General features: G+C 36.0%; 2 long non-coding RNA genes and 9 other non-coding genes across 14 annotated transcripts; all 11 read left to right on the top strand.

The window, feature by feature from the left end:
- The first annotated feature begins 99,554 nt into the window (after positions 1–99,554).
- Positions 99,555–356,551, top strand: LOC130456132 (uncharacterized). 3 transcript variants are annotated; one of them, XR_008914640.1, is made up of 4 exons: positions 99,555–110,428; positions 123,857–123,940; positions 126,272–126,471; positions 199,705–211,137. It is a non-coding gene; the product is annotated as an uncharacterized LOC130456132 (long non-coding RNA). The 3 variants fall into 3 exon arrangements; XR_008914641.1 differs by lacking the exon at positions 99,555–110,428 and adding an exon at positions 354,151–356,551 and having other exon boundaries at positions 119,475–123,940; positions 199,705–199,753; XR_008914639.1 differs by lacking the exon at positions 99,555–110,428 and having other exon boundaries at positions 119,477–123,940.
- MIR7392-1 (microRNA mir-7392-1) lies at positions 354,348–354,404 on the top strand. The gene has a single exon (NR_127692.1). It is a non-coding gene; the product is annotated as a microRNA mir-7392-1 (primary transcript).
- Positions 356,552–360,479: 3,928 nt separating the features above from the next.
- Positions 360,480–360,531, top strand: MIR7393 (microRNA mir-7393). The gene has a single exon (NR_127694.1). It is a non-coding gene; the product is annotated as a microRNA mir-7393 (primary transcript).
- A 2,773-nt stretch (positions 360,532–363,304) lies between these two features.
- MIR7392-2 (microRNA mir-7392-2) lies at positions 363,305–363,361 on the top strand. Its single transcript, NR_127693.1, has one exon. It is a non-coding gene; the product is annotated as a microRNA mir-7392-2 (primary transcript).
- A 4,326-nt stretch (positions 363,362–367,687) lies between these two features.
- On the top strand, positions 367,688–367,741 carry MIR7394A (microRNA mir-7394a). The gene has a single exon (NR_127695.1). It is a non-coding gene; the product is annotated as a microRNA mir-7394a (primary transcript).
- A 494-nt stretch (positions 367,742–368,235) lies between these two features.
- MIR7395 (microRNA mir-7395) lies at positions 368,236–368,291 on the top strand. The gene has a single exon (NR_127696.1). It is a non-coding gene; the product is annotated as a microRNA mir-7395 (primary transcript).
- A 5,650-nt stretch (positions 368,292–373,941) lies between these two features.
- MIR7394C (microRNA mir-7394c) lies at positions 373,942–373,994 on the top strand. The gene has a single exon (NR_163019.1). It is a non-coding gene; the product is annotated as a microRNA mir-7394c (primary transcript).
- Positions 373,995–374,109: 115 nt separating this feature from the next.
- On the top strand, positions 374,110–374,165 carry MIR7396 (microRNA mir-7396). The gene has a single exon (NR_127697.1). It is a non-coding gene; the product is annotated as a microRNA mir-7396 (primary transcript).
- A 4,706-nt stretch (positions 374,166–378,871) lies between these two features.
- MIR7397 (microRNA mir-7397) lies at positions 378,872–378,927 on the top strand. The gene has a single exon (NR_127698.1). It is a non-coding gene; the product is annotated as a microRNA mir-7397 (primary transcript).
- A 2,010-nt stretch (positions 378,928–380,937) lies between these two features.
- LOC103095441 (uncharacterized) lies at positions 380,938–564,345 on the top strand. 2 transcript variants are annotated; one of them, XR_008914645.1, is made up of 24 exons: positions 380,938–383,460; positions 383,998–384,239; positions 398,514–398,630; positions 443,639–447,173; positions 447,940–448,041; positions 455,533–455,605; positions 467,984–468,052; positions 468,815–468,912; positions 470,503–479,578; positions 480,340–480,445; positions 481,192–490,085; positions 490,824–490,925; positions 491,667–491,739; positions 492,514–492,615; positions 493,354–493,455; positions 494,197–494,269; positions 495,038–495,110; positions 522,636–522,737; positions 523,466–524,413; positions 525,967–526,072; positions 526,552–526,609; positions 550,922–550,996; positions 552,149–552,278; positions 556,313–564,345. It is a non-coding gene; the product is annotated as an uncharacterized LOC103095441 (long non-coding RNA). The 2 variants fall into 2 exon arrangements; XR_008914644.1 differs by lacking the exon at positions 495,038–495,110 and having other exon boundaries at positions 443,639–448,041.
- MIR7394B (microRNA mir-7394b) lies at positions 382,356–382,409 on the top strand. Its single transcript, NR_127699.1, has one exon. It is a non-coding gene; the product is annotated as a microRNA mir-7394b (primary transcript).
- Positions 564,346–576,716: the final 12,371 nt, after the last annotated feature.

Genomic DNA, 576,716 nt, shown 5'->3' with positions numbered 1-576,716 from the left:
ACATACCATAAAATTCATAAATTTATTTAGGTAGTATTATTATTACTGTGGCATGATCCACCTATGAGTCATAAATTTACTTTCAAACCATTTATGTACTTTATTTCTATAAAGAATTTTCTGTAATTGGATTTATATGTCTTTTTTAAAAAGCTCTTACCTTCTCTCTTGGAATGAATACTATATATAGGGTCCACAGCAGAAGAGTGGTAAGGAATAGGTAATAGAGGTTAAGTGAGTTGCCCAGTGTCACACAACTAGGAAGTATCTGAGGCCAGATTTGAACCTAGGACCTCCCATCTCTAGGCCTGGCTCTCAATCCACTGAGCCACCCAGATGTCTCTGGATTTATATGTCTTAAGAGACCGGCTATACCATATTTCAGGTCCTTTTAGCTTTTTCATAAATGATTATAAAACCTCCAGAATTAATTCCCTTCTTTAAGTGTCTGACCCCTCACTCCTTCCTCCAAACAAGTTCCAAAGTGATTTTTATAAATTTCCTAAAGTGACCATGCCCACTCCCCAATTCAGCCTAGTCTAGGGGTTTTCTGTTACTGTAAGGGTCAAGTACAAAGTTGTTTGACATTTAAGCTCTTAAAAATTTAACAGCTGCCTAGTTTTGCAGTCTTATTACACATTATATATATATATATATATATATATATATATATATATATATATATATATATATATAGAGAGAGAGAGAGAGAGAGAGAGAGAGAGAGAGAGAGAGAGAGAGAGAGAGAGTGTAGTCCAGCCAAAAATGGCCTTCTTATCTCTCCTCTGACGACAATTCATCTCTTGTCATTCTACCTTCAAATTGACTGTCACACCTGTAATTCATTCATTAATCCTCAACTCTAGGAATACCTTAGTTTCTTTCAAAGTTCAGCTCAAATACTCTCTTTCATGTGATGGCATTTGCTTTGGGTTTGGCTTAATTCAGAATAGTACAGTGATTCAGAATCAGGATGAACTGTGTTACCTCCAGACTATGACATAGGATGAAAATGCTACAATTTGTTTTTTTAATTTGGACAATTTTATTTAATTTAGAATATTTTTCCATGTTTCCATGATTCATGTTTTTTCCCTCCCCCCCCCCCTTAGCTGACATGTAATTGCACTGGGTTTTATATGTGTCATTGATCAAGACCTATTTCCATATTATTGATAATTGCACTTGGGTGATTGCTTAGATTCTATATCCCAGTCATATCCCTATCGACCCATGTGATTGAGCAGTTGGTTTTCTGTGTTTCTACTCCCACAATTCTTTCTCTGGATGTGGATAGCATTCTTTCTCATAAGTCCCTCAGAATTGTCCTGGTTGATTGCACTGTTGCTAGTAGAGAAGTCCATTACATTCGATTGTACCACAGTGTATCACTCTCTGTGTATAATGTTTTCCTGGTTCTGCTCCTCTCACTCTGCATCACTTCCTGGAGTTTGTTCCAGTCTCCATGGAATTCCTCCACTTTATTAGTCCTTTTAGCACAATAGTATTCCATCACCAACAGATACCACAATGTGCCCAGCCATTCCGCAATTGAAGGGCATCTCCTCATTTTCCAATTTTTTGCCAACCCAAAGAGAAAAATGATACAATTCTTAAGATTAAATAGATACAAATTCATATAAAATGGCTACTTCTCTCCATCTCTGCATTCACCGTACTGACTTGCCATATTAGATGAGAAAGATATTAATATAGGGCATTCAGGAATTCCCCTCCAACTTTACCTATTGCTCATAGACTGTGTTCTTTATACTTCAAGCAACAGTAGAGATGATCCAAGAACACCTTCTTGACTGCTTAAAAGGAAACTATTCCAGGCTACATAAAACTGATGTTATTTCTACCAGTCTCATCCTTTGGTAATAGTGTCCTTTACTTTTTCTATAATTTCTTTCCCCCACTAGAGTAATCTAAAAACAGTTCTGGAATTTGCATTTCAGCAGAAACAATTGAATACAGATTTTAAAATATAAAGGCATATAAATGATCATTTGAAATAATAATTCATATAGTAAGGCTAAGTCAGGAAGATTGAAGGAAAAACATGTTTATTAAACACTTGTTATATGCAGGACACTGTGCTAAATACTTTACAAATATCTCATCTGATCCTCACAAAGACCCTGGAAGTTAGTTACTGCTAACTAACTAAATGTTATGCCCACTTAACAGTTTTTGACAGTTTAATGTGCAAGTAACATCACACAACTAGTAAGTATCTGAGATTAGATTTAAACTGTGGTCTTCCTGACTCCAGGCCCAGTGCTCTATATTCTGTTCTGCCTAAATTCTGGGGTAATTCAGAGTGGGCCCTCTGATTTAAAGCAACCATAATGATCAGGATAGCACCAGATACATCAGGTCCACAGAACAGAAGGTCTTTACACTGCTGTTTCTAGTCTGAGAAATTTTATGACAAAAACTTTTTGTCCAACTGTTTCTTTCTTAATTCTTTTAGCATATGTTTCATTCTCTGACTTATTGAATTTTACAGATTCGAAATTGACTGTATGATCTTTTTTGAACATCTCTATTGCTCTCTATATCTCTATTCCCCTTATGCATTTCTGTGAAAGATATCTCCTTCCCATCTCATTTAATTTACTTAATAAACTTTTATATATAAACCTTAGATCCACTTAGAGCTTATTGTGGTATATGGTGTTATATATTGATTGTATTCTAATTTCTGCCAGGCTCTTTTCCAGTTTTCCCAGCATTTTTTTTTGGAGTAGTGAGTGAGTTAAGTGCTAAAACCCAGAAGTTACAGTCCTTGACTTTATAAAACACTGTGATACTCTGTTCACTTACTTCTGGGTCTTTCTTACATAAACTGTTTTTCTGACCATTTAAAAAATATTTTTAATTAGTCCCAAATATTTTTGATGATTACCATTTTGTAATATGGTTTGAGATATCACATGTCTATGTTCCTTTTCTTAACACCAGTTTTTCATTATTTTCTTTGATATTTTTCATCTTGTATTTTTCCAGAAGAATTTTGTTACTGTTTTGTCTAGTTCTATAAAGTCTTGTTATCCAGATGCTTCCAGGAAATTGAATTTTGTCACAAGTGTATAGAGGCCAAGGATTAACTGGAGATAGATCTAAAATAAAGTTTGATAGAAAACCCAACTTTTCCTTAGATATTTGGGTTTTTTTAATATCAGGCTTAGAGCAGTTGTGATAGAATGAAGGACTTTTCTCTAACATAAGCTTTCTCAAGCTGAAGAGAAAGGGACAAAGTGAATTTCGGGGGTTGTTATATTGCCCTCATAGGCTAAAAATGAGCTAATTGTTGGCTCTAAGAATATTCTGTGTGAAAGGTGAGGAAGGCCTGAAGTAGGGTGATTGCTGTATGAATGGGGATAAGGAGACTTTTACAAGAGATATATTGCAGCTAGAAACCATAAGATTTGACAATGCACTGGATATGTTGATTGAATGGGAATGACAAATTGAAGGGCACCTCATATTTGTGGACTTGGGCTACTGGAAAGTGTATGGTGCTCTTGACAGCAATAGGGAAATTCAAAAGAAGTGAGGATTTGGGGAACATGATGATAAGTTCGTTTTTGAACATGTAGAGTTTAAGATCCTAGGTAAATCAAATTCAACATCCCCACCTATGGAAAGGGACTAAGAATGGATATATAGATCTCTCAGTTCTTTGTTGAGGTGATGATGGAATTTATGGAAACTGATGAAATGACTCAATGAGACAGTACAAAGAAAAGAGAATGAGGCCCTTACTTAATTGACATAGTTACATGAGAGGAACCAAAATAAAAGTGTCATAAATAAAAATGAATTCTTCTACAAAAAGTCCTGAAAAGAATATATTTATGTATATGAGAATGTTATTTTTATCAACTTCCTTTAAGTTTATGCTTAGTCAAGGAATCTCTGAATCATATGGGTCATCTTCTTTGCATGATTCCAAATTAATTTCAAGCTTAATCGGGTTGGTCTGCTCAATTATATGGCAAATATGGCATACTAGGTGATATGGGTGAATATTTACAAAAATATAAGCTGCCTAGTTTAACAGAAGAAGTAGAATACCTAAATAACCCCATATCAGAAAAAGAAATTGAACAAGCCATCAAAGAACTCCCTAAGAAAAAATCCCCAGGGCCAGATGGATTTACAATTGAATTCTATCAAACATCCAAAGAACAACTAATCCCAATATTATACAAGCTATTTGACAGAATAAGCAAAGAAGGAGTTCTCCTTTTATGACATTCATTACAAATATGGTACTGATTCCAAAGCCAGGCAGGTTAAAAACAAAGAAAGAAAAGTATAGACCAATCTCCTTAGTTCATTTGGAAGAATAGAAGATCGAGGATATCTAGGGAAATGATGAAAAATAATGTGAAGGAAGGAGGCCTTGCAGTCCCAGATTTCAAACTATACTATAAAGCAGTGGTCATCAAAACAATTTGATACTGGCTAAGAGACAGAAAGGAGGGTAAGTGGAATAGACTTGGGGTAAGTGACCTCAGCAAGACAGTCTCTGATATGCCCAAAGATCCCAGCTGGTGGGACCAAAACCCACTATTTGATAAACAACAACTGCTGGTAAAATTGGAAGACAGTATGGGAGAGATTAGGTTTGGATCAACATCTCACACCCTACACCAAGATAAATGACATGAATATAAAGAAGGAAACTATAAGCAAGTTAGGTGAACACCGAATAGTATACATGTCAGATCTTTGGGAAAGGAAAGACTTTAAAACCAAGCAAGAGCAAGAAAAAAATCACAAAATATAAAATCAATAATTTTGATTACATCAAATTAAAAAGTTTTTGTACAAACAAAACCAATGCAACCAAAATTAGAAGGGAAGCAACAAACTGGGATACATCTTCATAACAAAACCTCTGACAAAGGTCTAATTACACAGAATTATAAAGAGTTAAACCAATTGTACAAAAATTCAAGCCATTCTCCAATTGATAAATGGGCAAGGGACATGAATAGGCAGTTTTCAGTTAAAGAAAACAAAATTATTAATAAGCACATGAAAAAGTGTTCTTCTAAATCTCTTATAACCAGAGAGATGCAAATCAGAACAAGTCTTGAGGTGTCACCTCACACCTAGTCATACATATATTCTTTTTTAAAAATTTTATTTATTTAGTAAATTTAGAACATTATTCCTTGGTTACAGGAATCACATTATTTCCCTCCCTCCCCTTCCTGCAGACGACACACAATTTCATTGGGTATTACATGTGTCCTTGATCAAAACCTATTTCCATGTTGGTGTTTGCATTAGGATGTTCATTTAGAGTGTACATTCCCAACCATATCCCCTCAATCGATGTAATGAAGCAATTGTTTTTCTTCTGTGTTTCTACTTCCACACTTTTTCCTCTGAATGTGGATAGTGTTCTCTCTGGTAGATTCCTCCAAGTTGTTCAGGATCACTGCATTGTCACTAATGGAGAAGTCCATTACATTTGATAGTTCTACAGTGTATTGGTCTCTGTGTACATTTTTCTCCTGCTTCTGCTCCTTTAGCTCTGCATAACTTCTTGGAGGTTGTTCTAATTCCCATGGAATTCCTCCACTTTATTATTCCTTTTAGCACAATAGTATTCCATCACCAACATATACCACAATTTGTTCAGCCATTCCCCAATCGAAGGACATTCCCTTATTTTCCTATTTTTTGCCACCACAAAGAGCACAGCTGTGATACATAAATTCTTAACAGCTTTTTTTGTTAATTATACTGTATCCCTGGCTAGGAGTCTTTCAATCTTTTTTTTTAATTTTGTACCATGTAAATTTGCTAAAGTTGTTAATTATTTCCACTAATCTTTTAGATGATTTTCTGTGATTCTCTACGTATACCATTTTTGATGCCCACTTTAATCCTTTCAATTTCTTTTTCTTCTTTGATTTCTATCATTAGCATTTCTAGAATTATATTAAGTAATAGAGGTGATAATAGGCATCCTTTCTTCACTCCTGATCTTATTGGAAAGATTTCTAACCTGCCCCTTGGTTGATCTTGGTAGTGACTTTGATTTCATGGAAAGTTTTTTTTTTAATTTCAAAAAATACTTATTTTTTTCCTATTGCATGTAAAAGCAATTTCAACTTAAGTTTTTGTTTGTTTCTTTTGCATAAAATCCTTACCTTCTGTCTTGCAATCAATACTGTGTGTTGGCTCCAAGGCAGAAGAGTGGTAAGGGCTAGGCAATGGGGATTAAGTGACTTGCCCAGGGTCAACCATCTAGGAAGAATCTGAGGCCACATTTGAATCTAGCACATCCCATCTCTAGGTTTGGCTCTAAATCCACTGAGCCACTCAGATGCCCCCTTAACTTAAGTTTTAAAGAATGTTTGAGTTGCAAATTTTATCTCTCTCTCCTCCCAACCTTGTTGAGAAGGCAACCAATTTGATATAGTTTATACAGGTGCAGTCATGCAAAATATATTTCCATATAAATCATATTGTAAAAGAACACACAGACCAAAAAAAAAACATGAAAAATAAAATTAAAAAATAGTAAACTTCAATCTGCATCCAAATGCCTTCAGTTCTTTTTTCTGGCAATGTATAGAATTTTTCATCATAAATCTCTTGAAATTTTCTTTTATTCCTGAGAAGTTGATCATCAGGTAATCATTGTACAATATTGACTTTCTATGTACAATGTTCCATTGGTTCTTTTCATTTTACATCAGTTCATGGGAGTTCTGGTTTCTTTGAAAGCATGTTGTTCATCATTTTCATAGCACAGCAGTATTCCATCACATTTATATGCCACTACTTGTTCAGCCATTCCCCAATTGATGGGCATTCGCTCATTTTTCAATTCTTTGCCACCACAATAAGCACTGCTATATTCCTGTACAGATAGTTCTTTTTCCTTTTTAAAAATCTCTTTGGGATATAGACCTAATAGTGGTATTGCTGGATAAAAGGCTATGCACAGATTTATAGTATTTTGGGCATAGTTCCAAATTGTTCTCCAGAATGGTTGGATGAGTTCACAACTCCACCAATAGTGCCTTAGTGTCCTCATTTTTCCACATCAGCTACAACATTCATCATTTTTATTTTCTGTCATATTACCCAATATCTTTTGACCATTTACCAATTGGGGAATGACTCATATTCTTATAAATTTGATTTAATTCTCTATATATTTGAGAAATGAGGCCTTCATCAGAGAAATTTGCTATAATAATTTTTTCAGGTTTTCTGCTTTCTTTAGTTGAATTGAATTCATTACTACAAAAACTTTTTAAATTTAATATCCTCAGTGACCAGATCAAGGCCTCTCTTTTCTTCCCTGTTATTTCTTCCTCAGGAGTTTAGTAGAAAGTCATTCTTGCTCTAGAATCTTTTATAATTCTTTTCACCTGACTGGTCTTTGATAAATTATTTTGAGGGGTATAGCTAAGCTTCTTTGGGCTATCCAAACTTTTTTCCCTCCATCACTCTGTTGCCAGATCTATGACTGCCTAATTAGTTGGTAACATTCTTAACTATTTAAAGATTCAAGACTAAAATGAGTTGGAGTGATTTTGACCCTTCCCTTTTATAATGATTAATTTTAAACTTCTTTGTGCATTTGTGAAAACTGAATTTAAACAGATTTTTCTGTGTAGATACAGTTTAAAAATCATAGAATCACAGTAGTTTCAAAGTTGAAAGAATCATCTTGTCTTGTCTCTGGCTGAAAGAGTCCCTGTTATAATGTATAGCCTTTGCATGAAGATTCCCATAAAGAGGAAGTTCCCTGCTTTTTGAGGAAGGAATTTCAAGTTTAGTATAAGTCTAATTTAATTGGAAAGTTTTCTAGAAAACCAAGTTCTGCATCTATTAAAGTGCCATCTTTATACTTGAAAGTAGATGTCATGTTCTACCATTCTCCTGCCTCATCTCTTTTTATTCACTCATCTTTGCTTAATTTGTTTCTCCTAAAGTACAGACTTGAATGTTCACCATACTGGCCATTATTCCATAGACGATCTTTAATTTATCATTATATTTTATGGTCTGTTGCCCAGAACCAAAATAACACTTTATATACTATCTTACCAAGGAAAAATGAAGTCGAGTTATTTTATTCATCTGTTGCTACTCTTAATCAGTCTATCATTTGCTTTTGGTTTTGTTCCTGCCATACCATGCTGTTAACACACATGGAAGTTGGAATCAATTTTTCTAATACAGTGGTAGCCCAAGAAAATTTATCAGATGCGTTACAGAAATTTGCATAAACAAATCTGCAACAGCCTCCTGAATCAGTGGTCTAGACATCCTGTCAAAAAACTGGCATCAAATCTGTCTACCATGGTCTCTTTTTCATGAAGCCAGGTTGGCTCTTTGTAATAGCTTTGCTGCGAGGAGCTCTGACACAGTCTTGAGCTGTTATTTTTTGTCTTTGTTTTGTATCCCCATCTCTTTTCATTTGTCTATATTTCATTTTGTCTATATTTCTATTCTCTTCTTGCTCTAAATTTCCTCATTTCTATTCTTAAACTTCGAGATCCTAGTGGTCTACTTCATGCTTGAGAATCTTGAGTGTCTTTTTATTTTAATCCTTGAAATCTCTTTGTGTCAAGGGATAGCTGGCCTTTTTTATGATAGTATTAAAATTTGGCACAATTGCTTTCAGTGGCTCTTAAATGGTAAATTACAGGCGCAGGTTTAAATACACAATTTTGGCTGGTGCCAAAATCCTTTAAAATTATCACTTTTTAATGTTCTTGAAAGTGAAATTTTAACTCTGAGATCCATCTTAAATGAAAATGCACTGAATTTTGTATTTTGGATATTGTAGACTTCTATGAACTCTACCTCCTATTTAGAAATCATGAGATAATTTTAGTACATTTAAATTAAATGATTCTGTTTCTTACTTCCCTTACATCAGCATATGTCAGAATGGTCAGAAATGACCCAAGGCTTGTACAGTTGATGAAAGGCAGCAGGGTTCTGTGGAGTGGTGAATCCTGGATTCAAATTCTGGCTCTGCCACTTATTATGTGTTTAAACTCAAAAAAAAATCCTTGATCTATTTGCCTCTTTATTTCTTCTCCTGTACGAGGAGATTGTTGTATCCAATGACCTCCAAGTTCTCTTTTCTAAATCTTTGATCCTAAAATGGGTCAGTTTCAGGAATTTGCTTTCATAGGAATTTCTGGAAACTTTGAAACATGGCCTATGGAATCAGCCTGGAATTGTGTAATAGATGAGTGGTCCTATAAGTAATCTCCTTCTGAAGCAGCGAAAGCAATCATTTAGATACTTATTGACTTGTCCACTCAGGATCTGTAGGTAGAAGTGCCATCCTTCCCCCTCCCTAATGTTCGATTGCAATATTTGTTCGTTTCTTAGAGAGTATTTTTGGACAACTGTTTTTTTTTTACTATTCTTGTACTGTAGTGTATATGATATGCAGACTAACTTTCTATGCTAGAAAATTCATAAATCAAATTATGTGGATATTAGGCATGTCTTAGTGGAACAAGTCTTGGTATAATTCATCATTTCTGAGTTCTACATGTGCCAATTCATCAAAACAGCAATCTTGTCAGTGTGTACCTTAGTAAATAATGATTTACCCATGCAGGCTTTCCAAAAGGCTTGGCAGGGTATCTTGCCAGCCAGTCAACATTAATGAAAAAGCCAACTGCTCGTGATATGTGGCTACAGTTTGCCCACAGCTGAAGGAGTATCCCACTTATGTACATAATAAGCATAAAAGAGTCAGTACTTTCTTCTTGTAGTCACTTTCAACATGCTTTGTTAAAAAACATTTTCTATTGTCGAGAATGATTAGCAAATTGTCTACATAATAATTGAAGAAATACTAGGTGACTGATTCATCTCAGCCACAATCTTTCCAACACATTATGGAGCATTAGCTGCTCTATCACCTTTGTCTACAGATTTAATATTTATATAAAAACTGGATTTAGGTGTTTTGACTAGATGCAGAAAGTGAAACTCTTCTATTTTCACAATTATGGAAATTCCCTTTGATCTACAGACCCAAATGAGGTGTAAAATGTTTAAATCTGAATACATCTTTCTCCTCAAGTAACTCTTCTTTCTGTTTGCCCTTTTTTTGGTTAACCATACCCCGCCCCCCCCCCCCCCGCATTGCACTTTTTTAGTTGCATGGGTAGTTTTAAATAATAAAATGTAGAAAGTAACTCCATGAAGCCAAGCTCACATGAAAGAGTTCATATAATAAGGAGGTGGACTTCTTCCATATCCTTTACTATTCTCTGTTCAATTAAGTACCAAGTCCTATGGATTCCTCCTTGTCAGTGTCTTGTACTTCTCCACATTTAATTTCCTTTGTTACTGCTCTCAGCACCTTTAGTTTGATATTTTATTGACTCACCCTTAGAAGACCAAAATAGTATTAATAACAAAAATAATAAAGATGATAATAAATGCACTAAAACACAATGTTGAGCAGAAATTCAACCAGTCTTGCCAAGTGAAAACTTTTAAATTCATTAATGTGCATAGTGCATAGAGTATCATAAATTGCAAATCAGTTCCTTTAAGATCTCTTTCAGAATTCTTTGATAATTTTCATTAATGTTTTTTCTTGCATGATCACTCTTGGCACTTATATTGCTCTGATTTTGCTTTTCTTTTAAAGTGTGCATTATATCATGATTTTCTTCATTTTTCTATATCCTTAGTTGCTGTTCAGCTTACTTATAGATTATTACCCTATTGCATTATTACTTTCTTCAGCTGTTCTCCTCTTATTGGACTTAAAGGTTATTTACATCTAATTATAATTACATATAATGCTATAATCAAAGTATTTGAAAACTTAGCTCCTTTTTCCTCCTCCTTAGTAATATGTTGAAGGCATATTCCCCAAAATGGAATCAAAAGATGCAGACAATATGATAATTATTCATGAGTTTCACTCTGTACTTCCCTATTGCTCTACAAAAGATTCTACAAATTTGAAACTTTTCAGCAAGTAGAGCACTTGTTTTCTTTTAATTCTGCCATCACTCAGTTGCATTTCTTTTAATTATTTCATAAATATGAGTTAGTACCTCAGTTATTTTATTAGCATCTCTTTGATTATCAGTAAAAATCAACAGTTTTCCAAGTGATTGTTAACAATTTCTTTATTTGAAAATTATTTATTCATATGCTTTGTAATAATCTCTTTCTAATGTGAGTTTTAAAATTAATATGCAATAACTAAGTATTATATTTTAAAAGTTTTATTAATAATAACTAGGGGAAAAGAACTGCCTGAATTCAGCCCAGTCACAGGTCCAAAAAGAGGAAGAGGAAGGAGTTACAGCCACTTAAATACAATCATCACTCAAAAATGTGGGAATACAAGAAAAGGGAATTTTGGGAAATACTAAGGGACTTTTGGGGGATGAAGTCCAAAGGCTCAAAATCGCCATTTATACATACCTCCTCTGTGATCCTGTTAGGAAACCAGTTTCCCCAAAAGGATCCTGGAAACATAATCAACTTAAAGATTGCAATATTTTGTGGATAAAAGGAAAAGAGCATAAAACCAATGATTACTAGGTTGACAAAAAGCCAATTTGGGGCAGTCCCCTCTGGCATAGGAGTAAACATTCAAAATATAGTAATTTAGGGATCAGCTGGGTAGCTCAGTGAATTGAGAACCAGGCCTAGAGATGGGAGGTCCTAGGTTCAAATCCGGCCTCAGACACTTCCTAGCAGTGGGACCCTGGGCAAGTCACTTGACCCCCATTGCCTAGCCCTTACCACTCTTCTGCCTTGGAGCCAATACACAGTATTGACTCCAAGACGGAAGGTAAGGGTTTAAAAAAAAATATATATATATAGTCATTTCAACCCCCCATAATTCAGTTCACATCCCAAAGTTCACTCTGGATCTTTTGGTGCACCATGTGTTCTCTGCAGTAATCTATCTTCATGGCACATTCTGGATCCTGGGATGTAGCACGTTTCTTATCCTAAAATTGCTCACATTTAAATCCAAGTTCACAACAATAATTTGGACCCACTGAGGTGAATAATAACAAACACAGGAATCACTCAGGGATGCATGACTAAGTTATGAGGTCAATGAATCAATTTGCAAAAGAAAATCAAAAACATGAAAAAATCCAAATAAAAGAGAAAAATAAGTTGTGGATGAAATCCATAATGTAAAAGTCTTAAGTCTAAAAAAATCTAAAGGAAAAACAAATCTATAATAGGTTCTTGAATCAGGGCCCAATTAAAATGATTTCAGCAATTATGTGTTTACCGAATCATAACCCAAGGCTACAGAAAGTTTGCCATGCCATGATAGACAGAAAAGGAACTAGATTATAAAAGCTAGGTAGGAGCCAAATTTGAGATACTTGGTAGAATGTGGGACAAGGAAGAACTGCCTTTAACACATGTTCAACAGCTGTAACCTCATACCTCAAAGAAGTTTAAGGCCTCTTGTCTTGGCTCAAAATTACATCAATCCCACTGGGATCTGGTCTCTTTGACCTTGTGCTCCCTAGGCAATGTGCAGGTGCTCCGTGTTTCTTTAGCACTGTACAGTGGTTCTTTTGTATATTCCCTTCTTCTGGAATCAGACAGAATCATGAAACAAAGTCCCATAATTCTTTTAAAATAATTAAAGTCTAATGCTTTTTGAGTTTGCATTAATATTAGAACAAATATATTTAAAACTTATATTACTGCAAAATAAAAAAATTAAAACTTTTCAGTACTGTTGACATGTGCTTCAAATACAAAAAAGAAAGAAAATAAAACTCAGATACTATATTGCACATGCAATAAAAAATTAATGTTTTAAAAATAAAAAATATATGGCTTAAAATCAGTGACACACTCTGTCAGCCTTGTGGGAGTACAAAATGATTTTCTGAATAAAACAGTAACACAGTAGATAATGCATATTCAAAGAAGCTCCAAAGTCCCCAAAATTCACAATAGCCCAGTTAATTACAATAGCAAACAAACCCACTATTATTTCACATAAGTTGCTGTATGATTTAAAAAACCTATGAACTGATGGATATTTGTCACAATTTTTACAAATGTTGCAACTCTTTCAACCTTGACAAACATAATTTTAAACAAAGCAAAACTTATCTAGAACGTCACCAAGAAATCTTTATTGTTCTGCTGGAAGTAAATTAAAATGAACAGTTGTGCAGGAGCTTTTTTTTCAGCTTTCACAGAAACACCTTGGTAGGAACATTTCTTTATTTCTCTACCTTTATGACAATATTCTTTATATATATATATATATATATATATATATATAATCATTCAGAAAGTACTACTTACAAAAATTATTTCTGAAGACCCTTTAGATTTACCACTTAAATTCATAGCTCATTATGTTCTCCAAAGGTTGCATGTAATTTAACCATTTTTGTTGAAATCCATCCATCATCATCTATGTGACAATTAAAGGGAACAAAGGCAATATGTGATCTTCAATGGATCTAGTGACGAGTTTTAGGCAAGATGTTCATGGACTTATACAGTGATATTTTTTTTCTTCACCAGAGGTAAAGATACAAATCAAAGATCAATATAGGCAAAACATAGTAGCTTAAAATGATTCAGTATTACAGAGAAGTATTGATTAGATTAATACTGATAAACTTAAAGCAATCAGTAAATACAATAATATAAACAAATGAGAAGGTGAATGCAGGCAGTACAGTCAAAACTCTTTTTTATCAATCCCAATAGATTTGTTCACTATTATAGATGCAGAATGAACTCAAAATAGTTTGAAATAAGCTTCCAGATCTCTTTTAAAGTTTCCTTCCCCTTCCCCAGTGTTTATTATCCATTTAGATTTCCTTTGTCAGAGGTCTGATTTTCCTTATAGAAGAACAGGGCAGAATCTCCACTCTGCATGTTGAGAGCATTTAAGACTTTTAGAACTTTGTGGAAATATTTTCGGTTGGTTTGTAGCATAAGTAGCCTACCTTGTGGCATATTCTTGAGGAGAGGGAAATAAAGTGGGGTATCTCTAATGAAAATAAAAACTCCCAGGAAAAGAATTGAGCAGATCCAAACTGCACTTTTTAGTTCTCCCAACTCAAACTGTGGTTTCAGAGTTTCAAGCATGCTTTTCAATAGCATTTTTCCTTAAAGAAGCTGAATGGGGTTTGTTTTCAGAATAAACAGAAAGAAGCAAAACTTGAGAGGGAAAACAATAGTATATTTGCAGTGAATGAAGGAAAAAAAATCTTATTATGGGCTTATTCCCCAAAACTGACTTTAAATCCATTGATTTGGAACTAACTGCCCTCCTTGTGAAAAACCTTTAGTAATAGCCTTCTAAAGTAGGAGTCCAGGATCAGTTTTTAAAAGATATGCTTAAAAATTAGAAGGTGTGGAGTTCTTTTGTCCACACTGAAAAATGGCTATGGCATGCTAGAAACACACATGTGGAGTATAGAAAGGGATTGGGGGCAGAAAGATTTTTATATGTTAGCCTTTGTGGAAAAAAATGACTGGGATTGGCAGGCTCTTGTGGCGGGTCTGGTCTTGGCAAGAGGAGGCTCCAAGCTGGTTGGAGAGTGGTGAGGAATGCTGTCCAAGCAGATGGACCAGAGAAACAGCAGGCAGTGGCAGGTGGCAGGGTGGGGCAGGAGTGCAGGCACACCCTACCACTGGACCCTCAAAATTTTTTGAGAATTCGTAATCCCTTCATGGTAAGCCAAAATGTGAGTTTTAAAATTAATATTCAATAACTATTATATTTTAAATTTTAATAATGATAACTAAGGCAAAAGAGCTGCCTGAACTCAGCCAGGTCAAAGGTCCAAAAAGAGGAAGAGGGAGGAGTTACAGCCCTATAAATACAATGACACAAAAAACGTGGGAACTCGGGAAAAGGGAATTTTGGGAAATAATAAGGGACATCTGGGGGATAAAGTCCAAAGGCTCAAAATCTCCATTTATACACCAACTGTTTCTATTTCTTCTGTCCATATTATCAAGTTGTTCTTGAACCTTTACTCTCCTCAGGTAACTCTCCTCTCTAAAACCTGGAATTACTATTCGTTGTCTACCAAGTAAAGTCCAGACATCTTTAGCCTGTCATTCACGTCCATCTTTATCTGGACTCATATCATTTGTAATAATCCTCTTCACGTACTCTGCCTCTAAACATTTCTTGTACTTAATATTTTTTTTCTATCTTTTTGAAGAATCCCATCTGGACACCTGATAAAATCCTTCTTGTCTTTCAAGACATGTCATATGTATTAACAATATATTCATTTATCATTTCTAACAAAGTTTGCCGTGACTACTCCATACTGAAATCTAAAAGGATATTTGTATTTTGTACAATTAATTTTTGCAATTAAACTTATATTTTAAAAAACGCTTACTTTCTTACAATCAATATGAAATATTAATTCCAAGGTAAAAGAGTGATAAGGGCCAGATAGTGGAGGTCAAGTGAGAAGCCTTAGGTTCCACAGCAAGGAAGTGTTTGAGGCCAAATTTGAACTCAAGTCTGGGTCTCTATTCACTGAGGAATCTGTAATGCCCCATTACATATTTTTAAAGTGATTTCATTGAATTTTTATTTAACTTGTCATGTTCATATATTTTACCTCCCTGTCTTGATATGAGTTCCTTGATGCCAGGAGTATTATCATAGATGAGTGTGTGGGTAATGAGTACTGGATTTAGAGTCAGATAGGCCTGAGCTTGAATCCTGTCTCTGTTCTTTCTCTATGGTCTTAAGCAAAACTTTGTAATTCTTTGGTCTTGTCTGTTGTCATCTCTGGGATGAAGATATTGAGCTAAATAAAGTCCCTTCCAGCTCTAGTTCCACACTCTTTATTCTCCTCCTTAATTCATTCCTAATATTAATAATTATATTATTATTTTTAATGCTCTTCTTAATAGTCATCGATCTTTATCTGTCAAATGATTACAGATTGGTTCTCTAAGGTGAGTGTTGGCATGTGATTGAATTAAATTCCTTACTTTTTTATGACATACCTTCCAACATTCGTGGTAGGAACTACAGCTTTCCTGTGGGATTGAGGAGATAGTAGAAAAATGCCATTTGCTTTGTTATTAATCAATAGCTACAGAGTTCCTGTTTTTGTGCCTTCTTGTCCTTGTAGATAGTAATAATATTGTTCTTCAAAGACAGCAGGTATTTTACATTCATTGGGAAATGAGTTCAACCTGTCCCATGGAAGTTATGAATCAGAACCATTGTTCACTATTTGCTGAGTACAACAACATTAATTCTATCACCAAATAAACTCTTCATTAATTTAGAATTTCAGGTAACTTTTGTGGACAACGTCTTGTCACTCTGTAGGAGTTTCAGAAGCCCAGGATAAATTCTTTATGGGATAAGTTTATGGGCATTTTACTTACCTTGTTAGCCTAATTTCAAATTGCTTTCCGGAATTCTAGTTCTGTCAATAGTGTATTAGTGTGAGTGGCTGATATTTATATAACCCATAAAAGATTTCAAAACACTATATATTATCTCAGTTGTGCCTTGCAACACACTTGTCATTTCTGTAGTCTAGGTATTATTATTTCCATTTTACTGATTAGTAAATTGAGGTTGAGAGTGTCGAATTCTTCATATTTATTAATAGGAACACTAAAACCCAGAGAAGTAAAAAGATATGCTGAATATAAAAGAAGTGTTATGTTTCAAAGGTTGGGTTTGAATCCAAGTATTTTGATGACATTTCTAGCACTCTGCCAGAATACTACCTGAATGATAGATCATAGTGAAGAAGAGGGAGGTGAGGTATCATATGTCTCAATAACTTACTAGAGAGTAGAAAATTTGCTATATTATTTGATTGAAGTAAATGATGACAGAAGATTGATTTGGATTTATTTTCAGTGAATGGAATACTTAAAAAATCTAAACTGCCAATTGTGTAAAATGTTTTTGGTCTTACTTCAAGCTCTTAGTTTATTTTTGCACCCTAACCTGAATCTGAGAGATATTAGGTAGACCTCAGTTCATATCCTGCTTTTGACATATACTGCCTGGGTTGTCATAGATATCACTTCTCGGTGGCAGTTTTCTAAAGCATAGGGTATAAGACTATAAGTTGTTGAAAAGTTTCCAATCTTGTTCACTGGATTTTGAGTTCCTCAACTATGCAAAAATTGGGGTGTGGTTATTGAAGCTTTCTGGTCCAGAGACCAGAAGTTAAATAATGTTTTGCCACTTTAGCTTGTCAGAGATGTTAATGAAGATGATGATAATGGTGATAGTGATGATGATGATGATTAAAAGCTCTTCCCTGCAAGCTTGACCCATCATCTATGAGGGTGAAGGGAGAGGTAAATGAAAAAGTAAGTAAATATCAACTGTGATGTATGGTGGGTTTTTCATGGATCCTGAAATGGTTGCATTAGCTGTGAAGTCCTGGCTGGTATACTGAAACATTTGCAAGTTGTGGTATGGAAAGATGTAGTTACCATCTCAGTGTTCTTATTTTAAAACAAATCCTTTATAATTTGATTGGTATAGCACTGAGCCTATGAATTAGTTCATGTAGTATTGTCATTTTCATTGTATTAACCTGGTCTGACCATGCGCAATGATAATCTATCCAGTTGTTATCTTCCTTTCATTTTATAAAATGTTTTATACTTATTTATATAATTTCTTTTTCTAGGTCTAGGTTCATTTCGAGTTATTTTTAGTGCAGATTCTTCTCTTTCTGCTGGGAATTTTTGTAGCACACAGGAAAGCTGATGATTTCGTGAGTTTATTTGTTGTATTTCAATTTTATAAAGCTGAAATTACTGTTCCCATTAATTTTAGTTGTATCTTTAGTTTTATGTAAGTGATCTATCATGCCACCTATAAGCAGCAGTGATTTTGTTTCTTCTTTGACTATACTTATTCTCTCAATTTATTTTTCTTCTTATTATTTTTTAAAACCATACCTTCCGTCTTCTAGGCAATACTGTGTTTTGGCTCCAAGGCAGAAGAGTGGTAAGGGCTAGGAAATGAGGGTCAAGTGACTTGCCCAGTGTCACACAGCTGTGAAGTGTCTAAGGCCAGATTTGAAACTAGGACCTCCCATCTCTAGGCCTATCTCTCCATTCACTGAACTATCCAGCTGTCCCAATTTTCTTATATTATTATAAAAGATAGCATTTATTGTATTTTATCAAATAATATTGATGACAGTGGGCATCTTGAAGACCAGCAATAATGATAAGTTTTGGCTTTAGGTAGAAACTGTTGATAGTATTGGTATGTGTTACTTTTTCATTTAATACAAAATGTTGTATTTTGTAAAAAAACATTTTGCTTCTATTGATATATTTATTTGATTTATATAAATATTATCTATTAAAGCTTCTCGGTCCAGAGAGGAGCCTCAAGGTAGGAAGATAGAAAAGGGATAGATGTTCTGGATGCCGTGAAGGGCGTGAGGGAGCCAAATTCGAGATGTCAATAATGAGTCAGAGGCCAGTTATCATTAATATTTTGGAGCCTCAGCCAAGCCCCGATCAATGGATGTCACTGGGAGGCTATATTCCGTCCAGAGATCCCAATTTAACACTTTACTGGTAAGAGGATGATATAGCTCAGCTAGGAGAATGAATAGAGACTAGTAGAGAGAATTGCAGAATATTAGGTATTAGCATTGGAAAAGAAAGAGACACCTGGCCGAAGGCCAGGCCTCAGGTAGAGATAGAGGGGAGAGAGAAAGGTGGAAAGACAGTGTTGAGCAAACCTGTGAGATCATCCAAAAAGAAGGGAACTGGCCATGGCTTCCCTATTTAATCTCTTTGATATGCAAATGAACTCAATACATATTGATAAATTACATAGTGCCTCAATACATATTGATGAGTTACATAGTATATTGCCATTGGATAATTGCAAATTACGACAAGGTGAAGGTGGAGTTTTTATCCTCAGGTGAGTGAGACAAAGGGAAGCAACTCCTAACTCCAGCCACACTGGGAACAGAGTTCATTGCCATGCTCAGAATGGCCATGTGCCCACTCACAATCCTTGCCTCTTAATTATACATATGGGCTGGACTGCTACATCTATGATATATATATTTTTTCCAAATATTGAACCCACTTTATCATGTTCTTATAAATATATACTGGCCATATTCTATAGTCTTTCAAATGTTTTTCTTTATTTACTTAATATTTTTGCTCCATTTTGCTCAAGATTTACTCAATATCTTGTATTTTAGTGATAGTTATCTATTGTTTTCTTCCTATAATTTATCTTCTTGATTTAGTATCAGAATCATATTTGTACTATAAAAGAAACTGGGTAGGATGCCATTATTTCCATGTTTTTGCAAACAACTTGTATTAAATTGGAGTTATTTTTTTGAGTGGTTGACTGAACTTGCTTATATATCCATCTGGTCCTAGTATGTGTTTTAGATAGTAATTGCTCTATAGTTTATTCTTTTACCATTATTTGTATATGTTAAAGCTTCTATATTTTATTCTATTAATTTAGGTTCTTAATATTTTCTTGAATATTAATTTATTTCATGTAAGGTTATTTGTTTAGGAGAGCAAAGTAATTTAGAAATGTGCAGCTGTTTTGAATCCTTTTAATTTTTTATTTTGGCAGTTTGGTTTTTTTTTATGTAGTCATTTTTCAGTTTGATGTTTTTGTTTTAAAATATCTTTTCTTTGATTTCCAGAATTTCTCTTTTTAAAATTGAAAAAATCCATTAGAGGATTTTTTGCTGTTTTTTTGGATGTATCACCAAAATTTTGGTATATTGTTTTATTTGTTTACATTTTTCTTTGATATGTATTATTATTCTTTGGTATGCTGACCATTTAAGTTTATGCTTTGTAATCTCCTTTTAAATTTTAATATATTAATAACCTTTTTATTATAATTTATTATATTGTTGTCCATTTTTGATGTTTCTGCTTTTCTGCATTTACTTGTCAGTTTTTTATGTCTTAATGGTCAGTTTTTGAAAAGCCATGCTACCCAACTGAGTACAATTCCCATGGATATAATTACCATGGCTATACTGAGTGGAAAATATGGAAAAGAAATAAAAGGTATAAAAAAGGAATAGAAAAGAAATTATGTTTCTTGGCAGAGAAACTGAAGAGATTTGTAAGTGTATGTGTACACTTAGCCACGGAATATAGGAGTGACATGAATGGATATCACAGAGCCTACACAAGAGTCATGAAACAAGGAGAGAAAGCAGTATATTTTACATGGGTTGCAAAGGTGAATTTTGTAGCCTTAGCAATAGATTGCATATGAGGCATGATATAGAGCAAGAAATCCAGGATGTTTCATAGGTTAAGAGCTTGAGGAAATGGGAAGAAGGTGTTGATTTTTATAATTATAGTGTGGGAAAGACATAGGAGGTAGAAGAGGCAGAATGAAATGGTATTGCTTGAATAAATAGAGGAGTTGACTTTGGTCTGGTGTAAGGCCACTCCATGAGAGACAGGGATAAAAAAGAAATGATATCAGAAGGGGTAACAGATAAGGAAGGGGAGAGAAGATTTGAGTCATGGCAAATGTAATTTTTTCTGTGAAATATGATAGGTTATCAGCTAATAGAATGGTGGGAGGGGGATGTATGGGTGGTTTGAGCAGGGATAATTAGGTTTTTAAGAGTGCTATGGATGACAGGATTGTGAATTAATAAGAGAAGTATTGTAATATTGCCTGATAGCAGTGAGGGCCCAGTTGAGGTTGCATAATTATAATTTTTAGCATACCCAGTCAGAATGGTTGCATGATTTTTTTCCATATTTTTTTAGCAATATGTATGTAGAAGGAAAAGTGGCAAATGAGGGGAGTGATCCACGAATTAAATATGATAGGATGCAATTATCAAAATGATAAAGGGGCTAGGGATTCAAGATAGGAAGAAAAAGTTGAATGAACTCACCAAGACAAGGAGATGGGGATAAGAGTAGTGGCTAGTGCAGGGAAGATGATCTTGGAGAGAATTGTTAATTCAAGGGATTCAGGGTCAATGTGCAGATGAATAATAGGATTTTTTAAAAAGGATGATGGAAGAAAAGACTTCCTTGGAGTCTCATCAAGTTTTGATTTCCATTAGAAGCCTTTACCAGTTTATCCTTTATATATCTTGTTTATATATGATTATTTGAATGTTATCTTTCCATTTAGCCTGTGATCTCCTTGAGCAGGGTCTGTTTATGGCCTTTTTTTTATCTCTAGCTGTTAGGCTAGTGCCTGGCCCATAGTAGATGCTTAACAGATGCTAGTAAACTAACTAGGGTAGTTGCAGAGCTTCTTTTTTACTGTCACCTGAGGAACCTGGAAGCTCTTGATCTATCAGACTCAATAAAGTTCTGGGAAATACTTACAGTAATGCAAATACTGACAGCAACAAGGAGTATATGGTTGGCCAATTGGTAGGGAAAAGGAAGAAAACTTAAAAAAGCAGATTTAAGACTACAGAACTATTAACAATAAAAAGCTGAGGGGTTATTTGAACATGTTTTGGAAACTTTGACCTGAGATGTAAATGCAAATTATACTGAGGAAATTGGAAAAATAAGGTCAAAATCATCACATTGTATTTCTCCTTGACCCCAAGAATGTTAGAGTGAGAAAGAATCTTAGTAATGATCTTGTCAGAAATGCTTATTTTGCAGAGGGTAAAATTGAGGTCTAGAAATGAAAAGTCATTCAAGGTCACAACCCAAAGTAAATGACCAAAGTGAATTTCAAATCTAGTTTCTCCAGTTGTAAATGCTGTTTTTTTTTTGCTACTATATCCTGCTCTTTGTTAGCCAAAAGTTCAAAACTATGATTTATTTTCTGATTCACCTGTCTTGATTTTCTTTCTTTTATTAATTTGAAATTGTGATTTTTTTCTTTGAATATTTTTAGTAAGTTACCCTGGAGAATGCAGTAGATTCCCAAGTTTTATATTCCTTGGCACAAATAGCTTTTCAATAATTTAGATTGTAATTTTTGTAATGAGTGTGTAGGTGTTAAAAATTAATGATGAATAAATAATATAATGATGAGACTTGTTAGGTAGAATTATCCACCAAGGGATAGGACTGCAGGCATTCTTACTAAATGCTGTGATTAGAGCAACTGTTTTCAATATTTTTGCCTTGCCATCTGTCTTTTGAGCGCATATATAAGTTGAAGTGAGAGGGCTTCATGTTGTTAAAAACATTTAGAACATGATTTTTGTAATCCTGGAAAAATCCTCGAAATTAATCAATTAATTAAAATTAAAAAATAAAAAAAAACATTCAGATCATGTATTTCTTCATTTGGCAATATACCACTACAATATTTTTATTCAAGTTGCATTTACCAAAAACCTACTATGTGTTATGCACTGGTCTAGGAATTGGAGATGAGAAAAAATAAATCTCTTACCTCAATGACTACCCTCTGTTAAGCAAAAATAGTATGTCCTTAAATGATGCAAAATATATTCATAATAATTGGCAAAGCCATTAATAATGAATGGGATCAGGAATACACTGATATTGGAAGTAGAACTTCAGCTGAACCTTAAAGGAAGATAGGGATTTGAGAAGTTGGAGATGAGAGGGGAAAGCATTCCAGTCATGGAGGATCACCAATGGAAAGATTCAGTGATGAGAGATCGAATGTAATGTTTTGGGAAGATGGAAGTGATTGAGTTTGGATGAAATATAGAATGTATAAAGGAAAATCTAAACAAGGAAATGTAGGCTGATGCCAAAATGTTAAGAGCCTTAAATGCTAAATCAAAAGGATATGTATTTTGTCCTGCAGGCAAGAAGGATCTGTTGGATCCTCTTGATCAAGGGGAGGAGATATGTGGTAGGACCTGTGCTTCTGGAATATCATTTTCACAGCTGTATGAAAGACATATCTTGAAACTTATCAGATAGTTGTCTCAGTCAAGAGTCATCATAGAAATTCAAGTTGCAAAGATCATAAAATCAGATTTTATAGATGAGGAAAATGAAGCTCAGAGATGATAAGTGACTTGGTCAAGGTCATAGAGGGATACTGGGATTCATATCCAGGCCTTTGATTCTAGATCAGGATTCCTTCTTAAGCAGCTCATAGCCTCCTCTTGGGACCTCCAAATACTTTTTTAATGGTGAGATTGTGTTTCTTTATACAGAGTGTCCCAGAAATCTTATTGCATTTAAAAGCTATATAAGTTGTTAAAGCTTAATAATTCACTAAGTCTTTCATAAATCCTATATTTGCAATTAACAGGCCTTTTTACTACAATTATTTTGGTGCAATGTTGTGTAGAGGGGCCTGAGCTAGATGTGGCTGGGAAATTAATATGGGTAATAAATGGCAGAGTTAGGGTCCTAGTACAGTGCAATGGACATATCGAAAGTAAATGCCATTCAAATTCCAGTGTAACTTATGCTGCCGTGATAACCACCAGTGACTTTTGAAAGCCCCAGTTGGTAGTTCATGTATATTCTAAGCCTCTTGATAGTATGAAAGTTCAGCTGAGCTTCTTCCTCTGGATTGAGTTCAGAGTTCATCGTAATACAATTAAGGAAATTTAATTTCCACACTTGTGAATATAAATATGATCAACAAAATCAGTCAGTGTCAAAGGTTATTATTGTTCATCAATTTCTAGAGCTCGGTCAATTAGAATTGAGATCATGCTTGTTGAATTTGAATTTAGAGTGCATAAGGTACACGGCTTTAATTGGAGCTTTTGAATATAGTTGGACAAATGTTCTCTGTATCTGTTTAGATCCAAATATGAAGTAATGCACTTCAATTCCAAAGAAATGATTAAAGTTAGACATATGAAAAAGCATATTGAGTATCATGTGGCCAGCAGGATGATGAAGTAATGTTTTTCTGCAAATCTCCAGCTCCCCAGTCCCCAGAGAAAGGAATTATGCACTAGATATAGAATAATTACAGCTAAGTTCACATGTTAAGAAGCCATAACCCTCGCATAAAAGTTTTCTTTTTTGAAAAAGCCTTAAAAATTACCACTGGAGGACTAAACTATTTTTCAATTTCTCTTTAGCATCTCTACTACAAATTGACCTCACCTTTCTCCTTCAGTGAGTACACAATTAGTTTAAAGAATTGTGAATACGGGTTCACTTATCAGGATTACCCGTGGCTGTAACTATGCCCAAATACTGCCTGACCATAGAAGAGCTGGCAGATGTTGATGCCGCTGATTTGTCGGAAGGAAGGGGTAGGTGGCTGCTGAAGAGAAGGAAAGACTGCGTATGATAGGGCACCATAAAAGTATGGTGCTTCCAGTGGCAAAGTTGAGGGAGACTAGTGGCAATCCTGATATGAGGGAAATGGAAACCTTACTGACTATGATTCTTTTTTCCTGGAGGTTACTTAGGACAGTGATCTAGGACTGACCAATCCACATATCCCCAAAGGTGTCAAGGCTAAGGCTGCCTCACAATCCTGCCTTTGGTACAGCAGTGAAAAGTTGTGGAAGAGGGAAAGAGTCAGGCAACATCCTAAACATAAACGTTAGAAGACTAAAAGATGCTGAGGAAAAGTTTAAATAAAAATATAACACGACAGAGAGGATCATAAAAACAGAAAGGAGAATAATTAGAACATCAGATGGGGCTAAGGACTTCTGTCATTATCCCATGACAGACAGAATCCCAGGGACTAAGTATTATTGAACAATGGAAAGAACTCTAGAAATATTCAAATGAGAAAAAAAATTTTAAAAGAAAAGGTTAGGAATGAATTTAGGTGAAGTATATACCTGTTTTTCAGCCTCATATGGAACCTATCCAAAGTATGTTATGTACAATGGTCCGGAAAAAATGTAAAAAAGGAAAAATCTTTACTCATTCTTTATAGATCATAAGGAAATAAATGTGTCATCAATACAGGGAATACATACAAAAATACAGACCTAAATGGAGGCTTATTGACAATATCCTGCATAGTAAGTGGGTTAAACAAAAAACCATAGAAACCATAAATAAATGAAAGAATAATGATAATGATTTGGCATAGCAGATTTTGGGGAGGGGGGAAGTAAAAGCCATCCTCAACACATGAATTATTTCTTTGAAAACATATACTAATAAAATAGGAAAGAGAATTAACTAAGTAATTAATAAAGTCAAGAATTCAGTCAAAAATTAGCAAAGAAGAGATGTTGAATATTAACATAGAAGTAGATAAATTTGAAAAGAAAATCGCAATATAATCAATGAACAGAAATGAAAGTTGCCTTTTTGAAAAAATGAACAAATTGATAAATCATTTTGTCTACCAGGAGTGAGTCAGAGGAACAGAATTTATAGTACCAAGGCTAAATGTCAAAAAATAGAAGAACGTACAAAGAATTATCAAAACGTACAAGTGATATGCCAATAAAATTTAAAATTAAACTTAGGATATTATTGAAAATGCAAATGAAGAAAACTTGAAATAAAGATCTTAGTTCACTTTCTGGAAGTGAAATTGAACTTGTTTTACCTGACTTGTGGGTAGGCAACATGGGGACCCTGGTTCTTATGGTTTTCAGGAGAAAGATACAAATAATTACAATTAGGAAATGACTACAGAACTCCTTTTTTGAATTGAATAAACAGTGCTCCTCAGTGCAGTTTTAAGCTAATATACTTTAAAACTGAGATTTTTTAGAATACCTTGTATGGTCTTAACTCCTAAATCAGAGAAGAACAAATAAGGGAAGAGAACTATAAACCAGTATCTTTAGAAAATATTCATCCTAAAACATTAAAATGTTAGTCAAAAAAGCCCCTCTGTCTCTGTACACTCCCACACACACATATTTAAAAGATTCATTGTGATTACATAGATTTTTAGCAGATGCAAAAATGGCTCAGTATTAGAAAAACAGTTAAATTACTCATTTAAAAAATGGAACACATCAAATCACATTATTTTATCACCTGATGTGGGGTGGGGATAAAGCTTTTGATGAAATATAGCATTTATTTATACCCAGAAGTCTAAATAGAAGTATAACATACTAATAAGGAATACTCGGGAATAGCTGAACTCAGTACCCAAGCATTTGAAAGATCTGAGGAACTAAGTTCCTTGAAGGAAAACTACATTTGTAACAAGAATTGTTGAAAAACAATTCATCGCAAAATTAGATTTAGACCAATATTTTAGATTAAAGGGCACAATAATCTCTAAGTGAGTACATAGTCTGAATATTAAAGGTCACAATATGAAAGGTAACAGAAAACAGAAATACCTCTCATAGCTATGGATTATGTCAGAGTTTTTATCAAATGAGTGATGGAGATAAACACAAAAGATAAATTATTTCTGTTCTATGAAATTAGAAAATTTTTCATAAATATAAAACTAACATGATTAGGATATGAAGAGAAGTTTTGGATCAGAAGAAGTAAAAACACCTTTTCCATCATAATTTTGCATGGAAGGGGTCTATTTTTCAAGCTAGAAAGAGAACAAATGTATTAGACTGACAGTCTCCTTCCTAATGGATTAATAAAATGTCAGTGGATATGAGGGAAAAAATAATGTAAAGGGACCGTGGTGCGTCATTAGATCTTTCTCACTTTCCCTCAACATTCAAATCTAGAGCTAAAGTGACCAACAAGGAAATGTAGATGGTATTCATCAAGAAGTTTCCTTGGATGTTCTGAATGTCCTGTTGAAATGCCATTCCTTGTGGTTACTCATCTTCTCATTCTGAAACCAATGGCTTTGAATCTCTTCTCACTGTCTTAATGAAGCCATAGATGAACCTTGAGACAAAAATAATGATACATTTTAATAAATTTTTCTAGATTGATAAACATTGGAAACATGAAAGAAGTTTAAGAATGAAAAAGATGGTGGCCTTGTCTCATAGTAGCATCAAGGGATAACCAAGATATCCTTACAATTTCAAAAGGTACTAAAGGAAATACTGACCATCATGGGTCGAACTTCTGTGACAGACTTATTGGAGGATTTGGACAAAAGTCTAAAAAGATGGGCAGAGAGGAGTTAGAACATTATTGAAGGGAGCCACCCAAGTGAATTAGATTATGTACATATTGGATTACTAAAGCATTTATTCAAAATAATCTTAAAGTCTTTATATACTTGCTAGTTTTAGGTTGAGTGGAATTAAGATTCCTAAATTACTCTTTATACTTGATCAAGTCTTTAAGGGGGTTTGATATTTTGTAATATTATGCAGATTCATACTAACTTACAAAATACTGATCTTTTGAACTCATTCAGTGTTCCATCTGGTATTTACACTACAGTTGCAGTGTTTGTGCTGCAACTTGTGATCTTAGATTACATCGATCTTTAAGGTCATTAAGGTATATACTAAGGAAATGTTCCTGGGATTTATTTTCTTGTGACTTTTCCATTAATGTAAAGGTATAAATGGGGAAATGATGCAGATGAGGGAAAAGGATAAGCTAGTGGATGTGAAGGACACCAGACTTTTTCCAGCTGATTTTCTTTCAGTATTTTCATGAAATAATGACTTAATCAACAAATGGAAGTTAAATACTTCCCACTCCCCAAATTTGAAATAAAATTACCTGATGACCTATCCACAGCAACATTAAATTAGGTTAATTTGGTTGCATTATACAAATAGTAATGGAAAAAAAAAACTATTTCACTTAAAGTTTTGAACCAATTCCTCAGTGCTTCATGCTATTTCTTTCTGCCTTTGTCATTTCTCACTAATGAATTTATTTAACTCATTATTGAGGTTTCAGTGGAAACTTTGCTGCATTGTTGAACCATATACTTTATTTATCAGTGAGGGAAAGCCAAAAGTGCCCTCTCTTTCGATCCTAAATCATATTGTCTGAAGTATTTTCCAATATAAATATGGCAGTCAGATAGCAAATTTAATTCTTGTGATGTGTAATATTCATTGCAAAATCTCTAGATTTGAAAATTCCTAAGCACCTAGCAGTAGGCACACTGGCGTTTCAGAGAGGCTAAATGGGAAAAATACTGCTTAGGATTTCAAAAGTCTATGCCAGTGTTCTCACAAGTAGATTAGCCAGAGATTCTAACTATATGGTCAACTGCTTTAAAAGTTGTGAGTGCCCTATCAGTGGAGGAGATTAAGCTAAGGCTGAGTACAACCTTATCAGGAATATTGTTGAAAGGTTTTTTTTTGTAGTTGGGACTCAGATTTATTGACATTGAGGCCAATTATGTTCATGATATTCTTTAGTTTTTATTTTTATGATTATGTAGTTTAAAAATGAATATATAAATTACTCCAAATATTATATTTAATAAGATTCATTAATAACTTGAAGCAACGCGGAAAAATAAAATGCTAGAGAAACAGCAAGAGCTCACCTAGCCAAGCACGAGGGAAAAAGAGACAGGGCGGGGAAAAATATCCAACTATATATACACAGGTAACAAACTAAACGTGAAGACGAAAGGGAAAGGGATGCTGGGAGATGAAGTCCACAGGTGCAAGATTTTCTAATTATACATGATGCTGGGTTTTTTTGGTAGAATTGAAAATATGATTAGTTGAAAAACTGATTTTTACCTAATTTTAATCATAAAACAGATTTTTAGAGCAACACTTTTGATAGAGGGGGGAATGAGGGAACATAAAAGAAGGGGTAGGGTTATAGGAGAATCTTTTATGAAATAGAATGTTTTTATATGATATGCATGCTTTATAGTTTCAAATTTTTGTGTTTTTCAATGTTTCCAGTAATTTATAGGAGGTGACTTTATGACATCCTTCTACAAACTGACCAAAAAATCTTTACCCATTGGCAAGAAGTTGAAAGTTGGAAAAGGACAAGATATAAAATATTCTGTCTGTTGGTTTTATTTATATTAACTTTCAGTAGTTTCATGCAATTCAACTGATTTACCAAATTGATTTCATAATACTTTTTTCCAATAAATCCAGAAGGGTTTTTTGAGTACCTAGTATGTTGAGGGCCCTATAATAACCCATCTGATATCAAAAGTATAAGCCTGTTGGTAGACTTCAAAAAGATAGTACTTGTAAACCAAAGCATAGGGCTCACAAGTCTCTTTAGTTATTAATTAAGCCCTTGTACTTGAGGAAAGATTTTAATATCACCCCAGTAATGATATCCTCCTTATAGACATTCTATTAATTCCAGAAATCAGGTGTTTTAGAAATCTTATCATTGTGTATTCCTGATGAATGTATGTACCTTGGATATTGTATATGAATGATTTAGTTTTGTATTTGAGTGACTATGAAAGCATCAAGAATGATTAATGAAAAAGTTAATGGAGAGAGTGTTTGTTTTGAATTTAATGATTAGTAGTTTGTTAGTGATTAAGGAAATATATCTTCAAGTGTAGATTCTTGGACGATTTGAAAGTCAGGCAGGCAGCAAGTATTATGAAGGGCTTAGTATATGTCCGGCTCTTTGCTTAATGCTGGGAATTCAAAGAAAGTAAAAAAACAATCCATATTCCTAAGGATCTCATATTCTAATGGATGAGGCGATATTTAATTATATATATTCTGTAATAAATAGGGACAAAAAGGAATATACCATCATTTCAGCAGCACATGGTACATTCACAAAGATTGACCATGTACTAGGGCATAAAAACATTGCTAACAAGTGAAAAAGAGCAGAAATAATAAATGCAACCTTCTCAGACCACAATATAATGAGAATAATTAGAAGGGTACATGGAGAAGCAAATCAAAAATGAATTGGAAATTAAACAATATGATTCTCTAAAACTGGTTAGAGAACAAATCATAGAAACAATCATTTCATGGATGAAAATGACAATGATGAGACATTCTTTCAAAATCTATAGGATGGAGCCAAAGCAGTACTCAGGGGGAAATTTATAGCCTTGAGTTCATATATTAACAAATTAGGGAGGGCAGAGGTGAATGAATTAGGCATGCAAATTAAAAAATTAGTCTGAGTCTTAAAACAAAAGAACTTAGAATAGAGGTGCAAGTACAGAACAGCCAAAACAAATATGCAGAAATGGGAGATAAAGGAATGTGTTCAAGAAATCATAGCTAGTCCAGTTTAATTGGATCAGAATGTACGGTAGAAGAATTAGAATAAGAAGGCAGATACTGGGAGTATTTGAGAGTTTGGGCATGGCAAGATATGATCATGGATAGTACTTTGGGGCAAGGGATTCCTGAACTAAAGATAAAAGTTTAAAGATGAATTCATTTTACAAGGCATCACGATTGGGAGGGAAGGAGAGTATGACTACCATAGGATCAATAGCCTGGGAAAGAACTGAGAAATCAAGTTAATGAACGTCACAGTGAGGATAAAGAATTGGGGTAGGGGTCATAGGGAATAAGTGAAGTCATAATAATAAAGGAATTTTAGAGTTCATGTAACATTGAAATGGAATGCTTTTAGCTGATGTCATGGTAAGTAGAGTGACCCTGTTTGTTTTAGTGAATGAAGGAGCAGATCACTATAATTGTGGGTAGATAAATGAACTGGGATGTTAAGAGTTTTTGTGGGCTTTTACTAAGAAAAACAGGAAAAGCAAAGTAAACATGGGTAAATTATATCATAATATAGACATGCAGGACATGCCGGGAGAGAATACTATTACAATGGTGGAGAGGATGAGCATGATGATTGGTAATATTTCAGCCTCACTCTCATTGGAATTGGATCAGAGAGAGAAGGACAGTCAGATTTACTGGGGTATCAAATTGTATCATATCCTATAGAGAAGTAGAAGGGGGGGAATAAGAAAGGTAGTTGTGTAGAGTGGAGTAATATAAGGGAGGGAGTAGTTGTGGGAGTGATTAAAAGACCCTATAGAGAAGTAGGAGGGGAATAAGAAGGGCGATGGTAGAAAGGGTGTAGTATAAGGGAGAGGGAAGATGAGCAATGATTAAAAGCAAAACACTTGTATGGAGTGAAAGAGTGAAAGGAAAAAGGGAAAGACTAAAAGAGAAAATTAAGAAGCAGGGGAATAAACAGATGGTAATCACAACTGTGAATGTAAATGGGATGAACTCAACCATAAAATGGAAGCAGATAGCAGAATGAATTAAAAACTAGAATCATATGGTCTTTATAACAACCATATGTTCTTTATAAGAAACACATTAAAGGCAGGTAGATACATACAGAGTATGTAATGGTAAGAGGCTAGAATAGAATCTATTATGTTTAAACTGAGGTAAGAAAAGCTGGAGTAGCAATCATGACCTCAGAGAAACCTATTTGCAAAAAGAGATCTGATTAAAAAATATAAGAAAGGTAAATACATCTTGATAAAAGGTAATAATGACATTGATGAAATACCGGTATTATATATGAACCAAATGGTAGAGAATCCAGATTTTTATAGGAGAAACTAAAGGGACTTGAGGAAATAGATAATAAAATTTTGTGTGGAACCTCAACCTTCCCCTATCAGAACCAAATAAATCTCACAAAAAAAACCCAATAAAGAAGTAAGGGAAGAATTTTTAGAAAAGTTAGATTTAATAGATATTTGGAGAAGATGGAATAGGGATAAAAAGGAATATACCTTCTTTTCAGTAGCATATGGTACATACACAAATTTTGACTATGTACTAGGGTATAAAAACTTCATAACCAAATGCAAAAAAAGCAGAAATAATAAATGTAGCTTTTTCAGATCACAACACAAGAAAAATTCTAATTAATATAGGTTCATGGAGAAACAAGTTAAAAATTAATTGGAAACTAATCTAATTCTTCAAAATGTGTGGGTCAAAACAAATCATAGAAATAATCACTGATTTCATAAACAGAATGACAGAGAGGAGAAAACATATCAAAATTTATGTGATAGAGCCAAAGAAGTACTCAGGGGATAATGCCTATATAAATTAAAGAGAGAAAAAGGAGATTAATGAATTGGGTATGCAACTAAAGGAATTAGAAAAAAGAACAAATTAAATGTCCTCATTTAAAGACAAAATTGGAAATCCTAAAAATCAGAGGAGAAATTAATAAAGAAATAGAAGGTGGATTAGTGTAAGAGACTAGGGGTAATTAACCTCAGCAATCTAGTGTTTGATAAACCTAAAGATACCAGCATTTGGGATATGAACTCACTCTCTGACAAAACTGCCAAGAAAACTATATGACAATAATTCAGTATAGATTAATATTTCATAACCTATACCAAGATAAGGCCAAAGTAGGTATACAATATAAGCATATAGTGATTTTATAAGTTAATTAGAGGAACATAGAATAGTTTACTTGTCTAATCTACAGAGAAGGGAAGAATTTGTGACTAAACAAGAGAAAGAGAACATTAAAAGATGTAAAATGAATTATTTTGATAATATGAAATTTAAGAGTTTTTGTATAAGCAAAACCAATGCAACCAAAATTAGAAGGGAAGCAATAAACTGGGAAAAATTTTTATAATAAATTTCTCTGATAAAGATCCCATTTATCAAATATATGAAGGATTAAGTCAAATTTATAAGAATCCAAGTCATTCCCCAATTGATAAATGGTCCAAGGCTGTGAATAGGCAGTTTTTAGATGCAGAAATCTAAGCTATCAGTAATCATATGGAAAAATGCTCTAAATCCCTCTTGATTAGAAAAATGGAAATTAAAACAGCTCTATGGTACCACCTCATACCTGTCAGATTAGCCCAATATGACAATAAAAGAAAATAATAAATGTTGGAGGGAATATGGTAAAATTTGGATACTAATGCATTACTGGTGGAGTTGTAAATTGATCCAACCATTCTGGAGGCAATTTGGAATTATGCCCAAAGAGGTATAGAAGAAGGCAAAGCTTTTGATTTAGCAATACTATACTTGGTCTGTATCCCAAAGAGATAAAAAATTGAGAAAGGGCCTCTTCTTACCAAAATATTTACAGTTGTTCTTTTTGTGATAGCAAAGAACTAGAAACTAAAGGGATGTTGAACAGGATGATTTTAGAAAGAACTGGAAAGATCTATATGAATTGATGCAGAGTGAAAGAAGCTGAACCTGGAGAACATTAACGCACAGAAACTAAAATATTGTGTGACAATTGTGGTTGAAAAAATAACAGACATCAATAAACTTTCTCAAAATAACTTTAAAAATAAAGTTTTTAAATTAGAAAAAACAAAGAAAGGCTACTCTAGTGGATGGGCTAGTGATTCAATTAGGGAGAAGTGTAAAAGGTTTGATTTGTCACAGTGAGGATCCAGGTGAGAATTTGTAGCATAAATATTTAGTAGACCCAGTCAGTATGGCTTTGTTATTTTCTTCATCTTTTTTTTTCCTGCAACTTATGAGTAGGAGTGAAGACCATGTATAGCACACACATCGAAGGATAAGGTTTGGCAGGCCATTATTAGTGATCTGATCAGTGAAATAAATTACTGATGATTTAAATGAAAAAGTGAAGGTAAAGAGAAGCCGAAAAAAGAAAATTAAATATAATGAGCAAAGTTGTCATATATTGTCACAATAATAATAATGTCAATAGTAGTTAACTAATATTTATTTAGCACCTATTATATACCAGGCAAGGTCAACTAAGTGGTCTAGTGGATAGATTGCTAAACTGGAGTCATGTTAGGGAAATTGGGAACCAGACTGAGGACTTAAGAACTGGAAGAGGTTTGGGAAACATTCACTAATCCTGGACTACACATGATAGGAACTTTATACATGTTTGCTCAATTGAATAAAATTGTCATTTTAGTAAGATGAATGTGGTGATGGAATTATAAAACTAATATGAGGGGTAAAAAGACTCACGCTAGTATAACTAATTGAGAAGCTATTATTGCAACTCAAAGTAGTTTGGGTATAATAAATTAGTCATGAGTTATGCTTGTTAGCAGCACTGTTGTTTTTTTTTTTCTTCAAGGTTTTATAGGAAAGGAAAACCCTGAAGCTTGATTAAAATGAGATTTGTGGATTATCCATGAATGTGAATTCTTTGTGTCCTATTACTGTGGAAAACTGCAAGATTACAATAGTAAATCACAGTGTGTCTGAGCATGGAGAGGAATCTTGAGAATATTGTAGATGATGAGCTATCATTCTGATTCATATTGTTATGAAGATGTATGATCTTGGCTTACTTGTCTCTTGGGTCATGTGGTGGAGGCCTTAAATCTTCCACATTAAGAACTAGTGCTGGGCCTATAAGTACGAGAAAACTATACCTACTCCCTCTTCATTTATACAGCTCCTTTGCTCTGGAACCATATATATGTTCCGAATCTGCTTCAGACCTGCAGGTGTCTGGTCTCTAATGAAAGAAGGGTTGTTTTCTTTCTCATCAATTTATTAAACCCTCATTCTGGCATTCTGGGAGCAAATTATTTAATGCTTAGATTATGGTTCATGTCAAAGAATTTTCCCCAAAGGGGAAAATACCAAGGTATTCACTGCATAATATAAATTAGATATGGGTCTGATATTTATTTACTATACTACTCATAAAAGAAATAACTAAAACTCCAAAGACTCATAACCTTTTTCAGACATACATACTCCATACAGGATTTTCACAGTCATTTCTGTTGTGAAAATCCTTTGGAATCTGATATTTAAACATGAGTGCAACAAAAAGACGTTTGTATCATCACTTAGTAGACATTTTACATTTCACCATGTCTGTATTACCCAAGAAAGTGTTGTTCATTCTCCTGCCAGTATATATCATCTTTGATAGGCCCATTTGCCTGGTTGCTAGTCATCTGCATTTGTTGAGTTTAGAACCTCTGTGTTGAATTGAGGAGGTCCCCTCCCAGTCTATAAACATCATCTCTGAGAATAAGTTTCATCCCTTGCTATAAAAGGAATGTACATAGTCAGGATGTCTGCCAGGCACCAAAGTGAGGTAAAGACAGGATTTCTTTTTTTAAGAATTCCAAACGGAAAAATGTTTATTGTCAAACTTTGGTTTCATAATTTATTTTCCCAAAGTTCCTTCACGCTTGGTGTGCCTTCATAATATGCTTTTTTTTTTAAATTAAGAGGCCATAAATACTATTGTTCAGTGAGTTACTGATGTTTAGAGAAAACTTAGTTTCAGAGAGGAAAAGTGATTTTCGTAAGGTCACATGGATGAGACAGAGCTAGACATGACTTGGCCTACGGCTGGATTCAAGTAAGTGGTGTCTTTCTTCTGTGATTTCATTATTGGCAGTAACTACTTTCTTAAGAAAAGTAAACATAGTGTGCAGCTGGGTATCTCAGTGGTTTGAGAGCCAGGCCTCGAGATGGGAGGTCCTAGGTTCAAATCTGCCCTCAGATACTTCTGGCTGTGTGACCCTGGGCAAGTCCCTTAACCTCCATCGCCTAGTCATTACCACTCTTCTGCTTTGGAACCAATACACGGAATTGATTCTAAGATGAGAGGTGAGGGTTTTAAAAAAAGAATTCTTCATAAAGAAAGAAAGAGGGATAAGTGTATTCAGTATAATTTTATTAATTCAGAAAAAGGGATAATAGGTTGATTTTTATCTAATACAAATTGAATTTGCCTATCCTACATTAATATATTTCATCACTTTCAATTAAACTTAGCCTTAGTGCTCCTCCTGTTATTATTGCTAACATGAACCTCTTTCCAAATGAAGTGGTACACTGCATAACCCAGTTTTGGATTATGGTATGATTAAATGCAATATACATTTAGCCCAAAATATTTAGTTATATATTTGCATAATGTTGGTTGATGATCACATGAGAACTATTTCAAATTAATGAGTTAATAATATACCAATTAAAAATGAATTTACTTGCTTAAGGGCATCTTGGGGATACTGTGAATAGAGGTCTAAAGTTAGAAAGACCTGAATTAAAATTAGTCTCAAACACTTACTTAGCTGTATGACCTTAGGCAAGTCACTAAACCCTGTTTACTTCAATTTCCTCATTTGTCAAATGATCTGGAGAAAGGAATGACAAACTATTGCAGTATCTCTGCTTATAAAACCCCTAATGGGGTCCTGAAAAGATGGACACAACTGACGTGGCTGAGGAACAAATTCACATTATCCAAATACTTTTCTGTGTTTAATTACATCTCATGCCTATTTACAATTATGTAATGCAGTGTGAAAGGGCAATCTCTAATGCTTTAGACTGATGTTTTATTTGCATAATGAACTAAATGAATCTCATAAAATAGAAATTAATATTCATTGGCATGTTGTATTGGAGTACCATCCATCACTGACAAAACTGCTCATGGCTTTAGAAGTCTAGTGGTAGTGTCTCGGTGACCAAGAATGACTATTGTGTTTGTGCAGTTTCATCTACGGTGTACCCTCATGTGGCTTTGGAGTCCAAAGGCTGAGGCACAGAGTTTGTGGCACATGGGGCATGGGACGCCAGTTGTTACGGGAGGTGCGGTTGTGGCCTGGTGTCAGTGCAGTGGCAAGACGTCGACGTCGCTCATCTTCAAAGGTGGTGGCAGCATGGTGGCTTTAGAAGTAGAGTCATTTAAACCCACCAGTTCTTCTGTGTCCCATAAAAATAAGGAAACGAGATGAGAAGGGCCTTACTCAGTGTCACACAAGGCACAAGTGGGAGAGCAGGAACCCAAATGAAGACATTCAAACCCAAATTCAGAGCTTGATTCTGGTGAAGTATGAAATGACGGGCAGATTCCTTAAAGCACATTATGGCCATGTGCTAATTCTTTTTTTCTTCTCTCATGTTCATAAAACTGTTTATAAAACCTTCCTCTGAGTTCTGTGCCAGAGAAGTAGATCTAGGTATTGGTGTTATCATCTCATTGGGAAAAGGTCCTTCTGACCTTTTTCACTTTCAGGTGATTCTGACTAGTCAAGAAGAGTTGCTGGAGTTTTGACAAGTTGAACATCTTAGAGTAGATCACAGAATATTTAGGCAGTTGAATGCCATGTGTGAAAGAATGTAGGGGCATTTGGCAGGACCAGGAAAGAGTGGGGACATTGCCGAGAAGCTGATACTGGAGTATGATTTACATTTACCGCTTGGCATATGTCTCTTCTGGTGGTTCATGAAGTATATGAATAAAAGTAGGGAGAAGGCTTATTGCTGTGAAAGTGATGGGAATGGATATTAACATTTCAGCTTCCTTAATTTTCAGCTGTCGACGGAATCTTATGCGCATATATATACGTGTATACACACACACACACACACACACACACACACACACACATATATATATATATATATATAGTTGTGTTGACATCAGTGACCATGTGAGTATATTGGTGACCTTACAAATGTAGATACAGAATGAAGAAAGATGAATGTAGACCCAAGGGGCACTTCCACAATCAGAGTTATTAATATTTGTATTTTGAAGATAAGAACTAGGGTTTTTTTGTTGAACAAAATTTAATATTAATTGATATGAGTACATGAGATACATTGAATATCAAATATCTCTTTTGCATTAAAGAATGGCTCAATGATACAAGAACAAATTTCTAAATTAGGAGATAAATTTTCTTTTTTACTGAATTTGTATTGAAAACTTCAAATGGTACAGTGGCTAGCTTCAAATTGAAGATATTCCTCCTCTTCTGGGTGAATTTTGGTTATTTAATTGAGTGTAGGGGGTATATAAGTACCATAGCTGCTTTTAAAAAGCACATCATTTTGTTGAGCTAATCGTGGGAACCAAAAAATGCCACTTTAGAAAGTGTTGCATAGCACTAAGCAGCTCAGGTTGGCTTTTGACTAGAATTTGACAAGAAGATGGGGAGAGAGACTCTTGTCAAACTCCCATAATGATTGGGATGAAAGTTTCTTTTAAGAATTCTTTGAAGAACACCTTAAAAAGAAATTTTATTTTTATTATCAAAAGCAAAATACATTTTTTCTCATAACAAAATGATAAATAACCATTTTATTATTCCCAACACTATAAGAAGAATTTTCTTTTCATGGTTTTTGCATTGAAAATTTGGCCCTAACTAAGATTTTGTGGTAAGTCATGAATTACATATAGGGAAGCCCCCCACCTATCACCCACCACACATAAATGATTTCTGATTAGCTGGGTAAGGCATGCATTTTGAGTGGTCCACTCATGATGATTGGATAGAAGGACATAAATATGTCTTCCCCATTAGAATGTTAGCTGCTTCTTTTTGTGTATTGTTTCCATAATGCCTAGCACCATTCCTAAAACAGGTGGATGATGAATTGGAAAAAAAAATAAAAATTATACATGATAGGCACACATGAATTGTTTGCATTGGAGGAATCAGTCATATTGGTAAGATAACAGATTCATTTGAATATTTGACTGTCTGCCACAATGTTCTACCTTGAGTATAGTCAATTATAGGGAGTGTGATACTTGAACTGTGTACCAAATGATGATGTGTAGGAGGTAGCTTAAAGCCTACATTTAACATTTTCATTAATACTGGCTTGTTAGCTAAGCAGATGGCAGCTAACTAACGTGGAAAGGACCGGTACCTTAAAAGATAGGATCTAATCTGCCAGTAATATTTGAGAAAGTTGCAGGAGAGCCCCTCTATTTTAGAAAACTTGGTGTTTTCTGATCAAAATATAGAAATGGTTATAGAATGGTAGGGAGTCAAAAGGGACCGTTCAAACTTTGTTCAATTCTGTCATTTTACAGATGAGACATCTGTGGCTCACAGATACTTAATTACTTATTCAAGGTCATATAGCAAATAAGTAAAACGATTGGAATTTGAACCCATATTTTTTGACTACAAACCCAGTGCTCTTTTCACTGTATAACATTGCCTCTTAAAAATTAGTGGAAACATTCAACTTGAAGTCGAGAAAAGTTGGAAGACAGTATAATAAGATATTGCATACATAAATACTTAAGCAGACTCTGGTCTGTCTGAATATAGCTGACTACAAAGCAAGGGATGATAAGCTTAAAGGATGTAGTTCAGACATAAGGAAGACTTTCCAGACAGTGAGTTCATCTCCCTGGTAACCCATTCAATTGTTTATTCCAATGCATGAGGCAGTGGAACAGATTCTGTAGAAAAGACACTACATTTGAAATCAGAACAGGGTTCCAGAGGCTTTGCCTCTATCTGATTTCAGTGGAAGTCTCACATTTGTCTCATAAAATGAGCTTGGAAGAGTGCCTTCTGTCTCTATTTTTTGCAAATAATTTTTACAGCATAGATATTAATTGCTCCTTAAATGTTTGTTATTGGTAAATCTGTCTGGCTCAGAAGATTTTTCTCCCCCTTTGGCAATTATTTATTGGCTCTCTTATTTCTTTTTCTGAGTTTTGGTTGTTTGAGATCTCTACTTCTTGGTTTGTTAATTTGAACTGTTTATATTTATGTACAAAATCTATTGATTTCATTTTAATTTCTAGCTTTGCTGATATAACTGTATTCACTGGTTTCTGATCATTTAAAAATTTTTAATACTTATTTTGAGTTTGCATTAATTTTTTTGATGTCTATCTTAATGACATAAGCCAATGGTTTATTAATTTTGTTAAATAACTCTTAGATCTGATCATTTCTTTAGTCTTTATTTCAAGTTTCTCTATTTTTTCTCTAATTTAAGAGATTTCTCTTATATTTGTTTCAGGGTTTCTAATTTATTTTCTAGATTTTAATGAAATGTTCAGTTCATTAATTCCTTTTTATGTTTTGCCAGTTTTCAGAGATGCACATATACCTTTGAGAATTGCTTTAGATGTGTCCTAGTAGTTTGATAAGTTTCAGTGATTTGATCTTTAACAAATATTGTTTCTGTAATTTGTTCCTTTAATGTTGTCATTCAGAATTCCATTATTTAATCTTTCTATAAGTATCCATCTTTTGCTCATGTTTTCTACCCACAAATAGATTTCTCTTTATCACTTTTGTTTTTAATCTTTTTGTTTCAATTCAGTGTGGTATTATGAATATTTTGGAATATATGGAACTGTTCTTCTTTGTAAATGCCCTTATTTGGATATATGTCTAATGATATACTTTCTGGGTCATAGGTTATAGATATTTTAAGTACTTTATTTGGATAATCTCAAAGTTTTCCAGAATGGTTGTACAGTACTGATTCATAGATATTACAGCAATCCATTAGTGGACCTGATTTTCCAGTCTCTCTAACATTGACTATTCTAATTTTTTCTCCTAGTTGTCAATGTTATTTTATTGGCTATGAGGTAAAATCTCAAAGCTGTCCTCAATTTCTCTTCAAATTAATGATTTAAGGTATCCTTTCACATGTTTGTTTACAGTTGTCTGTTCTTTAGGGAATGTTATCATATTCTTTGATTATATTGGCATTGACTTTCAATCATATTTCATGTTAATAGTTCTTAAATCTTGGATGTCACCATTTTATCAGAGATATTTGATGCAAAAATTTTGTTGAAGATAATTTCTTGTCTTATATGTTAATTTAGTTTGTATAATAATTTTCCAACTTCATGTAATCAAAAATATCTTCTTCATTTTTCATAATTGTTTCTTTCTCTTGTTTGGTCAAGAATTCATTCCCTATCCACAACTTTTAAAAAGTATGTGATAATGGGGCAACTAGGTGGCTCAATCAATATAGGCCAAGCCTATAGATGGAAGTGCTGGTCTCAAATGCCTCCTAGCTGTGTTACCCTGGGCAAGTCACGTAACAGCCATTGACAAGCCCTTACTACTCTTCTGCTTTAAAATCAATCCATAGTGTCCCTAAGATGGAAGGTAAGGATTTTTTAAAAAGAAGAAAGCAAAAGTATGTGATAGGCTTCCAGTGTTTGTAGTAATAAATCATCTACCTCTCAGAATTTTTGTGAAGATCAAATGAAATTATATTTTGAAGCATTTAGCATAGTGCCTAGCACATAGGCATTTAAATCCTTCTTCCCTTCCCTCTCTCTCCCTTTTTGCTTTCCTTCATCTATTTCTCTTTCGTTTTTCTATCCCTTTCTTTACCACTCTCATCATTCTCTCTTTGTCATTTTCCTTTCAAACTCAGTGGAGATGTGAGCTATTGAACCATCTGTACGAATCCCTGCCAGATGCATATTAACTTAGAACACCACTTCTTTATATCATCTGTGTTCTACTACCTTTTATTTATTTTGTTAAATATTTCTTTTTTACATTTTAATTTGGTTCTTTCTTCATTCTAAAGCATTGCTGACCAATGTGGCCATTGAGACACATATTTTTGTGTCTGTTCTGTTATTCTCTTGGTTGGAACTTTTGTCTCCACTTCCAGTATATATGGGAGTTTTTAAGACATTTCTTGCATTAGAATTTAATTTCCTTGAAGGCAGTGATTTTCTCACTTTTAATTTTTGTTCCTAGTACCTCACATTGGGTTCGATATACAGTATATTCTCACTGATTGTGGATAACTTGGTTCATAAAGACAGTCTGCCCTCATGCTTGGTGCAATCTTACTTCTCTCTTAACTTTGCTTTAGGAAAAATTCACCTCAAGTGCCACCTCCTTTAAGTGTTTTTTTCCTGACTTCTCCTTCTCAAATAACTTAGTATTTCCTTATCTTTGTATATATTTCCATAGTGTATTTCCCTTGATGAAAGGCACTTTAAGAATCTTTGTGTACCCAGAAATAGAAACAAAAATAACAACAACAAACATTTATGTATTCCTTGAAGGTTTTCAGAGGGCTTTACTTGTATTATCTTGTTTGATCTTTACAACAACACTATGAAGGAATTGCTAATATCTTCTCTGATTTACAGATGAGGAAACTGAAAGCATAATGTTTAAATAATTGCCCAGAGTTACGCAGATGGTAAATGAGGTATGAATTGAACTCAGGTCTTCCTGACTTTAGTCCTTTTGTACTTCATTCATTGGGTCGACTTACATAATACACGTAGACTCATGGAAATAATAATTCGTCTCTCCTAAAGTTTTATTTCTTTGACAAATAAGAATTTTCTTTAATTACATTTTACTACAGTATGGTTATTTTAGAAGAACACATTCTAGTGCTAATATTACCTGCATTACCTCTCGTCTCTTTTCAGGACAGTAGCCTTAATTAACATGGAATGAGGAAAGGGAATAAGTATTTATTAAGAACTTACTATGTGTTAGGCACTGTGTTATGTGCTATGCAAACATTATCTCATTTTGTCTTCACAACATCCCTGGGAGGTAGATGCTATTAGTATCTCCATTTTATGGATGAGTCTGAAGCAGAGTGAGGTTTAATGACTTTCCTGCAGTCACACAACTAATTAATGACTGAAACCAGAATTGACCTTGGGCCTTCCTGGCTCCAAGTCTTACACTCTTGGCCACTGAGCCAACTGGCTCCAACTGAGATTTGACAGTAGGGCCCTGAATTTTCTGTCTGAGCAGGACACCTTCCTCCAAACAAAAGACGCTGAATAAGAAGACTTTAATTTATGTAGAACACCATTTACCTAATGTCAGTGTTCTAGACCAGAACAAAACATAGGAGTCATAATATTTTGGGACCATTGGAAATAATTCTGTGAGTACTTCAGATAAATGCCTTTTAAAAAATAATGTAGAAAATCATCAGTTACTTAATTTAGATAGAAAACTTTTTAACTGAAGGCAGATATTTTTACCTTATAATAAATAAAGTTTAATTGAATGCTTTGCTAAAAACTATACTAAATGATGAATATACAAATTCAAGTGAGTAAGATAAGATGATCCTTGTCTTTAAAGGACTAACATTGTAACAGAAAAAGGCTTTGGAAAGTGGGTAAGAGTGGACTGAAGTGGATGAGGAAAGATAATCTCTCCAAGGGATATGGATCTGACAGGAATAAAAAAGTAGAGTTCTGAGAGAGTCTGCCTAGAAGTGAATTTAAGAATGGCTGGAGTTCTTCCAAAAATTATTGTTCTGAGAAGAAATATTGGTCTTGAAGTTCCTTCAAGTGGGAGAAGAGGAACTCTGGTTGGAGGTTTCCATTGTGGTTGAGGAGGGGATAGAGTCGGAGACAATATGTATTGGAAAAGACAAAAAATGTACCTATGATGGAATCTTTTCTTACCTTATGTATTTTGTGACCTAGTAGGGGGATAGGATTCCAAGACAGATAAGAAAGTACTTGTATTTTACATTTTAATTTAATTAATTTAGAATATTTTTCCATGGTTACAGGATTTGTGTTCTTTCCCTCCCCTCTCCTAATCCCCCCCCCCATAGCCAACATGAAATTCCTCCAGGTTTTACATGTGTCATTGATCAAGAGCCATTTCTATATCAATAATATTTGCACTAGGGTCATCATTTAGAGTCTATATCCCCAATCATATCCCCATCGAACCATGTGATCAAAGAGTTGTTTTTCTTCTGTGTTTCTACTCCCATAGTTCTTACTCTGCATGTGGATCATGTTCTTTCTCATGAGTACCTCAGAATTGTTCTGGATTATTGCATTGCTGCTAGTAGAGAAGTCCATTACATTCGATTGTACCACAGTGTATCGGTCTCTGTGTACATTGTTCTCCTGGTTCTGCTCCTCTCATTCTGCGTCAATTCCTGGAGGTCCTTCCAGTTCACATAGAATTCATCCAGTTCATTATTTCTTTAAGCACAATAGTATTCCATCACCAATAGATACTGTAATTTGTTCAGCCTTTCCCTATTTAAAGTTTATCCCCTCATTTTCCAATTTTTTGCCACCACAAAGGGGATTTTTAATTTGCCCACTTTCTAGTTTTTTTTTAAATTTGCATTGCCTAATTCATAGACCTCTACCTTCCCTAATTTGTTGATATATGCACTCAAGGATATAAATTTTCCCCTGCGTACTTCTTTGACTGCATCCCATAGATTTTGAGATGATGTCTCATCATTGTAATTTTCTTCAATGAAATTACTAATTGTTTCTCTGATTTGTTCTTTAACTCATTAGTTTTGGAGAATCATATTATTTCATTTCCAATTAGTTTTTGATTTGCCTCTCCATGTATCCTTACTAATTATTATTTTTATTGCATTATGATCTGAAAAGGTTGCATTTTTTATTTCTGTTCTTTTGCACCTGTTTGCCATGGTTTTATGCCCTATTATATGGTCAATCTTTGTAAATGTACATGCATGTGCTGCTGAGATGTATTCCTTTTTGTCCCTGTTTATTTTTATCCACACATCTATTAACTTTAGTTTTCCTAAGATTTCATTCACATCTCTTACCTCTTTCTTGTTTATTTTTTGCTTTGATTTATCTAGATCTGATAGAGGAAGGTTTAGGTCTTCCACTAATATAGTTTTACTATCTATTTCTCCTTCATCTCCGCTAATTTCTCCTTTAGAAATTAGGATCCTATACTGTTTGATGCATACATGTTGAGTACTGATTTCCACATTGTCTGTACTGCCTTTTATCAGAATGTAATTGCTTTCCATATCTCCTTTAAGTAGACCTATTTTTACTTTGACTTTTTCATATAGGGTTTGCAACTCCTGCCTTCTTTTTTCTCAATTGATACCAAATAGATTTTGCTCCATCCTTTACCCCTTACCATGTGTGTGTCTGTCTACCTGCCTCATGTGTGTTTCTTGTAGAATACATATGGTAGGATTTTGGTATCTAATCCACTCTGCTATTTGCTTCTGTTTTATGGGTTATTTCATCCTATTCACATTCAGAGTTTTAATTACCACCTGTTAATTGCCCAGCATTTTTATTTCCTCTCCTAGTCCTGCCCTTTCTTCTTTCATTATTTTCTTCTACACCAGTGTTTTACTTTTCTCAGTCCCCCCCCTAATTACCACCCTTATTTTATTTTCCTTCCCCTCTTCTTACTCTCCTCTTATTTTCTTTAGGATCTTTTTAAACTACGTCCCACACTCTCCATCACTTGTATTGCTTACCTCCCCACCTCTCCCTTTGTTGCCCTTCTACTTCTTGATTGGGCAAGAATCAATTCTCTGCCCCAGTGGATCTGATTGTTCTTCCCTCTTAGAGTCAATTTCAATGCATGTAAGAATTAAGTATTTCCTGTCTCCAACCTCTTTACCCTTCCAGAATATTGGTTTTTTCCCCCCTCTCCTTCCATGTGCTTCTTTACTTATCCAGTTTTGTCTCTTTTCCCATTCCTCTTCATAGTAACCTATTTTTTTACCTCTAGTTTACATATGTATATATACATACACACACATACATCTTGACATTTCCTTCTATATAGTTTGTCACTGTTCCCTTAAGTATCATTCTTGTAGCTACCCAGGTGATAATAATTTGTAAGAGTTAACAGTATCATCTTTTCTTACAGAATACAAATTATTTTAACTTATTTGGTCCCTTAAAAAACATGATCACATTCCTAATCTTGATCCCACCCATTTTCCCCCTTGATCTTAATGGAAGCCAGGTATGAGAGTAGGATGAGTTAGGGAAAAAAACACATTGAGAAAACAACTCCAAAGGCAAACTCCCTTCTGACAGTCTAGAAGTAAAATCATGTTGGATTATTCAGGAAGCACAAGACCTTATATATCTGAAAGGTAGTGTGGTGAGGTATAAAGAGCATGGATAGCATTAGGGCTCATGGTATCTGGTTTCTCTTGCCTGTTTTGCCCCAAATCAAAAGTTTCAGTAAGTTTTAACTTCTCTACAGGCCTCGGGTTCTTAAATTTCAAAGGTAGGCCTAGGCAGACTAAGATGCTGGGACAGGAGAGAGTCTTGCAGTGAAGACAAGGTCTGGATTCAAAAGTTTGCCTCTGACACAAGCTGACTTTGAGACTTTGGACACTGGACTTAACTATTTCTTCTAAGAATTTCTGTCAGAACAGAAAAATCACATATGATCATCAGCATAGACTGAGGGATGACATGTCAGGTCTGGTCACTAATGTTTCCAAAATGTGAGGGCTGACCAAGGTGAGACTACTAAATTTTATTTAAGTTAAAATCCTGTCAACATAATGATGCCTCATTTTCATTATTTAGATGAAGAATCTGAGAGCTAGAAGGGCTAAGATCTCCATCTCTTCTGGTTCACACAGCCATGGAGTGGCAGAACCATCATTTGAACACAGGTTCTATGACTCCTGAAGTCAGCACAGTGTGGCCTAGGATGACATCACTGTTACCATGGTTTCTGGAATGTTGCCACTAATTGTGATGACAGAGAGAAGAGGAAAGGAGGAGAGGAAAGGAGAGGAAGAGAGGAAAGGAGAGGAGAAGGGGAAAGGAGGAGAGTAGGAGAGGGGGAAGAAAGTAGAAGAGGGGTCAAGGAGAAATAAGAAAAAATATGAAGAGGAAAGGGGAGGAGTAGATTCTCAGATGATCCACTTTGAGGTGGAAGGGTCCTCAGTGTCCAGCTCATCCAACTGTCTCCTTTGACAGATTAAAATGGAGCTGATTCCCAGAAAAGTTTCGTGACTTGCTCAAGATCACACAGGTAATATTGATCAGAACTGAGATTTGGACTCTGTCTCCCAAGGTACTGTCTATCATTAGGCAATCTAACATTCCCTACAGGACAGAAAGGGAGAGGAGTGAGGGTTGTATAGAAAAGAAAGCAGTTGGTAAAAGGAGTTGAGAGGAAAATGTGCTGAAGAGGATGCAAGGGAAAGAGGAGGAAGATCAAGGAAGATGGTTTGGAAAGACCTTGGGGACTGAGCATGGAGAAGTGAGGAAAGGAACGGGAAGAGAAAATTGAAGAAGGAAGGATATGTTTAGGGAGAAAAATAAAGGAATGAGAGAAGAAGGATTGAGGAGGATGTCAAGAGAAAAAGGGAATGTCTGAAACGAAGTTGGAGAGACAACCGAGACTGAGGTTCAGGGAGAGGAAGGAGAAAGGAGGAAGCAAAGGACAGGGCATAAGATGCAAAAGAGGGAGACACCAGCAAGAAGGTAAGAATGAGAAAAGGGTGGGGCAAGGGCACAGCAAAGACCGGACAGCTCCAGAACCCCAGGACTTTCAGGACACTGTCACAGGTAGACATTATTAGAACTTATTTTTCTTTTCTAAATTTCAGGGTAGACAGAATGAAGAAATGTCCATTGATTAGAGGTGGCCAAAAATAGATGTAGTGAATTGGATAATCTATTCAGCGAAGGAAAGGGAAGGCTCTCCGAGCAGAGCCCAGGGTGAACAAATGACACTCATTTCTTATTCGTTTATTCACTTATTATTTATTTCCTTAGTTGTTTGTTTATGTATGTATGTATATATGATTGTATTTAAAAGCAGGCAACTCCAAACCCAGGTCCTCATACAAGGGGCTGCCCCTGTCCTTCACTTGCTCTGACTCTAGGTATACTTGTCCTCCCAATCATCTGTGCTCCAGAGCTAGTAGCCCATAGTAAACATAAGTTTGACTGATTTATTGTTCCTTCACTAATATTCTATGATGTTTGTGTTGGAGTGGTCTGGTGATGTGCCATGATGGAGGAATTTGACCTGTTCATTATACCTCTATCTTCAATTTCTAAATTGGATTTTGTACTTGATTCAGATTCTCTTCTTTCCACACTCTTAAATATATATAAAAGGGATTAGGCCTTCTTGGGTCCTATTTTCCCATAATAGAGATTCCACTGCCTATGTAATTCTGGATGGTACAGCTAAGACTATATTACAATTTCTGTAGAGATCTAGCAATTTTTTCAGTCCTCTATTTGCTCCACTCAGGTTTTAGTCTTGACCCTTCTTCTATGTGCTCTTTGCGCAGTCTGAAAATGGTAGTTGGCTTTACTTTTTGCCGTTGCCTTAAGAGGCCCTGACTGAATGTTGCTGATCATGCTGGTAGCAGGCCTCCTTAGAAGACCCTTGTTGCTTTGTTTCTCAACTCCTGTACTTGGAGTGGCTCTGGTTTTATTCCCTGGGGCTCTTTCTTGCCTGTGGGCACTGCTAATCCTGTGTCCTGTTGTGGCTGCAACAGGGACTGTATGGATAGTGTGCCATTTTCCTCTGCCTGCTTTTTATTCCTCAGAACTTCTTAAAGTCTTCCTAGGAAATCTTGCATTGGATAAAAGAGGTAATAACCACTTCTTTTTATTTTCCTTTCTCATTGTGCCTCCAGGTATATTTTTAGCCTCAGTTAGTGCATTGGATAAAGCACTGGATTTGAAGTCAGAAAGACTCCAAGTTCAAATCCAGCATCAGATAATTACTGGTCCTGTGACCTTAGATGAATCACTTGACCTCTATTTGCCTCAATTCATAGGAATAATAATAGCACCTACATCTCAGAGTTATTGCAAAGATAAAATGCTGCTGCTTTTATAAAGAGCTTTGCAGACCTTAAATTGTTATATGAATGCTAGTTCTTATTTTGATTATGACTGGAGGGTTTGTGGTTGATGTTGGCTTTGCCATATCACCATTTTAACTACAAATACTTTACTGGCTTTTAAAAAATCAGCAGTATAATTTTGAACCTAATACCTGAATTCTAGTTTGCAAAAGAGAATTTTAAATTAATCATTCACCTGGGTAATATTGCCGAAAATAGAGTTAGAAAGGCATTTGGGACCTGCTGAGATGGCCCTCTTTGTAGTTGGACTTTTTTTTGTCATGTTTTGTTTTCACAAGTAGCATTTGTTTGGAACTGTTCTAGTTGTTCAGTGGCAGTTTGCTCGAATAATTTGACAAACTCAGGTTCTCTCCTAATAGGAAGGAGTCTGTTTAAGGTCTTTTCTGCTTTATAAGTGTATGTGTGTCAGAGGGGAATTGGGAGGAATTACCATTGTTTAATGAATAATATACTAAAAACAAAGAAACAAAAAGATTAAACATTCCTCCAAATAACTGCCTCCCTTGGGTCTCTTAGCTCTACACAGTCTGTAAGATAATTATATAGTACAATTAAATTATTTTTAATTAACTTCTAACTCCATTTCATAAATAGGAGATATTCCTTCCCTTCTTCCTGCTTCCATCAGAGAATAACACTTTTTTTTTTCAGTGCAAACCCTTCTTTGGAATGAGAGGGGATTTGTCATTTAAATATAAGGTGGGCATTGGGGGCAGGGTTTAATGGATTTTCAAAATAGTGACATTTCTTGTATTCTCTGTTTTGATCTAACTTGAGTAGAGGATTGAAGATTTGTTCATTCAAAGCAACTTTTTTTGCAGAATTAAGTCATTTAGAATTCAGCTTAGTACAAGTCCTTTGAAGAATTATTGACAAAAGAAGACCAATAAGAAATAGTTTCCCAAGTATTTATACAGAAAGCGAATCAGGGGAAAAATACAGAACTTTTCTAGCCTCACAAAATCATACATATAGTAGAAAGATTCTTAAACTGAGAGTCAAGAGACCTGGGTTCTGTTTCCCACCCTGTCATTCTGATGATGTTTTATCGGGTAATTTACTTCACATATCTATGGTTCCCTTTCCATATTTAAAATGAGAACACAATCTTCTCCAAGGATGCATTTAGCTCTAAAGTTTGTAGGATTCTTTTTTCTCTAGCTCTCTGGTTACACAGGTGGAAACTAAACACAAAGAAGCAAGAGTTAGCAAAATTCAAAGCAAATTTGGGGCAAGCCATTTTTGGTTTGTACACTTGTGGAAAGAATAAACTCTGGACCTACAGAATAAATAACTCACCCTTCTATTCATACCTATAAGAGATTTGAAGGTAGCTGGAACCAAAAACAGGCATTCTGGGGAGCTTTGAAGAAGCTCTAAAGGTAGAACAGGAAGGAAAAGATTGTTCTCCATCTTACCTAATGCTGAACAAGGTCAAGCATGGCAATAACCTAGATATATGGTCCTCTTTTCATGATGGCCTGGTGTGTTATCCATCTGCTTATTTTTGGAGATCTTCAAGTATTAGGATAGAAAGATAGTTTGAAGATTGGAGCTCAGGGCTATTGGAGAAGCTCAGAAAAATACTCTTCCAAAGGTTCCCATAGTGGAGGTGCCAGGTGCATTATTTGTGTTTTATGGCTGGGGATTATCATAGGTTGTAGCTAAGTGGGAAAATACAGTATTTTTGAAGTCTTCCTGGTTTTGAGGATTTTGAGAGGTGGGCCATTTCCAGGATATTCCTGGGTGAGTATAGTGCAGAATCACCATTTGAATGTAGAATCAGATTGTGAAACCTGAGAGAATTCCAGGAGGAATTTATATCCAGTGGGTCATAGCAAAATATGAGACTGACTTAGAAATAAGCAAGGGTTGTGATTCATAATGTAGGCATTTTGTATCAGGCCAATAATAAGATGTTTTCCTAGACAAAATGTTAGCTTCGTTTTCTATACTTCTGTCACTTGCTTCCCTTAATTTCCTTTCAACAAGAGGGCTCCTGCTGCCACCGTTGTCATTGTTTTCCCTGGCAATGGCCTACTCTACACTACATTAGTCAACACTGACTGCAATACTCGTTACTATTTTCAGGTTTTTTATTGTGATGGTTTTTTCTGTCACATTTTGAAATAGTGCAACTTCCATCCTGGATGATTAAAACCGAGAAAGAGCAGTTAGGTCTTATAAGGTTCAAGAGATGCAGTCAACATTTTAATACACAAAATTTACAAAAAATAAAAATATACTAGTAAGTGATAGCAATCTATTCTGCATCAGTTTCCATTATCATATGTCCATTAATAAACATGAGTGCAATGCATCAACTGAGAAAACAACATGCAATAGTTTGCCTCTTTGTATCTAGGGCTTACATCCTCACTTTTCCAATTGAATGTCAACCATTTTCCCAGTATGGATTTGGGAAAATATGTGTTGTAAAAATTAATCTGTTTTTCTTGGACAAGTGAAAAATGTTACTTGAACAAAAAAATGTGGGGGTGCTTAGTCCAGAAATTGGATGCCAAAATAAATTTTAGCATGAATTTAGGTTTCACAAATGTCGACTGCATTTGAGATGGACCATGAGAGGGAGCTAACTTGCCAGCTTAATTAAATTTCTGGAATGCTTCTGGGCAAAATTAATATATGTGGACAAAAGCCAAAATCATTTTGACTGAACAGATTTTAGCTTGCACAGAACAATTCCAAGAAACCTTAAAGTAGTTAATCTACTAATATTTGTGACAGACAGTGGTTAGAAGATTGCATCTTCTTCCCCCTGCCATTTGGCATTTATGATGAAATGACTATTTCCAATGCAATGTGTTTATTGGAAACTTTTAGGGTGAAATTAAAAACGAGAGACAGTGCTCATGTAGGTAGATGTGAGCATTTATGGATTAATTAAACAACTTTATTAATTATTAGTGCTAACTCTGCCAGGCACTGTGCTAAGTACCAGGGATACATTTGTAAGCAAGCCAGACTCTTCTGGGTTCTTCCCAACGAACTTATATTGTAGAGAGGAAATCACATATAACGAGAACAGAGTACATGTGCCATCTCCATGGTGTAGAACTGGCCAAGAAGTGGAATGGTGGCCTGTAATTGGACAGAATATGCAAAAGCTATCTGTCATAGCTAGGGGGCACCAGAGAGTTATGGTTTTTGATCCAGAGGACTGATGATGAAGCTAAAGATATTGCTTTGGCATGTCTTATGGACGTTCATTTTTTAAATCCTTCCTTCCCACCCTCGGCCCTTACAATTCCCCCAAATATCAATGATCTGGTGGAATGCCCCCAGACTGTCAGGCTAGGACTTTGTTTCATGGGCACATATGCTGACTAGGACTCTCCTGTGAGAAAAGTTTGGGATACCTCTCCTTCCTCTAGAATTGTTTTGAGCTTTTCAGAGAGTGTGGTTATTTGTAGTCTTATTACTTTCCTACTTGAATTGCCATTTAATTCTCACTCAGAAAAGCTTCTGGATCTTTTGTCCTGAAATAATCGATGTTTTAAAAACTCATACTTGAGTATTTGGATACATTTCTAATACAGCCTACTTCCTGCGAGCACCATCCTTTTGAACATTGTCTGAAATGTATGTCAGTAAGTAATACGTGACAAGAATACGTGACAAGAGCTTTTCTTGTTATTCGTAGTCAATAAACATTTATTAAAAGCTTCCTATGTGCCAACCATTATGCTAAGTGCCAATGATACAAATAAGAACAAGCTGTATAGCCCTTTCCTTCAAGGCACTTACCATCTAATGTGAATACGGAGAGACAATACACCAAAGGAAGGCACAAATGGGTAGAGGTAACTGGGGTAGTGGTTGTGGATATACGGCAATGATGTTCTTGGAGTCACAATTAGCAGCAAAGGAGCTGATTTGGGAAGTGAAGTTAGCTGAAAAATTCTGAGCTGTCTATAAAGGAAAGTTTGGGGAGAAGTTTATTGCTCCTCTCTTGCTTTCTGCGGATACAAAAAGTATCATCAAGCCTCACAGGGTAGTAAAAGAAGCACTGGACTTGGAGTCTGTATACTAGGTTTGATTTGTGGCTTTAATACTAATCTGTGACCTTGGAGTATTACCTTCACCACTCTGGCCTGCAGTTCGCTTCTCTTTCTCACATGCACAATGAGTGTGATTGTATTAGATCATCTCCTACTTCAGTGATCCATACATCTTATCTATGTATCTCCCTATATGTAAAAACTGGCAAAAAAAATCAATTACAGAACCTCACAAAAGGATAGATCCTAAAAATACCATTTAGGGTGGATCTTTGAATAGTCTTCTTAGATAAGCCATAATAGGGAGGAAGAAGTTTGGGAGGCAGGTAGAGGAGTCAAATAAGAGGACTCTGTGATATCAATAGTGCATTTCTTCTCTTTCATTTATTTTCTTGTGTACTCTTGTATTTCCTTGCTGCCACATTTCAAGCTCTCTGAATTTGCTTTCAATTAAATGGTTTAGCTTAGATGTAATTAAGTGTTTTAGTGTATAGTGTGTTGGACATGGAGTCAAGAAGACTTGAATTCAAACATGGTCTCTTAGTATTAGCTTTGTGACCCTGGACAAGTTGACCTCTGTTTGCTTTCGTTTCTTTAGTTGTAATATTGGGATAATAATATTACCCACCTCCCAGGGGTGTTTATACAATCTTTGTTAATTTATGTATTTTTCCCCTTTTATAAAGGATAAAGAATTTTTTAAATTTTTGCTTCATTGAATATTTCCGAGTTAAATTTAACATTTTTAACATTAATTTTCAAAAAATGTTGAGTTATAATTTCTCTCCCTTCCTCCTGCCCTTCCTCCCTCCTTGAGAAGACAATAAAATTTGATGGTAATTACACATGTATCAGTCACTTTCCAACTCCTTCCCTTCTTATGGTGGTTTTTCTGAAAGGTAAAGCTCAAAGCTCTCTCGATTACTTCTCCCAGTGGGGAATTTGCTTACTTTCTTCTGCAAGTGGCTGCTGGAGGGAGAGCACTAGCCTCAGCTGGAGTCAAGTCCCCTTTCCTTCACACAGACCTGGTAGATCTTCCCTCCCTCAAACACATTCTAGCATCCTGCCCCATTTCCCCCTCTTGTTAATTCTTTGCCTGATCACTGCAACCTTAGGCAGATCAAATTTCAGGTTTGCTATATTCCTTGTGAAGCATAGGGGGCATATGGAGTTGCATTCTATTAATAGCTTCCACAGAATAGTGGATTGAGAGTGGAGACTGTGTGCTGACAGAGACTGCAGCATCATCATCAAGGAAATTGATGACTGGATTCCAGAGCACAAGCCAGTTAGTTATGGGTCCTGTTGTGTAGTCCTGTCAGAGCATAGGGACTGGTTGGAGAGGGGATGATGAATGAGAAAGCTCAAATTAGTTTAACTCTTACACATAATTACACAATAATTACACAATATTTAAATTAAGGATTTCCCAGAGTCAAAATATTTCAGATCAAATGTCTAGTCTTTTCATAGGCTTGTGATCTGTAAAGTCTCTGTAAATCTTAGCCAACTCTGTCCCCCCACAAAATTCTTCAAACAACCTAGATATTCAATTTCAAGAAATATGAAAATTGTACAGAATTATCAGAGCCAGAAGTCAAAATTAAAATAGAAAAATTCTACTGATCACATCCTGCAAGAAAATCCAAATTGAGCACCGACAGAAATGTCATAAGCCAAATTCAGAGTTTTCACATCCAAGTGAAAACATTGCAAGCATCCAAGAATAAAGAGATCAAATACGAAGGAAACACAGTATGTTAACTAAGAATTAATAGCAACTGTTGTAAAAGATATGACATTGTAGAATATTATATGCCAAAAGGAGAAGGGAAAAGAAACTTGCAACTAAGAATAGCATCCTACAAAATTGATTATAATTCTACAGAGGAAAAATAGATCTTTGAAGCTATAGAGAATGGTGATACATTTTTATTGAGAGTACAAGCTCAGTAGAATTTTTGAAATTCAAACTCAAAAGAGTAGAGAACCCTAGAAAGGCAACTATTTATCTAGGTACTAAATTTATCTAGGTACTAAAAAGATACTAAAGCAGGATTATAGCCTAATTGAGAAAGGGTGACCATTGTTCTTACAAAATGTCACTCTTTGTATTGGTTCTAATGCAGAAGAGCAGTACGGGCTCTTGGGGGTTAAGTGACTTACCCAGGGTCATACAGTTAGGAATTGTGTGAGGCCAGATTTGAAGCTAGGACCTCCCATATATAGGCCTGGCTCTCAATCAACTGAGCCACCCAGCTTCCCCTGGAATTTAATTATATTTTTCATCGTCTTACCTGTAAGTGTATGAGCCTGAATGTGGAGTCAGATTTTCCTGACTCCAGTCTCACTGTATGTATTTTATCATCTAGCTTCCTATTACATTACTTACCATGGTGATCGTAATAAAGGCAGTAAGCAGGTCATGAATCTTACTCTTATAGTGGAGAAATACAGTGTTTAAAATCAGTGGGAAAAAAAAGGTGAGTATGGGGAGAAGAATAAAGAGATATTTAAAGTAGATGATGTAGTTGTGAGGGGGATATTTGTTGGTCATATAATTAACACAGGAGAAGGTAACCAGAACTTTGGCTCAGTTTATGAAATTCAGAAGATACTGAAAATGTTGGCATAATTTTTGTGGCTAGAAACTGGAGTATAGCACATATTTAGCAACACGTTATTAAAATATATCTTGCGAATATGATAGGAATTTTTGTTTCACCACTGTGCTCTTTTTTACACAATAGAAATCATAATTCATGCCCTTTGCATTGTGCATAGTTATGATAGCTTCCTTAAATATATGTATTCCTGGTTAGAGTTCATATTATGGGGCATGAGGAGATAAATAAGACATAATTCTCTCCCCCATCTCCCTCTATCCTATAGAAGTTGACTATTTCTACAGATCAATCAATAACACAATGCTATTGGAAGAGAAATTGAGATAAACTTGGGAGATTATAACCCCACATGTATTAACTTTGAAATGTAAATTTAAAAAGTCATGTATCAGTAATACTCTAAAACAATAGCATCTCTGTCCTTTGAAAAGAGCCACTGGTGAACTTCTAGTGATTGCATGAAAACCTAAGTCATTCATTTTAACTCTTCTAATCATGTTTCCTATTTACATTGCTCAATTTTTTTCCACCATTTGATAGCATTTAGAATAAACTGAACATTGATTTGTTTGTACTGTATGGATTTTTCTGGGCATTTGTATTGCTTTTTGTTAGGTCCATAAATAATGCTGATATCTTCTCAATGGATGTTGTCATTGTTCATCGTGAACTTGGCTTTTAAATGTTGCTGTTGGCAGCATTATGATGATGATGATATTGATAAAACATGGGGGAGAAGAGCCATAGTGAAAGTTTTCTTGGTGTCTTCAGTGCATGATGTAATGACTTTGAGGAAGGTTAAAATTTCAATTAAAGCCAGATCTCCATAGCACCAAATAAATATCTTCTCAGGAAAGAAAACAGTGACTGTCTTCATGAATTATATGTTCTGCTTTGTATCATCATGTATGTTTGTTTCTACAGATTAAAATCTTTTATTTGGATTACCAGCTGGCAAATTGAATATAATAGGCACCTTTCTAGCCTCTTCAGATGTAAATGAAATTGTAGGTAATATCTAGTCTAGTCATACCACCTAAAGGAAACAATTATTTCACACCCAAATATTAATTATTTGGGATCTATCTTTCAGCTTGATGTCTTGTCTAAGTCATTTTGATGTTCCAATCAGAATGCATTAGAATTATCAAGGGTTTGGCACTTGATTTAGATACAGCCCAGTGAACCAGTGAGCATTGCTCTTGCTTTTAGATACCATTTTTCTTCCACTTATTCTTATGCTTTCTAGCATTTTAACACCAGAAACTAAAAGTCTTTAAAAAATATTGCAACTTTTGTTTTTGTTGATAATTTGCTTATGGTTTTCCTAATATTGAAGTAGCCTCACATTCCTAGTATAAATCCACCTAAGTCGTAATGTGTTGTGGCATGTGATAAATGAAATGACTGAGGAAACCAAGGTTCTAGCTTTTGAGCATAACTATTTATCAAGCTTTGCATGGCAATTACCCAACAAATTGAGACCAGTACCTTTCCTTAGTTTTGGCACTGACCCCCAAATACAGACAGAGACAGATTTTTATACATTAAAAAACAATCAGATATGGCCAGTTAATTAAAACAAAACTATTAATCAGTATACAACATTAAGGAGTCTGATTTCTAATTGGAGGAAAGATGAAGTATTTTCTAAGTTGAGAGGGACAATGAACAAGTGCCATTCCCTGAAGTCAGAATTAGGTGTTCCATTCCTTGCAGTGGTCTGTGAACAAAGGAACATGGAAACATGATTGACCACAGTAGACTCAGTTTTCAGATGAGATATATGGGTTGCTAGGAAATGTATTGACTGGATTTCTTATCAGCATAATCTAGTTCCTTAGTTAAGCTTCTCTAAGCAGTAAGTAGAAATGGTCCAGCTCCCCAGGCATACAGTGCTTAGTTCAAATAATACAATAAGGTTTTTTCTCACTTCTCATAGTTGAACAAAGTTTTCTCACAAGAGAACATGGACTAAACTGGTAATAGAATAGAAAAGGAACTGAGTTAGCTCAAGAATTAAGTCACAAGGTGGAGTTTGTGCGGTTTGCTTCATTCCCACGATTAACTTATTGTCCTAATTGTCCTAATCCCTTCAATTCTTATATTTTGCTGCAATCTGCTTGCTAGTATTTTATTTCAGAATTTTTTATTAATGTTCATCAGGGACTCCTGTCTATAGTTTTCAACACTCCCCAGCTTAGGTATCAAGATCACATTTTTGTTACAGAAGGGATTTGGTAGGACCTCTTGTTTACCTATTTTTTCAATCAGTTTCTCTAGTACAAGAACTGTTCTTTAAGTATGTGATAAAATTTGCTTATAAGTCTATCTGGTCCCCATGGTTTTTTTAATAGTTCCTTTATGGCTTATTCAATTTCTTTTTCTGTTAGGATTATTTAAGTATTCTATTTACTGTTCTATTAATCTAGGTGATTGATATTTTTGTACACATTTATCCTTTCGTATAATTTTATCATCTATGAATGGGAAGTGACCTTTATTTTTATCACTTTAATGGAACTGTGACCTTTATTAGAGAAACTGGTAATAAAAATGCCCCCCTTCCTTCTAATTTTAGCTGCTTTGGTTTTGCTTATGCCAAAAATCATTAAATTTTTGTGACCCGAGTTATCTTAACACATGTAATGGATGTGATGTGGTACCTCAGAATTTTTAAAATTTGCTTTTTTCTAATTACTTAGAGCATTCTTTCATATTACTATGAACCTCTAATTTGCTTCTGATATAACAATTTATATTCCACCCATTTAGAAATTATTTTTGGTATATACTATTATGATAATAGCATTATAGTATACTTTGAGATCTGATAATGCCAGACCCCCTTACTTTATCTAGTTCAGTACCAGCATTTTATTTTATTTTATTTTTGCAGTTTGTGGTTAATTTATTTTCAAATGCATAAATGCGTGCATCTGAATGGATGTTTAATTGCTAATATCTATTTTTTTATTTTTAAATTTTTATTTGGTCATTTCCAAACACTATTCATTGGAAACAAAGATCATTTTCTTTTCTTCCCTCCCCCCCTCCCACCACCTCTCCCATAGCCCACCAGTGATTCCACTGGCTATCACATGTGTTCTTGATTCAAACCCATTTCCATGTTGTTGGTATTTGCATTAGAGTGTTGATTTAGAGTCTCTCCTCAGTCATATTACTTTCCTTTTTTTATTGAATCCATTGATGTTTTTTACTTTTTGTTCTCCACATGAATTTTGTTGTTTTTTCTAGTTCTTTCTAATAATTCTTTGATATTTTTTTTTAACACTGAACACAAACTAACTTAGGTCATATTGACATTTTCATTATATTGGCTTGGCCTACCCACAAGTAACTAATATTTCTCCACTTATTTCAATTTATATTTGTTTGTATTGAGTGTTTTATAATTGTGTTCATATGTTTTCTGTGTGCAACTTAAGTATTATATGTTTTCTGTAGTTATTTTAAATGGAACATCTCTTCATATTTCTTCTTGCTAGGCTTTGGTGGTCATATATAGAAATACTCTTGATGCATTAGGGCTATTTTTATATCTTTCAGCATTGTTGAAGTTGTTAGTTATCTAGAACAGTTTCCTAGTTGAATCTAAGTAAGCCATTCTTCCATCTGCAAAAAGTGATAGTTTAGGCATAGATTGGTAAGTTAGTCTTTTTTTTAAACCCTTCCCTTCCATCTTAGAGTCAATCAGTGCTGTACATTCCAAGGCAGAAGAGCGATAAGGGCTAAGCAATGGGGGTTAAGTGACTTGCCTAGAGTCACACAGCTATGTAAGTGTCTAAGGACAGATTTGAACCCAGGACTTCCTGTCTCTAGGTCTGGCTCTCAATCCACTGAACCGCCCAGCTGTCCCTTAGTCTTAGGGTTGACTGAAACCTTGAGAGTTTTAATGACTTGTCTGTACCTATAGCTAGCATATGTCAGAGAAAGGACCTGCTTGATAGGCTATTTTCCTGAACTGCTCATTCCTTTTCAGTTTAAGTTCTCCATGTGAGAAATGATTAATTTGGAAATGAAAGCAATGTAAAAAGAAAAGACAACTTACATTTTCAATGATTTTTTAAAATATCCTCAAGATTTGTTTGCCAAGTTCAAGGTCTAGTGATGAAGTAACTACCAACCAAATCCATCTACCTTTGAAACTCTTCTACGCATGTTTTTCTTATAGGCTTAACTATTTTGGATACAATGCAACATGCTTTCAAATCAATACTGCAATTGAGTTTTTCTCACACAGAACAGAAACAGAAGAACTTAGAAATAAGTAGCACCAGGTGGGCTGGCCACTTTCCAGATGCCTGTGTCCTAAGAGAATGGCAAAGAGAGATTACTGTAGTATTGTATTCTATTCTATTTCCTCTTCTTTTTTACTCTTTTTCGAAATTACGTCCATTGGCCCAACAACTCTCTAAGACTGTAAGTTGGAGACCAGTGACTGATCTGTATCAGTAGATATCCTAATAAAGATATCTATTAGGATTAGCATATCCTAATACTTATGAAATCATAAATCTGGACCAAAAAATACCCAATCAAATATATAATGAATGGAAAATTTATCTATTAAAAAATGAGAGGCTATTGAAAATGTTTAGGGATGTTTTTAATTTGGGATTTTCTCTTTTAAAAAAGTTAATTTGGGAAGCAGCTAGGTAGCTTAATGGATTGAGAGCTAGGCCTAGTGATGGTGGAAAGTCCTTAGTTCAGTCTGGCCTCAGACACTTCCTAGCTGATTTACCCTGAGCAGGTCACTTAACTTCCATTGCCTATCCCTTCCCACTCTTCTGCCTTTAAACCAATATGTAGTATTGACTCTCAAATGGAAGGTAACGTTTTTTTAGTTAATTCATTTAATTTGTCAAGGATTGGTATTTGATACCATATCACCAAGAAATAATGCTATTGCTACTGTTTTAGTGAATGTTTAGAAAAAAATGTTAGAATAAGCTGTTATTACTTTATCGAGTGATTGGCCTTGAGAGAGTGTTCTCTTATAGAAATGTGGGTCTTTTCAATATTTAGCAAGTAGAACATCTACTGGTTTCATTGCCTGGTGTTGGAGGCTCCTGATTGCTTTCCTGCATAACTCCAAATGAATTACACTTTTCCAACAATGGTTATCTCTAGTTTCCTGTATACAATCAGTCTTTCACCATAGGTGTTAGTTTCAAAAGCACAGACGGCAAAAGTAGCCAGAACAGCCTTCACAAAGATAATAATAATCTGTAAAAAATACAGACCATCTCTTGGGACTTAGAGATCAATGAATCACAGACATTTCACTGACTGTGGAGCAGAAAAGTTGCACAGTGCAAAAATTGTGACCTACCTCATTCTATCTTGTGGCTGCTCACCAAGCAGTGATTTAGAGATAGACAGCCCTGAAAATGATGAGAAAAGAATCCAGCAGTCCTTGTAAATGAGAGTCTGTCACTTTGACATGAAGAAAAATCAAACTCGTCCCCAAGCTATCTCGTAAGAGCAAATGGTTGTCATGTCTAATACCTCAAAGAATGGACATAAACAACTTAAGTCAATTTAACAATTAATTTCAATATATATTTATTATGAAGTGCCGACTATGTAAAAAGCACCGTTCAAAGTTAACCTCTTTTTTTCAAAAGGAAGGAGGTTAGAAGCTTCACCTCAATTAGAAGTATAGGTGATACCCAGTGGAATTGTGGGTCAGCTACAGGAGGGGAGGGAAGGAACATGATTCTTGAAACCAGGGGAAAATGTTCCACGTGGACTAGTTAAACAAAATTTAAAAAAATGAAATATAGGTGATACTGCTTCAGGAGTGTCTCCCCCAATTTATACTTGCATTTGTGGGTTAGATCCCCCAGAGTGTGACTAACTTCTTTCAGGGTTAAGCAAAGGTATTCATTAAGATGATATAGCAAGAACAATTTAAACTAAGTCTTCCCTCCAAAGTCTGCAGTGTTTTCTCTCACAGATACTCATATGTCTTCTGAAAGAAGATTGTTAGATTTAGAATGGTAGTGAGTTAAACATGTAGAGAATATGTGTGACGGAGGGGATAAAATACCAACTCTTGAGTCTGGAAATTCTTCCCGCTTTGAATTGTCTTGATTTGAGTCCTCTTAGTTGTAGTCCTCTGATTTGCTTTACTCACTGCTGCATGCCACCCTGTTCTGCTAACCCTTTGATTTCATATCTTGAATTTCTCTCTTTGATGAGTAACTCACACTCACTAATGCTGCTCTCTCCTTTAGATAACTTCTCTAGTGGATTTCTAAGCACCCAAAGGTGATACTCCCCACTGTTATTTCAGAGTTGCTACATCTGCTCTTTTCCAGGATTTCTCAGGACCTTCAGACCTTGCTGAACTCAAAAGGTTGCCATCAGTATGGGGCACATCTAGCCTGAGATACTTGATCAGGAAAGTACAAATACTAAGTCAGAAATGAATATGTGGTCACTGCCTTGAGTCTTAACTGAGCGAAAAGACAGATACTTCTTTACCCATTCAATTCCTTACCAGCTTGAAATAGTCTGTAAGTATTACAGTTGCTAAAAAGAGAACTCAAAATGACCAGTTGCCAGATTTTTTACTATGTAACTAACTCTTCTGTCTTAATAGATAGTTAACCAACTTCATCATCACACAGTACAAGTTTGATGTGGCTGAAAATAAGCTGTCCTCACCCCCATGTCTCCCTGTGATAGATTGAAATTAGGCAAGAAATATCATCGTATGATCCAAGGAGTATGTCGTAACGTCAAGTTCATCCACCTTATATATTGCAGTATTTTCTGTTACTTATCCTATGTCAGATTTTCTTCCACATCAATATTTTGGATTTCCAAATTTGTTTTTCTCCTTTGGTCTGTGGATTCACCTTTTGCCAATATGTTAATTCATTTTTTAAAAATTTCTGCTTTTGTAAGGTTACAAATCCTGAAAATTGTTAAATTCTAATTTTTTTCTTTTATAGCTTTAAATTCTCTTTTGAAATCTTGTCTTTTTGTTCCTTATATGACATTCTAGCTTTCTCAGTATCCTTTGACTAGCTATGCTTACATATGTGGAATTCACTCCCTCATTTTTACTATATAGAGTTCCCATCTTCCTTTGGGAAGAAGCTTAAGAAGCTATCTTTTCCATGAAGTTTTTATGATCGCCATTATTTTTAGTGCCCTCCCTCTCAAGCCAATTCATATTGTTAAAATTATTTTTTCAAAAATATGCTTTTCTTACTCCTATATCCACCACACTGAACTCCTTTCCTCACATTGAGAAAGTAAGAAAAACCGAATGGATTCTTACAATCATATAGAGTCAAGGAAAACAAATTTATGCCTTACCCATGTCTAAAAAAATCTCAATATACTCTCTATATAATAATATTCATATTTCATATGAATTATAATAATTAATCATTATTCCTCCTGAATCATGGTTGTTCAAAGTCTTAATTACACTTCATGATATTTTCAAAGTTGTCTTCACATTACTGTTGTAATTATATAAATTGTTTCCCTGGTTCTTGTCATTTAACTCTGCATTAATTCACATAAATCTTCCTATGTTTCTCCAAAATCATTCCTATTCATTTCTTACAACAGTCTTATTCCATCAGCCATTTTCCAGTTAAGGGACAGTTTCTAATTCTTTACCACAACAAACAAAGCCTTAAAAATTTTTTTTTGTGTGTGTAGGTCTTTTACCTCTTTTTTGTGACTTAGAACAAGCACACGGCTTGCTTCACAGGATATTATAGGCTTGTTTAAAGGATATTATAATTTAATAGCTTTTGAGAAATGATTCCAACTTGCTTTCTAAAATGTTTGGATCAGTTTACAGTCCTATAAGCAGGTCATCTTTCCTTTCCTTTTCCTTTTCCTTTTGTTTTTTTAAAAAAAAAACCTTATTTTTTTATCTTAGAGTCAATAATAATTATAAGTTTCAAGGCAGAAGAGCAGTAAGGGCTAGGCAATTGGGGTTAAGAGACTTGCCCAGGGTCATAGAGCTAGGAAGTGTCTGAGGCCAAGTTTGAACCCATGACCTTCCATCTCCAGGCCTGGCTTTCTATCCACTCTCCACCTAGCTGCTCCTATTATGTCATCTTTCCCATAGCTGCTCAAGGATTTGTAATTTTCCTTTTTATAACAACTTTACTATATCTAATGGATGTGAGATAGACTTTCTGAGCCATTTGAATTTGTATTTATCTAAAAATATTAGTGATTCAAATAATTTTTTATCACTCTTAGTAAATTGAATTTCTTAATCTGGAAGCTGTCTGTTTATATCCTTTGAACTTTTAATACTTGAAGAATACTTCTTATTCTTATATATTTGAATCACTTCCTTAGAATATGAATATATGAATCACATATCTTAGAAATTTATATCTTCACCACAGAAACTTACAGCAAAACTTTTTGCCATTTCCTCCTTTTCTGGTTTTAGCTGAAGTCATATTGTTTGTACAAAAACATTTTAATCTTATATAATCAAAATGATCAATTTCACCTTTTCTGATTCTCTTATTGTTCATTAATTCTTCCCTTTTGGAAAATCTGACAGATTTTTATCCTCATTCCTCTCATCTTTTTTTAAATTTCATACTTCATGTTTTAGTCATATAGCCATTTTGAGTTATCCTGGCATGTGGTGTGGGAAGTTGGTTTATACTTTAGTTTTACCGGATTACTTTATATTTTTTTTTTATGAAATGGTGAGTTACTGCTCTAATAACTGGAGTCTTTGGGTTTATCTGAATAGTTCCTTTGTTCATTCACTCATGATTTTATTATTATTTTTAATCATTGTTATTATTCTTATTCATTCATCTATTAACTAATCTGTTCTACTGATCACCCTCTCTATTTCTGAACCAGTAGCAAATTGTTGTGATGATTTTTTTGTGAAAATAAATTGGATGATAGAATTTATATTATATTTTGGGTTCTGATTTTGTTAGGCTCCCTTCCTTCTCCTTTTTTTTATTAAATCACTTTAGAGCCTCCATCTTTTGTTCCCCAGAAGAATTTTTTTTCTAGATATATAAAATGAGCTTTTGATGATATGATTGGTGTGGCACTATGTAAACAAACTGAGTAGCTAGTATTATCATTTTTATCATATTGGCTCAGCCTACCCATGAGTAATTAATTTTTCTCCAGTTTTTTAGATTTGTTTTCATAAATTTTTCTAAATTCATAATTTTATTCATATTGTTCCTATGAATATCTTGATTATCAGGCTTTCAGAAATTTTATATTTTTTATAAATATTTCAAATAAAATCACTACCTGGTAGTTTTTTATTTGGTAACAGACAAAGATGCTGATAATTTATTTTGATTTATATTATAACATTAAAATGTTTAGAAAGTGTCAATGGTTTGAATTACTTTTTAATTGATTTCCTAAGATCTAAGTAAAATATTTTTATATGCAAAATATTATAATTTTTTCCTCTTTGATTAATCCTTAAATTCCTTTTTTCTTGGCCTATTGCTATAAGTAGCCTTTCTAGCGCTATCTTGACTAGTGATGATGAAAATGGACATCTTGGCTTTACCACTGATCTTTTTGTAAAGACCTCTCGTTTATTCTCCTTACACATAATATTGTATATTGGTGTTAGACTGACATTTATCATGAAAAAGAAAAATGTATTAACATAATTTCTCACATTTGTAACACCAACATGTATTATATCTTGTCAAAAATCATTTTCATCTATGAATGAATGGAGAACTTATTAATTGCTTATTGTGTGCAAAATTCTATAACAAATGCAGTGGATATGAATAGAAATGTAGTCCCCCCCCTCAAGAAATTAAGATTCTAATGGTAGAAAAAACAAATAATGAAAAATGTACCTCCAAGTCTCATGGAAAAAATCCCATCGTTCTTTGAATACAACATCAGAGTAGATGGTAATAATTTCTTAAATATAATGTTCACCAGTAAAATGATATCAGATTTTGAACAATTTGCTAGTACCAAGGAATTTGTAGGTAAGAACTTTTGTTTCCTAGGTCTTCAGTTGCTGTGACTATAGGCCTATATAGTACCTACAATAGTAATTGCCAAGCTTTTTTCCATAGGGATTTATTTCTTTCTAGGTTGATGGACAAGGTCCCTGGGCTGATATTGCTATTCTAAAAGCTCTTCAGTTAAGGATCTTAGTATGTCCATCTTAAGATTCAGGGAGACAAAATTGCTTCTGCTTCTTTCCTGTAGGGTGCCTTGTTGTTTATAAGTAGGTTAAGTTGCTTGCCCTGTAGATAGCAGTTGGGACAGGCTACCTTTTCCTCTAAAAAAGTCCCTACATGTTGGCTGTGAAGATTGAGTAGGAAGTAAGACTGGTGATCTTTTTGATCACCTATTTGTGTCAGTTATTGTTGATGGTGATAAGGAATATTTATCCCCTTTCCACAGTGATTTCTTTCCTCAGTGATGGCTGAACTTGAAGTACTTCTGGTGCTTTCAATTTTACCGCTGTTCTCCAGGCTTTTGACTCGGGGAACTGGACTTTTTCCTCCAAAGTCTTAGGGGAAGTATGGTAAAGGAGGTGATGGTCTGATTTACCTGACATATCTTGCTTCCTCTCTCTCCTTCAGGGTGCCATATGGTTTCAAATTGACTGGATTTCCTACTTCAGTCTTTTTTGTGCTGCTCTTTTGAGAACTAACTCTGGGGATTTGTAGTTCTTCCAAGGTGGTAAGATCTAAGCAGCGGTATGGTCACTGCTCTTCTGGCCTGTGCTCTTGTTTGTGCATGACTATGAACACTCTTATCCACCCTGGAACTGTGACCAGGGTCCCTACTTGTGGTAGGGTTCCCCTCACTCTGGGCCTATGACCTGGAACAATGCAACAAAGACCTGTAACCAAAGGATCCCTTGTAATCTCCTTTTGACTAGTTTTTGACTACTTTACTCTCTCTGGACTGAGTTCCAGAATCCACAACAGCCAATTCAGTCAACAAGGCCTGCTGGTAACTTGCTGGGCTTGGCCTGTGTTGGACTGACTTCTACTTTCTCAACCCAATAACACAGACTTTCCTTTCAACCTTTGGAGTTGTCTTGGGATGGAAAATTGATTCACTTCAATGATTCACTTCATCCATTTTATTGGCTCTACCACTCCAGAATTCATTTTGTGGTATTCTTTTAAAGTCGTTTGGAAGGAAATTTGCGAGAACTCGGCTGAATCTCTGCCTTTACTCTGTCATCTTGATTTTTCCCCATTTACACATAGTTTTAAGAGAAATTGGTACTCTTTTTAAGCTTTTAGGACTTATTCTTTTTTCTAATTTTTAAAATTTATCTATCATTGCTCTTAATTTTTAGTTTGATATTATTATTCTTGAAACCTTTGCTGTTGCAGCCTTATCTCTTTGTATTGCCATATTTCCCCTCATAATGCTATACCATCAACTTTCTCGCTTATACTCATTTTATGATGAGTTCCATTCCTCCCTCTACCCAATTCCAACCATTGGGACAGACTTTTTATCTAACTCAGCCTCCTTCCACATTGGAGCATTTTCATTTGTTTTGGTCCTTAACTAAAGTAGCCCCTGAGAGAGAGGAAGGGAACAAGACTAGCCTCAAATGAGTTTCATTCTGTTCTTCTTCAGGCTTGGTGAAGTTCATGACCCACTTCTTCCCTACCCCTTTGCATAGCCTTCTTTGGCAAACTGATGTTAAGGTAACAGGTAAGGCATTATGGACAGTGTTTGTGCAGCCTTGGAGAGTTCCTACCCTAGCCATTCTAAGCATAGAACAACGTGTTTCTTTTTCTCTGCTCCCTGCTATGTGGCTTGTAGGTCAGTCTGCCTTATAGCATGGAGAATAGGTAGGAAATAGACTCTGCTGGCAATGTTTACTGTGATTCCCTGGCATAAGGTTGATTTATTTATTGTTTTCCCCCAGAATGCAGAATAGGACTAAGGTTTAGCAATCTCCACAAGTCAAGTTTAGACTTGATGCCAAGAAAAGCTTTTTTTTAAGAGTAGAGTGTTTCAAAAATAGAATGGACTACTATGGTGCCGTGTCATTTTATTTCTCTTGTCACCCAGTGGGAGATGACCCTGTCTCCTAGTAAATGTATCATAGGAGAACTGGCATCACACCACCTGGAGGGCCCCTAGCGTTGTATATACTGTCTGGTCTATTCTCCCGGAGCTGGCGTGGTCAGGTGCTTTAGTTCTCACGTGCCGTAACTTGGATCCCATTGGTTTCAAGCCTCATTTCATGGAGGCTGGTCTGTTTTCACGCCCTTTTATGTGTTCCTATTCAGAACTTCCATAGGTTTTTGACTATTTTCTTGGGTGGTCCTCAGTTAGATAGAAGAGTTTACTGGTATGTCCATTTGGTATTATTGATCACTGTTTTACCTCACGCTCTTTTCAGTATTTACTTGGCTGTTTGTCAGGATAGCTAGATTTGACTGGAGCTTTTCATATTATCTTAGTAATCAGAAATCTTGTAGAAACGGTTTGCAAAAAAATGGCCTATAAATTGGAACCATCTTTTATATCCATGTACATTCCTGCACTTGTTTGTGAGGCATCATAACATTTAAGAAAATATACTGAATTTCAGGTCATGTAGATATAGATTCGAATCTCCCTTCTGATACTCATCACTGTATAACTGATTAAGTTTCCCATTTTCCTTAGATACAATTTCCTCATTTGAAAAATGGGAAAATAATAGCTAGAGTTACTATTCTCACATTACTGTGACTCTCAGATGAGAATATATATAGAAAGCATTTTGTAACTCCCGAGGTACTAGGTATTGGTAATGTCATGTAATCTGTTTCCTCAGCTTGTAAAATGGGAATAATAACAATATCTACCTCTCACGGTTGGAGGGATCACATGAGCTAATATTTTTCAAGCATTTAGCACAGTGTCTGGCACTTAGGTGCTATATAAATGCTATTTATTATATTTACTGTTGTCACTACTGCTATAAATTATCTGAAATTCCGTTATCATACCATGAAAGAAAGGCAGATAATCACTTAGGAGACTAATTGTTAGATGGGGAACAAACCATTTAGGATGTAGACTTTATGAATAGAATTGATTTATTGCTTTAAGAGTTAACCCTATTTTAACCAGACTTCTAGTTTAAAATAATGATTGCGAAAGGCCCTATTCTATAACAGCTCCTTTAAAAGATAATCCAGTGTCCAATTTGGATACAGTATGATGCTATTAAGTCTTCAGGTCTATTTTCTTGGTTTAAGATAATACATTTCAATCAGCAAGCATTATATTAAGTATCTACTGAATGCAAGGCATTCAGAATACAGAGACAAAATGAGAAACAGACCCTTTACTAAAAGAGTTCAAAGTCCTCTAATGGAGGGAAGCTTTGAGTTAAGTAATACATATGATAATATGAAGAGTGAGAGTTCCCAATAACTAGAGGAATTAGGAAAGTTCATAACAAATGGCACATTAGCTTTGACAGAAGTTAGGGTTTGAAAGAGCTGAAGGTAAATAGAGGATGAATTCCAGGAACAGAGTATAATTTGCACAAAGGTCTAGATTTAAGAGATGAGATATTCCATTTGGTTAATAGTTTGGTTGAACTGGAGTATTTATGCCCACCTGAAACAAATTTTCCACCTGGAAAAGTAGAAGCAGGAGCTAGATTGGGAAGGATTTTTAATACCTCAATAAGGAATTTGTATTTTGTTTTTGAAATAGTAGGGAACCGCTGAAAAGTGTTCTTATGAAGTATGGAGTAACAGCCACAGGCTATATGGACAGTGGGTTATAGGGAAAAGCTATAAACCAAGATTCCAATTAGATAGTTATTAAAGTAGTACAAATGATAAGTGATGACTTGTACTAGTGTGGTGGCAGTTTTGTGAGTGGAGAGTTTTGAATTAATTCAAGAAGTAGAATATGGAGGCAGAATGAGCAAGTCTTGCCTCCTCATTTGGCATAAAGGGGTGGAAGAAATGAAAGAGTTAAGGATGACTCAAATTCTGAATCTAGGTGGTGCCTTGATCAGAAAAAGGAAAATTTGGGGGGATATGTTTAGAGAGGAAGATAAATTCCATTTTGTAAATATTAAGTTTGAGATGCCTATGAGACATCCAATTTGAAATGTCTAATAAGCAGTTAGTGATGCAGGACTGAAGCCCAAGAGAGAAATCAGTTATATATAAAGATTTGAGATTTATCTTCATAGTTGAACTTATTAGAAGTCACAAGATTCCCAAGAGAGAAGGCAGAAGAGTCTTAAGATATACCTTTAAGGAGGATTTAGTAAAAGGGCGGGGCATGGATGATGCAAAAGAGATTATGGATATTATTCACAAAAGGATTTAGGGATTAAGGAGATTTAGTCCCTTTCTCTGAAAATACATTTTTGATTAAAATATTTTTATGAATTTTCATTAATTTTAGATAATATAAAAAGAAGAATTAAAGAAAAAATTATGAAAACAATTTGAGGTGTCTCTAAATACCCAATTTATCTCTCCGTGACTATATCCAGTTTTTCAAATTTACTTAAATGCTTCTCTTGGAATTGGGTGGTTTCTGTTCTTCGCCTTACAATTTCCTGGCCACATGCCTTTGCTTTGTTTTTTGTTTTTTGTTTTTTGTTTTTGAGCTTTGTCTATTAATATGATGTGAAATAGCTAACAGGGTAAACTTTTCATTAACTGATTTGCCCTAAATGATTAGTTCTTAATACTCAGAACTAGGTGTGAAGGATTAGGTCTTAACATATTCTAATTTTAATTATCCTAAAGGCTACTATGGGATTGTTTTCTTACTAATTATGGTTATTTCTACCATAATTTAAGGAGAAAATAAGTTTCTCTCAGCTCCTGGTTTTTAAAGATCCCTCAAATTAAAGAGAAAACCCTCAAAGAGGTTTATTAATCTGCATTTCTGTAACCTTAAATCTTCCAGTAAGGAACCTATATACTTATCAACTCCCTTGTACCCATGAATATGCCCATTTCAAATAGATTGATTAGATCCTTCCACTGAAGTAGTCCTCAGATATTTCAATATGGCACATGTAGCAGACATACCTCAAACTGTGTGTATGTGTGTGTTGTTGAACCAGCTAAAAATATAATTGGGAAATGTTTACAAAATAAAAATACGTTATAGTTTAGATACTGTTAATTTGTAGTTTTCTAAGTCAGTATATTCCCTGCAAGGTCTATTCCTATTTGAATTTATACCACTGATTTGGAGAAAGAGCTGATCTGGATTCTCTAACACTGTGCTAGTGAATAATAACATATAGCAAGGCTTGCCATGCAGAAAGACTGAATATGGCGCGATAGAAGATAAGATGTCTGTCATACAAACATCTGCACAGCTAAGTATAGAGAGGCTCATAGCTAGAAGATTGGCCCTTGGTGAATGAATATTTGTAGTTACAGCAATTCTTGAACACTATCTGCTAAGGTATAGAGGATGTGGTTTGTATTGATAAATTCATAGTTTCTTGAGGTACAGAAGGTAAGCATTGAATCTAGCCAACCAAATTATAGCAGATATTTCTTCTAAACGTCATAATGCAATTAATTTCCCTATACCTTCTTCCAGGGACAAAATAAAAATAATGTGATGTCTAGTTACAAAAGTAGAGAAATTTTACTGCTTCCTGGCATTGTTTGGGTTGTAGAATAATTGTAATTTTCACTTAGTTTTTGTCCTGAATAATTCAGTAAATAAATTGCATAGAATTTCCATAGAAATAAGATCTTAAGGTTTATCTATTATAACTACAAACTGAATCGAAATCTCTTCTACAAATTCCCAGGCCAATAATCAACTAACATTTGCTTAAAGATCTCCTCCAGTGGGAGGATCTATAAATATAACCCTCAGTTTTAAGGTACTTTCTTCCATATTATATCTGTGCTATTTCTGTGTATTTGGTGTTTTTTTTATATCAAACAAAAAATTTCCCTAGTCACAACTTCTAACAATTATCCTTAATTCTGTTCTTTGGAACCAAATAGAACTCACCATCTTCTGTGTGATAACCTTTCAATAGTTCCCATATTCCACCCCCCTCCCAAATGTTTTCTTCTCCTGGTTAAATAGTTCTAGTACCTTCATATGACATGAATACTTCCATGTCACATGATCAAATGGCAAGTCATGATCCTGGTTGCAATTCTGTAGATATTCTGCAGATAATCAACCTTTTTTCTAAAATTTGATGCTCTTAATATAACACAGTATTCTAGATATCTATTTATATTGAGGGCAGAATATGGTGGTATTTCAATTTCCTTAGTGCTAGAAACCATCAAATCACAACTTTTTGTCATTCTTACCATCATGTCATGCTTTTGATTTAAATTTAGTATATAGTCTATTGAAACCCCAAATTTTTCTCCACCTTGTTTTGTTGATGCTTTTGGCTTTAGACATTTCTTTACTGATGTACTTACCACAACTGAACCAAGTCTTTTAGCAAAAAAAGAAAACAAAAAAAAAACAATTGAAACCAATGGACATTGAAGTAATTTATTTCCTTTATTTATTTTTAATTCTGTTATGCTTCATATGTCACCTTCGCTGTAAAACAAATATGAGCTCCCAGCTCATTTATTGTAACAAAAATTTTAAAATAAAGCAGAAAATTCATTTCAACAATACTCATCTAAAAATGAATTAAGTTTGACTTTATATGCAATTATTCTTTTATCTTAGACCTCCAAAATCTGCAAAGAATGGAAGGAGATATATTTTCTCAGCTCTTCTTGAAAACCAAACTTATAGTCATTATAATTATATAGTGTTCATTTTGATGGGTAGTTGGTTGTTTTTGCTGATATTCTTTCTATTTGTTATAGTCATTGTTTATATTGTTGTTATTCTTAATTCACTTTGTATCTGTTCATGTCTTCCCTTGATTCTTTGTATTTGTCATATTCATTCCTATTGTACAGTTACAGTATCCTCTTGCTTTTTTTGTACTACAGTTTATTTAGCTATTCCCCATTTTATAGGCATTTACTTTATTTTTTACAATTTTTTGACCATAATCTTTATCATCCTTAGCATATATATTAGACATTGAATTGTCTAGGTCAAAGAAAATGAAAATTTATTCAAATTTTTTTACTCAACATTAAATTGCTTTGAAGAATGTTTAGGCCCAGTAATTGTGTCTTTCTACAACTCTTCTGACATAAACTATTCCCATATTTTGTCATCTTTGACAATTTTCTGTATAAAAGAGAAATCTAAAAGGTTTTTTATTTTGAATTTCTTTTATTACTAATTATTAGACCAGTGTTTAGTATGGTTATGAATAATTCTTCTTTTGAGAATTGTTTCTTCGTATGCTTAGGCCATTTATCCCTTGGAGAATTTCTTGCTTTGAAATATATGTTCCTTTCTCATATGATTTACATATTACATCCTCATAAAAATGTATATTAAAGAGATTTTCTCCCCAATCAGCTCACCTTCTTATCTTACATTGATTTTATTTTTGCAAAAGTTCCATTTCTTGAATCAAAATTGTAAATTTTTTTCACTCATGCCTTTTGGTCCTTTTTCTGGATTTATTGTCCATTAAGCTTTTTATACTCTCTCTGTATACCCTAACTCATCTATTTGATGAAACAGAGGTACAAGATACCACTTTGTCCTAAATACTTTTCTGATATCCATAACTAGAATGATATATAAAAAATTAGGATATAATTTCTGCTCTTAAGAAACCATCTAATGTGGTACATATTCATGAATGACTCTTATAGGAAATAGATTGTGGTAATTGACTGAGAAGCAGCATAGCCCAGTGGAAAGAACACTGACTGTAGAGTCAGAGGACCTATGCTCATATTCAGTGTCTTGCATTTAATCTCTTTATGATTGTGTGCAAGCCACATAACCACCTTAGTCTTGTAGATGAGGAAACAGAGGTCTATCTCATATCCTTTCCAGTTCTAGATGTATTGTCCAATGAAATATATAAAATGCCTCTCTCCTGTCCCACCCTTGGGTGATTGGGGAAGAGTCTAAGAAAGAAAATTTTAGTCATGATAATTTAACTGAAACCTACCAATAAGCAACCTATCGTCCAGAAATTCATAAGATAGTGCCTAATATTCTTGCCCGAAACTTCCTCACATTATTCTAAGATTTTTAAGTGATTTTTTAATGAACCCTCACCTTCTATCTTGGAATCAATACTATGTATTCATTCCAAGGCAGAAAAATGGTAATGGCTAGGTAATGGGGGTTAAGTGACTTGCCCAGGGTCACAGAGGTAGGAAGTGTCTGAGGTCAGATTTGAACCCAAGACTTCACATCTCTGGCCCTGATTCTCAATCCACTGAGCCACTTAGCTTCCCCCTTAGTGATTTCTTGAAAGTGACCAAGAGATTTCACTGTACTGTTTAAATAATTTGATCTTATTGTGTTAGAATTATAAGGTGAGAACATTTTAGTTAGCACTTGGATCGTTACAGAATAGTTAACCATTCAGTTGAGTATACTTGTGGTAACTTATGTTATTGAACTTTGACTGTCATCTTTTAGAAAAATGACAGTTTCTTAAACACTCTTTTAAAATGACTCCTTTATTCCACAGAAATATGGAATTTCAACCCAATTTTGAGGGAAGATGAGAATAGGATACTATAACAGGCTTATAATTTTCCTGTTATGTGAGTGTAAAAATTAGACTTGGAGAGAAATTATGTACTTCACATTTTTTTCCAGTGGTGGGAGCTAAAATTGGCTGTGATTGGAGATGATATGAAAAATGAAATGAGATTTTATTTTAGCTAATTGTGAAAGCTTATCCAATTCATAAGCCTGAGGAGAGAAATGAATTTTAAAAGATGGAGATTTCAGATACTATATTGCCATGAAATAATAATTATACAGAAGTTAAAAGTATTTTATGCAACATTCATTTAGAGATAGAACACAACTGATTGGAATGGTGCATTCAGTATTGTGGTACATAGGGTAGTGACACCAGAGATTTGGAATTGTTTCTCTGAGCCCCAGTAAGAATTAACCTGAATGATTCTAGGAAATAATAAAGGATTGACACAAAGCTTAGGCGAGTTAAAGAAATGCCTCTCTTTGCCCAGTGGGCTACAGATTATTTCTACGTAGTTGAAGTAGATTTCAGATTCCAAAGAAAAGTAAAAGTAATAACCCCAAATTAGCAGGCAGATGGCATCAAGTAATGGTAATTCCTTGTATTCTTCCCCTTTCTGAAACATCAGGATTTACTGTCAAAACGTTTGATTGTAAATCCTTGTTCTGCCAGTTATTACCACTTTGTAAGATACTTTAAGCTTTCTGGGCCTCAGTTTCCTTATCTTTCAAATAAATAGATTTGACCAGATGACCTCTAAGGTTCCGTCCACCTCTAATTCTGTGATCCTTCCTTTAATTTCTGACCTGTTCAAAATGTGTTTAACATAGATCCATCAGGTCTTTTAGCAGATTTTCTTGTGTCCTGGGATGCATATTTATATAATTTCCTGTACCTTAGTTTACTGAGGTTAGAGTTAGGGTAAAAAAAGTAGTCAATGTATACTGCCTACAGAGTCAGAACAATTTTAATTCCTCTAACCATTAGCAGTGGTAGTAACAGCTGCAGCTAGCAACAGCAGCATGGTCCCAATAAAAAGTTTCCTTTTACTTGTTAAGATGCTAAATGTTTCACTGTTCCAATTCCCTTGTCTGTTTCTGACAGCATTCACAGCTGCATAGACGATGTGTTTGGAATACATATTCAGGAAGGGAGAGCTTTAAGAGGCTGACACCATCTCTAATCATCCCAAATTTATTTTTTTCTTTGACAGAGATAAACACAGGCCAGGACACAGTAAGAAATTCTGTCTCTACAAACATGTTGGGTTGGATTGCAGAACATTTTCTACATAGGAGAATGAATTGCTCTTTGACAAAACTAAGAATGTAATCTATACCTACGTGTCGTACAAAGTGCAATTTAATCGGTAAACATTTAACTGGGCTTATGGACAAAGTAGCAAAACCCAAAACCCAGAAGCCTTTATTTTTATTTTTCTCCAATGATGACTAATGCCATATTATTGCTCTTTGAGATTTTTCTGTAGTAAAGGTTTGGAGAAATAGAGAGGATGTGTTACAAGTAAACTTTCTGGGAAATATAAGTAAGCGTTGTCAAAGTGAGAAAAAAGATACAGAAAGAGTTCAAAATAGCTAATTGGACTAGAATAGGCTCGAGTTTGAGATGTGACAGACAACTGACTGTTGATACACTGGAATCCTGACCAACCTTCAGTTCCACTAATTATTCTTTCTGTTTCTATTAAGCAAATTGTTATCTTCTAAAGCTCACTAGAATATACTTGACTCTTTTAAATCAGTCACTCTGATTTGCATTTGTTTTTTTCATTACAAATTCTTGACCTGACAATAGAAGGCAACTATAAGCCTAGTCTGAGTTAGGCTATTTCTGAATGGTATTGTGACACTTGGGAGTTTTCCCTGGGATATACACCAGCATTGGTTTTCATTTCAAAGTCATATGTCAAAAGATACAATACAGGTAAAGAACTACTTGAAGGGACTTATGAGAAACAACGCTATCTAAATCCAGAGGAAGAACTGTGGGAAAAGAAATTCAGAAGAAAAACAACTGCTTGATCACAGAGGTTGGTGGGGTTATGACTGGGAAAAAGAACTCCAACGAGATCATGCTAGTGCAAATACTAATATGAAAATGGGTCTTGATTGATGGGACATGTTAAACCCAGTGGAATTGTGCATCATATATGGGAGGGAGGTGGGTGGAGGGAGAGAGGGAAGGACCATGAGTCTTGGAACCATGGAAAATTATTCTAAATCATCTAATTAAAAAAATTTTTTTAAATAAATTTTTAAAAAGGTAAAGTAAAAGATTGAAAATAGTGTCATTTATGCCAATGTACTTTCTCAGAAGTATTACTTTTTAAAAACTGATCTAGAAGTGCAATTTTATCCATTTTGGGCACTCCAGATGTTGATAATTTCAATTCAGTTCTTATCAACAACTATTCATGGATTTAAATAGTCTTAGCATTGACCAAGAGGTTAAATGGCTTTTCCATTACCATGCAGTGAGTATCATATGCTTTTGAAATAATACTACTTCCCATATCTTTGTGATTCAGCGCCAACCCTCCATCCACTATCCAACTCTTTTTATATTGAAGATTTAACAGGGAATAAAAGGTGTATTTTAGTTTGTTAAATAGGGTTTTCTCTCATATTTATTTTTTTCTTGTCTTTAGGTGAATCATTGATGTTATGTGACAGCATATCTCCATCTCTTAAAATATTCTTTTATTTTACAACTTAGTTTCACTGTAACTTGTGTGATATGGTATACAAAATGCTGAATTTGGGGTCAAAGGACTTGAATTCAAATCCCTACTCATTCAAATCATTTAATGCCTCCGGGTCTCATTTTCTTCAGCAGTAAAATGAAAGGGCTGGACTAAATGACAATAAAATACATTTGATCTTTAAATCTATGTTCCCATGATCTATATGTGTATATATATATATGTATATTATATATAAATTTGTATATATGTATGTAAGTATATTCAAAGACTGGCAAGTAGCTATTTATGCATCAATAGGAGGAGTTTATATCCTAGGAGTTACTGAGATTGAAAAAAATATAATTGATTTTTCAAAAAGTGTAGCCTAATTATTTTTTTAAACATTATTTTATTTGGTCGTTTTCATACATTATTCATTGCAAACAAAGATCATTTTATTTTCCTCCCCCCCCCCCCCCCCCCGTTCCCTCTCCCATAGCATGATTCCACTGGTTATCACATGTGTTCTTGATTCAAACCCATTTCCCTGTTGTTGGAATTTGCATTATGGTGTTCATTTAGAGTCTCTCCTCAGTCTTATCTCCTCCAACCCTGTAGTCAAGCAGTTGTTTTTCATTGGTGTTTTTACTCCCACAGTTTATCCTCTGCTTGTGGGTAGTATTATATTTTTTTTTAGATCCCTGCAGATTGTTCAGGGAAATTGCATTGATACTAATGGAGAAGTCCATCACCTTCGATTGTACCACAATGTATCAGTCTCTGTGTATAATGTTTTCCTGGTTCTGCTCCTTTCGCTCTGCATCACTTCCTGGAGGTTGTTCCAGTCTCCATGGAATTCCTCCACTTTATTATTCCTTTGAGCACAATAGTATTCTATCACCAACATATACCACAATTTGTTCAGCCATTCCCCAATTGATGGGCATCCCCTCATTTTCCAATTTTTGGCCACCACAAAGAGCGCAGCTATGAATATTCTTGTACAAATCTTTTTGTCCATTATCTCTTTGGGGTACAAGCCCAGCAGTGCTATGGCTGGATCAAAGGGCAAACAATCTTTTATCGCCCTTTGGACATAGTTCCAAATTGCCCTCCAGAATGGTTGGATCAATTCACAACTCCACCAGCAATGAATTAATGTCCCCACTTTGCCACATCCCCTCCAGCATTCATTACTTTGCATAGCTGTCATGTTAGCCAATCTGCTAGGTGTGAGGTGATACCTCAGAGTTGTTTTGATTTGCATCTCTCTGATTATAAGAGATGTAGAGCACTTTTTCATGTGCTTATTAATAGTTTTGATTTCTTTGGCTGAGAACTGCCTGTTCATGTCCTTTGCCCATTTGTCAATTGGAGAATGGCTTGATTTTTTGTACAATTGATTTAGTTCTTTATAAATTTGAGTAATTAAACCTTTGTCAGAGATGCATTAAAATATTTTTGTAAATATAGGTCCTCCCTGTTTTTCTTTGATGTTGTAAAATATAGGCCTAATAGTGACATTTCTAGGTCAGAGAGTGTACACAGCTTGATAGCCCTGTGGGCCTAGTTCCAAACAGTTCACCAGATTGGTTGGACAATTTTACTACTCCACCAGCAATTCATTAGTATACCAATTTTTCCTTATTCCGCTCAGCATTTGTCATTTCTAATACATGTGAGGTGGCACCTCAGAGTTATTTCGATTTGCCTTTCTCTAATCAAGAGTGATTTAGAGCATTTTTGTATGACTATAAATCATTTTGATTTCTTCTTCTGGATACTTCCTGTTTATATTCTTGGCTATTTATCAGTTAAAGAATGGCTCTTATTTTTATAAATTTAATTCATTTTCCTGTATATTTGAGGAGTGAAATCTTTATCAGAAATACTTTCTGTAAACACTTTTGGTATTACTTCATTTCTATGGTACATGAATATATATCTTCATAAGTTTATATATACATATGATATCAAAATGTAGTTTCTCTGCATTTAGTTCTATTTTAGCTTTTGCACCTTTTTACCTTGAACTGAAGCATATTCAATTCTGTTCCAGTGTTTTATTTTAATTCTATTTGTGGCTTTCTATTTGAAATATATGGCTTATAAACAATATATTTTTAAGTTCTGGTTTCTAATCCAGTCTGCTCTCTGCTTCCATTTTATGAGTAATCTCATTCCATGAACATCTGGTGTTATTATGATTACTATGTATTTCCCACCATCCCATTTTCTTCTGCTTCTTCCTCTTCCTCTCTCTTTTTATCCTATCCTTCCTTCTGAACATCATCTTCCTAATTCTGTCCTCCTTTTTATCAACATTATCACTCCCCTTCAGTTATCACTTTCCTATTAGTCTATTCGGTAATTTACATTTTTATATCACAAAGTGTGTATGTGTGTGTTCTTCGCATTCCAATGAGAATGCTGTCCAAGGATTGCCTACCCCACTTTTTTCCCCTAACACTGTAAATGCCTTCCTTGTGTGCTTCTTTCATATAAGAAAAACTTTCCCCACTCTACTTCTCCCTTCTCTTTTCTCCAGGCTCAACTCTTTCTTATCCCTTAATTTTTTTTTTACCATCATCCCAACATAATTGAATTACATTCATGGCATTTCTCTATGCAAGCTCTTCTTTAAAAGCCCTAATAATGTTAAAGTTCTCAGGAATTATATGTATCTTATTCATATGTAAAAATGTAAACAGTTTAACATTATTGAGACTCTTGTTTAACGTTTGTGTTTCTCTTGAGTCTTGTGTTTGAATGTCAATTTTTTTATTCAACTCTGGTGTTTTCTTCAGGAATGTTTCAGTTTTTTCCTCGGAAGGATTTTAATCAGTTTTACTGGGTTGGTTATTCTTGGTTGTGATTCTAGCTCTTTTTACTTCTAGAAGAGCATATTCTAAGCCCTCAGATCTTTTATTGTGGAAGTTGGTGAATCTTGTGTGATCCTAACTGTGGCACCATGATATTTTAATTATTTCTATCTGGTTATGTGAAATATTTTCTCTTTGACCTAAGAGCTCTGGAATTTTAATGTGATATTCCTCGGGGTTTTAATTTTGGCATCTTGTTAAGGAGATAATTTGTTTCAATTCCTTTTTTAATTTCTGTTTTCTCTTATGGATCCATGGAGGCAATTTTCCTTGATAATTTCTTGATGCATGTTGTCTAGATTCTTTCTTTCATTATGGCTTTCAGGGAGTTCATTTTTCCTATGAGATATTTACCATATCCTTCTATGGTGCTTCCCAGGTGATGTGATCCTGGGAAAAGTGTGGACACTGGTCTCCTAGCCAGTGTACTGGTCACAAACTTCTTCTTCAGATGTCCTTTGTTTTCTTAGGATATAAAAATGTACAGTCTGCCCTTTTGTTTTGTCTGCCACTCCGAAATTTGATTTGCTGCGTTATTTTGAAGTTTTTTAAGGGGACTATTAAGAGAGTTCAGCTGGGGGACTGCCTCTGATTTGCCATCTTGGATCCTAGGTATACAACTTTGAACAAGCTACTTAATATCTCAGTGATTTCAGGAAAAAAATTAAGATAATAAATTGCCAAGTAGTTGTCATCCTACTTTGGTAGAAGGAGTTTCTTGAGATCGAAATTCATTATACAGATAAAGTGACAGATCTATTTCCTAATCCATAATATTTAACTAGATAGTACCAATAAAAGTCAGCTTATATGGATCCACTTCTGAATTTCTTCCTTTTCTTTTCTCTCCATTTAATTACTTTTTCATTTATACTCTTTACTTTGTTTTCTCCCACCCCAAAATGAAAGCTCTTCCTTATAAAAATAATTATACTAGAAAAAATAATTTTATACATTGTCTCTCTGAAAAATATATATCTCCAAATACCTACAAAGAAGGTGTGAACATACTTTATTATTATTTTTTTAGTGTCATTATTTGTAATTGCAAAGATTGTAGTTCTTAATTCTCTCCAAGTTTTTAATATTGTTTAAATTGTTTTCTGCATTTTCCTCATTTAACTCCTTATATGTATTCAAATAACTTTGACCAGTTTTTCCTAAATCTATCTCTTTCCTCTTTTTATAAGGTATGATGACTTTCCAGTATATCCAGATAGGATAATGTATTCACTGATTAATCCTTTGATGGATACATTTGTTTCTGTTTTTCTCCTATAAAAGTTATTACTATACATAATTTTATTCATTTGGGTTTCTTTCCTCTCTCATTTACCTCTGAGGTATATATCTAATAGTGGTTTTTCTGGGTCACAATGTTTGCAAAGATTAGGAACTATTTAAAGTTTAATTTTTCAATTGCTTTCTCATATGGTTGGTACAATTCACAACTCTACCATCAGTACATTAGTCAGCTTATCTTTCTATAGCTATTTCAGCAATTGTGGTTCTCCTTTTTGTCACTTTTGTTAGCGCAGAGATGTGAGATAAAAGCTCAGAGTTGTTTTAATTTGCATATATTTTATTGTGGTACACTTTTATGTGATAGTTAATACCTTATATTTCTTACTTTGGCAATTGCCTATTAATATCCTTTGACCATTAGTTTTTTGAGGAATAATTGTGTTCTTATATACATGTAACAATTTTCTATATAACTTGTATATCAGACCTTTATCCGAGAAATTTGCTTTCAACATTATTTTTCTAGTTTAGTTTCTTTTCAATTCATTTGATTCTCTTTATGCAAAAACTATCCAATTTTATATAATCAAAATTGTCCATTTTATCTTTTTGTCATTTCTATTTTTAAAGAACTCTTTTCTAACCTTTGTTGTGAAAGATATCTTTTTGTTCTCCTCTAATTTGTTTATGAAAAACATTTTGTATCTAGATTACATATCAATTTGGAGTTTATTGTGGTATAGTGTATCAGAAGTTCGCTTAAATTTTAATTTCTCCTGGAATGCTTTCCAATTCTTCAAATAGTGTTTGTCATTTAGGGATTTCTTATTCTAGTATTTGCTATCCTTAGATCTGTTAGAAACTTTTCAGCTACTTTTGTGTCTTTTGGGCATTATCAACAAGGTTGGATACCTAGACATTTTCCCCCATCCTTATGACTTCTCAGACTTCTCTGAAATAAGAATTATGTGCAAAAATCAATCCATCAAACATTTATCATTATGTTTTATCTCTGGGCTAAGTCACTAGCCTCAAGGAGTTCATAATTTAATAAAGAAGACAACTAACAAACATAGAAAGTATGCTGTGTACAAGAAGGATAACAAATGAACTATACTAGAATTAAGATATATCTTTAAATATTTCTAGAAAATAGAAGTTTAATTGAGGCTTAAAGGAAGCCATGTAAGCCAGTAGGCAGAGATTCGAAAGGAATCATACAAAGCCAAGGAAAAATATCTAGAGGCAAGAGATAGACTAGACAAGAAACAGAAAGAAGGCCAATATTACTCAATGGAATAGAACATGTTGGGGATAAAGGTATAAGATGACTAGAAAGATAGGACTGGGCTAGTTTTTAAAAAGCTTTAAACATCACCCAGGATTTTGTATTTGATCCTTGTAAAGATTAAAATTTAGGGGAGATGGGGAGACTGAGGCAGGTAGAAATTAGTTTCACTCTGCAAGGAGTATTATATTTTTTAGAGGTTTATTAAAGGTTAAAGATTAAAGAATATACAAGTAAGAAATATGTGCCTAGGCCAGAGGCCTAGACAAAATAACCTCACATCATGCAAGAGACCGCCTGCTCCAAAACAGAAGTCCAAAAAGAGCCAAGAGAGACAGCGCAGGGCCTCAAAAGCCTTTGAATCAGCTTAAATACCTTCTCGATCTCGGCCCAGGTGAGATTACAAGGCATTCTGGGGAAGCGGAGCAAAGGCTCGTGGGGATTGTAGTCCTGTATTCGAGTCTATTTTTTACATTCCCCCAATTTTTTTGGAAAAATTAATTTTTCCCCAAAAGGATCATAAAAACATAATAAACTTAAAAGATTACAATAGTGTGAGGATAAGAGAAAAAAGAATAAAACCAATAATTGCTGAACACATTGACAAAAAGCAGTTAGGGGGCAGTCCCCTTTGGCATAAAAGTATACATACAAATAAATGTTCAATCAACCACACCCAAAGTTCAATTTTGTGCAACTTGTGGTCTGGAGGCTTCTTCATGGTGGCTTCTCCAACAGTTCAGTTCTGGATTCAGAGAGGTAGCATCTTCTTTACCTAAAATTCTTCTCAAAAGGAATTTAAACTTTGCAATTTAAATAATGATTTTTTTTTTACATTCCCCCGTGTTGTGGGTGATTGAAAGATTCAGAATCAGTTAGGAATGCATGGCTGAGGTATGAGGTATATGAATCAATTGGCAAGAGATATTAAAAAGACATCAGAAAATCCAAAAGAAAAGAAAAATTTCTGGATGAAAATATAGACTATCAAAGTCTTATGTGTAAAAATTCCAAGTAGAAGAAAAATAAATCTGTAACAGGTCCTTCAATCAGGGCCCAATCAAAATGATCTAAGTAATGATGCATTTACCCAGTCAGTGCCAGGACTACAGAAAGGTACCACACTATAAGAGGCAGAAAAGGGGACCAGATTATAGGAGCCAAGGTTTTGGGGATACTCATCTGTGAGTATCTTCAGAGTGAGCGTGGATACAAGGAAAGCCTATGTCTTAACACATGTTAAACATAGTAACCTCGAGTCTTCACACTAGGTTCAAGACCTTTGTATTGGCCTAGAAGTGCATCAATCCATCCTAGATTGGCCTTTCTTTGGCCCTATGAAATGGCTCTTGTGTATATCTCTTGTCCTGGAATCAGACAGAATCATTAAGCAAAGTCCCATAATTTATTTAAATAGTGGCATCATTTTTATAGTCACAAGCCTTTTAGGGCATGTATTAGCAAATGTATCTTAAACTTAAAAATCAAAAGGTTAAAGAAAATCTTAATGCTGGTGACATGTGCTTCAAATATAAAAAGGAGAGAAAAAATAATAAAAAAAACTGAAAAAGTATATTGCACATGCAAGAAAAATATAAAAAGAAAAGAGCTTTAAAAATTTCAAAAATATAGCTTATAACCATTGACACTCTGTCAGTTAAGAAAATATAAAATACAAGGCTTTCTCACCAAAAAATGAGATCCATTTCCTCTTTGTATCTGGCCATGATCACTGTGAGTAGAAGGCAAATGAATTGAACAAGGTTAACAATTTTTTCATCTTTAAAAATACAGTAGTACAAATATGTAGAAATCAAAATCCCCAAAATTCTCAATAGCCCAATTAATTACAATAGCAAACAAACACACTTTCATATTTCACATAAGTTGCTGTATGACATTTTTAAAACCTATGAATTGATGGACATTTGTCACAATTTTTACAAACATAGCAATCCTTCAACCTTGGTATTTAAACATATTTTTAAAACAAAGTAAAACTCATCTTGGGTTTAGAACATAATCAAGAAATCTATATATCATTCTGGTAGAAGTAAAATAGTGAGCTAAAGAGCATAAATAAAGGAGTGCTCCTTTTTCTTGGAGGCTTATAGGGATACAAATGCCCTGAGATTAACTGCCCAACTTCCATTCACATGTGGGAAGGTTGGGGGTTTATAAAATGTATTTCACTTCAGCTAATGGGCCTTACCTCATGGTAGAGGCAGGCAAAAATAACCAGATTGTTAAAAAAAATTCCAAAAATCATATGTAAAAAACCCTTAAAATCAAATCATTTGAGGTATTTAGCACATTAAAATTCCAAAGGTTGTTAATACAATTATAACCAGTTCTGAAGTCCATCTATCCTCAGCAAAATAGAAAAAAGCTGTTTTTTCATATCTGGGCTTATTCACAATAATATCTGTTCAACACAGTTATAGGGGAAAAACAACAAAATTTTAAAACTCAGTACATTCAAAATAAATTCAATCAACCTTCAGTTCACAGAATAATATTCAATCCAGTAATATATGAACTTAAAATCACAAAGTTATATGTTAAACAAAACAATGCAATAGAATAGAGATTTTTTTATAAACCATTGGAGTCTGAAATGTCTTAGTATATAGCCTTTAGTCTCTTCAAAGTTCCTTGGTTTTTTTTTTTTGTTTGTTTTTAATTATCCATTTAAATGTCTATTGTCCAAAGGTAGAGTAGTAAAGGCTAGGCTATGGGGTTCAAGGGATCCGTCCAGGGCCCCATAGCTGGGAAGCATCGGAGGCCAGATTTTAGCTAGAGACCTCCTGTCTCTGGGCCTGGCTTCCAGTTCGCTGGGTCACCCATTTTCCTCCCCAAAGTTAAAGTTGAATCTTTGGGCTGAGTCTGCTTCCAGACAGGCAGGTAAAATCAATGAAATTGCCAGAACAGTCAAAAATCCTTTTAAACCCATTGCTTTTTAGGTTTCTGTTTGAAAAGTCTGTTTCTTCTCTCTAGTCTTTTCTCTCTTTCCCCTCTCTGATCCCCCTGTGGCCAATACCCCCAGCCACGTGGAGGCTTAGCCTAAGGGAAAATTGCCCGTTCTCCTTTCCCTCTCCTCTCTCCCCTCCGCCCACGTGGCCAATACTGTTACCAGCTGGTCGCAATGAGTCCTGAGCGATCTGCTCCAAGGATCTGGGTGATGAGCCAACTGGGGTTGTGCTCGAGGGTCTGGGGCGCAGAAATAGGCAGGCAGCCGGCTGGTGAGAGGCCAGGAGCAGGAGCGGCTTCGGGGATGGGCAAGGCCGGGACCAGGTACCAGGTGAGGATGATCAGGGCCACAGGCTGCAGGCAGGAAGCGGTGGGGCCGAGCTAGGTGGGGTGGGCAGCAGGTCCGGAGCCTGTAGCAGCTTTGCTAGGGTAGAAAACCTTGGCCAGAGAGATATGGCTCAAAAAAAATTTTTTTTTCTAGGTACTAGCTATTAAAAGTTGAACTAAAGATCAGAAAAGAATTCAGGAGATTGAGTTGTTTTTTTTTTCCCATTAGGTCACCAAACTGTAAAGATTAAAATTTAGGGGAGATGGGGAGACTGAGGCAGGTAGAAATTAGTTTCTCTCTGCAAGGAGTATTATCTTTTTTAGAGGTTTATTAAAGGTTAAAGATTAAAGAATATACAAGTAAGAAACATGTGCCTAGGCCAGAGACCTAGACAAAATAACCTCACATCATGCAAGAGACCGCCTGCTCCAAAACAGAAGTCCAAAAAGAGCCAAGAGAGACAGCGCAGGGCCTCAAAAGCCTTTGAATCAGCTTAAATACCTTCTCGATCTCGGCCCAGGTGAGATTACAAGGCATTCTGGGGAAGCGGAGCAAAGGCTCGTGGGGATTGTAGTCCTGTATTCGAGTCTATTTTTTACATCCTTCAGGCAATAGGGAGCCCCTAAAATTTTTTTGGTGTGGAGAGATGAATATGGTTTGGCCTGTGCTTTAGGAAAATCACTTTAGTGATTGAAATGAAGTTGGATTGGAGTAGGAGAGACTGGAGTCAGCCAAGACCTTCTAAAAGGTCTATAGCCCACGTGTGAACTAATGAGGGCCTCTACCAGAGTGGTGGCAATGTAAGAGGAGAAAGAAGGGGTTGTATTTGAGGACTGATAAAAAGATGAAATTTATAGTCTTTAGTAACAGATTGTATATGGGGCAATGTAGGGGGAGAGACCATGAGAACTACAGGGTAAATACTGGTTTGTGAACCTGAGGTCTGTGAGGATGCAAATTGAACCCGTGTGGCAGGAGAAAGAAATTCCTTTTTCTCATCCTTCAAGGGACAGGCACAACAGGAACCAGAAGGCTTATATTCAAAGGGAAGTTTGCCTCTTTTACAAGGAAGGTGTTCTGTATTTATCTTGGGAAGTTCAACGTTCAGCAAGAGGTTAAGGTTACTTTTTATTTACAGTGCTGAAAGTCTTTGTACCCAGACTAAGATACCACAGAATCTCTAGAAATGTAATAATTCAATGAACTAACTGAAGAAAAGATGAAATCCTAAAAACACCCTGTATTTACTATTTACCCTTGCAACATGGCTGTTCAAGCCTACTAATAGCTTGCATCAAAACTCAACTCTACTTCCTCCCATTTCCATGGAAAACCAAAACACAGAAGGTTGTACTAACCCGGATAGCTACAAAGACATGCTCTGTGCTGTAATATTAGTCAACCAAAAGACTTAGGATGAGAGAAAATTGGGCCAGAACACACACACATATAGCAATTTGTTTCCTCTACTAAGCCTGTGGCAAATAGCCTAGCATCAAGCTGAAACCATTTCTGTCACCCCATAAGTAAGTTAGGATAGAGACTGAAACCATCAAACTATTTGTTTTTTAGTATGTTGGGAGGGTGATATGGTTTTAATATCGAGCCCCACTGGAACCAACCATTAAATGGGAAGGAGTCAGAAAATGAGCATTAGGAAATATAAGGATGTGGGTGGTGGGACCTAAATTACTAAATATTTCAAGAGGAAGAAAACTAAATGACTTGAAGCATAAGCAAATAAATCAAAAGGGAAAATATTAATTATAGCAGTGACTAGATTTGTCTAGGCATCTGTATAATTAGTAAAAATCTTGTACCTTTGAACTCCATCTCCGAGAATTCTTTTTCATCCCCCAGTATCCCTTTCCCTTCTCTACCACACATTGCATGTTCACATTTGTATATAAGTTTTGGTGACTCCTCCCCCTCGTTCTCTTTTTTCCCTGTGAGGCTGGGTGAGCTCTCTCTGTTTCTGTAGCCTTTTATTTTCCTCTTTTTTGCTTCAACACATTATAAAAATTTTTTTGAAGTATAATACTTGGAGTATTGGATATTAATGTTAAAATCTATACATCTATCTTCAAATATTACAAGGCAAAGAAAAATCAATATCCTATGAGGCAGGAGAACTCTGTGGATTTTTAGGAGCACAGGACCATAGCCAAATGTTATTACATATTTTAAAAAGAGAAATAAGAATTGTGAAAGCAGAATTTGTGGTCAATACAGCATATATACTTTGCAAAATATTAAAAAAAAACTTTGATTCCACACTGGCACATTTCACTTTTATATCTCTTGTGTCTAAGCAGTTGTATTGATGAACTTTTCTATTTTTAAATCAGTACCAAATAGTTTTGATCATTTTTGCTCTGTAGTATTATTTAAGATGTGGTATACCAGGACTTCTTTCCATTAAAAAAATCTCTTGAGATTATTTACTTTTTGTTTATCCAGATGGAATCTGTTATTATATAGTTTCTTATAGAAAGTAACCTTTTGGTAGTTTCGATGGTATGACACTGAATCTGTTTATTAGTTTGGGTATATTGGCATTTTAATATTTTTTTACTATTAGTAATTAATGATTCCCTAATCATTTAATTTTTCTCTTATTTCTTTAAAGTATGTTTTTTTATTTTAGCCATGTACTTCCTTTGTGTGGTTTATTTAGTTGATTGCCACATGTTTTACATACTCCGCAGTAATTTTCAATGGACTTTCTTTTTCGATCTCTTTCTCTACTGGATATTTTATATATGTACAGAAAGATGTGATTAAATTCAATTATTTCAATTAGTTTCAGTCGAATCTGTAAGCTTCAAGAGCTGTAGCTATTCCTAACATGTATTTTGAAGACTGAACTTGATGTGAAGCAAGTGAAGCAGTGCTTACAATCCTCAGCTGCCACCTGTGACTTCCATTTCATGCATCACTGTTTGACTTTTCTTTTCCTGACTGAAATAGGCTTGAATGTTCTCTCTAACATTCGGTTACAAGGTTTTGCAGGGAACGAATTAAAAATGGTCAGTTGAAATTTCATTGTATATCGTATGAGTAACTACATTCATTTTACCTTCTTCTAATAAATAATATAGTACTCTGATAGCTGCATAACACTTCAGAGGCTACAAAATGCTTTTAAATATTCTTTCTCATAATAACTGAACATCAAGTAACCATGGGAGGTATATCCTGGATTGATTTCCTCCTTTTGTAGGTGATGAAACAGGAGGTCAGTGAAGTTAAGTGGCTTATCAAAGGATTAATTAGTCATGAAGGTGGGACCAGAAAGCTAGTCTTTTGACTTTAAATAGTACTATGTAATCTCCTGAAAACATGGAAGTAGAAGCACATCATATGTGGGCATATGGGTTACATAGAGTATTTGGCCTGGAGTCAGGAAGATCTGGCTTCAACCTCTTGCTAGCTGTGTGACCCTGGGCAAGTCACTCAATCTTTTTGCCTCACTTTCCTCATCTGTAAAATGAGCTCAAGAAGGAAATGACAAGCCATTCTGGCATCTTTGCCAAGAAAATACCAAATAGGGTCAAGATGAGTCAGACACCATTGAAATGACTGAACAACAACAGTAGACATGTCTTGCTAATCAAGTGCTCAACTACCGAACCATACTAAAATATTTGTTAGCAAGTCATTTTAAAAATACATTTTTATTAATTTCTTTTGTTTTTATATTACCTAAATTTCCTCCTGTATTTCTTCTCTTCCTCCCTTCTAGAATGCCTTACCTTAAAACATAGAATTAAAAGAGAAAAAAGAAGAGCAAAAAATGAGTAAAACTAAATTTTTGCCTTGAAAAATTCTGACATTATAGGCAGAATTTCACACCTTTGGATTCTCTACATCTGCAAAACAGTGAGGGGAGCTGACTTCTCATATTTCTTCTTTGAGAACAACCTTTTTCTTTGTAATTTAGCAACATTCATTTTCTTTTTTCTGAAGTGAGAAATTTTCATTTTATTTTTTTCTCAATTACATATAAAAAATCAACATTCATTTTTAAAAAAATGAAATTTGATATTCACTACCACTCTTCCTCACCTCCCCCAGCTGTTAGAAGGGGAGCAATTTGATATAAATCATACAAGTGTAGTCATGCAAAATATTTCTGTATTTGCCACGTGACAAATGAAAACCAGATCAAAGAAAGGATATTTCAGTGGATATTCATATACCATCAGTTTTTTTCACTGGAGGTAGATAGTATTTTTCATCCTCTGTTTTTTGGAATCGTCTTGGGTTGTCTGAGACTAGCTAAGTTATTTACAGTTGATCATCCCACAGTCGTGCTATTCCTGTGTGCAATGTTCTGGCAATATTCATTGTCATTTATTATTTTCTTGTTTTATTTTCTATTTATAGTGTTGTAGTTATTGTGTAGATCAGTTTTCTTGAGTCTGAAAATCATTTCCTGTGTAAGATTTTAATTGACTGATATTCACTTAATCATATCACCCTGTCTTAAATTAGGTGATAATTTCAAAACTTTTAGTTAATAGGCATTATACTTTGTATAAAAAGTTCTTCAAATTGTAGGAATATTGCCTAAGAAACTTGTACTATAATCTACTGTACCTCGGACATCATTTATAAATTATCAAACTAAATAACCATAGTCATTCCAATAATTGGAATAATTGTAACATTCTAGTTGATAGTCTGATAAGGAACTGCCTGGGTTGGGGTGAAGGGAGAAGACTCAAATTGAGCTTTGACAAATTCTCTTCACCCCTTATATAAATGCTAGCTCTGATGATCACAATTGCATATTTTACCTCAGTTTATAGAATTTCTCTTTCTCTAAGACGTACGTCTGAAGATCATCTAGTACAGGGCTTCTCTTAGTTTTTCCTAGTGGTAGAACCACTATTTTGAATTTGAAACCAAACTTTTGTAGAAGATATTTCGTAAAATTCTCTAAAGTGATTATTGTTTATATCTGCTAACAAACAACATACAGTAGATTAAATCTGCCAACACCATAAAGGGACTTTGGGCTGGTTTCTGTGTACCTTGAAGTACAGTTTGAGAAATCCTGTCCTAGCAAAGGAATTCTATTTCCTATATAGATGAATATTGATGAAGAAAGAGGGTCTGAAGATGCTTAATGAGATGTAGAGCTAAAACAGACCTTTTTAGATTATCTAGTTAAATTTCCTTTATTTTACAGATGATGAAACTAAGGTCCACAGAGTTTAACTGGTTTACTTAAGTTTGCAAAGAAATTAATTTTGTTCCTCAGCCTGAATTTGAAATAAAGCTTTGAACTCTAAATCTGATTCCATTTTCAAATCTAATACTTTTCCCACTATACCATACTGTCTCCAATAGGCCCCTCCTATCAACATTTATTTATTCATTTCTTTCTCAGTCATTAATTCTCTGTACTAGATTTAGAGTGGGAATATCTAGATTTAAACTCCACATGTTTACTCATGGACAAGTCACTTGATTTTTCTAAGCCTCAGTTTCTTCCTGTTTAATCATGTAAAATCATGGTGGGGAAGAATTTAGCTAGATTATATTTAAGACCTACTGAAAGCTCTAAAAGTATGATTTTTTCTTCACCTCCCATCACATTCCTCAAGATTTCCCCTAGTCAAAGGAACTGAAGCTCAGTTGTCATTATTTAGTGCAGACAAAGAATGCAGATGACTAAAATGAGGATTGAGAATCATCTTGAATCTCAGTTGTCCGCATTATATCCGTGGTTCATTACCAGGGCATTGGCTGTACTCATTAAGAATTTGAATTAACATCTCCTAAAGACAAGCTGAGGTTGTCAAATTTATTCAGGTAGTATATTTTTAGGATATGAAATCAATGATATATATATATATATATATATATTTCCAATTATGTATCTCAAGATTTAATAGAACAGAACCTATACATGTATAATAAAACAATACAGACAGTAAACAAGCTAACTTTTAACATATATCCAAAAGATTTTTGTCTTTATCTCTGCAGGGAAATATAGGTATGAAAATTCCTTCTGTGTATACAATGGAAAACTCTTCTGTCACTGAGCATGGGATAGTGGATAAATTCTAGCCTTTGGAAGATCTGTTTTCTAATTTGCTACTCACCAGCCAACTGATTCTGAAAAAAAAAGTCATTTAGACTCTGAATAGCACTTCCTTCATGTTTTTTTTTTCTTTTGCCTTCTGTCTTAGAATCAATACTAATTATTGGTTCTAAGGCAGGTAAGTGGTGTGGATTAGGCAATGGGGGTTAAGTGGCTTACCCAGGGGTACACAGCTAAGAAGAGTCTGAAGGCATATTTGAACTCAGGACCTTCAATCTCCAAGCCTGGCTCTCTATCCACTGAGCCACTTAGCTGCCTCTTCCTGCCTTTAATGGAGATGGTGATATTTATTTCACAAGGTTGTCAATCTGATTAATGGAAAATGCTTTGCAAACTTTAAAGTGCTCTGTATCTTAGTTGTTAATGACATTTAATAACAACATTGAAAATATGAAAAATTCAAGTAGACTCTTCATGTCATGTAAATGGTTTCTGCTAAGTTTGTTGTTGTGCCTAAGAACAAATTGCCACTGATGATGACAAAGTTAAATTTTTGCTTCCCCATCATGTTTATCAGGAAACATACCCTTGCAATGAAACACATCAGATTTAATTGGGTTTCCCCATTATTTCTTTACGGCAAGGTATACAGGGCATTTCAAAAAGTGTTTGTGCAGTTTTCAAGCATAAATCTGACTTCTGGTAAACGTTGTAAAGTTAGCACTAGGTTCTTAGGTTCTTTCATTGATTATATAGTGTGGTAGCCCCTATTGAACATGTAGGAAGTTAGTTAATTCCTCTAGGAAATTTCCTCTATGAAAATGAAAAGAGTCTTGTTGAAATTCACTGGCGACATACTTTATTGACATCAGTTTGAAAGGAAAGTTGCAAACAGTAGGACACCCTAAAGATAAATTTGGAATAAGTCATCACACTACTTGGCAATACGATATGCTGTGGCAAAGGAATTATGTTGGGAATCATCTGGTTTTTCGTGCATGTCACAAATTATATGGTACTTTGAAAATAAATAAGTGATCATGTTGCATAAAAGGATTAAATTAGTAACACTTTGATGGTAATTTGTTTCCTCATTCTCTTAAATGTTGACTATTTTTCTACTAAGAAATGTTTTCTTCAATCCAGTGTAGCAGTGATATGCCTTGGACGAGGTTGTACCTTTAATTGGGGCCTGAAGCATCTGTGCTAGGTACATGGAAAATAGCTTTAAAATATATGATTTCAGAACAATTAAACAAAATGAATACTAAAAGAAAACAAACATTTTCCAATTTTGATGGTGAAGGACCGGCCGGATCCATATCTCAGTAGGTCATGCCGAGTTGCCAGGGAGTCCGGATGTTACTGGTTCTCTCCCAGCAGGTAGAAATAACTGAACTTATATAACATTTAGTTCAGAGAGACATTTAACTAAAATTAGAGACTACTAACTGACAGAACTCCAGCTAAACTCCAGGCACCTTATTGCTCCATCTTCTGGCTGGAGAACACTAGCTTTTTACTGTCTTAGAGTCTCTACCCCCTGGAGGGACTGGTATGCTGAGGTTTCTGCCTCCTTATATCAGCTTGTGATCTCTACCCATCCTGAAATGCATCGGTCCTAAGCAATTGCTTTTAAGGTGCTTCATGTGCCATTTATCCCAATTGCATTTTGTGATGCTTGTCTTGGTGTTAGAATTCCTAGTTATAACTCTGGAAATTCAGACACAGGGATAGGTTATCTTCCCATAGTGCTTCATTGTTGACCAAGCACTTTCCTTACATCCACTCTGGGGGGGGAAGTAATTCATATGGGAGGATAAACAGTCACTAAGAACACCTAAAACTATGAGCATTTATTTAGTTTTCCACATACACATGGATTTTTCCTTGCATTTAGATTTAAATGCGAATTTAGAGCTTACTTCATTCAGTGGTTCTTCATGTGAGACGTGTGAGGTTTTTATGTTTTGATAATTGTTTTCCAGTATAATTAGTTTTTTGTTTGTAATTGCATATACTACATTTCTTGCATTTAAAAACATGATTTGAAGAGACCACAGGCCTCCTTCACTAGAAGGAGAAGGACTCCAGGACACAAAACAGTTTCACTCTGATGTGAGCTACCTCATATTTGTACAGAATCCAAACTAGCCTTTCAACTGTTTTGCATGGTGTGCTTTCCATGTTCTGTCTCTGAGTCTTTGCATTGGTTCTGACTGATCTGAATGAATTTCCTTCAAAACTCAGCTCAAGGGCTACTTTATACATTATTTCCCCCCAGCTGCTAGTACCTTATCATCAAGAATTGACTTGGTTTTATTTTGTATATATTTTGGGGATATTTTTAAAAGCATAACTTATTTTTTTCTTTTTTTTCCATTCCATGTAATAACAAAGTTTTACTGCTTAAGTTTTTCTAAGTTATACGATCAAACTTATCTATTTCTCTCCCTTCCTTTCCCCATCCTGGAGCTGGCCAGCAATTTGATCTGGATTATGCATGTATTATCATGCAAAACATTTCCATATTGTTTGTTTTTATGTGTGATTAGTTTTATTAAACCAAAACCCCAAAACATGTACTCAAATAAACAAGTAATATATGTTTTCATCTGCATTCCTACTCCAACTGTTCTTTCTCTGGAGGTGGACAGCATTCTTTGTCTTTAAGTCCCTCAGAATTGTCCTGGATCATTATATTGCTGATTGTGGCAAAGTCTATAACATTTGATCATTCCTCAGTATTGCTTTTATTGTATACAATGTTTTCCTGGTTCTGCTTATTTCACTCTGCATCATTTATGAAGGTCTTTCTAGCTCTTTCTGAAATCATCATGTTCATCATTCCTTGAAGCACAATAGTATTCAATCACCATCATTTACCACGGTTTGTTCAGTCATTCCCCAAATGAGGGACAGCCCTTCCATTTCTAATGCTTTGTTATGACAAAAAGAACAGCTATGAATATTTTTGTACAAGCAGGCCCTTTATCATTTTTTTTATCTTGTTGGGATACAGACCTAGTAGTGGTATTACTGGATCAAAGGGTTTGCATGTTTTTATACCCTTTGGACATGATTCCAAATTGCCCTCTAGAATGGCTGGATCAGTTCTCAACTCCACTAGCAATGCATTAGTGTCCCAACTTTGTGACATCCCTTCCAACATTTTCCTTTTCTGTCAATTTGGCCAATCTGGTGTGAGGTTGTAAGAGTTGTTTGAATTTGTATTTCTCTAATCAAGGGGAATTTCGAACATTTTTATATAATTATTGATAGCTTTGATTTCTTCATCTGAAAACTGCTTATTTATATCCTTTCACCAGTTGTCAATAGGGGAATGACTTTTATTCTTATGAATTTGATTTATTTCTTTATTTGAGAAGTAAGACATTTATCAAAAAATTTTATTAAAAATATTTTCCCCAGTTTATTGTTGGCCCTTCTAATCTTGATTGCATTGGTTTTGTTTGTATAAAACCGTTAAATTTAAAATAATCAAAATTATTCATTTTTCTTTTAGTAATATTCTCTCTATCTTCTTTCGTCATCAATATTTCCCCTCTCTGTAGATCTACCAGGTAAACTATTTATCTGGTTTAATTATAATATCACTCTTTAAGTCTAAACCATATACCCCTTTTGACCTTATTTTAGTATAGGGTGTAAGATATAGTTCTATACATAATTTTTGCCACACTACTTTCTAATTTCCCAGCAGTTTTTGTCAAATGGTGAGTTCTTATCCCCAAAGCTGGGATTTGGGGGTTTATCAAATGGCTGAAGTCATTTACCCCTAATCAATTCCATTGATTCACCATTATTTTTCTTGGCCAGTACCAGATTGTTTTGATGATTACTGCTTAAAAGTATTATTTATTTATAGGATTTATCCTCAACTCTCAGCATAACACACATACCCCATCACAGAAGGCATTATCCAGAAGACAGACATGTTCATACAAATTATGTCTTTCACATTTCTACTATTCAGTTCACCCTTTTTAGGTAACATTCACAATTTATTCTTCAAGCATTAAAACTAGGTGTATATGATAATCTATTGATTCTATTTGGATTCACTTTTTACTATAGTTTTTTCCAGGTTTTATTAAAATTAGACTGTGCATTATTATTGGAAAGCAGTATTCTATTATCATCATATACCACAATTTTTAGATGTCCCTTAATTGATGGGCATCCTATCAATTTCCAATTCTTTGACACCAAAAAGAGAGCTGCTGTAAGTATTTTGGAACATATAGATTGTTTTTCTTTTTTATCCCTAGGCACCAGCCCATTACCTAGTATGTAGTAGGTGCTTAATAAGTGCTTCTTGATTGACTGATAGAGGGATAGAGTTTGATGTAGAGGGAGGATCCTAGATATTGAAAAGTAGTGAGAAATACTTCTAGCATTGATGGTATACTTCAATGTCCAAAATGGTTGCTATTTACTACCATTTTAAATCCTTCATTGCTAGAAACTTTCACTCTCTGTTGTCATAAGTTCACTTTCTTTTGTTGGGGTTGATAATTTGTGTCTGGAATTGAAATATTCTGGGATGATGCGAGTCTGTGCTATGGAATAATTTTGGGAATGGTTGCTTTTTGCAGGGCTATGCACATAGAATGTTAAACAAATCCTTGCTATTCTGTCTTGCTGCCTAGCAGTAGCATTGCAGTCTTTATTTTGAGCAGTGACATCAGAACATTTATCCATACCCTTGTTTAAATAGAAATGGCAAAAAGAGGTGCATTGCAGTTTCTGCTGAGCAGTGGAAGTTGAATTTTAGGAGTTCAACATTTTTCTCAGAGGCCTTCTCTTCCTTGCTTGAAGTAGAGAATACTATTACCTGGATGGTTTGACACCCCCTAGTCCCATCCCTCTGATGGTAAGGCTTCATTTACTCAGATCAGATTAATTGAATAAGTGCCATGTTTCCATTTGACTTGGCAGCATCCTTGCTCCCTCTACAAGAGAGCTATATATAACTCATTGTTCTTGAGATCATCCAGCTTTTTTCTTTTGGATCTGAGTGAGGATACCCTTCTGGTGGGGAAGAAAGATGCTGACCTGCTTTGGCAGAGCAAATATCTCACTAGGAGCTCCATATGACAATGAAACCATAGATCTAGTGCCTATGGCATTCATCCCTGTTTATCGTTTGATTCTATAGTTTTCTTTTGGCTCATAAAGCAAGGGTTATTTCAGCCACACAAGGAAATGTCAGGTTTCAACTGCAAACTACCTTCATGTTGTAAATGAATTGCTGAAATGCATCAGGACACAAGAGTGTCCTGCATATCATGGAACTGGTACTTCCTTCACAATAAAGCCAAAGAAGATCGAAGGTGGTAGGAAAAATCAGTAGAAACAGTTATCATTTATTTCACAATTCCTCCTATGGGATGTTAAATTTCTAATTTCTGAGCCTTTGCACAAGTGGTCTTCTACACCTGTGATTCATTCCATCTTATTTTTCCTATTGTATCCCTAGGTTCCATCAAAACACAGCTCAAGCAATCCATTCTTTTTAAGGCTTTTCTTAATTGCCATTCTTTCCGTCTTGAATTTATTCTTCACATACTTAGGTGAATACATAGAGAAACAAAATGGTGGCATGGGAATGACTTTGGATTTGGAGTCTGAGAACCCCCATTTGAACCTCTAATTTAGGCCTTAGTTTCCTCTTCTATAAAAAGAAGAGATTAGATTAGTTGGCCCCTAAAGTGTCTTCCAGTTTAAATTCTATGATTTTGTCTTATATATCTGCAGTAGAATGTAAATTACTCAAAAGCAGGGACTATTATGTTCTCATTTTTGTATCCCAGTGCCTAACACAATGCATTGTATCTAAAAGGGACTCTATTCAGGTTTGTTAGCTTAATCTTGAAGATTGTTATCAGTTCTTAAACAATTGAATCCCTATCTAACTTGTGACTTTGTGGTGGGAGTATTTTAGAGACAATCTTTTTTAAAAATTTCTTTATAGTCTCAGGTACCGAATGTTTTGCCATGCTGGAAAGGAGAGTACAGTTACAGCTTTTCTTGTTACTATATATCTTGGCATTGATAAGAAGATGATAGCATCTCTTTGCTATTATTGGACAAGGCACTACAGAAGATAAGTTTTACCTAGTTAACCAAGGTGTCGATTAGCCAGTATATGACCTGTCTTTAGCCTTTTCTTTCTACTTTTTGCCCTCTCCTGACTTCCCTTGGTCATTTGAGTGCTCATTAGCACCTCAGCTATGCAGCATTCAGGAACAGAAAGAAAAGGTGAAAATCACATTAGTAAGTCTGGTTTCTTATTAGTTGCCCTAAAAAAACAGTTCTTATAAGGGAATTTCAAATTAATGGTCCAAGTCCCAGAAAAGTGGTCTATGATTCTTTCTCGTGGAGGGTTTCTCTATAATGAAATCATAAATCTTACAAATATACCAGTCCCCTAGGGTCCTAATATACTTTTGTTCAGTACTTTTGAACGAACCCGAATGTCTGCTCTGGAAATGCTCTACAGACTTATACAGTCTATATAGCTCACTTGGGCAACTCTTTTGAGGTACATTTTATTGATATTTATCTTGGGTGGGTCTAAGGGGGAAAAGAGGTTAATTGTATTTAAGGTTGGACTGTATTATTTAAAATAGGGTTGCCAGGAAATTAATTTATTTAAAAGAGATTTATTTATAATTTATTTACAAAATATAGAAAGAGTGAAGTGTAGGAAATCAGAGAGAGGAGAGGGTAAGATATCTAACCTAAGAACTAATTTACTCCCAGCCCCTGGCTCAACCCCTGCAGGCAGAGTTAGTCCTTAGCCAGAGAGGCCTTGACAGCCTAGGGAAGTCTCTCTTAAGACGTAGGTCTCTCCTGAGGCTAGTCTCTCAACAGAAAATCCAGGAAAGGATTCTGCCTTTTCACTTACCACATGTTAGTCCAAAGGAACAGCCTCAACAGGAACAGGGTCTCAGGTCTAGTTAGAAGATTCTTTCCAAGTCCCCACTCCAAAGAAAGAAGAATTAATTCTCACAGGAAATTGTAAGTCCTTTTAAAGACACTTTCTTTTGCATCACTTTCTGTGCCTTCTTCCACTTATTGCCTCTACAAGTTATAGTCTAAAGCCTTGCTTAGGACTGCCCAGTAGCCAATCAGTCAATTCTGATTTGTCACTCACTGTTGCACCCAGAAATTCCCACTAAATGATTAAGTGGGATTTTTATACTTTTGGTGATTAGATCTAAAAATGGGCAGATCTCCCCACTCAACTTTAAGTAGGGCGTTTTCACTTTTGGTGAATAAATCTAAAAATGGGTAGAGGAGATAATTTAATTTTCACCATCAGGGGAGAGTTAATTAATTTCATTTTCACAATTAGTGAAGAGTTAATTCTAATCTTCACATGGGGGTAGTAAATAGGTTTTTTAAAATTGTTATAAATGTATTTCTTTTTACAAATTACATGTAATAACAGTTCTCTACAGTAAGTTTTCTGAAGTTTTATGATTGAACTTATTTTTCTCTCTCCTTCCCTTTCTCCTCCCAGAGCTGGCAAGCAATTCAATCTGGATTTGACATGTATTATCAGGCAAAACATGTTTTATATTGCTCATTTTTGTAAGAGAATATAATCATATGAAACTAAAATACCAAAATAAAAACCCAAATAAATTAAAGTGAAAAACCATATGCTTTCATTTCCATTCCTACTCCAATAATTCTTTTTTGGGGAGACAGTATTATTTATTGTACATCCTTCAGAATTATTTTGGATCATTGTATTGCTGAGAGTAGCTAAGTCTTATCACAGTTTATCATTCCACAATATTGTTGTTATTGGGTTCTTCTTGTTCTGCTTATTTCATTAGGCTTCAGTTCATATTGGTCTTTTCAACTTATTCTGATTTTCATTGGAGGTCATCTTTCATTTTCTTTACCTCATCTTTCATGTCCTTTGCCTCAACTTTCATCTCCTTTGCCTTATCTTTTGTCTTGCCTCCTCTTTCATCTCCTTTGCCTCATTTTCAAGCTGGTTGATTTTGGATTTCAAGATACTATTTTCTGTTTCCAGATGACTTATCTTAGCTTTTAAGTTATTTTCCCAATTGTCTTCAGCCTCTCATAATTGTGTTTTGAATTTTAAGTTCTTCCAAAGCCTATATACAATTTGCTAGGTTTTCTGTTTTATTGCTTGGTGTTCCTTCCTTCTCTGTTCCGTTTGCTCTTTGTTTATTGCCTGTATAGAATCTGTTGACTGTAATTTCTTTTTTCTTTTTCTGTTGTTTGCTAATATTTACCCCTTTTTTTACTTCCTACAGTTGTCTTTGCTCTTGCTCCTCTCATTTTTTTTTGGTTTTGTGGTTTTTTGTCAGTCTCCCCTCTTGGAGCTTTATCAGGAGATCTCTCAGTGCAGTCTGTGGGGAAGAGGTGTTGGAGTTTGAGCTTCACTGTCCTCTGGAGACTTTTTAAAAAAATAATATTTTATTTGATTATTTCCAAGCATTATTCATTAAAGACAAAGATCATTTTCTTTTCTCCCCCCCCCCACCCACCCCCCATAGCCGACGCATGATTCCACTGGGTGTCACATGTGTTCTTGATTCGAACCCATTTCTATGTTGTCAATATTTGCATTAGAGTTTCGTTTAGAGTCTCTCTTCTGTCATGTCCCCTCAACCGCTGTAGTCAGGCAGTTGCTTTTCCTCGGTGTTTCCACTCCCATAGTTTATCCTTTGCTTATGAATAGTGTTTTTTCTCCTAGATCCCTGCAGATTGTTCAGGGACATTACACCACCACCAGTGGAGAAGTCCATTACATTCTATTATACCATAGTGTATTAGTCTCTGTGTACAATGTTCTCCTGGTTCTGCTCCTCTCGCTCTGCATCACTTCCTGGAGGTTGTTCCCCTCTGGAGACTTTTGATGGGATTAAGTCCAACTTGATTGTGTTGGATATACCCCGAGGCCAAAACCTCCTGGAAGGCTGGAGCAATATGGAGGAGCTCCCTGCTGTGACCAGGGTGCCCACTCCATGCTCCCTCTCCAGCTCCTTCCCCACCACCTGTGTTTGACTCTCTTAATATGGCACAGCCCTGTCAGCAAGGTACACCCTCCAGACAAGAGCCTTTGCCTGTTCTGCTGGAGGCTTAGCGCTCTAGGTGTGTGTGTGTGTGGGGGGGGCGTCCTGGGACCTTCCTTCTGCCTTCCCCTTAAACCCGAGTGTTCTCGAATTCCAGCTTTTAGGGGGCATACCTTTTGAAATGAGTCCAGCATGAGGGTTCCTTGGTTCTTTTTTGTTGTTAGGTTTGATTTTTAGTACACTAGTAGCATTTAGTTTGTAATTGGTAAGGAAGGGTTTTCAGGGGTCTGAACTTTTGCTACCTCTACTCCACCATCTTGACTCTGCTTCTCTCTTTCCAACTCATTCTGATTTTCTTTGGAGGTCTTCTGAAATCATTCTGTTCATCATTTCTTATAGTATAATAGTATTCCATCAACATCATATAGCACAATTTGCTCTGCCATTGCCTAGTTGATGGATATCTTCTTCAACTTCCAATTATTTGCCAAGACATAAAGAGCAGCTATTAATTTTTTTTTACAAGTAAATCTGTTCCCAATTGTTTTTATCTCTTTGGAATGTAGACTTACTAGTGGTATTACTGGACCAAAGAGTATACATTGTTTTATAGCCCAATAGGCATAGTTCCAAATAGACATTCAGAATGATGGGATGAGTTCACAATTCCACCAGCAGTGCATTAAGTAGTGTCCCCATTTTGCCAAATCCCCTCCAACATTTATCACTTTGCTATGTAAAGATTGAAATTTAGGGGATTCTGAGGCAGGTAGAAATTAGTTTCTCTCTGCAAGGAGTATTATATTTTCATGAGGTTTATTAAAGATTCCGGATTAAAGAAAATACAGGCTAAGAAAGCACGTGACTAGGACAGAGAGAGGCCTAGACACAACCTCACCTACATTATGGAAAGAGCCACATCTGCTTGCAAGCGGAAACAGGGAAGAAAAGAGGCCCCAAAGCCTTTGCAATCAGGTTAAATACCCCATCTTGTTCTTGGCCCAGGTGAGGTTACAAAGCATTATGGGGAAGTGGAGCAAGGGCTTGTGGGGACTGAAGTCCAGAATTCAAATCCATTTTTTACAGCTATTATATTGTCCAGTCTGATAGATGTGAGATGATACCTCAGAGTTGTTTTAATTTGTATTTCTCTAATCAAGGGGGATTAAAAACATTTTTCCATATGATTATCAATAGCTTTGATTTCTGCATATGAAATTTACTTACTCGTAACCTTTCATTTCCATTGATTTTCAAAGGTTGATTTTGACAGCACATCACTATCACAGTCTTAATTGTCTTGGGGTCCTCTGGATATTGAAAAAATCTGAATCAGAAAGACTTAATAAGTATGCTAAAACTAAAAAAAATTGCATCTCTGTCCAAGGAATTATATTGTTGAAGTTATCTACCTGGGCAGGAAGTGAATTCATTGAAGCATATATTTAAAGCAAGATAGAACCATAGAACATTGTATCCAATCACTTCCTTTTAATAGGTGAAGAAGTGTGAAGTCACTTAAGATCATTTGGCAATAAGTAGTAGAGAGAATTTGAACTCAGATTTTGTGATTCTTAATCTAGTGTTCCCTTTATTACATATTATAGTCCTCTAAGCTCATAGAAACCATAAAAATAAAGTATAATTTTGATTTCTCCTTGAGGGCCTTTATCATCCTCAGGACTGAAGGACGGCATATGCCATTCTCAAGTATACGGAGTTTGTTCACACTTAATCTAGCACAGAAAGAGGGAATTTAAGTTCATTTGATTCTTCAATTTCAGAATGGCCAAAGTCACTGGAGAAAAAAGTATTGATTAAATGTTCATTTCTGAATTTATAAAATGATTTAGCTATTTTCTCACCTCAGGGTTACATTGTTAAGGGACAAGATAGTAGGGAATATAATTAGTTATACATGAGTACAGCAAATACATATCCATGTCCATTAAAGGGATGCTATCAAGAAAAGAGGATGAAGGAAGGTGGCTTTGCAGTCCCAAATCTCAAACTATACTATAAAGCAGTGGTTATCAAAACAATATGGTACTGGCTAAGAGACAGAAAGGAGGATCAGTGGTGTAGACTTGGGGTAAGTGACCTCAGCAATATAGTCAATGAGTTTGGTTTTTAAAGAAAGGGGAAAGAGTATTTCCAGGCAGGCCATCTCTATTCACCTTGAGTATCTCCATGAGAGCTATTGAGGGAAACACAATGGACCAAGGCCTTGAATTCTTAACATGAGTTTCACTTGTTGGGAATTTTATAGTGGATTCTTTATTTTTATTTTTTATGGGTTAGACTAGGTAGCCTCTTAAGTACCTTATAATTCTGGGATACTATAAAACTTCAACTATTTAATGGACCAAAATTTTAGTGACGAAGCTGTAGGTATACAAAGATTTAAACAATAACCATTCCCCTCTTAATATTATATTCTGTTAGAAAGAGGATCATTTATACATTTTGCTTCCCTACATAATGGCTGACCAATCTTAGTCTCAGTGAGAGCTCTGTAAGCCCCTTCTACAGATTTAGTTGCCCTTAAGGCTTGCAGCTAGTGTATGGAAGGGGGAGGCCTGTTTCTGACTTGCTTGGTTATATAGCTTGTGTTGGATTGCCCTCCGATTTTACCCCATGTGATAGAACTTTGCTGTCAATCTTCTAGGTTGTCTTACAGAAGAAAATTATTTCACCTCATCCTTTTCTTGGGTTCTGCTACTCCAGAATTCATTTTGACATATTCTTTTTAAAGTTGTTTAGAGGGGGATTTGGTAGAGCTCAGGTGAGAATTTTCACTACCATTTTGGTTTCACAGGATGGATATTTTTAGGATTGAGACACATGAGAAAAAAGGAGGCTGATAACCATGCTTATAAGAGGAAACTCAACATATCTGATTGAAAAGCTTTAATTCTGTGAAAATTATAGAAACTAAAATACTAAATACATTTAAGATTCATGAATCAAAAATGAAAGTCGAGAATAGGCAGAAAGTGAAGATAAATAATGAACAGAGTGTGGGAAAGAAATCCTTTCTAGAAAAAAAGTACAGAATGTTATATTTTAAAAACTAATGAACAAAAATTGAAGGGGAATAGAGGATTAGGGTTTTTAATTTGACTTTGTGGAGTGAAGAGGGAGACTTAAATAACTAGATTAAAGGAAGAAAGAAAAAATGGAACTCAAGTAAAATGATTAAATTAGGGAAAATGGTAACAAATTGGAGATAGAGTTGGTGAGGAGGAGAGAAAGAACACTAGTGGAAATAAAGTTGCCTCAAGGAGATTAAGATAAAATAACTGAAGAAACAAAGTATTGTATTCACAGAAGAAGAAAATCCTGTTTTGATTAAATATCTTTGTGGCCATATCTATTTGAAAGTCAGACGTTATACCCTGACTTATGAATATAACACCTTGATTGTAGCTTTTATTTCTTTAATGAGACAGTGTGATTTAACTTTTATTATTTTGGTTTAAAATGCCTTTCCTAAAACCAAAACCTACCAGAATAGTCAGAACTGCCTCAATAGAAAGTGAGAGGCTAAAATGATGGAAGCGTGATGCATATAAAGTATACTATACTTTTAAAAAATACTTTAATTACAATTTAGATTTTTTCATGCAGTTTTACAGAAAGGATACCAAACAGTGAATTCACCAAAATTAGTCACTTCATGACAATACAAATACTGTAAAGGTTTGAATACATATTGTTTAATCTATTTTTTCATAAAACTGTTGGGGCTGACATTTCATACAGTGCTACTATAAATGTTTATGATGCCATATTATCCCAAATATTTCCAAAAGACATTTTATGAATACTAGCTTTTTAAAAACTCTAACCTTTCATCTTAGAATTGATACTAAGGCAGAAGAGTAGTTAAGGGTAAGGCAAGAAGAGTTAAGTGAGTTATCCTGAGCCATACACCTAGGAAGAAGGCGTTGGCAGGAACTGTGCAAAGCTGTTGCTTGAAGAGATTTATAGAGGAGGTTGCGTGGATTCCACCAACTAAAGCTTAGTTCTGCTCCACATGACCCTTAGACAGCAGGATGTTTCCAAAGTCCTGCTAGGACCGCTGTCTCCCTACACAATAGAATTTTTGTGTCATTTGAAGAGTTTCTTCCAAGTATTGCTCAAAATTGAATTTATGGAATGACCTACGGTCACATTTGAACCCAGGACCTCACATCTCTAGGCCTGGCTCTCAATACACTGAGCCACACAGCTGTCCCCACTCCCCTTTTTTTGAAACCTAGCTTTTTTTAAACCAAAATGTATGAAACTCTAAGAAGGATTTCTTATTTGTTGTTCATATCACGCAACTTATAAATGAAAAGCTAAGTTATCATGGAGACATACATACATTTATACATACAGAAGCATATGTCTCACCCTGACCTTTTGTTGGCCCTCCCACTCCACAATTTGATTTGATGCTTTATTTTATAGTTGTTTGAAGGGTGATGTTGATAGTCCTGACGGATTGCCTCTAACCTGCCATCTTGGCTTTGTCCCCTTTAGGCTAGTTCTCTTTTCATAAGTTTTTTTCCCCATGACATGCCTTTCTTTTCTTATTTTTTCTCTCAAAACTATCATCTCTTTCTTTAATTCTTCCATAAATTCTTGTTGTCCTTGGGTCCAAGTAGAATTTTTCTTTGAAGTTTGTTTGTGACTATTTTCACATTGTCTTCTTCTGAGTTTATGTCTTAGTTTTCTCTGCTTTTGAATGTGTGTGTGTGTGTGTGTGTATTCGTGTTCATTTTCTTATCTCTTGACTTTGAACTTTATGTTAAAATTTGGCTTTGTTCACATGTCCCAAGATTTAGGCTCTTTTATGGTGGTATTTTCAAAGCTAGTTCTGGGAATCTGCGAGTTTTTGTTGATTCCAAGGTACTGTGGAGAGGTTTGTTCAAAATGCTTCTGGTCTGCACTCTACTTTTTGCCCAGGAAGAGCTCCTGTTCCTCTACAGTCACAAATACTAGTGCTCTCTTTGCCTTGGAAATAAGACCAGGCCCCATGGTCCCTTGTGACTGACCATCAGCATTTCTCTCTGCCCTGGAACTGTGATCCAGGCCTGGGTATAGGAAATAGAGTTGCCAATCAGCACCAGCTGTACCCTGTTCCCCTAATAAGGAGCAGAAAATCCTATTGACCTTAAAATCTAATTTGGACTGTAGAATGCAATGAGTATGATTTTGCTTACAACCTTCAGGGCAAGCCAAGAAGTAAGTTATACAGACTTTTAAAATCTTCCAAGTCTCTTCTATTCACAATCTCTCTCATGAAGGCAGAAAAATTTACTGGAAAGAACTCTTTCCCTAGGCACCAGAGTAGTGACTTTAATCCAATTTCCTACTTTCTCTCATAGGACATGTAATCGTGAGCCTTAGAAGAGATATGTTTTGAAATCTAGTTAAATCCTCTTTACATGTATGCTGGTATGCCGTTATTTGGGGAAGATTGTTAAGAATCATAGTCTCAATTTTTATGACATTTTTATTGACCTTTATGTTTTTAATGAAATAAATTTTTTTTCTTGTAACTTCATATGCTTTCGGGGTTCCAGCAATGTGGTTTTATTAACAAGTTTCCAGCCAATCTAGTGTTAGCCTTGTTTGGTTTTGAGAGACAAAAAAAAACCTAGTTAAGAATGAATGTCTCCTCCTCCTCCTCTTCCTTCTCCTCTTTCTTCGTCTTTTTCTTTCACTTCATTGAACGTCTTTTTCTTTCACCTCATTGAACACAGAAATTTTTGCAATAGATCTTTCCTTTTTGAAGTAACCAGTTTAGATACCATGAATATGTTAAAAGAAAGCTTTAGTTGTGAGTATTTGGAATGCAGGAATTTTTTGTGTCTGGATCCCCTGGTGTCATCTTTTAATTCCAAGCCTTGAAGAAAAATGGTTCCACTGGGCCCCCAAAGAAGTACGAAGAAATTGAGTTTAAGGCTATGCCTTAAAAGAAAGCTAAGGATTCTAAGAAGTAGACCATAAAGAGGGAGCACATTCTAGGAGTGGAGGAACAAACCTTGCATAGAGGTAGGAGATGGAATACCATGTGTAAGGTAAAGCAAATTTTTAAGTTTGCCTCAAATAATAATGATAATGAAAATAATAATGGCTGATTTTTTATAGAGTTTTAAGACTTAAAGAGTGCTCTACTATTTCATTTTATCTTCACAACCTGATGTTATTCCCAATTTATAGATAAACTCAAATTCGGAGTTTCCTTCCCTTGAATGGAATATGAAGTGTATTAAGAAAACTAACGTGTGGTGGTTGTATTGTGGTCGTGGTCATTGCCCATTTTACTGGAAGAGGATCGAAATTATATCACTGGTAATATTGTTTTGGCTTGTCCATAAATTGTATTTAAGTGAGGCAGAGTTGTACCAAGGCATCAGAAACCTGAAATGGTAGACCCATGCCAGAGGAACTAGAAATTGAAGCATATTGAATCAGGAGACAGTGAGATAGGCAGACCTATGTGGTGGAGGATGAATTTGACAAGGAAGAGACCTGAGGGAATGCCACGTTTAAGAGGTTATTTTAGTAGTTTTACAAGAGGCCATCAGAGCCCAAACTGAGTTGGTAGTCATGTTGATGCAAAGAGGAGGACACATTGTGGAGGTAAAAATGATAAAATTTGGCAATTGACTAGATATGATATTAATAAATTCATTCAGGGGAAGAGAGAGGGAGAAGTCAGGAAATGAGGTCCTATTTTTTAGAAGAGGAAAGATTTTTGTTTTGAGGCATGAATGCTGGGAGTTTCATTTTCTAGGAACTTTTTATTTAATAGATGTCACATTAACACCCTACACAGTATACTGTTAACACTGTGAATGCATCATTTTTATAAAATTTATAAATTTAGTTTGGCAAGTTGGTTTCAAGAAATTAATTATACATATATATCAGACAGAATTATTGTGCAAAAACCAATAAAAATTTCAATTAAACATCTAAATAATAAGTTTAATCGTAGTCTTAAGCTGCATTACCTGATTTGCATATATTTTCATTTGAAAAATATGTTCTATAAGGTGAACATTGCTCTTTTGGAACATCCAAGCTCTGTTAGTTATTTCTGCTGCATAAATGGGACATACATCATTTTATCAAACCCATTTTTGTTGAGTCTGCAGTTATTGAGGAAAAAATCTCCTTTTTCTCTTAAATTGCTTAAATTTAGATAGTGCTTTAAATATGGATGTTTTGTGCGAATTATAGATAAAGGAGGAGATAGTAGCATAAGACATCTGAGCAATAGGAGATAAGGAATAGAGAAGAGAAAATAATGGCTAATGGCCTCAATTTTTCTGTAAATTATAAGGTCAGGTTTTCAGCTGAGATACTTAAGGGTAAAGGGGACAATGAGGGATTTGAGGAGGGATAAAAAGATTTTGTAGAGGTACTCTAGAGATTGAGTTGATGAGGGAGATGTTGTAGCATTGGGTAGCAGCAGTAAGGGACCAGTCGAGTTTGCATAACATAAATTTACTGGCTGGAGTCATCATATGTGACTTTCTCCACTTTCATTGAGCAACATTCATATAGGAGAGAAGACAATGAATTGTGGTAGTGTTAAAAAATACCAAGGTTTATTATAGGGCAATGAGTGATATGATGAATTAGCTATGTGCCCAACAGAAGAAGACAGTATAACTATTTCACCAAGGGGGTCAGGATTGGAAAGAAATAAGGGAAGATCGTTTGGGAGAGAACTGAAGGGTTAAGGAATTTGAAGTCATTATATGTACAGAGGAGTGACTTAGTGATCTTTGACAACAGTTATCAGGATTTTAATTGATTGATATATATTAATTTTAAGAAACTCAGAAGAGGACAGAGTACTGAGTGCGGAGTACCTGAGAATGGCCGAGGGAATGTCAAGAAGTGTTCCATTTTCCCTATCTTAACCACTGAGCCAAGGAGAATGAGTGAAGGGGAAGCCAATAATGGAAAGGGTGCTCAGGGATGCCATGTCATCACTGTGGAACCAGCTTCCATTAATAGCCACGTGTTCTCTAGTGTATCAATTTGTGTAGCTTTCCTCAGCATTAAACAGCAAGTATTTCTGTACCCTTATCCTTTATCATAAACTGAATTATTAAATTTAAGTAGAGGATTTCACATTTTTAATCCCTAGAGGCCTTAAAAACCCTCAAGACATAGTTTGGGGGTTATCAAGTGTTTAGATCTGAGGCCTCTTTGAACTCTTCATAATTATTAAGGATCCCTCAAAGTACTTTTATTTAAATCTTTATATTTACATATATATATCATACTTTATTTGCCATATTAGAAGTTGAAAGCTATTAGTGTGATGAAAATACTTTTGACCATATTGACCCCCCCCCAAATGCTATTCATCTGAGCCTTCAGCTAGTTGTAATCTTTTTTTGGCAGAAGGTCTTATCTTGATTTGACGTGCTACTGACTGCTCAACGTGGTAGTTCCAGGTTGGGGTGGCTGTGGCAATTTCTTAAAATATGACAGTGATGACGTTTGCTGCATTGACTCTTCCTTTAACTTGAACACTTAAGAGTCCACTCTAGGGTTACTAATTGGTCTAATTTCAATATTGTTGTTTCTCGGGGAATAGAGAGGCCCATGAAGATGGAACAATTTGTCTGTGGAGCAATTAGAATACGCAACATTCATCATTTAACTTCACTGTCTTATGTGGGGAGGGGTCATGATACTTCAAAACAATTATAATAGTAACATTAAAGATCATTGTTCTCAGATCACCATAACAGATATAATAGTAATGAAAACATTTGAAAGATTGTGAGAATTACCATAATGTCATAGAGACATGATATGAACCTGTGCTGTTGGAAAAATGGCACTGATAGACTTGCTTCATGCAGAGTTGCCACACACTTTCAATGTATTAAAAAATGCATTACCTCTGAAGCTCAATAAAGCTAAACACAGTAAAACAAGGTATGCCTGTATGTTTCTCTAAAGTTTAAAGTATGTTTTAAAGCTCAGGCCTTTGATATCATTAGTATTGGGAAATTCCTATCACCAATGCAAATCAACAAGTTGTCCATAATTTACATTATTGGAGAATTGTCTTAGATACCAAGAGATTAGGTGACTTGCTAATGGTCATATAGCCTGTGTCAGATGCAGAACTTGAACCTTACTAGGACCATATTTCCAAATATACAAATTCCTTATGTTAGGGGTAACTTTATGGTTGGACTGAATATATATTTTTAGTTGGTCGCCAGGGATTTGATTTCTAAATCCCAATGAAATACTCAAGTCAGAATGAAATTTTATTGTTGTTTATATACAATAGAAGGAAGAAATTAAGAATGAGGGAGAGAGGGGGGAAAGGGAAGATAGCTACCTTGGCCTGGTCTGAATCTGGCAGGGGTTCAGAAGCCTCAGCTAAGGGGTCTCTCCAGAGGCTAGTGACTCCAGAAAGCACAAGGGAAAGGGAGTCTCAAGAGATGGACCTTTCCAGAGGCTGGTGCCTCCAGAAAAACCAAGGAAAGGGGAGTCAGCCTTATCACTCACCACATACATGATCATCTAAGAGAAGCAGTGTGAGGTCTCATGCTGGAGCTCCTCCACAGTCAAGTTCCACTGCTAAGTCCCTCTCACAGGAAGTGACGTGAAATATAAAGGCAGTTCTTTAAGTCATTTCCTGTGTCTCACATGTACCAATGATAACTTAAATTTGGCTTTTGGACACCCCAGGGGGTCAGTCAGTTATTTCTGATTTGTCACTTGCTAGCACAGACCATCCTCCCCCACACTTAATCCTTAAGTGGGGGTGTATACATTCCTGTTTGCTAACATTCTAAAGACTAAGCAGGGTGGAATAAATCTAAAATCCACACTCATGAATCATAAAGGAGTTTACTTTTAGCCTGACTTTTACCACCTTCTCAGATGTCCTTGTCTTAACAAGTTGCTGCCTGTACCTAAATAATAGACCAGATGCTCTGCACTGGGACACTTGGGGAAAATGCATATTATGAGGAAATGGGACCCTAAAAAGTTAGGTCTGGGTCAGTATGGAGAGAAGGTAGTAATACCTGTCAAGAGTAAATGACTAAGTATCAGGAGCCTTTCTTCATTATTCTTCCTTGTCACGAGATAATATTTTCAACATTGTAAAAATGCTCATTGTTTTGGACACTTGGTTCTTTTCCATTACCTCTAGAAAGCAGATTCCTAGTCAACCAGTAGCTGGCTGTGTTTTTGTTTGGGGGCATTACATGATCACTAATTACTTGTGTTTTTTATTCCCATTCATAGTTACATTTGTAAACATAAGGAAGATCCTTCCAGACTATTAATGAGAGAGCCATACAAGGTAATATACCTGTAATAATTATGTAATTTATGGTGTAGACCTTTTTACAATATGTTAAAGTAGTTCTTTGCCTTTCACTATTGTGATTTGGCTTTGATCATTTTTAAATCTGATATTGATTTAGTATTCAGAATTACCTGCAAAGTACATTTTAACTGTAAAACATGACCTTTTTAGTATCTTATAACTTCCTAAAATCGAGCCCCAAAGTTATTTAATTTCAGAGCGATTTAGCCTCATAAATTACAGTCTTCATCCTTAAATCAAAATGTATTAAATGCTGCTGTGTTGTTCGGTAGCTACATAATGGCAAGCTCAACTCAACTTTACTTAGAAGTATTCTTTGAGGATAATGACCTAGATTAATAATTAATCTCCATCATTACTTACTGAATCTGGTGCACACAGTGTCTCTTCGCCTAGTCTTGCTGGAAGCATAGTTTGCAGCAGCAGTGGCTCCTTATTACATCCTTCTTAGTCTTATCATATCTTTATATAAGTTATTCACAGGGGTTCGACAGCATGCTGGGACCTCCCTCAAGTTTTTAACAGGAGAAAGAAATCATATGGTCGTTATGCTTAGGGATTCTGACATATTTTTTTTATCATTAATTCTCCCCAGCAACCTAAGGTCATTCCTAACATTCCTAGCACCTAATAATTTGTTCTTTATTAGATTAGATCAGAGATTCTTACCATCTTTTTCTTTGCCTTGGACCCATCGTTGTGCTAGAGGCAACTCCTATTGGCTCATGAGAACTGATTGTTAAATTTTCTATGTGAATATTTATGCTTCAGAAGTCAGCAGATAAAGGGGCATCTAGATTGCTCAATGGATAGAGCACCAGGCCTGGAGATGGGAGGTCCTGGGTTCAAATATGGCCTTGGACACCTCCTAGCCTTATAACTCTGGACAGGTCACTTAAACCCAATCCCTACCATTTACTGCTCTTTAGCCTCTGAACAGATACTTTATACTGAGTCTAAGTTAAGGTTTTTTAAAAAAAATAAAGAATTCACATGCTACAAACCTAGGCTTAATTTATTGCTTTGTCAATTGCCCAGTAGAATTTAAAAAATGAAATGGAAAATATTATATCAGATTAAATGTATGTATGTGCTTGTATACCTGCACATCTGTATGTTGTTTCAGAAGACCCATTGTTAAAAACAGACACTTCTGCATGGATGCTTTTGGCTAGGTCTGGTGAAGTTTATGAAACCCTTCTCAAAGTTATGTAAACATGCAAACTACTGTGTACAAACAAGTTATATACAGGCCAAATTGGAAAAATCAATAGAGAGAAGGCACCAGAACTAAGCGGGAATGACAATGGCATCTTTTAAAAGGTAGAAGTTTAGCTGGGACTTGAAGAGGACTTGAAGAAAGCTAGAGCAGCCAAGAGGCAAAGTTGAGGAGAGAGAGCCTACTTTCCTAGAAAGGCAAGTCCAAACATTCTGGACTTCTGAAGCCATTCTATTTAGCAAAGATTTGCAGCCCAATTGAAACTGCACGATATTTCAAGAAGGTCTATGTTGGAGATCTGAGCAGGTATATGATACAGTGGCCAAATATGGGGCTATTTCTGTCAGTTTATTTGTACTTTTAGCCTGGAGCAGTAGTTTGGCTAGATAAAAAGCTGGGAAACAATTTTAACCATTTTGTCACCTCTCATTATTATGACTTGTGTTCCTCCCCTGCAACTTCTATCTTTAGCAATTAAAGGAAGATAAGTTTTTAAAGGTTGGCTTTTAAGAAGAGGCACACATAGAACTGTTGGCATTTGGGCCTGTCGGTGACATTCAGATGTATTTATCTAAACTCAGATGTTCTCTCTCTCTTTCTCACACACACACACACATTCCTGACTTAGTAAGAATATTTCAAATCAATATTAGAAGAAAATTAGTCCTAATTCTAAATGATTCTTGAAAAGAAATGCTACTGGCTTTCTTGGGAATGTTGTCTGTAATTTTTTATGTTTTAATGGCTCCCAAAATTAGCATATCTTATGGAGAGCATGAAATTTGGGGATTCAAAATCATTTGGTTCTTAAACTCATATGAAAAGGTATCATTGACTGAGAAAGAAAATAATTTTATCTTTTATTAATATTTATCTTATTTTATTTATTATACATATTTATAATATTTATTAATGTTTCCATAGCATATATATATATATATATAGTGTACCTGATTTTATTTCCCTGAAGCAATTGGAAAACTACCTTGTATTTACTTTAAACCTACTAGTTTGTGCTTTAGTCTTCTGTTCACTGATGCTGTTTTCTAGGTTCCCAAGGTTAACTGATTATGGGATCTCATATAAGGAGAAAGCTGAACTTGAGGCTGGAATTTTGTTAGCTTCCTATTTGTGTCCAGAATCCCAGAGCTAGGGCTTTTAAACCTGGTGGATTCTTTCTGACTGGCCTGAGAGTGTATCCTTTGGACTTGCCAGGCAAACAACCCTGAGACAACCCTGATTGGTGGCCATTTTAAAGAGGAGGTGGGTTAGTAATTCTCAGCTCCTCCATGTTATTTTATTATTAGGAGACAGGACTATTAATGCCAGCTGCCCCAAAGACCCAGCTACTTCTATCATTCTGAGCTAGAAAAACTTAAGGTAACTCAGTCAGATTTTCACTGGCTTTATCTGGGCACCAGATCCCCCTAAACTTTGGTTAGGTATCCCCTGAGGAGGGCCCTTGTTCAAGCTGGCTTCTGAAAACAGAAGCAAGGAGACCCTCTCACGCTAATTAATGAGCAGATGCGTTGGGGGTTAGGAGTAATTACCCTATACTATTATACCCTTCTCGAATTGCCTGTTCTTGGGAAGTCAGCTCTGAGGAAATGAATGGATTCCCAGAGAGATGTTGGTAATAAACAAGACAATCCAGTATTAGTTCTCCTCAAACTAGAGTAATTTTTTAATAACAGAAAGCATGGTAGAAATCTTTCAAAGTGTCTTCTTTGTGACCCCCTCCGTGGTTATGGGATATTATCCCATCCCAGATGGCTCTGGGGCTACTTTTGATTTAATTCTACCAACATCTCTGGAACAACCTCTATACATCCCCCAGAGCCATTAGAAGGGCAGAGTAACCAGAGAAGTCCTTCCAGGATGTTGAACCTTTTCTCAGGACTCTGAGGGGAAGTAGTTCTCGTCCAAGAGTTCATCTGGCAAGAAGAATAACTCAGTTTGAAGTTTCTTAAGGTTATCTTTGTCTCTTCTGAAACAACTTGCATGGTTTCTTGTAAGAAGGGCAATTTGTATTGACTGAGAAATTGTCGAGAAGTGAGAATACAAGTACAAAGCAGCATATATTATTTGCCAAATGAGTGGTGCGTACAATATATCCTTAAGTGGGGTATAAGGAGAAGAGAATGCTTAGCTTATGGGATGAAGGAAGGAGGAAGCAACATCAGAGCTGGCTTTTGAAAGATGGTGAAGATATTTATAGGTGTAAAAGATTGGCGGGAAGCCAGAGGACTGACCACCTACTCCCAGGAATCCTGAACATCATGTCAGTGTGTCAAAGGCTTTTTTAAATTTCATCCTCCTAAGAATGAGTACTCACCAGCCAGTGTTACAAGTGTTACAGCCAGCAAGCAAGTACAAAGTATGGGAGCAGGTAGACTCTCTCTTTTCCCAGTCCCTGTTTACTCGAGAGTTACAATCTTATTCTGGAAGCCAGCTAATTGGAAGGTGCAATTTACAAAACTAATTATCCTAATTATTCAAGCGGGTTTTAACCAATCAAAACAAGGACTATTTCAATCCCATCTATGTATATATCCTATAACCTTTTAACCAATCAAAACAAGGACTATTTCAATACTATCTGTCTGAATTGGGGCTTAGGTTGGGAGTACAAAACTTAACTTGTTTTTATTGAAAGGCTATCTGACTACACCTTAGTGATTCACTGAGAGGAGTCCACCATCTTACTGAACTTCATCTTTCTGAGGGAGGGAATATATCGCCAGGAGGACAGGGATTCCAGGTGGATGGAACAACATGAATAAAAGCCTGAAGGGAGATAAGTAGAAAGTGTATTTGTGAGTGATGAATAGAGTTTTTAGGCTGGACTGTAGTCCCTTAGTGCTAAATGTGACTGGAATGATAGATTGATCTAGATGGCGAAAGGCTTTGAATGGCAGGCTAAGTTATTCTACTTTTTAACATAGTAAATGAAGAGCAGACATTTCTTCAGTGCCTGCTATATGATGGGCATTATGCTGGTGATAAAATAGACAGAATATGTTCTCTAACTGGGAGCTTACATAGAAGTTATGTAGAATGTATTGTATTTAACATGGTTAAATATAAGTAGTTAGGAAGTAAGGATAGTAACAGTTGGTACAGGAGTGAGTTGGGGCCTCCCTGTGGTGGTTGGTATTCTTTGAGAAAGTGAGGAAGTGCAGAAGATGGACAGTGTAAAGTCATGGAGACTTTAGGTGGAATGCTTTGTGTGAGAAACAGAAGGCTAATTTAGCCAAGATGGTGGAAAGTGGAAAGGGACATAATTTGTGCCATGTGGCTGGGAAGATGATCTGGGCGGTACAAAGGGCCTAAACTTCATTCACATTTAGTTACTCTTTGATTGGTTTGGTTACAGATTCTACCCCTCCAAGCCTCCTCATTCTCTGTGGCTGCTGCTCTCATTTTCTCCCAATCCCTCTCTAGTAAGTCTTGCCAACATGTTACGAGGCCTAACTATGGCAGAAATGCTAGTGTTGCATACATGAGCTAATCAGTAATGGTTATTCATCTTCACAGAATCTCTGCAGATTTGGGGGCTCAAATTCTGGTTTAGTTCTTTGCCTGCATAGTTGATCTCCTAAATTTTGTGAGAAAATTCAGAGCTTTATAAAGTAGCAGACTACATTGCTGGGACTCTATGGGACTTCACTGGAGAATTAGTTGAGCTTAAAGTACTAAAAGCAACAGCCTCTTTTGGGGGATGAAAAGCCCAAAAGGGAAAGTTACTTGGCTTCACTTGTAGTCATTCAAAGGAGTTAGAGAAGGATATTAGGATAGTAGAGTATAATGCCTTTACCAGGGAGGCCAGGATTAACAGCCCCAGGCTAGGGCAGACTCCAAACCCCTCTCTCTGGAACAGGAACTATCCTCCAAAGCAAGATTGAAAAGTTTCAGCAAAGGAATACAACCACTGATTTTTCCAAGGAGCTCTAAGTAGGATGGCAGGAAGAGGGAGGCCACGTTCAGGCTTCATGCTGTTGTGAAGTTGGGGCATCTGGCACAGTAGAAATTATTGGCTCTGTCCCAGGACATGAGAACAATGCAGATGTTTTATTGGAAGGGAAGAGGATTCATTTTCAAAGATGTTGGAGTATTTTCTTGTTCATGACTATCAATTGTTGGGAGACACCAATTAGCTATTGAAGCTCCTAGCCTAACATAGAAAATCTGGATGTTAGGAAGGGGGTCTGAGGAGGTGCCATGGTTAACAAATAGATGAGGTTTATAGGCACATTGAAAGCCTTATGCTGGGGGGAGACTTTGCAAATTAACATGAAAGGGAAAAGACCTACCCAGACACCCGTGATGGAGGAGTTAGAGAAGGGATTGGGGAGTTTTCCTTTTCCTTTCAAGGTTTCAGTTGGTTTTTAGTAAAAGACAACTCTCCTTCTAAGTGTGACAAGAATAGAAAGTAAGTTCAGACTGGGAGCATTTTGGAAGCAACTCCAAAAGGGATGAAGAAAACAGTTTTTGGATTTCTTTTGCCATCTCTGCATTTCCTCTCTTTGTCTTCCCTAACTCTTCAGATAGATGATGAAGGGAATTAGAGGAAGGCTCAGCTTTTTCTCATTGGCAGTGACGTTTGCCAAGGCAGGAATAGCCACAGCTGGGTTGAGATTTGGTATGTGGTGTAGGAAGAGATTTTATGACTGTTAAAAATTCCCTGGAAACAAGTTAAAAATGCAAATGCTGGAAAACCTTAATGATAACCATATGAATGTTTGTCTCTTATTGACGGAATTCTCTTATTAATTTTGTCGAGAATCCATGGCCGTTTGCCTGGTAATTCTAAGTCCTACTGTAAATATTGAACTCAGTAAAAGTAGTCGATGGATAAGAACATGATTAAACCTGAATAGACAGCATTATAAACTCAGACTTCTTAATTTTTCATTTTGAAATTTTTTCATTCCTCAATAATTGAACATCTCCTAAAGTTGTCTCATCATTCTGATTCCTTTCACAGGCTTTTTTTGTCCCTCGATTCTTTCCTCTTTGTCTGTTACTTACGGGCTTCTTTGGATGGGGGTAATGACCTGTTTTGTTTGTTTTTTTTATTGAGTATAGAGCAAGAGGGCTTTAGATTTTAATTTCAGCAAACTGGTTTTCAGTTAAACATAAGTAATACCTTGAGGATGTAAGAAATGATTGCTTTCTGATAAGATAGTTCCCTATTTTACTCATGATATTTAGGGATTCTTTCTTTTCCCCCCAAAAAACATGAGGAAGGAAATGTGCCCTCCAAAGAACCCCTTAAATCCTTTGTGTCTGATTCTCTTACTAAAAATATACTTCAATCAGATTGGACCATTCAATTTGTATTTCCATTGCTAATTGACAATGGCTCCTTTATGTTGTTGGAGCCAAAAGGTTTCATTTGTTTCTGTTTGTTTATTTTTTTAAGGTCTTCAATCCATTCATTCCATTAGACTGTTCCTTAGTATTTTCAGTATTGGTGTGGCATAGAGTATAGAGTGTTGGATTTGAGTCTAGAAGATATAACCCTTGCCAACTTATACTCAATGTGTTTCCATTGGCAAGTCAGTTAAACTCTCTGACCTTTAGTTTTCTCATTTTATAATAGGGATAACAATAATCCTGGCACCTGCCTCACTGGGTTGTTTCCATTTTTCTTTTTTTTGTTTACATTTTCTGAAGATTATTTTTTTACCAAGTGTGTATAATATCAAATTTCCATATAAGTTTCCCAAAGTTGAGTTGTTTTATGAATCAAATGAGATAAAGGCTGTACAAGGATAAAACTTTTCCCATTTAAAACATGCTATAACTAGCAGTTATAATTATTATCGTCATCCTTTTTTAAATCAGCATAGAGGAGTGGAACCAGGAAAGAAATGTGTAAATGACATGATTGTGCATTTACTCCACTAGGGACTAATTTCTAGGAGTTGTAGCAGGCAGAAAAATTGCCCAAGTCAAGGAAATGGAGTGGTCACAAATCTGTTTTAATATGCACTTATTAATTAGGAGGAAATAATATGCTTTGTAAGCAGTAATAGAGTTATTTCAGGCTTCTAATTTCAGATAGGATTAATTTGGCAGACACTCTTATTTCGAACAACAAAATCCAATAAAATAGCTTCATTGGTTGGTAGTTTCTCCTGCATGATTAGCTGATAGTTACTCTTGCCAAATCTTCTTAAATTCTAAGGGGACGATTATTCTTTATGTCTCCCTGGTTCAGGTCATTATGATACTAGAGGAAACTTTTTTCATTGTATTGACTTACTTTCCATTTCTTAAAGGCAAGAAGGAATCAAGCATTTATTATGGGTTTCTGATAGGCCAGGCTCTGTGCAAACTGCTATAGATCTGCTTCATTTGATCTTTTCAACAAGCCTGCAATGTAGTTTGTATTATTATCCCCATATTACAGATGAGGAAACGGAGACAGGCAGAAGTTGTGTGACTTATCCAAGGTCACACAGTTATTAAGTATATGAAACTGGGTTTGAACTCAAGACTTCCTGATTCTGGATCCAGTGTGTCATCACTGTACCACTTAGGTATTTTGAGGATTCTCCCCCCAACATCCCTGGGCTTGGTGTTGGTGATTTTCATAGTTTCACAAGAACCTCAAGTAGAAACTGAAAAACAAAAACAAAACATCAGCTGAACAGCCATTGTGTAAGTGTTAATGAGCATAAAGACAAGAAATCACAAGTTAAATTTAAGAGGACAGGAAAAAATGCAGCTTTACCTTGGACCCTGTCTCATTTTGTTTTCATGGAGTGAAGGGTCACCCACAAAATGAAAGAAGAATGTCTGGAGGGTTCAGGAAACTAATTGCTAATACTCCTGCTGCTAGTACTACAGTGACAAATAAAACTATATGGAAATGGTAATAGGAACATATATTCCTCATCATCCCATCTGCCTTTTGGAGTGATACTGGGAACAATTATGAAGAGTCTGCAGAATTAATGATTACCTTCTCATTTAGCAAAAAATAGTCACTTTATTGGCTTATCTAATAATTCTCAGTATAAACGGATAATAATAGAGAGTGATCTGATGTTGACCTCTGTCTGAAATCCATCCCAAACATTGAGAATTATATCCTCATCATGAGCCAACTGAGAATGAGATGATAACACACATCTTTCCCAAGATCCCTATCGATTTTTTGCTTCCATTCACATCTAGTTCTTTATCAATATACTTGTTACCTTAAATTTTGTATGCAAATGTCAAACTTTGGAATGTTGTCCTGTAACTATAAGGGACTTCACAGAAGAATTAGATGAACCTATAAATGACAAAAACAGTAGATCCTTTTAGAGATATATTTAATGAAAGATCTAAAAATCAAGGTCAGGTAGAACTAAATTAACTTTCTTGTGGTATGGTATGTTATAGCTTGTTATACTTTATCTCATTTGAGTCTCATAGCAATCCTGTGAGGGACTGCTAGCTCTACTTTGTTAAAAAAAAAGTTCAGATATATGAAATAACTGGCTCATGGTTGTAAAACTCTTCTTGGTAGGATTTGAACTCAAGCCCCCTCTTCTAGGAATCAGTCTCAGGAATGGATGGAATTCATTTATTTATTTTTTAATTCAATTTTATTTTATTTACAAGTCTTCATTCTTTACAATTCTCTCTCCATTGAAAAAGTAAGTAAAGCCAAAATTTGCTACAACCATGCATAGCCATTGGCTGTATTAAAATATGTATGTACTTAAATACAATGTACATATATAATATAGAATTTTTAATAGCAAAATGTATAGCATAAACATATGAATATATTTCTTTTTGTACCATTAATAATCTTCTTCCCTTTAATTAATAGAATGGTTTTCATGTCAAAAAAGTAAGCTTTCCCTCCTAGTGCTTTCCTTTTTTTCCATTTGAATTAATTTATTTAGTCAATTTAGAACATTATTCCTTGGTTACAATAATCACATTATTTCCCTCCCTCCCCTCCACCTACCTTTCCCGCAGCCCATGCACAATTTCATTGGGTATTGCTTGTGTCCTTGATCAGAACCTGTTTCCACTCCTAGTGCTTTCCTAAGCAGTGGCTTTGATGACTTTCTGGATTACTTTTCCAATGTACTCTTTTATTAAAGGCAAATTTGACCTTTCATATGATATGCTACTTCCAAAAGAAAAAGAGAAGCACTGTCTATTTGAAGATGTGTCATAATTTTGATTAATGTCACACAATCCAGAACTTGCTTCTCTCTGAATGGTAGTCCGATAAGGACCTTCTAGGGCTTTGTGTGTGTTTGTGTATTTGTTTTGTTCATTCATTTTAGTCAATCACCTTTCTGTCTGGAGGTAGGTAGCATGCCCTATCACGAGTCCTCTGGAATTTCATTTGGTCATTGTATTGACTAGAGTTTTTAAGTCTTTCCAAATTGTGTGATCGTACAGTATCCTTATCCTCTGTCTTAGAAGTGATACTAAGTATCAGTTCCAAGGCAGAACAAGTGGCAAGGACTGGATAAATGGTTAAGTGACTTACTCAGGGTCACACAGATAGGAAATATCTGAGGCCATATTTGAACCAGATTTGAACTCTTGTCTTCAGGTCTAGCTCTATCCACCGAGTCATCAATATGTCTCCTCAACAGAATTATTTCGATTGTGTAAATTGTTCTCCTGGTTCTGTCAACTTTACATTCCATCAGTACATACAAGTCTTCCAATTTTTTTCTTAAAACTATCTCTTTCCTCATTTCTCCCAGGACAAAGTATTCTGTTACATTAATATGCCATAATTTGTTCAGACTTTCCCCAACTGAGGAGCCCCCCCCCCCTTTACCCCCAAGGGCTGCCATCACAAAAAGAGCTATTTTAAATGCTTTTGTTCCTATCTGGACTTTTCCTCTTTATTTGAGTCCTTTGAGGAGTAGATATAGAAGCTGTAGGATCAACTGAAGCCAAAACAGCAACCCAACAAAAGGAAAATAAAAACCGCTTTCCACTGTGCGCTCATGTAATGTACATTGTCCTTGATCACCAGTTGAAAAGCATTTCATCCAACAGATGCAGGTTGCCCATTAAGGGGGAATCAATTAGTAAAGGCTTGAAACATTTGGAAATAATGAGACTTAAAATCATTTGCCCAAGTGACCTTTATCTGGACATGTTCTAAGGAGAAAAAAGTTCTGGATTTTGTTCCATTGTTCCAAATTGGGACAGATTTTCAAAGTGATCCTGCTTCGGTTTTCTTTTGGAAGTGGACATCACAGCAAAGGTAAAACTTGCCTTTAGTATAGGAGTTTGTTGAGTTGCCTTTAGAATAGGAGGTTGTTTCAGTGTATAATTATCAGTGCTTAGGAAAGCACCAGGAGGGAAGGCTTTGTTTTTTGACAGCAAAACCATTCTTTTAATTAGAGGAAGATTATTAAGGATATAAATGGGAATTTTCTTTCCCTTAATAGCCATGTGGCGGTGGGGACTTGAATCGGAGAGAGCGTATGAGTGTCTAATGGCATTACTGTCTGCTTATCAGATATTATTAATGTTATTTCTTGTAAAAATTCCTTTAATATATCCTAGCAGCAAACAGCATAGATAAGACTTTAGACTTTTCAAGTACAAATCTTCACAGTGAGATTTGGTGCTATCTTGCAAAAGCCTTAGTCCAGAAACTCTTCAGAACAATTTAATCCCAAAGAGGAGGTGATGAGCTGCATTTGGGGAGCACTTAAGTCATCCTCACCCAGGTGCTTAAAATTCTCCCTTCAAGGATATTTCTGTTCTCATGTCAGCAAAATGCTAAAGCTCTGGCATAGGGTACAAGAAATCTGACTTTTGATTTTAAAAGAACTCAAGTCAAATTCTGCCTCGGATACAAACTGGCTTTTTGATTCCTGGGAAGTCATTTAACCTCATAGGTGAGATTTAAGACTGGTTGGTGCCTCAGAGACCAACTAGTCTATCCTCCTCCATTTTATAGGGGAGGAACTGAGGCCCAGAGAGGTTAAATGTTTTGACCAGCTTCATATAGGTTCTGAGTGGTGAAACTGGGCTTTGAGCCCAGGTCCTCTGATTACAAATTCAGCACACTTTCCACTGTACCACTAACACATACTTGGCAGGTGACTAAGTGCATTGGGAAGGAACGTTCCTCACTCGTAATTTCCTGTACCAATGAAATCACAGGTCTGGTTCCCTCTGCACTCTCTTCCCTTAAAAAATAGTTATCGTACAGCATCAAATTGGAAGTGTGCTATAATGTAATTTACATTTTCAGTATGCGTGTCTCTCCTTTTTTCTAGGAAAGATAATGGTTTTTTCAGTTGAGGGGTACATTTTCTTAGAGCTATTTTAGCAACGCTTAGAGCTTATATGATGACATTGATTAAATAGTAAGGTTTCTGTATGTTTTGATTGGCACATACAATTGTGGCTCATGGCATCTTCCAAAGGAAAATTATATATAGAGAGGGGAAAAAAAGATCTTACTAATATAACAGGTGTGTGCATTTTTCCCCCATAGTACGCCTCTTCTAGGGCCAAGCCCAATAGCTGTGCATTGCCAAGTATACACTTCTAAGTGTTTTGTCTCATCCTACGTCAGCAGTGTTCACTGGTTCATAAGGGAACACAATTCTTAATGATGACAGCTTCAAAGTGTGTAATTTATTCTCCGAGAAAACCATGCAGAAAATGGAGGACTTGCAGAAAATGGAGGACAATGTCTTAGTTGCTGAAATCAGGACAGTAAGTCAGTGAGGTAATGGAAGTTGGTAGGCCAGTTGAGTATTAGATCACACTTTCTGGCACATTCTAGAAAGCCAGGAACTTTCAGACAGGAAGTTCCCACCCACCCTTCCAGAAGAGTTCAGAAGGCAGGAGACACTCAAGGAGGGATGATGTGCAGGTAAGGTAGGAAGTCATTTTTTGGGGAGAATATCAACGTAGTGTTTCAGCAATCTATTTTCAAATAGCCATAAATGAATATACATACAATACACATATGTAAATACATACCTACACATTACCTCACATATACAAATCTTTGATTTGAAAACCAGACATGGAGGAAACAGAATTATGGATCATTAGTTTTGAAGTAACTGATGTTAAGTGACGAACCAGGAAAATACAATATCCTAGATTAATATCTTGAAGCCTTTGTTAATCGTATATTTTCAATGTTGCTATGGAAGAGTCCTAATCCCCACTACGTTACTCTTTAGTTTTTAGTAGAAACTACATAAACTATTTAAATAATATTCCAAAAAAATACCTGTAACGATAAGATATATTTTGAGAATGCTTTAAGATATTAGGTTGCTTCTTTTAAAAAATTTGCATTTTTGTAAAGCAAGAAACTGGAAGGGGGGGGTAGCATAATGATTTGCCCTTGGTAATTGTGTTAGTACATACTGGAACCTTCCGGAAAGTCTCAGGCTCTGAGGAGGGAGCACAAATTGAATGGAGTCCCCTACTGGCTGTCCTTTATATACTTTCATTGCTTTTAAAATTAAAGCCTGCTCAAGTCAGGGAAGGGGTTAATAAGTGAATGTTGTATTTTTTGGTAACAGAGTAAGTAGATCTCTTTCAAACTTTTTTTTTGTTGAGGAAAACTTCTTTATTTTTGAAGGATTTAAGTTCCCTGTTTTTTTCCATAATTAAAAAAAATGGTCTGGTTTCCTAGTGCTTGGCTTTTAGTAGCAGAAGCCTGCTATAGTGATCACCATTCATAGTACCTTGGCCGGCTGCCTCTAAAAAAAACCCAGAAATAACAGCAATATGTAAGCATACTTTCTTCCCCAAGGGAAAATCAACTGGCAGGATTTAGTCATATCTCTCAGTTGACTCTAGCTATGAACCATCAAGTCATACATGGAGTAAAACTCCAAATGAAACAAAATTCAAACTACTTAAATTTGAATTAAAAATATAATTCTAAAACAAAAAAATGCTAACAGCAATAATAATAAATTTGCTTTGCATGTGAATATCTTTAAGATCTCTTACCCTGCTTAATTTTTAATATGGTTGTAGTCACTGTGTATGCTATTGCTATTATACTGACTCTGCCTGGCATTATTTTTATAGCTTTTGCCATGTTTCTCTAGATTGTTCATATTTCTCTTTTTAAACAGTTCCATAATATTCCGTTACTTGAACATACCACAACTGATTCAGACACTCTCTCCTTGTTGGATGTATAGATCACTTCCAGCATGGCCATGGACGTCTGTTCATATTAGAGGGCAGAGGCACACAGCAGGACGTGATAGGAGATTTAATCAAAGGTGGGTCTTTTTTGCTCTTTTGTTCTATTTGCATTACACTTATCTATACAGGAGAGCTGGAAAAGGAGCAAAATTTTATGTTTTAGAGCTTAGTTTCTACTGGTAATGCAACAGAGACATTTTTCTTTGTAAATTCTGGATAGCAGAACTTGATTGCTTACATTCACTGTAAATATTTTTCTCTATCTCTTTTGGTCTTAGAAAATTCAGATGTATGTGATTGAGACAAGAGGGGCTACCATTTATTCTTTTCTTTGTTGATCTCAAGATGATCTAGCTTTTAACTTAACTGCTACCATGGAAAAAGCAATCACAGTACTCATCTGAACCCAGCTTTCTTGTCTTTTCTAACAGTTATAAGAATGACTGTTTTCCTTCCAATAATGACATGAGACAATCTGTACATTTTAAAGTATAATCAAATCTATGGATTTTTCTCTCTAATAATTCTTTCAGTTTTCAGAAGATACTTTCTGAGATTGACTATTCCTTTTTCTATTTTAAAATGGTTTATAAAATATTCACATCACTGATACAATTAGAGTTTATTATGGTACATAGTATGAGGTGTAGCTTCTCTATTCTTCTTTTTTGTACTTTCATCTCATTCTCCCCCACCCTTTACTTATTTTAATCTTCTGATATAATCCTCTTTTTTCTCTTCCTTCCTTCCCCTTTTAGTCCCATCTTTCCTCTTTTTCTCTTCTTTCTTCCATCCTTTGTCCTTTTTCCTTTTAAAAAATGTTCTCTCTCTGTCTAAACCTTCCTTTTTTTCTAGAGAATTCCTGTTGTGGAGCCTCTTTAAACTCTTACAGCTTAGGAAAAGTTGTGTTATTTTTCATCTTAGAGAGTTGACTGGTTCACCAAGAAATTAGTTCAGTATAGACTTGAACCTCAGTTTTGTTAAGGTCAGTCTAGCCACCTTCTCTGCAAAGCTCTATAATCCAGGGTCAGAGAACCCAGGTTCAAATTCAGGTTTTGGGTTGAACATTTAGTATTTTTGTTACCTTAGTCGTGTCATTTCACTTCCCTTGGCCACATTTTGATTAAATGTGGGCATTGAACTATGTGGCTTATGACACTCCTTCCAGCTTTCAAACTATGATCATTGAGAGCCTCTGAAATAAATACAATCATGTTAGAGGAGTATTCCTTTCCTCTTCAATCACTTTATTCTTATAAATGATAAAATTGCAAGAAATTTTCCTAGGAATTCCCACTGAGGCTTACTTCTGATTGAAGCAACAGGAAGACAGTTCCTGTTGTGATGATAGATTTTAGGGGGTACTTTCTGACCTTCTTTTCAGTATAGGGCAGCTTTCTCAAATAAGAGGTTTCAGAGAGTTCTAGAGGATTTATTTATGAAATCACATTAAATGCCTGCTTGAGAAATGATTTGTAAAAGGGTGCCCAGGAAGATACAAAGCCAAGTGCCATAGTCCTATTCTTTAGACATATAAGAGAGCTGCCCACAAATCAGTAGCATCACCCCCCCCCCATTTTCTAATTTGATTTTTCTGATTTCAGAGAATCATTAAATATCAAAGTTGAAAATTATATTCACATACAAATATCTTGTCCGAAGCCCCCCACTCCATTTTGGGATATTCTCATTTGTTTGCAATCTTCCTGTTTATTTGAGCCTAAATTGGCCTGAGAACTTTTTCCTAGTGGCTCTAGGTCTGCTCTCTGGAGCCAAAGGGAAAAAGTATAATCTCCTTTCCATGTATTATAAGCCTTCAGACATTAGAAGGCTGTTCTTTCCTTCCCCTAACAACAACACGTTGCTCTTTTCTGGCCTAAACTTTCTCGCTTTTCTTAGGTAGTCACCAGAGAGTATATATATTCCCTGGGTTCTTACTAGTCCTAGGGACCCTACGCAGAATGTGCTCCCAATATCCTTTTTTCAAATGGGATCCTTTTCATTTGCTACGATAATTGCCATTGTCGGTTATCAGATCAGGGACATCAGGATTCGGGTGTCTCTTATACTTGCTGCTAAGAATCAATTAATATAGCTTATGTCATCTAAGGATTTGCTGTTGTTTAAGTGTCACTTTGCTTTGCTGACTTTTATTGGGATTGCAGACCTCTAGGAGCTGTAGGTAGACAGCTTCTCACATGGACTTATGTCTACACATCTCTCCTACATTATACTTGTAAAGTGTTTTTTCAACCCAAGTAAAATGGCTTTTTTTTCTGTAATTCATTAAATATCATCTCCAGCTGGTGGAAGTATTCCTGGAAACTGATTATGTCATTTAGTATGTCAGGGTCATAGATTTAGATATAGCGGATCAGTCCAACCCTCTCATTTTACATATTTTACAGATGTAAAAGCTCAAGCCCAGAGAGGTGAAGTCATTTTTTTCCACCCCGAGTGTACATAGATGACCTCCCTCCTTTTGTGCCTCAGATTCTGTTGATCACCAGTGATGAATCCCCTTTCCTCCTCCTTCTTGAAGTCGATCCCCCACGTGGCTTGACCATCTGTAAAGTGCCTGTGTTAGCATCACTGGAGCGGCTCATAGGTAAGTTTTTCAGACAGATGCTCAAACTGAGTGTCTGCTGAGTGTAAAACTTACTATATAAAAACTATAAGTGTAAGATGTATCGGTTCATAGGTATAGGTACTATTTCTTTCATTTTATTAGTGTACAGAATTTCCAGTGAGGAAACTTTCTCTATCACTGCAGAATGGCTTCCTTTCTGCTATTCATGGGGTTGTAGTTGCTTGTGTCATTGAGAGGTCTAGGGTCACATAGCCTGTATGTGTCTGAGGCAGGTCTTGAAAACAAGGCTTCTTGACTCCAGAATTCATCAGATATGTTCCAGGCATCTCATTTTATTAAACTGGTGTTCTGCAAAGTGACAGCATTGGCTTGATCTCAAGAGGTATGGGAGCAGCCAGAATATGGGAAAATTGGTTACATTCTCCTTTCCTTGTAGTCAGAAGTTGTGGGATTGGTTTCCAGCATAATCACAGCTACCCTGATCCTCCTATTCTCCTTAACTTCTCTACCCTTTCCTTAAGAGAGATAAGTGAACTCAACTGAGCCCGGTCATCCTCAGAAGAATTCTTATTTTTTCCTCCCAGAGAGCAGGCACCTGGTTCACACGTATTCCAAATGATTGTGAGTTTTTTTGGTTAAAGCACCTTGTCTCTGTAATCAGGAGGCCAGTATAATTTGGGTAATATCTACTGTGTGCAAAAGATGTATAAAAATATCAAACTTGAAGGAACTTGGAATAGATACTAGAACACAATAAAAGTTTAAATACTTCTATCCCAAGTTTTATACTGGTAGGAACATCCCATCCCTCAGTGTTTACTTCTTCCTAGGTGTTGTAGGGGAAAATGTTCCAGTAAAAAAGTTCCCGCAAAGGCATTAATTATTACTATATTTATCCTTCCCTTAGATGTTTGCTCTCCCCCCCCCCCCATTTACTGGGTAGCTAGGTGATGCAGTGGATAGAGTGTCTGGCTTGAAGTCATGAAGATTCGTCTTCATGATTTCAAATCTTGCCTCATATGCTTACTAGCTGTGTGATCCTGAGCAAGTTACTTTAGCCTTATTTGCCTCAATTTCTTATCTGTACAATTAGACTAAAGAAGTAAATGGGAAACTACTACAAATTTTTTTTACAAAATTATAAGGGGCACGTAGGTTGTTCTGTGGAATAGAATGCCAGTCCTCATATTGGGAGGTCTGGGTTCAAATTTGTGGCAATCCCAATTGTCTAGCTCTTACCTTCTGCTTTGGAACCAATAATTAGCATGGATTCTAATACTTAGTATTAGTTTTTTAAAAGATGCTTAGCTTTTGAACCTAAATATTAAGTCTTCAGTTGTATAATTTCAGGCATATTAATAAACTTAGAGGAATGAGATTTTAAGGGAGTGGGGCAGACTTGACATTGTGCTCCAATTTGTACCACATACTGCCTGCCACACACGCACAAACTCAAAGAGCTTGGCATTGTGTCATCTAGACTCATGTTGCAGAACCTATGACACATGTGTCGGAGGTGGCTAGTCCCTTTCTCCTCTCCACATGTGCCCGAGTACATTTCTCTCATCACCCGCCCCTCTGCCCATCAACCCAGTTGGAGCGCTTCCTCACTCCCCTGTCTTGGGTAATTTGAGGTGCTCATATGCGGCATGAGGGTTGCACTTTGGGTACTTGGTCTCTAAAAGGTTCACCAGCACTGATCTATATCATATATAGAGGAGACAGGTGCCCAGAGAAGCTAATTATCTTTCCCAAGGACACATAAGTAGTACTAGAGCTGAGAAGCAAAGCCTGGTGTTTTGATGAAAGAAATACTCTTTCTACTCTTCCACACTATACTACATTCTTCCACTATAATATAATATTATAATTTAAACTGGATATTTGTAAAGCCCTTGAGATGTAGTTGGTGTTTAATAAATGCTTGTTTCCACCTTCTCCTCCTCCCTTCCTTCATCCTTTCTTTTTACTTTAGAGCCAACACAAATCCAATCATAACTTTCCTATGAAAACCCTTGTGAACAGGTTTGTCCTCCCTGACTCTTCTCTTTTCCCTTACTAGCTCCTCATAGCTCAGGAGTTTTAGTCTTCTTCTATCATTACATACACTGTTTATCTTCTTTTGAATGAGCTCCACTTTATCATTGCCATTCTTAAACTTCACTACTATTTAACTCTTAAATGCCTCAATTTTCCTCATTCATAAAATGGTCATGTTAATAATACCTAGTCACTTCTCTATAGGCTTAATGTAGTGATAAAATCAGGTAATGGTGAAAGTCCTTTGGAAAAGATCAGATTTCTGGAAAGATACAGGATGTTGCTATAATTTTTACCATCATCATCATCATCTTCATTAATCAAAGAAAATAAAGAGGTTAGGAAGATCCTTTAGACTGACTGGACTTGTTCAGCCTAGAGAAGACTTATGTGGGGAGTAGGAGGTTGCATGTGATAATTTTCTTCAAGTATTTGAAGCTTTGTCAAATGAAAAGGGAAGGAAATAATGAAAGAAGCAAGCACTTTTTAAGTCCATACTTTGTGTAAAGATTAGACACATTCTGTTTGCCTCCAGAGAGCAGAGCTAGGAGCTGCAAAGATATAGTTTCCTAATAATGGCTTTTAAGGAAAAGAACAGGCTACCTTGGGAGGTGGTGGATTAAGTCTCCGTGGTGGTCATTAAGTGGAGGCTGGATAATCAGTCATTGGGTAAATTATAGTGTGGATTCATTTTATATTGTTAAAGTCCTTGCCAATTCGCAAATGCTATGACTCTCTGCCTTCACAATATCCATATTATATAGTCTCTAGAGAGACTTATTCAACTGTCAATAGATATGCTTTTTGGCCAATGGCTAGATAAACCCAACTAAATGATGAGAAATCTTAAAAACAATTTAAAAATCAATTGAAGTAGCAACATTTTTGCGAAAGTAAAATTACATCTGATTATTCTTCTATTGAATGAACATTATATCTTTGTAAAGTGTACTGACTTTTGTGCCTTAAGATAATTAAAAACAACAATGACAAAAATATAGCCCCAATACTATTAAGTGTTATGTCTTAATGACAAGATAGATGAATTCTGAGTCCTGTTGTGGGTTCAAGCCCACCCTCTAGCATATTGGCTGTGTGACCATGTAGAACTGCAAGTGCCTTTGACCACTGTCAAATACACACTTGCAGAGTACTTGGAATTCTTCATGGGTAGACAAGAATGTCCTTGTGGATAGTACCCTAATAGCAATAAATAACAGATCCATACCAAAACCCCCCAAATGGCTAAGCCATTGGTGCTTTCTGAACTCAACAATATGCCCGAATTTAGAACTACCTATTCTTAAATCTATTATCTTTGGAGTATTGTAATATTTTTCTATTTTGATTATTATTTTCACTTCTGATCTCTACTTTTTTCTTATGTACATAATATAAATAATTATGTTTAATAACAGTAAAACATAGATTACAGTATATACCACACCAGGGGGTATTTTCTACATAAGAACCTCACTAAAATATTGGTCAACACAAGGCCAAGTTAAAATTAATCAACTGACATTGGTAGCTTCACTGCCAGAAATACTTTGTTGTGTGAGAGTACTTTCCTTATAAGAAATTCAAGGATACTGGCCTAGAGAAGCTCCAGTGTATTTAAAGATTACTTCTTTCATTTATGAAGTGAGGCAGTGTGTCTAAAAGAATTTCCTTTGTAACTATGTGAATTTGTGAAGTCAAGAGATTCCAAATTCTCTTCTTGGCTCTTCCTTTTACTCTGATCCTAATCTTTACCTCTTTTTCCTTTTTTTCCTCTCTTGTAAAATGAAAGGTTATAGATTACATGCTATCTAATGTCCTTTTTAGTTCTAAAGTCTTTGATTTTGTTATATCTCATCCTGCTCTCTGTTGTAGATTCTTCTTTTTTACGTCTCCTCAATAGGAACAACTCTAAGGATCTATACTTGATTGATTTTGCATATGCCTATATGAGAAAATGAGGAAACTGAAACCTAGGCAGGGGAAAGGGCTTGTCCACAGTCACACAGTGTGTTACTGGCAGGGTCAGGGCTAATACTAAGGTCCTCTGAATTCCTGGCCAGAGCTTTTTCCAGTGTATAAGTTCCTTATTGTTTATTTTAGCTTTCTTCCAGAGGAGAAAATCTGAGCAAGGCATGCATGTGGTTTGTTGTATGTACCAGCTAGTGGTTTAAATGCAAACAGGCCATGGCGTTGATTTGTATTCATAATGGCTCTAAACAGATATTATCAGAGGGGTTCATATGTAAGACCATTTTGAACAGGAACTTGAGCTATTGAAAGACACGATTTTTAGATTGTCAAAGATGCTTTTTGTGAGATGTAATTGTTTATAAACTTTTTTCTTTTTACTTATTTGTACTTATTTCATTAAATATTTCCCAATTGCATGTAATAAAATTTTGACACTCATTTTTTGAGTTCAAAAATTTCTCTCTCTATCTTGCCCGAACCCCTCTTTAAGAAGGCAAACAATTTGATATCTATCATGTATGTAACATCATGCAAAACATCTCTACTGGTTGTATTGCCAAAGAAAACACAAACAAATTAAAATATTAAAGGTAAAGAAAGTGAAAAAAGTATGCTTCTCTTCATTCAGAGTTCACTAGTTCTCTCTGGAATTGAATTTTATTTTATTTTATCATGATTCCTTTAGAGTTGTTTTGGATCGTCATGTTAATAAAAGTACCCAAGTCTTTCTCACTTCATTATCTTTATGATATTGTTACTATGTACAATGTTCTCCTATTTCTGGTCTCTTCACTTTGCTTGTGTTCATGTAAATCTTCCTATATTTTTCTGAAACTATCCTGTTTTTCATTTCTTTTTAATATTTTTTTAGTTATGTGTAGAAAAAATATTAGTCAATTGTTTTCTGACATTTTAGGATTTACATTTTCTCCCTCCCTCCTTGTCCCCCACTCAAGTGGTAAATTGTGTAATATAAATAATACCAGTACTTTCATGTACTACATATTTCCATATTGCTCATGTTGTAATAGAAAACATATATTACATATAGAGTAAAAATCCCATGAAGGAATTAAATTGCAAGATGACATACTTTGATCTGGACTCAGATTCCAACATTTGGATAGCATTTTCACCATGAATTCCTTATGGTTATCTTGGAAACTTGCTTTGCTACTAATAGTTTAGTCATTCACATTTGATTATTGTATAATATTTATGTTACTGCATACATTATTTTCCTGGTTCTGTTCACTTCACTTTGCATCGGTTCATTTACGTTCTTTGTAGGCTTTTCTGAATTCATCCTGTTGATTTCTTATGACACAAAAGTATTCCCTTACAGCCATATGTCACAACTTGTTCATCCATTCCCCAAGTGATGGACAGCCCCTCTGATTCCAATTCTTTGTCACTACCAAAAAGCTGATAAAAATACTTTGGTGCAGGTAAGTCCTTTTCCTTTATCTCTGATCTCTTTTGGGATACAGATCCAGTGGGAGTGTTGCTGGGTTAAAGGGTATACATAATTTTATAGCCCTTTCAGTCTGGTTCCTTATTGTTCTCCAGAATGGCTGTATCAGCTGACAGTTCCACCAACAGTGAACTAGTGTTCCAGTTTTCCCACAGTCCCTCCAACATTTATTATTTTTTTCTTTTTTGTCATGTTAGTTTTATAGATGTGAAGGGGTATCTCCAAGATGGTATAATTTGCATGTCTCTAATCAGTAATGATTTACAGTATTTTTTCATGTGATTGAATACTTTTGATTCCTTCTTATGAAAAATGCCTGTTCACAACCCTTGACTATTTATCAACTGGTAAATGACTCTTATTTTTATAAATTTAGATATGTTCCCTATATATTTGAGAAATGAGGCTTTTATCAGACAAATTTGCTGTAAATTTTCCCCAGTTTCCTATTTTCCTTCTAATTTTGGAGGCTTTAAATTTTGTTTGTGCAAAACCTCTTAATTTTATGAAATTGAAATGATCTTTTTTATTTCTCATAATTTTCCCTATCTTTTATTTGCTCGTAAACCTTCCCGTTATTCATAGATCCGACAAGTACATTTTTCCATGAGCTTCTGGTTGTACCACCTTTTACATCTAGATAATGTATTGATTTTTACTGTATCCTGGCATACAGTGTGATATTTTTCATCTGTGCCTAGTTTCTGCCAAACCTGTTTTCCAGTTTTTCAAGCAACTTTTTTCAAATAGTGAGTTCTTACTCTAAAACCTTGGATCTTTTGGTTTATCAAACACTAGACTATGCTGAATGTCTCCTACTATATATTTATGTAGCTTTGAGAAGAGTAAGTATAGATTTCCTAGTTATATATTTTGACTTTCTATTTCCTCCTATAATTCATGTAACTTTTCCTTTAAGAATTTGGATGCCATTTCATAATTTATGTTTAGTTGTTATTACTTCATTGTCAATGGTTCCTTTTAGCAAGATGTAGTGTCCCTGCTCATCCCTTTTAATTAAGTCTCTATTTACTTTTGCTTTGTCAGAGATCATAATTGCTATCCCTGCCTTTTCTTTTCTTTTTTTTTAAACCCTTACCCTCTCTCTTTGTATCAATTCTAATACGGAAGAGTAGAAAACACTTGATTTTGAGGTTCAGTGACTTGCCCAAGGTCACACAGCTAGGAAGTATCTGAGATCAAATTTGAACCTGGGTCCTCCTGACTCTTCATCCTTGACCCATTATGCATTGTACTACCTAACTGCACATTATCCCTGCCTTTTCAAATTTAATTGAAGCAGAATAGATTGTGCTTCATCACCCTGTTTTCAACTGTGTTTCTTATAAGCAACTTATTGTTGGATTCTGATTTCTAATCCATTCTACTCTTCACTTCTGTTTTCTGTGTGAGTTCATCCAACCCAATTATATCCCAAATTTGATTTGAGATGTTATTTTAAAGTTGTATGGCAGGAAATATTGTGAGGGATCATATCAGCACATTCTCTACTCCACCATTTTGGCGCTGCCTAAACTTCTTATTGTTAGGTGATAATCAGTAGTCTGAAGCACAAATGCAAGCTGCCTGCCTTTTAACTTAATTCTTGCTATGACTGACAAAACTTATATATAAATATTTCCAGTCTTTAAGTCTCTGATGTTTTGCTTGGCAATTTAAAAATTAGTGTTATTTTTAGGTGTCTTAAATTATATAATTGTGAAAGCTATCCAAAAATGATTTCCACAAACATTCCAAAGTACCTGGATTCTGGAAATTCAATATTTCGGTTATTTATATTATGGTCTGGTTGCCTAGTCTTCACATTTGTAAAATAGTTTCATAAAAAATTGGATTAGATGTGGTAATCAGAAAAAAATAACCATCTTGCCACAAGGCCAACTTGAACTATATGTATACATATATATGTATATATATATGTATATATATTTTTTTATGTAGTGAAGCAGCACAATCTCATACCAATGTATGCTATTTGGTGAGATCTACACTGCTCTAAACAGAAATAAGGCAGAAGAGAGCTTTTGGTTTTCCCTTCTAGTTTTGCTAACCTATTTTATTTTTAGCTTTTAAAAAAGTCATAAGTAATATTGCCAAGATGATTTCTGTACAAATGACTTTTCTCATTGTCAATGATTTCTATGGAGTATAGTCCACTTAGAGCAATCTCTGATAACTACAATAAATAACTTGTTTTTTTTTCATAATTCCAAGTTCTTTTCCAGAGGAGGTAAAATAATTAATAGTTCTACTAATAGTGAAATGCTAAATCTGCCTTGATAGGGACAAGATGACAGGTCAAGATTGATTTTAATCACATTTCTCTGATTATTAGCAATTTTTAACATTTCATCTAAGATCATGTCACATTATTGATAGTTTTTGTAATTTTTTCTTTTGAAAAATTTTTATTCATCTATTTTAAATGCTTGCCTACCACCTTCTTCCTCCATACTTGCTTGGTTGAGTACAATTGTTATTGTGTTAGGTTCTTTAAAAGTATATTTAGTATTTCTACCTTTCTCTATTTTTAAATGCATAAAGGAATCGATAAATGCTTCTATTAAGTATTTTCTATGTACCAGGCACTGTGCCGATCCTTGGCTACTGCTATAAAAATGTAGTGGCTCCTGCCCTAATGAAATTTTTATTCTTTTTCTTTTAATTTTTTTGTTATATTTTTTTCCAATTACATGAAAGCAATTTTAAACTAATTTTGAGATTTACATTTTCTCCCTCCTTCCTATTATCAGCTGAAAAAATGGCTCTAATCTTAATACATTTGGGTCAGTTCCCTACATATTTGAGAAATGAGGCTTTTGTCAGAGAAACTTCCTGTGAATTTCTATACCTCTGCCCACCAGTTTCCTGCTTTCCTTCTAATTTTGACTGCATGGGTTTTGTTTGTATGCGTGCTTTTTATTTTCATGTATTCAAATGAAATCATTGTACTTTCCGTGTTCTTCTCTTATCTCTCTTTTGGTCATAAAGTCTTTTCTTATCCTTAGAATGACTTGCTTTCCTAATTGACTTAAGCTACTATCCTTTTGTCTATATCATATCTTGACATTTCGACCTCATCTTAGACTAGGGTGTGAGATGTTGGTCAGTGCCTGGAGTTTTGTTGTTCAGTCATGTCAGACTCTTCATGATCATTTGGACCATACATAGTATCAATGGAGTTTTGTTGGCATAGATACTAGAGTGCTTTGCCACTTCATTCTCTAATGGACTATGGTAACCAGACATTAAGTGACTTTGTCAGGTTCAAACGGATACGAAGTGTCTAAGGTTGGATTTAAAATTCGGGTCTTCCTGACTCCGGATCCAATGCTCTGTCCACTGAACGATATAACTGCTTATAGCAGATCTATGACTAGTTTCTGTCAAACTGCTTTCCAGTTTTCCCAGTAATTTTTTCAAATGGTGAGATCATGATCTTTATGTTTATCAGACACCAGGTCATTGTAACACTGTATATTGTACACTATATATTGTACCCCCAATACATTCCATTGATCTATCTCTCTATTTCTTAGCTAATACCAGGTAGTCTTGATTTTCTTTTTGTACTATAGTTTGAAATCTGGGTCTGGTAGGCCTCTTCACATTTTCATTGATTCCCTTCATATTCTTGACCTTTTGCTCTTGCAGTTGAATATTATTACAATGTTTTCTAGCTCTATAAAATAATTCTTTGGTAGTTTGATTCCTATGGCACTAAATAAATGAACATAGATAGAATTGTCATTTTTATTATATTGCCTTGGCCTACTCATTAACAATTAATATTTCTCTGTTTTGCTGAGATTTGTCTTAATTTGTTTGAAAAGTGTTTTATAATTGTGTTCATATAGCTCTTTGGTTTTTCTTAGCATGCAGACTTCCCGAAATTTTATATTGTCCACAGTTATTTCAGTCGAATTTCTCTTTCTATCTCTTGGTGCTGGACTTTGTTGGTAACGTATAGAAATGCTAATGGTGCATGCTGGTTCATTTTATATCTTGCAACTTTGCTGAAACTGTTGTTTCAACTAGTTTTTTAGTTGATTCTTTAAGTATACCTTCTTATCATCCACAGAGTGATAGTTCTGTTGCCTCATTGCCTATTTTAATACTTTAATTTCATATTCTTTTCTCATTGTTATGGGTAGCAGTTTTAGTAAAATATTAAATAATAGGGGTATTAATGAACATACTTGTTTCACTGCTGATCTTATTGGAAAGGCTTCCAATACATCCCCATTATAAATAATGTTTGCTCTTAATTTTATATAGATACTATTTAGCATTTTAAGAAGATTCCATTCATTCCTAAGCTTTCTACTGTTTTAAATAGGAATGAGTGTTGTATTTCATCAAAAGGTTTTCTGTATACGTTGATGTAATTACATAATTTTTTGTTATAGTTAGTGATATGCAAATTATTCTGCTACTTTTCCTAACATTGAACCAGCCATAAAGTCCTGGTATACAACATAGTGTATTATCTTTGTTATATATTGCTATAATCTTTTTGATAGCACTTTATTTAAAATTTTTGTACCAATATTCATTAAAGAAATTGATCTATAAGTTTTTTTCCTGCATTTTTGCTCTGCCTAGTTTAGTTATCAAAACCATATTTCTATCATAAAAGGAACTTGGTAGGACTCCTTCTTTACAAAATTTTCAAATAATTCATGTGGTATTTGCATTAATTGTTCCTATAATGTTTGGTAAAAATGATTTTCAAATTCATCTTGTACTGGGGATTTTTTTTCCTTAGGATACTCATAGGTGGCTTGCTCAATTTCTTTTTCTAAAACAGAATTACTTAAGTATTCTGTTTCCTCTTGTTTTAATCTTACCAATTTATATTTTTGTAAATGTTCATCTATTTCATTTTTATTAGCAGTTTTACTGAAATAATTGGGCTAAAGAATTCCTAATGATGGCTTTAAATTCATCTTCATTTGAGTTAATTTCAGACTTTTTATGATTGATACTAGTAGTTCTGTTTTCTTTTTTTTTTTCAATCAAACTAACTTGGTTTCTTAAATTTATTTATTTATTTATTTTATGTAAAACCAGGTCCTACATTTCTTTATTAGTTCAATTCTTTAAAATTTTTTTCTACTTTTGATTTTAATGATTTCCATTTTGTTTTTTATTTGAAGATTTTTAATTTGTTCACATTCTAGTTTTTTGGGGGTTTTAATTAGAAATCCATTTTATTTATCTGTTCTTTCTTTTATTGTTGTATGCATTTAAAATTTTAATTTTCCCCTAATGGCTATTTTGGCTTCATCCCAAAAAGTTTGCTATGTTGTCTTATTGTTGTTATTCTTTTTTAGTGAAATTAATGACTATTTCTACACTTTGTTTTTTGGTTGCCTTATTCTTTATGATTAGATTATTTTGTTTTCCAATTAATTTTTCATTATGTTTTCATTGCTCTTCATTGAACATACTTTTTGCTGCATTGTGAATTGATAGGGGGTATATTTAATATTTCCCCTTATCTGCTTTTGTTGGTTAGGTTTTTATGCCCAACAATATGCTCAGTTTTTGTGAAGGTACCATGTACAGCTGACAGAAAGTTATTCTCCTTTCTTTTCCTATTTAATTTTTTTCCAGAGATCTATCTCATCTAACTTTTTCCTAGATTTTATTCATCTCTAATTTATTTCATTTTTGGGGGGTTTTAAGTATCAACCTTCAGAGGAAAAATTGAGGTCTTCCACTAGTATAATTTTACTGTGTATTTTCTTCTGAAACATCTTCTCCTTTAAGAATCTAGATGGTCTTCCATTTGGTGCATATATGTTTAGTGTTCATATTATTTCATTGTCTCTGGTTTCTTTTAGCAAGATAGAGCTTCCCTTCCCTTCAAGCTTCTTTTAATTTTAGGCCTATTTTTGCTTTTGCTTTGTCAGATCATGAATCCTACTCTTGCATTTTTTTCCTTTAGCTGAAGCATAAGAAACAGAGGCTTGAAAATATAGAGGCAAAATAAGTTATTTTTTAGAAAAATCATTATTCTTTGCTCTTATTGTTCTCTTTTTAGATAAATGGACAGCACATTTAAAATAATACAGAGTAGTTATATTACTTCCATTCCGTGGATTTTAAAAATTAATTTATTTAATCAATTTAGAACATTATTCCTTAGTTACAAGAATCATATTATTTTCTTCCCTTTCATCCCCCCATCCCTTCCTGCAATTCCACTGGGTTTTACATGTATCCTTGATCAGAACCTATTTTCATCATGTTGATGTTTGCATTGGGATGATCATTTGGATTCTACATCTGCAATCATATCCCCCTGGACCTATGTAATCAAAGAGTTATTTTTCTTCTGTGTTTCTCCTCCCACAGTTTTTACTCTGAATGTGAATAGTGTTTTTTCTTGTAAATCTCTCCCAGTTCTTCAGGATCACTGCATTGCCACTAATGGAGAAGTCCATGACATTCGATTGTAACACAGTGTATCAATCTGTGTGTAGAATGTTCTCCTGGTTCTGCTTCTCTCACTCTGCATTAATTCCTGGAGGTCATTCCAGGGCACATGGAATTTCTCCACTTTATTATTCCTTTGAGCACAATAGTATTCCATCAGCAACATATACCACTCTGGCCTTTGGGTATAGTTCCAAATTGCTTTCCAGAATGGTTGTATCATTTCACAACTCCACCAGCAAAGCATCAATGTCCCAGTTTTACCACATCCCCTCCAGCATTCATTACTTTCCTTTGCTATGTTAGCCAATCTGTTAGGTGTGGGGTGGTATCTCAGAGCTTTTTTGATTTGCATTTCTCTGATTATAAGAGATTTAAAACACTTTTTCATGTGTTTATTAATAGTTTTGATTTTATAAAAATTAAATTATCTAGTGATAAAATTATTATATTTTATGAGGTTTTTAAGGATTATTAGAAATCAAGGAATAAAGAAAATACACAATAATAACCATGTTCCTGTGGTTGATTACCCAATTCAGAATCCTCAAGCTTAGTTTACTTACTACATCATTGCAATGGAATAGAAGAAAGAGAGGGAGGCGTTACTGCCAGTTAAATACCAATTATGATCGTGCCAAACTGGGGACTCAGGTGAGATTATAGGGGATTCTGGGAAACACCAAGGACTTCTGGGGATTCAAGTCTTGGGTTCAAAATCTCCATTTTTACAATTTCTTTATTTGAAAATGTCCTATTCATGTCACTTTCCCATTTATTAATTGGGGAATGACTTGGTTTTTGTACAATTGATTTAGCTGTTTGTATGTTTGAATAATTAGACCTTTGTCAGAGGTTTTTGTTATGAAGATTTTTTTCCCAATTTGTTGCTTCCCTCCTAATTTTGTTTGCATTGGTTTTGTTTGTACAAAACCTTTTTAATTTAATGTAATCAAAATTATTGATTTTACATTTTGTGATTTTTCCTAACTCTTGCTTCATCTTAAAATATTTCCTTTCCCAAAGATCTGACATGTATACTATTCTGTGTTCAGCTTATTTACTTATAGTTTCCATCATTATATTCAAGTCATTCACCCATTCTGAGTTTAACTTCATGTAAGGTGTGAGATGTTAATCCAGACCTAATCTTTCCCATAATACTGTCTTTCAATTTTTCCAAGCAGTTTTTATCAAATAGTGAATTTTTGTCCCCAAAGCTGGGATCTTTGGGCTTATCATAGACTGTCTTGCTGAGGTCACTTACGCCAAGTCTATTCCACTGATTCTCCTTTCTTTCTGTTAGTCAGTACCATATTGTTTTGATGACCACTGCTTTATAATTTGAGATTTGACACTGCAGGGCCACCGACCTTTGCATTTTTTTCATTATTTTCCTGCATATCCTTGATCTTTTGTTCTTCCAAATGAACTTTGTTATGTTTTTTTTTTCTAATTCAGTAAAAAAGTGCAAAAGAGCAGAAATAATAAATGCAACCTTTTCAGATCACAATGCAATGAAAATAATAATTAGTAAGTGTACATGGAGAGGCAAATCAGAAATTAATTGGAAATTAAATAATATGATTAAAATTCTTCAAAATCGGTTAAAGAACAAATCATAAGAACAATTGTTCATTTTATTGAAGAAAATGACAATGATTAGATATCCTTTCAAAATATATGGGATGCAGCCACAGCAGTACTTAGGGGGAAATTTATATCCTTGAGTTCATATATTAATAAATTAGGGAGGACAGTGGTCAATGAATTGGGGATCCAAATTAAAAAAACTACAAAGAGAACAAATTAAAAATCCTTAGATGAAAACTAAATTAGAGATCCTTAAAATTAAAGGACTAATTAGTAAAATTGAAAGTCAAAGAACTATTGATTTAATGAATAAGATTAGAAGCTGGTACTTTGAAAAAAAATAGACATAGTACTGGTCAATCTAATTTAAAAAAGGAAAGAAGAAAACCAAATTAACAGTATCCAAGATGAAATGCGAGACCTCTCCTCTAATGAAGAGGCTTTTAAGGCAATATTTAAAAACTATTATGCCCAATTATATGGCAATAAATATGGCAATCTAGGGGATATGGATGAATATTTACAAAAATATAAATTGCCTAAATTAACAGAAGTAATAGAATTCCTAAATAACCCCATATCAGAAAAAGAATTTGAACAAGCCATCAAAGAACTACCTAAGAAAACATCCCCAGGACCAGATGGATTCACAGGTGAATTCTATCAAATATTCATAGAACATCTAATGCCAATACTATCCAAACTATTTGACAGAATAAGCAAAGAAGTTCTAGGACACAAATATGGCACTGATTCCAAAGCCAGGCAGGTGAAAAACAGAGAAAAAACTATTATCTCATTTCTGAAAGCTATACCTTTCACAACATAGATGAAAATCACAGTAGGGTTTTTGGCTGCTTCCTCACACTTCTGACTCATATTGACCATTCAGTCTACTAAAGTACTCCATTTGTTTACAGGCAAACTGTTGGGTCATTACCTTTCTTCCAACCCCCTCCCCATTTACCCTATCTCTGACCTTTCAGCTCCTCTTATGGTTCCTTTCTTGGTTTCTGAAAATTACACCCAGTCTCACTAATCCTTGAAAAATTCTTTGCCCCTACTCTCCCTTTATTTCTCCTTCCTTTCATAGCCAAACTCCTAGGTTAAATTGTCTCTTATTATTGTCATTACTCGTTATCTTCTTACTTTTTAGTGCTTTGAAGTTTCACTAATGACCTCACACCTCCTTAACTTACTTTCTCCAAAGTAAGAAATGATGTCCTCACATCAACATTTGCTAGGTTTTTATTAATTCTCATCTTTGTTCACCCCTCTCTCTATACATGTGACACTGTCTCCCTGGATGCCTTCTCTTCTTAGGTTCTTTGTGATAGAGATGTCATAATCTTCCTATCTTCTTGGCTACTTACTCTTTTTACCAGCAACCACTTCTCTAAATCCTCTTCTTTCTCTATACATACCATTATGGTAACAATATCACCTTCTGTGGATTGAAATAGTTTCTCAGTTGTTCATTGCCTCTAGATGTTTATATACACACTCAATCTACTTTTAAGTCAAGCTAGACACCTCCATGCTAACCTTTCCAAAATAGAAGTAATTGTCTTCTCCTTTCATCCCCACTTTGTTCTGCCACTCAGGTTCACCCTGGATTCTTCACTTTCCCTTATTTCACATATACAAGGAGTGGGCATCCCTATGTCCACACCTTCTCTTGTATCTGATCTCCTTCTTTCTATGTCCATAGCCACCCCCCCCCCCATAATTCAGAACCTCATCACTTCTTTTCTGGACTGTCCTAATCACATTCCAGTTCATCTTTCAGCATCTCTGGTCTCTCTTTTCCAGTATGCCCTCTACATAACTATCAAAGTGATTTACTAAGGCCCAGTTAAGGGCCCAGAGCATGCCCCTCAAACCTACTTGATCAACTCCTATGCTTTTCCCAATTGCTGCTAAAGTGCAATATGTCCTGTTTTTGACATTTCTAGCCTTTCACAGTGTTGCTTAATCTACCTTGACCTTCCTTCCAATAATATAGTCATCACTCCTCTGAGTCAGGCCAAACAGATACATTTGTTGATTCACGTTTGGTATTGGTTGGAAAGACATGAGATATCTTTTAAGATCATACCAAAGGTACCAAAAGCATATGGAAATGACATTGATTTAGCCAGAATGCAACGTCTATTGGAGGTGACTTTTCTGCATTTTAGGGGAAAGGTCACCCCAGGCTTGTGGCAGGCACCCCCAGGAGATGCTTCTTTGACCATGCATGATTGTTCAATAAGCATTTAAGTACTGTACTCTATGCTGAGCACTACGAATGCAAAAAAAAAAATTCAGAAACAGTCCCTGCCATGACTATGCTGGCCTTTTAATCTCTTCCCTGTAGTTTGTGGTCTAGTCAAAATACTCTTTCCACATACCCCAATCTCCCATCTCCATGCCTTTGCAAAGTCTATTCTCTATGCCTGATATACTCCTTTACCTTTATCCTTTAGGATTCCCCATTTCCTTTTTATCTTAGTTAAAGTTTCATCTTTAATATGAAGCCTGCCTTCCTTTCCTCTGCCTCCTAATACCCCCTGTCCCCATTAGGTAGTATTTATATTGTTGTGTGTGTGTATTTATATATACATACACACACGCAAAAAATATATATATATATACACACACACACACATACACAGACACACTCCTTTGTACTTGTGATTGTATTTACTCCTTTCCCCCTCCTCCTACTCCCCCTCCCACTCTAATAGAATATAAACTCATTGAACACTAGGGACTCTCATTTTTATATTTATAAAGCATTAGACCTTGGGTACAGTGTTTAGTGCAGCTAAGTAGGGCAGTACAGAGAACACTAGGCCTGAAGTCAGGAAGGCTCATTTTTCTGAGTTCATTTATGGCATCAGTCACTTAATAGATGTGTGACCCTGAGCAAGTCACTTCACCCTGTTCACTTCACCCAGAGGCAACTCTATTTCCTCATCTATAAAACCAGCTCATGAAGGAATTGGTAAACTACTCCAGCATCTTTGTCAAGAAGATCCCAAATGGGATCATGGGACATGAATGAAAAACAACTAAATGAATAAGATCACCAGTGTCTAGCATGATATTTATTATATAGTAATTTTTAAATAAGTCCTTATTGATTGAATTAACTGTTTTCTATGCAACCACTGATCTGTCCATGTGAACTTGTTTTTTTTTTTAATTCCTCCTAATACAAAACAACTTTCTAAGACTGTCAGTTACATGAAATTTGCTGCCCTGTATTGGTAGAAGGAATATCTTCATCTAAGTGTTCCTTAAATCAATGAAATTATAGGTCTAGTCTACTTCCAAAGTTTCTCTTTTATAATTGACAATCAGGAAGACTGTCATTGTTTCTTTGTGATCCCATGTTACCTGACATATTGCTTCAAAAATATCAGATATTGATTATTGATTGACTGCGGCATTCCATGTTTTATTTATTATTATTCCTTTGTCATTCATCTGTTTTTCTATCTTTAGTATAAATCGTTTCCCCAGGAAATATAAATACTGTTGTACATCTGTGTCTTATATATGTGTGCATGTGTGTGTCTTTTCCAGGCATGGATAGCTATATCCTAAGCGAATAAAAGAAGTATGTCTTGGGCTATTTTTGGCAGGGGCATGTAGGAGGTTTTGTGGTCTATAGGATGCTGGAGATATAAATAAAGCATTTGGTGAAGCTTTGCAGTAGAAAGTTTCAGTGGCATTGAAGGAAATTTCCAACTAAGAAGAATTTAACATCTGATCAAAAAAAAGTTAAGTAAGGATTATGCCAGAGTCAGCACACTGGAATAAAAAGAGCTAACCATGCAGAAAAGATTATAACACTTGTCCTTATTCCCTTTCACTTGAGTCTAGTAATCAAAAGATGGCTTTAGTTCTCAAACTTAATTTGGAGCTCTAATTTTATTATTTTCAAACCCTTCTAGATCTCTTGGATAAGCTGCAGCTATGTATCAAGTTGTAGAATAGGGAAATACCTTTCTCTTCAGTTATTCATGACCGTAGCAAGTTGGAGGGTTGATGATTTTATCTCTTCCCTTCCTTCACAAATAAGAAGTCTGTAATCATTACTTTCCTTTAAGTCAGGTTGTATACATGACTCTAGAAATTGAAATAAACATCTGATTTCTCCTTCAGTTATAAAAAATATAGGATTTCAAGATTAGAGGAATTTCAATAAATAAAGATTTGTCTTCATCAGCTGAAGAAGAAAAATAATGTAATTATTTGCTTAATGCATGACAGATACTGATGTCAAAAATAAAATACTGCAATTGATAATGATTCACTTGCTTGGGTAAACCTCATTTGGTATAAGGCTTTTCACCGTTTTCCTAAACAAAGATGTAGCCATAATAGGCTTGATCTTAAATTAGTGTTCTGTGCTCTTTTAATGTACTTTTTTATTATGTGGGGGAAACAGAAATCTTTTGTCATTTTTTGAAAGGTAGTAACAAATTAATTGTTTCTTATTTTTAAGCTATGATCCTATATTTTCTTCTAGAGTAGCAAGTAATTAGAATTGAAATATATAGTCCAGTCTTCTAGCAAATATGAATTTTATCTCATGAATTCTCACAACAGAAATTGAAAGCAAAAAAAAAAAGTTCTGCCTTTGGAAACCGAGGAAGAATTTTTTATTTTATTTTTATTTGAATTAATTTATTTAGTCAATTTAGAACATTATTCCTTGGTTACAATAATCACATTATTTCTCTCCCTCCCCTCTACCCACCCTGCACGATTTCATTGGGTATTACTTGTGTCCTTGATCAGAATTTATTTCCGTGTTGTTTGTGATTTCATTAGGATGATCATTTAGAGTCTACATCCTTCTCTATATTCAGGTCATTCACCCATTCTGAGTTTATCTTGATGTAGGGTGTGAGATATTGATCCAAACATAATCTCCCCCATACTGTCTTCCAATTTTCCCAGCAGTTTTTTATCAAATAGTGGATTTTGGTCCCCAAAGCTGGAATCTTTGACCATATCATAGACTGTCTTGGTGAGGTCATTTGCCCTAAGTCTATTCCACTGATCCTTCTTTCTGTCTCTAAGCCTGTACCAAATTGTTTTGATGACCACTGCTTTATAGTATAGTTTGAGATGTGGGACTGCAACTCCTCCGTACTTTGTATCTTTTTTCATGATTTTCCTGGATATCCTTGATCTTTTGTTCTTCCAAATGAACTTTGTCATGGTTTTTTTCTAATTCAGTAAAAAAGTTTTTTGGTAGTTTGATGGGTATGGCACTAAATAAGTAAATTAATTTGGGCAGGATGGTCATTTTTAGTATGTTAGTTCGTCCTTCCCATGATCATTCAGTGTTTTTCCAATTGTTTAGTTCTAGTTTTAATCGTGTGGAGAGTGTTTTGTAGTTGTGTTCATATAGTTCCTGTGTTTGTCTCGACAGATAGATTCCTAAGTATTTTATACTGTCTAGGGTGATTTTAAATGGAAGTTCTCTTTCTAATTCCTGCTGCTGAGATATGTTGGAGATATATAGAAATGCTGATGACTTATGCGGGTTTATTCTGTATCCTGCAACTTTGCTAAAGTTGTTGATTATTTTGACCAGCTTTTTAGTTGATTCTCTAGGATTCTTTAAGTAGACTATCATATCATCCACAGAGAGTGATAGCTTGGTCTCCTCATTGACCACTTTAATACCTTCAATTTCTTTTTATTCTCTTAATTGCTACTGCTAGTGTTTCTAGTACTTTGTTAAATAATCGAGGTGACAATGGGCATCCTTGTTTCACTCCTGATCTTATTGGGAAGGCTTCTACTTTATCCCCATTGCAGATGATGTTGGCTGATGGTTTAAGATATATACTGTTTATTATTTTAGGAAAGACCCTTCTGTTCCTATACTTTCTAGTGTTTTTAATAGGAATGAGTGTTGTATTTTGAACTTAAAGAGAGGAGAGTTCCGGAATCCCTGACCTAGGGATGTGTGACAGCTTTGAAAACAGAAAGTGTTGGCACATATCATTTTCAGGTCTTTGTCCTTCTTAGACTTCTTTATACATTTGAGGGGGGGAGGACCAGGACTTCCCATCTCTAGGCTTGCCTCTGATTCCATTGAGTCACCTAGTTGCCCCTTTTATTTTTTAAATTTTATTTATTTATTTTTATTATTTAGTCAGTTTAGAACATTATTACTTGGTTACAAGAATCATATTCTTTCCCTCCATCCCCCCCACCCACAGTTCCTGCAGCCCACGTGCAATTTTATTTATTACCTGTGTCCTTGCTCAGAACCTATTTCCCTGTTGTTGATGTTTGCATTAAGATGTTAATTTAGAGTCTACATCCCCAGCCATTTCCCTTCAACCCATGTGATCAAGCAGTTGTTTTTCTTCTGTGTTTCTACTCCCACAGTTTTCCCTCTGAATGTGGATAGTGTTCTTTCTTGTAGATCTCTCCAAGTTGTTCAGGATCACTGCATTGCCACTAATGGAGAAGCCCATTACATTGGATTGTGCCAGCGTGTGTTAGTCTCTGTGTCTAATGTTCTCCTAGTTCTGCTCCTTTCGCTCTGTATGACTTCCTGGATTTACCACCATGAAAAAGCACACCTATGAATATTCTTGTTCAAGTTTTTTTTTTCCTTATTAACTCTGTGATAATTAAAATGTTTGGGAGCAAGGGAATATATATATCAATTATGACCACTGAAATATGTTTTCTACTGTGTCTTGGTTTTATATAAATATAAGATGGTCACCAGGGAATTTATTCCCAATTTATGAATATGCCCAAGCCAAACTGGGTTTTATAGAGAAATTTAATTTATAATACACTGATTAATCAATAGAAAAAGAGAGAAAGTAAGAAAGGAATAAGAATGAATAAATCAGTCAGTTGGTTTTATCACTCACCCAAGATCTCTCTAGGTAAGGCTTCTCATGCCAACCTCAGGCTCCACCTTCAAGAGAGCCTCCTTTCAAGAAATGTTTCCAGAGAATTCTCCTCCTTCAGAGCCAGCCTTCTCTCCTGGTCCTCCCACAGAGCAACCTCCTCAGTCCTCCTTCAGAGCCACCTCGCTCAGAGCAAAACCTCCTCCCCCTCTCCTCAGACCCCACTATCTCTAAGGAAACCATCTAAGTTCCCTCCCCTCAGTTCTCACATCTACTAATCACTGTTGATGTCTCCCCTGTGCCAATGGTGGTTCTAGTTTAACCCAGGACCGCCCAGAGGTCTGTGGCTTTGCACATGTCTGTTGAAGGTCATATTCTCAAATAATTAAATCTTGATCCTTTGCTGCAGCCCTTTCTAAATCCTGTTACTCTGAGTAGGGTGGAGATTGGAAGTTCCAAGACCTGGTTCTGTCATTCCAAGTATCTCTATTGTATCAATTCTAAAATCAATCATGACTCAAAGAACTTCCTGTTCTATGCTTAAGTATAGGTCAAAGCCCTTTCCATTGTTTAGCAAAAGGTTTCTGTCCTAAAGTAGTCTTAAGTAGGGAGGAGAAGGATCCTCCCATGCCAAGGGGTTTCACATTCCAATAGAGTTCTTACTATCAGTAGGAAATTTTTTCCAAGTATGAAATTTCCCAATGGTGAAATTTCCAACATTCATAAGTCTAAGAAATTTTAAGGTTTACACTCTTTGGGGTACAAACCCAACAGGCTGGATCAATGTGCCCAGGAAAACATTGGTTTTGCTGTCTCTCTCTTCTATTTACCTCATCTCTAACTATTGTAGCGCTGGTTGCCCCTTTTATACATTTTTTGTTTAAAGCACACAAATATATACATATACACACACACAAAGCTGATTCCTGTCTTGTGTTTTTTATTGAAGTCAATTTCCTTGTCAGTCCCAACCAATACTTTCCTCCTTTGCTAAACAAAATATTTAAAACAATATTCAAACCTTTGTTGACAAAAGGTGTAACATTCTGTATCTGTGGTCCAATTTTCTCCCTAGAGATTGAGCAAATGTGTCAGTGTATTAGCCATTGCATTAATATTAGTATTAGTCATCATTCTTTACATATATCTTCTTTCCTTTTAGAATTATCTTTATTTGTTTTATTGTAGCCATTGTTTATATTATTTTTCTACTTTTGGTTTCTTCCCAGTATATCAGTTCATACAAGTTTTCCCTTGTTTATAGTTCTAATTTATTACAATATAATAATTTTCTGTTACATTCATCCTAATCTTCATTAATTCCCCATTTAATCGATTCATATTTTAATTATATGCTTTTATTACTATATATCTGCTAGAAACATTTGGTTTTATTAAGGAACTTTCCTGTCTCTCATTATCCTCTTGAGGGCATATGGCCATTAGTGAAATCACCAAGTCAAAGGGTTTGAAGACTAGTAGTTTCTCTTGGCTAATTCAAAATTGATTGCCAAAGTGATTGGGTAGTTCCACCAACTGTATATTGGTGTAACTATCTTTCAATTAGTATATCTCTGCCTAATAGTGTTTTCATTGTCCATAGTGCCTTTAAGAGCTTGCCTTTTTTTGTATCTTGAGGATTTCAGCTTTTTACTATTGCATTATTTGAAAAGATGATTGTATACCTCGATGTTTTTGGATTGCTTGAACCACAATAAATTTTGTTTCAGTCTCTCATTTTATTCTATAAATTATTTTGGGTCTATAAATAGGTTTCTTTTTTCTGGAAATTTGTTCTTTTTAGAATAATCTTGTTCTTTTTAATTTTCGGTGGGATTTCTTCTATCCCCTTTCAAAGTTGTAATGTCTAAATTTGTATTTTCCTCCATCTATTTTAGAAAGATTTTTATTGACTTCTCTCTTTTTTATATTGTCTACATTGTATTGCATAGCCTTCCCTGCTAGTGATGAGTTTACTATAAAAAAACAACAAAAAAGAAAAATTGTTTGACAAAAATAATCAAATATATCAAGTTCAACGTTATGTGAGTGAGAAGTACTAAATGCTTACTATATCCTAGATGTCTTGCTCAGTTACAGTATTCCAAACTAAGTTATAGATTGAAATACAAGAGTTCATCAGTGTCTGACCTTAAAGAGATGGCATTCTAACAGGGGAAATAACATATTATGAAGTGACAGGTAGGGAAAGAAGGAGAAGAGAATTGTTTTGAGAAGTCACAAAGATGTTAAGTGAACACTAGGACAGCCTGGTTATCCATCTGGTGATATGGCCTTTCCTGATGCATTTGGCCGTGTTCATTTGATTATTCTTTTCAGCAAGGATTAGAAAGTGGGAAGTTGGAAGGGTGCCCATGTAGTGCAGTGGCAAGGTGAAATATATCCAGAATAAAGATGTCACATTTAGGTAGAGCAATTGTTAGAGCTCTGACCCTGGAATCGGTAAAACTCAATGTCTAATTGAGCCTACTGCGTGACCCTCTGCCTTAGTTTCTTCATCTGTAAAGTGGGAATGATAATAAGACATACCTCTCAGGGCTGTCATGAGGTTCAAATGAAATATTTGTAAAATTCTTTGAAAAGCTTAGTGAATCGTATAATGCTAGTTACTTTTCTTCCTCTTATCATCACCATTATCATCATTAAAGAAGTATAGAGTCAAGTAGCTAAGTTTATCTTGAAGGCATGAAGATTTGAACTCAGATTTTTCTAAAACCAAAGTCAGCCTTCTGTCCACTATTACTATGTATCTTTAACCTTGGGTCTTGTGAAATAAAAAAAAAAACTAATTTTTCACCAGTCATCAGTGGTATGCACAGGTATACATATACATAACACTGATCAGAAGACTGGGATTCTACTCCGCATTTTAACGGATTTAAATCTAAGGATTCAAAGGCATAAATATTTCCCAGCCCTGCCCCTGACTTTCCTCAGTCCCTTTTCCAAAGAGCTATAGATGATTATGCATTAATATCCAGAGACACTCCTTTCCCTAGTCCTCCCTACTGATCTCATTTCCTTTCCACTAAAATGTCTTTTTATCTTCCTGGATCCCATTCACTCTCATCACTGATTCTATTTTCTTAACATTTCGGTATGTCACAGGGCTTCTGCATCCCCACCTTGGCTCTTTTTTTGGACCTGCTCTGGTAATATGGTTTTTCTCATGAAGAAGGCAGGCTTGAATTTCCTCCTTAGGCCAGAGTGGCATTATAGTTCTTTCAAGAGCCGAGTGCCTGCTTTGAATAGGGATCAGCCTCTCAAACTGCACAAACAGACCATTCCCACGTGGGCCACAGGTCGTGCTTTCTGCCGAAAACGCCTGTGAGATTCCAAATCAATGCAGCATATAAAACTGTCTTCAAACCTCAAGTTTCAAAGAATCGACCAAAAAGGAAGTGAAGGCTATAACATTTCATGAATATAAAACTACTGCACTTAATCATGTTGTGACTGAGCAATGCTCAGAAGGATGTGTTCTTTCCTTCCAAAAAGGTGTTCTGTACCACCAAGGAGCTGCAGTATTAGACCCTGACAATAACTTGGATAGTGAGGCTCCATTTGTGCAATAGTTATTAAACATCTTCAGTTTACAAAGTACTCTGTTAAGGGAGATTAAATATCAGATGCTCACTGGATGCTAGGTTTCATTGGCTTTGGTCAGGAAATTGGATATAAGTTCAGCTGGTACCATTCAGGCAGGCATCTTTGGCTTAGATTTGACCAGTGATCTCAGCATCTTTTTTGTTGTTCAATTGGATTCAATTATTTTAAAGTTTCACTTCTGTCTTAGAATCTATCAATTCCAATGCAGATGAGTGGATAAAGACTAGACAATGGGAGTTCACTGACCTTTCAAAGGTCACCCAGCTAGGAAGTGTCAGAGGCTGGATTTGAAACCAGGACCTGCCACCCCCAGGCTTGGATTTCAATAGACTGAGCCACTTAGTTACACCTCAATTAGATTTAATTTTCATAAATTACCATTAGTTGCTCACAATGCATCCAACTAGTTGCATAATGTCTATCACATTTTAATATGTCACCTCATTGCTGTCATTATCTATGATGAAATTAGCTATTTTTTCTGTGATTTTCTCATTGATCCATGAAATCTATAATTAGATTATTTTTTTCCATGTAACTTTTCTTCAGACACACTTTACTGAGGTCTCTACCCTGGGGCACTCTTGAGTCTTTTAGGTACTGTCCTTATTGTAGTCTGGATGCTACTACCAATTCCACTGCCATTTTTAATGAGTTACTTGTATTCGCCTACACCAACCCACCATCTGCCTGTGTCCCTGGCTTGAGTCTCTTGGTACTTAACTGTGGTTTCTTGCCTTGACCAGTCTCTTTCCTTTCCTCACAGAGCCACCATTTGGAAATTAGTTCCATTTTTGCCCTGGCAGGCCCTCATCAGATATCTCATTCCTCATACGTGGTCCCAGTTGTCCTTGCCCTTGTGTTGAGGTACTTTTTGTCTCTTGCTCTGGCTAGTAGGACTCTATGGAATTCAGAGTTAGTCCCTTCCTCTTTTTACTTTGCTTCATTTTGGAGCTTGCTCAGTTTCCTCAATTCTTTTCTGATATACTAAAGGTGTTTTTGGAGGTCCCTTCTTTTTCAGTGTACTCTTTGGATTCAGGAGCAATTGTGAGAACAGTTTCATTCTTTCCTGGCAAGTCCTTCTCTCTTTTTCATCTGGTTCCTGCTCATTTTCTGATTTTTCTGCTTATTTTCCTAGATTATCCTTTCTTCTGATCTTTGCTGGCTTCTGGCCATCCTTTAGTGAAGTTCTGGTCTATTTGGAGGAGCTTACTTAGGTTTCTTTTTTATGTCTTATTGTCATTCTATTTCTATTTCTTTTAAAGAGATTTGTTGGATTTTGTATTGTAGAGTTGGACTCACCTTTGATTTTTCACATTCCCACTTTCTGCATTTGTTCTTTCGGTGAGTTAATTATCACCAAATGAGTAGTATTGGGTTTTCGTTGAAATAGTCGCATTTTTGAGGGGGAAAGTCAGTCTCAACTATATTTATACTTTAATAAACTTGAATGAAATATCGAATAATTTTCCTTACATATTTTGCCCCATACTTTAGTCTTTCTTTGAATTATTTTTTCTGTATAATTTTATTTTAATTAATTTGAAAACATTATCCTAATATGGGAAAGATTTTTAACTAGGTTTAAAATATTCGAATATACATTCATATTAACTTGGGGCCTCACGTTTATGTTTTTTATGTATTTTTAATCAAGGTGTAAAATCTGTTTTCAATCCTTATTAACTAGTGGATGTTTAAGTATAATATGTAAGAGGCCCAATAAGATGCTTACTTGACAAGCCATCAGAGGGTAGAAGTGTTGCCGAAGTAATTATGTGGCTTCTCTGAAGAAAAGAAGTTGATCTATTTGCTGTTGGACTTCCCTTAGTTTCCTGTACATTGCTGCAGTTAGGATTGAGCTATTAAAAGAAGGTTGATTTGCAGTATGCATTGTAAATGAGATAGAATTGCCAGGCATGATGTGAATCATTAAAAAGGAAGCTGTTCCTATCTTATTGGTTTTGAATCTAACTTGTTTGTACTGCACACCTCTCCCCTCATTTCCAGATTTAGCTTGATGGGCCTTAGATAAATGACCTCTAGGCAGTAACTGTGCAAAGGAAGTGCTTCTGTGAAAAAGATGATTCTTGCCCGGGACAGCTGGCCTGTATGGGTGCTTTCATTCCAAGGAATGGGGCAGAGAGTGTGATGGGGAATAAGGTGTGAAGGAATTATGAGTCTTTGTATTGTGGTAGCTAGATGGCTCGCCAGATGGTGCACCTGGCATAGAGTTGGGAGGGCCTGGGTTCAGATTTGGCCTCAGCTACTTCCTAAGTGTGTGACCCTGGGCAAGTCACTTAACACCCATTGCCTAGCCTCTTCTATTTTAGTATTGATACTCAGACAGAAGTAAGGGTTTTAAAAAAGAGTCTATAAATAAAAGAAATAAGGAGTCAAATTTGTTCAGCTTTATAAATTTGTCCAGCCTGGTGGTGTGAATTACTGAGAAGGCAACAACAAAACAACAGCCTCCATCAGAGTCACACAGTAGTAAGTATCTGAGATCATATTTGAACTCGGGTCCACTAGATTCTAATAAAGTCCACCTGAATTATAACATAGCAGTAACTTCAACATAAAAATATATGTGGATTTTTTTACATGGTAGCAAGAGGACATTTGGAGGACTATATTTACTTACATAGCCAGGCCGGTCCTACATAGGGCTTTCCTCACATATAAGCAACAACCAAGATGAAATCATTACCGACATGCCTGGAAACATTGTCTTAAGCCAAATTCCTTCCCTTATTTCCTTCTTATTTGCTGAAAAACGCTATCCACTGAAAATAGTACACTTCTTTTTTAATTAAAATTTTCTAGTTTCATGTAAGAACAAATGTTAACATTAATTAAATAAATTGAGTTGCAATTTCTCATTTGATATACACGTGCAGTTATGCAAAACATATTTCCTTATTCATTGAATAAGCAAAAGAAAATGTGGACAAAAAAAGACAGGAAAAACAAAGAATGTTTTTTTAGATGTATGCTGTCATCTACCTTCAGACTCCCATCACTTCTTTCTCTGGAAGTAGATAGCATTTTTCATCATAAGTTTGAAATTTTCTTGGATCGTCATGTTGCTGAAAATAGGTAAATTATTCACAGTTGATCATTGTTCAATATTGCTATATAGTGTTCTCTTGGTTCTGTTCACTTAACTTTGCAACAGTTCATATAAGCGTTCTCAGTTTTTCCACAAGCATCCGGCTCCTCTTGTATTATAGTACAGTAGTATTTCATCATATTAATATAATACCCTGGTTGGCCATTCCCCAATTGACAGGATTCTCTTCAATTTATAATTCTTTGGTGCCACAGAAAGATCTACGATGAACATTTTTTATATATTAGTCATTTTATTTAAAAAAATTGCTCTGGGATATAGACCTAGTAGTGGGATTACTAGATCAAAGGATATGCTCAGTTTTAGAGCCTTTTTGGCATAGCTCCAAATTCTTCTCCAGAATACTTGTATAAGTTTTTCACCTTGAAGAATAAGGGGGAAGGAATGGGTAAATTTCCTCTTAAAATTAGTATTTTGTAATATACAGTTTTGATGTCAGTGAATTTGTGCCAAATTTGATTGGGGCATTTCTCTTCCTATCCTTAAAAAATAAACCCTTACCTTCCATCTTAGAATTACTGCTGTATATTGATTCCAAGGCACAAGAGTGGTAAGGGTTAAGCAATGTAAGTTAAGTGACTTGCCCAGGGTCACACAGCTAGGAAGTATCTGAGGCCACATTTGAACCTAAGACCTTTAAGTCTGTTCTCCTGTCTCTAAGCCTTTCTTTTAATCCACTGATTCACCAAGTTGCTCTCTCTTTTTCCCCCCTTTTAAAGTGAAGCATCATCCTAAATTATTATTGAAATTCAATATTCAGGTATGGAAGGAATGTGATTAACAAAACATTTTACTCTTTTTATGCAAGCTTTGAAACTTAAGCTACATTGACCAGCATCTTAATTTCTAGTGGTGCTGTGTGGTGAATTTTATAGGGTACATTTGGGGAACTGCAGAACATGTACTTAAGGAACTTTATGGTCTGCTGTAAGTTGAGATATTTCATTTTTAACTGTGCCTTTAAGCCCTGAAACAAATATATCTCGAATGTGAACAAGATAGTTTGATAAGAATGCAAAAAAAAATTTGTAGTCTTATCTCTGTGGGCAAATCTTCGAGGTTAATCTTCCTATACCTGGTGATTTCTTTCAAGAAATGTCAGTGGTAATAATTCTCTTAACCACAGAAGTTCTGTAAGAAGTCGGGGGCAGTTGTGTGGAGGGGCAGGCAAGGTGAGCAGGAGGATTGAGAGGGCATTTCCATGTTGTTTAACTACATGTCCCACGTATGATCTTTTTTGAGGAACCTCATATATCACAGACATTAACTAAACTAAAATTTTGTCTACAAGTTATTGAAACCTCTTTGCTGTCAATCCATTTTCAGAAGGGAGATAGACAGTGACTTTTTTGAAAGAGGCTTGAAGTTATTTGACTCACTGATACACTATTGAAATTTTATTTCTGTATTAGAAGGCAATAATATATTCTTTGCAAAGAAAGATATTTATAGGAGAAACTGAATGATGTCAGAGATGCTAGAAATCAGTTTTCTTTTTTTAGCATGATTAGCATATCTCAGAGCAGGCAGATTGAAACTGGTGAACCAGTGATGGCCAACCTTTTGAGTTTGGTGTGTCAAAATTCGCCAAAAAAACGAGCATAACTTGGGTGGTGTGTCACTTCGAGAAAAAACCCAATTTCACAATATTTATAGTTTAAATAACTAAAATGAATAGTTGTAATATATAACTGTATTTAATAAACCAAAAACTAATTTTTAACTTATCTGCTTAGTGACTTCTTTGTTCCTTTGTCAGTCATTTTCTTTTTTTGGTCTTGATATTATTTAACTTGTGTGGTGTCAATGTGGAATTTAGAGGTCCCAGGACTCTTGCTTGGAGGGATAATAATAGACTTTAAGATTTGGTGCCATAGACTAGCAAGGCAGTCTCAAAGTTCAAAGGAGGGTGTGATATACTGGGATAAGCTTCTGGAGACAAGGAGAGTCATTTGACCATCTTAAAGTCTATTGTTAGTGTGAGATCAATGAAGTAGGACTTTCCCTCAGGAGGAACTCTGATGTGACAAGGTCAAAACCTAGGGTTTCTACCTCCAAACTAAATAAAGTGAGGATCACCAAATCCCTCCAAGCTACAAGTCCGGAGACCTCTAGATTCCATGTTGACAGTGGGGTGCCATGAACTAAAATAAGTGAGGGAGAGGGGGAATTCTTTAAGTAACCTGCTTATTGGTGACTTTTTTGTTGCTGAATTTCATTGGCTAAATCTTTCATTGAAGGTTGGTATTTTGTACACTTCAAGCCCAAGCAAGCCCTACTAACTTCATCTATCAATCTGTTTCTTTTCTTGGTTTTGATATTACTTAACGCTGAGAAAAAGGTCTCACAAAAGTTCATAGAGGGAAAAATTGTGAGTAAAGCCATTTCTATATTTTTTCAGAGTGCTAAAAGTGTCTGGTAATCAATTGCAGGTGGGCTGGAGCCCTGTCCAGTCTTGCACAGGCCTGGCCCTGGCCACTAGCCCAGGGATTCCAGGAGAGCAGTAGCTCCCGTCCACCAGCCTGCTTGTCCATGTTCCCTCCTCTTTACCTCCCCTGTGGGAGCCTCATGCACCCCAGCCACCTGATGGAGCAAGGCTCCCCCCCTCAGGCCATAGCTGGGGGGCATTGCTCCCCAGGTGGCTCCTGGCCCCAAGATGCCCTGAGCCCATATGTGGTCATGTGTCATCAAAAATGGCTATGAGTGTCAGTGCTGACACACATGTCATAGTTTCACCATCATGGCCTTCGCCTCAAGAACTTCTTACCATTCAAGTCTTATATTCTTTAAAAGTAATGAACCTAGCTGACTTCAGTGACCTGAGTGCCTTGCCCTCTCTTGCATCTTTCTGTGAATTAGTATATGTAGTTCACACCCTCTCCCTATCCCCTTTGTTCTTTTTTTATCCTTGACTTTCATCTCCTTACCTCATAGCTTGTCCCTAGACTTCCTTTATTTCCTTATCTTCGCTTCCCTGACTTATCAGAAGTCCAAATATCTCTTCTTGCTCAAATCAGTTGTAGTTAGCTCCTCTTTGTATCTGAAAAGCATTAACATGTTATTAATTTTTTCCTCCAGCATTTAAGGTTACAGAGTTATGGTGAACAATTGCCATATTCTCTCATCAATGAAATCATCTATCTTTTTAGTGTCTCTCCCCCGCCCCCCACCCAAGCCAGAGCAATGAATGACCTGGTGTTATTATATGTCTGCCTTTTCCCATCCCAAACTATCTCATGTTTCCATGACTGCTTATTTTGCATAAAAAGGAAAGATTACTCTCCTGGAATAGTTGAATATTTGATAACTGTGTCACTGTCCATGTTTTAATGATACCTTCCCTCTTTGTATGTGAACATGTTTGTAGAATTAACATTTATCATAATATCGATCACATGATTCGAAGGGGATAGGATTGGGGATGTTGACTTTAAAAGATCACTCTATTGAAAACATGAATAACATGGAAATGGGTTTTGAACAGTGATACATGTATAACCCAGTGGAACTGCTGGTCAGCTCCATGAGGAGGGAGGGAAGAGGGATGGGAAAAATTCTGAATCATGTAACCATGGAAAAATATTCTAAATAAAGTTTTAAAAGAGAATTAACATTTTATGTACATGACAGTATTTTAGAGGAATATTGAATGAAGCTATCATTTCACTTGATTTCTTGGTTAATTTCTGCTATAATTGTTGACTGTACACCAGATCCTAATGGACCTCTGTAATAGGGAAATCCTTTTTTCTTGTTCCAAAATCCAGGATTAGTAGTGACAGATCAGATAACTGCTAGTACTCTATTGGATCTTGCTTTCAAATTATTTGGAAGACTTTGGGACATCTCAAAAGTGGTTTCACTATGGCATCAAATAAAATAAGTCATGTCTAATTATCTACTGACCTTCTAAATTATGGTAATGATTGTCCTGATTTGATCATCACCTAGGGAACCTGGAATGTTATCAATTGCTCTTGTCCTGTAACTGAAAAGCCTGGGTTTTTGCTGTGCATAGAAGCTGCAAGAGAGAACTGTCTAGGTATACACCCAAAGAAACATTAAAATTTTGTCTGACTATGTTGTATTTCTATTTCTAAGTCCTGTGTTGTAGAAACGAGTCCATATTGCCTCCCCATTTCCTGCCTGTAATTTACACCATCTCTGCAGATTTGGTTGGTATGATAAACACCTTAAACACTTCTGATGAGTAGGAAACAATTACAGGCCATAAAAATAGAGACATCTGCATCAGTATCAGGCTTAGATTATTGAACAGGAGGGAAGTAGCTATAGAGTTTCTAATGTTACATTTTGAACTCTACTTGCATTGGAGTCACTTTAGGATGGCTTTGTATGAATTCATGATAGTTTGACTAATTTCCATAAATTTGCATTGCTGATGCTATTTTAATTTGTGTCAACAGTGTCATTCTGGGTATTTCATATAGACATACAGGTATGGAGCATAATACATCACCCTAGGGAATTATGTCTTTCTCAGTGAATAGATAATTATAAATAAGCACATAAGTCAAGTTCTTCTCCAGGGTTGCAGTACCTTTTTGGATTCTAATATGTCATTACGGAATCATTGAGAGAGAGTTCTTTCTTGACTCTCAGTTGTACGTGAATGTGCTATCCTGGTGGTTTTAAAGGGAACTGTCTTATTGAAAGAACACAGGTAGCATTTAGAATTCAAAAGTTGTTTTTTTTTTTGGTTGTTAAAGAGTTCATTAAAATGTTACCCCCAAGAGCTAGTAAAGAATGTTGTCACTTAAAAAATATCTATCTTAATGTGTGTGGTATAGAGTAGAGGTGTCAAATTGGCTTGCCAGGGGAACCAGATTAATATGTCACCTGCAAGTGCTTAACATAAATAAAATGTAATACAATATAAATAATGTTAATTTGTGCTTTTCTAAATTAATATGTATCCACAGGAATCAATTTCTATTTGAGTTGGCACCTCTAGTGTAGAGATATCAGCAGAAAATTTCAATTGAGATTTTGATGTGGTGATTATCCTTACTCCCAAAAGACCAAAATGATAGCTTTGATGGTATCCTTTGACTCCCAGATAAATTGCATTTTAGTGAGCCAGAGTTGTACAGTCTTTAAAATTCAGTGGCAAGATCACTAGTGATGCCCCAGAATGTGATCAACACTTGAGTTGTTGGACCCCTAATTAAAGGAATCATAATACATTGAATAGGCCTGGGGAGGATCCAGGGATGAACAGAGGACAACTTTGTGTATCATATTCCTGGAGACTCTAAGGGAGATTCTAACAGAAGAGATGTCATCTTGAGTTTGTCTTCGTGTCTTATGGATACCCTTGGTTGTCTCCTGCCACACAAATATTGCCTGTTACCATGTAGATGGGTATGTTTCTGTTAGCGACTCAGTTTCCTATAAGTACTGTCCCCTCCCTCAATAAAGCCTTCATTGGCTACTTGATTTCCACCAGCCCTCCAGAGTCTGCCTGAATTCTTATCTCTGGAGACTCCCAACCAGGTAGTCTGCAGTGGGCCTGACAAATATGCAGTGGATGACTTGGGTATCTTTAGTGTCTAAGCAAGCTCTAAGCGCTCCACAATGACAGTTTCAGCTGCCTCCATGACCACTTCAACAAATGATTCTCATCGGCTCCTTGCATGGGGAAGGCTTTATATACCTTGGGGAGGAACTGCCCAAACCCCAAAATTAATCAATGGGTTTGAGGCCTGATAGTTATTCTTAACCTAGTTTAGTCCACCTGCCAAGATGTTTTATCATATTATTAGTGCTATTCATACTACAGCTTTTTGTTGCCACAGGTGAGAGCTGAGTGACTGTTGGACACCAAAGGAGGATAGTAACCCTGGATAGGGCTCAGCAAGGCCCCACACTAGAGGAACTAGTCTTTCCTAAATATCCTGTACACCTAATATACCAGTGTAACAAGGCTTGGGAGATGAGACAGAAGTCTTTTACTCTTCTGACCTGTAACAAATGTTGAGAACATCCTGTCTCTAGGCTTGCTTCTCAAACCACTGAGTCACTTAGCTGCCCCCATTTGTCTTTCTTTATATCCTCAGCACTCATCATAGTGCCTGGCATGTAGTAGGAACTTAATAAATGCTTTTTAACTTGGCTTTGTTATGGGCATGGAAGCCTTTTGGGTTCAGGAAGGATGCCTTTTGCAAGCATGCAATGACTCCAAAACTTAGCTTAAAACAAAAAGAGATTTATTAATTTAGAAAGTAATGTTGAGAGTGGCCAGGAGGATAGCAAGGTAGAACAGCAAGATGTCCCTGGGAAGACAGCATGAAAGGAAAGGCTGTTCCTCCATGGGGACAGCATGGATGGAGAGGCTGTCCCCCAGACATCAGTTCTGGGGATTTTATACATTCTTCACAACAGTTAGTCACTCAGGCATGAGGTGTGGGGTGATCATACTGAGGTCTGCCTGGGGACATAAAGATTCCTTAGTTTTAGGGGACAAACAGATGTCTGATAGGATCAAGGTGTGGGCTTGAAGGTACATCTTTCTGTCCATCTAGAGGAAGATCAAAGGAAGATAGTCATCTCAGGACCCTAGAGGGATCATTGGGTGTTTTTTAGGCTCACTCAGGAGGAGGCAAAACAAGGGAGGAGTTTCCCTGATAATAGTTTGCCTGGGTTTCTGGGGTACAGTGCCCATGTCAGCTTGACTTTTTTTGTAGAACCTTCCCCTAAGCCAATCAGTGAAAGGGTTCTGTAGAGTAACAGCCTCATGTTATGGATAAGAAAACTGAGACTAGAGAGGTTTAAAGTCCCAGAAAGTGAGGAATTATTTTTTGGATGGGCTGGAAAAGAAAAACGTTTTTGTAAATCACCAATTCTCTGTAGTTTAGATTCCATGTGACAGTACCATCCATTCCCATTACTTCTTTGCATAGTTGTTAGTAAATTTCTTTCTTTTTTATTGGTATCTTTTTTAACATAAGTATAGTTTCCTCCAGAATATTCCCTCTCCCTCTTGGAGAACCATCCTATATTACACATAATACTGAAAGTAAGAAAAAAGAGAAGGAAAAAAAATCAGTACTTCTTAATATTCTGAAAATATATGTAAAATTCCACATTTGTGACCTTCTCCCTCTTTAAGGGGAAGACGGTGGTGCCTTCTCATATCTATTCTTCTTAGCCTTTCGTTTTTTAAAAACCATTTCCTTCTGTCTTATTATCCATACTGAGTATTGGTTCCAAGGCAGAGGAGCTGTAAGGGCTAGGCTATGGGGGTTAAATGACTTGGTCAGGGTCACACAGCTGGGAAGTATTTGAGGTTAGATTTGAATCACATCTTCAGGCTTATTTCTCTATCCACTGAGTTGCTTCACAACCATGTATTTTTTTTTGGAAACATTTGCTTTTGATTTTTTTTGGTGCTTCTTGTTGTTTTCCTACTTATTGTATATATTGTTCTATTGACTCTGCTTATTCTTTAAAATATTTATTTCACTCTTTCTTTAGTTCATATAGATCTTTCCATGTTTCTGAACTGTATTTCTCTTATTTATGCTTGTGTTAGTAATATTAAATTACTTTCCATTTATCATCTTTTGGCTAGTCATTCTCCCATCAATGGGTAACTACTTTGTTTCAAGTTCTTAAGTACCACTAAAAGTCTGTCTGTCTGTCTCTTCCTCCCTCCATCTCTCTCTCTCTCTCTCTCTCTCTCTCTCTCTCTCTCTCTCTCTCTCTTTTATTCACTTTATTGGAATAATTACAAATTATTTTCACAAGCAGTGTTTGAATTTTCGGTTTCCTGTCAACAAAGTTATATATTTTATCTTCTGTAATATGCATCTTTATTTTTATGGTATTATCTTTAAAATTCAGGACCTAGTATTTTAGAATATATTATGGAATGTACTCTTAAGTTGTTGGTCTAAGAGTAACTTTTCCCAGACTGAATTTACAGTTTTTACAGTATTTTTAATCAATTAGGATATAATATATATATATATTAAATTAAATGCTGGATTATGGAATTTCATTGTTTTTGATGTCTCCCTTGTTCCATTAATATACTTGTCCTTTTTTAAACCAATAATAGATGGTTTTGATGACTATTTTATAATATAGTTTGAGATCCCAGAAGGACTTTTCTTCCTTCATCCTTGTTTCTTTTCATTAGATCCTTTTATATCATGCTCTTTTATTTTCCCAATGAATTCTGTTATCATTTAAATCAGTAAAGTATACCTTTCATTATTTGAACAGTAAAGCTTTAAAATTGTAAATTGACTTTGGAGCTTTGACATTTTTATTTTAATGAAACAGCCCATCCATGAGCACTGAATATTCCTGCAAGTATTTGTTCTTTGCATCTTAAAGGAGCTGTTTTCTGTGCTTTGTAGATTATCTTATTATTGCTTAATTATATTTAAAAATATATAGTTATCTCTTACTTTTTGTCTCCTCCCTTTTTGATCATGCTTTCCCTGAGGGGTGAACCCCGAAGCTATCTCAGCTTCTTCCCACTTTTGGAGAATTCCCCATTCATAGATCTCAATCTCTGCCTCTAGTGACTTGGAGCATTGAGAGTAGAACTTGTTCCAAATGAATGGATGGCTCTTTTCCTTAGGTTTCATAGTTCTGGCTATCTTTTAGTTATCAGAATAACCTCTTTCAGCACCCAGCCCTGCTTCAATATTGTCTAGTGAATCTTGAAGCTTCTGATTACCAGGAAGAGGACAAAGAATGGAATTTCTTTGAAGCTATTGAGTCAACTGGTACAATCTTGCTGCTGCTTCATGTGGAGGAGGGGCTCTGGGTGAATATCTTAGGAGTTAGGTATCCTAGGCAGTGGAGAATACTAAAATTGCTTTATCTTTTAGAAATAATTCTGTTTTTGTAGAGGTTTTGAGACATTCTGAGGGTTAATTAAAATATCTAGTCTTCTCTCATGTAGGTTGTGTGACCTGGAATAATCATGTGCCTGTGATTGCATTCCTATGATCAGTTGAGTTGTTTTGCAAGAGAAAATTCAGTTCCTTATGGTTTCTGAAATGTGTGCAGGTCTACACCAGTCCAGGTATTGTGGGGGTCGATGTGTACCCCTGGGGTTCAGGAAGGATACCTTTTGCAAGAATTCAAGACTCCAAAACTTAGCTTATAAACAAAAAGAGAAATTTTATTAATTTAGAAAGTAATGTTGAGAATGGCCAGGAGGATAGCAAGGTGGGACAGCAAGATGGGGACAGTTCCTTGGGAGGACAGCATGAAAGGAAAGGCTGTTTCCCCCCAGAACAACATCAGTTCTGAGGTTTTTATACCTTTTTACAACTGAACCTATGCCTTGGTGTGGACTTGACTTAGAGTAGTAAGCCCTCAGGCATTTGGTGGGGTGAGGTGGTCATCTGACTGGGATCTGCCTGGAGACATAAAGATTCATCTCTTTGTCCATTTTAAGTCTAGAGGACTTTCAAAGGTAGATAGTAATCTCAGGACCCTGGTGGGGGGGGTCATTGAGTGTTGCCAGGTTCAGAGTCAGGAGGATGGAAGGGAGTGAGGGAGTTTCCCTGATAATAGTCTCCCTGCATTTCTGGGGTACAGTGCCCATGTCACAGGGATGTCATTGTTAAATTTTTAGTTTGAGCATTTGTACCTCAGAAATTGCCAAATGCTACAAATTAGAGCTTGATTTATTGTTTTTTGTTGATTGTCTATACTAAGAAGGCAATGAAGAAAATAGTAATAATGTAGATTAAACTTAAGAGTGTCTTGAGTGCATTTTTAAGAGCTAGTTGTTAAACATTTAGCAGTGTAACTCTGAAAACTGTTCTAGAAATGGCAGAGTAATAGAGGGTGCTTCCTGGCTATGCTCACTGAGAATATGGCCCCTCTGCACTTAATAAATCACTGGAAGAGAGAGAAAAATTCTTCCAAGGACCCTCATTGCTTTACTCTTTTGTCAAACATCTCTTTATTACACATTTGCATATACTTAGTCCAATTGTGCCCTTCCAAATGTAACTCCATAAAATAGAAGCCATTTATGTCCCAGCTTTTGGTACAGGTATTAAACCTGTTTTAACAGAAGAGCTATAATATATATATATATATATATATATATATATATATATATATATATACACACACAGAGTATATTTTGGTATAGAAGGTATGTAAAAATGATTTGGAAATTTTACTGGATACTTAAGTTATTTTTTAAAAAATTCCTAATCAAAACGTTAAGATAACAGGAAAAATGAAATTATTGTATTCATTTTGGCAGCTGATGTATTCATAGGTAATGGATCCTTCTGTGCCTCTTCCAAGTCTTAAAAATGAGAAGGTACTTTAAATTATCTTCACATTTAATTTTTTACAAAATTTTCCTAAATGAACACATAATTTATCTAATGCACACTTTTTGATAGGCCAAATTTAACCATAGGCCAAACAGAGGAAGAAATCAGGCATTATTGTGTATTTGAGATACTATTTAAGACCTAGAATGAACCATTTTTCAGGTGTGCTGTGTAGGGATGAATAATGGGGACAACATGTTCTGTCCTGTTCTGGTTCAGATTCCAAGGAGGACACACACACACACAGGCTATAGCTTTAATACTTTATTCAAGCTATAGCCTGGTTCTGCACAAGAAGTGAAAGACCTGGAGCATTGTGTGAGCCTGGTTTATATAGAGTGGATAGAGGAAGGGGGATTGTCCTAACACCCAAGCACCAAAAGATAAGACACATCAGTCTTAGTCTTTGCTACCCAGATGTTTAACATATGGTCATGGTGACCTAGGTCAGGTCATTGAACCAGGAGATAACATATCCTTGTGAAACCTGAAGTGCTGAGATAACATATCCTTGTGAACCTACATAAATAAGGAGATGTCAAACTTAGTTTTTGGGACAAGGGGCCCATTAGTGGTTCATGTGGAGGGCAAGTTCCCATGATATCAGTCTGTTTCTTCAAACAATGATGGTGATTTTTTTCAAAACACTCATCTTCTATGTTGGAATTAATATTATGTATTGGTTCTAAGGCAGAAGAGTGGTAAGGGCTAGGCAATGGGGGTGAAATGAGTTGCCCAGGTCATACAACTCGGCAGTGTCTGGGGCCATATTGGAACCTAGGATCTCCTATCTGTAGGTCTGGATCTCAATCTACTGAGACACCCAGCTACCCCCAATGATGACGATTTTAAAAATTAAAATTATTCATATTTTTATTTTTATGGATAGAGTAGGACACATTATAATTATGCATTTTCTTTTATACAATAATTTCAAAAAATCAGAACCCCTAACCCTTACAATAATTTTGTTTTCTTTACAATTTTTACTTGTAAAAATCACTCTTTGGATTATCAGAATTAAAGCTCTCTCTAGTCAGATAGCAGCACATAAGGGGATGCCCTCTTTTTCTCTGCTCATACTGGTTTTCTTCTTTTATTGACAGCATGTCAGTGATAGTGACAGAGTTTTTGGATCACATGGAAAAGTCATCTGGTTGATTATTCCTAATCCAAATCATACTAAAATCCTACAAAATGACTAAATTCAATACTATATTTTTTCTATCTTCTATAACTTTAGCATAGTAGCTATTTCTGACTCAGATCATATAGCTGCATATAGCAAGGGGAGAAAGAGGAGTCCATTTTGAAAAGTTTAGAGATTTTAACAATTAAAGATCTTTTGAAGTAAAAAAATGTGGTAAATATACCACCAATTTGCTATGAATTACAGTATTGGTAAGAACTATTGATGTCTAATTCTGCCACTACAGAATTTGCTTACTACTTTTTTTTCATTTTCCCCCTTATGTTTACTTCTTTATAATGAACTGGAGACATCAGCATAAATTTACTTTGCCATGTCAAAAAAAAGAAAGATTTATATATGAAACTATGAATCTTATGTCTTAAAAAATATATGAAATTTGACATGATAGTAAGTATCTTTGTTTGTCTATATCCCCCTCTGAATTACCCTCTATTTATTTCTCTGCATTTTAAAATGTTCTCACTGATGCCTTTCATCTGTTTTGGAGGAGGCAGGGTAACTTTCTCCTCAACCCCTGTTGCTACTTACAACTCTAGCCCCACTCTCCAAAATGTTCTCCTATAATAAATAAGTATAGGCAAGCAAACCTGAAAATCTTTATCTCCTTCCATAGTTGTGTGAAGATTAAATTTAACTCTACTCTGATTGTGAAGGTTAAATTGTTACCTTCATTTTTAGATTTTAATTATCCAAAGTGTAAACACCTGACTTAAAAGTTAAGTATAGAGATCTGCCCATTTTTAGATCTAATCACCAAAAGTGCAAACATCCCACTTAATCATGAAGTGGGAGGTCTGTTTCCCATGTGAGTGATGAATCAGAATTGACTGACTGCCTTCTGGGCAGTCTTAGAGCAGAGTGTCAGCTGTGATTGGTAGATGTAAAATTAGGGGAAGACACAGGAAGTGACGCAAAGGAATCATCTTTAAAAGGAGCTGTTACTTCCTGTGAGAGAAAAATTCTTCATTCCTTGAAGTGCTGACTGGACCTGAGACCCTGTTTCCTGGTTAGACTGATAAAGAATCTCCTGACTGTATTGACATGTGGTGAGTGAAAGGCTGACTCTTACCTGCTGGTTTTTCTCTGAACCAACTGACCTCAGGAAAGACCTACTCTTGAGAGAGGCTTCCCCAGGTCCTTTGTTGAAACTAACTCTCTTGGGGTGGGGGCAGAGATAAATTACTTAGTGCTAAGGCTAGATATCTTACCTTATTCTCTCTTTGGTTTCTTGCTTCACTCTTTCTACATTTTAAAAATAAATTGTAAATAAAATCTCTTTGGAATTAAATTCCTGGTGACCACACTCTTAAAATATAAAATCCAACCCTTTAAAAATTAACCCCTGTTCCCCCTTATACTTGTAATTAACCTCTTCTCTGCCAAGATATTTCAAAAAGTCAGTTTTCTGGATTCATGATTAAAATTGAATTGATCATAATTCATAAGTCTTTCAAAATTGTTTTCCTTTTTGTAGTTTAATCTCTGGGGCTCTTCTCCTCCCCACTTGTGGCAGGTTGGGCTCCCAATGTGAAGTTGGTCATTTGACTCATCAGGTAGAATCTTGATGGTTTGGGAGTAGTTTTTAGTACTTGAACTTGAAAGTAACATTAACTTAGAACTAGGACTTGAAGATCCCATCCCTATGTTTCCCTCAGAGGTGAGTTGATAGCAATTAGCAACCTGGACTTAATTAGCTTTTGGAAACAGATATTTACTAAGTTTGGATAACATGAGTAGTTGGCATAAACATCTTCCCCCAAACCAGAGGCATCCTCTCCCATAAATATCTGTCCATTGTAGTAGAAAGTGGCTTCAGGCTTAGAAAATACAAGTGGCATAGGCATATCTTATAACTCCTGCTTCTTGGAAACAATACATTTCACTTCAGGGAATCCTAATGATGTGCTTTTTAGGTGGAGTGTTATTAGGCTCTTTGTAGTAGTCTGAAAATGCTTTTGCTAAGTTTGTCTAGTTTGTTCCCACCCTCAATAAAGATGGTGCTTTTAGCTACTGCTGTGTGAGGGACAGAGTCTTTCTTCTCCTCTCCTGCCCTCTCCCATGTTCCATTTGATGCCTTTTAAAAAAAATATTTGGTTGTTTCCACATACTTAGGATTAGAGTAATATCCATTTGCTACTTCTCTGTTGTATTAAATCCTATACATCCATCTATAAATCTGTTTCACAGGCCCACTTATATGACCAAAATAATGATTTTTATCTAAAATAGTGAGTTATACAGCTGGAGAAATTTTCCTCCAGATGCTGGTGCATCACATTGAGTTGTTATAATAAAACATTTCTTTCTTTTTGTTCTTATATGCATATGTACCGTTGTGGATCCGAACTACATATCTTAGAAAAATACAAAGACTCCTTTAGGAATATAGCACAATTCTTGTATTATATTGAACATTAACAATAAAAAATATAATGAAAGGTTTTCTGATTCATCATTTGGAAGCCATTTTAAAATAATCTGGATAGTCATTGATTACTTATATCTTGAACCTGTTTCATGTTACCTTCTTAAACAAATCACTCAAACTAGAAAAAGAATTATTTTTTTTTAATTTTTTTTAAACCCTTACCTTCCGTCTTGGAGTCAATACTGAATATTGGCTCCAAGGCAGGAGAGTGGTAAGGGCTAGGCAATGGGGGTCAAGTGACTTGCCCAAGGTCACACAGCTAGGAAGTGTCTGAGGCCAGATTTGAACCTAGGACCTCCTGTCTCTAGGCCTGGTTCTCAATCCAATGAGCTACCCAGCTGCCCCCGAAAAAGAATTATTTTTAAAAAGGAAACAATTCTCTTTTATACTTTTATTTGAATATTAGGTTTGAAATGGTAATATTAATTACTTTTTTGTTTTTAAATTTGCTTAATATGCTTCAACATTCTACAAACCAGTGTTTTAAGAATAATATAAAATATATACAATGAATGTATTCAGTCTGTGATATCAACATGGAACAGGTATCAGTACCATTACTAACTTGGAATCATCATGATGCTTGACTCTTTCGTCTTTCCACAGCCCCTGCACTGGTTCATCTCCAATCTTTTGTAGTCTTGTTTTTTATTGATTCCTAAAATTTCTCTCATCTGTCCTTCTCTTCTTTTTCTCTATCCCTTCAGCATTTGGCAGGCTCCTGCTGGATCATCTTTCCTGTTTTGGTTTCTGTGTGATTCTCCTCTCACTTTCTCACCTTTCTGCCAACTTCTTAGTCTCCCTTGCTGCATCTTTTTTCAAGTTATGCATATTAATGTAAAGATTAAAATTTAGGGGAGATGGGGAGACTGAGGCAGGTAGAAATTAGTTTCTCTCTGCAAGGAGTATTATATTTTTTAGAGGTTTATTAAAGGTTAAAGATTAAGAATATACAAGTAAGAAACATGTGCCTAGGCCAGAGGCCTAGACAAAATAACCTCACATCATGGAAGAGACGCCTCTGCTCCAAAACGGAAGTCCCAACCCCCCAGCCAAGAAAAGCCTTTGCTTAAATATCTTCTCGATCTCGGCCCAGGTGAGATTACAAGGCATTCTGGGGAAGTGGAGCAAAGGCTCGTGGGGATTGTAGTCCTGTATTCGAGTCTATTTTTTACATTAACCATGGATCATGCCTAAGGTTCTCTTCCGAGTCTTTTTTCTTTTCTCTATCTACCTGGTGATTTCATCATCTCTTATGCATTCAATTATCATCCTTATGCAGATGTTTTGCTGTTCTATTTATCCATCCCAGACCTCTCTCCTGTATTTCAGTCCATACCCACAACTGCCTTGTTTGTGGACATCTTATACTATATGTCCTATTTAAACATCTGCAGGTTTAAAACAAGTCAATATCTTTTCCCTCAAACATTCTTGTCTTCCAAAACTTCTATTTTTCAATCAAAGGCACCATCATCTTCTTTGTCATCCAGATTCACAGCATTAGTGTCATCCTTGACTCCTCACTTGTTGTCACATCACATAATCAGACTGTTATTATCAAACATGTCATTTTTACCTTCACAGCCTATCTTTTATTCATTTCCTTCTGTTTAGTCACACAGCTATAGCTCTTTTACAGACCCTAATCCTCTCTTTCCTAGACTATTGCAGTAGTGTTCTAGATGGTCTTTTGCCCTCAACTCTTTCTTAATTGTAATATGTTGTCCACTCAGTTGCCAGAATGATCTGAAAGATCATGTATGACCATGCTACCTTTTTAGTAAAAATCCACTATCTGTTAACCTCTAGGATTACATATAAAACACTCAATTCTTTTTTTTTAAATCCATCACAATTTAGTCCTTTCCTATCTTTCTAGTCCTTTCCCATTTTATTCTTCTTCACACATTCTATAATCCAGCTCTGCTAGCCTACTAGATATTCCTTAGACATTACTCCATGCCTTTGCACCGGTTAACCTGGATGTCTGGAATGCTCTTCCTCTTCATCTCTAACAAATAGTTTCTTTTGCTTTCTTCAAGACTTAACTCCGAGCTCATTTTTTCCACGAAGCCTTTAATGAACTACCCTGCTGTTTTTTCCTTCCCTCTGATATTACCTTTCATTTGCCCTTATATATTTTTAGGGCACCTAATTATATGCATGTGGTCTCTCCAGTGAAGCATAAGGTCTTTGATGGCAAAGTCTATTCTTTGGTCTTTCTATAATAAATGTTTATTTGTTGATCAACATGCATAGTTTACCTCTACATTGTGAATGCCCTCTCCACAAATTAGCTCATGTTCATCTGCATTTGTGTGGATTCTTGAAATTCAAAAGAACATGATTATTATAACCAAGGAATACTGTTCCAAATTGACTCAATAAATTAATTTAAAAAAAAAGAATATGAACTCTTTGAAGACAGGGACCATTTAGTCTTCATGTTTCTTCACCTTTCATTCCTCCAGGACTTAGCCCTTTCACATAGTATGGCACTTAATGTGTGTTGAATGAATGAATAAGTGAATGAATGAAGGTGATGTTTTCTTAGAGTATTATTAGAGCACAGATGATACAAGAGCACCACCATGGGCAAGTCACATGACTTTTCGAGCCTCTCATTCTCCATCTATAAATTGGGAGTGATCATATTTGAATTCTCTCTCTTTTGCTGTTGTGAGTATTAACAGAGATTATGTATAGAAAGTGTTGTAGATTCTCTACTTATTATATAAATGTCACTTATTATACAAGGTGTCCTTAAAGTTTTAAGAGCCATATACTTTAATAACTTCAAAAGCATAAATGAAATAAACTTACAAGAACATAATTTCAAACTTTAATTATTTAAACTTCTTTTATGTGTATTTGGTTTTCTCAATTTTGATGACTACATTTTAACAAAATTGTGTTCCCTTTCAATATTCATTGCTGAGAGTTTCTAGATGATACTTTCTCAAATAGCGAATCATTAGAGACTCATGCTGGGACAGCTCCATCTCTTGATCTATCTCCATTAAATTTTTTCTTCTGAGGTCACATCAGAACTGTTGTGCATGCATTGAAATTGTTCTCTTTAGATGACCTTGAGGCAGGGATTACAGATTCAGTTTTCTCATGTACTAAGCAGCTATTCATAAAAGTTTGACTTGTTGATGTTGAATTGAAAAGTTGATGAAAATTTGAATATAACTTTGATGATATATGACATAAGATAATTCAGTGAGATAAATATCAACATTTTGAAATTTTCAACAATTAATCTTTCAAATAATATTTAAAAATTATAGCATTTATGCTTCTGAAGTGATTACAGCTTAGAATTACACTAAGACTTTTTGGACACATTTCTGTCTTTGTGGATTTTCTCCCTCCACCCCCACCATCCAATTAGGTTAAGTGGGATTGGAGGAATAATTAATTAGTCCTTCTTTACAGATGAAGAAATTAGGTACTTAGTTGGTATTTTTGAAACTTTTTCTTAAGTTTACACAGCTACCATGATAGAGTTCAGATCTCCTTTTAGTTGTTATATCCTTTTCTAAGAACACTGGAAAGGTAATGAGAAGTCAGACAATGGGGAGCTTGAGAAGCCAAAAAGATTTTATAGTTTATCTTGAAAGCAATAGGAAACAACTGGGGTTCCTTGAATGATGGGAGGGAATACATGGTCAGACATGCACTCTAGGAAAGTCATTTAGACAGATTTGTGGAAGGATGTATTGCATTTGAGAAACCTGAGGCAGGCAGATTAAGTTGCTATAGTAGTGCAAGTGTGATGAAATGAGGACCTTTTCGTAGAAGGAGCTGTTTTTTTTTTGAAATATTTGTTTAATTAATTTAGAATATTTTTCCATATTTACATGATTCATGTTTTTCCCTCCCCTCCCCTAAACCCCCTCCTGTAGCCAATGCGCAATTCCACTGGGTTTTACATGTTTCAATGATCCAAACCTATTTCCATGTTGTTGATATTTGCAGTAGGGTGATCTTTAGAGTTTACTTCCCCAATCGTATCCCTATCAAACCATTCGATTAAGCAGTTAGTTGTTTTTCTTCTGTGTTTCTGCTCCCACAGTTCTTCCTCTGGATGTGGATAGTATTCTTTCTCATAAGCAGAGGGGGCTGTTTTTGAGGAGAGAGAGTGCATGTATGAAAAATGTTATTAAGGTAGAAACAAAAACACTTGGCAGTGGATTCAGTATGGGAAGTGATTGAGTACAGCCACATAAGTTCAGCCTGTGTGATTGGGAAGGTAGTGGTACTCTCAATAATAACAGAAGAGGGGAAGGATGTGTTCAGTTTTGTGTCACTTGTGTTTATGATGTATATAGGGCATGCAGTTTAAAATGCCCCCTAGGTATTTGGAGGTGCTAGACTGGAGGTCGGGAGAGAGAGTAAGACTGGAAAAATCAATTTTTAAATCGTCTTCATAGAGATGATAGTTGAATCCATGGGAGCCAATAATCAAGAAAAGTAGGACAGAAACAAGAATAGGATTCAGAAAAGATTACCTTGAAGGTTAAGGTGTTTGACGGAGTGTCTATATGTACCTTGTAATTTACTAGTATGACTGTAGAAGCTGGGTAAATAAAAAGACTACAAATACAGGCACTGAACTCATTAAGGAAAAAGGAGAATGTTCAAAAGTTTAGTAGAGAAAAGCTACCAGAATCTTAAATGATAAGTAAAATTTGAATGAACTTCAAAGGAAAAGAGAGTATTTAGTGATAGTAGTAGAAGGAGAACCTGAAAGTGTCAATAGGGAAGGAACAAAGAGTAATTCGCCTCTGTCACCATGAGCAGTCATTTGGGAGTATGAGTAAAAATGCAACCAGTTTTGGGTAGGGTAGTCAATGAAGCTATGTTAGGATGGAACTGGGTCTCAATGAGTGCAAATGTGTGGAAGGGAGCAAGAAAGGAAAAGTTTTAAGACGATTGTTGGGTTTTTTGTTTATTTTACCAATAGAAGAGAAATTCCAGGTAGCACAGTAGAAACTAGGTGGGTAGCATTAGAGTGTTATGTTTTCAAAGTTGATTTGAGGGCAGTGGCAATTAGGGAGCATCCATTGGAGGACCAAGAACAGTGTTTGAATGGTAATAAGTAGGGTTGCTGAATCTCTGGGTTGGGGAGGGAATGGAAGAATGAGAATATATTTATCACTGACGAATGAGTTAAGTTAGGCTATATTTGTACATGAAAGTTCAGACATTGGTGGAGTTGGTCCCCTCCCAGCCCCCTAACCCCATCCCCACCCCACCCCAGTGCATCAAGGCAGTGTTGTTCACTTTGAATGGTGAGGCGCCATACAACTGCTATGTGGAGTGGCTAAACAGAATGTCTGGAGTATAATCAAATGACTATCTTGGGATCCCAGGCAAGTGCAAGGAAGCCAATTTTGGGGGAGAAAGAGGAAAAATGCATTTTAGAGTATCTTTAATGAAAATAAATCACATAATAAGTATTTATTAAATAGTAGCTTCTTTGTCCCAGGCAGTGTGCCAAGTAAAAGGGAAAGAATCCCTGCTTTCAGAAAATTCACATTCTATGCAAATTGGCTTTTTCCAAGGAAATAAAAATCATAGCTTCTATTCTGCAGTCCTCTTTCTCAAAATAGTCTTTTTTTCTGTTAAGATAGTTTGATTTTCTATTTTTATTTTCTGTGGGCTTCACAGGTCAATTCATCCCTCTTCAAAAAATGGTAACCATTTGGCTTCTCTGATTCTGTCTCTGGCTAACCTTAGAGCCCTTTGTGAGTTTAGAATTATATAGTTGCAAAGGGAAGAGTTTACATTTATTTTTTACTTATTTATATTATTTTATTCTAATCTAACACTTGGATAGCACTGTCCTATCCATTGGTATTTTAGTAGAAGCAAAGCATTCTAAAGTACCCGAATTATATCCATATTGATGAGGTCAATGCTGGGGATGACTCAGGATACTTAGTGTTACAGAAAGTGCCAAATGATCCATTGATTAGGTGCCTGGATGCAGAAATAGGAGGGGAAACCAGACGTTTACTATGCACAGAGCACTTGTTTAACTGAACAAAAGCATCAGTGCCCCTAAAAGATCATTTTCAGCCTACAGTATATAAGTGTTGGTTACATAAGCACGATGGGTGAAATAGAATTCAAAGATCAAATAAGGGAAGATAATGATTTACAAATCAAAGCACAAATGCCAGAAAGGGAACAACATATCTATCAGGTAAAACAGGAAACTAACTGGTTAACATGGAACTTACAGTTTGTAAGACTAATTTTACAGATTCTAGCTAACATATTCATTTTAAGTAAATCACAGTATGAAAGTTAAGCTAGAAATTCTCTTATCTCACTAGTTATTGATTTTTAGATTATCTCAAAGAATATGAAATAACAAAAGAAAGGAAATGAAATACAGACCATAGTTTTTGTCAACCAGTATACTTCCTTTCTCATCTTTATGGCAATAATTGTATTTTGTGATATCCTTAATGAAAATATGAGAAAAGAATGGAAAGTTTTCACATTTTCTGCAGTCTACCAAAACTTTCCTGTCACACTACTGACATCTTTAGAAGATTGGTGATTCTTCTGTGTCTTCCTTTAATTGATTTTTCAGAAGCAATTGACTCAGTAGAACTAAATTCAGTCTTGAAGATTTTCTTCAAACTAGGTATCATCTGTCTTAACACAGACTTAGAAAGTTCTATCAGGGAAATGTGGCGATCTCCTTTGTCACTTACATTATCTGGGAATAAAAACTAACTTGAGGATCTTGGGTCCCCAATTTGGCTCATGATTTCTGACTTATTTCAGTCAAAGACTTTGAAATTAGATACAGCTACCTAATAGCTTGTCTCCAGCTTTGGACCATAACTCATGCTTCCAAGAAGTGGATTGCGATGACTAGAAGGCACAGCACTCTAGACAGACAGAAAGCAAATAGAAAAATACAGAAGCATGTTTTGTTGAGGAGGATGAATGGATACACATCAGTCTTCTGAGGCTGTGGTTGGACTTAGCTATTCAAAATCAGGAAAGGCCAATGGGTTCTCATAGAATTCTTGCCTGGGTTCAGTAGGACCAGGTTTTGTGGACTTGGGCTCCAGGAAAGATTGGATATGGATCACGGTTAAGACCAGTGCTGATTCCTGCTTAGGGAAATACAGGGGTGAATTGGTAGTTAGCTGATGTGCAGACTCCCTGCTGATGGAAAAAGGTCTTTGGGTCACTGTTCTTGTTGTTCATTTGTTTTTCAATTCTGTCCCACTCTTTGTGATCCCATTTGGGGTTTTCCTGGAAAAGATACTAGAGTGGTTTGCCTTCTCCTCATTGAGCTTGTTTTATAGATATGGAAACAGAGGCAAAACAGATTAACTTGCCCTATTGTGGGGGTGTGGAGGTACACCCCTGCAGTTCGGGAAGGATACCTTTTGCAAGAATGCAAGACTCCAAAACTTAGCTTAAAAACTAAAAGAGAAATTTTTTAATTTACAGAGTAATATTGAGAATGGCCAGGAGGATGGTGCAGGTGGAACAGCAAGATGGAAGGCTGCTCCCAGAACTCATCAATTCTGGGGATTTTATACTCTTGCAACAAATGTGGACATGACTCTAGAGTGGTAGTCACTCAGGCATTTGGTGGGGTGGGGTGGTCATCTGACTGGGGTCTGCCTGGAGACATAGGGAATGACCCTCATAAAGATTCCTTAGTTTTGGAGAACAGACAGATGTCTGAGATGTAGCCTGATCAGATCAAGGTGTAGCCTGGAGGTACATCTCTCTGTAGGTCTTAAATCTAAATGAGAATTAAAGGAGGACAGTCATCTCAGGGTCCTATGGAGGTCATCAGATGTTTTAGGCTAAGAGTCTCAAGGATGTAAGGGAGCAAAGGAATTTCACTGTTACCCAAATTTCTGGGGGTACAATGCCCATGTCAGCCCATGGTCACACAGCTAGTGTCTGATGCCAGACTTGAACTCAGGAAGTTGAGTATTCCTGGCTCCAGGCCCATCAGTTGGGTTGTTACTGCTGTCCTTATTCTCACAAGGTGTAAACCTTTTTTTTTCAATTATTGGAGGGCTTCTTAATTCTTAATATAGGCTACTGTGTTTATTACACATACTAAAATTATTGTATTTTCTATATATATTTTTTCTTTAGTCTCCACTTTGATCATTCTATATAATTTCATATAATTCTTCTGATGTTTCCTTGAATTCTTCATATTAGTTTTCCTTGCTGCACAATGATAATCCATGAAATTGGTGTCGTTTTAGTACTGGCATTCATTTATCATTAGATACGTAGCTTCTTTCCGGCTTGGCATTGGAACTTTTCCACTCTTATTTCCTCTCATAGAAGATTGTTATTTTCTTAGAGGGAGTTAAATGTTTTAGCACATGGAACAATAGTAAAATTATTCTCGTTTTGCTTCTCCTGATTCTGTAAGTTCTCCTTAAGTTTTTCATCCTTTAGGCCTTTTTTGCCTACCCTTTGATGATCTCTCACAGGTTGTGCTAAATTATTTTAATTCCACATATTTTTTCAAGTAATTTTGTACCCTTGAATTCTGAAACATTGATATTAAAGAAAATGATAATGTAAAAAACCTTCCTATGAATTATTGGTAGAAAAAGACAGTGTTTCTAGAGGTTAGAGATTTGTCCCTCTAGTTGACAGGGTTCAAGTTGTACCTTTTACACACTGTAGCTCTCTTATCCTGGGCAAGCCATTCAAATACTCCATTCCCTATGAAACTCCATAAGGCTGAAAGTTAGAAGCAAATTACTAATCTGTATTGATGAATGGAGTCTCTATTCATGGATTTCCCCATGCCCATGAAACCATATGTACAACTTACCGCTCCTCCTAAAGTATAGAACGATAGAATGTCAATGTTTGTCATATGTACTCATGGCCTACAGCGCAATGCCATTCAAGTGACAATAGCCAGAACAACAATTAGAGATTGATTTAAAAGTTGAAGGCTCACTACTTAAAAGACTCAGGTGAGCATAAGAAATCTTTAGTGGTTATTTAAACAAATCCCTCCTTACGACTTCTCATCTGTCAGCACCTATGAAGATTTCCTTCGTTCTTTGATCAGATGGTTTGTCCTTGAAATGTAGTTAGCATTCTCATGCTAAATATCAAGAATTCTATTTTGACAGAATTAGTTCATCTAGTAAATGTTCAAAGCTGCATAGCCCTTCCAGTAGTTCAGGAGCCATTGTGTACAGAGCTCTGAGGCCCAAGGTCTGAAACTAATAGCTTAAAGCTTGGTTTCATTCTTTTCATTGAAAGCACTGCAAATTTGAATCTATTTCAATAGTAATTGTAACGTAATTTTTCTCAAGTGACCCCACATTCCTTACCTCACTATTAGTGTTATAAAATAGTGTTACCTATTTGCTTTTCTCCTTTTAAATTGTTTTGCTTCTCCTTGTTATATGAAATAGCTAGCTAACACAACTCTTAAGCTTTATGATGTGTCACTTGCTCTGGTTTCACAAGGATGACTAGATTTCATTTCTTTTAGAGCCACTACTGTGGTTGTTAGCTCCTGGAAACAGCTACATCATTTCCAACAGGAAAGTAAATGGATAAAACCTCTCTTTTTAATGTTGGAAGACAGCTGAAAACATCAAAGTTTTATATTCTCTTCTGGCCTTGACTGCTTATTATCATGATATAAATGATGCCAAATTAATATTTTTCCTTGATCCTTTTGTTAATATAATCGATTCCAACTTGGTGCCTTGTATTTGTTAAAGTATCAATGAATGAATGAATATTTATACCTAGCTGGTATTGGAAGCAGGAAGACCTGGTTTCAAGTCCTGTCTGTGTCACATATTAACTCTATAATCATAGAGTAGTAATTTACCTTTTTAGTACACTGGGCTACTTTGTAAGAGTTGGAATTATATTTGAATGTTGCTGGTATCCATTCATGAAATGAATGTCTGTTCTAGAAATTCTTCCCATTTCTGAAATCACAGGTGCAGAATAGATGTACCTTCTTTCCCCCTTGCCACTCCAAATATATGTTTCAGTCTTGTTGGGCATTTTCAAACTATCTCTAGATTTTAATTCAGTGTATTGCTTAATTCATTTTGTCTCTTTATACCTTATTGTTTTTGTTGGCAAGATTGGGGTCACCATGTGAGTAGTGTTGATGTCATCAGTTCTATCATTAGGAAAACACTTAGTAACTTTTCAGAGCAATATAAAATGTGAGATGTTAAATATTTAATTGCTGTGAATGTTTTCTATTGAGAAACTTGATGTTAAATCATTACAGCTTTCCATCTTGTTTTCTTAATAGTAATTTTTACTTTAAATGACCAAAATTCTACACCTACAGAAGTATGGGTTATTTATGCTGACTAATATATGTTCCAGATGGTATCAAATGAAGCACCCTCAAAATAAATTGTGTTTATTTTGAGCACACAAGCCAAAATTTCAGAATGATCCCCTTTATTATTGTAGAACATCTAACTCTTCAAGGGTAGAGAGACGCCTTCCTTTCAGAAGTTCCCCTTCATTGCAGAAATGAGTTTGAATAATGTTTAACCCTTTGTTTCTAAAATTAACTGGATGGGAATAGCAATGAAGAAGCATTGCAGGGAGACCTGTGAATTTTATCTTAGACTCAGTCTTTAAAAACATCCATGGAAGTAGAAAATTTTTGCTGTGTCCCACTCTTTTGGACCCTGGCTAGGCCTAAATGACTCCAAGCATTTGGATGAAAATTCATGAATAAAGATGTTTCCAAATATGTACATAAGACATCTGGGAGATGACGATTTTCAGTCTTCCTCCAGATGTATTGGCATCTTGCAGATATGGCCAAAGAAGTCGTAAAATTTGCATAGGTGTCCCTATGCTTGGGTTATTTTCTTATATGCAGGCTTTACTGACAAAGTAGAGCAGTGAAACATGTGACAAACAACTCCCATCTGTGGCACTATTACTCAGAGATACTTTAACCTATCACCAAAAACACTGGACAAATAATATGCTTTGCTTTATAATAGCAAATTCGATCCCCTTAAGGAATGATTAATCTACCATGATTCATCTGGCTTTATCAGATAGAGTTATACATAAGAAGTAGTTTTCAGAGAACTGAAGGGTTACTCCTAGATGTACTTCTGGGGACAATAATTTTGGGAAGGGAGATAGACACATATATATTCATTTCAGGTAGAAATCTCAAAAAGTTATAGCACACTTTTCCTTTGATTTCTTAAACTATTAAATGCTTGAGATCCTGCAAATTGCAATGGAAAGAACACTGGATTCAAGAGTAAGGAGCCCTGGGCCCAGATCTGCCATTTACTACCTATGTGACTTTGAACAAGTCTTTTGATGTCTCTGATCAGTGAATCAGTGGAAATCAGAATTATCTTTATAATAATGACCCTGCATCAGAAGGCAAAGGCAAGGGTTTTTCATAGGATCACAGTTCTAATTGGAAAGCAAGCTGTCATGCCCTGCTCTCTAATTTTACCAATGAGGACATTGAGGCCCAGAGAATTCAATGTTGTTTCATAGTCACATATGTATTTAGAAGCAGAACTGGGATTTGAAACTGGGTCATTCCCCTTTAAATCCAACATTCTTTTTACTACTTCTTGTAGCCTCACTAAAATTTATAGTTTAATAAGTTAGGGAAGTGAGGTATACATTTCAGAATTCTCCATTCAAAATGGTCATAATTAATTCTCCTAGTAGTGTTTAAATGAAGGTTAACTTCAATTCTCTGCAAATCTCTTATTATGTGTCTCAGTCACAGGGATGGTGACTTGCGGAATCAGAAGATAATTGATTAATATGTCCTTTTTCATAAATATTTAGTGTTTAGTTGGTTATTGTGTCCAGAGACACCAAAGGAAAAAAGATGTTGTGATTGGATTGCTGACATGCTTAATCACAGCATGAGTGAGGAAAATGGGAGGCAGAGGAGGCCAGCTAAGTAAGGCAAATTCTCACAAATCAGTGGTGCAAGAACGAAGAGTGAGTCCTGAAGTCCTGGGTCGTGAAAACAGAAGAACTGGGGACAGAGTTTTGACCTTTGCCACTGAATATCTCTGTATTGATGAACTTTTACTGTTCTTCTCCCTGCTTTTTAGTTTTGCTGTAGCACCCCATGTTATGAACTTTCATTTCTTATTAGTGCTAGTTTACCTTCTCCCTTTGCCCTAGTTTTGCTGTGCTCTACTCTCCTATGGGATGATAAGCCAGATGACGGAGCTTGTCACAACTAAGCTTAAAGTAAAACTAATTTTTAAAGCAAATTAGGGTCTTCATACACAATATTGATGCTGCTTAGAACAAAACAAAACAAAACAAAAACAAATATCATAAGCATGAACACAGTCAAGAATTGTTTTGCTTTCACAGTGTACCATCAGTGAACTGGTTTTGTCACTCAATGTAATTAAAAGCAAGGGATTTCCTATAGTGCCACACTCTTTTAACAAGTGGTTGCTACATGATTGTTGGACATTATTGCCAAGAATGAGAGCCAATAGCAGTTGCATCAGTCAGGCTGTTGATCCCACCTATAATTCCATGATGTCCTGACGAGTTAAATACTGTTATGAATTTTCCATTTCTTCTACTCATGCTGATGAAATGAGGAGCAGTTCAATTATATCACAGAATTCTACACTCTTGAGCTCCATTGATGGCAAGTATGTTTAATAGCCATCCTCTTCTCCAGGAAACATCTAGACAGTATAGGGGTTGCTTCAATATGTACTATTGCCCTCTTAGGGATACTGTAGCATTACAAATATAGCTTTAGGGTTATAGCTTGTTCTCATGATTTTGAGCTCATGTCCTGAAAGTTTATAGTTGAGGTAACTGAGAACTAGAAAGGGGAAGCAACTTGTCCAGAGACTTAAGTACTAGTGGCAGGATTGAAACTGATTTTGATGATGGTGATGATGGTGGTGGTGGTGGTAAAATCTGATACTTAGATAGCATTTTATGGTTTGATTGGAGCTCCACACAGTCCTATGAGGCTGGTGCTATAGGCATTGTCCTCAATTTTACGGATGAAGAAACTGAGACTCAAAAAAGTAAAATAACTTGTCCTGGGTCAAGGAGATGGTAAGAGTCAGAGGAAAATCTAGTACTCCATCCACTTAACTTCAATTCCAGTCTTGTATCCACTGCTACACACTGCCTATTTAATCTCTTCATGAGTGCCCTAATTGATCTCCTTTCAATACTTGCCCCCTGTTTTACCCACTAGTACATTTTGATGGACAAGCTATGAATTAGAATCTTGATGTGAGATGAAAATATGAATATAATCTGGAATCCTTTAGGAAAAAGTTGCAAAAGCACCCTTTTCCATATTGAAGGAAGCATTGATCCTTAATTAAGAATTTCATTGCTTCTAGTGTGACAAAAAGTTCAATTATTATCTCTTAATTCCATATGGAGTCTGATGATTGAATGACATGTTCTTGTAAATAAATATGTAGGTATTTGCGTCTCTGTACCATATACAATACCTATATAATGCCTACATTATATCTTCTTTATTTGGAATACACACATATATTAGTGTGTATATTAAGGTTAGTGAAGCTTAAGGAAACTGTGTTTGCTTCTGCATTTATTGTTTGTTTTAAGATGGTTTCAGAGAGACTTAGAGAGCTGATATCAGTAAGCAGATTTCGTGGTAGAATTTCTGTGGATAATTACTGTCTGCATATCTCTCTTGCAAAAAGAAATTTATTGTTTACTTCTTTGAATTGTTTGTCATTTAGAACTTCTGGAAGAGACTATCCGAAGTTTCATTATATTTACACACACATACACACATCTTATTTAACATATTTAATTGTGCAAATTGATATAGCTAATTATTTTGGTTAGTGCTCAAAACTCATATTTTATCTTTGAAGCTAATTTTCCTTTATTAGTTTTTGTGTCATCCCAATTTCCTGGTGCAACCCTTCACCCATTCCTCCCCTTTGAATTATCCCTTGAAACAAAGGTTTTTGAAAGGAGAAAATAAAATCAGCAAAATGTTGAGCAAAGTCAAATAGCACATCAGTCTTGTCTGGCAGCATATGAAGCATGCCATGTGGTAGGTGGGATACATTATTCGTTAATCTTTTCTAATTTCAATGTTCATAATGATGCAGCAATGAGATTTTTTTCATTGTAAGTTATTTAGTCAATTTAGAACATTATTCCTTGGTTACAAGAATCTTATTCTTTCCCTCCCTTCCCTCCCTTCCCTCCCTCTACTCTTTCTGTAGCTGATGTTCAATTTCACTGGGTATTACATGTGTCCTTGATCAGAACCTATTTCCATGTTGTTGGTGTTTGCACTAGGATGTTCATTTAGAGTCTACATCCCCAGTCATATCCCCTTGACCCATGTATTCAAGCAGTTGTTTTTCTTCGGTGTTTCTACTCCCACAATTTTTTCTCTGAATGTGGATAGTGTTCTTTCTCCTAGATCCCTCCAAGTTGTTCAGGATCACTGCATTGTCACTAATTGGAGAAGTCATTACATTTGATTGTACCGTAGTGTATCAGTCTTTGTGTACAATGTTCTCCTGGTTCTGCTCCTTTTGCTCTGCATCAATTCCTGGAGGTCGTTCCAATTCCCATGGAATCCCTCCAGTTCATTATTCCTTTGAGCACAATAGTATTCCATCACCAACAGATACCACAATGTGTTCAGCCATTCCCCAATTGGAGAGCATCCACACATTTTCCAAATTTTTGCCATCACAAAGAGCACAGCTATGAATATTCTTGTACAAGTCTTTTTCCTTATTATCTCTTTGGAGTACAAACCCAGCAGTGGTATGGCTTGGATCAAAGGGCAGACAGTCTTTTAGCATCCTTTGGGCATAATGATATGGATGAGCATTTTTTTTGTTTTGTTGTTGTTGTTTGTTTTATTTTCTGTGTTCTGCTTACTTCACTCTGTATCAGTTCAGGTGCTTTCTCGCGTTTTTCTGAATTCTTTAGAGTCATCATTATAGCACAGCATAAAAGTGATATTGTATTAAATTCATGTATCAGTTTTCTTTGCCATTCATTAATTCATGAACTTCCACTTTATTTCTATTTTTTTGATGTCACAATGCTGTCATAAATATTTTTGTGTATAAGGGACTTTACTTCATGTCAGTGAACTTCTTGCGGTATATAACCAACAGTGGGATCTCTGGATTAAAGGATATGAACATTTTGGGCATTTTTAAAAGCTTAATTCCAAATTGAATTCTAATGAATTTAGATCAACACACAACCTCTACCACACTATATTATTTAATAGCTAATAATAATATTTAACATTCATATCTCATTTCCATATTTGCATTCTCATAGAATGATAGTAAAGAAAGCAATTTGACTTCTATGCTTGCCAAAATTTTTTAATAAAAGCTTTCAGAACCATTTTGTATAGTATTTGAATTTGGTAAGTGAGGTATACAGTTTCATTTCTTGGATAATACTTGGGGTATATGTTATTAGCTTTCTCTTTTCCAGCTATATCTCAGAAACAAGCCATATTCCTGGCATTATCCTCCTACTATAACCACATCTTCTCTGTTTGCCTCCCACCCCCAATTCTTTGTCTCCTCAGGTAATGAATGTTTTTAAAACAACTCAAAGTACATATGTGTGCATATTTATGTGTGTGAGTCTATACATCTTTTTTTGTCTTTTTTTTCCAAAAAGGGAATTGTGTTCCAAAAAGAAAATAAAATCACCTTTAGAAAAAAATAGAATTGTTTTCCTGTAGCCATGAATACAATCAACAGGAAAGGATCTTGTAATTTTCATCAGCGTTTTTTTAAATAAGTCCAGTCTGTATTATTTTTTCTTTGTGTGTTTGAGAAGAGATGATGCTGTGTGTGGATAGAGAACTGACTTTAGAGACAGGAACATTTCTGTTCACAATCTGCCTCTCACACACACTCTGGCCATGTGGTCTTCTGCAATTCATCCCAGTGCTCTAAGTGACTAAGTCTCTATATCATAGAAAAGGTGTCTGTCTATATTCCTAAAGTAATTTTCCTTCATTTGAGAATTCCTCATACAGTGAAATAGAAAATCCAGTCTTTGATCTTATCCTTAATTGTTTGAGTGCCTCGTATACCTGCTTTAAATAAAAAGGCTATAAATGACTCTTAAACAAGTATTTGAGGTTCTTATCCCATTTGATCACATTTTGTTAGGACATGTCATTCCTATCCACCCCAGAATGAAACATTTGGACTGACTTTTCCTTATACAATGAAGCTTATTCTCATAGATAACTTTGAAGTTCATGTTCTTATTCGTGTTATCATGGTGATGATATTTTAAATCAGGACTTCACAGGAGAGATGTGAAGGAAATATTTCCCAGACTTCGTGTCATGAACATAATACTTACCTTGTACCAAACACTACTAAATACTGGGGGCATAAGGAAAAAGCAAAAATCACAGCCCTTACCTGCGTGGAGCTTGAATTACAATAAGGTAGACAACAGGCTAGTTACATATGAGTTGTATACAGAGTACTTGGAAAGTAATACCAAAAGGGAAGCAATAGAAGTACTGGGTCTAGAATGACCTTCTGAAGAAGGTGAGCCTGTAGCTGACTTTTCAAAAAGTAGGAAGACTTAAGATGCAGAGGTGAGAGAGAAGAGCATGGAAGTACGGATCAGTTTCATGGTTGGGGAACTAACTGCCTATAGGCTAATTTAGCTGGGCCATAGCATTTATGGAGGGAAGGACAATTTAGGAAGACTTGAAGTATAAGAAAGGCTTGGGTCTGAATTCCTTTTAATCACTTTGCATTTTATCTAAGAAGTAATCAGAAAGTACTAGAGCTTATTGAACAGGGACAGTGACAGGGTTAAACCTATGCTTTAGAAAAGTGACCTCGGAAGATGTTTAGAGGATAAACTGATACAGGCAGAGATTTGAAACAGACTGGTTAGGAGGCCATTGAAATAGTATATGAGAGAGCTAATGAGACCCTAAACACTTTTATTGTTTTGAGTAGAGACAAGTAGCTGTATATGAGAGATGTTGTGAAGGATGTAAAGTTGTAATAGTAGTGCAGCAACACTTTTATCAATATGGGAAAAACCCATTATGTGACCTCTCCCATAATTTAGCCTTTTGACAGTTTCCTTAGAGATCAAGTGTCTAAAGGTCTCAAAGGTAATATGCCTTAGAGACAGGATCTGAAACTAAGTCCCCTAGAGTACAAGTCCAGCCCTCAATTTGCTGTCATACTGTCTCTCAAGTTATTGTTAAACCAGAAATGTATTGAAAAAATAAAGTAACTGAAAGCAAATATTTCTCTTCTCTCAAATGCTGCTCTGATTCACTGCTCTCTTCTGGAAGTTTCATTTCGGTCATCATTTCAGTTAGGTCAGGGAACTGTAGTTGAAAAGAGCTTTGTTTCAAAAGACATAAACCTGAACTGTTCATTTATATCCTTTGATCACTTAACCATTAGAGAATGGCCTGATCTCATTTATTTGTGTAAGTTACCTTTTTTTTACATAGGATGTATGATGTTGGCTGATTATTTTTTAAGGAATAACATTTGTATCTTTGCCTGACTCCTCTACTCAGCTTTTTGATTAGTTCACAAGAGTGATGAGGATCTTCAATTTTTCTCTGGGTCTCAGTTTACCTATTATAAAATAAAGAAGCTATAGTAAATATAGTGTGTGTCTTCTATATTTTTATACCACTTCATGGCTGAAAAGTGCTTCTACAAAGAGTTATTTATTTATTTTTAATATTAAAACATTTTGAGTTTCAGATTCTCTCCCTCCCTTCCACTTTTATCCCAGTCTACTGAGAAGGCAAGCAATAGATATCAATTATACATGTAAAATCATGCAAAGCCCATTCCTATTTTGGCTATATTGCTTGAAAAAAAGCAAGAAACATAAAGAAAATGAAACAACTGTACTTCAGTTCTCATTCTGAAGGAGGATCATATTTGTTTATCATGAATCCTTTCAAATTGTCTTGATTAGAAGTACACAAGTTTCATATTGATCATCATCCCACATTGCTGTTTCTGTGCTTCATTTCATAAGGGTCTTGCCAGCTTTTTATAAAACTACTCCTTTTATCCTTCCTACTATGATAGTACTGCTTCACAATTACATGCTACCACTTGTTCAGCCATTCTTTATTCCTCATGTACTGGTTTGACAATTTTGTGCTGACTTAGAATTGAAAATTTATCTGCCTGAAATAATTTATTAGGTTTGAAACCCTGGGCAAGATGTCATGAGCACCCACATAGTGCTGCTGTTCAAGTCACTCCGGAAGGACATGGATCCAGAATTGTTAGTCTGTAGGAATAAGGACAGTAATAGGTCTGCCTACGTGCCTTCGGGTACTCTTGTCAAATTGATTAAGAGTCTTGGAGAACTGTGCCAACTTGTTTTGAATAAAAAAATATGCAGAATTCAAAGTAATCTTACTTGTTAAGCTTGAAGAAAAAGGTTACAAGTTTACATTTGAGTTAATATGAAGCTATATAGTTGGAAAAAACTCTAGATTATTATCAGATCTCAAATGAGTTCATTATAATTATATTTAATTCAGCAAGTGCCAAGAAATTTAATAAAGTCTAGGCCCTGTCACCTCTCTTGAATGTAAAAAGATTTTGATCAGTCTAGGTTATACGTTTTTTCTTTGCTCATTCCAACTTTCAAATAAAATAACTCGAAATTAATAGATCTGACCTGAGATACACTGCTGCAGGTCCTGGAAGTTTCTGTATCTTGCTTAAGTTATCCAAAGTTCACTTGAATCAGTATAGCTGGGGGTGATGTTTAAATTTCTCATTCCTTTGTGTTAATGTTGCTTGTTCTCTGAGAGAAAATGAAACAAAAGACCTTTTTATGATATGACAGGGTTTGATTATCTCCATTGAAAACCAACCTAAAATAGTTATTTGTAAATTATTTCCAGAAAACAATATCGAGACCTTTTCATTTTCTGTCTTTGTGCTTTTACTTTTAGTATCCCACCCCACTCGAAATGCTCTCCTTTACCAAATCTTACCCATCTTTTCAAGACTTTCATTCTTCTCTGAAATCTTTCCAAATTATAGTGATTGCTGCCTACTCTTAACTCATAGCAATTATTATCGAGGGACCTAAATCTTTTCAAGGCAGAATGTTTTTTATTATTTAACATAGTGCAAACTTGAAAGAGTCTTATTTTTAGATTTAGAAAAATATAATTGTGGCTGATGTTATTTATGTTCAGATTAAAAACTGGTCTTCAAGAACCCATCTAATTCTTCATTCTTTGATTCTGTGGTAAACTAGAGAGAAACAAAGAAGCATGGAAATTTAATTTTATTTGAGCTTTTTTGTAAATGAAATGCATTTGTCTTTTCCCCCAAGTTGATAGGCGTTATTTATTTTCCTTAAGTCTTTTTCACTTTCTTTTTATTTTTTTAACCCTTACCTTCTGCCTTATAATCAATACTGTGTGTATTGGTTCCAAGACAGAAAGCAGTAAGGACTAGGCAATGGGGGTCCAGTGACTTGCCCAAGGTCACAGAGCAAAGAAGTGTCTGAGGCCACATTTGAACCTAGGACCTCCAATCTCTAGGCCTGGCTCTCAATCCACTGAGCCACCCAGCTGCCCCCTTCACTTTCTGTTTAAATAGATTCCATTTATCCAAATATTTACCAAAATATCCCCTTAACAATAGAACACTGACTTTTTGAATGGTTCATTTCATCCAGTTTTTTTTTTAGACTTAGGGATTATGTGAGTTTAAAGCTTTCAGTACCATAGGATCCCATTGGATATTTTCCATTATTTAGTTCTCATGCTTTACTCCTTTTTCTTTTCCTTTTTCTCTAAAGAAAAATCAGTTTATATATGTTAGCAAAAATAACTTCTCCTTGATTGGTCATTATATGAGTTAGTTCTCAAGTTACAAGAGTCATGTTCTTTCCCTCTACTCCCCCTATCCCCTCCAGTAGCACAATTCCACTGGGTATTACATGTGTCCTTGATCAAAACCTATTTCCATGCTGTTGTTTGCACTAGGATGTTCATTTAGAGTCTATATCCCCAACCATTTCCCCTCATCTCATGTGATCAAGCAGTTGTTTTTCTTTGGTGTTTTTACTCCCACTTTTTCCCCTCTGAATGTGGATAGTTGTTTTTCTCATAGATTCCTCCAAGTTTTCCAGATCACTGCATTGCCACTAATGGAGAAGTCCATTATGTTTGATTGTGCCACACTGTATCAGTCTCTGTGTACAGTGTTTTCCTGGTTCTGCTCCTCTCGCTCTGCATCACTTCCTTGCAGTCCTTCCAGTTCACATGGAGTTCCAACAGTTCATCATTCTTTTGAGCACAATAATATTCCTTCACCAACTGATACCACAATTTGTTCATTCCCCAACTGAAGGGCAGCCCCTCCTTCTACAATTTTTTTGCCACCACAAAGAGTGTAGCTATGAATATTCTTGTACAAGTCCCTGAAGGATTTCTTAACCCATTGTATCTTTCTTAAAGAAGAGCCCCTGAGTGATGCTCCTGGATATGGGTGTGTTGGTAAATGATTTTCAAATTGTTCTCTATGGGAAAAATCCTTATGTAGTCTATGATTCTAAGTTTAATACATATTATTAACATATATCTATAATTTCCTCATGTCTAATCAGTCAAAACAATAAATCAATCCCTCATTTATAGAATTTGTCTGTCTCTAAAGTATAAATGCTCAGTCAGCTTAGTGAGAGGAGCAGCTCAGCCTGTTTCAGCTGCTTATATAGCACATACCTACTTCTGGGTAAGAGGTTAAGAACAAAGGTATTATATAATAAAATGCTACTCAGCGGAAGGGCTGAGTTAAATAACTTTGTCAAATCAGAAAATTGTGTGGGATGGATGACAAACACTGCTACTTAAACAATAGGGTTCAAGGGTTGGCCTCTAAAGCCTCTTTATAGAATAGGATAGTATGGTGTGGTTTAATACAATCTGCTTTTCACTGAGCATTGACCTAATAAAGGCTTCATATAGCTTAATTTTGACTAGTCTAGCCATCTTTGGTAGAACGTTCTTATATTACAACCATTGGCAGGCCAGTTTTTATAACAACTGACATGATCAAGGATTCTGAGAAAAAACTTCATATTTCCTCCCTATAATTAAACATTGTTTTCCTTCTCACAATACAGTGGTAGAGAAAGCTCCTTCCAATTATGTTAAGTGATTATTAGGATTCTTTTATGTTTCCCATTCTGGAGGTGTTAGCAGTCCTAGGGTACCACAGAATGCTTTTTTCTGAGATATTTGAGTATTACTACAAGTAATCAGTGTAACAAGTCATTTTGCAGTAATAATTCCTTTAAAATACTTATGAATTAATATCTCCCTGACTCTATTTCTGATGAATGGTTTAAATTTTATTACTTTGAATAACCTTTTTAAGGGTTCGAGATAAGATCTTTTCAATCTTTTTATTCTTTTCCTAGTTTGAATAAAATTAATGTACTTGAGGAAATTAAAATGTGATTAATATTTTGAGAATTCTGATTATTTGTTCAATTGAATCATAAGGACATTTACTATGCCTCTACATACATACATATATGTTTATAAATGTGTATTATATATATAAATAAATGTATTTATATATGTGCATGTATATATACAGGTCAGTTAGAAGTATTTTTTTGTGATTTTACTGAATTTGTGATCAAAATAGCTTAAGATTTGCTCCAAAAGGAATAGTACATATATTAGAATTAATTAAGCCATAGGGCTAATGAGGACCATTTGTAGTCAATGGGATCTTGGCAGCTAAGGACAGGGTAAAGAATAGTGGGTCTGGTTTCTTTAAGGCCAGACAGAATCTTGGTGAGGGGGCCTATTGGAATTCTGGGTAGCCAGAGTCAATTGGTTTCCCCAACTGCAGACATGCATGGCAGGGGGTTTCCGGGAGGTGTCTCCCCCTCCCCCCCCCCCCCCCCCGGAGAAGTCTGGTGTTTCTGTTCCCTGTGGCAGATGAAGTAGGAGAACAGGTTAGAGTTTCTGGAATAAGTTTGTGGGGGAAATCAACAGAAAAAAGGAGTGAGACTGTTTTTCCTCTGTGTGGCTGGGAGGGCCAAGCCATTTTGAGGTCATCTTAGGCTGAGAAGCCCAGCTGGGCCCCGAAAGACTGGAAGTTGCCAGAGAGAGAGAGAGTTAATAACTGAATTGCTTTAAAGCTGAAATAGATCTAAGGAGATAGTAAACTTACTTATATAAGAATAAGAGAGTCCGTTTTTCCCCCTCTGTGAGACTGCAGAATGAGCAGGGCCCAATTGAATGTCCTGACTGAAAGAGTAGTTGTTAATGGTTCCTTGTTAGCCTGGAAGATTTCCATTGGAGTGTTCCTGGGACATGTACTTGATTGCTTGCTGTTTAATGTTTTTATAAAAGACATAGATAAGGAATAGATGGCAGGTTCATCATTTTGTAAGACTGATAACATACAACTAGGAGGGATAGCTAACATCCTCTATGTTTCTGATTTTGAAATATCTTGATAAGACTGCAAAATTAGGGTGAGTTTACTTCCAGAGGAGAAATATGAAGTCTTACATTTTTTGCTTAAAAATCAAATTTATACATACAAGATAGAGGAAGATATGATGAAACAGCAATTTGTCTGGAAAGATCCTTGGCTTTTATTGTACTACATGGTTAGTAGGGAGTCAGCAGTGTGAAGTGACAGCCAAAAAAGGTAATACAACATTGGACTTCATTAAGAAGGGTGTCACTTTCAGGAATTGAGGAAGTGACAATAATTCCATACTTCTCTGAGGTCAAAGACATCTAGGACATCATATTCAGTTCTGCACACTACCTACCATTAAAAAATGGCATTGATTAGTTACAAAGTTCTTAGAGAAGAGGTATAAAGATGTTGAAGGACCTTGAGTTTGTGACTTATGAAGCTTGGTCCAAAGAACTGAAGGTTGAAGGAACCTGGAAAAGGTAAGACTCACATGAGAAATGAGATTTATTTTCAAGCTTTTGAAGTAATGTAATATGGAAGCAAAATTGTACTTATTTTTGGCCTCAGAAGGAATGGCAAAGACCTATGGATGGAAGTTGTAAAGAGTTATACTTAGGCTTAAAGTCAAGCAAGAATTATGCCCAATTAGGGCTGTATGAAACTAAGTGGGCTGCCTTGAAAATGATAAGCTTTCTGTTTTTGGTAGTATTATGGTGGTAATTGTTTCCTAGTATTGAGTGAAGGAGATGGCCACTTGGATCCCTTTTTACTTTAAGAATTCTGTGACTTTTTGAAAATCATCAACATTTTTTTCTTAATAGACTAGTTATTTCAAAAGCATGCTATTATTTTTGTTATTTTCATTCATCTAACAAGCTCATTTAAAAAGGAATATAGATCAAAGGAAAAAAAGTAGTATTACCATCTAAAAGGTTTAGTTTGACTTGTCAAGAAATGTCTTTATAATTTTTAAGTTGATTTTTTTAAAAAAAGGAGCCTATTGGAAAGGAAGAAGGAAATGTTTTTGAATCATTTCCTCAGTGTATTGTATATATTATTCCTCTTACTTTTAGCTGGTGATCTAATCACTACATAATTCATACATTTAGGTATTATCTTTTTAGGTTACTTCTACTTGCTGTAATTTTGTATTTTTGCAAATAACTCATCCTTTCAAACTCCATTAAGGAAAAGTAAGTGGAACACAATTACCTAGACTAGAATTTGGTCAGACCACTAAGGTTAATGCACTCTTCCTTTGGGAAGAAATCTGTAATCTATTTAATGACTACAAGCGATCAGAACATTTCATCTTGGATATTTGTCTAAAAGAGTGACCACATTCATAGTAGAGTACTTGAGCACCATTCTGGATGCCCTGACCCATTATCAACTGTTACAAGGGAATCACTTTAAAAGACTGATATATATTAATTTAAGGTCGCCAAGGAATCAGCTATGTAATTCCTAAATGAAAAACTCAAGTCAGCCGTCAGCCTTTTTTGGAGTTTAATTACAATAGGAGCAAGAAAGGAATTAGAGATATATATAGAGAGAGAAAGGGGAGAGAAGGGAATAGGGCTTAAATACCCCTTCTGTTTAGGCTGGGCCAAAAGGCCCAAGCCCTTAGATAGCTGGGCAAAGAAAAGAGATCAGTCCCTTTCACTCACGTGTCCAAAATGGAGAAACAGTCTCAGAGGCCCCCACCTTCAGCTTCCTTCAGAGCAAGCTTCCTCAGAGCCCAGGAACCACCGACCAAAAAACTCAATCCTCTCCCCGAGTCTCCAGACCCTCCTATCTTTAAGGACACCATCCAAGTTGCCTCCCCTCAGTCCTCACATCTACCAATCACTCTTCATCAATTTCCCTGTCAATGGAGGCTCTCGCTTAACCCAGGACCGCCCAGACGTTTCTGGCTTTTGCACATGTCTGTTGAAGGTCATATTTTTCAAATGATTAAATCTTTACTCCTTTGTTCCAGCCCTTTCTAAATCCTGTTAACTTGAGTATGGTAGAGATTGGAATAATTAAATTTTGATCTAGGCTGCAGCCCTTACTCAATCTTATTAGGACTGAATAGGGTGGAGTATCTCCATTGTATCAATTCTAAAATCAATCAAGACTCAAAGAAATTCCTGTTCTATGCTCAAGCATAGGTCAAAGTCCTTTCCATTGTTCAGCAAAGGGTTTCTGTCCTAAAGTAATCTTAAGAAGGGAAGAGAAGGAACCTCCCATGCCAATGGAGTTCCCATTCCAATAGACTATCAGTAAGAAATTTTCCAAGTATGAAATATCCCAATGGTGAAATTTTCAACAATTATAAGTCTAAGGAAATTTGAGGTTTACACAACCCAGAGGGAAAAGCATGTCTCCATGGTCTTTGATACCAATTCTAATTTTCTTTTGTTCTGAGTCTCTTTAAGCTATTGTTTATTTTAAAAACTGTATTTATTTAATTTAATCAATGGATTAAAATAGGTGTCTATCTTACTTGGTAAAATATAGGCTAAGTTAACCAGTTAACATACTTCAATATACATTTACCCCAGATCAGTCAATTAATTTATTATCAGGATGTATCCAGGATTCCTTTACTTTAATGATCCAATACTGAAGTTTTTATTGTATTTGACCATAGTTTTGTTTGTTCTCTTCATTGATTTTATTTACATTGTTGCATACATAGTGTATTTGATATTTTTAGCTATTCCTTCTTCATTTTGCATCACTTCATACTGAGTTTTCTCCATGTTAAAAAAGAGAAACTTTTAATTTTGATAGTACTGCCTTAACTTGACTTCAGTTTTGTTTTTTTCTTCTCATCAACTTTACGGAAATTGATGTCATCAGTGTTCTCTTGACTCTTCTTCCTATTTTCTACATCACTTTAAGTGAATTTTCCCATAATCCTCTAAATTATTTACTTTTCCATTCATTATGATATATATATTAACTATTTTTTTGTTCAAACTTTCAACAATCATAGAAAATTTTAATGGATTGGTTCAATTGGGAGTGGATCCATAAATGAACATCTCTGCAAGGCAAGAGTTCTTAACAGTCTTCATGTAGTGGACACATTGGGCAGTATAGAGTCATGTACCCCTCCTTAGAATCATATATTTTTAAATGCATGAAATATTGCACATAATTTTACATTAGAAAGCAAAGATTAGTTTATAACTAATAATACTGACTCAGAGATGTTAAAATGAGTGATGCATTGTGGTAGAAAATGTTGAACTAAAAGTCTAAAGAATTGGTTTCTAGTCACAGTTTTGGCTCTAATTCAGTACGAATTTTAACTCGCTTAATTCACAAATATGACATATCATACAGCCATTTTATAAAGAGCAAAAGTCCTAAAAATAATGCAGTGATAGGACTTGTAGCTTAAAACTTCAGGAAATCCGGCTCTATAGAATTCTTCATTCATGTTATTGTAAGCCTTCTTTCATACGCATCTGGCCCTCTTATGATTGTCTGAGTGTTATCACACTATACATTTCCTTGGATAATGGTTAGATTGCTTTCATTGTGTTGTATTTTTCCTGTAATTCAAACAGTCCTGGGTTAGAAGCCCCAAGACTTTGACTCTGGCATTAAAGAACTGGGTGAACTTAGGAATCACTTTTTCTTTCTGGGCTCCTCAATTGTAAGTCGAGGGGAGTTGGTTTTGGTGATTTCTAAGGTCCCTCCTTTTAGTTCCATTGTTTTAAAGTTCCACACCACACAAATATCTCCACCTTTCTTAAAATCTCAAATGTCTTCTAAAGAAGCATTGCTAATTTTGAGCAACCTATGCAAGCATATATCCCTGTCTAGGAGGGCTTATAATAGGTAGCTCCCTGTTTGATCCACTGTGTTTACTCTTCTCACCGCAGAATGGCATTGAGAAAATGCATACTCAGAAATAGTATTATTTGGATAGAAGCACCCTGAAATCAGGCAGTTAGATTATTGCATCCGATCCTTCTACAAACAGAGCACTGTTCGGTACAGTGAACAAATGTCAAGTAACAAGAGGAAATTCGCCTTTTGTTTTTGTTTTTTGAACTCACAATTCATTTGAGGAAGAAGGACAGAAGGGAGACCAATTCCTGTGGAAATGTGTGAATTACTACTGTGTTATTAAACATCAGTATGCACAAAGTAAAGTTAATGCCTGAAAGGATTATTTGTTCAAAGTTGAAAAACATTTTGCTATTTAACAGTATGAATTTTTGAGTAAAATAATTTGTCCTTATTTGTTAGAAAGCAGGAGGAAGGATAGGAAAACATATTTTCTCTTTTCTCTTAAAATGGTTTCGATCTATAGAGTAAGTGACCCCCACTTTCTCCTGCAATATTTCATCGTCATTTTTAATGATTTGGTAGAACAAGATCCCCATGATTTTCGTAGATCTATGCAGTCGCTTAAAACAAACTTTGGAAATATAAACAGTAGTAAGGAATGCCCCAGGCATTCCACCATTCAAGAGTGTATTTCTCTTAAATAAATATTCCTAAGTAAACTGGAAGGTTTCTTCAGGCTTAGGTAAAATGAAAATGCAAATTCTTGCAAGAAAGAACTTTTAACACCGAGAAGAAGAAAATGTAGTGTGAATTCTTTATCCCTTACAGTACCCAAAGAGATTTCCTTATTCCTGAATACACAGTGGCCTACTGGAAGCTATTCACAAAGGAATAAGGAAATGAAATTAATATTGACTTTATTGAAATATACAACTCTGAAGATGAAACTTCCTGTTTTCAACATAAGATAGTCATTTCTTAGGTAAGATAGCACTATATTAAGATAGGAATATGTACTAAAATGATTCCACTTGTGAATGACAGTCATTACTTTTAGATGATTTTAGTATTGTTGTACATTTTTTATCTCATTGAATCTCTAACCTAGATTAGATAGATGCAAGATTTGCTCTTTCATCACTCCCCTTAGAGAACCCAGTTGGCTTTATAAACTCACTGGGGATTTCAACCAATGGATTCAACTCTTTAGGTTGTTTCTCAAATTTCAACTAGCAGTTCACAACGTTTATTCTTCTGGTAAGCCAAAATAATTTTTTTAGAGATCATAAATAACTTGATTTATAATTTAATATAAAAGGAAACAAAGGGATCATTACTTGTCTGGAAATTTAAGTTCAAATATGTGTTCTGTCAAATCATAACTGTTTTTCCCTCCAAGATTAAAAATTAATTTTTAGAGCCAGTTTTTGCCCTTAGACTTAATTTGTAGGGGAAATATGCACCAGGTAACATCATAGAAGGAGTACTCTAAATTCTGATTTGGCATCAACTGATATTTTTTATAGCAAATGAAAAGGCAGGACAAAAAGAAAAGAGAATCCTTGAACCTGGGCAGTCTATGAGTATGGAAGCTATGCTTGCTAGCAGCCAGTTTATAAGTTATTTTAAACCCGTACCTTTTTTCTTAGAAACATAACTGTGTATTGGTTCCAAGGAAGAAGACCAGTAATGGCTCAGCAATGGGGGTGAAGTGACTTACCCAAGGTCACACAACTGTGAAATGTCTGAGTCCAGATTTGAACCTAGGACCTCCTATCTCTAGGCCTGACTCTTAATCCACTGAGCTACCCAGCTGCCCCTTAGTTTTTTTTTTTTATTAAAGAGAGGATGTAAAGCTTCAGTATTATCCATTTAAATTGTTTGCCAAAATGTAGTTATAGTTGATCTGAAAGTATTTTATAACTTTTGATTATAAGCTATCAAGGCAACTCTAGCTTAGTAGAAAAGGTACAATACTCACATTCAACAGATATGCTATTTTCTGTATGATCTAGAGATCATACAGAACAACCTCTGTAGGCTTCAGTTTCATTATTGAAAACATGGTAAAGTAATAAAGATGCTACTCATCTCCAAGGATGTGATAATTAGATAAAATCTCATTTATAAGATGCTTTAGAAATATAAAAATATGTTATATGTAAATATATATTATATATGAATAAATAGAAATATTTTAAAAATATAAAACATCTAAATATAAGTCCATATAGTACATATATTGATATAGTCATTCATCATTATAAATCTTTAATTCAGGAAGGGCTTAATACTTCACATTATGCTAATAATATCACTTGATATTATACTGAGCAGAACCTGAGTCTCTACATTGTCTTCATAGACCTGACAAAAGCGTTTGACACAGTGAACAGGGACGCATTGTGAGTGATCCTCAGCAAGCTCGGTTGCCCAGCAAAATTTGTCAAACTGATCCAACTCTTTCATGTCGACATGACAGGGGAAATCCTATCTGGTGGAGAGACTTCCAGTTGCTTCAACATCTCCAATGGCATGAAACAAGGCTGTGTCCTCGCTCCAGTATTATTCAACCTATTTTTTGCCCAAGTATTACGACATGCTGTGATGGATCTAGACCTGGGCGTCTACATCAAATACCGACTGGATGACTCACTATTTGACCTTCGCCGCCTGACTGCAAAAACAAAGACAACAGAGAGACTCATCCTGGAAGCTCTCTTTGCAAATGACTGTGTTCTCATGGCCCATCAAGAAAATCATCTCCAAACCATTGTGGACAGGTTCTCCACCGCAACAAAACTGTTTGGCCTGACTATCAGCCTCAGCAAAACGGAGGTGCTGTTCCAACCTGCACCAGGGAGGCCAACGAACCAGCCGTGCATTACAATCTACGGCTCGCAGCTTTCTAACGTCAACACTTTCCAGTACCTGGGCAGCACCAGGACCCAACGACGGGTCCCTCGACCACGAGATCAATGCCAGGATCCAAAAGGCCAGCCAGGCACTCGGGCAGCTGCGCTCCAAAGTCCCCCAACACTGCGGTGTAAACACTGCGACGAAGCTCAAAGTGTACAACGCAGTGGTCCTCAGCTCGCTCCTGTATGGTGTGAGACATGGACACTGTACCGGAAGCACATGAAACAGCTGGAGCAATTCCACCAACGCTCTCTCCGGTCAATCATGAGGATCCGATGGCAGGACCGAATCACCAACCAGGAAGTCCTCGACAGAGCCAACTCCACCAGCATCGAAGTCATGGTCCTCAAAACCCAGCTACAATGGTCTGGACACGTCATCCGCATGGACCCACAGCGAATACCAAGACAGGTATTCTACGGTGAGCTGTCAGCTGGACTCAGGAAACAAGGCCGACCAAAGAAAAGATTCAAGGATCAGCTAAAGTCCAACTTGAAGTGGGCTGGCATTACACCAAAGCAACTAGAACTTGCTGCCTCTGACAGAAGCAGCTGGCGAACCCACATTAACCATGCTGCCACCACCTTTGAAGATGAGCGACGTCGACGTCTTGCCGCTGCGTGTGAATGCCGACACCAGGCCACAACCGCACCTCCCGTAACAACTGGCGTCCCATGCCCCATGTGCCACAAACTCTGTGCCTTAGCCTTTGGACTCCAAAGCCACATGAGGGTACACCGTAGATGAAACTGCACAAAATGCACAAAGACAATCGTCATTCTCGATCACCGAGAGACTACTATATTATACTATTAATAATATGATACAGTGCTAAGAACTCCTCAAATACAAATCCAAAACTAACCAGAAATAGGGTCAAGCAATAGTAATACAAGAATCTAAAAACTGCATGAAAAGTTCAACCACAAAAAGTCTAGGTTTCAGACTTTTAGAACCAGAGGGATGAGTGAAGATAGAAAAAAAAATCAGCCATAACCTTTGGAAATAAACTTTAAAAATGAAAACTCCCACTAATATTATAACCATAATTACAAAACTTTTCAAGTGAATGAAAAAATATTCCATGTTGTCAGAAAGAAAGGCTCGAAGTATTAAGGAGCCACAGCCAGATTTACAAAAGACCTGCCACTATGTGAAGGAGGGAAGAGCTTGTATTATGCTATTCAGAAAGTCAAAAGATAAAGTTTAGTTTTCTATTCACTATGTCATTACTGCCTCATGAAAAGAAGGAATGAAATGGAAGACTGTCTGAAAGAACAGAAGATAAAATGCACTGGCTGAAAAGTTGAATGGATGGCTTTTCTAAAGTCTTACTTTATATAATTTTGTGATACTCCCAGTGCATGATGCAAAGGCTCTGTTACCATATTTGGGGAAGCCAGTGGTTTAACCTTTTAAAATGTAGGTAATTTACTGTTTTAGAAATTTACCATAAGCATGTTTTATTTTTGAGGTCCTTATGATGTCATTAACAGAAAATATTCCTTGAGTTGGTGGGTGGTATTCATCACATGCTCCAGAGATGCTTACAACTCTTTTACTATTCAGTGATTCCATTTTAAATTTTGTTGGGAGATGATGTATTGAAAAAGATGAAAGTGTACTTTTTCTTTCTTTCTTTTGTTCTCTACTTGTTCTAAATGGTAATTTGTGAAGAAAGGAGCTGAGCTAGAGAGTTGTTTTTTCCAAAGCAGGTCAAGGATAGCTCGTAACATAGAAATGCATATCTTTCTAGCTGAGGTGCCCTATTAATCCTTTTTAGAGTACACGTGACAATAATATATATATATATATATATATATTCTCTTTTTATTCTATTTCATGTGTTTCTTTGATGGTAGCACCATATGGTTTTTGTTCAAAAGACCTGATTAAATAATACATTATTCAGAAAGGTGGTATATAGAATAGATGAACAAAGCTAGTATTTCTTTATCTAAAACTCAAAAAAACTATATATATATATGCATGTATCAATGAAATGCCTCACTCTTTATCTTTAAATTATATGCATTTCTTAATATTTCTTTTTATATTTCTATCTCTTAATATTTTTATAAAAGTCACACTTATAAGCTTCCATGCAGTGTAACAAAATAGAAAAGCAAAAGTGCTATATGCATTCTTACAATTATGTTGAGTAAATTGAGATTTAAAATGCTCAATAACATGAATAGGTCACTTACATTGATGTGATTGGGAATTAATTATAGTATTTACTGGTTTCTGAGATACTAGATGCATTTGTTTAGATATAAACTGAACTGAGTTGAAAGTGTGTTTTGAATACACAGTTCTTACTAATATTTATTTATGAGGCAACTTGAGGAAATGCATTAGACATGTGAATATGTTTCAATGAAAACATACTACAATAGGCCCCATTTCCAGCTGTTTTTTTCTACCTGCTTGTCTCTTCTCTTCCCAAAAAGTTTTGTTCTGATATAAGTGGGACTTCATAGAAGCAAGAAATGAAAATGGATGGACATGACAGTCTTCTTGAACGAAACAATTTTCATAATTTAAAAATTTTTAATGATTAATGCTAATATCCTAATTTTCCCCATTTTTAGTTTAAGTGTTGTTGTTGTTCTTCCATTCAATTTTCAAATATCAGTATTTAGCCCATTCCATTTCTTCTTAGAATGGAAGGAGAGAAGAAGAAAGGCTGCATAGGCCTGATGATTCATGAACCTTGAAGAAAAGATAGGTGGAGAGTGGTATTCTAATGGAGTAGGTAAACTTAAGTTATAATCATTTCTTTTCTTCTTTTTCCCTTTCAGGTGTCCCCAGCAAAACTACCTTTATAAGTTCAAGAGGTACCTGAAACAGGTAAGCCACTATTTTTGCATCTTTCAAGGATCTTGATTGAAAGGATCAGAAAAAGGGATTTTATGAATGTATGTACTTCCATTATAGTGTTCCTTCTTAGGGACATTGCTACTTGTAAAGCAAGTGATTTTAAAACGGCAACTTAGCTTTAGTCTTTAGAGATAGCTATCAGTCTGTACAAATGCAAAAGTTAATTGACTGGAGGAGTTCAATTATCTCAACTTGACTGAATCAACTATTCTAACCAAAATTTAGATTCAGGTGTGCCTGCAAACATATTTCTAATCATTATGAGTGTTTTCATATATGGGTTTTTTTGAGTCTACATATCTATTATCTTTCTATCCATTTTATTTTCTAAGGTCTCTTCTATCATTTATTTGGGCACTTAAACCAAAGTGACTCAGAAAAATAGGTATTTTGTGTAACATTATGTTAATTGAGCAGAAATTGGTCTAAGAATTTTTTTCCATTTTTTTCTTAGTTGAATAGAATGTTATTCCTATTTAAAAGGGATAATCTTTTCTATCAGAGAATTTTGTGTTGTCTGAACTCAAGTGAAATGTACTACTCTATCCTAAAACTTCAGTGCCTTTGAAAAATCAGATTGCTTGTCAGTGATGTGAGATCCTTAGGAAAAACAAGATAACTTCAAGAAGAGTTGAGTAAGCTTCAGGAATTCACTAAGTAAATTGGCTTATGAATAGTGGCTAGGCAAAAAAAATTGGAGGATATCGTGGGTGCATAAAGCAATAAGGGTAAGAGTGATTTGTTAAGTGGAATTTCTGAGAACCACTTTTTTGAGGGAAACATTTTGTTAAACTATAAAAGGTTGCTACTTTAGCAAAGTGGCAATTTTCTGTTTATCTGAAAAGATGATTCATGTGGTTTGAAAAGTGGAGAATAGTGCAAGAGATCTGTGTAGAAGGGAAGTCAAGGAAGAGTTAATGTGTTCCTTAGTTAATTCTATCCAAAATTTCTTCCAAGGTCATTCAAGAGGTAAGAAAATGGTAATCTTTCTAAGAATCAACTGAAAAATCTATAATAAAAACAGAGCAACAGACTCAGATATATGGGCAGACACAGAAAATGTTATTATAGACAATGAGTGAATAGGTAGAGATATTGATAGTTCCCTTATGATGAAAGTTGCTTGTGTAGCAAATTAGATTTTGTACTTGGAGTAGTATAGTACAAGTGAAGGGAGTTAGATATATTCCATGGCCTAAGGACCCTCCTTGGTGGTTCTCTATCTTAGAAGCAGACTAGGAAGATACCTTAGGACTAGAAAACTCTTTTGGTATTTCAGAATCATAATAATCCACTTCCTTATGATTCCATCTCTCCTCCATGACCCTACCTTCTAACAAAGGAGTTCACATAAACAAAACTAACTGAAATATTATCTACGCCGTCTAATATAGGTCTTACTCTGGTATCTGTATTCTTCTAGCTCTTTGCAGAGAGGAGAGAGGTATGATTCACTATTGTTGTTCCTCTAAACTATAGAGGGATTACTGAAATAATAAGAGTTCAATAGGTTTTCAAATTATTTTGCTTTCTATTTTTTGTGGTCATGTAGAAATATAGAAATTGTTCTACTGGTCCTACTTATTCCTGTCTGCATTGTTTCCTACAATTCTCAAGTCACAAATTTCCCAGAATTTTTCAAATACATGATTTCTTATATCACAATAATATCACCTATATTAATATAATATTTTTAGGTTTTTGCTACCATAACAAATATATATTTTAAACCCTTATCTTCTGTTGTAGAATCAATACTCTGTATTGGTTCCAAGACAGAAGAGTAGTAAGTGCTGGCCAATAGGGTTGAAGTGATTTGCCCAGGTTCACATAGCTAATAAGTGTCTGAGGGCAGATTTGAATCCAAGACCTCCCATCTCTAGGCCTGGCTCTCAATCCACTGAGCCACCCAGTTGCCCCCCCCCATACTGTAACAAATATTGCTACAAATATTCTTGTATATTTGTGTATGTAGTCATATTATCAAGTATATCACAAAGGATATAATTGCAAAAAGCAGGTTATGATAGTTTGATTTATATGATAAGAAGTATATAAATTATTTTGAGTAATATTGTAATTTTTACTCAATTAGCATGACCCAGCCATAGATAAGGAACATTTAAAAATAATTTTTCATCTATTTACAGAGTGTTTTATAGTAATATCTAAATAAGACTGGTATAAGATTAGCACGGATAAATCTCAGATATTTTATATATTCTATAGTTTTTCAGGGTGAAATTTTTCTATTTTGATCTATTTATATGAAAGTATAAGTTGTATAAGCTAGTGTTTGTTGCTATTCCATAAAACACTATAATTTGGTTTTCTTTATAAGCAACAGTGAGAATTATATCTTTCAGGAAAATATATATAGCATTAATTAAATTGAGACACTGTGGTATAGTGCCGAGGTGTCAGACACTATCTGCCAGCAGCATGCAGCCCACAATACTTCCCTTTGAGCCAAACCAAATGCTAATGTATTTGGGAAATTTTTAACAAAATAAAGAAAAATAAAACAGAAACAAGATCATGTTAGTTTGTGGCTATCTGAGTCAATATGTGTCCTGAAGGGATCTTTAGGTATAGCTTAGTGGCCCCTAATTTCTTGTTGAGTTTAATACTCTAGTATAGTAGATAGAATTGCATCCTTTATGCAAAGATGATCCGAGTTCAAATTCCACCTGAAACACTGTGACGGTAGCATTCTTCAAGTATATTCCTAGAATTTAGCTGCAAAACTGGTTGAGATCTGATCTGTGTTGGTGGAGGGAGTTCTCAAACTAGAACATTTTCATGCTGATGAAATCCTAAAAATTCTTGTGTTGGGATTCAGTGGAAGTAATACTGAATTACAAATACTATCACCAGTTTCCTTGTATGACCTCAGGCATATTAGCAAGTTTAACATGTAAACGTGTAGGCAACATATGTTCCTGAAAATTATGACTCATCAGTTTTCATTCTTTTTTCAATTCATTACAGATAAACCTGAAGTCATGCATTACTTATCCTATAATTATAGTGTTTCAAGAGTTTAGAGTAATCACATCTTCAGTACTATTTATTGCACGATTGAATATTGTCAGAGGAAATTGATAGGAATAGAATTGAAACCATAACAAGCCTGCTATTTACTCTCTGATGCTTAGTATCTGTATCACCTTGGGCAAGTCATTTAACCCTCTTGGGTCTCCTCTCTAAAATGTAGGAGTTGAAGTATATGGCTTCTGAAATCCATTCCAATCCAACTATTATGTGTTCAGTGATTAATATTACACCTGCTTGAATGGAAACGCTACCTTGTTTGTAACAAACCAGGTTCTTTTTCGAAGCTGCTGCTTGTCTGGTAGGTACCAAAATGAAGCTGTTTTGAAAGTAAATATTCTATTTAGTAGAACACGTTTAATTTAGATAATGCCTTTCTCTGGAGAATTACTAAACACGTGAACTTAGCATCCCAGACAAGTGTCTGACCTTTATTTGATTAAAGCTCTGAGGTCCCTTTTCAGTAAATCAAGTGTCACTTGAATTACCAACAGATGGACAATCTTACAAGCTGATCACGTTAGTTTGTTCTAGGAAAAAGACAGTCATTTTTGTTGTTTCAGCCCCTGGACTCTTAGTAATAGTCTGTGACCAACCCTGCCTGAACCCCCAGTGAGTTCTCTGCTAACTAACCACTAATACAGAGCTTCAGAGCAGCTGATGATCTAGGAGGGAACACGGGAGAAACACAAATGAATCTTTAAAAAGTCAAGAGATTAGAACTTTATTGAAAAACGAAACATGAAGTGCTAGCTAATAAAGTATATTAAAATCTATAGAGACTGTCTGCTAGGGTAATTGGAATGACTGTCAGAGATCCTCTCAAAGGAGTAGAATGCTCAATTTTCTTTTGAAGTGAGTTGATTTTTTTGTGTCAAAAGGAATAGGACATGAGGAATGGTGACTTAACAGTTCTCTGGCTATGGACAGCGTGAGGTTTTGTCGTGTACAGAGAATGGTGCAAAGGAAAATAGGAGGTAGATGACCATGAAGAAATTGGACATCATAGGACCCCGAGGCCTCTAAACTGGAACATTGTGGCTGTGCTAATAGGGAGTCACTGTAGTGTTTGGAAAGTGGCGTGCCAGGTTGGATCGAAGGTTAAGAGTAGATGAATAGAGGCAGAGATGCTTCAACTGAAATTCACATGAATGGTAGGAATTTCAGCATTTGGAGTTTGCTGAATAGATTAATCACGTTGGGAAAAATAATAACAATAATAGTAACAGAATAGAATAATTGTCTCAAATAGTAAAAAAAAAAAGAATAGAGTCAGAGGTCCTCATTGGAGTGCACATACTACTTAAGGTCTGTGCTCTTCCACTGTGTTTGACTTTCTCATATAAAGAAAGATGTTTCATGAGCACATTCTTTCATGGCTTAGAGCTCTGTAAAAGTCATATATTTGAAAGAGTACTGAGCTTAAAATCATAAGACTTGGGTGTTGGTCCTGACTTGACTACTGAATGACTGTGTGACTTTGGACAAGTCTCCTCATGTCTCTTGGTTTCCTTGACTATAAAAAGGGACTAATGATCTTTACTATGCCTATGTCACAAGATTGCTGTTAATATTAAATAAGGTGTCTCACATGAAAATGCTTTGTTAAATCATAAGGTGCTATTGATAAGACCTAGTTCTTAATAAATTATTTTGCCCCAGACTTAATCAATGAGGAGCATCTCATTAATATTTTAGCCTTTTAGCCTAATAATATTAGCCTTTTTATCACAGTTTTGACTTTGCTTTTATATTTTATAGTGAATAAAAATTAAATTCTTTCCTTGGATTATAGGCACTATTGCTAATATTGTTTGAACTTTGTGACTAGGGCTTGCCTAGGTAAGCTTATTGGAAATTATGGGGTATGTTTATATTTGTATATTATTTCTCAGATATCTACAGATTATCTGAATGATACGTAGCACATTTTATGAACTGAATATTACATGTGAGAAATGTTGTTGCTACACCTATAAGATTTCCTTTATTCAAGGTCATTTCCAATTGCTTTTGATTCTCATCATCTAAAGGAGTTATTTCCAAATAACTCACTTTGTTTCCAAAAAAGGCTACCAAATGTTTTCATAATAATCTCATGCTGAGGGGATGTAATTGCCTAGTCCCTGTCCCCTAACAATATCTGTTTCACTATGTCATGATACTCAGTCTCTGCAAGCTGAAGAAAATAGAATGCCATCTGAAGAAATATATCAAGTCTTCCTTCTGTCTACATTCATTAAATACCCTCCCTTGTTAAGCCAGTGCAACATAGACCTGCATTTTTTCTAGTTTGACTTTTATTTCTTAGCTTAAGAGCTGTATGCACTGACCCCAGACTGGATTTGAGTTTAGCAGAAGTTTTGAGATGGACCTTAGGCATGAGGAATCTGCATGGACCACTGAGAAGCCATGCTCGGCTTCTCTAATGTCTGGCTTTGGCGATTGGGTTAGAAATATGGCATCGTTCAAAGGGCTCAACAGAACTGGGCTTTGATAGGCAGGTGTTGCATAGTGGAAACGTAGAATTTGTCAAAATATACCAATGCAGGTACATGGATGTTAAAGGGATTTTCTTCATCTCTCCCTCTGTCTCCTTTAGCGGCTGGAGAGCAGGGTTTCTATGTAGATGTAAACTGACAGGTTCAGTGAGTCAGGGAACCAGAGCTGAGGATTCCTTTGCCAAAGAGACCAGTACCTGAGGAGACGAAGTAGCCTGCCCTCTGACAGGAAGTTAGCAGGGACAGTTGGTAAGTGAGGAGATAAGGAAGCAGCCACTAAGAGTTGAGGGTCTTTACCTCTGGTATCTCTAGAGAGCAGGAGGTCTGTCTCTCAGGCAAGGATCTGCTGGCAGTTGGCTATTGCCAGTTGGGCTGCTATAGAAAACTGATAGAAGGAGTGAGTAAGTGGTGGCTATCTATTATTTTAGGGAGTTAGGTAGTTCACGAATAATTTATAGATATAGTAGAGTAGATTAGGCCTCGTGTGACAGACAGAAGAATCTGTACTGAGAAGACAGTTAGAGATAGTTTTAGGAAATTTTAGGTAGTATTAGGAATTTTAGGAATATTTATAAGATTATATATAAGGTATATGAGGTATAAGATTAATAATCTCTCTTTCCTCTTTTCTATCTTTCCATCTGTACTTCTTTCTTAAATTAAACTGCTCTCCTCTCTTTGTTGAACTCCTTAATTTAACCCTTATCCAGGGAACTCCTCAACCAACTGAGATTTTTTAAAAACATTGATTATAGAGGCAAGGAACAGTGTCATAGCGTCCTTATAAGTTAGCACAGTTCTAACAAAAGTGAGCAGTGTATTACAACATAATACTTGAGGGAAGCAAAGGGCAACATAATGTGGTTGGCATTTTCCTTAACTCTATTTGGAGAAAAGAGAGGATCAAAAAAGAGTGTGAATCATACAGTGATGACAGATAACACAAAGAACACAGAGCATCCCAGTTCTTATTTTGTTTTCATTTTCTCTAAAAAGAGGAATGACTATTACTCTAGAAATGACAGAACAAAAATGCTCAGTTAAACTATATCTTTGCATCATGAAAGAAATGAAAGGTGTGACTGTCAAACTACCATCAGCTATATTTGTAAGATCATGGAAAAGAAAGAGTTATAAAATGGAGGCAGAACAAATTTTGTCTCAGTTTTTTTTTTCCTAAAGGGAGGGTAGTTAGAAGAGAATAGAGCTTTTAAATTATATGCCAGGGACCTTAACTTCCATTTCTGGGTAAATTCTTGAAAGAATAATTTAAAGAGATGGTGGATTACTATCCAGGAGGGAAAGCAGTAATTAGAAACTGCTATCGTGATTTTCTGAAAATAAACAAACAAGACTAACCTTATTTCTTTATTTGAATATTTCTAATTAGTAAATTATGATGTGGTTAAAGTTTGCCTAGATCTAGCAAAGCTTTTCAAATGCAGAATTTAAGAAGATGTGGATCATTTGGAAAGATTAAGAATTTGTTGGATGGCTGAAATCAAAGACTAGTTAGTTGTTATTGATGGTTCAGTGTCATTCAGACAGTAAGATCTCCCAAGGCTTAGCCCAGAAATTTGTACTTGCCTCTCTGGTGGTTAACTGTAAGTTGATCAGATTTTCAGATGATACATCTAAAGGTGGTAGTTAAATATTCTTGAAGACAGTCAGGATTTGAAAGTATCTGAAGAGGCAGAATCAACACTGGGCAGTCTAGTATGCTGAGATTCACTAGGGAAAAATATAAGGCCTTATATTTTTATTATAAGAATTAACTCTGTTCCTTGTGGTGGCAAAAAATTGGAAAATGAGGGGATGCCCTCCAATTGGGGAATGGCTGAACAAATTGTGGGGTACATTGGTGATGAAATATTATTGTGTGGAAAGGAATAATAAAGTGGAGGAATTCCATGTAAACTGGAATAATCTCCAAGAATTGATGCAGATTGAGAGGATCAGAACCAGGAGAACATTATACACAGAGACTGATACATGGTGGCACAATCGAATGTAATGGACTTCTCTACTAGCAGCAATGCAATGACCCAGGATATTTCTGAAGGACTTATGAAAAAGAATGCTCTCCACACCCAGAGAAAGAACTGTGGGAGTAGAAACAGAAGAAAAACAACTGCTTGATCACATGGGTCGGTGGGGCTATGAGCACCCTGGTGCAATTATTATCAATAATATAGAAAGAGGTCTTTACCAATGACACATGTAAAACCCAGTGGAATTGTGCATTTGCTATGGGAGGGGGTTGGTGCAAGGAGAGGGAAAGAGCATAATTTTTATAATCCTGGAAAATACTCTAATCAAATAAAATTAAAACAAAGAAAAACAAAAATAAAATGGAGGTGGCATGGATAAACAGATTTTGCTTTGAAAGGGATTTGGGGGATTTTATTGTACTCCAATATCATCATTAGTCAACAGTAGGATTGGAATAATAAAAAATAATATTCAGTGCTCTGTGCCATGATTAATGAAGGGTATTGACAAGCTGGAGAATATCCAGAGGAGGGCAACCAGAACAATTTGACAGACCTTTTAAAACATATAAGAACTGGTTGAAAGAATTGGATGAATTTAAATGGAATAAAAGAATTCTTAGAATTGACAGGGCAACTGTGTTGACGTATTTGAAAGACCATCATGTGGAAGAACGATTAAACTTGTTCGATTTGGCCCCAGATAGACAAACTCAGAAAGTGCAGTGGCCAAGAGTTGCAGAGGCAAATTTAGGACACAAGAAATACAGCTGGCCAAAAATGGAAGGGTTTCCCTTAAGAAGGGGCATATTCCCTCCTGGTATGCCCCTGGTTTTCATGCAGAAGTTGGGCAACCACTTGTCTAGTGTAATTTACCCATGGCCATATAGGTAGTCAGTGCCCAAACTGGCAACTCAGACAAGTAGTTCACCTTAATCAGATGAGGAGACTGAGGTTCAGAGTGAAAGGATTTTAGGTTTTACAGTAACCAGAAGTAAAGGTAGTTTATAACTTCTTCAGAGGCAAAGACTATGTCATTCTTGAACTTTTCTGAGTGATTTTTGAAATAAAGAAAGCTTTAAGGAGGTAATTTGCTTAAGATCACACAGGTCCTTTTGGGCCCATCCATTCTATAGTCTGCTTTTGTACTGGTAGCAGCCTGTGGAGATGGTGCCATAGGACTTGGTCTTGAAACCCATGTCATATTTGACTTCAATTAAATCAGTTACTCCCTGAACATCACTTCCCTTCTCCATTAGGTGTAGAAGTAGATAAACAAAGTCTTTTGGAAAGACCTCACAAAGCCTTAGTAATCTAAATACCTGGTTCGAAATTCTGCTTCTTAAGATTATTCCTTGCATGATCTTAGGCAAGCCACTTTGTTAAAAGGAAAATTCTGTTTTCAAGTCTTCACCCTGATAAAAGAGGCAAAATTGAAGAAGAGAAAATGTAAAATAGTTGGATGGCCACAAGGGAACCAACAGTGGGAATTCTAACAAGGTCCACTTTTAAAGACAGCTCATCATGATAAGAATAAGAGAATTCTAATATGTACACATCTGCAAAAGTGAGTGGGTCATTGCATCATAGCTCCTCACCATTGCTGCTACAGTCATAGAGAAATGAAATTAGAGAAAAGAGGAATGGGATGAAAGCCCGTGTAGCTATGTGGGGTCGCCTAGGGCACAAATGTCAATAACTCAGCATCTTTAGGTCTCAAGTATTACGTGAGGCAGGTGGACCAGCTGGATCCTTCTACCTCTATATCTCTAGCTTATGAGCAATTCATAGTTTACTTTGGCCAGAAGGCCATTTCTGTATTTAAAGTTATGTCTTCAGAAGGTCCTGGGTTCAAATTTGGCCTCAGAATTTCCTGGCTATGTGACTGGGTGAGTGACTTAACTTTCATTGCCTAGCTGATACCACTCTGCTCCCTTGGAGCAAATACAGTTTTGATTCCAAGACAGAAGATAAGAGGTTTTTGAGAGATAGTTAGGTCGTCAAGTCTTAATTTTTAGGAAAAATGAAAATATATGTTTTGGTCATGCAATCTACTGGGGCATGTAATACCTTTATGTATTTGAATAACATAAAATTTTTAATTTGCAATGTCTAAATGTTATCAAAAACCTAATCTTTAATATTTTTTAATTCCTTTTTTTTTCTTCCCTTTGGTCTCCTGAACCTCCCCTTATTTAGGAGAAAGCTATGTTCCTTCTCTATAATTGTAGTCCCTTAAATCATGTTGTGTTTTTTTCAATCGCAATGGCAAGCTACTTTAAGAATAGCCTATCCTGAAGCAGTGTTTCTATTTATATTAATGTGATCCAGGCATCTCACAGCAACAGAGGCTTTTCTTCTTTTGTTTGTTTGATTTTTTCACTGCAAAAACCCAATATTTTTCAATGAAGAGCAAAAACCTTTTTTTAAAGGGCATCAGAGTCAGAAAGAAATTTGCACTTTATTATTTAGCTAAAACATGTTTTGATTTAGCTTGAAAAGCTAAATCCTAAAATTGATTGAGACTTTCTTTTAGTAATCATTATCAGTTGAATAATAGCTAGTTTTAGGCCCTGAAACTTTAATAATCTAATATCATTCAAATTAAGTTCTTCCTAAAAAGAAATTTCCATTGAAGGAACACTTTAGTTTTTTTTTTCTTAGCCACCTTGCTAATTAAGTATTAGAAACATTAGCAATCAAATACTTCTTAGCATTTTAAAGAAGTGAACATTTCCCATTACAAAAAAATACAATTCATGTATACCCCAGAAAAAAATTAAAAAACAAATAAATTTGATTTCCATAGAGTACTTATTGTTTTATTGGACAACCTTTCTTTTCTTCTAAATGGGAACAGCAGAGGAGACTATAATTGCAATTTAATCCCTATAAGTAACTCCCAGTGTGTAAATTATAAATCATAACCTTCAAAGTAGATTGAATACTTCTTTCAATATTAAAGTAACCCTTCTTTCCATACTACCTTTCCATTTCTCTTACACTTTTCTCCCTCTCCTGACCTTTCTTGCTTCTGCCATTTTTGTTGTTTTTGAATTTTGCTTCTTTAACTTTTATTTTCAATTCCAAATACTTTTTTCCTATGTAGTCCCTCCCTCACCCTTGGAGAAGGCAAGCCATATAATACTTATATGTGCAAAATATATTTCCATATTATCCATGTTGCCAAAAAAAAAGGCAAGGAAAATAAAGTGAAAAAAATGCTCCATTTGCACTCAGAGCTCATCAATTCTTTCTCTGTAAGTGGAGGACTTTTTTCATCATGAATCATGAGTTTGGAACTGTCAGAGATCAGTGTTAATCACAGTAGTTAAGTTTTTCACTGTCGATCACTGTTATATTGCTGTTAGCGTATACAATGTTCTCCCTGCTTGGCTCACTTCACTTTTCATCAGTTCATAAAAGTCTTGCCAGGTTTTTCTGAGACCATCTACCTTGTCATTTCTCATGGCTCCCCATGTCCATGGGAGATACAGTTGAAGACCTGCTGCAGGTTTTTGAAACTAGGGCTCAGTGAATATCTGCTGACCTCATATGTGTGTGTGTGTGTGTGTGTGTTCCCTCTCTCTCCTTCTGTTGCTTGGCTTTGTGATTTGCACTAATCCTTTCATTCCTGCCCCCCCCAAAAACCCTTAAAAATGTAAAATTGAAAGTGGAAAAAACTGAAACCCCAAATTGGAGAGATTTCCACATGGCCAAAATGATGCCCTGGTAGTCCTCTTACCATCCTTTGCAGGCAACACTGACCGCAGATAATAAACTAGAGGCATTGAATTTGTGGATAAGGGAGCCCTACTATATTCCATTATAGTTATATATATATATATATATATATGTATATATATATATACATATATATATATATATATATATATATATATAATTTCTCCATTTTTGGATATCCCTTCAGTTTCCAGTTCTGCCAATACCAAAAAAAAAAAGAGATGATGCTATTGCTGGGTCAGAGAGGATCCACAGTTTTATAGTCCTTTGGGCCTACTTCCAAATTTTTCTCCAGAATGGTTGGATCCCCTCCAGTATTTGCCATTTTTCTTTTCTATCATCTTAGCCAATACTATAGTTGTGAAGGTATACCTCAGGGTTGTTTTCGTCTATACTTCTCTAATTATTAGTGCTATAGAATATTTTTTCATCTGACTAATGATAACTGACTTTTTCTACTAAAATTGTTTTTTCATATTCATCAACCATTTATCAACTGTGGAATGGTTCTTTTTTAAAATTAATTTCTTAGTTCCCTATATATTTGAGAAATAAAACCTTTAGTAGAAAAATGTGCCACCAAAAAATTTTCCCCAGTGTTCTACTTTCTTTTTAATCTCGTCTTCCTTGGTTCTGTTCATGTAAAAAATTTAAATTTCATGTAATCAAAATTATTCATTAAATTTCATTGATTTTCTTCCCCTCTTTTTTGGTCATAAACTCTTTCTTTATCTGTTGATCTGTCAGATAATTTTTTTCCCATGCTGCCCTAATTGATCTTTATGCCATTTCAATGGCTGTGCTCTGTACCTGGAATTCTCTTCCTCCTTACTTCTTTCTGTCTCCTTGTTTCTTTTTAAATTTATCTCAGATCCCACATTCTATAAAATGCCTTGCACAGTCTTATCCTCCCATCCTTTCCCCTGGTTTGCATTCTTTTTATACTATACTATACTATACTATACTATACTATACTATACTATACTATACGATACTTATTTTTGGGCAGCTAACTGGTGCAGTGGACAGAGTGTCAGGTTTTGAATTGCTAAGATATCTTTCTGAGTTCAAATATAGCATTGAACATTTACTAGCTGTGTGACCCTGGATACATCACTTTACCCTCTCTTCCTCAGTTTCCTCATTTATAAAATGAGCTGGAGAATGAAATGACAAACCACTCCAATATCTTTGCCAAGAAAACCCCCAAATGGAATCACAAAGTATTGGTCATCACAGAAATAAGTGAACAACAACATTTGCATTTCCCTAATTACATATGATATGGATATCTGATATTTGATATATTTTTTCATCTGACTATTGAAAGCTTGAACTTTTTCATTTGAAAATAGCTAGTTCATATTCTTTGAACATTTATCAATCTGAAAATGGCATCAGAGCTAAGTCTCTAAGGAATACAAGGAAACTAAAAGGTAAAAAAGGGAGAGCATTTTGCCATGGAAAATAGCCAGCATGAAGTCATGGGATCAGGAGATGGAGTAGCTTACTTAAGGAATAGCAAGTAGATTGTTGTAACTAAATTGTACAAGAGATATTGGGGAAATGAAGTGAAAAAAGACTGTAAAGTCAGGAAGGGGCCATATTGGAGGAAAAATGGAAGATTTTATATTTGATGGTAGAGGAAATAGGGAACCATTGGAGTTTATTGAATAGGAACATGATATGATCAAACCTGTTCTTTAAGAAAATACCTGGCAGCTGAATGGAAAAATGGACTAGGGTGTGTCAGAATTGAGACAGAGAGATCAATTAGTAGGCTCTTTACAATAGTTAGTGTAAAATGCATGATAGCTGTATAAGTGGAAAGAATAGACATAAGTGAGAAATGCTGTAAAGGAAAAATTATAAGATGTGACAACAAATTAGATATATGGAGTGAATGTGTGTTTGTTAGGATTTATGGTTGACACTGAGGTTGAGAACTTGGGTGCCTTGGAGGATGTTGGTATCCTTAATGCCACTAGTAAATTTGAGAAAAGTGAAGGTTTTTTGGGAGGAGGATTGAGAGTCATCTATATTGAGACAGTAGCTGAACTCAAGGAGCAAATGAGGCTCCCAAGGGAGAAAATGTAGAAAGATGAAAGAAGAGAGCCCACGATAGAGAGTTGTAGGGCACCTTTGGTTAGTGGGTGTTACATGGATTAAGATCAGGCAAAGGCCAAATGGTATCTCTCCCTTATAGTAAGCAAGTGCATTCAAGCAAAATAAATCAGTATGTTGGTTATGTCAAAAAACATCTATCTCATCTAAAACCTCTAGACAGATACTGTTTACCATATTAAAAAAACAAGTCTTTTCTATGCTTCTTAATTTTTTGTCAGAAGCTTTTTTTGAATCTGTTGATATGATCACTTGATTTTATTATATTTGCCATTTGTATATTATATTTATAGTTTTCCTTATATTGAACTAGTCAAGCATTCCTTGTATAAATCCAATCTGGTCAGAGTATATAACCTTTCAAATGTATTGCAATAGTCTCTTTGCTAATATTTTTCCAATATGTTTACTGTATTATTTGTTAGAAATGATAGTCTTTCCTTTTTGTCTTTTTTTCTTTGCTTCATCTTACCCTGGCTTGAGTATTAGGATGATATTTGTCTTCTGGAAGGATGCTAGAATGATTTCGTCGTTAGGTATTTTTGCAAATATTTAATCTAATATTATACTTAATTGTTATTTAAATGTTTAATGGAATATAGTTAAAGTTCCATCTGTGCTTGAGGTATTTTTCTTTGAAATTTCCTTTTTTGAGATGATTCTTTTGTTATTTGTTTTCTTTTTCTCTTCAATTTCATTTTTGTTTTTGTAGATATTGATTTCATTTAAGATATACATATTGTTAACATATTTTCTGTTTTTTAGTCATTTCTATTGTTTCTAATTTTCTGTGACTCCATTTTGGGGTTTTCTTGACAATACTGGACTGGTTTGCCATTTCCTTTTCAAGCTCACTTTAATGATGAGGAAACTGAGGCAAACACTGTTAAGTGAGTTTCACAGCGTCACATAGCCTGAAATTGAATTTGAAATCAGGAAAATAAATCCTAAGCAATGACAAACAGAGATCTGGCCCTGCAGTCAAGAAGACCTAGGTTAAAAGATGGCCTCATACATTCACTAGGTGTATGACCCCAAGCAATTCACTTAACTTTGCAATGTGCCTCAGCTTTGTCATCTGTAAAATGGTAATAGTGATAATAGCAGCTACTTCCCAAGGTTATTGTGAAGATCAAATGTGATGATATTTTAAAGCACTTTGTAAAACTTAAAGTACTATATATATATTGGGTATTGTTATTATTATTTTCATTTTAAAATCAAATTTTCTCTATATTTTATTTTTTCCCTCTTGTCCCACACCCTCAAAAGTACTGGTATCATTCATCAATTGTTTGGGATTTTATCTTCAATTACCGTGGCCTTGGTATCCATACCTATGAGCTCCCCCTGCTCACTGTCTAGTTTAGAAATAACTCCTTTATGATGGCCAAGTCTAGTGACTAGTGGTCCCCTGTAGAACTCATGTTCCGTTGCATTTTTATCTCCAATTGAATTAAGCATTAGTGAGTGGTGAATTGGATAGAGTAATAGTCTTGGAGTCAGAAAAACTCATCTTCCTGAGTTTAAATCTGCCCTCAGACAGTTACTAGCTATGTGACCCTGGACAAATCACTTGATTCTGTTTACCTCTGTTTCATCATTTGGAAAATGAGCTGGAGAAGGAAATAGCAAACCACTCCAGAATCTCTGCCAAGAAAACCCCAAATGCAATCACAAAAATTTGGTCACAACTGCAAAACTGCTCAACATGCAATTTTGAGAATGGTATATGAAAAATTGTGAGCCATTTCACAGTAAGGATTCTTTTCTGGATATGGGTTGAACTAGATAACTCCCGAAATCCCACCCAAATATGATATTCTTTGCTTCTGTGTACATAGAACTTCCCTGTGTTGCTAGTTTGTTTTGTAAATAGAACTCTCTACATTCACTCACAAGAGAATGGAATCCAGTGAAGTTACTCATAGGTGAACTTATTTATCTCAGAATTCTGACAAGTCACCATTTTGTCCTGTCTATGGCATTATGTGGCCTCAAACTAGCTAAATCATTAAGACCTTGCCTAAAAGTATTATAAACATGAAGCCATGCTGTGCCTCCTATGGAGATTTTGATGAAGTGGTTAAGCCAAACTAATTTTCAGCATGCCTTTCCACTGTTAGAATGCATTGGCATTTCATTTAAGTTTTAATGGCTATCCTCAATGGCTGTGGCTTAGAAAATAATTCAAACCTTTTCAAGTTCCAAATGAGATGGCATATTCGTTTTATATTGCCTACATACAGAAGCTTTCCTAATGATGTGTCTATTTTTCTTTGGAATTCAATTATACCTTAGCTCTTACAACAATGGAAAATTAATACATTTAACTCTCAGACCATCTGCTCTTCAGGCCCTGATTTCCAATCTGGCACTTGTCATTTCGCTTTACAGTAGAATTGAGACCTCATTATGTTAGATTCACATTTTGGGGATAAGGGATAAGTCATATTTTATTTTATTTATTTTTTATTATTAAAAAAAAACAACCTTACCTTCCGTCTTGGAGTCAATATTGACTCCAAGGCAGAAGAGTGATAAGGGTGAGGCAATGGGGGTCAAGTGACTTGCCCAGGGTCACACAGCTGGGAAGTGTCTAAGGTCAGATTTGAACCCAGAACCTCCCATCTCTAGGCCTGGCTCTCCATCCATTGAGCCACCCAGCTGCCCCCTAAATCATATTTTAGAGGGTTTCTCTAACTATACATGTATATGTTATTTTGAAGACAATTAGAATTCTTAATGTATATGTGCACATGGTATTTTTAATATAAATTCCTGTATACAGGAAGACAATTTTGTAACGAGACAGGAATTATAGTCTTGTTTGAAAACAGAGGGATTCTTCAGGAAATAATTAGGGTTTTTTTTAGGATTTTGTCCCCCACTCTAATTTTTTATTAATCTGTTTGTCTATTTATTTATTGGATAGGTTTGGGGCCTTTGATTTGCTTGATATAATGAAAGAGGACTCCTTGTGAGTAAATGCCCTTTTCTAATACTGATTGGCTGTATTTTGCTACTTAACATCTTGGAGTACTGACTCAGGACTCTGAGAAGCCACATGCCTTGCTCTTACATACATATCCTGTATGTGTTGAAATCTATACTTGAAGCCAATGTAGATAAATTATGAAACTGGAAGGATATTCTTTGACATATTCCATTAGAATGTAAACACACTGAAGTGATTATGTATTCTCTTGCGTGGACCTTGAAAATAAATATCCAGAAACTACCAGTAGAATTTAAGGTTGATAACTGACTATTTGTGCTTGTTTTGCCTGACACTTGGGGTGAAAATAAGCAATGGATCATTTCTCGTTTATGTTTTTTCATTGGAGATTATAGCTGAATACAACAGGCTATATATGATTGAGGTAAATTAGATGCTAAAAGGATAGTTTTCTAATGTTCAACTTTTTGGGATACTTTGTTTTTTATTGTTATTTTGATAACCAAAATAGCATCATTTTTGTGGCTAGAGTTCCACAGGTTAGCAAACTTGTCCGTTAATTATTTTGAATTTTTTACTCTTGAGAATGCATATTTAACTCTAGAGTTTCTGTTTTGATCACAAATGAAACCAGTTGAAAATGAGAGAATCATCATATTACAGAGCCAAAACTTAAGCAAGGATTTGCCCTTCAGCCTTTGCTCAAATACCTCCAGGGAGGGAGCATCACTGCTCTTCTTCACTTGAGGTTAGCTGTCATTATGAGACAGTTTTTATTTATATCAAACCTACATTTGACCCCTTACAAATTTCACCCAAATTCTTCCCTTCAGGCTGAACACCTTTAATTTTTCATCTATATGACAGCTTCTCAAGTACTAGACTATAGCTGTCACTTCCCCAATAATTCTTCTCTTTTCTAGGCTAAACACCCCTGTATCCTTTAACAGAGCCCCATATTGTGACATTTTAAGGCTTTCAAATTGGCCCTTTTCTGTCCAGGGTATTATTTCTGCCATTCCCAAATTGTGCTACAGAGAACTAAATCAAACAAGTATTTATTAAGAGCCTGCTATGGACCAACCATTGTGCTGGGCTCTGGGGGGATAAAAGTACAAAGAAAAAAGCCATCCTTACTGAAAAGGAGCTCATAGTATGAGGGGAAAAACAATAAGCACCTAGGGAGATGTATATAGCACAGATGTAAAATTAATAAAGAATAGTGCATCCAAAATGTTTTCTTTTTGGAGTCAGCATTTGGAGGAATCGGTCTATGTTTCCTGCAGTATTAAGCACTTACGGTATATATTAAAGGAAGAGATTGATTTGAGATAGAAGCCCAGAGAGTCCATTCCAGTTATATGGACTGATTGATCAGTGTGATGGAATACTTAAAACATGTAGTATCATGTATGGACAACAGACCAACCAAAGGCCAGTTTAGCTGGATAGCAGAGAGGATAAAAGGGAGAGTAATGTTCAATGAGACTGGATGAATGGGTTGGAGCCAGACTTAAAAACGAAATATCCAAAGGAAAATTCAGCATGTGCTGCAGATATGGTCTTATGAGGGTAGCCAACAGTGGCAATGTGGACTCTTTAGTTCTTGAACTGTATGGTTCTTAGTGTAACTTAATGTCACACTTACTTTTTTGGCTACTATAATATATCCTTGACTCAAATTGATCCTTTATTATAATAGAAACTTCCCCCATTTTGTGTTTCTACCAATCCATACCTCCCCCTACCATATTTGTGAAGCTGACTTTTTTGACACAAGTATAGAACTACACATTTTCCCCTACTAAATTGATTTGATTTGATTCATTCTCATATTTGCCTGTAAAGATCCTTTTGCATTGCTGATTATCATCTCACGGGCTGATTTTCTGTTTAAGGTCTCTGTCATTTGCACAATTTATAAATGTGCTTGATATACCATAGCAAAACTCTGGGATATTTCATTAGAGTATTCCTTTGTGTTTGAATCATAGCATTAATGAACACATTTGGGGGCCAGCCATTTGACCCGGACCTATGTTGATCTGATTGTAAAGTCTAACATATTTCTCTTCCTTTTCTGGAAGAATTCCATGATATACTTTGCCTAATGTATTGCAAAGATCAAGGTAGACTATATTTGTGGTATTTTCCAGATGCATCTCTTCTGATTTTACTCCTAACTATCTGACTGCTCTTTTTCAGTCTCCATTTTTGGATTTTCAAGTCCCACACACTAATTATGGGTGTTCATAGAGCTCTCTATTGAGCCCACTTCTCTCCTTTTATACTTTTTCAATTAGTGACCTTATCAGCTTCTATCAATTGTTATAATTTATATGTTTACAGTTCTCAAAACTAATTTATGTTTAAAGTGTCCTCTAGTCCCACATTTCTAAATGTCTGTTGGATATCTCAAAATGAACATCTGGTAGATATTTTAATATGCTCAAAATGTGTTAACGTGTCTAAATCATATTTCCCAACAACACTTCTTCCTTCCAAACTTCCCCCTTATTACTGTTGAAGACATCACCATCTTCCCTGCCTTCTAGGCTTCCAATCTAGGTGTTCTACTCATCTCTTCTCTATTAATCACCCCCCCACCCCAATAATCAATCTGTTTCCAAGACTTGTCAATTTCACATTAGCAGTATCTTGAATATGCTTCTGTCTCCCTGATCTGCTGCCACCCTGGAGTGGGCCTTAACCTTCTCACATTTGGATTATTGTAGCAGCCTGTTGTTTGTTCTGACTACTACAGGCTTCTTCAAACTCCAATCCATCTTCCACTTAATCATCAGATTATTTATTGATTGATATATTTGTTTGTTTATATTTAAAAGAAAATATTTTTCCATGTTTATATAGTTCATTTCCTTTTCCTCCCCTTGCCCTGATCCAATAAGTACTTCTACTAGGAAGTGGAAACAAACAAATGTTTTCACTTAAACCTATTTCCATATTATTCATTTTTGTGATAGAGCAATCTTTTAAAACCAAAACCCCCAATCATCTATCCATATAAACAAATGATAAGTCATTTCTTTTTCTTCTGTGACTCTACTCCCACAGTTCTTTCTCTGGATGTGGATAGCATTCTTTCTCATATGTCCCTTGGGGTTGTCTTTTAGTAACAGAATATATTACATTGGATTGTTCCACAGTGTTTAACTTTCTTTGAATAATGTTCTCTTGGTTTTGCTCATTTCACTCTGAATCAGTTCCTGGAGGCTCTTCCAGTTTATAAGGAAATCCTTCTTAAATCATTCCTTATAGCATGATAGTATTCCATCCCCATCATATACCACAATTTGTTCAGCCATTCCCCAATCGAAGGATATCCCCTCATTTTCCAATTTTTTGCCTCCACAAAGAGTGCAGCTATGAATATTTTTGTACAAACATTTTTCATTATTATCTCTTTAGGGTACAAACATAGTAGTGATATTGCTGGATCAAAGAATATGAATTTTTTTTAAGTATTTAATTTAATTTATTTTTATTCATTATTATTATTAATTTATTTAGTCTATTTAGAACATTATTCCTTCGTTACAAGAATCATATTATTTTCCTCCCTCTCTTCCCCCCACCCTTCCCATAGCTGATACACAATTTCACTTGGTATTACATGTGTCCTTGATCAAAACCTATTTCCATGTTGTTGATATTTGCACCAGGATGATCATTTAGAATCTATATCCCCAACCATATCCCCATTGACCCATGTGAAGAAGCAGTTGTTTTTCTTCTGTATTTCTACTCCTACAGTTTTTCCTCTGAATGTGGATAGTGTTTTTTTCTCATAAATTCCTACAAGTTGTTCAGGATCACTGCATTGCCACTAATGGAGAAGTTAATTACATTCAGTTGTACCACATTGTATTGGTCTTTGTGTACAATGTTCTCCTGGTCCTGCTCCTTTCACTCTGCATCAATTCCTGAAGATCATTCCAGTTCCCATGGAATTTCTACACTTTATTATTCCTTTGAGCACAATAGTATTCCAGTATGCATTCTTTTAAAGCCATTTGGGCACACTTCCACATTACCTTCCAGAATGCTTGGATCAATTCAGAGCTTTACCTGCAGTTTATGTGTCCCAATTTTGCCTCATTCCATCCAACATCTACTATTTTACTTTACTTTCATACTGGTCAGTGTGTTAGGTGTGAGGTGGTTCCTTAGCATTGTTTTTGATTTGCATTTCTCCAATCAGGAGAGATTTAGACCACTTTTTCATGTGATTATTGATAGTTTTGATTTCATCCTGTAAAAACTGCCTATTCATGTCCTTGACCATTTGTCAATTGGGGAAATCATCAAAATCATCAGATTTTTTTGAAAGGATAGGTCCCTTTCCACCTTTCCAGTTCTCTTATCCCTTAGCCCTTTCTACATATTCTTCTATCCAGTGATACTAGCCTCTTTACTATTCCTTTAACAAGAAACTTCATCTCTCAACTGGCTGCCCATCATGCCTGTAATGCTCTTCCTTCTAAGTCTGACTCCTGGCTTCCCTAGCTTCTTTCATGGACCTTATGGTTTTTTAGACATCATTGCCATTCTTCTTTGATATTTTACCTGCTTTTTTCCTTTTATTTTGAGAAAAATTATTAATTTTTCAGTTATACAAAGAGACAAATATTAAAAATTTTAATTATTTAGTTAATTTGGAATAGTTTTCCATGGTTACATGATTCATATACTTTCTTTCCCCTCCTTCCTCCCCTCTCCCATAGCCAATGAGCAATTCAGCTGGGTTTTACATGTATCATTGATGTAGACCTCTTTCTATATTATTAATATTTCCAATAGAGTGATCATTTAGAGTCTACATCCCCAACAAACCAGGTGATCAAGCAATTGCTTTTCTTCTGTGTTTCTACTCTGATAGTTCTTTCTCTGGATTTGGATAGTGTTCTTTCTCTTAAGTCCCTCAGAGTTTTCCTGGATCATTCCATTGCTGCTAGTAAAGAAGTCCATTACATTCAATTGTGCCCCAGTGTATCAGTTTCTGTGTACAATGTTCTCCTGTTTCTGCTCCTTTCACTCTGCATCAATTCCTGCTGGTCGTTCCAGTTGACATGGAATTCCTCCAGTTCATTATTCCTTTGAGCACAATAGTATTCCATCACCAACAAATAACACAATTTGTTCAGTCGTTCCCCAATCGAAGGGCATTCCCTCATTTTCCAATTTTTTTTTGCCACCACAAAGAGCACAGCTATAAATATTTTTGTACATATATTTTTCCTTTTTATTGAATAGACAATTTTTGACAATTGTTTATTTACATTTTAGGATTTAGATTTTCTCTCTCCCTCCCTTCCCCATTGTGGTAAATAGGTTATTCCAGTACTTTGATGCAATAGATATTTCTGTGTTGCTCATGCTGTGACAGAAGACACAATTCACATACAATAAAAAAGCTTGTGTAAGAAATAAAATGGAAGATAGCATGCTTTGATCTGCAGTGAGACACCAACAGTTCCTTCTTTGGCGGTGGATAGCATTTTTATCAAGAGTCCCTTGGAGATTGTAGAATGGTTATATCAGTTTACAGTTCCAGGAACTTTTTTCTTCATGTTAGCCAGCCTGATAGGTGTGAAGTGGCACCTTAGAGTTGTTTTCTTTTGCATTTCTTTAATTAGTAGTGAAATGGAGCGTTTTATTTTTCATATGACTATGGAGAGTTTTAAATTCTTCCTTTGAGAACTGCCTGTTAAGTTGCCTTTGAATTTGAGTAACTGGTTATTCAGTGAATTAATAGGCTTCTTATTTTATATGATAGCATCAAATTTTTTTGTCATCAAATTTGCCAAGATAGACTAATGTGTTAAAAATATAGATATTTTTGACTTAAGATCTTCTTCAATATTATTATTTTTCACTCGATGATACTATGAAAGGGAAATGCGAAGAACAGAAATGTCCCTTGGTTAGGTAACAGCTCCTTTTGTTTCTCGTCCTTCTATTAGTTATATGCTGTATAGTCTTTTATTTTTAGGGAGGTCAGTCCTTTGTGAAGGAAGAGTGGTGCTCATCCAAGTCACTTTTATAGCAGATACGCTTTGCTTCTATTCAATCTCTGAAATTGGATTGAATCTGATCATTCAAATAAATATACAACTGAAGTTGAAGAACTTAAAAATATTCTCAATCCAGAGCTCTTTAAGATGTTTGCTGTTATTGCACCATTTATGTAATAATCATCAACACACCTTCCACCTAGCATCACCACACACTGATATCTTGGTGCATTGAAAGGAAGAGAGTTGGAGAGATGGGAGCTTGTGGCTCTCTGTTTTCTGTGGAAAAGCCTTTCAGATTAATTTTCAAGCATATTAAGTAACTTGATATTTTAGAAATGTCAAGGATTTCACCAAGTGGGAGCACTGCAGTGATTCACTGAAGTTGTTTTTTTCCCTTTTTTCTTGAGGTATGATTATAAAATCTGTCTTTTTTTGACAAGACAGAACAGAGATCCACATGAACCCTTTCAAAGTAGTCACTTTGGGTGATGATATGGTGAGATATTTGTTATAACAAAATTGTCTCTGCTCAAAATGCAAATGAGCCTCATTTGGAATTAATTGCATTCTGAGCTTGGAAACTGATCCTGCATCTTTTGAAGCTCTTCTCTGATGGCAATTCTTCTCTCAAGGGTCAGTTTCACTTTGGAAATATTCAAAAGTCATTTAGAACCAGGTTTGGTAAATGTGAAGAATCAGTTGAGAAAACCAAGGCAAACAGAGGTTAAGTGACTTGCCCAAGATCACACAGCTAGTAAAGGGCTGAATTGAATTTAGGTCCTCCTAACTCTCAGCCCCAGGCACTGAACCACATAGCTACTGAAAAATGTATTTCATTCTTACTTGTTTAATTACTTACATATTAGTTTCAATCCAATTTTATTGAAAGAGGCAGATTTCAAACCTTAGAGCCCCACAGAGCTATAAGCAGCTATTATTATTAAGAGTTTTATTATTAGTACAGTTATAGATCTAGCCATTTTATATTAACAGGTTCTGTGGAGTGAAACATGTCCACATATCTGATTTCTCACTAACTCCATTTATTATGGCATTTCTTGGTAGCAATTTTGCAACACACCTCTGCATATTTTGTAAGTTAATATACCAGTTCTCTTTTAGCTATTTATATTCTGGTGTTTATGCGTAAGAAAAAAAGTTCAAATGTTCAGATATCTATGTATGGAGTTTTGCTTATTTTCCAACATCTTCCTTCCCTTTACACAGGAGATATGTAGCTCAATTTTCATGCATATTTCTTCATTCACTAGGACAATTACTGCACTCATTTCACACATGAAAATTGATGCGCCTTAAAATTAGCAAAGCTATTTGAAAATGTGCTCCTTTCTGTTTATCCTCCTGGCAGTCAGACATAAAATACTGGGTAATATCTTGATGAGACTGGAAGAGCGTTTAGATGACATTTTGGTTCCCCTTCAATTGGATCCCTAATTACAGGGATTCATCTTGAAAAACAGCAGGGTTGATGTAACTTGTGTGTCTTGTTTTTTCAACGGGAGATGAACAAATCAATATCTCAATACAGCAAATAAAATCTGTGGGGACGATTGCCTTTTTCAAATAAATGATGATGTCATTTTTTCAGATTTAGTCATTCAGTTTTATTTATATAATTGTAGGAACAGAAAAATTTCATCTCCAGATTTATTGTATTTGAATTTGTATGGTAATTATATTTTAAAGTAAAAACTTTGTCAGATAATTAAGTAGAATGAGTTCCTCACCCACCTCGCTGCTTTTGCTGAGGCTGTCTGGCCCCCATGTCCTTGAAGTTCTCACTCATCACTCTTTGCCTTTTCCAGTCTTTGTCTTCATTCAAGGTTCCACTTAATTGTCACCTTTGTTAGAGGGTTTTGACAATGTCCTCTTATTACCATCTATCCTCATTATCTTGTTTTTTAAATTTATTTTTATGTTTTCTCCTCAAGGAGAGTTTAAGCTTCTGAAGGCAAGGGCCATTTTTGGCACAATGCTTTTTATATGTAGTAGAATTAATTAATGAGTAACTCCTGAATTAAATTAGAAAAGCCTTCTATTTTATAATAAAGCCTTTTTCTATCCTGTATCATATGCTTCTGAACCTTCATCTATTTACTGTTTAGATTGGTGTGTTGGAGGATGTGGTGAGCGATTTTTTCTTTCTTTTATATGTTAGGAGAGATCATTGTTTGAAAAACACTGTTACATGAGACCTAGAGATACAAACACCAGTGACACTCATGCAGCCTTCACCAACCCAGTAGAGGGTCAGGTAGAACAATGAATCTCAAAAGTTGTAAGAATATCTTAAGTCATTTATTGCATCATGTATTTCAATAGGAACCCATCCACTTCAAGTTTTGTTTAGTGAGGGGTCTCCTACAAACTCCCAGAGCAGACTATCCATCTTGGGGTAATTCTAACAAAATTCAAAATTTATTTCTAACTTCTCATTGCTCTGTATTCTGCACACTTCACACTAATTCGTTTTTTGGTACAACCATTGAAATACCATAAGACAACTACCATGATCAGATTTTGTCTTTGGTTTTCTAGCCCACTAGTATCCTCAGTTCATTTTACTTGATTTTGGGTGCTTAAATTCTAGACTTTTTTGCAGTATCAATGCTCAAGTTTTTGGAACTTAGGGACAAGTTTTTAGATTATTCACTAAATCTTTCCTTTTTCAATTTTGCGCTGTACATTTTTTCTTCATTCCTGACTGTGACCCTATTTCTTAGCTTTGGAGGATGTCAGGAAAGGTCTCCCTCACTCCCTCCTCTGATCCAATCCTTACCTTTTGGGTACTACCTTTTAAAAGTATGATAATTTCTGAGAGAGTTCATAGCTAAAACTTTTAGCAATACCATAATCGCACAAATATAGGCAAACATTTTAGCTTACATTAGCTGACAGCCAAGTAATAGATTTTCCCCCTTTTAATTGAATTGGGGAAAGGAGAGATACACGAGGACTGAAAAAGTCCTATAGTGCTAATGTATGCTTGAGGTTCCAAAGCAGAGTTTTATTCCTTTTACCATTTTGTTGATGAGTTATTCTGATTGTGCTACTCAGAATTATTGTATATCATTGGTGGCTGAGCCCACTGCCAAAGTAGCTGCTTTTTTTAGATCATTCAGACAAATAACTGGTCTATTCTTTTAAAATAAATCAATATAGAAGAAAGTACCTTGATATATCAGAAAGAGCAATAGATTTAGAGTCACATGACATGTTTAGGATTGGCTACATAACTTCCCCTTTTCTGGGCTATGATTTTCTCATCTGTAAAATGATAGGACTAATTTAAATGGTCTCTAAATAATATCCCTTCTCCCTCTAATCCTAATATATAATCATTGAAAAAAATCCCTAGATCTAGCCTAAAAAAACCTGAGGTCAATTTCTAATGTTTCTTACTCAGGAATTATGGGACTCTGAATAAGTCACTTTTAACTCCCTTTAGGCTTCAAGCTTTTCATCAATAAAATGAACATGTTGAATTTGTTCAGCTTCCTACTAACCTTCTGGCTTTAGAATTCAATAATCCTCTAAAACTTGATCCCTTCCAGATATTTACTGTTTTGAGGACACAACTGCCTTGATAGTTCAGTCATTTCTGACAGTAGATGTAGGGTGAGAAATATGTCTAAAATCACTTGAAGTGAGGATGAAAATGGCATTCTTCTTTCTTGATACCAATATGTGGAAACCATTCCATGGATAAAAGCTTAAAATCTGAGGAGATGAAAAGATTTATTTTGTGGACATTGTGGATAATTCAGTATCATTTGTCCAGCATTTTCTTTTCAATCCCACTAGTGGAAGAAATATCATATTTTTGGTGTTGCACCTTTTGAATTGTCAAGGCTGGGTTCAAGTTCTTTAGTTCAGCCTCATCATTGTTTTGATGAGGAAATGGTTGTCCATTAAAAAGAACTGTGTTATTCAAGGTCAAATAAGTAGTTAGTGACTGATAAAAGACTTAGAACCATGTCCCTTTTATCTTTCTCCATTGCTTGATCTACTTAATCATAGTACCTCCTCAAGAAAAGATATGATTGGGACCACTAGCTAGCACAATAGATAGAGCATTAGACTTGGAATCAGGAGGACCTGGGTTTAAAATTTGGCCTCAGACACTTTCTAGCTATGTGGCACTGGGAAAATCATTTAATTCCAGTTACCTAGTCCTTTACACTCTTCTGTCTTGGAATTGATACTGACAGAATTAAATGATGAAAGAAAGAAAAGAAAGAAAAAGAAATGGCACAATTGCTCATTTCCATTTATGTTTGTAATCAGTTAATTGGATTGTATTGAATAAACCAATGAAATCAACATTTTTATATGTTTAACTACTTCAAATATCATTGACTTTTGGAATCACTTTAAAAAATTCTTTGGCTTCCATACTATTGTGAAATTTTCCTATTTTAACTCATCTAAGGTTATTTAAACTCTGAGAATGCTTCAGTATAACAAATGTTTAATATTCAACTCAATAAGATGGAAAAAAGTGTTTCAAGAGTAAACTATTTCCCACTAACTAAGCAAAATGATTTATGAGAATAACTTCATTTTTTTAATCCCTTACCTTCCATCTTGGAATCAATACTGCATATTGGTTCCAAGGCAGAAGACTGGTAAGGGTTAGGCAATGGTGGTCGTGTGACTTGCCCAGGGACATACAGCTAGGAAGTGTCTGAGGAGATATTTGAAGCTAGGACCTCCCATCTCTAGGCCTCGCTCTAAATCCACTGAGCTACCCAGCTGCCCCCAAATTAATTTTCTTTTGACAACAACTCCAAGATGTAAATGCTTAGTGGTCTAATTCCCATTAGAATTTAAGTTTCTTGAGGGCAGACACTGTTTTTTTTTTTTTAGTTTGCATTCATTTTCCCACAAATTAGCCCTTAGGAAGAGACTGATAAATGTGTTAACTCCACATTTTACAGATGATTTAAGATGTTAAATGACTGGTTGATGGTTACAAAACTAGCAATCAAATGAAAATCACTGCTGATTTCAAGACCCATCTATCTTTTCATTACCATGCTGTGTTTCTAGGCAAGGTTGCCAGCAGGATTTCAATTAAAAGCAAATGTAACATGTTTGAAGGAACTATTTCATGGGATTTATTTTTTATTTTTGTTTTTTATTTTTTGGCACAACATAGCTTAATATCATTCATTTACATGAAATGTTTACTATGTTGTTTTGGTTAAGCCCACTCTTACTTGGAAGCCCTACTTCATTCTACATAAGATAATGCACTTACAACAAGACAAAACATTCATGACCCATAAACTTTTCCCCTAAAGAATACCACTTTTAAAAATTATTTTTGACATTTTAGGTTGGTAATATGTTTTAAATAAAACACTTTTCCATATATGATTCAAATACTGTAACATGCTTGTTTTACTTGGTGCTATATATTTGTTGTATTATTTAAAAGGTCAGGAGGGTGGTTTTGAGTCGATGGTTTTTCATTAAGTAATAAAAGTAGTATAGTTGTTACATTCTCTTTGGGTGGCTTGTTGAATAATTAGTAAATCAATAACAGGATGCTTTTTTATACCTCTGGCACTTTTTAGCAAACTTTTCTCTTCAGTTAATACATTGTTGTCTTGTAAGAGTTTATAGACTATTATAGTGTTATCAGCCCTTTATGCATTGAATAAAGTATATAATCATATAACTGTATGATATTTGGGAATATTACTGTGGATCTCATCATTTGCTGGTGGATATTGATATCTTCTTTAGAAAAAATAGAATAAAGTTTATGACCAGGGGTAATTGATGAAGTGCATTTCTAGCAATTCTTCAGATTCTTTAAAAAAATTTATTTAATTGATTTAGAGCATATTTCCAGGATTACAAAAATCAGGTTCTTTCCCTGTTCTTCCTCAACCCCCTCCCATATCCAACACACAATTCCATTGGGTTTTACATATATCTTTGGTCAAGATCTATTTCCATATTATTGATATTTTGCACTTTGGTGATCATTGAAGGTTTATAATCCCAGTCATATGCTCATTGATACATATGATCAAACAGTTATTTTTCTTCTGTGTTTCGACTCCCACAGATTTTCCTCTGAATGTGAATAGTGTTCTTTCTCATAGGTTCTTCAGAAATGTCCTGGATCATTGCATTGTAACTAGTAAAGAAGTCCATTATGGTAGATTGTACCATAGTGTATTAGTCTCTGTGTACAATGTTCTCCTGGTTCTGCTCCTTTCACTCTGCATCAATTCCTGGAGGTCATTCCAGTTCACATGGAGTTCCTCCAGTTCATTATTCCTTTGAGCACAATAGTCTTCTGTCACCAACAGGTACCACAATTTTTCAGCCTTTCCCCAACCAGAGGGCATTCTCTCAGTTTCCAATTTTTTTGCCACCACAAAGAACACAGCTATGAATATTCTTGTACCAGTCTTATTCCTTATTATATCCTTGGGGTACAAACCCAGCAGTGCTATGGCTGGAACAAAGGGTCCTTTAGTGCCCTTTGGGCATAGTTCCAAATTGTCTTCCAGAATGGTTGAATAAATTCACAACTCCACCAGCAATGCATTAATGTTCCAATTTTGCCACATACCCTCCAATACTTAATACTTTAATTAACTGTAATGTTAGCCAATTTGCTAGGTGTGAGGTGGTACCTCAGAGTTGTTTTGATTTTCATTTCTCTGATTAGAAGAGATTTAGAATACTTTTCATGTGTTTTTGATAATTTTTATTTCTTTATCTGAAAATTGACTATTCATGTCCCTTGCCCATTTATTAATTGGGGAGTGGCTTGATTATTTTGTACAATTGATTTAGTTCTTTATAAATTTGAGTAAATAGACCTTTGTCAGAGGTTTTTGTCATGGATATTTTCTCCAATTTGTTGCTTTCCTTCTAATTTTAGTTGCATTTGTTTTGTTTGTACAAAACCTTTTTAATTTAATGTAATCAAAATTATTTATTTTACATTTTGTAATTTTTTCTGACTCTTGCTTACTCTTAAAATATTTCCTTTCCCAAAAATCTGACAAGTATACTATTTTGTGTTCACTTAATTTACTTATAGTTCCATTCTTTATAGTCAAGTCATTCATCCATTCTGAGTTTATCTTGGTGTAGTGTAAAAAATAGACTCGAATACAGGACCACAATCCCCATGAGCCTTTGCTCCACTTCCCCAGAATGCCTTGTAATCTCACCTAGGCCGAGATCGAGAAGATATTTAAGCAAAGGCTTTTGAAGGGCTCGGCCCCTTTTGGACTTCCGTTTTTGGAGCAGAGGCGCCTCTTCCATGATGTGAGGTTATTTTGTCTAGGCCTCTGGCCTAGGCACATGTTTCTTACTTGTATATTCTTAATCTTTAACCTTTAATAAACCTCTAAAAAATATATATTCCTTGCAGAGAGAAACTAATTTCTACCTGCCTCAGTCTCCCCATCTCCCCTAAATTTTAATCTTTACAGTTGGCGACCACTAGATTGGATGAGAACTTCTCAAAAAATTTTTAGCCTAGAGAATTTTTTTTTAAAGCCAAGGTTCTCCAAGATGCTCTTTAGAAAACCATCTTGATCAGCTCCTGCCTGCGGCCCTCTCCAGCTCCTGCTTCTGCTCCTGGCCTCTCACCTGGTGCCTGAGCTGTGCTCCAGCTCCCAGCCCGACCCACCCCAGCAGTCTGTCTCTCACCCATCTGGCTTCCGACCCCAGCCGGCTCATCACCCAGATCCTTGGAGCAGATCGCTCAGGACTCATTGCGACCAGCTGGTAACAGTATTGGCCACGTGGGCGGAGGGGAGAGACCAGAGGGAAAGGAGAATGGGCAATTTTCCCTTAGGCTAAGCCTCCACGTGGCTGGGGGTATTGGCCACTGGGGTATCAGAGAGGGGAAAGACAGAAAAGACTAAAGAGAAGAAACAGATCTTTTCAAACAGAAACTTAATAGCAGTGGGCTGTTTAAAAGGATTTTTGACTCTTCTGGCAGTTTCATTGATTTTACCTGCCTGTCTGGGAGCAGACTCAGCCCAAAGATTCAACTTTAACTTTGGGGAGGAAAATGGGTGGCCCAGCGAACTGGAAGCCAGGCCCAGAGACGGGAGGTCTCTAGTTAAAATCTGGCCTCCGATGCTTCCCAGCTATGGGGCCCTGGACGGATCCCTTGAACCCTGTAGCCTAGCCTTTACTACTCTACCTTCGGACAATAGACATTTAAATGGATAATTAAAAACAAACAAACAAGAAAAAACAACCCAAGGAACTTTGAAGAGACTAAAGGCTCTAAGGCATTTCAGACTCCAATGGTTTATTAAAAAATCTCTGTATTCTATTGCATTTTTTGTTTAAGGTTTAACTTTGTGATTTTAAGTTCATATATTACTGGATTGAATATTATTCTGTGAACTGAAGGTTGATTGAATTTATTTTGAATGTACCGAGTTTTGAAATTCTGTTGTTTTCCCCCTATAACTGTGTTGAAAAAATATTATTGTGAATAAGCCCATATATGAAAAAACAGCTTTTTTCTATTTTGCTGAGGATAGATGGACTTCAGAACTGGTTATAATTGTATTAACAACCTTTGGAATTTTAATGTGCTAAATACCTCAAATGATTTGATTTTAAGGGTTTTTTAAATATGATTTTGGAATTTTTTTTAACAGTCTGGTTATTTTTGCCTGCCCTTACCACGAGGTAAGGCCCATTCTAGTAGCTGAAGTGAAATGTATTTTATAACCCCCAACCTTCCCACATGCGAATGGAAGTTGGGCAGTTAATTTCAGGGCATTTGTACCCTTGGGAAAAGCCTCCAAAAGGAGCACCCCTTTATTTATGCTCTTCAGCAGACTATTTTACCTCTACCAGAATGATATATAGATTTCTTGATTATGTTCTAAACCCAAGATGAGTTTTACTTTGTTTTAAAAAATATGTTTAAATACCAAGGTTGAAGGATTGCTATGTTTGTAAAAATTGTGACAAATGTCCATCAATTCATAGGCTTTAAAAATGACATACAGCAACTTATGTGAAATATGAAAGTGTGTTTGTTTGCTATTGTAATTAATTGGGCTTTTGAGAATTTGGGGGATTTTGATATCTACATATTTGTACTACTGTATTTTTAAAGATGAAAAAATTGTTAACCTTGTTCAATTCATTTGCCTTCTACTCACAGTGATCATGGCCAGATACAAAGAGGAAATGGATCTCATTTTTTGGTGAGAAAGCCTTGTATTTTATATTTTCTTAACTGACACAGAGTGTCAATGGTTATAAGCTATATTTTTGAATTTTTAAAGCTCTTTTATTGTTATATTTTTCTTGCATGTGCAATATACTTTTTCAGTTTTTTAATTATTTTTTCTTTCCCTTTTATATTTGAAGCACATGTCACCAGTATTAAGATTTTCTTTAAACCTTTTGATTTTTAAGTTTAAGATACATTTTCTAATGCATGCCCTAAAAAGCTTGTGACTATGAAAATGATTCCACTAATTATTTAAATAAATTATGGGACTTTGCTTAATGATTCTGTCTGATTCCAGGACAAGAGATACACACAAGAGCCATTTCATAGGGCCAAAGAAAGGCCAATCTAGGATGGATTTATGCACTTCTAGACCAATACAAAGGTCTTGAACCTAGTGTGAAGACTCAAGGTTACTATGTTTAACATGTGTTAAGACATAGGCTTTCCTTGTATCTACACTCACTCTGAAAATACTCACAAATGAGTATCCCCGAAACCTTGGCTCCTACTTGGCTTCTATAATCTGGTCCCTTTCTTTTCTGCCTCTCATAGTGTGGTACCTTTCTGTAGTCCTGGCACTGACTGGGTAAATGCATCATTACTTAGATCATTTTGATTGGGCCCTGATTGAAGGACCTGTTATAGATTTATTTTTCTTCTACTTGGAATTTTTACACATAAGACTTTGATAGTCTATATTTTCATCCAGAAATTTTTCTTTTCTTTTGGATTTTCTGGTGTCTTTTTAATATCTCTTGCCAATTGATTCATATACCTCATACCTCAGCCATGCATCCCTAACTGATTCTGAATCTTTCAATCACCCACAACACGGGGGAATGTAAAAAATATCATTATTTAAATTGTAAAGTTTAAATTCCTTTTGAGAAGAATTTTAGGTGAAGAAGATGCTACCTCTCTGAATCCAGAACTGAACTGTTGGAGAAGCCACCATGAAGAAGCCTCCAGACCACAAGTTGCACAAAATTGAACTTTGGGTGTGGTTGATTGAACATTTATTTGTATGTATACTTTTATGCCAAAGGGGACTGCCCCCTAACGGCTTTTTGTCAATGTGTTCAGAAATTATTGGTTTTATTCTTTTTTCTCTTATCCTCACACTATTGTAATCTTTTAAGTTTATTATGTTTTTATGATCCTTTTGGGGAAAAATTAATTTTTCCACAAATGATCACACGGGGGGATGTAAAAAATAGACTCGAATACAGGACTACAATCCCCATGAGCCTTTGCTCCACTTCCCCAGAATGCCTTGTAATCTCACCTGGGCCGAGATCGAGAAGATATTTAAGCAAAGGCTTTTGAAGGGCTCGGCCCCTTTTGGACTTCCGTTTTTGGAGCAGAGGCGTCTCTTCCATGATGTGAGGTTATTTTGTCTAGGCCTCTGGCCTAGGCACATGTTTCTTACTTGTATATTCTTAATCTTTAACCTTTAATAAACCTCTAAAAATATATATATTCCTTGCAGAGAGAAACTAATTTCTACCTGCCTCAGTCTCCCCATCTCCCCTAAATTTTAATCTTTACAGTAGGGTGTGAGATGTTGATCTAAACTTAGTCCCTCCCATACTGTTTTCCAATTTTTCCAGCAGTTTTTGTCAAATAATGTATTTTTGTCCTAAAAGCTGGGATCTTTGGGTTTGTGATAGACTCTTGCTGAAGTCACTTACCCCAAGTCTATTCCATTGATCCTCCCTTATATCTCTTAGGCAGTACCATATTGTGTTGATGACCACTGCTTTATAGTATAGTTAGAGGTCTGGTACTTCTAGGCCACCTTCTTCACATTTTTTTCAGTATTTTCCTCGATATTTTTTTTTTGTTATTCCAAATGAACTTTGTTATAGATTTTTCTAGTTAGGTAAAAAATTTCTTGGTTGTTTAATATGTATGACCCAAAATAAGTAAATTAGTTTGGGTAGGACTGTCATTTTTATTATGTTAGCTCATCCTACCCATGAGCAATTAATGTTTTTCCAATTATTTAGATTTAGTTTTAATTGTGTGGATTGTGTTTTGTAGTTGTGTTCAAATAGTTCCTGTGTTTGTCTTGGCAGATAGATTCCTACATATTTCATATTGTTTAGGGTGATTTTAAATGGAATTTCTCTTTCTAACTCTTTCTGCTGAGATGTGTTGGAAATATATAGAAATGCTGATGACTTATGTGAGTTTATTTTGTAACCTGCAACTTTGCTAAAGTTGTTGATTATTTCCACTAGCTTGTTGGTGGATTCGCTAGGATTCTTTAAGTAGAACATCTGATCATCATCTGCAAAACGTGATAGCTTGATCTCCTCATTACCTATTTTAATATCTTCAATTTCTTTTTCTTCTCTAATAACTACTGCTAGTGTTTCTAGTACAATTTTAAATAATAGAGGTGATAATGGGCATCCTTATTTTACTCCTTATCTTATTTGGAATCCTTCTAATTTATCCCAGTTGCAGATGATACTTGCTGATGGTTTTAGATATGTACTTTTTATTATTCTTGGGAAAGACCCTTCTATTCCTATACTTTTTATTGTTTTCAACAGGAATGGATGTTGTATTTTTTTCAAAGGCTTTTTCTGCATCTATTGAGATAATCATGTGGTTTTTGTTGGTTTTCTTGTTGATATGGTCAATTATGTGGATGTTTTTTGTAATATTACACCATCCTTGCATTCCTGGTATAAATCCCACCTGATCATAATGAATAACCCTCATGATCACTTGCTGAAGTCTTTTTGCTAGTATTCAAGATTTTTGCATCTATGTGAATTAAGGAGATTGGTCTATAGTTTTCTTTCTCTGTTTTTGACCTGCCTGGCTTTGGAATCAGTACCATTTTTGTGTCATAAAAGTAATTTGGTAGAACTCCTACTTTGCTTATTATGTCAAATAGTTTGTATTTTATTGGGATTAGCTGTTCTTTGAATGTTTTATAGAATTCATTTGTGAATCCATCTGGCCCTGGGGATTTTTTTCTTAGGGAGTTCTTTGATGGCATGTTCAATTTCTTTTGTTATTTCTTCTGTTAATCTAGGCAATTTATATTTTTGTAAATATTCATCCATATCACCTAGATTGCCCTATTTATTGCCATATAATTGGGCAAAATCATTTTAAATGATTGTCTTAATTTCCTCTTCATTAGAGATGAGGTCTCCTTTTTCATCTTGGATACTGTTAAAACTAAGGAGGGGAGTGGGGAGACTAGTGAAGTTGAAGGAGGAAATAGATATTAATACTATGCTAGTGGGAGACCTGAACATTCCTCTATCAGATTTAGATGAATCAAACCAAAAAATAAATAAGAACAAGGTAAGAGATGTGATTGAAATCTTAGATAAATTAGAGTTAATAGATATATGGAGAAAAACAAATAGGGAAGAAAAGGAATATACCTTCTTTTCTGCAGCACATGATATATTCACAAAGATTGAACATGTACTAGGATATAAAAATATGTCAAATGTGCAAGAAAAGCAGAAATAATAAGTGCAACCTTTTCAGATCACAATGCAATAAAAATAATAATTAGTAAGGGTACATGGAGAGGCAAATCAAAAATTAATTGGAAACTAAATAGTATGACTCTCCAAAACTGGTTAATGAACAAATTTTTGAAACAATAATTTCATTGAATAAAATGACAATGATGAGCTATCCTTTCAAAATCTATGCGACACAGTCAAAGCAGTACTTGGGGGGGGGGATTTATGTCCTTGAGTTTATTTATTATCAAATTAGGGAGGGCAGAGGTCAATGATTTCGGCATACAAATCAAAAAATTTGAAAGGGAACAAATTAAAAATCCCCACATGAAAACTAAATTAAATATCCTAAAAATTAAGGGTGAAATTAATAAAATTGAAAGTGAAAGAATTATTGAATTAATAAATAAGACTAGAAGCTGGTACTTTGAAAAAACAAATAAAATAGACAAAGTACTGGTCAATCTGATAAAAAAAAGGAAAGAAGAAAACCAAATTCTTGAATTTCTGTGAAGTTTTTGAGTCAGTAATTATGGCTCTGATCTGGCCTGACAATTTACAGTTTAACAGAAATCGTTTCAGATATTTTACCTCCCATCCATCTACATTAGTTTATATAACTATTCTCTTGTTTATTACATAATAATAATAATAGAATAGTGTGGAAATGTTCAAGCCCCACGTACCTTTGCCTCTGTGGGGTACTGGGGAGTCCTTCTGTTCCTCCAAAGGTGATTTTATGCTCCTTTGATGTAGTCTATTTCATTCGGTGCTGGGGAGAGGAAGCGTGCAGCGTCTAGATTGCAGCCATGATTACCCGGAAGTCCATGTGTCTATTGATAGTTTTGATTTCATCCTGTAAAAACTGTCTATTCATGTTCTTTGACCATTTGTTGATTGGCAAATGGCTTGATTTTTTGTAAATTTGACTTAGTCCCTTACATATTTGGGAAATCAAACCTTGGTAAGAGAGTTTTATTATAAAATTTTTTGTTTGTTTGTTGCTTTCCTTCTGATTTTGGTTGTATTTATTTTGTTTGTATAAACCTTTTTAATTTGAAATAATCAAAGTCATTTTACATTTTACATTCATTTTACATTTTGTAATCTATCTCTTACTTGATCTTAAATTCCTTCCTTTCCTACAGATCTGACAGGATACTAGCCTTTGTTCACCTAATTTATTTATGATTTCACTTTTTATATTTATGTCATTTACCTTTTTTGAATGTATCTTTGCATAGGCTGTAAGATTGATGATCTAATCATAATTTTCTTAATACTGTTTTTCTGATTTTCCTAGAAGTTTTTGTGAAATAGTGAGTTCTTGTCCCAAAAGCTGTGGTCTTTAGGTTTTTTGAACATTAGTTTACTGTACGGTCATTTACCCTTATTCTATTCCACTCATCATCCCTTCTGTCTCTTAGCAGTACCATATTGTTTTGATGACCACTGCTTTATAGTACTGTTTGAGATCAGGTATAGTTAGACCCTTGTCGTTCACATTTTTTTTACTATTTCCTTTGATAATCTTGATCTCTTCTTATTCCAGATGAACTTTGTTATAATTTTTCAAGTTCATTAAAAATGTTTTTTGGTAGTTTGATAGTTATGTACTGAATAAGTAGATTAATTTGGGTGCGATTGTCATTTCTATTATATTAGCTCATCTTACCCATAAGCAATTGATGTTTTTCCAATTGTTTAGAAAAAGTTTTCATTGTGTGCAAAGTATTTTGTAGTTGTGTTCATATAATTCCTATTTTTATTTTGGCAGATAGATTACCAAATATCTTATATTATCTAGAGTGATTTTAAATGGAGTTTCTCTTTCTAAATCTTGCTGCTGAATTTTGTTGGAAATATATAGAAATGCTGATTATTTGCGTGGATTTATTTTGTACCCTGCAACTTTCCTGAAGTTGTTAATTATTTCCACCAACCTTTTAGTTGATTTTCTGGGGTTCTTTAAATATATCATCATATCATCTGCAAAGAGTGATAGTTTAGTCTCCTCATTGCCTACTTTTATCCCTTCAATTTCTTTTTCTTCTCTAATTGCTACTGCTAGTGTTTCTAGTACAATATTAAATAAATGAGGTGATAGTGGGCATCCTTGCTTCACTCCTGATCTTATTCAGAAGGTTTCTAAATTGTCCCTGTTGCAGTTGATACTTGCTGATGGTTTTAAATATAGACTGTTTATTATTTTTAGGAAAGGCCATTGTATTCCTATACTTTTTAGTGTTTTCAATAGGAACGGGTGCTGTTTTTTTCAAAGACTTGTTCTGCATCTTTTGAGATAATCATGTGATTTATGTTGGTTTTATTATTCATATACTCAATTATGTGGATGGTTTTCCTAATATTAAGTAAATCATCCTTGCATTCCTGGTATTAATCCCAACTGATCATAGTGAATAATCCTCGTGATCACTTGCTGGAATCTTTTTGATAGTATTCTATTTAGGATTTTTGCATCTATATTCATTAAGAAGATTGCTCTAGTTTTCTTTCTTGGTTTTTGATGTGCCTTTCTTTAGAATCAGGACCATATTTGTCTCATAAAAGGAATTTAGTAGAACTCCTTCATTGCTTATTTTGTCAAACAATTTGTCTAGTATTGGGATTCATTCTTTTTTAAATGTTTGATAGAATTCACTTGTGAATCCATCTGGTCCTGTAGATTTTTTCTTAGGAAGTTCCTTGATGGCTTGTTCAATTTCTTTTTCGGAGAAGGTATCGTTTAAGAATTCTATTTCTTCTTTTGTTAATCTGAGCAATTTATATTTTGTAAATATTCTCCCTTCACCTAGATTGTCATACTTATCGTCATATAACTGAGTAAGGTAGTTCTTTTTTTAATATTTTATTTGATAATTTCCAAGCATTATTCATTAAAGATATAGATCATTTTCTTTTCCTCCCCCCACCCCCCATAGCCGACGCATAAGGTAGTTCTTAATAATTACCTTCACTTCCTCTTTGTTAGAGGTGGGATTGAGCATTTCTTCTTTGATATTTTTAATTTGATTTTTTTTCTTTCATTACATTGTATACTACTTTATTTTATTTGTTTTTTTTTCAATGTACCAGCTCCTAGTCTTATTTATTACTCCAGTAGTTCTTTTGCTTTCAATTTTATTACTTTCTCCTTTGATTTTTAGGATTTCCAATTTAGTTTTTACCTGGGAATTTTTAATTTTTCTTTTTCTAATTTTTTAAGTTGTAAGCCCAATTCATTGATCTCCACCCTCTCTATTTTGTTGGTATAGGCACTGAAAATTTCCTGAGTACTGCTTTAACTGTATCCCATAGATTTTGATTTGATGTCTCCTCACTGTCATTCTTTTTAATGAATTTTGTAATTGTTTCTATCATTTCTCCTTTGACCCACCTGTTTTGAAGAATTAGATCATTTAATTTCCAATTAATTTTAAATTTGCCTTTACATGGCCTCTTGTTAATTATAATTTTTACCTCATTGTGATCTGAAACAGTGACATTTATTATTTCTGCTTTTTTTTTGCAATATTTCTATGCCCTAGTATATGTTCGATCTTTGTATATGTACCATGTACTGCTGAGTAGAAGGTATATTCTTTTTATTTGTGTGCAATTTTCTCCAGCTATCTATTAACTCTTAATTTTTCTAGCATTTCATTTACTTCCCTAACTAATTTCTTATTTATTTTTTGGTTCAATTTATCTTGTTCTGAGAGGTGAAGTTTAAGATCCCCCACTTGTGTGATCTTACTATCCATTTCTCCTTTCAAATCCTTTAATTTTTCCTTTAGAAATTTATATGCTATACCACTTCATGTGTAGATGTTTAATAGTGATATTACTTTATTGTTTATAGTACTTTTTAACAAAATATAATTTCCTTCCTTATCTCTTTTAATCAGATCAGTTTTTACTTTGGCTTTGTCTGGCATCATGATTGCTATTCTTGCTTTTTTTTTTACTTTAGATGATGCACTATATATTCTGTTCTAGCCTTTTACCTTGAATCTGTTTGTGTCACCCTGCCTCAAATGTATTTCTTATAAACAACATATAATACATTTATGGTTTTTAATCCATGATACTATCTGCTTCCTTTTAATGGGTGAGTTTTTCCCATTCCCATTAAGAGTTATGATTACTTACTGTGTATTGCCCTCCCTCTTAATATCCCCTTTAGATCCTGCTCTATTCCATTTCACCCTATTCTTTCTCACCACTATTTTGCTTTTTGTCATCTCTCCAGTGCCCCCTCCCTTCTATTACCCCCTGCTTCCCTTTTCTTGTTCTCCTTTTACTTTTCTGTAAGGTAAGATATAAATCTATTCCCCACAGAGTTTACTCATTTTCCCCTTTCTGAGCTAGTTACAAAGCGAGTAAAGTTTAAGCATTGCCTGTCGTCACCCTTATGGTCCACTCTCTGTATTGATTTTTCTTGCCTCTTTATGTTATATAATTTACTCCATTTTATCTCTCTCTTCCCTTTTCTCTCAGTGCAACCTCTCAGCCCTTGACTGATTTTTTACATGTCATTCATATGCCTAGATATCATATCATACATACATATCATTCCATATCATCATATTTACATATATGTCATCATATATCACCACATACATCATATTTCATAAATAGCTTACTTTTCTGTCCTCTTTCTGAGTAAATTTCTTCTATCTTCTCCACTACTGAGAGTAATTTTTGAGAATTATAGAAATCTTCTTTACATGTTGATATATAATCATTTTTACTTTAATGAGTCCCTTAAATTTTCTTTCTTATTTACCTTTCTGGGCTTCTATTGTGTCTCATAATTGGCATTCAGATTTTTTGTTTACATCTATCTTATTCCTCAGGAATGCTTGGAAATGTTCTATCTCATTGGATGGTCATTTTTCCCCCCTGAAAGAGTATATTCAGTTTTGCTGGATAGATTACTCTTGTTTGGAAACACAAATCTTTTGCCTTTCTGAATATCATATTCCATGCCTTTCAGTCTTTTTAAGTAGAAGTCGCTAGGTCCAGAGTGATTCTGATTGTAGGTCCGTGGTATTTGAATGGTCTCTTTATGGCTGTTTGAAGTATTTTTACTTTGGCTTTATGGCTCTTGAATTTGGCTATCATATTCCTGAAAGTTGTCAATTTAGGATTTCTTTCTGGAGGAAATCTGTGAATTCTTTGACTTTCAATTTTATTTTCTTGTTTATGGATCTCTGGGCAAATATACTTAATTTCTGCAACATATTACAGCATGCTCTTTGTCTTAGATGTACTTCTTTTTGACATACTCATCTGATCTTTCTACATCCTTCAAAAACTTTTAATTTCATTTATAATCTTACTTCCATTATTATTATTTGTTATTGTGTGTTATTTGTTATTATTATTATTTATTCACTTTAATCTTCTCAAACTTTAATTTTATCAATCCTTCCTCAAGAGGATGAGATTTTGCTAAGGCTCTCATCCTATATAAAATCCATAGACAAAATACTCCTTACAAATATGTTTGTTTTATGCCTCAGCTTGATGGCTAATTATGTGAATTTACTCAAAAGATGTTTCACTTTTTTATTTTAATACTAGACTTGGAATAGGAGTCTTAAAAGGCATGCAAATTATTCTACATTGTATCAAATAAGGTATCTGTAGTCAAATATTATTAGTTTCTAACCATGCTCAAATAAATTAGATATTACACTCACATAGAATAATGTTTTTAGATCTCCACCATGTCCTTGTGGAATCTGCTTACATTACTGAGTATATCCCATAAACAATTATCAGTTTTACAACAAATAACAAATCATTAAGTAGACTTAGATGTCATTTTGAGATAGCAAAAGGGAGATCATACAACATTTTTCTCTAAGGTGTGTAATTGCACAAAATTCATCCATCCCAAAACAGAATATTTTTTTTCTGATGCAATATTAAGAAATGATGGAATTATATCCCGGTTTAGACGTTCTTAGATCAGTCTGATTGTTTATTCTTACGTTAATCTTAGATATTTGAAGGACTTTAATGATAGTCAATAAGACCAAATGTTTTGCTATTTAATTATGCCTAGTGGTGTTAAAAGAATTATAATTTCAGATAGAATAACTTTGATTTTACAAACTAATAACTTAAATGTATTTTAGCTTAAAATTAATAGATAAGGATTTAATATAGTGTTCATATATTTCATTGATCATTTGATTTAAAGAGGGTTTTGCTTTGAGAGGAAGAAGCAGGGGGATATAATGAAAATACCATCAAAAGAAGTCCTTTGGGACTCAGCCTAAGGGCACAGAATGATTCTGAGAACTTAGCTTTCTTTAACTTCAGCTAAGAGTCATAATTAAGCTCTATACTTCCATTTCTAGGGTCCCAATGCCAGATTCTGAGTTTTACCAGATGGGAAACATTTGTGTTCAAAAGGAAGTATCACAATAGAGAAAACAAGGCAGGCAAATCCAACTTACTCATTTTAATGGTTATTTTTTGTCAACATTCCTAAGGATAGTCCTTAAACTGCAGGAGCCCATGGAGTTTATTTTAAGAAAGGAATGATGGCCTTAATGAAGTATTAGACTCTAAAATTACACAGTGAATAGTCGACTAAAACATGCAGCCTCACTAAATTCCAGTTATTAACAAATGCAATTACAGGATTTTCCAAATGATCTCAGATAACATTCACTTATTTACGTTTTAACTTGTAAAGTTCATTACTTTAACAGGGAAATAAAACCTACTTCTTAAAATTTAATCTCACATCTTAAGGTCCCCCCCCCCCATTCCTGGGAGGTAGTTGCAAATCTTACAACTCACTGTAAATGAGATCACATTACATTTCAACCAAGTCAGTTCTTGAATAATAATTACTAACAGCAACAGTTAAATATCATCTTTAAAAAAGGACATTTTAAAAAATCAATTCTTATGATTAACAATAAGACTGAAGTCCTTCTAGTACAATATAACCTTACTGAATATTCAGTAGTTTATTTTAAACTAACCTGATATCTGTTAGCCAATACTTTAGCCAAATTAATCCATTTCAAAAAACTTCATCCAAGCACAATGACAAAATCAGACCACAGGTTTTATTTAATAATTTCACTATAATTGATTGCATTTTGGAATTCTAAATAGAAAGTGAAAAAGTGACAACCTTTTCAAAAACTCTAGAAAAAAAACATTGGCCTATTGTTTTAAACCTCAGACAGTATATAAAACCTTTAACTTCAGATCATAATTGCACTGCAGATATAACATCATAATTCACAATTAAGCATTTATATAAGATAGGATTTGAGGAGATCATTTAGAATCTATCTCACACTCTTGCCAGTTGTGTGACTCTGGACAAGTCATTTAACCTTTTTTACCTTCATTTTCCTCATCTACAAAATGAAGATATTAATATCATCATCATAGTGATTTTGTGGGGAATCAACTGAGATAACATGTATAGCACTTTACAAATCTTAAAACTTAATATTACTACTACCTATTAGTAGTAGTATTAGTGTTATGTGTTATTTAACCTCAAGCCTTTGTTGTGGTAGGCATCCTTTTGCCTTTTATTCAATTGCTCTTGATACCATTATTTCTTGAACTACTTTTTGTGCCTAGTGTTCAACAACAAGAATCTTTTCTCAAAATCCCTTTAGGGAAGCAAAAATTCAAATTTATTAGCATCAGTCACTGATCTTAGGCATTCCTTTCTGAGTGATATTTATATTCTATTTCAATATTTAAACATAATCAATAGTTATTATCTGCTGAGAGTTTTCTTTCTTCAATAGAGTAGTAATTTTTATTATAGTCATATAAAATATCTTTCATACTTAGTACCCATTGTCATCTAAAACATTTATTATTCAAAAAGTTATTTCTCCCTTTTAGTTTTCATAGTTTTCTTTTATTCCTTTTTTATTCACAAAATTTTAAATAGAAAGCATTTTCACATTTATATGATTTTACTCATCTCTTCATATGATTTCTGGTATTTTTGTATGTTCAGATTGTAATATTGTGTTTTGTGTTTCAACAAAAAAATCAATTTTGACTGATACAACATCAGTGCATACTTTGGTATAATTTTATTGTTTTACAAAATTGGTTCAGTTGATCCAAAGACACAATCCAAAAAGAGAATATTTTGTGTATTCTTGTCTACTCTTGTGTACATAGGTAGCCTCTCTATCAGAGATCTTGAGTAGAGAAGGAGACGAGAAACAAAACTGAAGTTTATAATAGTACATTAAGTAAGAGACTCCCTCTTCTTGACTTAGTGAATCTACAAAGTTGTAATTTCTTGGAAAGCTTGGGAATTTTCTCAGCATTTCACTTATCCATAGTATCCTTGATCCTCATTACTTTATAACCCCTAGCTAATTATAATCCTAGAAAGAGCTTATTTCTTGACCTTTCTATTTCTTGTTTCACTGTTCTTGATTTTCCTCATCTGAAAAGGAGGGTGTTGGACTCTGTATCTTCTAAGGTCCCTTCCAGCATTAATCTAAGATCTAATCTAAGATTCTAAGATTCAAAATAATTCTAACCAAGATTAGAAGAGAAACAAGAAACTGGGAAAAAAAACTTCAAAACAAATATCTCTAATAAAGGTCTAATTTACCAAATTTATAAAGAACTAAGTCAATTTATAAGAATACATACCATTCCAAAATTGATACATGATCAAAAGATGTGAAGAAGGGGTCAGCTGGGTAGCTCAGTGGGTTGAGAGCCAGGCTTAGAGATGGGAGGTCCTAGGTTCAAATATGGCCTCAGATACTTCCCAGCTATGTGACCCTGGGCAAGTCACTTGACCCCTATTGCCTAGCCCTTACCACTCTTCTGCCTTGGAGCCAATGCCTGGTATTGACTCCAAGATGGGATGTAAGGGTTTAAAAAAAAGATATGAACAAGCAATTTTCAGATGAAGAAATAAAAGTCATCAATAATCATATGAAAATAAATGTTCTAAATCACTCTTGATTAGAGAAATGCAAATTAAAACAATGTTGAGGTACCACCTCACACCTATCAGGTGTGAGTAAGTGGTACTTTACAGTACTGGCAATAAGAAACATGGTAAATATTGGAGGGGCTGTGGCAAAATTGTGATACTAAGGCATTGTTGGTGGAGTTGTGAACTGATCCAATCATTCTGGAGGGTGATTTGAACTATACCCAAAGGGTTATAAAACTGTGCATATACCCTTCAATCTTAAAATGCCTCTAGTGTGAGTATCTCAAAGAGATAATAAAAAAAGAGAAAAGGACCTCCTTGTACAAAAATATTTATAACTGCTCTTTTTGTGGTGGGAAAGAATTGGAAATTGAGGAAATGTCTGCAAATGGGAAATGCCTGAACAAGTTATGGTACATGTTAGTGATCAAATATTGTTGTCCTCTAAGAGATGATAGCAAGATGATTTCAGAAAAAGCTGGAAAGATCTTTGGGAACTGATTCAGAGCAAAATAAGCAGAACTGGGAAAACATCTTACACAATGATAGCAATAGTGGTTGATGATTATCTGTAAAAACTTGGCTACTCTCAGAAATGCAATGATCTAGGACAATTCAGAAAGATTTATTATGGGGAATGCTAGCCACCTATAGTGAAAGAACTATTGGAGTCATCTTTCACATTGTGTGTCTTTTGGTTTTATTTTTGGTGTTGAGTTATGTATGAGTGTGTTTTTACAACAGTGAACCATATGTAAGTGCGTTTTGCATGAAAAAATGAAATAAAATGTTGGCCGAAGTTGGTCTTTTGCTCAGGAGAGGAGAATAAGACTCTTCTAATTTCTCCTCTTTCTTACTCCTGCCCCAAAACTCTACTCCCAAGCTAATGTAATTAAAACAAGCATACATCACAGAGAGTGATGTATTATCAGTTGCAATCATTCTCAGTATTTTTACATATTATTTTCAAAACATCTGCTTTTTTGGTGACATGTCGGTTTGGATATTTATACAGTTTAAAAAAATTTAAACCCTTAAAAAACAAAGCATATATCACTTTATACCTTAATAAGGTCCATTAAAACATGGCCTTAGATGAAGCAGCCTTATAGGGAACTAGTTAATTCCAAATAGAAACAGGATTAGAAATAGATGATTGCAGAAAGGAAGTGTTATTTGAGTTTTCTAACTTTAATATATTGATTGATTATGTATTAGTGATCTTATTGTTGAAAAATTATTGGTCAATCAACCTTATTTGTGTTATGCCATTTATATAATGTTTTGTGAATTGGCTTAGGATCTTAGTCACTCATGGCATTTTTCTTTTGGGGAAATCAATTTTGGGTTCAAATAAATTTCTAAAAAAATCACTTTTGAAACAGAATCAGCTTATAAATAGGGAAGATCCTATACAGAATTTTTTGGAGGACAAAACCATGTCACAAAAACATGACAGATATTGCAACTTTAAATTTGGAGTTTATTGATCTAAAATAATCGATTATTTTGGTTTTGTTTTTATAGATTAGATCTATTTCTTCCTTCTCCTCCATGACCCCTGTGTAAATGAATCTTGACTACTAATAGGATCAAGAAGAACAAAAATTAGTTTTAACAACTGAAATATTTTTATATTTGTGTGGATATATGTAAAAATAATTTTTGGCATTTCTCCTTTCTTCTCTGTTAGATAACAAAACATTTATTCTTGGTTTTACATGTGATGCCATAAAAACACATTTCCATATTTCTCAAGTTGTAGAAGAAGACATGAACAAATGAATAAAATAAAATGAGGAATTGTCACCCTTTATCTGCATTCAGACTCTGTCCATTTTCTCTCTAGAGTCAGATGGAATTTTTCATCAAAGGTCCTTTTGGATTGCCGTGGATAAATGTATTGCACTGTAATTAAGACTTTCACAGTTGTTGATTGTATATTATTGCTGATGTTGTGGTCTTCTGATTCTGCTCACTTTACTTTGCATCATATAAGTTTTTCAGGGTTTCTCTGAAATCCTCCTGTTCATCATTTCTTACAGCATAATAGTATTCCATTATAATTACATGCCATGATTTTTTCATCCATTTTCCAGTTTATAGGCATCTCTTCCATTTTCAATTCTTTGCTCCCACAAAGATAAATGTTATGCATGTTTTTCCACAAATTAGACCTTTTTTATTTTTAAAATTTTCTATTGGATTCCACGTTAGTAGTGGTATTGTTGGATCAAAGGGTATGCATTAGTATGGAAGAATTCTTGTTTTATACTAACCTGAATTCTATGTACGGTTGGGTGCTTCAAGCACTCTTAACTAAAGATTATAGTTTTATAACTCCTTGTTTAAATTAGAGATATATTTTTCTTGTTTTGATCATATGTTAAGGTTTTGATGTTTCCATATGAACAACCTTTACCTGAAGGTTAATGTAGATATCTACACTGAATAACTCCTATCGGTTTTATTATTCTTAACAAGTTGTTACTTCCTGTGTTGATTTCTTTACTTCATATTTTCTTTCCTTTTACTTCAGATATATTGAATGATTTACCTTAGCATTGATAAACATTTTTGAAGATGCATCTTCTCTTAATAGAATGAGTGATTGAGGTAAAAACAAAGTAGGATCTGAAAAACTAGGAGTGATACAAGAGGTCAGAGAATTCATCTTGGATTGAGAAGACAAATTGCTCTATTTCATCCTTCTTATGTATGAACATCACATTTAAACTCCCAAGTTGTTTTTCTTCACCTGTAATAGGAAATAATCATTCCTGATTCTCCTGCCTTGTAGGGTTATTGTGAAAATCAATTAAAAGTACTTTGTAAACAAAAACTGAATCACATAAATGTAAGTGAGTTCTTTTCCCTTTTAAAAGATCTCCTAACAACTATTTGTAAAACTATTTCTAATATTTTCTTCTGACATAATAGATACTTTTGAAATTTTAACAAAATTAAGCTATTGGGGTGATATTTTCATTTGAAATTAAGTATGCTACTGCTAATCAACATTTTCTTTGTTTTGTATTGCATTTTTCATATTAACATACTATAAACTTTTATAGTACAAGAGTTTTTATTGGGGTTTTTCTTCTGCCACTCCCTTTATAGCAGCTGATTTTCCACCAGTCCAATGAATGAAATTAAAGGATTTAATAGGCTGATGTTCAAGGCAATAAGGTCTTTAATGAAGTAAAAAGAAGTGTTTATGTTTTGTTTTCTTTTTATGAGGTCTGAAGAAATTCTTGAGTCAAGTTGAAGGTATTAGAGGGAATCTAGGTTGGTCATGGAAGGCATTAGCTTGCCAAAGAATTAGCCACACCCCTGGTGGTTTTATAAAGGTAAGGCATCCTTTTGAGAGCTTTCATTAATATGACCTCTAGCAGCAGAGAAAAAATTCAGCTCAGGAAGAAACCAAAGCTTGATAGTGAATTATTCCTCTCCTGGGGAAGTAAAAGATATAGATTTCTCTCTCCCTTACTGTATATGTTATCTATGATGTCTTAGCACAGAACTTTTCACTTAGTTAGAGCTACCATACCTAGCAAAGAGCCAAGGGACATTATAATTTTAGAGAGAAATAACATTAGCCATCTGGAAATCAACTGAGTGTGACAGGCACTTTGCTAACAGGTAAGGAACCAAATAAAAAGAGTCCCAGTTCTCATGGAGCTTACGATCTTATGGGTAAGAAATTGGATAGCATATGTGGAGTGGGGGCATGGATAGAAGGTACCCAAGATGGGGACATGATGATGAAAAATGCAAAATTAATGTATCTTGTAGCCAATGGGGAGAAGGCTATACTGAGCCCCTTCCTTGAATATCGGCCCAGGGCCTGATTTACTAGTCATAGGGTCCAATCAGAAGAATAGAGAGTTCTGATGAAATATGAGTATGGAAGCAGATTGATTCTTGCAAGATAATTACATTTTTGTAATGAGTTTCCTACAGAACTAATGCATGAAAAAATGTCCAAAAAAGTCCAGAAGCAGTGTAACTATAAGTATATGTGGACAAGAAGAGGACTCGTTTCTTGCATATGAAATAGTATTTAGGCCAGAGTTGATGGATTGTAGTGTGTGAAGGAAAGGAATATGTAAGAAAGTTGAGAGAGCTGAGAGGAGTCAGGTTGTGCTCAGATTTAAACATAGAGGTTCATATTTGATTCTGGTAGTAATTTACAAATACTCTCTGAAGAATACAGAACAACTTAGAAAGCTAGAAGAGTATTCAGTTCTACTCATGCCTGGGCTGTGCTATTATTATTAAAATGATATTATTACTAAAGTTAATTTACACATCTTGGTACTATACCAGTCCTGCTTCACTTCACATCCCTTGATGGTAGAATTGGGATTCTGATCTAGGTATTTCTCACTCCCAGTCTTTCCATTCTGTCATTGTTTGGACTTGAATTTATTCTAAGTTATTCCTATATTAGGTGCCTTCATGATTCTGATTTCCCCAAAATAGGCTAACACTATTATTTCCAAAGTTATTAAAAACTGGATTAGGTAGTCAGATTTCTTGCCAGTATTTGATTTGTCAAAATAGTATATGCATATCAAAAGTGTAAGGGTTAAATTGGGATTTTTGACTAAATAAGAGAGTTCTAAATTCTATATTGTGGTCACTGAATTCCAAATATCCCTATGTCAGAAAAACTGTTCACAGCTTTTATTTATAATGAGGAAGAGAAAGAGTTGAAATATGAAATGTAGGAGGAAAAGAGGTAAGGAGTTGCCTAGCCTTCCCTATTTGTTGATCTGATGAAATTCATCTTGCTTCCCAACAAAGTCCCAATCTCCATGTGGAAGTCCAAGTCACTCACTAGCAAGGTGATGCAGGATCCAAGGAAAAGAGTCTCTTCACAGAACTCAAGCTAAAGGTGGTGTCCCACTGAAGCACCAATGAGCTGAGAAGGTATCCTCACAGAGCCACCAAGGTAGGAATCTCACCAAGCCAGAAGTCCCAGGGAGCAGTCCCCCAAAGAAGTCCAAAGGATTAGTCCCAAGGACAGGAAGTTCCAGACTTTTTATAGTCCTTTTTCCACATCACTTCCTGTAACTACCCCTTCTCACAGGGGCCAATCACAGCTTCCAAATTGCCTAATACTGCCCATGGTGGCAGTGTCTGTGAGATCCACGTCTCATCCTCTAAGGGTGTAAACTCAAAGGATTCACAAGTTTCTGACTGAGTTAAAAGGGCAAAGCTCTCTACGTAAGTGACTTATGAATTATCTTACTTGATGACTAACAAAATGTTAAGTATGGATTTCTTGATTGATTAACTCAAAATAGACAAAGAAAATAAAGAATTCCCTTTCACAAAAGTAACAAAGCATTGATGTAGGGAATGGCAATATGGTAGAAAGATTGGAATAATGCATTATTTTCATCCATCTAACCTCTTTCTTCCATAACTTGTTGCCTCTTCCTTCTATTCTGTTTGTCAGTTATATGAGTCATATGTTTCACAGACTAGAATCCTTGGAGTCATTCACTAGTTTATACCCTTAATCCCCTAATATACATTTAGTTGACATGTCCTGTCAATTCTTTCTTTGATTCATTCAGGTTTAATATTTACTCTTTATTTATATTGCTACCACCATGTTGCAGGCCATCATTACCTTGCATAAGGAATACTCTAACATCCTCCTGTCTTTCTACCCCCACATTTCTGCCTCTATTCCATGCTCTACTTTCCTACCAGATTATTCAAGTACTGCCTTCAGGATTACTATCTTCTCTTAATGAATATATAGTGACTTCATGTTTTCAACAGCACCAATTTCAGGTTTTCTGCTTGACTTTCAAGGTCTTCCATTACATGGCCCAACCCTTCTAGCAAACTTAGAATCTTAATGAAATAGAGGGATCCTAAAATGCAGTGGTGAGGTAAAACTAGTTGGATAGATCCCCTTAGGTTTGAATTTTGTCTCCTGTCTTATAATTAGTCTGCCACTATAGTTAGCCAATAAAGTTAGTAGTCAAGAGAGCTACCAAAAACAAGGTAAACTTTTATGGAAGTTGCTTCAGTCAAGTAGGGAAGTCAAGAATTTCCTGTAACTTGTGGAGAGTGTCCTTTGTCCTTCTGTCAGTACTAATATCTAACACCTATGCCATATAGGGTTACCAGTTTAGCCTCTGTCTTATAGGAAAAATTGGAAGGCAACAATGTTGTTTGAAGTAATGGAATTCTTAAATAAAAAAGCAAAGAAGAAAAAGAATTCTTAGGATTCAGAAAGAAACTGTAACAGGGCTGTATTATAGAGGAATGGGATGTAGAAAAAGGCAGGAAGTAGAAGGATCCAGAAAAATGAATACTTGAAGTTATAAAATAGATATATTCAAGTCACAGCGGACCATCTCTGAAGGAAGCAATATCTAAGGCTCTAAGGGCTGATGACATAGATCTCCATGTATCCTCAGCAGACTTTGGGGTTATATGATAATGATCATAGTAAGAAGAGGAGAATAACCTATTTGCTTTCCCACCTTAAATCCTGAGGCAGGTATCTAGGGCAACTAGGTGCTTTGGATAGAATGCCTAGAGTCAGAAAGACTAACCTTTCTGAATTCAAATGTGGCCTCAGATACTAGCTGGGTGACTTTACCCTATTTGCCTTAGTTTCTTCTTCTGTAAAATGAATTGGAGAAGAAAATGGCAAGCCACTCTAGGATCTTTGGCAAGAAAGTCCTAAAATGGACTCATGAAAAGTGAAATACCCTGCTGAAAAATGATTGAGCAACATGTATCTAGAACCTGAAAGAAGCAGTATTCTCAAAAATTGACAAACTCCAGTTGTGTGACCATGGGCAAGTCACAGTTGTGTGACCCTGGGCAAGTCACTTGACCCCAATTGCCTAGTCCTTACCACTCTTCTGCCTTGGAGTCAATACTGTGTATTGACTCCAAGACAGAAGGTAAGGGTTTAAAAAAAATCGACAAACTTGATGTCCTCATTTGGGCCACAAATGATACCACCATCAAGAATTCTGAGTATTGCTAAGGATTTTGAAGTCCTAAGCAAAAAATAAAAATAGATGAAGACTAAAACTGAATGAAATTGTATACTGTTTTTTTTACTTCTTTCTTACAACCTTTATTTTTCTTATAACCTGAAAGCAATGATATATTTTTTACCAATACTATTATGAAAAAAATCAAAGGTCAAAATCCAATTTAGTAGCTATTGAAAATTTCTACTAGGTGCAAGGTTTTGCATTCAATAAAAGACTTTTAATGGAGTTTAAATTTTTGCTGCAGTTCAAAGAACACATTATTTTTAAATATGCAAAGAATTGAGTAGCCTTTCAATTTTACTTTGGTAATATAATAGTTGGTCATCTGTCATATTTTCTTGAATATTTTAGAGGTGATAATAGTGAAGAACCACTAAGTGAGGCAGGTAATATATATTTTGTGAATTTTGATGCTGTTCATTAAAAATTCATGGAACCCAAGTAAACATGCCAGGAAAGAACAATTTGAAGTAGAAGTACAAGGTACCTTTACTCTTGTTTCTCAGTCCCATTTTTAAATTGTATGGTGGTTTTGCAACAGAGGACTCGGAAGATCCCCATTTTGGATAGACCATCAGATAACTAGGGAATCATGAAAGGGATCTTACTGATTGCTTTCAAAAAGAACATATAAGAGTTGGCTTTTTGAAAAGAGATTTTCTGAGTAATGCATATCTATACCCCTCTGTGGTAGAAACCATAAGGACTAGTCTTGTGATTTCTTTGCTGTTCAAGAGATCCCAAGCTGAGGAAATTCTTAATACTAACGCAGATGGGGATCTTCTCTGTAATTTAATCTTAGAGACTTTTATGGAGCTTGAGAGGTGAAGTGATTTGCCCAGGGTCACCCAGACAGCAAGTGTCAGACATAAGATTTGTGTTTGGGTCTTTCTTGGGCTTTATCCACTCAACCAGATTGCCTCTTACCTAGAGGACATACATACTATGCGTGTTATACTTTATCCGCTATAGCTAGAACAAATTAATAGCTTTCATAATTTTTTCTAAAGGTAGAAAACATTAATCTTTTGTTAATCGTGTCCCTGGAATGGTATTATCCAGTAGAGGGAAACACAATGTTGCCTAGTTCTTTGAACATACCAGTGATGGGAGAAACTGGTTCATTTTTTTCCCTCTGGGATTGTAAATTACTTTATAGGCATAGATGAGATGTCATTTCCTGTCACTTTGAAGACTGACAGATTTGTCTCAAGGTCATTTTTGTCTTTACTGAGATCTAGATGTGATATGCCTGCACTGTCTTATTTTATTAAAGTGTTTCTCCCCCCAGGCACACTGCTTAAATCAATTCGCATCCTTCAAGATGCACAGCTGCTTGAAAACAAGCTGTATGGTCTTTAGGTTTACCCTACCCTCCCAGCCTCCATTTGCCAGTGTAATGCAAAATTTGGAGTCTCAGTAGACTTGGCAGGGAAACTTAGAGTTTGCCAATTGTACAGTTAGCAACAGACTTCATCTTTAGTTGCTGCCTTGAAAGTCAAAGGTAAGAGGCAAGATGGCTGTTGCCAGCCATGGTTCAGAGGGCCAACTGTAAGTTTGGAACTTTATATCTATGGACTTGGAAGTCCTAATTTTGAGCCTTGGAAATAATTTAATTGAACTTGGAAATAGATTTATAGGAACGTAACTATTATCATATCACCTTTATCAAGTTGGTTACTTTCTGTAGAGTGCAGGTTTTCTGCTCTACCCACACTTGTAACAGATTGGTGCTCCATAATTTTTAAATGAGACTCAGATGAGGATGGTGATTGTAGGAATGGAAAAAAAGGATGAGGAAAGGAGATAAATCGGTTAAATAAAGCCCTGTAAAGAAGGGTGTGATAGTAGGAAGATTGGATCAGTGGGGCAATGACATGATTAGACTACTTGGAAGCAGCATGGTATAGAATATTGTGTACTGTAACTTGGAGGAAAAACGACCTAGGTTTGAGGCCTGGTCTATTGTATTGCAGCTCTTTGCCACCTCATTCTCTTCCGGGAAACCTTTGAACCTTTAGTTTTCTCTATATGTCATGCCTGCAAAATTAGCCGCTTTGGACTTCGTAGAATCCACATTGTTTCTTCTGCTTAATTTTCCTTTACTATTTTTATGTTCCACATCTGTCATTTTCACAAAGCTCCTTATGCTTTGGAGGGAGCCTCCATAACATATTCAGTTTTACCTGCTTCACTATTAGTGTCATTTTAATTCTATGATGAGATCTCTAATTTCTGACCTAAATTCATTCTGAATTTCTTTGTTTCTGAATTTTTTTTCTCTTTTCACCCATTTCGGAATTTCGTGATAGTATTCCATGATCTCTGGGATAGTGTACAAAATTCTGTATTTTATCTGGGTCTTTTGGTTTGCTTTTATGTTAGAACATTTGCTTAAACAACCTAGATTTCTTCTCAAATTGGAGTCATTCTTCTTTCTGTTTTTAGAATTTTCTCTATTAGACTACCTGCTTATGCTCAGCATCTGTATTCACTGTCCACCTGACAATAGCTGCTGACGGGGTTATAAAAATATTGAGCATATATTAAAATGTATGTGCCTGTATTCCCAACTTCTCATTTTCAGTTCATTATAGTTTGGCCCAAGTGCTTTGACCAAACTTATATGTAGGGTGAAATGGGGAGTTTGTTTAGCCTTTAGACTTGTATTTATCATCTTATATATCTTATATTTATTGCTCAATTATTTCTTTAGTGGCATGATTTCCAAATTTTGCAAAAAGTTAAAATTATAGGAGTCTCACCAGATTTGTAGTGACATCTCAGTGTATCATGTCTTTTTTTGTTGTTGTTCTGATGAGCCAGCAATCATGTTAAAGTGCTTTGCTGGAAAGCTAATTCCTTCTCTAACTGACCATTTAAGTAAGCATTTTTGACAGTCTCTCTTAAATCCTTTGCATTTAGAACCAGAATTTCAAACTCTCTTTTCAAGGTGTCAGAGGGTGAAGAGAAAGATACAGAAATGAGTGTAATCTGGGACTGGTAGAAGGTTATCACACACCTACATTTCATTCACTAGCTAATTTTTTTAGTACACTTTAGTGATCACTGTGGGAGGTATAAGACTGAGCAAAAATTCAGTCCTTAAACTGAGGCAACAAGCATTTACTTACTGCTTGTCACCTGGATTTAAAGACTTTTGTCTTCCCTATCTCATAGACATGCTTGAGAGACACTGCTTGAAACCATTTGAAGTGGGGAAAAATAAATGTATTATAGCTGGCTTTTTAATAGTGAATCTTGATTCAAAGGCAGTAAGCATTTCAGGCCCATAAAATTTATGATTTGTCACAGATGATAGTCCTGATAACTTATTCTTGCCTCAGTTTCTTCCTTTCATAAATGAGATATTGGACTAGGTATATGGTCTTTAGCTAGAATCTATTTCAATTCTAAATTGAAATCATTTAATCTTTAGGTCATCAGGTGCTGCTCAGGAGAATCTGTCAGGCTTTTCCAGAAGTAAAGGGAGGAATTCAATCCGAGGTTTTCCCTAGTAAATTTCCTTTAGAGTCACGTGAGTGATTGTGAATTAACAGTGGATAATTATTCAGCAAGTAAAGGATTTCTTAAGGGCCTCAGGCAATTTCAAATTCATTATCTGACTTCGTTTTAAAAGCAGTGGTCCCAAATAAGTCTGCCACTTGGGTACATCAGATATAATATATGTAGGAGACTAGATAAAATTTACTTTGGTTTTCATAATAAAAGTATTTATATCCTTAAATTAATTTGGGGAAGAGAAAGGGCAGAAATCAAAGAGGAAAGTAGAATGATGTGTTATTTTAGAAATTAATGTTCACAATATGATTATAATGGTAGTGCTTTATGGTTTTTACAGAACATCATGAACTTGTAAGCTACTTTTTTCAAGCACTGTTAGCACTTTATAGATGGGTTAAACTGAGGCTTATGAAAGTTAAGAGACTTGAAAATAGTGATAGAGCTAGGAAAAATTAAACCTAAGTATCTTTCCATGATCTGATGCTCCTAGTGTGATAAAAATAGCTGCATTATTCAGAGAATAAAGAGAAGTGCATGTTTGTTTTTCAATTGGCATGACATCTCATTCATCTAAAACCAAAACTCTCTTAAATTTTTATTATATATCTTCTATTTGCTATTAAGCATCTCCTTTGTAGTTTTGAAATATGACATACAGAACCTGACGTAAAAATGTTCATAACTTAACGTTGTCATGTGATTGCCCTCAGTTGTTTAGAGCTCGATTTTTGGATTTGTTCTTCATTCCTCTTCACTTACCAGTACCTCATGGACTCCTGAGATTCCTTCAAAACGCACTATGGTGAGCATGTTGCTTATACCTTTTTTTCTCCCTTCCCTCTGGAATTTTCTTTATATGTTTTTTATATTTCATTTTAAAAGTCTTTGTTCCCTTGCCCCAGTAGAATGTAAGCTCTCCAAGGGCAGACAGTATCCTCAGCTCATATCAGGTGCTTGATAAATGGTGTGTTGACTTAAATGTTAAATGAAGATTTTTCATAGTATATAAGAAAAGCTTTTTAGATATGATATATGAATTGAATTATTACATATTATGAGGTAGATTAATCTTTCTTTTTCCTAAGAGGAATAAAGGGATAGATATTAGTGGAAGCCAACTCCACCTATTACTTATTCTGTGACAATTGCTTTATCTTGTAGGAGGAACCTCCTTGTTATTTGTCTTATAGTGGAAGAATATTCTTGTACTACTCTGTCACCAGTTAGTGTATCAGGATGACATTATGTTGTTTATAGTACAGAAAATAAATTTTGAAGTTAGATCTACCCATGAGCAGTTTTTTAGTGGATTTGAAAATAATTGGCAATGAGAAAAATCTGGTTTCTCTCTTTCTCTGTGACAAAAAAGGTTGAAAAGTTGCCAAAAATAATATATTTTCATGTGCACTAAGGCAAAAGAAGAAAGGTAAACTACTAACAACCACATAAGACAAAACGCTAAATCTCTAATAAGATAAATGAAAATCAAATGAACCCTGAGGTTTAAACTCATATCATGAAAAATAGAAAAGATAACTGAAGAGTTTGGGGGAAAACAGGTACAGTAATACATTGTTTGTGGAGCTATGAAATGGTACACTGTTTTAGAAAGTAATTTGTAATTATGAAAATTAAGCAAATAAAATATCTTTGCCAGAGATTCTTCTACTAGTCTCATAACCCAAAGAGGCTATTGATAAGAAGAAAGTTACTGTATACAAAAAATATTTATAGCCACAGTTTTTTTATGGTAGCAAAAAATTAGAAACATAGTAATTGCCTCTAGTTTGGGGAATGGCCATATAAATTTTTGTATGTGATTATACTGTGACAGTCTGGTGGTAGAAGAAATGTTGAGTTTGATAAATATAAAGAATCATGGGAAGATCTATGTGAATTTTGAAGTAACCAGAACCCAGAAAACAATATAAACAGTGAGTATAGCAATGTAAATGGAAAGGACAATCACAAAAAAAAGAAGAAAAGTGAATATTGTAGAATTACAAAAACCAAACATACCTTGAAATAACAGATTTAAGAAGTACCTCTACCCCGCCTCTTTTTAGTGGTGTAAAGTCTAATTTTTTTCTAAATTCTATCTAATATTTTCCCCAATTACATGTAGAGACAATTTTTGGCAATAGTTTTCTGACATTTAATTATTCAGATTCTCTCTCTCCTGCCCTCTCTTCCCCACAACATATAAATAAATAATCTGATATTGGATATAACAGTGCTTTTTCATGCAATACATATTTCCATATTGCTCATGCCATCATGACAGAAGACACATAGCACACATACATTATAAAAACTCAATAAGGAAATAAAGTGCAAAATGGTGTGCTTTAATCTGTCATCAGACTCAATAATTTTTTCTTTGGCTAAGGTTATCCATTCATTATGAGTCCCTTGTGAATATCTTGGAAACTTGCTTTGTTGATAATAGTACTTCACAATTGATATTCATATAATGTTTATGATACCTTATAAATTTTTCTGGTTCAGTTCACTTCACTTTACATCAGTTCATTTGTCATTTGATGTTTTTCTGAACTCATTCTGTTTATCATTTCTTATTGCACAATAGTATTCCATTACAACCACATACCACAACTTGTTCAGCCATTCCCTAATTGATGGACTCCGTCTTAGTTTCCAACTTTTTTGCCACTACAGAAAAATCTGCTAAAATATCTTGGTACAGATGATTTCTTTTCCCTTATCCCTGATCTCTTTGATATATAGACTCAGGATTGGCATTGCTAGGTTAGAGGGTATGCATAGTTTTATGATCTTTTGAGTCTTGTTTCTTATTGTTTTCCAGAACGGTGGTATCAGTTCCTAGTTCTACCAACAGTGTATAAGGGTCCCAATTTTACCACATCTCCAACATTTATCATTTCCCTTTCTGGGAAGCCTCATAAGAGTTTATGCAAAAGTAAATTGAGCAGAGCAAGAAAATTATCCCTGGTAACTGTCATATTATAAGGATGATCAACAGGTGAAGGACATAACTATTTTGATGTAGACAATGATCCAGGATAATTCCAAAAAATCCCTAATGAAATATGCAATCCACCTTCAAAGAGTGTGAATATGGATCTAAGCATGCTTTTGATTTCCTTTATTTCTATTAATTTTTCCTTTCCTTGGTTTGTATTTTCTTTCACCAAATGACTAATTTGGAAAAAGATTTGGCAGGACCATACATGTATAATCAATATCAAATTGTATACCTTTTCAATGAGGGGGGATGGCAGGGAAGAGGAAAATTAATTTGGAACTCAAAATTTCAAAAATATACAAAGCAAAGTATCAAAAAGAATTATTTATGAGACACTAATGCATTGCTGGTGGATTTGTGAAATGATCCAACCATTAGGGAGGGTAATTTGGAATTATGCCATAAAGGCTATTAAATAGTGTATACCCTTTTATTCAGTAATAGTACTACTAGGTCTGTATCCCAAAGGGATAAAAAAATTGGGAAAGGACCCACTCATACAAAAAATATTTATAGCTGCTCTATTTATGGTAGCAAAGAATTGGAAACTAAAGGATTGTTATTCAATTAGGGAATGACTGAACAAATTGTTGTGTATAATGATTATGGAATATTACAATGCTATAAGGAATGATGAACAGGATGATTTCAGATAAAGCTGGAAAAAACCTACATGATGCAGAGTGAAGTAAGCAGAACAAGGAAAATACTGTACAGAATAACAGCAATATTATGAAATTATCAAATGTGATAGACTTAGCTACTATCAGTAATACTTTGATCCAGAAAAATTCTTTTTTTAAAATTTTAAACATTATTTTATTTGGTCATTTCCAAACATTATTCACTGGAAACAAAGCTCATTTTCTTTTCCTCCCCGCCCCCCCCTCCCACCACCTTTCCCTCTCCCATAGCTGACTCATGATTCCACTGGTTATCACATGTGTTCTTGACTCGAACCCATTTCCCTGTTGTTGGTATTTGCATTAGAGTTTTCATTTAGAGTCTCTCCTCAGTCATATCCCCTCAACCCCTGTAGTCAAGCATTTGCTTTTCATTGGTATTTTGACTCCCACAGTTTATCTTCTGCTTGTGGATAGTATTTTTAGATCCCTGCAGATTGTTCAGGGACATTGCATTGCCAGTAATGGAGAAGTTCATCACCTTCAATTGTACCACAATGTATCAGTCTCTGTGTACAATGTTTTCCTGGTTCTGTTCCTTTAGCTCTGCATCACTTCCTGGAGGTTGTTCCAGTCTCCATGGAATTCCTCTACTTTATTACTCCTTTGAGCACAATCATATTACATCACCAACATATACCACAATTTGTTCAGCCATTTCCCAATTGAAGGGCATCCCCTCACTTTCCAAGTTTTGGCCACCACAAGGAGGAAGGGACAAGCCTGGATTTATTACCTAAATGCACAGGATCACAAAAACAGTTAAATAGCAGATGTTGGATTCCTGGATGTAGGGTCAAAATTTTTGGATGTAAGGCCCAGTTCTATTATTTATTAGTTATGTAGAACTTGAGCTAGTCTTGTCTGTCTATTTTCCTATTCTCTCAGCTAATGTGGTTGATTAGAACCTCTGGATCAGGAATTCTTAACCTTTTCTGTATCATGGACCAGATTCTCAGTTTGAATTCTGTAGATAGACCCCTTTTCAGAATATTGTTTTTAAATACATAAAAATACATGGGATAAGAAAGGAAACTAATTTTATTGAAATATTAATTCCAAAAATGGTGGTACATGTCACTAAACCTTGTTACTAGAGAAAGCCGAAGTTGGTCAGTTGCTTGAATTTGGGAATTTGAGGCTAATGTTATGGCTAAATCCAAACAAATGTTTGTACTATGGCATGAATATAGTAAACCCCAAGAAGCAGAAGGCCATTCAGGTTACTTAAGACAAAATGGCTTTCGTTGTAATATAGAAAGGGTTAAAACTTCTTTGCCTGTCTACATTGGGATTGGTCCTTTGAGTGGCTAACAAAGTTCCACACTGGGTAAGATAGAAGATCTAGTCCCTGGAGGAAGATGAAACATGGAAAGATCTACAGGAATAGACATAGAGTAAATGAAGTAATGTTAAGAGAGCAATGTAACAATGAGCACAGTAATGTAAATAGAAAGGACAACCACACATACAAAACCATAAATAAATGTTGCAAAGTTACAAAGAACATACATGACTTGAAAGAAGAGATATGGGAACACCCAATTCTTTGGAAAGTAAAACTTCCCGGCCTGTGAGAAGTTTTAAGGTAGGAAAATAGAAACAGGATAGAAGTTTTGAATCCCACGAAGGGCGTGAAAGAGCTGACCTTAGAGATGTGAATAAATGAGTCAGTAATCAATTATTAATATTCGGGAGCCACAGCCCTGCTCTGACCACTGGAAGTTACTATTTAGGCTATTCCCATCCAATGATCCCAATTTAACACTGCACTGGTCAGAGGATAATACTAGCTCAGTAGGAAAGGAGATTAGAAACTAAAGGAGTTAGATAATGCTAGGTATTAGCATTGGAAAAGAGAAAGAGACAGGAAGGCCTGACTGAAGGGCCAGGCCTCAGGGAAAAAGATAGAGAGAAGAGAGAAAGGGGAGAAGTTGCTCCTTGGCGAATCTGTGGATGTCCTTGAAGTGGGAGGAGCTGGCTGCGTCCCTTTCTTTTATTCTTTGATATACAAATGAGCTCAATACATATTGATAAGTTACATGATGCCTCAATACATATAGATGAGTTACATAGTGTATTGCCATTGGATAATTGCAAATTATGACAAGGTGAAGGTGGGGATATTATCCTCAGGTGAGTGAGACAAAGGGAAGCAAGGTTTCGCGCCCTAACTTCAGCCATGCTGGGAATAGAGTTCATTGCCATGTGCAGAATGGCCATGTGCTCACTCACAATCCTTGTCTCTCCATAATACTTATGGGCTGGACTGCTACACAAAGGTATGAAGTCCACACATGTTAGACATTGCATATATTTTCAGCCTTTTTAATTGAACAATTATCCTAATTTTTTTTCTCTTTAAACATTATTTGTTATGAGATGATTTTCTGGTATGAGAAGGGTGAAGGCTTATGAAAATTGTGAAGAAATTTTTTATAAATAAATGATATCAATAAAAATTTAATTAAAAATATAAATAGTCAGCATCATTGAAAGCCTTACTGCATACCATGAGAAGAAAACAATTCTCTCTTGGCATGGGAGAATGGGAAGAGAACTGGACTAGGAGTTTATATTTGCTTTTTTGGTTTATGGTAGTTGTGTTTTTTTCTGACCCTGCTATTTGCTCTCTGGTTTTTTTTACAGAAGAGTTAAATATTGAGATCTAGTGGAGATCGTGGAACTGAACTTTTTTTGCATTTATTATTAATTGATTTATTTTTTGGACTTGGAAAATTTTATATAATTAACTTAGAATATTTTTCCATGGTTACAAGATTCATGTTCTTTTTCTCTCCTCCCCCCCATTCCCCTCCTGTAGCCCACACACAATTCCACTAAGTTTTTTATGTGCCATTGATCAAGATCTGTTTCCATATTATTGATATTTGCACTAGGGTGATCATTTAGTGTCTACATTCCCAATCATATCCCCATCGAACCATGTGATCAATCAGTTGTTTTTCTTCTGTGTTTTTGCTCCCACAGTTCTTCTTCTGAATGTGGATAGTGTTCTTTCTCATGAGTCCCTCAGAATTGTCCTGGATCATTGCATTCCATTGTACCCCACAGTGTTTCAGTTTCTGTGTACAATGTTCTCCTGGTTCTGTTCCTTTCACTCTGCATCCATTCCTGGAGGTCTTTTCAGTTCCCATGGAATCCCTCCAGTTCATTATTCCTTTGAACACAGTAGTATTCCATCACCAACAGATACCACAATTTGTTCAGCCATTCCCCACTTGAAGGGCATCCCATCATTTTCCAATTTTTGCACAAAGAGTGCAGGTATGAATATTCTTGTACAAGTCTTTTTCCTTATTATCTCTTTGGGGTATAAACCCAGCAGTGGTATGGCTGGATCAAAGGGCAGGCAGTCTTTTACTGCCCTTTGGGCATAGTTCATGGAGCTCATCTAATTGAGTACCACCTCCTGTCCTCCCCCCCCCCACTTTCATTTTACAAGTGGGAAGACATTGGCCAAGGACTTAAGGTGGCAAGCAGCAAATGGGACTTCCCTTTCAAGTGTACACCTCACTTTTGGCCTCTTTTTGGCCACAGATTAAAGTAACTCATCTCAAAAGTTGATCTTTATTGCCTTAATTTGTTTCTTCACAGCCTTTTTGAGGGATTTGTATATATCCCATATCTAATATTTGCGCAGGAAGTATAGGGTTTCTTTGCATTTTTTTTTAAAGTTTTTAAATCAGATTTTCTTAGTTTTGTCAAGGTAGTATTTTTCTGTTCTTGCAATTTTTTTCTCGGCATTTCTCTGATATATTTTTTAAAAAATGTATTTTATTAATTAATTTAGAATATTTTCCCATGGTTATATGATTCATGTTCTTTCCTTCCCCTTCCCCTACCCACCTCCCATAGCCGAATGCACAATTCCACTGGGTTTTACATGTATCTGACATGTTTAATAGTTTATCTTGTGAAAACATACATGACCAATTTCCTCTGTCCTTTCCTTTTGGTTCATATATTTAAACAGGAATCATTTTTTTCAAATTTGCAACTTGGAATTCATAACTTAAGTTTTCTTTTGTTGTTGATTTTCTCTTTTGATCAATGCTGTACTTCCCCTAATACCTAGTAGATCTCATTTAAGATTGCTGATGAGTCAGGAGTGAACTGCAGGAGAGAGATATACTGCTATGGAGTTAATGACATGTAGACACCCACTTTGTTTTTACTATCTTGTAGAGAAGACTGATTTTATTTAAAGAAGGGGAGTAGATGAATCTGGGAAAAAAATAAATTCATAATAACTCTAAGGAAGAAAATAAAAGTGAAAAATATATAAATATTCATTCATGGTACTTAGCCCTAAGAGAATATAGAAGTTATTTTAAAACAGGCTGTTAATCCCAAAGATACCAATTCAGGATTAGTCTAAGACAGTAGTTCAAATTGATAAAGACCTATTGCAATGACTTTGTGTTCTGGCTGTGGAATGAAAGAAGGAAGTGAATTTGAAAGGAGAATGGAAAATACCCAGGATACAAATCTCCAGGAGGCTAAATGGCCAGCTGAAGAGAAGCAATGAAAAGAACAAATACTTAATTGTAGACTGGCAACACTTTGTTCTTTTCTTCTCAGTCTTCAAATTGGCTTTGTAGAAGAAAGCCACAAAGATGATTAAAAATTAGAAAAGAATACCTATAAAAAAGGTGGACTGTCTTTATTCAGCCTAGAGAGCATTTTTTCTAAGTCTGGAATGATTATTCCATCTTCCCTGGAAAAAAACCTTCTAAAATCATAGTTATCTTTCTACTTGATCTGATCCTCCTTCCATTCTGTCTGCACTTTATGTTCACTAGCAATGATTAGTATTCACTCTACTCACTATCATTCTAATTACAGCTTTGTTTGCAGATAACAAGTATTCATTTTACAAGTGAATACAAATGATTGTTGTGGCCTTAAATTTAGTCCACTATGACTGAAAAACAAACAAAACAAGCCTCAAGACCATTTCCAAAGCCTGAGATTTGAATGATTCCAGAAGAGAAAGTGAGGCTGACTACTTTATGAAATTTGGCATCACTTTAATCCAGTTCAAGGGCAAGTCAAGACTTTTATTCCATGATGTCATTGATCTTTGGAAAAAAAAGATGAACAACAACATATTGTTGTGGGGGTGAGGAGAGGTGCACCCCTGGCGTTTGGGATGGATACCTTTTGCAAGAATGCGAGACTCCAAAACTTTGCTTAAAAACAAAAAGAGACATTTATTAATTTAGGAGGTAATGTTGAGAGTGGTCAGGAGGATAGCAAGGTGGAATAGCAAGATGGGGAGCAGTTCCTGGGAGGACAGCATGAATGGAAAGACTGTTCCCCCAGAGGACATCAGTTCTGGGGGTTTTATACATTTTAGACACTCCAGCATTTGGTGAGGTGGAATGATCATCTGACTGGAGTTGGCCTGGAGGCAAGAAGATTCCTTAGTTTTAGGGAACAAACAGATATCTGAGATGTAGCCTGATAGGATAGAGGTGTAGCCAAGAGATGCATCTCTCTGTCCATCTTAAATCTAGAGGATGATCAAAGGGATATATTCATCTCAGGACCCTACAGGGGTCATTGGATGGTTTTAGGCTCAGAGTCATGAGGATGTAAGGGAGCAAGGGAGTTTCCCTGATATTAGTTTGCCTGAGTTTCTGGAGGTATAGTGCCCATGTCAATATCAACCCATTCTCAAAACTTTATCAAATTAAACATGCCAGTTATAGCTTTGTCTCTAGCCACATTTTACAACATGGTTGAAGGCAGTAACAAATAGCCCAAATTCTACACAGAAATAAAGACCAAATTATCACTTAATAATTTTTCCTTTTTTTTAACTTGGCTTCACTCAGAGGAAAATAATTGAATATATTACAAGAAGATTTTGAATTCTGCCTTTGTGGGTCTCTCTTTTCAAAATGATCAAAATGTTGACTAGATAAGTCTTTGATACCAACTCTGTGAGTCATCTTTCTAGTGTTTTTGAGGTTGGATGCTTGAGATCACAGGGATCCCCTGAATCCTGGTTTTTTGTTTGTTTATATGGAGGTGACTCTCCTAATATTTTCCACCTAAAATGTAATCCTAAAAATATTTCCATTTAATATAATGAGGAAATTTAAATTATCCTATATGACATATAATATAACTTTAATTCATTTAAAGCATTGATTCTATTCTGTAATTGACCCTGTTCTATATTAGTGTCTCATTTTGCCAACTGACTTCATGGTCTTAAGTTAAGCTCCAGAAAGCAGTTTTTCCTTTGAGCCTATTTAAAGGTGGGATTGCAAGGAAAATTATTATCATTTATGCCATTAACCCTTGGTACATCTGCTTATTGCCTGTAGACCCCAACTAGCTTAAGGTCGTATCATCCCCCCCAAAGACATGTCATGTGTGCTTGTCCTTGTGCAATTAGGCAATGTTTGATCTCTGCCAAGGGAACAGCAAGCCTGAAAGCACTGATCTCCTAGCCAAGATTACAAGTCTGATGAGTCCCTCAAAACAATTAACATACCTTTACTGTCAGAGAGGGGCATGATTACTCACATCTGAGTGCCAACCCACTTCTCTTTTTATTGCCTATTGTAATTTTCCTTAACTACCCAGGTTTTTTTCCCTTTTCTGTATGTCAATAAAAAGGGTACCCTTCTTCTCTTTGGGGTCACTGGTCTGACCGAGGTGGTCTGTCTGACCCATTTTGTTTACAGTCATACTCATCACTGTTAATAAAAATGATTTTGCTTGGAGTATGTACCTCAGTTTACCATTATCAAATTTATTCATGACAACATTAAGTTTTAAGTTCAACATATATGGGCTATTCAAACACTTTAAAAATCCCGTTTGTTTAGCTCAAGTAGTCTTCTGTTAATTGGGATGTTCTCTTCACCTGGATGAACTTTGACTCTCTTTTTCTCATTATTTTGTGTCTGAGCATTGTGTGTTTTATCATGCTGTGCAATGTTCAAAAGAATGGACTTATTTTTGATAATGCTGATATTCTTTGAACAATTTACCTTGGCTGCTGGTTAGGTAACTGGAACAAGAGGTGAGGGAACAGTTTAAAGAGATATGTTGGCTGAATTCTGAGTTTTAGTTTTTTATTCTAAAAGTTAGATTTTAAGTCTTGTGAATGAAAATCAACATGCGCTCCAAACCTTGCCTCCTCCCACCTACTCACTGTTGTATGTTGAGCAGAACCTAGATGATGGATGACCTCTTAGGGAGATGACAGAAAGACTGATTCATTAGCCATCTATTAAGATAACTTAGGGCTCTCATTCTGAAGCTTCATGTTTAGAAATTATAACGTGAATAGTAGCAAAGCAATGGAAACATTATGGTACAATAAGAATCTATTCTATTAATAAGCTTCTTTTCATGCCTTAATTTCAAGAATTGTTACTAGATCACATTATTTGAATTATTTAATACATGTATGTGTATATAAAATATATAGGTGTATTATATACACAGACAGAAATATAAACTTAGGTTCTTGTCTAGTCTTTCCTACGTCTAAAAGTGGTGCTTTATTTTTATAGTTTTGAGAAACGTTATCCACGGAACTCATTTCTATATAAGTAATTGTTCCCCTTTGTGAGATTATGGCTGGAATTCAGTGACCTAGTTACAAGTCGCCATTTGTAGATAGTGGTCCCAAATTAAGTAAACTGTTTTGCCTTTGCAAAACGACAAATGACTTCTGGTCAGATAATTCTTTGGGGAAAAAGCATCCATTTGAATTATTTAATGGTGGAATGGGTTTAACAAACAGGTTATATACATGTTTCTCTATTTTGAAAAGATTTGACAATACAGGAAACCAGGAAAACACTATGAAACTGCATTCTTCTCAAAACATCCCCCCAAATTAGGGTATTGTATAAATGTTCAATTTATACTAATCTCCCAGGGATATCTTCTGTAGTGGTGCTGTTTTATTTTTGTTTAGCACTCCAATCCTTTCTTCAACCTCATAGCATTATAATTCTGTCCTATATGTCATGCAAAATCCCTTGACATGTGTGGGCCTCAGGGGATAGCAGTGTGTGTCACCACCCAAGTGTTTGCAACTCTCAAACACATCTCTCTCTCCTGAGTCATCTGCCTACCTAAAATCCTCAAAATATATCCAGATTTCTTCCCCTTCTCTTGGCAAACTAAAGCTACAAAAACTGTCTGTCAATCATTTGCAACTAGATACAGCAAGAGATAGCTAGGTTATAATGCATCCATTCTGCATACAGAAGCTATTTATATTGGTTCCATGTTCAGTTGTAAGTAATTGTTATGTTGGAAAATGGCCATGGGCATTTTGAGGAAGTGAAATCATACTTTGACTCAGATTCTGATCTTGTCAACTTTAATTTATTCTATGTGTGCGCTAAGAGACCATGTTCTCAAACCAAATGTGTATTCTCAGAACCAAAGATTATATCCGATAGTATACTTTTTCTAAGTGGCTATTCTACCAGAAGTTGTTTACTGCCATTTTACACCAACAGAAATGTTCCCTTCCAGTTACTTTGTCATTGTTTTTCAGGCTGAGGATCATAGAATTGCAAGGAAAATTGAAAGAAAGGTCAACTATTTCCTTTCATTAACAATTCTTCATACTAGTCATTCGTGAAACATTTAATATCTTTTTTGTTTTGTTATAGAGTCAGTATGCCTATTCTCCTGATTCTATTTGCTTTGCTTTGCATTCTTGCCATGTTTCTTTATATTCACTATATTCATTATTTCTTAGAGTGAAATACTGTTCCACTTCATTAACTTATTACATTTTAACAATTTTAGCAATCACTACTGAATATCTGCTTTTTTATGAGTTCTTTGCTCACCACACAAAATGGTGCCTATGAATATTTTGATATATATAGAACTTTTCTTTTTGTCTTTGACCTCCTCATAGTATACAAGTACTAGAGTGATTTGCACCAAAAGATTTAGTCATCTTGACATTTGGTCACTTGTTTCACATAATTCCAAGTTGCTTTTCAGAATGGTTAATAAATCTGTCAACAGTGTCTTAGTGTGCTGGTCTTTCTTCAGCTTTTCAAACGTTAGTTATTTCCTTCTCTTGTCATATTTGATAATTTCTGTATATGAGGTTATTATACGAGATCATTGCTGCTCCTGGTAGGCTGAGGAAAGCTCTAGGCCCACAAGTGTCCCAGGATCAGTCCTTCAGGAATTTGGCCTCTAAATCAAGGGGTCATATTCTTTCCTTCTGAATATCATTATTCTCTGTCTCCCACAAAAAGCTGAGCATAATCATATTAAAAAATCAGAGGTTTAATTCATGTTTGGGGTATGCCAAAAAGGGTTTGTAAACAAAAGTACCCAACGTAAACAGTGTATATCAAGTATTCCATTTCCTCAATCCAAAATAAACTCATAAAACCTCTAAACTCATAAACATTTACTGATTAAAGTTTTGAAATATGATACAGATATTTTATGCTCTCCTTGTATACTGATGTGTAAGATATCAAAACATGAAGCATTTTATATTACTGATTAACAATATTGTTCATTGCTACTCATTTATTCTCTATTAACTGAACAATTCTCCTAAGAATCAAGTCTTCTGGCCAGCAAAAACAGAAGTTGATCTCATGCTTCTGTCTCTGGCCATCTTCTCTGTGAAGGATGTAATTGCAGAAAACTATTATTGATGCCAGTCAGAAGAGACTGAAAAACCCAGGATCTCCCAACCTCTCAAACTCATGTGGTTATCTCAAAGGTTGGAAATGTCCATCTTTCTCAGTATCACCATTCAGTTAGTTGCCCATGCTCAGAAAAACAACAAAACAAAGTAGAAGAGGCATCCAGAGCATCTTTAGCCCTCAAATGTCTTCTGTGCCATGTGAAATCCTTTGAGATTATTCCCAGGGTTTTGGAGTAATATCTTGTTCTCCCCTTGGGAAATCCCAGAATGGATTCTCTACTGTTGGTTTAGTTGTTAATCCTCTTTAATATAGCCCCTGCCTCTCTGCCTGGGGAATAAGGGATTGCTATGTCATCCCAAAGCCTGAGTGCATGTATTCTCAATAGTGTCCAAGTAGAATATATATCATTCATGCTTATGAGATGTACTCTACTCTTACTATAAGGTGAAATGTTTTGACTCCTTTTGAGTTGGTCTCATGTATTTGTGTTAATTCCCTATATGTTTTCTATATTAGGCTCCTATTAGAGATTTATGACAGTCAAGACTTCTTCTTGCGCTTATTTTGAGTTTATTTGTTGATTTTCTGGTTTTATTAATTGAATAATTTTTTTCTTTCTATTTTTAGTTTGGTTAGATGGATAATTTTTTTCATTTGTGTATGCTGTTTCACTGTTAACATTTTACTTTATGTTATTGTTCTTTATTGCAAGAATTTATTCTTTTTTTCACTCATTATGTACATTGTCATTATTATTTTAAATCTATATCTTTTTCTTGTGTCCATGTATAAATTATTGTTTTGATTGCTTTAGAGTCTGTAAAAGAAATGTTTTATACTTAAATTTTTTATTCATAATTTTTCTATGATCTAACACATGGTTTCTTTTTGTTAAGGAATGTACCTCTGAGAAATGTATATATCCCACAATATTCTTTTTTATTCAGAAAATGCCTTAAATATTTCAATAGTAACTTCTCTATTATTTTGTTCGTTTCTTTATTTTCTTGTTACCATTTCTCTTGATGTTGTGGCTTTTGTAAGCATACTAATTTTTTGCAAAACATTTTCATATTAGCCATATTGAAAAAACAATTAGAAGCAAGAAACAATAGAATGTGAAGAGTATGTTTCAGTCTACACTGAATTCATATCCCTGTCTCTGAAGGCAGAAAGAACTTTTATCTTGTGTCCTATGAAATTATTTTAGATCACTGTCTTGATCAAAGTAAAGTCTTTCATAATTGAGCCTTGTTACAATATTGTTAATTGTATATAATACTCTCCTAGTTTATTTACATAACTTTCCAGAAATTTATCTAAGACTTTCCTGTTTTTTTTAAATCATCCCATTCATCATTTCTTATGGCACAATAGTATTCCATTATAATCATATACCACAACTCTTTCATCCATTAACCAATTAATTGACATCCCATCAATTTTCAAATCTGCTATCAGAAAAAAAGAGTTTCTCAAACTTTTTTGTACATTCTGATCTTTTTCTCTTTTCTCAGGTCTCTTTGGTATTGCTGGGTCAAAGGGTATGTAGAGTTTAAATTGTGTTTTGGAATGGTTAGACTAGTTCACAACTCTGCTACCAGTGCATTAGTGTTCCAATTATTCCATATTTCCTCCAGGATATTTGTATTTTCCTTTTATTTTGTTAGCTAATCTATTAAGTGTAAGATGTTAACTCAGAGTTGCTATTATTTGAATTCCTCTAATCATAGTGATTTAGAGCACTTTTTCATGTGATCTCTGATAGCTTTCATTTCTTCTTCAGAAAACTACTGGTTTAATACCACTGACCATTTACCCGATGGTGAATGACACTCCTTTTTATAATTTTATCTCAGTTCCCTATATATTTCTATATATTTGAGTATTGAGACTTTTATCAGAGAAACTTACTATAAAAATGTCCTCAATATCCTGCTTTTATTCTGGTTAAATTGTGGTTTTTTTCGGGGTAGTAAAAACTTTTTAAATTTTGTGTATTCAAAATTATCCATTTTACTTCCTGTGATCCCCTCTATTTTTTGTTTGTTCATAAATTCTTCCCTTATTTATGGATCTGACAGGTAAATTTTCCCATGTTTCCCTAATTTCCTCATGATATTAACCTTTTTGTCTAAATTATGTATACAATTTGAGCTTATCTTGATAGTCATTGTGAGTTGGTGTATGCCTAGTTCCTGCTAGGTTACTTTTCAGTTTTCCCAGCAGTTTTTGTTAGATAGTGAATTCTTGCCCCAAAGCTAAGATCTTTGGTTTATCAAACCCTATATTATTAGATTATGGTCATTAACTACTTTATACTTTTTAAAACACTTTTTGAGGGGATGTTGTTAAATTTATGGTTGGACTAAATATCAATTGAATTACTAACGTAAAATGGAATTTGTGGTAGTTTATTTTTACAATAGAGGTAAGATATTAAGGAAGAGAGAGAGAGAGAGAGAGAGAGAGAGAGAGAGAGAGAGAGAGAGAGCTTTTACACTCACCATGCTGTCAGTTCAATCAGCAGATTCTTTTATCAGCCTCAACTCCAAGTGACTTCACTCCAAGTGACTCTCTTCAAGTCTGACTTCACTCCAAGTCTGAGTGTCTTACTTCTGTGTGTCTCTGTTTCCACTTTTAAAGACCTTTTTCTCTTGTGTCATTTCCCCTAAATTTTTGCCAATCACAGCCGACACTCTACTCCAGGACTGCCCACTCTTTCACATGTGGGTCACAGACCTCCCACTCAATGTATGAAATGGGTGGTTAAAATCCAAAATGGGTAGAAATCTATACTCAACTTTAAGTACTGTGCTTTACACTTTGAGGCTTAAAATCTAAAAATTGACACAGGATTACAACTTAATCTTTACAATCCAGGAAGAGCTAAGTACCTTCATTGTTACAATCAGGGGAGAGCCAAATCCAATTTTCACAATGTTTTATACTATCTGTTCTTATTATATGCTACCTTATCCCTTTTATATAAGCTAGTTGAAGTTTGGTTGAGTTATATTAGTAGGAAGCATGCAAACAGAGTAGACAGTATTATAGAAAACTGAGGATCTCAACATTTCTTCTGGAAATTGTTATAATTAAAATAGTGAAGCCATAAACTGTGGCAGTTAAAAGAGTTGAGGTTATAAAATGTAGTGAGTAAAATAGTGGAAGATATAAATTATAGTAGATATAAGAGTGCGTGAGTAAATTTGACTGCAGAAAATAGTTTCACTACAGTGTCTTGGTTTTAAATCAAATATATGGTGGTCGCCAGGGAAATATTCCCAATTATGAATATACCCAAGTCCACTGGGTTTTATAGAGAATTTAATTAATAATACAATGAGGAATTAAAGAAAAGAGAGAAAGAGAGAAAAAGGAAATAAGTATGAAGGGCCTTAAGCCAACATGGCCTAGACCTGAGTCTTAAGAGAGAGAGATCAGTTAGTCAGTCTTTTATCACTCACCACAAGGTCTGTCTAAGCAAGGATTCTAGTGACAGAGTCTCCTCAGCGAGAGTTCAGCCAGAGTCCTCCTCAAAGAGCCTTCCAGCCAGAGACTGTTTCAAAGGGCCTCTCTCAAGAGCCTCCAGAGGGACAGAGTCCCCTCAGAGGAGCTCCAGTGAGACTTCCTTAGAGATTGTCCTCCAAGAGCTTCCCTTCTCCAGAGATCTTCAAAGATTCTCCAAAAGGATTTTCATAAGAGATCTTCCTCAAAAGGATTCTCTTTCAAGAGATTCTGCTTTTTTCTTATATAGGGGGTTTTCTCCTATGTCACCTCCCCTAAGTCCTTACATCTACCAATCACATTAGACGTTTTCCAAAGGACAACCCATTCTAAAAACACTGCTGGGTCGACTAATCCCTTTAGTAAGTTTGAACCAGAAAAAACTTCTGAATAAGTTTTCACCTCTTTGCTCCTGGCAAGTTTACAAGTTGCCTGACCTTTAATTGGTACTTAGCACCCCATTGTATTAATTCTAAAAATAGGCATGGCTTAAAGAACTTTTTGCCTCACTATAAGTATGGGCCCAAGTACCCTCATTGTTTAGCAAGAAGTTTTTTCCCCTAAAGCAGTCCTAAGTTCAGGTGGAGTAGAGGTCCTCCCATTTCTGATCCAAGTAGAGTTCTCACATCCAAATGTGGAATGTTCCCAGTATGGAATTGTTCCAATTGAGAATTCCCTGATGGGAAATTTTTTAACATTTAACATTCTGAGAAATTTCAAGATTACAAAATCTTAAAAATAGTTATCAGCCACCTACTGGTAACCAGGCCTTTAACTACAAGTAGGATGTGCTCTAGAACCCTAGAGTAGAGCTTGTGTTCATAATTTTAAGTAATTTCTTACATGATTGTAATGAATTTACATGTCTTCTTTTGTAAGCTGTTCTATCTTTTTCTCAATTATCTGTTAGGTTTCCCAGTTTTTATACTTTCCATTTTCTCATGTAAATGAATTCAGAATATGTGCGTGTATAATATATCAGGTAATTAATGAGGGGCAGGGTCACAGACTCTGTTGCTCAACCACAGTCATTAGCCTTTAATATGTGGATATAGCCAATCAAAATCTGAAAGGGCTTTTGACTTACAAATAGATTTATCCTTCCTTAAATACTTATGAATTTGGTAGGTATCCCAGTGGTATGGTGAGCTCACTAAATGGTAGAGAAGAGGTAAAGAAAATAGCAATCATGGCCTAAAGAATATCAAGGAAATTGGAATAAAAATATAGCTAAATGAAGCTCCTTCCAGTTTTCAAAATTAATTTTAGATTCATTCTTGATGTTCTCATTTCTGGAGTTTTTCTAGGTTCTTTCTAAAGAGTATTATGAGAGATTTTGTATATTCCCAATGTCCCTTTCGTCATGCCCCAAATATTGAAATTTTTGAACCACAGACATTATCACATTTATCTATCATTCAAGCCAAGAAAAAAGGATATTCAGTGATTTATTTCACATGATATACTTATTCATGCCCAAGCCTGGTTTTTACCACTTACCTTACCATACACTGAACATTCATATCTGCAGAAGTGTTTAGCAAATATACCATCCCAAAACCTATATCACAAGTATGACTCAATCAAAAACATTTTTTAAAATTTACTGATAGAAGAGGGAAATGGTGTAAAATTTGCTCAAAATAAGACACAGCTCAGGAAATGAATTTGTTTCTCTTCAAGCTATTTTCCAATTAGCCTGAGAAAAATTAGAATTGCTGCTTTTATGCCATCCATGATGGCACACATGGGAGATTATTGATAGGACCTTACTTTTTTAAGAGCTACCAGATTATCTACTTACTCTACTCATTTTATAGATGAAGAAACTGAAAACAAAGAAAGTAGGTAATTTTCTCAGTCACATAGATAGGAGAGTCAGAATTTGAACTTAAGGCCTTCCATAGCTTCAGAGCTCCATTGACTTTGCCCATAACACAATTTTTTCTGAGAGGTCTTTGTCCCTAAAGCTGAGCTCAGAAGACAATTTCTTAGATTCTTCTCACCAAATACCAAACTCTATGGCCTCTACTGGGGGTAAATAGGAAAGTTGTCACTAAGCTGCTGCCCTCAAAAAAGGTTTATTCTGTATTGATAGTATAAAGTCTCATTTTATCCTACTGTACTGGCTTTAAAAAAACATCTGAGATTGGATAGTTGTTTTTCAAGGCTATATAGATAGATAGATATTCTCCTGTCCTTTAGCCAAATTCTGTTATAGTTTTGGATTTATCGTAAAGCTGAAAAGACGTCTGACAGAACAGTGAAGAATAGTATGAGTCAGATAATGGAGAGCTTCAAAATGCCAGGTTGAAGATTTCATATTTTATTTTAGAAGCAATATGGAACCTCTGTGAGTCTGGCTGGTCAAGATGATTTTTTTTGGAAGTAGATGATGAATTGTCTTTTTATAATTAAATTTTGTCTTTAAATTAATATCCTGTCTTTACAGTTTTCCTAATTTGGCAAGGGGGCAAATAATCACTGGTTGTCTTCAACTTATATTTTATTAGATTATGGCTATGTAATATTTCATAAAACTCTTCAATTTGCATATGTCATTATCTCTACTTTTTCATTTGTAATGTTGGTGATACTCGTTTTCTTTCCTTTTAAGTCATTAAGTTTGCCAGTGGTTTGTCAGTTTTATTGGTTGAAAAACAGTTTCTGGATTTATCAATTCATTTTTTCTGTCATTTTGCTTTTTTTTTTCTTTTCATCTTTATGCATTTTTCTAGTTTTGCATTTTCTTTCCTTTGACTATTCATGTTTTTTCCTCCTGTCTTTAGATATTAAAATGATCTATTTGTTTTCTTATCTGTTGTGTTGTTCTGCTTGATCTCAGATTAGAACTTGGGGAATAATAAGTGAAATGTACAGAAGAACACAGAATCTTGATGCCGGTCAGAATCTTGTCTTACTTAACGTTGTTCAAAAGTAGAATAAATAGATGGCTTCTGGAGATCATGTAGAGATCTTTAAGTGAAGACTGGATTGGCATTTGTCCAGAATGGTATCATATTCAGATAAGCCCAGAACTTGATGGCTCTCTGCAATTCCTTCCAACTTTGTGGCTCGCAGCCCTCTAAAATCATTAGTTCAAGGGGCAGTTAAGTAGGTGGTGCAGTAGATAGAGCTCTGGACCTGTCACCTGAGTTTAAATGACAACTTCTCACACTTACTAAGTGTATGACTGATTAAGTCACTTAATTTCTGATTGCCTCAGTTACATCATATATCAGATGGGGCTAATAAAAGCACCTACCTCAGAGGATTGTCATGAAGATCAAATGAAATCATCTTTGTAAATATTGTGCCAACTTTAAAGGGCTATGTAAATTCTAGCTGTTTTTCTATGTTAGCAAAGGATGATTAGAAGTTTAGCATTCACATTACTGGATGTTTTTGAGGGGAAAGAGTCTTCTATACATGTCAAATGCTATGACAAATGTTAGCTACTATTTTATGATTACTTTATTTTTTTGTTTGGGCAGTCATAAGCTTTAGCTTATGATTGGTTCATTGCTATGTACTAAAGACAATTGGTTTGCTTTGGGTTATATCCAAGAGTTGATTCCTCCAAATTTCAAAAATTAGTGTCTATGACAAGGATAACATGGTGGCGTGAAGGATACTTTTGAGCCAGTATATATGTCATTTATTATCTGCTGAGGTTTCATTTCCTACAGAACTAATAATTCTTCATTCTGCTACCACTTCTCAGTAACCACAATATGATAGATTGTCTCAGCTTTTTACATGACTGAAGCATGCAATCTGGTGGCAATTCAATGGAAGCAGGATGGTTGCTCGAGGTCAGTTTTGAGCCTGAGTCAGCATAATATTGACTTGGCCTAGGTCAAATTAATGGAGAATTTAGAAGCTTCTAGCTTAGGAGATACTTCTATTTCCTTTATTGCTTTTAATCAATTTTAGTGCTAATCTTTCTCTTTTTGTGTGTGTTCTATCTTTTAGAAGATGCTATACATAGATTTTATCAAAGCTGCATCTTAACAAATTAATAAAGAAATTCTTGCTAGTTAAATAATTTTTATTTTCTTTTGGTTACAATTCTAGTGAATGATTCCCCTCTCACAGTCTATTCAGTTTAGGAAATTCCTCTTAATGTAATTTCTATTTTCTTCTCACTCAAAGATAGAGAAATTCATCTTCTGCATTAGTCACAACTACTCAGATTGCATTACATACACAATGTCCCTTGTTGTCCAGTAAAAGAACTGACTTAAAGTCTTATTGTTTTAATCTCTGAGAAGCCTTATTTTCCTGATGATTTCTGCTTTTTGTGTTATTCTTGCTAGCTTTGATCTCTTTTCCTGTTACTGAATATTTTAAAATGTGAACCAGCTATCTTATCCAAAAGAAAAAAGAAGAAAGTTATATTTTCTTCTTAAAATTTGTCATAAGTTTCTTATTGAAGTGATGTTTTATCCTAAATATTATTTTGTCTTTCCTTATCCCACCCATAAAAATTAAACTACTGTTTCCATATTCTCACAATAGAATAGTCTTATTTATGAAAAAAATCAGGCAAATATTTATGCTGATGTATGTTTGTAACTAGTAAGTTTTCCTAAACCTTTTTTGCATGTGTTGGTTGGTAATATAAATTTAGTCTCTTCAATAGGAGTATATGTAGATGGGAATTTAAAGTGGTTATGACAATCATTATTGAGGCATAAATTGAAAATGATTAACTTCCCGCATTGGTCTTTCATTTTCTTTGGCTTCAAAAAGGTCATCAGTCTATCTAACTTATTTGCATCAGCATAGGCTACCTTATCAACAGTACTGGCATTAATAAATAAAAGACAACACAAGCTTCTTTGGCCAAGAATTGGGCCACAATAATGGAACCTGACTTGAAAGGATATTATAAGTCATTTTTCATTGTGTACCAGAATAGGATTCGAAGTCATTTTTAAAACTTGATAATTCATTGTCACCTGAAACAATTTTTGAGACGACGACTTTTGATGGAGCAAACATCTGCCTCATTAGAAATTCTATTTCATGGGAATTACTTCTTCATAGTTAACACATTCCAACATTTCATTTCTAAATTTTATATCGTATTGCAAAATTGTGGCTTAGCATTAAACTTCCAGATACTAAGAATAGTTATTATCATTCATTTTCATTAAAAAACACACTATATTATTTTTATTAACTATTTTTGCAATTAAAATAAATTAAAAAATAAAAAAATAAAATATTAAAATAAATTTAATAAAATAATTAAAGATCATATATATAATTATTTTTCATTCTATATTGAGAAAAGGACTGAATTTTCTATCTTTTATAATGCCCATAACAAATATAAGGCTCCAATGTAGATAAAAGCTTAAAGGCATCTCTACCTCCTCAATACTTTATCATTTTATCCATTGATATTTCCTTAAATGTTGTGTATTTTATAAAGGTAGAAGTTTTATCTTATTCTTTCATCACTATCTCTCTCTCTCTCTCATTATCAGTTATATAGCACCTTACATATAGCTCTTTTTGTTGAATGAATTTCTATATATTATGGAAAAAGTAAACAAATAGATAAAGTCTGGGGCAGTTCCAAACCTGAAGCAGGTACCTTAGAAATCCCTAGGAACCATAGCAATTAGTCCAGATGTAACATTGCTCAGATGTGGATGTCCCATACTCAGGTCCTTAGTACTCTGGTCTGTTATACTATATAGGGCCCTGAAGAGTTACCACTGGACCTCAAAATCCAATGGGACATATTCCTGAAAGTTGTAAGTCAACTAAGTTAAAGTCAAGCAGGGCCAACTATCACACCTTCTTCAGAAGCTAAAGCTAGAGACTTGAGCAAGTAGAACATACAGACCATTCAACGATGCCTCAAAATTCAAACTAAGAGAGAATACTTTCCAAATAATTATGTAGGGTTTTTTTTTTTGGTGGTCGTGTGGAATTCCTTGAATGTTATGTGCTTATTTCCACTAATAACATTCAATAACAATCTGATTCAGACATTCTGCTTTCATTTCTTTTTTTTAAAGTCTAAGGCTTAGTATAGGAGAACAGAATGAAGCATTTACCCCTTAAGGGTAAATGCAGACTGCATTGAGTTTATCTAATTAAATTTAAATTATTTAAACATTAAATATTCAGCTAGATGATTCAGTGGTATAGTACTGGGCCTGAAGTCAGAAATATTCATCTTCCCGATTTCAAATCCGACCTTAGACATTTTTCTACCTGTGTGACCCTGGGCAAGTCACTTAATTATGTTTGCTTCAGCTTACTTATTTGTAAAATGACCTGGAGAGGAAATGACAAACCACTCCAGTATCTTTGACATGAAAACCCCAAATGGTCATGAAAAGTCTGATGTGACTGAAAAACAACTGAACAACAGTAAAGTATTGAACAAGTTTCCTTATACTGAGTGTCATATATATATATATATATATATGTTGTGGCCACTTGGGATAGTTGCCAAAGGGTCTCCCAGTCACTCAGATCTTCCTTTTTATTATGAAAAGTATTTTTGCTTGATTCTAGTTGCAGTTATTGGCATGATGACTCTCTATTCTATACCTAAAGCTGGTAATGGGAGATTCACGTCGATACTCAAAGGAAAAAAGTGGATTTTCCACAAAGACTAGAAGAAATAAAGCAAAAGATTTTAAAATTGGCTCTTAACCTCAAGAAATAACAACTGTGAGGAGACTAAATATTTTATAGTAAAAAGTGATAAACTTGTCAAACTTATAGTGGTTTCTGTAGAAATAAGAATATGTCAGACCAAAATTTATGACTCCATGAGATATTAGAACAATTAAACATAAAGAACTATTAGAACAAAATTTAAAAGATTTAAGTAGTAGTAAAAGATGTAAGATATTTTCTATCAAAAACATTTTTTTTCCTAACCTGGAAAGCAATACATGGAAAAACAATTTAAGAATCATCAGACTACTAAAAACTATAGTAAAAAGCATTATATTTCAAGAAATCATAAGTGAAGAGCTGTTCCTTTAATCTCTCCCAAACATAATATTTCTAGAAAGAACTTATTTTTGAGAACTGTTATTTCTTTACCTTCATTCTCCATGACCTTTTGATAACCCATGGTTCTTTTTTAACTATAGGGCCACTGTGAACCTTAATACCAAGGTGAAATGTTCTTGGATGTGAATATCCAGGAATGGCCTATGCCTAAAGCCAGCCTTGGGTATGTGATGCATTAGTCATTCTCTTCTGGCTATAATTGATACCTATGGGAATTTGGTGGCTAATGCTGTGTGGATAAGACCTACGAGTATATATGTTTACTTATAGTGTATTTCTCATAATAAAGCAGGGATAATATAAATTCATTGTAATTGATACATAAATAGCAACTCTTGATTTTCTTTTTCTTTAAGAGTTTGAAAAAGACTTTATAATCTTTCCCTCTTCTTTTTTTTAAACCCTTACCTTCCATCTTAGAATCAATACCATATACTGTTTCCAAGGCAGAAGAGTGTATAAGGGCTAGGCCATGGGAGTTAAGTGACTTGCCCAGGGTCACACAGCTAGGAAGTCTCTGATTCCTGATTTGAACCCAGGACCTCATGCCTCCCTGTTTGACTTTCTTCCACTGAGCCACCTAGCTGCCCCCATAAAACTTATTAGAAAGGAAATTCTAAGTCTCCTGCCAGTGTTTTCTAAAATAATGATCACACTTACAACTGATTACAGAAATGAAAAGGCAAAGCTTGTTGAGTTTTCATTTCCTAATGCTTTGCATTATCATTCTTCTTTATAACTAATATATTATTGAAAGAAGGAAAAAATCATTTTTAAAAAACAGAAATGAGCAACTTTGCTTTAAATATCAAAAATATTGTGCTTACAAAAATTATTCAATAAGTGTTTTTATTGAAAGAAGAGGGACAGATTATCAATAGTTTTGTTTTTCACATCTCAGCCATTGTAAAGCCTAGTATTATTTTCTATGGTGAAGTCAGCTTGAAAAGACATTCTACCTGATTCTTCAAAGTATAGATTATAGATCTGGTTATCATGAATATATGGAAAAGTGCTTTCTAGAAGTATTGTTCATTTGTTTCCCATGCATGTATTAAGCATATCTGATTGACTAATGAAGCACTGAATACTAACTTGTCCATACCACATTGAATGTGTTGTTGGGATGTGGCAAGAAAGAGATTAGAGAAGTCTTCTTAGATAGATGGATCAATAACCGATAATGTATCTTAGATACTTACTTGATTTTATTTAGTGGAGATGTAATTTCCTAGGTTGTTAAGCTATTTCTAAAGACTCATACAGAAAAACAACAAGTAATTCTCTCAGAAAGTATTCAGAATTCTCTCAAACTATTTTCTGTTAACACAGAATGAAAATTAGGTAATACATCAGAAAGAACACTAGTACTGTAGTTACAGAATCAGATTTTAAATTAGATTTCAACATTTATTTTCTTTGTGACATTGTCCAAGTCCCTTATCCTTCCTAGGTTTTTTCCTAACCTGTAAAACAAGATGGTGTATAAATGGAGGTTTTGAATTTTGACTTCATTCCCTAGAAGTCCTTAGTATTTCCCCAAATTCCCTATAATTTCTCCTGTGTCTCCAAGTTTGCAAGATCACGTTATTGATATTTAACTGGCTTTATCTTCTCCCATGCCCTCTTTAGCATGATGCAGCAATCAGTGGTGATGATGGTAAGGTGGGGATTTTGAAAATGGCTAACCAGCCATGGCCACATGCTTTTTATTTTGTATCCTCTTTATTGCTTAATTTCTAATGATCATTTAATGAAACTCATAAAATAGAATATTTTTATTATTTGATATATAATTTTAGTTTTTATAATGGTTAAGTTAGGGAATCATTTGTATCTCTCCCTTCTCTTGTGGGGGAGTTGGTTTCCAGCCCTTTTTCAGCTTCCTGGTTTTCAACTATCTGGTTGTTATAAGGGTTACTATTCCACCCAAAACCCCATTAATCAGACTTCTTGAATTACTCTATGTGGAAAAAAAAAGAGTTGACCTTGGCCCTAGTTATCAAGAATAAAGAATTTAAATAGGTAGATACTAGATGGCTATAGGGCAACCTCTTGTTAATCACAAGTATCTGACTCTCCCTCCCATTTTGTTCCTACCTGCCCTATGAAAAGGCTTGCTTTGCAATACTTGCCTCAGGTGCACAGATTCTTCTACTTACATAATGCTGTTGAAGGGCATTGAGTATTAGTTCTGTTCAGTAGAATCATATTTTAAAATTCCAACATTTTAAGGAACTTCAGATGCCATTTGGTCTAACATATCATTCTAGCTGGGTCCTGAAGAAAATAATAGATACCTCTTAGCAGATGATCCTCCATAGACTGATAATATTCTTTTCATTTCTCTACCTGCTGCTGTACTGAAAAGATACCTATGATTAGCAACCAAATGAAAGCTGTTTACTGTTCAGTGCCTCAGTCCTAAAACTCATGTTGCTGATAGGGAGGCACCTTTCTACACATTAGAATTTCCAGACTTTGCATTTAGAGATACATGGTATGCACAGCAGACCTTTCCATTCATCATTTCAGTAAACGTCAGTGCTTCATGTACCAATACGTTTGGGACAGCCCCATGAGACATGTGGCCCGCTAGACTTGCCCAAATGCAGAAATGAATACATTATAAGATACTACCCATCCACTCAGTGACAACTTTTAGCACTAGCTGCTTAAACAGCTTGTACCAGCCTGTGTATACTAGTAGGCCACACATTCGGCTACATCATCTAACCACTGGGAACACTTAACACAATCCCAATTCTCATGGCAGTAAGAGCTATGAAAACAGCAAGGGAAATTTCTGGCTGTTATTTAGTTGGTCTTTTCCTCATCCTTTGCTGGTTTATTGCTATGACCTGTACACTAAATATCTATCTGTTTTCATCTGAGTAACATCTGCTTGAAGGGATGATCAAAGACAAATGTTACCAACAAAAGAAACTAAGACTTCATAGACTAACTGTTATGCTTGCCCAAAAAGCAGTCATGATTAATACTTTCTTGATTAGCTTTAGTAGAAAATTGAACTTGATTTCATTCTTATAATTGTTATGAGTATAAATAGACAAATAAGTCTAATGACAGAACAGAACCGAAAGAGAAAATTTATAAGATCTAGGGATATTCAAGTTGTCATATCCTGGTGATATACATCTTAAGGTTATTTAGGGAAAAGAAAGGACAGTATCACTAGAGACCTTGACTGTGAATAGGATGTGAATATCACTTCTTCATTATTTTCTGCTGATATAGTCATGTGTGACAATCGTTTTTATTTTAGTTGTATTTGTACCCACCATTCTTTAAGACTGTCCCAAGATAAGGCACCATAAGCATACCATTTAAGAAATCTCCAACATGCATAATAGACTGCTTCAGAAAATTGAAATCTCCATGAAAGTGGAGATTTCTAAGAAAAGTCTAAATGGTTTTTTGATGGAGATATTGTAGAGGGAATTCATATTCAGACTATGCTTCTATGAATTTTTAAAATTCTGTTAAATTGTCACAGTCAGTCATTACACATAGATGGCTTTACCCTCTGGAAAGTTGAATGATGGTATGATATTATTGTGTTAATCATGCATATTATTTATTTCTCACTTCCCCATCCTTCACACCATTACTAAGAAAATAAACCACAAAAATATTTCAAAACCAATATTTTAGAGCTAAAATGAACATCTTGGATTTTTTAGAAACAATTACATTAGAAAGGATGGATAAAAATAAATTGTTGTAGCACTTACATTGTCTTTCTGTACTTACATGTGTCTTTTTGTTTGAGGTAAAATATGTTGATTTTGAAGTTACAATTTAAATTAAAATTTTATTTACAATTTTAAAACATTTCAGATATTCCAAATACATAATATTTTCCAAGTGACATTGATCATTTCTTTATCTTGTCACAAAGCTTTTTGACCTCTTTCCTTTCTTTATTCTTACCTTCCCTCCCCCCTTTTTAAGAAGATGTGAAGAGTTTTATTTCTTAACTTATACCTGTCAGTAGAACATTAATGTGATGAATAGCTTTAATTTCAATAAGTGTATTCAAACCTGAAGTGGGCCAAAACTGAAATATTTAGCTTATGGTTTCCTCAGGTCATCCTACTTTTCATCAACAATTGAATAATCAATCTATATGGCACCCTAAAAGTAAATATGGGGGTTGAGAAATGAAAATATTTGCAAACATACATTTTTTCAAACATCTCATGTCACATGTACACCAAAGAATATTAAGCACTTTGTTGAAACTTGAGTTAAGGGACTCCTGAATTTTAAAGGAAGGGTTCTATATTCAATATTAAGAAATGGAGCAGGAATGAACACTTTCTATGATTTTATAAATGATCTAATATAAAAGGCCAGTATATTGATGTATAATTCCATGTAACATAAAGTATACGAAGGATTTCTGAAGCTGATCCTCCTTTTTTATTACTTTGAACATCTCAAAATTTTCCCGTTCTTTCATCTTCCTAGGAGATTAGATGCTATGATGGAATGAATTCCCATAGCCTTCAATTGTTTATTTCCCCTTTGGTCATTTCTGGCTTGGTGAATATTGAAAATAATTGTGAACATTCTTCATAAACATTAATGGTGTCCTGTGAATTGGATATAGTCACTAATTGCTTCATTACAACACTTTCTCCTCCCAATAATTGTGAAATTGCACCATTTACATTCTGGTGAAACTACAAGAAATATAGAGATATAGCAATGTAAAAATATTAATGATTTTTTCTTTCTTATTAAAACTCAGATAATTTTTGAAGTTCTTCAATAGTCCCAAATCTTTCCATTATAGTCTTAAATTGTGCCTAGCTAATACTAGGTTATAAGATTATCATCTTTAGATATAATTATTCATCTGCTTATAGTACATGCATATAAATTTAAAAAGAAATGTTCCTCTTTTCTTAATTTCCTGTCATGATTATGACCTGTCACCCAGTCACTGAGGCTTGCAACCTAGGCGTCATCATCAACTTAGAATAAGATTCTCCATATCTAACCTACTACTAGGTCCTTTGGGTTGTCTTCATAACATCTCTTACTTCTCTTCTCTGACACTGTCACTACCCTGATGCAGGCACTAATCACCTCATGCAGTAACCATCTGGTTGGTAACCCTGCCTGCTCTAGTACATCCTTTATGTATAGCTCTAACGACCTCACCTTCCATACTTCCCTGTTACCTCCAAGATTGAATATAAAATCGTCTCTATGACTTTTTAATCCTTTCACAGTCAAGCCTATTCCTACCTTCCCAGTGGCCGTAAGCTTTTCTCCCATGTACCATATGATTTAGTGAATGTGGCCTTCTTCCTCTTCCTCTCACCAAGCACTTCATCTCCTGATTGTATGATGTTTTTTTCTGGTTGCTTCCCAATGCATAGAATTCTCTTCTGTCTTCTGGTTTCTTTTTCTTCATTTAAGTCTTGGCTAAGTTCCACCACCTATAAGAAGCCTTTCTCTATCTCTTTCAATGCTAATGCCTTTGCTCTTAGATAGTTCCCTTTTACTAGATCCATACATATATACATACACAGGCATATATGTATTAGGTATGCATAACATGTCATACACATACACTCATTGAATGTATGTAACCATATTCATGTTCTATTACCTGTTAATTTTTGCAATCTTTGAAGTCAGACACTATTTCTGTCTTTACTTGTATCCCCAATACTTGACATAAAGCCTGACACATAGTAAGCACCTTATAAATGTTCGATTTCAGTTTTTTTTAAACAAAATTGAAATGGGCAATTTAAGGTCCACAAATGATGAGGAATTTGACAGTCTTATCTTAGCTCATGAATTTCCTTCTTTCTCCTACCCACCTACCAGAGAAAGTGCTAATTACAAAATATTGACAAAAATGGATAAGAAAATGGCCAGAAAGATGACGGTGAAGGGAGGCAATGATCCTGCACAATCTGTGAACTGGGTTAGCAATATCCTGAATGCTCAGTTTTGTCTTTGTACACATATAAAGTAGCTTTTTGGTGTTTTCTAAATATATCTCTAAAGCTTTGAGAGTCCATATGAAAACACATTCCTCCAGCATGTTGTCCTTTGTAAATTTATTTCCATAAATGTTACAGCATTGTATTAAATGCCATTTTCATTTTAATAATTCCACTTGATGTTATTTCCATTTGAATAAGTTCTCCATGGTGATAAAAATTTACTATCAATGCATCCACATTTTCAATTGAACCTTTTTCTTGAATAATGCAATAAATATGCAAAGAAATGACATATTTATATACAGTAATGCATTTTTCATATTTAGACTAAGTTAATACTCAAAATGTATTTGGTTATGAAAAAATCATTTCCTATTGGCTCACCATGTTTAGCTAGTTCATAAGAGTCAGAAGATTTATGGAAAATTTTTATTCCTCGCACTGGATCACTATAAAACTTCAATTAAAAATATTAATGAAAATGTTTTTGTAGATTAGTAATCTACAGTGACATTAGAAGCTTTGACCAAAAGCAATCCAAAATTATGTCAGTCTCCACCGAAAAAAGGCATTGAAGACTTTCATAACACCTTAGTTGCTAACATTTATATAGCATGTTAAGATTTGGAAAGCACTTAGCAAATTTTGTCTGAAATCATTCTCTCACCAATGTGAGATAGGAGTTATTGCTATTACTGTTACTCTTATTTTGCCAATGAGAAAACAAACTCCAGAAGAGGATAAGTGACTTGTCCATAGTCACATAGCTATTTAATGACTGTGGTAGCATTAGAATTCACTTCTTCCATATTTCAAGTCCAGCACTCTAGCCATCTGGTTACCTGCCTTAACAACTGCTGCCATTCTCCATCTTATTTTTTTGATTGATTACATTTTGTAACAGATGTTTCTTTATGTATCATGTTGGGTCACAAAAATTGAATTTACAAAAAATGCATCTTATACAAACAAACTTCTGTACTGATTTACAATTTGGAAAAGGGAGTTCATTTAATTCTACTTATTATTACCACTTTGAGCATTCAATGCAAACCTGCTATGTCCAGGAATTATTTTCATAACTGAAAGAGGGAAGTGTTTCCTTAATAACGGTATAGGAACAAATTAAGGACCTAGACTTCTGTGTTAAGAGCGCATGTCCAGTAATAATATAATAATAATAAGAAAATAAAGAAATGCCTAAGATCTTGTCAAATCGTTTAGTGAGCAGGGATCTAGAACTTGTCTAACTAAACTGAATGTAATGTGAACCCCTGTGCCAAAATCTTGTAAATGGTGTTGTTTTAAAATGAGTTGGCATGATAGTAAGATGCATCATTAAATGGTGTGAGTATGTTTTGAACATTTTCATTATATAGTAGCTATATTAAACTAATACCTGAATTTTAGATGACACCCAAAAAAGATTGCCAAGCATCATTGCTGTGGCCTAATTGCACAACAAAAACCATTAGGGTCAGAGTGCTTAACTGTTCTCAGTTCATTCAACATACTGTCCTGCTTTATCACTCCACATATGGTAGTCATTGGTGGTGAAACAGATGTATAGCAAATGTCAGTTACCACGGACTTCTTGGAAAACAATTCTAGGAAGAACCACTGTCTTCCTCTAAGGCTGTTCTCACTTTTAGAGACAATCTAAGTAATGATGAACTGAATGATTTCAGAAAGAGCTGAAAAGATCTACATGAACCTGATGCAGAGTGAAATAAGCAGAACAAGGAAAACATTGTACACATTATCAGCAATATTCTGAAATGATCACCTGTGATAGATTTAGATACTATCAGGAATAAAATGGTCCAGGACAATTCTGGGGCATTTGTGCCAAAGAATGCTATCCACCTCCAGAGAAAGAATAGTTGGAGTAGGAATGCAGATGAAAGCATGACATTTTCACTTGTTTATTTGGATCTATGTTTTGGCATTTTGGTTTTATGAGATTATATTCACTTACAAAAACAAACAATATGGAAATATGTTATACATGATAATACATTTATAACCCAGATTGAATTGTTTGCCAGGTCTAGGAAGTTGTATATGGGGGTGGTGGGAAAGGAGGGAGACAGTTTGGATCATATAGCTTCACAAAGCTTATATGGAAATTTTTAACTACATATAATTGGCAAAAACTAAATTTAAATGAAAAAAAAATAGACAGAGAGACCTCTTTTTAAGTTTAAGTGTAAAATTTGAGAAATGGTAACTTCTGTTAGGTACCACAATGACACTGATATTTGTTTTTTATTCTAATCTTTGACCATATTTATTCCAATGTTTCTTAAGTAACAGGAAAATACATGTTACCATAATACTATCTAGATTAACTCTGATTAAATATTTTCTTCTTTATCCAAAGTGAAAGTGAAAGAACCACTCTTCTTCCATCTTTCCCCTTTCTTTGAAGGTTTCACCTTCCTTTCTTTAACCCAGATTTACAATTTAGGAGTCATCCTCAACTCTTTTCTCTAAGTATTCATCCCATTTCAAAGCAATTGCCAAATCTTGTCATTTCTCTCTCTACATCTCTCCTACCTGTCACCTTCTTTTTACTCCCCTGGTTTCTACCCCACTTTAATCCTCCATTATCTCTTACTTACACTACTAGAATTGCCTCCTAATTGGTATTACCTCCTTGCTACAAGAATTGCCTTCCTAAAACCCAAGTTATTCCACACATCACCATCTCCTTCGGGTTTCTTCAGTTGGCTTCCTAACTTCTCTAGGGCAAAGGACAAACTGCTCAAAATCATATGGGAAGCCATTTGCAACTTGATTCCAATATAATTGTTTGGATTCATGTCACTTTAATCACCTTTATCCACCTTATATTTCAATCAAACTTGCCATTTCTAAAATTCAGTAATTCATATCTTGCCTCTTAACTTGGTATAGGATTCTCCCTACTCCAGTCTATTGTATACTCCCACCTCTAAGAATCTTTAGTTTCCATTCCACTCAGTCTACCCTCTTTCCTGATCTTACACCTCTCTTTTCTCAAATTATCTCATATTTCCCTCCCTATTTGCTGAACATATCTCCTGATTGAGTAATTGTGACATAAATATCAATCAGGTAAATCAGTTAAAAAAGGAAGATAAAGACAGTGACAGGTGAGGCAGAGGAAGAGAGACAAGAAATAGATACATGATGTCACTTGTCTAGGATCACAGTTATTAAATATCTCAGGCACCTCTTCTTAGCTACTGTTAGCTGCCATGTTGTCTCTTATAGAATCATAAATTTAGAGTTGAAAGGGAACTTTGAGGTTCTCAAGTTCAGCCCCTTTATTTTACAATTTAAAATGCAAGATGCAGAGTTGAGTAGACTCGTCCAGGATCATGTAATAATTACTCAAGGCTGAAGAAAAACCTAGTTCTTCCTGACATCTTCCAGTACTCTTTAGACCATGTTGATCTTTACCTTTTCTTCATCCTTAGTACCCTCTCTCCCCAGCAGATGTTCTATAAGTTTCCCTGTAAAATAATGGGGGAGTTTATCTAAAAGGGAAGATTCCCTTTAGATTCTCCTACAGTTTCCTAAGTATTTTCAGCTGTCACCAGATCCGTCATGCAACATACCTTAGAGGGAACTCTGAAGATTGGATTTGGCTCTCCCCTGATTGTAACAATGAAGGTAGTTAGCTCTTTCTTTATTGGGAAGAATGAATTCTAATCCCCAGTGTATTTTTAGATTTTAATCCCCAAAAGTGTAAACCCAGTACTTAAAGTAGATCTATCCATTTTAACCACAAAAAGGTATGAACTAACCACAGAAAGGTATGAATACCCATTTCATACATTAAGTGGGAGGTCTGTTACCCACCTGTGCAAGAGTGGGCAGTCCTGGAGAAAAGTATCTGCTGTGATTGGTAGACGTAAAATTTAGGGGAGGTGACACAAGAGAAAAAGGTCTTGAAATAGTGGAAAACAGAGACACACATGATCAGTCAGTCACTCAGAGTTGGATTGGTCAATCAGGCTGGGAGTGAAAATCAGTCAGTCACTCAGAGTTGAACTGGAAGACAGTCACTAAGAGCTAGAGGGAAGACAGACACTTAGACTTGGAGTGAAGACACTTGGCTGTGCAACTGGACCCCTGGAGGAGCCTGTGCAGGAGACCTCAGACTGCTTTTCTTTTAGAAGGTCACTGTGATGAGTGTAAATCCTTCCTTCCTGGAGGAGATGTGAATCTCCGAGAAAGACCCATCATCTTGAGACTCCTTTCCCCTGACTGGTTCCTTAGAATAAAGGAAGAGCCAAGTACCTTCATTGTTACAATCAGGGGAACAAATCCAATCTTCACAGAACTTAATGCCAGAGTAGAATTTTATACCAATCATTGCTCCAAACTAATGTATAATTTAAATCAAGTTTATTTAACTGGTGAACTTCCATGAACAGCATCCATTTTGCTATTAAGACCAAGTTTTTTTTTTTTGTGAAAACATTCATTTAATCAAGTGAAAATAATGAAACAAGAAAATTTAGCTCTTTTTATAGTTATTTTTTATTCAGATGCATAAAGTCATGTAGGAGTTCTCCAAAAGCTACCTATTAGCTGGCAAATCAGCCCTTAAGTTTAGAATGACAACTCCCTTTATTATTTTTCCTTTTTTAAAAGTTTATTTAATTTAGTTAGAATATTTTCCCATGGTTACTTAAATCATGTTCTTTCCATCCTCTCCTCCCACTCCCCTCCCATAGCCAACAAGCAATTCCACTGGGTTTCCCATGTGTCATTGATCCAGACCTATTTCCATATTATTTATGTTTGTACTAGGGTGATTGTTTAGAGTCTCCATTTCCAATCACATTCCCATTGAACCATGTGATCAAGCAGTTGTTTTTCTTCTGTGTTTTTACTCCCACAGTTCTTTCTCTGGATGTGGAGTTTTTAGGTGGATATTTTCATGAGTCCAGGGGAGAAATGCTGTCATCCAATTGGTATTCACAGATCAGGCCTGTTATAAGATAGCAATTTGTACAGATGTCAGGAGTATTTTTGTATCTTAAAAAATTTTCAAATAAAGTCAATTCAACAAGCTTTTATTAAGAGCTCACTGTGTGTTGGACACTAGGCTAAGCATGAGTGATGCAAAGATGGCTGTAAAAGAAAATTTCTTTTAATAAGCTGAAAGTATATTAGGGAAAAAAAGAATTAGTGCCTGTCTAATGCTTACTGGTTCAGTTACATTCCGAGAATATGAATTTTTGTAGACATTCAAGGATACCTGCAATACTCTAGAGGAAAAGACTCTAAGCCAGGGATTATGACACCAATAAAGAACTTATAGTTGGCTTACTATATGGTTCTCAAGTGGCCTCTTTAAGACAAGTAAAGAGCTTTAAATAATTTTATTCCCAAAAAAAATAAAATCCCTGACTTTTGAATAGCATGGAAATAAACATCGATAGACTTTTAAAGTTCCATCTTCAATCTATCTCAAGCAACGAAAGTGTACCATAACATTTTAAGATGGATTTGAAGTGATATATGATACAGCTGTGAATATTTTCCAACACCAATGATCTTTCTTTGCTTACCAAGATTCATTTCTGTTTGTTTTTTTTTGTTTAATTGCTGTAGAAAATGATCTATCTTCATCCTGTCCTCCTTTTGTTTCAGTAATGACTGTCAGTCTTGTTACCGAAAATAAGTTTATTATCATTATTCCTTACCTGTCCCTTCTCCATACTGTTTTATTCTGGGGAAGCATACCAAAGCCCAATCCAATGTTGAGTGACTCTTTGGCGATATAGGCAGTGCATCAGTCTTGCAAGCTGAAGGTCCCGAGTTCAATCCTCTGAAGGAGGGTGTGATATACTGGGAAAGGCTTCTGGAGGGGAAGAATCAGTTGACTTTGGATTGGGTTTAGCTCCCATCTGACGTGGATTTGTCATTCCCCTGAGGGTCTCCCACTCAGTCTGAAACTGCTAGCATGGGATACCCTTCAGGGTAGATTCCCATGGGAAAAAGGAAGAAATACAAACTTTGGGGTCTCCATCCTATAAGCTAGACCTAAAACTTGGGGTTCATCATATCCCACTAGGCCACAAGTTTGGGATTCCTAGATTCCATGTTGACAATGTCTAACAGTATATAAAATGATTCATGCCCCTATTTCTCCTTCCCACCTCTAACCTCACTGCTGCAAAGAAAGAAAGGAAATATATTTTATTTTTTCTTCTTCAATACTAATCTTAGTTGTTACAATTAACTAATTTTCAATTATCCATCCTTTTTTGTCTTTTGTTTTATGTTATTGAATTCATCATCTACATTCTTTTTCTGGCTCTTCTTACTGTTTTGTTCATATTCGTAATTTTTTTATGCTTTATTATTATGCTTGGCCCACAACTTGTTCAATTATGCTACAAAATTGACAGCATCAGCTTTGTTTTTAGGTCTTTGATATCACATAATATACTGCTGTGAAAACTTTGGTTTATATTGGAACTGTCTGTCTTTGGCCCATTGGAAGTATACATTTAGCAGGGGGATGTTTGACTTTTTTTTGAACATTTTATTTAATTAGTTAATTTAGAATATTTTCCATGGTTATAAGAATCATGTTCTTTCTCTCCTTTTCCTCCACCCCTGTCCCATAGCCAATGTTTTTTCCACTGGTTTTTACATGTGTTGTTGATCAAGACCTATTTCCCTATTATTGATATTTGCACTAGGGTGATCATTTAGAGCCTACATCCCCAATCTGATCCCATTGACCCATGTGATCAAGCAGTTGTTTTTCATCTGTGTTTCTACCCCCACAGTTCTAGGTTATAGGTTTGAGACCCTAAAGTTTATACTTGCTCCCTGTTCCCATGGGAATACACCCTGAAGAGAATCCCAAGCTAACAGTTTCAGACTGAGTGGCAGACCCGCAGGTGACAATCCTTGTTGGGTGGGACTAAGCAAATGCTAAGGACCCTCTTGGTCTTAGGTAGTCTCCCCTACTGTATCAGAGACCCTTTCCCTAGAAGATCCACACCTGGGCAGGAACCATTCTTTAGTATCCATTGTAAGTAGCCCCTTCCCTTACACCTTAGCTTCTAGGTATGCTTCCTTTCCCAAGCTTGAATGTATCCTGTTAGTGTAGTTTGAACACTCCCATTTTCTTTGTAGGTATAGTGATGTCAATTATTATTTCCTACACATGGATTCCCCAAATGGTATATAGGTTCCCCAGATTCTTTTGTTCCTTAGATTTTTCATCTATCTTAGTGCAACTCCCAGGGGTCAATGTCCAAAGCAGACAGAGTTCACTCCTCGGACTCTGTGCTATTGTGTGTGGTATGCAGCTCTGTGTCCAAGGCCTACTATTACATTGAACCCCTTTTGCCCTTGATTAAAGAGTGATTTTGACAATTTAAAAGTTCTGTGTTTTTTCCCAGTCAATACCTCCAACATTTATTACTTTCCTTTGCTGTCATGTTAGCCAATCTGCTAGGTGTGAGGTGATACCTCAGAGTTGTTTTGATTTGCATTTCTCTGGTTATAAGAGATTTAGAACTCTTTTTCATGCGCTTATTGATCATTTTGATTTGTTTATCTGAAAATTGCCTATTTATGTCCCTTGCCCATTTATCAGTTGGGCAATTTGTACAATTGATTTAGCTCTTTATAAATTTGAGTAATTAGACATTTGTCAGAGGCTTTTGTTATAAAGATTTTTTCCCAATTTGTTGCTTCCTTTCTAATTTTGGTCGCATTGATTGTGTTGGTACAAAAACTTTTTAATTTAATGAAATCAAAATTATTTGTTTTACATTTTGTAATTTTTTCTAACTTTTGCTTGGTGGATGTTTGGCTTAAAGTGTATGAACATTTGTTGCTTTCTTCCCATAATTTCAAATTGCTTTTCTGAATTTTTACCTAGTTCCCAGATCTACCAGCAGCCTGTTAATGTCCCTTTCCCTCTTACAACCCCTCCAGCATTGACTATTCTCATCATTTTTTATCATGGCTAATTTAATGAGTATGCGATAAAACCTCATATTTGGTTTGTGAATATTATTAGTTATCACTAATGAGTGATTTGAAACATTTGTTGATGTAATTACTAGTATTTTATAATTCTTTTTCTGAGAATTATGCATTATCTTTGATCACATATCCATGAGGGAATGACTCTTTTGTCTAATATTTTGTATTAGGTTCCTAGATACCTTGGTTATTCAGCCTTTATTGATTGCCTTGCTATGAAAAGACTATTCCTTCATCTCTAGTCCCCATGCCAAGTGGCCACAGAACATCATCAGAATGTTGAAGAGCCATACCCAAGTCCCTAGAAACTAAAGACATTCAGTAAGTCAGCAGATTTTGGATAGCAGCCTGATTTGATTCTCTGTTGAAAGTCTAATTAAAAATGTAATTAGAATGACAATTTCCTTAATCCACACAAACAATAAATCCAAAGTTATAAATAATAAAGTAGGTGATTCTTCTCTTCTAAGTTCAAAAACAATGACTTTCCTTGTGTCTTGTTCTGCCCAGGGTCTAAATAAGAAGTTTATACAGCCTAACCTGAAATCTCAGCTGCATTGGATCCAATAGCCTACTTGTGTATTACTTGTAAATTAATTTCACAAAAAATTAATACTTCACTCCATTATATCTTCAATATAAGCTGATATAAATATGATCTCTGCATATATGTCAATATAGTAAAGATATCCTTTTATTAACATAAAATTTTGGCCTTTCCCCCCAATGCTAGTTCATATAAGCCTTTAATTTTCTGCTTTCAAATTATAAATATTTTATCAGTTTAATGGTATTTCAATTTACTGGCAGATTTGGTGTGGTTCAGTTGTGTGTAGTTTATCTTGACCCTGTTTTTACTGGTGTCATTTGCCATTTCCTTCTCCACCAATTTACAGATGAAACTGAGGTAAACAAGTTCAGGTGACTTAACCAGGGTCACCCAGCTAGGACCTGTCTGAGGCCAGATTTGAACTTAGGTCTTTCTTTCTGCAAGCCCATTGCTCTATCCACTGCACCACTTGGTTGCCCCCTGTTGGCAGTCTTAATGTGATTGTATTGATCTGAGATACATAACATAAAGATTAAAATTTCATGATCTTCAGTCCACTTTTTCTGCCAGAGGAGACTGAAGCTCACAGAGGTGACACAAATCTAGGAACTGAAAAGCCAGGTCCTGTATCCATAAACTGATCATACTTTCCACTATTTACTATTAGAAACTCCATTAAGGCTTCACATTTTCCCTTTTTAAAAAGGAACATCATAGTTATTATGATTTCTCTACTTGATTTGAGCTCATGATTTGAGTGGCAATGTTACAGGGAATAAAATATAGCCTGAGGGTCAGGAAGGCATGAATTCAGGTCTCACTTCTGATAAAGATTGTGACAAGTCACTTACCCACTAGTACCACCAGATTTGATTAGAAATGAGTGACCTGTTGTATCAATGAGGACTATAGGAGAATATCTGGATCCAGTTTTAGAAAAAAAACATGTCAGAGTCCCACATGCTTTCAACCACGTAACTACCATGTAGAATGGAACCATGTGGCTGTGGCCCGAGAGACTCCCTAAACCCTAAGATTTTTTAGACACCATTATTCTGCAATTTTGTGAGTAAGAGGAGATTTTTGACACTATATTTTGACACTGATGTTGCCTTGAGGTTAAATCTCAAATTAATGGATTATGGAATTCATTCTTCCATCAAGAAAAGGGTAGTTCTTTGGCAGAGTTCTTAAAGAGAAAAGATTATCACACAAATGGCTCCCCTGAAGTTGAAAGTATGGGAAGGAACACACCTAGACTTCTGACTCTATTAGGGGATAGGGACAGGAAATGGACTTGTGCTTTTATTGGTAAAGATGAGGAAACTCCTCTATAGAAACAAAGCTATACTTTATATGTAACATATAGTTACACAGTTGAATTTTGTCTAGAGCTTTTAGAAATTAGGACACTTGCCCAGGGTCACATAACTAGGTTGGATCAGAAACAGGCCTTGAATTCAATCTTCCTGACTCTATATCCACTATCCTACTGCCTCTAACTCTACTACTATCATGAGTTTTTTGTAAGTCACGGATGATGCCTTTAATTAATTTATATATTTTTGAATAATAAATTTATATTTGTTTAAGTTAAGTATTCTTATCCTTATTTATTGTCTCTGTCTTCCCTTTAGAACATAATTTTATTTTTAGTAGAGATTCTTTCATTGTTTGTGCTTTCCCCTCCAACACTTTGCACAGTGCCTGACACATGGTAGGTACCTGATGAGTATATATTTTTTGATAATTAAAGAAAAAATAGAAATGAGTTAACCTGAATCCCAAAATTGGCTCTACATAACAAAAACAAAATCCTTCAATTCAATAATTCAGGAACACATTGGGGAATGAAAAGTAGTACATATAGCCTAAAGTATCATCTAATCTGCTTTCCTCTACTTCTGCACTATTCCTCAAACCCTTGTCAATTGACTTCAGTTACTACTGCTCTAATGAAATGTTTCTCAGTTTCTCTGAATCTTCTTCATTGGAGCATCCAGTGATTTTTTAAAAATTTGTCCTTTACCTCTATGATCTGTCAGTAGCATTTAGTACTGTTTATCAGTTCTTAACTCTCTTTTAGCTTCTACAATACTTCTCTTTCTACCTCTGACCAATCCTTCTGTGTATCTTTTTGACACTTTTCTTTCTACACTCTAAAAATAATTAGTTTGTAAAGTTTTGTCCTTATATTTTAGAATATCATCTGTCCTCCTTATTGCTTCATTTGTCATCAATTTGTAATGTATCTGTATCTAGAACTCTTTTTTGAGCTCCAATCTCATCTTTCTACCTGGTTGGTGGAAATTCCCACATGGATATTACTCTGATACCTTACTCTTGGCATTTTCCAATGAAGATTACCTCATTTTCTTCCCATAGCATTTACGTTCCTCCAAATTCTCTACTTTTGTTAGTTGTGTTACCAGTATCTCGTCACCCAGGTTTATTACTTCAAAAGAATTAAAAGGCACATATGAGACTACATCTGGGTTCTTAAATGTTGGGAATGATCTTTTACACTTTCCTCTTCCTTATACTCCACAATCCAAGATAGCTATAGTATTTTTTTTAATTTCTTACCTTCTTGGCTATTTTACACTATCATGGAAAATCAAATTCAAGTCTTTAAACCTTCCTGTAATCTTTCCCTTTTGCACTATTGCTACAGGGGTTTCAACAGTGCATCATTAATCACTTCCTTCTCTACAAAAAATTATGATGGTTCTCTTATTGGCTATTGGATCAACTCTAAGCTTCATAGTCCCTTTATGAGGTCCCTAAATATCTGACTTCAAATGGCCTACCCAGCCTTATTGCTTGTGAGTCAACTTCCTGTCTTGTATCTTCCAATCAAACTTGATTACTCATTCCAACTGTATCCATACCTTTAAAATAACATTTTCTATAATTGGAATGGAATCTTTACAATTCTACCTACTCATATTGAGGTTGATATGTTTTCATCAAGGCATAATAATGGTTCCACCTTCTCAATGAAGAATTCCTTCACAACCTCTTTCCAACCTCGCTACACCGCACTTCACTTCCACTGTACAGGGAATGTAAACTTTTTCTTCTTAGATTTCTTATAACTTGTTTTACCCCAGGGCATTTCCTTTGCATTTAACAATCTATTTTGGATTATTTTTCCTTTGGTACATATGCCCCCTCCCTCTTTCTGTTAAGATCATAATCCTGAATTAAGTATCTTCCTATATCAGACAAGTGTGTTATCTATCTGTCCTCCCAGTTCAAAACTTTGTGGTTTGTACATGGGTGCCTGCTATTGCAGTCATTTAACCTCTGTCCTTCATAGCACACTTCTGAGCTCAGTAGTTCAGTAGGAAACTGAACATAAGAGAGGAGGTTAACCTCAAATACAGATTTTCTAGTGCCTACTTTACCCTTTCTATGGTAATCCATTGTTATGGAAAAACCTACACTCTGTAGGGAAGGTGGCTTAATTCTAAATGTAGTTTTCCAAATAATGGACCAGATTGTCTAAGGTTTTATATATAGTTGAATATATTTCCCTTTTTTGTTGTATGGAGCCTTCACAGATATACTGTCCTTTCGGCATCATGTCAATGGAAGGGGGATGGTTGTACCATAAATTCTTATAATGCAAGCCAAAGGTACAGTTTGTAAGGGAATCACTTTTAATAGATTGATGTTTAGAAATTGGAGGTAATTTTGAATATTTCTTTCCCATTCCCAGTGAATCTAGAGAGGAAGGTTCAATATTTTAGAACTGTGCCACAGCTTGGGAATTTCATTACATCTCATCTGTTTTGTAAAATAATGAAAGGAGCTGCAAGGTATTGTATCTGTCATATCCATCAGTGGCTAAAAGCAGCAGATCATTTTGACAGTATTCACTGGGTAACCTGCTGATCATCCATGTTAATACTCTTCTATATTTCTGGAGAAATAATAGACCAACAATGAATTATATGCTTCAGAATTATCTAAAAAGGAGCTATCATATGTATTTATTGTATTCAAACAGTTTTGAAAAGCCAAACTTTGTAGCTCAGAAAAACATGTATGTTTTTATTTTTAAAAATTTTTCCATGGTTCCATGATTTATGGTGCCTCCCTTCCCCTTTCCTTCTCTCCCCTTTCATAGTTGACAAGCAATTCCACTGGGTTATCCATATATTATCACTTGAAACCAATTTTTTTAATGGAGTAGTCTTTTTTAAAACCAAAACCCTAAATCATATACTCATATAAACGAGTGAGAAATCATTTTATTCTGGATTTCTACTCCCACAGTTCTTTCTCTAGATGTGGATAGCATTCTTTCTCATAAATCCCTCAGCATTGTCCTGGATCATTGCATTGCTATTGGTAACACAGTCGATTACATTTAATTATCCTACAATCTTTCAGTTACTGTGTATAGTGTTTTTCTGGTTCTGCTTATTTCACCCTGTATCAGTTCATGTAGGTATTTCTTGTTCTTATAGAAATCAATTGTTTCATAATTTCTTACAGCAGAATAGTTTTCCATCACTATCGTATACCACAGTTTGATCAACCACTCACCAATTGAGCGACATCCCTTCATTTTTCAATTTTTTGCCACCACAAAAAGTGCAGCTATTCTCTTTGTGGTGGCCAAAAACTGGAAAAAGAGGGGATGCCCATCAATTGGGGAATGGCTGAGCAAATTGTGGTATATGTTGGTGATTGAATACTATTGTGCTAAAAGGAATAATAAAGTGGAGGAATTCTTTGGAGACTGGAACGACCTCCAGGAAGTGATGCAGAGCGAGAGGAGCAGAACCAGGAGAACATTGTACACAGAGACTAATACACTGTGGTGTAATCGAACGTAATGGACTTCTCCATTAATAGCGGTGTAATGTCCCTGAACAATCTGCAGGGATCTAGGAGAAAAAATACTATTCATAAGCAGAGGATAAACTGTGGGAGTAGAAACACCGAGGAAAAGCAACTGCCTGACTACAGCGGTTGAGGGGACATGACAGAGGAGAGACTCTAAACGAACACTCTAATGCAAATATTAACAACATGGCAATGGGTTCAAATCAAGAACACATGTGATACCCAGTGGAATCACGCGTCGGCTATGGGGGGTGGAGGGAGGAAAAGAAAATGATCATTGTCTTTAATGAATAATGCTTGGAAATGATCAAATAAAATATTATAAAGTTTAAAAAGTGCAGCTATTAATATTTTTGTATAAACAGATCCTTTCCCTTTTTTTGTCTTTTCAGGATAAAAACCTAGTAGTGGTATTATTGGATCAAAGGGCATGCATTCTTTTAAAGCCTTTTTGGCATAATTCCAAATTGCCTTTTAGGATGATTAGATCAATTCACAACTCTACCAGGAATCTGTTCCTGTCCCAATTTTGCCACATCCCCTGATATTTATTATTTTCCTTAATTTCCATATTGGCCAATGTTCTATGTATAAGGTGGTACCTCAGATTTGTTTTAGTTTGCATTTCTCTAATCAGTAGAGGTTTAGAACATTTTTATAGGATTATTGATAACTTTGATTTCTTTATCTGAAAGCTGCCTATTTGTATCATTTGTCCATTTTTCATTTGGGGAACAATTTTATTTCTTTTAAATTTAACTTAGTTCTCTGCATATTTGAGAAATTACACCTTTGTTAGAGAATTTTATTTTAAAAATTTCCCCCCAATTTGTTGTTCCCCTTTTCATTTTGGTTGCATTGGTTTTGTTTATAGAAAACCCTTTTAACTTAATATAATCAAAAGTTTTTATCCTGTGCTATTCTCTATCTCTTGCTTGGTCTTAAATTCTTCCCTTCTCCATAGATCTGACAAGTATACTATTCTACTTTAACCTAATTTATGTATAATATCACTCTATATGTTTAAATCATATACTCATTTTGAACTTATTCTTGGTGTGCGGTTTGAGATGTTGATCTAAACCATTATTTTTGCCATACTGTTTTCCAATTTTCCCAGCAGTTTTTGTCAAATAGTGTGTTCTTGTCCCAGAAGGTTGGATCATTTGGTTTATTGAATACTAGATTGCTGAAGTCATTTACCATAATCTATTCCATTGATCCACTCTTCTAGTTCTTAGCTAGTACCAGATTGTTTTTATGAGCACTTTAAGATCTGGTCCTGCTAGGCTACCATCTTTCACAGTTTTTTTTTCATTAGTACCCTTGATATATTTGATCTTTTGCTTTTCCAGATGAAATATGTTATTATTTTTTTCTAATTCTAGAAATAGTTATTTGGTAGTTTGGTAGGTATGGAACTGAATAGGTAAATTAATTTAGATAGGATTATCATTATTACATTAGCTCATCCTACCTATGAGCAATTAATGTTTTTCCACTTGTTTAGATCTAGTTTTATTTGTGTGAAAAGTTTTCTGTAGTTGTGTTCATATAATTCCTGAGTTTATCTTGGCAGATAGAATATTTCCCAATATTATATGTTGTCTAGAGCAATTTTAAATGGAGTTTCTCTTTCTAACTTTTGCTGCGGATTTTTGTTGGAAATATATAGAAATGCTGATAATTGGGGGGGGGTTATTTTGTATCCTGAACTTTGCTAAAATTATTATTTCCACTAGCTTTACAGTTGATTTCCTAGGATTCTCCAAGTGTACCATCATTTCCTATGCAAAGAGTGATAGTTGAATTTTATTAATCTCTTCATAGATTTTTAGGATTTCCCATATTGTCTTTATTGGAGGATTTTTAATTTGTTTGTTTCCTAATTTTTTAGTTGCGTGCCCAATTCACTGATTTCCCTTTTCTCTATTTTGTTGATATAAGGTCATAGGGATATATGTTTTCCCCTAGTACTGCTTTGGCTGTATCCCATAAATTTTGATATTTTGTCTCCTCTTTGTCATTTTCTTCAATTAAATTAGTGGTTTTTTCTATGATTTTTCTTTGATCCCCAAATTTTGAACGACTAAATTATTTTGTTTCCAATTTTAATTTGCCACTCCATGAACCTTTATTAAATATAATTTTGACTGCATAATGATCTGAAAAAAATTGCATTTATTATTCCTGCTTTTCTCATTTTGTTGTGATGTTTTTATGCCCTAGTCCATGATCAATCTTTGCATATGTACCATGTACTGCTGAAAAGGAGTTATATTCCTTTTTATCCCTCTTCAGTTTTCTCCAGATATCTATTAACTTCATTTTTTCTAAAATTTCATTCAATTCCCTTCTTTCTTATTTATTTTTTGGTTTGATTTATCTAGTTCGGATAGGGGAAGGTATAGTTTTACTATGTATTTCCTTCATAAGCTTCTTTAGTTTCTCCTTTAAGTATCTGAATTTTTTATCATTTTGTGCATATATGCTGAGTTCTGATATTTCTAAATTATCTATACTTTCTTTTTTAAGATGTATTTTCCTTCCTTATCTCCTTTAATTTCATCTATTTTTGCTTGAGCTTTGTCTGAGATTATGATTGCTATTCCTGTCTTCTTTTTCTCAGTTGCAGGCCAATAGATTCTGCTTCAGCCTCTTTCCTTTACCCTGTGTGTGTTTACTTCCCTCAAATGTGTTTCTTCTAAACACACAGAGGGTATGTTTCTTCTAAACACACACAAGTAAACACACAGTAACATAGTTTTCCTGTTTTGCCTCCTGAATACTTGTTTTTTTTTTGTTATTGGTGACTGAAAAAAGAAATGAACTTCTTGATATTTCTAGGTGCATCGTATTTAAAACATCATCTTTTTTTAATTAAAGATTTCTCAATTATATGTCAAATAATTTTTAAAATTAATGTAGTTTTTACTCAGTTTCATGTAAAAACAATTTCCTATTGTAAATCTTGAAATCTCTCAGACTTATGAATGTTAAAAATTTCCCCATTGGGGAATTCTTAATTGGAACAAATTCCCTACTGAGAAACATTCCCCATTTTGATGTGAGAACTCGCCAGGATCAGAAATGGGAGGACCTCTACTCCACCCATACTTAAGACTGCTTTAGGAGAGAAAACTCCTTGCTAAACAAATAAAGTACTTGAAAACCATACTTAATAAGGCAAGGAGTTCTTTGAGCCAGGCCTGTTTTTAGAATTGATACAATGGGGTGCTAGGTACCTGAAAGGGTCGGGCAAGTTTTCTCTTGATGAGATTAGTTGACTCAGCTGTGTTTTCTCTAGTTCAGACTTACTGAGGAGATTGGTCGACTTAGCAGGTATTTAGATGGGCAGTCCTTTGGAAAGCATCTACAGTGATTGGTAGATGTAGGGACTTAGGGGAGGTGATATGGGAGAAAAACCCCTATGTAAGAAAAAGCAGAATCTCTTGAGGAGATTGTTTTGGAGAGATCCTTTTGGAGGAATTCCTTTTGGAGGATCTCTGATGAGGATCGCTTGGGAAGAATCTCTTGAGAGAGGCTCTGGAGAAGGGAAGCTCTTGGAGGACAATCTCTAAGGAGGTCTCGCTGGAGCTCCTCTAAGGGGACTCTGTCCCTCTGGAGGCTCTGGAGAGAGGCCTTTTGGAACAGTCTCTGGCAGGAAGGCTCTCTGGTGAAGTCAGCTGAGATGGAGCTGGCCTGGTGTCACTAGAATCCTTGTTTAGGCAGACCTTGTGGTGAGTGTTAAAAGACTGACTGACTGATTCTCTCTCTTAAGACTCAGGTCTAGGCCATATTGGCTTGAGGCCCTTCATAATTATTCCTTTCCTACTCTTCCTCTCTTTCTCTAATTCCTCATTATATAATTAATTAAAAATCTCTATAAAACCCAGTTGACTTGGGTATTTGAATAATTGGGAATATTTCCCTGGCAACAACCTTATATTTGGTTTAAAACCAAGACACTTTAGTGAAACATATTTTCTGCGGTCAAATTTACTCACCCTCTCTTATATCTATCACAATTTATATCTTCCACCATTTTAACTCACTACAGTTTATGGGCTTCACTATTTTCATTCTCTCCCTCCATGCCCCCAAACTCCCACCCGTTCTTGAAATGGTGAGCAATCTCATATAGAGTTTATATGTGTCATGCAAAACTTTTTTCTTATTAATCCTTTTTGTGAAATCAAAGTCAAATAGAAAAAATGACAAAAGTGAAAAAAAGTTTACTTTCGTCTGGATTTAGACTCAGCTTCTTTTTCCTTGGAAGTAATGGCTTTTTATCATGAATCTTTTTGGATAATGTTGTATCATTCTATTGCTGAGAATAGTTCTTATTCACAGTTGTTCATTGTAAGGTATTCCTGCCACTTTACAGTTGTTCCCTTGATTCTGCTTATTTTACTATGCTTTAGTTCGTTTAAGTCTTTCCTGGTTTTTTGAGTTTCTCCTGCTAGTTTTTTTCTTATTGCACAATATTCCATTGTAACCATATACTATAACTTACTCAGCCATTCCCCAATTGATTTGCCATGAAACTGTACACGGCACACTATTGACTGATGGAGTGAAAGGCAACCAACCACAGAGCTGTGTTCCATATCCTGGGCAGTGATTGGCTCAGTGACTATATCATCTGTCTGTTTGCTCTACCACTATTTCTCTGATTTTCACCCATCAGTGGGGTCTCTGGAATGTAATTCCCATGATAGTTGTGGGATCATTGAATATTAACATATCATCTGCAAAGAGTGATAGTTTTATTTCTTCATTTCCTGTTTTTATTCTTCTAATTTGCTTCTATTTTATTGTTTGTGTTAACATTTCTAGTACAGTATTGAATTATTATTGTTATATTGTGATGATAATAGATGTACTTTTCTCCTGATCTTATTAGGAAACTGGTTTGAATATGAAATTGTCTCCTGATTTGGATTGGCTTTAAGTTTATATCCATTAAAGATAACACCTACTCTTGGTTTTAGATGGATACTACTTCATCATTTTAAGAAAGGTTCCATTGATTCATATGTTTTCTGGTGTTTTTTTAATAGGAATTGGTATTGTGTTTTGTGAAAGTTTTTTTTTTCTACATCTATTGATTTAATAATAAGATTTTCATTGTTATCAATATATTCACTTATGCTGATAGTTTTCCTAATATTGAATCAGCCCTACATTTCTGGAAAAGTATCTTCTTGGTCATTGTATATGGTCTTTGTGATATATTGCTGTAATCTGCTTGCTAGTATTTTGCTGAAAATTTAAAGCTATATTCATTAGGGAAAATGGTCTGTAGTTTTGCTTCTCTTTTTTTGCCCTCACTGGTTTAGGGGAAAAGATTGCATTTGTGTTATAAAAGGAAGTTAGTAGGATTCCATTCTTAAATATTTGTTTGAATTCAACTGTGACTTCATCAGGTTGCAGGGATTTTTTAGAGTGCTCATTGATGGCGTGTTTAATTTTTTTTCTTAGATATGGTTATTTAGTTATTCTGTTTTTTTTAATTAATCTAGACTCTTCTTACTTTCATAAACATTCTTTCATTACCCTTAGATTGTCAGTTTTTCTGTCATAAAATAGGGCTAAATTACTTTAAATAATTGTTTTAATTTTATCTTCATTGATGATCTAGGCCATTTTTTTATTTTTTTCTATTTTAAACTTTTATTCATAAGATGAATTTACCAAATTTCTAAAGTGGTCTCATTATTTGAATTTGCACTGTGTATTTCCATTTGGCTAGAATCAAACTCCTTTTTTTATACAATTAAAACTTTGGTAGTGTGAACATGAATATTTGATCACTTCAGTGGATTCTTTTTTCCTGTATTTTAAAAAATTAATAGAATTTATTTGTTAGTTCCTCAACCCCTCCCCCATTTCCCTCTTCATTTTTGATACTAGCAATTTAATGTACGACTCATAAAAAGTGAAACTACCCAATGATTTATCTATTTTATTTTTCCTATGAAACCAGGTCCTGCTTATATTTATTAGTTCCATGGTTATCTTACTTCCAATTTTATTAATCATTTCCTTGATTTTCAAGATTTCCCTTTTAGTATTTAATTGGGGATTATAGATTTGTTTTTTTACTAGTTTTTTTTCAGTTGCATGCCCGATTCTTTGTTATATTCTTTCTCTCTTTTATTGATAAAAAGAGATATACAATTTCTCCTAAGTACTGCTTTGGCTGCGTCCCACAAATTTTTGCAAGTTCTCCCATTGTTGTCATTCTCTTTAATCAAGTAATTGATTGTTTCTATGATTTGTTTTTTGACCCACTTATTTCTTGGGTTTAGATTATTTAGATTCCAATTAACTTTAATCTGTGCTTCCCCAGCCCTTTATTAAATTCAATTTTAATAGCTTTATGTGAAATGAAAGATGTGCATTTAATTTTTCTGCATTTGGTTGTGTTTTTATGCCCTAATATGTGATTAATTTTTGTAAATATATGTTTAGTATTGATATTACTTTGTTGTCTGTGCTTGCTTTTAGCAAGATATAGTTTTCCTGCTCATTCCTTTTAATTAGGTCTATTTTTGCTTTTGCTTTGTCTAGATCATTATTGCTACCCCATTCTTTTTCACTTCTGCTAAAGCATAATAAATTCTGCTCCAGCCCCCTATTTTAATTCTCTGTGTATCTCTCTGTTTAAAGTGTGTTACTTGTAAATAATATATTTTTAGATTCTAATTTCTAATTTATTCTGCTATCTCCTTGCTTTTTATTTACAAGTTCATTCCATTCATATTCATAGCTTTGGTTACTAATTATGTATTTTCTTCTAATTTTTCTTTTTTTTCTCTTTCTATTCTGTTCAACCTCTAAAATCTGTTCTGCTGCTTACAACTGTCACCTTTTATATGCTGTCATTGTCACCCCCTTTATCATTTTCTTGCACTCCTACTTTCTTCTTGAGTAAGACAAATTTCTATTACCAGGTTAAGTACGTATATGTGCATATGTATTTATTTCTCTTTTTGAACCAAATTAAATATATATAAACTTCAAATGTTGTTCATCCCCACGCTAAACCATTTCCACCTCCATTGTAAAAGCACTGACTTATTTACTTCTTTTATTTAAGATAATTTTTCCCACTTTTCCCTCTCTCCCTCCTCCCTCCAAGAAAAATTTCTCTAGGGATGCTTTTCAATTGGGCAATGTATCAATATGTTTTGGTATGGGATTATGATGGAATACTATTGTGCTGTAAGAATTGATGAAGGGAATGATTTCAAAAAAACATGGGAAGACATATGACCTTATGCATAGTCAAGTGAGCAGAACCAAGAGAATATAGGAATGGCAATATTGAAAAGATAACCAACTGTGAAAAATTTAGCATCTCTGATCAATACAATGATCCTAAGAACTCATGATGAAAAATGTTAATCTCCGTATAGTGATCTGATGGAGTCAGTTTAAATTGAAGCATATTTTTTCCTCTATTTTTCTTGCTTTTTTCACATGACTAATGAACAAACATGTCATTCAGGACATCGTATTTCTTGCCTTCTCAATTGGTGGGAAAGGGAGTGGAGGGAGGGAGAGAATTTGGAACTGAAAATAACAATTAGAAAAATAAACCAACCTCTAATCTAGGTAAAATTTTATGAGAATTTGATTAAACATATGCTATTGCTACCCATAATACGGAAATTATTTTCAAATCCTGAAGAAAGAACTTTTTCAAACTCCTTTCATGAAGATGATCCCTAAGTACTTAATCATGAAGGGATAAAGAAAAAAAATATTTATAGTCTACTATTACTAGATAATATTGGTGCGATTTTTAAAAATTCTTAGCAAATAATTTAGAGTACTATATGTGTTTATGTGTGTATACTATATATATTTACATATTTGAGTATATATGCATATATGTTTATGTATACATAGATATATACTTATATAAAACATTTAGAGAAATATTTTTTTTCTTTTAGGAAAACAATTATCATAATATTACACACAACAAAATCACAAAAAATATATATATATATTTTAAGGGACACAGAAAAAGTCTTTGTCAAGGTGCAAATGTTCTTTTAGCTTTAAAACTATGAAAACGAAGAAGGGTCATTTTAGTAGGATTAAATGCACACATAAATTATACACATATATGTATATAAAACTAAAAACCAGCATTATTTGCCATCAAAACAGTAAAATTTCTCCCAATAAAAGAGGATGAGTTCTTCCCCACTTTTGGTTGACAGAGAAATATTAGTGTTAGTAATAAGATGAAAAAGACATTAAAGGCATCATCATTGGTAAAGAGGAATTGGAATTCATGCTACTTCTGATAATGCATTGGTTTATTTAGAAAAACTCAGAGTCTGCAGTTAAACCAGTTGAGGTAATTCAAAACTTCAGTAATGTAGCAGTGTACTACATATATCTACAAAATTATCAACATTTATTTATAGTAATAATAATATTCTGATGGAAATAATAAAAAAATCCCATTAATAATAGTTACACAAGGTATCAAAGTGGCTCTGTAGAGAACCAGGTCCGAAGATGGGAAGTGCTAACTTCAAATATGTCCATACCCACTTACTAGTTGTGTGACCCTTGGGAAATTACACAACACTCATTGCTTAATCTTTCTTCTGCTTTTGAACCAATACATGAAGATTTTTTTTAAACTACAAAATGTACAAAATATCTAGGAGTCAGGATTTCAATAAATGGAATTTAAAATTCTTAAGGGAGCTAACAAGTGGTTTAAATAATAATGCTTATGGCTGAGCCACTTAAATATAATAAAAAATGAAAATACAACCTAAACTAATTTAGACATTTAGTGCTATATCACTGAAACTTACAAGAGGATATATTGTAGAGTTAGTCATAATAATTACCAAATTCATTTGGAGCAACAAAAAATCTGGGTAGTTTGGTTACTTAAGAGAATGTCATTATTCATGTTGATGTACCCTACCCTAGGATGAGATCAGTAGGATGAGAAACATTGAGGATCGAAGGAAAGTGCCCTGAAAGTCAGATAACTATAATTAGACTTTTGATTAAATGACAAACATGGGCTGAGTGAACATCAAAGGAGAAGTTACTGAAATGAAGGTGGAAGAGGCAGAGTCTTGAAGTGACAGAAGGGACTAATTGACTATTTTAATTCCCCTGCCATAACTAATGATTTAGCAGATATGATTAAAAGTACAACTAGTGGTAGAGAGTCTGGCACAAGATAGTATGTCACTAAGAGGAAGCCAGGTCTCACTGAATGCAAGAATACAGAGTTCTTTAAGATGTAGTGTATATAATCTCTCTACCCTATCTTTGGCAAGGGACCAGTCTGGGATTGTTTGATTCTTGCAGTGACAGGGAATTTCACTGATAGAGAACCTTTATGAGGCAGCCCTATAAATTGTTTGACTGTTTTAGTTCCAAAAATATTCTTGTTTATATTGAATTTTTTCCTCTTTCTGAGAGATGTGGTGGTTATTTTTGTTCAGTCATTTCAGTTATGTCTGACTCTTTGTGACTCCACTTGGGGTTTTCTTGGCAAAGGTACTGGAATGGTTTGCCATTTCCTTCTCCAGCTCATTTTACTAATGAGGAAATTGAGACAAACAGAATTTAGTGACTTTCTCAGGTTCACATAGTTAGTATGTCTGAAACCAGCTTTGAAGTCAGTAAGATGAGTCTATGCTACCTAGCTGCTTTAGAGGAGATGTGCGCAATTGACCAAATGGTGTATGAAGGCATACTTTTCTGCTACTAATACATGTGACTCCATTCCAGAACCTCATCAGTTTCTCATGGTCCCAATTTGATGGTCTTTATAGCCTTTATCTGGAATAGCATATTCAGTTGTAGAGGGGCTGGCATTCCTACCCAACTGCAAACCAATGCCACTCTCAGGGTAGGCAGGCCAGTCTAGATGAGGCATTGTCGTTCTCTGAAGGGGAGGTGAAAAGTAATATGTGCCAGGCAAATCAAACCGCTAGCACTTCCACTTTGACCACCATCTCTCTTTGGATCCCGATGAAAACAATGAACCCAGAAGTCTTAGAAATAACTTTGTTTCTAGCCCAAGTTCTCTTCCCCTATCATCTTAAGACGTTAGCTCTGTGGAGATACAGAATGGCAACTGCTACTACATGTATTAAGCCACATTTATTTAAGTAGAAAAGAAAGGTCTTGTTACCAAAATCCTTGATACCACCAAATGGTTCATGATCTAAGATTCTATCAGTGGAAATTATATTAAAGAAGAGACATCACCGTCTACTTTGCCACTGTATCCTAAGCACTATGAGACTCTTTCATCTGACTTGCAGCTAAAACCTTTTGTATATGTTGTATCTCCCATTAGAACAAAACCTCCTGGACAGTACTGACTATCTTAATTTCCTATTTTTATCCCCAGTAACAGGCTGAGTGCTTTGCATATAATAATATTTAATCAATATTTTGCCCATTCATTCATTTGTTCATTCGTTCTCATCAGCAGACCCCGTGAATATTCAGCATTGCAACCACTACTGTAGATATTACAACCACATCTATTGAAGACCCAGTAAAGAAATTTTTTGGCACTGTAGTTGTTGGCACTATGAAATGGTTCAATATTAGGAATTGTTATAAATGTATCAGTGCTATATCCTCAGGACCATGGGGTCCAAAGGATCTTTTAGTCTCCCTTTCAGCTAAAACCTTCCATTTGTGTTGTCTCCCTTATTAGAATTTGAGGTCCTTGGAAGAACAGATTTTATTACCTTTTGATTTGTGTCCTCAGTGTTTGGCATAGGGATTTACACATAATAAATATAAAATAAAGGATTTATTTTTTCAAGTTCTTCATTTGGCCACCTTGACTATAATTTCCTAAATCTGTCCAGGGTCTCTCTAAAGGACAAATTTACAATGTGTTTTGTGATCAGGAATAGAATTTTTGTTTTCCTAGTAAGGGGCACCACCTTCATCAACTACCTTCTCAAAGTAATGTTTCTACACCAAAGAATGATGACTCTTGTCACTTCTGAGATATTCCTCTCATTGTGGGAATATTTGCATTAGCCATAAAAATTTACTGAAGGAATGCCCAGGTTTTGAAACTTGCTAGCCACATTAATGATGTTTTCTCTTTGTTGTAAACAAGGGAAAATCCTATGATGTCTATACTGTCACTATAGCAATCAGGGCTTTCACAAGAACAACCGTCTCCAGAAAGATATAAATATCAATGCAGACAAAGCAAATCTCTTTCATTTCCCCCCATCTCATGTTTGTGTGTTTTCCACCATGTATTATTTGACCTAGTTTCATAGAAGCACAGGATGTCAGAACTTGAAGAAACCTTAGATGTCATCTAATCCAACCTCCTTATTTTTCAGATGGGGAAACTGAGGCATCAATTAAGTTTCCTTACTAAAAAAGGTTTTCTTTGGACTGCTAGTTAGCAAAGGTCTCTTCCATTACCAAATGAGAAATACATCAATAACTGTATTTCCCCTAAATAAAGGTAATATGGAAGGGCTTCCTAGTAGAATTCTTGTTCTCTGAATACTCACCTGAAAAAATAAAACTGGTGCTCAAATGACTTAAAATTTTTTAATTTGATACTTTTCTATAATCATCTCATTTAACTTTAGCCAGGCTGGTTTCCCCCTCATGTTTGTAGCTAAGAGTTTCCTGAGATAAGTCATCTGACTATTTTGGCCTGACCTTTAAGGAGTGTCAGCTATTCAGTAGAGTCACCATTGTTCCAGTCATTGGTCCTGAACCAGCTTTATTCTTTCCAAAACTAAATGTTATTAGGTCACACAATGGTGATAGAGCTCGTGGTAACTGATTTAGGTTAATGAAACTTTCTAGAAACTCACTAATAAATGGGTGCTTACTGATTGATCTATACCCAATAATCATGATGCTTAAAATTTTTTTTGTATAATCTTTAACTTTGTCTATGTCAACTCTGGAGATCACATTATGCCTTAGAAGTTGGTTTAATGAGCATGTAATAAAAGCAAAAAGAGATTGATTTTCTTTTAAGGCTATGTTCTCAAATGGTGAATTGCCTTTCTCCATTCTTTTTCTTTTAAGTTGAATTGATCATCCATTATTTGTGCTACTCTCTTCCTTTGACCTTGTGAGACAAAGTCTTTATCTTTCAGAGATAGAACAGGTCAGGTCAAGTTCCCTTATTCTATTTTATTTTTTTAATTTGGAAAGTTTTATTTAGTTAATTAATTTAGACTATTTTTCCATGGTTACAAGGTTCATGTTCTTTCTCTCCCCTCCTCCCTCTCCTCTAACCCCCTCCTGTAGCCAACATACAATTCCACTGGGTTTTAAATGTGTCATTGATCAAGACCTATTTCCACATTATTGATATTTGCATTAGTGCAGAGAGGAGCAGTGATGGTAGGTCATGAGGAAGCAGGATCCTAGGAACAGACCCTGGCAAAAAGAGAACTTGCATGTGCAGCTGGTGGATAACCAGGGACCCATTCTTGGCAAAGCCCAGAATGTGGACAAGGAGAACAGTGACTATATCTCTCCCAGAATTTGGGCACCTTGAAAGTGCCCAAAACTTGTTAATTCCTTGAACTAGCTCAGAGAATGGCAGCACAAAAAAGCTCAAAGCTTGGAACAGTTCTTCTCCACCCCAAAGCAAGCTAAATCCAACTTTAACATGATGCTCGAAGTCAAGAAACAAGCTCAGTGAATGAGTAAACAATAACAAAGAACCTGTTTCTAAAAATTTACTATGGTGACAGGCCTACCAACTCAGAAGACCATAATGTGAAAACAGTTACAAGCAAAGCTTCAATGAAAAATGGTAATTGGATGCAAGCCCAACAACCTCAGCAGACAGGTTAAGGCAGGTTTTTGAGGTTAACTGCACTACGTCAAATATGTTGTTGAGTAGGAGGGATGTCTATTCCAAGCATGTGAAGACCTCCTCTGGCAGCATTACAAATTCTTATGGCTGAAAGAACCTAGCCCTCTAATTCTCACATTCAATATAGCAACATTTGTGTTTTTTACTTTCTTGTCATTTTATAGTAATGATATTCCCACAAAAATGAGCATTGACTGTGTAGAAGTGATGAAATTGGTTCAACAGAATGGAAATAAGCATTAGAATAATGTTATATTGCTGTCCTATACACCTAAATAGAAGTCGTTATATTTTTTTATTATGGTGGATGATTCAAAGATTCTTATATAGTTTTTCCCATTTGATCTTCACATCAACTTTAGAAAGTAATAGGTGCTAGTATTACTGTCCCCATTTTGCTGTTTGTGAATGTGAGGCTGAAAAAAATGACTTTCTCAGTATCATATGGTTGGTAAATGGAATGGGCAGAAATCAAACCAATGCCTTTGATGTTCAAATGCTTATCATGATACCATATTGCTTCCTAGGTTTGCATGGGTTCTATTGATTCAAAATAGACATTTATAGGACCTTAACATTGGAAGGAATCTTAGAGGTCATCCAGTCCAACTTCTGCAGTTAACAGGTCAAGAAACTGAGGGCTTAGAGTAATTAAGTGATTTGTATATGATCATATAAGTAATGAGTGTCAGATCTAAAATTTGAACGAAGAACTTCTGACTCCAAACTGAAAAGTCTTTCTACTCCATCACACTGCATTCCATTAAATAGCACCCATTTGAAACATATGTATTATTGATTTTAACTGATTCTTTATTTTCCTTTTTTCTATTAATTCATTACCATTTAAATCTCATACTGACTTCATTCATGTAAGAGAAACATGCCATTTTATAATGTGGCTAGATAATATTTTTTTTCATTAAGCCTTGTGTAATTATACAGTAAATTTCACAATAAATGGTCAACCAATTCATTATGAAAGTCGACATTTTTACATTAATGCCTTTTAGTGTTGATCTAGATAAGTTGCACTCAATACAGTTGATGTGCTTATTCTGGAATAATTTAAGTGGTCGCATTAATTGTGGACTATTGGAAATATATTTTCTTAGTTGCTCAAATTTCTGTCAAATATCCTGTTTGTTTTTAAACTTATGTAGGCCACGATCCACAAATTCTCAGCTCTTAGTCCACTTTTCTTTTCTTCTAACCTTTGATTTGTGGTAGGATGTGTCATGTGCATTTAATGTTTATATAGTTCAGAGACTTAACCAATATTCTTTCTGTTTTCATGCCCAAAGAAAGTAGCTATACTGATATCTTACAATAATTTCTAGTTACTTCTGAATCACTTTTAAAAGTTAGTCAGTTTGAAAGATTCTTCATTTCAATTAAAACATTGAGTGATTCCTTTATGCAAGTGAATAATCCATTTAAAATATCTTTTTTATTAAAATTTTATCATAAATTCATTCTAGAAATATTCCTACATACAAAAATAAAAAGAATTATTAATGAAAACTTGAAAAACTTTTATAAAATTTGTTTTTAAGAATATTATATTCTATATATTGACAAAATGCCCCTTATTGTGTACCCTCTTAAGTTTAATTTTGTCTTTTGTATATTTCTATGCTTAATTGATACTCTTTCCTTTTTTTTTTCACTTTTCTATCATATCCTACGAACTTGCCTCCCCTCCAGCATCTGAATTCCCTTCCTAAGAATAAATATCTTAAACAAAAAATTCAAAACATTGACTGTCTGAAAAATGTGCATCTCATTTTTCATATCTAATGTTACTTCTCTACCCATAGGCAAGAAACATACTTTATCTGTCTTTGAAAGTCAAGATTAGTAATTGCATTATCAAGAGTTCTCATATTTAAAAAAACTATTTTCCCATATGTTATCATCATCTGCATTTAAATAGTTCTCGTTTTCCTGACTTAATTATGTATCAGTCCATGAAATTTCATAAATTTGTCTGAATATTCTGTATCCTTTTTTAATGCATAACAGTATTGTTATAGTCACACACCACACTATGTTTAGCTTTTTCCTAATTGAGAGACTGCAGCTGTAATTCTAATGTTTTGCTACAAGAGATGTTACTATAAGTATTTTCTACATTTGAGTCCTTTCCCTGTATCTTTTGAAATATATGACATGATACAGCTACCTGGAGCTCCAATCTTAGGTTTTACGCCCAAAGGGTATGGATAAAGGCAAAAATAAAAAGAAAAAGTGTTCTTTTTATCAAGGAACTCCATCTCTTACTGACAACATATAAAGTGTTATGCATAAACAAGATCTATACAGATAAACTGGAGACAATCTTAGCTGAATGAAGTCATTAGGAGGAATAAGGAAAGATTTTTTAATGAAGTCAAAATTTTAGCTGAGACTTGAAGGAACCCAGGAGGCAAAGATGAGGAAGAAGAGAATTTCAGACATAGAGGACTATCAGTGAGAATGCTTGGAGCCAGGAGATGGAATGTCATATGTGTAAGGAGATAAGCAAGGAGACCAGGAATTTTTAATTGAAGAGTATGTGGAGGGGAGTAAGACATATGAAGACTTTAACAGTGGAAGGGTCAAGGTTAATGAAGTGCTTTAAAAACTAAACTGAGGATTTGATATTTTTATATTGGATCTTGGATGCAATAGGGAGCTTTTTGAAGTTTATTGAATAATGAATTTATGTGGTCTATGGACTAAATCCATCTTTATGGTTTCAGAAAGACTAAATACCTTTATTAGTCCTGAGTACAGAATTAATATAACTAATAATTATTAAGATAATGAATATCATCTGGGTCTGAAATACTTCAAGTTAGTGTTCAGACAAAAGCCTGAGGGTTGTGTAAATGATAATACTTGCATAAACCATATTCCCAACTTCCTTCTTTGATCTGTGATTTCCAAATGTGAGAAGCAAGGTTGTCAAATCTAAACAAATAATCGACATGCAAAATTGTTTCTGAGGATGGGTTAACTTTATTTTCCCCTAGAAAAATACACAAGACAAAGTTGCTAAGTGCTCACAGGACTCTATAGACAAATATGGAAATTAAGCACAGTGGTTATCACCTTCTATCTCAGAAAGGATTTGAACTTGTTCTGGAGACAGCCTTAGTCATTCTATCGAGTCCCTGATTCCTAAAGAGGATCTTTCATAGCCTCTCTAAACCTCTGATTATAGCTTCTCCTGAAAGGTAAAGATACTTTGGAGCTTGGCAAATAAACCACTTTTCATTGAATTTGTATTGCCCAAGTTAACTGATTGGCCTTAGTATTTGAAGACAGTATGTCAAAAACTATGTAAATTGATTTCTTCCTTTTAGGCGCATTCTGCAAAAAAAAATTCTTAAACTACGGTTAATGAACTTTTTTCCTCCTAATTTTTTTTAAAAAATATTTTACTTTTGAAATTAAGTGTAAAACCTTTTAAACATTTTTTATTCTGAGTTCCAAATTCTCTCCGTCCCTTTTCCCCCTTTCTCTTTCAATTTGTATAGATTATATATGTGCAGTTAGGCAAAGCATTTCTAGATTAGTCATGTTGTGAACGAAAACTCAACTCTCTTCAAAGACAGAAAACTTTAAAAAGTATTCTTTAATCAGAATTCATGTCTTTCTCTGCAAGTGGATAGTATTTTTCATCATAAATTCTTTGGAATTGTCTTCATTCATTGTATAGCTTAGAACTGTGAAGTCATTTACAGTTGATTATCATACTCTTCCTGTGTCTAATGATATCCTGATTCTGCTCATTTTACTTTGCACCAGTTAATGTAAATCTTTATAAAGCTTTCCTCCTTTACTCAGGAAAGAATATACATATTCTTTAGCAGTCCCCTTTAGAAGATGCCTTAATTCTCTTAGTTCTACTTTTTCTATATGCTTGTTCAGTTCTCTATTTTTTGCTTTAATTTATCTTGGTCTTAGATTGAATATCATTAAAATCTCCTAATATTGCGTTCATGTCTCAGTCATCTAAAAATTCAGTTAATTTTTCCTTGTGAATTTAGTTACAATGATACTTGGAGTATTTCAGTTTAATGTTTATATTGATATCTTATGTATGAATCCTTTAAGCATGTGATTTTCTTTTTTATATCTACTTATAAATTTTTGTATTTACATAGTATGATTCCAACTTTTAGATTCACCAGGTATATAATAAAGTGTGTTTCAGCCTTATTTTATGTATGTCTGTTTTTTAGATACATTTTTAGGCAACACTTTGTGGAATTTTGTGTTCTTGTATATGTCATTCCTTTTCATTTTTATTGTATTATTTAATTCATTTACTATTTGTTTCTAATCTTGATGTTTTCTGAATTAGAATGTTTTAAGACAGTAGTTTTTCTATTCATTTTTTCCCTTGATCTACTTTAAGGCAGTTCTATTCCTAGCATTTCTCTTCCTTTTACCCTCAGCTTCCACTCCTTCCATTTGTCACCTCTTTCTCTGGTTTCACAATTTGATTTAATTCGGTTTTCTTGCCTTAGTCTAGTCAACTAACTCTTTTTTCCTTTCTTAGTTAAATAAAATCCTCATTTCCCTGTTCTCCATCAACTTCAGTTTCTTAAGTTTTCTGTGCTTTTCTTTCACTCATTTTCCAGTTCTCTGTCCTTGTTTATTCTAGACTTTTATTAGTTTATTCTGCTTTCATCATTATCTGTTTGTGTATTTTGAGAAAGAAAGCTCTTAATGGTTCTTCTGTTCATTATTTTTAACTCCTTCATATCATTCACATTTTATTGTTTTTTCCATTTCCCCTAGAGTTATTTATTTTGTTGCTTTGTTTTTTTGGTAGCTCTTTTTACTTACCTTTATTGCTCTTCTATTGCTTTTTTTTGAGAACAATTTTAAATGTCTCCTATCATTGATGGTCAGTCTCAGGCTTGTAGGGTTGGTAACTTGATCCTTTATCTTGAGCTGCTTCCTTTGAAAATATGCCATGTGAATTCAGATGGGTGCTGCATTGTCTTGTATTATTCCTATTTCCTTTACTTTATATTTGAAAATCTTTCTCTTGGTCACTTAGAGCATATTGTTGTGTTTTTCCTTTTGCTGGTTATTTCTTTGTTGTTGTTGCTGTTGCTTTTGTTTTGTTTTGTTTTGTTGATTGGAGTTGATCTGTAGCTTTTTTTGATTGACACATGGCTTTCTGTCTTCAGAATTTCTAGGCAGTTTTCTTGTATTATTTCTTACTTTATAATCAGTTTTTCTGACATGTTTTTCTGGGAGACTTGTGGTCCTCAAGTTATCTATCCTAAGTTCAAAATCATCATGTTTTGTTTGTATGAAAATTGCTTGTTTTTTTAAACATTATTGTTTGTTTTACCTCTGGTTTTCCTGATTTTCTCCTACCTCCATATCTTTGTATTCTGAGTTAATTCTCCTCTCTTTTTTTATAGTAGAGAAATTTTCTACTGTAGATGCAAGCTTTTCTATTCTGCCAATAGTTAATGCTATACAGCCCATATACTCTGTTTTCATTCTTCTTACTTCTCTCTTCAGCCATTTGAATCTATCCTGCTATTGTTCTATGATTTCCTGCAAATCTATAGCATATTGTGCCTGAATAAGTATTATTCAGTGTCCTTTGGGAGTATGTATTCAAAGTTGTTCTGACTTGTTTAGAAACCCATATAGGTCTTTTCTCTAATGTTTTACTATCATCTCTGTTGATTTATATGCTAACAAATTTTTTCCCACATTAGACTTCTTGCTTTCTGTACGGGAAAATTTTAGGCTTATGGCTTATTCTAAATCTATTTGGTCACCAGGGAATATCCCAAATAAAATACCCAAGTCAGTTTGGAAATTTTATGGTGGTTTAATTAATATAGAGGGAAGAAATTTAAGGAGAAGAGAGAGGTAATGGGTATAGGATTTCTCCCAGCTGGCCTGTGCCAGGGTGAGTTCAAAGACCTTCGCCATGAGGTCTTTTCAGAAGATTAAAAGATTTCCTAAGAGGATAGTGTTTGGGAAGGTAAAGAGGAAAAGAATCAGCCTAAACACTGAGAGAGCTCAGAGAATATGCCTCACCTGAACTAGGTTACCAAGCTTTCCCAGTAGTGTAACAAGGACTCTCACCTCCAAATCTAGACAGCAGCTGCCGCCATGCCAAGATGCTCAGCATGCTGCCACCAGAGTCACCTCTCCGTGAAAAAAAACCTAAGAGAGGAAGTGACGCCAAATATATAGGCCATTTTTACATCACTTTCCTGCATCCCATATGTACCAATGGTAGCTTAAGCTTAACTTAGGACAGCCCAGGGGTCTGTCAGTCATTTCTGATTTGTCATTTGCTAGCACATGTCTGTCACTGGCTATCCTTCTCAATACTTAAGCCTTAAGTAGGGGTCTAGACAGTCCTGTTTTGTTAGACTAAGCAGGGTGGAGTAAATCTAAAGTTCACATTTCTTTGCATGTGGAGGCAGGTGCAATTATATTGCTTAGGCCTAATTGTAATTTTGGAGCCATTTTTTATATTTTGAGAGTCCCTGCGACATTGTCTAGCCCTCCATCTTACTGATTCTATGACCTAAAACCCAATCCTTTATTCAGGAGGGTGTTGTTCTTAAGCATTGTACTTGACCTTTGTTTTCTGACTATATTCTAGCACATCTTCAGTGCCAAAGTCTTTCCGCATAAGTTGCCATAATAATTCTGATGGAGAAAGAAGTTCCTTCCCCTTTTCGAATTGTATGGAAGGGAGAGAGGAGAAGAAAAATCCCCTCTCCTGATTCTTGCACTCTGAAAGAAGACAGAAAAAGAAAAAAGTGAAGAACCTATGACAAGTAGGTCTAGCATGCTTTATTTGTGTCCTTTCACTTCAGAGGGACTTTTCTGTTTTATCAAGGACTGATAATGAGTTTTTTGTGCTGCAGATACAACCTTGTTACAGTATATCACAAACATAGAACGATGGGACTAAAAAGGAATGTTCTCCTGGTTCAGATCCTTTCACTCTGCATCAATTACTGGATGTCATTCCAGTTCACATTCAATACCTTAGTTTTAAAAGTGAGGAAATTGAATCTGGGGAATAGGAATTACATAACTAAGAAGTAGTCAAGCTGAATCTTCAACTCAGATCTTACTATAACTAGAATGTCTTTTAGCAATTCAGCTCCCTTGATAGGTTTACAGGTGGTGACTAAGGAATGTCTGCTTCATGGGAAAAACAGACTATATTGATACTGTGACATTGTGAGGTCACATGATACAGAGGCAAGTGCGTTTTGGCCTAATCCATAGGAAATCTGTATCCGAGCCCCCACTCTATTGCTTGCTAATGACTCGTGCAAGTTACTTCCTTTTTCCATATCTGGTGCTTGTTGTGAAAAGTGGTGCTGTTGATCTTTTCTTTCTACATTGGCTTCTGATTCTAGCATTTGGCATCAGGCCTTAAGATATTTACCAGGAAAGCCTGAGGACTTTAGGGAATTTACCAAATTCTATCCTGTTTAATACGAATAGCAATCCATTTAGTGATTTTGGTATGTTGTCATTCATGGTTAAGGTCTGATTTGGGCGTGATAGTTAATTTGTGATGTCAAAATAATCTTTCTGTAAATATTTTTCTGATCATTCATTTTCACTATATTTGTTAAGAAATAACAAAAGTTGCCATATTTCTTTTTAGCACTTTGCATTTCTCTTTAATAGTACATTTACATTTTCCATTTTCTCCTTGATTCTAATTAGCAGAGTAGCTAAATGGGGGGTTGACAAATAATTCAATATTATGTACCCAAATAAATAAGATGCAAAAAAACTCTAAACTTGATTGCTTTTAATCTTTCTGAAAAAGAATACAACATTTGTTTCTTGCTTTTGATTTAAAACAAAGTAAAATTTTAGTATTTGACTGAAGTACAGATTTTTAAAAGAAGAAATACAGCTGCATTCATAAATAATTAATGATCATTATTTACAGTCTTTTCCTGGAGAGTATTTTAAGATTCTTTATCTTAGTCATTTAGTAGTTTTTAGTTCCTTCCTGACATATATTGATTTTAAGAAATATTATTAGAAAGTTCAGTATCATTCCTGATGCAATATGATTAATAATAAAAATAGATGACTAGATTTTCTTCTCCAAGGATTATGTTCTTAAATTAGTAATTTTGTGAAATGATAAATGAAAAAAAAATCATCTTTAATCAGGGTTGTTCAAAACCTATGAGTCCTGAGAATGATGTGGATTGTTAGCATCCTCTTCACATAAACTGACATATATTTCTTCTCCCTGCAATTTTGCAATTTTCAGCATAGAAGAAGAGATAAATAGCGAAACATGATGATTTTTTTATATTCCATCTGACATTTCTTTTGAGGCCAACACAAACATGCAAAGGGAAATGGTAAAACAAAGTGAAGAGAGAGTACAGAACACTGTGCCAGGTAATTTCACAGCTTCCCCATTTATTTGATTGCCCCCACCTGGAACACTAATTAGGCTAGAAAGATTTGGGCTGAAAATAGATTTCCAAAGAACCCATTTGTTTCTACTGTGGCAGAAACTGAAGAACTCCCTAGCATTTTAAAAACCATGTTTCCCTTGCATTCATCATATTACCAGATGACAAAGTATTGCCAAGTAGCTAACACTAGAAGAAAATTTAGTAATTGGTGACTTGTCTATCAATAAAAGTGAATTTAGATTAAAAAAATTATTCCTTTGATCTGCTTGAATTGCAGATTCAGGCTATGGCTTGAGAATCTCTTATATCTACTGTGCCATACATACCCTGCCATAACATACCAATGTCTGAAAGACATTGACATGGTCGGTTTGGTATTTTGATTTGCTTGAATGTCAAATTAAACTAGATTTTAAATAAAAATGATTCTTAAACTTATCGATCGATTATTCCATGACTGAATTATACTGCTCAAGCCCTTTCCCCATTTGCAGGTCACTTTACTAAATAATTCTACTACCACCGATTGTCAAAAACCTGAAGGAATTGCTAGAAATTTGGAACTAACCGCAAGGCAAATTTAAGCAGCACAATTTTTAAAAGGAATAAATTCTCATCCTATTCTGTCAATTTTCTTCTGAAGTGTTGTGTTGCAATGAAAAAAGCATCTGATCTGGTGATGGAAAATCAGGGTTCTAATCTCACCTTTAAGCATTCGTCTTTCTCTAACTGGGAGCAAGTGAGTTCATCTTCTTGGACCTCAATTTCCTGCTCTATTGAAGAAAATGGTTAGATTAGATCATCTCCTCCCCCCAATTACTTGTAAAAACAGTTTCCAACATTAAAAACATTTTTTTGAGTCTCAAATTCTCTCCCTCTCTCCCCTGCTGAGATAGTAAGGAATCTCATATAGGTTTTACATTGTATAATCATGTAAAACATTTTTCCTTATTAACCCTTTGGTGGAAGTAAATATGAGCCAAAAAAAGAAAGTTTAAAAAGTTAGCTTTGGTCTAGATTCGTACTACATTAGTTCCTTCCCTGGAAGCAGATAGCATTTTTAATCATAATTCTTTGGGATTGTTTTGTATTGTGTTCTTGAGAATAGCTCATTCACAGTTTTTCATTGCACTATATTCCTGTCACTGTGTACAATGTTCATCTGTTTCCGCTCAAATAATTGAGCTTCATTTTGTGGAAGTCTTTCCAGATTTTTCTGAGCTCCTCCTGCTAATCATTTCTTAAAGCACAATAGTATTTCAGTTCAATCATAGATTCTAACTTACTTAGACATTCCCCATTTGATGAGTATCCCCTCACTTTCCAGTTCTTTACCTCTACAGAAAGAGCTGCTTTAAACATTTTTGTATACATGGGTCCTTCTCCTTCTCCTTGTTTTTGTTTTGTTTTTATTTTTTATTTTGGTGGAGTTACCAACCTAGGGTATGTACTGTTTTATAACCCTTTTAGCTTAAGTCCAAATTGCTTTCCAGAATGATTGAATCAGTTCAAAATTTGCCCACCTGTGTCTCAGTTTTCCCACATCCCTTCCAAGTTTTATCCATTTCCTTTTCTATCATAAATGGCCATTCTGATAGGTATGGGTTGGTACCTCAAAGTTTTTTTAATTTGCATTTCTCTAATTAAGTAGTAATTTAGATCATTTTTCATATGACTATAGAAAATTGTGGTTACTTTGAGAACTCTGTACATATCTTTTGATCATTTAACAATTGGAGAATGACTGGTATTCTTAAATATTCACCATATTTCTCTTTGTATAAGGCCTTCATTAGAGAGACTGGTAAAAACATTTTGTACTATTATGATTCCTATGTATTACTTTCTCCATTCTTTGTCCCTGTTTAGATTCAGACTACTACCTCCTCCATTTTGCCCTCTTTTCTATGACCCCACACCCTTTTTCTTATCCCCTTCACCTTCTACTTTACTGTATTATAAGAGAATTATGTACCCAGTTGATAGTTTTTGTTTTTCCATACTTGGGCCAATTCCAGTGAGAATAACTTGTTCCGCTCCCTACTTTCCCATCTTCCCCTCCAATCTAAAAGCTCTTTCATGCCTATTTTATGTACAGTAATTTACCACCTTCTATTTTTCCCTTCCCCCTCCTGCCAATGCTTTCCTCTTTTCCATGCCTTAATTTTGTTTTATTTTTTATATCATCCCATCATATTGACTCACACCCTTGCCCTCTGTCTATGTATACTTCTAACTGCCTTAATAATGACAAATTTCTTTGTCATTAAAATAATCATCTTCCCATGTCAGTATGTAAACAGTTAAACCTTATTGAATGTCTTTTGATTTGTCTTCCTTCCTTAACTTTTTATAATTTCCTTGAATCTTATATTTGAGAATGAGATTTTCCATTCAGTGCTTGTCTTGAATGTTTGAACACTCTCTCTTCTCAAATTATTTTCCTGTTCAGTTGCTTTTCTAATGAGGTATTTCACATTTTCTTCTATTTTTCCACTCTTTTGACTAGTTTGATTGTTTCTTGATGTCACATGGAGTCATTAGATTCTTAAAATTTTAAGATATGGTTTTCTTGATTGAGGTGTTTTACCTTGTTTTCCATTTGACCAATTCTATTTTTTTAAGAAATTCTTTTCTTCATGGGATTTTTGTGCCTCCTTTACCAATTTCCCCATCCTGTTTTTTTTAAATATATTTTATTTGATCATTTCCAAGCATTATTCATTAAAGACATAGATCATTTTCTTTTCCTCCCCCCCAACCCCCATAGCCGACGCATAAATCCACTGGGCATTACATGTTTTCTTGATTTGAACCCATTGCTATGTTGATAATATTTGCATTAGAGTGATCATTTAGAGTCTCTTCTCTGTCATGTCCCCTCAATCGCTGTATTCAGGCAGTTGCTTTTCCTCGGTGTTTCCACTCCCATAGTTTATCCTTTGCTTATGAATAGTGTTTTTTTCTCCTAGATCCCTGCAAATTGTTCAGGGACATTACACCGCCACTAATGGAGAAGTCCATTACATTCGATTATACCACAGTGTATTAGTCTCTGTGTACAAAGTTATTGATTATTTCAATTAGCTTTTTGGTTGAATCTCTAGGATTCTTTAAGTAGACCATCATGTCATCCGCAAAGAGTGATAACTTGGTCTCCTCCTTGCCTATTTTGATGCCTTCAATTTCTTTTTCTTCTCTAATTGCTACTGCTAGTGTTTCTAGTACAATGTCAAATAGTAGAGGTGATAATGGGCATCCTTGTTTCACTCCTGTTCTTATTGGGAATGCGTCTTGTTTATCCCCATTGCAGATATTAGCTGATGGTTTTAGATATATACTGTTTATTATTTTTAGGAATGACCCTTCTATTCCTATGCTTTCTAGTGTTTTTAATTGGAATGGGTGTTGTATTTTATCAAATGCTTTTTCTATGTCTATTGAGATAATCATGTTATTTTTGTTGGTTTGCTTGTTGATGTGGTCAATTATGTAGATGGTTTTCCTAATATTGAACCAGCTCTGCATCCCTGGTATAAATCCTACTTGATCATGGTGGATGATCCTTCTGATCACTTGCTGGAGTCTTTTTGCTAGTATCCTATTTAAGATTTTTGCATCTATATTCATTAGGGAGATTGGTCTGTAGTGTTCTTTCTCTGTTTTTGACCTGCCTGGTTTTGGAATCAGTACCATGTTTGTGTCCTAAAAGGAGTTTGGTAGAACTCCCTCTTTGCTTATTATGTCAAATAGTTTGTATAGTATTGGGATTAACTGTTCTCTGAATGTTTGATAGAATTCACTGGTGAATCCATCAGGCCCTGGGGATTTTTTCTTAGGAAGTTCTTTGATGGCTTGTTGGATTTCATTTTCTGATATGGGATTATTTAAGAATTCTATTTCCTCTTCTGTTAGTCTAGGCAGTTTGTATTTTTGTATATATTCATCCATTTCTCCTAAATTGGTGTATTTATTGCCATATAATTGGGCAAAGTAATTTCTAATGATTGCCTTAATTTCCTCTTCATCGGAGGTGCTGTCCCCCTTTTCATCTTTAATGCTGTTAATTTGCTTTTCTTCCTTTTTTTAATTAGATTGACCAGTACTTTGTCTATTTTGTTTGTTTTTTCAAAGTACCAGCTTCTTGTCTTTTTTATTAAATCAATAGTTCTATAACTTTCGATTTTATTAATTTCTCCTATAATTTTTAGGATTTCTAGTTTGGTTTTCTGCTGGGGGGTTTTAATTTGATCGCTTTCGAGTTTTTTCATTTGCATTTCCAATTGATTGATCTCTGCTCTCCCTTGTTTGTTAATATAAGTATTCAGGGATATGAATTTACCTCTGATTACCGCTTTGGCTGCATCCCATAAGGTTTGAAAGGATGTCTCGCCATTGTCATTTTCCTCGATGAAATTATTAATTGTTTCTATGATTTCTTCTTTAACTAAATGGTTTTGGGGTATCATATTGTTTAATTTCCAATTGGTTTTAGATTTGGTTTTCCATGTACCATTAATAATCATTATTTTTATTGCCTTGTGATCTGAGAAGGCTGCATTCATTATTTCTGCTTTTCTGCATTTGTGTGCTATGTTTCTGTGACCTAATGTATGGTCAATTTTTGTGAATGTGCCATGTGGTGCTGAGAAGAAGGTGTATTCCTTTTTATCCCTATTTATTTTTCTCTATATGTTTATTAATTCTAATTTTTCTAAGATTTCATTCACTTCTTTTACCTCTTTCTTATTTATTTTTTGATTTGATTTATCTAAATTTGATAATGGTTGGTTTAAGTCTCCCACTAATATGGCTTCACTGTCTATTTCTTCCTTCAATTCTCCTAGTTTCTCCATTAGAAATTTGGGTGCTATATTATTTGGTGCATACATGTTGATTAATGATATTTCCTCATTATCTAAAGTCCCTTTTAACAAAATATAATTACCTTCTCTATCCCTTTTGATCAGGTCTATTTTTGCTTTGGCTTTATCAGATATCATGATTACCACTCCTGCTTTCTTTCTGTCAGTTGAGGCCCAGAAGGTCTTACTCCATCCTTTAATTCTGACCTTGTGGGTGTCAACCCGCCTCATGTGTGTTTCTTGAAGACAACATATGGTAGGGTTTTGGATTCTAATCCATTCTGCTATTCATCTACGTTTTATGGGTGAGTTCATCCCATTCACGTTCAAAGTTATGATTGTCATTTGTGGACTCCCTGGGATTTTGATATCCTTCCCTAATTCTAACCTTTTCTTCTTCGGCTCTACCTTTTAGTCCAGTGATTTACTTTGAATCAGTCCCCCTTGTCCCCTCCCTTGATGTTTCCCTTTTTAGTCCCTCCCTTTTTGTTTCCTCCCCCTCCCCCCTCTCTTTCCCTCCCATTTTGTTTTCCCTCTCCCCCTCCCCCCTTGGTTTTCCCTTCTCCCTACCCTTGTTGGGTAAGATAGAATTCAAGATCCCAATGAATCTGGATGTTTTTCCCTCTCAGAGTTGATTTCCCTGAGATTAAGGTTTAAGTAAAAATCCCCTCTCTTCCTCTCCTTCTTATAGGAGTTTTCTTCCCCTCCCCTTCCCATGTGAATCTTTGTGTGAGAAATATTATTCTATTTGGTCTTTCTTTACCCCCTATTTATACATTACATTTTCCCCACATATTAGTATACATAGATTGATATAAATGTAGTCCTTATAGAAGAGAGTTTGAGTAAAAGAAGAAGATAACATTTTTCCCCTTTCCTTAATATTTACCTTTTCAGGTATTCCTTGCTCTTTGATTTTCAGTATCAAACTTTCCACAGAACTCTGGTCTTTTCTTTGCAAAAAGTTGGAAGTCTTCTATTTTGTTGAATGCCCATACTTTCCCTTGGAAGTATATAGTCAGTTTTGCTGGGTAGCTGATTCTTGGTTGAAGACCCAGCTCTCTTGCCTTTCTGAAGATCATGTTCCATGCCTTACGATCATTCAGAGTAGAACTTGCAAGGTCTTGGGTGACCCTGATTGGCATTCCTTTATATCTAAATTGTCTTTTTCTGGCTTCCTGTAGGATTTTTTCTTTTGTTTGATAGCTTTGGAATTTGGCAATTACATTCCTGGGAGTTGTCTTTTGGGGGTTTAGTGTAGAAGGTGTTCTGTGAGCTCTGTCAGTGGTTGTATTGCCCCCTTGTTCTAGAATCTCTGGGCAATTTTCTTTGATTATATCTTGTATCACCATGTCGAGTTTTGTGTTTATTTCTGGCTTTTCTGGAAGTCCAATTATTCTTAAATTATCTCTTCTCCCTCTATTTTCCAGATCTGTCACCTTGTCGGTGAGATATTTTATGTTCTCTTCTAATTTCTTGGTATTTTGACTTTGCTTTATTAATTCTTGCTCTTTTACACAATCGTTGTCTTCCAGCTGCCTGATTCTGGCCTTTAAAGCCTGGCTTTCCTTTTCAGTTTGGTCACACCGGGTGTTTTAGATGCGTGAATTTCTTTTGCATTATCTCCCACTTTTCCTCCCAGAAGGCTTCCATCTTTTTGGTCATTTCTGATTCAAATTCTTCATGGGTTTGTGGAGAGTTTCCATTTCCTTTGGAAGATTTTGGAGCATTTTCTTGTATATCTTCTTCTATCTGCTCTGTATTTTGTATTTTGGCTCCATAGAATGTGTCCAATGTCGCCCCTTTCTTCTTATTTTTGTTGGGATTTTGGGGCTTCTGTACTTCTGTGGAGTTTGCCATCTCCGAATATGGAGGATTAGCTTTTCTTATCTCTGTCTAGTGTTCAGAGGCTTTAGTCCTGGGCAGATTGTCGGTTCTATGAGCTTTCCCTGGGTTAAATTGAATATGCCTCACTGGAACTGGAGTGGAAGGGTCAGACCAGGGGGCCACACTCTCCCCCGGCTCTCTGTGTCGGGTTGCTTTCCGGAAGTTGCCTTCAGAATAGCTGGCTGTGAGGCTGTTTTGTCGGCCCTTAGGGTTGCTGTTGTTTCAGAGGACCCTGCTCTCTGCGGGGGAAGGAGTCGCGGTTTCCCGGACCTCCGAGGGCAGTGACTTTCACTGAGACTTGGATTGCAGGATCCAGCTGGTGAGGTTGTCTTGCCGGCCCTGAGGGTTGCTGTTGTTTCAGACTACCCTGCTCTCTTCGGGGGAGCTCCGAGGGCAGTGACTTTCACTGGGACTCGGATAGAAGGCCCTGAGGGTTGCTGTTGTTTCAGATGACCCTGCTCTCTGAGCGGGGCGGGGCCGCGGCTTCCCGGAGCCTTGGACTCTGCGCTCCTACCCCTTAGGTCCGAGTGATCTCGGGTTCTGGCTTTTGAGGGGGGCCGTACCTTTTGATCCAGGTCCAGGTCCAGGAGGAGGATTCCCAGGGTCTATGCTGTTGATCGTTTTGAATTTCGGCGCCTTAGGAGCTTATAGTTTGAGATCGGTAGGGAGGGGTTTTCCAGAGATCTGAACTTTAGATTTCTCTAAGCCTCCATCTTGACCGGAAGTCCTCCCCATCCTGTTTTTTAATGTATTAATTTCTTTAGCATTTTTGTACGTCCTTTACCAAGGTGTTGACTGGATTTTCATGATTTTCTCCTACCACTCACATTTCTTCTCCCTGTTTCTCTTCTAACTGTATTATTTGATTTTAAAATCCTCTTTGACCTCCTGTGTTATTTATTTTTGGTTTTAGAATAATTCATAATTTTCTTGGAGGCTTTGGATGCAGCAATATATTGAATCTGTTTTCTTCTTCTGAGTTTGTGTTTTGGTTTTCCCAATCATCAAAATTACTTTCTATGTTGAATTTCTTTTTTTGTTGCTTACTCTTTTTCCAATCCTTTTCATTTAATTAAAAAACACCTTTATTGTTTGGCTCTGTACCTGTGGTAAAGGGATCGGTGTTCTCAATTTTACATTCTTTGTGTAGCTGCTTTCAGACCTTGCTCTGGGGATCTATAAAGTTTTCAGTTTTTCCATAGTGGTATGATATAAGGAGAGGTATGTTCAATTCTCTCTGAGCCTGTGCTGTGGTCTGAGTAAATACAAGCACTCCTTTCTTCCTTGGAACTCACAACAAGGTCCTGTGCTTTGTGAACTTCCTCCAGCATCTTGGCTCCACCCCACTATGAATTCTAACTAGATGATCTTTGATTTAGATGCCTTACAGTTTCAGATATGCAAACTTGTTAAAATAAAGAAGTATGATGTCTTCACAAACCCTAGCATTCAATAAACTATAGCAATGTATTCTATTCACTAGGCTATAGCAATGGGAAAAAAGCAGAAACAACAAGCATTTTAGAAGTACATGGTATATGCCAAGTACAATGTATTAACCCCTGGGAATATAAAGACAACAACAAAAAATTAGTCTCATAAATCAGAGTACTTAGATTTCTAACAGGGAAGAAGACTACATGTACATATTTAGGTATGTACAAGATAAATTAAACAAACCTATAGCTAAATACAAAATAATGGATATGAGGGGTATATACTTATAACCAACAGTAACTGTATCTCCCATTATTCTCCATATAGATCATTTATTCATATAAGCAGTGTCACTATTGTTTCCAGACTGAGAATACATTGAAAAATTTCATTGTTTTTTTTTTGACATGACAATTTTTGTCTTGATGTACATCACAACTTGTCCATGATTTAGTTTATAAATTAAAGGGAAATGATTCAGGTACTTAGAGATTAAATGATTTTGTATATGGTTGCATAGCTAATACATTCCTTAGGTGAGAAGTGAGCCCAGGTCTTCAAGATTCACTCTCTCCTTCACACTATTTCCTCTCAGATAAAATATTCTAAATTCATTCTCAATGTTGTTCTTCTCCACTTTAAATTTCCTCTTATTTTTCTTCACTTACCCAAATCCTCTCCTTCTTGCAAAGCATATCTGTAATATAATCTCCTTTTCCACAAAACTTTCACCAACCTTAGGCTCACATGTATAACTTCCCTTCTTTTGTTATCCTGCCTATAACAGCCATTTTGACTCTTGATTTTATTCTCTCTTCCATTGTCCTCTTAGTTTTTCACATTTAGCTTTCTTCCCTCAATCAATTATAATACAAAAAGAGCCACTGTATTTTTAGAAGTAGAGGTATCTCTTCCACTTTGGGACTTTCTGCATCATGGTTTCATGTTAGCACTGGTTGGCAAAGGAAATTAAATGAGAATTTTTTTTATTTTTTTGTGCAGGCTGCAGATGACATGCAAAGGCTAGCAGATAACACAGAAAAAGATTAGAAACTCAGAAATGCATAAATATATATATATAGTATTATATAATATCAACATATTCTATCTTTTAATATCATAATCTCCATAATTAAAAAAGGAAAAAAATCAGACTTCTTCTCTGGTGTGAAGTGAAGAGCAAACTGTTTTACATGGAGTATCCAGATCAAGATGGTACCCTACTACTAACCCCTAAGATGTGGAAAGAGTTCATGTTTATTATCTGACTTAACTATTCTCAGCAAAACAATGATTCAAGACAATTCTGAAGGATTCGTGATGAGAAATGTTACCCATCTTCAGAGAAAGAACTAGGAGAATCTGAATGCTGATTGAAGCATACTTTCATTTTTACTTTATTATTCTAGATTTTTTGTTTGTGTTTTCTTTCACATTGTGGCTAATATGGAAATGTTTTGCATGGCTATACATGTATAATTCATATCTTGCTTGCTTGCCTTTCTCAATGAAGGTTGTGGGAGGGAAGAAGACAATTTAGAATTCCAGATTTTAAAAAGACATGCTAAAATTTTTTTTACACATAATTGAGACAAGTTCTAAATATAATTTTTAAGAAAAAAAGAAGCATATTTCCACTTTTAAGATTCATAATTTCCTATGAGGTAGGTACTATTATATTACTTAATAACATAATTTTTTATAGATATCAATTAGATAGTTCCCAATATTTAAAATAATGATGATTTCATAGTAGGTACTCAGTAAATATATGCTATCTTTCTGAACATTCATTTTCATTATTAACAAGATTTTGTGCACATTTTTCAAAAAGAACTTAGTATCATATAATATATAATGCATTGTACTGCAACATCTAGATTAGAATCTCAGTTCTGCCACATACTAGCTCTGTGATCTTGAGCAAATGACCCATTTTTAATGAAGGAGTTGAAATGATTTTTAATTTACTTTACAAGCTCAAAAATTCTGTAGTCTAAAATGGATGTAATTTTTTATATTTGAGAGCCAAAATGATGCAGTAGAAAAAATATTGAATTTTGAGTCATGTTGGAAGAGAATTTCCTTCTCCATTAATGTTGCTTTGATTTATGTTACCTCTCAGAGACCTTCAGGTCAAAGGCCACTGAGATGTGCAGATAGAGTCAGGTCCTCAGACATAGGAAGTTAGAGAACCTACGAACCAAAGAGTTGATTCCACATGCATTAATCCTCTGGATGATGCCAGGCAAATTAAGAAACTTCCTGAGATGTGATGTGAGAGTTAATGGGTGGAGAAAAGAGCTTACAAGGTCAGACCAGGAGCCTTATCTGCAGTCTTCTTACTGGAGCAAGGAACCTGAATGAACTCTTTTTGGTGATGATCTTCAATCCATCATGGTGGCCAATAGAGTAGTAAGCTAATTTACTCTCTACTCATCTCCTATCTTTCCTTCTCTTTACTATTACTACTTTGATATAATAAATTTATTAAAGCTACTAGCAAGCTTATAATTTATCTTTAATCATTACAGACAGAAGACTTGAGTTTAAATCATGGATTTGTCACTTATTCCTATTATGAATTTAAACAAGTTACTTCTCCTTAGGCCTGTTTCATTTTCTTTAATATGAAAAGATTGACATAGATAACTTCTAAACTCCTCTTGACTCTCAATCTGTGAACTGTTGGTCAACTGGCTTTTTTACTATTATAACTCTTTTATTGTTACTCTTATTCAATTTCTATTTCCAGTGTTACTTTTATTCAAGACTTATTGTAAACATGGAGTGTATATAGTGCACTTTTATTAGCTTAGGACTGAACCTGAACAGACCATAAAAACCTATTCTGAAGTGTTACAGGGTAAAAATTATACATAAAGAGTTCCTGTGTCATAGAAAAATCATTTGAAAGATTTGATGCATGTTTAGTTTTGTGAAGACAAAATGCAGGTGGAGATCTGATCACTGCCTTCAAAGGGCTATAACATGGCAAGGCTTTGCGTTTGTTTGAGGTCATAGCATAGAAATAGGCTTTAGAGACCAGAATGTTTTTTCAGAAAAAGAGATTTTTGATTCAATATAAAGAACCTTCATTATTATAATAGTTTGAGCTGTCTACAAGGAGAACGAATCATCTTGTGAAATATTAATTTCCTTTTCAGTTGAGGTTTTAAAATATAGATTAAATAATTACTTTGTTAAAGATTCCTGCCTTGGTTAGTGCACTAGGTTGCATGATCTTTCAAATGTCTTTATCACTTCTTATATTCTTTGTTGTTATTTTATTTTTTCTTTGATATTTTTACCTGTATTTATGATCTCTCCCCTTATACTTCCTCCCATCACCATCTGAACAAACAAAAAAGGATATAAGGAAAGATAAAACTTGTGACGAAAATAAATTGTCCAGCAAAACAAATCCCCCACATTGTCCATATCTAAAAATGTCTAAATTTCCCTTTTAATTTCGTCATCTCTTAGTAGGAAAGTGGATAGGCTATATATCATCTTTATCTTCTCTAATCTAGATTTAACATTGAAAATTTTTTCTACTGCTTCATTCTGGTTCAAGAATGTAGTAAATGAGTCTAGATCACAAAATTTTGGGTATATAAAGCAAATTAAAGATAAATTTGACTAATTCCTTCATAAAAATGGGTCATTTACTCAAAATCACAGAGCTAGTTGTTCTTATAAAGATTATTCTCTTAAGTCTGGCATCTTCCCTCTAAATCAATTCATAAAGATATTTCCAATTCCCTGGGAAACCACTACTTTCTTCATTTCATGTTGTACAGTAATATTCTATAATATGCGTATGCCACAGTTTCTAACTACTATGTAGAGAGCCACTATAAATATTTTTGTGCACATGGACCCTTTTCTTCTTTTACTGATATCTTTTGGAGAAATGATGCATATCATTGTTTGTCATTAGGTCAAAGGGTTATAGAGAATATAGTGTCCTTTTGTGCTTCATCCCTAAGTTTTCCAGACTGGTTGGGCCAATTCACAGCTCTACCAACAGTCCTTTTTCCCATAGCCCCTCCTTCTGTCATGGATCATTTCCCTCTTTTGTCATCTCTAACAATATGATAGATATAAAGTGGAACCTCAACAATTCTGATATCCTTACCCCTAATGAAGACAAATGTCAGTACTTTCTAGTATTCTTCTTTAGTCCTCTTGAGGTAGTTGTCTTTGTGTTGTAGAAAATAATCTAGGATGAGTACTAAACATATGGCCATTTAATTGAAAAAAATCTTGAATTACACTGGCATATTTTTTGTCAAATACTTTGAAGAGAATTTGGGAAATATCTTAAGGAGACAAACATTTTAAGAAAAAGATGAATGCCAAGCGAAGGAGGGCAAAATATTAGATAAAATTGATTATAGCAGTTTTGTTATATCTACAAGTAAGTCCCAATTAAACTACATTCTATTTACATGATTTTCTATAATCCTGGTAGTCACTTAATGCAGAATAGAATTAGATAATACAATTTGGGTATTGAAAATCCCCAAATACTAGTTTAATTTTTTTTTCTGCCTGGAAAATTTTATCATGGTTATTCTGGCATGTTTATATCTAATCCTCTCTATTATTCAAATGTTTAGAGTCTTATCACAAAATATTTATATTTACAAATCAGTTACCTTTATGGAACAGTATATTAATTTATGGTCTGTCTATTTTACAATTACTATTATATTCTGTGTAGTTTCTTTTTTACAGATCAAAAAGTACTTTTTGGTATACTTCAGGTAGACATTTACTGGCTTAACTTTGTTAATTTATATAACAAGGTGATTTTCTTCCGTCCCTACTTCATCCCCTAGACAATAATGAGAAAAGCTTAGACTGATAATTGGGTAGCAGGGTTGTTCTGTAAGCATTATCTACCCTGCAAGTCTAACCTGGTATTTCTAGTTCCTAGACAGATCTACAATAACCAGTTACCACTTCTTCCCCACTTTCACCTTCATCATCAAGTAAATGGCCTCTCTTGGATTTTGTTATTAATAAATATGATTCTACCTTTATACTTGTCAGTTATGTTTCTATATATGATTTTTACTTTAGATTTTCTCCACATTTTCTTGTTAAGATTTTTGTTCTGACATTGTCTATCTTGGATTAAAGGAAGCAGAGTTTGTCAATATAAGGTACAAAGTGGGGTTGGTTGGGCCATTCAGATTTGTTCTGGAGCTTCTGAGAAGGAACATTAGGAGAAACTTACCTTTATTTTTGATAAATGAGTGACTGAATCTCTCTGATCTTCACTTTCTTTGTAAAATGCAGATAGTAAGAAAAGTAGTGCCTGCTCCAAGGTGTAAGAATCAAACAAGATAACCGGTGGAAATCCAACTTTGTAAACCTTAGAATTATGGTCAGGATGATCCTGATGATGGTGGTGGTGTGATGCTGAAACTGACTATGATAAGATCCCAAAATCATAGATTTGAAGCTGGAAGTGATATTCGATATCATCAACATCAGCCATCTTATTTTACAGATTAGGACTCTGTGAAATCCAGAGAGGTTAAGTGACTTGCTCAGGGTCATATAGGTATTAAAAATATCTAAGGGCAAATTAAAGCTCAGTTCTGACTCCCAAATGTAGTGCTCTATCAACTATTTCACTTGGAGGAGAAGGATAGGGAAGAATAATGAAGGAGACAAATCTTTCATGTTTAGAGGTAGAAGTTGAACAGTTTCCTTGGGCATTTCTTATACCCATCTTTCCACTTCTGAGGTGGGGCTGATCATATGCCAACAAAGCTATGCCATTGACTGCATTTAATATCTCTTGAGTCATTTTTTTCATGTGGAAGTGGTTCCATTATTCTTTATCTTATCCTAAGATTGTTTCAATTAAGTAATCATTATAAGGGTATTTAGAATAGACCAAACCATTTAATAATGCTTCTTAACAGATTGATCAGAAACTTTAATAGTGCATATGAATAGTGAAACTTTAATAGTGCATATGAATAGTGAAACTTTAATAGTGCATATTAGTAACATGAAAATGTTACTAATTTCTCCCATAGCTTTCACCTCTACTATCTTTTCTGGATATGTTAAAGATATTTTGGCAGAAAGATGTATTAAATAAAACAAAAATTCTATTAAAACATGTCATTATAGAGGGCAGCTGGGTAGCTCAGTGGATTGAGAACCAGGCCTGGAGAAGGGAGGTCCTAGGTTCAAATCTGGCCTCAGCCACTTCCTAGCTGTGTGACCCTGGGCAAGTCACTTGACCCACATTGCCTAGCCCTTACCACTCTTCTGCCTTGGAGCCAATACACAGTATTGACTCCAAGACGGAAGGTAAGGGTTTAAGAAAAAATACATGTCATTATAGATGCCCTCCTAAATTTTAATAGTAGTTATATTTGGTCAAAATATGTAAATTTTTCTCATACTTGATAAAAATGAATGTTGAAATCTTTCTGCATAAAACCACTACTTATTGTAATTTATCAATCTCAAGTTTTCTTCATAGAAATGGGTCATTAAATGCTCATTGTATGAAACACCAATGTGCACTCCATCGTGTGAAAAATTGACAGTGTAAAAAAAATCAAATATTTCAGCTCAAATTAGAAAATGAAATGATTTACAAAATCTTTTTAAATGAGAAATTAAAACTGGTCTCATAGCAAATGGCATTTAAAAGATTTTGCTCCTTTTAAAAACATTTGAGATAAAACTCTTTGCTGAGTGATTATGATTTTAAATACTGATTAAAAGAGAAATTGGATTTAAGTGAGGAATAGTATTACAAACTTGAGGAAAGCACATGGTCAGTCTGTTTTAAGCCATAAAGAATAAAGCCATTTCCCACCCTGTCTTGGCCCCCCTCCTTACATATACTTTACCTACCTCCCCTGCCTGTTACTCAACTGAAATACAGATTCTTTTATTTGGCAAAACTGTATGAAACCCTCAATATTTGTTTATTTTGATAACTGGAGAAAGATGAATACATTACAACTTACATTTATTCTGTTTCATTAAAGTACAAAAATATCTTTAACCTCTTGTCCAGTATTCTTTAATATTTTTCATGCATGAATTCATTGATTCAGTGATGAAATATCTGTTCAACATCCATATGCTGTTAGTGTCCTCCTTTCAAGACACCTTATAGATAACAGCTTTGCACTCATTTGTTTACTCATTGATCATAATGTGACTAGTTTCATCCGATTTCTGTATTTCCCTACATATATATTTTCAGTTAAAATCACATTAAAATAATAACAAAACCTCTGGAGAGATATTTTGATCATTGTTTCAGATGAAACTGGCAAAAGATTCAGAGCCATTATATAATGTAATGTCTTAAAAGTTCTGTAGTATAGTTTAACCTTTGGAGGAAAGGAGAGAATCTGGATATTATATTTGTAAAAATACTGAATTCAGTGCTTGGTTCCATGTTTAGTCAGTTGCCTTTATTAACTACATAGTGTTTCCAATTTTTCCTTTTAGGACCCACCCACCCCTAGTCTTGTGATGTGAACCAGTTTTCATTTCAATGTGTTGTACCTTTATAAAAATGGATATTCACCAAAAAGACATAGAAAGAATAATAAAACCATAGAAAGAATATTAAACATAAATATTTGAAATGAAATTAGAGGTTTTACTGTTCTTTCTTTAACTGCAAGATTAAGCATATTCCAAAAGCAGCATCAAATGGATATTGAATAATATATAAATAATCAGATGTCCATATATTGTCTTGTCAGTCTTTTGCAAGACATCTTACTTATTCCTATAAAAAGTCTTAATTGGAGCATTTTGATGAGATTTTCCCCTGTCATGTGGGTCACCTTGATAATAATAATTTTTGTGATATTAAAAATGCATCCAAATTATGTACAGCTCAAAGGCTATTTTCTAATACTAGATTATGTTTTCAGTGGTTTGCATGGTGAATTAACTATGCTGCCCTTCATAATAATGGAAACATTTCTTCTGTTCCATAGTGGATGAAGGTGAAAATGAGCCCTGTATTTCAGGGATTTTGCTTCTTGTACAGTTTTGGTAGTGGGAGGCTTATTTGAACATTTTTATTTAATTAGCTTAGAAAAAACGATTCTGATAATTGTTGTTTACTGTTATCTAGGACATTCTCCTTCCTTCCTAATCCATCAAGTGCATGGTTCAGTCTTTTTTCCTCCTTTACTCTTGCCTTTTTATTGAGGGTCCTATGCAGATATTTTGGTTCTCTCAAATAGTCTAACGCAGTGTTGGTGAAGTATTGGCATGCTTGCTGGCATTGGCAAGGGGGAGCTGCTCAGTTTCCCCTTTTCCCAGCAGCTGAGGACATTTTTTGCATGCCCTGTCCCGATGCCCAAAGCAAGCATTTCCTCCCCCCTGCTCTTTGGGGTAATGTAATGTGTGAGTGGGTGGGGGCTTACAGCTTGAAGTTATCCTCTGGGCATTTGAACTGGAAAACCTTTGCCAACTCTGCTCTAACCTCTCAATTTCTTTCATTTCCTACGACCTAATGCTCTACTCTATTACAGCTACAAATGAAGATGATTATTGTCTTAGTCATGTTCTCACCCAAAGGTCTGTACTTTTGTCTTCATGTCCTGTGAAATTCCTCTATATCATTATGGTCTGTTGTCATTACCTTTCTTCCACTGCCTTGCAACTCCAAACATTGCCCTTCATCCCCACCCTGACCTCCAACATCTCTCTCATCCCAACTATTTCTGAGGCCATTATTGTGACACTGACTACTCTTCTTTTCCACATATCTGCCCCATGGTTATCCAGTTCACCTCTGTACATTACTCTTTTTTAAGGCCCTTTTCCTATAAAAAGTCTTGTCCTGTTAAATCATAGCCTTGAATTCTTTCACTCATTGCCTTTATTCCTACAAACGTGCTGCTAAAAGAAAATGGAGACTATCATGAAATGTCCACTTCAAATTTATACTACATTATCTCAACTAGACCCTCACTGGAGCTAGGCAATCTCTTTATATCTCCCTAATCAGTTCACTATCCCACATTACAGTAGCTTTTTCACCCTTCCTCAAACCTCCTGTAATTTCTCCAGATCCTCAACGCTCAGATGCAACCATGTCCTCGTATTTTACTGAATAATTTTGATGCCATTTCTCCCTCTTCCTCTCATACCACTTACATGCCTCCTTCTTCTCTCTTGCTTCACATTTCCTTTCCTGTTTTTTTTCCTCTGACACTGTCATGGTAAATACTGTAATCAACTTTTGCCTAACTATTGTGATATCCTGCTGATAGTTCTCCCTTCATAAATTTTCTTTCTCCAGTATGTCCACCACTCAGCTATCAAATTAATCGTCTTCATGCATATATCTGATCATGCCACTACTCTAATAAATTCTAATAATTGTATTACTTCCAAGATCAAAGATCTGCATAGCCTGCCTCCCCTACATTTCCATCCATCCTCCCATCTTCACTTCCTTATTTTTTTGGGGTTCATTCAAGTCTTAGTTAGTCTCACCTTCTGCAAGAAGTTTTATTCAGTCCTCCTTGATTCTTAGTTCCTTCTCCCTGAGATGAATTTCAATTTAATTTCTTTATATTTTGTTTGTATATAGCTATTTGCATATTGCCTTCCCCATTGGATTGAGAGTTTCTGAGACCAAAGACTGGTTTTTGTTTTTTCGTATTCCCTGCTTTTTGGCTTAGACCTTCACACTTAATAAGTTAATGTTGATTAACATAGGATGTTCAACAATTAGTAGTGAGTCGTTTAAATATAGTATGACTGAGAGGCAGCTAAGTGGCTCAGTGGATTGAGACCCAGGCTTATAAACAGGAGGTCCTGGGTTCAATCTAGCCTCAAACATTAGCTATGTGACCCTCGGCAAGTCACTTAACCCCAACTGCCTAGCCATTACTTCTCTTGGAACTGATACTTAGTATTGATTCCAAAAAGGTTGGTTTTTTTAAATAGCATGACAGAGTTATTAGGAGACTCTTTTCACTAGTAGGATGAAAGGAATAATGTTGCAAAAACAGTAAACCTTAAGCTCACTCTTCAATCCATATTCAATATGCTACTTAGTTTCATTCATCTTTATTCCATCATCAAGGACCATTTTATAAGTTACTTGAGGCAGTTGGGTTGCACAATGGATAGAGTGTTGTGTTCAGTTAGGATGACTTGAGTGCAAATCCATCTTTAGATACTTGCTACCTTTGTAACCCAATGCAAGTCGTTTAATCTCTGTTTGCCTCAGTTTTTCTCCACTATAAATTGGAGGTATCAGCACCTTCCTTATAGGATTATATGACTCAAATGAGATAATAAGCTATTTAGCACAATACCTGGCACATAGAAGCCACCATATTCCATTCCCTTCACTTTACTTTTACTTTATTTTTCCCTTAATTACATTTTAAAACAATTTTTAACATTTTTTCTCATTTTGAGTTCTAAATTTCTCATTTGAGTTCTAAATCTCTTCCCTCCCCTTTACAGAGCAAAGTCCTAAGGACAGTGTGATAGCAATAACATTAATTTTGTCATGTCTAGTTTTATGTTTGTTGACACAGAAAAGAATATAGTACATATCAATCAGCTTTATTTAATGCTTTCTATATATGTCCTCGCTGAAAGAAAATGAAAAGGTGGACTGTATTCTGGCTTACTAAACCCAAGAAAGAAATGTTAATAATGACATTTATAAATAGCGTTATGTTGTTGAAATGCCTGAATATTCACTCTATTTAATTTGTAGCCTTCCTCTACATAAGTTTTCCTATACCATTACATATCCTATTATAGCAGGCACTATGTAAACATATATTGTGTTTCTTCCTTCCCTTTATAATGACAAGAGTAATAAGAGTGATGGGATAGAGGTATTGATTAGATCTGTGATTTTATTAGTATAATGATCTCTTGGGTGAGAAAATTTTCACCAGTGTAGCTCAGTATCTTCTTTGCAACTTAAAAAGTTTTAGAGAATTACAAAGTCTTAGAAAGTTTTCTAGAACAATGAGGCTTGGACACTAGTTCTTCTCTATTATCTACTCTATACTTCTTCTCTAGTATTCATTTCTCTTCTAAGTACAGATATCCCTCACACATCGTGACTTTCCCCTTCACGATTTCAATAAATCTCAGGTTGGCATATGAAATTAAATGAATGGGAAGTTTGGGAGAATTTTGCATATCATGCAGAAAAACTCTCGAAACCCAGAAATGCATAAAACATATTTATAGCATTATATAAGATCTACATATTTTATATTTTAATACCATAAATATACACAATTTCACTCTTTTTAGATGATAAAATAAGTCAAAATAAAAATTTGTGAAAAGAACATGCACGTCAAAAAAAGTATGTGGATTTTCCAGATTATAGGGTGCTATGCCCCTAACACCCTGTGGAAGAGATACTTGTACTCCTCTTTGCCACTGAGTTCCTTATATTTTGTTACTAATTATACCTTTTCATAAATGTAAACCGAAAATGAACTAGTGCTAGTCATATATTTGGTGCTTAGTAGATAATTGATACAATCTAGCCTGAACTGCTAGATTTTTCACTAAAGATATTCAGTTCAGCTAACATAGAATGTAATTAATATTTCTTACCTCCTGAGATAGTCATCTCTTTCCTCATTGTGCCTTGGAGAGACTGATTTCACAAAGGTCGTGCCCATATTACAAAAGATTAGTAAAATAGTGTATACCTGTTTTCTTGGAACTTATCCATCAATCAAGAGAGAAAAGAGAAATAAATACACACAAATGATTGTAATTCCAAGTACAATATATAATAGGCACTTGGTGTTTCTTTATCTTTTTCCATTGAATGAATGGTCTATCAGTCAGTCAATAAGCATTTATTCAATTCTTCTCAAGTATCTGGCACTATAATTAGTATTGGGAATACAAAGAAAGGGTTCCCTTTTTACTCTCTTCTCCTAATCCCATCAAAAAAGCACAGTCCCTGCTCCCAAATTTCCTTGATACTGCTTCCAAATTTCCTGTTGCCCAATAAGTCTTTGCAAAGGGCCTGGTGCCATTTTTCCTTAGCTCCTATAACCAACCATTCCTTTTCTCTCCCCGAACATCTACAACTTTTTCCTTATATGCCTTCTTCTAGTTAGAAAGGTTCACTGTTTTTTTTTAATGGCTTTTGGTATCTTTCCTTCCTTGTCAGAGAGAGGAGAGAGTATTCAATTGCCCAAAGTTTTTAGCTAAGTTTCACTGTTTTTTGTTTTAAGTATACCATACTTTTAGGTAATAATCCACTGACCTGTCCATACCTTGGACATACCTTGGACAAAGGTTGGAATCTGAAACCTCAGTTGTTTCAATTTTCTTTTCTCTTACTCTTGGAGATTCAAGATTTTTCTCATCATTGCTAAAATATGTCTTATTTTTTAACTGTTAATATTCTGTCTTCACTTACCATTGAGGAATGAAATTTAGTGTTGTACATTTGTATATCCCATAGGATGCTAGGACAAAGCCAGGAAGGTCATTATTATATTGCTGGACTACCTGAGCCAAATCTTTGAATGGATTTGGACAGAAGTCACAGAGATTGGACAAGTGTGAAGAGGGAATAATCTATATCATTGCAATGAACTTCCAAATCAGTGAGATCACAGAACGATTGGAATGTGCAGTATCTATATTTATATATATGTGCATACATCAATACATGTACATATCTTTGATAGCACATTTTAATCACATATATCGATGCAAAGAAGTATTTTCCATTAGTTTTCCTTCTTATATGAGCTGCTTTAAATTTGTTTATGTAAATTATTAATAACATAAAATTGCAAATTTGCATGAACAAATTCAAAGTGGCACATATATTAAAGGAAGTATTTTGTTATGATATTGTTATTATTATAAAATTTTCCTCTGTTTGCCAGGAACCTTCTGTCTCTTACTGCATAGTATGTCCTTTGAGGGAATACAGCAGGGTGCCTGGCTAGGTATCTTCCATCTGTCCCAAAGCAAGACACCTTCTACCTCCTACTGCCAGGCCAATCTCCCAGCCAAGATGTGGAGACATTCCAATGCTAAAAGGTGCAACCTTTCCTTTGACTCTTCAGGGATTAGGAAGAGGAAAGTTGATGGGAAATAGAACTTCTTCCTCCTGTGCAAGATCACCTTCCATCTCTTCCTGTGCCATTTCCTGCCTAATTTTCTTCCTTCAGAGGGAAGAAGAGTAGTGAAGCAATGCCTCCCATCTGACCATTTGAATATATGCTCCCAGCCTTGTACTGTATTTGCTTCCAGCCTCTTTTTTAAAAGGGAGTGGCTTCCTCCACAAAATGTTGATTCCAGTGATTGCAGAACGCTGCAGGTTATTATCCAATCCCTATTCTCTACTCTAACCACATCATTCCCATCCCCTTCAACCTTCCCACTTCAGAGTTCCAACCAGACATCACCTGCCTTACATTGTGCTCTGCAGAATACTAGTACCGTAGGCAACAAATCTTTTCCTCTCCCATTCCTTCCATCCCCTATGCCCTTTTTGCTCATTTAATCTCTTTAATTTCTATCTCCTGTTTTCTGTTATTAGAGTTTTTAAAACTATGCCAGATAATAGTAGGGAGATAAATTGTTCATTTTTCCATATGCTGTATCAGCCTTGGTATAAGTCCAGTATTATGATAATGAAAAATTTCTACTACAGTGCTTTATTTTGTCTGGGATTTGTTAACAATTTTACATCTATATTCATTAGTGATAGTGACTTAATTGTCCCCTTTTCCCTTTTATCCTTCATAATTTCAGTATTAGATAGTAGATTTACTCTTAAACAAGGTAAGTTTAAGATTTTTATAAGACATTCAGTTGAGTGTGTCTTATAGGCATTTGGAGACCAGCAGTCACCAAAAAGATTAGTATTAGGTAGAGAGATTTGACAACCATCAGCATAGAGATAATAATTGAATCCTTGGGAACTGATGGGATCATCAAATGAAATACTATGAATGGAGCAGAGAATAGGACCCTGGAGAGAGCCTTAGGGTAAGAAAGAGTGACTTGGACAAGGATCAAGAAAGAAGACAGAAAAAGCGTAGTTAGGGGAAGAACCAGGAGAAAGAAGTGTCACAAAAACTAATGGGAAGAACGTATAAAGGAGAAGAAGGTGATTAACAGTGTCAAAAGCTGCAGAGAGGTCAAGAATTACAGACTGAAGAAAGGGCCATTAGTTTTGCAGTTATTAAAACACTGGTAACTACAGTTAGTAGCTGTTGAAAGATGTGTGTTTGTGGACTCATTGAATATTGATTAGTAAGTAAATCATTTTTACTCTGAAAGGATTAAGTCTCTAGTGGAGTGCCACAAGATCCTTGTCCCTATTCTATTTAATATTTTAAGCAGTGCTATTGAAGGCACAGAGGTTATGATAATTAAAATTATAGATAACTTGTAGCTTAAAGATACAGCTGACACAATGAATGACAAAATCACCAAAAAGTCTGAAGTGGCTTATAAGAGTGAATTACACAAGTGTAAAATAGGAGAAGGTAATAATTTAAATGACCTGTGGAGTTTACTGATCCATAAATACAAAATGGGGCTTCAATTTGAAATAGAAGTAAAAAAAATAAGTTAATGCAATATAAATTTACATTGATGGAAACATAGTATCCCCAAAAAGGTGGCAGACTATATCCGTAGTATTCACATTCAGTTCTATATACAACAGTTTAGAAAGGTTATTGGCAAAGATATTTTAACTTACTTTAGAGAATTTGGAGGGTACATAATAGCTGTCTTAAAGGGCTGGTTGTCATGTGAAAGGAGAATTAGTCTTGTGCTGCTAGGCCCCAGGAGTCAAAGCCAGGAGTACTGGGTAGAAGATACAGAGTCAGATTTTCTTCAATGTTAGGAAAAATTCCTATCAACTATATCAGACCAAAAATAGAATATAAGGTCTCAGAAAGCAATGAGCTTCCTATAAATCAGTAAATATTTGTTAAGTTCTTATTGTGTGACAGGAATTATACTAGTTGCTGGGAATATACAAAGAGTGTAAGACAGTGCTTTCCCTCAAGGAGCTCATTATCTAATGGGTGAACCAACATGCAAACAGATAAGATAGATGGATGGATGGATGGATATATATATATATATATATATATATAAATGATAAGTAGGAAATAATTAACAGTGAGGGGCACTGCAGTTAAGAGGTATTATGAAAGGCTTTCTGTAGAAGATGGAATTTTAGTTGGCTTTTAAAGGAAGCCAGGGAAGCCAGTATGCAGAGATAGAAGGAAAAGCATTCCAAGCATGAGAGACAGTCAGAGCAAATGCCCGGATTTGAAAGATCAATTATCCTGGACGTGAAACATTCAGGATGCCAGTGTCACTGGACCAAATAATATTTGTTGAGGAGTAAGGTATAAGAAGACTGAAAAGTTAGCAAAGGACTAGGTTCTGAAGAGCTTTAAAATGCCAAACAAATTTCAGATTTACCTCCAAAGAGCAGAAGAGATAGAGGCCAGTAATTATCAGGGATAGAAGATTCAAGTGAGAGATTTTTTCTCAGGATGGGAGAAATGTGGGCATTTCTTAGACATTAAGTAATAAGCTAGTAGCAGGGACCCATTGAAAACAAGCAGTCTTGTTCTGCTGCTGCCCTAGGGGGCAAAGCCATGAACATTGGTTAAAAGTTACAGTGAGGCAGATTTTTGCTCAACATTAGGGAAAATTTTCTCTCAAGTATATCAAGCCAAAAGTGGAAAGCATTGTATCAGAAGGCAATGAGGTTTCCATCAATCAGTAAAAATTTATTAGGAGTCTACTGTGTGACAGGAACTCAATAAGTGATAGAGTGGGAATGATAGAACAATATGTTGGAGGAGATGAGATGAAATGAGACTACTTGAGCAGGTAGAGAGGAGTTAACCTTGATAAGGAGAAAGGCCATTTAATCATGTGATATAAGGTGAAGCAGGATATAGTGACATGAGATGGGGAGCAATATTAAAGGGTGAGCTCATGTTGAGGGACTTTAGTTTTTTTGGTTACAAGATTTTCAGGTGAGAGGGAGCTAGAGGGGAAGAGGAGGAGCCCAGGGAGATTTGAGGAGGGGAAAAAAAAGATTTGGAAGAGTCACTGTGGTGAGTGGGATAGTAAGTTCATTAGACAGATGTAGAAGCATTGCTTAGCAGTAGTGAGAAGCCAATTAAGATTGTGTAACATAACTTTGTAGTATATCTAGTCAGATAGGTTGCATGACTTTTTCTCACCTTCAGTCAATAGCATGTGTGTAGGAAAAAAAGGAAAAATATTGGGAGTGATCCAAGTCTAAGGCTTGCAGGATAAAGTCAGCAAAATATAAAGGGGTTGGGAATTTAGGAAGAGGACAACAAAGAGTTGAATTGATTCTCTAAGGGGTGAAAGGTTAAGGGAAAAGAGGGAAAACTAGCTAGTCTATGGGAAATGTCCTGAGAGGGAACTGAGCTTAAGGGAGTGGAAGGCACAGTGCAGAAGAGTAGGGTTTTGTAAAGGTAGGTAGAGGAAGCCAAAGAATAAATTATAGTTGGAACAAGGAATTTTGGGATTCCTGCACATGGAGATAGTACCTTTATGTGTGATGACAGGATCTAGAGTATCACTATTGTTATGTATTTGAAGTCACCAAACATAAGGGTAGGAGTTGGGGTGGAAAAAAATTGTCAATCATGAACCAAATTTGTTGACTAAGGAAGAGGAATGACATGGAGATCTCTAGATAATATCTATCAGGATTGTGTTTGGGTGTTAAATATGAACAGCATGAACCACAGATGAGGAGAAGCTATTGAGTGATGGAGGGTAGATAGACAATATGAAAGTGTCAGTCGATGGACAAGGACTATTTCCAACTCCTCCCCTAAACCAGTGAGGGGGTATGAGTGAAGTTTTGTTCACTACTGGAAAGGATAACTAGAAAAGTTATGTGGGGGGATTCAAATTTTAGTAATATCTTGTAAGTAGAAGGAGTGGTTGGTAGAAGGTATGTAGAAGGAGAAATGAAGATTTAGGATTAAGAGAAAAGTGTTGCCTATAGAATAGATATTCCACAGGACACAGTAAAAGGGATTCATGGTATTTTGTTGAAATTTTGGGAGGATCGAAGGAGACAGGAATAAGGAATCTGGTGTGGGAGGTGAGAAATGGGGTTTGTATGATGATATGCAGTTTGAGAATCACTGTGATATGATTACACTAAGGTATTCTAGTTTATTCATCCATTCTTTAGTTGTTGCCCATGGTTTTTCAATTTTGTCACATTACAAATAGAGGTACTATGAATGTTTTTAAAGAGATATTTTTACTGTTGATTTCTAGATAGAATACTAGCAATGATTCAAAATCACAGGACTGAAAGGTATGATCAATTTTGTGACTCATGACATATTGCAGTTTGGTGTTCAAAATTTCTAGCCTCTCTCATCTTTAAAATAATGTAGTAAATTTCTTTTTTTCCTCACTTTCCCATGAACTAGTTGGCAAAAAAACCCAACGAATTGGTTGACTGAATTCAGTCTGTTTTCAAACCTTTATCCTTGTATGTACAAGGCTAGTGGATGAAATCCTAAAATAAGAATCAACCTCATTGTGTTCGTATAATTAACTAATTTATAAGACACTGCAGGGTAGAGTAATTGCCTTTTATTTTTTTGAATACTTTTACCACACCTCCCACAGTGTTGGGGCTATAATAGGTGCTTAATAATATTTTGTGTCTAGTTCAAGCCTTTTTAGGTGTTAGGTTCTAAATAAATGTTTGTTTGTAGAATGAATGATGCTAGAATCTTATTCCCTGAATTTTCCTCCAGGGATTTTTCTGCTTGCTTATTTTCTCATTTGTATAATAAAATAATGAGTAGAACATAAAGACTGTGTCTACATGCATACATCATTTTGATAGCTTTAATTGCTTTAGCAGTCATACTGATTTGTGTGTCTAGAGAGTGCAAATGACAGCAAAATGACTGACAAGTTGAGATCATTTAGAATTACTTTGGTGATGTTCATCTTCACATCTGATCACAAGTCAGAAAATGTATGTTCTCATCCTTACTCTAAAACCAACTCTATGATTGTAGGTGAGTAATTTTAATTATGTAACTCTTCTCTAAAATGTGGATATCACTTACTCTACATATCTCATGATGTTAATGGAAAGATCATATGAAGTAATGGATCAGAAAGAGCTCTGGAAATTAAACCAATTTATTTTTCAAAGAAATATTGGGCTTATAATGAATTTCATCACAATAAGTCTGTTGGGTAGGTACCTCAAGTAGTAGTATCCCTATTTAAAAATGACAAAATTTTAGCTTAGAGTTTTTAGGTGACTTGTGTTGACTTTGTGATGACATCCATGAAGTGTCATATCCAGAATACAAATCCAGATCCTTTGAATCTGAGACCATTGATATTTGTTAAACCAAAGCTGTGATGATCAAAAGATATGAACAGTTCTTAAAAAGAAGAAGAGCAAGGAGCCAGTTCACTTTCTCCAATAGATTGCAAGCCAGGCCTTGAGATGGGAAGTCTTGGGTTCAAATCCAGCCTCATACACTTCCTAGATGTCCAACGCTGGGCAAATCACTTAACCCCTCTATCTTAATCCTTACCAATGCTCTGCGTTGGAACCAACTCACAATATTGATTTTAGTTGGAAGGCAAGGATTTTTTGTCTTCTTTTTTAAAACAGAAGGGCAAAGTGCTGACAACCACATGAAAGAATGCTCTAAATCAATGATAATCAGTGAACTTTTAAATAATAACAATGCAGAGATTTTGCCTCACATCTTACAAATTGGCAAAGTTGAGAAAGATAATTAGTTTGATGGGGGTCTGGGAGAATAGACACTTTTTGTTGGAAGAGCCATGATTTAATATAAAAATTTTGGAAAGCATTTTTTAAAAAACCCTTACTTTCCCTCTTAGAATCAATAGTGTGTATTGGTTCTAAGACAGAAGAGTGGTAAGGAGTAGGCATTGGGAGGTAAGTGATTTGCCCAGGATCTCATAGCTAGGAAGTATCTAAGGGAAAACTTCAACCCAAGACCTTCCATGTCTAGGTTTGGGTCTCAATCCATTGATCCACTTGGCTACCCCCTGGAAAGCAGTTTTTTAAAATTAAAATTTATTTTTCCCCTACCATAATGTAAAAATAATTTTTAACTTTCATTTTTAAAATTTTTGAGTTCCAAATTCTTTCTCCTCTTCCCCATCACTTAGGTTATTCATATGCATTCATATAGAACATTTTTCTACATTAATCATTTTTTTTACTTTTTAAATATTTTATCTTCATTTTATTCCAACAAGAAATGTACACATAAGTTTTCCAAAGTTACATGATTCATGTTGTCTCCCTCCCCTCTTTCCTACCCCTTCCCAGAGTTGACAAGGAAATCCACAGGGTGATACATGTATTATCACTCAAAACATATTTCCAGACTTCTGGGTAAACATGGTGGCAGTATAGACGCAGGATTCTTGCTCTCCTCTACACCTACCAATATCGGCTACCTCAATAGGCCAAAAAACCCAAATTCATATGAATGAAGGGACTCTATATTAGGGCACAGCATTTGAAGGTACATGGTATTTGAGCATTTCCACACCATAAGGGGGTAAAAAAAGCTTCCACCAAAACTCGAGCTGATCCACCCTCTCCCACCCCACCTACACAGCCAGATTCAGAGCCAGCACACACTAGAATCAGTGAGTGAGTGAGGGGCACCTCTAGGTCCTTGGCAGCTGACTAAGACCACCAATGACCTACCCCCAAGAGCAGCTAAACCTGAAACCCCAGGAAGCTAAAGAGCACAGACCATGGGCTCCTTTGGGGTGATAGCACAGAGGAGGTCAGTGGTCAGTAAATGGCAGAAGCTGCAGAGACTCAACAGCTGGCCTCAGGCAAAATCCTTGATCATTAGCTCAATACACAGAAAGACTGCCCTCCTCACTCAGATTTCTTACTAGAAAGAGAAGGAAAAACCACCATAGTGATGGCCAACAGTGCCTAGGAACAATTTCCCAACACCAAGAAAAACAAGAAAAAGGGGTTGACCTTGGATAAATTTTATGGAGGAAAAATCCAGACTACAGAGGAAATAGCGGAAGAGGAAATGCAAATAAATGGGCCAAAACCTTCCCCCCAAAATGGAAATTAGCCACAAGCTCTTGAAATATTTAAATTGGAGCTTACCAAAAAGATGGAAGCCTTCTGGCAAGAAAAGTGGTAAATAGTTCAAAAAGAAAATAAGTTTAAAGGACAAGAATTCCCAATTGGAGAAACAGCTGGGAGCCACTAAAAGCAGGATAGACCAACCAAAGAGGAAAATCAAAAGATTATAACAGAAAACCAGGCCATAATGTCCAGAATTGGGCAATTGGAAACCAGTGAGCTTGCAAAACAGCAAGAATTAATAAGGCAAAAGACTGGCAAAATAGAATAAAACATAAAATATCTCACTGACAAGATGATGGATCAGGTAGACGGATCAGAAAGAGACAATTTGAGAATCATTGGTCTACCTGAAAACCCTGAAATAAAGAGAAATATTGACATCATACTATAAGAAATTATCCAAGAAAACTGTCCTGATGTTCTTGAACAAGGGGGGAAAATAGACATTGAAAGAGTTCATAGAACACCCTCTACACATTAAATCCTCAAAAGACAACACCAATTGCCAAATTGTGCCAAATAGAATTGCCAAATTCTAGAGCTTCTAAGCTAAGGAAAAAATTTTACAAGAAGCCCAAAAGAAGAAATTCAGATAACAAGTAGCACTAATCAGGATTACACAAGATCTTGCAACTTCCACACTAAAGGACAGCAAGGCTTGGAAGATGATATTCAGAAAGGCAAGAGAATTGGGTCTTCAACCAAGGATCACATACCCATGAAAACTGACTATCTACTTCTAGGGGAAACTATGGGCACTCAACAAAATAGAAGATTTCCAAGTATTTGTAAAGAAAAGACCAGAATTAAGTAGAATGTTTGATATCCAAACACAAAAATCAAGAGAAACATGAAAAGGTAAATAAGAAAGAGAGGGGAAAGGGGGGAAATGTTTTTAATCAATATTCTTTAAGGGCTTCAATAAGATCAAATTGTTTATATTAATATGTGGAAAATCTTATTTGTAACTCTCAAAAATTATATTCACTATTATAGTAATTAGAAGAATCATTCACAGGAAGAGATTAGGATAAGATGATATGCAAAAAAAAAAAAGAAAAAGGGAGGGTGGAATCAAAGATAGCACCATGAGAAACTTGAAGAAATAAGATATATAGGATAATCTATACCACATAAAGAGGCACATGGGAAGGGGAGGGGAAGAATACTATTATAAGAAGGAGAGGAAGAGAATGCTAATAGGTAATACTTAAACCTTACTCTCAGTGAAATCAATTCTAAGAGGGAAGAACATCTAGATCCATTGGGGTATCAAATTTTATCTTACCCTCCAGGGAAATTGAGAAGGGAAAACTAAGGGGGGAAGGGCAAATGTTACCAGAAACCAAAGTTCTAATTGGGAAGCTGAAATCCAAGAGCCAGGAGACACTGAAGAATCTGCTGAGAACCTTCAGTGCACACGAGGCTAAGACCTCCAAGAATCTCACCAGAATTCACACTGAAGGGAGTGTCCCATCAAAGCGCCAACATACAGAGAGAGTATCCTCACCAAAGAACCAAGGAAGGAATCACTCCACTCTACTTGAGCAAGCTGACACAGGATCCAGGGAAAGAGTCTTCTCTTCCAGTCCTGCTCACCAACACAAAGTGTGTGACTGAATCCCTGAGCTGGCCTTTTAAAGCACTTTTCTCAAGGTCACTCCCTGTCATTCCCCTACTTTATGGTAACCATTCACAGTATTTCAATTTACCTAGCCTAGAGGGTAACACTCTGGAGTGTTACCCACTCTAGCAAGGGACTTGGGAACTCTCACACTTAGTGACTGGTATGGTACTTAAATTTTTGATTGATTAACATAAAAGTCACTGATTGATAGATAAAAATGTTTGATTCACTCTTCACACATAATAGTATTCCATCACTATCATATACTACAATTTGTTCTATTATTCCCCAATTAAGGGCTATCTCCTTAGTTTCTTAATTTTTACCACCATAAAAACATAGCTATAAATATTTTTGTACAAACTGGTCCATCCCCATTTTTTTTAACTCTGATATACAAACCTAGTAGTGGCATAGCTACATCAAAAGACATGCATTCTTTTAAAACCCTTTGGGCGTAATTCCTAATTGCCTTCCAGCATGGTTAGATCAATTCACTGTATAATGTTCTCTTCATTCTGTTTGCTTACTTTTGCATCAGTTCTTCAAATTCTTTCTTGGTTTTTCTAAAAGTATCTTGCTTGTCATTTTTGATATAAATTTTACTCTAAGTACTACTTTGGCTATATCATATAAATTTTTGATATATTGTCACCTCATTGTCATTCATGTTACTAAAATTATTGAATATTTCTATAATTTCTTCTTTAACTCACCTTTTTAGCATTAGATTATTTAGTCTCTAGTTTTTTATTTTATCAATGGAACCTTGTTGATTATAATTTTTCATGTATTATGATCTGAAAAGGATGCATTTATTCATGGTTTCCTGCATTTGGTTGTCAAGTTTTTACTATACATGGTCAGTTTTTCTGTAGGAGCCATATACTATTGAAAAAGAGGGTATATTCTTTTCCCTTCCCGTTTAATTCTCTCCAGAGATAATAGATCAGTAATTTTACCTTTTCTAATATTTCATTCACTTCTTTTACTTCTTTCTTACTCATTTTTCATTTGATTTATCTCAACCCCAAAAGGGGAATTTGATGTCCCTCACTAGTATTGTTTTACTGTCTATTTCCTTCTGAAGTTAATTTAATTTCTCCTTTAAAAATTGAGAGCTATACCATTTGGTGCATATTTATTTAGTATTAATATTACTTCATTGTTTATAGTATCTTTTAGCAAGATGTAATTTCCTTATCTCTTTAATCAGTTCTAATTTTGCTTAAGCTTTATATGAGATCATAAATTGCTACTCTTGCTTTTTTTTTACTTTAGATCAGTGGTTCTCAACCTCTCAATTTGTAGCAATGAGAATACATAATGGATATCAGGTATTTATATTTCGAATCATAACTGTAGCAAAATTACAGTTTTGAAGTAGCCACCAGAATAATTTTTTGGTTTGGGGTCACTGCAACATGAGGAGAACTGTATTGTGGGGTCACAACATTAGAAAGGTTGAGAACCACTGCTTTAGATGATGCACATAAATTCTGCTCAGCTCCTTACCTTTATTCTGTGTATGTCACCCTGCCTCAAATGTGTTTCTTGTAAACATGCAGTAGGATTCTGCTTTTTAATCTACTTTGCTCTCCACTTCTCTTTTATGGGTCAGTTCATGCCGTTCACTTTCACAGTTATGATTACCAACTATGTATACTCCTCCATCTTTTTTCCCTATCACTTTGTCTCTCCTCACCAGTGTTTTGCTCTTTATCACTCTTTACTTCCCCCTCTCTCCTTTTACCAACTGTATTACCTTGTCTTATTGTATTCCTATTTCTCTATAGGTAAGGTAGGATTCTACACCTTAATGAGTGTTGTTATTATTCTCTCTCTGAACCAGTTATGATGAAAATAAAGTTTAATCATCTCCCATCATCATCCTTATCCTCGCCTCCACTATAATCATTTTTCATGCCTTTTTAGTTAAGATAATTTACCCCATTCCGTCTCTCCCTTCCCTTTTCTCTCAGTTCCACCCATACCCCCCCTGTTTTGCATATCATCTTAATCAGCTTACTTCCCTACCCTTTGACTATATATATATATATGTATATATGTATATATATATATATATATATATATATATATATATATATATTCCTCCTAACTGCTCTACTACTAATAAAAATTTCTATGAATTACAAATGTCTTCTTTCCATGTAGGAATAAATAGTTTGACTTTATTGAGGGATTTATTTTCTCTTTCTTGTTTACCATTTTATCCTTCTCTTGGGTCTTATCTTTGAGTCCCACATTTTCTGTTGAGGTCTGATATTTTCATCAGGAATGTTTAGGAATCTTATATTTTATTGAATGACCATGACCCCCCTGAAAAAATATACTCAGTTTTGTGGGATAGGTGATTCTGGGTTGAAAACTTAGATCTTTCACCTTCTAAAATATCATATTCTATGCCATTTGATCCTTTAATGTGGATGCTGCTAAATCCTGTGTTATCCAGACTGTAGTTCCATGGTATTTGAAGTTTTTTTTTTCTTTCTGATTGCTTGAAGTATTTTCTCCTTGGTTTGGGGGCTCTTAAATTTAGCTATTATATGCCTGTGTCTTGTCATTTGGGTATTTCTTTCTGGAGGTGATCTATGAATTCTTCAAGAATATCTGGGCAGTTTTCTTTGGTAATTTTTTGTGTTATGGTGTCCAGGATTTTTATTTTATTATGACTTTAAGGTGGTCTAATAATTCTTAAGTTGTCTCTGTTGGACCTATTTTCCATGTCAATTGTTTTTTTCTTATTAATGAGATATTTCACTTTTTTTCTTCTTTTTTTCCCCTTTTTTAATTTTTTATTGCTTTTTTTAGGAGATGTAACTGGAACCTTAATTTTTTTTTTCAGAGGTTATATGTTTTTTTTCAAAAATTTATTTAATTAATTAATTTAGAATATTTTTCCATTATTCCATGATTCTTGTTCTTTCCTTCCCCTATCCACACCTCCCTCCCATAGCCGACACAAAATTCCACTAGGTTTTATTTGTGTCATTAATCAAGAGCTATTTCCATATTAATGATATTTGCACTAACATGATCATTTAGAGTCTATATCCCCATTCATTTTATTGCTTCTTTATTCTCATGAAGTCATTATCTTCTCATTGTCCAATTCTAATTTTTAAGAAATGCTTTTCTCCTATGAGCTTTTGAGCCTCCTTTTCATGTGGACTGTTTTTTTTTTTATTTTTGCTTTGCTTCCATTTAACTTCCTCATTTTTCCTCTATCTCTCTTAATTGATTTTTGAAATCCTTTATGAGTTCGTTCAGAATCTAAGTCCAATTTATATTTTTCTTTGGAGCTTTGCGTGGGTTTGCTCTGATTTCATCATCCCCTTCTGTGTCTGTGTCTTGTTCTTTGTCTCTATACAAATTTTCTTTTGTTAGTGTTTTTTTTAGAAGTTTTCATTTTTCCAGCCTTTTTATTTTAAAGGTAGGCTTGGTTCTCCAGAAGAATAGTGCATTTTCTTAAACTTCAGTTCTTCCTTGATGCTACCCTTAGCCTAATTTCTTGGTATTTGCAATTGTTAGTTCTTCTAAGATGATATGGTGACCTATGGACTGGGAGCTCTGAGAGCCACCTCCCACTGATGATTCAATCACTCCCTGAGACTGCTAATGCCTCAAATTATAGCCTTAAGCTTTGGCATAAGCTTTTGGTGTCACTCTGAGCTTGATCAGGTCAGGCTCACTACACACTCACTCCCTTTACCTGAGGCTCTACCTTGAAGTTTTGCAATGGTTAGTCAGGCTCCCACATGCAAGCACCCTGTGAACTGATCCTTCTGGGGATCTGCGGCTACTTCTATGTCTACTGACTACCCCACAATGGGATTCAGGTCATCTTCACAAGCTCAGTCTGGAATTCTTGGCCTCACTCTATACAACTCAGACTATACTGGGATAGAAATCCAGAGCTCACCACAGGTTTGCTTGGAACTTTAAGGAATGTGTGTTGGGTTGCACTTCTGTTGACACAGGCAGAACATCAGGGTTTGGATGTTGGATTGGGCTCAGGTTCAGAACTTAGAACAGTACATGTGGGAAGGGTGGGCCTTGCTGTGGACTTCCTCCTTATTCTTTGCTATACCTTTCTACTGGCTCCCCTCTCAACCTAGTGCCCCAGATTGGCTCTGCCTACCTATCAAGTTTTTCTCCTTATGAAAGTTGTTTCACTCTTCTTCCTTGTTGGTTCTTTCACTCCTGTATTCATTTTGTGGCATTATTTAAAGATTGCTTCGATAGGATTATCATGGTTGTTTCAAGGTTCCCTGCTTCTACTCTGCCATCTTGGCTCCACCTTATACTTTTTCCCCAACAGCTTTAAGAAAGGAACTTTTGAATAGCATAAATGTACCCACCTCTAACGTTCCTGATCCAGGATACAAAACCAGATTTTCAGACTATTTGGTCACTGCTTTTCCAAAGATTCATAAGTACTACTCCATCAATATTTATACAAATATATGATAGAGTTTAGAATTTATGAGGGTACTGATCAATTTAGAATATGGCTCTAAGAGCAAGGGATAAATTTTCCAGAGTCTCTCAGTCTTGGGAGGTATACCTCACTCTAGCTCATTGAGGATGTTAAGTAGTAGTATTAAAGAGGAATGTGCAGCTTTAACATGCAAATATTATTTCTGGGTTTGCTGAAATGACTTTTTTAAGGCATAGAAGTGTTAAGTCAGACAAGGGAATTTTAACCCTAGTTCATAAACTTTTCTTGTACAAGAACTCACATTCAGCATTAGAAATTAGAAATCCAAAGAATAGAATTATTCCTTTTATGTGGCAGAACCTTACCTGATTTTTTCTTACCTCAACTTCTGTGGAATTCTGTGGAATAATGAAACTATTTTTTCTTGCCCTTATCCAGGTGATTTTGCTTTACCCTAGCAGATGTGAAGCAAGATGGAAAGCAGGTGACCTTGTAGACATGGAGACCAGAAGCTAGTTGCAGAGTGATGGTCAATGGTATTTTCTGTGTGGAGAGTCAAGAAGTGATGCTGCCTTGCAGAGAGCTAACGTCTCCAGAGGCAATTTTGAAGTATCCAAGTAGGAAGTTGCCCCTGGTACGAGTATACCTTGGTTACGTGTTAGTAAAAATAGTAACCATGACATACTCGTTCCTGGTGTATACTTCTTTGCACAAGTTGATTATCCTCAAGTGTTCCCTGGACACACCTCCTCAACAAGTGTACACTGGACACAAACAACACTCTACCTGGGTCTGCATCCCTGTAAGTAGTACTATTACTTTTACTATTATTTTCATTTTTAATTTAATTTATTAATTTAGAATATTTTTCCATGGTTACTTGATTCATGTTCTTTCCCTCCCTTTCTCCCTAATCCCCTCCCAGAGCTGACGAGAAATTCCACTGGACTTTACATTTATCATTGTTCAAAATCTATCTCCCTATTATTATTTGCACTCAGGTGATCATTTAAAGTCAATTATCCCCAATCATATCCCCATAAAACCATGTGATCAATCATATGTCTTTTTTCCTGTGTTTCTATTCCCACAATTCCATCTCTGGATATGGATAGCCTTCTTTCTAATATGTCCTTCAGATTTGTCCTGGATCATTGTATTGCTGCTATAAGAGAAATCCCATGATGTTCGATTGTGTGATAGTGTATCAGCCTCTGTCTACAATGTTCTCCTGGTTTTGCTCCTTTCACTCTGCATCCATTCCTGGAGGTCGTTCCAGTTCACATGGAATTCCTCCAGTTCATCATTCTTTCAGCACAATAATAGTCCATCAACATTAGATACCATAATTTGTTCAGCCATTCCCCAATCAATGGACATGTCCTGATTTTCCAAATTTTTGCCACCACAAAGAGCATGGCTTTAAATATTTTTGTGCACTTATTTTCCCTATTATCTCTTTGGGTTATAAACTCTATTCAACAAGCATACACTGGACACAAAGAATACTCTATCTGTGTCTCTGCTTCCCTGTAATTGGTATTATTATTACTCAACTATCACTCCTATGATCCAGAGGGGTCAACATTTATTTTCACTTAATTTGATATATTGTTTAACTAAATATATTTTGTTTAATCTAATGTGTATTCACTGATGGCTTGGCAAAACTGATCATTGGCTGCTTCTGAGATATACTTCAATGACCAAGCCCTGAGTTATAGTAAGGTAGCTTTCAAGCTATATGTTCCCAAAGGGCTTGTATAATTTTCATTTGTGCTTCCAAGAATCATGATTTGGTATCCAGAATGCCTCTTATTTCAGATAAACAATAAAGCTGTCCTTTGTGAATTTTGTGGATCACTGACTGTAGATATGCCACCTTTTACAAAGGATTTTTTTGTTTGAGTTTTGTCTTTGGTTTTCCCAATTAGTCATTTCCCTTGAAACCTGCTCCTCACTAATGAATCTTCCCATGCTAGAAAGAAGAGCCAAACATCAGGGTAAATGCATCTGATCAAATAATTAGCATCTATCATCTCACCTTTTTACTCAGTAGATGGACGAGTTATTTATTATTACTTCCGTAGGCCCAATATTGGGCATCAGTCACTTTTAGCATTGATTTATTTTACTTTGTTGTAGTCATAATGTATATGATTCTTTTGTTTCTGATACTTTTTATAAGTCAAATGATCTTCTTTATTCCATTTTTTTCTCAATTTTTCATTCTGTTTGAAGGTACAATGATATGCTATTGATTTACCTGGCACAGGTTGTTCTACCATTCCCAAAGCAATGGACCACCTCTTTCTTTTTAATGTTTGTTATTATTACAGTACTTCTTTGAATATTTTTGTATGTAAATGATCTTCCTCTATATCTATGACTTTCCTTGAGGTATGTATACAGTGGGATCATCACTAAGTCAAACGGTATGGAACATTTACTTTTTCTTGCATACTTGCAAATTGTTTTCCAGAATACTTCAAATAATATATTGCTATACTTGTTTTTCATAGTTCCCTCTCATATGAATATTTCCCTGTTTTTTACGTTTGCCATTTTGAAATTTCACTACATATGTCTTGATTTTGTTTTAATTTGTCTTCCTTATGCTGTTCTTCCTTTTAGCAATATTTCCTGTGGTTAGTCCAGAAGAAAAGTATCAAGATATTGTTTGACTTAACCTCATTTACACAGTTATATGGTGTCAAATTTAGGATTCAAATTAGAATCTTCCGACTCGTAGGTTATTTTTTCTGTGTCTATCACAAGTGCATCTCCCATTAAGACTTACACACATGTAAGGGGACAGCAGGTTTTCTCATTGGCTTAAATGGAGCAAGAGGGGGAGGGGGAGGGCTGATTATATTTTCATTCTGATTCTAATAGATTAATATTACAAAAGGTTCAATATCCGCTAGTTTGACTTAGGGAAACGATATTGTCACCTTCTTTTACTTTATGTTTTCCATAGTTAATTTTTCTTTCATTATAGTGAAGATGTTGGTAGTGAAGTTGGATGGATAGGTCTCTAGTATAGTGGCCAGAGTCTTGCCTTTTAAAAAAAATTTAAAAATTTGTAAAAAGAACTTACAAGAAAAGTCTAACCCTAGTTCAGATCATTATCTTGGACAGATATTTACATTAAAGTCCTAGAGATTAGAAGTCTTAAGAATAGACTTTTAACCCTTTGGTGGGTAACTGCTTGACTTTTGCTTGCCTGTAGTAATCAAGGAGGTTTTGGAAGAAATGATCTTACCTTTTCCTGGAGTTTTCTGGCCATCAATTCTTGGTAAACATGAGACAAAAGTAGGCAGCAAATGACCATGAAGATAGCAAGTCCAAAAGCTGGTTGCAGAGATAACCTCAACAGGATATCTGAGGGAATAGTTGAGATATGATACCATTCTAAAGAGAGAACAACCTTGATAATAGCAGCAATTCAGCTGCATCAGTAATGAGTTTCCTCAGGTACAAATATTCCTTGGTTACATGGTCCTCTTCATGTAGCTTCAGCATCCTTAATCCAGTGTATTCTTTGTTCAAATTCTCTGGCCAACCTGTTCCCTGGAAATACTCCCTTGACAAGTATTCAGTGATTTTGATTTCTTCCTATTTCTTCGCTTCTTTCTTACCAGTATTCATTATTTTAGTCTTTATACTTTGGACTTTGGGAAGGCAATCTTTTATTGTCACTTAATTTGCCATACTATTTTACTTAATATATTTTTGTTTAAAAGGATGTGTCCTCTACTTTTCTTTTTTTTTTAAATTTTATAGTATTTTATTCGATCATTTCCAAGCATTATTCATTAAAGACAAAGATCATTTTCTTTTCCTCCCCTCCACCCCCCGTAGCCAACGCATGATTCCACTGGGCATCACATGTGTTCTTGATTCGAACCTATTGCCATGTTGTTAATATTTGCATTAGAGTGTTCGTTTAGAGTCTCTCCTCTGTCATGTCCCCTCAACCGCTGTAGTCAGGCAGTTGCTTTTCCTCGGTGTTTCTACTCCCAGTTTGTCCTCTGCTTATGGATAGTGTTTTTACTCCTAGATCCCTGCAGATTGCTCAGGGACATTACACTGCCACTAATGGAGAAGTCCATTACGTTCGATTATACCACAGTGTGTTTGTCTCTGTGTACAATGTTCTCCTGGTTCTGCTCCTCTCATTCTGCATCACTTCCTGGAGGTCGTTCCAGTCTCCATGGAATTCCTCCACTTTATTATTCCTTTTTGCACAATAATATTCCATCACCAACATATACCACAATTTTTTCAGCCATTCCCCAATTAATGGGCATCCCCTCGTTTTCCAATTTTTGGCCAGCACAAAGAGCGCAGCTATGAATATTTTTGTACAAGTCTTTGGGTCCATTATCTCTTTGGGGTACAGACCCAGCAGTGCTATGGCTGGATCAAAGGGTAGACATTCTTTTATCGCCCTTTGTGCATAGTTCCAAATTGCCCTCCAGAATGGTTGGATCAGTTCACAACTCCACCAGCAATGAATTAATGTCCCTACTTTGCCACATCCCCTCCAGCATTCATTACTTTCCATAACTGTCATGTTAGCCAATCTGCTAGGTGTGAGGTGATACCTCAGAGTTGTTTTGATTTGCATATCTCTGATTATAAGAGATTTAGAACACTTTTTCATGTGCTTATTAATAGTTTTGATTTCTTTATCTGAGAACTGCCTATCCATGTCCCTTGCCCAATTATCAATTGGGGAATGGCTTGAATTTTTGTACAATTGATTTAGCTCTTTATAAATTTGAGTAATTAAACCTTTGTCAGAGGTTTTTATGAAGATTTTTTCCCAATTTGTTGTTTTCCTTCTGATTTTAGTTACATTGGTTTTGTTTGTACAAAAGCCTTTTAATTTGATGTAGTCGAAATTATTTATTTTACATTTTGTGATTCTTTCTATGTCTTGCTTGGTTTTAAAGTCTTTCCCCTCCCAAAGGTCTGATATGTATACTGTTCTGTGTTTACCCAATTTACTTATGGTTTCCTTCTTTATGTTTAAGTCTTTCACCCATTTTGAATTTATCTTGGTGTAGGGTGTGAGGTGTTGCTCTATTCCTAATCTCTCCCACACTGTCTTCCAATTTTCCCAGCAGTTTTTATCGAATAGTGGATTGTTGTCCCAAAACCTGGGATCCTTGGGTTTATCGTATACTGTCTGGCTGAGGTCGCTTGCCCCCAGTCTATTCCACTGATCCTCCTTTCTGTCTCTTAGCCAGTACCAAATTGTTTTGATGACTGATGCTTTGTAATATAGTTTGAGGTCTGGGACTGCAAGGCCCCCCTCACTTGTGTTTTTTTTTTTCATTATTTCCCTGGATATCCTTGATCTTTTGTTATTCCAAATGAACTTTGTTATGGTTTTTTCCAAATCAGTAAAGAAATTTTTTGGGAGTTCCATGGGTATGTCACTGAATAGATAAATAAGTTTAGGTAGGACGGTCATTTTTATTATATTGGCTCGTCCTACCCATGAGCAGTTAATGTTTTTCCAATTGCTCAAGTCTAGTTTTAGTTGTGTGGCAAGTGTTTTGTAGTTTAGGTCCGAGTGATCTCGGGTTCTGGCTTTTGAGGGGGGCCGTACCTTTTGATCCAGGTCCAGGTCCAGGAGGAGGATTCCCAGGGTCTGTGCTGTTGATCGTTTTGAATTTAGGCGCCTTAGGAGCTTATAGTTTGAGATCTGTCGGAAAGGGTTTCTGGAGATCTGAACTTTAGCTTTCTCTAAGCCGCCATCTTGACCGGAAGTCCTGCTGTTTTATTTTTTACCAAATTCTCCTCCCACACTGAATTTTTTCATCAAATATTATCTTTGCTACTTAATAGTTTCTCCACATATGCTTTGAAGATGGTTTAATTTGACTTCTTCATACTCTTATTCCTTTCATTTACATCTCCTTTTTTGTGACAGAAAGTTGAGTATCATGATATTATGTTACTTGTTCTCATTCCCACAGCCTTGTAGTGTCAGATCCAGGATTTCTTGGATCTTTGCTTTGTGTCATAGGTGTTGCTCCCATGAACTCTTAGACACATGAAAAGAGCCAATCACTTTTGCACACTGGTTAAAGGGTGGGGTGGTGTTGGGAATTTTTTCATCCTATTACTGCTAAAGAACATATATAGCAAAAGTAACAATGTGGCCAGGTATGATATTATTAAGGTAAAGCTATTGGCATTTTCTCTCCTTGTAGCAATTCCTTCCTAACATTATTTTCTTCATCAGTGGAGTGAAGATGTTAGGATTCAAATAATGTGTATCCCTATCATCTGTAGATTAGATTGCCTTTGAGGCTGCTAGAAGTTATTTTAGAAGCACCAAATTAATGTCAGAAATTAGAGACTATGTAACAAGTCCTGTCAGATAGTTTTTTGGGGCAAGGACTTGATTTAAGTACCAGAAACAAGAATTCTATTGAATAGACCTATACTTTTTTATGGCAGAACTCTGTCTGACTTTTGCTTATTTGTATTCTCTATAATTATGGAAAACAGGACCTGTAGTTAGAAAGGCTTTTTCTAATAACTCTCCCACAGCAGATATGAGGTTAGATATATAGCAAATGACCTTGAAGAGAGGAAGTATAGAAGCTGGATTGAGAGAGAAGCTCTGTGGTTATGAGATCATCAATACTTCTGAGTGGAAAATTCACATATGATGCTTCCCTGCAGATGACATGAACAGAAGACTTTGGCAGTTGGGAAGCCCTTGAATTGAGATGCTCTGGGGACGAGTATATTTTGGTCACATGGTTACCTACATGTGACCTTTGTATACCCGTCCCTAGTGTATACTTTTTTATACAAATCCAGTGGCCACAGATATTTCACGTAAGTACTCTTCAATGAATATTCTTTGGGCACATGTAATCTCTATATTTGTCATGGTTTCCCCTATGAGTAGACCTCTTTTGCTTTTTTTGAACATGGTTAGGAGGGAAAACTTTTATTTTCAGATTATTTGCTCTATGGTTTGGTTTGATTGAATACCTTTTCTTTAAAGTAATATGTCCTCTTATTACTTAGTTAAAGAAAAAGCACCTGAACCATTGTTTTGAGTTGGGAAAAACCAAGCATGCTTAGGATTTTCAGTAGATTTGAAAAGCCTTAGACTTCCTGGAGACTACATGAATAGAAGTGTCTCAAAGAATCTTTATTTGTATTTCCAAGTATCACGATTCATTATTTGGAGCTTGAAATGTCCCTAATCTCAGATAGATGAATATATATGGTTATTCTCAGACATTGGTTTTTCTTGTTATTTATATGGGCCACTGCCTCAATTCACTTCTTTTCTATTTATTTGTGTGTACACTCATAAACATACCAAAAACACAGGTGTACACACATAAGTAGAGAAAAGGAGAGAGAGAAACTTGATTTTTTGGTTTAATTTTCTTTTTATTGTTGGTTTTTGTCACTAAGATATTTTCCTTGAGACCTGTCCCCTACTAGTGAATCTTCCCATGCAAAAAAGAAAGCCACAGAGTAGGTTATTTGCACCTGATCGAGCTGCATTTGATTAGCATATTGGTGACATAATGCACAGAGTTCTGGGTGTAAAGTCAGGTAGACTCCTCTTCCTGATTTCAAATGTAGCCTCAGACACTTGGGAGGTATATGGCCCTGAACTAGTCACCTGTCTACATCAGTTTTATCATTTGGAAAATGAATTAGAAAAGAAGACCACAAACCACTCTGGCATTTTTGCTAAGAAAACCCCGATTGGGTTCACTTAGAGTCAGATATGAGTGTAAATGACTGAACTTGGCCTCAAACATTTCCTAGCTTTGTGACCCTGAGCAAGTCACTTGACCCCTGTTGTCTAGCCCTTACCACTCTTCTACCTTGGAATCAATGCACAGTATGGTTTCTAAGATTGAAGGTAATGGTTTAAAAAAAATGAACAATAACAATACTATCAAAATAGCATCTGTGGTACTACCCGTTTAAGTTTTTCATTATTCTCTGACCAAGATTGAGCATCAGCCACTTAAAAAATAAGCAAACACCTTACCTTCTGTCTTAGAATTGATTCTAAATATCTAGTAATGGCAGAACAAGGGTAAGGGTAGGCAATGAGGGTTATGTGACTTGCCCAGGGTCACCTAGTAAGGAAGTGCCAGTGGTCATATTTGAACCCAGACCTCCCAACTCTAGGCATGACTTTACATCCACTGAGCCACCAACTGCCCCATCATCAGTCACTTTTAGCATTGTTTTATGTTACATTGCTGGAGTTTTTATGTATACAAATACCTTGGCTCTGTTATTCTTTTCTTGGCATTAGATAATTCATGTTATCTCTAGTTTTTCTGCATTTTTCATGTTTTCTTCAGCTGCAATGATTTTATCATTAATTTTTTTAGCAAAATTTGGTTAAACTTTACCTAAAGCCACAAGCTCTCAGTTTCTAGGATTTCACTTTTTTACAAGTACGACTTAAAATATTTTTGATTATACATGATCTTTCCCTCTTCGTTTGATATACTTGGGGCTTATATCCTGTAGGAAGATTTCTGAGTTTATTTTTCTAGGGTTATGAATTATTTTACAGAAATAAATAAACCATTTCAGAATTATGTCTTTTGTGTATTTCACCTCTTTTGTTCCCTTGGTACCTTCCCACATTGGGTCTTTCTTCTTTTGCCACATAATGCTTTCAGTTTCAGTACAGCTTTTCAATTTCGTTAGCCTTTTAGTTCTTCTAACAATTTTTTTATGATTATTCCACAGGAGGTGTTATTGGACTTGTTCTGATTTTCAAAACGATAAAGCATCAAATCCAGGACCCAATTCAATTCTTTTGAATCTCAAGTCAGTGTTTGTGCCTACATACCACAGATGCCTCTTCCAACAACACTTATAAACACATAGGGAAACCATGAGTTTGTGTCCTTAAATTACAGGAAAAAAAAACAAAAGAAGTGAATGGGTATTTTTTATTGTGTGTCTGATTCATAAACACAAGAGAGCTGTCAGCATGGACTATTGTTTTGAGAAAAGACATCACCTTCTCTTACTTGAATAAGTCTTCCTTAATTTGTTTCTTTTCAGAAATGATGTTAATAGTGTGGCAGCATGTATGTGTTCTCAGTGTCCATAAACTGCATGTGGGTTTCCTGAAATGAGTTTTGAAAGCAGAGAAAGCGGTAGAAGTTATATTATGCACATAAGAGAGTTTCAGCCCTCATTCAGATATTTTTCTTGCACAAGTATGCACATTCAGTTTTAGAAATTGGAAGTCCAGAAAGAACAGATTTACTCTTTTGGTGGCAGAACCTTGCCTGGATTTTTCTTACCTTGGCTCCCTTGAAAGCTGTGGAATAATGAAACTATTTTTTCTTGCCCTTATCCAGGTGATTTTGCTTTACACTAGCTGATATGAAGCAAGAAGGAAAGCAGATGACCTTGTAGACGTGGAGACCAAAAGCTAGTTGCAGAGTGATGGTCAATGGTATTTTCTGTGTGGAGAGTCAAGAAGTGATGCTGCCTTGCAGAGAGCTAACGTCTCCAGAGGCAATTCTGAAGTATCCAAGTAGGAAGTTGCCCCTGGTACGAGTATACCTTGGTTACGTGTTAGTAAAAATAGTAACCATGACATACTCGTTCCTGGTGTATACTTCTTTGCACAAGTTGATTATCCTCAAGTGTTTCCTGGACACACCTCCTCAACAAGTGTACACTGGACACAAACAACACTCTACCTGGGTCTGCATCCCTGTAAGTAGTACTATTACTTTTATTATTATTTTCACTTTTAAATTTAATTTATTAATTTAGAATATTTTTCCATGGTTACTTGATTCATGTTCTTTCCCTCCCTTTCTCCCTAATCCCCTCCCAGAGCTGACGAGAAATTCCACTGGACTTTACATTTATCATTGTTCAAAACTTATCTCCCTATTATTATTTGCACTCAGATGATCATTTAAAGTCAATATTCCTAATCATATCCCCATCAAACCATGTGATCAGTCATTTGTTTTTTTTCCCTGCATTTCTGCTCCCACAGTTCTTTCTCTGGATGTGGATAGTGTTTTTTCTTATATGTTCCTCAGAATTGTCCTGGATCATTTCATTGCTGCTAATAGAAAAGTCCATTACATTTGATTGTGCCATAATATGTCAATCTCTGTGTACAGTGTTCTCGTGGTTCTGCTCCTTTCACTCTGCATCAATTCCTGAAGGTCATTCCAGTTCACATGGAATTCCTCCAGTTCATCATTCCTTTCAGTACAATAATAGTCCATCACCATTAGATACCATAATTTGTTCAGCCATTCCCCAATCAATGGACATGTCCTGATTTTCCAAATTTTTGCCACCACCAAGAGCATTTCTATGTGAAGCTTAAATTAATTCTCTTCTGACCATTTTTACATTTAATCAACAGAAGCAAATACACCTCACTTACACTTGAGTTGGAGACATCTGTGACCTATGTGTGTGACAGTGGGTGATGAATCTGAATCAACTGACTGTCCCCTGGGCAGTCCTAAGCAAAGCTTTAGCTGTAATTAGTACATGTAAAGTTGAAGGAAGTCACAGGAAATGACAAAAAGACATGGTCTTTAAAAATACCAAGAACTTCCTGTGAAGAATTCTTTAGATCTTTTGTCTTCAACTTGACCTTGGAGAGCTCTGACTGAGCACCTCAGAATGCTTCTATTATCCTTAAAACTACCAGATGGGGTGAGTAAAAAAGGCTGACTCCTTTCCTGGATTTTCTGAAGGGACTAGCCTCAGGAGAGGTTTACCCTCTGGATAGAGGCTTCCTGGATCCCCAGGTCCTCAGCTCAAAGCTGGACCCCTCTGGTGTGAATTTTTAAACTATTCCACCCTAATCAGACTATTCTTTAGAAGATGTGATTTAGCTATTTCCTGATCAGTAACAATGGATATACTTGGAATAACAGAATCAGGTCTGCATTCTCCACTCTTCTTAGTTTAACAAGATTAGGAAAGTCTGCATCAAATTCAAAATTTAATTATCTGAGAAAATGGCCTTCAACAGACATGTGCAAAGAAAAAGGACAGTCCTCTGGGCTGTCCTAAGTTAAGCTTGAGCCGCCATTGGCACATGTAAGATGCAGGAAGTGAGGTAGAGAACAGCCTCTAGAGTTCTCGTGACTTCCTGTGGAGAGGACTAGAGTTCAGTTCGATCCTGGAGCTCAAGCTTGGAGGAGCCCTGCAGACAGCTTTCCTTCTAATGGGTCACATAAGTGATAAGGACTGACTCCCTTCTCTGCCTTGGCTCTTCAGGGCCTTAAATTCCCGCTTTGTCTCAGCCTGAGCTGAGTTAAACTCCTTTCCTTCTCTCCCTCTAATATTTTCTTCCTCCTGTTGTAATTAAATCACCATAAAATTTCCAGCTGAGTTTGGGTGTTTCATTAGGATTTCAAAAATAAATTCCTTGGTGACCAAATATAATTATTACATTCAGTCTCAACCATAATTTTAACCCTTACCCTGGTTAATGACTAATTAGCCCTGCTTGGGCTGGGCCAGGGGTCAGAGCAAAATGCTTAGTGTGTAGGTTAGATATCTTACCCTATACTCTCTCTGATTTTCTTACTTTCTCTCTTTTTCTCTTTTATAAATAAATTGCTTAAAAATCATTTTGGAATTGATTAAAATTCCTGGTGACCCCATTCATAAATAATCTAGTCCAACCTTTGATAGTAACTCCTTTCATTCTGGCCCTTACAGCTATAAATATTTTTGTGCACGTATTTTTCCCTGTTATCTAATTGGGGTACAAACCCAGCAGTGATATGACAGGATCAAAGGGCAGTGAGTTATTTAAAGCCTTTTGGGCATAGATCCAAATTGCCTTCCAGAAGGGTTGAATCAATTCACAACTCCACCAAAAATGAATTAGTGGCCCAATTTTGCCACATTCCCTCCAATATTTAATAATTTCCTTTGCTATCATATTGACTAATCTGCTGATGTCAGTTGGTACCTCAGAGTTAATTTAATTTGCATTTCTCTAATCACGAGGGATTTAGAACACTTTTTCATACGCCTATTGATAGTTTTGATTTCTTCATGTAAAAACTGCATTTTCATGCCCCTTGACCTTTTGTTGATTGGGGAATAACTGGATTTTTTGTAAATTTGACTTACTTCTTTATATATCTGGGAAATTAAAACTTTATCACAGAGTTTTGTTAAAATAATATTCTCCCAGTTTTTTGCTTTCCTTTTAATTTTGGTTGCATGGGTTTTGTCTGCACAAAACTTTTTAATTTGATATAATCATAGTCATTCATTTTACATTTTGTAAATTTTCTCTATCACTTGCTTGGTTTTAGTTCCTTCCTTTCCCACAGATCTGACAGGTATACTCTTCTGTGTTCACTTAATTTATTTATGATTTCACTCTTTATATTTAAGTCATTTACCTATTTTTAATTTATCTTGGTATAGGGTGTAAGATGTTGATCTAAACCTAATTTTTCCCATGCTATTTTCCTATTTTCTCCGCAGTTTTTGTTAGTGAGTTATTGTCCCAAAAGTTGGGGGTCTTTGGGTTACACTATCTTGTTGAGGTCATTTACTCCAAATCTATTCCAATGATCCTCCCTCCTTTCTCTTAGCCAACACCATATTGTTTTGATGATATTTGATACTCAAATATAACTCCTTTGCTTTTGGGATCCAGAGGGGTCAACTTTTATTTTCACTTAATTTGATGTGTTGTTTTAGTAAATATATTTTGTTTAATGTGTATTTACTGACAGCTTGGCAAAAACAAACTCATCATTGCCTGCTTCTGAGATATACTTCACTGACTGATCAACCCAGAATGCACTGACCCTTGTGGTGTTTTTCCCAAGCCCTAAGTATCACTGAGATCCCTTTCAGGCTATGTGTTCCCAGAGGACTTGTATAATTTTCATTTGTGCTTCCAAGGATCAGGATTTGATACTTAGAATGCCTCTTATTTCAGGTAAACAATATAATTGTCCTTTGTGAAATTTGTGGGTCAGTGACTCTGTAGATATATCACCTTTTTACAAAGGTTCTTTTTGTTTATGTTTTGTCTTTGGTTTTCCCAATTAGTCATTTCCCTTGAAACCTGCCCTTCATTAATGAATCTTCCCATGCTAGAAAGAAGAGCCAAACAGCAGGGTAACTGCATCTGATCAGACAGTTAGCATCTGTCATCTCACCTTTTTACTCAATGGATGGAAGTTATTTATTATTACTTCTGTAGGCCTAATATTGGTTATCAGTCACTTTTAGCATTGATTTATTTTAGTTTGTTATAGTCATAATGTATGTGATTCTTTTGTTTCTTACACTTTTCTTTTTATGTCAAATGATCTGCTTTTTTCCATTTTTTTCCTCAATTTTTCATTGTGTCTTAAGGCACAATGATATGTCATTAATTCACCTGTCACAAATGTACCACTTCTTTCTTTCCAGCTGTTCACTATTATTAAAGTTCTTTGAATATTTTTGTAAGTTGATCATCTTTCCCTCCGTCTTGGACTTGTTTGTGGCATACCACAAGGACTTACAAGGAATTTCTGTCCTGAAGTCAGGTAATGGTTTACAAAAAGGACTTGCTTTCTTTGCTAAATTTTGTTAGTCTTTATAATACACTTAATGATTTGGTTTGAATCTATTCTGCCTAACTGTTACTTCCCTTCAGTCAATTAGAAGCTGTGCATTAATGGTCTAGCATGCCTCTCTATAGTTACAATTCCTTCACTGTAGGAGTAGTGGCTATAGTGCATCTTATGCAGAAAAAGCATCTAAGTACTTGAAGACAATGAGTATGTGGACTGGTGACTATACATGATATAACTGGTTGTTTAGGGTTGTTTTGTTGCAGAACGAATTTATTCGACAACTGAGATATGATCTCTGACAATTAGATGGCATCACCAAGTCCTTCAGCATCAGAGTTCTGTTGCCTCAGCTATATGTGTGTCCATGTTACATGTGTTTCTCTACATGTAACCTAGTCACACGTATTCCTGGTGTATACCTATGTCTCCACATTTACATATTCCCATCTCTACATACAGCTTATTAATTGGTAGGAAAAGTGTGTGAAAATATTTTAATATTACTTCGCTTCCACTGCTATTGATTAAATACCTTTTGTTTGAATGAATATGTTCTCTGGTTGCCTGGTAAAAATAAATTTCTCAGAGACAGCTTCTAAGTCACGTTTTTTCGATGGGTTCTGACCCAAAGAGTCCTTTTAACATGGCAATGCTTTTCTGGACTCACAAGAGGGGTATCTCCCCAAGGTTACATAAATGGAAGGCAACACAAAACTGAGGTAGTCATTTTTCCTTTAATAGACCATGATTTCTAGACAATAATATTCATAATTTCAGGAATATGATAGTATTATTCAATGGCATTTTCTGATTGGAATATAACTGTTTTAAATCACTGCAGAAACTTAGCATAAGTAGAGGACCTCCCAGTCTTGGAGCATCATAAATGGGTTTTCCCAGGTACACCTATACTCCGGTAACATATTCCTCCACATATGACCAGGGTATATGTGTTCCTGGTATATATCTGTTTGTACTAATTCTCTGGACACTGCTGTTTCATCAATGTTCTCCATTCACACATGATGGATTACTGTGTGCCCTTTACTGGTGGTACTTTAAACATGCCAAATGGACATATGGAATGCTGTGGGAATCTTCTGTTATCATTTTATTTGCTAGGCTACTTGATTAAATGCCTTATGCTTAATCTTATATGTCTTGTGGTTGACCGTCATAGCCATTGTAACAGCTTTGGAGTCATAATTTTTGGGATTTATTTGAACCTCAGATACTTCTTCTGTAGTCTCACTTTGGAGAGCAAGGCATCCTAGGGGCTATATACTGAATTTAAAGAAGTGAATCATTTCATATCATCTTTTCTATGAATCATGATTTTTCCTGAAATATCTGTTAATTCGGGAATATATGATGAGATCATTTTCATTGAATCATATGGATCATTTTCTTAATTCTGCTTTTATTTGATTATATATAGATAAACCTCCTAAAGGAGAAATTCTTTTTATTTTTTCTTATTGCCTTTTGTTTTGCTAATGAAATGAATTCCCATGGAACCTAGCCATGCAGGAGGTTGTTGTGAATGGTCAAGCCTTCATCATCTGCCCCCCACTCCCTTTTTAAGAGAGGAGGTAAGTGTTGATCATTATTAGTTCTTTAGGATCAGTTCTTTGAGGTAAGTACATTCGCAGACAATACTAATGACCCTCCCAGAAGAGTTCAGTTGCCCAGATACATGTATTCCCTAATAACATATTTCTCCCCTTTTGAACTGAACAGAAATTCTATTTCTTGTCTTGTCTACATTTCTTTGTACTAATTCGCTGGTCATCAGTATTTCTTGTATGTCTCCTTTCTTTGTGTGTACCTGCATTCCTTCCTTTCCTTAATTTGTTTTAATTATTTTGCATTTATTTCTTGGATTTTGATTAGTTGTGTGTGATCTCTGGCAGGAAACTGGTATAGTCAGTCAATGAGCATTTCTTAAGTGTTTGTTAGGTGTTAAGTGTCGGGCATACAAAGAAAGTAAAAATGCAGTCTCTGCTCTCAAGGAACTCACCATCTAATGAGGGAGACAACATGCAAAGAACTATTTCCAAACCAGAGATAGACAGTACTAATTGGCAATAATTGACAGATGATACTAACGTGAAGGAGGATTGGCAAATGCTCCTTGCAAAGAAGTGAGATTTTAAGCTAAGATTTGAAGGCAACACAGAAACAGGAAGTGAGTTGAACACATTTATAGAGCTAGAAAAAGTCCTATGAAAGATACAGAGCCCGAGATTTAGATGCTAAGGCTTCAGCTTTTTTCATTAAAGTATGTGGTCTCCCTCAAGGTTTATACATGTGTAAGAAGAAATCAAGTTTTTGCACAACCCAGAATGTATACAAAAAACCAGGTTATCATGCTGCTGGGAGAGAAATATAATGAAATGTAATAAAAGTAGAAATGTGGTTTAATGGAGTACAGAGCTCAAGCCTTATCACCCTTTTGCATTTTACTTGTGGCTTTGATTAATTTTTAGACCAGTTTGTTTAGGATTTTGACAGTGAGATAGGCAAAGAAGTAAACACTACATGCAAGGAATTTCTAACCCCAAGATACATTTGTTTGGGGTGAGCTTTCGCGGTTAGTACTTTTGCGTTCAATACAACCAACAGTCCAAATAATGGATATATTTTTTCCAAGGGACCATTCTGCACAGTATTGCATGCCTGTCCTCAGCTGAGAAATATGCAGTAAAGGAGCTATTATTCCTATATCCCTCTAATGCTTTCTGATCCCTATACTTTTATTATAGAAACCACAAGGGCTAGGACATGACTTCAAAAAATATACACATCTACAGAGACAATGGGTAGGTGTACTAACCTAAATACAGCTGAAAACTGAGGAAGAGGGGTTATGGCTGCTTGAATAAAAAGAAAACCAGTCATAATCAAACTAGCAGAGTTTCTTGGTGGAAAATTAAGTTTTCATAGCCACTGGAGAGATGATATCACCAGAAGTCATTGGCATTTCTATTCCATAAAAGATCTGTTTTCGTAGCCACATGTGTGCCCCTCTTACATGTTTCTGATATGTAACATAAACATGCTGTCAGCCAATATTTCCCTTTGTGCTTTTGAAGTACTAGGATAATATGATGTCACTGTATTGGCTATGCTCTTTGATTATTATCTGCCTTTTGTTTTTTACTAATTTTTAAAATAATTTTTACTGATAGGGTTCACTAAAGAGTGATATGAATCTAAGAGGTGTTTTCAGAAGCGGCAAGTGTACTGCAGTCATGGTAAGGTTCTTTTTGCATAGATGTATGGAAAATATTCAAATATCAGATGCACTGACATTTGTATTTCAATGATTTTTTTATTTAGGGCCAGGAAATATCAGGTACAGCGTATGGTTATATTTATATACAGCATCTATAGTACCCTCTTCTTAACCATATATACTACATATATATATATATGTAATGAGAAGAGAGCATTTTTAATTATCATTTACCTTTGCATAGCAATGGCAAACCTTTTAGCGAGGCGGGTGATGGGAGAAATTTCCTCAGGCGGCCATGGAAAGCAGCCTGGCCCCACATCCCTCTGGCTTTTTAGTAATGAACTCCAGGTAACTCTGTGCTGTGTTGACAGGAGTAATGCTCATAGAGAGGGCTCTGACTGCCCCCCCCCCTTTGGCATATGTGCCATAAGTTAGCTACCATAGCCTTTGGCTATGACTAGACTATATTCAAACATTTTTAAATCCCTTAACCTTCTATCTTAGAATCAATACTGTATATTGGTTCCAAGGTAGAAGAGCAGTACAAATTAGGCAATGGGGTTATGTGACCTGCCCAGGGTCACACAGCTAGAAATTTTCTGAGTCCATATTTGAACCCAGGATCTCCAGACCTAGCTCTCAATCCCCTGAGCCACCCAGCTGCCCCCAAAACTTTTGTCTACTTTTCAGCACTGCTGTAGTGTGTGTTGTTGGCAATAAGAATTTGGTTTTCTTGACTTTATTCACTTTATCCAAATTTTCCTCTGTGTCTCTAAATTTCTAATATTCATTATTTCTTAAGGGATAATATTCATTAATTTATATAGCACAGTTTCTTCACCCATTCCCCTTTGAATGGGAACCTGCTTTGTTTCCAATATTTTGCTAAAATCCTAAAGTCTGGCACAAATATTGTTTTATATGCTAGTTCTTTCCCACTGTCTTTAATGTCTTTGAGGAATATAACCAGTAATAGTTTCACTGGCACCAGCATAATGACCCAGCATAATGACTTATCAAATTCTCTATTGTTTTCCAGAATGGTTAGACCAAGTCACTAGTTCACCCTTTGCATATTATTGTGCTTCTGTTTCCATTGTTCCTGCTCACATTGATTATTTCCTTCCTTTACGGTTTTGCCATTTGGAAATGTCACCCACAAGCCTACAAGCTAGTTTAATTTACCTTCTTCTTACTACTAGGGATTTTGAGCAAACATTTTTTTGATTGTTAATAAAGAAAATTTATCTTAGAGATATTAGGTTACTTGTTCTATTTTACATATCTATTAAGAATCAGACCCAGGGAAAAATGACTATCTGTTGCTTGCATGTCCCAGCTGGGAACTATGGAGCAAAGGAGCTGTTATTTTACTCTTATTCAGGAAACACTTTCTAGCCAATTTTCCTTAGCAGATGGAGGAAAGAATACCAACAGGTGACTGTAAAAAGAGGATGCTCAAAGGGGCTTACTAGGAAGAGGTCATCCAAAGAACAACTGGCATTTTTGTATGGAGACATCCTACCTGTCACCTTTCTGGACTGAGGAGGATGCTTAGTAACATAGTAGTTTCTATGCTGCCCTTTTGAAGGGAGAGTGTTTTAGGCACCATAGTTAACAAAGAAAGGAACCTGAAAAGCTTTACAGTAGGAGCTATGGGATCATGAGATCAGCAAAATGTATTAGCATAGATCACTGTTGTGCTGCAGAGCAGAGATGAGATCCCTAAAGGAAACCTCTGGCATTAGAAATAAATTTTCTTCAGTGCCCGCTTGTTTTGGTGATGTGTACCCCTAAATAAGACCCATACATGTAGGTTCCCAGTGTATTGGACATAATTATTAGCTCTCTGTATGTACTTTGTCCCCAGTCTCATGTTGCATCTTCCTACATAGATATTCCTAATGGTGCTGGGATAGTCTTTTTCTTGTCACTTTTTAATATACTGTTCGTTGAAATACATTTCACTTGAACTCATGAATGTGCTCTAGTTGGGTGGTAAGAGTACATCCATGACATTCCAAATATATATCCCAAATCTCTGTTTTTCAGTGGGTGCTGACACACAGAGAAATTTGAGCATGAGACTGGATTTCTGAGGGCATCAATGTTTGATAAGAATTGAGACTTACACTGAAATTCTAAAGCACTTCAGCTTCTTCCGTGGCACCTCAATTATCTTCATGATCTGAATGAAGACATTCAAAAATAATAGTGTTTGAGTTTTGCCAGTCATGGATGACTTCCCAACAAGGACCTCTGTAGCAATGGAAATACAATAGTGCCCTTATGGAGGAAAGGTTTTCTGGGTCCTGTATATTAGCAGTAAGAATCAAATATCTGCAGGAAAAAACCCCAACGAGAAGTCCAGAATCTGATTACAGAGAGCCTTGAGATCAATAGAACATGTTAGCTGAGAGTTGAGATGTGATGTGCAGCAAAGATTTTAGGTTTTGAGTAGGTACCAACTGCTAAAGTCCTATAGATCTAGGTTAGGTATAAAATAAGATCATCATACCTTGCAGAGTTCAATGTCCATAAGTATTTAATATTCATATCCCTCAAAGTATATTCCCCCATTACATGTGATCTCTACCCTTATGTCCTTTTCTAGAGGTAACACTGAGGAGAGAAAGCCCAGAATCTGATTGTAATGAGTAGTCCAGCAATTATGAGATTATGAAAGTGTTTTGGCAGAGAATGGAGATATGTGATGTCCAGTAGAGAGATTCATTTACCACAAGTTACCAACAAGCTTGCTGCACTGGGAAAAATTTAACTTGGATGCATGTCTCTTTGTGATTTGTGCCACTAAATATGACCTAGAAGTTCCTGGTGTCTACTTCTTTGTACAGGCTCAGTGGTCATACTTGCTACTGATTCATAGAACATCCATTAATATTCTTCAGTAACATATCATCTCTTTCTTTGTGACTTGTCATATATATACTAGTAAATCCTTGGGATACATGCCTCATGTGCTTTTGAGCACCAGAATAATTTTTTGTCATTTTTATTTGGTCTGTTATTTTATTAAATGCCTTTTCCTTGAACCGTTATATCCTTTATCTTGCTTTTAAGAGTAAACCCATAATTAAATTTTTGTTTTCCTGTTCTCTTCTGGGATCTTTGGGAAAAAGGAGTCCATATCCTGTCTGTATCCAGAAAAGTACTTCTGTCCATCATTCTTTAGAAGACAGGAGCCAATGTGACCAGGTAATGATCTTAACGGGAAGCCAATAAGTGCAGTGAACATAAGATCACCAAAATTTCTCTATAGAGATTTGAGATCTAAAGCCCAATAGAGAAATTTGATCTCCATAGGACATTGGTAAATGGTGACATTAGAATTTAGTTGCACCAGCCACACATATGCCCAGGTGACATGCTGTTCTACATGTGACCTCACCATATGTGTTCCTGTTGTATACCTGCTTATCCAAGTTCAGTGGCCTCAACTTTTTAATAATTCACGTATGTTATTTTTGGCACATCAGTTTGGCACATCAATTAACGAGATTGAGTTGCCCCAAGTATCTGTATATCTTGGTTATGTGTCATCCTAATCGTGACCTAGATGTACAGGTTCCTGGTGTATACTTCTTCGCACAAATTCAGTGGTCACATTACTTGTGTGTCCTTCAAAAAGTATTCTATTATATGGGATCTTAAAGAGAACCTAAAAGGAAATTCTAAACCACCTCAGATAATTCTGTGGCCCAAGAAATTTTATTCTTTACTAGAAATTGGCATGCCAAAGAATAGTCTTCATCTTTGCATGTTGGAATACTTCCTGCCTTCTGCCTGCCAGCATTCAGCAGGAAGCTTAGTACCAAATGGTTTGTCATGCTGCCCTTATTCAGGAAAGGCTTTTCAGACACTGTACTTTAATAAGCAGAAGCCAACACTGCCAGCAGGAAATCCTGAAGAGAGGAAGGCCAGAAGCTCATTGCAGAGAGTAGCTCAAGGACCATGAGATCAGCAGAATGTATTCACAGAGAGTTGAAATGTGGTGTCCAGTAGGGAGATGAGATCAAAGAGCTAAGATGAAATGTACGGCAGAGATGAGGTCACCAGAAGACTCTAGCAAATCTGCCCCATTGAGATTTAGCTGCCCTGGGTAAATTTATGCTCTAGTCACACATTATTACATATGACACACACACATACACATATATATGGCACATTCCTTTAAACATGCCCTAAACATAGAGGTTTTTGGCATATGCTTCTTTATTTAGCTTAATTGGCATCAGTTGTTACCTAGCTGTTCACCAGCCACAAATGTTCTACTGTCCCATGTTTTCTTTCCTGTGTCATGCTGTATTAAAGTCTTGGAAAGCATAATTTTTGTGTTGATGGTTAGCACTGGGACAATTGTAAGTTTTTGTTTACTATTTTTATTTACTCTGATTAAATGCCATTTGATAGAACACTTATGTCCTCCAGGGAGCTAATGGTAGCTCCTTAGGGCAGATTTTGACAGGGTGCTAACCTCCAGATTCTCTTTTTCATTTCTGGATATAGACTTTATTATGAACATTAAAATGTGAGCTCAGGATAAAAGTTTTTTTCACAAATGCCACATTTAACCAGTTTCTCTCATATGTTCATTCTCCAAACATAAATATCTGAATAAAGCTTTCCCCATATTTCTTATAATTTCTCTAGTGTAAACTTTTCCATTGAACAGTGAAGTCTTTCTAGCATGTTTATTATCTGAGTTCTATAAAAATGTGAGGACTGTCTGAATCCTCTTGTGCAAACACTGTATACAAAGGATATCTCTCTTCAGTGGCCTTCAGGGCCACTAAACGTTATTCTTTGCACTAACCCTTTGCCACCCTGATCACAAGCATTGGATGTCTCCTGAGTGGACCTTCTGTTAAAGTGTCCCTATTGGCTGAGTCTTCTCCCACACTGGTCACACATATTTGGTTTCTCTCCTGTAGGCGATTTTCTGATATACACTGAGGTAACCAGAGTAAATGAAGCCTTTGCAATATTTATCATACTTGCAATGTTTTCCCCGTATGTTGATCCTCTAGATCAGTGGTTCTCAACCTCTCAATTTTTAGCAATGAGAATATATAATGCATATCAGGTATTTACATTCCGAATCAGAACTGTAGCAAAATTACATGTTTTAAGTCACCACCAAAATAATTTTTTGGTTTGGGGTCACAGCATTAGAAAGGCTGAGAACCAGGACTCTAGATGAAGTCTTTGCTATATTCATCACATTGATAGGGTTTCTCACCTGTATGGTGTCTCTGATATCTATAAAAATTTGAATAATCTCAGAATCTCCTTCCACACTTTCATCACATATATATGGTTTCTCACTTGTATGGTTGATCTGATGAGCACTGAGGCAAACCTACTGAATGAAGCCTTTACCACATTCATCACATCTATAGAGTTTCTCCACTGAAGTATGTACTTTAAATGAAGTCTTTGCTACATTCCTAACATTTATAGGGTTTCTCTCCTCTGTGAATTTTCTGATGGACCATGAGATGTCCTCTTTGAATGAATGAAGCCTTTGCCACATCCATCACATTCATAGGGTTTCTTACCTGTGTGGAGTTCCCGATTAATTAGAAATTTGAATAACTTTTAATTCTTTTCCACACTGATCCCAAGTATATAATTTTTCAACTATGTGTGGACTCTCTGACAGGCACTGAGGTAAGCTCTCCAAATAAAGCCTTTACCATATTCATCATATTTATAGGGTTTCTCTCCTGTATATGACTCTCTTCTTATGACATGAGGTAGGCTCTCCAAAGGAAGTCTTTGCTACTTTGCTACACTGATCACTCACACACACACACACACACACACACGTATCTATCTATATCTATAGATTTATATATGTGTGTGTATATATATATATATATATATATATATATATATATATATATATATAAATGTAGTTTTTCTCCTGTGTGAACGCTCTGATGATCAAAGAGGATTTTTCTTCCAGAAGAAATGTGCCACAGATAGAACATGTCTAGCATTTTTCTTACATGTGATTTTGAAATCAGTTTTTTCTTAGTCACTGTATCTGTAGAATTTCTGTATGAGACTTTCAGTTGACATTGTCTGACAGATTGCCTTCCTCTCATGTATTGGAGATTTTGTTCTACCAAGCCAGACAAATGTTGACCTAGAAGCTTTTCTGAACTTCTTTCCATGAAAGAATTATTTCTGATTATTATGTTTTTCTTGGGGATTTCCTGGGTTGCAAAATTGGTCTTCGTTTCCTTTTTCCCATTCATATATGTTTACCCTCCTGATTCTTGAGTAATAACTTTTTCTCAATCTTACTGAGGTACAAATTCCTGAGGTTCTAAGGTTTTTATTTCTTTTCTCTTACAGATTCACAATGTAAATTTCACTTATGGAAATGGAAATGTCCAGCTTCCACCAGGGAAAGTCCTGTTGAACTAATGTTTCTGGAATGTTGGCTTTGAGCATTTTTCCTGTGGTTCTGATTCTTAGATAGTTAAGGCATGGCCATTCCCCAGGCTTCAAGGTAGGGTAACATTTTATATTTTAAGTCATAAAATCCTTCTGAAAGGCTTAGTATGTAGTTCTCATTCTAGTTTACTCCTGGAGAAGAGCCCACGTGCTGGGGTAACAAATGAGGATTGGGAATGATCTGTTGAAGCCCATTTATCTGGTTCTTGAAAAACCAGGTCCCCATCTGGGAAAGGGTTTCCCTCTCTTCTGTAACTTCAGTGACCACCTCATGGACTAGCTTCCAGACCTAAATTAGTTTCATAAGAAAATACTCACTTTACCCAAATTGTTTTCCAATGCAAGCTCTTATGCTGTTGAAAAAATGGTGATCCAGTTAATAAACTTAAACTTTGTATAGAGAGGAACTTACCTGGTTATTGTTTTCCTGCCCTCTTCTAGGAGCTTTGACAGTTCAGTGCTGTTGGACTTTGGAACAAGGATGTCATCCTGCCTGTATCCAGGAAAGTTCTTTTGATCATCATTCCTTAGTAGATGGCAATCAGCATGGCCAGCCGTCAGCTCTAATGAGAAGAGGCCAAGAATGTCAATGATCATGTGACTAACGATTTGAATTGTTCTATCCAACAGAGGACTTCAGAAATTCTCTAGCTTTTGGTGGTAAATGCCCCAGTTAGAACATTCCCCAGTGACATAGTGTTCTATGTGTAACTTCATGCATGCTCCTTATTTACATATATCTTTGTTCAAATGATGAAACCCAGTCATTCACTCTACCTGTATCTTCCTTGAGTGGTTAGTGGTCACAGGTGATATCTCAAAAGCAAGGTGCCCCAAGTGCATGTATATCCTTGTGATGTGTGGCCTTACGCATAACCAAGACAGAGGTGATATTATGTGTGTGTATTCATACAGTGTTGATACCCACAAGTATTCATGGTGCCTAACCATTGGAAAACATTCCCCTGTCATATGTGATCACTGCCTGTATCACTTGCTAGGTCAGTGTTGAAATATTAGTGAGAAAACCACATGTTGTGGGGATACAGGGTTTGCCAGTGGTGGTAGAGGGGTGAATCACCTTCTTTGTTCTGTTGTGGGACTAAATGCTTTTTGCTTGAACTCTCATGTCTTGTAGTTTAATCGTAAGAAGAAATCCATCAGCAATGCTTCCACAGCTCTTGGTTTAAGTGGGTATTGACTCCAAGAGTCCTTAAAAACTGAGTTAGATTGAAAATAAATCAGTCTAATACAAAAATTCTCAGTGCAGAAGATTTTCTGAGATCGGCAATTTGGCCTCTTTCCATGAGCATTTTATCGTCACTGATGATATGTTTACAAACGTACAGCAATGACATAGAGTTGCCCTAGCTAATGTATGTCCTGGTGATATGAATCCCTATATGTCAGTGGCACACCAACATGTTTCCTTTAATACACGTTTAATTGCCACAGGCTATTTGCTATGTATATTCTTTGAAAAATGTTCTAGTAATCATGTAATTTCTACCTGGATGCCATTTCTTACTAGTTCAATTTTAAATTACTGGGGAACATCTCCTTGTGGCTTAGTGGTATTAGAGGATAAGTGGTACTGGGATAATCTTTTCTTATTACTTTTTTTTGGCAGGGGCCAACATCACTACCACATAAACCCAAGGAAAGGGAGCCCAGAAACTGATTGCCAAGAATAATTCTGATGATGAAATTATCCACATGTTTAAGTTGAGAGTTAAGATGTGATGTCCTACAGAGATGAGATCTCTAGAGTTAATCAGCAACCTGCAAAGTATGATTGAGTTATCTTAGGAATCTGTTTGTCTTAGTGACATGTGCAAATAAAGGTGACCAAGACCCACAGATTCCCAGGGTATACTTCTTTGTACACGTTCACTAGCCACACTCATCATCTGTATGTATGCCATCCTTAAATGTTTCCCAGCCACGTGTAGTCTCTTCCTGTGTGCTTTTCTTGAGGGTGCTCTATTAAGTTCTGGAGAAACATATTCTTTTGTCCTTTTAGAAGGCTGAATTACCTTTTGCTGTCAATTTTTTATGTTACGTTGTTTTACTATCTGTCTTTTTACTTGGAACGTGCTTATGTCCTGGTTAGTTCATAAGGATAAACCAATTTGTGGCAGTTCCTGACCTCTGATTTTAGATGGCTTTCGACCTTGGTTAAGCTTTGTGAATTGGTGAGCTAATAGTAAATAAAACAAGTTTAACAATGATATTTTAAACCACTGCTAACAGTTCTGTGCTACAAGGATTTAAAATCAGAAACCAAAATATTTGCATTGACTCATTGTGCCTCATTTTGCCTGCCTGTCCTCAGGAAGGAGCTTAGTAGCAAAAGGGTTGCTTTGTCATCCTTATGCAGGGAAGGATTTCCAGGCACCGTGTTTTAATAGACAGAAGCCAGTGTTGCTGGAACAAAGCCCTGAAGAAAGGAAGTTCAGAATCTGGCTGGCAAGATTTGCTCATTGACCATGACATCATAAGACTATAGCAGCAGAGAGTTGTGATGGTGTTGCCTGGCAGAGAATTGAGAATAATAGATGCAGCTGGCAAGCATTCAACCTAGGAAATGATTTACCTTAGACAAAGAGGTTCCCATTGTATTCTTCTTTACACTTGTTTGAAAGCAACACTCAACAGTTTGCTTTTGCCTTATTCTCACATGCTCCCCAATAACATCCGGTCTCTTCCTATATGATCTTTCTTATTGTTGTGTATTAAACTGTCAGGAATGATACTCCTTTCACTTTTGTGACTGGCTAGGATAATCCCAATTGTCACTTGCTTTCCATTGCTGCTTGATTAAATGCATTGTGCTTGAACTCTTTAAGGCCTCTGGTTTCCTGGTAAGTGTACATTCGTCGGTGATTTTTCCTGACAAATGTTGTTGAGTGGGTACCAATCATGGGGAGATTTGGGGTCTGGGATTCTTCTTCCAAGAGCACAGATGTTTGATAACAAATTAAAAGGCAGTAACAAGGAAACCCTAAACCACTTCATATTGTTTTGAGTTGCAAGGACATATATTTATTACTTTATTTTTAAATTGACTTTATTTTTTAATCTTGGAGTTTTGGCAGCCTGACTGATCCATACTTGCTTGTCCCATCAGGGAAACTTACTATAAAAAAGGGACTGTCATGCTGCCCAGATGAAGGAAAAGCTTTCTAGGCATCATAATTTAACAGACAGAAGCCAATGTTTCCAGCTGGTATAGCTCAGGAGAGAAAGCCCAGAAGCTTATTACAGGCAGTATCAGTGGATAACGAGATCAGCAGAACGTATCAGCAGAGACTTGATATATGATATCTAGCAGAGTGATGAGATTACTAGAGAATAAAGCTTTGGGAGTATAAGCCCAGTAATTGGATTTCTTGTGTTGATGAGTAAAGACATTTTCATCACTTTACTTGCATAATTCCAAATTGCTTTCCCAAATGATTATGCCATTTCACAGCTCCACCAATAAGGTATTAGTTAATGTGCCTATCATTCCACAACCCTTCCAACATTGACTACTGCCATTTTTGTCAATTTGCAGGTTGAGAAATGAAATCTCAAAGTTGTTTTGACATCCATGTCTCTTAATAATGATTTGAAGCATTTGTTCATGTGCTTGTTAATACTTTACAATTCTTCTTTTGAGAACTATTTGGCGTTTGACAACTTTATCTCTTCAGGAATCTAGTAGGAAGAGTAGTCATTCTTGCTTTACACCATGTTTATTGGAAAAGATTGTAATATATCATCATGGCAAATGATGGTTGCTTTTAGATTTTAACAGATACATTTTATATTATTAAAAAGATCACTTGATGCTTTGATGTGTTTTTAACATGAATAAATATTGTACTTTTCAAAATCTTTTCCCACATCTATTGGGATAATCATATTGTTATGTTTTTTGTTTTTATTATATTTTTAATATGGCTAATTATATTGAATTTTTTACTTACTGTTGAACCATTCTTTCATATATAGAATAAGTCCAGCTCGGTGATAACAAATGATTTCTTGGATGTCACGGAAATCTCTTTTTCAAAATTTTACTTTAAAATTTTTAGTTGGGGTCAAAATAGCAGAATTAATGCAGCAACCCAGTTGCACTGTCCCAATGTTCCCTTCCAAACAACTTTAAAACCATGCCTCCAGTCAAATTCTGGAATAGCAGAGCTAATAAAAGGGGGGGGGGAAGACATTTTCCCCACATAGGATAACTTAAAGATCTGTGACAGTGCTGGGGTAAGAGGTTGTCCTTGACAATAATTATGACAGTTGGATAACTAGTCCAAAGGATATTATTGGGGTACTCTTTGCTTGTGCTGGATGTAGGACAGAGAGCTGAGGCAACTATTGCACTTTTCAATTTTTAAATGCATATTTAGTTCATTAACTATGTCTTTTTTATTTTGCTAATCTATGTTTATAGAGAAACAATTTCCCCCTGCGGATTACTTTACCTACATCCCCCAAATTCTGATATGTTGTTTCATTATTCTCATTTTCTTTTACATAATTGTTTTATGATTTTAGATAGAATAGAATATTAAAATCTTTTGTCTCTATTGTGTTGTAGTCTGTGACTTCTTGTAGTTCCAGTAATGTTTCTTTTATGAATGCTAAGGCATTTGGAGCATATAAATTTCATATAAATACTGTTTTGTTACATATAATACTTTTCCATATAATGTAGTTTCCTTATTTATCCTTTTTTATGTTTTGACTATTTGTTTTCTGGTTAATATGATTCCAGCTCCTATTTGTTTGGATTCACTTGAAGCATAGTAATTTTTTCCTATCTCCTTATTTGTATTTTTTCCATGTCTTTATTTTAAAATGCTTTATGTTAGCATCAGATTTTTCTCTTATACATTGTGTTCATCATTTATTTTATTGTATTATTTATTTCATATTTAAAGCTATGAAAATTAGATTTCTATTTTCTTTATTTGTTATATATACATATAAGCACATATATAGGCACAAGTACACAAAATTAGAATTTTCCTGTCTAGCTTTTGTTAACTGCCCTAAGCTGAGAGCTCTAGATCAAAGGGGCCATCATCCTTCTGAATATCTAGGAAAGTATATCATTGCTTACTAAATGGGAGCCAGTATGGTCATCAACTATAATTGAAGAGAAGCAGAGAATCTCAGTTACCACATGATTAGCAGCATGTCTCTACAGTGAATCAAGATGTGATGTCCTAAGTGTAACATGAAATCACCAGAAGATATCAGCAATCTGGAGTCATCAGACTTGGGTTGCCCCAGGTACATGTATGCCCAGGTTACTTGCTGCTCTACATGTGACCTTGCCATACATGTTCCTGTTGCATACCTCTCCTGTAGTTCACTGGCCTCAGTCATTTACTGCACATGTATCCTGCATTAATGTTTAGTGGATAAAGATGGTATTGTTGGTAAACCTGTAGCACTGGGTTTGCATTTTCCTGGATAAATGTGTGGTTGTTTTACCCATGTTTTACCATGCATTTAACATAGATATTCATTTTGGGGGTGTATTTCTTCTCTGTGTAAATTCAGTGATCAAAAGCATTCACCATATTCCTCAAATGTTCTTGTCACATTCTCTTCATGTTTGCTCTTTCCTCATGGTTAAGTATCAGTCTGTAAAGGGTATTCTCCTCTAAGGGTGGGCTCAGATAATAATTCTTGTCTCTTTTTTGCTTTATTTTTTAAATGCTTGCCTTCCATCTTAAAATCAATACTGTGTATTGGCTCCAAGGCAGAAGAGTGTTAAGGGCCAGGCAATGGGGATTAAGTGACTTATCTCAGGGCCACACAGCTAAGAAGTATCTGAGGCTAAATTTGCACCCAGGACCTTCTGTCTCTCAATCCACTGAGACACTTACCTGTTACTAAATGGTTTTTATTAAATAGATATATTTTTAACTCAGAGTAAATCCATTAGTAACTACTCCTGAACTCTGTTTTGGAGTTTTTGCTGTCCCTCATAATGTTTTTGATTTGGGAACAGTTTTCTGAGTGTATTAGATAGTTTGCAAGATATAAGATTGTTCTAAAAGGAAGCTATAAACTCCCTTATTGTTGTGTGCTAAAGTACTGTTATTTATTAATAAATAAAGGCAATTCAAAGAATAGTCTCTGTCTTTCCACAGGAGCATCTAGCTTGCCTGTCTACCCTTAGCAGAGGGAGTATCAACAAAGGGGCTGTCTTATTCTCACACCAAGAAAAAATTTCTATACCTCATGTTTTAATGGAGAGAAATCTGAGTCACCAACAGGTATCTCAGAAAAGAGATAGCCCAGATATTGGGTACAGAAAGTTGTTCAGTGACCAGGAAGAAGGTCATAAGGATATATCAGCACAGTGGAGATGTGACATCCAAAAGAGAGGTAAGATTACCGGAAATTTTCTGCAAACCTCTAATTTTGGAAATTGCACTAACTATATGTCGTGGTGACATTCCCCTTCAATATGATTAGACATATAAATTCTTGGTGTATACTTCCTTGTGCAAGTTCCTTGGCCAAATCTTACCTCTATGTGCCCCATTCACAAATATTCTTCATTGTCATAGGAACTCTACCTGTTTAGTCTTCCCATTAAATTCGTGGTATTACATACCCTGCATACTTTTAGGGAACCAGCATCATTTGTGATTGTGATTTTCTTGCTGTGGTATGATTAAATGCTTTTTGTTTCAATTTGTGTCCCCTGATAGATTGGTAAGAATAAACCAATTAGTGGTGACTCAAGAGATCTGTTTTCAACTGGGCACTGACCCCAGATCCCGTTAGACCTGGGTAGGTTTAAATTAAACAGGCCTTAAAAGGACATTTTATCTCAAACAAAGAAAGTTTTCTTTTATAATTTCTTGCATTAAACCATAGAAATAAGAGCTCTGAAATATAAAATTAATTTTCTTGTAGGAGGACTCTGCTTGTATTGTGTTTGATAGCCCTAACCAAGCCAAAGGCTTTTTGGGGATCGAAGAAGCTGTCATCCTTCCTGTATCCAGAAAGAGCAGCATTGCTTAGGATAAGGGAGCCAATGTTATCACCAGGAGTGTTCAATGCCCACAAGATCAGTAAAATTTCTTCCCAGAGAATTGAGATGTGAATAAATATGAATTCATCAGCAATCTGGTATCATTGCATTTAGGTTTCCCCAGGTACGTAACCTCAACAAGGACATTCCTGTTGCATAACTCTTTGTTATAGTTCATTGGTCTTGGTAACGTACTGTATATTTTTATGTAGGAGTGTTCAATGGTCACAGATTTTATATCTTTGACAAACCTGTCACATTTGCGTTGAGTTTCTCTAGATAGATATAAATCCTGGTTGTGTGTAATCTTACACATGAAAGAAACTTACATTTTCCTAATATATACTTCCTCCATTATAAATATATGTCAAATGGATATGTATATGTGGATTGTCTTTTGTGTTTCCATTTTTTAGTTCATTCTCTGAACGTGAACATTCAGAAGTTATTCTTAAAATATTATATCTGTTGCTGTATATAATGTTCTTTTGGTTCTACTTGTTTCACTCTTCATTATCCCATGTAGTTATTTCCAAGATTTAAAAAAAAATTGGCCTGCTCATTGTTCCTTAAGGTATTCCATCATAATCATATACTTCATATTGTTTACCCATTCCCCAATTGAACGATCTCTCCTTAATTTCCAGTTCTGGAGATTGGTGTATAATTTTAAAAAATAGTCCCTGCCCTCATCGAGTTTACAATCTAAAGGATGGAGACAGAACACAAAGGAAGACAGGAAAGTGGGGGAAATGTAGACTAAGGGGTGTGCAGTTACTCTGTGCAGTTGAAACCAGGTAGAGAAGCAGATATGGGGCGGAGTGACTTTTTTAAAATTTAGAATATTTTTCCATGGTTCCATGATTCATGATTTTTTCCTCCCCCCCCCCCTCCCCCCGGAGCAGACATACAATTCCATGGGGTTATATTCATGCATGCATCATTGTTCAAAATCTATTTACATGTTATTCATATTTGCAGTAGAGTGTTCTTTTAACATCAAAACCCTAATCATATTTCCATTGAACCATATGATCAATCATATGTTTTTCTTCTGTATTTCTGTTCCCACAGTTCTTTCTCTGGATGTGGATAGAGTTCTTATAAGTTCCTCTGGATTGTCCTGTGTAATTGCATTGCTGCTACTAGAAAAGTCTATCATTTTCTTTTGTGCCACAATGTATCAGTCTCTGTGTACAATGTCCTCCTGGTTCTGCTCCTTTCACTCTGTATCCATTGCTGGAGGTCTTTCCAGTTCACATGAAATTCCTCCAGTTCATCATTCCTTTCAGCACAATAGTATTCCATCACCATCAGATACCACTATTTGTTCAGTCATTCCCTTGGAGTGATTTTTTTGAAAGGCTTCTAATTTATCCCTATTACAGAGAGATTTTTAAAATGTTTTAGAGATTACTTAGCTTACTAAAGAAAAATCCATATATTATATGCTTCCCAGCATTTTGGGACAAAAATGGGTGTTCCATCTTGTCAAATGTTTTTTCCACATTTGTTTGATACAATTTTGATTTTTGTTGATTATTATTATTGCTGATTATTACTGTTGTCAGTTACATCTTTAACATCCCTGTTATTATACTCAGCTTGAATTCATAATATAAATCCAACCTCGTCATAGTGTATAATATTTGAGATATGCTGTTGTATGAATTTTAAAGTTTTTTTAGATAAATTTCTTACGAATGTTGGCCTATAGTTCCTGCATTTTTTTTATAATTTTTCTGTGCTCTAATATATGTTTCTTTTTTTTTTTTCACGGAACCATGAAAAGCTGAGAAATATGTGAACTCCTTTCTATCTTAAGATGTTGACTATATATAACTTTTCTAAAATTCTGTTCAGGTCCTTCATTCATTTTTGCTTGTTTTTTTGGATGGATTTATTTTAGTCCAAGAAAGTAAAATGAGGTTTGTTATTATTATAATATTACTCCATCCCTATAAATACCTTGACTTTTTCTTTAATGTCCCTAGTTTTCCACATGTCCTCTCCATCTCTCATCTGTCACGTTAAGAAATCTGATAGGTATGAAGTTATATCTCCAAATTATTTTAGATTTCTCTGATCTGTAATGATAGAGAACATTTTTCATGTGGCTATTGATAACTTTTCTTCTTCTTAAAACTTTTTTTTTATCCTTTGACCATTTATCAATGTGGGTAATGGCTCTTATTTTTTATAAATTAGTCTCAGTTCCCTATATTTTTGCAAAATGAGGCCTTTTTCACAGAGAAACATGTTGTAAAAAATTCCCCCTTAGTTTCCTACATTTCTTCTAATTTTGGCAGCATTGGTTTTGTTTGAGCGCAAAGTTTTAATTTAATGTAACCAAAATCATCCATTTGAAAACATTTGGTAATGTTCTGTATTTCTTGTTTGGTCATAAATCCTCCCTTTTTCATCGATCTGACAGGCAAAACATTCCATGTTCCCCCAGTTTACTTATGATATCATCCTTTATGTATAAAATCATGGATCCATTTTGATCTTAGCTTGGTATACATTATAAGATGTTGGTTTTTACCTAATTTCTGCCAAATTGCTCCCTTATTTTGCCAGCAATTTTTGTCAAATCGTGAGTTATTGCCCACCAAATTTTGTTCTTTGATCTTCCACTCTGTTTCTTAGCCAGGATCAAATTAACCTGATGATTACTACTTAGTAATACAGGTTGAAATCTGATATGGCTAGATCACCTTCCTTCATATGTTTGACCTTTTGTTTTTCTAGATGATTTTTGTTATTATTTACAACACTATAAAATTAGTCTTTCGTAATTTGATTGGCAGGGCACTAAAAAATTTGAGGGCAACATAACTGATTATAGATCTGAGGTGCAGGGAGCAACATGACTGCTTGAAAATTTGGTAAGGGGGACTAGCAACACCTTCCCTTCTTTCCATCCCACCTCCCCAATAGGTGCATATGGAATTTTAGTTCAGATGAAAGATAAAATCAGCCATCCTTGAAGGATAGTTTAGTGGTATAAAGATATTGCGCCAAATTCCCTTATGTCCGTATGCATCCCCTAAGGTCAGCTAAATTCTTTGAAGCGAGAATAGATCAGTCATTAGTGGGAAAGCTGGGTTTTTAAACTTAACCTTTTATAGACCAGCTGGATCTCTGAAACAAGTTTAAAAACTCATGACTTAAGCAGCTACAGAACAAAGACAATGAATTGCTATTATAGGATGAATAATAAAATGATATAGGTCAATTCAATCTTCTCAGTACATACTTGTTTGTATGTTGTCTTTCACAATGTTGTCATTAGTCTATGAGCAATTCAAGGGCAGAAACTGTCTTTTGCTTTTTGTGTCCCCACCGTTTAGAATGCCTGGCACATAATAGTTGCTTAATACGTGTTTATTGTCTAAGTCTGGAAAGAAGCCAGGAGGCAGAGAAAAGGAGGGGAAAGGATTCAGTTCTTGAGAGGAGGGGGTAAAAGAAGGAAATGGAGGGAAAGGGACTAAGTGTTAAGTTAGTACCTACTATGTGTCAAGCACTGGGCTAAGCATTTTATAAATTTTACATCACCACAACAACTATGGGAAGTAGGCGCTATTATTATTCTCATTTTACCGCTGTGGAAAACGAAGCAGCCATAGGATAACTGACTTGACTATACCTATAATAAGTGTTGAGGCCAAATTTATACTCAGGTCTTCCTGACTGTAGGCCTAGCCTTTTGTTCACTGTGCTACCTCATTGCATCTAAAAGGCACATATGTGTACATTTATGCATACACACATAGGGTATACTGCAAATGCAAGCTGGTCTCCCTGATAGGAAGATAAAAAGATTTTAAGGCTCTCTGTGCCTTATTTGAAAACATGGAGTACCCTTAAACAAGATCGAAAATATTACCCATTAAGGAAGTTAGAAAGGCAAAGATGACAACATATCTGAAGAAAAGCAATACCATGAGGTAGCTGAATGAAAAATAACAGTTAATAAGCAAAAGAAATTCTGTGCCATTGGAGTTACACAATAGACATGAAATTTTCCGTGGATAATGACTAAACATTCTCCACCAAGAACACCATGTCAAGCTCTTTAAGGAAGTTTCACACTCACTAGCAAGCAGGAAGAATTCCTTCATTTAACATAGTTATTATTAAGCTTTTTCAAGTGAGCCAAGGCATTGGGCTAGAGTTTGGAGACACCAAGATAAGTCAAAGAACTTTGCCCTTGAGGCACTTGAATGATACTGGGGATACCCAATATTTACACATATCCTGGCAATGCCTGTAGGAGGATATCTCACAGGCATTTCCTGTATCTATGCCTAGATTGAGCAAATCTATTTCTTCAATTGGTCAGGTTTTGAATCATAACTATTTTTTGTTTTTTTGAAGAAAATATCTACCAAAAAATTCTTTTAAATCCTTACCTTCTGTCTTAGAGTCAATACTGTGTATTGGTTCCAAGACAGAAAAGTGGTAAGGGCTGGGCCATGGGGGTTAAGTGACTTGCCCAAGGTCACCCAGCTGGGAAGGGTCTGAGGCCAGATTTGAACCTAGGACCTCTCGTCTCTAGGTCTGTCTCTTGATCCACTGAGCCACCCAGCTGCTTCCTCTACAAAATATTGAGAGATGTCATAGGGCAAAATAGTTGGAGGAACTATTAAACAGTTTAAACATTTTGAGTTCTGCGTACATCTTTTGGCCAAGTCCAAGTGTAACATATTATAGGCCGATTCCAATAATTCAGAAACAGATTTACTTTTCTTTTGAATGTGCATCTGTTTGGGGGGGGGAGGTGCAGAGTAGTGTCAGGAAGTGGGAGGGGGAAAACTGTCATTTCTTCTAAGTAGGGAACTCCTTTCATTGAAACTTTCTCAATCATGTAGATCAGCAACTTATAGTCTTAGAGAGTTGCCTGGAGCAATGAAAAGTTCAAATATGTTTGCTATCAAATAGCTACTATGTGTTGTAACATAAAATAACAAGACACAAACTCAAATCATCTGACTCAAGGGCTAGGCCTCATCAAGTTCTTCAAAGGAATGCTATCAGTAAAGATTTTTTTTATTGATTGCTCATCTCAGTTTCCATGCCAGGTTTCTTGTTCTTAATTTACCTACTTGGGTTCACCATATTTTGTAAAAGCATGTCCACTATTAAATATATGACTATCATTAGAGGCAGAGATATAGCATGGAAGAATAAATTGCATTTTTTCCCAATGAGTTATAATAAATAACATATTAAACAGTAAAGTCCAGGTACCTTTTAAACACGGAGGGAGAAGGGAAAGGCTTCTGAAAAAGCATATCTCAGTGTGCAGCTTTACCAGAGGAAAAACCCATTCATGTTTGCTTAGATTTACTATAAGAAAAGACCTTGAAAATGAGACAGTCTTTGTTATAGTAGTCCCATTTAATCCATACATGAGTAAACTGTGAGAAGTATTGTACCTAAGTGATATTGTATACTTGTTCCAATTCCTGGCACTTTGAAAGAGAAACAATTTAGCCTTCATAGTAGGATTATTCTTATTAATAATAAAGGAAAGTCTCAAAAGTCATATAAAACTATGGGGACCCGGTCAAAAGTTCCATTTGAATATTAAAAAAAATTTTAATAGATACTCTTTTTAAAAGTATATTTATTCAGAAATGAATAATTAACATCTTGTATACTTAACCATCACTACCTACAACATATTTTAAATTTTTAGCAGTTTTCAGTTTCATACTTAAAACCAAATTTGGAGAAGATGAAATATAATTTGCCATTCAACTAGATGAAAAATAAAAATTTACTCACCTTTTTTAAACATAGGCAAGCTTTGAAATTTTTGAGAAATTAAGAGATAGGGCTACAAAGAGGTCATACAATATAGTACAAGGGTTCTTAACCTAAGTTAAATAAATATGTATTTTTAAATTTTTTCTTTTAAAATGAATTCATTATTTATTTTAAAATCTTTTCTTTTTAAATTTTGAGATCCAAATTGTCTCCCTGTTTCCCAACCCACTAAGAAGGCAAGCAAAATTATATCAAATATATGTGAAGTCATACAAAATATGTTTTTATATTTATTTATATTATATATTTTTAAAGAGCAAAAAAAATAAAGAAGGCTAAAAAGTTACTTTCATTATAAGGAAGAGATAAGTTTACAGAGAAAAGAGGCAGGAGATCAACATGGAAAGATTCTGGGCTCTTGAAAGGAGGGTTGAACTGAGAACTCAGGAGCTATGACATTCTCTGGGGGTTTACTAACTGTAAACACCTGGAAGGATTTGCTGCCCTATATCTGGTGGAGTTCCTGTACCTGTCCTTCCTGTTGAGACCTGTGTTTCCCTTGTAAGAATATATTTGACCTTGAAGCTAGCCTAAATAGCATTCAGTCAACTGCAGCTGTCAGTGTGAAATCTGAGTCTGGGATCTGGACTTGGGATCTTTCCCCTTGAGTCCCTGTCTAATCTGCCACAGACCAATACCCCAACCATCAAATGAGGTTTGGATTAGTGCAGGATAGCCAGACTTTAGAATTGGGGATTTTAGGTGAAAGAGCATAAGTAGATAAGAGTAGTCAATCAAACTCTATGAAGACCTTCTCCCGAAGATGTAGTTCCCGGGATCATTAGATAGAAATTAGTGATAGGAATTCCCTTTTCCCTTCAAACCTCTTTTAACAATAAATAACAACTTCCAGTGACTTTTGTCTATTCTTTGTGGACCCTAGACCAGGCTTTGGCCTGAGCAAGCCTGCCTTTAACCCACATTGAAAATCTTTGTTCCTGGCCCAACGGAGAACATCCAATCCCCTTCCAAATACCTCCATTACATTCTGTAGTCATATGATTTCAGTTCACATTCACAATTCATCAGTTCTCTCTTTGGAGGTATATAGCTATTTTTCATTATGAGTACTTTGGAATTATCTTGGACCATCATATTAGTTGGAGTAGCCATATCTTTCACAGTTGATCATTAATACAACATTGCTGTTACTGTGCTATATGATCTCCTGACTCTTCACTTTCCTTTGCACCAGTTCATTTAGAACTTTCCATGTGTTTTTTTCTAAAACCATTCTATCATCAATTATTATTATAAAACAGTACTACTCTATCACAGTCATATTCCAGAATTTGTTCATCAGTTCCTCAATTTATGAGCATTCCCTTCATTTTCAATTTTTTGCTTTTACAAAAAGAGCTGCTATGAGTGTTTTCTGTCCATATATGTCGTTTCCCTTTTTCTTCGATTTTTTTGGAATACAGACTTAGCGATGGTATTACTAAGCCAAAGAGTATACAGAGATTTTTGGGTGCCTAGTTCCAAATTGTTCTCCAGAGAGAGTTCTGGGGAGGGAGTCAAGATGCAGAGTGGCTCAGAGTTGTCACAAGAATCCTCACCAACCATTATTAATATAAAGCCAAAAAATTAATACAGGAGAAAAAGAACCAATAAGAAAACAGAGTGAAACAACTTTCACAAAAAGAAAAGGTAGCCAGAGAACATTTGGGGCACAAGAATGAGAGGGGAGCACAATCATCAGGAGACTTTAGAAAGGACTGAAGAGCAAACGAAGAGCAAGCTATATCCCACATGTGCCCTCCCAGTTTTGGAACCTAAGCACAAGCCAACATCAAGATCCTGAGACCTTGCCTGGCAAAACAGAGCCCCAATCAACCCACACACTTTGAAATTCTAAACCTGTGGGAAAGTCCAGAATCCCAGCCCAGTGCAGTCTGTGCTGAAGTGGGCTGATCTGTTTGGGCCTAGAGCAAAGCCAGGATTCTCAGTCTGGTTTTGGGGTGAGGATATAGATCCTAGATTGGGGTGGTTGATGGACTAGAAATGGGTCTAGTTCTTTTTGCAGAGTGTTCAGGGTGGAGCTCTGGGACAGGGCAATTAACTTTGTGCCACATTGGATCAAGTACATAGTGAGACCAAAAAAACTTACATCTAAGCCTGAGGCTAGAATTTGAGCAGTTCTTGACTTGTCCAAGCTCAGAGTAAGACCAAAAGCTTATGCCCAAAGCTGAGGCAAGTCTTTAAGCTATCAACATCTCAAGGGTTAATTGAATCAGCAGTTGGATGTGGCTGTCAGAGCTCTCAGTCTGTCATACCATATTGGAAAAGGGTACCCTAATCTCTCAGAAAACAGAGCCTTCCTATGATAAGTTAGGGATATTTAACAAACAACAACAAAAGCACCTAACTAAAGCATTTTTACGTAGACAAAGAGCAAGATACAGATACAGAAGGGGACAGTGAAAGCAATGCAAACACATTCAATGTCCAAAAGAAAAATAGAACTGGACATGGATTCTGAAAGAGTTTTAAAAAGAGAGGCAGAGGAAAGGTGGGGAAGAAAATGAAAGCAATGCAAGAACAAAAGAGAAAAGGGACCCAAAATCTGACAGAGGAAAATCAGGCCTTAAAAATTAGAATTTAACAACTAGAAACTAATTATTTCATGGAAAATCAAGAAAAAATAAAACAAAATCAAAAGGATGAAAAAAACAGAAGAAAACTCAAAATATCTTATTGAAAAAACAACTGACCTGGAAAATAGATCCAGGAGAAATGATTTAAGAATTATTGGATTACCTGAAAGCCATGATCAAAAAAAAAGCTTAGACATCATAATAAATTATTAACGATTCTTGCCTACATATCCTTGATTCAGAAGATAAAACTGAAAATGGAAGTATTCACAGATCACCTCCAGAAAGAAATCCTCAAGTGACAAGTTGAAGGAATATAATAGCTAAATTCAAGAGCCCCCAAGCCAAGGAGAAAATACTGTAAACCTCCATAAAGAAACAATTCAAATACCATGGAGCTGGAAGTGCTTGTATATAGTGTGAATACGCCTTTATAAGGTACGTGTTGGGGGGGAAACGTTGCACTATATTCGGGTTAATACGATTATAATAGTGCTTTACAGTTTGCAAATGTTAGCATACATCCTCTCATTTGATGGGAACAGGTACCTTTCAAGGTAGGTGCTAGGATTATCCCCATTTTACATAGAAGAAAACAGGCAAGCAGAGGCAATGTGGCTTGCCTTGGACAGAGAGTGGGGCCCAAATGTCAGAGAGTGGGGATCTGTCCCCTGGTGTTATTGACTTCTAGGGCAGGGTGCCTTCTCCATGATGACATCTGTAAGGCGCTCAGCCGTCCTGACTTAGCACCATCTCCTCCCTCCAGGCCAACCACCTCTCCAGCCCCAGTACAGGAAACGTGTTCAATTGCTGCTATTCAAAGCAGAGGCTATCTTACAAGTGTTATTTAGGAGGGTAAAACATTAAGCAATTACCTGGCATTCCATTTGCCAGCCTGGCTCTCAGCCAGGTGCACGGGGCCCTGAAGGAATAGCACTGGGCCTGGCCAATTGGGGCTGGAGGGAGGTGGTGGCCGCACCTCCATGAAGCTACCCAGGACAGGACCAGCCTCCGGTACCTTGAGAGCACACCAACAGCAAGCAGAATCCAATTAGATAAGATTTGTTTTCTTATGGAACATGAAACCATCTTCTTATCAAAGGATTTGCTTCAATTCAATTACAGAGATTTGAAATTGATGGAATGAATTCATTCCAGGCTGCTGTTCCCTTTTGCTATCAGACTTCCCAATCATCAGCAGAGTGAGGTCTGCAATTAAGCAGCAAATCTCTGGCTGGGGGCCAGGGAGGGCCTTGAGGAGGGCTTTGAGGCTAAACTGGATTACTAGGCAAGTGGTCTCTGGACACATTCTTCATAAGTTCCGGCTCTGAGGCACCCTCCCCCATTCCCTGGTGCCATCATTCCTTTCGGGGAAAGTGTACATCTTCAGCCCATCCTCTCCACCCCCACACCTGGGTGGCTCAATGTGTTCCATCTGCATTCCTCAGTCTTCTGTGGATTTCCACCTGGGATGCACCCCAGGGACAGGATAGGATGTTCTATTCCCCATATGGGAACCAGCCTCCACAGTTCCCTCTCCACCAGAGCCCAGCCATGCCCTTTGCTTCTTTTCTTCCATCTACCCCCTTTTCTCCACTTGCCCTAGGCTCAGATCTTTTCATCACCTCTTACCTGGAGTCTCCCAATATACCTTTCTGCCTCCCATCTACCCACTGAGATCTAGCTTCCATAGAGCTGCCAGATTATTCTTCTGACCATACAGTTCCCCATTTCTCCTAAGATCAAATGCAAACTCCTCTATTTGGAAAATGCTTCAACTGTTTTGACTCCCATACCATGATTCAATTAAATTGGCCCACTTGTATCTCCTGTCCCTCTGTCTCCAGTGACCTTCTTCCATCTTGGACCCTCCACTCTCTTCAAGGTTCATTTTAGAAGCTCAGGAACACCTCCCAGACCTATTTCCTCATTCTCTTAGGTTCCTCTTAAGACTCCTTCTTATTTCTTTGGGTTTTTTTTACCCCCCCCCCCATCATATTCTACTGGATGACAGAGGCTAATTGGGTTTTAGTCTTTGTATTTCTACCCAGCATTTATTAGGTACTTGAAAGTGTTTCTGGAATTGAAGGAAGGGAATACGTTCCTTGTGTACCAATGATGGCGTATCATGTGTGAGAAGCAGTAAAAATATCAGTGGCCAGACTAGGGGCAATAGGGGAATAATATATGACAAAGGTTTATACCCGGCAGGCTGAAACCAGCTTCTGAAGGGTTTTTAAAGCCAGCCAGAGGAGCTCCTATTTGTTCCTAAGGCAAACCAAGCAGATGCTAAAAGTAAGAGGAAGCCATTGGAGGACTCCGGATTTTTGGAGGAGGGAAATTTCATGATCAGACCCATGCTTGAGGAAAAATCACTCAGCTCCCCCAGCAGCTTTGGTCACCTGAGGCCCTTCATCTTGGAGGCATCCAAGTTCTCTTATCCCAATGTTGTTGCTCCATTCTGTGTGTGGCAGACAAGGTAGGCCTGGCCAAATAGTCCTGAGCAGCTGGGTAGAGAGGTCAGTGTGGCATCTTGGATGGAAGGGAATTACTGAGTATTCAGGAGAATGGGGAAGGTTCATATGAGGGAAATAAAGTGAACCCCCAGAACCAATTTCCCAAGAACCACAAGGAGATCAATGAAAAGGTTACTTCAAACTGAATTGCTAGTAAAGATCCAGGGGAACAGACACAGAAGTGTAGATTCCTCCTCATGTCAGATAGGTGGGGTTGGGGGAGACCACTAGGCCAGAAGGTGATATGCTTGTTATTATCATTCGATATTTTTGGTCATATCTGACTCTTTGGAGCTCCATTTGGGTTTTCTTGGCAATGATGCTGGAGTTGTTTGCCATTTACTTCTCCAGCTCACTTTACAGATTGGGAAACCGAGGAAAATAGGGTTCAATGACTTGCCTAGGTTTCACACAGGTATTGTGTAAGGCCAGATTTGAATTCTAGAAGAGTCTTCCTTATGTGGGGCTCTGTGCTCTATCTGCTGTGCCACCTTGCCAATCATAGCATGTGAATGCTTCTGCTTCACTGGTCTGCTTTGTCCTAGAGAAGGTTGTGTGGATGGCTGCCAGGGGAGGGGGGTGTTGAATTGATTATTCTGTAAAGACCAAAGTCTTAATGAGTAAAATGTGCTTAGAAAGGATTGCCATTGTAGATGGAAGTTGTACAGAATGTGCTCAATAAATAATAATTGGTCAGTTATTCTGGAAATGGCATTGAACATGCACTGGGGGCCACATGACCCTAGGCATGTCCCTTAAGCTGTGATAGCCTGCAAAGCATGCTAGAAGTTGTAGCATCTTTCTCAGAGGATCCCTGTAAGGAGAGTGATATGTAAGACAGTCAAATGCTATAGAGATGACGTCTGTTATTAATAATAGTAATAAATGCCAAAGATGCTATTTAGGACCGGCTCTGCCCCAGCCAGGACAGTGAAACAGTGGGACAATGAGTGAGGCTCTGTTCTCCATACCCATTTTAATCTAAATGCTTGACAGGTATTAGGCGCTGTCAAGGATAAAAGGCTCTGGCAGACCCTTTGAAAAATGGGGCTTTATTATCTACTTACTGGGAGCTTTAGGGAACATCAGAATTGTGTTTCACTGACTAGACTGGGAGGGGGCAAGAACAGACTTTTTCTTTCAATTGCTCCCTTGCCTTGAGTATTCAGCCATTATTTGTTTGCTTGGTGGGGAAGGGGAAGGAGAGAACTCCGGATGCTCTCCTTGTTTTCAGGCTAGAATCCAGCAATCTGTACCTCCTGCGTTGTGAGTGTCTGATGTTCACAGAGTAGTAAAGAGATTGGGAAGGGATGTGGGGATCTTGTCTTTTCAATGCATTCATGAGAAGATGGTCCTTGTACCCTATTTGCGGTGGGGACATCCCTTGCTCTGCCCCAGGGCCTAAGTGCCGCCATTGCAGAGAGGATGCCCTGTCACATTGTGGTGAATTAGAAAGCAGAGTCCTCCTTTTCTACTTCAGGACTTTCACAGTAGAAAGCAAGTGGGAAAAGAAGAAAAGACTCACCTTCCCATAATGCCAGGGATTCAAGTTTGCTTGCAAATAGATGGGAGCTCAAGCAGGAGGCTTCCACAGGGCCATATTGGCCCTGCTCCCTTATTACCAATGACTTTAGGTAAATAAGTTCCTTAACTTTTCAGAGTATCAATATTCCCCTCTCTAAAATGATGAAAGGGCTTCTAGTTGACACAGTAGATAGAGTGCTGAGCCAAGAGTCAGAAAGGCTCATCTTCCTGAATTCAAATCTATCTACAGACAGACCTTGGGCAAGTCATTTTAACCCTCTTTGCCAAAGTTCTCCCATCTATAAAATGAGCTGGAGAAGGAATTAGCAAATTATTCCAGTATTTTTGCCCAGAAAATCCTAAATGGGGTCACCAGGAATCTGACACAACTGAAAAATGACTAAACAACAACAACAAATGGCAAAAGGGTGAGATGAGATGAGATGACCTTGATGGGCACTTTGGAAGGATTAAAGGTTGAATCTGGAGGGCAATTTTAACTATGCCCAAAGGGCACTAAAAGACTGTCTGCCCTTTGATCCAGCCATAGCACTGCTAGGTTTGTACCCCAAAGGGATAATAAGGAAAAAGGCGTGTATAAGAATATTCATAGCTGCGTTCTTTGTGGTGGCAAAAATTGGAAAATGAGGGGATGCCCTTCTATTGGGGAATGGCTGAACAAATTGTGGTATCTGTTGGTGATGGAATACAATTGGGCTAAAAGGAATAATGAACTGGAGGAATTCCATGGGAACTGGAACAACCTCCAAGAAGTGATACAGAGTGAGAGGAGCAGAACCAGGAAAACATTATACACAGAGACGGGTACACTGTGGTACAATCGAATGTAATGGACTTCTCTACTAGCAGACAATGTAATGACCCAGGACTATTCTGAGGGAGTTATAAGAAAGAACACTATCCACATCCAGAGAAAGAACTGTGGGAGCAGAAATGCAGAAGATAAACAATTACTTGATCACATTGTTTGATGGGGATAGGATTGAGGATGTAGACTCTAAACGATCACCCTAGTGCAAACGTCAATAATATGGAAACAGGTTTTGATCAAGGACACATATAAAACCCAGTGGAATTGTGCGCCAGCTATAGGAGGGGGTGAGGGGGGGGAGGGAAAGAATATGATTCTTGTAACCAGGGAAAAATATTCTAAATTGATTAAATAAAATTTTTCAAAAAATAAAATAAAAACTAAAGGTTGGACTAAATTTATTAGAAACGTGGTTGCCAAAATTACTAGTCAGAATGACTTTTTATGGTAGTTAATTTACAAATGGAAACATGAAAGAGGACAGAGTAAGTTATCTAACTTAACAGTATTTTGCTTGGGCCCCTGGCTCAACCCAGGCAGGGCTAATTAGTCCTCAGCCAGAGAGACCTCAGCCTTCAGCTGAGGGCCCAGTGATGAATAAAGCAAGAGATCCAGCCACTAATCCTCTTCCAAGACTGTAGCCTCTCTGGAGTCTAGTTCCTCCAGAAAGCCAGGAAAGCAGTCACCCTTTTCACTCACCCATGTGGTAGTCCTAAAGGAAGGTCGAAGAGTTGCCTCATCAGTGTTAGAGTCTCAGGTCCACAAAGCAATTCCTTCACCTCAAATTCCAACTGGAACTTGAACTCCAAACTCCTAAGAACTCCTCCTCACAGGAAGTTACAAATGCCTTTTAAAGATGAGTGTTTGCATCACTTCCTGTGCCATCCTCTACTTTATGTGGACTAATCAGTCTTAGAATTTTCTTAGGACTACCTAGTGGACAGTCAGTCATTTCTAATTTGTCAACCACTTTTAGCACATGTGGGTTATAGACCTCCCCCCACTCAAGTGTAAAGTGGGATGTATAGTTTATGGTGATTTAATTTAAGAGTGATCAGGCTTGCGTTAATCCCATCTTCATCTTCTATCTCTAGGTGTAGGATCCAATGAAGTGGAACAATTGAGATTGCAGAGGCAGCAAATCAGGAATTCTTACTCATCGGGACCAAGGATGTCCTAGAACCTGGGACAAACCAATCCAGATAGGGCAGGTGAGTGGAGAGCCGTGGATGCTATCTACACCCAATTTTCCAACTCCTCTCCTGCTTAAAGTAAGTCCCTTCATTGTACAAGGGGGAGAGGGGTGGGAGGAGAAGAACTGGCCTCTTGACCTTGCCCACTGCATTAAGATGTGAGTCCTATGTCTGTTTTTATCTGCTTTTCAATGAATCCACTATGGAAATGCTGGTCATCAGTTGCTTGTTTGTCAGGGAGTCATGTAAATCCCCTCTGTAAAGAGCTGGAAAGGAACCAAGTTCAGATGTTCCAGAGAGGCAGCGGAGTAGGGGCAAATCTGAGGCAGGGATGGTTTTGAGAGAGACATTCCCCTAGAATAAGCCTAGTTCATCTTTCCAAGGAGAAGGTTTCCTCCATCGACACAGGAGGCTCCAGGCTTCTCTTTTTTCAAAACTGCATTTGTTTTTGGAGTAGCTTCATTCAATGTGTCTTGAAAGTAGGGATGCCAAATGGGGGAGAGTTCACTGCCTTAAAGCCCTATTTGAACTTAGTGGCTCAATCGAAGGAAATAGATGTGCATTTGGGTAGGGGTAGCTAGCTGTGTAGAGTGAGGTCCTGAGGCTTGGCTGGAGGCCTTGGCATGAGTGTATCTGGGCATGACTAGACAGGATATTGGCCTTTGCAAGTGGACATTTTGGTCAACTTTCTAGAGGAAAGACAAATTAGCCTGTGATTAAATCGTTTGTTTGTGGACCCAAGCGAGTTAGGACAATGAAGAAAACCTGCCAGATTAGCCCTGGGTCAGGAAAGGCACTTCCCAGTTAGGGCCTGGATCCACAGCCACTGGTTTGCGCCATAGACATGCATCATTGAACGTGGACAAATGCTTTTGTGGTGCTGGCTAATTGGGGTCTCAGAGTGCCACCTGGAGGAGGGAGGATTCCCAAGAACATTATGCTCAAACTCAGGTAGAAACAGCAGCTGCTACACTGTATGGAAATAAGGATCCCTGCTGGTTTTACCTTGACTTAGAAAACTAGCTATTGAGGGCTGCTAAGTAACATAGTGGGTACAGTACCAGTCCTAGAATTGGGAGGGCCTGGGTTCAATTGTGGCCCCGTGCATTTCCTCCCTGTGTTACCCTGGGCTAGTCACTTAACTCCAATTGCCGGGCCCTTGTAGCTCTTCTACCTTAGAAGCGATATTAAGACAGAAGCTAAGAGTTTTTTAAAAGCACATATTCACCATATCTATGTCTTATTGTCTTTTATTTTCTTAAATATTTTCCAATTATTTATTCATCTAGTTTTGGTGGCAGCCGCAGAGGCCATTTAGCCTTACCTAATGAACAATGGCTTCCTCTAGGAAAAAAGTAGACTACAATCTCCATCAAATGAGAAATGATGGGGATTAAAAGGAGTCCATCTGGATGACAGAAAATAGATGGGGTAAGAGATGGTTCGAGTGTTTCCTCTGAGAGTATTCTGAGGATGGTGTGAGAAAGAGAGCCAAGTGTCCAAGTATAGGAAAGTAGGACAGAGATGGAGCTTGTTAGAATCAAATCTCATTCTACAAAAGCAGGATTATGAAAGTTACCTGGTACTGGAAAACAATAGAGAATTAATGATTAGAGGCTACTCTAATATTCATACTCTTGCATACTCTAGTATTCAAGAAGAAAGGCAAAGAAAGAGGAAGAATAAGGAAGAGATAGAAGCCAAAGAGATAAAGAAGACAGAAGGAGAGGATATGGAAAGATAGAGAAAAGATTGGGAGAGAATAGTTAGAGGGAAAATAGATGTAGAAGGGAGAGACAAAGGAGAGAATACTGGAAAGGAAAGCTAGATAGTGAGAGGAGAAAGGAGATAGTGGCAAAAGGAGATTGGGAGATAAATATAGACAGGGGAGAGGAAATAAAGACTAAAGAGATAGAAGGGAGATAGAGTATAGAGAAATAGAGGAGAGGAGAGGTAGATAGGAGTGATGGAGGAGATAGCACAAAGAGAAGAGGGGAGATAAAGGGCAGAGAATTTACTAGAGATAGGGGAGAGGATAGATAAAAGAGAAAAGTGTAGGGGAGTAGGGAAACAGAGATAACAAGACAAGAGATAGATAGGATATAGAGATTGAGGGGAGATGAGGAGAGGAGACAGGAGGAGAGAAGAGATAGAGAGGAAAGATTGTGGAGAGGAGAGATAGATACAGAGAGGAGGCAAGGACACAGGTAGAGAAAGCTAGAGGAAAGAGATAAAGCAAGGAAAAGGGAGAGGTAGAGAAAACAACAGATAGATATGGAGAGGAGAAAGAGGATAGGTGGAGTATAGTGGTAAAGAGGGAGAAGAGAGGCATTTTGTTCTACCAGATTAATTTTAGTATCTTTTTATAACTCTGGAATAATTTTGAGTAGTTTGATTGGTATGGCACTGAATAGATAAATTAATTCAGGTAGAGTTGTCATTTTATTTATTTATTTTTGAGCAATAAATGTTTTTCTAGTTACTTAGATCTGACTTTATGTGAAAAGTATTTTGTAGTTTTCTTGATATAGTTCCTGAGTTTGCCTTGGCAGGTGTGAATTTTAGATTTTCTATGCCCTGATTAGTTTTAAAAATCCTAACATCAGGAATGTAAACACCCCTACTTAAGGATTAGGTGTTGAGGAGGATGGCCTATGACAGACATGTGCTAGCAAGTGACAAATAAGAAACAACTGACAGACCCCCTGGGCTGTCCTAAGTCAAGCTTAAGCTACCATTGGTACATGTGAGACACAGGAAGTGATGTAAAAAAGAGTATATATTTCGCGGCTCTTGCTCTCTCCACTCTTTGGCTGCAGAGGCATTAAGCTCTGGGTCTCTCTCTCAGAGATGTTGGGTTCGGCAGCCGTGTGGCTCATGGCAGCATGCTGGGCATCTTGGTGTTTTGGCATGCTTGCAGCTCTTGTCCGGGTTTGATGGTGAGTGTCCTTGCTGAGGTGACTAGGAGAAGCTAGGAGTAGCGTGAGTAAGGTGAGCCGTCTTCCCTGAGCTCTCTTGGAGTTTAGGCTGATTCCTTTTTTCCCTTTACCTTTCCAAAACACTATCCTCTTAGGAAGCCAAGCTAGTTTTTTATCTTCTGAAGAGTCCTCGTGCCTGAGTTCTCTGAACTTCCCTTGGCTTAGGCTAGGCCGGAGAAATCTTATACCTCTTTCTCTCTCTCTTCTTAATTCCTTCCCTCTATAGTAACTAAACCATCATAAAATTCCAAAACTGACTTGAGTATTTTTATTGGGATTGAATTAAATAGCTGGTGACCACTAGTATATTATATTAGTAAAAAAAACCCGAAATTTACTGCTTACACAGGTATACTCTCAGGTATTTTATACTGTCTACAGTTATTTGAATGGTGTGTCTTGTTTTTTTTTGCTTAGCTGTTTAGATACATTTTATACCCTGCCACTTTCCTAAAGATGTTATTTCTTTGGATTGGGGATTTTTGGTTAATTCTCTAGGATTCTTTAAGTATATGATCTACATACCATCTGCAGAATGGTTTTATTTCCTCATTGCCTTTTCTTATCCTTTGAGTTTTTCCTTCTCATTGCTATAACTAGCATTTCTAGTACAATATTGAATAGTGGGCATCCTGATTTTATTGGGTAGGCTCTAGCTTTTGTCCATTATAGATACTAGTTTTAGATAGCTGATGGTTTTAAGTAGACGCAGTTTGTCCTATTTGGGCTAAAGAAGAGAAGAATCAAAAGGGAACATAAGAGATAGGGGAGAGGATAGATAGAAGAGACAGGAGTAGAGAAGCAAGAAAATAGAAATAGATAGCAAGAAAAGAGATAGAAAACAGAAATAGAGGAGAGGAGAGGAGACAGGAGGAGAGAATAGATAGTGGAGAGGAGAGACAGTAGATAAATATAGAGAGGAGAAAGAGTTGAGAATGCAAGAGAGGGAAGGTAGAAGGAAGTCATAGAGGAGAGGGGAGAGGTAGAGGAAAGGATTATAAGCATAATTTTAATCTAAATTTCACAGGATATAGAGATTGATATGGAGAGGGGAGATAGAATATAGATAGAGGGGAGGATAGAGTTCTTTATATTCTTCCAGATGAATTTTATTACTGTTTTCCTAACTATGAAATAATTTTAGATAGTTTGGTATGGCACTGAATAGGTAAATTAATTTAGGTAGAATTGTCATTGTTATTAATTTTATGAGCAATTAATATTTTCTGAATTGTTTAGATCTGACTTTATTTGTGTGAAAAGTTTTTTGTAGTTGTGATCATAGAGTTCTTGAGTTTGTCTTGGCAGGTAGACTCTCAGATGTTTTATCTTGCCTAGTTATTTTTAGTGGAATTTGTCTATCTCTTGGCTGTTGGGCTTTATTGGTAGTATAGAGAAATCCTAATGAATGATGTGGGTTTATTTATAGCCTGCCAAAGAAGAGGAATGAGATTTCTTGCCTCTTTTTTCCCACAATCCTTAGAATATTATGGAAGGAAGCATTTAAGCCATCTCTTGTTATTCTGATTGTAGCTGCACAGGATGAAAATTGTTTCTAGTTGCTTGTAGTATTTTGTTTTTAAACTGGGAATTACACAGATTAGCTTTGATGTTCTTGTGCATTTTCCTTTTGGGGTCTCTTATAGATGGTAATCAATGGATTCTTTCCAACTTCTGCTCCCAAGTAAGTGTAACTTGCATCAGATCTTCTATCATTCTTCATACTATTCACAGTAACTTGCATTATCCCTAGCAACTTGCCTCATAGTCTCTTCTCAAGACCTCTTCTGTTTTCAAGTAACTTTCATATTGCATATTAGTCTGCTTATAATTTGAGGTTTGTTTCTAAAAAGCTCCATCTCTGTCCTACTTTCCTATACTTAGAAGTCACCAAAACAACTCATAATAATAAATAATTCATTAAATAATAAGAGATATTTCATGTTTCCTGTTCTTTTATTTTTTCATTTAAGGGATTAACTTTTTTATCTTTATCTCCTTGAATAAAGAAGTTGTCAGCTTTTTTTGCCCAATGTTGATTTTTAATGAGTTATCTATTATTAGAAATTCTTTTGTTTTTAATTTGTTATTTTCTTTGGTAAGCTTTGGGATCTCTTTTTCCAGTTGATTGGCCATTCTTGCCTAATTTTCTTGTATTGCTTTTATTATTTCTTTCTGAAGGGTCTTAGAGAATCCTTCTTCTCTCATGGGGATTTGAACTCTAGTGTTTTTGGTAGCAAGTCTAGTGCTTTACCTCCTCAACATTTCCTCTGGGATGAGAGTAGGCTGCAATCTCCATCAACTGAGAAATGATGGGGAATAAAAGGAGACCATCAGGGAAATGTGTGATAAAAAACAGATGGTATTGGAAAACAATAGCGACTAAAGGAAGTTGTCCAACTTTTGTCCAACTGTCCTTTTGTCCAACTCTAATTTTAATGTTATGTATTATTATTTATTATGAGTTATATTTTAATGAGTAATTTGCATTCTAATCTAGAATCCTCTACTCAACATTTCTTTCCTAATTTTCTTGTATTGCTTTCATTATACCTTGATGTAAGGTCTTAGAAAATCTCTTAGCCTAGAGAAAGCTGTGTCTAAGCTAGTTTTTTATCATAATGTTCAGCTAGTTCAAGAATTCTTATATCATCTCTCCTTGATCTGTTTTCCAGATCATTTGCTTTATGTTTCTTATTGTTTTCATTTTTCTTTAGTTTTTCTTTAGTTCATTTTTCAACTTAGAGGTTGCCAGGTTTCCCTCACCCAATTCTGATTTTTAATGAGTTATCTATAAATAGTATCTAGATTATTTATTATTAATGAATTATTTATTATAAGTTATTTTGTCTTTAATGAGTTATCTTCTTTGATGAGCTTTGGGATCTCTTTTCCCAGTTAGTTGACCTTTCTTTCCTAGTCTTCTTGTATTGTTTTATATCTTACTTAAGGCTCTTAAAAATTCTTGTTTTTTCCTCGAGGAGATTTACACTCTCATTCTTCTGGTAATAGATGCAGTACTTTATCCACTGAATCACAGCTTCCTCAGGTATGAGAGAAGGCTGCAGTGTTCATCAACTGAGAAATGATGGGGATTGAAAGGAGGCCATCAGGGAAATGTGTGATAGAAAACAGGTGGGGTAAAAGATCATCTCTGATAGTATTCTGAAGACAGTGGGGGATAGCAAGGCAAATTTCTAAGTATAAGATGAAGATGGAGATGGAAAGAGATGGAGCGTGTTAGAAGCAAACCTCAAATAATGAGAAAGTTACGTTACTTGAAAACAGTAGTCTTTGTATCAATTGCAGAACCATCTGAGTATTTCCTCATTGTCTATTCTAATTGCTTGAGTTTCTTCTCTTATTGATATAACTATCATTTCAGGTACAGTATTGAATTGTAGTGGTGATAATAGGAATCCTGATTTTGGGGGCAGACTTTTAGCTTTTGCCTATTACAGATAATGTCTGTTGATGGTTTTAGATAGAGGCAATTTACGATGTTTAGGCTAGAAAAGAGAAAAATCAAGAGAGAACATGAGCTGTCTTTTTTTCTAAAGGATATTATAGAGAAGAGCAATTGGACTTCTTCCTCTTTTCCTCCCACCATCCTTCAAATACTATGGAAGGGAATACAAGCTAGTTCTTGTGTTCTTCTGATTGTAGCTCCACAGTATTTAAATTGTTTCTAGTTGCTTTGTAGCCGTTTCTCCTTAAACTTGGAGTTGCACAACTTAGCTCTAATGTTCCTGTGTGTTTTCCTATGGACGGTCTCTTACAGGAAGGTAGTGACTGATGGATTCTTTCAATTTCTGCCCTCAAGTGTAACTTGCAAGATTATCCTTCTTAATACTCTTCAGAGGAACTTGTGAACTAGCCCAGTAACTTGCATTCTAACAAGCAAGGTTTGTTTCTAACAAGCTCCATCTCTGTCCTACTTTCCTATACTTAGAAATCACCAAAGAAAATAATTCATAATAATAAATAATTCATTAAATAATAAAAAAATAACTCCTGTTTCCTATTCTCTTCTATTTTTAACTATTTTTTGGATTTAGTTTTTGTTGTCTTAGTCTTCTTGAATTAAGAAGTTGACAGCTCCCTCTTGCCTAATTCTGATATTTAATGAGTTATTTCTTATTATTTAATGAATTATTATTAAAAGTCAATTTTATCTTCTTTGATGAGCTTTGGGATCTCTTTTTTCTAATCCATTGAAGTTTGTTTCTTAAATTTATTGTATTGCTTTTATTATATCTTGCTGAAGAGTCTTGTGAAAATAATTCTTCCTTCTAGGGGATTTGAACTCTCCTCCTTCACCTTCTAAGGCCTGTGCTTTACCCACTCAGTCACAGCTTCTTCCGGGTTGAGAGTAGGCTGCAATCTCCATCAACAACAAAGGGCATTGATTGGAAGAGTTGAACAGAATGTAACCTCTAAGTATAGGCAAGCAAGAGATAGATGGAGTTTGCTTTGGAGCAAACCTCAAAGAACTTAAAAACAGAAAGAATGCAAGTTACTAGGGCAGGCTTCTATTTCTCTTCAGAGTATTAGGAATGCTAGGGTATCAGATGCCAGTTATTAGAGTAGGCTATTTCTCTTCTATTCCCTGACCCTGTCTGTGTGCCACAGAGCTTTAAACTCACAACTTCCAACCTCCTCTGCTTTCCAAGCACTATCCTCTACAATATGAGCCACAGCCAGCTTGTTGTCAAAGACCAGCATCCATCTCCATCTGAAGTGGTATTTAATTGACCAAAAGGTGTTAAACATAACACCAATCAAATAATACTAAAGATATTTTTGTTATTTATGACCACATTAGTATAAATAGTCAAGCTTCTAAGAAAAGCAAAAAAAAAACCCATAAACTTTCTTAGAACTAATTCACAATTTATTCCACAAAGAAAAGATCTCTCCATTCCACAGTTATTGCTTTAAAGAAATGAAACTTGATTGACTGAAAGGTGTTAAGGATGCCAACAGTAAAATAATTGACAGTCAGTTAAAAATTTAATACATATACTTTAATCACAATTTATTAGACAAAGAATCTCTCCATTACACAAAATTGCTGTAAACAAATGAAAAGCATCTTACCTTGAAACAGATTTCTATCACATTATGTAACAATACATTCCACAGTCACAAAATTTTAAAACTTTGATTTTAATCAAAAACAATCTCTAGCCAAGGTGAAACTTCTTGGATTAATGGCTATTAAGGAGACCATCAAAGAAATGGATGATAAAAACAGATGAGGTAAGAGATTCCTTTGTTGTTCCCTCAAATAATATACTGAAGATGCTCAGAGAAAGACATACAGACTTCCACTTAAAACAAAGTTCAATGTCAATGTTCAGGTGTTGAGGATTCCATCAGGAAAATCATCAAAAAATACAGGAATTATTCTGAAAACTTTAAGAAAGGCAAACTTCCAAACAAAGTAGGGCAGACACCCAACTTGTTACAACACAATCTGAAGTTATTAGACAATTCCAAATTTATTATAATTTTGTCAATTTCAAACATTATTCCTTGGTTACAAAAATCATATTCTATTCCTTCCCTCCCCCCTTCCCATAGTCGATGCTCAATTCCACTGGGCATTACATGTGCCTCTGATCAGAACCTATTTCCGTACTGTTAGTGTTTGCACTAGGCTGTTCATTTAGAGTCTCCATCCCCAACCATATCTCCCTCGACCCATGTAATCAAGCAGTTGTTTTCCTTCAGTGTTTCTACTTCCATAGTTTTTCCTCTGAATGAGGATAGTGTTCTTTCTCATGGATCCCTCCAAGTTGTACAGGATCACTACATTACCACTAATGGAGAAGTCATTACATTCGATTGTACCACAGTGTATCCGTCTCTGTGTACAATGTTCTCCTGGTTCTGCTCATTTCACTCTGCCTCACTTCCTGGAGGTTGTTCCAGTTCCCATGGAATTCCTCCACTTTATAATTCCTTTGAGCACAATAGTATTCCATCACCAACAGATACCACAATTTGTTCAGCCATTCCCCAATTGATGGGCATCCCCTCGTTTTCCAATTTTTTGCCACCACAAAGAGCTCAGCTATGAATATTCTTGTACAAGTCTTTTTCCTTATCTCTTTGGGGTACAAACCCAGCAGTGCTACAGCTGGATCAAAGGGCAGACAGTCTTTTAGCACCATTTGGGCATAGTTCCAAATTGCCCTCCGGAATGGCTAGATCAATTCACAACTCCACCAGCAATGAATTAGTGTCCCCACTTTGCCACATCCCCTCCAGCATTCATTACTTTCCATAGCTGTCATGTTAGCCAATCCGCTAGGTGTGAGGTGATATCTCAGAGTTGTTTTGATTTGCATCTCTCTGATTATAAGAGTTTTAGAACACTTTTCATGTATTTATTAATAGTTTTGATTGCTTTGACTGAAAATTGCCTATTCATGTCCCTTGCCCAATTATCAATTGGAGAGTGACTTGATTTTTTGTACAATTGGTTTAGTTATTTATAAATTTGAGTAATTAGACCTTTGTCAGAGGTTTTTGTTTTGAAGATTGTTTCCCAATTTGTTACTTTCCTTCTAATTTTGCTTACATTGGATTTGTTTGTACAAAAACTTTTTAATTTGATGTAATCAAAATAATCCATTTTATATTTTGTGACTTTTTCTAAGTCTTGCTTGGTTTTAAAATCTTTCCTTTCCCAAAGGTATGACATGTATACTATTCTGTGCTCACATAATTTCCTCATAGTTTCCTTCTTTATGTTCAGGTCATTCACCCATTCTGGGTTTATCTTGGTGTAGGGTGTGAGGTGTTGATCCAAACCTAATCTCTCCCACGCTGTCTTCCAATTTTCCCAGCAGTTTTTATTAAATAGTGGGTTTTTGTCCCCAAATCTTTGGGCTTATCATAGACTATCTTGCTGAGGTCACTTACCCCAAGTCTATTCCACTGATCCTCCTTTCTGTCTCTTAGCCAGTACCAATTTGTTTTGATGACCACTGCTTTATAGTATAGTTTAAGATCTGGTACTGCAAGGCCACTTTCCTTCACATTTTATTTTTCATGATTTCCCTGGATATCCTTGATCTTTTGTTCCTCCAAATGAACTTTGTTATGGTTTTTCTAATTCAGTTTTTGGTAGTTTGATTGGTATAGCACTAAATAAGTAAATAATTTTGGGTAGGATGGTCATTTTTATTATGTTTGCTCATCCTACCCATGAGCAGTTAATGTTTTTCTAATTGTCTAGATCTAGTTTTAATTGTGTGGAGAGTGTTTTGTAGTTGTGTTCATATAGTTCCTGTGTTTGTATCGGCAAATAATTCCTAAGTATTTTATATTGTCTAGAGTGATTTAAAATGGAGTTTCTCTTTCTAATTCTTGCAGCCGAAATGGGTTGGAGATATATACAAAAACTGATGATTTATGTGGGGTTATTTTGTATCCTGCAACTTTGCTAAAGTTGTTGATTATTTCAACTAGCTTTTTGGTTGATTCTCTAGGATTCTTTAAGTAAACCATCATATCATCTGCAAAGAGTGATAGCTTGGTCTCCTCATTGCCTATTTTAATACCTTCAATTTCTTTATCTCCTCTAATTGCTACAGCTAGTGTTTTTAGTACAATGTTAAATAATAGAGGTGATAATGGGCATCCTTGTTTCACTCCTGATCTTATTGGGAAGGCTTCTAGTTATCCCCATTGCAGATGATGTTGGCTGATGGTTTTAGATAAATACTGTTTATTATTCTTAGGAAAGGCCCTTCTATTCCTATGCTTTCTAGTGTTTACAATAGGAATGAGTGTTGTATTTTGTAAAAGGCTTTTTCTGCATCTATTGAGATAATCATGTGATTTTTGTTGGTTTGCGTGTTGATATGGTCAATTATGTGGATGGTTTTCCTAATATTGAACCATCCTTGCATTCCTGATATAAATCCCACCTGATCATAGTGAATAACCCTCATGATGACTTGCTGGAATCTTTTTGCTAGTATCCTATTTAAGATTTTTGCATCTATATTCATTAAGGAGATTGAATTATAGTTTTATTTCTCTGTTTTGACCTGCCTGGCTTTGGAATCAGTACCATATTTGTGTCATAAAATGAATTTGGTAGAACTCCTTCTTTGCTTATGTCAAATAGTTTGTATAGTATTGGGATTAGCTGTTCTTTGAATGTTTGATAGAATTCATTTGTGTATCCATCAGGCCCTGGGGATTTTTTCTTAGGGAGTTCTTTGAGATCTTGTTCAATTTCTTTTTTGATATACGATCATTTAAGAATTCTATTTCTTCTTCTGTTAATCTAGGCAATTTATATTTTTGTAAATATTCATCCATATCACCTAGATTGTCATATTTATTGCCGTATAATTGGGCATAATTTTAAATGATTGCCTTAATTTCCTCTTCATTAGAAGTGAGGTCTCCCTTTTCATCTATGATACTGTTAATTTGGTTTTCTTATTTCCTTTTTTATTAGATTGACCAGTACTTTGTCCATTTTGTTTGTTTTTTCAAAATAACAGCATCTAGTCTTATTTATTAGTTCAATAGTTCTTTCACTTTTGATTTTATTAATTTCTTCCTTAATTTTTAGGATTGCTAATTTAGTTTTCTTCTGGCCATTTTAAATTTGTTTTGCTTTCAAGTTTTTTTTTTATTTTCATACTCAATTCATTGACCTCTGCCCTCCCTAAATTGTTAATATAGTAATTCAAGGATATAAATTTTCCCAAGTACTGCTTTTGCTGCATCCCATACATTTTGAAAGGATGTCTCATCATTGTCATTTTCTTCAGTGAAATTATTGTTTCTATTATTTGTTCTCTAACCAATTTTGGAGAATCATATTATTTAATTTCCAATTAATTTTTGATTTTGCTCTCCATGTACCCTTACTGATCATTATTTTTATTGCTTTATGATCTGAAAAGTTTGCATTTGTTTGCCATGTTTTTATGCCCTAATACATAGTCAATCTTTGTGAATGTACCATGTTCTGCTGAAAAGAAGGTGCATTCCTTTTTTCCCCTATTTATTTTTCTCCATATATCTATCAACTCTAATTTTTAAAAGATTTCATTCACATCTTTTACCTCTTTCTTATTGATTTTTTTATTTGCTTTATCTAAATTTGATAGTGGTTGGTTCAGGTCTCCCACTAGTATCGTTTTATTATCTATTTCCTCCTTCAATTCTCCTAGTTTCTCCTTTAGAAATTTACATGCTATATACCATTTGGTGCATACATGTTGATTGGTGATATTTCCTCATTGTCTTTGCTCCCTTTTAATCAGATCTATTTTTACTTTGGCTTTGTCAGATATCATGATTGCAACTCGTGCCTTTTTTTGTCAGTTGAAACCCAATAGGTTTTGCTACAACCTTGTGAGTATTTACCCACCTCAGGTGTGTTTTTTATAGACAACATATGGTAGTATTTTGGATTCTAATCCACTCTCCTATTTGTTTTCGTTTTATGGGTGAGTTCATCCCATTCATGTTCAAAGTTATGATTGTCACTTGTGTATTCCCCAGCATTTTGATATCCTCTCCTACTTCTGTCCTTTCTACTTTTTCTATATCCTTTTAAACCAGTGGTTTACTTCTAATCAATCCCCCTAATCCCCTCCCTTTTTGTCCCCTTCTTGTTTTTTTAGAGTCTGTTAAGTTCCCTCCCCCCTTAGTTTTCCCTTCTCACTTTCCATGTAGGATAAGATAGAAGTCAAGACCCTGATGGATCTAGATGCTCTTCCCTCTCAGAATTGATTTCACTAAGAGTAAGATTTAAGTGTTACCTATTAGCACTCTCTTCCTCTCCTTCTTATAAGAATATTCTTTCCCTCCCCATGAGTATCTTTGTGTTATAAAGATTATCCTATTTATTTTATTCCTTCAAGTATCTCTTGGTGCCATCTTCGATTTCCCCGCTCCCTTTCTCTTTTTTTTTGTATATCATCTAATAGCAATTATTACCCCAATCTCTTCCTGTGAATGATTCTTCTAATTACTATAATAGTGAATATAATTTTTTCAATTTTATTTTTTTCTAGTTCACATATACTTTATTTTATTTTTTAGATACAATAATCACTTTATTTCCCTCCCTCCACTCCGCCTACCCTTCCCGTAGCTGACGCACAATTTCATTGGGTATTACTTGTGTTCTTGATCAGAACCTATTTCCGTGTTGTTGTTTGCACTAGAATGTTCATTTAGAGTCTGCATCTTCAACCCATGTATTCGACTCAGTTGTTTTTCTTCGGTGTTTTTACTTCCACAGTTTCTTCTGAATGTGGATAGTGGTTTTTCTAGTAGATTCCTCCAAGTTGTTCAGGATCACTGCATTGCCACTAATGGAGAAGACCATTACATTCAATTATACCACAGTGTATCAGTCTCTGTGTACAGTATTCTCCTGGTTCTGCATCCATTCCTGGAGGTTGTTCCAGTCTGCATGGAATTCCTCCACTTTATTATTCCTTTTAGCACAATAGTATTCCATCACCAACATATATATACCACAATTTGTTCAGCCACCACAAAGAGCGCAGCTATGAATATCTTTGTACCTGTCTTTTAGCACCCTTTGGGCATAGTTCTAAATTGCACTCCAGAATTGTTGGATCAATTCACAACTACACCAGCAATGCATTAATGTCCCCACTTTGCCACAACCCCTCCAGCATTCATTATTTTACTTTGCTGTCATGGTAGCCAATCTGCTAGGTGTGAGATGATGCCTCAGAGTTGTTTTAATTTGCATTTCTCTCATTATAAAATATTTTTTTGTTTTTAAACATTTTCTTTTCCGCCACCCCTCCCCTAGCTGATGCGCGATTCCACTCTGTACCACATGTGTCCTTGCTCCAAAACCATTTCCTTGTTGTTGGTATTTGCATTAGGGTGCTCATTTAGCATCTCTCCTCAATCTTAGCCCCTCCACCCCTGTAGTCAAGCAGTTGCCTTTCCTCAGTGTTTTTACTCCCACAGTTTGTCCTCTGCTTGAGGATAGTGTTTTTTCTCCCAGATCCCTGCAGATTTTTCAGGGACATTGTATTGACCCTAATGGAGAAGTCCATTACGTTTGATTGTACCACAGTGTATCAGTCGCTGTGTACAATGTTCTCCTGATTCTGCGCCTTTCACTCTGCATCACTTCCTGGAGGTTGTTCCAATCCCAATGGAATTCCTCCACTTTGTTATTCCTTTGAGCACAGTAGTATTCCAACAGATACCACAATTTGTTCAGCCATTCCCCAATTGAAGGGCATCCCCTCATTTTCCAATTTTTTGCCACCACAAAGAGCTCAGCTATGAATATTCTTGTACAAGTCTTTTCCCTTATTATCTCTTTGGGGTACAAACCCAGCAGTGCTATGGCTGGATCAAAGGGCAGACAGTCTTTTAGCGCCCTTTGGACATTGTTCCAAATTGCCCTCCAGAATGTTTGGATCAATTCACAACTCCACCAGATATGAATTAGTGTTCCCACTTTAATGCATCCACTCCAGCATTCATTACTTTCCTTTGCTGTCATTTTGGCCAATCTGTTAGGTGTGAGGTGATACCTCAGAGTTGTTTTGATTTGCATCTCTCTGATTATAAGAGTTTTAGAGCACTTTTTCATGTGCTTATTAACTGAAAACTGCCTATTCATGTCCCTTGCCCATTTTTCAATTGGAGAATGGCTTGATTTTTTGTACAATTGGTTTAATTATTTATTAATTTGAGTAATTAGACCTTTGTCAGAGGTTTTTGTTTTGAAGATTGTTTCCCAATTTGTTACTTTCCTTCTAATTTCGCTTACATTGGATTTGTTTGTACAAAAACTTTTTAATTTGATGTAATCAAAATAATTCATTTTATATTTTGTGACTTTTTCTAAGTCTTGCTTGGTTTTAAAATCGTTCCTTTCCCAAAGGTATGACATGTATACTATTCTGTGTTCACATAATTTTCTTATAGTTTCCTTCTTTATATTCAAGTCATTCACCCATTCTGGGTTTATCTTGGTGTAGGGTGTGAGGTGTTGATCCAAACCTAATCTCTCCCACACTGTCTTCCAATTTTCCCAGCAGTTTTTATTAAATAGTGGGTTTTTGTCCCCAAATCTTTGGGCTTATCATAGACTATCTTGCTGAGGTCACTTACCCCAAGTCTATTCCACTGATCCTCCTTTCTGTCTCTTAGCCAGTACCAATTTGTTTTGATGACCACTGCTTTATAGTATAGTTTAAGATCTGGTACTGCAAGGCCACTTTCCTTCACATTTTATTTTTCATGATTTCCCTGGATATCCTTGATCTTTTGTTCCTCCAAATGAACTTTGTTATGGTTTTTCTAATTCAGTTTTTGGTAGTTTGATTGGTATAGCACTAAATAAGTAAATAATTTTGGGTAGGATGGTCATTTTTATTATGTTTGCTCATCCTACCCATGAGCAGTTAATGTTTTTCTAATTGTCTAGATCTAGTTTTAATTGTGTGGAGAGTGTTTTGTAGTTGTGTTCATATAGTTCCTGTGTTTGTATCGGCAAATAATTCCTAAGTATTTTATATTGTCTAGAGTGATTTAAAATGGAGTTTCTCTTTCTAATTCTTGCAGCCGAAATGGGTTGGAGATATATACAAAAACTGATGATTTATGTGGGGTTATTTTGTATCCTGCAACTTTGCTAAAGTTGTTGATTATTTCAACTAGCTTTTTGGTTGATTCTCTAGGATTCTTTAAGTAAACCATCATATCATCTGCAAAGAGTGATAGCTTGGTCTCCTCATTGCCTATTTTAATACCTTCAATTTCTTTATCTCCTCTAATTGCTACAGCTAGTGTTTTTAGTACAATGTTAAATAATAGAGGTGATAATGGGCATCCTTGTTTCACTCCTGATCTTATTGGGAAGGCTTCTAGTTATCCCCATTGCAGATGATGTTGGCTGATGGTTTTAGATAAATACTGTTTATTATTCTTAGGAAAGGCCCTTCTATTCCTATGCTTTCTAGTGTTTACAATAGGAATGAGTGTTGTATTTTGTAAAAGGCTTTTTCTGCATCTATTGAGATAATCATGTGATTTTTGTTGGTTTGCGTGTTGATATGGTCAATTATGTGGATGGTTTTCCTAATATTGAACCATCCTTGCATTCCTGATATAAATCCCACCTGATCATAGTGAATAACCCTCATGATGACTTGCTGGAATCTTTTTGCTAGTATCCTATTTAAGATTTTTGCATCTATATTCATTAAGGAGATTGAATTATAGTTTTATTTCTCTGTTTTGACCTGCCTGGCTTTGGAATCAGTACCATATTTGTGTCATAAAATGAATTTGGTAGAACTCCTTCTTTGCTTATGTCAAATAGTTTGTATAGTATTGGGATTAGCTGTTCTTTGAATGTTTGATAGAATTCATTTGTGTATCCATCAGGCCCTGGGGATTTTTTCTTAGGGAGTTCTTTGAGATCTTGTTCAATTTCTTTTTTGATATACGATCATTTAAGAATTCTATTTCTTCTTCTGTTAATCTAGGCAATTTATATTTTTGTAAATATTCATCCATATCACCTAGATTGTCATATTTATTGCCGTATAATTGGGCATAATTTTAAATGATTGCCTTAATTTCCTCTTCATTAGAAGTGAGGTCTCCCTTTTCATCTATGATACTGTTAATTTGGTTTTCTTATTTCCTTTTTTATTAGATTGACCAGTACTTTGTCCATTTTGTTTGTTTTTTCAAAATAACAGCATCTAGTCTTATTTATTAGTTCAATAGTTCTTTCACTTTTGATTTTATTAATTTCTTCCTTAATTTTTAGGATTGCTAATTTAGTTTTCTTCTGGCCATTTTAAATTTGTTTTGCTTTCAAGTTTTTTTTTTATTTTCATACTCAATTCATTGACCTCTGCCCTCCCTAAATTGTTAATATAGTAATTCAAGGATATAAATTTTCCCAAGTACTGCTTTTGCTGCATCCCATACATTTTGAAAGGATGTCTCATCATTGTCATTTTCTTCAGTGAAATTATTGTTTCTATTATTTGTTCTCTAACCAATTTTGGAGAATCATATTATTTAATTTCCAATTAATTTTTGATTTTGCTCTCCATGTACCCTTACTGATCATTATTTTTATTGCTTTATGATCTGAAAAGTTTGCATTTGTTTGCCATGTTTTTATGCCCTAATACATAGTCAATCTTTGTGAATGTACCATGTTCTGCTGAAAAGAAGGTGCATTCCTTTTTTCCCCTATTTATTTTTCTCCATATATCTATCAACTCTAATTTTTAAAAGATTTCATTCACATCTTTTACCTCTTTCTTATTGATTTTTTTATTTGCTTTATCTAAATTTGATAGTGGTTGGTTCAGGTCTCCCACTAGTATCGTTTTATTATCTATTTCCTCCTTCAATTCTCCTAGTTTCTCCTTTAGAAATTTACATGCTATATACCATTTGGTGCATACATGTTGATTGGTGATATTTCCTCATTGTCTTTGCTCCCTTTTAATCAGATCTATTTTTACTTTGGCTTTGTCAGATATCATGATTGCAACTCGTGCCTTTTTTTGTCAGTTGAAACCCAATAGGTTTTGCTACAACCTTGTGAGTATTTACCCACCTCAGGTGTGTTTTTTATAGACAACATATGGTAGTATTTTGGATTCTAATCCACTCTCCTATTTGTTTTCGTTTTATGGGTGAGTTCATCCCATTCATGTTCAAAGTTATGATTGTCACTTGTGTATTCCCCAGCATTTTGATATCCTCTCCTACTTCTGTCCTTTCTACTTTTTCTATATCCTTTTAAACCAGTGGTTTACTTCTAATCAATCCCCCTAATCCCCTCCCTTTTTGTCCCCTTCTTGTTTTTTTAGAGTCTGTTAAGTTCCCTCCCCCCTTAGTTTTCCCTTCTCACTTTCCATGTAGGATAAGATAGAAGTCAAGACCCTGATGGATCTAGATGCTCTTCCCTCTCAGAATTGATTTCACTAAGAGTAAGATTTAAGTGTTACCTATTAGCACTCTCTTCCTCTCCTTCTTATAAGAATATTCTTTCCCTCCCCATGAGTATCTTTGTGTTATAAAGATTATCCTATTTATTTTATTCCTTCAAGTATCTCTTGGTGCCATCTTCGATTTCCCCGCTCCCTTTCTCTTTTTTTTTGTATATCATCTAATAGCAATTATTACCCCAATCTCTTCCTGTGAATGATTCTTCTAATTACTATAATAGTGAATATAATTTTTTCAATTTTATTTTTTTCTAGTTCACATATACTTTATTTTATTTTTTAGATACAATAATCACTTTATTTCCCTCCCTCCACTCCGCCTACCCTTCCCGTAGCTGACGCACAATTTCATTGGGTATTACTTGTGTTCTTGATCAGAACCTATTTCCGTGTTGTTGTTTGCACTAGAATGTTCATTTAGAGTCTGCATCTTCAACCCATGTATTCGACTCAGTTGTTTTTCTTCGGTGTTTTTACTTCCACAGTTTCTTCTGAATGTGGATAGTGGTTTTTCTAGTAGATTCCTCCAAGTTGTTCAGGATCACTGCATTGCCACTAATGGAGAAGACCATTACATTCAATTATACCACAGTGTATCAGTCTCTGTGTACAGTATTCTCCTGGTTCTGCATCCATTCCTGGAGGTTGTTCCAGTCTGCATGGAATTCCTCCACTTTATTATTCCTTTTAGCACAATAGTATTCCATCACCAACATATATATACCACAATTTGTTCAGCCACCACAAAGAGCGCAGCTATGAATATCTTTGTACCTGTCTTTTAGCACCCTTTGGGCATAGTTCTAAATTGCACTCCAGAATTGTTGGATCAATTCACAACTACACCAGCAATGCATTAATGTCCCCACTTTGCCACAACCCCTCCAGCATTCATTATTTTACTTTGCTGTCATGGTAGCCAATCTGCTAGGTGTGAGATGATGCCTCAGAGTTGTTTTAATTTGCATTTCTCTCATTATAAAATATTTTTTTGTTTTTAAACATTTTCTTTTCCGCCACCCCTCCCCTAGCTGATGCGCGATTCCACTCTGTACCACATGTGTCCTTGCTCCAAAACCATTTCCTTGTTGTTGGTATTTGCATTAGGGTGCTCATTTAGCATCTCTCCTCAATCTTAGCCCCTCCACCCCTGTAGTCAAGCAGTTGCCTTTCCTCAGTGTTTTTACTCCCACAGTTTGTCCTCTGCTTGAGGATAGTGTTTTTTCTCCCAGATCCCTGCAGATTTTTCAGGGACATTGTATTGACCCTAATGGAGAAGTCCATTACGTTTGATTGTACCACAGTGTATCAGTCGCTGTGTACAATGTTCTCCTGATTCTGCGCCTTTCACTCTGCATCACTTCCTGGAGGTTGTTCCAATCCCAATGGAATTCCTCCACTTTGTTATTCCTTTGAGCACAGTAGTATTCCAACAGATACCACAATTTGTTCAGCCATTCCCCAATTGAAGGGCATCCCCTCATTTTCCAATTTTTTGCCACCACAAAGAGCTCAGCTATGAATATTCTTGTACAAGTCTTTTCCCTTATTATCTCTTTGGGGTACAAACCCAGCAGTGCTATGGCTGGATCAAAGGGCAGACAGTCTTTTAGCGCCCTTTGGACATTGTTCCAAATTGCCCTCCAGAATGTTTGGATCAATTCACAACTCCACCAGATATGAATTAGTGTTCCCACTTTAATGCATCCACTCCAGCATTCATTACTTTCCTTTGCTGTCATTTTGGCCAATCTGTTAGGTGTGAGGTGATACCTCAGAGTTGTTTTGATTTGCATCTCTCTGATTATAAGAGTTTTAGAGCACTTTTTCATGTGCTTATTAACTGAAAACTGCCTATTCATGTCCCTTGCCCATTTTTCAATTGGAGAATGGCTTGATTTTTTGTACAATTGGTTTAATTATTTATTAATTTGAGTAATTAGACCTTTGTCAGAGGTTTTTGTTTTGAAGATTGTTTCCCAATTTGTTACTTTCCTTCTAATTTCGCTTACATTGGATTTGTTTGTACAAAAACTTTTTAATTTGATGTAATCAAAATAATTCATTTTATATTTTGTGACTTTTTCTAAGTCTTGCTTGGTTTTAAAATCGTTCCTTTCCCAAAGGTATGACATGTATACTATTCTGTGTTCACATAATTTTCTTATAGTTTCCTTCTTTATATTCAAGTCATTCACCCATTCTGGGTTTATCTTGGTGTAGGGTGTGAGGTGTTGATCCAAACCTAATCTCTCCCACACTGTCTTCCAATTTTCCCAGCAGTTTTTATTAAATAGTGGGTTTTTGTCCCCAAATCTTTGGGCTTATCATAGACTATCTTGCTGAGGTCACTTACCCCAAGTCTATTCCACTGATCCTCCTTTCTGACTCTTAGCCAGTGCCATATTGCTTTGATGACCACTGCTTTATAGTATAGTTTGAGATCTGGTACTGCAAGGCCACTTTCCTTCGCATTTTATTTTTCATGATTTCCCTGGATATCCTTGATCTTTTGTTCCTCCAAATGAACTTTGTTATGCTTTTTCTAATTCAGTAAAAAAAATTTTGGTAGTTTGATTGGTATAGCACTAAATAATTTTGGGTAGGATGGTCATTTTTATTATGTTTGCTCATCCTACCCATGAGCAGTTAATGTTTTTCCAATTGTTTAGATCTAGTTTTAATTATGTGGAGAGTATTTTGTAGTTGTGTTCATATAGTTCCTGTGTTTGTCTCGGCAAATAGATTCCTAAGTATTTTATATTGTCTAGAGTGATTCTAAATGGAATTTCTCTTTCTAATTCTTGCTGCTGAACTGGGTTGGAGATATATAGAAATGCTGGTGACTTATGCGGGTTTATTTTGTATCCTGCAACTTTGCTAATGTTGATTATTTTGACTAGCTTTTTGGTTGATTCTCTAGGATTCTCTAAGTATGCCATCATATCATCTGCAAAGAGTGATAGATAGCTTGGTCTCCTCATTGCCAATTTTAATACCTTCAATTTCTTTTTCTTCTCTAATTGCTACAGCTAGTGTTTCTAGTACAATGTTAAATAATAGAGGTGATAATGGGCATCCTTGTTTCGTTGCTGATCTTATTGGGAAGGCTTCTAGTTTATCCCCATTGCAGATGATGTTTGCTGATGGTTTTAGATATATACTGTTTCCTAAAAATAATAAAGGCCCTTCTATTCCTATACTTTCTAGTGTTTTCAGTAGGAATGGGTGCTGCATTTTGTCAAAGGCTTTTTCTGCATCTATTGAGATAATCATGTGATTTTTGTCGGTTTGTTAATGTGGTCAATTATGTGGATGGCTTTCCTAATATTGAACCATCCTTGCATTACTGGTAAGAATCCTACCTGATCATAGTGGATAACCCTTGTGATGACTAGCTTGAGTCTTTTTGCTAGTATCCTATTTAAGATTTTTGCGTCTATATTCATTAGGGAGATTGGCCTATAGTTTTCTTTCTCTGTTTTTGATCTGCCTGGCTTTGGGATCAGTACCATGTTTGTGTCGTAAAAAGAATTTGGTAGAACCCCTTCTTGGCTTATTCTGTCAAATAGTTTGTATAATATTGGGATTATTTGTTCTTTGAATGTTTGATAGAATTCATTTGTGAATGCATCTGGACCTGGGGATTTTTTCTTAGGGAGTTCTTTGATGGCTTGTTCAATTTCTTTTTCTGATATGGGTTTTTTTAGGTAATTTATTTGTTCCTCTTTTAGTAAGTATTCATCCATATCAGCTAGATTGCCATATAATTGGGCATAGTAATTTTTAATGATTGCCTTAATTTCCTCTTCATTAGAGGTGAGGTCTCCCTTTTCATCTTGGATACTGTCAATTTGATTTTTTTCTTTCCTTTTTTTAATTGCACTGACTAGTACTTTGTCTATTTTACTTGTTTTTTTCAAAGTACTAGCTCCCAGTCTTATTTATTAAATCAATAGCTTTTTTACTTTCAATTTTATTGATTTCTCCTTTGATTTTTAGGATCTCTAAGGATTTTTAATTTGTTCACTTTCTAGTTTTTTAATTTGCATGCCCAATTCATTGACTTCTGCCCTTCTTAATTTGTTCATATATGAACTCAAGGATATAAATTTCCCCCTGAGTACTGCTTTGGCTGCATCCATAGGTTTTGAAAGGATGTCTCACCATTGTTGTTTTCTTCAATGAAGTTATTGATTGTTTCTATGATTTGTTTATTATTTTCATTGCATTGTGGTATGAAAAGGTTGTATTTATTATTTATGCCCTTTTGTACTTGTTTGCAATGTTTTTGTGAATGTACCATGTGCTGCTGAAAAGAAGGTGTATTCCTTTTTGTCCCTATTTTTCTCCACATGTCTACTAACTCTAACTTTTCTAAGATTTCATTCACTTCTCTCACCTCTTTCTTATTTGTTTGGATAGAGGAAGGTTCAGATCTCCCACTAGTATAGTTTTTCTGTCTGGTTCATCCTTCAGCTCCTCTAGTTTCTCCTGTAGAAATTTAGATGCTATGCCATTTGGTGCATACATATTGAGTACAGATATTTCCTCATTGTCTATACTGCCTTTTATCAGGATGTAGTTACCTTCCCTATCCCTTTTAACTAGATTTATTTTTACTTTGGCTTTGTCAGATATCATGATTGCGACTCCTGCCTTCTTTTTATCAGTTGATGCGAATAGATTTGGCTCCATCTTCTTACTTTCACCCTATGCGTACCTACCTTCCTCATGTGTTTTTCTTGGAGACACCATATGGTAGGGTTTTGGATTCTAATCCACTCTGCTATTCACTTGCGTTTTATGGGTGACTTCATTCCATTCACATTCAGAGTTATGTGTGTTTTCTACTCCTGGTCCTGCCTTTTCTTCTTTCACTGTTTCCTTCTACACCAATGTTTGTTTATAATCAGTCCCCCTAGTTCCCACCCTTGTACTGCTTCCTTCCCCACCAGTCCATTTTTTATCCTTCTACTCCTCTATAGGGCGCAAATCTATTCTCTGCCCCAATGGATTGGATTGTTCTTCTCTCTTTGGGTCAGTTTCAAAGCAGGTAAGGGTTGAGTATTTCCTATCTCTAACCTCTTTACCCTTCCAGTGTATCGATGTTCTCCCCTCTCCCGCCATGAGCTTCTTTGTAACATATCAATTTACCCCCATTTGTTTCTTTTCCTATTTCTTTTAGTATTATCCTCTTTTTTAAAAGTTCTGGTTGTGTATATATATACATATAGATGTGTATATATATACAAATAGGTATATATGTATATATCTATATGTATATATATACACACACATGTATATGTATTTATGTCTTGTCCTTTCATCCTATACACTTTGTCACTGTTCCCTCTCAGTGTAATTCTTCTAGCTGCCCAGGTGGTAGCAACAGTTTTTAAGAGTTACCAATGACCTATTTTCTTATAGGGATACACATTTTAACTTATTGAGTCTCTTAAAAAAACTTCTTGTTGTTTTGTTTTGTTTTTACCCTCTTTTTTAATTACCTTTTGATAATTCTCTTGAGTTCTGTGCTTCGACATCAAATTTTCTGTTCAGGTCTGGTCTTTACGAATGCTTGGAATTCTTCTATTGTGCTGAATGACCATACTTTCCCCTGTAAGAATATAGTCAGTTTTGATGGGTATTTGATTCTTGGTTGTAGACCTAGTTCCCTTGCTTTCTGGAATATCATATTCCATGCTTTTTGGTCCTTCAGTGTGGATGCAGCCAGATCCTGCGTTATCCTCACTGTGTTTCCGTGGTATCTGAATGGCTTCTTCTTGGCAGCTTGTAATATCTTTTCTTTGGTCTGATAGTTTTTGAGTTTGGCTATAACATTCCTGGGTGTTGTCAGTTGGGGATTAAATACAGGAGGTGATCTGTGGATTCTTTCAATCTCCATTTTCCCCTCTTGTTCTAGGACATCGGGGCAGTTTTCCTGAATCATTTCCTGTAGTATTATGTCTAGGCTTTTTCTTGGTCTTCTGATAGACCAGTGATTCCTAAATTGTCTCTTCTTGAACGGTTTTCTAAATCGTCTATTTTGTGAATGAGATGCTTCATATTTTCCTCAGTTTTTTCATTCTTTTGGTTTTGTTTTATAGAGTCCTGCTGCCTTGTGAGGTCGCTCGATTCTAATTGTTGTATTCTGGTTCTTAAAGACTGGATTTCCTCCCTGGCGTTTTGGTCACCCCTTTCCTTCTGGTCTGATTTGCCTCATTTTCCACTGGTTGATTTTGGCTTTCAAGACACTATTTTCTCATTTTAGTTCAAGTGCCTCTGTTTCCAGGTGACTTAACTGTGATTTGAATTCTTCCACAGGCTGTATACAATTTGCTGGGATTTCTGATTTAGCATTTGCTGAGTAGAAGTTGTGTATTGTATTTTCTTTGTCCTTTGCTCAAATTCAACCCTTCTTTACTCCCCGTATTTGTCTGTGCTCTTGCTCCTCCCATTGTTTTTTGGTTTGGGGGCTTCTGACTGTCTCCCCTCTTGGAGCTTCCTTGTCCTCTGGAGGCTTTTGATTGGATTAAAGTCCCTGCAGTCAATGAGGATGTGTGGAGCCTGGGCTTCCCTAAGTTCTGGAGACTTTTGATGGGATTAGGTTCAGCTTAGTTGAGTGGGTGTGCCCTGAGTCCAAAACTTCCTGGATGGCTGGAGCAAATATGGAGGATCTCCACAACTCTGGCCACACTGACAGGTCTATGGTCCCTCTCTAGCTCCTTCCCAGCCATCTGTGTTGGATGCTCTGAACTTATCACAGCCCTGAGACTACCAGACTCCAGCTACAGTGGGAACTTCTGGGCGGGCAAAGGTACTTGTCTGGAGGGCATACACTGCAACCAGGGCTGTGATAAATAAAGTTCATCCTCATTGACTACTAGACCTTAATCCAATCAAAAGCCTCCAGAGGACAAGGAAGCTCCAAGAGGGGAGACAGTCAGAAGCCCCCAAACCAAAAAACAATGGGAGGAGCAAGAGCACAGACAAATACGGGGAGTAAAGAAGGGTTGAATTTGAGCAAAGGACAAAGAAAATACAATACACAACTTCTACTCAGCAAATGCTAAATCAGAAATCCCAGCAAATTGTATACAGCCTGTGGAAGAATTCAAATCACAGTTAAGTCACCTGGAAACAGAGGCACTTGAACTAAAATGAGAAAATAGTGTCTTGAAAGCCAAAATCAACCAGTGGAAAATGAGGCAAATCAGACCAGAAGGAAAGGGGTGACCAAAACGCCAGGGAGGAAATCCAGTCTTTAAGAACCAGAATACAACAATTAGAATCGAGCGACCTCACAAGGCAGCAGGACTCTATAAAACAAAACCAAAAGAATGAAAAAACTGAGGAAAATATGAAGCATCTCATTCACAAAATAGACGATTTAGAAAACCGTTCAAGAAGAGACAATTTAGGAATCACTGGTCTATCAGAAGACCAAGAAAAAGCCTAGACATAATACTACAGGAAATGATTCAGGAAAACTGCCCCGATGTCCTAGAACAAGAGGGGAAAATGGAGATTGAAAGAATCCACAGATCACCTCCTGTATTTAATCCCCAACTGACAACACCCAGGAATGTTATAGCCAAACTCAAAAACTATCAGACCAAAGAAAAGATATTACAAGCTGCCAAGAAGAAGCCATTCAGATACCACGGAAACACAGTGAGGATAACGCAGGATCTGGCTGCATCCACACTGAAGGACCAAAAAGCATGGAATATGATATTCCAGAAAGCAAGGGAACTAGGTCTACAACCAAGAATCAAATACCCATCAAAACTGACTATATTCTTACAGGGGAAAGTATGGTCATTCAGCACAATAGAAGAATTCCAAGCATTCGTAAAGACCAGACCTGAACAGAAAATTTGATGTCGAAGCACAGAACTCAAGAGAATTATCAAAAGGTAATTAAAAAAGAGGGTAAAAACAAAACAAAACAACAAGAAGTTTTTTTAAGAGACTCAATAAGTTAAAATGTGTATCCCTATAAGAAAATAGGTCATTGGTAACTCTTAAAAACTGTTGCTACCACCTGGGCAGCTAGAAGAATTACACTGAGAGGGAACAGTGACAAAGTGTATAGGATGAAAGGACAAGACATAAATACATATACATGTGTGTGTATATATATACATATAGATATATACATATATACCTATTTGTATATATATACACATCTATATGTATATATATACACAACCAGAACTTTTAAAAAAGAGGATAATACTAAAAGAAATAGGAAAAGAAACAAATGGGGGTAAATTGATATGTTACAAAGAAGCTCATGGCGGGAGAGGGGAGAACATCGATACACTGGAAGGGTAAAGAGGTTAGAGATAGGAAATACTCAACCCTTACCTGCTTTGAAACTGACCCAAAGAGAGAAGAACAATCCAATCCATTGGGGCAGAGAATAGATTTGCGCCCTATAGAGGAGTAGAAGGATAAAAAATGGACTGGTGGGGAAGGAAGCAGTACAAGGGTGGGAACTAGGGGGACTGATTATAAACAAACATTGGTGTAGAAGGAAACAGTGAAAGAAGAAAAGGCAGGACCAGGAGTAGAAAACACACATAACTCTGAATGTGAATGGAATGAAGTCACCCATAAAACGCAAGTGAATAGCAGAGTGGATTAGAATCCAAAACCCTACCATATGGTGTCTCCAAGAAAAACACATGAGGAAGGTAGGTACGCATAGGGTGAAAGTAAGAAGATGGAGCCAAATCTATTCGCATCAACTGATAAAAAGAAGGCAGGAGTCGCAATCATGATATCTGACAAAGCCAAAGTAAAAATAAATCTAGTTAAAAGGGATAGGGAAGGTAACTACATCCTGATAAAAGGCAGTATAGACAATGAGGAAATATCTGTACTCAATATGTATGCACCAAATGGCATAGCATCTAAATTTCTACAGGAGAAACTAGAGGAGCTGAAGGATGAACCAGACAGAAAAACTATACTAGTGGGAGATCTGAACCTTCCTCTATCCAAACAAATAAGAAAGAGGTGAGAGAAGTGAATGAAATCTTAGAAAAGTTAGAGTTAGTAGACATGTGGAGAAAAATAGGGACAAAAAGGAATACACCTTCTTTTCAGCAGCACATGGTACATTCACAAAAACATTGCAAACAAGTACAAAAGGGCATAAATAATAAATACAACCTTTTCATACCACAATGCAATGAAAATAATAAACAAATCATAGAAACAATCAATAACTTCATTGAAGAAAACAACAATGGTGAGACATCCTTTCAAAACCTATGGATGCAGCCAAAGCAGTACTCAGGGGGAAATTTATATCCTTGAGTTCATATATGAACAAATTAAGAAGGGCAGAAGTCAATGAATTGGGCATGCAAATTAAAAAACTAGAAAGTGAACAAATTAAAAATCCTTAGAGATCCTAAAAATCAAAGGAGAAATCAATAAAATTGAAAGTAAAAAAGCTATTGATTTAATAAATAAGACTGGGAGCTAGTACTTTGAAAAAAACAAGTAAAATAGACAAAGTACTAGTCAGTGCAATTAAAAAAAGGAAAGAAAAAAATCAAATTGACAGTATCCAAGATGAAAAGGGAGACCTCACCTCTAATGAAGAGGAAATTAAGGCAATCATTAAAAATTACTATGCCCAATTATATGGCAATCTAGCTGATATGGATGAATACTTACTAAAAGAGGAACAAATAAATTACCTAAAAAAACCCATATCAGAAAAAGAAATTGAACAAGCCATCAAAGAACTCCCTAAGAAAAAATCCCCAGGTCCAGATGCATTCACAAATGAATTCTATCAAACATTCAAAGAACAAATAATCCCAATATTATACAAACTATTTGACAGAATAAGCCAAGAAGGGGTTCTACCAAATTCTTTTTACGACACAAACATGGTACTGATCCCAAAGCCAGGCAGATCAAAAACAGAGAAAGAAAACTATAGGCCAATCTCCCTAATGAATATAGACGCAAAAATCTTAAATAGGATACTAGCAAAAAGACTCAAGCTAGTCATCACAAGGGTTATCCACTATGATCAGGTAGGATTCTTACCAGTAATGCAAGGATGGTTCAATATTAGGAAAGCCATCCACATAATTGACCACATTAACAAACCGACAAAAATCACATGATTATCTCAATAGATGCAGAAAAAGCCTTTGACAAAATGCAGCACCCATTCCTACTGAAAACACTAGAAAGTATAGGAATAGAAGGGCCTTTATTATTTTTAGGAAACAGTATATATCTAAAACCATCAGCAAACATCATCTGCAATGGGGATAAACTAGAAGCCTTCCCAATAAGATCAGCAACGAAACAAGGATGCCCATTATCACCTCTATTATTTAACATTGTACTAGAAACACTAGCTGTAGCAATTAGAGAAGAAAAAGAAATTGAAGGTATTAAAATTGGCAATGAGGAGACCAAGCTATCTATCACTCTTTGCAGATGATATGATGGCATACTTAGAGAATCCTAGAGAATCAACCAAAAAGCTAGTCAAAATAATCAACATTAGCAAAGTTGCAGGATACAAAATAAACCAGCATTTCTATATATCTCCAACCCAGTTCAGCAGCAAGAATTAGAAAGAGAAATTCCATTTAGAATCACTCTAGACAATATAAAATACTTAGGAATCTATTTGCCGAGACAAACACAGGAACTATATGAACACAACTACAAAATACTCTCCACATAATTAAAACTAGATCTAAACAATTGGAAAAACATTAACTGCTCATGGGTAGGATGAGCAAACATAATAAAAATGACCATCCTACCCAAAATTATTTAGTGCTATACCAATCAAACTACCAAAATTTTTTTTACTGAATTAGAAAAAGCATAACAAAGTTCATTTGGAGGAACAAAAGATCAAGGATATCCAGGGAAATCATGAAAAATAAAATGCGAAGGAAAGTGGCCTTGCAGTACCAGATCTCAAACTATACTATAAAGCAGTGGTCATCAAAGCAATATGGCACTGGCTAAGAGTCAGAAAGGAGGATCAGTGGAATAGACTTGGGGTAAGTGACCTCAGCAAGATAGTCTATGATAAGCCCAAAGATTTGGGGACAAAAACCCACTATTTAATAAAAACTGCTGGGAAAATTGGAAGACAGTGTGGGAGAGATTAGGTTTGGATCAACACCTCACACCCTACACCAAGATAAACCCAGAATGGGTGAATGACTTGAATATAAAGAAGGAAACTATAAGAAAATTATGTGAACACAGAATAGTATACATGTCATACCTTTGGGAAAGGAACGATTTTAAAACCAAGCAAGACTTAGAAAAAGTCACAAAATATAAAATGAATTATTTTGATTACATCAAATTAAAAAGTTTTTGTACAAACAAATCCAATGTAAGCGAAATTAGAAGGAAAGTAACAAATTGGGAAACAATCTTCAAAACAAAAACCTCTGACAAAGGTCTAATTACTCAAATTAATAAATAATTAAACCAATTGTACAAAAAATCAAGCCATTCTCCAATTGAAAAATGGGCAAGGGACATGAATAGGCAGTTTTCAGTTAATAAGCACATGAAAAAGTGCTCTAAAACTCTTATAATCAGAGAGATGCAAATCAAAACAACTCTGAGGTATCACCTCACACCTAACAGATTGGCCAAAATGACAGCAAAGGAAAGTAATGAATGCTGGAGTGGATGCATTAAAGTGGGAACACTAATTCATATCTGGTGGAGTTGTGAATTGATCCAAACATTCTGGAGGGCAATTTGGAACAATGTCCAAAGGGCGCTAAAAGACTGTCTGCCCTTTGATCCAGCCATAGCACTGCTGGGTTTGTACCCCAAAGAGATAATAAGGGAAAAGACTTGTACAAGAATATTCATAGCTGAGCTCTTTGTGGTGGCAAAAAATTGGAAAATGAGGGGATGCCCTTCAATTGGGGAATGGCTGAACAAATTGTGGTATCTGTTGGAATACTACTGTGCTCAAAGGAATAACAAAGTGGAGGAATTCCATTGGGATTGGAACAACCTCCAGGAAGTGATGCAGAGTGAAAGGCGCAGAATCAGGAGAACATTGTACACAGCGACTGATACACTGTGGTACAATCAAACGTAATGGACTTCTCCATTAGGGTCAATACAATGTCCCTGAAAAATCTGCAGGGATCTGGGAGAAAAAACACTATCCTCAAGCAGAGGACAAACTGTGGGAGTAAAAACACTGAGGAAAGGCAACTGCTTGACTACAGGGGTGGAGGGGCTAAGATTGAGGAGAGATGCTAAATGAGCACCCTAATGCAAATACCAACAACAAGGAAATGGTTTTGGAGCAAGGACACATGTGGTACAGAGTGGAATCGCGCATCAGCTAGGGGAGGGGTGGCGGAAAAGAAAATGTTTAAAAACAAAAAAATATTTTATAATGAGAGAAATGCAAATTAAAACAACTCTGAGGCATCATCTCACACCTAGCAGATTGGCTACCATGACAGCAAAGTAAAATAATGAATGCTGGAGGGGTTGTGGCAAAGTGGGGACATTAATGCATTGCTGGTGTAGTTGTGAATTGATCCAACAATTCTGGAGTGCAATTTAGAACTATGCCCAAAGGGTGCTAAAAGACAGGTACAAAGATATTCATAGCTGCGCTCTTTGTGGTGGCTGAACAAATTGTGGTATATATATGTTGGTGATGGAATACTATTGTGCTAAAAGGAATAATAAAGTGGAGGAATTCCATGCAGACTGGAACAACCTCCAGGAATGGATGCAGAACCAGGAGAATACTGTACACAGAGACTGATACACTGTGGTATAATTGAATGTAATGGTCTTCTCCATTAGTGGCAATGCAGTGATCCTGAACAACTTGGAGGAATCTACTAGAAAAACCACTATCCACATTCAGAAGAAACTGTGGAAGTAAAAACACCGAAGAAAAACAACTGAGTCGAATACATGGGTTGAAGATGCAGACTCTAAATGAACATTCTAGTGCAAACAACAACACGGAAATAGGTTCTGATCAAGAACACAAGTAATACCCAATGAAATTGTGCGTCAGCTACGGGAAGGGTAGGCGGAGTGGAGGGAGGGAAATAAAGTGATTATTGTATCTAAAAAATAAAATAAAGTATATGTGAACTAGAAAAAAATAAAATTGAAAAAATTATATTCACTATTATAGTAATTAGAAGAATCATTCACAGGAAGAGATTGGGGTAATAATTGCTATTAGATGATATACAAAAAAAAAGAGAAAGGGAGCGGGGAAATCGAAGATGGCACCAAGAGATACTTGAAGGAATAAAATAAATAGGATAATCTTTATAACACAAAGATACTCATGGGGAGGGAAAGAATATTCTTATAAGAAGGAGAGGAAGAGAGTGCTAATAGGTAACACTTAAATCTTACTCTTAGTGAAATCAATTCTGAGAGGGAAGAGCATCTAGATCCATCAGGGTCTTGACTTCTATCTTATCCTACATGGAAAGTGAGAAGGGAAAACTAAGGGGGGAGGGAACTTAACAGACTCTAAAAAAACAAGAAGGGGACAAAAAGAGAGGGGATTAGGGGGATTGATTAGAAGTAAACCACTGGTTTAAAAGGATATAGAAAAAGTAGAAAGGACAGAAGTAGGAGAGGATATCAAAATGCTGGGGAATACACAAGTGACAATCATAACTTTGAACATGAATGGGATGAACTCACCCATAAAACGAAAACAAATAGGAGAGTGGATTAGAATCCAAAATACTACCATATGTTGTCTATAAAAAACACACCTGAGGTGGGTAAATACTCACAAGGTTGTAGCAAAACCTATTGGGTTTCAACTGACAAAAAAAGGCACGAGTTGCAATCATGATATCTGACAAAGCCAAAGTAAAAATAGATCTGATTAAAAGGGAGCAAAGACAATGAGGAAATATCACCAATCAACATGTATGCACCAAATGGTATATAGCATGTAAATTTCTAAAGGAGAAACTAGGAGAATTGAAGGAGGAAATAGATAATAAAACGATACTAGTGGGAGACCTGAACCAACCACTATCAAATTTAGATAAAGCAAATAAAAAAATCAATAAGAAAGAGGTAAAAGATGTGAATGAAATCTTTTAAAAATTAGAGTTGATAGATATATGGAGAAAAATAAATAGGGGAAAAAAGGAATGCACCTTCTTTTCAGCAGAACATGGTACATTCACAAAGATTGACTATGTATTAGGGCATAAAAACATGGCAAACAAATGCAAACTTTTCAGATCATAAAGCAATAAAAATAATGATCAGTAAGGGTACATGGAGAGCAAAATCAAAAATTAATTGGAAATTAAATAATATGATTCTCCAAAATTGGTTAGAGAACAAATAATAGAAACAATAATTTCACTGAAGAAAATGACAATGATGAGACATCCTTTCAAAATGTATGGGATGCAGCAAAAGCAGTACTTGGGAAAATTTATATCCTTGAATTACTATATTAACAATTTAGGGAGGGCAGAGGTCAATGAATTGAGTATGAAAATAAAAAAAAAACTTGAAAGCAAAACAAATTTAAAATGGCCAGAAGAAAACTAAATTAGCAATCCTAAAAATTAAGGAAGAAATTAATAAAATCAAAAGTGAAAGAACTATTGAACTAATAAATAAGACTAGATGCTGTTATTTTGAAAAAACAAACAAAATGGACAAAGTACTGGTCAATCTAATAAAAAAGGAAATAAGAAAACCAAATTAACAGTATCATAGATGAAAAGGGAGACCTCACTTCTAATGAAGAGGAAATTAAGGCAATCATTTAAAATTATGCCCAATTATACGGCAATAAATATGACAATCTAGGTGATATGGATGAATATTTACAAAAATATAAATTGCCTAGATTAACAGAAGAAGAAATAGAATTCTTAAATGATCGTATATCAAAAAAGAAATTGAACAAGATCTCAAAGAACTCCCTAAGAAAAAATCCCCAGGGCCTGATGGATACACAAATGAATTCTATCAAACATTCAAAGAACAGCTAATCCCAATACTATACAAACTATTTGACATAAGCAAAGAAGGAGTTCTACCAAATTCATTTTATGACACAAATATGGTACTGATTCCAAAGCCAGGCAGGTCAAAACAGAGAAATAAAACTATAATTCAATCTCCTTAATGAATATAGATGCAAAAATCTTAAATAGGATACTAGCAAAAAGATTCCAGCAAGTCATCATGAGGGTTATTCACTATGATCAGGTGGGATTTATATCAGGAATGCAAGGATGGTTCAATATTAGGAAAACCATCCACATAATTGACCATATCAACACGCAAACCAACAAAAATCACATGATTATCTCAATAGATGCAGAAAAAGCCTTTTACAAAATACAACACTCATTCCTATTGTAAACACTAGAAAGCATAGGAATAGAAGGGCCTTTCCTAAGAATAATAAACAGTATTTATCTAAAACCATCAGCCAACATCATCTGCAATGGGGATAACTAGAAGCCTTCCCAATAAGATCAGGAGTGAAACAAGGATGCCCATTATCACCTCTATTATTTAACATTGTACTAAAAACACTAGCTGTAGCAATTAGAGGAGATAAAGAAATTGAAGGTATTAAAATAGGCAATGAGGAGACCAAGCTATCACTCTTTGCAGATGATATGATGGTTTACTTAAAGAATCCTAGAGAATCAACCAAAAAGCTAGTTGAAATAATCAACAACTTTAGCAAAGTTGCAGGATACAAAATAACCCCACATAAATCATCAGTTTTTGTATATATCTCCAACCCATTTCGGCTGCAAGAATTAGAAAGAGAAACTCCATTTTAAATCACTCTAGACAATATAAAATACTTAGGAATTATTTGCCGATACAAACACAGGAACTATATGAACACAACTACAAAACACTCTCCACACAATTAAAACTAGATCTAGACAATTAGAAAAACATTAACTGCTCATGGGTAGGATGAGCAAACATAATAAAAATGACCATCCTACCCAAAATTATTTACTTATTTAGTGCTATACCAATCAAACTACCAAAAACTGAATTAGAAAAACCATAACAAAGTTCATTTGGAGGAACAAAAGATCAAGGATATCCAGGGAAATCATGAAAAATAAAATGTGAAGGAAAGTGGCCTTGCAGTACCAGATCTTAAACTATACTATAAAGCAGTGGTCATCAAAACAAATTGGTACTGGCTAAGAGACAGAAAGGAGGATCAGTGGAATAGACTTGGGGTAAGTGACCTCAGCAAGATAGTCTATGATAAGCCCAAAGATTTAGGGACAAAAACCCACTATTTAATAAAAACTGCTGGGAAAATTGGAAGACAGCGTGGGAGAGATTAGGTTTGGATCAACACCTCACACCCTACACCAAGATAAACCCAGAATGGGTGAATGACTTGAATATAAAACAGGAAACTATAAGGAAATTATGTGAACACAGAATAGTATACATGTCATACCTTTGGGAAAGAAAAGATTTTAAAACCAAGCAAGACTTAGAAAAAGTAACAAAATGTAAAATAAATAATTTTGACATCAAAAAGTTTTTGTACAAACAAAACCAATGTAACTAAAATTAAAAGGGAGGCAACAAATTGGGAAATAATCTTCATAACAATCTTGAATCTTTGCAGCTTCTGCTGTTTGCTGCCCTTCTCTGTGCTATTTTACCTCGAGCGCCCATGGTCTGCGCTCTTTAGCCTGCTGGGTTTTCAGGTGTAGCTGCTCTCAGAGGTAGATCTAGCAGCAGTAGAACTAGCAGCCATAGAAGGACCTGGATTAATTTTAACATTAACAACCACTGATAATTTAAATTTATCACTCTCCTATAATGAAAAGGAAGTGGAAAAATGGAAACAAAAATTTAAAGCAAAACAAATTAATGGAGTATGGGTGTCATCTGAAGGAAAACCCCTGCTCCCAAGAAGTTTCTATAACCAAATTTGCCAATCTATTCATAAAAATGGTCATTTTGGCACCCAGGGCATCGTGGACTCTGTCAAGAGAGTATGGATAGCCCCTGGTATAACTACTATAGCCTCTAAAGTATGTTCAGCCTGACCTATCTGTCAGGCATATAACCAACATGCATATCGTGGAAAAGCCTTTGGGGGACGTCCTCTGGCTTACACACCTTTTGAACATCTACAGATAGATTTCATAACGATGCCAAAGGCTGGACGTTATAAATTTTGTCTAGTAATTGTAGATCAACTAACCAGATGGCCAGAAGCATTTCCTACGACCCGAGCCACAGCAGATTTTGTTGCAAAGATACTTTTAAAAGAAATTATTCCTCGTTTTGGCCTGCCAGCACGTATTGACTCCGATAGAGGGAGTCATTTTACCGATTCTGTCTTAAACCAAATATATTCTTGCTTGGGGATAACTCCAAAATTCCATGTTCCATATCACCCCCAGAGCTCAGGCCAAGTGGAGAGGATGAATAAAGAACTTAAGACTATGATTGGCAAATTATGCACTGAGACCCATTTAAAATGGCCTGAAATTCTCCCTCTGGCCCTATTTTATCTTAGAAGCAGGCCTAGAGGAGACTTACATATTTCACCATTTGAGATGCTTTTTGGACATCCACCTATACAGGCTAAGCCTTTCTCCCCGGCTTATACATCGCTATTAGTGGGGAGATATTACTATTGCTTCCTATATACAGGAGCTGCAGTACAAGCTGGACCATTAGACTTTTCTCTTCATGACCTGAACCCAGGGGATAAAGTTTATATCAAGAATTTCAAGCGAACTGGAGCAACTCAACCTTCATGGGAAGGACCATTCCAAATATTATTAACTACTCCAACATCTATAAAGATTGGAGAAAGAGACTCTTGGATTCACTGCTCACATGTGAAGAAAGCATCTTCTGCTGAGACTGATTGACTATCCTATCATATGAATTGTGACTCTATCTTATCATATGAATTGGAGATAATAATCCATAGACAAATGGATGCTGTCTTTTTCTCAAGAATATATTGAATTACTGATTTTTTTCTTATTTTTTCTTATTTCTTTTCTTTTATTTTTTGATTAGGATATTTGATTTTTTTTCTCATTTTTTGTACTGAAGGTACACATAATTAATATTAATATATTATTAATATATAATTAAATTAATATATATCAGTCTTTTAAAGTGATTTCCTTGTCACACCTGGTAGCAAGAGTTAGAAAGAGAAATTCAATTGAAAATCACACTAGAAGATATAAAATACTTAGGAACCTAACTGCTTAGACAAACACAAAAATTATATAAGCACAACTACAAAACAGTTTCCACACAATTAAAATTAGATCTAAACAATTGGAAAAACAGTTGCTCATGGGTAGGACAAGCTAACATAATAAAAGTGACAATCCTACCCAAACTAATTTATTTATTTAGTGCTATTCCTATCAAACTACCAAGAAATTTTTTTACTGCATTAGAAAAAACTAACAAAAGATCAAGAATATCAAGGTAAATGATGAAAAAAATGTAAAGGGGGGACTAGTAGTAAACTGCAATATTTTAAAGCAGTGGTCATCAAAACAATGTTGTCCTGGTTAATAGACAGAAGGGAGGATCAGTGGAATACACTTGGGGCAAATGACTTCAACAAGACTGTGTAATAAATCCAAAGATCCCATCTTTTGGGACTAAAATCCATTATTTGTTTAAAAAAACTGCTAGGGATACTGGAAAACAGTATGAGAAAGTTTAGATCAACATCTCATAACCTACACCAAGATAAACTCAAAATGGGTGAATAACTTGAGCATAAAGAAACTAGGTGAACACAGAATAGTATACTTCTCAGATCTTTGTTAAAGGAAATATTTTAATACCAAGCAAGAGTTAGAAAAAAATTACAAAATGTAAAATAATTTTGATTATATTAAAAAGGTTTTGTACAGACAAAACCAATGTAATCAAAATTAGAAGTGAAGCAACAAATTGGGAAAAAACCTCGACAAAAGTCTAATCATTCAAATTTATAAAGAGCTAAATCAATTGTACAAAAAAACAAGCCATTCCCCAATTAATAAATAAGGAACATGAATAGGCAATTTTCAGATGAAGAAATCAAAACTATCAATAAACACATGAAAAAATGTTCTAAATCTCTTATAATTACAGAAATGCAAATCAAAACAACTCTGAAGTACCACCTGACACCTAGTAGATTGTCTAACATGACAGCAAAGGAAAGTAATAAATGTTGGAGGGAATGTGGCACAATAGGGACATTAATTCAATGCTGGTGGAGTTATGAATTGATCCAACCATTCTGGAAGGGAATTTGGAACTATGACCAAAAGGCACTAAAAACGTGACTACCCTTTGATCTGGCCATACCATTACTGGGTTTATACTCCAAAGATATCGTAAAGAAAAAGACTTGTACAAAAATATTTGTCTTTGTGGTAGCAAAAAATTAGAAAATGAGGGGATGCTCTTTACTTGGTTAATGGCTGAACAAATTGTGGTATCTGTTGGTGATGGAATGCTATTGTGCTAAAAGGAATAATAAACTGAAGGAATTCCATGTGAACTGGCATGACCTCCAGGAATTGATGCAGAGTCAAAGGAGCAGAACTAGGACAACCTTATACAGAGAGACTTAAATACTGTGGTTCAATTGAATGTAATCGACTTCTCTACTAGCAGCAATGAAATGATCCAGGTAAATTCTGAGGGGCTTATGAGAAAGAACACTATCCACATTCAGAGAAAGAACTGTGAGAGTAGAAACTCAGAAGAAAAACAATTGCTTGAGCTTGATCACATGAGTTGAGGGGGATAGGTTCGGGGATAAACACTCTAAATGATCATTCTAATGCAAATATCAATAATATGGAAATGGGTCTTGATCAATGACACATGAAAAACCTATTTGAACTGCTCATTGACTACAGGACTGGGGTATGTGAAGGGGAGGGAAATAACATGAATCATATAACCATAGAAAAATATTCTAAATCAATTAATTATATTAAAATTTTCAAATAAAAAAGAAGATATGAATTTTGCTTGTGAATTATTTAAGTGTAATTCTCCATGTTCTCTTGCTGTTTCTCATGGATGAAACTGCACATATGTTCAGTTGTTCCGCATCTGATTCTTCATGACCTCATGGACCATAGCATTCCAGGTCCTATCATCTACTGTCTCTTGAAGGCTGTTCAAGTTCATATTTCTTGCACATAAGCCAACACCAAATTTGCATTATGCTCAAATCATTCCTTAATACATCATTTACATTGGAATAAATTCACATTTTAAAAACAGAACTTGACTGTACATGCAAGCTATATGGATGGAAGGTAACTTTAATCGAGTATATGTGGGCAAGACTGGGTAAAATAATTATTCTTGAGGGCCAGCTAGGTGACTCAGTGGATTGAGAGCCACATCTCTAGAGACAGAAGGTCCTGTGTCCAAATCTAGCATCTGAAACTTCCTAGCTATGTGACCTTGGGCAAATTACTTAATCCTCATTGCCTAGCCCTTACCACTCTTCTGCATTACATATAAAATAAGTCTGAAAAAAATTGAGGGATTTAAAAGGGGAAAATTACCAACTATTAAAAGCAGGTTTCCCACATCATTAGGTTAAAAAAAAGGTTGGAGATGGAGTAGCTAAGTAACCCAGTGAATAACCAGCTGGGCCAGGAAATGGGAGGACCTAGGTTCAAATGTGACTTCAAACACTTCCTAATTCTGTGACCCTGAAATAATCACAATTCCCATTGCCTAGCTCTTACTGCTCTTTTCCAGAAGGTAAGGGTTTTAGAAAAAACAGACAGAAAAACAGAGAGGAGAGGAGAGGAAAAAAAAGAGAAATGAGAGACAGGGAGAAGACAATGAAGAAACAAAGAAGAAAGAAGGGGGAAGAGGAGAAAGGAGAGTCCCAGAGAAAATGAGTAAAGAGTGATAGAGAAGGTAGAAAAAGGAGAGGCAGAGGAGAAAGTAGAGACTGAGGAAAGAGTAGAGGTGTGAGAAAAAAAGATGGGAAAGGAGAGGTAAGAGAGAAGAAAGGGGACAAAATGAGTAAAAAGGATAGACTGAGTGAAATAGAGGAAAGAGGAAAGAGCAGAAAGGAGAGAGAAAGAGAGGAGGAGGAAAAAGGATGGATATAAGAGGAAAAAGGAGAGACAGACAACATATAGAAAGAAAAGAGATAAGGAGAGGAGAAGGAAAATAGAAGAAGGAAAAGAGAGGACAGGAAAAAAGAAGACAAAATGCAAGATAGAGGAATAAAGACAAAAAAGAGGAAAGAGAATGAAGGAAACAAAGATCAGAGAGACAGACAAAGAAGAGAGAAAGAATGGATAAAGGAGATAGAGAAGGGAGAGATAAAGATGAGAGAGTGGAGACAGAGGAGAGAGATGAGAAAGAAGGGAAAGACCAAGATAAATGGAGAGTGTGGTGGCACAGAAAGGAGAAAGGAGATAGAGAAGAGATGAGTCAGGAGATCAGAGTCAGATAAAGAGGAGAGAGTAGAGGCTGAGATAGAGAAGAGACAAGCAAGGAGAAGGTAGACAGATAAGGAGGAGAGAATAATACATATGCTTCTGATGACCTACTTCAGTGGGAGCTCACAGTATCCCCTCTAGGACAAAGGATTCCACAGAGCATTAGACTCAAACTCACATAGAACCAGGAACCATATATAAAAAAATTTTATAAAACTATATAAATAAGGATCCCTGCTGCTTGTATGTTGACTTAGAATACCATATATTAAGAACAGCTAGTTAGCATAATGGGTACAGCACCATGCCTGGAGTCAGGAGAACCTGGGTTCAAATGTGGCCTTCTATACTTCCTAGCTGTACTAGGAAGGACTAGTTTCCTAGTCAGGTCAATTAACCCAACTGCCTAGCCCCTAAAATTCTTCTGCTTAGAATTAATACTAAGACAGAAACTGTAATTAAAAAAAAACACATATTAACAGTAGGTATGTTTATTGTCTTTTGCTTACTTAAATATTTTCTAATTATCTATTAATCTGCTTTGGGAGGCAATATTATTTAATGTCTCTGCCTCTCAGGCCATTCACTCTATCTGAAATCCAAAGAAGTTCATCACTCAGAAAGATACAAGTGACTAATTATGTGAGGCAGTGTTCAAACCGAGATTGTCAGTATCCACTACACTGCCCAACCTTCTCACTGGATAGCTACAAGATATCTTGACAAAGAGGTATGTATTATGCAAGCTGAATTAATCAAAGATTGGGGTAGAAGTACCAGAGAAGATAGATTTTTTTTTACACTTTTGCAGTCACTGGCTTTAAAACACATCATTTCAGGGAGCAAGCTATGGCAGTTTGCCAGCCCTAGGACATAAGTGCCAATCCACAGAATTAAAAACGACTACATATGACATATTGTCCAAGCTCTTCATTTTATAAGACGAGAAGGCAATGCCCCTGAAGAGGGAAGAGGAGAGACAAAAGTGATAATGCTAGTGGCTTACCCTTTGACATATCAACAATAAAGAAACTGAGGGCAAGGCAGGTGAAGCAATGTGTTCGAGTATACACAGTGAGAGGCAAACTTGGGGGGAAATTTTCCTTACTTCTGGTACATTTTCTCTCTGTCGCATCATCAAGACTACAGAAATGATTTAGGTAGCACACTTAATAGCACAAGACCTAGAGTCAGGAACACCTGAGTTTCAATCCATAGTCAGACACTTGCTAGCTATGTATATGCCAATTTCTTCCTCTGTAAAAAGGGTATAATAATAGCACCTATCTTTCATGGTTCTTCTGAGGATCACATGACCTATCTGTAAAGTGCTTTGCCACTATTTATTTTTATATGATCTAATTCCATGCCTGTAAACCTCATTACCAAGCAGCTCCTTACATTGCCACCTTTGAAAGGCTGACTCATTTCTATTTGATCTGTTTGTGATTTCATCAATATGGGGATTAAAAGTAGCATCCAGTCTATCCTAGTCAAATGTGAAGATTAAATTTAACTCTCCCCTGATTGTGAAGTTTAAATTGTAACCCCTGCCTATTTTTTAGATTTTTACCACCAAAAGTGTAAACATCCTACTTAAAAGTTGAGTATTGAGATCTGCCCATTTTTCCATCTAATCACCAAAAGTGTAAACATCCCACTTAATCATTACGTGGGAGGTCTATGACCAAGGTGTGCAATTTTGGGTGACAAATCAGAATCGACTGCTTCCTGGGCAGTCTTAAAGCAGCATTTCAACTGTGATTGGTAGACATAGAATTAGGGAAGGCATAGGAAGTAATGCAAGAGAAAGTGTCTTTAAAAAGGAGTGACAACTTCCTGAGTGGGTTCTACTGGCAGTTTTCATTCTTTGGAAATGGAGACTGGAGACAATTCTTCATTCTTTGGAGTGGAGGCTGGACACAAGACCCTGTTCCTGGTGAGGCTGTTCTAAAATCCCTTCCTTTGAACAGACACCTGGGATTGAAAAGCTGACTTAACTGCTGGATTTTCTGAAGAAACTAGACTCAGGAGATACTTACATCTTGCAAGAGTTTCCCCCAGGTCCTTGGCATTGCTGAGACCAGCTGAAATTAACTCTCTCAGCCCAGGTGGAGCCAGGGGCCAGAGTAAATTACTTTAAGTAATTTAAGTTTTTAGCTAGATATCTTACCTTATCCTCTCTCTGATTTTCTTACTTCACTCTTTCTACATTTTGTAAAGAAATTATAAATAAATTTCTTCAGAATAAATTAAATTCCTGGTGACCACACTCTTAAATAATCCAGTCCAACCCTTTAAATTTAATCCCCTTTCCCCCTTACACACAGGAATTGAACCTTTCACATCCTGCTTCCAAGGATAGCACTTGTATGTTATCTGCTCATCTTTCTTTCTAAAACGGACTACATGATTCACCTAGGATGGCTAGACCACCTTTCAGTTTGCTCTTTTCACCCAAACTTTCAGAATTTGCCTTGACTTCTGAAAACTTGGAAAGCTAGATGGACCTTGCTACTGTGAACTCATATCCTAGGTAACCTAAAAGGAAAGGTGAGGTCATAAACCCTAAAAAATCCACAACATTAAAGTAGCCAACAGATACTGGAGTGTCCAGTTCAGATTAGCCATCCGGTAATTATCACCTCTGACCTCAAAATCCAACTACAGATTAGGAACTACCTGTCTGCTCCTTGGTAAGCCAGATCAATTTCCCCTAAAGGCCCATGGTGTTTGAAGGGAGGGGGAGGGACTTCCATTTCCATTGCAGGACCTTGAATCCCATCCTAACAAAAATTGGCTTTCACTGCCAACGACTACATCTTCACTGAAAGGAAAAGAAGTTTCGTTGCACCAAATACAGCTGACACTTCTTTCTAAAACTAAGGGCTTTTCACTCCCTCCTCTTTTGTTCTCATTTCTTCTCTCCACCTTTCCTGCCTGTAAATTTTGCTTCTCCCCTTGAATCCATTTAAACAATTAGTTTCTTCCTTGGTTGTTAGCTGACTGTGTTTAATATGCTGGGTGGGTTCAGGTTGTTCTGAAAAATGTTCTGTATTGATTTTAAAATGTAAGGCTAGCATTGGCCACATTTATCAACTCTGTCAGGGACAGAAAAGCTTGCTTCTTGTCAGGACAGACTAATAACTCACATGCTCTCCAACAGGTAGAAAATGAACACTGCCTTTCCCCCGACAGCACCCCTCTGTCTTTCAACCTTTGTTTGGCAGAATGAATTTATTTTTGAAATTATTATTATTATTCCCTTGTGTGCAATTCTGTCTTTGTCTGTTGGTAGAAGAATCTGTGTGTAGCAGCATGTAGAGGATGTAAGAGTCTGGGAGGTCTGGGTTGGAATCACACCTCTTACAGTTACGAGCTGTCAAACACTTTGCAAGTCACTGAGCCTCATCTATAAAATGGAAATCCTAAAATCAGCTACCTCATGCAATACTTGAAAGAATAAAAGGGATCAAATAGGAAAATGAATGAAGTGCTATTAGAATATCCATTTATTTGTCATTTCTTTTGGAAAACTGAGAAAATACCAATCCTGAAGTTGACCATGACAATTCAAAATTAACTGAAAAACCTATGTTTTGTTTGGAAAGGTAAATTTTTAATTCGTTTTGTTTAAACAAATGAAAATACAGCCCTCAGACAAATGACAAAAGGATAGCAAGAATCTCCTTGCCTTTACAAGTAGAGCATTTTCTCAAACTTGGAGAATAGGCAAGCCTCCATATTGAAACCATATCTTCTGCTCAACCCTACTCTAACCTTTTCCATGAGGCATAGGGAACTCAGCTAAATTAGTAACACAGAATTGGTACTATACAAAAATATTCTTGAGAGAGCTCAAGGTCTCCAACAGCCACCATTTTTTTCTCTTCTTTTTTTTTTAACATATTATAATGACAAACACATTACGAACCAAAGAAGAAACCAAGCTTGTCTGGGACACTTGGACATAAATCTCATGGATTTCTAAAGGACTGAAGTTCTCATTTACCTGGGAAAATACTAAGAGCTACCTCCGTAGGAATGTTCCCAAATCCAAAAACCCACAACTTATTGATCCTAGCAGACAGGCCATAGGGATTATTGCTCAATCAGCTGCCCACAGAGGAGGTCTAGCCTCCTAAATAAGAGAACTAGAAACCAGTACTCCACTTATCTGTCCTGAGACCATGTCAAAAACAGTCAGTCCTTCCCCAGTCTAGATAGGACTTATTATTTGATGGCTGGCAAGATTAATAGGACCTAACCTGCAATCAGAACAACGGTGAAGAGGCAGAGTATACTAAACATGGTGGTGGGTAGCAATGGCTAATGAATGCTGAACGATAAGTTGGGACCCCGTTGTGAGGGGCTTTAAAAGCCAAACAGAAGAGTTTCTATCTTAGGACAGTAGTTGTGAGTAAGGAAATAAAATGGGCAGATGTGCACTTTAAGGGAGATCCATCACTTAGAATGTTGGGCTGGTTGCCTGGGAGACCGAGCCCAGGTTCTGAGGTCACAGACACTTAGAATCTGGAAGACAGAGGGAAACCTTCAGTTGGTAGATGACCCTCAGAGAGGAAGTGGCTTCCCCATGCTCACAAACAGGTCCATGGCAGGGCATACAGAAGACATTTGAAATCAAACATGACTACTCAAATTCCTTGTTGACCGGTGATCTCATGGATGTCCCTGGTCACAGTATTTGAGGGAACCCCAGCGAGCCGCAGTACTGAGAGAAAGGTGAGTGGGGGACACCAAAGGTGATGGATGGAGGTAAGATATTGCCACTCCTCTCCTCCCATCCATATCAAACCGAGGGGGAAGAAATAGGGAAGTCCAAAGAAGTGCCACTTATTGATACTAGCAGACAGGCCAAACGGATGGCTGCTCAATCAATCAGCAGCCCAAAGAGGTGATGGATGGAGCTCCAGCATCCAAACCTGGAGAACTAAAACCAGTCCTCCACTTATCTGTCCTGAGTCCACATCGAAAACAGTCAGTCCTTACACAGACGATTTGGGACTTGTTATTTGATGGCTGGAAGGATTAACCCTGCTGGGACATAGACCTACATAGGGTCAGAACCAAAGTGAGGAGGCAGCATATTCAGGGCACGGTGGTGGGTAGCAATGGCTAATGAAGGCTGAAAGACAGTTTGGGACCACGTTGTGAGGTGCTTTAAAATCCAAACAGAAGAGTTTCTATCCTAGGACAGTTCTTGTGAGTAAGGAAGTAAAATGTGCAGATGTGCGATTTAAGGGAGATCCATCACTTAGAATGTTGGGCTGGTTACCTGGGACACCCAGCCCAGGTGCTGAGGTCACAGACCCTTGGAATCTGGAACACACAGTGAAACCTTCAGTTGGTAGATGTGGTTTCTAGGGGATGTGGCTTCCCCGTGCTCACATACAGGTCCATGGCTGGGTATACAGAAGACATTTTAAATCAAACATGACTTTAATCAAGTTCCTTGTTGACAGGTGACCTCATGGGTCCCCCTGGTCACAGTGTTCGACAGAATCCCAGGGAACAGTGGCAAACAGATGAAGGTGAGTGGGGGACTCCAAAGGTGATGGATGGATTTGAGATCTTCCAACTTCTCTCATCCTGTCCATATCAAAATGAGGGAAAAGAAATACAGAAGTCCCTGTTCGCAAATCCAAAGAAGTACCACTTATTGATCCTACCAGACAGGACAAAGGGATAGCTGCTTAAACAATCAGCAGCCCACAGAGGTGAAGGATGGAGCTCCAGTATCCTAACCAAGAGAACTAGAAACCAGTCCTGCACTTGTCTGTCCTGAGTCCATGTCCAAAATAGTCAGTCTTTCCCCATACTAGATAGGACTTGTTATTTGATGGCTGGCAGAATTAATCCTGTTCGGACGTAGACCTCCATAAGGTTCTTACATGCAGTCAGAACCAAAGGGAGGAGGCAGAGTATTCGAGGCATAGTGGTGGGAATGGGTTAGGTAGCAATGGCTAATGAAGGCTGAAAGATAAGTTGGGGCCCCATTCTGAGGTGCTTTAAAAAGCCAAATGGAAGAGTTTCTGTACTAGAGAGTAATTGTGAGTAAAGAAATAAAATGGGCAGATGGGCACTTTAATGGAGATCCATCACTTACAATGTTGGGCTGGTTGCCTGGGAGACCCAGCCCTAGTGCACAGATCACAGACCCTTGGAATCAGGAACACACAGTGAAACCTTCAGTTGGTAGTTGTGGTTTCTAGGGGATGTGGCTTCCCTGTGCTCACACACAGGTCCATGGCTGGGTATACAGAAGACATTTTAAATCAAACATGACTTTACTCAAGTTCCTTGTTGACAGGTGACCTCATGGATCCCCCTGGTCACAGTCTTTGAGGGAAACCCAGTGAGCAGCAGCACGCTGAGGATAGTTAGTGGGAGACACCAAAGGTAATGGATGGAGGTGAGATTTTCTAACTCCTCTCCTCCAATCATTATCAAAACTAGTGAAAAGAAATAGGGAAGTCCCTGTTTCCAAAATCAAAGAATTACCAGTTATTGATCCTAACAGACAGGCCAAAGGGATGGCTGCTCAAAGAATCAGCAGCCCACAGAGGTGATGGATGGAGCTCCAGCATCCTAACCTAGAGAACTAGAAACCAGTCCTCCACTTAGCTATCCTGAGCCCATGTCCAAAACAGTCAGTCCATCCCCAGACTAGATAGAATCAGCTATTTGATGGCTGGCAAGATTAACCTCACTGGAACCAGTACCTACCTAGGATCTTGCAATAATCAGAACTAAATTGAGGAGGTATGGTATTCTAGGCATGGTGGTAGGACTGGACTTGGGTGGCAAAGGCTATTGAAGGATGAAAGACACGTTGGGGCTCTATTGTGATGCACTTCAAAAAGCCAAACAGAAGAGTTTCTATACTAGAGAGTAATTGTGAGAAAGGAAGATAAATGAGCTGATGTGTGCTTTAAGAGAGATGCAGGGGGCAGCTGGGTAGCTCAGTGGATTGAAAGCCAGTCCTAGAGATGGGAGGTCCTAGATTCAAATCTGGCCTCAGACACTTCCCAGCTGTGTGACCCTGGGCAAGTCACTTGACCCCCATTGCCTAGCCCTTACCACTCTTCTGCCTTGGAGCCAATACTGCGTATTGGCTCCAAGACAGAAGGTAAGGGTTTAAAAAACAAGAAAAAAAAAGAGAGATGCAGTACTTAGCATGTTGGGTTGGTTAGCTGGGAGACCCAGCCTTGGGGTTAGGTCACACACCGTGGAATCTGGAATACACAGTGAAACCCTCAGTTGGTAGATGAGGATGAGAAAGAGACTTCCGTATGCTCACACACAGGTCCATAGCTGGGTATATAGAATTCTTTTGAAATCAAATACGACTTTACTCAAATTCCTTGTAGACAGGTGACCTCATGGATCCCCCTGGTCACAGTATTCTAGAGAACCCCAGCAAGTAGAGACACTCAGAGAAAGGTGAGTGGTGGCTCCAAGGTGATGGATTGAGGTGAAATCTCCAACTCCTCTCCTCCCATCCATATCAAACAAAGGGAGAAGCAATAGGAAAGTTCCTGTTCCCAAATCCAAAAAATTAGCACTTATTGATCCTAGCAGACAGGCCAAAGGGATGGATGCTCAAAAAATCACCAGCTCAAAGAGGGGATGGATGGATCTCCAGCCTCCTAAGCTAGAGAACTAGAAACAAGTCCTGCACTTATCTGTCCTGAACCCATGTCCATGAGTACTTCCCCAGAGTAGATGGGACTTGTTATTTGATGGCTGGCAGAATTAACCACGTTGGGACGTAGACCTCCATAGGATCCTTACATGTAGTCAGAACCAAAGTTAGGAGGCAGAGTATTTGAGGCATAGTGGTGGGACTGGGTTTGGGTAGCAATGGCTAATGAAGGCTGAAAGATAAGTTGGGACCCCGTTATGGGGAGCTTTAAAAAGCCAAACAGAAGAGTTTGAATCTGGACATACAGTGAAACCCTCAGTTGGTAGATGATGCTGAGAAGGGAAGTGGCCTCCCTATGCTCACACACAGGTCCATGGCTGGTTATACAGAAGACTTTTGAAATCAAACATGACTTTACTTACTCAAGTTCCTTGTTGACAGGTGACCTCATGGATCCCCCTGGTCACAGTGTTCAAGGGAAACCCATTGAGCAGCAGCACTCAGAGGATAGTTAGTGGGGGACTCCAAAGGTGATGGATGAAGGTGAGATTTTCCAACTCCTGTCCTCACGTCCATATCAAACCTAGTGAGAAGAAATAGAGAAGTCCCTGTTTCGAAAACCAATGAAGTACCAGGTATTGATCCCAGCAGATAGGCCAAAGGGATGGCTGCTCAAAGAATCAGCAGCCCACAGAGGTGATGGATGGAGCTCCAGCATCCTAACCTAGAGAACTAGAAACCAGTCCTACACTTAGCTATCCTGAGCCCACTTCCAAAACAGTCAGACCATCCCCAGACTAGATAGAACCTGCCATTTGATGGCTGATAAGGTTAACCCTGCTGGGACTGGGACCTACAAAAGATCCTGAATGTAATCAGAACTAACCTGAGGAGGTAAGGCATTCTAGGCATGGTGGTGGGACTGTACTTGTGTAGCAAAGTGTATTGAAGGCTGAAAGACACATGGGGTTCTGTTGTGATTCACTTCAAAAAGCCAAAGAGAAGAGTTTCTATACTAGAGAGTAGTTTTAAGGTAGAAAAATGGGTAGATGTGCGCTTTAAGGGAAATGCATCACTTAGCATGTTGGGTTGGTTGCCTGGGAGACCCAGCCCTAGTGCTTAGGTCACAGACCCTTGGAATCTGGAATACACAGTGAAACCCTCAGTTGGTAGATGAGGCTGAGAAGGGAAGTGAGTTCCCTATGCTCACACACAGGTCCATAGCTGGGTATATAGAACATTTTAAAATCAAATATGACGTTACTCAAATTCCTTGTAGACAGGTGACCTCATCGATACCCCTGGTCACTGTGTTTGAGAGAAACCCAGCGAGCAGTGACACTCAGGGAAAGGTGAGTGGGGGACTCTAAGTTGACAGATGGAGGTGAAATCTTCCAACTCCTCTCCCCCTATCCATATCAAACCAAGGGAGAAGCAATGGGGAAGTCCCTGTTCCCAAATCCAAAGAAGTATCACTTATTGATCCTAGCAGACAGGCCAGAGGGATGTCTGTTCAAACATTTATTAGCCCACAGAGATGATTGATGGAGCTTCAGTCTCCTAACCTAGAGAACTAGAAACCAGTCCTCCACTTTTCTGTCCTGAGCCCACGTCCAAAACAGTCAGTCCTTCCCTGCACTAGAAAGGACTTGTTATTTGATGGTTGATAGAATTATCCCTGCTGGGACTTAGACCAGACCCCAGTAGGGTCCTTACATGCAGTAAGAACCAAAATGAGGAGGAAGCGTATTCAAGGCATGGTGGTGGGAATCAATGGTTAATGAAGGCTGAAAAATGAGTTAGGACCCCGTTGTGAGGTGCTTTAAAAGTGAACCAGAAGAATATCTATCCTAGAGAGTAGTGAGTAAGGAAGTAAAATGGGCTGATATGGGCATTAAGGGAGATCCATCACGCAGAATGTTGAGTTGGTTGCCTGAGAGACTCAGCTCTAGTGCTGAGGTCATAGACCCCTGAAATCTGGAACACACAGTGAAACCCTCAGTTGGTTGATAATGCTGGGAAGGGAAGTGGCCTCCCTATGCTCACACACAGGTCCATGGCTGGGTACACAGAAGCCTTTTGAAATCAAACATGACTACTCAAATTCCTTATTGACAGGTGACTTCATCAATCCCTCTGGTCGCAGTGTTCGAGAGTAACCCATTGAGCAGCAGCACTCAGAGGATAGTCAGTGGGGGACTCTAAAGGTGATTGATGGAGGTGAGATCTTGCAAATCCTCTCCTCCAATCCATATCAAACCGAGGGAGAAGAAAAAGGGAAGTCCCTGTTTCCCAAACCAAAGAAGTACCACTTATTGATCCTAGCAGACAGGTCAAAGGGATGGCTGCTCAAAGAATCAGTAGCCCACAGAGGTGATGGAGCTCTAGCATCCTATCCTAGAGAACTAGAAACCATCTATCTGTCCTGAGCCCACTTCCAAATCGGTCAGTCCATCCCCAGCATAGATAGCACCTGCTATTTGATGGCTGGCATGATTAACCCCACTGTGACCAGTACCTACATAGGACCTTGCATGTAATCAGAACAAAACTGAGGAGGTAAGGTATTCTAGGCATGGTGGTGGGACTGTACTTGTATAGCAAAGGCTATTGAAGGATGAAAGACACTTTGGGGCTCTGTTGGGATCAACTTCAAGAAGCCAAACAGAAGAGTTTCTATACTAGAGTAGTTGTGAGTAAAGAAGAAAAATGGGCTGATGTGTGTTTTACAGGACATCCATCACTTAGCATGTTGGGTTGGTTGGCTGGGAGACCCAGCCTTGGGGTTAGGTCACAGACCCCTGGAATCTGGAATACACAGTGAAACCACCAGTTAGTAGATGAGGCTGAGAAGAGAAGAGACTTCCCTATGCTTACAAACAGGTCCATAGCTGCATATACAGAATTCTTTTGAAATCAAACATGATTTTACTAAATTCCTTGTAAACAGGTGACCTCATGGATTCCCCTGGCCACTATGTTTGAGAGAAACCCTGTGAGCAGAGACACTCAGATAAATGTGAGTGGGTGATACCAAGTGATGGATGGAGGTGAGATCTTCCAACTCCTCTCCTCCCATCCATATCAAACCAAGGGAGAAGCAATAGTGAAGTCCCTATTCCCAAATCCAAAGAAGTACCACTTATTGATCCTAGCAGACAGGACAAAGGGACGGCTGTTTAAACATTTAGCATCTCACAGAGGTGATGGATGGAGCTCTATCCTCCTAACCTAGAGAACTAGAAACCAGTCCTCCACTTTTCTGTCCTGAGATCACGTTCAAAACCATCAGTCCTTCCCCGGACTAGATAGGACTTTTTATTTGATGGCTTGCAGGATTAACCCTGCTTGGACTGGGACCTACATAGGACCTTGCATGCAATCAGAACCAACCTCAGGAGGTAAAGTATTCTAGGCATGGTGCTGGGACTGGGCTTGAGTAGCAAAGGCTAATGAAGGCTGAAAGACAATTTGGGACCCCTTTGTGAGGTGTTTTAAATAGCCAAACAGGAGGCAGAGTCAAGATGTTGGCCTAGAAGGAACATAATTTCAGACCTCTGAATACCCTTCCTTTCTCATCACAAACTGAATGCTCCAAGGGGACTGAAAATCAAACCTAACAACAAGAGAAGAGACAAGGAACCCTCCTGCTGGACTCAATTCAAAAGATACACCCCCCCCAATACCGGAACTTGAGAACACTGGTGTTTAAGTGGAAGGCAGAAGGTAGGTCCCAGGACCCCTCCCCCCACCCACTGATAACAGTGAGCCTCCAGTGGCAGTGGGAACCTCTGGGTGGGCAAAGTTACTTTTCTGGGAGTCATACCTTGCCGGCACAGCTGTGCCAAGCTCTGAGCCTGGAACACAGACTGTGGGGAAGGAGCTGCAGAGGGAGCATAGAGCTCGAAGCCTGGCCAGAGCTATGAAGACCCTCGATATTTGCTCTAGCCTTCCTGGAGGTGGTCCCCTCAGATTACACCTCACCCAACCCAGCTGAACTTAATCCCATCAGAAGTATTCAGAACTCAGGGAAGCCCAGGCTCAACACTCCCTCCCTCTTTGACAGCTGGACTTTAATTCAATCAAAAGCCTCCAGAGGACAGGGAAGCTCAAACCCCAACAACCCTCCCCCACAGACTTCACCGAGAGATCTTCTCTCAAAGCTACAAGAGGGGAGACTGACAGATGCCAATAAAACCACAAAAAATGAGAGGACCAAGAGCACAGACAAGTACGGGGAACAAAGAAGGGTCAAATATGAGCAAAAAACAGAAAAAGAAGAAAGAAATTACAATAGACCGCTTCTATACAGTGAACATAATAGAGGGGAGGGATCAGCAAATGAAACATCAGAAATCTCAGCAAATTGGATACAGGTTTTGAAGAACTCAAAATGCAATTCAAAAGACAATTAAGGGAGGCTGAAGACAATTGGGAAAAGAACTTAAAAATGAAGACAAGTCAGTTGGAAACAGAGGAAATTGAACTAAAATGTGAAAATAGTTTCTTGAAAGCCAAAATCAACGAGCTGGAAAATGATGCAATGGAGATGAAAGAAGAGTATACCTATAAGAAAGAAGATGTATCCCTATAAGAATTGAGGTCATTGGTAACTCTTAAAAACTGTTTTTATCATCTGGGCAGCTAGAAGAGTTACACTTAGAGGGAACAGTGACAAACTATATAGGATGAAAGGATAAGACATAAATAGGTATGTAGATATATGCAAGCATAAATACATATGCATGTATATATATATATACACAAATAGAGCTAAAAAAGAGGTTAATACTAAAAGAAATGGGAAAAGAAACAAATGGGGGTAAATTTATATATCACAAAGAAGCTCATGGCAGGAGGGGGGAGAACATAAATACACTGTAAGGGTAAAGAGATTGCAGATAGGAAATATTCAACTCTTACATGCTTTGAAATTGAACCAAAGAGGGAAGAACAATCTAATCCATTGGGAAAGAGAAAAGATTTGCGCCATATAGGGTAGTAGAAGGGTAACAAATGTATTGGTGGGGAGTGAAGCAGTAGAAGGGAGGGAGAGGGTGAGGGGGTAATTTTAGAAAGAGTACAGAGAACATAACAGGGGGAATAAGAAGGGAGGGACGGTAGAAAGGAAGTAAAATAAGGGTGGACCAATGGGCACTGATTAAAACCAAACATTGGTGTAGAAGGAAATAGTGAAAGAAGAAAAGGAAGGACCAGGAGTAGAAATCAAAATGCTGGGAAATACACACCTAGTAATCATAACTCTGAATGTGAATGCAATGAACTCACCCATAAAACTCAAGTGGATAGCAGAGAGAATTAGAATCCAAAACCATACCATATGCTGTCTACAAGAAAGACACATGAGGAAGGTAGATACACATATGGTAAAAGTAAGAGGATGGAGACAAATCTATTGGGCATCAACTGATAAAATGAAGGCTGGAGTCTCAATAATGATATCTGACAAAGCCACAGGAAAAATAAATCTAGTGAAAACAGATAGGGAAGGTAATTACATTCTGAATAAAGGCAGTATAGACAATGAGGAAATGTCCTTACTCAACATGTATGCGCCAAATGGCATAGCATCCAAATTTCTAAAGGAGAAACTAGTGGAGCTCAAGGATGAAATAAATAGAAAAACTATTCTAGTGGGAAACCGGAACCTTCCTCTATCTCAACTAGATGAATCAAACCAAAAAATAAACAAGAAAGAGATAAGAGAATTGAATGAAATCTTAGAAAAACTAGAGTTAGTAGACATGTTGAGAAAATAAATAGGGACAAAAAAATAATATACCTTCTTTTCTGCCTCACATGGCAAAGTCACAAAAATTGACTATGTATTAGGGCATAAAAACATTGCAAACATTTGCAAAAGAGCAGAAATAATAAATGCAACCTTCACAGATCACAATGCAATGAAAATAAGAATTAGTAAGTATACATGGAAAGGTAAATACAAAATTAATTGCAAATTAAACAACACAATTCTCCAAAACCAGTTAAAGAACAAATCATAGAAGCAATTATTAATTTCACTGAATAAAATGACAATGGTGAGACATCCTTTCAAAACCTATGGGATGCAGACAAAGCTTTACTCAGGGAGAAATTTATAGTCTTGAGTTCATATATTAACAATTTAAGAAGGGCAGAGGTCAATGAATTGTGCATGCAAGTTAAAATCTAGTAAGAAAACAAATTTAAAATCCTCAGATGAAGACTAAATTAGAGACCCTAAAAATCAAAGGAGAAATTAATAAAATTGAAAGTCAAAGAACTATTGATTTAATAAATAAGACTAGAAGCTCATACTTTGAAAAAAACAAATAAAAGAGACAAAGTACTAGTCAGTCTGATTTAAAAAAGGAAAGAAAAAGACCAAATTGACAGTATCTAGGATGAAAACGGAGAACTCACTTCTAATGAAGAGGAAATCAAGGCAATAATTAAAAACTACTATGCCCAATGATATGGCAACAAATAAGGCAATCTAAGTGATATGGACGAATACTTACAAAAAATATAAACTGCCTAGACTAAAAGAAGAAGAAATACATTACCTAAACAACCCCATATCAGAAAAATAAATTGAACAAGCCATCAAAGAACTCCCTCAGAAAAAATCCCCAAGTCTAGAAGGATTCACAAATGAATTCTATCAAAGATTCAAAGGACAACTAATCCTAATATTATACAAACTATTTGACATAGTAAGCTAAGAAGGGGTTCTACCAAATTCATTTTATGACACAAACATGGTACTGATCCCAAAGCCAGGCAAGTCCAAAACAGAGAAAGAAAACTATAGACCTATCTCCTTAATGAATATACATGCAAAAATCTTAAATAGGATACTAGCAAAAAGAGTCCAGCAAGCCATGCCAAGTGTTATTCACTATGACCTGGTAGGATTCACACCAGGAATGCAAGGATGGATCAATATTAGGAAAACCATCTGCATAATTGTCTGTATTAACAAGCAAACCAAGAAAAAACACATGATTATCTCAATAGATCCAGAAAAAGCCTTTAATGAAATGGAACAACCATTCCTATTGAAAACACTAGAAAGTATAGGAATAGAAGGGTCTTTCCTAACAATAATAAACAGCATATATCTAAAATCATCAGCAAACACCATCTCCAATGGGGATAAAGTAGAAGCCTTCCCAATAAGATCAGGGTTGAAACAAGGATGCCCATTATCACCTCTATTATTTAACATTGTACTAGAAACACTAGCAGTAGCAATTAGAGGAGATAAAGAAATTGATGCTATTAAAATTGGCAATGAGGAGACCAAGGTAATCACTCTTTTTTGATGATATGATGGTTTGCTTAAAGAATGCTAGAGAATCAACCAAAAAGCTAGTCGAAACAATAATTTTAGTCAAGTTTCAGGATACAAAATAAACCTGCTTAAGTCATGAGCATTTCTATATATCTCTAACCCATTTCAGCAGCAAGAATTAGAAAAAGAAATTCCATTTAAAATCACCCTAGACAATATAGAATTCTTAGGGATCTATCTGCCGAGACAAACGCAAGATCTATATGAACACCACTACAAAACACTCTCCACACAATTAAAACTAGATCTAAACAATTGGAAAAACATTGATTGCTCATGGGTGGGACGAACTACCATAATAAAAATGACAATCCTACCCAAATCAATTTACTTATTTACTGCCATATGAACTGAACAACCAAAATACTTTTTTACTAAATTAGAAAAAAACATAACAATGTTCATTTGGAAGAACAAAAGATCAAGGATATCCAGGGAAATCATGAAAAAAAAATTCAAAAGAAGGAGGACTTGTAGTACCAGATCTCAAACTATACTATAAAGCAGCTGTCATCAAAACAGTTTGGTCTTGGCTAAAAGACAGAAAGGAGGATCAGTGCAATAGACTTGGTGTAAATGAACTCAGGCAGATAGTCTATGATAAACCCAAAGATCCCAGTTTTGGGGACCAAAAGCCACTATTTGATAAAAACTGCTGGAAGACAGTATGGGAGAGAATAGGTTTGGATCAACATCTCACACACTACACCAAGAAAAACTCAGGATGGGTGCATGACCTGACTACAAAGAAGGAAACTATAAGCAAATTAGGTGAACACAGAATAGTATACTTGTCAGATCTTTGGGAAAGGAAAGACTTTAAAATCAAGCAAGAGCCGAAAAAAATGACAAAATATAAAATCACTAATTTTGATCACATCAAAATTAAAAAGTGTTTTTACAAACAAAACAAATGCATCCAAAATTAGAAGGTAAGCAACAAATTGGGAAACAATCTTCATTACAAAATCCTCTGACAAAGGTCTAATTACTTAGATTTATAAAGAGCTAAACCTGTTGTACAAAAAATCAAGCCATTCTCCAATTGATAAGTAGTCAAGGGACATGCATAGGCAACTTTCAGATAAAGAAATCAAAACTATTAATAAGCACATGAAAAAGTTTTCTAAATCTCCAATAATCAGAGAAATGCAAATCAAAACAACTCTGAGGAACCACCTCACACCCAGCAGACTGGCTAACGTGACAGCAAAGGAAAGTAATGAATACTGGAGGGGATGTGGCTAAGTTGTAACATTAATTTGCTGTTGGAGTTGTGAATTGATCCAACCATTCTGGAGGGCAATTTGGAACTATGGCCACAGGGCAATAATAGACTGTCTGCCCTTTGATCCAGCCATAGCATTGCTGGGTTTGTACCCCAAAGAGATAAGGAAAAAGACCTTTACAAGAATATTCATAACTTTGCTCTTTGTTGTGGCAAACCATTGGAAAATGAGGGGCTGCCCTTCAATTGGGGAATGGCTAAACAAATTGTGGTATATGTTGGTGATAGAATACTATTGTGCTCAAAAGAATAATAAAGTGGAGGAATTCCATGGGGACTGGAACAACCTCCAGGAATTTATGCAGAGTGAGAGGAGCAGAACCAGAAATCAATGTACACAGAGACTGATACACTGAGGTACAATCGAATGTAATGGACATTGCCATTAGTGGCAATGCAATTAACCTAAACAACTTGGAGGAACCTATGAGGAAAACCACTATCCACATACAGAGGAAACACAGTGGGAGTAAAAACACAGAAGAAAAACAACTGCTTGAATACAGGGGTTGAAGGGTATGGTTGGGGATGTAGATTCTAAATGAACATCCTAGTGTAAACACCAAATGGAAATAGGTTCTGAACAAGGACACAAGTAATACCCAATGAAATTGCGTGTTGGTTGCCAGAAGAGTGGGTGGAGGGGAGGGAGGGAAATGTGATTATTGTACCCAAGGAATAAAGTTCTAAATTGACTAAATAAATTAATTCAAATGGAACAAAAATAAAGTCCAAGTATAAGCAAAAAACAAAAAACAAACAAACAAAGAAAGCCAAACAGAAGAGTTTCTATACTAGAGACTAGTTGTAAGTAAGGAAGTAAAATGGGCAGATGTGCGCTTTAAGGGAGATCCCTCACTTAGACTGTTGGGCTGGTTGCCTCGGAGACCCAGCGGTTATACTGAGGTCATAGACACTTGGAATCTGGAACACAGAGTGAAACACTCAGTTGGTAGATGAGGCTCAGAGGGGAAGTGGCTTCCCCATGCTCACACATAGGTTCATGGCTGGGTATTCAGAAGACATTTGAAATCAAACATGACTTTACTCAAATTCCTTGTAGACAGGAGACCTCATGGATCTCCCTGGTCACAGTGTTCAAGAGAATTCCAGTGAGGAGCAGCACTCAGAGAAAGGTGAGTGGGGGACCCCAAGGTGATGGATGGAGGTGAGATCTTCCAACTCCTCTCCTCCTGTCCATATCAAACCGAGTGAGAAGAAATAGGAAAACCCTTGTTCCCAAATCCAAAAAATTACCACTTATTGATCCTAGCAGGGATGGCTGCTCAAATAATCAGTAGCTCACAGAGGTGATGGATTTTGCTCCAGCCTCATAACTAGAGAACTAGAAACCAGTCCTCTATTTATCTGTCATGAGCCCATGTCAAAAATAGTCAGTCCTTCCCCAGACTAGATGGGACTTGTTATTTGATGGCTGGCAGAATTAACCATGCTGGGACGTAGACCTCCATAGGGTCCTTACATGAAGTCCAAACCAAAGTGAGGAGGTAGGGTATTTGAGACATATTTGTGGGACTCGGCTTGCTTTGCAATGGCTAATGAAGGCTGAAAGATAAGTTGGGACCCCGTTGTGATGCACTTTAAAAAACCAAACAGAAGAGTTTCTATACTAGAGAGTAGTTGTGAGTAAGGAAATAAAATGGGCAGATGGGCATTTTAAGGGAGATCCATCACTTAGAATATTGGGATGGTTGCCTGGGAGACGCAGCCCTAGTGCTGAGGTCACAGACACTTGGAATCTGGAAGACACAATGAAACCTTCAGTACGTAGATGAGGCTCAGAGGGGAAGTGACTTCCCTCTGCTCACACCCAAGTCCATTGCTGGGCATACAGAAGACATTTGAAATCAAAAATGAATTTACTCAAATTCCTTGTTGACAAGTGACCTCATGGATCCCCCTGGTCGCAGTATTCGAGGGAACCACAGTGAGAAGTGAAACTCAGAGAAAAGTGAGTGGGGGACCCAATGATGATGGAAGGAGCTGAAATCTATGCATTCCTCTCATCCCGTCTATATCAAACCGAGGGGAAGGAAATAGGGAAGGGGGGCAGCTGGGTAGCTCAATGGATTGAGAACCAGGCCTAGAGATGGGAGGTCCTATGTTCAAATCTGGCTTCAGACACTTCCCAGCTATGTGACCCTGGGCAAGTCACTTGACTCCTATTGCCTATCCCTTACCACTCTTCTGCCTTGTAGCCAATACTCAGTATTGACTCCAAGACAGAAGGTAAGGGTTTAAAAAAAAAAGAAATTGGTAAGTCCCTGTTCCCAAATCCAAAGAAGCACCAGTTATTGATCCTAGCAGACCGGCCAAAGGGATGGCTGCTCAAACAATCAGCAGCCGAAAGAGGTGATGGATGGATCTCCAGCCTCCTAAACTAGAGAACTAGAAACAAGTCCTCCACTTACCTGTCCTGAGCCCAGGTCCAAAACTGTCAGTCCATTCCCAGAATAGTTAAAACCTGCTATTTGATGGATGGCAAGATTAACACTGCTGGGACCTGGACCTACATAGGATCTTGCATGTAATTAGAACTAACCTGAGGAGGTAAGATATTCTAGGCATGGTGGTGGGACTAGGCTTGGGTAGCAAAGGATATTGAAGGCTGAAAGACAAATTGGGCCTCCTTTGTGAGGCTCTTTAAAAAGCTAAATAGCAGAGTTTCTATACAACAGAGTAGTTGGGAGTAAGGAAGAAAAATGTGAGATGTGAGGGAGATCCATCACTTAGAATGTTGAGTTGGTTTCCTGGATACCCAGCCCTAGTGCTGAGGTCAGTGACCCTTGCAATCTGGAACACACAGTGAAACTCCCAGTTGGTAAATGAGGCTGAGAAGGGAAGTGGCTTCCCTATGCTCACACACAGGTCCATGGCTGGGTATACAGAATTCTTTTTAAATCAAACATGACTTTACTCAAATTCCTTGTAGAAAGGTGACCTCGTGCATCCCCCTGGTCACACTGTTCAAGGGAACCCCAGAGAGCAGCACTCAGAAGAAAGTGAGTCGGGGACTCCCAAGGTGATGGATGGAAGTGAGATCTTGCCACTTCTCTCCTCCCATCCATATCAGACGGAGGGATAAGAAATAGGGAAGTTCCTGTTCATAAATCCAAAGAACTACAAATTATTGATCCGAGCAGGCAGGTCAAATGGATGGCTGCTCAAACAATCAGCAGCCCACAGAGGTGATGGATGGAGCACCAGCCTCCTGACCTAAAGAACTTGAAACCAGTCCTCAACTTAGCTGTCCTGAGCCCATGTTCAAAACAGTCAGTCATTCCCCAGAATAGATAGAACTTGCTATGTGATGGCTGGCAGTTTTAACCATGCTGCGACTGGGATCTACATAGGATCTTGCATGCAATCAGAACAAACCTGAGGAGGTAAGGTATTCAAGGCATGGTGATGTGACTAGGCTTGGGTAGCAATAGTTAATGAAGGCTGAAAGACAAGTTGGGACCTCTTTGTGAGGCACTTTAAAAAGCCAAACAGGAGACAGAGTTAAGATGTTGGACTAGAAAGAACAGAAGTTCAGACCTCTGAATACCCTTCCTTACTGATGAAAAACCGAATGCTCCAAGAGCACTGAAAATCAAACCTAACAACAAGACAAGAGCCAAGGAACCCTCCTGCTGGACTCAATTTAAAAGGTACCCCCCCAAGCCAGAATCCAAGAACACTTGGGTTTAAGGGGAAGGCTGAAGGAAACCCACCGAAAACGCTGAGCCTCCAGTGGCAGTGGGAACCTCTGGCCAGGCAAAGGTGCTTGTCCTGAGGGTGTAACTTGAGGGCAGGGCTATGCCAAGATCAGAGCATTGAACAGAGATGGCAGGAAAGGTGCTGCAGATGGAATATAGAGCTGGCACCCTGGCCAGAGATGTGGAGATCCTCCATATTTGCTCTAGCATTCCAGGAGGTGTGGGCCTCAGAGCACACCTAGCCCAAGGGGACTGAACTTAATCCCATCAAAAGTCTTCAGAACTCAGGGAAGCCCAGGCTCCACAGCCCTCCCTCATTGACTGCTGGACTTTAATCCCATCAAAAGCCTCCAGAGGACAGGGAAGCTCAAACGCCCACTGACTGCACTGAGAGATCATCTCTCAAAGATCTAAGAGGGGAGACAGACAGAAGCCCCCAAACCAAAAAAATTAGAGGAGCAAGAGCACAGACAAATAAAGGGGGCAAAGAAGGGCAAAAATGAGCAAACAACGGAAAAAGAAGAGAGAAATTACAATAGACAGCTTCTATACAGGGAACAGAACAGAGGGGGTAGGATCAGCAAGCAATAAATCAGAAATCCCAGGGAACTGGATACAGGTTTGGAAGAACTCAATATGCAATTCAGAACACAATTAAGAGAGGCTGAAGACAATTGGGAAAAAAACTTAAAATTGAAGTCAATTCATCAGGAAACAGTGGCAATTGAACTAAAATGAGAAAATAGCGTCTTTAAAGTCCAAATCAAACAGGTGGAAAATGAGCTAAATGAGATGAAAGATAAGGCAAAGGAGATGAAAGATGAGGTAAAGAGGATGAAGGATGACCTCCATAGAAAATCAGACCAGAAAGAGAAGAATGACCAAAAAGCCAGGGATAAAATCCAGATTTAATAACCAGAATACAACAACTAGAATTAAGTGACCTCACAAGGCCACAGGACACTATAAAACAAAACCAAAAGAATAAAAATATTGAGGAAAATATGAAGCTTCTCATTCACAAAACAGAGGTTGTAGAAAATTGTTTGAGGAGAGACAATTTAAAAATCATTGGTCTACCAGAAGAACATGACAAAAGAATAATCCTGGACAAAATATTACAGGAAATTATTTGAGAAAACTGCTCTGATATTCTAGAACAAGAGGGAAAAGTGGAGATTGAAAGAATGCACTGATCACCTACTATACTTAATCCCCAACCAAGTGACAACACCCAGGAATGTTACAGCCAAATTCAAGAATAATCAGACCAAGGAAAAGATATTAGAAGCTGCCAAGAATAAGTCATTCAGATACCATAGAAACACAGTGAGGATAATGCAGGATCTGGCTTCATCCACACTGAAGGACCGAAAGGCATGGGACATGATATTCTGCAAAGCAAGGGAACTAAGTCTACAACCAAGAATCAACTACCCAGGTAAACTGACTATATTCTTACAGAGGAAAGTATGGTCATTCAACAAAATAGAAGAATTCTAATAATTTGTTAAGAAAAGATCAGAGCTGAACAGAAAATTCGATGCCTAAGCAGAGAACTCAAGAGAACCATTAAAAGATAATTTAAAAAAAAGGGGGGGGGGAAGGAAAACAAGACAAACAAACAAACCCCTCCTTTTTTTTAACATTATTTTATTTGGTCGTTTTCATACATTATTCATTGCAAACAAAGATCGTTTTCTTCCCCCCCCCCCCCCCCCCCGCCTTTCCCTCTCCCATAGCTGACGCATGATTCCACTGGTTATCACATGTGTTCTTGACTCGAACCCATTTCCCTGTTGTTGGAATTTGCATTATAGTGTTCATTTAGAGTCTCTCCTCAGTCTTATCTCCTCCAACCCTGTAGTCAAGCAGTTGTTTTTCATCGGTGTTTTTACTCCCACAGTTTATCCTCTGCTTGTGGGTAGTATTATATTTTTTTTTAGATCCCTGCAGATTGTTCAGGGAAATTGCATTGATACTAATGGAGAAGTCCATCACCTTCGATTGTACCACAATGTATCAGTCTCTGTGTATAATGTTTTCCTGGTTCTGCTCCTTTCGCTCTGCATCACTTCCTGGAGGTTTTTCCAGTCTCCATGGAATTCCTCCACTTTATTATTCCTTTGAGCACAATAGTATTCCATCACCAACATATACCACAATTTGTTCAGCCATTCCCCAATTGAAGGGCATCCCCTCATTTTCCAATTTTTGGCCACCACAAAGAGCGCAGCTATGAATATTCTTGTACAAGTCTTTTTGTCCATTATCTCTTTAGGGTACAAGCCCAGCAGTGCTATGGCTGGATCAAAGGGCAGACAGTCTTTTATCGCCCTTTGGACATAGTTCCAAATTGCCCTCCAGAATGGTTGGATCAATTCACAACTCCACCAGCAATGAATTAATGTCCCCACTTTGCCACATCCCCTCCAGCATTCATTACTTTGCATAGCTGTCATATTAGCCAATCTGCTAGGTGTGAGGTGATACCTCAGAGTTGTTTTGATTTGCATCTCTCTGATTATAAGAGATGTAGGGCACTTTTTCATGTGCTTGTTAATAGTTTTGATTTCTTTGGCTGAGAACTGCCTGTTCATGTCCCTTGACCATTTGTCAATTGGAGAATGGCTTGATTTTTTGTACAATTGATTTAGTTCTTTATAAATTTGAGTAATTAAACCTTTGTCAGAGGTTTTTATGAAGATTGTTTCCCAATTTGTTGCTACCCTTCTGATTTTGGTTACATTGGTTTTGTTTGTACAAAACCTTTTTAATTTGATGTAATCCAGATTATTTATTTTGCATTTTGTAACTCTTTCTAATTCTTGCTTGGTTTTGAAGTATTTCCCTTCCCAAAGGTCTGACATGTATACTATTCTGTGTTCGCCTAATTTTCTTATACTTTCCTTCTTTATGTTCAAGTCATTCACCCATTTTGAATTTATCTTGGTGTAGGGTGTGAGGTGTTGATCTAAGCCTAATCTTTCCCACACTGTCCTCCAATTTTCCCAGCAGTTTTTATGGAATAGTGGATTTTTGTCCCAAAAGCTGGGATCTTTGGGTTTGTCATATACTGTCTTGCTGAGGTTGCTTGCCTCCATTCTAATCCACTGATCCTCCTTTCTGTCTCTTAGCCAGTACCAAATTGTTTTGATGACCACTGCTTTGTAATATAGCTTGAGAGCTGGGACTGCAAGACCCCCTTCCATTGTATTTTTTTCATTATTTCCCTGGATATCCTTGATTTTTGTTCTTCCAAATGAACTTTGTTATGGTTTTTTCTAAATCAGTAAAAAAAATTTTTGGAAGTTCCATGGGTATGGCACTAAATAGATAGATGAGTTTGGGTAGGATGGTCATTTTTATTATATTGGCTCGTCCTACCCATGAGCAGTTAATGTTCTTCCAATTGTTCAAGTCTAGTTTTAGTTGTGTGGAAAGTGTTTTGTAGTTGTGTTCATATAGATCCTGTGTTTGTCTCGGGAGATAGATTCCTAAGTATTTTATTTTGTCTTGGGTAATTTTGAATGGGATTTCTCGTTCTAGTTCTTGCTGCTGAGCTGTGTTGGAATTATATAGAAATGCTGATGACTTATGTGGGTTTATTTTGTATCCTGCAACTTTGCTAAAGTTGTTGATTATTTCGATTAGCTTTTTGGTTGAATCTCTAGGATTCTTTAAGTAGACCATCATGTCATCTGCAAAGAGTGATAATTTGGTCTCCTCCTTGCCTATTTTGATGCCTTCAATTTCTTTTTCTTCTCTAATTGCTACTGCTAGTGTTTCTAATACAATGTCAAATAATAGAGGTGATAATGGGCATCCTTGTTTCACTCCTGATCTCAATGGGAATGGATTTAGTTTATCCCCACTGCAGATGATATTATCTGATGGTTTTAGATATATACTGTTTATTATTTTTAGGAATGACCCTTCTATTCCTATGCTTTCTAGTGTTTTTAGTAGGAATGGGTGTTGTATTTTATCAAAGGCTTTTTCTGCATCTATTGAGATAATCATGTGGTTCTTGTTGGTTTGCTTGTTGATGTGGTCAATTATGTGGTCTCAATAGGTTAAAATGTTATGTATCCCTATAGGAAAAGAGGTCATTGGTAACTCTCAAAAACTGTTTTTATCACTTAGACAGCTTGAAGAGTTACACTTAGAGGGAACAGTGACAAACTATATAGGGTGAAAGGACAAGAAATAAATGGGTATACAGATATATGCATGCATAAATACATATTCATGTGTGTATGTATATATATATACACAAATAGAGCTAAAAAGAGGTTAATACTAAAAGAAATGGGAAAAGAAACAAATGGGTATAAATTTATATGTCACAAAAACGTTCATGGCAGCAGGGGAGAGAACATCAATACACTGGAAGGGTAAAGAGGTTGGATATACGAAATATTCAATTCTTATGTGCTTTGAAATTGACTCAAAGAGGGAACAACAATCCAATCCATTGGGGTAGAGAATAGATTTGCACCCTATAAGGGAGTAGAAGGGTAACAAATGGATTGTTGGGGACAGAATCAGTATAAGGGAGGGAGAGGGTACGGGGGGCAATTTCAGAAAAACTACAGAGAAAATAAGTGGGGAAATAAGAATAGAGGGGGTTAGAAAGAGAAGTAAAATAAGGGTGGGAACTAGGGGGACTGATTAAAACCAAACAATGGTGTAGAAGGAAATAGTGAAAGGAGAAAAGGCAGGACCAAAAGTAGAAATCAAAATTCTGGGAAATACACAGCTAGTAATCATAACTCTGAATGAGAATGGAATGAACTCTCCCACTTAACGCAAGTGAATACCAGAGTGGATTAGAATCCCAAACCCTACCATATGCTGTCTACAGGAAACACACATGAGGAAGGAAGATACGAATAGGGTGAAAGTAAGAGTATGGAGCAAAATATATTGGGTGTCAACTGATAAAAAGGACAGTGTCACAATCATGATATCTGACAAAGCCAAAATAAAATTAAATCTAATTAAAAGAGATAGGGAAGGTTATTACATCCTGAAAATAAGGCAGTATAGACAATGAAGAAATGTCTGTACTCAGCATGTATGCACCAAATGGCATAGCATCCAAATTTCTAAAGGAGAAATTAGTGGAGCTCAAGGATGAAATAGATAGAAAAACTATACTAGTGGGAGACCTGAACCTTCCTCTATCTAAACTAGGTAAATCAAACCAAAAAATAAATAAGAAAGAGGTAAGAGAAGAGAATGAAATCTTAGAAAAATTAGAGTTAGTAGACATGTGGAGAAAAATAAATATGGACAAAAAGGAATACATCTTCTTTTCAGCAGCAAATGGCACATTCACAAAAATTGACCAAGGTATTAGAGTGTAAAATCATTGTAAACATGGGCTAAAGAGTAGAAATAATAAATGCAACCTTCTCAGATCACAATGCAATGAAAATAAAAATTAGTAAGGGCACATGGAGAGGTAAATAAAAAATTAATTAGAAATTTAAAAATACAATTCTCCAAAGCCTATTAGTTAAAGAACAAATCGTTGAAACATTTAATAACTTCACTGAAGAAAATGACAATGATGAGCTATACTTTGAAAACATAGGGGATACAGACAAATTAGTACTCGGGGAGAAATGTACATTCTTGCGTTCATATATTAACAAATTAAGAAGGGCAGAGGTCAATGAATTGGGCATGCAAATTAAAAAACTAGAAAGAGAACAAATTAAAAATCCTCAGAAGACTAAATTAGAGATCCTAAAAATCAAAAGAGAAATTAATAGAATTGGAAGTCAAAGAACTATTGATTTAATAAATAAGACTAGAAGCTGGTACTTTGAAAGAACAAATAAAATAAACAAAGTACTAGTCAGTCTAATTAAAAAAGGAAAGATAAAAACCAAATTGACAATATCGAAGATGAAAAGGGAGACCTCACCTCTATTGAAGAGGAAATTAAGGCAATCATTAAAACTACTATGCCCAATCATATGGCAACAAATATGGGAATCTAGGTGATATGGATGAATACTTACAAAAATATAAATTGCCTAGACGAAAAGAGGAAGAAATAAATTACCTAAACAACCCCATATCAGAAATAGAAATTGAACAATCCATCAAAGAACTCCCTCAGAAAAAATCCCCACGTCCAGATGGATTCACCAATGAATTCAATCCAACATTCAAAGGGCAACTAATCCTAATATTATACAAACTATTTGACAGAATAAGCAAAGAAGGAGTTCTATCAAATTCATTTTAGGACACAAACATGGTACTGATCCCAAAGCCAGGCAAGTCCAAAACAGAGAAAGAAAACTATAGACCAAACTCCCTAATGAATATAGATGTAAACATCTTAAATAGGATACTAGCAAAAAGAGTCCAGCAAGACTTGCCAAGGGATATTCACTATGACCAGGAAGGATTCATACCAGGAATGCAATGATGGTTCAATATTAGGAAAACCATCTGTATAAATGACGATTTTAACAAGCAAAAAGAAAAAAACACATGATTATCTCAATAGATGCAGAAAAAGCCTTTCATAAAATGCAACACCCATTCCTATTGAAAACACTAGAAAGTATAGGAATAGAAGGGTCTTTCCTAACAATAATAAACAGCATATATCTAAAATCATCAGCAAACATCATCTGCAATGGGGATAAACTAGAAGCCTTCCCAGTAAGATCATAGTGGAAACAAGGATGCCCATTATCACCTCTATTATTTAACATTGTACTAGAAACACTAGCAGTAGCAATTAGAGGAGATAAAGAAATTGATGCTATTAAAATGGCAATGAGGAGACCAAGGTAATCACTGTTTGTTGATGATATGATGGTTTACTTAAAGAATGCTAAAGAATCAAGCAAAAAGCTAGTCGAAACAATAATTTTAGTCAAGTTTCAGGATACAAAATAAACCTGCATAAGTCATCAGCATTTCTATATATCTCCAACCCATTTCAGCAGCAAGAATTAGAAAGAGAAATTCCATTTAAAGTCAACCTAGACAATATAGAATTCTTAGGAATCTATCTGCCAAGACAAACACAAGATCTATATGAACACCACTATAAAACACTCTCCACACAATTAAAACTAGATCTAAACAATTGGAAAAACATTGATTGCTCATGGGTGGGAAGAACTACCATAATAAAAATGACAATCCTACCCAAATCAATTTACTTATTTACTGCTATATGAACTGAACAACCAAAATACTTTTTTACTGAATTAGAAAAAAAACATAACAATGTTCATTTGGAAGAACAAAAGATCAAGGATATCCAGGGAAATTACATGTATTATTTAACATTTTACTAGAAACACTAGCAGTAGAAATTTGAGAAGAAAAGCAAAGTGAAGGTATTAAAATTTGCAATGAGGAGACCAAGCTATCACTCTTTGAGGATGATATGATTGTTTACTTAAAGAATCCTAGAGAATCAACAAAAAAGCTAGTCAAAACAATCAACAATTTTAGCAACATTGTCAAATACAAAATAAACCTGCATAAGGCATCAGCATTTCTATATCTCTCCAACACATTTCATCTGCAAGAATTAGAAGGAGAAATTCCACTTAAAAGCACCCTAGACAATATAAAATACTTAGGAATATATCTGCTGAGACAAACATAGGATGTATATGAACACAATTACAAAACACCCTCCACATAATTAAATATTTATCTAAATAGGAAAAATATTGATTGCACATTGGTTCAGAAGGCTAATATAATAAAAAGGACAATCCTACCCAAATTAATTCACTTATTTAGTGCTATACCCATTAAACAATCAAAAAACATTTTTACTAAATTAGAAAAAAAAATATAACAAAGTTCATTTGGAAGAAGAAAAGATTAAGGACACCCAGGAAAATCATTTAAAAAATGCAAAGGAAGTAGGACTTTTAGTACCAGATCTCAAACTATACTATAAAGCAGCAGTCATCAAAACAGTTTGGTACTGGTTAAGAGACAGAAAGGAGGATCAGTGGAATAGACTTGGAGTAAATAACCTCAGCAAGACAGTCTATGATAAAACCGAAGATCCCAGCTTTGGGGACCAAAACCCATTTTTTGATAAAAACTGCTGGGAAAATCGGAGGACAGTATGGGAGAGATTAGGTTTGGATCAACATCTCACACCCTACCCCAAGATAAACTCAGAATGGGTGAATGACCTGAATACAAAAAGGAAACTATAAGCAAATTAGGCGACCACAGAATAGAATACTTGTCAGATTTTTGGGAAAGGAAAGATTTTAACATCAAGCAAGAGCTAGAAAAAAATGACATAAGGTAAAACCACTAATTTTGATTACATCAAATTAAAAGGTTTTTTTACAAATGAAACAAATGCATCCAAAATTAGAAGGGAAGCAACAAATTGGGAAACAATCTTCATTACAAAATCCTGTAATTACTCAAATTTATAAAGAGTTAAATGACTTCTACAAAAAATCAAGCCATTCTCCAATTGATAAATGGGCAAGGGACATGAATAAGCAATTCTCAGTTAAAGAAATCAAAAGTTTTAATAAGCACATGAAAAGGTGTTCTACATCTCTTATAATCAGAGAGATGCAAATCAAAACAACTCTGAGGTATCACCTCATACCTAGCAGATTGGCTAACATGACAGCAAAGGAAAGTAATGAATGATGGAGGGGATGTGTCAAAGTTGGGACATTAACTCATTGCTGGTGGAGTTGTGAATTAATCCAACCATTCTGGAGGACAATTTGGAACTGTGCCCAAAGGGCGATAAGAGACTACTTGCCATTTGATTCAGTCATAGCACTGCTGAGTTTGTACCCCAAAGAGACAATAAAGAAGAAGACACATAAAAAATATTCATAGCTGTGCACTTAGTGGTGGCAAAAAATTGGAAAATGAGGGAATGCCCTTCAATTGGGGAATGGCTGTACAAATTGTGGTATATATTGGTGATGGAATACTATTGTGCTAAAAGGAATAATAAAGTGGAGGAATTCCACGGGGACTGGAACAACCTCCAGGAATTGATGCAGAGTGAAAGGAGCAGAACCAGGAAAACACTGTACACAGAGACTGATACACTGTTGTATAATTGATTGTAATGGACTTCTCCATTAGTGGCAATGCAATGACCCTGAACAACTTGGAGTACCCTATGAGGAAAACCACTATCCACATCCAGAGGAAACAGAAGAAAAACAAAAGCTTGAATACATAGGTGTAAGGTTATGTTGGGGATGAAAGCTCTAAATGAACATCCTAGTGTAAACAACAACATGGAAATAGGTTCTGAACAAGGACACAAGTAATACCCAATGAAATTGCATGTTGGTTGAGTGAATAATAGGTAGAGGGGAGGGAGGGAAATAATGTGATTATGCTAACCAAGGAATAATGTTCTGAATTGAATAAATACATTAATTCAAATGGAAAAAAATAAAGTGCAAGTAAAAGCAAAAAAAGAAACAAATAAAACAAAGGCCAAAAAGAAGAGTTTCTATATTAGAGACTAGTTGTGAGTAAGGAAGTAAAATGGCCAGATATGCATATTAAGGCAGGTCCATCACTGAGAATGTTGGGATGGTTGCCTGGGAGACCCAGCCCTAGTGTTGAGGTCACAGATCCTTAGAATCTGGAACTCAGACCGAAAACTTCAGTTGGTAGATGACCCTCAGAGGGGAAGTTGCTTCTCTATGGTCACACACAGGTCCATGGCTGGTTATACAGAAGTCATTTGAAATCAAACCTGACTTTACTCAAATTCCTTATTGACAGGTGACCTCATGGGTCCCCCTGGTCACAGAGTTCGAGAGAATCCCAGGGAGCAGCAAGACACAGATGAAGGTGAGTGGGGGACTCCAAGGTGATTGATGGAGGTGAGATCATTCAACTCCGCTCCTCCCATCCATATAAAACCGAGGGAGAAGATATATGGAAGTCCCTGTTCCCAAATTCAAAAATGTACCACTTATTGATCCTAGCAGACAGGCCAAAGGGATGCCTGCTCAAACAATCAGCAGCCCACAGAGGTGATAGATGGAGTTCTAGCCTCCTAACCTAGCGAACTAGAAACAAGTCCTCCACTTATCTGTTCTGAGCACACATCAAAACCAGTCAGTCCTTCACCCAGACTAGACAGGCCTTTTTATTTGAGGGCGGGCAGAATTAACCCTGTTGCGACAGACCTCCATAGGGTCCTTACATGCAGTCAAGAACAAAGTGATGAGGCAGACTATTCGAGGCATACTGGTGGGTAGCAATGGTTAATGAAGGCTGAAAAATGAGTTAGGACCCTGATGTGAGGTGCTTTAAAAGTGAAACAGAAGAGTTTCTATCCAGAGAGTAGTTATTAAGGAAGTAAAATGGGGCAGATATGGGCATTAACGGAGATCCATCACTTAGAATGTTCAGTTGGTTGCGTGGGAGACCCAGGCCTAGTGCTTAGGTCAGTGACCCTTGGAATCTGGAACACACAGTGAAACACTCAGTTGGTAGATGAGGTTGAGAAGGGAAGTGGCTTCCCTATGCTCACACACAGGTCCATGGCTGGGTATAAAGAAGACTTTTGAAATAAAACACGGCTTTACTCATATTCCTTGTATACAGGTGACGTCATGGATCCCCATGGTCACAATGTTTGAGGCAAATGCAGCAAGCAGCAGCTCTCAGAGGATAGTGAGTGGGGGACTCCAAAGGTGATAGAGGTGAGATCTTCCCACTCTTCTTCTCCTATCTATATCAAACCGACAAGGAAGAATTAGGGAAGCCACTGTTCTGAAAACCAAAGAGGTATCTGTTATTGATGCTAGCAAACAGGCCAAAAGGATGCCTGATCAAACAATCAGCATCCCATAGAGGTTATGGATGGATCTCCAGCCTCCTAACCTAGTGAAATAGAAACCAGTCCTCTACTTAACTGTCCTGAGCCCAAGTCCAAGACAGTCAGTCCTTCCCCAGACTAGATGGGACTTGTTATTTGATGGCTGGCAGAAGTAACCATGTTGGGATGTAAACCTACATAGGGTCCTTACATGCAGTCAGAACCAAAGTGAGGAGGCAGAGTATTTGAGACATAGTGGTGGGACTCGGCTTGCTTTGCAATGGCTAATGAAGGCTGAAAGATAAGTTGGGACCCTGTTGTGATGCTCTTTAAAAAGCCAAACAGAAGAGTTTCTATATAACAGAGCAATTGTGAAGATGGAACTAAAATGGACAGATGGGCACTTTAAGTGAGATCCATCACTTAGAATGTTGGGATGGTTGCCTGGGAGACCCAGCCCTAGTGCCCAGGTCACATACCCTTGGAATCTGGAACACACAGTGAAACCTTCAGTTGGTAGATGAGGCTCAGAGGGGAAATGGCTTACCCATGCTCAAACACAGGTCCATGGCTGGGTATAGAGAAGACATTTGAACTCATACATGACTTTACTCAAATTCCTTGTTGACAGTGACCTCATAGATCCCCCTGGTCACAGTATTTGAGGGAAACCCAGTGAGCATCAGCACTCAGAGGATAGTGAGTAGGGGACTACAAAGGTAATGGATGGAGGTGAGATTTTCCACCTCCTCTCCTCCCATCATTATCAAAACTAGTGAAAAGAAATAGGGAAGTCCCTGTTCCCAAAATCAAAGAAGTACCAGTTATTGATCCTAGCAGAAAGGCCAAAGGGATGGCTTCTCAAACAATCAGCAGCCCACAGAGGTGATGGATGGATCTCCAGCATCCTAACCTAGAGAACTAGAAATCATTCCTCCACTTAGCTGTCCTCAGGCCAGGTCCAAAACATTCAATCCATCCCCAGACTTGATAGAACCTGCTATTTAATTACTGGCAAGATTAATCCTGTTTGGACCGAGACCTACATAGGATCTTGCATGTAATCAGAACTAACCTGAGGATGTAAGGTATTCTAGGTATGGTGGTGGGACTGCATTCAGGTAGCAAAGGCTATTGAAGGCTGAAAGACCCGTTGGGGCTCCATTGTGATGTGCTTCAAAAAGCCAAACAGAAGATTTTCTATATTAGAGAGTAATTATGAGTAAGGAAGAAAAATGGGCAGATATGGGCTTTAAGGGAAATCTGTCACTTACAATGTTGAGTTCGTTGCCTGGGAGACCCAGCCCTCGTACTGAGGTCACAGACGCCTGGAATCTGGAACACACATTGAAACCCTCAGTTGGTATATGAGGCTGAGAAGGGAAGTGGCTTTCCTATGTTCACACACAGTTCCATGGTTCGGTAAACAGAAGACTATTGAAATCAAACATGACTTTACTCAAATTCCTTGTAGACAGGTGACATCGTGGATCTTCCTGGTCGCAGTGTCGAGGGAAACAAAGCAGGCAACAGCACTCAGAGGAATGTGAGTAGGGGACTCCAAACATAATGGATAGAGGTGAGATCTTCCAACTCCTTTCCTCCCTTCCATATCAGATTGAGGGAGAAGAAATTGGTAAGTCCCTGTTCCCAAAACCAAAGAAGCACCCGTTATTGATCCTAGCTGAAAGGCCAAAGTGATGGCTGCTCAAACAACCAGCAGCCCACAGAGGTGATGGATGGAGCTCCAGCATCCTAACCTAGGGAACTAGAAACCATTCCTCCACTTAGTTGTTTTGAGGCAAGATCCAAAACAGTCAATCCATCCCCAGACTTGATAGAACCTGCTATTTGATGGATGACAAGATTAACCCTACTGGGACTGGGACCTACATAGGAGCTTGCATGTACTCAGAACTAACCTGAGGAGGTAAAGTATTCTAGGTATGATGGTGGGACTGGATTAGGGTAGCAAAGGCTATTGAAGGCTGAAAGACCCTTTGGGACTCCGTTGTGATGTGCTTCAAAAAGCCAAACAGAAGAGTTTCTATACTAGAGGGGTAATTGTAAGGAAGAAAAATGGGCAGATATGGGCTTTAAGGGAAATGTGTTACTTACAATGTTGAGTTGGTTGCCTGGGAGACCCAGCCCTAGTGCTGAGGTCACAGACCCCTGGAATCTGGAGCACACATTGAAACCCTCAGTTGGTAGATGAGGCTGAGAAGGGAAGTGGCTTCCCTATGCTCACACACAGGTCCATGGCTGGGTATACAGGAGATTTTTGAAATCAAACATGACTTTACTCAAATTCCTTGTTGACAGGTGACCTCATGGATCTCCCTGGTCACAGTGTTCGAGGGAAACCCAGCAGGCAATAGCACTCAGAGGAATATGAGTCGGGGACTCCCAAGGTGATGGATGGAAGTGAGATCTTCCAACTCCTCTCCTGCCCTCCATATCAAACTGAGGTGGAAGTAATAGGGAAGCCCCTGTTCTGAAAACCAATACGGTACCAGTTATTGATCCTAGCCAACAACCAAAGGCATGCCTGATCAAACAGTCGGCAGCCCACAGGGGTAATGGAGGGAGCTCTAGCAACCTATCCCAGAGAAATAGAAATCATTCCTCCACTTAGTTGTCCTGAAGCCATGTCCAAAACAGTCAGTCCTTCCGCAGACTAGATAGAACCTGCTATTTGATGACTGGCAGGATTAATGCTGCTGGGAGTGGGATCTACATAGGATCTTGCATGGAATCAAAACCAACCTGAGGATGTAAAGTATTCTAGGCATGCTGGTGGAACTGGGCTTGTGTAGCAAAAGCTAATGAAGGCTGAAAAACAAGTTGGGACTCCTTTCTGAGGTGCTTTAAAAAGCCAAGCAGGACGCAGAGTCAAGATGTTGGGCTAGAAGGAAATGAATTTCAGACCTCTGAATACCCTTCCTTACCACATACCGAATGCTCCAAGGGCACTGAAAATCAAACCTAACAATAAGACAAGAACCAAGGAACCCTCCTGCTGGAATCAATTCAAAAGGTACGCCCCTCAAAGCCGGAATCTGAGAACACTCGGGTTTAAGGGGAAGGCTGAAGGAAGGACCCAGGACCCTTCCCTCCTCCCAGAGAGAACGCTGAGCCTCCAGTGGCAGTGGGAACCTCTGGGCAGGCAAAGATCCTGAGTTCCTGTTTGTCCTGAGTGTGTACCTTGAGGACAAGGCTGTGCCAAGCTCAAAGCCTCGAACACAGATGGTGGGGAAGGAGCTGCAGAGGGAACTTAGAGCTGGCAGCCTGGCCAAAGCTGTGGATACCCTCCATATTTGCTGCAGAGGTCCACGAGGTGTGGGCCCCAGAGCACACCCAGCCCAACCCAACTGAACTTAATCCCATCAAAAGTCTTCAGAACTCAGGGAAGCCCAGGCTCCACAGCCCTCCCTCAAAGACTGCTGGATTTTAATCTAATCAAAAGCCTGCAGAGGACAGGGACACTCAAACCCCCAAAACCGTTGCCCACAGACTGCATCCAAAGATCCTCTCTAACTTCCATGAGGAGAAGCTGTCAGAAGCCCCCAAAACCAATAAAAAAATGAGAGGAACAAGAGCACAGACAAATGTGGGAGGGTCAAAGAAGGGTTGAATATAAGCAAACAACAGAAGAAGAAAGAAATTACAATAGACAGCTTCTATACAGTGAATGGAATAGAGGGGGTGGGATCAGCAAACAATAAATCAGGAATCCCTGGGAATTGAATACAAGTTTTGGAAAAACTCAAAATACAATTCAAAACACAATTAAGAGAGGCTAAAGACAATTGGGGAAAAAACTTAAAAATGAACACAAGTCATCTGGAAAGAGAAGCAATTGAACTAAATGCAAAAATAGTGTCTTTTAAGCCAAAATCAAACAGCTGGAAAATGAGCCAAAGGAGATGAAAGATGAGGCAAAGGTGATAAAATATGAGGTAAAGAGGATAAAGGATGACCTCCAAGGAAAATCAGACCAGAAAGAGAAGGATGACCAAAAAGCCAGGGATGAAATCCAGTCTTTAAGAACCAGAATACAACGACAATTAAGTGACCTCACAGGGCTGCAGGACATTATAAAACAAAAACAAAAGAATAAAAATATTGAGGAAAATATGAAGCATCTCATTCACAAAACAGAGGATGTAGAAAATTGTTTGAGCAGAGACAATTTAAGAATCACTGGTATACCACAAAAACATGACAAAAGAAAAAGTCTGTACACAATACTACAGGAAAGTAATTCAAGAAAACTGCCCTGATATTCTAGAACAAGTGGGAAAAGTGGAGATTGAAAGAATCCACAGATTACCTCCTGTACTTAATGAACTATCTGACCAAAGAAAAGATATTACAAGCTGCCAAGAAGAAGTCATTCACATACCATGGAACCACAGTGAGGTTAACACAGCATCTGGCTGTATCCACATTAAAGGACCGAAATGCATGGAATATGATATTCCACAAAGCAAGGGAACTAGGTCTACAACCAAGAGCCAACTCCCCAGCAAAACTGATTATATTCTTACAGGGGAAAGTATGGTCATTCAGCAAAAGAGATACATTCCAAGAATTTGTAAAGAAAAGACCCGAGCTGAACAGGAAATTCGATGCCCAAGCACAGAACTCAAGAGAATCATCAAAATGTAATTTTGAAAAGGGGGAAAAAAGAAAAACAAGACAAACAACCCTCCCCTTTTTTAAAGAGTCTCAGTAGGTTAAAATGTAATGTATCCCTATGAGAAAAGAGGTATTCTTAACTCTTAAAAACTGTTTTTATCACCTGCGCAGCTACAAGAGTTACACTTAGAAGGAGGGACAAGACATAAATAGGTGAATAATTATATGCATTCATAAATACATATATATGTATATATATATATATCTGTATTAATATATACAAATAGAGGTAAAAGGGGGTTAATACTAAAAATGGGAAAGGAAACAAATGGGGGTAAATTTATATGTCACAAAGAAGCTCATGGCAGGAGGGGAGAGAACATCAATACACTGGAAGGGTAAAGATGTTGGAGATAGGAAATATTCAACTTTTATGTGCTTTGAAATTGACCCGAAGAGGGAAGAAGAATCCATTCCATTGGGGCAGAGAATAGATTTGCGCCCTATAGGGTAGCAGAAGTGTAACAAACAGATTGGTAGGGAGGGAAGCAGTACAAGGGAGGGAGATGGTGGGGTGGTAATTTTAGAAAGACTACAGAGAAAATAAGTGGGGGAATAAGAAGGGAGAGGGGTAGAAAAGGAAGTAAAATAAGGGTGGGAACTAAGGGGACTGATTAACCCAAACATTGGTGTAAAAGGAAATAGTGAAAGAAGGAAAGGCAGGACCAGGAGTAGGAATCAAAATGCTGGGAAATACACATCTAGCAATCATAACTCTGAATCTGAATGGAATGAACTCTCCCATAAAACACAAACAAATACCAGAGTGGATTAGAATCCAAAACCCTATCATATGCTATCTACAAGAATTGCACATGAGGAAGTTAGATACACATAGGGTGAAAGTAAGAAGATGGAGCCAAATCTATTGGCCATCAACTGATAAAAAGAAGGCAGGAGTCTCAATAATGATATCTGACAATTCCAAGGGAAAAAATATAGTTAAAAAAGATAGGGAAGTAATTACATCCTGAAAAAAGCAGTATAGACAATGAGAAAATGTCCGTACTGAACATATATGCACCAAATGGCATAGCATCCAAATTTCTAAAGAAGAAACTAGAGGAACTCAGGGATGAAATATATAGAAAACTATAGTAGTAGGAGACCTCTATTCGAACTAGATAAATCAAAACAAAAAATAAATAAGAGGTAAGAGAAGTGAATGAAATTTTAGAAAAATTAGAGTTAGACATGTGGAGAAAAATAAATAGGGAAAAAAGGAATACATTTTCTTTTCAGCAGCACATGGCACATTCACAAAAACTGACCATGTATGAGGGCATAAAAACATTGCAAACATGGGCAAAATAGCAGAAATAATAAATGCAACCTTCTCAGATCACAATGCAATTAAAATAAAAATTAGTAAGGGCACATGGACAGGTAAATCAAAAATTAATTGGAAATTAAACAATACAATTCTCCAAAATTGATTAAAGAACAAATCTTTGAAACAATTAACTTCACTGAAGAAAATTACAATGATGAGACATCCTTTTAAAACCTATGGGATACAGGCAAAGTAGTACTCAGGGGGAAATTTATATTCTTGAGTTCATATATTAACAAATTAAGAAGGTCAGAGGTCAATGAATTGGGCATGTAAATAAAAAAACTAGAAAAAGAACAAATCAAAAATCCTCTGAGCAAGACTAAATTAGAGATCCTAAAAATCAAAGGAGAAATTAATAAAATTGAAAGTCAAAGAACTATTGATTTAATAAATAAGACTAGAAGCTGGTACTTTGAAAAAACAAATAAAAAAGACAAAGTACTAGTCAGTCTAATTCAAAAAAGAAAGAAAAAACCAAATTGACAGTATTGAAGATGAAAAGGAGACCTCTCCTCTACTGAAGAGGAAATTAAGGCTATCATTTAAAACTACTATGCCCAATTACACGGCAACAAATATGGGAATCTAGGTGATATGGATGAATACTTACAAAAATATAAATTGCCTAGACTAACAGAGGAAGAAATAAATTTTCTAAACAACCCCATATCAGAAAAAGAAATTGAACAAGCTATCAAAAAACTCCCTTAGAAAACATCCCCACGTCCAGATGGATTCACCAATGAATTCAATCCAACATTCAAAGAACAACTAATCCCAATATTATACAAACTATTTGACAGAATAAGCCATGAAGGGGTTTTACCAAATTCTTTTTAGGACACAAACATGGTACTGATCCCAAAGCCAGGCAGATTAAAAACAGAGAATGAAAACTATAGATCTATCTCCTTAATGAATATACATGCAAAAATCTTAAATAGGATACTAGCAAAGAGACTCCAACAAGCCATGCCAGGTGTTATTCACTATGATCAGGTAGGATTCATACAAGGAATGCAACGATGGTTCAATATTAGGAAAACCATCTGCATAAATGACCATATTAACAAGCAAAAAGAAAAAACCACATGATTTTCTCAATAGATTCAAAAAAGCCTTTCATAAAATGTAACACTCATTCCTATTGAAAACACTAGAAAGTATAGGAATAGAAGGGTCTTTCCTAAAAATAATAAACAGTATATATCAAAAACCATCAGCAAACATCATCTGCAATGGGGATAAACTAGAAGCCTTCCCATTCAGATCAGAGGTGAAACAAGGATGCCCATTATCACCTCTATTATTTAACATTGTACTAGAAACACAGGTAGTAGAAATTTGAGAAAAACAAATTGAATGTATTAAAATTGGCAATGAGGAGGCCAACTTAATCACTCTTTGCAGATGATATGATGGTTTATGTAAAGAATCCTAGAGAATCAACCAAAAGTTAGTGAAACAATCTACAATTTTAGCCAAGTTTCAGGATAAAAAATAAATCTGCATAACGCATCAGCATTTCTATATACCTCCAACCCATTTCAGCAGCAAGAATTAGAAAGAGAAATTCCACTTAAAGTCACCCAAGACAATATAAAATACTTAGGAATCTATCTGTTGAGACAAACACAGGATCAATATGAATACAACTACAAAACACTCTCTACACAATTAAATCTAGATCTAAAGAATTGGATAAACATTGATTGCTCATGTGTGGGATGAGCTAACTTAATAAAAATGACCATCCTACTGTGGGAAGGAAATCACTTTAAAAGACTGATATATATTTAATTTAAGTCGCCAAGAAATTCAGCTATGTAATTCCTAAATGAAAACTCAAGTCAGCAGTCAAGCTTCTCAGAGCACAACCTCTCCAACCAACCACACTTAGTCCTCAGACCCTGCTATGTTTAAGGAAACCATCCAAGTTCCCTCCCCTCAGTTCTCACATCTACCAATCACTGTTCATGTCTTCCCTGTGCCAATGGTGGCTCTAGCTTAACCCAGGACCGCCCAGAGGTCTCTGGCTTTGCACATGTCTGTTGAAGGTCATATTCTCAAATAATTAAATCTTGATCCTTTGCTACAGCCCTTCCTAAATCCTGTTACCCTGAGTAGGGTAGAGATTGGAATAATTAAATTTTGATCTATGCTGCAGCCCTTCCTAAATCCTGTTACCCTGAGTAGGTTGGAGATTGGAATAATTAAATTTTGATCTATGCTGCAGCCCTTTCCATTGTTCAGCAAAAGGTTTCTGTCCTAAAGTAATCTTAAGAAGGGAGGAGGAGGAACCTCCCATGCCAATGGGGTTCACATTCCAATAGACTATCAGTAGGAAATTTTCCAAGTATGAAATTTCCCAATGGTGAAATTTCCAACATTTATAAGTCTAAGAAATTTTAAGGTTTACACTACCCAAACTATTTCATTTCTTTAGTGCTATACGCATTGAAGTATCAAAAAATGTTTATACTGAATTAGAAAAAAAACATAGTTAATTTGGAAGAACAAAATATCAAGGGTATGCAGGGAAATCGTGAAAAAAATGGAAAGGAAGGAGGACTTGTAGTACCAGATCTCAAACTATACTATAAAGTAACGGTCATCAAAACAGTTTGTTCCTGTTTAAAAAACAAAAAGGAGTATCGGTGGAATAGACTTGGGGTAAGTGACCTCAGCAAGACAGTCTAAGACAAACTCAAAGATCCCAGTTTTGGGGACAAAACCCCACTATTTGATAAAAAAACTGCTGGGAAAATTGGAAGACAGTATGGGAGAGATCAGGTTTGGATCAACATCTCACACCCTACACCAAGATAAACTCAGAATAGATGAATGACATGAATACAAAGAAGGAAGCTATAAGCAAATGAGGTCTGATTTTTGGGAAAGGAAAGACTTTAAAACCAAGCCAGAGCTAGAAAAAAATGGCAAAATGTAAAATCACTAATTTTGATTACATCAAATTAAATGCTTTTTTTACAAACAAAACTAATGCATCCAAAATTAAAAGGGAAAAAACAAATTGGGAAACAATCTTCATTATAAAAAAAAGAACAAAAGTCTAATTACTGAAATTTAAAAGAGCTAAACCAATTGTACAAAAATCAAGCCATTCTCCAGATGATAAATGGGCAAAGGACATGAATAGGCAATTTTGAGTTAAAGAAATCAAAAGTATTAATAAGCACATGAAAAAGTGTTCTAAATCTCTTATAATCAGAGAAATGCAAATCAAACCAACTCTGAGGTATCACCTCACACCTAGCAGATTGGCTAACATGACAGTAAAGGAAAGTAATGAATACTGGAGGGGATGTGGCTAAGTTGGAACATTAATTTGCTGTTGGAGTTGTGAATTGATCCAACCATTCTGGAGGGCAATTTGGAACTATGACCAAAGGGCAATAAAAGACTGTCTGCTCTTTGATCCAGCCAAATCACTGTTGGGTTTTTATCCCAAAGAGACAATAAAGAAAGAGACATGTAAAAAATATTCAAAGCTACGCTGTTTGTGGTGGCAAAAAATTGGAAAATGAGGGGATGCCCTCCAATTGTGGAAAGGCTGAACAAATTGTGGTATATGTTGGTGATGGATTATTATTGTGCTCAAAGGATTAATAAAGTGGAAGAATTCCATGGGGACTGGAACAAACTCCAGGAACTGATGCAAAGTGAGAGGAGTAGAACCAGGAAAACACTGTACACTGAGACTGATGCACTGTGGTACTATCGAATATAATGGACTTCTCCATTAGTGGCAATGCAATGACCCTGAATAACTTGGAGGGCCCTATGAGGAAAAGCACTATCCACATCCAGAGGAAATAGTGGGAGTAAAAACAATGAAGAAAAACAACTGCTTGAATACATGGGTATAAGGGTATAGTTGGGGATGAAGACTAAATGAACATCCTAGAGTAAACAAAAACTTGGAAATAGGTTCTGAATGAGAACACAAATAATACCCAATGAAATTACGTGTTGGTTGTGGGAAGAGTGGGTGGAGGGGAGGGAGTGAAATAATGTGATTATGTTAACCAACGAGTAATGTTCTAAATTGAATAAATAAATTAATTCAAATGGAAATAAAAGTCTAAGTTAAAGCAAAACAAACAAACAAACAAACAAACAAAAAAAGCCAAACAGAAGAGTTTCTATACTAGAGAAGAGCTGTGAGTAAGTTAGTAAAATAGCCAGATGTTCACTTTAAGGGAGATGCATCACTGAGAATGTTGGGCTGGTTGCCTGGGAGACCCAGCCCTAGTGCTCAGGTCACAGACACTTGGAATCTGGAACACAGACTGAAATCTTCAGTTGGTAGATGACCCTCAGAGGGGAAGTTGCTTCTCTATGGTCACACACAGGTCAATGGCTGGGTATACAGAAGTCATTTGAAATCAACCATGACTTTACTCAAATTCATTTTAGACAGGTGACCTCATGGGTCCCCCTTGTCACAGTGTTCAACAGAATCCAAGGGAGCAGTGGCAAACAGATGAAGGTGAGTGGGGGACTCCAAGATAATGGATGGGGGTGAGATTTTCCAACTCCTCTCCTCAAGTGCATATCAAACCTAGTGAGAAGAAATAGGGAAGTCCCTGTTCCCAAAACCAAAGATGTACCAGGTATTGATCCCAGCAGACAGGTCAAAGGGATGGCTGCTCAAATAATCAGCAACCCACAGAGGTGATGGATGGAGCTCCAGCATCCTAACCTAGAGAACTAGAAACTAGTCCTCCAATTATCTGTCCTGAGCCATGTCCAAAACAGTCAGTCCTTCCCCATACTAGATAGGACTTGTTATTTAATGGCTGGCAGAATTAACCCTGCTGGGACGTAGACCTACATCAGGTCCTTACATGCAGTCAGAACCAAAGTGAGGAGGAAGTATACTCAAGGCATGATGGTGGGTAGCAATGGTTAATGAAGGCTGGAAAATGCTTTAGGACCCCTTTGTTAGGTGCTTTAAAAATGAAACAGAAGAGTTTCTATCCTAGAGACTATCTGTGAGTAAGGAAGTAACATGGGCAGATGTGTGCTTTAAGGGAGATCCATCACTTAGAATGTTGAGTTGGTTGTCTGGGAGATCCAGCCCTAGTTCTGAGGTGACAGACCACTGAAATCTGGAACAGACAGTGAAACCCCCAGTTGGTAGATGAGGCTGAGAAGGGAAGTGGCCTCCCTATGCTCACATACAGGTCCATCGCTGGGAATACAGAATTCTTCTGAAATCAAACATGACTTGACTCAAATTCCTTGTAGACTGGTGACTTCATGGATCCTCCTGGTCACAGTGTTCAAGGGAAACCCAGCGAGCAGCAACACTCAGAGGATAGTGAGTGGGGGACTCCAAAGGTGATGGATGGAGGTAAGATCTTACAAATCCTCTCCTGCTCTCCATATCAAACAGAGGAGGAAAGAAATAGGGAAATCCCTGCTCCGAAAACAAAAAGGTACCTGTTATTGATCCTAGCATACAGGTCAAAGGGATGCCTGCTCAAAAAATCAGCATCCCACAGAGGTGATGGTTGGATTTCCAGCCTCCTATCCTAGGGAACTAGAAACCAGTCCTCCAATTATCTGTCCTGAGCCCATGTCCAAAACAGTCAGTCCTTCCCCAGACTAGATAGGACTTGTTATTTGATGGCTGGCAGAATTAACCATGTTGGGATGTAGACCTACAAGGGGTCCTTACATGCCGTCAGAACCAAAGAGAGGAGGCAGACTATTCAAGGCATAGTGGTGGGACTGGGCTTGGTTGGCAATAGCTAATGAAGGCTGAAAGTTAACTTGGGACCCTGTTTTGGGGAGCTTTAAAAAGCCAACCGGAATGGTTTCTATACTAGAGAGTAGTTGTGAGTAAGGAAATAAAATGGGTAATTGGGCACTTTAAGGGAGATTCATCACTTAGAAGGCTGAGCTGGTTGCCTGGGAGACCGAGCCATAGCGCACAGGTCACAGATCCTTGGAATCTGGAACACACAGTGAAACCTTCAGTTGGTTGATTAGGCTCAGAGAGGAAGTGGATTCCCCATGCTCTCACACAGGTACAATGCTGGGTATACAGAAGACATTTAAATCAAACATGACTTTACTCAATTTCCTTGTTTACAGGTGAGCTCATGGATTCCCCTGGTGAGTGTTTGAGGGAAATCCAGTGAGCAAAAGCACGCAGATGATAGTGAGTGGGTGACTCCAAAGGTGATGGATGGAGGTGAGATCTTCCAATTCCTCATCTCCCATCCATATCAAACCTAGTGAGAAGAAATAGGGAAGTCCCTATTCCCAAAACCAAAGAAATACCAGTTATCGTTCCTAGAAAACAGGCAAAGGGGATGGCTGCTCAAACAATCAGAAGCCCACAGAGGTGATGGATGGAGCTCCAGCCTCTTAAACTAGAGAACTACAAAGCAGTCTTCTATTTATCTGTTCTGAGCCCATGTCCAAAACAGTCAGTCCTTCCCCAGACTAGCTAGAACCTATTAGATGGCTGGCAAGATTAACCCTGCTGGGACAGGGACCAACATAGGAGCTTGCATGTAATCAGAACCAAACTGAGGAGGTAATGTATTCTAGGCATGGTAGTGGGACTGCGCTTGGGTAGCAAAGGCTATTGAAAGATGAAAAACACATTGGAGCTCCTTTGTGATGCGCTTCAAAAAGCCAAACAGAAGTTTCTTTAGTAGAGAGTAGTAGTGAGTAGGGAAGAAAAATGGGCAGATGTGGACTTTAAGGGAGATCCATTACTTAGAATCTTGAGTTGGTTTCCTGGGAGACCAAGCCCTTGTACTGAGGTCACAGACCCCTGGAATCTGGGACACACAGTGAAATCCTCTGTTGGTAGATGAGGCTGAGAAGGGAAGAGGCTTCCCTATGCTCACACAGAGGTCCATGGCTGGGTATACAGAACACTTTTGAAATCAAATTCATTGTAGACAGATGACCTCATGGATCCCCCTGGTTGCTGTGTTCGAGGGAAACCCAGCAAGCAGCAGCACTCAGAGGACAGTGAGTGGGGGACTCCAAAGGTGATGGATGGAGGTGAGATCTTCCCACTCTTTGCCTCCCCATCATATCAAACCGAGGCAGAAGAAATAGGGAAGCCCTTGTTCTGAAAACCAAAATGTTACCTGTTATTGATCCTAGCAGCCAGGCCAAAGGGATGCCTGCTCAAACAATCAGCATCCAACAGAGGTAATGGTTGGATCTCCAGCCTCCTACCCTAGAGAACTAGAAACCAGTCTTCCACTTATCTGACTTGAGCCCAAGTCCAAAACAGTTAATCCTTCCCCAGACTAGATAGGACTTTTTATTTGATGGCTGGAATAATTAACCCTTTTGAGACGTAGATATTCATAGATTCCTTACATGCAGTCAGAACCAAAGTGAGGAGGCAGAGTATTTGAGTCATAGTGGTGGGACTTGGCTTGGGTAGCAATGGCTAATAAAGGCTAAATGATAAGTTGGGACCCCATTGTGAGGAGCTTTAAAAAGGCAAATGGAAGAGTATCTACACTAGAGAGTAGTTGTAAGGAAGGAAGAAAAATGGGCAAATGTGCACTTTAAGGGAGATCCATCACTTAGAATGTTGGTTTGGTTGGCTGGGAGACCTAGCCCTAGTGCTGAGGTCACAGACACTTGGAATCCTGAACACACCATGAAACACCCAGTTGGTAGTTGAAGCTGAGAAGTAAAGTGACTTCCCTATGCTCACACACAGGTCCATCGCTGGCTATATAGCAGTCTTTTGAAATCCAATATGACTTTAAACAAATTTCTTGTAGACAGGTGCTCTCATTGATCTTCCTGGTCACAGTGTTTGAGGGAACCCCAGCAAGCAGCAGCACTCAGAGGAAAGTGAATGAGGGACTCCAAATGTGATGGATGGAGGTGAGATCTTCCCACTCCTCTCCTCCCATCCATATCAGACTGAGGGATAAGAAATAGGGAAGTCTCTATTCCCAAATCTAAAGAAGTACACCTTATTGATCCTAGTAGACAGGCCAAAGGGATGGCTGCTGAAATAATCAGTAGCTCACAGAGGTGATGGATAGAGCTCCAGCCTCCTAACCTAGAGAACTACAAAGCAGTCTTCTACTTATCTGTTCTGGGCCCATGTCCAAAACAGTCAGTCCTTCCCCAGACTAGATAGGACTTGTTTTTGGATGACTGGCAGGATTAACCCTGCTGAGACCTGCACCTACATAGGATCTTTCCATGCAGTCAGACACAAAGTGAGGAGTGATCATAATGAGGCCCCGGTGGTGTGTAGCAATGTCAAATGAAGGCTGAAAAATAAGTTGGGAACCAGTTGCAAGGTTCCTTAAAAGCAAAATAGAAGAGTCTCTATCCTAGAGACCATAGTTATGAGTAAGGATTTAAAATGGGCAGATTTGCAGTTTAAGGGAGATCTATAACATAGAATGTTGTGTTGGTTGCCTGAGAGGCCAAGCCCTAGTGCTGACGTCATAGACACTTGGAATCTAGAACACACCATGAAACCTTCAGTTGGTAGATGAGGCTGACAGTGGATGTGGCATCCTTATGCTCACACACAGGTCCATGGCTGGGTATATAGAAGTCTTTTAAAATCAAACATGACTATAATCAAATTCCTTGTAGACAGGTGAACTTGTGGATCAACATGGTCACAGTGTTCAAGAGAACCCCAGCAGGCAGCAATACTCAGAGGACAGTGAATTGAGGATTCCAAAGGTGATGGAAGGGGCTGAAATTTCCCCACTCTTCTCTTCATATCAAACAGAGGAGGAAGAAATTGGGAAGTCCCTGTTCCCAAATCCAAAGAAGTACCACTTATTGATCCTAGCAGATAGGTCAAAGGGATGGCTGCTCAACAATCAGCATCCCACAGATGTGATGGAAGGAGCACTAGCCTCCTAACCTAAAGAACTAGAAACCAGTCCTCCACTTAACTGTACTGAGCCGGTGTCCAAAACAGTCTGTCCTTCCCCAGACTAGATAGAACCTGCTATTTGATGGTTGGCAGGATTAATCCTGCTGTGACCGGGATCTATATAGAACCTTGCATGCAATTAGAATGAACCTGAGGAGGTAATGTATTCTAGGCATGGTGGTGGGACTGGACTTGGGTAGCAAAGGCTAATGAAGGCGGAAAGACAAGTTGGGACCTCTTTGTGAGGTGCTTTAAAAACCCAATCAGGAGGACTTGCAGGTAAACATATCTGCAATCTATACATGAATTGCTTCCTCTCCCCTGACACAGAATGAAATAGACCACCTCAAAAGAGCATAAAAATCATCCTTGGAAGAACGGAGTAACTCTCCAGATGGCCACAGCAACGAAGGTACTTGGGTTTAGAACATTTCCACACTATGAGAAGGAGAAAAAGCCTGCACAAAATCATGAACTGAGCTGCCATCCCCCACATCCCCCAAGGACCAGAGTAGGGGCCAGCACGCTCACTGGAGACAGCTAGTGAGTGAGGAGTGTCTCTGGGGGGGGGGGACACCATGGTCCTTGGGATCTAACAAGGACTGCCAAGGAACTACCCCTCAGGGCGGTTTCACTGAAGAACTCTGTGCACTAGACATGGAGCAGACAGAGGGAGCCCTTGCAAAATGCGAACACTGTGGAGACCCTAGAAACTGTAGAAACTGCCTGAGGCCAAAGCTCCGCTCCTCGCTGTAGTGAGGGGGGGCACGCCAGGGTCCTTGGAAACTGACAGAGGCTACCAGGAAACTACTCCTCAGAGCGGTATTACAGGAGACTCCTGCACAAAAGAGAGAAGAGACCACAGAGCATGAGGGCTGGCTGGCAATAAACCACAGAGTCAGGGAAGAACCAGCCTGGGGCAAAAAACATTGCCACTTAAATCCACAGAAAAACTGCCCATAACACAAGACCTCTGACAATCCATTGCATTGGGAAAGTGAATAGATTTGTGCCCTATAGGGTAGTAGAAGGGTAACAAACAGATTGGTGGGGAGGAAAGCAGTACAAGGGAGGGAGATGGTGGGGTGGTAATTTTAGAAAGACTACAGAGAAAATAAGTGGGGGAATAAGAAGGGAGAGGGGTAGAAAAGGAAGTAAAATAAGGGTGGGAACTAAGGGGACTGATTAACCCAAACATTGGTGTAAAAGGAAATAGTGAAAGAAGGAAAGGCAGGACCAGGAGTAGGAATCAAAATGCTGGGAAATACATAGTAATCATAACTCTGAATGTGAATGCAATGAACTCACCCATAAAACACAAGCAAATAGAAGAGTGGATAAGAATCCAAAACTCTACCATACAGTGTCTACAAGAAACACACATGAGTAATGTAGATACTCATAGGGTGAAAGTAAGATGATGGAGCCAAATCTATTGGGCGTCAACTGATAAAAAGAAGGCAGGAGTCGCAATCATGATATCTGACAAAGGCAACGGAAAAACAGATCTAGTTAAAAGAGATAGGGAAGGTAATTACATCCTGAAAAAAGGCAGTATAGATAATGAGGAAATGTCCGTACTCAACATGTATGCACCAAATGGCATAGTATCCAAATTTCTTAAGGAGAAACTAGTGGAACTCAAGGATGAAATAGATAGAAAAATTATACTAGTTTCCTCTATCTGAACTAGATGAATCAAGCCAAAAAAATAAATCAGAAAGAGATAAGAGATGTGAATGAAATCTTGGAAAAATTAGAGTCAGTAGACATGTGGAGAAAAATAAATAGGGACAAAAAGGAATACACCTCATCAGCAGCACATGGCACATTCACAAAAATTGACCATGTATTAGGGCATAAAAACATTGGAAAACTGCAGAAATAATAAATGCAACCTTCTCAGATCACAATGCAATGAAAATAAGAATTAGTAAGGGATCATGGAGAGGTAAATCAAAAATTAATTGGAAACTAAACAATACAATTCTCAAAAACCGATTAAAGAACAAATCGTTGCAACAATTAATAACTTCATTTAAGAAAAAGAAAATGATGAGAAATCCTTTTAAAACCTATGGGATACAGCCAAAGAAGTACTCAGGGGATAATTTATATTATTGAATTTATATATTAACAAATTAAGAAGGGCAGAGGTCAATGAATTAGGCATACAAATAAAAAAAATTAGAAAGTGAACAAATTAAAAATCCTCTGATGAAGACTAAATTAGAGATCCTAAAAATCAAAGGATAAATTAATAGAATTGAAAGTCAAAGAACTATTGATTTAATAAATAAGACTAGAAGCTGGTACTTTGAAAAAAACAAATAAAAGAGACAAAGTACTAGTCAGTCTGATTTAAATAAGGAAAGAAAAAAACCAAATTGACAGTATCAAAGACAAAAAGGGAGACTTCTCCTCTATTGAAGAGGAAATTAAGGCAATCATTTAAAACTACTATGCCCAATTACACGGCAACAAATATGAGAATCTAGGTGATATGGGTGAATACTTACAAAAATATAAATTGCCTAGACTAACAGAGGAAGAAATAAATTTCCTAAACAATCCCATATGAGAAAAAGAAATTGAACAAGCTATCAAAAAACTCCCTTAGAAAAAATCGCCACGTCCAGATAGATTCACCAATGAATTCAATCAAACATTCAAAGGACAACTAATCCTAATATTATACAAACTATTTGACAATAAGCAAAGAAGGAGTTCTACCAAATTCATTTTATGACACAAACATGGTACTGATCCCAAAGCCAGGCAGGTCAAAAACAGAGAAAGAAAACTATAAACCAATCTTCTTAATGAATAGAGATGCAAACATCTTAAATAGGATACTAGCAAAAAGTGTCCAGCAAGCCATACCAAGGGTTATTCACTATGACCAGGTAGGATTCATACCAGGAATGCAAGGATGGATCATTATTAGGAAAACCATGCACATAATTGACCATATTAACAAGCAAACTGAAAAAAAAAACAGATGATTATCTCAATAGATCCAGAAAAAGCCTTTAATGAAATGGAACACCCATTCCTATTGAAAACACTAGAAAGTATAGGAATAGAAGGGTCTCTCCTAAAAATAATAAATAGCATATATCTAAAACCATCAGCAAACATCATCTGCAATGGGGATAAACTAGAAGCCTTCCCAATCAGATCAGAGGTGAAACAAGGATGCCCATTATCACCTCTATTATTTAACATTGTACTAGAAACACTAGCAGTAGCAATTAGAGAAGAAAAAGAAATTGAAGGTATTAAAATTGGCAATGAGGAGACCCACTTAATCAATCTTGGCGGATGATATGATGGTTTACTTAAAGAATCCTAGAGAATCAAACAAAAAGCTAGTCGAAACATTTTTAGCCAAGTTTCAGGATACAAAATGAACCTGCATAAGTCATCAACATTTCTATATATTTCCAACACAGCTCAGCATCAAGAATTAAAAAGAGAAATTCCACTTAAAATCACCCTAGACAATATAAAATACTTAGGAATCTATCTGTCGAGACAAACACAGGATCTATATGAATACAACTACAAAACACTCTCCACACACACACACACAAAAACTAAACAATTGGAAAACCATTGACTGCACATGAGTGGAACAAGCTAACATAATTAAAATGACAATACTACACAAATTCCCTTATTTAGTGCTATACCCATTGAACTACCAAAAAACTTTCTTTTCTGAGTTAGAAAAAAACATGAAGTTCATTTGGAAGGGGAAAAAAAGGATATCTAGGGAAATCATGAAAAAAATGCACAAGAAGGAGGACTTGCAGGACCAGATATCAAACTATACTATAAAGCAGCTGTCATCAAAACAGTTTGGTCTTGGCTAAAAGAAAGGAGGATCAGTTCAATAGACTTGGTGTAAATGACCTCAGCCAGACAGTCTATGCTAAACCCAAAGATCCCAGTTTTGGGGACCAAACTCCACTATTTAATAAAAACTGCTGGGAAAATTGGAAGACAGTATAGGAGAGATTAGGTTTGGATCAACATCTCACACACTACACCAAGATAAACTCAGAATGGGTACATGACCTGAATACAAAGAAAGAAATTATAAGCAAATTAGGTGAACATAGAATAGTTCACATGTCATATCTTTGGGAAAGGAAAGGCTTCAAAACCAAGCAAGAGCTTGAAAAAAATGACAAAATATAAAAACACTAATTTTGATTACATTAAATTAAAAAAATTTAAAAACAAAATTAATGCGTCCAAAATTATAAAGGAAGAAACAAATTGGGAAAGAATCCTCATTATAAAAGTAAGAACAAAGGTCAGAACAAAGGTCTAATTACTCAAATTTATTAAGAGCTATATCAGTTCTATAAAAACTCAAGCCATTCTTCAATTGATAAATGGGCAAGGGACTTGAATAGGAAATTTTCAGTTAAAGAAATCAAAAGTATTAATAAGTACATGAAAAAGTGTTCTAAATCTCTTATAATCAGAGAAATGCAAATCAAAACAACTCTGAGGTATCACCTCACACCTAGCAGATTGGCTAACATGACAGCAAAGGAAAGTAAAGAATGCTGCAGGGGATGTGGCAAAGTCAGGACATTAATTCATTGCTGGTGGAGTTGTGAATTGATCCAACCATTCTGGAGGGCAATTTGGAACTATGTCCAAAGGGCGATAAAAGACTGCCCTTTAATCCATCCATAGCACTGCTGGGTTTGTACCCCAAAGAGACAATAAAGAAGAAGACACGTAAAAAATATTCATAGCTGTGCACTTAGTGGTGGCAAAAAATTGGAAAATGAGGGGATGCCCTTCAATTGGGGAATGGCTGATCAAATTGTGGTATATTTTAGTGATGGAATATTATTGTGCTCAAAGGAATAATAAAGTGGAGGAATTCCATGGGGACTGGAACAACCTCCAGGAAGTGATGCAGAGCGAGAGGAGCAAAACCAGGAAAACACTGTACTCAGAGACTGAAACACTGTGGTACAATCACATGTAATGGACTTCTCCATTAGTGGCAGTATAATGACCCTGAATAACTTGGTGGTATCTATGAGGAAAACCACTATCCACATACAGAAGACATTTGAAATCAAACATGACGTTACTCAAATTCTTGTAGACAGGTGATCTCATGGAACCCTCTGGTCACAGTGTTCTATAGAAACCCAGGGAGCAGCAGCACATAGAGAAAGGTGAGTGGGGGGTCTTCAAGGTGATTGATGGATGTGAGATCTTCCAACTCCCCTCCTCCCATCCATATCAAAACGAGGGAGAAGAAATTTGGAAGTTCCTGTTCCCAAATCCAAAGAAGTACCATTATTGATCCTACCAGACAGGACAGAGGGATAAATGCTCAAACAATCAGCAGCCCACAGAGGTGATGGATGGAACTCCAGTAACCTAAACAAGAGAACTAGAAACCAGTCCGGCACTAATCTGTCCTGAGCCCACATCCAAAACATTCAGTTCTTCCCCAGACTAGATAGGACTTGTTATTTGATGGCTGACAGAATTAATCCTGTTGGGACGTTGACGTTCATAGGGTCCTAACATGCAGTCAGAACCAAAGTGAGGAGGCAGGGTAATTGAGACATAGTGGTGGGATTCGGCTTGCTTTACAATGGCTAAGGAAGACTGAAAGATAAGTTGTTGCCGCATTCAGAGGCACTTTAAAAAGCCAAACAGAAGGGTTTCTAAACTAGAGAGTAGTTGTGAGTAAGGAAATAAAATGGGCAGATGGGCACTTTAAGGGAGTCCCATCACTTCGAATGTTTGGCTGGTTGTCTGGGAGACCCAGCCCTAGTGCTGAGGTCATAGACCCTGGGAATCTGGAAGACACAGTGAAACCTTCAGTTGGTAGATGAGGCTCATAGGGGATGTGGCTTCCCCGTGCTCACACACAGGTCCATGGCTGGGTATACAGAAGACATTTGTATTCATAAATGACTTTACTCAAGTTCCTTGTTGACAGGTGACCTCATGGATCCCCATGGTTGCAATGTTTGAGGGAAACCCAGTGAGCAGCAGCACTCAGAGGATAGTGAGTGGGGGACTCCAAAGGTGATGGATGGAGGTGAGATCTTCCAACTCCTCTCCTCCCATCAGTATCAAACCTAGTGAGAAGAAATAGGGATGTCCCTATTCCCAGAATCAAAGAATTACCAGTTATTGATCCTAGCAGGGATGTCTGCTCAAATAATCAGTAGCTCACAGAGGTGATGGATTTTGCTCCAGCCTCATAACTAGAGAACTAGAAACCAGTCCTCTATTTATCTGTCATGAGCCCATGTCAAAAATAGTCAGTCCTTCCCTAGACTAGATGGGACTTGTTATTTGATGGCTGGCAGAATTAACCATGCTGGGACGTAGACCTCCATAGGATCCTTACATGTAGTCAGAACCAAAGTTAGGAGGCAGAGTATTCGAGGCATAGTGGTGGGACTGGGTTTGGGTAGCAATGGCTAATGAAGACTGAAAGATAAGTAGGAACCCCATTATGGGGAGCTTTAAAAAGCCAAACAGAAAAGTTTCTATACTAGAGAGTAGTTGTGAGTAAGGAAATAAAATGTGCCAATGGGCACTTTAAGGGAGATTCATCACTTAGAATGTTGGGCTGGTTGCCTGGGAGACCCAGACCTAGTGCCCAGGTCACAGACCCTTGGAATCTGGACACACAGTGAAACCCTCAGTTGGTAGATGATGCTGAGAAGGGAAGTGGCCTCCCTATGCTCACACACAGGTCCATGGCTGGTTATACAGAAGACTTTTGAAATCAAACATGACTTTACTTACTCAAGTTCCTTGTTGACAGGTGACCTCATGGATCCCCCTGGTCACAGTGTTCAAGGGAAACCCATTGAGCAGCAGCACTCAGAGGATAGTTAGTGGGGGACTCCAAAGGTGATGGATGAAGGTGAGATTTTCCAACTCCTGTCCTCACGTCCATATCAAACCTAGTGAGAAGAAATAGAGAAGTCCCCGTTTTGAAAACCAATGAAGTACCAGGTATTGATCCCAGCAGATAGGCCAAAGGGATGGCTGCTCAAAGAATCAGCAGCCCACAGAGGTGATGGATGGAGCTCCAGCATCCTAACCTAGAGAACTAGAAAGTAGTCCTCCACTTAGCTACCCTGAGCCCACTTCCAAAACAGTCAGTCCATCCCCAGACTAGATAGAACCTGTTATTTGATGGCTGATAAGATTAACCCTGCTGGGACTGGGACCTACAAAGGATCTTGCATTTAATCAGAACTAACCTGAGGAGGTAAGGTATTCTAGGCATGGTGGTGGGACTGGACTTGGGTGGCAAAGGCTATTGAAGGATGAAAGACACTTTGGGGCTCTGTTGTGATGCTCTTCAAAAAGCCAAACAGAAGAGTTTCTATACTAGAGAGTAATTGTGACTAAGGAAGAAAAATGGGCTGATGTGAGCTTTAAGAGAGATGCAGCACTTAGCATGTCTGGTTGGCTGCCTGGGAGACCCAGACTTGGGGTTAGGTCACAGACCCCTGGAATCTGGAATGCACAGTGAAACGACCAGTTGGTAGATGAGGCTGAGAAAGAAAGAGACTTCCTTATGCTCACACACAGGTCCATAGCTGGTTATATAGAATTCTTTTGAAATCAAAAATGACGCTACTCAAATTCCTTGTAGACAGGTGACCTCATGGATACCCCTGGTGACTGTGTTCTATAGAAACCCAGCCAGTAGTGACACTCAGAGAAAGGTGAGTGGGAGACTCCAAGGTGATTGATTGAGGTGAGATCTCCAACTCCTCTCCTCCCATCCATATCAAACTGAGGGAGAAGATATAGGGAAGTCCCTGTTACCAAATCCAAAGAAGTACCACTTATTGTTCCTAGCAACCAGGCCAAAGGGATGGCTGCTCAAACAATCAGTAGCCCACAGAGGTGATGGATGGAGCTCCAACCTCCTGACCTAGAGAACTAGGAACCAGTCCTTCATTAATCTGTCCTGAGCCCATGTCCAAAACAATCAGTCCTTCCCCAGACTAGATAGGACTTCTTATTTGATGGCTGGCAGAATTAACCCTGTTGGGACATAGAACTACATAGAGTCCTTACATGCAGTCAGAACCAAAGTGAGCAGGGAGAATATTCAAGGCATTGTGGTGGGACTGGGTTTGGGTAGCAACGGCTAATGAAGGCTGAAAGGCACATGGGGCTCTGTTGTGATTCGCTTCAAAAAGCCAAACAGAAGAGTTTCTATTCTAGAGAGTAGTTGTAAGGCAGAAAAATGGGCAGATGTGCGCTTTAAGGGAAATGCATCACTTAGCATGTTGGGTTGGTTGTCTGGGAGACCCAGCCCTAGTGCTGAGGTCATAGACCCTGGGAATCTGGAAGACACAGTGAAACCTTCAGTTGGTAGATGAGGCTCCTATGGGGATGTGGCTTCCCCGTGCTCACACACAGGTCCATGGCTTGGTATACAGAAGACATTTGAATTCATACATGACTTTACTCAAGTTCCTTGTTGACAGGTGACCTCATGGATCCCCATGGTTGCAATGTTTGAGGGAAACCCAGTGAGCAGCAGCACTCAGAGGATAGTGAGTGGGGGACTCCAAAGGTGATGGATGGAGGTGAGATCTTCCAACTCCTCTCCTCCCATCAGTATCAAACCTAGTGAGAAGAAATAGGGATGTCCCTATTCCCAGAATCAAAGAATTACCAGTTATTGATCCTAGCAGGGATGGCTGCTCAAATAATCAGTAGCTCACAGAGGTGATGGATTTTGCTCCAGCCTCATAACTAGAGAACTAGAAACCAGTCCTCTATTTATCTGTCATGAGCCCATGTCAAAAATAGTCAGTCCTTCCCTAGCCTAGGTGGGACTTGTTATTTGATGGCTGGCAGAATTAACCATGTTGGGATGTAGACCTCCATAGGATCCTTACATGTAGTCAGAACCAAAGTTAGGAGGCAGAGTATTCGAGGCATAGTGGTGGGACTGGGTTTGGGTAGCAATGGCTAATGAAGGCTGAAAGATAAGTAGGAACCCCATTATGGGGAGCTTTAAAAAGCCAAACAGAAGAGTTTCTATACTATAGAGTAGTTGTGAGTAAGGAAATAAAATGTGCCAATGGGCACTTTAAGGGAGATTCATCACTTAGAATGTTGGGCTGGTTGCCTGGGAGACCCAGACCTAGTGCCCAGGTCACAGACCCTTGGAATCTGGACACACAGTGAAACCCTCAGTTGGTAGATGATGCTGAGAAGGGAAGTGGCCTCCCAATGCTCACACACAGGTCCATGGCTGGTTATACAGAAGACTTTTGAAATCAAACATGACTTTACTTACTCAAGTTCCTTGTTGACAGGTGACCTCATGGATCCCCCTGGTCACAGTGTTCAAGGGAAACCCATTGAGCAGCAGCACTCAGAGGATAGTTAGTGGGGGACTCCAAAGGTGATGGATGAAGGTGAGATTTTCCAACTCCTGTCCTCACGTCCATATCAAACCTAGTGAGAAGAAATAGAGAAGTCCCCGTTTTGAAAACCAATGAAGTACCAGGTATTGATCCCAGCAGATAGGCCAAAGGGATGGCTGCTCAAAGAATCAGCAGCCCACAGAGGTGATGGATGGAGCTCCAGCATCCTAACCTAGAGAACTAGAAAGTAGTCCTCCACTTAGCTACCCTGAGCCCACTTCCAAAACAGTCAGTCCATCCCCAGACTAGATAGAACCTGTTATTTGATGGCTGATAAGATTAACCCTGCTGGGACTGGGACCTACAAAGGATCTTGCATTTAATCAGAACTAACCTGAGGAGGTAAGGTATTCTAGGCATGGTGGTGGGACTGGACTTGGGTGGCAAAGGCTATTGAAGGATGAAAGACACTTTGGGGCTCCGTTGTGATGCTCTTCAAAAAGCCAAACAGAAGAGTTTCTATACTAGAGAGTAATTGTGACTAAGGAAGAAAAATGGGCTGATGTGAGCTTTAAGAGAGATGCAGCACTTAGCATGTCTGGTTGGCTGCCTGGGAGACCCAGACTTGGGGTTAGGTCACAGACCCCTGGAATCTGGAATGCACAGTGAAACGACCAGTTGGTAGATGAGGCTGAGAAAGAAAGAGACTTCCTTATGCTCACACACAGGTCCATAGCTGGTTATATAGAATTCTTTTGAAATCAAAAATGACGCTACTCAAATTCCTTGTAGACAGGTGACCTCATGGATACCCCTGGTGACTGTGTTCTATAGAAACCCAGCCAGTAGTGACACTCAGAGAAAGGTGAGTGGGAGACTCCAAGGTGATTGATTGAGGTGAGATCTCCAACTCCTCTCCTCCCATCCATATCAAACTGAGGGAGAAGATATAGGGAAGTCCCTGTTACCAAATCCAAAGAAGTACCACTTATTGTTCCTAGCAACCAGGCCAAAGGGATGGCTGCTCAAACAATCAGTAGCCCACAGAGGTGATGGATGGAGCTCCAACCTCCTGACCTAGAGAACTAGGAACCAGTCCTTCATTAATCTGTCCTGAGCCCATGTCCAAAACAATCAGTCCTTCCCCAGACTAGATAGGACTTCTTATTTGATGGCTGGCAGAATTAACCCTGTTGGGACATAGAACTATATAGAGTCCTTACATGCAGTCAGAACCAAAGTGAGCAGGCAGAGTATTCAAGGCACTGTGGTGGGACTGGGTTTGGGTAGCAATGGCTAATGAAGGCTGAAAGACACATGGGGCTCTGTTGTGATTTGCTTCAAAAAGCCAAACAGAAGAGTTTCTATTCTAGAGAGTAGTTGTAAGGCAGAAAAATGGGCAGATGTGTGCTTTAAGGGAAATGCATCACTTAGCATGCTGAGTTGGTTGCCTGGGAGACCCAGCCCTAGTGCTTAGGTCACAGACCCTTGGAATTCTGAACACACAGTTAAACCCCCAGTTGGTAAATCAGGCTGAGAATGGAAGTGACTTCCCAATCTCACACACAGGTCCATATCTGGGTATATAGAATTCTTTTGAAATCAAATATGACGTTACTCAAATTCCTTGTAGACAGGTGACCTCATGGATACCCCTGGTCATTGTGTTAGAGAGAAACCCAGTGAGCAGTGACACTCAGAGAAAGGTGAGTGGGAATCCAAGGTGATGGATTGATGTGAGATCTTCCAACTCCTCTCCTCCCATCCATATCAAACTGAGGGAGAAGAAATAGGGAAGTCCCTGTTCCCAAATCCAAAGAAGTACCAGTTATTGATCCTAGCAGCAGGCCAACTGGATGGCTGCTCAAACAATCAGCAGTTCAGGGAGGTGATAGATGGAACTCTAGCCTCCTAACCAGAGAACTAGAAACCAGTTCTCCACTTTTCTGTCCTGAGCCCACATCCAAAACAGTCAGTCCTTCCCCGGACTAGAAAGGACTTGTTATTTGATGGCTGGCAGGATTAACCCTGCTGGGACGTAGACCAGACCCCAGTAGCGTCCATACATTCAGTGAGAACCAAAGTGAGGAGGAAGCATATTCAAGGCATGGTGATGGGTTGCAATAGTTAATGAAGGATTAAAAATGATTCAAGACCCCATTGTAAGGTCCTTTAAAAGTGAAACAGACTTCTGGTTAAACATGGCTGCAATCTAGTCGCAAATTGCTTCCTCTCCCTGGCACTGAACAAAATAGACTACCTCATAAGATCATAAAAATCATCTTTGGAGGAATGGAGGGACTCTTCAATACCCCACAGAAATGAAGGTACGTGGGGTTTGAACATTGCCACACTATAAGAAGGAGGAAAAGTTTCCAGAAAAATGTGAATTGAGCTGCCCTTTCCGCTCCTCCCCCAAGGAACCAGATTAGGGGCTCAGAGTGCTCACCAGGACAGCAAGTGAGTGAGGAATGTCTCTTTCGGGATTATCACTAATCAACATGTACTCACCAAATAGTATAGTACCCAAATTTCTAATAGAGAAACTAGGAGAATTGAAGGAGGAAATAGACGGTAAAACCATATTAGTGGGAGACTTAAACCAACCATTATCAAATTTAGATAAATCAAATCAAAAAATAAATAAGAAAGAGGTAAAAGAAGTGAATGAAATCTTAGAAAAATTAGAATTAATAGACATATGGAGAAAAATAAATAGGGATAAAAAGGAATACACCTTCTTCTCAGCACCACATGGCACATTCACAAAAATTGACCATACATTAGGTCACAGAAACATAGCACACAAATGCAGAAAAGCAGAAATAATGAATGCAGCCTTCTCAGATCACAAGGCAATAAAAATAATGATTAGTAATGGTACATGGAAAACCAAATCTAAAACCAATTGGAAATTAAACAATATGATACTCCAAAATCGTTTAGTTAAAGAAGAAATCATAGAAACAATTAACAATTTCATCGAGGAAAATGACAATGGCGAGACATCCTTTCAAACCTTTTGGGATGCAGTCAAAGCAGTAATCAGAGGTAAATTCATATCCCTGATTGCTTATATTAACAAACTAGGGAGATCAGAGATCAATCAATTGGAAATGCAAATGAAAAAACTTGAAAGCGATCAAATTAAAAACCCCCAGCAGAAAACCAAACTAGAAATCCTAAAAATTAAGGGTGAAATTAATAAAATCGAAAGTGATAGAACTATTGATTTAATAAATAAGACAAGAAGCTGGTACTTTGAAAAAACAAACAAAATAGACAAAGTACTGGTCAATCTAATTTAAAAAAGGAAGGAAGAAAAGCAAATTAATAGCATTACAGATGGAAAGGGGGACAGCACCTCCGATGAAGAGGAAATTAAGGCAATCACTAGAAGCTACTTTGCCCAATTATATGGCAATAAATACACCAATTTAGGGGATATGGATGAATATATACAAAAATACAAACTGCCTAGACTAACAGAAGAGGAAATAGAATTCTTAAATAATCCCATATCAGAAAAAGAAATCCAACAGGCCAACAAAGAATTCCCTAAGAAAAAATCCCCAGGGCCTGATGGATTCACAAGTGAATTCTATCAAACATTCAAAGAAGAGCTAATCCCAATACTATAAAAACTATTTGACATAATAAGTAAAGAGGGAGTTCTACCAAATTCCTTTTATGACACAAACATGGTACTGATTCCAAAGCCTGGCTGTTCAAAAATGGAGAAAGAAAACTATACACCAATCTCCCTAATTTAGATGCAAAAGATTTATACCAGGAATGGAGGGTTGGTTCAATATTAGGAAAACCATCCACATAATTTAACATATCAACAAGCAGACAGAGAAAAAATCACATGATTATCTCAATAGATGCAGAAAAAGTCTTTGATAAAATACAACACCCATTCCTATTAAAAACACTAGAAAGCATAGAAATAGAAGGGTCATACCTAAAAAAAATAAATAGTATATATCTAAAACCACCAGCTAACATCATCTGCAATGGGGATAAACTAGATGCATTCCCAATAAGATCAGGAGTGAAACAAGGATGCCCATTATCAATTCTATTATTTAACATTGTACTAGAAACACTAGCAGTAGCAATTAGAGTAGAAAAATAAATTGAAGGCATTAAAATAGACAATGAGGAGTCCAAATTATCGCTCTTTGAAGATATTATGGTCTACTTAAAGAATCCTAGAGAATCAAACAAAAAGCTAGTCGAAATAACAACTTTAGCAAAGTTGCAGGATACAAAATAAACCCACATAAGTCATCAGCATTTCTATATATTTCCAACACATCTCAGCAGCAAGAATTAGAAAGAGAAATCCCATTCAAGATCACCTTAGGCAAAATAAAATACTTAGGAATCTATCTCCCAAGACAAACACAGGAACTATATGAACACAACTATAAAACACTTTCCACACAAGTAAAACTAGACTTGAGCAATTGGAAAAACATTAAGTGCTCATGGATGGGATGAGCCAATATAATAAAAATGACCATCCTACCCAAACTTATTCATTTATTTTGTGCTATACCCTTTGAACTTCCAAAAAATTTTTTTTACTGACTTAGAAAACAAAGTTAATTTGGAAGAACAAAGGATCAAGTATATCCAGGGAAATAAAGAAAAAAAAGGATGGTGGCCTTGCAGTCTAAGATCTCAATCTCTATTATAAAGCAGTGGTCATCCAAACAATCTGGTAGTGGCTAAGAGACAGAAAGGAGAATCAGTGGAATAGACTTGGGCTAAGTAACCTCAGCAAGGTATATGACAAACCCAAAGACCCCAGCTTCTGGGACGAAAACCCACTATTTAACAAAAACTGCTTGGAAAACTGGAAGACAGCGTGGGATAGATTGGGTTTGGATCAACACCACACACCCTACACCAAGATAAACTCAGAATGGGTGAATGATTTGAACATAAAGAAGGAAACTATAAGTAAATCAGGTGAACACAAAATAGTATACGTGTCAGACGTGTGGGAAGTAAAATACTTTAAAACCAAGCAAGACATCAAAAGAGTCACAAAATGTAAAATAAACAATTTTGATTACATCAAGTTAAAATTTCTCTACAAACAAAACCAATGTAACCAAAATGAGAAGGGAAGCAACTAATTGGGAAACAATCTTCATAACAAAAACCTCTGACAAAGGTCTAATTACTCAAATTTATAAAGAGCTAATTCAATTGTACAAAAAATCAAGCCATTCTCCAATTGATAAATGTGCAAGGGACATAAACAGTCAGTTTTCAGCAAAAGAAATCAAAATTATTAATAAGCACATGAAAAAGTGCTCTAAATCTCTTATAATCTGAGAGATGCAAATCAAAACAACTCTGAGGAACCACCTCACCCCTAGCAGATTGGGTAATATGACAGCAAAGGAAAGTAATGAATGCTGGAGGGATGTGTCAAAGTCAGGACATTAATTCATTGCTGGTGGAGTTTTGAATTGATCCAACCATTCTGGAGAGCAATTCGGAACTATGCCCAAAGGGCGATAAAAGACTGCCTGCCCTTTGATCCAGCCAAAGAGCTGCTGGGTTTGTACCCTACAGAGATAAAAAGGAAAAAGAAATATACAAGAATAATTATAGCTGCTTTCTTTGTGGTGGCATATAATTGGAAAATGAGGGGATGCCCTTCAATTGGGGAATGGCTGAACAAATTGTGGTACATGTTGGTGATGGAATACTATTGTGATAAAAGGAATAACAAAGTGGAGGTCCCCCTGGTCACAATGTTCGAGAGAATCCCAGGGAACAGCAGCACACAGATGAAGGTGAGTGGGGGACTACAAGGTGCTGGGATGGAGGTGAGATCTTCCAACTCCTATCCTCCTGTCCATATCAAATTGAGGGAGAAGAAATAGGGAACTCCCTGTTCCCAAATCCAAAGAAGTACCACTTATTGATCATATCAGACAGGCCAAGCGGATAGCTGCTCAAACAATCAGCAGCCCACAGAGGTAATGGATGGAGCTACAGCCTCCTAACCTAGAGAACTAGAAACCAGTCCTCCACTTTTCTGTCCTGAACACACATCCAAAACATTCGGTCCTTCCCCAGTCTAGATAGGAATTGTTATTTGATGGCTACTAGAATTAACCCTGCTGGGACGTAGACATACATAGGGTCCTTATATGCAGTAAGAACCAAAGTGAGGAGGAAGCCTATTCAAGGCATGATGGTGGGTAGCAATGGTTAATGAAGGCTGGAAAATGATTTAGGATCCCATTGTGAGGTTCTTTAAAAGAGAAACATAAGAGTTTCTGTACTAGACACTAGCTGTGAGTAAGGAAGTCAAATGGGAAGATGTGCACTTTAAGGGAGATCCATCACTTAGAATGTTGAGTTGCTTGTCTGGGAGATCCAGCCCTAGTGCTGACATGACCCACCACTGAAATCTGGAAAAGACAGCGAAACCCCCAGTTGGTAGATGAAGCTGAGAAGGGAAGTGACTTCCCTAAGCTCACACACAGATCTATAGCTGGATATACAGAATTCTTTTGAAATCAAACATGAATTTACTCAAATTTCTTGTAGACAGGTAACCCTGTGGATCCCCCTGGTCACAGTGTTAGAGGGAAACCCAGCGAGCAGCAGCACTCAGAGGATAGTGAGTAGAGGACTCCAATGGAGATGGATGGAGGCAAGATCTTCCAACTCCTCTCCTCCCATCCATATCAACCTAAGGAGGAAGAAATGGGGAAATCCCTGTTCCGAAAACCAAAAAGGCACCTTTATTGATCCTAGGAGAACGGCCAAAGGATGCCTACTCAAACAGTCATCATCCCACAGAGTTGATGGATGGATTTCCAGCCACCTATCCTAGAGAACTAGAAAACAGACCTCCATTTATCTGTCCTGAGCCCATGTCCAAAATAGTCAGGTCATCCCTAGACTAGATAGGACTTGTTATGTGATGGCTGGCAGAATTAACTCTGTTGGGATGTAGACCTACAAAGGGTCCTTACATGCAGTCAGAACCAAAGAGAGGAGGCAGAGTATTCAAGGCATAGTGGTGGGACTGGGCTTGGGTAGCAATGGATAATGAAGTCTGAAAGATAAGTTGGGACCCCGTCCTGCGGCACTTTAAAAATCCAACCGGAAGAGTTTCTATACTAGAGAGTAGTTGTAAGGAAATAAAATGTGCCGATGGGCACTTTAATGGAGATCCATCACTTAGAATGTTGGGCTGGTTGCCTGGGAGACCCAGACCTAGTGCCCAGGTCACAGACCCTTGGAATCTGGAACACACAGTGAAACCCTCAGTTGGTAGATGATGCTGAGAAGGGAAGTGGCTTCCCTATGCTCACACACAGGTCCATGGCTGGGTATACAGAAGACATTTGGTATCAAACATGACTTTACTCAAGTTCCTTGTTGACAGTTGATCTAATAGATCCTCCTGGTAGCAGTATTTGAGGGAAACCCAGTGAACAACAGCACTCAGATTATAGTGAGTGGGGGACTCTATAGGTGATGGATGGAGGTGAGATCTTCCAACTCCTCTCCTCCCCATCCATATCAAACCTAGTGAGAAGAAATAGGGAAGTTCCTGTTCCCAAAGCCAAAGAAATACCAGTTATTGATCCTAGAAAACAGGCAATAGGGATGGCTGCTGAAAGAATCAGCAGCCCACAGAGGTGATGGATGGAGCTCCAGACTCCTAACCTAGAAACCATTCCTCCACCTAGCTGTCCTGAGCCCACGTCCAAAACAGTCAGTCCATCCCCAGACTAGATAAAACGTATTTAATGGCTGCCAAGATTAACCCTGCTGGGATCGGGACCTACATAGGAGTTTGCATGTAATCAGAACTAACCTGAGGAGGTAAAGTATTCTAGGTATGGTGGTGGGACTGGATTAGGGTAGCAAATGCTATTGAAGGCTGAAAGACACTTTGGGGCTCCATTGTGATGCGCTTCAAAAAGCCAAACAGAAGAGTTTCTATACTAGTGAGTAACTGTGAGTAAGGAAGAAAAATGGGCAGATATGGGCTTTAAGGGAAATCTGTCACTTACAATGTTGAGTTGGTTGCCTGGGAGACCAAGCCCTTGTACTGAGGTCACAGACCCCTGGAATCTGGGACACACATTGAAACCCTCAGTTGGTAGATGAGGCTGAGAAGGGAAGTGTCTTCCCTATGCTCATACACAGGTCCATCGCTGGGTATACAGAAGACTTTTGAAATCAAACATGACTTTACTCAAATTTCTTGTAGAGAGGTGACTCATGGATCCCTCTGGTAGCAGTGTTCGAGGGAAACCCAGCAAGCAGCAGCACTCAGAGGACAGTGAGTGGGGGATTTGAAAGGTGATCCATGGAGGTGAGACCTTCCCACTCTTTGCCTCCCCATCATATCAAACCGAGGCAGAAGAAATAGGGAAGCCCTTGTTCTGAAAACCAAAAAGTTACCTGTTATTGATCCTAGCAGACAGGCCAAAGGGATGTCTGCTCAAACAATCAGCATCCCACAGAGGTGATGGATGGATCTCCAGCCTCCTATCCTAGTGAAGTAGAACCCAGTCCTCTACTTATCTGTCCTGAACCCAAGTCCAAAAAGTCAGTCCTTGCCCAGACTAGATAGGACTTTTTATTTGGTGGCTGGAATCATTAACCCTTTTGGAACATAGACCTTCATAAAGTCCTTACATGCAGTCAGAACCAAAGTGAGGAGGCAGAGTGTTCGAATCATAGTGGTGGGCCTGGACTTGGGTAGCAATGGCTAAAGAAGGCTGAATGATAAGTTGGGGCCCTGTTGTGAGGCATTTTAAAAAGTGAAACTGAAGAGTTTCAATACTAGAGTGTAGTTGTGAGGAAGGAAGAAAAATGGGCAGATGGGCACTTTAAGGGAGATCCTTCACTTAGAATGTTGGTTTGGTTGGCGGGGAGACTTGGAATCTGGAACACACCGTGAAACCCCCAGTTGGTAGTTGAAGCTAAGAAGTAAAGTGACTTCCCTATGCTCACACATAGGTCCAAAGGTGGGTATATAGAAATCTTTTGAAATCCAATATGACTTTACTCAAATTCCCTGTAGACAAGTGATCTCGAGCATCCCCATGGTCACAGTGTTTGAGAGAACCCCAGTGAGCAGCAGCACTCAGAGGAAAGTGAGTGGGGGACTCCAAAGGTGATGGATGGAAGTGAGATCTTCCCACTCCTCTCCCCCCATCCATATCAGACTGAGGGAGATTAAATAGGGAAGTCTATGTTCCTAAATCCAAAGAATACCACTTATTGATCCTAGTAGACAGTCCAAAGGGATGGCTACTCAAATAATCAGTAGCTCACAGAGGTGATGGATGGAGCTCCAGCCTCTTAACCTAGAGAACTATAAAGCAGTCCTCTACTTATCTGTTCTGAGCCCATGTCCAAAACAGGCAGTCCTTCCCCAGACTAGATAAAACCTATTTGATGGCTGGCAAGATTAAGCCTGCTGGGACCTGCACCCACATAGGGTCTTTACATGCAGTCTGAACCAAAGTGAGGAGGCAGCATAATGAGGGCAAGGTGGTGGGTATCGAAGTTGGGACCTTGTTGCGAGGTCCTTTAAAAACAAAACAGAAGAGTCTCTATCCTAGAGACAATAGTTATGAGTAAGGATGTAAAATGGGCAGATTTGCACTTTATGGGAGATCTATAACATAGAATGTGGGGTTGGTTGCTGAGGTCACAGACACTTGGAATCTAGAACACACCATGAAACCTTCTGTTGGTAGATGAGGCTCAGAGTGGAAGTGGCATCCATATACTCACACGCAGGTTCATGGCTGGGTATATAGAGGTCTTTTGAAATCCAATATGACTTTACTCAAATTCCCTGTAGACAAGTGATCTCGTGATTCCCCCTGGTCACAGTGTTTGAGGGAACCCCAGCTGGCAGCAGTACTCAGAGGACAGTGAATTGAGGATTCTAATGGTGATGGATGGAGGTGAAATATTCTCACTCTTCTCCTTCCCTCCATATTAAACAGAGGAGGAAGAAATTGGGAAGTCCCTTTTAACAAATTCAAAGAAGTACCACTTATTGATCCTAGCAGATAGGTCAAAGGGATGGCTGCTCAACAATCAGCATCCCACAGATGTGATGGAAGGAGCACTAGCCTCCTAACCTAAAGAACTACAAACCAGTCCTCCACTTAGCTGTCCTGAGCCCATGTCCAAAACAGTCTGTCCTTCCCCAGACTAGATAGAACCTGCTATTTGATGGCTGTCAGGATTAATCCTGCTGTGACCGGGATCTATATAGGACCTTGCATGAAATTAGAATGAACCTGAGGAGGTAATGTATTCTAGGCATGATGGTGGGACTGGACTTGGGTAGCAAAGGCTAATGAAGGTGGAAAGACAAGTTGGGACCTCTTTGTGAGGTGCTTTAAAAAGACAAACAGGAGGACTTCCAGGTAAACATACCTGCAATCTAGACATGAATCGCTTCCTCTCCCCCGACACTGAATGAAATAGACTACCTCAAAAGATCATAAAAATCATCCTTGGAAGAATGGGGAAACTCTCCAGAAGGCCACAGCAATGAAGGTACTTGGGTTTGGAACATTTCCACACTATAAGAAGGAGAAAAAGCCTGCATAAAAACATGTACTGAGCTGCCCTCCCCCACATCCGCCAAGGAACCAGAGTAGGGGCCAGCACACTCACTGGAGAGAGCAAGTAAGTGAGGAGTGTCTCTCTCTGGGGGGGGGGGAGCACACCATGGTCCTTGGGATCTAACAAGGACTGCCAGGGAACTACCCCTCAGGGCAGTTTCACTGGAGAACCCTGTGCACTGGAGATCAAGCAGACCGCGGGAACCCTTGCAAACTGTGAACACTGTGGAGAACCTAGAAACTGTAGAAACTGCCTGAGGCCAAAGCTCCACTCCTAGCTGTAGTGAGGTGGGGGGCACACCAGGGTCCTTGGAAACTGACAGAGGCTACCAGGAAACTACTCCTCAGAGCGGTATTACAGGAGACTAATGCACACAGGAGAGAAGAGACCACAGAGCATGGGGGCCAGCCAGTGCACTAATAAACCACAGAGTTGGAGAAGAAATAGCCTGAGGCAAAAAACATCACCACTTAAATCCACAGAAAACCCACCCATAACACCCAGACCTCTGACCAAAAGGGAAAGGGAAAACCACCAAAGGGATGGCTAATTGTGCCCAAGAGCAATCCTCCAAGAAGAAAGGGAAAAATATATGACTATCGAGAACTATTATGGGAGGGGGGACAGGGGACAGAGGAAAAAGAGGATGAAATTCAAACAAAATCAAAACATGCCCCCCCCAAATGGAAATCATACACAAGCTCTCGAAGAAATCAAAATGGAGCTCATCCAAAAGTTGGAAACCTTCTGGCAAGAAAAATGGGGAAAAATTCAGAAAGAGGTTAGCAGCCTGACAGACAAGACCTCACAATTGGAGGAAGATCTGGAGGCCACAAACAGAAGGGCAGACCAACATGAAAATCAAAACCAGTCCTTAAAGACTAGAATTAAGCAACTGGAAGACAATGATCTTGCAAAACAGCAAGAATTAATAAAGCAAAGTCAAAAAATTAATGAATTAGAAGAAAACATAAATTATCTCACTGCCAAGGTGACAGACCAGGAAAACAGAGGTAGGAGAGAACTTGAGAATCATTGATCTACCCGAAAAACCAGAGATAAACAAAATGTCGACGCCATACTACAGGAAATTATAGAAGAAAATTGCCCTAATGTTCTCCAGCAAGGGAGCAAAATAGAAATAGAAAGAGTTCATAGACCACCCTCTATACTAAATCACCAAATGACAACCCCCAGGAATATAATCACCAAATTCTAGAGCTTCCAAGCTACGTAGAAAATCTTACTAGAAACTACGAAGACAAACTTCAGATACAGATGAGCCCCCATAAGGACCACACAAGACCTAGCAGAGAACATGCTAAGAGACCACAAAACCTGGAACACGATATTCAGAAAGGCAAGAGAACTGGGTCTTCAACCAAGAATCATCTACCCATCTAAACTGACTATATACTTCCAGGGAAAAGTACAGGCATTCAACAAAATAGAAGATTTCCAAGTATTTGCAAAGAAAACACCAGAACTCAGTGGAAAGTTTGTCATCCATACATAAAGAGCAAGAGAAACATGAAAAGGTAAATATGAAAGAAAGGGAAAAGGAGACAAGTGTTTTTTTCCCTTCATTCAAACTCTCTTCTATAAGGGCTACAATTAGATCAAACATATATACTAACATATAGGGGAAATGTTATATGTAACTTTCCAAAATGGTATGCTTTTATATAGTAATCAGAAGAATCACTCATAGGGAAAGTTCTGGGCATTAACATAATTTGGCAGGAAAAAAAAAACAAAAAGAAAAAGGGAGGGGGGATAAATGATGGTACTAAGATATACTTGAAGAAATAGAAATAAATTATATAGAATAATCTTTGTCACACAAAGATAAACATGGGAAGGGGAGGGGAAGAAAACTCCTATAAGAAGGAGAGGAAAAGAGTGCTAATTGTTATTACTTAAACCTTACTCTCAGTGAAATCAACTCTGAGAGGGAAGAACATCTAGATCCATTGGGATCATGAATTCTATCTTATCCAACAGGGTAAGAAGAAGGGAAAACTGAGGGGGGCTGTAGGGGAGGGAGTACAAAAAGGGTGGGAAGGAGAGGGAGGAGGGGAAGGGAAGTAAAAGGGAGGGGCTATAAAGGGAAGGATAACAAGGAAGGCAACTAGAGGGACTGATTTAAAGTCAACCACTGTTTTAAAAGGTTATAGCAAAAGAAGAAAGGTCAGAATTGGGGGAGGATATCAAATGCCAGGGAATTCACAAATGAGAATCATAACACTGAATGTGAATGGGATGAACTTACCCATAAAACTTAGATGGATAGCAGAGTGGATTAGAAGCCCAAACCCCACCATATGTTGTCTTCAAGAAACACACATGAGGAGGGTATATACTCACAAGGTCAGAATCAAAGGTTGGAGTAAGACCTATTGGGCCTCAACTGACAGAAAGAAGGCAGGAGTAGCAATCATGATATCTGACAAAGCCAAAACAAAAATAGACTGAATTAAACGGGATAGGGAAGGTAAATACATCCTGATAAAAGAGAGTATAGACAATGAGGAAATATCACTAATCAACAAGTATGCAACAAATGGTATAGACCCAAATTTCTAATGTAGAAACTAGGAGAATTGAAGGAGCAAATAGATAATAAAACTATACTAGCAAGAGATCTGAATAAACCACTATCAAATTTAGACAAATCAAATAAAAAAAATAGAAAAAATAGAGTTAACAGATATATGGAGAAAAATAAATAGGGACAAAAAGGAATACATCTTCTTTTCAGCAACAAATGACACATTCACAAAGATTGACCATACATTAGGCCATAAAAACTTGGCATACAAATGCAGAAAAGCAGAAATAATTAATGCAACCTTTTCAGATCATAATGCAATAAAAATAATGATTAGTAAGGGTACATGGAGAGCCAAATCAAAAATCAATTGGATCAAATTATATGATGCTCCAAAATCTGTTAGAGAACAAATCATTGAAAAAATAATTTCATTGAAGAAAATGACAATGGTGAGATATCCTTTCCAACCTTAAGGGATGCAGCCAAAGCAGTACTCAGAGGAAAATTCATATCCCTGGGTGCATATATTAAAAAATTAGGGAGGGCAGAAATCAATGAATTGGACATACAAATCAAAAAAATTGAAAGTGAACAAATCCCCAGAAGTAAACCAAATTAGAAATCCTAAAAATTAAGGGAGAAATTAATAAAATTGAAAGTGATAGAACTATTGAACTAATAAATGAGACAAGAAGATGGTACTTTGAAAAAATAAAGAAAATAGACAAAGTACTGGTCAATCTAATTAAAAAGAGGAGAGAAGAAAAGCAAATTAACAGCATCAAAGATGAAAAGGGGGACCTCACCTCAAATGAAGAGGAAATTAAGGCAATCATTAAAAACTACTTTGCCCAACTATATGGCAATAAATACACCAATCTAGGTGATATGGATGAATATTTACAAAAAATATAAATTGCCTAGACTAACAGAAGAAGAAATAGAATTCTTTTTTTTTTTAGCCAATAGATAAAATACTTTGTATAGGATTCTTGGTTTCCATTGCATTCATTGTTCCTTAGTTTTTTAACAGGAAGAAATCTATGGCTCTTGTAAGATGATTGAATATAATCACGAGGAGTAAATTTTATTCATGTTGAATTAAGAAGAGAAGGAGGAACTTCTCTTTTATTGTATGTTAGCAGGGGGGAAATGGGGTAGCATTTATATTTACTCCTAGTTTTTAGCTCTGCTTAAACCAGATTTCAAAAATCCCTATAAATTAGTGTCCTATCTCTTTGACAGCACAGTATGATTCACCCTAATTATCATCACCTTAGACTGTTGTATTAGTTTTCTACCTATGTGCTGTGCCTCCTACCTTTCCTCTCTAATTCATCTTTTTTTAATTATATTTTATTTGATCATTTCCAAGCATTATTCATTAAAGACATAGATCATTTTCTTTTCCTCCCCCCTAACCCCCATAGCCGACGCGTAAATCCACTGGGCATTACATGTTTTCTTGATTTGAACCCATTGCTATGTTGATAATATTTGCATTAGAGTGATCATTTAGAGTCTCTCCTCTGTCATTTCCCCTCAACCGCTGTATTCAGGCAGTTGCTTTTCCTCGGTGTTTCCACTCCCATAGTTTATCCTTTGCTTATGAATAGTATTTTTTTCTCCTAGATCCCTGCAAATTGTTCAGGGACATTACACCGCCACTAATGGAGAAGTCTATTACGTTCGATTATACCACAGTGTATTAGTATCTGTGTACAATGTTCTCCTGGTTCTGCTCCTCTCACTCTGCATCACTTCCTGGAGGTTGTTCCAGTCTCCATGGAACTCCTCCACTTTATTATTCCTTTGAGCACAATAGTATTCCATCACCAACAGATACCACAATTTGCTCAGCCATTCCCCAACTGATGGGCATCCCCTCGTTTTCCAGTTTTTGGCCACAAAGAGAGCAGCTATGAATATTTTTGTACAAGTCTTTTTGTCCATTATCTCTTTGGGGTACAGACCCAGCAGTGCTATGGCTGGATCAAAGGGTAGATATTCTTTTGTCGCCCTTTGGGCATAGTTCCAAATTGCCCTCCAGAATGGTTGGATCAGTTCACAACTCCACCAGCAATGAATTAATGTCCCTACTTTGCCACATCCCCTCCAGCATTCATTACTTTCCTTTGCTGTTATGTTAGCCAATCTGCTAGGTGTGAGGTGATACTTCAGAGTTGTTTTTATTTGCATCTCTCTGATTATAAGAGATTTAGAACACTTCTTCATGTGCTTGTTAATAGTTTTGATTTCTTTATCTGAGAACTGCCTATCCATGTCCCTTCCCCATTTATCAATTGGAGAATGGATTAATTTTTTGTACAATTGATTTAGCTCTTTATAAATATGAGTAATTAAACCTTTGTCAGAGGTTTCTATGAATATTTTTTCCCAATTTGTTGTTTCCCTTCTGATTTTAGTTACATTGGTTTTGTTTGTACAAAAGCTTTTTAGTTTGATGTAGTCAAAATTATTTATTTTACATTTTGTGATTCTTTCTATGTCTTGCTTGGTTTTAAAGCCTTTCCCCTCCCACAGGTCTGACATGTATACTATTCTGTGTTTACCCAACTTACTTATGGTTTCCTTCTTTATGTTTAAGTCACTCACCCATTTTGAATTTATCTTGGTGTAGGGTGTGAGGTGTTGATCTATTCCTAGTCTCTCCCATACTGTCTTCCAATTTTCCCAGCAGTTTTTATCGAATAGTGGATTTTTGTCCCAAAAGCTGGGATCTTTGGGTTTATCGTATACTGTCTTGCTGAGGTCGCTTTCCCCCAGTCTGTTCCACTGATCTTCCTTTCTGTTTCTTACCCAGTACCAAATTGTTTTGATGACTGCTGCTTTGTAATATAGTTTAAGGTCAGGGACTGCAAGGCCCCCATCATATGTGTTTTTTTTTTCATTATTTCCCTGGATATCCTTGATCTTTTGTTCTTCCAAATGAACTTTGTTATGTTTTTTTCTAAATCAGTGAAGAAGTATTTTGGTAGTTCAATGGGTATGGCACTAAATAGATAAATAAGTTTGGGTAGGATGGTCATTTTTATTATATTGGCTCGTCCTATCCATGAGCAGTTAATGTTTTTCCAATTGCTCAAGTCTAGTTTTAGTTGTGTGGAGAGTGTTTTGTAGTTGTATTCATATAGTTCCTGTGTTTGTCTCGGGAGGTAGATTCCTAGGTATTTTATTTTGTCTAAGGTGATTTTGAATGGGATTTCTCTTTCTAGTTTTTGCTGCTGAGCTTTGTTGGAGATATATAGAAAAGCTGATGATTTATGTGGGTTTATTTTGTATCCTGCAACTTTGCTAAAGTTGTTGATTATTTCAATTAGCTTTTTGGTTGAATCTCTAGGATTATTTAAGTAGACCATCATGTTCATCTGCAAAGAGTGATAACTTGGTCTCCTCCTTGCCTATTTTGATGCCTTCAATTTCTTTTTCTTCTCTAATTGCTACTGCTAGTGTTTCTAGTACAATGTCAAATAGTAGCGGTGATAACAGGCATCCTTGTTTCACTCCTAATCTTATTGGGAATGCATCTAGTTTATCCCCATTGCAGATGATATTAGCTGATGGTTTTAGATATATACTGTTTATTATTTTTAGGAATGACCCTTCTATTCCTATGCTTTCTAGTGTTTTTTTTTAAATATTATTTTATTTGGTCGTTTTCATACATTATTCACTGGAAACAAAGATCGTTTTCTTTTCCTCCCCTCCCCTTCCCTTCCTCCCCCCCGCCTTTCCCTCTCCCATAGCCGACGCATGATTCCACTGGTTATCACATGTGTTCTTGACTCGAACCCATTTCCCTATTGTTGGAGTTTGCATTATAGTGTTCATTTAGAGTCTCTCCTCAGTCTTATCTCCTCCATCCCTGTAGTCAAGCAGTTGCTTTTCAGCGGTGTTTTTACTCCTACAGTTTATCCTCTGCTTGTGGGTAGTATTTTTTTTAAGATCCCTGCAGATTGTTCAGGGAAATTGCATTGATACTAATGGAGAAGTCCATCACCTTCGATTGTACCACAATGTATCATTCTCTGTGTATAATGTTTTCCTGGTTCTGCTCCTTTCGCTCTGCATCACTTCCTGGAGGTTGTTCCAGTTCACATGGAATTCCTCCACTTTATTATTCCTTTTAGCACAATAGTATTCCATCACCAACATATACCACAATTTGTTCAGCCATTCCCCAATTGAAGGGCATCCCCTCATTTTCCAATTTTTGGCCACCACAAAGAGCGCAGCTATGAATATTTTTGTACAAGTCTTTTTGTCCATTATCTCTTTGGGGTACAGACCCAGCAGTGCTATGGCTGGATCAAAGGGCAGACAGTCTTTTATTGCCCTTTGGTCTATGCTTTCTAGTGTTTTTAATAGGAATGGGTGTCGTATTTTATCAAATGCTTTTTCTGCATCTATTGAGATAATCATGTGGTTCTTGCTGGTTTGCTTGTTGATGTGGTCAATTATGTGGATGGTTTTCCTAATGTTGAACCAGCCCTGCATCCCTGGTATGAATCCTACTTGATCATGGTGAATGATCCTTCTGATCACTTGCTGGAGTCTTTTTGCTAGTATCCTATTTAAGATTTTTGCATCTATATTCATTAGGAAGATTGGTCTATAGTTTTCTTTCTCTGTTTTTGACCTGCCTGGTTTTGGAATCAGTACCATGTTTGTGTCGTAAAAGGAGTTTGGTAGAACTCCCTCTTTGCTTATTATGTCAAATAGTTTGTATAGTATTGGGATTAACTGTTCTCTGAATGTTTGCTAGAATTCAGTGGTGAATCCATCAGGCTCTGGGGATTTTTTCTTAGGAAGTTCTTTGATGGCTTGTTGGATTTCATTTTCTGATATGGGATTATTTAAGAATTCTATTTCCTCTTCTGTTAGGCTAGGCAGTTTGTATTTTTGTATATATTCATCCATATCTCCTAAATTGGTGTATTTGTTGCCATATAATTGGGCAAAGTAATTTCTAATGATTGCCTTAATTTCCTCTTCATAGGAGGTGCTGTCCTCCTTTTCATCTTTAATGCTGTTAATTTGCTTTTCTTCCTTCCTTTTTTAAATTAGATTGACCAGTACTTTGTCTATTTTGTTTGTTTTTTCAAAGTACCAGCTTTTTGTCTTATTTATTAAATCAATAGTTCTATCACTTTCGATTCTATTAATTTCTCCCTTAATTTTTAGGATTTCTAGTTTGGTTTTCTGCTGGGGGGTTTTAATTTGATTGCTTTTGAGTTTTTTCATTTGCATTTCCAATTGATTGAAAGAAATAGAATTCTTAAATAATCCTATATCAGAAAAAGAAATCCAACAGTCCATCAAAGAACTCCGTAAGAAAAAATCCCCAGGGCCTGATGGATTCACAAGAAAATTCTATCAAACATTCAAAGAAGAGCTAATCCCAATACTATACAAACTATTTCATATAATAAGCAAAGGGGGAGTTCCACCAAATTCCATTTATGATACAAATATGGTACTGATTCCAAAGCCAAGCAGATCAAAAATGGAGAAAGAAAACTATACACTAATCTCCCTAATGAACATAGATCAAAAATCTTAAACAGAAAACTAGCAAAAAGACTTCAGCAAGTGATCAGGAGGGTCATTCACTATGATCAAGTAGGATTTATACCATGAATGCAGAGTTGGTTCAGTATTAGAACATCATCCACATAATTGACCATATTAAAAAATCAAACCAACAAAAACCACATGATTATCTCAATAGATGCAGAAAAAGCCTTTGACAAAGTACAACATTCATTCCTATTGAAAACACTAGAAAGCATAGGAATAGTAGGATTGTTCCTACAAATAATAAACAGTATATATCTAAAACAATCAGCTAACACCATCTGCAAAGGGGATAAACTAGATGCATTTCCAGTAAGATCAGGATTGAAACAAAGCTGCCCATTATCACCTTTATTATTTAACATTATACTAGAAACACTAGCAGTAGCGATTAGAGAAGAAAAAGAAATCGAAGGCATAAAAATAGGCAATGAGGAGACCAAGTTATCATTCTTTATGGATGATAAGATGGTCTATGTAAAGAATCCTAGAGAATAAACCAAAAAGCTTGTCAAAATAATCAACAACTTTAGCAAAGTTGCAGGATACAAAATAAACCCGTATAAGTCATCAGCATTTGTATATATTTCCAACACATCTCAGCTGCAAGAATTAGAAAGAGAAATCCCATTCAATATCACCTTAGACAAAATAAAATACCTAGGAATCTATCTCCCAAGACGAACATAGGAACTATATGAACACAACTATAAAACATTCTCCACACAACTAAACCTAGACTTGAGCAATTAGAAAAACATTGACTGCTCATGGGTAGGACGAGCCAATATAATAAAAATGACCATCCTACCCAAAATTATCTATTTAGTGCTATATCCATTGAACTTCCAAAAAACTTTTTTACTGACTTAGAAAAAACCATAACTAAGTTCATTTGGAAGAAAAAGTATCAAGGAAATCCAGGGAAATAATTAAAAAAAATACAAAGGATGGTGGCCTTGTAGTCCCAGATCTCAAACTCTATTATAAAGCAGTGGTCATCAAAACAATTTGGTACTGGCTAAGACAGAAAGGAGAATCAGTGCAATAGACTTCGGGTAAGTGACCTCAGCAAGACAGACCATGACAAACAAAAAGACCACAGCTTTAGGACAAAAATCCACTATTTGACAATAACTGCTGGGAAAACTGGAAGACAGTATGGGAGAGATGACGTTTGGAACACCACCACACACCCTACACCAAGATAAACTCTGAATGGGTGAATGACTTGAATATAAAGAAGGAAACTAAATAAACTAGGTGAACACAGAATAGTAAACATGTAAGACCTGTGGGAAGGGAAAGACTTTAAAACCAAGCAAGACATTGAAAGAGTCACAAAATGTAAAATAAAAATTTTGATTACATCAAGTTAAAAAGTTTCTCTACAAACAAAACCAATGTAACCAAAATGAGAAGGGAAGCAAACAATTGGGAAACAATCTTCATGACACAAACCTCTGACAAAGGTCTAATTACTCAAATTTATAAAGAGCTAAATCAATTGTACAAAAAAATCAAGCCATTCTCCAATTGATAAATAGGCAAGGGACATGAACAGGCAGTTTTCAGCAAAAGAAATCAAAATTATTAATAAGCACATGAAATGGTGTTCTAAATCTCTGATAATAAGAGAGATGCAAATCAAAACAACTCTGAGGAACCACCTCACACCTAGAAAATTGGGTAACATGACAGCAAAGGAAAGTAATGAATGCTGGAGGGGATGTTTCGGGATATTAATTCGTTGCTATTGGAGTTGTGAATTGATCCAACCATTCTGGAGGGCAATTTTGAACTATGCCCAAAGGGCCATAAAAGACTGCCTGCCCTTTGATCCAGCCAAAGTACTGCTGGGTTTGTAAGCCACAGAGATAATAAGGAAAAAGACATGTAAAAGAATAATCATAGCTGCTCTCTTTGTGGTGGCAAAAAATTGGAAAATGAAGGGATGCCCTTCAATTGGGGAATGTTTGAACAAATTGTGGTATATGTTGGGAATGGAATACTATTTTGCTAAAAGGAATAATAAAGTGGAGGAATTCCATGGAGACTGGAACAACCTCTAGGCAGTGATACAGAGTGAAAGGAGCAGAGCTAGGAGAACACTGTATACAGAGACTGATACACTGTGGTACAATGAACATAAAGGACTTCTCCATTAGTGGCAATGCAAGGTCCCTGGACAATCCGCTGGGATCATGGAGAAAATAAAACACTACCCTCAAACAGAGGACAAATGGGGGGAGTAAAAACACTGAGGAAAGGCAACAGCTTGACTATAGGGGTGGAAGGGATATGATTGAGGAGAGACTCTAAATGAATACCTTCATGAAAATACTAACAACAGGGAAAAGAGTTCGCACTGAGGACACATGAGATACCAAAAGGAATTACACATCGCCATTGGGAGTGGTGCTGGGAAGAGGGAGGGGGAGAAAAAGAAAAAGGTCTTTGTTTCTAATGAATAATGTTTCAAAAGGCCCAAATAAAATAATGTTTTTAAAAAAGCCAAACAGGAGGAGGAGTCAAGATGTTGACCTAGAAGGAACAGAAGTTCAGACCTCTGAATACCCTTCTTTTCTGATCAGAAACCGAATGATCCAAGGGGACTGAAAATCAAACCTAAGAACAAGACAAGAGCCAAGGAACCCTCCTGATGGACTCAATTCGAAAGGTACACTCCCCCCCCCAGCTGGAATCCGAGAATACTTGGGTTTAAGGGGAAGGCTGAAGGAAGGTCCCAGGCCCCCTCTCCTCTCCCACTGAGAATGCTGAGTCTCCAGTGGCCGTGGGAACCTCTGGGTGGGCAAATGTGCTTGTCCTGAGGGTGTACCTTGCGATCAGGACTGTGCCAAGATCAGAGAGTCGGAAACAAATGGTGGGGAAGGAGCTGCAGAGGGAGTATAGAGCTGGAAGCCTGCCAGGGCTGTGGAAACCCCCCATATTTGCTCTAGCCATCCAGGAGGTCCAGGAGGTGTTGGCCTCAGGGCACATTCAGCCCAACCCAACTGAACATATTCCCATCAAAAGGCTTCAGAACTCAGGGAAGCCCAGGCTCCACAGCCCTCCCTCAAAGACTGCTGGATTTTAATCCCATCAAAAGCCTCCAGAGGACAGGGAAGCTCAAACCCCAACAACCCTCCCCCACAGATTGTACTGAGAGATCTTCTCTCAAAGCTCCAAGAGGAGAGAGTGACAGAAGCCACCAAAACCAAAAAAAAAAATTAGGGGAACAAGAGTACAGAGAAATATGGGGGACAAAGAAGGGTCGAATATGAGCAAACAACGGAAAAAGAAGAGAGAAATTACAATAGACAGCTTCTATACAGCGAACAGAACAGAGAGGGTGAGATCAGCAAATGATGAATCAGAAATCCCAGGGAATTGGATACATGTTTGGAAGAATTCAAAATGCAATTCAAAACACGATTAAGAGAGGCTGAATACAATTGGGAAAAGAACTTAAAAATGAACACAAGTCATCCGAAAAGAGAGGCAATTGAACTAAAATGTGAAAATAGTGTCTTTTAAGCCAAAATCAAACAGCTGGAAAATGAGCCAATGGAGATGAAAGATGAGGCAAAGGAGATGAAAGATGAGGTAAAGAGAATGAAAGAGATAGAAATAGAAAGAAATAGAAAATCAGACCAGAAAGAGAAGGATGACTAAAAAGCCAGGGATGAAATCCAGTCTTTAAGAACCAGAATACAACAACTAGAATTAAGTAACATGACAAGACCACAGGACAGTATAAAAAAAAACCAAAAGAATGAAAAAATTGAGGAAAATAAGAAGTATCTCATTCACAAAACAGAGGATGTAGAAAATTGTTCGAGGAGAGACAATTTAAGAATCATTGGTCTACCAGAAAAACATGACAAAAGAAAAAGCCTGAACCCAATACTACAGGAAATTAATTCAAGAAAACTGCCCTGATATTCTAGAACAAGAGGGAAAAGTGGAGATTGAAAGAATCCACAGATCACCTCCTGTACTTAATCCCCAACTGAAAACACCTAGGAATGTTCTAGCCAAATTCAAGAACTATCAGACCAACAAAAAGATATTATGAGCTGCGAAGAAGTCATTCAGATACAATGGAACCACAGTGAGGATAACACAGGATCTGGATGCATACACACTGAAGGACCGAAAGGCATGGAATATGATATTCCACAAAGCAAGCGAACTTAGTGGTCTACAACCAAGAATCAACTACACAGCAAAACTGATTATATTCTTACAGGGGAAAGTATGGTCATTCAACAAAAGAGATAAATTCCAAGAATTTGTAAAGAAAAGACCAGAGCTGAACAGAAAATTTGATGTCCAAGCACAGAACTCAAGAGAATCATCAAAAGGTAATTTTAAAAAAGAGGTAAAAAAGAAAAAGAAAACTAACAAACAAACCCCCACCCCTTTTAAAGAGTATCAATAGGTTAAAATGTTATATCTCCCTATAAGAAAAGAGGTCATTGGTAACTCTTAAAAACAGTTATCACCTGGGCAGCTATAAGATTTACACTTAGAGGGAACAGTGACAAACTGTATAGGATGAAAGGACAAGACATAAATAGGTATAAAGATATATGCATGCATAAATAATACACATCTATATATATGTATAAATATATACAAATAGAGCTTAAAAAGAGGTTAATACTAAAAGAAATGTGAAAAGTAACAAATGGGGGTAAATTTATATGTCACAAAGAAGCTCATGGCAGGAGGTGGGGAGAACATCAGTATACTGGAAGGGTAAAGACATTGGAGATATGAAATATTCAACTCTTACATGCCTTTAAATTGACCGAAAGAGGGAATAACAATCCAATCCATTGGGAAAGAGAATAGATTTGCGCCCTATAGGATAGCAGAAGGGTAACAAACAGATTGGTGGGGTGGGAAGCAGTACAAGGGAGGGAGAGGGTGGGGTGGTAATTTTAGAAGGACTACAGAGAACATAAGTGGGGGAATAAGAAGGGAGAGGGTTAGAAAAGGAAGTAAAATAAGGGTGGGAACTAAGGGGACTGATTAACCCAAACATTGGTGTAGAAGGAAATAGTGAAAGAAAAAAAGGCAGGACCAGGAATAGAAATCAAAATGCTGGGAAATACACAGCTAGTAATCATAACTCTGAATGTGAATGGAATGAACTTCTCATAAAAACAAGCAAATAGCAGAGTGGAATAGAATCCAAAACCCTACCATACACTGTCTACTAGAAACACACATGAGGAAGATAGATATGCATGGGTTCAAGTAAGAAGAGGGAGCCCAATCTATTGGGCGTCAACTAAGAAAAAGGGAGTTGCAATAATGATATCTGACAAAGCCACGGGAAAAACAGATCTAGTTAAAAGAGATAGGGAAGGTAATTACATCCTGAAAAAAAGCAGTATAGACAATGAGGAAATGTCCGTACTCAACATGTATGCACCAAATGGCATAGTATCCAAATTTCTAAAGGAGAAACTAGTAGAGCTCAAGGATGAAATAGATAGAAAAACTATACTAGTAGGAGAATTGAACTTTCCTCTATCTGAACTAGATGAATCAAACTAAAAAATAAATCAGAAAGAGATAAAAGATGTGAATTAAATCTTGGAAAAATTTGAGTTAGTAGACATGTGGAGAAAAATAAATGGGTACAAAATGGATTACCCCTTCTCATCAGCAGCACATGGCACATTCACAAAAATTGACCATGTATTAGGGTATAAAAACATTGCAAAAGAGTAATGTGCAAAACAGCAGGAATAATAAATGCAACCTTCTCAGATCACAATACAATGAAAATAAGAATTAGTAAGGGTACATGGAAAGGTAAATCAACAATTAATTGGAAATTAAACAATATGATTCTCCAGAACTGATTAGTTGAAGTAAAAAATCATAGAAACAATTAACTTCATTGAAGAAAATGACAATGATGAGAAATCCTTTCAAAACCTATGGGATACAGCCAAAGTAGTACTCAGGGGGAAATTTATATTCTTGAGCTCATATATTAACAAATTAAGAAGGGCAGAGGTCAATGAATTAGGAATACAAATTAAAAACCTAAGAAAGCAAACAAATTAAAAATCCTCCGATGAAGACTAAATTAGAGATCCTAAAATCAAAGGAGAAATTAATAAAATTGAAAGTCAAAGAACTATTGACTTAATAAATAAGACTAGAAGCTGGTACTTTGAAAAAAATAAAAATAGAAAAAGTACTAGTCAGTCTAATTTAAAAAAGGAAAGAAAAAAATAAATTGACAGTATCAAAGATGAAAAGGGAGACCTCTCCTGTATTGAAGAGGAAATTAAGGCAATCATTTAAAACTACTATGCCCAATTACATGGCAACAAATATGGGAATCTAGGTGATACGCATGAATACTTACAAAAATATAAATTGCCTATACTAACAGAGGAAGAAATAAGTTAACCTAAACAACCCCATATGAGAAAAAGAAATTGAACAAGCTATCAAAAAACTCCCTTAGAAAAAATCCCCACGTCCAGATGGATTCACCAATGAATTCAATCGAACATTCAAAAGACAATTAATCCTAATATTATACAATCTATTTGACAGAATAAGCAAAGACAGAGTTCTACCAAATTCATTTTACGACACAAACATGGTACTGATCGCAAAGCCAAGAAGGTCAAAAACAGAGAAAGAAAACTATAGACCAGTCTCCTTAATGAATAGAGATGTAAAAATCTTAAATAGGATAATAGCAAAAAGAGTCCAGCAAGCCATGCCAAGAGTTATTCACTATGATCAGGTAGGATTAATGCCAGGAATGCAACGATGGTTTAATATGAGGAAAACCATCTGCATAAATGACGATTTTAACAAGCAAAAAGAAAAAAACACATGATTATCTCAATAGATGCAGAAAAAGCCTTTCATGAAATGCAACACCCATTCCTATTGAAAACACTAGGGAGTATAGGAATAGAAGGGTCTTTCCTAAAAATAATAAATAGCATATATCTAAAACCATCAGCAAACATCATCTGCAATGTGGATTAAACTAGAAGCCTTCCCAATAAGATTAGGGGTGAAACAAGGATGCCCATTATCACCTCTATTATTTAACATTGTACCAGAAACACTAGCAGTAGAAATTTGAGAAGAAAAACAAAGTGAAGGTATTAATATTGGCAATGAGGAGACCCATTTAATCAATATTGGCGGATGATATGATGGTTTACTTAAAAAAATCCTAGAGAATCAAAAAAGCTAGTTGAAACAATCAACAATTTTAGCAAAGTTGCAGGATACAAAATGAACCTCCATAAGTCATCAGCATTTCTATATATTTCCAACAGAGGTCAGCATCAAGAATTAGAAAGAGAAATTCTACTTAAAATCACCCTAGTCAATATAAAATACTTAGGAATCTATCTGTCAAAGCAAACACAGGATCTATATGAATACAACTACAAAATACTCTCCACACAATTAAAACTAGATCTAAACAATTGGAAAAACATTGACTGCACATGGGTGGGCCAAGCTAACATAATTAAAATGACAATACTACCCAAATTAATTAACTTATTTAGTGCTATACCCATTGAACTACCAAAAAACTTTCTTTACTGAATTAGAAAAAAACATAAAGTTCATTTGGAAAAACAAAAGATCAAGGATATCCAGGGAAATCATGGGAAAAAATGCAAAGGAAGGAGGACTTGCAGTACCAGATCTCAAACTATACTATAAAGCAGCTATCATCAATACAGTTTGTTCCTGGCTAAAAGACAGAAAGGAGGATCAGTGCAATAGACTTGGTGTAAATGACCTCAGCCAGATACCCAAAGATCCCAGTTTTGGGGACCAAAACCTACTATTTGATAAAAACTGCTGGAAGACAGTATGGGAGAGAATAGGTTTGGATCAACATCTCACACACTACACCAAGATAAACTCAGAATGGGTGCATAACCTGAATACAAAGAAGGAAACAATAAGCAAATTAAGTGTACACAGAATAGTATACTTGTCAGATCTTTGGGAAAGGAAAGACTTTAAAACCAAGCAAGAGCTTGAAAAAAAATGACAAAATACTAAATCACTAATTTTGATAACGTCAAATTAAAAAGTTTTTTTTTTACAAACAAAATTAATGCATCCAAAATTAGAAGGTAATCAGCAAATTGGAAAACAATTTTCATAACAAAAGCCTCTGACAAAGGTCTAATTACTCAAACTTATAAAGAACTAAGCCAATTGTATAAAAAAATCAAGCCATTCTCCAATTGATAAATGGGTAAGGGACATGAATAGGCAATTTTCAGATAAAGAAATCACAACTCTTAAGCACATGAAAAAGTGTTCTAAATCTCTTATAATCAGAGAAATGCAAATCAAAACAACTCTGAGGTATCACCTCACACCTAGCAGATTGGCTAACATGACAGCAAAGGAAAGTAATGAATACTGGAGGGGATGTGGCAAAGTCGGGACATTAATTCATTGCTGGTGGAGCTTTGAATTGGTCTAACCATTCTGGAGGGCAATTTGGAACTATGACCAAAGGGCGATAAAAGACTGTCAGCCCTTTGATCCAGCAATAGCACTGTTGGGTTTTTATCCCAAAGAGACCATAAAGAAAAAGACACGTACAAAAATATTCAAAGCTACACTGTTTGTGGTGGCAAAAAATTGGAAAATGAGGGGATTCCCTCCAATTGGGGAATGGCTGAACAAATTGTGGTATATGTTGGTGATGGAATACTATTGTGCTCAAAGGAATAATAAAGAGGAGGAATTCCATGGGAACTGGAACAACCTCCAGGAATTGATGCAGAGAGAGGAGCAGAACCAGGAAAACACTGTACTCAGAGACAGATACACTGTGGTACAATTGAATATAATGGACTTCTCCATTAGTGGCAATGTAATGACCCTGAACAACTTGGTGGTATCTATGAGGAAAACCACTATCCACATTCAGAGGATACACAGTGGGAGTAAAAAGAAGGAAGAAAAACAACTGCTTCAATATATGGTTTGAAGGGTATAGTTAGGGATGCAGACCTTAAATGATCATCCTAGTGAAAACAACAGCATGGAAATGGGTTCTTAAAAAGAACGCAAGTAATACCTAATGAAATTGCATGTTGGTTATGGAAGAGTGGGTGGAGAGGATGGAGGGAAAAATGTGATTATGCTAACCAACAAATAGTGTTCTAAATTGACTAAATAAATTAATTCAAATGAAAAAAAAAGTCAAAGTATAAGAAAAAACACAAAGAAACAAAAAGAGCCAAACAGAAGAGTTTCTATACTAGAGATGAGCTGTGAGTAAAGAAGTAAAATGGCCAGATGTGCACTTTAAGGGAGATCCATATCTGAGAATGTTGGGCTGGTTGCCTGGGAGACCTAGCCCTAGTGCTGAGGGCACAGATACTTGGAATCTGGAACACAGACTGAAAACTTCAGTTGGTAGATGAGGCTCAGAGGTAAAGTTGCTTCCTTATGCTCACACACAGGTCCATGGCTGGGTATACAGAAGACATTTGAAATCTAACATAATTTTACTCAAATTCTTGTAGACAGGTGACATCGTGGATCCCCCTGGTCACAGTGTTGGATAGAATCCCAGGGAGCAGCGGGACATAGAGAAAAGTGAGTGGGGGACGCCAAAGGTGTGATGGATGGATGTGAGATCTTTCAACTCCTCTCATCCTGTCCATATCAAAATGAGAGAAAAGAAATACAGAAGTCCCTGTTCGCAAATCCAAAAAAGTACCACTTATTGATCCTACCAGACAGGACAGAGGGATAGCTGCTTAAACAATCAGCAGCCCACAGAGGTGAAGGATGGAGCTCCAGTATCCTAACCAAGAGAACTAGAAACCAGTCCTGCACTTGTCTGTCCTGAGTCCATGTCCAAAACAGTCAGTCTTTCCCCAGATTAGATAGGACTTGTTATTTGATGGCTGGCAGAATTAACCCGGTTGGGAAGTAGACCTTCATAAGGTTCTTACATGCAGTCAGAACCAAAGTTAGGAGGCAGAGTATTCGAGGCATAGTGGTGGGAATGGGTTAGGTAGCAATGGCTAATGAAGGCTGAAAGATAAGTTGGGACCCCATTCTGAGGTGCTTTAAAAAGCCAAATGGAAGAGTTTCTGTACTAGAGAGTAATTGTGAATAAGGAAATAAAATGGGCAGATGGGCACTTTAATGGAGATTCATCACTTAGAATGTTGGGCTGGTTGCCTGGGAGACCCAGACCTAGTGCCCAGGTCACAGACCCTTGGAATCTGGACACACAGTGAAACCCTCAGTTGGTAGATGATGCTGAGAAGGGAAGTGGCCTCCCTATGCTCACACACAGGTCCATGGCTGGTTATACAGAAGACTTTTGAAATCAAACATGACTTTACTTACTCAAGTTCCTTGTTGACAGGTGACCTCATGGATCCCCCTGGTCACAGTGTTCAAGGGAAACCCATTGAGCAGCAGCACTCAGAGGATAGTTAGTGGGAGACACCAAAGGTAATGGATGGAGGTGAGATTTTCTAATTCCTCTCCTCCCATCATTATCAAAACTAGTGAAAAGAAATAGGGAAGTCCCTGTTTCCAAAATCAAAGAATTACCAGTTATTGATCCTAACAGACAGGCCAAAGGGATGGCTGCTCAAAGAATCAGCAGCCCACAGAGGTGATGGATGGAGCTCCAGCATCCTAACCTAGAGAACTAGAAACCAGTCCTCCACTTAGCTATCCTGAGCCCATGTCCAAAACAGTCAGTCCATCCCCAGACTAGATAGAACCAGCTATTTGATGGCTGGCAAGATTAACCCCACTGGAACCAGTACCTACCTAGGATCTTGCAATAATCAGAACTAAACTGAGGAGGTATGGTATTCTAGGCATGGTGGTGGGACTGGACTTGGGTGGCAAAGGCTATTGGAGGATGAGAGACACCTTGGGGCTCTGTTGTGATGCACTTCAAAAAGCCAAACAGAAGAGTTTCTATACTAGAGAGTAATTGTGAGGAAGGAAGATAAATGAGCTGATGTGTGCTTTAAGAGAGATGCAGCACTTAGCATGTTGGGTTGGTTGGCTGGGAGACCCAGGCTTGGGGTTAGGTCACAGACCCCTGGAATCTGGAATTCACAGTGAAACCCTCAGTTGGTAGATGAGGATGAGAAAGAGACTTCCGTATGCTCACACACAGGTCCATAGAATTCTTTTGAAATCAAATATGACTTTACTTACTCAAGTTCCTTGTAGACAGGTGACCTCATGGATCCCCCTGGTCACTGTATTCTAGAGAAACCCAGCGAGTAGTGACACTCAGAGAAAGGTGAGTGGGGGACTCCAAGGTGATGGATTGAGGTGAGATCTCCAACTCCTCTCCTCCCATCCATATCAAACCAAGGGAGAGCAATAGGGAAGTTTCTGTTCCCAAATCCAAAGAAGTATCAGTTATTGATCCTAACAGACAGGCCAAAGGGATGGCTGCTCAAAAAATCAGCAGCCCAAAGCGGTGATGGATGGACCTCCAGCCTCCTAACCTAGAGAACTAGAAACAAGTCTTGTACTTATCTCTCCTGAGCCCATGTTTATGAGTCCTTCCCCAGACTAGATGGGACTTGTTATTTGATAGCTGGCAGAATTAACCCTGTTGGGACGTAGACCTCCATAGGGTCCTTAATGCAGTCAGAACCAAAGTGAGGAGGCAGAGTATTCAAGGCATAGTGGTGGGACTGGGTTTGGGTAGCAATGGCTAATGAAGGCTGAAAGATGAGTAGGAACCCCATTATAGGGAGCTTTAAAAAGCCAAACAGAAGAGTTTCTATACTAGAGAGTAGTTGTGAGTAAGGAAATAAAATGTGCCAATGGGCACTTTAAGGGAGATTCATCACTTAGAATGTTGGGCTGGTTGCCTGGGAGACCCAGACCTAGTGCCCAGGTCACAGACCCTTGGAATCTGGACACACAGTGAAACCCTCAGTTGGTAGATGATGCTGAGAAGGGAAGTGGCCTCCCTATGCTCACACACAGGTCCATGGCTGGTTATACAGAAGACTTTTGAAATCAAACATGACTTTACTTACTCAAGTTCCTTGTTGACAGGTGACCTCATGGATCCCCCTGGTCACAGTGTTCAAGGGAAACCCATTGAGCAGCAGCACTCAGAGGATAGTTAGTGGGGGACTCCAAAGGTGATGGATGAAGGTGAGATTTTCCAACTCCTGTCCTCACGTCCATATCAAACCTAGTGAGAAGAAATAGAGAAGTCCCCGTTTTGAAAACCAATGAAGTACCAGGTATTGATCCCAGCAGATAGGCCAAAGGGATGGCTGCTCAAAGAATCAGCAGCCCACAGAGGTGATGGATGGAGCTCCGACATCCTAACCTAGAGAACTAGAAACCAGTCCTCCACTTAGCTATCCTGAGCCCACTTCCAAAACAGTCAGTCCATCCCCAGACTAGATAGAACCTGTTATTTGATGGCTGATAAGATTAACCCTGCTGGGACTGGGACCTACAAAGGATCTTGCATGTAATTAGAACTAACCTGAAGAGGTAAGGTATTCTGGGACTGTACTTGTGTAGCAAAGTGTAATGAAGGCTGAAAGACACATGGGGCTCTGTTGTGATTCACTTCAAAAAGCCAAACAGAAGAGTTTCTATACTAGAGAGTAGTTTTAAGGTAGAAAAATGGGTAGATGTGCGCTTTAAGGGAAATGCATCACTTAGCATGTTGGGTTGGTTGCCTGGGAGACCCAGCCCTAGTGCTTAGGTCACAGACCCTTGGAATCTGGAATACACAGTGAAACCCTCAGTTGGTAGATGAGGCTGAGGAGGGAAGTGAGTTCCCTATGCTCACACACAGGTCCATAGCTGGGTATATAGATTATTTTGAAATCCAATATGACGTTACTCAAATTCCTTGTAGACAAGTGACCTCATCGATACCCCTGGTTATTGTGTTTGAGAGAAACCCAGCGAGCAGTGACACTCAGAGAAGGGTGAGTGGGGGACTCCAAGTTGACAGATGGAGGTGAAATCTTCCAACCCCTCTCCTCCTATCCATATCAAACCAAGGGAGAAGCAATAGGGAAGTGCCTGTTCCCAAATCCAAAGAAGTATCACTTATTGATCCTAGCAGACAGGCCAGAGGGATGTCTGTTCAAACATTTATTAGCCCACAGAGGTGATTGATGGAGCTTCAGTCTCCTAACCTAGAGAACTAGAAACCAGTCCTCCACTTTTCTGTCCTGAGCCCTCGCCCAAAACAGTCAGTCCTTCCTCGGACTAGAAAGGACTTGTTATTTGATGGCTGGCAGGATTATCCCTGCTGGGACGTAGACCAGACCCCAGTAGGGTCCTTACATGCAATAAGAACCAAAGTGAGGAGGAAACGTATTTAAGGCATGGTGGTGGGAATCAATGGTTAATGAAGGCTGAAAAATGAGTTAGGACCCCATTGTGAGGTGCTTTAAAAGTGAACCAGAAGAATTTCTATCCTAGAGAGTAGTGAGTCAGGAAGTAAAATGGGCTGATATGGGCATTAAGGGAGATCCATCACGCAGAATGTTGAGTTGGTTGCCTGAGAGACTCAGCCCTAGTGCCCAGGTCACAGACACTTGGAATCTGGAAAACACAGTGAAACCTTCAGTTGGTAGATGAAGCTCAGAGGGTTCCCTATGCTCATACACAGGTCCATGGCTGGGAGTATACAAGATTTTTGAAATCAAACATGACTGTACTTAATTTCCTTGTAGACAGGTGATCTCGTGGATCCTCCTGGTCATAGTGTTTGAGAGAATCGCAGCGAGTAGTGACACTCAGAGAAAGATGAGTGGGGGACTCCAAAGGTGATGGATGGAGGTGAGATCTTCCCACTCCTCTCCTCCCGTCCATATCAAACCAATGGGGAAGAAATAGGGAAATCCCTAATGTCATCAATTCAAGGCTTGGAGATCCTTTGTGTTCTGTTCTCTTTCATCCTCTCACACATGGTGAGGATATAAGGGTTTTTAATTCATTTCATGTAAGTGCCAAAATGTGGGGAGTAAATATTGTTTCTATATAGTAGCCTAACTTTTCCATTGAACAAGTTTTCCCTGTTACCTGGGATATAATTTTTGGTAGTTGGAGCTGTATAATAAAAATAGCACCATGATAGTGGTAAGAGAAAGAGGAGGCTGGGAGCCAGCCAGCACTCTCTCAGTCCCAAACAGAGTCAAATCAGCTAGAGTTTTATAGATTAAAGTCAAATCCTTTTTCATCATCAGTGAGTTGAGAGACATAACTCACATAGCATGAAAAAAAAAACTCTAAGTAGGTTTTCTCTTTGATCCCTTTAGGTAATGGAGAATGTTCTCTGAGTACAGAAATTCCATCAGTTCCCCCCCCAAGACTAAGGTAAGACACTACACATTCTCTCTCTAGTTGTCTCTCTCTTTAGGGATATATCTGTTTCTTTTCAGGGTAGAGAACACATTATCTTTGGTAACGTCATTAGTGGCCTCCAGATTTAGTCTCCATTGGTTTATCAGCTGGGGTACCCTGAACAGAAAATTGAATTTATCTGCTCCTCTCCCCAATCCCCCAGGGTTTTACGTGTCCTGTTCATTATAATCTCCAAGTCTACTAACAAACTGAGAGTGGAAAGAAATTTTGTTTCAACTCAGGGAAACAGTAGCTAGAGAATAAGTTTCCTTCCTGTTTTTAAAACTAAAACCTGAAATGGAAAATGATCTTGAATACTAACACTTTGTAACTTCATACTAAATTTGATCCCACTATTAAAACTAGTAATTAATGTTCAATACTATTCCCTGTTCTTTGATAATACTTTGCAGCTTTAAACAAATGACTCTGATGTCAAATATTGGATGGGCAATTGTAGAGATCAAAAAGAAGCTTTTGTTCTTTAAGGTCTATTTTGCTCAAGGTTTTTCTATAGTGGTCTAAAATGCAACCAATTTAAAAATTAATGTTTAAAATGTACATATTCTTGTAAGAAATGTTGTTAAGAATTTAAAAAGTACAACTCAGTTTTAAACAGGATGGCTTAATTTGGGAAAAAATTCTTTGAGTTGAGCAATAAAACTGACCTTGATTACGCACTCTATCCTTTTTTTTTTTTTTGCAAATGCAAAGAAAGCTAGGAGAACCCCACTTAAGTACTTCACAGAAAGTTGACCATTTCAGGGCTACTAAATGATTTGTAATTATTACTAAGAGCATATTAAAAGATCATTAAGGGATTTGTCCAACACACTTCTTCATATATTGTGATTAGTAATGAGAAAAAGAGGTTTGTATCCCTTTCTGAGAAAATGAGAGATTAGGGTGCTCTGATTTCCTAGAAAAATATCTTAATTATAACTGATCAATAAAACCAATTACAATGGGAGTAGAAATACAGAAGAAAAACAACTGCTTGATCACATCGTCTGATGGGGATATGATTGGGGATGTAGTGCAAATTCTATTAATATAGAAATAGGTCTGGTTCAATGACACATGTAAAACCCAGTGGAATCGCTTGTTGGTTACAGGAAGGGGGGGTGGGAGGAGTGGATGGAAAGAACATGATTTATGTAACTATGGGAAAATATTCTAAATCAATGAATTAAATAAACTTAAAAAAGAAGACAAATTACAGGTAATTAAATGAAAATGGGTCAACTAAGTTGAAAATAACTATATAGCTGAAAAGTATAGGTTTTAGTAATTTATTAAATTTTGCTTAATAATGTGCTTAAATCGTAAAAGAAAAATTGAATGGAGTGAATATAGAACTTGAAGAAGATAAATGAAGATGTACAAGGAGAAAAATGAAGGAAATATGAAAGTTATGTCTTTAAAGACTACTTGAAAGATATAGGACAGGTGTGTAAATGTATGTATATATAAATATATATATATATATAATATAAAATGAAATTAAGGAAGATAGTTGAAGTATTCTGAAATAAGAAAGATAGGGGTAATTTCATGTGTCAAGAATTTGTCAGGTTATTTTGAATAGTTCTAAGGTAAATAAAAGAAAGTTATAAGATGTGAATTGTTACTACACATCTTTAAAATGAGTTTCATTGAAAATCATAGTTGATATTTTGAAAAACCAACACTATATGAGCTTTAGATAAGCCAATATTGAAATGCTGCCATTAGCAATTATACAACCCAGATTTGATTTGATTGAAATATGTCCTGAATTAAGGATGCCCCTCTATTAGGAATTATGGTAAATTGGAGCCTAAAATAAGGAATTTTCCACTTTAAAATTTTAACTGTAGATTAACTGAAAATCTTAGCGTCCATAAAGGACTTACTATAATTGGGCCTTGTAAAAAAACAACACTGAATAATTACCATTTAGGAATACATATCCCGGTGTAATTTTGGTCTTGGTTTTACTTTTAGTGAGAAAATTATGGCAAGTAAGACTTACTATTTTGCACTACAAAGTGTTACACCAAATTACCTCACCTTATCAATTCGCTAACCTAACATAAATGTGATAATTTCTAAGGTTAGAAAGTACTATTAGAAAAGTAAACTTTTTTTATTATCTCAAGTTATAGTCTTAACTGTTAAAAGATTAATGTTTATATGTTATTTTAAAAAATTCAGTTCACATCCTTACCCATTAAACCACATTGCCTTACTTCTTAGTGAGTTACAAAGTGAAGCTGGATAAGCCTCTGGTAATCAAGACCACCTTTCAGGAATTTTGGTAAGGGAATTCTTGCCAAACAGAGTGATTAACATTGGCCTTGCCCCATACTATGTATTAAAACTTTATGAAAGTTGGCTATTTTGATCTTCAGTGTTCTATTTTCTTCCTTAAGTTGTACAAATTAAGAATCATTTTTACCTCTCTTTTTGTGTCTGTGAAAATTCTCAAGGACTTCAGACTGGCCATGCCCTGACAGCAAAAGAGCTTTTCTTTTTGAGTCCTAAATCAGTTTTCCACTCAGAATCTTACAGCAAAAGATTTCAAAGCCAATGACTTATAATATTTAGTCAAGCATAATTAGCCTAGAATATCTTAGGACACCCTAATTATAATAGGAAACACTTGTAATTTTGAACTGGTAAAGCTATGTATATTTCTTATTACTGTTTATACAAAATTAATTACATGTTAATTTTTTATAACACCAGCATAGTTAAAAAATTACTTCTCTTGTAATTTGCCTACTATTAGGTTATAATCTCAGTTATTAAAAACTTGTTTATAAGCTGCTCTTTTCTTAACTACATTTCATAGAGATTATAAAAATGTCTTTTCTACTTTAATTGATATTTGAGACTTGTTATAAAATGTAGTTATAAGATTATTTTAGCTCTGTTGGTAATATATGGTATTAAACCTACTAAATTCAGAGGTGGAAGGAGCTACCTTCACACCTAGCTGAAGTTTACAATTCAGCTCATATTAGTTCAGAGTATGGAAGTAAGCTCCAGCTAAATTTGTTTACCTATATAAAAGATATGTGTCTATCTCAAGCCCTATACCAAGATAAGGTCAAAATGGGTATATGATTTAAACATAAAGAGTGATATTAAAAATAAATTAGGGGAACATAGAATAGTTTGCCTGTCAGATCTGTAGATTAAGAAAGAATTTTTGACCAAATAAGAGAGAACATTATAAGATATAACATGAAAAAAATTGATTATATTAAATTTAAAAGGTTTTCTCCAAACAAAACCAATGCAACCAAGATTAGAAAGGAAGCAACAAAGTGGGGAAAATTTTTATAACACATTTCTCTGACATGGGTCTCATTTCTCAAAAATATAAAGAATGAAGTCAAATTTATAAGAATCTAAGTCATTCCCCAGTTGACAAATGGTCAAAGGATAGGAATAGGCAGTTTTCAGAAGAAGAAATCAAAGCTATCAAAAATCATATGAAAAAGTGTTCTAAATCCCTCTTGATTAGAGAAATGCAAATTAAAACAATTCTGAAGCACCGCCTCACATCTATCAGACTGGCCAATATGACAGTAAAGGAAAATAATAAATCTTGGAAAGAATGTGGCAAAATTGGGACACTCATGCATTTCTGTGGAGTTGTGAACTGATCCAACCATTCTGGAGGGCAATTTGGAATTATACCCAAAGGGATATAAAAGAAAGTTTACCCTTTAATCCACTAATACCACTACTATGTCTGTATTCAAAAGATAAAAAATGGGAAAGGATCTGTTTGTACAAAAATATGTATAATTGCTCCCTTTGTGGTGGCAAAGAATTGGAAACTAAAGGGATGTCCCTAAATTGGGGAATGGCTGAACAAATTTTGGTATATAATGGTGGTGGAATACTATATATTGTGCTATAAGGAATGATGAACAGGATGATTTCAGAAAAAGTTGGAAGGACCTACATGAACTGATGTAGAGTGAAATAAGCAGAACTGGGAGAACATGATACACAGTAACTGCAATATTGTGAAATGATCAGATGTGATAGACTTTGCAATACTTTGTAATAGCAATATAATGATCTAGGACAATTCTGAAGGAATTATGAAAAAGAATGCTATCCAGAGAGAGAATTATTGGAGGAGAAATACAGATGAAGACATATGATTTATCATTTGCTTATTTGAGTATATGATTCAGGGTTTTGTTTTTATAAAATTATTTACTTACAAAAATGAATAATATGGGCAATGTATTTTGTATGATAATGCATGTATAACCCAGATTGAATTGCTTTTCATTTCTGGGAGGGGGAAGGGAATAAAGGAGGGAGACAATATGGACCATATAACTTTGGAAAACTTATGTGGAAATTTGTTATTAAAACAAAAAATAAAATTAAAAAAAGTCATGTCACAGGATGAGTGATTATCTATGTAAGCTAATTTGGAAATACCTCTGACTGAATTAATATCATCTGATTAGCTCTGAGTTTTGTTTAGTCTTCTTTTTCCATCTGAATGTTATTAGGCTATAAATTGAACTTTGAAAAGAAGCTGAAAAGAAAAAAATTGAAAAACTGTAATGCTATTTTATCAGCCCTGCTGATCATATGTTTCAATATTTTGAAGTACTGTAATTAAGGGGAAGTTTCATCTGAAATTATTTGGCCATCACTTGTGAAAACTGTGTGACAAATGTTAAGTTATATGGGATTGTTGTATAATATTAATGATATTAAAACCTATCCAGTATTTACTTGGGTATATTATAAAAGGCAAATTGCTAATTGACTGCTGTGTTGAGGAAAAAGCACAAAGAAAAGACCTTGAAAAATCTTGTTGGCTTAAGACCAAAACCAGTTGTAACAGTTTGCTACTATGTGAAATTCCTATCCCTTCCCCCGTTTCAAAAACTTCTTGATAAAAGGGGGAAGTAATTCGGAATTTGTTTATAATACAAAATAAATAGTCCTAGAATCTAAAGTTATTTGTGGAGGGAAAATATAATATGAAAATATAGACTGAAATTGCATCTTAATTAACTTAGTCTAATCAGGCGTTACTCATAGAGACTGAATTTAGGGATCAGCCCTAATACTTAATCTCCCCAAAGTTATGATCATCAAGAAGTACTATTGACCAATGAGCCATAGTACCAATTGCTCTATGGGAGAGACATCTGTGGACTGCAGGTGGAGTTGTCTCATGGAAAGCCTGGGAGTACATTTTTTGGCATGCGCTCAGTTAAGATTCTACTAATATTATTTCCTTATTAGGACGTTAACTCTTAAATGGAAAAATTTCCTACCTGGCTGATTCCAAGCCTGGTTGTGACATTTTTGTCAATGCACTCAGCTTAACTATATGATTCTTGCCTGGAGCTGATGATCAGACTTGGGTACTCTCTTCCCCTTACTATAACCATATCCCTCTTTTCCTTTTTATGGCAACTTCCTGTAATCATGGCAGGCGATCAATAGAATAAATGGACAAAATGTGAAATCCTATTCTCATGAACTAAGACTGGAACATATCTAAGCTACAAGTCTGTAAGATCTAAGATACTCAACATGAAATTGTGCTTTCTTCCATAACCTGGAAACAATTAAGTAGATGAACATTTGGGGTTGATATCTGCCTACTGATAATTATATATATGAGTATAATACAGGGCCCTTCAAGTATCTCAGAATGGATGGAAATAATTAGACAATAATGTAGGAATTTGTGAAACCAGGATATATCTCTATTATTTACTGGGGTTAAATTAAAAAAAAAACATTTCCTTTTCTGTTAAAAAAAAACTGAGCACAATTAGTAATCTTAGACAGACTTATAGTCTATTTTGACTTACATTAAAAGGAAATCCAGTTTTACTTAGATTTGTTATTTAATATTGGACTAACACTTGAATTGAGAGCATGCTATGAAATGCAAATTATAAAATGGTTTGAAGAAGAACTAAAAACAGTGGTCTATGGGTAGCTACTTCATTTAAACATAGTTAGAAAGTCAATGTTTTTCTAGAGATAATTCATTGAATACAATTTGGAATAATTAACCTAGTCTATATTTATACATCTTATCCCAATTCTTTTGTTAAATTGAAATAGAATAAGCATCTTTAAATTAATTAATTAATGTGACCATCAAACTTAGACACAGAAGTTACCTACTTGCAAAGAGTTCTATTGCCTATTTGTTTATGTATAGGATTAGATCTCTGGCATTTAATCCACCTTAGTGGAGAGTGAGCAGCTAAACATAAATAAATATTTGGGGTGAAATTTTTTTGAGAAAGTAAAAAGATAAGATAATTAGTCAACAACAATTATTTCTGATGGAATGCAAAAGCCTTGAGTAGGTTCTGGTGGCAAGTTATAAAAAGTGGGTTCAGAATTTTCTTATTTTTTCAGTTATTTGAATTTCCTGAAAATATCAATATAACTTATTTCACAAAGCAAGTATAAGTAATAAACAGAAGTTACTTCCCTTTCTGACTTAAATTTAAGGTGACAGATGAAATAGGTGGACACCAGATATTAAGATATATCAAAGGGCTATACAGTGTATTGATTCCAAGACGAAAGGTTTAAAAAAAAAGATATATCAAAATGCTTAACTGGAAGACTTCATTATAAAGTAATATTTTAAGTTTCTTTAAAATTCTCCCTTCAGCCTATTACTTGCAAGTTCTACATCAAGTATCTGATCTAAATAGAAATAAGAGCAGCAAGGGAAATTAAAAATGCAAATTCTCTAGTAAACAGGTTCTTAATTGAGTGTTCCTCATATTTTTTTTGAAAATTTTATTTAATTAATTTAGAATATTTTCCCATGGTTACAAGATTCATGTTCTTTCCCTTCCCTCCACCCTCCCCCTCCAGTAGCTGATACACAATTCCAAGGGGTTTTTCATGTGTCATTGATCAAAACCTATTTCCATATTATCAAAATTTGCAATCAAGTGCTACTTTAGAGTCTACATCCCCAATCATGTCCCCATCAACCCATGTGGTCAAGCAGTTGTTTTTATTTCTGTGTTTCTACTCCCACAGATCTGTCTCTTAATGTGGACAGTGTTACTTCTCATAGGTCCCTCAGAATTATCCTGTATCATTGCATTGCTGCTAGTAGAGAATTTGATTACATTAGATTGTACCACAGTGTATCAGTCTCTGTGTACAATGTTCTCCAGGTACTGCTCCTTTCACTCTGCATCACTTCCTGGAGGTTGTTCCAGTTTACAAGGAATTCCTCCAGTTCATTATTCCTTTTAGCCTAATAATGTTCCATCATCAACAGATACCACAGTTTGTTCAGCCAGTCCCCAACTGAAGGGCATCACTCATTTTCCAATTTTTGGCCACCACAAAGAGCGCAGCCTTGAATATTCTTGTACAAGTCTTTTTCCTTATTATCTCTTTGGGATACAAATCCAGCAGTGGTATGGCTGGATCAAAGGGCAGAAAGTCTTTTAGCTTCCTTTGGGCATAGTTCCCAATTACCATCCAGAATGGTTGGATCAGTTCACAACTGCACCAGCAATGCATTAATGTCCCTATTTTGCCACATACCTTCCAACATTTATTACTTTCCTTTGCTGTTATGTTAGCCAATCTGCAAGGTGTCATGAAGGACCTCAGTTATTTTGATTTGCATTTCTCTAATTATAAGAGATTTAGAACACCTTTTCATGTGCTTATTAATAGTTTTTATTTCTTCATCTGAAAATTGCTTATTCATATCCTTTGCCCATTTATCACTTGGGGAATGGATTGATTTTTTTGTTCAACTAATTTAGCTCTTTATATATTTGAGTAATTAGACCTTTGTCAGAGGTTTTTGTTACATTTCACCCCAATTTGTTACTTACCTTCAAATTTTCCTTTCATTGCTTTTGTTTGTACAAACCTTTTAAATTTAATGCAATCAAAATTATTATTTTACATTTTGTAATTTTTTTCTAACTCTTGCTTGGTTTTAAAATCTTTCCTTTCCCAAAGATCTGACAAGTATACTTTTCTGTGTTCACCTAATTTACTTATAGTTTCTTTCTTTATATTCAACTTACTCACCCATTCTGAGTTTATCTTGTATAGAGTATGAGATGTTGATTTAAACCTAATCTTTCCCCTACTATTTTCCAATTTCCCCAGAAGTTTTTGTCAAATAATGGATTTTAGTCCCCAAAGCTGGGATCTTTGTATTTATCACACACTGTCTTGCTGAAGTCATTTACCCCAAGTCTATTCCACTGATTCTCGCTTCTGTCTCTTAACCAGGACCATATTGTTTTGAAGACCACTGCTTTATAGTACAGTTTACTACTAGCCCCCCTTTACATTTTTTCATTATTTTCCTTGATATTCTTGATCTTTTGTTCTTCCAAATGAACTTTTTAATAGTTTTTTTTCTAACTCAGTGAAAAATTTTCTTGGTAGTTTGATAGGTATGGCACTGAATAAGTAAATTAATTTGGGTAGGATTGTCATTTTTATTATGCTAGCTCATCCTACCCATGAGCAATTAATGTTTTCCTCATTGTTTAGATCTAGTTTTAATTGTGTGGAAAGAGTTTTGTAGTTGTGTTAATATAATACTTGTGTTTGTCTTGGCTATTTTATACTGTCTAGGGTTATTTTAAATGGAATTTTTCTTTCTAATTCCTTTTGCCTGGGTGTATTGAAAATACATAGAAATGCTGATGAATGAGTGGGTTTATTTTTTATCCTGCAACTTTGCTAAAATTGTTCATTATTTCCATTAGCTTCTTAGTTGATTCTCTAGGATTCTTTAAGTAGACCATCATATCATCTGCAAAGAGTGATAGTTTGGTCTCCTCATTGCCTGTTTTAATAGCTTCAATTTCTTTTTCTTCTCTAATTGCTACTGCTAGTGTTTCTAGTACAATGTTAAATAATAGAGGTGATAAGGGACATCTTTGTTTCACTCCTGATCTTATTGGGAAGGTTTCTAATTCATCCCCATTGTGTATGATGCTTGCTAATGGTTTTAAATACATACAGTTAATTATTTTTAGGAAAGGCTCTTCTATTCCTATACATTCTAATGTTTTCAAGAGGAATGAGGGTTATATTTTGTCAAAGGCTTTTTCTGCATCTATTGAGATAATCATGTGAGTTTTGTCTGTTTGCTTCTTGATATGGTCAATTATATGGATGGTTTTCCTAATATTGAACCATTCTTGCATTCTTGGTATAAATCCCACCTGACCATAATGAATAACCCTCATGATTACTTGCTGGAGTCTTTTTGCTAGTATTCTATTTAAGATTTTTGCACCTATATTCATTAAGGAGATTGGTCTATCATTTTCTTTCTCTGTTTTTGATATGCCTGACTTTGGAATCAGTACCATATTTGTGTCATAAAAGGAATTTGGTAGAACTCCTTCTTTGATTATTTTGTTAAATAGTTTGTATAGTACTAGGATTCATTCTTTTTTAATTATTTGATAGAATTCCCTTGTGAATCCACCTGGCCCTGGGGATTTTTTCTTAGGGAGTTCTTTGTTGGCTTGTTCAATTTCTTTTTCTGATATGGGATTATTTAAGAATTCTATTTCTTCTTCTGTTAATCTAGGCAATTTATATTTTTGTAAATATTCATTCATATCACCTAGATTGCTGTGTTCATTGTCATATAATTGGGCAAAAAGGTTTTTAATGATTGCCTTAATTTCCTCTTCATTAGAGGTTGTGAACCTTAAAAAATTCCCAGACTCTACTTCATAAGGTTGGGTTAAGACCATTCCCCTTTGGGACCATTCACCATTTGGGCAGTGAAGGTACTTAGATCAGGAATGTGAGAACTCTACTTCACCATACTTAAGCATGCCTTAGGGGAAGATAAAGTTGCAAACTCCTTGTTGAACAACGAAAAGTACTTAAACCCATACTTATAATAAGGCAAAAAGTTCTTAAGCTGTGCCTATTTTTAGAACTAATACAAAGGGGTGCTAAGTACCTATAAAGTTCAAGGAACTTTTGAACTTACAAGGAGCAAAGAGGTGAAAACTTACTCAGAGATTCTAGTCTTCTCAGGTGTGAATTACTCAAAAGATTAATCTACTCAGGTTTGAACTAAGAATGGTCTGTCCTTTGAAAAATGTCTACTGTGATTGGTAGATGTGAGAACTTAGGGGAGGAGACATAGGAGAAAATTCCATTTAAATAAGAGCTCAGATTCATTCAGATTCAGGATTGAGCTGGTGGAGTCAGCTGAAATAAAGCTGGCCTGGTGTCACTAAAATCCTTGCTTGAACAGATCTTGTGGTGAGTGATTAAGGACTGACTGATCTTTCTCTTAGGGCTTAGGTCTGGGTTGGCCAGGGCTGCCCAGGGCCGGCCTATCCTTTTCTCATTATTCCCCTTTTCTCTCTCTCACTTTCTTAATTCCTCATTGTATTAATTAATTAAAATCTCTATAAAACCCAGTTGACTTGGGTATATTTCATAATTGGGAATTTTTCCCTGGTGACCACTTTATATATTGATTTAAAAACAAGACACTGTAGTGAAAACATAATTTTCTGCAGTCACAATTTACTCATCCACTCCTTATATGCCATCAATTTATCTTTCACTATTTTAATCACTACAGTTTATGACAACCAACTATTTTAATTATTACAAGGTGAAGTCTCCCTTTTCATCTTTGATACTGTTATTTTGATTATCTTATTTCCTTTTTTTATTAGATTGACCAGTACTTTGTCTGTTTTATCTGTTTTTCCCCAAAATACCAGCTTCTAGTCTTATTTATTAATTCAGTAGTTCTTTTTCTTTCAATTTTATTAATTTCTCCCTTAATTTTTAGTATCACTAATTTTGTTTTATCTAGGGATTTTAACTTTGTTTTCTTTCGATTTTGTAAAATTTGCATACCCAATTCATTGACCTCTGCCCTCCCTAGTTTGTTAATATATGAACTCAAGGATATAAACTTCCCCCTGAGTACTATCTTGGCTGCATCCCATTGATTTTGATAGAATGTCTTATGACTGTCATTGACTGTCATTCTCTTCAATGAAATCATTGTTTCTATGATTTGTTTGACTAATTTTGGAGAATCATATTATTTAATTTCCAATTAATTTTTGATTTGCCTCTCCATGCACCCATACTAATTATTATTTTATAGCATTATGATCTGAAAAGGTTGCATTTATTATTTCTGCTCTTTCGCATGTTTGCCATGTTTTTATGCCCTACTACATGGTGAATCTTTGTGTATGTACCATATACTGCTGAAAAGAAGGTGTATTCCTTTATTTTTGGTTTATTTTTCTTCATATATCAATTAACTCTAATTTTTCTAATATTTCATTCACATCTCTTACCTTTCTGATTTATTTTTTGGTTTGATTCATCTAGATCTGATAGAGACAGGTTAAGGTCTCCCACTAGTATAGTTTTATTGTCTATTTACTCTTTCAACTCCACTAGTTTCTCCTTTAGAAATATGGATGCTATTCCATTTGGTGCATACATTTTGAGTAGTGATATTTCCTCATTGTATATACTGCCTTTTATCAGGATATAATGACCTTCCCTATCTCTTTTAATCTGATCTATTTTTACTTTGGCTTTGCCAGATATCATGATTGTGAATCCAGCCTTCTTTTTCTCAGTTGATGCCAAATAGATTTTGCCCCAGCCTTTGACACTTACCCTATATGTGACTACCTGCCTCATATGTGTTTCTTGTAGACAACATATGGTGGAATTTTGGTTTCTAATCCACTCTGCTATTTGCCATTCTTTTATGAGGGAGTTCATCCCATACACATTTAGAAGTATGAGTGTGTATTCGTCAACATTTTGATTTTCTTTCTTTTCTCTCCTAATTCTGACCAGTGTTTTGGTTTTAATCAGTCCCCCTAATCCCCACCTTCACCTTACTTTCCTTTCTGCCCTTCCCTTTTTATTCCCCTCTCATTAATTTTTAGGGTCTATTAAATTCCCTCCTCCCTCTCTTTCCCTCCTTTTTTGTACTCCCTACCCTATTCTCCGCCTTGGTTTTTCCCTTCTCACTTTCCCTATAAGGTAAGATAGAATTTGATACCTCAATGGATCTAAATGCTCTTCCCTCTCAGAATTAATTCCATTGAAAATAAGTTTTAAGTATTACCTATTAACTATTACTATTAACACTCCCTTCCTCTCCTTTTTATAATAGTATTCTTCCTCTCCCACTCCCATTCTCCTCTTTGTGTGGTATAGATTATCCTATTTTTTCTTAAGCCTTCAAGTTTCTCTTTATGCTATCTTCTATTCATCCCCTCTTTTCTTTTTTTGCATATTATCTTAAAAACTTAGTACCCCAACCTTTATCTATGAATAATTCTTCTAACTTTTATAATAGTGAATACAATTTTAAGAATTACAAATAATATTTTTCCATATAGGAATATAAACCAATTGACATAATTGAAACCCTTAAAAGAAAAAAAATTATTTTTTTTCTTTCCCCTCTCTATTTATCTTTTTACATTTCTGTTGATTTGTATGTTTGGATATCAAATATTTCATTTAGTTCTGGCCTTTTCTTTACAAATAGTTGGAAACCTATTTTGTTGAATGCCCATACTTTCTGCCTTCAAGTATAGTCAGTCTTGATTGGGTAGGTAATCCTTTGTTGTAGACACAATTCTCTTCTGAATATCATATTCCAAGCCTTGTGGTCCTTTAGTGTGGAGACTGCCAGATCCTGTGTAATCCTGATTGGTGCTCCTTGATGTTTGAATTATTTCTTTCTGGCTTCTTGTAATATTTTGTCCTTAGTTTGGAAGCTCTTGAATTTGGCAATTACATTCCTGGGGGTTGTCCTTTGAGGATTTAATGTAGAGGGTGATCTATGGATTATTTCAATGTCTTTTTCCCTCTTGTTGAAAAACATTTGGTTAGTTTTCTTGGATAATTTCTAATAGTATGATGTCAATGTTTTTGTTTATTTCTGGGTTTTCAGGTAGATCAATGATTCTCAAATTGTCTCTTCTAGATCTATTTTCCATGTCATTAATTTTGTCAGTGAGTCATTTCATGTTTCCTTCTATTTTGTCATTCTTTTGACTTTGCTTTATTAATTCTTGCTGTCTTGTGATATCATTAGCTTCTACTTGTGCAATTCTGGTCTTTAAAGATTGGTTTTCAGCTATGGTCTTTTGATTTTCCTTTTTGGTTTCATTTATCCTGCTTTTCATGGCTTCTAGCTATTTAATTCTGGTCTCCATTTTCCTTATCATTTCATTTGATTTCTGGACTTTTTTTTCTAAGTCTTTTAAACTGTTATTTTCTTTTTGAACTATTTCCCACTTTTCTTGCCAAGTTCCTTCTATCTTCCTCATTTAATTTATCATCTTGATTTTAGCTCTTTAAGAGCTTGTGACCAATTTCCATTTTGGGGGGAAGGGTTTGGTGTGTTTACTTGTTTGTCATCCCCTATGATCTCCTCTGTAATGTGGATTTTTTCATCATAAAAATTATCCAGGGTCAATGCCTTTCTCTTGTTCTTTTTGGTGGTTGAAGATTGTATTTCTTTGGTGTTGCTGGCCATTGCTATGTTGGTTATTTCTTCCCTTCCCAGCCAGAAGTCTGCATGAAGAGGGCAGGCTCTCTATGTATGGAGCTATGGAGCAGTTTTTGCCTGAGGCTATTTTTCAAGTCTCTGTGGCTTCTACTGTGTGCCGCCCCTCTCTACTCTATCTTTGCATCCAAGGTCCACATTCCTCAGCCTCCTGGGGTCCCAAATCTAGCTGCTCTTCAGGGGTAGGGTAAGTCCATGGTACTCTTAAACAGCTTCTGAGCTCCTAGAGCTTGCCCAACACTAATGCTTATTCTGGTGTGCTGGCTTTGACTCTGGCACTGTAGGTGGAGTGTGGGGGGGTGTTCATCAGCTCTCATTTTGGTAGGAGTTATTTCACCCCCTTATAGCATGGAAATGCCCAAATCCCACCTACCTTCAGTGCTATACCCTACTGCATATCCCCTTTTGCTCATTTGAACTTATTGTTTTGTCCTTTTGAGGTAGTCTATATTGGTTGTTGGTGAGGAGAGGAAGAGCCCTTCTTCTACATTGGAGCTATCTTTACCTGTAAGCTGAGTATTCCTCATATTAATAGGTTTAGAACCATGATGTTTGATCTAGTTCTCACCAAACACAAAGCAAAATTAAAATGACTTAAGTTGTATTAAGATCTATTTTGCAAAAAATGTTAGCATAAAAAAGATATCTACCAGTAACCTGAACCACAAGAGCAGATCTACTAAAGAAACTGCTCTGAGAACCAGCATTTTCCAGAAGTTATAGGAAGAGAGATTTCCAGAAAACCAGAGAACTGCATGAGATGTCTGATGCCTAACATATGGTATCTTGCTGAATAGACAGTAAGAGTAGCTTTCACTTCTTCCCCATACACCATTGTTTTTTGTAAGGTCTGGTTGCCAGAGGGGACTGCCCCCAATTACTCCTCTCAATGTGTTGGTCAGTCTTGCTTACACTTCCTTTCAGGTTATTCTCATTATATTAAAACACCTAAGGTTGATGGTTAAAACCCCTTTATGAAGTGTTTGTCATATCAATTATCCATAATATGTAGGAGATAAAAAAGAATCATAAAAAATTATATAAGATGGTATGACAGCAAAACTGAGAATTTAAGGGAAATGGATGATACCTAAAGAAACCCCAGGAAAATATCAAATTAAATAGAGAAGACAACATAATAATTTAAAGATAATCTCTAAGAAACACCTAGTATTGATTAGTTTAATGATCTATTTCCTTTTTATTAGCAAATAACTCCAGGCCTATCAGCTGAGTTAATTCAACCTAGACATTTTCTTAGTACTTTTAGCAGCAGCATCTAATTACTGATTCAAGTTAATAATTTAATTATAGAATAATTTTAAAATAGTATTTTTATAAGAATATATTAAGTTAGAAATCATAAGCTTTAAAAAATAACTTTCTTTTAGCTATTAAGAAGAAACTTCTTGCAACTACACAATTTCCCAGCATTGTTTACATACAGAAGACTATAAGTCTTTTGCTGCACCAAAGCTGTCATCTTCATATAATATTTCAGAGATTGGGAGCAAAGTCCACAGAAAACTGGTATATAGAATATCAACAACCAGACCAACAGAAATCACATGATTATCTGAATAGATGCAGAAAATCCTTTGACAAAATACATCACTCATTCCTATTGAAAACACCAGAAAGTCTAGGAATAGATGGACCTTTTCTAAAAATAATAAACTGTATATTTAAAACCATCAACAAGTATCATCTGCAATGGGGACGTTAGAAGACTTCCCAGTTAGATCAGGAGTGAAGCAAGGATGCCCGTTATCACTTCTATTATTTGATTTTGTACTAGAACTGCTAGTGATAGCAATTACAGAAGAAAAAGAAATTGAAGGGATTAAAACAGGCATTGAGGAAACTTAACCATCCCTCTTTGGAGATGATATGGTATACTTAAAGCATCCTAGAAAATCAATTAAAAATCTAGTGGAAATAATTAACAATGTTAGCAAAGTTTCAGGATACAAGATAAACCCACATAAATCATCAGCATTTCTGTGTATTTCCAACAAAAACCAGCAACAGGAGTTAGAAAGAGAAACTAAATTTAAAATCGCTCTAGACAATATAAAATGTTTAAGAATCTATCTGCCAAGACAAACATAGGAATTATATGAACTCAAATACAAAACACTTTCTACACAATTAAAACTGGAACTAAATAAGTAGAAAATACTAATTGCTTGTGGGTAAGATGAGCTAATATAATAAAAATTACAATCCTACCCAAATTAATTTACTTATTCAGTGGCATACCTATCATATTACCAATTTTATTTTATAGAATTAGAAAAAAATTATAACAAAGTTCATCTGGAAGAACTAAAGTTTACGAATATCAAGAAAACTAATGAAAAAAAGTAAGGAATTGGCGCCTAGCAGTACCAGACCTTCAACTGTATTATAAAGTAGTGACAATCAAAACAATATGGTACTGGCTAAGAGACAGAAGTGAGGATCAGTGGAATAGACTAGGGATAAATGACCTTAGCAAGTTAGTGTTTGATAAACCCAATAATACCAGCTTTTTGGTCAAGAACTCACTATTTGACAAAAACTGCTGGGAAAATTGGAAAACTGTATGGGAAGAACCAGGTCCTGATTAACATCTCACACCTTATAGCAAGATAAATTCAAAATTGTTAATTGACTTAAATATAGGAAATGAAATAATGAATAAATTAGGTAAACAGAGAATAGTATACCTGTCAGATCTGTGGGAAATGAAGGAATTCTTGACCAAGCTAGAGATGGAGAACATTATAAAATGTAAAATGAATGATTTTGATTATATCAAATTAAAAAAGGGTTTGTACAAATGAAACCAATATAACCAAAATTAGAAGGAAAGAAGCCAACTCAGAAAAATATAACAGAACTCTCTGACAAAGGTTTAATTTCCCAAATAAATAATGAACTACGTTAAATTTCCAAAAAAATCAAGTCATTCCCCAATCAACAAATAGTCAAGGGACATGACTAGGTAGTTTTCACATGATGAAATCAAAACTATTAATAAACACATGAAAAAGGGTTCTAAATCCCTTCTGATTAGAAAAATGAAAATTAAAACAACTCTGAGGTACCCCCTCACATCTAGGAGACTGACCAACATGGCAACAAAGGAAAGTAATACATGTTAGAGGGGATGTGACAAAGATGGAGCACTAATACACAGCTAGTGGAGTTGTGAATTGATCTAATTATTCTGGAGGGCAATTTTTAAAGCCTGAAGGGCTTTAAAAGGTTGCCTGCCCATACCACTGCTGGGTTTGTACCCCAAAGAGATAAAAAATAAAAATATTTGTGCAAAACATTTATATATATGGTACCATGCCCACCCTTCTCAATGCCAGACTTGCCCCTACCCTTATCCCACACAGGGAAGGGAGAAAGAGCTCCCATTGGGCTACTGGGTGGAGTGGCAGGTGATATTAAAAATGTTGTCAGGCATGGTGGAGAGCAGGAAGGGAGCAGCTCTGTCCAAGTCCCTCTGCCTTTTAGTAACAAACTCTGAGGGTAGGGTAGCACATGTGGCCACAGAGAGTGCTCTGTGTGCCATCTTTGGCAAGTATGCCATAATTTTACCATCAGTGATCTAGGATAAAGCATGATAAAATTTTGGGTTGTTATAATTAATTTGAAAGGAATTGAATAAGATTAATAAGAATGATTCCATCTATAGATGTTGTTATTTTTATAAATAATTACTCTTCAAAACCTACATCAATAAAAATGCAAGGAGAAGAATTGTTGATTTGGAAAGGTTTGGAGTAGACTAATTAAACACTAAATTAGACAGGAAAAATTAATAAAATTGGAAATAAGAAAACCATTGGATTAATAAATAAGACAAGGAGTGGGTTTTGTGAAAAAATAAAATAAAATAAACTATTGGTTAATTTGAGGAAAAAGACAGGAAAACCAAATTACCTGTATCAAAAATTAAAAGGGTGAATTCACAACCAATGATGAGGAAATTAAAGCAATTATTAGGAGTTATTTTGCCCAATTAAATGCCAATAAATCTGACAGTCTAACTGAAATAAATGTATATTTAAAAATATATAAATTGCCCAGACCAACAGAAGAAGAAATAGGATCCTATCTCAGAAAAGGAAATTGAACAGGTTGTCAATGAATTCCATAAGAAAAGAAGCCCAAGGGCCAGGTGGATTCACAAGTTAATTCCACCAAACTTTTAAAGAACAATTTATTATAATAATCTATAAACTATATGAAAAATCACATCAAAAAGCAACCCTACTAAATTCCTTTTATGACACAAATTGATACCTAAATCAGGAAGGATAAAAATCTTGAAAGAAAATTATAGACCAATATGTAATGAATATTCATGTAAAAATTTAAGTAAAATACAAACAAGGCAATTAGAGAACTATATTATAAGGATAATATACCATGACTAAGTAGATTTTATAGCAAGAAAGGAGGGACGGTTCGATATTAGGAAATATATCCCATATCAATAACATAAAAACCAACAGAAATTATTTAATTATTTCAATAGAGAAAAAGGTTTTGACAAAATCCAACACCCATCCTTTATAACACCAGAGAATATTTCCTTAAAATGATGAATAGCATGTATTTAAATTCATCAGCATGCATTATATGCAATGCATATAAACTACATGTCTTCCCAGTACAAACCGGTCTGTATAACAAAGATTCATATAAATACTTGTGCTTACTGACATTGAGGAAGAACAGCCCAGAGGTCCATCCTGCTCCCAGGTGCAGCAGGGTGCCTGAGGCCTGGCAGAGGCAGGGGCTGGGCGAGCAGCTTTCCCCAAACACATTCTAGAAATTCAACACGAAATTAGAGAAGAGTGTCTCTGAAGGGCTGTAGCTCACCTGCTCACTGACCAGAAGACTAGAAAATCAGGGATGTGCAAACTACTGGAGCAGCAAGGATGGGTACCCAGAGATGCCATTAAGGCCTCAGCAGTTCCCCACTACTATTTAATACTGTACTAGAAATGCTACCTATAGCAATAAGCAAAGAAGAAACATGTTATAAAAGAAAACTCAAAACCATTGAATTAATAAATAAAATTTAGGTGTTATTTTTACAAAAATGGCAACAAAAAGAATAAGCCATTGATTAATCTACTAACAAATAAGAGAGGAGAAACTTGCATTAAAGATGAAAGGGGTGAATATGCCACCAAAGAAGATGAAATTAAAGCAGTTATTAGGAGTTACTTTGCTAAGTTATATGAAAATAAATTTAACAATGAAATAGAATATTTTCAAAACAATAAACTAGCAGAGCAAGAAGTAGAATACCTAAATGAACCTATTTTTGAAGAAGAAATCAAACAAGCCATAAATGAATTTCCTAAGAAAAAGCATCAGGACCAGTTAGTTTTACAAGTGAATTCAACCAAACAGTTATGGACTAATTCTAATATCATACAAATTATTTGAAATAACAGGTAAAGAAATTTTACCAAATTCCTCTTTAGGAGACATATATAGTACTGATACCTAAACCAGGAAAAGTAAAAAGAGAGAAAGAAAATTATAGACCAATTTCATTCATGAATATGGATGCAAAAATCCTAAACATAATACTAGTTAGGAGACTACAACAATATGTCACTAATACATTTTCACCAAATAACATTTGTACTAGGAGTGCAGGTATGGTTTAATTATCAGTATAATTGATATTATAAATAAAAGTAATAAAACCATATGATTATATCAATAAATACATGAAAAGCCTTTGATGAAATACAATACTCATTCATATTAAAATGCTACAAAAGATCTACCTTAAAACCATCAGCAAGTATCATCTATAATAGAGAATATCCAGAAGTCTTCCCAATAAGATGAGGAGTGAAACAAGGATGCCCATCAATATTGTTTAACATAGCATTAGAAATGCTACAAATACACAAAAGAGAAGAAGAAATTGATGGAATCAGATGGACAAAGAAGTAATGAAACTATCTCTGTTTGCTGATGACATGATGGTATATGTAGAAAATTCCAGAAATTGAACTAGAAAGTGAGTTGAAACTACAGATAATTTTATTTTATTTTTTTCTTTCATTGATTTTCTTTTAATTTTTTTACATAAAAAGTTCAGTAAAAATTGGATTTAGTAAAAATGATTTTAATCAATCTTATCAGCATAGCATGAGGCTGATCAGAAACTTAGAGGTAGCCTACTCTGGAATATTTACATGATAACAGATTAAACCTTGCAAGAGAACCCAAACTATACTTACAAAATGTTCCCATGATCTTAGCACACATAGGCTAAAAGCAAAAACAAACAAAAAAAACCCCTCAGAAAACAAATTTATCAATATATTCACATATATGTTAAAATATAATACAGATTCCCTAGCACATGGGGTAGGTAAGAGGTGGTGCACATGGATGAGTGTGCTAACAGCACCACCAAGTAGGAGACCCAAGTTAGAGAATATGTGTCAGGTCCAGGAGATTGAAAAGAATAGTCTCTCTCCCAGGTCCCTGACAGTCTTGGCCCATCTACCCCAATAGCATATTACTGTGGCTTTGTTTTGTATTAAATGGAATATGGTTTCTTTACTTTTCATGACTTGGGGTGTTCAAGTATCAAGAGTCGTCAGTGACAATAGCCCTGACAAGGTTGGGGGAAATGAATTGGAGGGACCCTTGGATTTCTCTCACTGAGTTAACTCTTCCCTTCTGTCTTCCCACTCTAACCCACCAATAAGTTATTTCAAGTCTGTGTCTTCTTTGGGTTTGTAACATTCCCAAACTTCTGCATGTACTTTTTGATGTACAACTTTGTTTTGTGTTTCTCATTCTCATTGCACTCCAAGTCTTCAGGGTTCTTACAGTATTTCAGCTTCTTGTTCATGACACCCTTAGTCAGCTTGCAGGCTAAGTGTTTGAAATCTTCAATTGTGATTATCCTCCCCACTTTGCAGTCAGGTTTCTGATAAGGTTTCAGGCACTGCACAATAAACTGGGACATCTCTTTCCTGAACACTTCTTTGCTCTTGGCCAATTCACTTGAGGTATCTCCTTCTGCAGTTTTGTTTTTTTTGGAAGACTTCATAGTGTTTTCATCATAAGTTGGTGTTCCCAGGTCCATTTCAGCCTCATATTCAAGGATGGCCTCAACTTTTGGGCTTTCCCAAGTAGGAAGATCCCACTGAGTTTGCCTTGTGATGACATGGTAATAGTAGAGCCTTCCTTCTGGATCCCAGGTCATTTTCCAGTTGGGAGGCAAGACAATGGTTTTTGCTTTTGGTGGTGAAGGTGGTGGCAAATCCAGGAAGTTATTTGTTACAACTAACTATAGTTGCTATAAGGGCTGAGGCTGCCCTGGAGCTACTAATGTAGTCACTGCTACTGTTGGCTGTACTACTACACTCTGTGGGTGAGCTGTATCTGTTACCCTTGGAGATACTGAAGCCCTGGTTGTGGGTAACTGTACAGCAACCATAGATAATATTAGCAAAGCAACAGAATATAAAATAAATCCACATTATCAGCATTTTTATATATTATATTTTTATATATTACTGAAAAGTCCTGCAAGAAGATACTGAAAGAGATACTCCATTTAAAATAACCAGAGCTAGGTGGCAAGGAATTAGTAACTAAAGGGATGCCCCTCCATTGAGGAATGGCTGAACAAATTGTGGTATATGATGGTGATGGAATACAAATGTGCTGTAAGAAAAGATGAATGGGATGATTGCATAAAGAAATATAAAAACCCAAGTGAACTAATGCAGAGTGAAATAAATAGAACCAGGAGAACACTAAACACACTAACTGAAATACTGTGGGATGATCAAATGTGAGAAATTTTGGTACTAACAGCAATACAATGATCCAGGACAATTCTGAGGGATTTATGAAAAAGAACGCTATCCACCTCTAGAGAAAGAATTGTTGGAGTAGAAATGGAAGTGAAAATATATGATTTATCACTTGTTTATTTGGGCATATAATTTGGGTTTTGGTTTTATAAAATTTACTCTCTTGTAAGAATAAATAATATGGAAATATATTTTGAGTGATAATAAATGTATAACCCAGTGTAATTGCTTGTAAACTCCAGGACGGGGGAGGGAGACAAGATGAATCATATAACTTTGGAAAATGTATGTGTACATTTGTTATTGGAATAAAGTAAAGAAAAAATTTTTAATAACCACAGACAGAATAAAATACTTGGAACTATACCTGACAGAACAAAGCAGGAACTACATGAACATAATTATAAAACCCTTTTTACACAAAGTCAGATCTAAATAAATGGAAAAATATTAATTGTCCATGGATGGGCAGAGCCAATATAATTAAAATGATAATCCCATTTAAATTAATGTACTTATTTAATGCCATCCCAATCAAATTACCAAAAAACTGTTTCATTGAGTAACAAGAAATAAAATTCATTTGGAAAAATAAAGGATCAAGAATATCAATGAAATTAATAAAAAAATAAAGGCAGGAGGTCTAGCAGTAGCAGATTTTAAATTATATTATAAGGCAGTAATTATCAAAACTATCTGGTACTAAGAAATAGAAAGGTAGAATATTGGAACAAAATAGACATACAACAAATATCAATAGAAGATTATAGTAATTTGGTTTTTGACAATCATAGATGCAGGATTTGGGGGAAACAAATCACTGTCTGATAAAGAATGCTTGGATAGTTGGAAACTAGCTTTCCAGAAATTAGGTATAGGCCAGTATCTTTCACCATTTCATTAAGATCAAAATCTAGACAGAAAAGGAGACATCATAAATAAATTAGAAGAACAGAGAACATCCTATTGATCAGATTTATGGAGAGAAATTTATAGGTCAACAAGAGAAGAAGCGTATTGTGAAATGCAAAATGTATAGTTTAGAATACATTAAACTGAAAAGCTTTTGTAAAAATAAACATTGCCAAGATTAGAAGGAAAGCAAAAAATTGGGGAAAAATTTTTTATAAACAGCCTCTCAGATGTCTCAAATATATAGGGAACTTTGTCTAATTTATATTAATAAGAGCCATCCTCCAATTGATAAATGGGCAAAACATATGAACAGACAATTTTCAATTAGCAATAATCATGTCTCTGTTAAACCTCGTGCAAAGCCTGAACAACTTTCAGATAAAGAAATAAAAGCTATATATACATAATATATATATACATAGTATATGAAAAAATGCTTGAAATCACTACTGAATAGGGAAATGCAAACCAAAAGAATTTTGAGATATCAACTCACATCCATCATAATGACTAAAATGACAAAAGGGCAAAGTGGCAAATATTGGAAGGGATGTAGAAAAACAAAGACACTAATGAGCTGTTGGTGGAGCTGTGAAATGATCTAACCTTTGGGAGAACAATTTGGAATTGCACCTAGAGAGTTATAAAACTGTGTATACCTCCCCAAATCATGGAAAAATAAAAAATAAATATATATATCAAAATATTTATAGCAGCTCTCTTTGTGGTAGCAAATAATTGGAAACTGAGGAGATGCCCATCAATTGGGGAATAGCTGAACAAATTGTGATATTTGATTCTGAAGGAATACTATTGTGTCATAAGAAAAATTAACAGATTTGAACTGTTAAAATTAAATTAAAATTAACTGATTTGAAAAAAAATTCCCGAGAGAACTCTATGGGATAATGAACAGTGATATGAGTAGAACTGGGATAACATTATACACAGCCACAGAACTAAGAGTTTAAGAAGAATAAATTGAGAATCCTACTCCTAGAAAATGAATTGAAAGATAAAACATGAAAGACAATTCATATGAACATGTTGTTTTCCATGACACTATTCTCTGTGATGTGGGGAACTTAGGGAAGGGTTGGGACATTAGTGGATAGGATCTGTTATGTAAATGTGAAGAAAAGTAAGTTAAATATATGAGGAAATCTGTGACTTCATGTTGTGTAATTGCTTTTTCTTTATATTTAGTAATGCTTGTTTTTAGTTATATAAACATTTGGGATGATAATAATAAAGTAAACCCTATTACTTTAAAATAGGAAAAAGAAAACTCAGGGTAGGTAAATTAAAAAAAAAAAACAACTCTTTCCCAGGGTCAGATGACTAAATGTCAGCTTGTCCATGTCCACTACTCCAAATTATCATTATGTTGACATACGTAAATATGATCTCTACTTTAGCACTGGTCATTGTGAAAATAGCCTGAGTCATAGATGTAACTGATAAAATATTTCCTGGCTTAGTAACTGCACTAGGTTGACATAAATCTCAATATTTGAGAAAGATGAACTTCTACTACTGAACAATAGACTTGCTTGTAAAACTAGGAGTAATTCAGTTATCATAAGGTTCCAGATAGGAAGGAAGAGAAGTTAGTGGAGGATAAACTAAACAAATAGCAACATTGGCTCTTGAAAGGATCTAGGTCAAAGCAAATTTTATATGACATAAAAAATTTTATCTGAGGCATTTATGGGAGAGACATATTGTTTTCAGAAGATTCCAGTCAGGAAAAGCTTAAAAATCAGATGTTATATGTCTAAGATTTCATTATATTTACCCACTGTTCAATGAAGTTTTAATTTTACAGGTGTCTATATGATCTTATTAGGGAAGATGGAGAAATAACAAAATGTTTGTGCTTTTTTATAGTGACTATGTATGTCCTGTTACTCTCCAATGATCAATTCATTATTCGGTTTCCAATGAGAAAGAGACCCAGAAAAGGTGAGTGGCGAATGAGATGTTGGAAATGTTAAAACACATAAGGAAAAATGAAGTTGAATTAAGTAATACTACTATAAATCACTTGTCACATAAATGTTTCCTTTAATTGTTTTTACATAATGAAAGTTCTTTTGTAAAGCAGACTAATTATACAATTCCAAATAGCAGTGGTTAGGAGCACTGTGCCACTGCAAAGTGGAAAATCCAAATAAAATTTTTCTGTCTTTCTTGTTCTTTTTACTAAGTTTAACTTTTTACTTATTTTAACTTTTAAAAAGAAATTGCATATATTTATGGAATTGAAAGATAAAATGTTGACATTATACAATGCTACAAATATGTTTTATGGATTCCTTACTCTCTAAACTTTTTTCTGTGTCATCTGCTGGCCTTTGTGTGTCATCTGCAGCTTCCACAAAATTCCTCCCAAATTTCCATTTAATTTCTTATGCCAACTTGTGTTAAATCACAAACTTGATGAGGAAAGTTACAATGTGGAAGGGATACCTGTATATTATATGTATTGGTCTATCAAGGATTTATTTCTACATTTTGAAGCAGATAAGTCAAGAAGAAATCACTGTACTAATTAATAATTTACAGTCAAGGTTAAACATATTTGAAAAATAGCAACAGTAGAAAAGAAAATTCTCAGATTTTTAAAGGCAACAGGTATCAACCTTGGAAGTTCAAAGAAAGAAGTCAGAAAAAAGAACTAGCTATTTCAAATATTCTTTTGAATGATGGGTTACTCCAGAACTTCTATGTTTTTAATAAACCCTCACCTTCTGTCTTGGAATCAATACTGTTTATTGGTTCCAAGGCAGAAGAGTGGTAAGGGCTAGGCAATGGGGGTTACTTGTCCAGGGTCACACAGCTAAGACGTGTCCAAGGCCAGATCTGAACCTAGGACCTCTCGTCTCTAGGCCTGGCTCTCAATCCACCTAGCTATCCAGTTGCACCCCCCCCCCCGAACTTCTACGTTTTAAGAACCATTGCTAGAAAATTATGGAATTTTAGAATATTAGACTTGGAAGAGGCCTTCGAGATCATACTATAACCCCAATATTTTACAGAGAGAAAACATGAGACCTAAAGTTCCAAGTGTTCCAACAGGGAAATATTTTTTCCTTTCATAAAATGTGATGCTAGATTCAGAAGGAGTCAGCAAAAAGCCTTGCTTCCTACAAGAGTTCCTGATTTGGATAGAGAAACAGCACATATGGGAACAAAGAACCTCCGACTATGGACAGAGATCACAGTGCATTTGTAGGATGGTCAGGTAGTTGCCAAATTTTGCTTCATGATGTAATTAACTCAAATTTTGTAGCTCAGCACCTTTTTGCATTTGCAGTTTTCATAATAGTCTGCATTATTTTAAGAATCACCGTTGTAATATTCTTCTTATTTTCTAGATGTATAACCTCATTTTTCATCATCATTCTATAGACTAGACAGTTTATTACCATTATTAAATGTTATGTGTTACATTTCTTGCCCTTCCCTATACCTTTGAAGCTAATAACTTAACTAGTGTGCCCAGAGAACCTATCATAAGGAATCCTTATGAATTTATGAAAGAACATGTACATAGTATTGCAGTCATTAGAAGAAAATACTGAGGAAGTATGGAGGCAAAATGAATCATTCAATGCCCACACAAAAATAAGCCCCTGCACCAAGCCCTTATTTAGTGACAAGGCCTTGGAGGCAAGTGAATTTGCTTCTTTAAAGAATCAATAAGAAAAAAAAAAAGCTTTTCAGTGTTCTTTAGATTAGGACAGAGACACCCAGTGACATCCTGTTGAGAAGATTGAGACCATCTCCTGGACCGAGTTATTTGTTGGCCCATTAACATTTGATTTCTAATAAGAAATCAACATATCTGATTCAATCTAGCTTAAATGATTGCCATACTAGTGCCCATATTTAATGACACCAAAAGTAAATGAATTGTATTTCAGAAATTAAAGGCAAGGGTACTATGAACTGAATCTTCATTTTTTGATTGTTTAAACTCTTAAGAAGTTTTCCATAGAAAACAGATACCTTCTAGTCAAGTGATTGTCTAGAATCTAAAATTGTTTGATAAGTTCAGGGAGGCACACATTTATAAGTAGAAATTATGGTATCATAACTAAAATAACAAGTTTTCATTTGATTTGTCCTGTACATCTGGGCTCCCCAACTTATTCAGGTTAAAATAGAAACATTGACTAAAATTTGTCAGTGTGGGGAAGGGTCAAGTAAAAATAATGTTGCTATAATCTTGACATCTTATTCTACCATGAAGATGGAAGCCTTAAACAAACATTTCTGAGCCATATATTAAAGCTGATGACTATAGAAATAATAATATAAAAATGAAATAAAATGATCACTTTTACAACTGTAAATACCAGCTTAGGATAATGATAAATGTTTTAGAAATAAATATTAAATTGCTTAGTAAAGTTGTTAATAATTTCCCAAATGGACTGTTAATTTTATTTTATTTTGGATTTCTGTAACTATATAGAATATAGTTGTAGGAAATGAACATACCCAGTGACATCCTGTTGAGAAGATTGAGACCATCTCCCGGACCTAGTTATTTGTTGGCCCATTAACATTTGATTTCTAATAAGAAATCAACATATCTGATTCAATCTAGCTTAAATGAGAACTGAATCTATGAAAGGGAGGAACCATATTTACCCCAGTTAAATCAAGGAGTTACAGACTAAGCTGAACATAAACTAGAGAGAGAAAAGCACAGATCAAAAGCCAAAGATTTAAGGGGAAAAAAACTCTGGTAATGATAAAGGGAATATATTTGCATCCAGATAACCTCTCTCCTTGAAGCCAACAATTTCAGCCTTAGGCAAAAGTATATTGGAGTTGCATATCATCTGACTGAGAGTTAGAAGGGAGTGTCATAGCATTATGGCATTGATTTAAGACGAAAGTACCTATAACCCAGATATTGTTCTGTACCTGGGGAGTTTGCACCAGACAGGAATCCAGATGAATCCTCACATCTTCCCAGGTCAAAGAGTCTAGGACCTCTCAACCCCAGAGAGCTGAGCAAAAGAAATTATCCATATCACAGGAATAAAAAGGGGATGAGCTCAAGCACTATGGAAAAAAACTTAATGTAAACTACTGAGAATGGAAGAGAAAGAATGAAAGATGAAAAAGTCCAAGAGGCAAATAATGGGTAAAAAAGTCTAGTCTCTAGGCAGAGAAATTATCAGTAGGAATCATATAAAAAGAATGAAGCATGAGCAAATATAAGGAAGGGTAGGTGTTCAAGTGAAACTTGAGCAAAAGGTGATGGTATGAATAGGTACAGAGAGATGCTGAAAAGTAAAAGAGGAAAGGATTCCACACTAAGATGAGATTGGGGGCAGAGAGAGATGAAAGGGATAGGAAAGGATGAAGAGGAGAAGAGAAGGAAGAGAGGGAGGAAGGAAGGAAACTAAGCAACACATCAAATGGGTGTTATGTTTTCAAAGAAAGGAGGGGGAATATTTTCTTAGTTCTTCTTTGAAGTCAAGTACAGTGATTAAAAAAGGTATATAAAGTGTGGCATGTGAATGTAATAGGATATTACTTTACCATAAGAAACAATGAATAAGAAAAAATTCAGTGAAGCATGGGAATATAATAAATTGATGAATTAATATAAGGTCAAGTAAGCCCAACAGGGAAAGAATACATATGATGGGTTGAACAATGAAAGTGGAAATAACTAAAGCCAAAGATGAATAACTAAAATGTTCTGAACACTGAAAAAAGCATATGGCCTTCCAAGGACAGGACTTGAGGTATATAAGCTTAGGTCCATTCTTTACAGTTTTTCACATTCATTATGTGTTGATACCTAGACGTATCCTTATTTCGCTGATTTGAGAATTATTTCAAACAGCACAGATCACAACTCTTTCAGACTTCTTGAGTTGCCACAACCAAAAAAAAAAAAAAAAACACCCTTCAGTGGACCTGATGAGGGCACTATTTGAAAACTGGCTAGGTTGCATCTAAATGAATAGGCAGAAAGTCAGTGTCAGTGAGCCTGTAATAAAAATCTTTATAGTGACACTGGCAAAAAGTTGAAGCTACTTTATAGTCAAAGGCTCAGTCTTTGAAAACCCAGGGCCACTTTGAATGCCATGGTGAGGTTTCATTAAAGGCAGTTTCAAAGTTTTTATGCAACTTATAAAGCAATAAATAATTTTTCATGTTGGATTCCAAGAAGGAGAAGCTATTAATGATTTAATGTGCCCTAATAGTGAATACTCAAACCCCTAGCACTTAGAAACTATTAGTTTGGGGTTTGAAGAGGCCAGAGGTAAAAATGTTATTTTCCTTGTTATTTGGAAAATGCCCTTTTGTAAGCAGTAATCATCTCAAGAACCACATACAATCAATTTATCAGTGTCATGCTTCAATTCTAAACTGGTACAATATAATTTTAACAAATAAAAATAAGTCTTTGCATTTATTTAATAAGCTCAATTATGAGTTTCTCTGGTGACATGAACACCTAATAGCTGGGTCAATAGAATGTCTGAATGGCAATTATGCCATTTCTCTCTTCCTATATGATTCTCATGTTACATTTTAATGTGTTTCTGTTCAAGTCAATTCAGTATACCAGTAGGCAAAAGGCAAGAAGCTGATTTACTCACAAATAAATTGGAAAACTCAATTTTCAAGTTCAGTTTTCAACAAGATACACATGAGAACAATAACTGAATTTTAAGAAACTGCTATTTACAGACATTTCAACCCATGCTAATACAAAATATTTAATGGGTAAAACAGATTATGCATTTCTTCAATTTGAATTTTCCTGAGGATATTTTATATATATTCTGATATAAAATGAGAATTGGGTTATAAAAATGTTATAGTTTTCACTGACCATCCATGCTGAAAGGTATCAAATTTTAAATAGTTTTCCCTAGATTTTTAGATAAAATGTTGTTAGGAATAAAATTTTTTTACAGTATCTTGCTCATAGTAGGTATATAGCCTGTGCGAAATGCAGAAAAAACTCCATTATATATTTTGAAGAAAGATATGTCTAAAGAGACATTTAGTAAAAAGGTAGCAATTAGATAACTTTAAAAATATAGTTGCATTACTTTCATGTATGCTACATATCTAAAACTGATATTTAAACAGAAAATGAGATAATGGTATGCAATTGGTAAATGTTAGGTATACAATTGATAATCATTTTTCAGTGCTAACAATGTTCTTTCATTTTACTCTCTCCAAAATGATTTCCCCCATTTTAAAGCTATTCTATATGGTCTTTCTCTTCAGGTTTTGTGGATACTACACACTTTGATGTCCTCTGACCTATCAAACCTATCCCTTTTAGTCTCCCTTGCTGGATCCTCATCCAGATCATGCCCTCTAACTGTAAGTATCCCACAGAGTTCTGTCCTGGGACCTCTTCTCCTTCTATACTACTTCACTTGGTGATTTCATCATCTCCCATGGATTTCATTCCATCTCTATGCTAATGATTTTTAAATCTTCTTATCCCACTCTAAAGTCTCTGCTGAGATCCAGCCTCACAGTTGCAATGGCTTTTAAGACATCTCAAACTGGATGTCCAGTGCACATCTTAAACTCAACATGTCCACACTTACTATCTTTACTCTAACCCTCCCCTTTCTAAACTTATTATGGTCTAGGTCCATGGTGGTGAACCAATGGCATATGTGGCTGAGGAAGCACTCAGTGGGCATGAGAGCTGTCACCCCATCACAGAGTTCACCAGATTTTGTTACTAGAAAACCAGAGAGATGAGGGGCAGGGCTTCTCACCTACCCCTCTCCACAGGCACCTGTGGACATTTCTTAGATCACCCCCCTTTTAATAGGTTCACCATCACTGGACTCTGGGATAACACAATCTTCCCATTCCCTTAGGTATCATCTTTGACTCTCTCACACCCCATGTCTGACCTATTGATTTCACCTTTGGGGCATCACTTCGAATGCTCCCTTACCTCTTCTGGTACTGCCAACACCTTGGTACAGGCTCTCATCACATCACACCTTGACTATTGAAATAACCTGAAGATTTTGCTGGTAATTCACTCCCCACTCTAATCCATATTTCATTCAGTGACCCAAGTGATCTTCCTAAAGCACCAGTCTGACCATGACACCATCCTCCTCAGTAAACTCCAATGTCTCCCTTTTATCTCCAGGATCAAATACAAAATTCCTCTTTTGGCATTCAAAACCCTTTATAATCTAGTAATACCTTACCTTTCCAGACTTCTAGTACCTTAGTCCTAACTACATACTATTTTATTCAATGACATGGACCCCTTTGATGTTCCATCAATAAGGCATTCCATCTCTCAGCTCTGGGCACTTGCTTTGATTGTCCCCCATGCCTAGAACCCTCTTGTTCTTCATTTATATCTAATGGCTTCCTTACTTTCTTTTAAATCCCAATTCCAATTCCATCTTCCACAGGAAGCATTTATCAGCTCTTTTAAAATTCAATGCCTAAGTGGAGCTAAAATGGCAACTTAGAAGCACCAAAAGCTCAATCTTTCTCAGACAATCCTTTTATATCAATATTTATCATATGCTTCAGACAACAGAAACCTGAATCCAACAAGGACAGTAGGACATGGGACTCTCCTATGGAAAATATCTTAAAAGGTGAGCACAGAGAGGCTATTTTCATGGGATAAAGGACAGAAGGGCAGGTTGAATACCCTCCCCCACCCATAACTACTGATCTGTGTGATCAGATAAGACGGACAGTCTGTGATTGCCCAGGTTAGAGACTGCAGCTCTGAAAGAAAAAAGGTTTGTCTCTGACTCATCACACAAGAGCCAGGTAATAGCTGGTAGAGGGGAACTTGGGGTGGGGCTATAGGGAGGGACACCCTCACCCACCCATCTCACTGAGATCTGCAATCATACCTGGCTTCTGAGTGAGTCCCAGGTAGAGCACAGTGAAGAATATGACCTGGGGCAGGCTAGCCCAGTAGGCTAGCAAAGTTGGTTAAATACCAGCAGAGGATTGAGAAAAGAGAAGATTTGGCCTTTGGGCATAGCAGCCCAAACACTCTGATACAGAAAACCAGCAAAGGGGCAAGATAATACTCCATAGCCTGAGAAAAATAAACAAATAAAAATAAATAAAATGATTAAACAAGAGAAAAAGAAAAAAAGTCACAGTCAAAAGCTTCAATGGGAGTAAGGATCAAATGGAAGAGCCTGAGAACCAAGGAACATAAAGCAAAGCCTCAAAAAAATCAGGGAGCTAGATGCAGGCTTTGGAGAAGCTCAAAAAATAATTAAAAAATCAAATAAGACAGGCTGAAATAGCAAAATAAAAATAGACTAAAAAGCAAAATAAGTCATCTGGAAACAAAGGCACAGGCACTGAAAGCTGGAACTGACCTGCTGGAAAATAGGGAAAAAAGAATGGAAGAAGAGAAAAATGACTTGAAAGAAAGACTGGACCAAAAAGAAAAGGAAGATTAAAAGGTTGTGGAAGAATTTCAGTCTCTAAAAACTAGACAGAATTGGACAATTAGAAACTAATGACTTCACAAAACAAGCAATAGAACAAAATCAAAAGAATAAAAAATTAAAAATGATATAAGATGCCTCACTGAGAAAATAACTGACCTTAAAAATAGATCCAGGAGAGGCAATTTAAGAATTATTGGGCTACTTGAAAATCATGACCAAAGGAAAAGCCTATACATTATTCTACAAGAAATTATACAAAAAACCTGCCCTGATATTCTTGAACAAGAGGGTAAAAAAGAGATAGAAAGAATCCACAGATTACCCCTTGTATTAAATCCCCAAATGACAACAACCAGGAATGTTATAGCCAAGCTCAAGAGTTTCCAGATCAAGGGGAAAATATAACAAACTGCTAGAAAGAAACAATTCAGATATCACAGAACCTCAGTCAGGATTACACAGGACCTAGCTACATCTACACCGAAGGACTAGAAGGCATGGAATATGATATTCCAGAAGGCAAGGGAATTGGATCTACAACCAAGAATCAACTACCCAGGAAAATTTATTATATTCTCTCAGGGGGAAGAATGGTCATTTAATAAAATAGATTTCCAAGCATTCCTAAAAATATAGACTTAAACATAAAAGTTGATGCCCAAATATAGAACTCAAGAGAATCACAAAAAGGTAAATCAGGAAGAAAAAAAATTAAGGGACTCAATAAGGTCAAATAGCATGTATTGTTATATAAAAAGATGATATCTATAACTCTTAAAATTATTATCATCATCATAGTAGCTAGAAGAAGTATACATAGAAGGTATAGTGGTAAACTATATGAGGATGATATGTATATTAAAAACTATGAGTGAAAAGAGGATAATATTAAAAATAGAAAAAGGGGAAAAGAGGATGAAATACATTTCATAAAGAAGCACACAGAGTAGGGGTGGGGAAGAAGACCAATATAATGGAAGGGAGGAAGAGGTCGTAGACATAATACTTAAATCTTTTACTCATTGGAATTGACCCAGAGATGGAAGAACACTCAGATCCATTGGGGCATAGAATTATATCTTGCATTATAGAGAAGTAAAAGGATAATGAGAAATGGGATGGTGGGGAGAGAGCAATGCAAAATAGGGAGAGGTTGGGGGCATTCAAAGGGCCCTATAGTAAGAAGGGAGTAATAAGAAGGGAGGGGGAGGAAGGAGAGTAATATTAGGGAGAGGAAAGGGAAGAGGCTGACTAAAAGTAAAATGCTGGAGGAGAGAGTAAAAGGGATAAGAGAAAAGGTAGGATTAAAGGAAGAGGTCAAAATGGAAGGGAATACACTGATGGTAATCATAACTGTGAATGTGACTAGGATGAACTCACTTACAAAATGGAAACAGATAGCAGAATGGATTAAAAACCAGAATACTAGCATACATTGTCTACAAGAAGCACACTTCATGCAGGTAGACATACATAATGGAAAGGTAAGAGGTTAGAGCAGAATTTACTGGGCTGCAACTGAGACAAAGAAGGCAGGAGTAGCAATCATGATCTCAGATAAAGCTAAAGTAAAAATAGATTTGATTAAAAAAGATAAAGGACTCCTAACCAAGAGCAAAATATTGCCACAAAGCAAATACAGAAGTGAAAGAACCAACAAAGAGACTGAGTGAAAAAAACTTTAAAAAAAAGGCTCAAAAGGTAGGCAGAGACCATCTGGGGAATTGAAGTGAGAAGGGAACAGAGCCAGCAAGAGACTATAACAAGGAGTGAAGAGCAAACTATAACCCCTGCCACCCACCCACCCACCCTGCATATGCTGTCACAGGTTCCAAACATAAGCCCAAATTAACATTCAGACTTGAGACCTCCATGGGCCAATAGTGGTCCAAGCCAATTCATACCCCACTGAAATTTTAAAACTGTAGAGACATCTGGAGGGGGTTGATAATTGTGGGCCCAGAGAAAAGTCAGGAATCCCAGTCTGGGCTGGGGATGAGGACATAATCCATGGTTTGTGGTAAGGACACAGTTCTCAGGGGGAGTCCTCCCTCCCAATATCTTTTCCCCAAAACTAAGGGTAGACCTCCAGGACAGGGCAATTAAATGTGTGCTTGACTGAATCAAGAACACAATGAGACCAAAACCATAAGCCTAAGCCTGGGGCTTGAATTTGACCAGCCCTTGACCAGATCAAGTTCACAGTAAGATAAAAAGCTTACACCTAAGCCTGAGGAAAGTTTTTAAGGTACCAGCATCTCAAAGGGCAATTGAATGAGCAGGGGGAGTGGGCTCTCAGAGCTCTTAGCTCTCAGACCATCTGATAAACTAGTAACAAACCAGAAAACAAGCTAAAAATAATATCAAGGAATGACTGAAGTTGAAGAGGGTATCTCAACTTCCTAGAAAACAGTCTACCTATAATTAGATAGGAAAAATAAGCAAACAAAAAACACCTAACTCCAAAGAATTTTTCATGGAGACAAAGAGCAAGGTACAGACACAGAAAGGGACAGTAAAAAGGAAAGGAAATGCATGCAAAGTCCAAAAGAAAAAATGGATGTGACACAAATTCTCGAAGACCTCAAAAAAGACTTCAAAAACCAATTAAGAGATGTAGAGGAAAAGTGGGGAAGAAAAATGAAAGTGATGCAAGAAGAAAGGAAAGTGCTACAAGGTGAATAGAAAGTGATGCAAGGAGAAATGGACAAATTGAAAAAAGAAGAACCAAAAACTGACAGAGGAAAATCATGTCTTAAAAATCATTATTGACCATCTAGAAACTAATGACTTCATGAGAAATCAAGAAACAAAAGCAGAATCAAAGAAATGAATAAACAGAGGAAAACATGAATTATCTCACTGAAAAAAATAAATGACCTAGAAAATAGATCTAGGAGAGACGATTTGAGAATTACTGGACTACCAGAAAGTCATGATCAAAAAAAAAAAACCCTGAGACATCACACTATAAGAATTTATCAAAGAAAACTTCCCAGAGATCCTCAAACAAGAAAATAAAATTAAAATAGAATTCAAATGACAGTTTCCAGGAATAAAATAGTTAAATTCAAGAGCCACCAAGTTAAGGAAAAAATACTTGAAGCAGCCAGAAAGAAACCATTCAAATAACACAGAGCTACAATCAGGATCACACAGGGCTTGGCAGCTTCTACATTAAAATATTGTAAAGCATGGATTGTGATATTCAGGGTTGCAAAAGATTTGGGTTTACATCCCAGAGTCACCTATCCAGCAAAACTGAGTATATTCTTTCAGGGGAAAATATGGTCATTCAATAAGATTATCAAAGATTTCCAAGCATTCCTGAGGAATAAGTCAGACCTAAACAAAAATTTGAAGTCCAAAACCTGAAACACAAGAGAAGCCCAAAAAGGTAAATAAGAAAGAGAAAATTTAAGGAACTCATTAAGATTAAAATGTTTATATGTCTACATGGAAAGAGTATTTCTGTAATTCTCAAAAATTATTCTTAGTAGTTGAGAAGATAGAAGGAATTTACTCACAAAGAGGGTGGATAATTAGCTGATTATGATGATATGATGTATATGAAGATATGATATATATGTAAATGTGATGATTGAAATTATAAGTATGATATTATATGTATGCATATGAATGGTATGTAAAAAATCAGTAAAGGGCTGAAATAGAGGGTTGCACCAAAGATGCATGAAAAATCATTACAGAGAGGGGAGGACAAAGGGTGATGATAGGCAATGCTTAAACTTAACTTTCATTGTAACTGACTGCAGAGGGAAAAACTAGTATACTCAGTGGGTTATAGAATTCTTTCAACCTACAGAGAAGTTGAAGAGGAACAAGAAAAATAAAGGGGAGGATAATTAAAGGGAGGTGTAGGTGTATGTGTGTGTGTGTGTGTGTGTGTGTGTGTGTGAAAAAAGCAAATACTGGTGAGGAGGAATAGAGTGAAAGGGAATAGAGTACAATCTAAAGGGGATAATATGATGGAGGTAAATACACAGTAATCATAACACTGAATGTGAATGGGACGAACTTATCCATTAAATGGAAGCAGACAGAAGAGTGGATTAAAAACCAAAATATTACTATATATTGTTTACAAGAAACACATTTGAGGCAAGGTGACACACAAAGATTCAAGGTAAAATGCTAGAGCAGAATTTATTATGCATCATCTAAACTAAAAAAAAAAAGCAAGAGTAACAGTCATGATACCCAGAGTCAAAGTAGAAATTGATTTGATTAAAAGAGATAAGGAAGGAAATTATATTTTGCTAAAGGGTACTAAACACAATGAAGTAATATCGTTACTAATCATTTATGAACCAAATGGTATAGCATCTAGATTTCTAAAGTAAAAGTTAAAGGAGCTCAAGGAGGAAATAGATAGTAAGACCATACTAGTGGGGGGTCTCAACCTTTCCCTATAAGAACTAGATAAATCAAACCAAAAAATAAGAAAGAAGTATATGAAATGCTAGAAAAATTATAACTAATAGCTATCTGGAGAAAACTGAACAGGAATAAAAAGGAATATAACTTCTCATCAGTACATGGTATATATACAAAGACTGACTATGTAGTAGGGCTTAGATATATTGCAAAAAATGCAGAAAAGCAGAAATAATAAATGCAACTTTTTCAGATCATAATGTGATAAAAATTATAGTTAATAAGGCTCCATAGAAAGGCACATTGAAAATTAATTGAAAACTAAATAATCTAATTCTTCAAAACTGGTGGGTCAAAGAAGAAATAATAGAAACCATTATGGGCTTCATTAAAAAGAATGACAATGAGGCAACAACATATCAAAACCTATGGGATACAGCTAAAGCAGGACTCAGGGGAATTTTTATATTGCTGAGTCCCTTTAATAAAAATTGAAAGGAAGGATATGAATGATTTGGTCTTGCAACTTAAAAAATTAGAAAAAAGAACAAATTAAAAATCCCCAGGTGAAAACTAAATTGGAAATCCTAAAAATTAAAGGAAAAATTAATCAAATTGAAAGTAAAAAAAAATTATTGAACTAATAAATAAGACTAGGAGCTGGTACTTTGAAAAAAGTACTGGTTAATCTAATAAAAAAGAAAGAAAAGAATCAAAGTAACAGTATCAAAGATGAAAAGTGTGATCTCACCTCTAATGAAGAGGAAATTAAGGTATGTAATAATTAAAATTCAGTTATGATGCTGCTAGTAGCTTTAACAGCTTTATTACATCAAAGTAGAAATAGTATGAGAGCAAAATATAGGAAAGAGGTAGAGAGTTGTCTAGCCTACCATCCTATGTACTGTTCTGATGGAATCCAGCTCACCACTGACAGGGTTCCAATCTCTATTATTTAATATTGTACTATAAAATGCTAGTGGTAGCAATTAAGAGAAGAAAAAGAAATGGAATGGATTAAAATAGGCAATAAGGAGTATTAACTATCACTCTTTGCAGATGAAATAATGGTTTATTTAATGAATCCTAGAAAATCAACTAAAAGGCCAGTGAAAATAATCAACAAGTTTATTAAAGTTGCAGGGTACAAAATAAAACCCATATAAATCATCAGCATTTCTGTATATTTCCAACAAAAATTAGTAGCAGGAGTTAGAAAGGGAAACTCCAATTAAAATCGCTAAAAACACAGAAGAAAAACAACTGCTTGATCACCTGGGTTGATGGGGATATGACTGGTGATGTAGACTCTAAAGGATCACCATAGTGCAATTATCAATAATAAGTAAATAGGTCTTGATCAATTACACAAGGAAAACCCTGTTGAATTGTGTGTCAGCTACAGGGAGTGGGGCTTGCGGGGAGGGAAAGAACATGAATCTTGTAACCATGGAAAAATATTCTAAATTAATTAATTAAATAAGAAATTTCAATTTAAAATAAAATAAAATCATTCTAAATAATATTAAATATTCAGGAATATATTTGCCCAGACAAGGAATTACATGAACACAACCACAAAACATTTTTCACACAATTAAAACTAGATCTAAATAATTGAAAAAAACATTAATTGCTTCTGTATAAGATGAGCTAATATAATAAAAATGACAATCTTACCCAAATTATTTTACTTATTCAGTGCCATACCTATCACACTTCCAAGAAGCTTTTTTTTATAGAATTAGGAAAAAACGATAACAAAGTTCATCTGGAAGAACAAAAGTTCAAGAATATCAAGTGAAATAATGAAAAAGAATATGAAAGATGGTTGCCTAGCAGTACCAGATCTTAAACTGTACTATAAAGCAGTGGTCATTAAAACAACATGGTACTGGCTAAGAGGCAGAAGAGAGGATCAATGGAATAGACTAGGGACAAATGACCTCAGCAAGCTAATGTTCAATAATCCCAATGATCCCAGACTTTGGAACAAGAACTCATTATTTGACAAACTACTCAGAATGTTGGAAAACAATATGGGAACAATTAGTTTTAGATCAGTATCTCATATCCTATACCAAGATAAATTCAAAATGGGTTACTGACAAATATAAAATGAAATCATAAATTAGGTGAATATAAAATAGTATACCTATGAGAGCATATATATATATATATATATATGTGTGTGTATATATATATATATATATATATATATATAGTCAGACCTATGAGAAAGAAAGGAATTTAAGAACAAACAAGAAATAGAGAACATTACAAAATATAAATTATTTGATTATACTAAATTAAAAAGTTTCTGAACATACAAAACCAATACAACCAAAATCAGAAGGAACAAAACAAACTGGGGGAAAATTAAGGTTTAATCTGCCAAATATATAAGTAACTAAGTCAAATTTACAAAAAAATCAAGCCATTCCCAATAGACAAATGGTCATGGGATATGAATAAGCAGTTTTCAGATTAAGAAATCAAAGCTATCAATAATCACATGAAAAAGTGTTCTAAATCTGTCCTGATTAGAGAAATGAAAATCAAAACAACTCTAAGGTACTCTCTTAGACCCATCAGAGTGACCAATATTACAGCAAATGAAAATAATAAATGTTGGAGGGAGTGTGGCAAAATTGGAAAACTAATTCATTGCTGATAGAGTTGTGATTTGATCCAACCCTTCTGGAAGGAAATTTGGAATTATGCCCAAAGGGCTTTAAAAGACTTCATGCTGACTTCTGGGCTAAGATGGCTGCAGTGTAGAAGCAAGGGACTTCCTCTCCTCACCATCTACTGATGTAAAGTGCCTCAAAACGACAAAAACCAAAATCAGATGAGTGAAGGGTCTCAAGTCATTTATCTATTTTGTATTTATGGAAGATGTTGATCTAAACCTAATTTTTCCCATACTGTTTTCCAATTTTCCCAGCAGTTTTTGTCAAATAGTTCTTGTCCCAAAAGCTGGGGTTTGGGAATTTATTGAGCACTAGCTTGCTGAGGTCATTTACCCCTAGTCTATTCCAAGAGACCCTTCTGTCTCTTAGCCAGTACCATATTGTTTTGATGACCACTGCTTTATAGTAAAAGCTTTAAGTTTAAGATCTGGTACTGCTAGGCTCCCTTCCTTCACATTTTTTTCATTATCTATTTCCCTTGATATTTTTGATCTTTGCTTCTTCCAGATGAACTTTGTTATATATTTTTTAATTCTATAAAAAAGATTTTTGTTGTAGTTTGATAGGTATGTCACTGAATAAATAGATTAATTTGGGTAAGCTTGTCATTTTTATTATGATAGCTTGTCCTACCCACGAGCAATTAATATTTTTCTAATTATTTAGATCTATTTTTCATTGTGTGAAAAGTTTTGTGGTTGTTTTCATTTATTTCCTGTGTTTGTCTTGGTAGATAAATTCCTAAATATTTTATATTGTCTAGAGTGTTTGGAGTTTCTCTTTCTAACTCTTGTTGATGAATTTTTTTGGAAATATATAGAAATGCCAATTATTTATGTGAGTTTATCTTGTTCCCTGCAACTTTGGAATAGTTAATTATTTCCACCAAAGCACTTCTGAGAAAACATTCTACCCACAGAAAAGTTAATAGTCTCAGGGTGCAAAATGAGGCATAATTTTTAATATAGCCAATTCAGGAATTTGTTTTGCTTTACTATGCAAAATAATACTTCTTATAAGGATTTGTTCTTTTGACTGTTTTCAAATGGGTTAGTGAGGAGTGAAGGTGTGGATGATAGATGAGATAGTTTTCATTAATTGAAAAAAATAAAATTATTTTTAAAAGATTCATTAAGGACTAAAAAATGGTCTTTAGAATGATTAAATGAGTTCACAACTCCCCCAACACTGCATTAGTGTCTCATTTTCCCACATACCCTCCAAATTTTATCATTTTCCTTTTTCTGTCTTAATAGTCTATCTGACTGGTGTAAGGTAGTACCTAAGAGTTGTTTTTAAGTTTTGTTTGTCTAATTAATACTGACTCAGATAATTTTTTGTATGACTAGCAAGAGCTTTAATTACTTACCCTGAGAATGGTCTATTCTTATCCTTTGACTCTCATTTGGGGAATGACTTGTATTTTTAAACATTCAACTTATTTTTCTATGTATTTAAAAATGAAGCCTTTAATAGAGAGATTCATAATAAAAATCGTACTGCGTATTTCTCTCCATCTAATTTGCCCCTGCTTAGTTTTTGACCACCACCTTCCCCAATTGCCCTCTTCTATCAGCCTGAACACCCCCTCCTATCTGCTTCCCTTCCTACTTTCCTGTAGATATGGATCCAGAACTAGTTAAATGTTCAGACCAAAAATAAGTGTGAATTTTTGAGAGTTTCTAAATTAATGGGAAGACTCCAAAGGATCTCTGCTTGGCTTTATACTGCTTAATCTTTTGTCAACTACTTAGATGAAGGCATATAGTATGTTAAAAAATTTAAGATCATACAAAAGTGGGATGGCTTTTTAAAATTTTATTTTCCCAATTACACGCATTGACAATTTTCAAAATACATTTTCCAAAATTATAAGATTCATATAGTCTCCTTCCCCACAGTGCCAAGTGTAATACATTTGTATGCCTATCCTCCTTTAGTTTCAACCTTCCTAACAATTATCATTTTCCTTTTCTATTACTTTTCACAGTCTGATGGATGAGGTAGAGCCTCAGAGGTTTTAAAATTTACATTTAATTAGTCTTAGTTATTTGTAGTATTTTTAATGCAGTTTAATTTCTTCACCTGAGAAATGCTCTTGTTGCTGAATATTTGAATCAGTTCCCAATTATAACTCAGATACCAAATTCTTATCAAAGAAGCTTACTGAAAAGTTCCTGGAGGTGGTAAGCAATTAAACAATTTGATATGGGTTATACATGTGTTATCATGCAAAACATACTTCCATATTGGTCATTGTTTTACAAGAATACTCATGTGAAGCTAAAAACACAAACTAAAGTAAAAGCAATATCCTTTGATCTGCATTCCAACTTAAACAGTTCTTTCTTTGGAGGTTGAGAACATTCTTCTTTTCAAGTCTTTCAGAGTTCTGGATCATTCTATTGCTGAGAATAGGCAAGGCTTTCACAGTTATTGGATGGACTATTTAAACTTGGGATGACTAAGTCAGAGTCCAAGAAGATTTTGTTGTCTGGAAAATGTTGCCTAAGTCACAAAAGTCTAAATATCACCTTGGTCACGTCCATGTCTTCCATCTACCCATTCTTTGAAACTTCTACAACAGAGAAATAATTCTCTCAATTTTCTGACATATTAAAATCAATCAGTATCAAAGAAGTGGAAGCTCTTATAGCCTCATAGACCTAGTCTAATCCACATCTTACCATGAATCCCAATTTTACTTAAAGACTTCTAGTGAAGAGAGACAGAGTCTCCCTCCCTCTATTTCTCATCACCCCCCCCCAGACTACCTATAACACTTTTGAATAGATCTAAATGTCAAAGGTTTGCCTTATATAGAATAGATATATACCTCTTTGTATATTTAACATATTGCTTCTAATTCTATCCTCTGGAACCAAACAAATCTCTTTTCTTCCTGATAACCTTTCAAATACTTGAAAATTGCTATCATGTCCTCCTTGAGTCTTCTGATTTCCTGACTAAACTCCCACAGTTCCTTCACCTGTTCCTCATATGGAATGTGAGAAAAGCCATACATCAGTCTAACCATCTTATGTCAAATGCAATATATGATGATTATCCATAGGAGAACCATAGTATGCCAAGGGATAGGAATCTAAATTTTACCTATTCTTGTTTACCCTTTAAAATTTATCTCTCTGGTTCATACAGGTTACTCCTTCCTTCTCCTTACAGATCTTAGATATTTGTGACCTTGTTTACACTACAATTACTACTTCCCTTTATCCTCAACAACACGAAAACACTAACACAATAGTATTGTTAAATGCATTGAGTTAATAAAGGTTTTGTGTATACTTTATATATTCAATGTAGGATATTTATAAATCACCCAAATCACTATAATTTCTATATATTACCATTAAAATCCAGTAAGAAGAGATAGAGAAATTCTACTTAAAATAATTGCAGGCATTATAAAATACTTGGGCATCTACCTGCCAAGACACATCTAGGAATTATATTAACAAAATAACAAAACACTTTCCACAAAATACAGATCTAAACAAATGGAAAAATATTAATTGCTCATGGATAGGCTGAGCCAGTGACAATGACAATTTTTTCTAAATTAATTAATTTATTTAATGTCTTACCAATCAAACTACAAATGAAATATTTTATAGAGCTAGAAAACGTAAAATCAAAATTCATCTGGAAGAACAAAAAGTCATGCTATCAAGTGAACAATAGAAAACATGTAAGGTAGCCTAACAGTATGAGATTTCAAATTATCATACAAAGCAGGAATCATTTAAACAAGAAGCTGGCTAAGAAATAGAGCAATGGATCAATAGAATAGATTAAGTACACAATACATAGTAGTAAATGACCATTGAATTCAGTGTTTGATAAACCTAAAGATTCAAACTTTGGAGGCCAAAAATCACTATTTGACAGAAACAATTGGGAAAATTGTAAAGAAGTATGGAAGAAATATCTCACATTGTACATTAAACTAAATAGGTGCATGATTTAGATATAAAGGGTGATATCATAAATAAATTAGGAAAGCATGGAATATTGTACCTGTCAAATCTTTGGGTGAGGGGAAAGTGTATGACCAACAAGAGACACATAGGATCATATAATTATAATGGAATACAAATATGCCACAAGAAAAGATAAAGAGGATGATTTCATTAATACCAAGGAAGACTAATATGAACTGATGCAATGTGAAGTGAGCAGTACCAGGAGAACATTGTAGACAGAAGCAATGTTGTAAGAACGATCTCATGTGAAACACTTATTTACTCTGATCAATACAATGATCAGAGTCAATTCCAAAGGACTCATGATGAAAAAGGTTGCTTATATCTGGAGACAAAACTAATGAACTCTAAAGTACAGATTGAAGCACACTTTTTCCACTTTATTTTTTCTGAACATAGCTAATATGACAACATTTTTGTGTGACTTTGCATGTATAATTGATATCATGTTTTTTGCCTTCTCAATGAGTGAAGGAAGGGCTTGATAGGAGACCATCTAAAATTAAAATGTTTTAAAATTAGTGTTTAAAAAGTATATTTATAAAATATAGAAATAATTTTAATTTTTTAAATAAAAAAATTAAATAATGTTGTTCATAATCACTAGTCAGTGGACCAAGCATGTAAAAAATGCTAATGGGAGGATATTAGGGAGATAAATCCTGAGAATTGATGTAAAGGAGCTTTATAAAGGCCAAGGACTAGGGATTTGTTCCTAAAAAGATAAGAGGCCAAAGAAGTTATCTACTATGGAAGGTTAAAAAGTGCTCACTTGAGAGGCAGTAGATATATGTTCCTACTACATGTATAAAAGCATTTGATCCACATACACTGAGGGGTCAGTTAATGAAAGTCCAATAAATGGCATGATCTAAATTATAAAATATCAATTTCAGTGTTAACTTGAAATGTTTGAAATGCTAAGTTTATAAATTATATGATATGAAATAAAATATATTTCTCTTGATTTCCTTATATTTTGATTGCCATCATGGTTTGGGGGATTCTTTTCTTTTGATTCTCTAACTTTCAGAAGCATGAATATCAGTGGTCTGAATATCATGAAAAAGAGTAATAGATGATAAATAGGAAAGAAGATTAGAATTACTGAGATGTAGCATACAAGTAAAGATTCATCTTAGAAAGGTATGTTTGTTTAGGAGGAAGTTTTCTTATCTTCTACTATTTCTAGTTAATTAGCAGTGTCAGATGATGTAATAACCACTTTCCCAATCAAAATAAGTGGAATAACATTAATTTAAATGCAACACAATTTGAATATTAACAGACTTTTTAGTCATTTTGTGTGTCCCATTTACACCTGACAAAAAGAAAATATTAGTGGATGATTTAAATATGTAGAAATATAGATGGTATTTGTGCCTTTTTCTATCATATGTTAACTTGCAAGCCTAGAACCTAAACAGATTTTGATTTTCTCTTAGAATCTTTATGTTTGTCTTATTAAAAACATTTTTTAAAATTTAGATTATTTTTCCATGGTTATAGGACTCATGATTCTATTCCCTCTTCCTTTCCCCTCCCATAGCTGACAAGTAATTCCACTGGGTTATACATGTATCATTGTTCAAAACCTATTTCCATGTTATTCATATTTGCATTTGAGAGAACTTTTAACATCAAAACCTTAATCATATCCATATCTAACTACATGATCGATCATGTGTTTTTCTTCTGCATTTCTGTTCTCACAGTCCTTTCTCTGGATATGTATAGTGTTCTTCCTCATAAATTCCTCTGGATTGTCCTGGATCATCGCATCGCTGGTGGTAGAAAAGTCTGTTATGTTCAATTGTTCCATAATGTATCAGTCTCTGTGTACAATGTTCTCCTGGTTCTGCTCCTTTCACTCTGCATCAATTCCTGGAGATTGTTTCAGTTCACATAGAAATCCACTAGTTCATTATTCCTTTCAGTACAATCATATCCCATCCCCACCAGGTAACAAAATTTGTTCAGCCATTCTCCAACTGGAGGGCATCCCCTCATTTTCCAATTTTTTGCCACCACAAAGACTGAGGATATAAATCTTTTTTTACAAGTCTTTTTCCTTATTATCTCTTTGGGGTACAAACCCAGCAGTGGTATGGTTGGGTCAAAGGGTAGCCATTTTTTTTTACTTTAATTTTATTGATTAATTAAAATTTTTTCCATGGTTACATGATTCATTTTCTTTCCCTCTCCTCCTCCCACCCCACTCTCATAGCTAATGCGCAATTCCACTGGGCTGGGTTTTACATGTGTCATTGATCAAGACCTATTTCCATATTATTGATAGTTGTACTAAGGTGATTGTTTAGAGTCCATATCCCCAAACATATCCCCATAGAACAATTTTGTTTTTCTTCTGTGTTTCTATTTCCACAGTTCTTTCTCTGCATGTGGATAATGTTCTTTCTCCTATGTACCTCAGAATTTTCCTGGATCATTGCATTGCTACTAGTAAAGAAGTCAATTACCATCGATTGTACCTCAGTGTATCAGTCTTTGTGTACAATGTTCACTAATCCTTTGAGCACAATAGTATTCCATCACCAACAAATACCACAACTTGTTCAGCCACTCCCCAATTGAAGGTCATCTCCTCATTTTTCAATTTTTTTGCCACAACAAAGAGCGCGACTATAAATATTTTTGTGCAAGTCTTTTTCCTTATTATCTCTTTGGGATATAAATCCAGCAGTGGTATTGCTGGATCAAAGTCTTTTAAAACCCTTTGTGCATAGTTCCAAATTGCCTTCCAGAATGGTTGGATGAATTCACAATTCCACCAGCAATGCATTAATGTCCAAATTTTGCCACATCCCCTCCAACAATTTTTACTTTCCTTTGCTATTATATTAGCCAATCTGCTAGGAGTGAAGTGGTACCTCAGAGATGTTTTGATTTGTATTTCTCTGATTATAAGAGATTTAGAACACTTTTTCAAGTGCATATTGATAGCTTTGATTTCTTTATCTGAAAATTGCCTATTCATGTCCCTTGCCCATTTATTAATTGAGGAATGGCTTGATTTTTTGTACAACTCATTTAGCTCCTTATAAATTTGAGTAATTAGACCTTTGTTAGAGGTTTTTGTAATAAAGATTTTTCCTTTCCCATAGATCTGACAAGTATACTATTCTATGTTCACCTAATTTACTTATAGTTTCCTTCTTTATATTCAGGTCATTCACCCATTTTGAATTTATCTTGGGGTAGGGTGTGAGATGTTGATCTAAAACTAATATCTCCCATTCCAATTTTCCCAGAAGTTTTTGTCAAATAGTGAATTCTTGTCCCAAAAGGCGGGATATCTTTGGGTTTATCATTCACTGTCTTGCTGAGGTAATTTACCCCAAGTCTATTCCACTGTTCCTCCCTTTTGTCTCTTAGCCAGTACCGTGTTGTTTTCATGACCACTGCTTTATAGTACAGTTTAAGGTCTAGTACTGCTAGAGCCCCATCCTTCACATTTTTTTTTCATCATTTCCCATGATAACCTTGATTTTTTTCTTCCAGATGAACTTTGCTATAATTTTTTCTAATTCAATAAAATAAGTAAATTAACATGACTATGATTGTCAGTTTTATTATGTTAGCTTGTCCTACCCATGAACCATTAATGTTTTTCCAAAGATTTAGATCTAGTTTTAATTATGTGGAAACTGTTCTGTAGTTGTGTTCATATAATTTCTGTGTTTGTCTTGGCAGATAGATTCCTACATATTTTCTACTATCTAGGGTGATTTTTAATAGAATTTATCTTTCAAACTCCTGCTGCTGAGGTTTTTTGGAAATATATAGAATAGCTGATCATTTATGTGGGTTTATCTTGTACCCTGCAATGTTATGCTTCTCTTTAAAAAATTAAAAATAGCATTCTTAAAACCTTTTGAGAACAAAACCTTTTGATATCATGAAATTTAAGAGGGTAATACTAATTCAGAGCAATAATTTCATAAACCATAAACAATATAAAAGAATTAGCACATAGGAATAAATTTGTAACTTAACTACTCCTTGAAATTGAAAAGTTATTTATGACTAGGTGGCAAACTAGGCATCAACTGATTGGACAACATCGAATCTTTCCCAATTCTAGTGCATCCTCTATTCAACTGCCAAGTAGTTTTTCTAAAGCACAATCTTTCCTCTGATTTCCTGTCACCCAAAGTAAAAAAAATCATCTAGAGTTCAAAAGACTTCATAACCAACCAAACCCATGTCATCTTTCTAGTCTTCTTATACTTTACAACTCTGGCCCTCCCACACATGGTTTTCTATCCAATCACAATCTAATTCAATCCAATATAATATTTTAGAATGTGTACTTATGCTTATTGTTCTACTTCTTTCAAACAGCTTTGGGTTAATTATGATTTATTTGAATATCTCTTATGTGGATTATTGTAAACTCTTCATCAGGCTCTCTTCCTCTAGCACTGTAGAATAGAAATTCCTTAAAAGCAATAATTCTCTCACCTCCTGTGTTCATAATCTCATTCTAGTTTCATTTCCTCAGTCTAGTGTAATGTTTGGTATATGAGGTAACTTAAAAATTCTTATTGATTAGTACATTTTGTATTGTATGATTATTATTTGTTGATAAACCTCCCTCCTCACCAACTTAGATTATAAATTTGTTAGGGCATATCATCTTTGTATCCACATTGTCTGTAGTACTTTGCAATAGATGCTTAGTAAATACTTTTGAGTGAATTTAACATAATTTTACAGTCATTTTGACACCTTTCTCATAATTTCTTAATTTCAAGAAGTTAAAAAGTTGAAAAACTACTAAAAATTTAACATTAATTTGGAAGTTATTTTCAGTGATTGATATCATTGACCATCTATGCCTTTTGCTCATGTCTTTTCATTATTTTATTACAATATGCCATGAGGATTTTTGCTTTAACCTTACATCTCTAAGGTACTATGTAGCATTCTGACTATCTACCTTTCATTCCTCTCTCTTTCCACATTACAGTCTAGCTTGCCTTCTTCCTCTCATCAATTTTCTTGATAATCATTTGTTATTCTGTGGAGCTACTCATTAGTTACATGCTACATCCTGTTCATATCTACAATGCACCCCTTTATTGGTCTCTTCAATATTCATTATAATTTCTTAAGAGACTTTTAGTTTGTTTTGCCATCATATAGCAAAACTGATTTCATAGGAAGCTTAGGATCATTAAAAGATCTTGGTAATTTCCCTATCTAGCCCTCTCTCCTACTTTTGCTTAATTCAGGACCCAATTTTTTGCAATATGTACTTTATCTGGGATATTCATACTGAGAGTGGCCTGTCCATGCAAATGCATGCTGTAATTAGGATAACAAATTACTTTTTTCCAATTAGTCTTTCCTATATATACAGTCAATCAGATTTCTTTCAGTGATTACTAAATAAACAATTATGAAGCACTTACTATTCACCAGGCACTGTGCCAACCACTAGATCACAGATCTCTATAGTCTGAAGACTATGAGTGATGTGGAACTGAGCAGCAATTAGAAAGCAACACTATCCACATAAAGAATGACTCTTCAATTTGGACACTAATCTAGATCTTCTCCCAAGATGATGACCAGCACCTTTAGTGACACATACAACTCCTTGCTTTATGTCTTACCTAGTTTTTATCATCACAGGACTGTTGAACAGAGTAATTATTTCATTTCTATCATTTAAAGAATATTTAATGACCTTGATGAATGAATAGATGATGATATGATATAATAAGTCTATGAGAAGGCATTTTGTTTTTTCCTAATCAGAAGCTTTTGCAAAATCAACAAGTACAATAGGATCTCATATCTCTCCATCTTTCAGTTAATTTTGAAATAGTATTTGAAATTGAAAACTATTTGCAAAACCTTCTTTGTTCCCTACTAGTCCACTCATTGAGAATGCCCTTGATTTTCATATAGGTGATTCCCATAACATTTTTGCTTAAATCAGAAATTAGACATATAAGTAGTTAGTTATTGATGTTCTCTAGGTTACCTTTTTTGGTATTAATAAGGAACAAGATTTTTTCCCAAACATTTGGTATTTTTCCTTCCTTTAGATATCTTCTGTATTGATCCCTCAACACTATGAAAACTGTGTTGCAAAGAACTTCTCTATATACTGTTAAAGAGGATACTAAAGCTCACTGTAAAATGGGAGTTAAACAGCTTAGGAGATTATATAGATGGTTGGCCGGTTTAAGGTGTTCTCCCCAGAGACAGAGTGCTAACCTGAGCAAGAGGTCAATGATGGTTGACTGAGAATTTGGCTAAACCCAGTTGAGGTAGAACCCTCTCTACAGGATAAAACCCAAAAGACTGCTTCTCCTCTTTATGGTTCTGTTTGATGGATCTGACTGCTTCTCAGTGATGTATAATTTATTTGTATGAAGTAAACAGGGATAGGATCAGAAGTGAGGACGTAAGGTTTCCCTAAACTAATGAAACAAGCATTGATGTCAAATCTTGTCAAAAGCAAAGGCAAATCTGAATCTCTTCTCTTTCTAGAATTTCTTTCCAACGATATCTAATCCTAGGCTAAATCCACAAAAGGAACAAGTTTCTAGGTATTAGCTGAAGCAGGTGAGAGGTCAGAAATTAGGAGTGATTCTGTCTACCTCAGGGAATAACCCTGAAGATAAACTAAGCAATACGAATCTGCTCTCTCTATGGTCTTGTTCTTCTCCACGTGACAGGACAGTTTGCAGGACTATGCAGATCTCAGTTTTGATAGGAAATCCTTGGCAGGAGTGAGTTTTACTTCCAAGAGCTGGAGTAAGGGTCTCAGAGTTTGCTCTCTCTTCCGAGTTCCCAAGCAACTCCTCAAGCTGGCAATTCAACTCCCAGAAACTCCCTCTCTAAGATTCCAAGCAGTCTCTCTCCTGTCTATCCTACTCCACTGCATTCTATGGCACTTGCTTGCAGACTCATTTTTTTTTTGCTAAATACCATCTCTCGACACACATGTCCAAACAGGATGGTTTTTTCTGTCTGTCCTGCTAAGTGCTATTTTTAATTCTTTATATGCATACTTACAACTGTTATGTTAAAGTCCAAGTATTCCATCATTCTTGATGTAGAAAAGAGTTCTCAACAAAGT

Source organism: Monodelphis domestica, chromosome X (genome assembly GCF_027887165.1).
Source record: "Monodelphis domestica isolate mMonDom1 chromosome X, mMonDom1.pri, whole genome shotgun sequence".
NCBI classification, from domain to species: domain Eukaryota; kingdom Metazoa; phylum Chordata; class Mammalia; order Didelphimorphia; family Didelphidae; genus Monodelphis; species Monodelphis domestica.
This window is presented reverse-complemented; position numbering and strand designations above follow the sequence as displayed.